At 40.5% G+C, this 576,716-nt stretch overlaps 11 protein-coding genes and 1 long non-coding RNA gene across 30 annotated transcripts; 6 read left to right on the top strand and 6 right to left on the bottom strand.

The window, feature by feature from the left end:
• The first annotated feature begins 720 nt into the window (after nt 1–720).
• GNAL (G protein subunit alpha L) lies at nt 721–199,616 on the top strand. 3 transcript variants are annotated; one of them, XM_075084647.1, is made up of 12 exons: nt 721–1,439; nt 73,338–73,410; nt 74,264–74,318; nt 74,502–74,621; nt 138,237–138,334; nt 185,178–185,232; nt 187,982–188,055; nt 188,982–189,040; nt 189,277–189,397; nt 190,664–190,794; nt 192,839–192,906; nt 197,945–199,616. In XM_075084647.1, exons 1-12 carry the CDS (start codon nt 998–1,000, stop codon nt 198,089–198,091), a joined length of 1,443 nt encoding a protein of 480 aa, XP_074940748.1. In that variant the 5' UTR covers nt 721–997; the 3' UTR covers nt 198,092–199,616. The 3 variants fall into 3 exon arrangements, with proteins under 3 accessions (XP_074940748.1, XP_074940749.1, XP_074940750.1); XM_075084648.1 differs by lacking the exon at nt 721–1,439 and adding an exon at nt 72,683–72,998; XM_075084649.1 differs by lacking the exon at nt 721–1,439 and adding an exon at nt 73,126–73,234.
• Nucleotides 144,294–151,734, bottom strand: LOC142053284 (uncharacterized). 2 transcript variants are annotated; one of them, XR_012659158.1, is made up of 4 exons: nt 151,619–151,734; nt 150,583–150,926; nt 149,025–149,124; nt 144,294–146,390 (listed from the first exon to the last, which is right to left on the bottom strand). It is a non-coding gene; the product is annotated as an uncharacterized LOC142053284 (long non-coding RNA). The 2 variants fall into 2 exon arrangements; XR_012659157.1 differs by having other exon boundaries at nt 149,025–149,090.
• A 1,646-nt stretch (nt 199,617–201,262) lies between the features above and the next one.
• On the bottom strand, nt 201,263–233,509 carry MPPE1 (metallophosphoesterase 1). Of its 5 annotated transcripts, none has more exons than XM_075084651.1 (13): nt 232,869–233,137; nt 219,891–219,981; nt 218,784–218,981; nt 209,595–209,976; nt 208,638–208,746; nt 208,210–208,313; nt 207,171–207,251; nt 205,342–205,450; nt 204,341–204,412; nt 204,107–204,229; nt 203,495–203,536; nt 203,168–203,308; nt 201,263–201,731 (listed from the first exon to the last, which is right to left on the bottom strand). In XM_075084651.1, the coding sequence occupies exons 4-13, from the start codon at nt 209,867–209,869 to the stop codon at nt 201,549–201,551; spliced, it is 1,239 nt and encodes a 412-aa protein (XP_074940752.1). In that variant the 5' UTR covers nt 209,870–209,976; nt 218,784–218,981; nt 219,891–219,981; nt 232,869–233,137; the 3' UTR covers nt 201,263–201,548. The 5 variants fall into 5 exon arrangements, with proteins under 5 accessions (XP_074940752.1, XP_074940751.1, XP_074940755.1 ...); XM_075084650.1 differs by lacking the exon at nt 232,869–233,137 and adding an exon at nt 223,698–223,832; XM_075084654.1 differs by lacking the exons at nt 203,495–203,536; nt 232,869–233,137 and adding an exon at nt 223,698–223,832.
• Nucleotides 233,510–233,521: 12 nt separating this feature from the next.
• On the top strand, nt 233,522–255,557 carry IMPA2 (inositol monophosphatase 2). 3 transcript variants are annotated; one of them, XM_075084656.1, is made up of 9 exons: nt 233,522–233,778; nt 234,557–234,673; nt 240,044–240,177; nt 244,668–244,772; nt 246,077–246,122; nt 248,391–248,499; nt 252,252–252,360; nt 252,544–252,695; nt 253,552–255,557. In XM_075084656.1, exons 1-9 carry the CDS (start codon nt 233,656–233,658, stop codon nt 253,665–253,667), a joined length of 1,011 nt encoding a protein of 336 aa, XP_074940757.1. In that variant the 5' UTR covers nt 233,522–233,655; the 3' UTR covers nt 253,668–255,557. The 3 variants fall into 3 exon arrangements, with proteins under 3 accessions (XP_074940757.1, XP_074940758.1, XP_074940759.1); XM_075084657.1 differs by lacking the exon at nt 234,557–234,673; XM_075084658.1 differs by lacking the exon at nt 252,252–252,360.
• A 20,017-nt stretch (nt 255,558–275,574) lies between these two features.
• Nucleotides 275,575–290,232, top strand: CIDEA (cell death inducing DFFA like effector a). The gene is made up of 5 exons (XM_075084634.1): nt 275,575–275,702; nt 279,778–279,934; nt 280,115–280,261; nt 282,462–282,643; nt 285,840–290,232. The coding sequence occupies exons 1-5, from the start codon at nt 275,665–275,667 to the stop codon at nt 285,970–285,972; spliced, it is 657 nt and encodes a 218-aa protein (XP_074940735.1). The 5' UTR covers nt 275,575–275,664; the 3' UTR covers nt 285,973–290,232.
• A 13,167-nt stretch (nt 290,233–303,399) lies between these two features.
• TUBB6 (tubulin beta 6 class V) lies at nt 303,400–311,928 on the top strand. The gene is made up of 4 exons (XM_075084641.1): nt 303,400–303,509; nt 304,113–304,221; nt 305,336–305,446; nt 310,290–311,928. The coding sequence occupies exons 1-4, from the start codon at nt 303,453–303,455 to the stop codon at nt 311,351–311,353; spliced, it is 1,341 nt and encodes a 446-aa protein (XP_074940742.1). The 5' UTR covers nt 303,400–303,452; the 3' UTR covers nt 311,354–311,928.
• Nucleotides 311,929–316,691: 4,763 nt separating this feature from the next.
• On the bottom strand, nt 316,692–343,461 carry AFG3L2 (AFG3 like matrix AAA peptidase subunit 2). 2 transcript variants are annotated; one of them, XM_075084635.1, is made up of 17 exons: nt 343,265–343,461; nt 338,630–338,729; nt 338,083–338,151; nt 336,505–336,620; nt 335,427–335,579; nt 333,159–333,233; nt 331,792–331,916; nt 328,983–329,256; nt 328,238–328,375; nt 324,744–324,897; nt 324,024–324,131; nt 323,754–323,879; nt 322,617–322,727; nt 321,886–322,001; nt 320,718–320,918; nt 318,806–319,000; nt 316,692–317,697 (listed from the first exon to the last, which is right to left on the bottom strand). In XM_075084635.1, exons 1-17 carry the CDS (start codon nt 343,385–343,387, stop codon nt 317,455–317,457), a joined length of 2,427 nt encoding a protein of 808 aa, XP_074940736.1. In that variant the 5' UTR covers nt 343,388–343,461; the 3' UTR covers nt 316,692–317,454. The 2 variants fall into 2 exon arrangements, with proteins under 2 accessions (XP_074940736.1, XP_074940738.1); XM_075084637.1 differs by having other exon boundaries at nt 331,792–331,913.
• Nucleotides 343,462–344,692: 1,231 nt separating this feature from the next.
• On the top strand, nt 344,693–355,083 carry PRELID3A (PRELI domain containing 3A). 4 transcript variants are annotated; one of them, XM_075084643.1, is made up of 7 exons: nt 344,705–344,863; nt 347,494–347,662; nt 348,076–348,165; nt 348,939–349,009; nt 349,104–349,206; nt 349,653–349,760; nt 354,782–355,083. In XM_075084643.1, exons 1-6 carry the CDS (start codon nt 344,832–344,834, stop codon nt 349,734–349,736), a joined length of 549 nt encoding a protein of 182 aa, XP_074940744.1. In that variant the 5' UTR covers nt 344,705–344,831; the 3' UTR covers nt 349,737–349,760; nt 354,782–355,083. The 4 variants fall into 4 exon arrangements, with proteins under 4 accessions (XP_074940745.1, XP_074940744.1, XP_074940746.1 ...); XM_075084644.1 differs by lacking the exon at nt 349,653–349,760 and having other exon boundaries at nt 344,693–344,863; XM_075084645.1 differs by lacking the exons at nt 349,653–349,760; nt 354,782–355,083 and adding an exon at nt 351,019–351,126.
• A 6,302-nt stretch (nt 355,084–361,385) lies between these two features.
• Nucleotides 361,386–493,822, bottom strand: SPIRE1 (spire type actin nucleation factor 1). Of its 3 annotated transcripts, XM_075084638.1 has the most exons (17): nt 493,388–493,822; nt 481,610–481,644; nt 434,689–434,922; nt 411,678–411,803; nt 401,431–401,514; nt 400,220–400,384; nt 393,118–393,204; nt 392,575–392,704; nt 388,937–388,978; nt 381,734–381,897; nt 376,758–376,848; nt 375,733–375,875; nt 369,477–369,614; nt 367,868–367,938; nt 367,102–367,129; nt 366,860–366,996; nt 361,386–366,122 (listed from the first exon to the last, which is right to left on the bottom strand). In XM_075084638.1, exons 1-17 carry the CDS (start codon nt 493,710–493,712, stop codon nt 365,870–365,872), a joined length of 2,253 nt encoding a protein of 750 aa, XP_074940739.1. In that variant the 5' UTR covers nt 493,713–493,822; the 3' UTR covers nt 361,386–365,869. The 3 variants fall into 3 exon arrangements, with proteins under 3 accessions (XP_074940739.1, XP_074940740.1, XP_074940741.1); XM_075084639.1 differs by lacking the exon at nt 388,937–388,978; XM_075084640.1 differs by lacking the exons at nt 361,386–366,122; nt 366,860–366,996; nt 367,102–367,129; nt 367,868–367,938 and adding an exon at nt 368,465–368,546.
• Nucleotides 493,823–496,225: 2,403 nt separating this feature from the next.
• Nucleotides 496,226–518,476, bottom strand: CEP76 (centrosomal protein 76). 2 transcript variants are annotated; one of them, XR_012659156.1, is made up of 12 exons: nt 518,364–518,476; nt 517,104–517,259; nt 516,683–516,764; nt 516,101–516,325; nt 514,839–515,024; nt 506,234–506,331; nt 505,444–505,572; nt 502,450–502,641; nt 500,368–500,534; nt 498,845–499,178; nt 497,448–497,610; nt 496,226–496,583 (listed from the first exon to the last, which is right to left on the bottom strand). XR_012659156.1 is itself a non-coding variant. In XM_075084630.1 (12 exons), exons 1-12 carry the CDS (start codon nt 518,424–518,426, stop codon nt 496,445–496,447), a joined length of 1,989 nt encoding a protein of 662 aa, XP_074940731.1. In that variant the 5' UTR covers nt 518,427–518,476; the 3' UTR covers nt 496,226–496,444. The 2 variants fall into 2 exon arrangements, 1 of the variants encoding a protein (XP_074940731.1); XM_075084630.1 differs by having other exon boundaries at nt 497,448–497,665.
• Nucleotides 518,477–518,519: 43 nt separating this feature from the next.
• On the top strand, nt 518,520–526,334 carry PSMG2 (proteasome assembly chaperone 2). 2 transcript variants are annotated; one of them, XM_075084633.1, is made up of 8 exons: nt 518,520–518,677; nt 520,326–520,497; nt 521,295–521,353; nt 522,240–522,358; nt 523,681–523,854; nt 525,066–525,186; nt 525,608–525,712; nt 525,970–526,334. In XM_075084633.1, exons 1-7 carry the CDS (start codon nt 518,609–518,611, stop codon nt 525,692–525,694), a joined length of 801 nt encoding a protein of 266 aa, XP_074940734.1. In that variant the 5' UTR covers nt 518,520–518,608; the 3' UTR covers nt 525,695–525,712; nt 525,970–526,334. The 2 variants fall into 2 exon arrangements, with proteins under 2 accessions (XP_074940734.1, XP_074940733.1); XM_075084632.1 differs by lacking the exon at nt 525,970–526,334 and having other exon boundaries at nt 525,608–525,952.
• A 7,196-nt stretch (nt 526,335–533,530) lies between these two features.
• On the bottom strand, nt 533,531–565,942 carry PTPN2 (protein tyrosine phosphatase non-receptor type 2). 2 transcript variants are annotated; one of them, XM_075084629.1, is made up of 10 exons: nt 565,735–565,942; nt 562,294–562,384; nt 554,381–554,481; nt 553,642–553,740; nt 552,330–552,467; nt 544,832–545,041; nt 544,116–544,274; nt 540,163–540,353; nt 538,410–538,511; nt 533,531–533,893 (listed from the first exon to the last, which is right to left on the bottom strand). In XM_075084629.1, exons 1-10 carry the CDS (start codon nt 565,801–565,803, stop codon nt 533,872–533,874), a joined length of 1,182 nt encoding a protein of 393 aa, XP_074940730.1. In that variant the 5' UTR covers nt 565,804–565,942; the 3' UTR covers nt 533,531–533,871. The 2 variants fall into 2 exon arrangements, with proteins under 2 accessions (XP_074940730.1, XP_074940729.1); XM_075084628.1 differs by lacking the exon at nt 533,531–533,893 and having other exon boundaries at nt 534,614–538,511.
• Between the last annotated feature and the right edge of the window lie 10,774 nt (nt 565,943–576,716).

Raw genomic sequence — 576,716 nt, 5'->3', positions numbered from 1 at the left:
TGGAGATGGACGAAGCAGAACAGAGCCGGTTTGAGGGACATTTGGAGTAATGTGAATTTGTCCAGGACTTCTCGTGAGGAGGGCTGCCGCTGCCTTTGAACCAGACGACTTCAAGCACCAGCCTTCCCTCGGCGGCGGCCCGCAGCAGCACGCCGCCGGAGTACTACTGTTGCCGACGCTGACTTAGAGAGTGAGCAAACCCGAGCATTGCCTATTATTTTCTCCCACCGTCGCACCCAAAGCCTTCCTCCCACGGCTCTGTTAGTCATCCTGTGGGCGGGAAGCCACATGTGCGTAGAGGGACTGAAAACCCTGTTGTAGCTGTGAGGATGGCAGGCTGGCGGGGGCTGCCTCGGCCTCTCCCCGGCGCCGCTGGCACCCCGAAGGGTCCCTCTCTGTGAGAGGCCTCGGCCTGGGCTTCTCCCCGAGGATGCCGGGGGGGAGAGGCTGTCGGTCAGGGGCTGAGGCCCGGGCCGCCCCTCAGTAGGCGGCCACCGCCGTGCCCCCGGGGGTGTGCGTGTGCAGCTCCCGGGGCTCGCACAGGCGGCCCGGTGGCCCTTCCAGGAGGGAGGAAAGAAGGAGGGCGGGTATCGAGGGGGCGGCCATCGGGCGGGGTGGCGTGAGAGGACGGCGGAGCCGGTTGAGGGGTGGAAGGGGGGGGGGGGGGGGGCTGCGAGCGTGTGTGCGCCTGTGTAGCGGCGCGGGCGGCGTGCCCCCGCCCTTCCCCCGCCGGCGCCCGGCGCTGCGCGGTGGGCTGGCGTTGGGGTATTTACGGTAAGGTGGACCCGGCGGTGGCAGCTCGGTGTCAGGTGATCGGCGCTGAGGAGCCGCCGCCGCCGCCCGGGGACGAAAATGCAAGATGGCCCAGCGGGGCCGTGAGGGGCTCCGCGGCGCCCCCTCCCCGCCCGCCGCCGCCGCCCCGGCGCGTAGGGCCGGCGGGAAGCGCTGAGGCCAACCCCGCCGCGCCAGAGCCCGTCCCCGGCGGGGGCACCGAGCCATGGGGCTCTGCTACAGCCTGCGCCCGCGGCTCTTCGGCGACGCCGGCGGCGGCTCCATCTCCAGCGCCGCCTCCGAGCCCGAAGCGCCGGCGGAGCCTCACGCCGCCCCGCAGCCGCAGCCCCTCGGCGCCCCGCTCCGGCCCGGCGGTAAGCCCGGCGGGGAGGCGGACGGGCCGCCGCTGCTGCTGCAGAACGGCGGCGGTAACGGGGCGGCCCCCGAGCGGCCGCCGCTGCCCAAGGCCGGCGGCCCCGGCGGCGGGGGGAAGGCGGCGCGGCAGCAGGCGCTGCACCAGCCGCCGGCGTTGCAGAGACCCTGGGAGAAGCTGCGCCTGGAGGAGCGGGAGGCGGAGAAGGAGGCGAGGAAAGTCAGCAAGAGCATCGACCGGGCGCTCAAGGAGCAGAAGCGGGAGTACAAGCAGACGCACCGCCTGCTGCTGCTGGGTACGTGTGGATGTGTGTGTGCGTGGGTCTGTGTGTGTGCCGGGGCGGGCAGGTGCCCCGCGGGGCTCCCCGGCAGCGCCCCCTCCCCGGCTTCCCCCGTTTTCGTTGGGCGCCCTCCATCCCTCCTTTGTCTCCCCGCTTCCCCCCACCCCCCACCCCCGCGCTCCCCCCACCCCGGCCCTGCCCTCCCGCCCCCCGGCCGCCTCGGTCCCTGGGCTCTCCCCAAGACAGGTTTACACCTTCTTTTCCTTTCCTCCTCCCCCTCTTCTCTCCTTCCCCATTCCGGCCGCGACCGTGGTTTTGGAACAGGGAGGGCACGATCGGCACTGGTCCTGCGAGGGCGAGCGGCTCCACCCAGGCCGGCGGGCGGGGGAGCGGCGGGTCCGCCGGGGGAGGGGGCCCAGCCCCGGGCGGGGGGCTGCCCCCATCGCCCCCCGGGGGGTGGGGGGGCTGCGCGGCCAGAAGTTGTCTTTAGCCCCCGAGCAACTCGGAAACGTTAAAAGCCACCTCAGAAAGGAGGGGAATGTCCGCGCATAAGATGCGTGTAGCCTGTGGATGAGCCTGCCCTGCCGCGTGTAAGCAGGGGTGGTTTGATGAGGAGCGGTGCTGTGGGCTTGTGGCTCCTAAATGAGAGGAGTGCTGGTGAGCAATCGGCTCCTTATTGAAGTAAGCAGGGGTAGGTATGTATCTTCCTCACAGGCATCGCCTCTAGTACAAGATGTGTTCTTCAGCTGTCGGCTCTCCGATTTTTTTAGGGATGACTTGTCAGCTTTTGTCCCCTCTTCTCTGAGGTCTGCTATTGCCATTGCTCTTTCTAAGCATTAGTTAATAGTCCTCTCCGGAGGATTTGTACCAGCTGATACATTTACAGTATGAAAACCACAGGGGTATCTAATACAAGCATCTCATTTCCTGCAGGAATTAGAACAGTCATACTGCAGGGCTGCTTTTTTTTTTTATGGTCTGAGCAGAGGGCTTATTTGGCCTCTTAGCTGTGGTCATAAATCTCTGTTTTCTGTTTGCATGGAGATACTGATTTGCTTTTGCATTAGCTTGCTTTGCTTTGCGTGTTTTTGTAAAGTTGCGTGGTACGGAGTTTTGGTGGTTATCGATGTGCGTTCCAGATTTTGGGTAGTCTTACGTCTTTCTTTGTAAAGCTGTGTTTCCATGTTATTGGATTCCTTCATTCCTGTTGGTGGGTGAGGGGAGAGGAAAATATTAAATGCAGCAGTGCACAAAAATATAAGCAATGTGTGCTAGAACTGTTGTGCTTCAATTCTAAAAAATAAATCATGGGCTTTATTTCCCATCAAATACCAGCCTGTAGGATACCAGTACAGCCAGTAAAAGCAAAGAGAAAGAAGACGTAATTCATAGTCCATGGAATTAATAATATCCTTTGTAAAATGTTTCTTCCGGTACTTGAACCGTTATGGTATTTAACTCTAAAATTTTAAATATTCCCTTTAAAAAAGCATATTTTTAAAAGGCTTTTCTTCCTGTAACCTCTGACAGTGTGTTGTGAACAGAATGGCTACACGAAGGCAAAGATACTGGTTGGTGGCCTTCCTCTAGAGAGCAATACACTTGCTTGAACAAAAGGATCCTAACAAATAGATACTGCGTGTAGTCTATAACATGGGTGGTTGTCATAGTAAACCAGAGAAGTAAACACCTGTTCAGAAGCAATGCAATTTGAAAACTAAACCATCTCCCACCCTTGGCACCCTGAAAGAAACTCAACACTCTGAAGACTCTTTGCATTGGATTTTGTATTAAATCTGTGTAATAATTGGAAAATACTCTCTTGATCTCCATATCGTGGGGAGGAAATGCTGGATTATTGTTTCAGCCATGGCAGATCAGGGCCTGACATAAATGTTTGATCTGGATGTAGGGAGAGCTGCAGGTGCTCTGTGTTTCTGTTTGCAAAGAAGTGGAAATGCTGCTGTAGATAAGAGGAAAATATTTAGAATAGGGAAGGGTTTATTTGTCAGAGAAGGAGTAAAGCAAAATTCAGTTGCACAAGGTAGTCATTTTCAGTCTTGCACAGAGGAAGAGATGTAGGATGTATGCAAAGGTCTTTCAGAATGAAGAATATTATCAGCTTGGTATCTTAGAGCATTTCTGGTGATAACTAACTTGATCCCTGTCTGTAAGGTCTTCCTGGCAGAGTGAACCTAAGAAGTGTACCTTTGCTAGAGAGAGGAGGAATATTTTTGTAGATCAACATGGAGGAAATGCATAGCAGAGGGGAAGTGGTGAATGCAGTGACAGCAGAGCACTGTCACAGAATAAACAAAATTGAGCAACAGCATTGGTGTGGGCTTTGCTTTTTTTGTTCGTTTGTTTTTTCTTTTTTTTTTTTTAAATACAAGATTGTAAATAATAGCTTCATTTTGGTTTGCCCTTGTATGTCTTGTACGTGAACTGGGGCAAGTTTAGAGGATATTAACAAAATTTTAGAGGAAAATACAGTGTATGTTTTAAGGAGCTACTACTAGATATCAAAAGGGTATGCAAATAAATGCACTAGTGTAAGAAAATTAATAATGTCTAGAGTCTCTAAATTAGTATATTAGAAGAGAAGCTTCTATAAATGTTTGAAAATTACCTTTCCCTAAAAGCACACAAATTCTCTTTTTATTATGTCAAATGGAGACAGTCAGCTTTGAGCTGTGCATATATGTTATCAAAACACTATGAAGTCTCAAAGGCTTTTTTTAAGTGTATGTTAGCTCTCTAAGAATGCGCTCTTGCCTGTCACAGCTTCCCCCCAACTAATGTCTAGTGCTGTACATGATGTTTTGACGCTCCTGTCTAACCTACATTTGGAAACACTTAATGTGTTTTGTCATAACCAATAATTGTGAAAAGGGGGGTGTGCGGTAAGTCCTCGAGATCAGCTCTCTGTGTGTGCGCCTCCCACATAAATAGGTGTGTCTGTATCAGGTGTCTGTAACTGTGATGTGGGGGCTTTACTGGTGCACTGGAATAACAGTTTGGGTTTGTTTGGGTTTTTTTCTCCTTTTGCAAGAAGGTGAGCACACGTAAAATGGAAACTTGCTTTCTGCAATTGGCTGTTTCTTGTTTAATGCCCACTTTAAAAAGAGGGGAAAGGGCTGGAAACCTTGAATTGATTATTGTGCACAGTATTATTTGCATTTTCTTTTTTTATTTCCTTTAATTTTTATAAGTTAAAACCTTAATCTGTGCAGAATTCTTAGGATGCTTTTGCTAACCCTGAGGTTTTTTTTTAGCGTACGTATTTATTGCACAGATATAGAGGGCTTGGTCAGAGTCTTGTCGCTTTAGTTTCTGGTTTTTTGTGTTTTTTTTTTTTTTCCAGAGAACTGCAAACACTCTCTTCTACAAGTCTGTTTTAGCTGCTGATTTCCTAGAAACTGTACAAACATTACAAATCACTTTACAGAAACTCTTTAAATTCTCACTTCCAGTCTTGTATTTTAAACTATTTTTGGAATAAGTGCGGTGAAGGAGGGTTGGCTTTAAACAAGGTGCTATCAATTGTGGTGTAATTAAGGCTTATAGAATGTTGAAGTAAACCATAGATAGAAATAATTTTTTCCTAGATAGCTGTTGTCTTCTAGTTTCCTCTGGCTTCTGTTTTATTTTTCCCATGTCCCCTGACTCCTGGTTGCTGTCCTAACTTTGGATGACTTTCTCAGGAACTGATTCTTTTGCACTTCCCTGCTAAAATGAAACTGAAAGTGCTGGGAGGAAAAGTGTTTCTATTCAACAGAAACTGAAAGTAATGATATAGGGATTGAGGGAGGGAAAATGGAGATAGTAACTTTCTTAATTTAAAAGCTACTGTAGCTGCTTACATGATATTTAACTATTGACTTGATAGTGAAATTTAGACATGTTTGATATTTATGTACAAAAGTGTGTAAAGTGTACAAAGAACCATAGCTCCACTGAATTTATGGAAATGAAACACAAAGGTACTTTGTCAAGCTTGGGGAGTTCCTAAGCAGTAGATCACTGACAGCTCAAGAAGATAAAACCATAGTAAGGCACTACTTTTGTTATATGCTTCTAAGTACACACCTGTTGACCGTTAGAATTAAACTGTGCTGGAAAAAGGATATCTGCTCTGGCAGTGGCTTTTAGACTAAAATTGCAGTCTGTTATATATGTATGCTGCATTAGCAAACCCTTAAGTTTATAATCCCCAAACCAATTTTAATACTTAAAATTAATAAATCTTATTTAAAATACAACTTCAGTTTTAACTTTTATATAGTGCCAACTCATGCTTATTGATAAATACCTGAATGGAGTTTAGCTTGATGTATGCTGGTACTTTCTCTGTGCCTGCCTAAGGCTTTGAGCTTGGGGTGTTTTTCTCTTACCACCAGAGATGATGCCCTCCCTGGTCCGTAACCAAGCTGAGCACCACCACTTGCATTCCAGGGTGTTGCACCCTTGTGATGTATCCTGTATATGCCTATCGCATCTTTACAAAAAGACTTGTTGATTTAGAATCCCTACAGCCAGGTAGTTCTAGTGTGTAGATAATGGAAAATTGGTAGGAACGGGTGTTTTCAGGACTTTGAAGTAATGGGCTGCAAATACTGACCAATATAATGAAGTAAATGGGTTATGTAATCCCTAAGCCTTTGTATCATTCCCATGTCTTTCCAAATGCTCTTCTGCGTTTGTTGTAAATTACAACATCGTATGAAGTGGTATATGCACTCCTTGCAGTTGAGGAAACCAGTAAGCAGAAGTCATCAGGACATGTTGGAATTAGTTCTTAACTTTGGGGGGTATTTTTAAGTGTGCTGAAGGTGATCCCTGATTTACAACACTTAGCATTTCTTTATTCTGTAGATTACCAACTAATTGCATTTAGCCTATGTTTGGCTGTTTTAACCGAGTTCTGGTTTTTGATTAATTTTGCTTTTTTTTAATTACTTAATATTTGGGGGAAAAATACACTTTTTTTTGTTCTATTCCATGTTAAGTGTAGCAGTACTGGGAGGCTCTAACTGCTGTGCAAGGATAGGTTCTGCAGCTGTTACTTAGGCAATATGAACTTTTGGTTATTAGGCGAATTTTGTAGGTCAGTGAGTATTCCACAAATGCTTATTGTAACATAATGTCTTAATTAAGCAAGCTATGATAATACCTTCTTTGCTGTTTTAAGCTCCTATTATCATTGTAACTTCAACTGCAGAAATTTTAGTGTAAAACTTCTGGATTTGCACATTTGTTTTCCCTTTCCCCATACCTTCCCCCCACCCCCCCAGTTTAGAAGGAATACAGTTTGAAACTTCATTCCCATGTTCATTCCTTTCCACTGCCCAAACCAACACCCCATGTTTCTTACCTTGCCAGACCTTTTGCATTCCTTGCATTATTTTTTTAATCTCCAAGATAACTGTATAAGTAACAGCTATATTGTGCGATTATTTTTGTTTTCATTTTGGCATCTTTGACACAGTGAAACTATACAAATTTGGGGAAATATTTCCTGGGTTTTTTTCCTAGAGTCATGACTTCCTTCAGCTTACTTTTCAAGTCAGGTAGCATTTGAGCTTAGAAAGTTGAATTAATATTTAAAAAATCCTTTCTTCTTTTCTCTTTAATCCAACAACCTAACTGAGCTGTGGGCGAAACCTGGCCCTCCATCTGCTTACCAAGTTTAACTTATTTGATAGCTTGTTCTAAAACGTTTTGCTTTCGCTGAACAGTGTTGGAAAGGTTCTTCTCCAGAGACTTCTGAGTAATAGCAGAGAAACAAAATGGTGCAAGTAAGATAACAATAAGTGACAGCTCTCTCTGGTAGAAGAGGTACAAATGTCTGTGTTACCATTTTGCATTGGGGAGTTCTTGACCATACCTTCCAGTGTTTTCTTAAACTCTGTGTGGTTTGGATCTTTTGCAGTGTCCAGAATGAGGCTCTTATTAGAGTAGATGCTTGATGGGTTGAGCAAATGAGTAAAAGCATGGACAGATGTTATTCAGCCTGTTGACTGGTGCCACCGTCTAAAAGAAATCTAAAGCTCTTTTTCACTGAAGATGTAGATCCATTTTTAGAGATGGAAAATGAATGTCAGTATTTATTACTTATGTTCTTAATAAAAACAGCCTTTCATAGATAACCATAATCAGATGATTTTAACAAAGATTTCCAGCCTTGCATGTTTGCTCAACCCTATGAGATATTTGTTGTGCTGCAGTCATCAACATGTCTTTTACTTCGTGGGCAGAAGCTTTGTCTTACTGTGCTGTTACCTATAACTGTCTGACACAACTGTTTTAAGGTTTGGGGTTCTTTTTTCAATATTTTGGATGTTTTCCTTTGACAGATAATATCATAAATCAGCAAGGCTGGGTGGTTTGTTTGTTTCCTTTTAAATACCCAGGTGTTCAGGGTCTGGAAGAAATGCAGCCTCATACATGGCCTGTGTGCATCATATTTATGCCTGTTCCAAAGGCGGATGAGCATGTTAAGTATATCTCTGTAGCACTGTATAGCTATAAGTGAAACTCCTGTCTCCTGTGGTTTGTCTGTGCATGAATGTTGAATAAAAGCTTAAGGACATGAAGCCTCGCTGGGTAAGCTGTGTGAAGAAGGAAAGATGTGCTGTTTGGGACTAGAATACGTAAAAAATATTTAACAAAATACTTCTTTCTTTTTCTGTGTTGACATACAAAGGATCAAAAAAATCCAAGAAAAAAACTGCCAATTAACATCTGTAACATAAGACATAACATCAGTCACCTCTAGTAGAAGATCTTAACTGATAAGATCTCTTTGAAGTCTAACTGGAATTGCTTCCTCATAATCTGGTATTTTACATTTGTTTGTTTTTAAATTTAAGTTTGAAGAATTATAAATTCCACATATTTAAAGTAATGTCAGGTTTCAAGAATAATAAATTAATCTTTCCCCAAATAACATTACTGTAATAAGTCAAATCCAGGTCATGCTTATATTCCATACTGTTATCTTTATTTTAGCCAAGAATTTACGTCGTGTGAGAACAACATGGATTTTGGAGCTTATGAAGCTGTTTAAAAGTAGAAAGCTCTTCCCCCCCAGTTTATTAAAAAAAAAAAAGTATTCCACTTTCTCAATGACAGACAATACAAATTTGACAGTTTCTTTTAAGAATTTGTTCCTATAAAGGACAAAAAGGAAGCTCTTCTCAGCAATCTGTTTAAGCAAATTGTCTAGTTGGTCTTCAGAAGCTGTAGAAAAGGATAACATTTCTTCTGAGATTTGGGTTAGGGCACGCAATAGAGATAAGTAGCAGGCTGAAAAACATCTGTAGTAAAAACCTGACAACAAATTGAGTCCTTATTCTCTGTGGGAATAATTGCCCCACCCTCAATCCCTCTTTTTTTTTTTTAGTTATTTGAAGATATCTTACAGAATACATACTTTTTGATACATGTATTTGATTTGTCATATGTGGATTAAAATGGATAGAAAGGGGTTTATTTTTCCATCATGAAGAATGAAGGCTATGTTAAACTGCCGAAAGTGTGGATAATCATGGATCCTTATTCTTCTGTGCAATTGTAATTTATACTAAGTAACTTAATCTTTTATTGAAAACTGTTGGGAATGTTGCTGGAGACATTACTAACTCTGCTATGCTACAATTCTCTTGATTATGGAGAATTAGTCATTCTGGATCTTGAAGCAAATGCAGAATGCACTGCATGGTGTTAGGCAGCGCCTTCTTAACAATCATCTTCATTTTGAATGCCTCACGTGTGGAGGACTATGTTACAACAGAAGCAAGTTGCTTTTTTTTCTTGAGTGAGAGCACTCATTCATATTTCACATGTTTGAATTCATTTCATGTTGACTGAAGAATAGTTTTCTAATCCAGATGATACTTTTTCAGGTAGATACACACACGTGTGTCTGTGCATGCACACAAGTGACCACGGAAGCTCTTGTAAAACATGGTAGATTGCCATGAGGAGTCTAGGTGAGTTAAACCAGCCTTCAAGAGTATGTGGTTGGATTATATCCTGACGTATCTCATAGGCTTAAAGCTTTGTAAGAACAGGGCAAGTCTAATGGATTCTGTAACAAGATTGGGTTTTTTCATCCTTTGACTCACTGGACATTTGAATTAAAAAATAGACTTATGGTGTTATCTTCTGCCTGTTCTGAGCTTGCTGTACTTGTCTAATTTACTCTCTAGGAGAGAGATGAACAAGATATTAAGCACTTCTAACACATACCAGCCCTTGCAAAGACAAACTACTTTCTAATGTTCTTTTACAAACCATAAACCTAAAATGTGGAAGAATATAATGTTTTCTATAAAGGACATATGCAGAAATAACCAGTTCATAATCTCCAAAGGTATTTTTAAAAAAAAGTTTTTTTCCTTTCTGAATGGCAAGATGCTATGGAAGGTATTTGTCTCCTAACATGTCTGTTCTTCCCAATCATTTAATCAATCACTTAATATTAAAACTGAACAAAGGAAAAAAATCCTTGAAGTGTACAAACTAAGTTTTTTCTGATTCAGGTGTACTTAAGAACCTTATAGTATACTACTGTTAGGTGTGATGCTGTGTAACCTAGTCATGTATAAACAAGCAGGAAAACTGCATTAAGGATTGTCTATAACTTAAGATGACTTTCAGATCCTTTTATTCATTGGGTCTGCTGACTTGTGAGCATGGCTTAATGCAGAACAGTAGCTGTTCAAACTGCTTTGCTTTTATCCCTTGAAAATATTTCAGTGAAGGAAAATGGGAACTATAGGGCAATAATTCTGGTTCAGGTTGAGTAGTTGATCATCCTTTGACTTAACATTTTGAAAGAAAAACAGAAATCTCATTCTTTAGAGTATTTTCTCACACTTTTCAAGGGGGGTGGAAGGCCAAAAAACGACCAACTGACCAACAAACCACCCTTCTTTCATGTAAATTCTGATGGCTTTGGTTGTTTAACAGAACTGAACTTCAATTTCATATTGATATGGATTGTCCCTGTAGATGCAGTAGCACTGGGAGGGGAACACAAGCTTTTGGCACTTGGAGAAAGACTGGATAACGAACTGCATTTAAACAACCTCCATGCACTGTTCCTTTTAGTAAATACATTTTTCTCCTTCCTTCTAAGAATATTTTGAACAGCCTTACACTTTCTGTGAATCTTCAGTGCTCTAAAGCATTTAATTTCTCTTAATGGAAGACTGATACAGAAGCAGCAGAGTTGTGTTTGATTTAGTGCTTCCTGATGTCTTGCTTTCGGAACAGAAGCCGTAGCAATCCCTCTGATGCTTCCATGAGTTTCTAGGTGCACCCAGGGTGTATAAGGCGGCTGTTCCAAATTCCGTTGCTCTTCCCTCAGGTTCTTGTGTACTACTGTATGTGACATCTGGATTCATGAGCTTGTTTGTTCAATAGTGTCTTTCCAACTTGGTTATTATTGAAACAGTACAGTTGGTGTGTTGTGTTTTTGGTGCTTCCTTTTTTTCCTTAATGGAGAAACTACAGTAATCCTTAAGGAGGCCACATATCCACTCCTAGGGCCTTCTACTTCTTAACTCTATATGTAGAGGTGAGGATGTTGAAGCAGAGAAGGGGAGGCAAAAAAGAACAAAAATGCCTACAGTGGCTGTAGGCATCTGGCTTATGATATGCAGAACTGTCTTCTGTCAGTGGATTCTGGCTCCCCAGGTGTATGTCAACTATGTCTTTGAACACAGTTCAAAGGTAGAAAGAAAACATAGTTCAGAGGTAGAAGGAAAACTGTTTTGTGGAAAAGCTGAAAAGGAGAGAATAGTTACTTTATACTTGAATTTGCTCATAATGTAGAAATGATTACCTGAAGAGTAATCCACTCTGAGGACCATTTGGCACTAGTCCTTGTCCAGTTAAAAAGGATTCAGATATGTGGTCTGTCTACCAGAGACGGAATAATACTTTCTAACATGTCAGGAAAAGTTAAAGCAATGCAGTAAAAAGTCAAACAGCCTTTCAGATGACTGTCTGGGGGGTGGGCAGGGGTCAGATGAGACTGTCTTTCATGCTGCTTCATGCTATGCCCAGCACCATTGCTAGTGCTCCTAGTCCAGGAGTTTCAGAAAATAGGGACTCTGATGCTCTGAATAAGAACGAGCAGATGTTTCACAGTAGGTCTGCCTCCCCATACACTGTTTAAGAACAGGTACATGTCAATACCTGGTTCTGCTTTTGGGGGAAATCATTCAACGTAATACCTCATTTTCTCAGGGATTTTGTACATTGGTCGTGTGAGCAATGGCACAGCCTGCCAAGGTTCTCCAGCACTTGGTCTTGTAGCATGTGTAGATTTGGTGCAGGGCAAAACTAATATGTACCCTTGTCAAGCCTAAACAGTGTTATGTAAGTACATCTGATTATGTTGACTGCCACTAAAATGTAACCTTTTCTTAATTACAATATTTATCTGAGATAAAGATGGCTGAAAGAGTATGTGAGCAAAAGTTTTCTTCTGTTGTGTGTTTTGTTTTTTCTTTCCCCTTCCCTCCTTTGACTTCCTATTTAATGTGAATCCGAAGCCTCGCTGTAATATCTCACTTTGTGATCCTTTACAGGTCAAATAAACTTATTTAAAAGAAAGAATTTCTGCCGTTGGTTATTTTTCCCCCACCCCCCATGTATTCTGTATCCTGATACCTCTAGTAAAAGAGTAATTAGAATCTTACTTGAATTGACAGCTTACATGACGTGTAAAGAAATGCTGAATTAGTCTCTCTTAATCCTGTGTCAGAAAAATAAATTTGAAGATACTACTGAGTACCAAATAAATAAATGTAAAGCATCTTTTGAGTCCAGTCCTTTACCCTGAACCCAGTTCTCTAAAGATAGTGATAGTTGTTGGTGAACAACCAGACAATGGAGCAGATTTAAGGAATTTATGAATAAGTAGACTGAAAGTCTGGAAGTGACCCGTGTGATTTCTTGGTTACACAGGTAGTCAAATGGAAGAATCTCTCTACTTCCCAGTTGTCTCTGCTCTAAATTAATAAATTGCTTGAATTTTAACCAGAATATTACTAAGGTAACCTTCATATAAAGTGTTCAAGCAAGTGGTATTGTTTGGGACCATGTTTGAGGTCCAAGTAGGACACGTTCTGTCTCACCCACCAACTGCAGCTTCTACTTGAGTGGAATTCATAATACAGGTGCTTTCTCCAGCATGTTTGTAGCTGTAACTCACATAGTTATTCTATTCCTTGAAAGCAAACAGTCTGGAAAACACTCCTTAAAAGCTAACTGTGCTCTTGACTTATTGGTCTGGCCTGAACTGGTTTTTTCCAACATGTCAGAAGTGAGCAATGCCTCCTTCTAATGGTGTTTTTGTTTGTATTTTGTTTTCTGGAGGAAACATTGTTTTTATTTTTTTACTTGGTTCATCAGACAATACAGAATTACTATGTATCTAAGTCTTTCTGAAACTGTACTCTGCTTCTGCTGGTTTTTGAGATATGACCTTGCAGTGGCTTATTGAAGAGTATCATTTGACTGTACCATGCTTATCAGAGAGTTGCTGTTCTCCAGCATTATTGCTGGTCTGCACTACAGTCTTTTGATAAGCTAGCATTATTCACAATGGTATCTTCAATCAGTGACTAAAAGTTTACTGATCCTGTAAGGACCTTAGTAGCAATACTGTAACTAGTTGATGATTGACAATTAGTTCTTGAAATCCATCTATTACTGATTCCTGATCCACTTAATGTGTTGTATTGATCGTTTGTAGAGTAACATCAGGCATACGTGTGCTGCTTATTTGTAATATCAAATGTCTTATACTGACAAGCCTTTAACTTAATCAAGTGTTTGTTATCAGTATCCCTCAAATATTTATTTTTAATTAAGCAAATAACTTGTTACTTATTCATTGACCTTAGATGGAAGATACCAGGCCTGTGCTTAGTGGAAAGTGATTTTTCTCAGACTGCACGTAATCTAAATAACGGGATCTTGTACCTGAAAAACTTTTTCTGAGGCCCCAAGGTTATTTTGGTAGAGTAACAGTAAATGTGATTGACATTCTTTATGCCATTATCTGTGGTGATTTGCAGGACATGCTCAGATCCTTCCTGTAAGGAGTTCTGTAAATATTAAGAACTGTTTAGATCACCTTGTGAAGAAAGAGGGCAAAAAATCTCTGTTTAAAGAATTACTTGTGTTAACACATGCAGCGTTATTTGCTGTTACTGTTTTAAAGGTAAAGAACATTACCTGATATTTCTGGGTGAATGTTTTCATTAAACAATGAGGCTGGATATCCATGTCTTGGTCTAGCATAGCCTAGAAGAGCATGATAGTATTATTTTGTTTTGCCAGAAATCATAATTTTATTAACTGGAGATATTCTGGAAACAGTAGTGTTTTGCTTTGTCTGTTCCATCTCTAGAGCATAGTGTGTTTTTAGGGTGGTTCAAACTGTTCACTTCCCTCTCCTTCTCTTAAAGAGACAAGCTTACTTAAACTGTTACTTTCAACAAGCTGAAAGTGCGTTGTCAAGATGAAATATTAAGCCAATTGACTATTTACTGCTACTACAGACCAGAGCAGGAGGAAAAAGAATAATCTCATGATGCTGTGTTTTTGTTTCCTTTTATTTGTTACTGGCTGTGGTCCAAAAGTGTCTTCTGCGCTATGTTAGATCTTACAGGCCATTGCTTAGACCTTTTATAAACTGTTTTTCAGATCAGCTGACTCCGCTTTTTGCCTTCTTTGTTTATGGCTGGGAAATTACTGATCATTCAAGTTTTGAAATCATCTTTACCAAAAAAGTGCCACTCAATGTAAAGCTCCTAAGTTCAAGCACTTAGTAAATTAACCGTTTTATTTTAGGTCAGCTTTTTGGTAGCTTTTTTTGGTAGCAGTTAGGAAAGATAATTAGTATCTGTTATGAAAACTGCTTATTGACAGAATTGTTATATATGTTACATGTTGGAAATCAACTCTTATTCTAGCCCTTTACTAACATAAAGGTAGAGTTCTTACCTTCATAATCCTCCTCTTTGTTAGCAAGTATTTGAGTGAATAATTAAGGCTCTGTGAATGCATTGGTGTATTCTTATTCTTTAACTCATCCTGAATGCGCACCAACGGTTATTTCAATTTATAAAATACTTGACTGAGTCTATCATCCTGTCATCATAGACAGTGGGGTTTTTTTTCCTTCTCACGTGTATACATTTTTTTCAGAGCATGGAATGGCTTGAAAAGCTTTCTTGACCTCCATCCATGGCTGACAATGTATTTAACATTTCAAAGGATAGCCCTTCCTCTGTGGGTGTTCTGATAAATGCTCTGGCTGGAGCCAGGTCTTCTAGCATTTTAATTAACTCTCCACACGGGGAGCCTTCCTGTGGGGAAAACATGCATTTTTCTTTAAAAAGAACTTCCAAAATAGATTGTGAGCATAAACTGTGGTCTCTGCATTATGTACAGAAGTCTTTAGTGTCTTGTGTATTTTTCTGATGAGCAAATCATAGATATGCTTTCTGTTGTACAGATGGAAAATCTAGGTAGAAGTGGAACATGATCAAACATACATGCCATCTAAATATTAATTGTTAATTTAGATGTCTACAGCCTGGCCTACTTCTAAACTTACTGTAGAGCTGGTCAAAAAGCTACTACCTTTTACAAATTTACAAATTACTCTGTTAATGTTTACTAGAATTTCTGAAAACTTCTTCTCAAATTAAATACACTTGGGAGTGGGAAACCTAATGAAAATGCTGCATCAGAGTTCCTCTGATGGCCATGAATCCAGCATGTGAAAGGTAGCCGGGAAGGAACTGAACCTTCTGGTAACATTTTTATGTCCCAATGCCAGCTTAATGATCTGGGCCTCTTGGATGCTGGTCAGACAAGTTCCCTGTCATGACAGCATGGAAAGTCTTCAAATCTTAAAAGTGTACTGTTCCTGGCTTTCCTGGCTTTGACCTCCTATTTCGAGTCCAATGAAGAATGATGACTTGTACCAACTGATGATGTGCTTATCTGAAGTGAGGCGAAAGGATGAGACTCAATGTAGTGGAGGGTATTTTGGCAGCAGCAGGCCGTGTGGGGAAAACCACCCCATGTTGTAAAGGTTCTCAGGCTGTGTTGCTACTGCTGATTTTGATAACTGAAAAGTCTCCATCTGAGCAGCTTTGGGAGCAAGAGGATAAGCAAGAAGAATGGGAGTCTCTGAGCCTAGACAGATGGAGAATTGCATTCCTACAAGGGAAAACTTCGTCCCTGCCCCTTGCTGTTAATGCATGACAAGAGGGCCTGGGAAAAAAATGAAGAAACAGCTGCTCCTTGCAGTCAGTAAACTGATTTACCCCAAGCTGAAGCAAACTAGTAGTTAATGAATAGGATATTACCAGGATGTTCTTGTATGGTCAGGCTCCATAATACTTAGTGCTTTGGTTTACCACCTCTGGTGATAAAACTGTTTATATAATGGTACAATTTTTAGTACAGAGCTTCTGTATAATTATTAGGTCTGCCATTTTTCCGAAGAAAATGTGCATGACTATAAAAATACATATCAATTATTGTATTTTAAAATTAAATTTATATAATTATGTATATGTCATATATTAATGCTGTATTTCTATGAATAACTTGAATATATGCTAATATGAATTACATAAATTTGTTGATGTATATTAAATACTTTTTATATATCTTATAATTATATCAGTTGTTAAATATTATAAAATAAAGATACCTTCACAAATCTTTCTGTGAGCTGTAAAAGTTATTGAACATGTCATCAGTGGGCTTGGTAACAGTGGAGACTGGAAATCCTGCATTCCTTAATTGGAACAAACTGGGATCCAGATCCCTTTCAAAATATGATGCAATTTTGTCTTATTTTAGATCCCACATCTATCCTGTTGCTCAGGGCTTGTCTTATATCTGTGGTACTATGCCTAAACTAATAAATCCTGTGGGTTCTTATCTAAGCTGAGGTCAGTGTTGGATAAACCATGTCAGTAATTCAGAAATTATTGAGTTGCAGAGCTGGTTTCTGACTATTGTAACTTCTGGGTGTTGCTGGTTGCTCTAAAAAGGTCAGAGGAGTTACAAAGAAAGTTCAATGACTTGTCTACAAATATGGAATAAATTTAGGCAGAATTTGAATGACTTTGAGCAGATGAGTAGTCAAAAGGAGCTGTGACTTGACTGCAGCTAGAGTGGAAGACTTGTATCAGTATAGCTAAGGTACCAAATTACTTCTGTGGTAGCATTCAAAGCTTTATCCTGTGTCCCCAGTTACCTGCTAGTTCAGGTGTAAAGAACAGTGCCACTGGATACGAAGGCACTTGTGTGTGACTTGTTATGCAATCAAATGTGCAGTGAAGCAAACCTCCCTGTGGCAAAGAAAGACTACAGTTCCTCTTCCTTAAAGAAAACTCTAACAGCCTGATTACTGTGCCAAGCATCTTTACACCAGTTTCACCAGTTTGCAGGTACCACTGCTGTTTGCTGTATCACCTTGATTTGTCTTTACTCACCATTTGCTTTGCATTGAATGAAGCAGAATGCTATAGCTAAGCTGCCATGGCTTGTCCCACATATAATTAAAACTGTTCATGCTATCTTTTTTATTTTGTGAATTGGAAGTAAACTTGAAAAGTAAATTTAATTTTTGTGTTAATTTTATTTTAAAGGCAGGCTGGATGTTTTTTAAATTATTTTTTTTTAACATGAGGGCATGGTGGTTAATTTCAAGATCAGCTTATGAAAGATCACCTTCTGGTGAAACTTCTGTACAAGGCAGACACTGTTCTGGTTACCATTATTAAAATGCCATTCTTTTTAGTTTCTGCTAAAGTAAATTCTCAGCTTTGTGATCATTCCTTAATAAAGAGTAGTTGCAAATTCATCTGGCTTATGGATGTTCTTTATCAGTTTCTGCATTGTGCCTACGAATAAGAATATCCCCATATCAGCTTTTGTTTCTGGTTGTTTATTTTTTGAGCCCACGTATTTTCAGTCACCGTCTGCCAGATGTAAGTTAAAACTCTTGTGCAAGACATTCTCCCCACTAATGCTAGGGAGTAGTTCCTTTTGGAAGGCCAGGTGGTCTCAAAGAGCACTTTGATGGAGTGAGGCGCACTGAATTGGCACTCATGGATCACACCATGTTACAGTAGATGCAGCAGGTAAACATTGTAGTTTTCCATCAGAAAGGAAGATGCCATATTCATCAATCCAGAGATGTGAAGGCATAAGTCTAGGATCTTTCATTTGATGGTCTCTTACTGTGTAGTCCTCACATGTTGGTTATTAACTCTTCTAAATGTTTCTTGAGCTATTTTCCAACATTATACGAGGAAGATTGCTCTCTTGCATCAAGAGCTCAGGTCACAGATAAACCTGTTGGCACCAAAACAGTAATTTTGAAGACCACTGTGACTAGTTTGAGCGGAGGTATATTCTACAGCTGCAGGTTGCGTTCAGGCTTTGTAGCTTACCAGTAGTAACTGATCAACAGTAGACATGGAAACAGCAGCTCTGAAGATATTTGTCAAAGTTTATTACAGCTTGTGACTTGTTTTTCTTTTGTTTCCCACTCCCCCTCTCCTCCAGCTTACACCATGTTTGGGATGAAATACATGCACTTCTCTATTGATTGTGAAATTATATTAGATGCTTGGGTGGTAGATAACAGCCATGCAATTCAATTATTTCCTTCCTGTCTTGCAGTTTCAACTTCTCCATTTTTTACCAACCCCTCTTACAGAGAATGTGCTCTGGCTAAAGATAGATATTAAAGTCATTGAGAGCTTTAAAACCAGTTTATGTACCTTCTGCATTTTCTACAACTGCTGTTCCTGAAGCCATATGGGAAAGAAGGAAGATTGATGACTGTCCTTGACTTAATAAATCCTTCCTACTTTCTGGTAGAAATTTCAAACTCAAATAGTGACAGTATCCAAAGTTATTCAGGTCTATAACTGCCTTACTGTGTTATTTGTAAGGCAGTAAGTCTGACCAACTTTGTCGTCTTAGACAAGATTGGTGTTATTCAAGGTGCATGATTCCTCTTCCATGAGCTGTTCACCTTCATCCCTTGAGCCTTCTTCCAAGTTTTGGGTTGCTGTGTGCATCAGACATACAGGTAAGACCACCTTTACTCATCCAGAGAATTAGTTGATGAAGGGAACAGAACCTTCTGCTGGCTAGAGTCTGAGCTTACCTTCTGATATCTTGATCTGAACCGTATACCATTAAAGCCATGAATTGAAGAAATTATCCATTCTTTAGAGATGGAGAGATTCCCATCTGTTAAACTTTATTTTGCAGTAAATCTCTTGGCCAAGATGTGGTAGATGTGATGCTGAAATCCCATCTATGCTATTTAAGGTGCGTGACTTTGTATTCATGATGCTCTGTGCCTGTCATTGCCCTGGCAGAAAAGGAGGAAGGACAGAGGTCAGGTGGTTTCTGATGTGACTGGTATGTGCGTTCAGTGGCTTTTCTCCCTTTAATTGTTTGTCAAGCTATGAAACAATCCTATTAGTGTTCAATGGTACCCTGTCTTCTGGGTGTGCAGGTCACCTAAGTAATTTTGTTATGCAGAGGTGTTAAACTTGGGAAGAACTGGAGCTTCACACCATAAGCTTATATAGCCATTCAAAGGTCACACAAAACACTGTGACCTGACATAGGAGATCTGTACATCAAAGTGAAAATGGACATCTCAAGTATGATGTATTACAACCACAAGAGAGCAGGCGCAAGCTCGAGTCTCCTTTGCCAGGAAGTGATTATCCTTTGTGATTGGTTTCCAGACGACTCAGCAGTTGGTTCTGCTCCAGGGCCTGGAACCTGTAGTGGAAGAACTGAGCAGAGCTTTTGTGTCTCATCTTCTGGTGGTCTGATCTTCTGAGTAAAGTACCTTTTAAGAACAGTAGAACTGTTTATTTTACAATTACTTTCCCTGTCCAACTTCTTACTATCCCTGAAATCTCTTACCACTTGCAGTTAGAAAGAGCAGCTAGTTAGCAGAAAGACAAGTTACTTAGTATGTGTAGATTACCTGGCCATCTTTATCTTTAGCCTTTAAACCACCTTCTGTTCACCTTCCCCTCTACTTTTGATCTCTCTTAGTCATTGTTTCTCCTCCTCTGCACATCTGCTTTGCAATGTTATGGATTTACCATTCTTCATATACCCATGTGCTAAGTTTGAGGAAGGCTCAAATGCAAGTGTTCCCATAGGATCCTGCTCTTCGTTTTTGAAAAATACAGTGTGCACATTTACCATACTGGTGTGCATATTATCTGCAGGCATCAGTCATTTGAAACTTGTTAGTAAAGAGTAGATCAACTCACAGGTCTTCAGTGAGATGGGGATGTTCCTAACTTCATATCTCCCAAAACAGAGTTATTTAAAACCCGATTTTAGCTTGTATTTTGAGACACATCTAGCTCAAACTAAACAAGCTATGTCAAGTTTTAAAAGAAAAGGTAAAGCTGAGAAACTTTTCCATTTTCTGATGCAGAAAGGATAGCATATTGTACCTGATACTTGGGTTAGAAAGGCTCAAATATAAATATTTAAGGGGGTGTGATATTTCCCTAAAGATGTTTGATCTTGATCCCCAGGTATAAGGAATCAGGAAAGGAAGGCAAGAAACCAGCATGGCTGAGTTGAGACCTCCTGGTCAAACTAAAAGGCAAGAAGGAAATGCACAGGCAGTGGAAGCAGGGACAGGGATCCTGGGAAGAGTATAGGGACACTGCCTGGTTGTGTAGGGATGGGGTCAGGAAGGCCAAGGCGTGCATGAAGCTGAACTTGGCAAGGGATGCAAAGAACAATGAGAAGGGCTTCTGTAGGTATGTCAGCCAGAAAAGGAAGGTCAAAGAAAGCGTACCCCCGCCTTGATGAGCGAGGCTGGCAAAGTGGTAACAATGGACGAGGAGAAGGCTGAGGTACTCAACAACTTTTTTTCCCCTCAGTCTTCACTGGCAACCTCTCTTCCCACACCTCTCGAGCAGATGGACTGCAAGGCAGGGAGTGGGGCAGCAAAGTCCCTTGTGCTGTAAGAGGAGATCAGGTTTGTGACCACCTGAGGAACCAGAACATATGTAAATCTATGGGACCTGACGAGATGCATCCCAGAGTGCTGAGGGAATTGGTTGATGTAGCTGCCAAGCCACTCTTCATGATATTTGAAATAGTCATGGCAGTCAGGAGAAGTCCCTGGTGAAAAAGGGAAATATTGCACCTGTTTTTAGAAAGGGTAGAAAGGAGGACCCTGGGAACTACCGATCTGTCAGCCTCACTTCTGTGCCTGGGAAGATCATGGAACAGATCCTCCTAAAAGCTATGCTAAATCACATGGAGAACAGGGAGGTGATATGACATAGACAGCATGGCCTCACCAAGGGCAAGTCCTGCCTGACCAACCTAGTGGCCTTCTGTGATGGAGTGACTACATCAATGGACAAGGGAAGAGCTACAGATGTCTATCTGTATTTCTGTAAGGCCTTTGACGTGATCCCCCACAAGATCCTTCTCTGTAAATTGGAGAGAGATGGATTTGATGGGTGGACTGTTTGGTGAATGAGGAATTGGTTGGATGGTCACATCAAGAGAGTAGTGGTCAATGGCTCAGTGTCCAGATGGACATCAGTGACAAGTGGTATCCCTCAGGGGTCTGTACTGGGAGTAGTACTGTTTAATATCTTCATCTGTCACATAAACGGTGGGACCAAGTGCACCCTCCGCAAGTTTGCAGATGACACGAAGCTGAGTGGTGTGGTTGACATGCCTGAGGGATGCGATGCCATCCAGAGGGTCCTGGACAAGCCCAAAAAGTGGGCCCATGTGAACCCCATGAGGTTCAATAAGGTCACATGCAAGGTCCTGCATTTGTGTCCGGGCAACCTCTGGTATCAATACAGGCTAGGAGATGAAGCCAACTGTATCCTGGGTTGCATCAAAAGAAGCATGGCCAGAAGGTCAAGGGAGGTGGTTCTGGCCCTCTACTCTGCTCTGGTGAGAACCTACCTGAAGTACTGCATCCAGGTCTGGAGGCCTCAACACAAGAAGGACGTGAAATTGTTGGAGCAGGTCCAGAGGAGAGCCACAAAAACGATCTGAGGGCTGGAGCATGTCTCCTACAAGGACAGGCTGAGAGAGTTGGGGTGGTTCATCCTGAAGAAGGCTCCAGGGAGACCCTATTGTGGCTTTTCAATACTTAAAGGGGTCTTCTAAGAAAGATTGGGACAGACTTTTTTGTAGGGCCTGTTGCGATAGGACAAGGGGTAATGGTTTTAAACTAAAGGAGGGTAGGTTCAGAGTAGGTGTAAGGAAGACATTTTTTACAATGAGGGTGGTAAAACTCAACAGGTTGCCCAGAGAAGTTGTAGATGCCCCATCCCTGCAGACATTCAAGGTGAGGCTGGATGGGGCTCTGAGCAACCTGATCTAGTTGAAGATGTCCCTGCTCACTGCAGGGGGGTTGGACTAGATGACCTTTAACGGTCCCTTCCAACCCAAACCATTCTGTGATTCTACCAAAAACTATTTAAGACTATTCTTTTCTAGGGTTGGAAAAACTATAGCTAAATAACTTAAGAAAAGTCTGTCTATCTTGTTAATCCATAAAATTACCAGTGCATTGTTGTTCTGCTTTAAAAAAAGTAGAACATGATTGTCCTGTTATATTTTGAGAACACTGACTAATGGAGCCTTTGTTTGTAAATTTGTAAATAGATCTGTTTATCAAAACAGCAAGTATGGCATTTTAATGGTATGGTGTTAACGAAGTGATGCTACCAGACCCAAAATCTGCATGGTTGTATAATTTACCATGTAAAATACATGGTTGTATAATGGTTGTATAATGTAAACCACTAAGATGATTAGAGGGGGACCTTCTTTTTCAATAGACTTCCATGCCTAAATAGTGTGTAAATATGGCAGGAGGAATGAAACCTGTGGAGAATCTCAGCTGCAGACTCTCAGCTTAGGTCATTTTAGCTGGTTTGGTGAATTTTCCTGCTTGTTACTGACTTCTCCCTACTTTCATCCTTTCAAGGCTTTCAGAGGAGACTAGGAGCCATAGTCTTGAATGGAGTAACAAACCCAGAAGTGGGACTGACCAGATAAAGGTTTGCAAGTGAGTGTTATTCTTCACCATGGGTTCTTCTTGATGAATTCATATTCATTGCATTGTATCTTTAATCCTCATGGTGGCAGCAAATGCTTCTAAGAGAAGCTAATGTGCAGACAACCTATATTTTAATTATAGTTAAAAAGAGCGTGTTCATATTAATATTTTTAGGTTTTGTTTCCAGTGGGGCAGCTCAAAAACAGAAAGTCAGCTTGGGCTGCAAAATGTCTGCTTCTGAGACTACAGTTCAGTTTCTTTGAACTGCTGAGAGCCATTTAGTTGGGAAAAGGATTTCCTCTTCTCCTCTGCACCCCTAGAGCAGCAGGTAAAGGTACCATCTGTGAAGATCCTGAACTGTTGAGAAAACTTCCATGGCAGGGTTAGAGATTCAGTTGCCCAAAATGTTGCCTGAAAACTATTTCAGTTGTTTATTTGTGGATATTTTTTTGGTAACCACAGCACAGGTACCAGGGCTCCGTTGCTGTAGGCACAGCACTACCATAGTCTTTCCTAAAGACAACAGTTTGCATACAAGGTTAGGGTCTATCTGATGGATGCCGGTTGAAAGCAGAGAGATGGTATCAGCCTGCATGATCAATAGTGGCATAACAGCTGTCAAGTTTATAGTGTCAGGCCTGGAATCCAGTGAAACCTATCAACGCAAGCCTAAGAAATAAATACTGAATGTTAGTAATATGGTACTGATAGCCCAATAACTGAAAAGAGAAATCGCTAATACATTAAAAAGTTGGCAACAGATTTGATACTGTGCTAATGAAAGATGGGAGATAGAACTACTTTTAAGTGTCTGAAGTAGTGTCGCTTGGCTTGATCATAGGCAGTCAGATTTCTTACCTTAGTCCTGTTGATTCATACGTGAATGAATAGATATATCAGGGCACTAGTGTTCACTAACCTGGGGTTCACTTGATGTCATCTCCCTAACCTCAGAATCACACATCAGTTTCTTGGGACCATTTTCCCCTGCCTGAAGTTGTTAGTTGTTTGTTCTGTCTTCTGTGTTTCATTGGTATGCTGTGAAGATATCTCCATGTATCAAACTATTAAAACTTAAGCCAATACTGTTGAACTTCATAAAATACCAAGAAGAAGGAAATAAGATAGGAAGGCAAACAGCAGTTCAGATGGACAACAGGTAAATATAGTCTATGCGCACTTGTGGCAGGAGTGATTCTGGTATCTGAGCTTGATCTGTTTGAAACTAGTTCAGGTGTCCCTCTCTCAGGTAGGGATGAAAATACAGCCTGCCTCTGCACTGTGTTCCAGTTACAAAACTCAAGAGGTGGAAAATAAGTAAGAGATATTTATGAGGCTACTTCCTCTGTCTAAGAAGTGGGCTAAAAGGCCAATGGCTGTACCTTGCTGAGCTGCTTAGGATAAAATGGATTAAAAATTTAAGGGATAAACCATTGTGCTTGTAGACATCTGCTCATTTGCCTTTGAGTCTTTGTTTTCGTTGAGCTCAAGGTAGAAGGCTCTGCAGAACTAATTATAGGACCAAGATAAATTTTTACTGTATGAGAATGAAGAGGAGGTTTTCTCATTTCTCGTTCTGTAAAGAGCCTTAAAATATGACTAGGAAAAAGAACGATATGTTCTCCGTATTCATATTGGTCTTACAAGGAGCATACGTTAAGCCCAACACAACTAAAATAAGGAATGTTCTTTCTAATAACTTGAATATGAGCTCAAGCTGATGCATCCTGAAGAGGACAGGCTGATGTGTGTAGCTTTTCATTACAGTCATGCAAGTTTAAGATCTAAACCAGCAATTGTCCAGAAAATCACAGTGCTAGATCTTAAAACTACAGTGTCACTCAACAATTGGCAGATCTCCTTTCCTTTTTCATAATACTTATTTTGACTTCTTGCCACCATCTCATCCAAGGAAATTTTGAAGCTTGATAAGCCTTGTTTTATGTTGTTAAATGTGGTAGATTTATGAATTTTCATTCCCTAAATCACTACTTGTATTGTAAGTGTTAATGATGGGATTGCCCTTTCATATAAATATAAATATAGTACAGTCTACTGACCTTCACTGCTGAAAAAGCACTATTTGATGCGGTGTGGTTATGGAACAGAGTACAAATAAAGTCCTCTTCCCTTCTTTGTGACTAAGATGGATATTCTTTTCCTTTGTTCGTCCTGTTAATTACACAGTGTAAAGCAAGCTTGTGGGAAGAGAACATATATTAGACCGATCAGTATAGTAGGAAGTGGCAAGCTGTTGTGTACATAAGGTTTTGTGTGTTTTATGGTCAGAGCATCGCTTTCATTCTACAATCCAATGAACTTCAAAAGTTGAGCCACCCTCTCTGGAATGCAGAGCATGGCTGTTTTTTTCTGCATAATCAGGAAAGGGAGAATTTGTTTGATTCTTTGGGATTTTTTTTTCCCCTTTGTGTATGTTGTTTGTTTTGTTGGCAGTTTTGAAAATGTAGGGTTGTCCTACCTGCAGGGCAATCTAAATTTGCATTCAAGAACAGATCTGGTAGTAGAAAATGCCCTATGCAAGGACTGTCTGACATGCAGTGTCCTAGACTGAAGATTCAGAGGAAAGTGGACAAGATGTAGAAATTTAGAAAAGTAGTTAGTTCTTGAATTTTGGGAAAATTGACTTCTCCATGAAGCACCTTGGTACATACACTGTAATGCATTACTTCTTGTGGAGGTGAAGTTACTGCTTTGTAGTTGGGGGGGAAGGGGATGGTGTACATTTGTGAGTATTGTGGATTCATTAAAACTAGGCCATCACCCTGCATATTTTTCTAATAGTGGGGGTTTTAATGTGTGATTGGTGTTGCATGCAAAATTGAAAGGCACAGAAAATAAGATGTAATTGCTGGAGTCACTTTTAAGTACTTGTGTCTCTATAGTCTTTGGAAACTATGGCTTCTGCAGAGAATTGATGGGCAATAGCACTTCAGACTTTTATATGAAATTACATCCTTCTGTTGACTAGCTTACATCAAAATGTGACTTTATCGCCTTTTGATACTTTTCTTTTTAAGGATGTGCAACATAAGTAACCACTAGTTGTTGGATGACGCTAACTCACAGTATAGGTAACGCAGATCATGTAAGAAATAATTCCCGAGTTCAGTAAGTGTATACTACACAAGGAGTAATTGCTGAAGAAACAGGCTGGTTGCTTCATCTGTTACATATTTTGCATTTAAAACTTTGTGGTTTTCAAACCACAATGTTTCAGTGGTGTTGGCAACATTCAAAGACTAATATTACTCATGGGTGGAGTCAAAAAGATTTCTGTACAAAATGTTGGCAACCGAGACTGGCAAGATTTACTTTCCAGACTTAGTAAGCAAATCCATACTAATTGGCATCTGATACTACGTCTTCCACCACTTACACAGAGTATGTTACCAAAGAGTTAAAGGCAAATCCAGTGATTCCCGGCTTTGTTTCTACACAGTAAAGCAAATATGGACACTTTTGACTTTATGGAGTCTAGCTGTGTCCAAAAATAAGTATTTGATCCTGTTATCCTTTCCTATACTGTGTTGCAGTGGGAGGGAATCTGTTGAACTTCCTTCTGCTGTTCAGCTATTGAGAGTTCTGTGGAATAAAGATCAAAACTACATCCTCATGCAGTGTGTCCTTCACTAAATAGAGAATTCTTATATAAAAGTCATTTGACAGCATTTATAGTCTACCTAAAGATTTTTTTATATCACTTAGGCTATTCCATGGGAGAAAATGAGTTTATGAGTAAGTAACAAAAAGTCTTTGGGTCTATTTTGAAATCTTCTTATAAACACAGTCTTTTGTGTCTTTAAGATTCTTTGAAACATAAGTCAGGACCTCAGTGCAAGAAATGAAAATATTTCTATTAGCTGGGAGTGGTTTCACTTCTGCGTTGGAATCTTTTTCGTCAATGATACTGATAAATTCTGTTTATGTATGCATGAAAGATGTATATGTGTAAAGCATATTGGATATAATAAATGGATTTCTGTTTTAAAATGTAACCAAATCCTTAAAAGGCCATCTGCCTGCATCATTTAAAAAGGACAAAAAAAATAGTAATATTAAGGAATCTGTTTTAGGTTATCTGTGTCACAGTCACTGAGCTCATGTCCTTTCCCCTTCCTTTTGTGTTAATCATTCCCTCATGAGCTCCAGTCATCCATTTGGTTCCAGAAGGGATTGGTCATTTCTCCCTGAGTTTAAATGCTGGACCTATGAACTGTGATTCTTTTAACATGTCTGTCTTGCATCCAGATTTTTGAGACTTTGTTCCTTGTAGAAGAAGGGGGATTACTACCCCCGACTGAAGAGTCTTTCTAAGGCACAGCATTGTCAAAAAAAATGCTAATCTTGGAGAATGTCTTTTTAAAACCGTGAACATACCTAGAAGTCTGATTCTCTCTTTTCTGGATTGGAGAGGTCACAACAGCTTCCCTTCACAGCCCTCTTCTTCCATGTCAGTCTGTTAAGGTTTTGTTTCTGCAATCAACACACATCACCCTATTTTCTTTTTTATTTTATTTTGGTTTTCCTGCAGAGGAGCTTCTCAACTCCAGTGTGTGCTTTCTTATTTTATTTCAGAACAGTGCCTTTTGCAAATCCATGTTGTGCTTTGCTGGAGGCAGAGCAGGGGTTTACTGAACTCTGCAGCTTCCTTGGTACTCCTTCACCTATGTTTGAATATTTGTATTTAGTAAGCCATTTTGGTGGTCTCATGAACAGGCTACAGCGTTAGAGCATAAGAGGCTGTAAGCTAGATCAGTAGAATCTGCTACACAGGATGATTTCAGTAATCGATCTAAATTTACAGAAGCTTTACCTTTTAGGGGATTATATGGACTGTTCCTAAAAATGTAGTGTTTTGGTGTTTTTCAGTTATGACAGTACTACAGCAGTCAGTCTGGTTGTATTTCTCATTAATGTTGAGTCATATATTTTAATAATAGCTGTTTGTTTAGCATTTCCTAGGATTTTGCACTTTCTAAAGGCAGCGTGAGGTAGGTGAACTAATTTTTAATTTGATTACGTGGCTATAAACCCCAGATAAATTTGTTAGATAAACTACATGTTACAAGAGTGCTGTATTTTTATTATGTAATCGTGAAGTTGTTATTAGTGCTTGTTATAAAAAGGTATTTTCGAAGAGTTGGTGTCTGTAGAATGTACATTCAGATAAATACATGAAAAGCGCTGGAGGTGGGGTTTGGCAAAATGAAACTCGATGAAGAAATGGTACCATTTTAATTTTTCTAGGTAAATTTTTCACAAAATGCCTCCCTTTTTTCCTTTTCTTTGACACCTCCACTCTCTTCCCCTCTCCCCAATATTATAACACATGCATTTCAACTTTTTTTGGATCCTTATAATTTGTGAACACTTGTACAATTCACACTTCCCACACTTGTCAATCTTCAGTAAAAACGCCTTCATAAGGTAGATATTATACAATTTAAAACATAAAATCCACTTTACAATTATTTGTTATAGCTGTCTTCAGCTTCATTGGGGTAGCAGCAGTGAGATATTTCCCACTTACTGATTTCTTGTTGTGGGGCTGTAGCAATAACAAAATCCCTAACACCAGATTTAGCAACAATGGCTGGGACTGGAGGAAGCGGGGAAGGTGTCCAAGGAGCACCTGGGGTTGTAGGTGATGGCAGTGTTTCTTCTGTTGGTCAATTAGGTGGGATTTTTTTTTGTCCTGAAGGACCCAGCATTCACAGTAAACAAAATAATGGTAGAGGAGACAGTGAACTGAGAGCAATGTAGGTCATGTTAAAACCAGAAAAAAGCCAGTCTTGCCTTTTTCCCAGGGTTTTGCTAAGTATGTGGTTTGTTCCTATTTCTTTGCATAATGAGAAGGAGGTGAACCGTATCTGGAAGAGTCTCTTTTGCCTAAAAATGATTTTTAAAACATTCTGGTTGGCAACCCTTGAATTCACTGTACTCGATAGAAAACATCTTCACTGGTGTTGGTAAAGTGAGCTCTTTTTCTGCTACAGCCTGGGCCTTTTCTTGCGCTCGCTAGAAATGTGACACTCATTCTAATGACGTGACTAAGTGAACTAATCTCTTTAATCAACTAGTCGGCTGAAATCCTGCCCACTTAGGACCTTTGGGAGAATAGTATGTGCCGCAGCCTGTTTGTGAACATGCAAAAAGACGCGGTTTATAATGGGTTTTTTCATTAAAATCCATGCCAGTGAATGCAGATGGTGTTACCCAACTTCTTCCTCCTGTCATACGCCAGCTGAGCAGGGTGTGTTTTCAGTAACAGGGGTAGTGTTTTAACCAGCACTGTGGGAATTCAGACTGTAGATCAGTTTCCCTTCCAGACTTAATGACAGTTAAATACACTTCCCTGCGATCTTAACAGTGTCTTATCACAGCTGTAGGGTGTTGCGTTTTGGTTTTTTTTTTACACCCCCTTCTTTTAAATATACTCCTATACCATCTTACCTCCATTTCTGCACTAATACAGCCCACCTCAGCTATATAAAAAAGGATTTCCAGAACCAAGTTTCATTTGTATCTCTAGGATCTTCTGGCATTCACTGCTGCAAGAGAACTGGGGTGATGGATCTTGGTGAGCTTAAAAGCAGTCTTGCAGCTGAAGAAGTAGGTCTATTATAAGAATAACTTAAATATTGCAAGAAGGCCCAGAAATAATATTCTGTTGTAGCACCCAGCACCAGTGATGCAAAACTGAGGGCTTAAGGATTGCAACAGCCTTGTTGGGAATAGTATGTATGGGTAGGTATTAAGAGGATTGATAAAAGGTCATGGGAGACCTGAGGCAGCCCATCAAACTGGAGTGAATGAGGACTGCTGAGAACCCCCTCATGAACCTAGTGCCTTAGACGGCTTTCTTAACTGCTCTGCCTTCTACCCCAAGTTTCCTGAGAGAGTTCAAGATGGGCTGTTGGCAGGAAGGTTATTCCCATGCTTTGGTAATTAATAACTCTTGACCGTATATAAGTGCCTGGGGGAGGAAAAAAAATCCAAAACCAAAAACAAAACTGGGCTGCAGTAAGTCATCTGTATCAGGATTTCATAAATGGTTTTTGTGAGGCACCTCGCTGTCAGGAAGGCTGGGCGATGAAACTGCCTCTAAGAAAGGCACTGGCTGGAGACCGCCTGTTGCCTGTGCTGAGCCGTGTACCAGCTAGAAAACTAGCTTTCGTTGCGCTACACAGCATATACCATGGTTTGGGAATACTGGGCTATAATTAAGCTTTAATGTTTTACTGAAACACTTTCTGGCCACTCGAGCATATTTAAGTTCTGCCACAAATTAGTATTATAACTTTTAATGAATGGCTGTGCATTTGCAGAATATATGAAATTGGGGTGGTATCCTTCCGTGAGTTGCATGAGGAAGATATTAATGGCACTGTTACTGAATTCAAGTTTTGAAAATAAGTCTAGGAGCCATGTCCAGTTAGCAGCATGGTGGTAAATTTTCTGTTTATGAGAGACACTTCTTCCGTACTTATCTTTTGCCATATTTTGAAAAAGTGGCTGAAAAACCTCTCATGGAAATAGAATGAAAATTAATATTATGAAAGCAGGGTTTTGCTTTTTTGGGGAAATATTGTGGGTTTGCAGGGCCCAGTGTAAATATGTGATATGTCAAGTGCTATATTTTTGTCTGTTTTTAAATGTATGGTATTGGTCGCGGCTAGTATGCCTTTGCAATAAGAAGGAATCTTTGGTACACATTTCTAGTGTGACAAGTCCATCTTCTTAGTCTTACAGTGTGTCACTTAAAAAATAGTAATTTATCTAAAGACTAATAATTTCAAACTTTATCGTCATATTTTGCAAGGGAGAAGTTGACAATAGCCCGCCAAATTAATAGCTACGCTTAATGTGTATTTTTTAATGAGACAGATTTATTTTCATCAGAGCCAAAATCCTTTTTCCTTAGACTGTGAATTCTGTAAGGAGTTAAGAAGGAAACATGATGAAATGTTGGTCTTTGCATCCAAAAGAGGATTTAAGTCATGAACTCCTGAACTTGTGATCCTCAATTACTTATCCTGGATGCGGGAAATCTGTTCTACTTTAATATTTTTATTAATGTGACTTTGAATGAACTCAAGCATTCTTTTCTCTTAAAACATGTTTAAAGAAAATAACTCCAGATTAAATGATAGTAGATTTTTTAAAATTTGTAATCTGCCTTTTTTTTTTTTACATAGTTTCTAACAATAAAAAAGCTCCTAGAGAGGATTGGTTGTTGTTTTACAGGGTATGATGAACCTTGACAGCAATACACTGAGAGCTGATGGTCAAGTATATTAGAATGTTACCTAATAAATAGTATATTTAAGCCACCTGTTCTGCATTGCTTCTCCTTAGAGCACCTTGAAGGCTCAGTGCAAGGGTTAGCTAGTGGTTGCATTGACCTGTTTTCTGCAGTTCTAGCAAACCATCCAAACACACCACCCATTTTTATCAGATTTGCTACAAGAAGTAGGTTTTTCCTTTATTTTATTTCTAATGTATCTTCTCTTTTACCAAAAAAAAAAATTGTGGGAAAATCAGGCTCATGTTTTATGTTCCCAGATGTCTTTCTGGTAACCATTCTTTAACACCAAGGCTGTTTTCATACACTGTGTCACGTTTGCCTTTATTTTTTGAAACACAGGAAATTTCTGTGAAGTGTAGAGGTAAGCATAGGAAAAGCAGGACAGATACGTTCATGCAGCTGCAAATTAATCCCCAGTTCAGATAACTCATTTTTTAGGTCTCAGGGTTCAGTGCTTCTTTAGTAAAACATGAATTTATATGGGGATGGAAGAAGGCAAATGCAAATGAGTGTTAGAGCATTATACTTCGGTATCATTGAAAGTTAACTCCTGACATAACAATGCACCCGTTTTTAAAATCCTGTTTTTCAAATGATAAATCAAGCTGGTTGTAAAAGCCGAATATATATTTTGGTGTACCATAGCTCAAGGCCTGCTTTAAGTTAAGGTTACTTAACTTGCCATTCCGAATGTTTGTGTAATGTTTCATTAAATGCTTTAGAATTCACGAAGCATCACATGCACTTGCTCTACAGAGCTGTAGAAATCTCTGTAGGAAAATAAATGAAGGAAGAAGGGGAAATGAAATTGTCAGATCCTGGGATCTGACCTGATGTGACCAATTGGTAGTCCCATGCTATTGATCAGGTTACAGTTAGGGTTTGCAAGGCAGACTATTGGATTTATTCTGTGGAGTGGGAATCTCAAGCTTTTGTGTCTGGGATATCAAAGAACTCTTGGGTTTGGATTCTTTGTTTCATAATATTAACGCAGCAGATTTGCATGTACTTTAGCAAATATCAATGGTCTGAAAGGTATTTTTGTCAAATGTTGTAAATGTGTTTTAACAATTCCCAAAGATTGCTTTAGAAGAAGTTTATATAGGCTGTCATAACTCACATGTCAGTTAACAACTTAACATCCTTAAAGTCTTAATCATTTTTTGCATGAAGAACTTAACTTTCATGAATAGAAATAAGTAAAATTGTTCTCATCTGAAAAATCAAATTAATATAAGCATGAGAAACACCTTCCTGAGAGGCAGCACATCTCTACCAGAAGAATGCCGGTATGCTGCTGTGAACACTCAGGGCAGTGATAACCTCTTCCTGACTCATTTTCGCGTTTGTCAACTGAAGTTAATGACATTTTCTCACTTTTTCTAAAGCAGAAGCAAAGTGTTAGGACCTTCACGACTGTTAATTTTGTGAGCACACAACCAGTGCTCACCTAAAATATTTTAAAATTGTTCTTTATGTTATCCTGCTTGATCTCTGTAAGGGCACTTGTTTTATTTATTGGAATAACCAGCCTGGGGCCTGCAGGACTGCTGGTGAATTTGCTCTTGGCTGCCCTCTGAATAGCAAGCTCCTTACAAGGTCTCTAAATTGCTGATTCTGACAGTCTGTTCCTCAGGCATCGTCTTTTGTGGGGGATCATTGGCATGAGTCAGGGCTGACTTAGGACAAGCTCTTCTCTGACTTTACACACCACTGCACAGATTTCACAGGTGAAAGGTGGTGAACGTATGCAGTAATCCTAGTTTCACCGTGGTGAAAGGTGTTACATGACCTTCCTGCCCGGGAGGCTGGGATACCATGCTGCACACCATTTAAACAATGTTTCGAAGGCTGAATTGTAGTTCTGAGTCTTCTTATAGCACTCACCACCACCACATACATGGACTTCACAAGTACTGATAAACTGATGTGCATAACACCTGAGATGAGATTCTGGTAGCATAGGCACCTGGAAACCGAGTCTCACAGCCTTTAAAAAAAACCCTATTCTCTAATTATTAACTGTGGTTTGTCTGGGGTTTGGGTTTGGGTTGTTTTTTTTTTGAGGGGGTGGGTGGTTGTATTTATCTAGTTTGGGGCACCTAAGACTTGTTTCCATACATTTTGGGAAGTGCTTTGAATTCTACATTGCACTTTATTTATTGAGCACATAATACCAGGATATTAATGGCATGGGTGCCAACTCCAGCATCTGGAAAACAAAAACAAAAAAATGGTGAGATGAGTGCTTTGTTTAAATACTTAAATTCACAGTGAAGTCCTGTGAAATTAGAAGAGATAATTGTTTTTATGCTCCATTTTGTTTTTAAGAAATGTTAAATGCTGTAACAACTTTTGCACTTTATGAACTCATTCGCTACAGCTTTGCAAGACAGGAGTCAGGAGTCCTAGAAACAAGTATCCCTCACAGTATAACACTTGTTCATTCCCAGAGGCAGTAAGTTTTGTGCTTAGCATGAGAAAGGAATCCTGCTGGGGAAGACATTGTGTTGTCATTTAATTGGAGGTTGCATCATAAAACAGATTCATGAGGGATGATGGTACAGAGGGAATTAAAGTTGCACAGGTATCCTTAGTTTAGAAGATTGCTTAGGTTCTGCATCTTACTAGTTCTGTGTGGCTTGCTGGATGCTTTCTTGTTGATGGTGTTCCTATGTTTATTTTTAAAATAAGCTTATGAGACGTGCTAGATGATCTTATATCAGCTTGACATTAGCCATCAGAAAGGTTCTGATCTACGGTGCATCCTATGCACACTTGAAGATCTAAATTGATGTTAGAGTTGGCATGTTATCCTGCCTGTAGATCTGCACTTGGGGGTGCAGAGAAGATAATTTTGTGTTAGCTGTAGAGGAGTGCCAAGTTGCAGCAATCTGGGCGTCTGCTAAGGTAGATAGCAAGACCATGGGCACTTCCATATGATCCCTCCATTGGCACATCTTCCTCCGCGCCTTTCCCTGTTTAACCGTGTTTCAGCCTTATTTCTCTCACATCCTGATCTCAAGCACAGCCATGTCAGTGTTACTGAAATGCATTCTGTTTCCACCCCTCTAACCTCTTCCACCATTACAGTATGTGGGGATGCCACAAATTAATTAATTCTCACAGGACCTCTCTGAGATGATGTTCAGTGCTTATCAAGATGCTCCTCAATCTCAGGTCTATAGCTTGTCAGATTCATTTCCTCTCGCTTTTTCCTTAGTCTCAGTCTCCTTCCAGAACTAGTTTATCTTTTTCTGTGACCCATATCTCAGGTGACAGACATCACACCTAGCCAGTTTGTCCTTCACAGTTACTCATTCTAGAGGTTCCTCCTACCCTCTCCCACTAGTCTGAAATCCCAGTAACTTCTCTTTTAGCAGCCTCTGCTCCTCTTCTGCATTCTGACAGTGCCACTTCTAACTCCATGATGCTTGATCCTTGCACAGGAGACACTGGGACCATATCTCCATCCTAGATTTTCATTGTCCCAAATCAAGGGCAACTGCAGTTCTGGGAATAAAGAATTTCTGAAGCATTGAGGGATTGAAGCATTTCAGCTAGGGAGAGCAAGCATGTACCAAGCAGATAAAACATTCTTCTTCTCAACACCACTTTAAAAAGAAAAGGCTTGGAAAATTTACAAATTTTGGCAGATTTTCACCTGGGTAGAAGATGGGTCCCATTATCTTAAAGTTTACATTGCCCTGCAGACTTCCAAACCTTGGCTTAAAGCATGTGGATGCTCAGACTTGGTTATGTGGTATTTGTGGGCTTTTTGTTTGTTTTTAAGAATGTATTAAACCAGACAAAATAAATATATTTCCTCTTCGTTCACAGAAATTACCTTTTTGGCTGAATTTTCCAGAAAGTTCAGTCTGACGTGATGACTCAGCACAGAAAATTTCTTCACAGCAGCTAACATTTGGCAAAGTCACAAGCAGTTAAAAGCAGGGTCTTGTAATGGAAGTTGTCAGACAATCTTATTAATAGGCAAGCTTGGAAGCACTGCTGCTGGTCTGTCCAGAGACCTTCTTTCTTTGAGATGCCCAGGTATTTTCTGCCCCAAAGCTGGATTTTACTCTGAACCAGTATGATTCCAGAGAACAATCTATCTCTGCTGACAAAGCAGACTTTCTTCTGTATAAGAAGAAAGGTAGAATGTATAAGAAACTGCCACAATACAGCTACTGCACCTTTGGCTCTAAGTGTTAAACCAATGTCTGTCCATCAGAATGCAAGGCTGCAACTAATTTAATTCGAGTTTACATTGTTAACAAAGTGAAAAAAAAAGGAGCTTGGATTTACTGTAGATTCAGTGTCAATTAATGCAGCGGTAGAGAAAGCTGCAGTGTAAGTAAGGAATATCTGTTCTCTCCTCTGGGGTGTACGCTGCCATCTTACAGCTGACTATCAGAGTCTTGTGGAAATGTTGCCAGCCACTTTCTTGTTGTGGAAGTCTTCAGTTTTGTAAAGGTTCACTTCCTCCTATGAACAAACATTTTTTAGTCAATTAAAAGATAATTATTTAAACCACCATTTACTGTCTGCATTGATTTTGGGCAAGTATACCTCTTCTTTAGTTTATCATGCTGATATATGTTGTATTTAAGAGTCATGAGATGTTGTTGATTGATGAGATTGTAGTGTTGATTTATTTGTTTATTTTTAATGAAGGTACAAATACAATTACTTAAGTTTTCAGTCATACACAAACACATGAATGAAAGAATAAGTAATTTTGTGTAAAACTTAGGTAGCTAGTCATTGATGACAGTCACTGAATTACACAGTTGTGTTGCTTATGCAGCAATATGGGATGTTTAATGCATTCATCCATTTTTTTATTAACTTTTAAAAAAACCTCAGCATTGGTAAAGTTTTGTTGGTAGAGTAAGGACTATAAAACATTTAGGAGTTACTTTAAATTGTCTACTATTAGGCAGTCCACGGAAATTTTCAAATTGTTTTTTGTACTTCAGTGATGGATGTGGTTCATGCAGTACTGTTAGGAAGTCGGGATTAAAAATGAGAGACTGTATTTGGGTTGAGATGTCAGCTGCAACATCTCAATGATGCTGACTGCTTGCATATCCTCCTTAGTCTAGGAACTGCTGCCTAGGCTGTTTTAAGGCAGGAAAGTCAATGGATAACCAAATACACAACTTCCCGTCTACAAGGAAATTTGGTCTTGGAAAATTTCAGGTGATTGTCATTATTTAAAATAATCATCATCATAATAAACTTGAACCTGAGCTTATATCCATCAAAGCAAAAGAAAGACTAGGTTTGTTGTTGGAGCAATGCAGATTAGGCTTATGATGATGGGCTCTCTTGATTAACTGTTAAAAAGTTCCATTTTGTTGGCATATTCCATATACTATTATGAAATTCAGAGTATGCTGTGCAAAGATGTTTGATTTGCCATGGTTGGACTTAAGAGTAAAATAAGGTGTACCTCATAATGATAAAAATACAGGGTTAGAGAAGACCTTTCAGATAGAAAGGTCTTTTTCCCTGGTAAAGAGGTATATTTAAGCTCTACCTGACAGACATGTATCCAACGTGTTCTTGAAAGTTCTCCAGTGTTAAATATTTTGTGATCTTCTGAATTAACCTGTTGCAGTGCTTATTTGATTCTTGTAATTAAGCCTATTCCTGGTATCAAGCTGAAATCTCTCTTGCTACAAATTAAGCTGAATATTTCCTGCTCTTTCTGACTGAGCTCATCAGTATCTTCTTTTCAGTAGTCTCCTGCATCTTAAGAAGTATTTCATATTTATTTCAGGTTAATCTCTTCTATGTTAAACATAATTCTTTCAATCCTTCTACTTCAGTCCTTACTTTCAGGTAAGGTTTTTTATATGTCCTGCAGTTTTCAGACACTGTACTCCAGTATTGGTTGGAGAAAATTCCATCAGTTCTTGTCAGTAATTCCTGCATAGTGTATTAAAGGAATCTGGCCTCCACCTAATACTTGAATTTTCTCCTTTCTGTTGAAAATCTATATTCAACAACAAGGATTAAAACACTGTAGTAGCAGGTGGGATAGCGACCAATGAATAACACAACTACTTCAGTATTACCTAGATCATCCAAATGCTATGTAAACAGTGGTTTAACCTCTTGACATTGTGGCTCTTAATTTTTTACTTCCATGTTAGGGAAACTGTAAGTGGGCTGGTCATGAGTAAATGCAGGATAGAAACTGAAAGCTTCTTGTCCACCTGAACAGTGTTGGCTAGAACGGCCTTCTAGTTTGCAGTGAGCTTGAATTACTTTATGTTATCAAGCTTGCACAAAACACTTCATGACGGATTAGGAAATTTCTAGGAGAAAAAAAAGGTGTATCTGTGATATGGATCCTTATCTGCGTTGACATATCCAATGAGTTTTGAAAGGCAGCAAGACTGTTCATTTGTTTACTTTATATTCTTTATATTTATCTGATATTAATTCAGTCTCAGTATTCCTGACTCTGGAGGGGATCACAGGGAACTTCTCTTTCCCTTTTTCAATTACACTTACGGCATAATTGGAGTTCAGGCATGTAATTTTGTCTTTTGAGGAAGTATTAATGATTATGCAGAAGATTTGGTTAGAGACAAAATACAAATGTCTAATATGCTGCTGTTTGTGGTTTATTGCCTTACTCTAGGTACCCAACTGCTGTGTGCTGCTTGCAAGTTCACTAACACATTTCCTGCCATTGCAGGAACCTCAGCCACTGGCGATGCCCTTGACCTTGCCGTTCTTCCTGGAACAATTTAGAGTTATGACTTTTGCTCTTTTCTGACATGCTCACATAGATTAACATGTCGTGTTTATGGCCTGTGGAGCAGAGCAAGCGCTACTATCGTACTCTGGACTCTGCTAAACTAGTTACCTATTGAATGATTGTCTGTGATTGCATGAGCTGGTAACTTTGCTCATGTCTTACAGTCCCCTGCTCCTTGACACAGCATCAGATTCTGTCTAACTTTCCCTCTTGACTTGTCCTTGTGGATGGTTTTATCTGGATTTTTGTTTTCTTTTGGTGCTGTACCTTTTTTTTTTTCCCCCAGGGACCAATTCTTTCTTCATCTACTATGTGTCCATGTCTTGAAAATTTACTTATCCAGAACATTTTTGATATACCACTGGTTTGTGCCAGTGCAAAAAAAAAAACAAAAAAAAAAAAAAAAAACCACCACACGAAAACACCTAATAAGAATCTGAAACTTCCAGTGTTGTTTTAATGTTCTGACTGAAATGGAAATAGTCCACAACATTTAAGCATGAGCAAGGTAGAAGTTGTCTTTAACTGAGCAGTGATTTCCTTTATGGATGGATTTGTTTCGCTAAACAGCACTCAGGAGCCTATCCATACCTGCTGCTTGAAACTTCCTAGGAACTCAGAATTGTTCACTTCTACATATCCTTTGAAAACCTTTTTCTCTCCAGCTGGTGATGCAGAGCACTGAAGTGTCATTCAGAGGACTGAAGTCCAGAGTCTGCTTTAGATACCAGCTTAGACCATAAAAACATAGTATGGTCCTCCTGTAGCAGGGCCAGATCTTGACATTCTGACTATCAGAAATGGTCAGGTATATGTGTCGTAGCTTTAGGCATTTTATGCAGAAGACTCCGCGTACTTGTCTTCCGACCTTTTGCCTTCAGCCACGTATTAACAGAGTTTATTTACATAGCACACTTTTAAAAAGCATGTATTCTAAATTACTGCGGAAAGACTTATTGACTTTCCAAAAAAAACCCAGAAGTCATTAAACCTGTAGGTCCACATATATGTAGTGCTCTAATCCTACACACTGTGAAACAATAAATGGGTGTTCTCACTGCAAATGGACCAGTGCTGACCTTGCATAATGTTAATACATTACCCAGAAGTGTAACCTTATTTAAATTTTTGGTTTTTTCTCTTTCCTGCAAGGTCACACACTTTCAGAATGAATACTGATTCTAAGATTAAAAAGCAACATTAGTGTTTGGATTCCTGAATATGGAATGAATGGTACTTTCTAGTAAGATGTAATGTATGAATTTATACAAGATACTGTAGCACTCCAGTTTTAGACATCAATTAGAAATCAATTAAAAAGTAAAGTCAAACCCGTAATAGGTTGTTCTTAGTTATACCTTTGAACTTTATTTCAGTTCAGGCTGTGTTTACAGTGTTAATGTCTGTCTTGAAGGGGCTAGCAGACTTTGAAAGACTTCTGTCCTTGCTTGCTCTTATTCATTTAGAAGATCATGTGGCTTTAGAAGAAGGGTTTTTTTGTTTTCTTTTAATTTGTGGGAAAACATTAAACATGTTTTTGTCTATTTTTAAAAGAAGCTATAATTATGTCAAAAATACCGCAATGAGGAAATAATTAGTATGTATAATAGGTTTTTAATGTATTCAACATATGGTAAAAGGGAGCCTGAAAAGATTTATACAAGGACATACTAAATTAGTACAGAAACATGCTAAACTCCTTAAAATGGGTAACACTAAAAGTCCTTTCTAGTTATTTTTCCAAACCACAATGAATAACTTGGTGAAAAATATATTTTGCTTGAACCAAACTCTGAAGTGAAATAAGTATGCCAGAACATTAGAGAATGAGTTCCTCAGCAAGCCTAGTAAATATAGACTTCTATCCGTCATGTAACTTATCTGCTCTTACAGTCCTTTAAAATTAAAATCCATAGAGTTAAAAAAATCAAAAGTATCGAGGCATGTATGGCAAAATATGCAACTATAATGTTTGGATTATTAGAAAACAGCTGTTTGGTCTTCTGTCCAAAAAAGTTGATTTCAATGGAACATAATTATTCTGAGGGGGAGTTAAAAATGGGAGTCAGTTTTAAGTATTTCACAGTTTTAATTTTTAAATACAGGTTTATGATTATACTAAATATTTAAAATTAACAAATTACTAATCAAAACTAGGAATAAAAAATCAAACTATATTAGAGTAAGAAATCATAGTTCTAGTTTCTAAGATACTTTGCAATATACGAGTATGAGTTAAATGAGTTTAAACTCTCTTAAGATGCATTATTAAGAAGCAGGGCAGTCTCCATAACTACTTTGCTACAGCATCACAATCTAACAGATTTGAGGAGTTTTTGGTGTCCAAAGTAATCTTCAAAGTGTGCTCATGTCAAGCTGTGTAAGTATTTGATATTAAAAAAAAAACATAGTAAACTGTCTAGAAAAGGAATATTTGGATATTAAATACAGTGAAATTACTACTGAAGACCACCTGTGGCAGATGGTTGGGGTACTTCAGCAAGACAAGAAAAAGAAATTAGTGAAACATTGCATAGATGTCCATCTCAAGAAAAACTACAGTAAATGTATTAAATAGACGGAACTAGTTTTACATAATTAGTGATAAAATAATAAATTAAAGGTATTCACAATGCCCGATTTTAGGCTCTTTAATTATGAAATAACTATATCTCCACCATAAAACAACAGCTTCTAGGAAGCAGCTCAACTAGATGCCCTAAAGCAGTAAATGTTTCAGCAATATAAGTTTAATTTTCCTGTGTCCATCTTTCCTCCTCTGCATTGCCCCAGGAGGAACTTCACTCTTTTCCTGCCCAGAGAAGGAACACGAGGAGAATCACCACCTACACTGGGTGCCAGAACAGTCCTGTCAACTGGTCTGAAGTTAGGACCTTTCCTCAGCCAAACTGTGTATATAATTTAATTTCTTGTTACTGTAATCAATAGATGTGTGGTAATTTTTCTTATAGTGTGTTCCCTAACCCGTTCTAAGCAGTGCGCTGTCTGTGTTACAGCATAGGCAAAATCACCGTCAATACTGTTGGCTCCAAAAGTAAAATGCTCTTAAAGAAGTTCTTCTCTCAGTAGTCCTTTGGCATGAAACGTTTTGATGTTGGGTTTTTTTCTCCTTGTCTGTGTTTCCCCATTGAAGACCTTTTGAACAGATGGCTTCAGTTTTATGAAATGTGCGGCAATACCTTCCATTAAATTCTGTGAACTAAAAATTTTGTGTTTATATTCTGTAAAGTGCTTACTGTGCTGCTTTTACCTGTACGAGGCATCATGTTTCCTTTTTCGAGGAAGTTTTGCTTGGATCTGAGGCTTAAACTTTCCAAGATGACTTTTTGCATTACTATCATTGGCATGCACCTTTTTTTTTTTTTCTTGATTTCACTTGGTGTATCTTTATAAATCTCAGTTTGTGTAAGTGCTAAGAAGTTTCAAATAAGGGTTGGAACTGTGTTGTAACTTGCATTATAGGAGCGTGCATAACAAAAAAACGATTGCTGTATTTGATTTTTTACTGCATCTCAAAAGGAAGACAAAACCGTAACACAAAGCATGTGGCTGCTGTAGTAGAATCCTTTAAATGTTTTCCCCTTCCCCTGTTCTTTTTTGGCATGTGGTGGGAGAGGTTTATTCATTTGAGGGAGGGGGTTGAATTCTGTATGGGCTGGCCTGTGAAAAAGCAGTGTTAGGATTTTAAGTTTGAATTGTACCTTTGTATTTTCTAAACTTATTTTATTAAAAACATATTGGTGTACTATGGAATGGATTTGTACGTTTTCCTTAGAGGTTTACTAAATATGGCTTACAATAATGCACTTTATGTAATTCATCTCTAAAATAAAAATTATGTTTATGAACTAGAAAAGTATCCCATCTTCAAACATGCCATAACTTTTTCAAATAGCTAAGAATAGATTTTGGCAGCTGCTGATCCTCTGAGGGGACCTAAATCACTTCAGGGATAATGTGAAGCCCTGTTCACTGTAGCAGACATTTCATCTGTCCTCTGTGTGTGTTCTGGGGCTGTATGGTCAGGCAGCAATTGCTTTCTCTGCGATTGAAGGCTTTGCTGTGTAATTATGTTAACATGCCTGGTATTGTCATCTTTCTCTAACTCTTCCCCATTTAGAACTTATGCCTTTGGGCTAAAGGATGGATGAGGAATTTCCAGACTGAATTTGCTTAGCTGCTGCTGTCAGCAGCAACAACTATGCGTTCCTGCTTGGCTTTGACAATGCTTTCAGGCATAAAGCAGGCTCTTAACTTTCCCTTACAGGTTTCCAAACTTTCAGAAGCTTGTTCAAGCTATTGTACAGTACCTCTAATCAAGCTGCCATAAACTGAAAAATCCCGGGCATTTTTGTGCATGGCTGTAAATCAGCTGTGTGATACAGCTGCAGCAAGAAACACCATCAGAGGAGGAAAGGCCACATGCATTTGTTTCTGTCCAGGAAATCCCAGACAAAGATGGTAGCCCCATGTACTCGTGTGTCTTCCAAAGTAGAAACCAATCCTCCTCAGGATCCCATTCTTCTCCCTGATCCAGGGTGCCCATTCCAGGACCCCAAGCTCCATGCTTTCCCGCCTCTGACTTGTCCAGACTTGAACCCCAGCCCATTCTCAGTCACATGTACCCATCTAACCTTGTGCTCTCTCCCTTCCAACTGCAGGTCCTGCTCTCTCTGAAGCAAAACACAATCCTGTGCTCCTCTTTCCCGCTCCCATCTAATGCACTCCTGCCCAGCACACGCCTGCTTTGCTCTCCTTCTGCACTGCTCCTACCTACCGATGTGCAAACAGGGCCCCCCACACAATTCCCACGCTCGCCTGCAGTGTAGCCCCATGCCCTGTAGCACTGCCTATATCCCACGGCGGCTTACCTCCCGCCTGCCGAGCCAGAAATGCAGATCCCAGGCAGGCTGGTTCAGCCTGGCCAGGAGGCTGTGGGCGCCCATGGACATGGGGCAACTTCTCAGAGCAGGAAGTTTGGGTTGGCCAAGTAATGATCCTTATCTCGCCGCTCCTGTAAAAGGCCAAGCCCGGGAGGCAAAGCACCGCCTCAGCGCCCATACTGCTGACACGGGACAGGTAGTGCAGCACAGGGCACCTCCAAAGAGCCCTCTCGGGCACCGGGTTGATGAGATCTTAAAATCCCATTGCGGTAAATTTGAGTACTTGTCACTAGATGGGAAAAGGACCACATTAAGCTAACATTGTTTCACCTGCTAGATCATTTAAATGGTGGAGAACTGTGTTTATTTCTCTTTTACTTCGTAGAAAGTGGGGAAAGAACAGTGCATTTGCTTTATGCGCTACATTACCTTTTTTTTTTTTTTTATTCTTGCAGTATTCGTTTGCCTGTCTTTTACAACAAATATTTGGCAAATATGTATTGCAAGACATCACTGTGTCACCATGCCTCGCTAACAGTGTAGTTCAGCATGAGGTGATCCATGTACCTTCAGTGAAACTGACTTTTAAAAAAAAACAAAAAGAAAATTGACATTTGAAATACACCATGAAAGCCAGGTGCCAGATGTTTACCTGGAATTAGAGTAATTTTGATGAGTGGGGAAACCCTCAGCAGGTTTGTTGGTTGAGGCCTATGTTCAGAGATAGCCTCATCTGCCCTAACCATGACAAGAAGCAAGCTTTCTTTCTTCATCTTTAAAGAAAGCCAGAAAAATAAGAACTCTCAAATGCTTTCTGCCAATAGGGTAAAATTAAATTAAGCACACAGTAGAATAGTATTTTTACATGGTAAGATTGGTTTTGGTGCATTCTGCAGTCTGCCACTTTCTCTGAGGAGTGGTGAGTAGTATTTTTTCCTTTCCTTCCACCACTGCCCAATATTTTCTTTCCCCATCCCCCAAATAACATTAATGTCTTTTTAAATTTTCCGGTCTGTTAGCTTCAAATGGAAAGAGGAGAGTGAATGAATTTTCTGAAGATAATCTTAGGTTGGAGAAACACACCTTGATTGAAATCTCTTGAAAAATACTTTGTCCTCAGAGTGAAAAATCCATGAGAAAAGTTTTGTGTGAAGGCTGTAATATCAGAGCCATTTTTAATATCGTTTCTTAAATGAGAAATGTATTTTTTCACTAAAGAAAATTATTCGCAAAAGTGTTCTAAAGCACCAAGGGCCTCAGATCAAGTATTCGCTTATTCAAGGCTGAAACAGCCCTTAAATAGAGTTCAAACTCCATATTTAAATTTAAAAATGATAAATTTGGTAACTTATTTTTATAGAAGGTACAAACCTCCACATTACCTACAGCTTAAGTTAAACCTTACCCTTTTTTTTGCAGTGAGAGTTGCCCTTACCTAACCGTGCTCTAACCATGTTAATATATTAAGCCAAATCTAAAAATATGAAAAGAGAAGGTAGTTTGGCATGCCTTATGCTTTACGTGGCTTGTTATATTTATTAACTATATATATAGTTTCTAAATTAGTAGCAAATGTGGAAAGCAAAGCTTAAGCAGACCTAAATTCCTTGGAGATGGGATCCCAAGGAGAAAGAGATAGTCTTCAAATCTCTGTCCATAAAAATAAATATTCATCAAACATGGAGAAGTGAGATGTAGTTTACCTCTATGTCTACTCTCTCGGGTTTTGTGAGACTCTTTGAGCCTGAATTTTCCATGTTGGCACATAAGCTAGCAAAACTGATGTTCTTGTATGTTTAGGCTTGGTTTCTCCTTGCCTGGGAAGTAGAGGAGTTATTATTAGCTATTACTACTAAAATGAAATGTGATTTCAGGCTATATCAAATGTATGACTGTCTTCCTGCTGCATTGCATAAGGGACCTGCACATAGGCAGGACTTCGAACCTGCTGCTGTGGAGGTTGCCAGATGTTTGTCGTTTGCCAAATTTTAAACAATTACAAAATTTCTACCATATCTTCAGAGCACAGCTTCCTTCCCTGCCCCCTCAGCCAGCTTTCCCTCCCTCCCTCCTCCCCTTCCCTTGGCTTTGCTTGTAGCTGTGCACACTTACTGTTCCTGCAGATCAGGCACCAGTTTCTGCTGACTGCATACATTTATTTATGTTAAGGCATTCTGTAATATTAGGTCTACAAATGGAAGCCAGCAAAGGGTGGTTTTCTTAAAGAACTTCACTAAAGCTTTCGAGAGAGAGGGAGAAATAATTTGGACCTTGCACATGAGTGAAATCCATGTGTAACAATTTAACACAAAGTTCATAGTTCTTGGTAAAGAGTTGACACACAACATTTCAAATCCTGGTAATTTAAGTGTTCTTGTGAGACATGAGTCAACTTAGCTGTACTTTTTTCAGAAATTTGTAAAACAATTTCAAATCACTGTAGTTCTGGTGATACACAATGCAAAAGAAGTGGAAATCAAAAGAAATAAGTCACACTGTATGTAAGGTACATAATCAATGACTTGAGTTTTTATACGCATTTAATTTTTTTTATTATTTAAGAATGAAATGGTTTAGGGTTTAATTAGAGATAATATCTAGGGAAGAGGTTTCTAGTATATTGTGTTACAGAGCCAGGAGGTCATTGTATAGTACAAGAATTAATGGCTGCTAATTTTTTTGGCAAATTTCCAGTAGTTGAGTAATAGAGTGAATGTTTAGATGCTATTTCTAAATTCAAAACCAAGCAAACAGGTATTCAACCAGCCTCTTTATCTAAGCATCACTGTTTCTCAAATCAGACATCCATCAAATGGCAAACTTACAATGGGATCTAGAGATGAGGATAGACTCCCATTCTCCAAACCAATGTTCAGATATTTGAAATAAGAGAAGCTGTTTTGTGTATCCACAGTCGTCCTCTTGTCCACCTGTTTGCTCATACTATTTGACCAGGAACTTGCTTTGTAGCATTTTCCTTGCTGCTGTCCTTGTATGCATACGCTTCCACACAGCTTCTGTGAAGATGAAGCAGGGCTTGGAGAAAAGAGTCTTTAACTTTGCCCTGAATCATGCTGAAAGCAGCTGGCTTGCTCACTGAAAGCCGTTAGATGACCTATGGAAAAGTTGATACACCAATCTTCAATTACAGTCTTAGATCTTCCTGTCTACACAAAAGACCAAAGTAAGATTGTTCTGGCATCTTTTTTGTTTTTATAATCCTTATTTGTCACTGCTTTGTTTAGCAGAGTCCATAGTTATTATTTGAGTATAGTTCTTGTAATTTAATAATCATCTATGATGACCAAAGACTGTTTTGTCTTGGGACAACAAATTAAACGTTTCCTGAGAAACATGGAAGAGTATGCACAAATTACAAGTTACTGTACTCTATCAACATTTCTAGGTGTGCAGTTGTTTATGAGTTATATTGTTCTGGTTTTGTCAGCCATGAATTGTTGAGGTTTTCAGAAGCTTAGCTGTTGTTAAAGACCTGAAAGCACCTCGTGGGAAGTATTCGTGGCTCGCTCCACTTTGTACTGGCTGGTTTAGACTATTTTCTTCCTATTTTAGCACCTTTGTCAAATAAATTGGATGATTTCAGTACATGGCCCTCCCATTTGTATTCCTTACATATAGATACATATAAGGTAATATAAACCTTGGTATTTCTCCTAAGGTATTGTATACTCTCAACTAAGGTTTTTTTTTATTGTGAGTTTTTGGTTTAGAGGTTATATGTATCTTCTTTGGAAGATACTTCTATGTCTTCTAGCATCTATTTTGAAACAAGCTTTGAAGCACCTATGAGGAATACACCAGTGAGCTTTAGCTATATGGTTTCATAATAAAGGTCTCCCAAAAGTTAGCTTTGAAACAAAAGTAGGAATTACCAACAGTATCTGAAAAATAACTGACAACTTGCACTGTTACCAAAATCCTGAGTTTTCAGTGTAGGAAATCCTTTGGCTCCTAAGAGTTAGTCTTGCTTGCATCTGGTACTGTGTCAGTGTCTTCTCTGTGACCAACTACTGTACCTCCAGATCTCCTGAGAAACATTTTCCTAGAGCCTGACTCTTCTTGACTGCGTGCTTGGGCAACAGAAAATCCTCTTCTCAAAGATGCCTCTGAAATACTCTCGATATACTGAGATGGCGGTGGAAGCTAACCCTTGGTATGGCAAATCTTCTTTGATCTTCTTAAGGACTATTTTGCTGCAACTATCAATTGCCGTGCAGTTGATCTTTTAATGCAAGAACATTGGTGTATTCACTGACAGCAGTGCTTCCTTAGGCAGAGAAACTCTAAATAAACAAAAAGATAAACTATTTTCAGTTTTCCTCTCAAATGCTGACTTTTGGCAGTTATGAAACAAAAGCAGAAAACCAGAGCAGGTAAAAGCAAGGTGGTTTTGGATCTTTAATAGATGTATTTTTCTGAAGCTGTATTGAAATGCTGTATTAATGACACACATTATTTGGGGGTTTTATGAGTGTTTATGTTTTGCCTTTCTCTTGAAAGTTAACCAAAGAGCTTGAGGATTTAAGAATTTATCTGAAGTCCTTTCCAGTTAGTTTTTAATAATTACATTTGGTAGAGTATAACTTTTTAAAAAAATTTAAATGTACTCATTAAAATAATCAACTGTGATCACTTGAGCAAACATTCAAAGATATGTTAGACTGAATAAATTAGTAATATTTAAGTATTATTCTACTTCAAGGGTTTTTCACACTTCTGGTGTTGTGAAATTATTAAGTGGGTGGTTCGTTAGTGACTACCTAAACAATACTTTCTTGTGTATTGCTTTTAATGTAAATTTTTCATTCTTTGACATTTGGAATGCACATTCAGAGCCCTGCCACTGCAGATTCAGAATTTTGTGTTAGATCCCTTCACTTTTTAAGTGTGTCTATACTAGCCATGGCACAGATGCCCACAGGACTTGGTTTTAGCTCATAGACCAGAGTTATTTGATGATTGTGCCTTTAGAAGTGCAGCGCTACATGTATGTGGCAGAGTACCAATAGCTGTGCACAGATGAGAATGTCTTAATTTAACAGTTCTTCTAATTCTGGTGTATATAAAGGTTAAAATAACATGAACAGTAGGATTATTATTAATCCAGGGATTGTAAACGTGGTCTCTTAGTAACCTGCCGGTAGTAGGGAAGGAGCTGAGAGTAGAGCCACTTCAAAAATATGCTGGTTGCCTGAGTTGAACTCCTGTTGACATTTAAATAGGGTGTCATGTTCCACAACAGATGAGAAACAATGCTTGGCAAGAAGACCATTTCAAGAAGTGTACAGGAAAATGGGTCTACTTTCTCTTTTCCCAGTGGTGGAAGAGCTATTTTGGTGCTGGAAACTGTTCCTGTGTGAAGCGTATGGGAAAGAAATAACAAAAGTACGTTGAACGTGGAGAAGGAAAAAAATTCTTTCACAGGCGGCAGCGCAGAACAACCCTAGGACCGTACTTTTACCTGGGGAAACTAGAACCTGACCGTATGGCAAGAAGCTTTGGAGAAGACTAGTAGCTAAAATCTTTAAAAGACTGGACTTTAGGAAAAGAACGCACTTGGAGGAAGTAGGAACATTAAAAGTACTAGCTGGACTAACTGTTCCTTCTGCAGGAATGCTGGTGGTATTCCACAGTAAAGTTGTTGGCAATAGTAGAAATAGCAGGGGCTAATCATTAACTGGTTTGCCATTTGCGTGATTTTAGCACATTGCTGCCAGAGCAATGAAGTATTTTATGAATAATATAACAAAGCAGATATTTGTATTACCTTTACTGTTAGCCCAGCTATATATATAGCTATTATATTACCTGCATGTGGGACACAACACTTTAAAACTATATAATTAGCCTATCACTTTAAGTAATAGCTTGAGATCGAAGCTGCTTCTTTACTTAGATTACCTTAGATAGTCAAGAGACTGATAATTTAAAACTTAATTTTCAAAACATACTATTTTCTCCTTGTTCTCTAAATAGATGAGTAGTAAGAGTAAAATCTTGAGTATGGTGTGGTCAGTAGCAGCTTTTCTTTGGCTTGAGGTATAGATCATATTTATCTAAGCATAAGATAAATCTAAATAAGCTAAAGGAAGATTGACCAGAGGGTCCATTTTCTAACTTTTCTTGGCAGGAGTACTTGCTCTCCTTACTCTTCAAACTCTTTCTGCCATGTAGAAGAGCAGGATCGTTAGTCAGAAAAAGCTTCCTGAGAGTGAGAGATAAGAGTAAGATTTCAGTCTTCAATGATTTAAGAAATTTTTTCACCAGTAAAATGTATCATGTAGTAGCTTATTCCTTTATGTTTTAAACTTACACAACTTCATGCCAAGGAGGGCATGAAACTAACGTTCAGAGGGTTAGTCCATACCATGGTAGGGCATCCATTGTAACAACAACAGTGTGTACTAGGTAAGGATCTTTTTTTTTTTTTTTGAGGAATCAGTTTGAACTTGACTCGGAAATAAGAGTATTCTAGCTGCTTGAGTTCTGCCTAATAATCATACCAGGCTATTTTTAACAAGATTTAATAAACTTTGCCAGGAGCAGGTAGAAGAGAAATTGATGGGGCATCCAAGAGAAGATCTGTAGGTAAGGCAATACATGCACTCTCAAAATTGCCGGGTTGTGAGAACGTGCCTTCTGGTTGGCCTGTGGTAAGAGGGACCTTTTTCATCCTGGTGCTTTTAAAAGCTGCTTGATTTGAGGTTATTTCCACTATTGATTAGTATTTTTTTTAATGCAGCTCTAGCTTTGATCCATGTTTTCTGGAGAGCCTCTATAGATATTGAGTGTTACTTAAAGTGTTGACGAGCATATTGATTTAATTTTCAATTCTTATCCTTCATTTCCTTAAGCAATTTCTAACCTCTAAAGAAAAACACCTTTTGAAAATGTATTTTTCATATTTTCCTCAGCCCTGAATAAGGGGTAATGTTAGGATAAAAAGGGGGAGATCATGCAAAACAAGTTCAGCAACTTGAAATCCCTGTGTTGTGAGGGTTTGCTTGGTTTGTTTTGAAAGCTAGTCCAATCAAATTAAAAGCAGACAAAACTAAATTTGGTTCAAAGTTGGCTCACCTCAGATTTCAGCAGGAGCTGTGGAAGCCAAGTTTAAATTGGGACAGGAAGGGAGGGAATGTGGTCAATAGCCTTAAAGTTGAGCATTTTAAATAGGAAATGTGTTTATGCCTCCAATAGCACTTGCTGTTCTGATTTGTTTAGAAAAGCTAAAACAATTCGGAACAGTGGACTTGCTTGAGGCTTTTCTGGCTTGGATCGAGCTACACTTTGTCAGAAATATAAGCTCATCTCCAAGCTTTGATTCATCCAGTTAAGTAGTGTGATTCTGATCTTGACTTAAAGCACCATCTTGCCATTACTTTCTTCACATTTTCCTTGTTTTCTAATACTGAGCAAAGCATTAGTATTTCCCAGTCTTAAGAATACATCGTATTAAGTTATTCCATATGCTTTTCTAAGAGAAGTTCTCATTTTATCTTAAATATTAAAATACTTTTTCAAGGCAAAATTAATGAGTATAATATGGGAACACAAAAACTAAGAGTCATGAGAGGTTTTTTGGACGGAAATATATTTATTTTGCTCACTGCTGAAACATGGCAGGGTTAGTTTGGCTTATTTTTGATAGGAGAAATAGAAGAATAAGTGCTTACTCAGAGAGATTAAAACTAAGGAGAATATAATTGCTAGATGAAGGTTTTGTCTGGGATGAACACCCTCTCCTTCCCAATATCTCCATGGCATTTTCTATAGGCAGTGTCTTTGCATTATTTATTATATTTCTTTCCACTCTTCGGCTTAACCTGTTTCTCCTTCCCTCATTCTTATTTCTATTCTCCTGCCCGCCCGCACTCCAATATGCCAAGGTTTTGAACAGGGCAGTTGTCACAGAAGTCTGCTGAAGCATTGAATCACTAGTGACTTAAAGCATCATCTTTGCTGATTCACTAATGCTCCTAGCTGAAGAGTTCAATGGTTTATATAATACATTGTGTTTATAGATGAACAAATTATGTAATTTGTGCAAGACATTGTATTTATGTAATTCATGCAAATAGCGGGGACAGGAATTCTATTCAAATTACTGCATTAGAAATTCAGAGGCTGCTGATGTGGAAGAAAATAGCCACATCCTTTTCTCAAATAGCAAAATTCTAAATCTGCAACAAACAAATTTGGCAGAAGGAATACAGGCATATGCAATTGGAATTGATACAGTCCTTAATTTAGTTCATACCAAGTTGTCATTCATATGTTTACTACATGTGATGCTTGCACTCCAAACTGTGGGACCTTACTAAGATCTAAAATCAAATCTTGCATCTTTGGGGTTAGATTGCAAATTACTGGTTAGAATGTTTTAGTTACCTTTAACATAATTGTAAACAAATCGCAAGACTCAGCACCTCCTTCAAACCTGGCAGATGTAATGAGATGTGCTACATGTTAGGAGCGATGGGCCATAGCCCAGAATTTGCAGTCCAGATGAGTGGTGAGTTTTATAAAATTCAGTGACAAGCATGTGAGACATACACGTGCCATCTTTGCTCTGTCCTTACTAAGTGCTAGCAGCAGTCTGGACATCATTGTGGAAATACTGCAGCCGCCCTCCAGCTCTGCTGAATGGTGTGGGGAACAACTGGAGTAAGTTGGCAGAGCTGGAATTGTAACGCGATGCAGAAGATCGTGCATATGTTATGAAGAAGATGTGATTTCATAAATCTCTGTCAGCAGTGAAGGGGAGGTGATCGTGGTTTGTAGGCTTAATGAGACGTTAGTGAAAAGTGTATTGTTAGTGGCAGAAAAGTGAAGAATCTGTGAAATTTGGCAGGTACTTCATGCTACAGGGAAGAACACAGTACATATTTGACAGCATCTAGATTTGTCGTCCCTGAGCACCAGGACTCCAGCGCTAGGGTTTTATTTAGGTTTGTCCTAGATCATGAAACTCACATTGGCCAGGGAAGAGGTTAAAACTACATAATGGGTCAAGGCTTTTTAAGGAATAGCCAAATCCCTTATACTCCCCCTCCCCACCACACCCACCAGCTCTGCTCCCTTTCCTGGTTTTACCAGTAACAAAGAGTGTGCCACTCACATTTGGGGAGCATGGAGATGGTCTTAAAGAAGCTTAAAGGAAAGGGTTACTCCAATCCTGCTTTCAAGGGAGGGGAACATGGAGCTGACAAGCATTCCCCCCGCTAATTTCCCTCTTCTGTCAAATACCTGTATTATTTTTTTTGTCGCCTGGATTCTCTGCATCTGGATCAGGATCTTCTCTCTTCTCCTTTCCTTCCCCCAGCTGCGCTAAATTTTACTGCTGCTGAGCATGGCCCTTTTATTCTCATCATCTTTCGCTATAGCTTTGATCCCATTTTCTTATTAGCGCTTTTCTACATTCTTTAATTTTCTCAGCCCTGTAAGCATGCATTCATGTATGCAGTTTTTCTTTTCAAAAGTAGTTTGATTCTTCAGAATTTTATTATACTCTGTTAGCATTCTTTTTAAATAAAAAAAATCTGGAAATGCCAATTGTAGCGTTTTTCTTACTGTTTTTCACATTTCTGCCAGTCATTTTATGCAAACTGATACAGTTCAAATTCAGTGCTTAGCCTGTCTGTTCCATCCGCCTTGCTCAAGCAAAAAGTGATAAGCTAGAAGTTCATTTGTATATATAGTTTTTGCAGATGCACTGTCTCGTGAGTATAAAGCTTGTGCCTGAGCTAACATTTGGACTCCAAATCTTGTTTTCTTTTTCATTTTTGACTGTACAGTGAGTGCTGTACTCCAAGTATGGGGGAAAGTGTTGAGACAGAGAACATTTACGCAGTCTGAGCCATGGTTTGATCTGCCACCTTCAACCTGCAGGAAAAGGATAGCAACATTTAAAGAGTAAAATTTAGGAGGGGAAAGAATAAGTTAGCTGTATCTCAGGATTATATATTTTTATATATTTAATTACAGATCCTCAAGTTAGGAATATTAATCCTGCCAGATTCCTCTCGCTCCCCCCACCCTGGTCCCCCCTCTCCCTCCACCCACCCTGGTCCCCACTGAATGTGCCTAATTTTGGGGCAATCCAAAAAAGCCCATATATTTTGTTCTGTTTTCTGAACTATCAGAAAAGTACCCTTTTACATAGAAGGGAGTTACCTGCTTATATATGACAGTAGAAATTTGACTTTCATTTGACTTTGTGGAGATATTGAGGAGGCGGGGGGTTGGCAGCTGTTAACTGTGTAAAGACATTCTTAGTTCTAAGATAGGACAATCTCCAAAGTTTCTCATTGTGTAATAGAGATAGTGACATTTTTTTTCATTCTGGTCAAGCAATCCATCTATAAAACTTACAGTCATTGACAGCTGTCACAAACACAGACCTCAGAATGGTTTGCTCGGGTGAGCTAGTATGCTCCTCTGGAAGAGGTAAGCACTCATCGTTGCAGCACGGTTTCTGCAAGGGGAAATAGTGTCTCACTCATGTTCTAGAATTCTTTGAGTGTGTTTGGAGGGTAGTGGAGCAGAGATAATCAGCAGGCAATTTCTTCTCGTTTAAAAGGCCTTTCATGAGTTTTATCAGGGGTGTCAAATAAGGAACTGAAACAGTCACAGGGAAAGTGGCAGAATATTCTCATTATATTAATATTTTGTCTGTTTCTCTGTTTTAACAATGGGTATACATGAAGGTTTTATGTCTTTATATATCTGTCATTAGGCAAAGGAGGTATTTTGGCTACTCAAATCAAGAAAAGGCTGAGGAACTTGGAAAGGGACCAAGAATGGGGAATGAGCTGGAAGATTTCTGCATTTATGTCATCAGAGAGCCTATAATTTTGGCACAGTAACAGAAAATCAGGGATCTCTTTTTTTGCTTTTGAGACATATAGTGGTATACTTGCTTTTTTAAAAAAAAAAAAAAGTACCAAATTTTTTAACTTCCAAAAGCAGTTCAAATACATGTAATTGCATTTTAAGCTCTCCTCACAAGAATCCTATTTGTTTTTTACCGTTGTTGATGCCTTTGCTTTGGGCAGATCTAAGACTTGTTTGTCTATGCTGATCTTCATTTGAACAATTTTAACTTTGATGTGTATGGCAAATACCATTTCAGCTGCTCTCTCACAAGTCTTTACACTGCTACTTCACCCTCTTCAGCATCTCACTTGTCTTCCTCAGGTTTGCATGAGCTTCTTCATATGCTGCCTTAAGCAAGCTGTGGCCTGTCAGTTCTTTCCCCTTCTGCAATATCATGCTTTTTAATGCCCTATTGTTCGGGAGAAAGTCACCTGGCGCGGTGGATCCCAATCTACGTTTTTTAGTTGAACGTTGCTTGAGAAAATTACCATGTTTGTTCACTTAGAGCATCTGAGCTTTTTTCACAGAAGAACTACTTTGCAGAATGAAAGAGGAGCTGACTAAATTCAAAACAAATGAAGCATATTTATCTTCTTAAACTGAAGTCTGTACCTACCTCTCACCCACTCCCACGCCCCCACCCCCCCACCCCCTTTGCCTTGTTGGAGGCTCAGGTGATACTTGAGATAAACGATGAACCCTAAGATGTGCAGCATGTTGGTATGTTTTGGTGACATCACTGGGCAGGAAATGTATCTGTGAGAGGTGGGTGGGTTGATGCTGGGGTCAGAGGACTTGTGGAAAGAAGAAAAAACTGGAAATGGAGAAGCAGCAGCGGGGGAGGTGGGTGGGAAGTACCCTGCTGAGGATATATGTGTGTATGTGGCTGCAGTGGTGACTCAGTCAGGATAATGGGGACACTTACCAGTTCTGTTGTGCTATAATGAATGTACAGTTAGGTACTGAACTACTGTTTTCCAGAAGTTCAGACATACTGAGATTTAGTGGGTGAGGTCTATATTCACAGAAGTCATTGTCTTAAGGTTAAATACGTCGGCTTATTCATACCAGAACTTCAGCTGCCATCACTTTTTTATCTAGACGACCATAGTAAACTAGGACTAACTAAATATTCAGCACCAAGTGCTGCGAGGTCTTGCAGTTTCTAACGTAGACTGTTGACTACTTCCTCATGGTGTGAACTCCTGCCTGCACAATGAAAGCCTGCTTCATTGAAAACAGTTTGAATGTGTAAATGTAACTCCAAGATGATCAGTCACAATCCTCACACTGTACAGTGCGGCATTCTTAAACTTTATAGCACATCTGGCATCCACCTTGCACTGAACTTGGTGGCTAAATCCCCCAAAATAGTGAATGCTTTATTATTTTTCCCTTTCATTTGGGTAGAGAGCTTATGGAGCAACTGTTGTGGAAACCAGTCTTTTTTTGCATTTGAGAACCCGCAGTGGACAGCACTAATTGCTTATTGGTACCTTAGAGCAATGATGTGCTGCCCTCCAGTTCTTTGCATGGTGTTTAGCTTTACTGTTATAACTGAAGAAGTTGCTTTTAAACGGGGAAATTAAACAAGGAAACAAAACGCTGCATACAACTTGAGATTCCAGGTTTTTTATTGTGATCTACAGCTTGAAGCCCTTTTCATGTATTCTGCAGAAACCACACTGCTGTGAGAGGTGATGCCCATCTTCCGGCTGGAGCCGGCCACATGTCCTCAAGTGCCTGTGGAAGTCTCATGCATTATAACCCCTTCCCGTCAAACGAACAGGCACATCTTCTGTGGTCAAAATGCAGACTCCTGCATCTCATGCTGGATATGCTTTTGGTCCTGTGAAGGAAACATATGTAACAGCTTGCTGTCCTGTATCCAAAGCATGCCAGATATATGGCAGGGGAACATCTGGTTTTGGACCCTTAATGCCTGTGGCAGTGGAGGCGCCATGGAGGAAGGAGGGAGAGGACTGCACTGAGGGAGTGACTGCAACAGGTCCTGCCTGTCCACTCCTTGCTCCCGCAGAGGGGAAGAGAGGGCAAAGGAGAGCTTTGAGGCTGATGTCTTCTGATGTCTTGACCCTGACTTTTGAAGGAGACACCCCTTTGCTGTGCTTTGCCTATGGTTTAGCAACCATACTCCTATTAATGAGTATGGCTTCACTGAAGTCTTTATTTTTGAGACAGCTTTAGAGGTGCCTCACATTACCTTAGTCTGAAGGTGCCTGTTAATTTTTATCAGAAGTAGTGCTTTGAAAGATGGGTTGATGCATTCTGTTTTACGGACCTGTAGCATAATTGTTGATACTATTTTGTCAGCAGCTTACTGTGCACTTACTTCAGGGTTTTGTCGTCGTCTTGCTGCTGTTCTGGGGCTTCAAACTGTAAAGAATGACACAGCTAGTGATCTGCAATAAAATTCAGGTCTTTCTTTTCTTCTTTAGAGAAATGAATTATAAATGTCCTTGTTGCCAAGCACTTGATAACAATATAAGTGGGAGAACCTCTCGGTGATATACCTTAATAGCAGAATTAATGATGTTTGAACTTAAGTCTGTTTGTTGAGACTTCATTAGCTTTTCAGCTGAGAAAGCAAGTGGGGAAAAACGCACTCCTGACACGAGCTGTGCACTGGGGCACACCAGGAGACAAGCAGCCAGGTCCCCTGTAGCACTTTTTTCTTGCTATTAAACTGCTATTGTTTCTTTCATGCCTTACATCTATCCTGGGTTCCTTTCACCTTTTAGTTCATGTCTGGGCTGGATATTCTTGTTGTTTTAAAGTCTGCATGTAGGTGTTTATGTGCCAAGAAGTGTTTGTGTGTGTGCCTATATATGTACACCGGTTTTTTTCAGGTTTCTGTAATGTGTTGTCATGACTGAAGATCAAACACATGAGCTATTTTTATGCAGCGATGAGTCCTAGACAATCCCCTTTAGGCTTTGGTTTTGTTTTGATTTTGATTTCAAACTATCTTCTTCCTAAACACTGAAATGTGACTGACTTGGAAGTGTGCTAATCATTTCACTCTGTTGATGAAGGGTAGTCCTTATATTCAACTTACTAATCTCCTGCAACAAACTTTTTCAGTTTTTTAGGACAAGAGGATCTCATTATAACCGTAAGGGTGGAATCCAGTACTGTGTATTATAGTACTGGATTTTATTTCCAGAAGAGCCCCCTTTTAATGAGAGTAAATTCCTAGTGCTAAGAGCCAAAAATCATGTTTTACTGTTTATTTTTTACTATTTGGCATGTCCTTAGACAGTTTGTTTGTTGTGCTGGATCATCACGGGGTCTGTTAGATCATCTAATTGAAAAAAAGGGAGTTTGTTGTTCTGGAACATCTCCAGAAGTTGTTTGTTGCACAGCCAAGTCCCTCCTATGCTCTGACTCTGAGGTTATCTCCATAAGTCACGTTTATTATGTTTAATTTATTTCCTTGTTACACAGTTGGAATCTAAAAATTTTTAATTAAATATACAGCATAAAGTGTATGTTAAAAGACACAACGTAAATATATTTCTAAGGTTAGTCACCTGGCCTTCAGCGTTAGGTTGAAGGTTGCTCCAACAGAAATGCACTGATTATTATTGCTTATGGTAATTACGTCTGCTTCTAAGATATAGATAAGGTACTGAACGATAGGGGAAGTTTTTTAAATGGATATGTATTTCTGTTTGGGGAAAAGAAATAATCAGCATGCTTTGCTTTTCATGTTTTCACATCTGATTTTTTAGGAACAGTAGCTGTTGAGGAGACATCTGACACCATGCTCTGTCTAATAATATCAGGATTGCATGGTACACTTTTGTTTCTGTTCAGAATGTCCCAAGTTCTTTCTACAGCAGCTTTAATTAAGTTTTTCTTGAAAAGTGTATTTGGGGTTAGGGTGGGTCTGTTTTTCTTTTATTCAAGATAATTCAAAACCTAATCTACCTCACAAAAGGTGCACTGAGAAATGGAGTTGCTCTTTAGGAATTTATATATGGATCTATGAACATAATTTTTTCAGGAAACAGAAGCCTTACTGCCTCTTTTGACTGAGATTTTTATGCCCCATAAATCAGGAAGGAGAGTTTCAAAGGGCTAGTTCCTATCTTTAGGTATTTACATATTCAGTGCAGTCTTCTGAAACATGTATCATCTATGTCGAAAAGGGAACGAGGCTGCTGCTGGTAGCTCTTATCTCATGAGCATGAAAATTGGAAGGAGAGGGTTTTAAAGTTTATATTGTTCTTTTATGATGGTTATGAGTTCTTATACAACTGTGTGAAATCATCTATATGATTTCCTGTAAACTGATGCTGCTGGCATTGATTGTCACAGTGGATGGCAATAAGTAGAAACTGTGGAAGAAAAAGCAGAGATTAAAAAAAAAAAAAAAAACAACGAATTTATCAGAAGTGGTCTAGAAAAATTAGAGAATGTAATCTTTCATAAAATGATAGGTTTGTCCTGACAATTAGACTTGCAAAGCAAGTAAAGGAGATCAGGGTGCAGAAAGAAAAGGGAGGTGGTATTGCTTAAAGCGCTGACTTCCTATTCTAAAGATAGCTATCTAGACAAGAATGTCAGTGATATTACGGAGTAATTGTAGATCAGGATGTATTCAGTTTGCTCCAGCTGCTTGACCTTGCCTAGCTGTTGACGGAAATGAAACAAGCCATGTTGTGATCAGCACTTTCTCTGGGCTGCTGTGTAAAGTTATATGAACGCCCATCAGTGTCTCAATAGGTTTTATGGGCTATTGTACTGAACCCCATTTGCTGCAGGTTTTTTAAGCTGAAAGCAAAACTGCCGTGTGCCCAGTTGTGCCGTGCCTCTCGGAACATGTTGATACTCACACTGGAGTAATTAATATTTGGGCCATCCGGCCTGTCAGGAACTCATGATCAAAACTGGAGTGCAGCTGCTGTTCCAGCAAGCAGCCCAGTGAGGGAAAAGCTTCCCTGTGCAGGTCATCTAATCACTGGGCTATCCTTTTACAGAGTAATCAGTCTCGCTAAACTTATGCTGACTTTGAGTAGCCTGAATCTAGGTTTTCTGGCGTTTTTATGTAGAAAACACAGATAACTTCTTTTTGTGCCACCCTCTTTCCCCCAAAAAGGGAGTATCATCTTGCACACTGAAAATGCATGACAAAACCTGCGGTAATTGCAGGTGGCTTCCAAGAACTCCAGCATATTAACAGATTCTGTGAACTTAACATCTTAATTTCATGTTGGATAGCATTTCCTTGCATGTTACCATAAGTCTGAATACTCTTCAAAAGCATATCTGCTTGCTTGCAGGATTTTTGAGGACCTGTATATCTGCTCTATAAGTAGGTCAGCATGCAGACAACTTTTTTAATACAGCAAATTATGGAAGTTGAGATCAACAGTGAAGAAGACCTAAAAAGTAGCTGGGAAAACAAAAGTAACAAAAATGCAAACCAAAATGAGGGTAGAGCTGCCTAGTGGTAGCTTGGCTCTTGGCATAAGAAAATGTGTTTGGTCATGAAGAAAGCAAATTACACATGCCCAAAAATTGAAAGCAGAAAGTATGCCATACACAGTCAGTTAAGAAACCTGTGCTGGAAGAAGAAGTGATTGTACTGAGTGATTATTCAGAGAGAACTAAAATATTGTTTCCATCAAGACAAATGTGAATTTATGTGGAAGTCGTATAGGAGAGAAACACGTAGGTCAAGTGTCCGGCTTGAGTTGGTACCGGAGATCAGAACAGACATTGTGGACTATGAATAAATAGACAAATATTGCCAGTGAAGCATCCAAAACAATTGTGGAGTCCCACAGAATTCTCATGCATGTCATAAATTTGGCTTCCCTGGTACCAGATCACTGTGAAAACTGAAGGACTTCTGGTCTTTGTAAATACATTTTGTTGATCAATTTTAGCATATGACTTCTGGATTTCAACCACACTGTCGCCTATAAGACGTTGCTCAAAAACAAGTAGAATTTAGGTTTTGGTTCCTACGAAGTTCTGTGAAACTCTTGAATATATTTTTAGAAAGAATGCTGCAAAAAGCTTTGTCTGAAAATGCCCTGCTGTAGATGTGAAGTACCCACGGGCATATGAGTATCCCATCAATTGACTGCTGTTTCCCGATCTGTTCTGAGCAACTAATTACCATATTTTTAACGATCCCACCCTTATTTTAAAGTGAAACCTGACTGAAAATGCTCAGCAGTTACTGAGCAAATACAATGATCATCTACAAATATTTAAAGTGTCTATTTTCCAGCGTTTCAGATACTCATGTGAGTGCCGTTCAGGTACTTTCATAATGTCCATTGTAACTTAATTTCAGCACTCTACAATGATCTTTCTGAAGTTTGAAGCTGATGTTTATCTAAAACGTTTTGGCTTGGGCGTATGCTTTATCTTGTACACTTTATAGAAATACGTACAGATTTTTAATATCCTCTGTCTTGCATTTTTATGAAAGATTCAATCATTTAGAGAAAAAATGTCTTAACTTAGAACAAGCAAACTTTATGCGCCTTGGATCCTAAGCCAGTTTCTTGTACATTTATCAGACTTCACAAAATCTCAACCAGGGAAGGTAAATACTCTGTCATCATTTGAGTGGTGCTGAGTCTGTGATAGAGTTGATGGATCAGTTACCACTCTTACTTTAAATGAAGTCTCTTGAACATTGCTAGGCTCCCAGAAGAGATAGTAACCAGTATCAGGCTGCTGCCATTGTCAAAACGCTTTTTTGATGTGCAGCACATCCCTGAGTTACACTCCTAAAAAGCAGTGCTATCACTTTGGGCTGGATGCATCGTTGTGCTGCACCGTCACTGCCTAGGGTAGTAACGACAGGGTTAATCTCCAAGTTTTCCTTCCAGGTCAGTCCAAAGAACTGTGTTCAGTTTAACTTTCTGGTGAAGTAACTTTTAAAGGCTCAGTTTTCATCTGACCTTTTTTAACTTCTTAATTTGAAACTCACAAGGTAATTATTTCTGAACTCATGTACAATATATGCCACCAATACGGTGGATAAATATTCAGTCACACATGGGACAGGCGCACGGCAGAAGAAAGTTTTACTTTCAGTGAGGTGTTTTTGGGAGAGAGAGAGGAGGTAAAGGCACTGACAGAAAGAAAGGATAATCCTAAAAGTATAGGAAACAGAGCTATAAGAGGTAAATTCATACCAAAAGACAGAAAATTCTTGTGTGTATGTGTGTTGTCAGTAACAAACCAACAACGTACCTGTTACCTTGTATTTTTAATTACATAATTCTACATGAAGAAGGGGGAAGTTGTTATCTGCTGCTTGCTTTTCATTTTTATTTTAAGGGAAATTCAGGGTTACCTCAGTGTGTTGATAGGTAAATGCTGGTTTTCATATCTATTGGCATCAGTGCACATAGAGCATTTCATTCAAATTGTACTTACTTGTAGTTGTGGTAGAATCTGAGAGGGAGGAATTATGTCAGAGTCTAAAAGGTCAAGATGCCAGCTTTTGAAAAAAATAATGTATTGTCATGATCCCTGTAGTGAAGAGATACAGGATAGTTTACAGTTTAAGCGTTTGTCTTCCAGTGGCTCCCTACACCTTTGTGAAGCATCACTGAAGCTGGGGTTCTTTCATGAGATTTGAGGACATGAATTGCTTGCCCATGTGGAACTTCTCATTGCCTGAGGGCATTGGATGGCTTATAGACCGAGCTGAACAGCACCGTATTGAAAGAACTGTTCCTTTTTAAGTGAAGAAAAGCATTATAATGTAATAACATTATCTTTATTTTCTTCTTTAAAAAGTAGATTCATTAATACCACTAAAAATGATTGATTATGAGCAGAGGTCCTAAACTGCATGCAACAGCTCCTCTCATAGTGAAACTTGCTGGTCACCAGCTCTGCACCTTTACTTTCCAAGTTAACACATCACTGAGAATACACTAATTTTGGCTTGCTGCAATGGAGTGGACTTGCTCGGCTCTATTTCTTGATAGTAACCTTTATTTCCATTGCACAGTGATTTCTGATCACTGATTGTTAGATCTGTAGATGCACTCACCTTGAATTCATTTCTAGTTTGTGAAGAGAAATAGGCGTTACAAGGGAGGGATTTATTAGATAATTATGTAATAATTTTTGTAATTCTTAGATTTTAAATATCTGCTTTGGAATGAGATACATTGCACCCCACATTTGATTTATTAGCCTGACATCTGCTAAGAAGCTCAGCTGTAGAAATCAGCATTTAGCCAGCTGAATTGCATTATAAGATTTGATCCTTTTCACTGTAATTGGTTAAAATTTTACTGATGACAGAGTTTTGCATAATGCGTACAGCTTTAACCCTCAGTGGACATAACATCATGTCTGTACTATGCATAATTATTGCAGATTTTCTGCGTAGCCCATATCAGAGCTTTCTCTTCTTATTGATATTAACCCCCAAAATGTTCAAGTGAGCAGATTGCAAGCATAAGCATAATATTAGACCTGGTGTCCAGGTTTTTATGTGCCAAATGGAAACTAAAATTAAATTAAAAAACCACACTGTAGTACACATTCAGAATAGAGCAAGCTGTAAAAATAGTGCATTATTTTGGTATTATAGATAGATGATATAGCATGGATTCGCTTAGCTTGTAAGGATTCCAAATACTTCCAGAGTATTGGTCAGTGTAAAGAATGACTTTTTAAGTTGTCGTCATGATTTTGATAACAAGCAATTAGAACAGTCATCTTATAAGATTGTTCTAAATCTTAAAACAGTCCTAAGATTTAGTTCTTAAAATGTGATAGTATAAATCAAAACCCAAAATCTAAAGTCCCTTACTTAATAGATATATATATGTATTTTTATGTCTGTCAATACTTTGAATTTTTGAAGTGCAACCTATCCAGAAAAGGCACAGAAAAGAAGGATTACTATGCATTCAAGAAATTCATGGCAACAACATGCTGTACGTGTAACTCTAACATTATGTAACGTAAGTTTCATACTAACAGTAATTCAGATTTCCATAAGCAATTGAAATTACTAACAGTCCACAGGAAGGGAAACAGGATTTGGCACATTGGAAGTATTTTGCCACAGCATCATTTTTTGTGTTAATCTTCAGCTGTGTGCTCTGTATGGTTTACAGAAGACAGCCATCAGCTCATGCTATAAGTCACATAAAATTTTAGAGTTAAACTTGAAAATTTAGGCACTTGACTGAGTGGCATCTTTTTCTTCTTTCTACTTACATTCTTGCAGGGTGTATAGAGAAATAATCTAGCCGTTCAGAGAAGGTAACTTGGACTGGGGAAGCTGTATGGTAAAGGCATGAAGGGAGCCTGAGGAGATTCACAGATTAGCAGGGAGGCTATTGTTTGCTGACACAATAGAAGGAACAGGCTCCAAAAGGTGTGTGGACGCCTGCCATCTTCTGCCTCCTTTCCCTCCCGCTGGACAGGACTTCCACAGGAGAAACAGCAGCTCGCCATGATGAGGCGGAAGCATGAGGAAAGGGACCGCTCCATCCCTGGGTCCCCTCTCTCCCCTTGGATGGTTGTGTTGCTCTCTGAGCTGGACTGGTACTGGGTATTGCTGTTGGTTTCTGCAGTTGTGCTCTTACAGAGCCAGGTTCTTCGGGCGGCTCGAAACTCTGATTTTTTCCTATCTCATTTACACGTGGCTTGTTGCTTCTCAAGTCAGAATTACTAAATTAGGTGAAACAGTTGGGATTGCATTATATTGAATACTTTTCTCTAGTCAGGAGAACGCTGTCTTTTACTTCTCTGGAAAGCAATGGTATGCCTTTGATTTCTGTCAGGTAAAACCAGTGGCCCTGACCCGGTGTTCTGGATGAAACATTGCACCCAGCAGCCCTTGCAGTGTGCTTGCTGTGGTAGAAAGCTGCCACCCTTCTGGCCCAGGATGACAAGGCAAGCCCCAGTGCGCTACATGCTTCACCTGGTCGTTGCCAGCAACCATAGGGGTCCCTGGTCTGATCAATCCTGCTCCTCCTAGTCTCCTTCTCTGATACCAGCTGTCATTTCTTACCATCTTCATCACTCTTCTCTGTGCCTTTGCCAGCTTGTGATCATTCCTCTTGTATGGAGATGACCCATGTTGATCATGTTTCCCATGAATTCCTAGGAGTATAGTGTTAATATGTTTTATTTGGTATGAATTGGGCCTCTGTTGGGGGGGTGGGGGTGTTTTGTTTTGTTTTCATGGTATGTCACTCTGACAGCTCGTGGTCATTTTGAGGTGAAATATATCCAGAAATTAATCTTTCAGAGGAGGACTCTATGATGATACACACATGCAGAGGAACTGCATTTGAGATACACAAGCAACTCAAATTTGGGCATTTACTATGTTTTTCATCATTTGCTTTTGCAGCCTCAGTAATTTTTTTTTTAAATAAATGACGTAGAATGAACTTCTTTCATGTATTATGTGCCTTTTACAAATGTAATTATTGAATCTTTCTGAATGTACAGCTGTCCATTCCCAAACACACTATACATTGTTGTATGGACCACAAGCATTTGAATGGTACAGAGAAGTTTTAACTTAGCTTAATGTAAGTCATTTATATGTTCAGACAGAGCATCCTTGTGTGTATTCTTCCAAGCTCTCTTCTTTGTATACAGTGTTATGTTGGTTTGTATTTCTGGTACAAGTTTTGCAGGGCTAACCTATTAATAGCTGGTTTTCCCTACATGAGCAGGCAGCATCCTAATCTGTCTAAAGGTTAAGAACAGATTTGTCAGTGAAAATTTATAGTGGTTATTTTTATTTAAATCAAGTGTTCTCAATTAGTGTCCATGTAAAAGAACGATGTAAAATAATACAATAGTCATAATGTATCTAATGATCCTTCAGTGGCAGATTATGATCTTATCTTTATTAGTGGTGGTAATTGTGGTGGCAGTGTTGCTGATAGGTTAAGCCATTTCTTACGACAATAGCTTTTGTGCTGTTGCATCAGGATCAGAAATGCTGTTCCTGAAGATTTGCATATTATGAAGAATAGGCTGCAAGGACATGGAAGCACAATATTGTCATTGTGTTTAGTGATGTGGGAGGCAGATTGTTACAGCTGATTCCGAGCAGGAAGAACTTGCACATGGGTAGGTTTGAAGGCCTTTAAATGTGTTAGGATTTGTAGGCAAATTGATTGGCTAGGTGAGCAATGTTGTAAGTTGTTAAATACTCCAGGCAGCTATAAGCTTTTTAAAACCCTTTCAATGTTCTAAAATGTATAGTGCAGTATCTGAATAGCTGCGTTAGCTGAGAGCGCTGGACTAGACTACTTCAGCTTTTGTACCATTGCTAACCTCATACACTGCTGTGATAGTTCTACATAGCATTGCACTACATCATTTGGATGTTAGCTAAGATTTAAAACTTCAAGGAAGTTGCAAGGAACTAAGCTAGAATGGTTTTTCTGAAAAAAAACCAACACACGCACACACACACACACAAAAAAAAACCCAAAACCCATATGTACCTGTAATTATGCAGACTGATATGGAATCATGACACCATTGTTGATCTAGCTGAAACTTTAAAACTAGATAAAATGTTGCCATATTTTAGGAAGTTTTCTCACAGTATGCATTTTTATTTTAAAAACAAACTTTTTCTTTCCCGAAGTATGTGAGAAAATACAAATTCCTCAGCAACTTATTTATTGTTTTTAAGTGACTTGTTCCAAAATGCCTGCAAGTTCTCTGGACTTTTCAACCTTTCCCCCTTCTCCTTCATGCACAAACCAATATTTTTATCACCTTTCATCCCAAGTTAAATGATCCTGTGAGATTTCATCCATACTCCTGATCCTTAGGATAAATTAAACAAATATTTGCTCCAAAGAATCTAACCCATGTTACACAAACAGCCCAGTGCATGCTGGAAAAAACTTTTCCTTTCTAGTAAAAATAGGATCAGTAAAATCACATGGGTTTGAATTTCATTAACTCATTCTATAAAGGTTCCATCAGAATACCATTGTAATTTTGAGACTAGCGGGAATAGAACAAATTAATAAGAAAATAGAGGAAAAAGGAGAAAAGAGTAAGTAGGCTTATTTCCCAGGAAATTATCTTACTATGTTTACAATTATTTTTCTCCTCTTCCACATAGGTATGCAGACAGAATAGACATCTACTTAAGTAATCTATCTGCTTAGTCTTCATGTCTACTATTTTATCTGTCCAGAGAAATAAATAGATTCATGTCATGAAATCATAGAAGTTTAATTGCAACATAAACCTGCTGTTGGAAAGGACCACTTGGGTCAGCAAGTCATGTCTCTTCAATTTGAGCAAATGTGATAGCTATTTCATCCAGAAGATCATCTGCTTTGCACACATATACCCCAAAAATACCTACAGGAGACTTAAGATCTATACCACAAAAGGCCAAGCTGAACGTAACTCAACAAGAATTTGTTACACGCAGATGTATAGATTAAGAAAAGATACACGGATGAGGAGAAAAACACTGTGTGATTGGTTATTCAGTAAGTTTTGATGTTTTATCTGGGTTTGCTAGTCCAGTCTCATGCAGTCAGGCAAAAGCTGTATTTCTGCAATAAATATTATTGATGTAAATCAGGGTGTGAGAGTGTGTGAGGCTACACACGTCTTGGAGATGTTATTTCCTGAAGTCAATTTTTACTGATTACTCTTGTGTATAGTAACATGTTGGGATCCTTAAACAGGGTTAGGAAATGGACTTATTTGCTATGAAATTACCAGTGCTTCTCAGAATTGGAATTACATTAATATGCACTCAGTAACTGCAGTTACAGAATTCCTTGATTCATGTTAAGGTAGCTGAATGCAAGGATCATGTTTGCAACAGTTTTCTGTTGAGGGACACCATTGACCATTACTGCAGGTACTCAGAAGAATCAGAGCATAATTTTGAGTTTGCATGCCAATAACTTAACTTTATAGAGACTTCTTTTTTTGAAAATCAGCCATTTGCTGGGATAGCTAACAATTTCTCAAGCAGAGGAGTTAAAAAACAGTGAAAAAAACTGAAGTATATCTCTACATTTACATCAAGACAGAGGGGAGATACAAGCACAAGTAAATCACAGATCAGACGTATTTGTGGTGAATATAGAGATAATCGAGCTTGGCAGAATGTGCTCTAATGAATAGGGGTGGAGGTAGGCATGCTGTGACCACGAGTGTTTTGCTGAGGCATGTGCCTCAAGGTCAAAGATGAGGTTAAGGCACATCTCTAGTATTTTTGGTGTCTCACAAGATTTTTTTTTCCCCAGTGTTTCATTCCTGCCCAAATAGGGAGATCACGGTACTCAACCTGAGCATTTACTATTAAATGCAGAATTCTGTAGGACACACCAAATCCTTTATAAACTGAGGATAAATTATTTGGCTTCACTGTTACAGCTGTGCAAGATGTTGGTCAGCATGTTGCAGAGAATCCAAGACATGTCTCCTGTATAGATTTTTTTTCCCCTATTTTTTAAAGTAGCAACTCCAGCTATAATTCTAGCTGGCTTCCTTATTTATTGATTCTCTTCTAAATTAGGGTGACATTAGAATGTTTTGCCTGGCTTTATGTAAATCTATTTAATCTTGAGGGCTGTCCTAAAGAACTGATTAGAACTAATTTTGCATTGCCTTAGAATGTTAATTTAGTACTTTGTTTATTCAGTTTGGGGGGTGGGAGGTGGCGGGTGTCCTTGGAGTGCCCACCCGAGTGAAACTCCCAATAATTGGGATACTGTGATAAAAGTGTCTCCTGTTTTGCTAACAATGTAACATATGCCATAACAGAGGCTCACAAATTAATCAAACGAGAGATTGTCCTTTTGTTTATTGCAAAAGCATCTGTGTCACTTAGCTTGACAGTGTTATCTGATTGTAATATATAAGCATATTTAACCCACATGAGGTTACTTGGTCTTTTAAACATTATTAGGCCCTTGCTGGCTTCATGTTAGTTTCAATCAGCAACTTCTGCCTCTGGTGTGTGGTGCTGTGTACCTGGTGCACCTGTGTGCAGTGCTGCCATGTGAGTATCTCTTCACAGAAAGGGATTTCTAGTCTGAAAAGACAAGTAATAAATGTGTCAATTATCTTACCAATAAGGATCTAAATGGAAACCCAGAGCTGATGGGGATGGCCAGAGGAGAAATTCCCCTTTCCCTCTGCTTGCGTGTGGGACACAGATGAGGAATAACTAGCTTGGATAAGGAATAATTAGCTTGAAAGAAAGAGGATTGTCCTCTTTCTTTAACACGATCATACTGCAAATCTGCTTTTCACCTGATGCTTTTCCGTGCAGGCTTCCCAGGAGCATCTGGCTCCTTCTTGGAGCTAATCTTCCTCTTTGCAAATGCCTTCTCAGGGCAAAAGGCTATCGTCCTCATTTCTGTGGGCTGCTGCCTGCAGTTTTCCTCTGGGAAACCTTTCTTCCTTTTCACACCCTATTATCTTTATTCCAGTCTTCCACCACATCACTTCACCTGCTTTCTACCTTTTGCTGCTTGCCTGTGCCTCGCAGGGCGGGGGGGGTGTGGTTTGTGGGACAGGACCAGGTGAGGGCTAAGTTGCTTTGTCCGGTGAGATACGTGGTGACAGCTGCCAAGTAAAGGAGTATGGCATGGGAATGGGGACAGCAAACTGGGTCACGGAGCCGGGGAACTACTCAGAGCATTGCTGTGCCCCTCAGCATTGCCTGACTCTCTCCTGCATCAGTGAGTTTGTCCTTAATCCACAGACATGAAGTTGATTCAGGCTCAGGTCCGCAGTCAGCATGGAAATGCATACCTCACCTTCTCTGGCATCTCTCCCATCCTACTTCTTAAAACCGAAGCGTTCCTCTTGAAATTCTTTTCATGACTTTTTTTGAGGTCATGGGTTTAAACACAAAAGGATAAAGGTTAGATTTTTTAGCATGTCATTCACTTCTCTGCAAAGCATGTGCTGTGTATTTTCTAGCCCCCTAGTATTTTTAATACAGTCAGAGTTGTAATTCTTTTGGTTCCTGGTTCATGTATCTTATAAAAATCCAAATGTAGCATTCCAGGGAGTGTGTACTTTTGTGTTAATATTTGACATCTGCAGGGAGACAAACTTACCGAGAATTTATTACCAGGGAGAAAGAATTATTTTTCTTGAATACCTATGCAAATACCAATTTATTTTTCTCTTTTCAGACCACGGTTTGATGATGAGGTGGAGTAAAAAACACAGGTACTAGTGAGTTGCATATCCTGATGTACAGCAACAGGCTACATGAAAAAGAGAGGTCAGTGAGGGGAAGCAGCTCAGGTCACCACTGTGTTACCCACCTATTGCACTGCCTGTACTTGAGGATGGTGACAGAAGAGAGTTCAGAGACCCCTGTGAAAGCTGAGGCAGGAAGAGTGGCAAGCAGGAAGAATCTCTTTTCCAGTTGCTTAGTTCCCCCCTAAGCTGTTGTTTACATCTGTCTTTCCATTTTCTCTTTTTTTTGAGAAACAGAACCAAAGCCACAGTAGAGGCTGTGTAAAGGGAAGATGGTTTGCAAAGGGTCTGCAAACTTTCTGTAGAGAAACTTTCTCCACCTCTACCTAACGTTTGCAAGAAGAATGATGTGCATCAATCCTGCTTTTGATTAGAGGGGCAAGAAGCAGCCAGGTCTCTTGAGCTGCATTTGTAGGAGCTTGCCTTAATTCTCACTGGGTTTTTGTCCCTCTTTAGCCCAAACAGAACGGATGGGAGAAAAAGGCTGTGACTTTGTGGCAGGGGTGGCCACCCAGTATGGCTGTTTCCCTGAGCGTAGCTTCACCTGGGTCGTCAGTTCTCTTCCATTCAAGAATGCAGACGTGGCCCCAGGCAAGTGACTTGGGCTCCCCAGTGTTCAGCCTGAGGCTCACCAACAATGCAACCCAAGGTGGGAACTCATAAAGGACAACAGGAAATAAAGGTGTATCCAGATTCCTTCCAGGAAGGTTTATGCTGTGTCGCCTGGTTTCACAGTGGGCCAACAGCAAGTCTGAGCATGAAGCAGGGGAAGATAAATCTTGGTTTTGCACACACATACCCACTCAGTGTGTATTTATATTTTTATATATGTGCGTATATAAATATATGTATGTATACATATGTTGCCTGATCTGATGGGGCAAAATCAATGCAAAATACCTCATTTTCAGGAGGACCAGAAACTTGAGGAACTCCCAACATTGGTTGCCTGGGAAGAGAGGGGAAGAGCAGGAAGAATCTCTTTTCCCTTGCCCGGGATTTTGTTTTTATTCACATGTATGATTTGTACTAGAAGCTGGTTTGGTAAAGCAGCATTGCCGCAACCTTTTATGGAGACAGGTGTTTGGATTATGCTGACAGTTTGGGTTTATCCATGTGCAGAGTAGACAGGTACTCATGTGGTAGCTATGATTTCTCTCTTGAAAAAAAAAGGAATAATTGCTGTGTCCAAAGGCAGTGAAAGCTTCTCTTGTGTTTATTTGTGCTTCTAGGATTTTGTAGTTCCAAACGTGTTGGGGTAAGTGCTGTATTTGGGAAAAGGAAAGGGATGATTGGGAATATAATTACAGCCAAAAGTCCTTTCTGGGCACAGGTTGCTTGCGCGTGTCATTCTTGAACTGTGTCATCTTTTCTTAGGAGGAAGAGACCCAAAAGGGTCATGGGGTTTTTCAAGGGGGAGAGAGGAAATGAGAAACACTTTCCCTCTTTTGGAGAAAGATAAAAGCAGGATATACCAGGATCCTGTCAAATCCTATTTATTGGCACTGAGCCTTTTCAAAGCTGGGAACAAATCTGCACCAAAAATCCCAACATTAGTACATGCAGGAATAAAACTGCTGAGGAGAGGAGGGGAAGAAACAAGGCATATTTAGCTCCTAGGACCGACAGACATGAGGCAGATTTGGGACCTAGGTCCCAAACTGCGGTATTTACATAGGAAATAAATACGGCTATGCACTTCTTGCGCATCATAAATTACAGCTTCTGGCACTGAAGGACTATGAAAATCCAGACCCAGTTAGTGATTTCTAGCCAAACCTGCTCAGTTTTGAGCCCTCGTAGCACTGCAGCAGAGAGCAACTGTGACTGCTCTTCATGAAAGCCATCCATCATGTATTCTGTGCCGGAGAGCCTCCAAAAACAGCAGTCGCCCTGAATTGTGCTTCCAAACCTACCTGTATCTGAGGAGGTTTTTGCCCCTCTAGATGGGAAAATGTCAGTAGGAAAAAAGCAGTCAGTCCTAAAAAACACAGTTCGGTAACACTTAAAAATGCATATTTTGGCCTGGCAGATCCTGTCAAGTTCTATCTGTAGTGTGCCCACCCCCTCCACCCGCCCCTCCTAGGTAAGGAGAAAGATAAACCAGCTCCCAGAGTCTAGATCAAGCCGTACCATAAAGACACATATCTGGCACTTGAACTTAGTAGCATCTCCTGAAGGCTCCTCATATGCAACCACAGGTGGAGCAGTACCTGTTTCTCTTCTGGATCCTGTCCTTTTCACCTTCCTACGGTACGCGCTCAGAGTAGACAGTACCAGTTCTGTTCTTCAGTGCAGCACTTCTGCCTGAGTGACAGAGCAATTGAAAAAAACATAAATCCTTCTGTTTCTAAAATCTAATTTATTTTTGCCTCATGCATCTGAAGACTTTTTAGATAAACGTGGCATTTTGTCCAATTGAAGTTGATGGCAATCTCTCTTTGGTTTTAGTCAGGGCCAGGATTTTGCACACCTATGTAGCTGTCAAAATAGCAATTTTTCGCTAATCCCTCTTTGAAAGTCTGGGGGAATAATAATATTTGGAGATAAAAACAGAAAATATTTTGGGACTTCAGAGGTGTTGTGTCCATCCTTCTTTTAGCACTCTCGCCTCAGTGAATCGGGGATCATGTCTGAGTAGTGCAGGGGGTCCCTATGCAGAGGAAGTTTAGGAAGAGCCAGGTGCTGTACTGCTGCTTTTGCGCCGAGATGCCAGTTTGCACACGAGAGATTTGAAGCAGGAAGGAATACCTATAATGTTGTCAACCTTGATGTTTCATTTCAGGACCTAAAATGGAGGTAAATGAAGGAACAAACATGCGGTTTCTTGTTGAGGTTTGTTGTGGTGGTGGTATTGGCATGTATGTTACCCTGTTTGGATTAAACATTATCGTGAGCTATTGGGACAGATTAATTTTCTCGTTCAGCTGATATAGTTTGGAATATTCGAAGGAAAAAACCGCCTGCCTGCTGCTGTGACATCTTGCGGAAAGGGACACTGTGTTCATTAGTAGGTCAACGGACGGTGTTTGTGCATATGAATGCATCTCATATAGGTGTACCTCCACATGCCTATCCGATCACAGGCACCGTGCCCTCTCGTGCGCCCATCCGATCACGGGCACCGTGCCCTCTCGTGCACCCATCCGATCATGGGTACCGTGCCCTCTCGGCAGGCTCTCGCCCCACTGGCACTGTCACAATCCCCGCTCTTCTACCGGAGGCCACTCAGGATGGCAGCCATCACCTGTGGCAGCCTGGGATTTCAGCCCCAGGAGTGCGAGACCTTGTCCTGGTGGCAGCCAGGCTCTCCCAGTAGGGCCGAGGAATGCGGGGAAAGATGGGGAACCCCCGCACACGGCAGGGCCGCGGGCGGGGGGCGGCGGGGGCCGTAGGCCGCGGGTCCCGCGGAGGAGGCGATGCCAGATCCAGGTTTTCGCGGCAGCAGCGCTGCCGGGGCGCGGGGCCGGGGCTGCCGTGCGGGGCGGTGCGGGGCAGCCCGGGGGCGGCCCGGGGCGGGGGGCGGGAGGCGCGGGCCCCGCGGAGCCGCCTGGCCGCGGCCCCGCAGGATCCAGGTAGATCCGTCCGGCTTTTACCTTTCTCCTTCGGCTTCCCTGCGCGTAAGGGCTGGTAGCTGGGCTGTTTCCTGGTCTGGCAGAAAGAGGCAGTGCTGAGTTAGGAAGACAAAAATAGACCTTTACAGAGAAATATAGGGATTGTGTGCGCGGTGGGGAGGGAGAGAGGAGAGCGGCACCCGGCTGGTTTCCAGGAGGAGCCCTTTCCTCCCTCTCGTTGCATGTTAGGCATTTTTGCAGAGGTTTCTCCCCCCCACCACCCTCTCCCTGCCGGGGCACGGTTCCCTCCGCCGCCTGCTCGCCGCATCTCTTCTGGGGAGCAAAGAAACCAACTCCGCTCCGATCGGAAAGCGGCTAGAGACCATTTTCTGTGAGCAAGCCGGGGGGGGAAGAAGAGAAGAGAAACCGTCGCAGGGACACACGGATATAAAGACTTTGTCTTCTGCCTTCCCCCCCCCACCCCCACCCCTTCCCCCTCCTCCCCCTTGTAAATACTAAATCTGTAAAGGCGAGGATTTGACATCCATCCTAAGCGGCGGCTATGGGGTGTTTGGGCAACAGCAAAACGGAGGATCAGCGTATCGATGAGAAAGCGCAGCGAGAAGCCAACAAAAAAATAGAGAAGCAGTTGCAGAAAGAGAGGCTGGCTTATAAGGCGACACACCGCTTGCTCCTGCTGGGTAAGAGGGAAGGGGGCAGAGGCGGGGGCCGGGGAGAGGAGGGCGAGGAGGGGGGCAGCGGCCCCTGCCCGCCGGGGCGCCGGGGCGCAGCGCAGCGCAGCGCGCAGGGGAGATGTCGTGTGCGCCTTAGGTATGAAAAATGCAGGCTGTTGTGCCCGGCGGTATGCCAGGCTTCCGCGGATGGAGCTCAGCGCCTGAGCCACATGGATGCATAACATGCAGAAACGCCGCCGGAGGTGGGAGATGCTGGCGTGTCCAAAAAAACCCACCCCAAATCGCCCCCCACCCCAAACTGAACCCTGTATCACAATGTTCTCCCTTTCCTTCTTTCTCTTTTAGGGGCTGGTGAGTCAGGAAAAAGCACTATTGTGAAACAAATGCGAATCCTACATGTCAATGGATTTAATTCAGAGTAAGAATTATTGACACTTTGTGACTTGTTTTTCGTTAAATGTTGGAAACAGGTTAGCACAGGGCAGGCTAGGAAATTTCCCCTCTCACCCCCTGTGTTTTGGTGGCTTGACACTGTGTTTCGGGGGAGGGAGGGGAGGAAGGGGAGTGAGAATAAGGAAATTACCGCTATTGTATATTTGCATTTTCTCCTTCTGGCCCCTTTACTGTATTTTACACTGTTGCTACTGCAGCGCTTGACAGGCCCCTGTGTAGCAACAACATGGCGACTACTTTTTACATAGAAGCAAATAACTAAATATTGCATCTGTCTGCAATATAAAAATACATGTCAAGTCATATTCAGGATGACAGTGGCTGCTCTTTTTCCGGTATTGGGCTTAGTGTAAAACTGAAACTAATTTTTCTACGTTTGTTAGAAATCATTCTGTTCTCTGAGGCTACATCATTTTCTCTCCGGAGAACTCCTTGCCAGAAATGATTATTAATCCATAGCGTTAATTTTAGGTATCTGTTGGCTTCCAACTACGTACTGTTAATTTAGAGCATGTTTACAGCATGCTGTAGAAATGAAAGGATGACTTCCAGTTACATCAGGGGAGGCTTTGCAGATGTGGCTGTGATTGTCTGATCTAAAAAAAAAAATATCAGGGGTGAATGTTGATCACTCTTCATACTAGGCAAGAAAAGGGGTAAGGGGAAAAATACATTTGTCTTGCTGTTCTTTCCAGTTAGTATGTTGTAATGATTGAAGAACAGATAAACAAGCGATCAGTGAAAAAAAAAAATCAATGCAACTGCCTGAACTGCTTTGGAAGAAAAATCAAAGTGTTAATATTTCTGTTTTAATGCAGAGAAAAGAAACAGAAAATACTGGATATTCGGAAAAATGTTAAAGATGCGATTGTGGTAAGAACACGCTTTATACTGTTCTTAAATGCTTGGGTGTACTGGAAGTGATAAGGATTGTGCTCTCCAAGATTGTGCTGAGAGAAATCCTATTTTGCTGATCAGATTGGATTATCTTCTATTGATCCTGTATCCTAGATTTATCCAGATTAATGTGTGTGTTTTTGTTTTATCCAATTCTAGACGATAGTTTCAGCTATGAGCACTTTAATACCCCCAGTTCCATTGGCCAACCCAGAAAACCAATTTCGAATGGACTACATCAAGAGTATAGCTCCTCTTTCTGACTTTGACTATACACAGGTAAGAATAGAAACCACTGATTTATTCTGCTTCAAGAGGGAATGTGTTGCTTCACTTTCATTTACTGAAATGTTGTTGTTTTTTTACTTTTTGGAACATGGTCATGGGAAGAGCTTATGCCAGCGTTACCACTGGGTTAACTTTCTTACAAGACTGGGCTGGTTGCACCTGTTTTAGTGGTGCAAGGTTTTCTGGTTACTGATTTATTTGCTGGTGTTTGTAAATGCTGTTTCTGCATTCAGCTCCTCTCTGCAAAATTTCTGATACAATTATACATATTGACACTTCAAATAAGACTTTGTTGAAAGCTGGTTTCCTACGTGGAATTAGATGCAGGATGTCAGTATGAGGAGTTACAGTCTACCTGCAGAAAAGGGTACAAAAGGACATAAAAGGATAGAGTGGCCCCAGTGGTGTTTTCCATATTTATTGCACTTTGGAGTGGAAACTCGCGTAAACGGTGGTCAAGTAAGGTGGTTTGCTTCCTCATGTATTTATTGTAGTTGGCATGAGCAGTGGTTTACTTGTATGTAAACGTTGCCATCTTTTGATATGGAATCATCAAAAGATTAAGGATTTCTGTATAGAGGCAGCTCTTTAGTAGACAAATGAGAGGTACCTTTCGGATTAACTTGCCTAGGCATCTTATGTTTGATTATTTTTACCTTTTTATGTTGTTATTTACAGGAACAGGCATAGAAAGTTTTATATTTTATGCATGACATGAAAGCAAGTGCATCAATATTCCGAATATTATAAGGAATTTTATTTTTGCAGTAGCACAATTTTTAATTTGCCTTAAAATGATAACAAGCAATTTGTTATGGATACAGTAAGGACTAAAAAAAAAATCTTCATTCATTGGCTAAATGATTGTGAGTTGTTCATGCTATAAATATTACCAAAGCAGCCATTTACAATAGAGTGTCTTTAGGTTATTGTAGCTTCAGGGTGGAAGGGGGAGAAGGGGAAGAGTCGTTTCTTTATTATATGACTCATATTCTCTGGTGTGTGGTTTTGCCTCTGGTAAACCTACCACTTTCAAGGTTCAAGATAAAGAAAAAATATCAGACATCTTGTACAGTTAGAATTTAACACAGAATGCAGATGTTAAGAAAACGACTGCAAGGTACACCCACATATTGCATAATTGCTCAATTGGTAGATGTAAGTTAGTGAAAATGAGAAACTCTTTTTAGAAATGGAATGTGAGTTTGCGAGTTTGACATGAAATATTTGTCTTATGCAGGTACCACAGTTCTGAAGCATTTGTTGCTCATATTATCAGTCTTTTTTTTTTTTTTCTTGAAATTTGACTCTTATTTGTTTGGGTAAAATAAACGGTGGCGTGTATCCTTTGCAATTCTCTATAGTATATCTGTTTTTCTGAGTTTCTGGGGTAAACAAAAACTAATGTGGATTTTTCATAGGGCTGAAGATACTTGTTTGTTGTTTACAAAGTATCTCCTTTTTCACAGAAGCTGACTATCTGGTTTGATATTTTATAGATGGGAAAAACTTGCTCTTCTTGGAAGAGAAAAAGAATAGGGCCTAGTGGACTGTGAAACAAATAATAATTCATTTGAAATCTCAGTTCAAAGTCCATTTTTGTTTAAAATCTAAAAAAATAATAGCACTGTTTTTTAATTAAGTAGGATTTCTGCTAATACCATCACATTATTTGAAATAGTGTCAAATAATAGTCCTAATTTTAAAAAAAAGTTACAAGCTTAAAAAGATAAGAAAAATCTAGTGCTGGTTTAGAAGTAAATATATTTTACGTGTCACTTTCATCTATTCCCTCCTGTTTTCTTATCTGCTCAATTCATAAGTTTAACATTTGTAAAATGTATCATCTGGCCAGATACTTTTTAAAATATTATTTTAAGATTTTTATTTTTTTGGTATGTTGTTTCTCTCCAGAATGATGTGTGAGCAAGAGATTGAAAAAAAAATTGTGCTGTTGTGCTTCAGGGCTTGATTCTACTCCAGTTTAAGTCAATGATAACTTAAAGTAAAATTAACGTTTCCAGCTGAAGTAACTTTTGACCCATTTAGTATTTTTGGATAAGGACAGATATGAAAAATACTTTGATAGTAGTCGGTTACGCATCCTTTACTAAGCATTGCTGATTCTCTAATTAATAGCTGATGTATGGAATAAGGCCGCCTGAGCCAGAGAAACCAATACAGTATTTAGCAGTAGACACTCAGGACTTGCAGTTTGGTCATCCGTACTTAAAAACAGTTGTAAAGGAAGAAATGCTTACTTAGGCAGCGCTTAGGTGTTGCCTCTGGGGTAAATTTTGGCGCATTCTAAAATGTGACAAAGGTTACTCCTCTTCTTCGGAATGAGGGAAGAAGCAGTTTTAGGGTTTTTTTACAATATGGATAGGAATGAGCTGTTAAAGCCATAGCCCTTAGTGCTGCAAGATGAATTAAAGATGTGTTATTTTTTGGATTATGTTAGCCACGTAATCTTTGTCGTAAAAATCAATGTATTTTAGTTGAAGATGCGTTTGAAATACGTTGGTTGCAAAATGTGGGAAAATGACTGCACTGTATCATGAGCCTTTAAAGAGAGATCCCTGATGACATGCAAAAACTTCACTGATGGCACAATGTGACCAACACTCATTAGGCACTAATTTAAATATCTTTGTGACATATTGGGTATGCTCGGATATACACTCTTAAATTGCATATGAATTAACAAATATGCATTTAATTGTGAAAATTGTCCTTTAAAATAAGTGGATTTGAAAATACTGATTTCCTGTGGGTGAAATCATACTCATACTTGCAATTTATGACTGAAATTCCAAGAACTTGAGTAAGGTTGGGATTCACAGTTAGACTCAGTTATGTATTTTGGGTTTTTGTTTGGCTGGTTTTTTAATTACATAGCTCTCTAAAAAATGTAAACAGAACATCTCACTTAGTAATGATACAAATTTTAAAACGAATGGTCTTCTCTTCACAGCCTTTTAACGTTCCTTCAAGAGTCTGTGGAGTGCCCCCCCAATAGTTGTACTTACTTTTAAAAAACTATTCTTTGATTTGGTTTATTTATGCCATTTTGATGATTTATCTACTTGGCACAAAACAAAAACAAAGGTTTCTTGATTTCTTTTATAATTTTTATGTTGCCTTTCATTACTTGTATTAAAAGACACTAAATTTTTTCAAAAAATTTCCTGGGTGACTGATGTGGTCTAATTCTATAAATCATATGATTTAAGGCTAGAGTTTTTACAAAGTTAATAAATGTTAATAAGGCAAGTGTCCACTGTAGTTTCTTCCTTGAAGTCATGAAAGGAATCAAGATAAATTTTCATCTGATGACTAGTTTAGGTCTTACCTTAGCTCCATATTCCAGGGTGGAATCAGCATAAGGGCTTTAAAACTGAAATGAAAGCACAAGTGATATATATCGGAAGGATTTTTTTTGTTATTATTTTTGGCAAAGTGTTGATTGATATTTGCTAAAGTTAACAGGAATTGACCTGTGCCATTTTTAATCCTTTATTGATGGGGATTTATTTTGTCCTTTGTGGATCAGAGTGAACATATTAAGGGCATATTATGCTGGTAGCTGTGGAAAACATGATGTATTATGTAAGAGTGTGTTTACTCAAGTTCAGTTGTCTTTATCAAAGTATTTTAGTTTTGTGGGCACTACAAAACTGCTCAGTGCATAATTCCTTTACCCTCTGTCTTCCTCAAAAATGTAGTCAAATCAAGTTGCTTTTCATAATATATGTCTTGGGTCAACCTCATCTGATCAGTTATGTGTAGGTATATAGCAGGGAGTCAATTAGCCACCACCACACAGTCAAGTGTTTGGCTATACGAACCAGTTACCAGTGAACGCGAATCATTTGCTTAATAGAGGACATGTAAACACTTCACTCAGGTTTTGGGGAGCTGGGAGAGTTTTCAAAAGATTCATTTTTCCTTTGCTAAGAATGTTTTTAGGGAGGCAAAGTATTTTGTTGAACCTTCATAAAGCAGTGAATTGTGCAAATGTAGTCCCTTGTGCTGACTTTAGAATGCGAGTTTTAAAAATAATTCTAAAAGCTATCATATCAATCAGGCAAGCTCTTTAATTTAGCTCTTTACAGTGCAATGTTAATGTGGGCATTGACAGGGAAACTACTTTAGATTAATCTGGTCTGTAGTTTGCTCTACATTTTCAGATATTGCAGTTTGAGTTCAATGTGAAGACTAATTTTCCTCCGCATTTTCTTCTTAAAAATCAGGACTTTGTATTCATAATGTAAAGACGCAAGACGGAAAGAAAAATATTTTTGGTCAGGATTTGAAGTTACATGGACTGTTGTTAGGCATTTCAAATTTTTATTAGACCTGGTATTCAATTTCGCACTTGTGTTGGCACCTGGTGATGGCCAGTTTTCATGGTGGGTGTCTCAATGTTTGAAGTAACTGGAAATTTTGTTGAAGTGAAGTGTATCACTGGGCTGTAGAAAATCTTTAACCTAAATAAATACTTAAATACAAGGGTAAAAGCATGATAAATATGGTTCATACATGGTTAAACTTGCCTGGGTTGTGGGCGTAATGCTGTGACTTTAATATCGTATTTGACCACAACATGTTTAAGTTTCCCTTTAATATGTACTAGATCTACCCCAAAGGAGTTACAAAATAGCATCATCGTGTATTTTTTTCGATTTTCAAATAATGTGAAGTATTTCCATGTTTTTCAGGAGTGTAAAAATATACTATGTTTTGCATTAAAGTATCATAAAAGAAAAGAGAGAATACAGTGATTATTACCACTCCAGTAGCTTCACTTGATTTTTCTTTCTATCTAGATTTTTACTTTAGGGCTTCATTTACCAGTTTGGGTGAATGAACGGCCACAAGCTTTTATAATTACCTATGACTGTGATATTTAACATTACTGCAGTGTCAAGTCAAAATTAACTTTTAAAAATCAATTGGACTTTTAAAAATTAAGTAATTTGCCTTTTTTGTGGTCTGAGATGCACACTGGTAGCTCTTAATTTGTTCCTACTTCACAAACACAGAAAGGATCTGGAAGGCCAGAAAATTATTAAATTGTATAAGTCTAACAACATTATTACTACCCGGAGTCAATAACATTTGAAAAACTAATGAAGAAGGCTGTCAGAGAAGGATAGCTGAAAATGCTGCGAATGCTAATGTAGTGTTGGCAACTCTTCAGTCTTTACACAAGGTTAAAATTGTCAAGAGGGATGGTATTGAAAAGTAGTGGATATTGGGGAGGAGTAGCAAATAGGTAACAGATGAAATTTCTTTGTTGTGATAGCACTTTTTTTTATGCTGTACACTAACTATTAATTAACAGCACATACCAAAGCTGAGCTCTTTTCATGTTAAGAGCAGATTCTGCTGATGCCCAGCGGTACCTTTCCTTCCATATAAAATACCTGTTTGCATACAGATGTTGCATAAGCATGTCTGGTTTTCTTTAAACCAGCAAGCCAAGTCCCTAATGTTCTGATTAGTTAATGTTAAAGTAGAAAATTATAAACATTTTGTACATGAGATCAAGAAGATGCTTCAATGTTACGTGTTATTTTGCTTTTATTCTCTGAAGCATTAAGTTTGCTGTTGATGGATCCGTCGATCCAGTAGTGCTTTCAGAAATAATGGGTCGTTATGTTAGCTGTGTAGTTTCAAAAATATAAAACTACAACTGGGATCATACTACAAACAAATATAGGGCGATTTTTTTGGAAAACAGAAAATAAAGAAAAAGAAAAAAACCCAAATCAACAAACCCCCAAACCCCCAAACTTCTCAAATTGATAATATATACTGGAATTGTTGAAGTACAAAATTCTACCATGATCATCTTTAATTCATTCATTTTAATTGTTTAAAAATACTCTGATTTTACTGAAAACACAACTGGGGATTAAAATTGGAGTGGTTTGTGTAAAGTACAGCTCTTCTGTGAGGCTCAGCATTTCTTGCTTAAAATACACGGTTTGTGTTTGCGTGGTGCTTGTTTTAGGGTGAAGGAATTCCTTGTGTTCAGGCATAAAAATAAAGTAAGGTTTATGCATTAGTAAAACACTCCTCCGTTTAATAAAAGTGTAACAACATATTCCGTCCTCCACTTGTTCCAAACTCACTGAACCACAACTGTTAACATGTTGATAAGTAAATCATTAAATCTGTGTCCCAGGAAAGGAGCTTTGGGATTTACTTAGGCCCCCAACAATTAACAGGAGAAATACTGAGATTGGGAGACATAGGAAGTCCTGTGCATCAGCACAAATGATCTGCAGTTAACAAATTTAACATGTATTCAGAAAAAAAGAGAAGAAACTAAACGAAACAGGTATCAAATTCTGTGTTTGTTTCTAGGTCTTCCTATCTCAGAATTTTTAAGAACAGATTACCTTTGAAATATACAGAAAAAGTTCATCCTTCCCACATGTACTTGCCTTTTTTTATAATATATTTTTGTATAGCTTACAATGTAAAACAATGAATTTCAGTCTGAAAATGATTTGAGAAAGTCTTATGAACAATGCTGCTTAGGAATCAAGTGCAGTCTTACATCCAGTATTACATCATCATAGTAACACCGAATTAAATGTTTGCTATCTTATATTGTGAATCTGATTTCCCAGATAGTGGGGTGGTATTCGCACTTTATCCAGCCTGCCGTATTTATTATCATCACACAACACAGAGACTTTCACCGTGAAACTGGAAATATATTATCCTTTATTATTACTGCTAACTAAAACTTAAATGACTTCCGTAGTCTCCCAAATTGTTGACGTTTACCGATACTACTTCAGGTTTGGTACCTATGAATACAAATTAATTGGAGTTTTCTTGAAAGTCGTGCCAGCATCCAGTCAAATACTGTAAATTCATAATAATAAATGTCACATACTGTATTTTTTTTCCTACAATTTTAGCTGAAAACTTCATATACTTCTATTGCACTTTACAAGGATAAAAATATTTTTAGATCTAAATTTGGATATTTGATTTGATGGCAACAGGAAGGCTAATAACTTGAATTATCATTTTAAGTAGGAGTGACTGATTTTCCTCACAGAACCAAAAATATATTAGAGGATCATTTATGAACTTTAGAATATTTTTGATCATCAGATATTTTTTAGTGTATACCCTAATTTTAAATTAAAGAAAGGCAGGAGCGATAGGTTAAAGCCCTTACTATCATTATCTCTGTAGTAGCCACAGGTCTGTGAAGCACACTGATTTATTTTAAAGTGTGGTTGCTTTGGGGGGCTGCTGTTTTGTATTCCTTCACAACTTGTGGCTGCTGTTAGGGTATTTTCCAAAAGTGATTCTGCGATGTGCAGGTGGCAGCAGTCCTTCTCCATATCAGGCGGTAAGATTCGGGAAAACGGCTGAAGGCATAGCATTGGTCACTAGGTTGGTGCCTGGCGGAAGTGTAGTAGCCTGACAAGAACAACAAACTGATCCTGATTCCCAGTCTTCTTTCAAGGAAGAAACAGGAAAGAAATTCTTGCCATTTTTAGCACTTAGATTGAGTCGCACTGAAATTTCTAGAATATGAATTAATATGTAGTTTATTAAGCCTTAACATGCACTTAAAAACATTTGCAAGAACTTTGCTTGTTTGTTCCCCCATGTGTAAATCAAACTGAATTATAATGAAGATAAATGTAAATACATGCAAAGGGTAACCACACTCTTAATGAAGACACGCTGTCCAATTAGTCCAAGGATGATGACATTTCAGCCTTCTGCAAGTGGCAGTTTTCAGGCTAAGGTTAGTGAAATATTTAATGAATTGTCATTATTTATAAACTACATGAAAACAGATTTTCCATCACAGCCAGAGAAAAAGTAAACATAGCAGAGTATGTTTCACAATTGTCCTCATTATCAATTAATTCTTTTAATCTCTTAAGACAAAGATAGCAGGTTGATGTACTGCTTTTGCCGTTTTTGAGAACTCTGTAAAAGTAATGTGTTTACTAGTCAGGGAGAATCTTTTTTTTTTCCTTCAGTGGCCATGATAAAAATGCACAGATCAAGGATAAATCATCATATTCATGCACATTGTCACTGAAGCCAGTGGAGACGTATGGAACAGAGGATATCACCTGTTCAATAGCGTCATTATTTAGAGTTTCAAAGATGTGGGTGTTCATCTGCACGACAGCAAAGAGCTGGGTCCCCTTTCCTCCGCACATGATGATCTTTTAACCTCAGTTTCTGAAACAGTGTTGAGCACTGCCAGCTTAGACCTTTGGTTATTTTTTTTTCATCACCTCCATAGCTTCATCCATTGCTTGTACTTATTGCCAACAGTGGATTATCTTTTTTAATGTCAATATAGTCTGCATCAACAGACAGGATATTTTGTTTGCAGAAGGCAGCAACCTGAGCTGAGGAACAGAGAACAAGCTAAACAGTGTGAACTTCCGAAGACTGTATGTATACCTTGCACACAGTGAAGTAAATAAGATGAAAACCTAAAAGTGTTATGAACAATATTTTTTCTCCATAGTATCTAAGAAGCACTTTATGATAAATGTAAATAGGACTCTAAAGCAGATGAAAGGCAAGAACAATGTACGTTTGTAGTTAACTGCTAAAAGTTTCCGTAAAAAGTTTATGGTTTTATTTTGCCACCTATTTCATTTAATTTGCTTCTCTGTAGTTAAAGAGATTCAATTCAAGTGTTGTAGTCAAGTTCTAGGACCTTCTCTTTAAAAGGAGTCAGGAGGAGAATGTAATTTGTACAACACAGTTTTAAGTTTATATTGTCTTTTACTTTGGAAACTCTTGCAATAATTTCTTGGAACAGAGCTACCTCTGCTCGTCAGCACGCCAGCTATCACTTGAAGCATGCAGATTATGGTTTTTTGCTTTAAATCAGTAGATTAATTTTGGTTGGTTTAAAGTGTGCTCTTGTAATTAATCTACTAGTATTTGTTTTAAAAACCTATGCTGGATGTTTTGAAAGGTTATTTATCCTTGGGCAAGAAGAATATTGGAATTTTTGCCTGTTATGTCGACGTTAGAGATGAACTTTGCCTTTTAAATCTTCTTAAAAGTAAACGTTTTCTGACACTTCTGCCAATTCATTCCATTTGAGTTTTCTTATTGCTGTCAGTAGGACTTAAAAATATTTTAATGCAAATAATTATCCCACTGTTTTGAACTGCAAGATTGTTTAGCAAGATAAAATAGGCTAAAGAGATGCAAACCTTCTTATCTCTGTTAATTTGGTGAATGCTTTTTGATCACGTCCACCCTCACTTCCATAGGATGTTAAGTGACAGAGCTGTGCAGATCATTCTTTTCTTAACATACACCCACATACTTTCTTTCATAGGAGCTAAATAATATCAAATTTAAGAACTGTCGGGTAGGAAAACAAGAAAAGGCAAAGTGATTAAGTAAAACAGGGGAAAGTATATCCTCACTTCCCTCTGTACATACAACTAACTACCCCTTGCCTGCAGACCTGCAGCTGACCACGAATAGCAGCAGCACCTGGTTGTCAGTCAGCTGCAGAGTGCCTTTGGTGCAGGCTGTGTGCCTGGAGGAGGTCACAACCCCAGGCAAAGAGAAAAGGCGGAGGATAGGTGTAAAAGGAAAAACTACACATGGAATATACGGTCACTTCTATTTTGTCATTGGGTGGAGGAAGAGGTCAGGTATCTTCACTTGCTGCTGTAACCATGTCATTAATTACCAGATTCCCAGCAGGAACTGCAAAAGAGTGAGGCTTCATGGCAGGATCTGTAGCCTTAAACATTTGAGTGAGAATACTCTTTCAGGCAGGCAGGTGTCCTTTAACTTGAACTTTAGCTTCTCCAGGTGTCACTGTTGCCTCTTCCTTTTGGAAAGAGCAGACTTGCATATTTAGGGTAATGTACTTTTAATTGAACAGTAGAGGTTTTATTTTTCCAACCCTAGAACTATGATTTTGAATTGTTGTTATCTGCTGGATTTCTCTCTAGATTTTAACAGTAGCAAACTAAACAGGCTAACTAACAACAGTGTGGGCATGTTATGGACCAAAAGAGTAATTAGTCAAGGAATACATAAGTCAGAAACCGTAACTAAAAAAGAAGTCTATGGATCAAAAATCACATCGGTAGAGGAAGATGGCCCTTGTTGTTTCTGAAAGCCAGTCATTTCAACCGCAGAGGATTTTCAGTGTCTTTTGAAGAAATATGAGATTAGACTTGGTCCTTGGCCTTCAGTTCTACAGAGCAGATTTTGATTCTTCTCTCTGATGAATGAAAGCCTGGCAAGAAGTAAAACGTTCCATAAATACGGAAGTCATCCTTAAAAATCTATATCCTCCAGAGTCTAATCTTACAAATGCTTAAATGTATGCCTATATGTGGACCTAAATGCATTGTTACTGTACTGCTAGCACAGGATTCATGCAGCTGAGCTTCGGTTATGCAGTGATATTAATACCAAAATCAAAAATACTTTCAATTAAAGAAAAAAACGAGCAAATAATTTCTCCCTGTTAAATTTGTATTTGGGAGGTCAGTGAGCACTTTTATGGATTTTCTTGGGGGTGGGAAAAGTTGTGTAGGTTAGAGATTGGCACAAAACTTGAAATAAGCAAAATCTTTTTCAGATAAGTGACAGTTCTCTGGATGCTATTAAGCTGTGAACAGTAGGTCTTTTCGGTAATCACTGTGATTCATTTTCATATTGTGGTTTTTTTTCATAATAATATCTTGAAAAGGCTTACTGAACAGTAGGCTGCACCAGCATAACTTTCTGTGCAGAAGGAAAGGTTTCACGCACAGATTCTTAGATAATTTAGCTTACATTGATTTGCACAGCTCGATAAAACCATAGGAAAACTGTATGAGCTCAGATCATGGGTTCATCTAGCACCAAGTCCCATCTCAGACCAGGGCCAATAGCGAAACTGGAAAAAGAGTTTTAGAATGGGGCAAGCATATAGTAGTATTTCCCACATTTATTCTCCTAGTCACCACAGGTTTATGGCTGAGGTATTTTTTGGCTGGGAGTGGTATTTCTGTATCTAATAACTTTGGTGGACTTTTCATCTAGGAAATCATCTTTCTTTTTTTTCCCCCAACCTGTGTGAACTTTCAGTTATGGCAGTGAGTTCTGCAGTTTAAGTATGTGTTGTGTGAGGAAGTACCACTTGGTTCATTTTTCTTTTTTTTTTGTGTGGTTCCCCCCCCCCCCCCCCCCCCAAGCCTGCTACCCACTGGTCTTCCCTCATTTGTCTATTAGAAATATTTAATCTTTTCCACATTGCCCTTCTCATTGCATATCATATCCCTCCAAATATTTATCTTTCTGCTTAAAGAGTCTATTTAACTGGTTCTCTCACAGGGCTTGTTCCATATCTTTGCTTGTTCTTGTTGGGCTTCCATATATCTTGTAGTTTTACTAGACCCTGTTTGCAATGAGAGGCCGGAACTGCACACAGTATTCAAGGTGTAGGTACATTGTGGATTTACACAGTAGCATTATGTTTTCTTTTTCATTCTGTAGTCCTTTTCCAATAATTCCTAACACTGTTTGCCTTTTTTTGGACACTGAGTTGATACATTTATAGAATTAAAGGATATGATTTGTCATTTCAAGAGAAATCGAACACAGTTGCAGATAAGGGGAATATGTGTGAAGATCTCTGTACCAACATTAGCAGAGCCCAAAGGGGTAGTATTAATTACAATTATACTTAGTCTTTGGTATTTTCAGATCTGTCATACGTTTTGACTAATTTATTCAAAAACTCCATTGCATTCAATTCTTTATTCTTTCATGTGTAATGACATGTCTTCTCATTTGCTCTGCTGCCATGCATCCCTTACGAAAAAGCATTTTTAAAATTATCTATCATGACTAATATTTTCTTCTTTGCAGAAGGTGAACACGCTTTATTTTTGTTCTTAAAATGGAAAATAAATTGGTCTTCAGGCTGATTTTGGAGAGGCTATGTTTACAGTACCACGAAGGACATTTGTGCTTTTAAATCTGCTCATCGTTCCTTAATAGCTCGTTACAGTTTGCCTGATTTAACAGAAGAGAAGACTATTGTTTGGAACCCTTCTCATTAGAGAAATAAAATTTTTTAAAATATCAAAATGACACTTTTTTTTTTCCTCACAGTTCCTAATGCTGTGTGTCACTGAGAGAAAAAGTTTCGAACTTTTTGATCTCTTGGGGAAATGCTGCAAGTAGCAGAATTTTGTTACTTTTATGTCAATTTAGGTCTTACATGATTCAGCACTTGTGGTTTGTGGGAAAAAAAGTTGTAGATTATGATTAAAGGAGCAGAAATGGTAAGGAGTGGCTACTAGAGAAGGCATCTTTTTACTGTTAAAATGGTTTTGGATTGGCTTTTCTTCATTTTTAAACCTCTGTCTCTGCTCCTCATATTTTCTCTATCAGTTGTGACTGGTACACTTCAAAGAGAATAGCTCCGTTCTGTTTCACTTCTCACCTTTTTTAACAGTTCAAAGAATTAAGAACAAGTTGCTATAGGATCTTGATAGTACTAAATCTGCGCATTTAAGTCTGTCTAACATGGTTGTCTCCAACAGGGCCAACCAGTCGTCCCCTTCTGGCAGCCTCTCAGGAATAAACAGAAAATCTCTAGGAAAGGGGATGGAAGAGGATATAGGATGCAAAAAACTGCTTGTAGTGCAGGAATAATTATTTGTTGTAGTAATGGACCACAAACAATGAGTTAACTCATTCTGGGATGCATTAACAAGGTGGTTGTACAAAAAGACATGAAGTAATTATGCCGTTCTTTTTGGCACTGGTGAGTCCTCAGCTGGGTATTGTGTCTAGCTTTGGGAACTGAACTTAAAAAAATAAGTACAGAAATGGAGCCCATAGGAGAGCATCAGAGTAAGAGGAGACTACAAAAACTGGGTATGTTTACTCTTGAAAAGAGAGCACTCCAAATTGAAGGGGAAAAGGAGCTGAATACAATTTTTTGTATGTAAAAAGCTGTAATTACAGAATTTAATTCTTGTGCCTGTCTTTTCAGAGGGAGGAAATTAACTTGAGGAGAGGAAGAAATTCCTCTCTCTTGTGTTTTATCGAAGTCCCTGTGTTTGGGTTACTCTACAACAGTGAGTTTAAGGATCATCGTCTCACAAATACACTGAGATACAACTGTCCAGTTTCGTGCTTTTAAGGCTGTATTTTCAGTGACATGAATCACCTCATGCTCAAGTTAAAAACTTCTGAAAATCTGGAATACTTTGGAAGATATGAGCTCCTGTCAGTTGCTCTTTCATATTTGCCATTCTTCTTTCTATTCACAGAGGTCCTATGGGCATGTTGGTTGAAAGCCCCTGGGACTTCTTTTCCAAAACTAAAGCTTCTGTAATCATGTCTTGAATTAATCTAGAGACTTCATTAGTTATCTGCCTGACTTGTCATGGTCTTGTTGTGTAAACGGACATGCTAATTTCTCTTAAATAGGACGCATTCTTCCGGGGTGCTCTTCAGACAGTGTAACAGACTGTAATATAGAGTATGCAAAACTACACTGTGCTTCCATGCATCGACTGTGTTAAATCTAAATCCTGGCAAGATACAGATGATTCTGTTCTTCTAGTGGAGAATTATCCACATCTCCTAGTCAGACAGGGCCTAACATTTTCTTTCCTAAAAGCAGAAAAATGGCCGGGGGAAGTAAAGCTGTCAAGCATATTACCTCTAAAGGCTCCAAGGAGCAAAGAGCACGCCTTCAGGTACTTTCAGTTAAAAGCAGAAAGCAGGAGTCTTTGTTTTCATAGATGTGTGCACTGATGTACATATATGCATTTAAGTATAACACTTCCTGTTTCTGTACAAGGTTCTAATCTCTTCAAGAACTAGGACATTTGGTGGCTGACAGTGGGGTGGGAAATCCAGTTCATGGGTTGTTAGCTGTAGGCCCTCAAGCACGTGGAAATGAAAAGAGGATTTGAAGAATAAAACAAGTTTATCTCAAGTGTGTGGCATTAGAGGAAAAGTCTCCAGGTGAAGGGTGGCAGGTGAGTAGATTTGAAGTGTTGGTGGCAGCTCCCAGCTATCGCAGTAAGGAAGTGCGTCTGTGAGTCCTGTGGCAAGTGTGATCACTTGGAAGGAAGTCTGCAGGCTTTTTGGAGATGTGTGTTGTGCATTTATCTTCATGACAGGGGCTTGAAAGGAGAGTTATGGCAAAGCTGGTGATTTTGCTAATAAGAGGTTTAAAGAGCTACAGGCACAGGTCATAGGAAATCAGTTTTCGTTAGTTCTCTTGCTCATGATAGCAAATTCTGTAGAAAGGAGAAGCAACTCCCGTTTCACTTTCCCATTGGGTTAATCTCAACCTTCTTGATGGAGTGGATTTAAGGGGAAGTAATGCTGAACTGCATCTTGCAATGTTGTTGACTTAAAGGATGATCACATTAAAGGGCATACCTTTTTTTTGTTGTTGTTCTGCAATGGTTAGGAGCAGTGCATTTATTATAAGTACAGCCAAATGTCATACTCATAGCATTCCTGACCCATGCTTACATGATAGATGTGAACATACCTAAATTTTAGGGTTTTGAATCCTGGGAGAAATACAGAGATTAAAAAGTATGCAGTAAATCAAAGTTTGTTTTCATTTCCTTTTTCCCTTTCTGAAGTACAAACAACAAAAAAATCCTTGCAAATAGTATAATTAGGTGGTTATTTTTTTGAAAGAACGTATTGCTTTGCATGCTTCCAGGCACCAAGAGGAAAATTTATTTAAGACAAGATGTTTGTTAATCAGTTTATGAAGGGCTGCTCTATGGAATTTGAGGATGTAATCAGGAGAAAATCCTGACTCTACAGTCAGCTTGACTGTAGAGGGAATTCCAGGCATTCACTTCTAGCACAAGAGCTGGTTTGCTCTGAGCACTCTTTTTTTGCTGTACTGATGGACTAGCTGAGTTGGGTGAGTGCATACTATTTCTGGGCAGGTTTTTCCAGTGTTGTTAAGGGTGGGTTCTTGTTGGGACCTGATGAGTGGGTTTCAAAACTGGAGGGCATTTTACTGACCGACCGACATTCTAATTAATTTACTTTTTTGAAACACTTATGTGCATATGATACCCTTTCTTTATCCCTACATCAATTATTTTTCTCCCCAGCTTTTGTATTTTAAGCAAGGCATCAATCTTTGAATCACATTGCTGCTCTGAGAATGCATGGTAAGGGGTGCTTACTGTATAGTTTCATGTGCATTTGTTCCAGTGGCACTGCCAGGCTAAGCCATCATCTTCCTCTTCCTCCAGCCCTCCCCTGTCACTATTCAATCCGCTTTCCCATTTTGATGCCTGCACTGTGCCCTCAGCTGAGTCCTGGTAAAGCTGTTTGTTTGGCCCCACTAAGTGAGGTGGAGGGAGAGGTTATTTTTAGTGCAGATCATTTCTGTGGTTTTAACTGAGGGCGGGTGACACAAAATGGGGAAGAAGAAAACGGAGATGGTAACAAGCGGTAGGACATAGTGGGAAGATGATGGCTATCTAAACAAGCAGGCTTACTTCCTCCACCCCTGTATCAGTACTCAGATTATGGTGAGACCAAAAGCCACTGGAAATCTGTGTGTCAGAAGAAACCCAGTGCAGTGTGTTGGTTTTGCTCCTTCTGATGTGAAGTCTGACATTTCTTCCAGAGGTTAGGTGGTATAAGAACAGGTCTGTCTTGTTCACCCTTGCCCTTTTGCATAAGCAAACACAGCTACATTCACTGCAGTTATTCCTAAACTTAACTTTGTGGATTGGAGCTTTAAGGCTTAGTCTGATGTATTTCAAAAGCAATGTACTCACACGAACTCCAGTATACAAAAGACATCGTAGCTGTTTGAGTCGCATGTAACAGGAACTCTTCTCTGTTGGCTTTGTTGTGTAACTGCAAGCCACTTCCGCTGTATTACTATATTATCTTTACTGAAAACATGCTAGATGGATATGCAAAAATACCATGAGTGGTCATTTGGCCACAAAAGACATGGCAGGGGAGGGTACCTATAGGTATATCTGTTTGAATTCTGTTTACGTGTTCCCAGGGTGTTGCATGAACCGGTGTAAGTGTTCCCGTGGATGTAAAGTAAGAATGGCGCATTGTTGCAGTGTATGCCGTATCAGCAACAGTATGTAGAACTGAAGCAATTTTATAAAGTTTGCATGGCCTTCAGGGGAGATGCGATGAGTTTGCAAAACAGCAGTCAGCTGAGTGCTCCTGGGTATGTAGAAACCCTATTTGTCTCAAGTTCCTGAGTAGTAGTATTGGAAGACTGGGGAGAAGTGTTGTTATATATGCTTGTCCTGTACTTGCCTCTCTCTTGTTGGGCATCTGCTGCTGGAAGAAGGATAGTGGCCTAGACAGACCTCTGGTGTCATCCTGCACAAGCCTTCTTAAGGCTTAAGAAGTAATTTCCAGAAGGGATTACTTTCTGACATACCCCAATCAGCATCATGCTGATTCGTTTTTTAAATAGATTAACTAAAAAGAAAAAATGAATATTAGCTGTGTTTGGGTGAACGTCTTGCCTTATGTGCCAGTAAGATCTACCTATTAGCCATTATGTATTTTTTCCAGTTGCACCATAACAAGTGTGAGAGAGCACATTGCCTTTCTTGCATGCATGATGGTTTTCCTTCTGTAAGCCAGGAGAGGCTTCTACAAAAAGGGAGTCATCAAGGAATTTCTATGAGCCTGTCCATGTGTAAGCTGTTGCCTGATAATATGAGAGCCTGTGGCTGGCAAGAGAGGAAATTGCTCTCAGTAGGAGTTTCAGAAAAAGTAAGGCTTACACATACTCAGCAGTGAAACTCCTGAAGTTTCGCAAGGTATGAGGTGCTATCGGAGAGGCACACTTGTGTCTAATGTATACATTTAAAAAGCCTGAGGGTCAATTCAGAATATAGCTAAGCTGAATTGTGTTGTTTAGGGGACAAATTGAGAGCAAATATGATATGCCGTAATGTTTTGTCTTCATAAAGTCCAGTGAAGCTTTTCAGTTGAACTTTTCAACTCCTGCTAAAAATGTTAAAATATGACCTCTAGTATCCGCACCTGTATTAGCTCAAGCATTAAATGATTTGATATCTTATTTCTTCCTCTCCTTTCTTCCTCCATGAAAAAAAACCTCCTCTTGTGTTTCAGCCTGGATTTATGTACCCTGAAAAAAAGGAAAAAGAATGTATCCGTCTTTACAAAAACACCGACACCATAACGAGCAGTCTGTGGAGGCAGGCTGAATGCTTCTCTGCATCACGCAGCATTCATGATTTGTTTTAAATTGTGTTACTGCCATTCTTTACTTTAGTTTCCATGTTCACTTCTCTACAATCTGAATGCTCTGTTATCACAAGGAAAATGTCCCAGTGATGTTTCCTGAGCATGTAAAGAGGAACTGGGAGAGGAAGATCACTTTCTTTTTTTTTTTAATTATGTGAAGTAAAATATTGGCATGAGCATGTTTGTTACCAGGTTTGTTAAAAAAAAAATTCAAGTATCTCTAGACTAGAATAAAATTACCCTCCATTTCTAAACACAAATTATCTAAAAAATAAATGTACAGAAATGTGTTCAAAATTGGTACAATGATATATCAACAGGAACTAATATTGTTACTTTAGTTTTCAAAATAAGTACCCCAAAAAAAGAATAATTAACATTTAACTCAAAATTAAAGGTTTAATTTAAGGAGGTTTTGTTATGATTTTTAGCTTTGAAGATCAGAATAAGTTTCCAATAAGGTTTGTGAAATGGTAGGTAGAAAAGGTGATTTAAAGCCAGCCAACTTAGAATTAACCTCTGCAGCCAACTCGAACCGAAAATTAACAGTAGGTAAGAGAGGAAGGGGAATAACTAGTTTGTTTTCCCATTTACCTGGATGGGTGTCAAAAATACGTCAAGAACAAACAGAATAAAACTTAGAACTGAATCCTTAGGAACCATTTTAAATATTTTTGAAATGTAGACATTTTTAAAGATATAGCTGTGGTGCATTGGAGAGCTTATCTACCTTAAACTTGTGACTCTCCGCTTTACAAGCAGAGAATGTTCAAGGAATGTAACACAACTGTTTTGCATAAATTACAAAAAAAAACACAACACCCAGATTATTTGTTTGGGGTTTAATGCATTTATTCTGATTTACCAAGACCTTTATAACTTGTGTGAATTTGTAAAGTGTTGACTATAAAAATTCTATTTGACCAGTACAGCAAAAGTATAGTAACAGCTAAGTATTGAATCAGTTTTTGAGATGTTGTTTACTATAGTGCTTTTTATATTCATAGGGTCATTTATTGTCTGAAAGAAGTGGCAAAAATTTCAGTAGCGATACCTGTTTAACCTCAGGAATTATGTAAGATTTCTTTTTCAAGGATACACATAATCAGCACTGCATACTTGAATAATTCATCAGAATGTTTCCTTCTCTGTTAGTGCTTTTCAGTGTCTGCAAGACTTCTCTGCTTTCCCAACTCTCCATGCACGTGCTAGATCCTCTCTCCTGCTGTCTAGGGGCATCTGCTGTGCGATGGTCAAGACGAAGGGAAGGGGATGCTGGAGAAGGCGCCCCAATATCTCCCTTGGTGTCCTCTTCTTCCCTCCTTGACTTGTCCTTTCCTTCCCTGGTGGGACCAGGGCAGGAGATTCCCCAAAGGTGTCCTCTCAGCAGAAGGCCTCTCAGGTGTGGCTTGGCTGTTTCTGCTTCATGCTGCCTGGGGAGACATCATGAGAGGCCGAGTTATATTTTTACCTGACACAAGCTCTCTGACGTGAAAAATGAACTTTTGCCAGGCATGTATATGATGCTGTCCTGTTGAATTGTTTTCTGTCTAAAGTACACAGTGTGGAAAATTTTTAGCTAATCAAAAAACACTGAATAAATACACTTGGATAAAAGGAAGCATGTTGATAATACAAACTATATGTCAGGTGGCATGCTTAACATCTGTATTTTAAAGCTGACTGTAAAAAGCAAGAACAAATAACTACCGATGCTTACGAAAAAACCCTTTTATACAGATTACGTGAAAGCAGATATCTTAGAGAATACATTCACTAAGAAATAGGTTTTGATTAATTCTTTAAACCATTTAAATGTAGCTTTAAACTCCTGTAGTCTGGGCTGCTAAGCTTTTACTATCTTCCTTTAAGACTGAGATTTAATTAAAGGTCAGTGTCACACATTTCCACAACACATAGTAAAACCCTGGAATAAAATGAGCCTCACTTGAACATTTGATTAGACAAGATAATGTATTTCCCCCTGGAGTAGTTTGTTATTCAAAACAGGCTCTTTAGGGAAGGAAGTTCACATCAGTTGGTAACTGTTCCTGTGGATACCAAAGAACTTTGTACAGTACACGCTATAGTAAATTGCGCTGCAGGTCATTTTGGAGATGGAAGCATGGCCTGTGTCTATGTAAAAGTATCGAAGTGTGTATATATATAAAAAAAGAGCTTAATAGCAGACAAATAGCAGGCAGCGGTAGAAGGAAAAAAAAAAAGAGCCAAATTTACAGAGCCAGTCATGCTTTTGGTTAGTCAAGTGATTGTGCTTTTCTAGTAGATGAATTTTAGAAATGCTGGTTTATACCTTGTGTGTCAAAAAGAAAATGGTAAAAAAAGTTTGCTTTGAGCTGATGCCCTTAAATTCAATATGGAACTGAATAACTTGTGGCTTTAACTTTCCTGTAAACCCAGTTGTTGACTTCAAAATTATTAGCTATTCTGTTCTGCAGATTAGATGGCTGGTTTTTCTCTCACTGCCTTATTTTGACCCTTTTAGTCTTCACTCACTGTGTATCTTGAAAATTTTGGTGGCTGGTAGCAAGTGGTGGTAGCAAGCCATGTTCATTAGGACTCAATTAAATTTTAACTTCTGACTCTTTCTGATTATCTGTATGAACTGACTTTTGAGGGTAAGCTGGAAATGAATGTTGTATTTTGGACCCTTGAAATGAACACCCTCTAAAACAAACACTTGTTTTTGTGGCGTGGGAACATTCCCTCAAGTTAATAAATGTTCGCTGCCATGGAAGCAGTTTTAAAACATTTTACAGTGTAGCAGTAGGTCTAGTATATCTCTGGAGGGTACTTCAGTTTGGAAATCCAATTTAAATCTAATTTTCACTTTATCTTGGACTGCCATCTTGTTAATGTCTTTGATTACAGAAGCCTCTGTTAAATAGCCAGCCCAAAGAGTTACCGTGTTCTGAGTTCACTGACGCCGCTAACAAAGCTGTGGTTTGTATCTTAAATTTGCTATATGGAATTATGATGATGATGGTCATCACGGAATTTTCTTAGATTCGGGGGAGGGTTTTGTTTGCAAATTTTACATAGTATATATTATGTAGTATCATAATTTATATTAAAGAGTCACTCAATATTATACAAATATTATACAAATGAGCTAACATAATTTTGTATTGCCACCCTTGGTACATCATACTAGTATTTGAGCTATAATTTTGAGTCACTAGATAATCCCCAATTGGAAAAAGAGGCATATTTTGGCAGTCCGTACTGACCTCTTATGCAATTCCAGCAAGTAACTTAATCTTGTTTCTTCCATTCCTTCTCCTACCTTTCTTGTTAGCCAAAGCAGAATGGGTGTTAGAATGTGCCTGGCATAATGTGCTTTTGGATCTTCACCAGGAGCTCTAAGTATTGTTCTCAGTCCTGTAAATTGTAATTTGTTCCATAAGTAATGGAGCTAAGAAATTCTGGTTGCCTGTGGATGAATAGTAGATGCCCAGCCTGCTTCTCCAGTGATGGTAAATAGCCCGTTTCTCCTTTAGGCCTCCCATTGCCTGATTTTCCTCAGCATAGTCCAGTCCCCTTCCAGCTGGGCAAGAGGCAGTGCATGACAGGGCACCTTTTGGTGAGTAAGTGCTGACTGGCTGATCAGACCATTAGTCCGCGGCTAATCCAGCAAAAACAGATAACTTGTTGAGATCACACTAAAATTTCCCTTCAGTAAGGTGTTGAACCAACTCCTTCCTCCAGCCAACAATGCTCTCGTTAGACTTTGAGTCCTTCCTTGAGTCCTCTGCCTTTTTTTTGGAATTTGGTTGGAACTGGCCGGTATGTTGCATAGTTGGCATGGTTGATTGTCAGCCAGATGATATGACAGCGTAAGTCTCCTTCCCTTAGGAAACCAACCTAAGGAGACAGTATACATTGCAGTAGGGCTTAAACAATTTAATAAGTTAGGCTACCACTGAAATTTAACTCTAACTTTTACATTTTATGCTTATGGTCACACTTTATGCTTACAGCTGCAGATAACCTTTCTCATTGGATGCATTATATGTTTTAAGAACCATGGAGTGTTGCATAATATTTTTTCTTCTCAAGGAGAAGGGAAGATCTACTGCTCATAAAAAGTTTAAGTAAATGAATTCTTGTAAACCCATCAGTGGGATGATGCACCCAAGTGCAGGATGTCGAGTGCAACATTGCCTCAGTGTGTTGCTACCTGAGCTTGTCTTGGCTAGATGTACAGTGCCTTCTGAATAGTGTATTGTATAAAAGTGGTTCTGTGACATCTTTGTTAATGCAACTCTTTGCTCTTTTCAACAACTTGTAAGATGTTTGTACCTACTAGTTATGCTTTCATTTCAGCCCTTTCATTTTTTTGTCTGGAGTTTTCTGCCAGCCTGCTTCAGTCAAGCATAACACACTTTGATTTCTGTCCTTTTAATTATGCACAGTGTCCAATACTTATTTTAAGAAGTATATGCAAATTCAAATTTTATATGGTTAATTTGAGGGGGAATAGTTTATAACTATAAAAATAGCTTATAACTGGGTTTTAGCCCAGGAAGATGATTTCCTGGAGCATACTGTGGAAGAAGATATTTTATACCCTGTACCTTATCCAAAGATTCTGTCTAATAACTGCAGTATCTTCAACATAAAGAGTATGATTTGCTAGAGAAGAGCATATGGTTTGGGGCTGGTGTTCATCATCACTAGTGCCAATGAGATTTAGAGCGACTGCTCTATTCTTAGGTCTCATCAACAGTAAAGTGCCTTTAGAATACAGTCACTAAAGAACAACTTTTAAAACAGAAAAATTAGAGCATTTGTAACTAGTTTTAAAAATTTATTAATTTCTACATTTTAATTGGGTATCCCTTTTAAATGTATATTAAAAACTGAAAGGATGTAGAACGTGTAGCAACTTCCATTACATTTTCAGGTTTATGATTTTAACTACAAATCATTAAGTCCACACTAAGACAGTCCTTGTCATGGAAATCTGCATAAAATGTTAAGTTGAATTGTGTTCAGTGTCCCTTTTTCTTAAACAAAAATGTTAAATTCATACAATGAATGTAACAGGGAAAGAGGATAGCTGTTGTGGAAAGTTGTTACTACAAAATATGGAAAACATGAGATCTAACGGTATGTTAAAACAAAAATAACCTTCAATAGCTGTTCTAAATTAGGCAGAGCTTAACAGCTAAACAGACATGCTTCAAGTTATTATTTGAAAAATTATTCAGCTGAGGTGCAGTTCATCCATTCATGACTTTCAGTTGGAAGGCTGGCTCTTCTGAAGCCAGCGACAAAACGGCCAGTGACTTTAGTGGCATCAAGAGCCAATCAATACACTCTAACATACCCAAGCTCCATTTTCATCCGAGAAAAAATACACTGTCATAGGCCTGTTTCATATTGTATGAATTCATCGTTGTCTTGGGCTGGCCAAAACTATTGTGGGTGGTACAGAATACAGGGTTGCATAGCCATCATTTTCACTCTATGCTATTAAAAGTGGGGGAAGGTTGTTGTTGCTGGAGCGGAATTTCCAGAAAGAGAGTTCCTGGTGTAGGAGCACTTGTAAAACTTCCATCCTGCATGAAACCAATGGTTTGGTATTTTTAGTATATTGAACAGTCTTTAAAAACTTGTTTTGATATCTGAATTACCACATTAGTAGGATTTTTTTTCATTTTGTAGTATTAGATCACTCTTTTGTATGTGGAAGTAAATAGCCATTTCACGCACACAAACGTAATGTGATATTGCTGAGGTTCAGTGAATTACAACAGAGCTCTGCTTTTCCCTACTGCAGATGAGACATGAGCAGTGTAGTGCTTTTCAGATTACTGAACACTTAATGAATTTTGAGATGAGATTATTCAGTTCATAGCTAGATAGTTTGAAGGTATGCTTTCTTCAAACATGACAGTTCTACATTAAAAGCTTCAGGTATAATTTCAATTTTCCTAGCATAGTCTTAAGTTATGAGCAAAAGCAAACCTTATTCTAAAAATGTTCAGTTTAGCTACAGAAGTTAAAAGATTGATTAAAACCATGAGAAAATCTGAAGAAAACAGCTAAAATTCTTTGTTTATTCAGTACCGTTACTAACTGAACCAAAATCCCATTAATATTTGGAGTGTGTTTTGTTTTAAGTTTAGGTTTTCAAGGTGGACACTGAAATTTCAATGAACTAAGAGATGGGAAAAGGAAAAGTATGCTTTTTATATGTCTTTATACTGTTCCAACAGTAAGCGATAGTGATTTGTAGCATTATATTTTGTGGTGCAGAATTATTTCGCAAAGCGTGGAAATGGATTTACACATCCATCCAGTCAAAAAAAATCCATTGTACTAGTCTTAGTTGAGCTGACTTGAAAATAGATTGAAAGACTGTCATCTTCCTTCGTATGGTCTCATTAAAATGTACAAAAAATATATTAGGATAAACAGACTTTAAAATGTGAATATTTAAAGTCCTTTGGAAAAAGGATATAGGCAAGCAGGTGGCTTTAAAAAATTCTGCCTGTCTTTACTAACCTCTTAATGATGTTCCTTGTAGCTCATACAGTCTTCCTTTCAGTCCACTGAGTGAATAATAAAGGATTTTCCCCCTTCCTGTTCCCCTGTCAGCAAGGTTGGTTGAACTGTAAAGCTGCCTAAATAGTTTGTAAGTATATCCTGCCATACTTTGTTAATCTATGCTTAAGACTGCAGGGATTCAAAGTGTTGTAAAATAGACATGCAGGCTCAGGCAGTAGTGTGACTGCAGTACAAGCAAATTGATTCCATTTTATAAGTTCGTGTAATTCTCCCACTGAAACGCTTTCCAAACAGTATTCCTTATTTTTATTTTGGAAGTCTAATGCTGACTTTCCGGGACTCAGTTCAGTCGCTACAGCCCCTAACTATTTTTATTCCGCTTCCTAAGAAACATGGATGTCGGCAGAAGCCTTTTTCCAATCCACAAATTGTCTGGAAAATCTTACAAACTACATAAAAGTTAATCTACTTACCTGAAGACCCAACTTCTTCCTGAAATAGCTTGGATTTCTTCCAGCATCAGCGCAGAAAGGTCGTAGTTTGGAACTATCATATACAGCAGCATTGTTGAAAAAATAACTCTGCGTTTAAATTTAAACTTCATTGTTACGTGTTTAGTTATTGACCCATGTATCTGTGAAGTGCATTTCTTCCTTCCTCTCCTTCTTCCTCTCCCTCCCCAGCAAGGGAGGTCTGATCCTCCTGCTACCTTTCTTCCTCTTTCCTGTTCCCCATTAAAAATAGAGCTCCTCCACTTCGTTATAATTTCCCTGAGCAGCCCAGCCCTGGTGTGCTTGGTCACAAGATTCACTTTCCACTCTTGCCAGCATCCCTACAGATTTCTTTGTCCTAGATAGCGCTTCCCCAGTGCGACACCAGATGACTTAAGGAGATTAGACAAGGGTGACCAGTTCTGTGAGAAGAAAGTGGGACGTGTCTGGGCTCTGTTTGCAGGGGAATCCTCCTGGTAGGCAGAAGCTCTCTCCTTCTCTATATTATCACCTACCAGAGACTCCAACAAAACTCTTTCAGTAGGTATGGAAAGTTTTTGCCTGCATAAGTTCTCTTTTTGATTTGAATTAGGATCTAGATTAGTGGTAGTTTATAGTCATCCAGAGATTTTCTTAAAAAGCTACTGTTCCTCGGTGGGATTTTTTTTTCTTATCCCTCCTTAGGGGTGATTTTGTATCCTCTCCATAGTAAATTGTCAATGGAGCTTGGAGAAAAGAAAGCAAATATAGCAATATATCTAAGAAAGCCCACTTACAAGGACTGCTGTCAGTCAGAAAGTCTGGGGGCTTCTGAACAGACTAGATTAGTGGTGGAGGGAATCAACATGTCTTGTGGGTATTGGTCTGGTTACTCAATTCCCCCTGTCCCCTACAGATGATTATTTAAAGGTTCAGCAAGTTGGTAACAAGTTCAGAACTTGGAAGTATTTTAGATTTTGCCAGCTCAGTTATTGTAGTGAGCATTAGTCTGGGTGTTTGGAAGGTCTTATAAGATATATATGTCTGACTGATGTGCATTTTTTTTCTAAAGGGGGGAAAAAAAAAAGGAACTCTTTATTTTGGAAATGTCACAGTTAAGAAAACTGTCCAGCTTGTTTTGAAATTCTTCGGAAAACTTTTTGTCTTGACCCCAAATTATGTACTACCACCGTTAAGATCGGTATAATCTTTTTGTTAATGCAGATTGAAAACTCAGATTCAAAACAACATTCCAACTCTGAAGGGATTACTGATATCCTAAAGTAGTAATAAATTATGATTCTTATTGAAGTATCTCAAAATTTCCTAGAGACGACAGTAGGGTTTTTTTCTAATTTGTCTATGGGGAAACTGAGCCACTGGAGGTCACAGAGGATAGTTGGCAGAGCCAGAAATAGAGCTCAGGCTTTTCCACTTTCAGCTCAGTGTTCTTGTCACTGGATACCACCAGATGGTCTCCAGATTATTCAGTAAATAAGCCTCTGCATCCTCCATAAATATTCCGCCAAAGCCAACTGGCTGTGTCTCACGCTTGCTAGTTCCCAGTCTGTGAGAGTGGCTGACTTGGCAGGTAATGCTGTAGCTGGCCCCATTGAGCAATCCTCTATTCTGCAGGTTCACTAGTTTTACCAGGCAGAACAAACTCTCCTCTATCACTGTTTTTAGCAATTCTTCTCTGCATCATAAGGAACTTTTTTTTTAACTGTAAAACTTTTCTGTGTATGCTTGAGACAAACAATCTGATTTAAACAAAATATCCCTCTTCTGATAACTGCCTGCAGATGTCTGAAAAGTGTCTTAAGAAATATTTTATCTGCTTTTAAAATCTTGATGACTTAATTGTTACTGTCTGTGTGCCTTGAAATTCAGAGGGTAGAAATATATATATACAAGCACTTGTAGTTGTGTGTCTGTGTGTAGCATAAATACCAGATGGGAGAGGAGGTTCATGACTGCAAAACAAACTGTTTCGTAGTCTTTCTTAATTCACTTCTTCGCTTTCTAGTTCATAGGCCTTTTGCTTCTGTCCATTGTGGTGAGTTTTTCATGGCTCTACAGCTCTTCAGTATTTTGCCTACGCCATAATATGTGCCTCATATAAGGGCTAGTTTGGACACTTCTATGTGTCTGGTATTCTTCTGTTGGGGAGTTCAGTAGCATAAATCTAAATGCTGGCCAACAGCAGCTTTCCTCAATTCACAGTACTACCATAGTTGTTCTGCCAGTATTTTGCAAAAACTCGGCTTCTTCCAAACTAGATCGTTAAATAAAGGAGCCAAATTCACTGCAGGAGCTTCGGAGTGGATAAACCAGCTGACTGGAACACACGTTTGACTCGTGTTTTCCGAAAATGGGAGAAGCGGGCTGGAGGCAGGACTGCCACTCACAAGGACCTTGGCACATTCTTGCAGGGCTGGGCTGCCAGAAACCTGAGAGTTCAACAAAGAGAAGCGCTGTGTCCAGCACCTGGGACAAAACAACCTTGAGCATCAGTATGGACAGGGGACCAGCTGGCCAAGTAGTAGCTCCACTGAAAATTATCTTGGAGGTCTGGTGGAGATGTTAAAAATAAATGGGCAGTGTTTTGTGCATACTGAGTTGAGTTAGGAAGAGTGTCAGACGGTCAGGAGAAGGGATTATTCCCCCCTACACGGCACTTACGAGGCTGCGTCTAGGGCGCGTGTCCGGTTCTGCACTCATGCAGAAATGTCAGAATACTGCAGCAAGTCCAGTGGAGGAACCACTAACAAGATGAGGGGGGTGAAGCACATGGCATTTGAGGAGAGGCTGAGGAAGATGATCTTGTTTAGCCTGGAAAAGAGAAGGTTAAGGTGGGATTTAATAACAGTCAGCCCCCACCTGAAAGAGGAGAGGAGTTACAGAAGCAGAGCCAGACTGCTCCTAGAGGTGCACAGTGATGAGAGAAGGGATAACAGACACAACCTGCAATAAGGGACGGTCGTTTTAGACAGTAAGGAAAAAAATTCACAGTGGCCAAACATGAACAGGTTGCCTGGAAAGGCTGTGGCATCCCCATCCTTGGAGACTTTCAAAACTCAGCTGGACAAGGCCCTGAGTGTCCCACTGTCAATGCAACGTGAGCCCTGCTTTGAGCAGGAGGTTGAACTAGATGATCCAGAGACCCCTTCCAACATAAATTTCTCTCTGATTGCCTGTACCTTGTTCATGCTGGAGATGTGTCTCCTTGCAGAGTGACAGGTTTTGGTGCACCTGTAACCACTGACATTGATCAACACCTTTCCTGCAAAGAAAATACAGCTATGTATAATGCATATAACAGAACCAAGAATTCTAAAGCAGTAAGCAGCCTGCATATATTTTTTTTTCTCACCTAAACTCAGTTTTGTACAGCTTGAACAACTCATAGATGGAGTTTGTACTCTTGCTTTATAAATTTTCTTGAACTTGGCGACAGAGAAAGAATGCCTGTGAAACAACATTCAAACCATACAGATTGAATCATCAACAAAAAGCGTCTAGATTAGCAGCTGATGAACTGTTGTAACTCATCTGTGTGGATGCAAGTTGTCCAAGAGCCAAGTAAACTTGTGGAGATGTGGCCAGGGTGGTAGTGGTATAAGATGATAACAGAAAACCAAGGTATTAATTTGTGTCAGTTGCTCCTCTGTTTCAGGTAGCCTAGTTGAAACTTTTCCATTGCAAGCATGTTCCTTGTATCATCCCCACCATTGTATAGCTGTTGGCCACCATCCTTCACAACCTGACAATCACTCACCAAGAAGTAACGTGCACAGTTTTACACGGCCAGAACAATAGATAAATCACACGCCACAGAAATTATAGGTCCCTCTTCAAGGGACAGTGCGTTTAAAGAGGTAGCATGTAAAGGTAAGAGTGAGAATTGGGCATTAAACTGTCTCCTTTAACAGTTTCCTCATTGGCAGGGTCTTCCCTGTGACCTGTCATTTCTGCTGCAGCTTTTCCAGGAATTCTTGGCCTTCTCTGTTGGCCTGTGTTGTCCACAGCCACTGGTTTTGTCTCTCTACAGTAGAGAAAAGGAGCCGGACAACTCTGCTGTGATTTCTGCCATCTCCACAGGCTTTAACTGAAAATTGGAAGATAGGGCAATTTATCTGTCTTTGCCTGTCAGCTTCAAAGTTCATTTTGTTTAAAAATAAGTCATGAGATGGAGGTCAGCTGCCTTTTCATGCAAATCAGTGTCATGGTTTCAACTTAATAATTTTGGTACTGTGGAAATTGTTGCTCATTTGTTGCAGTATGTTCTCAAGTTTCTCTGCCTGACCTCTAGATGCCCCAAAAAATATATGAAAACTGAAGGGTGGAGGAGAAGGGAGAGAAGTGTTTATTGTAAATGCTACTAGGATTTTCAGATTTTACCAGTGTTGGTTATGCAATTTTAAATTTTCAATTTAAAAATCCTCAGTAATTGAGTCCACTTAAAATGTGAGGACATCCAGGAATTTTATGAAACCAAATACACTGATTCTTACAGTATATTTCTTTGTAGGTACAGACACGTATCACCATGCTTTATGATTATTTTATGTACTAAACCTCTAGGAGGCAGAAGTAGGGATTTCCTATCACTACTATCAAAACTGACTTTGGAATCTGCCAAGCGTGTTGACATTGGAAAACAGGCTCAAGGGAAGAGGGATAATGTGTTTGTGGAATCCTGTCAAGGTTGCTAGCCTTAAAAGTAGACATTTTGATGCATGATACACACACACACCTGACAAATTTTATTGTCCCCTGCTTTTTTGGTTGCTTTCTAGTGGCAGAACTGAAGTGTGATTTAAGAGTTATTTTGAACTTTTGGAGGAGAGGATTATTCTACATGAGGGGAGGAAAAATACAACCCTCATCCACTTAGAAGAATGTGGCCGAGGAAAGTGTTTACACAGGCTTATGTCACGCTCAGCTGTACACTAAAACAGCTGCTTGCTCTAATTTAAGACTAAGAACATTGACAGTGTCCACTGAAAACACTGGACCTATTGTGTTAACAGTGCAGATAACCAATAGCTGGCATCTAGGCTACGGCTTTCTTTTCTTTCTGTTTTTTTTTTTATTATTATTTGGTCCTCTCCATGATCCCAGTTGCAGAGCCTTCTGAAAGCAGTTCCCATTTTCATGCTTTTACACACATATACACATGCACACCCTATATGCCTTACTTTTAACTGTTCCCAAACATTTTGAATCTGAGGCTGTAAAATAAGATGAGACCCTAACCTCATTGGTTTCTTCCTACAACACGTAATGGATAAAAAAATCTGAAGGATTCTGAATCGTAACCTTCAGCTTCAAGTATCCTTTGCTTTAAGCACAGATGTCTGGTTTTAGTGATTCACCAGTTAAAGTTAGCGTGAGGTTTTATTTCTAGAGAAAAAGTAGGAGCATAGTTTCAGGTATTTTCTTCATCCACTGAAATTCTGTGCCTGATTTTAAGGGGTCAAGAGCTATGACCCTTTTTGTGTCTTGTTCGGTTTGGCAGCTGAGGCCCCTGCAAAATACACAGGGTGGCTTGAAGTGAAGCCCTTCTTTGAAAATGCAGAGTTCACAGAACTTTCAAGCAGAGGGCACAGAGCTCAAAGTGTTGTTTGTGAAAGAGGTTTTGTGAGCAAGGTCTCCTGAATTTTCTTCGTCGCATAGATCTGTCAGGTTCATAAATGGGCATTTGCTTCTTTTCCCTGAAGGTAATAGAGGAAACAGAAAGTTCTGCGCATGGTGTCTTCTTTTTTGTTCATCTCCAAAAGGCTATCTGAAAGGATCCTTGCACACTGCATGTGAAAACAGAAATCTGAGGGATTCCACTGACTAGACTTCAACAAAAGAGGATACTCCATCCAAATCTATTAACTTGTCATGAGAAACTGGATTCTCATCAGGCTGCAAACAAACCGATTTCCACGTACTTCTATGTTATTAAAAAACAATGACAATTTTTTTAAAAACCCTCTTAGAAGTACCTTCCTTTCTCTGTGGGAAGGCATCAGTGACATGCTACCAAAAGTCATTAAAACTTAAAGGACCGGACAGCCTAAAAAAGGAGAATTCCCACTTTCCTCATCCCTTTGAAGGACTTCCCCTGCTTTATAGGTCAGTGGAAAGAAAATCAGCTGGAGTTAGGGTGGATCTCCAAGGTTTACCAGCCAAGGCAATCCTGGCTTCTCATTCCAACACCAGAAACACATTTTTATTTCTGGAGAAACTGAAAGAAGAAGGGAAGCCAATCTTTTTAACTCCTCCACATGTAGAGGAAGTAATAAGGAAAACAGATTAATTATACCAAATATACTAGTATGCTAGTTTTCAGTTCTCTCAAACTGTGCAGCTCTAGTTGATCTGTGTGACTGTTCAGAGACTGAGGTGGACAACTGTAATTTAAACCATTATGTAGAGAAGACTATGGACAGGAAGATATTTTTGTTAACCGTATTGGTCATGAGCATATCAAATCTTTAAACAATTGTAGTGTATTATTTGCTGTCTTCAAGGAAGAAAAAAGAGATGCAAAATCTCTGTAGAACAGAGCAAAAGAAACTTCGCTTGTGCTCTCGTTGCGTAGTGGGCTTGTTGCACAAGATGCCCTCAAAGTGTTTTGGGGTTTTCTCATTTTTCAAAGTTTTTTGTAGTACGAGTGTTAGCTTGGGTTTTGGTTTTTTTTTCTGTTGGGCATCACTTTTTGCCTAAGTTATTTTACTTTCCAGAAGGTAAAGTAGGTGGAAGAAGGTCCGGTTGATGAAGATGATCTATACGGCAAATGCAAACAAAATCTTTAGAAAAAATGAAAACCATAAGGTTAATAGATGCTTAAGAATATATTAGCAGTTCAGAAGAATGCTTAAAGTTATTTATATTTCTACATCTTGTTCTCAAAGATGTTGGAAGTAACAAAAGCAGTGACACTAAAAACAGTCTTTCTAGTGTCACTCCATGGGGCAGCCTTCAGTTTGATATATAACTGTGAACAGTCTAATGACTACGAACTGTCCCATTTGGAAGCCGCTGAATAATTTTTCAAAGAGAGGCAAAACTCAGAGGTTATATGGAGTGGATACTATTGTCCCATTTAAATTCTTTCTTTCTCCCAATCTTACCTTCTCCAGCCCTGTCATACATAGCCTGATACAATGAAATGTTCATTTTCGTACGGTAACATTTTCTCCTGGAGACATGAAATAAGAGCTCAGGGAAGCTGAGGAAAGCTGTAGGTTTTTTTCTTTTCCAAAGTTTTTTATCTCGAAAAAAGAAAAGAGAAACAAAGGATTTAGAAATAAAATAGAAAGAAACTCTTACCTGGAAGGACACACATTTCTCTTGAGCTGACGTGCAAAAAATGTTTTTTCAGAGGCGATTTATTTCTAATTCAAGATCTGTGTAACAGTTTTTTCAAAGAGACCAAAATGGAGATTGAAGATTTCAAACTGAGAAAAAGATGATGATTAAGATGATTGTGATTTAGATTTAAAGTTTTTTTAGTTTTAAAGGTTAGATTTAAAATTAAATAATTGTCACGTTGTTGAGCAGAATCAAACAAGGCTGTACTATTTAGAGGGAGGAAAAAACAACCTGAGTAGTACTTAGTGTAGCTGCTTCTGTTTTTGCAAGAAATTAAGCTATTTGCAAAAACCTGTAAGAAATTGCTGAAAGTATCTAAAGAAAAACAATCATACATAAGGAAGAGTAGGTCAGCAATACTTTGCCAGACGGGGCTGCAGCAGCGTTCAAGAGGGTCTCTGCAGAACTGCTCCAGTTGGAGTGAACACTGGTGCCCAAGTTACATGTGATATCTGCGTGAAGTTAAATGGTTGGAAAGCAAACTCTGTGAGTTTATCGCAGTGTGTTCAGGACAAGAAGCAATCTGAACCAGATCAAGAGGGACTACAACAATTTTTTTATTGCTATAGGAGAGGAATTTCCTATTCTATGATCAAAAGTGTTGTTCAATGGGACCATCTAGAGACTCTAATGGAAGGACAGGTGCCCGTGAAGGCAGAAAATCAGTTCCCAGATTCTTTCTGAAAGCATAAGAAAACTGTCAGCAGAATCTAAAATAAAGGTCTCAGAAAAATGTCCCATTGCTCTCAGGTCATATGTGCACCGCATGAGACTCTGTTGCTTAGAACTAGTGATCACCTACAACTGAGAATAATAGAGAAAATTTAAAAAATCTAAGACTATTATTATTTTAGCAATTTTGAAAAAGAAGAGGAATTTCTTGCCTGTACTCATATCGTAAGGAAATATGTAAGGGTCAGAGATGATACTTACAGAAAACTTAGAATGTTTCTGTTTGTTTACTTTTGCATGGTCGTACTTCATTTTATGTTTACAGAACCTTAGTGTTTAAAGTCCAGAAACAGTAATCAGACTATCGGTATGAACTGTTGGGAGAAGAAACTCTGCCTCTAATACATGCATTTTTAAAAAAACCTTACCCTTCCCTATAGGAAATAAGTACAAGTTAAAATGTGTTGAAGATCACTTTAAAAAAAGTATTAGAAGACTGTAGTAGTTTATGTTCATCCTTATCATAAACTTCCATTTATTATGACAGATAAACACAGATGTATTTTTTAACTCTTATAGACACTATGAAAAATGAAGATGTAAAATGATGTAAAGATTCATGAGGTAAAAAAAATCTGCAGCTACGTGGCAGTGCATTTGTACATAATAGCACAATAAAAACAGGATTATCCTGTGAATTTTCCCCTTATTTCTGTGAGATGATTACTAAGTATTAAAAAAAAAAACAAACCAGGAGACATTTCCAGCTTTAAATCTCAAAGCTCCAACATGAGGCAGGTCAGACAGGAGCCAGTGGTTCAGAATGGATCAGACAGCATCTATGGAAAGTACAGAGCAGATTCTTGCAGAAACCAAAACCTGCAAAATACTCAGGGATTTTCCAAACAAAGGAGGCCAACTTGTTCTTTAAGGGAAAGGCCCTTCCAGTTTGAACCATTTGCTGTTACTCACTGGTGCTGGCATCCGGGCAGAGTATCCCTCGTCATACATTCCTTTCTCACTAGATATATAATTATTCCTTTACATGTTATAGTTTTAAGCTCCTGACTCAGATTTCTTAAATACCATCTAAGACAACTGTGTTTTCCCCTCTCAGAAACGAGGGTCAAGGATACTCTGGAAGGAGACACAGTTGCTCTCCACTCTAACCTCTTTTTCCTTATGGTTTGCTGCTCTGTGCTCAAACAGAGATTCTCTTCAAGAGGAAGTTTTCTAAAGATTTTTAATGATACAAATTTCTGTTAATAAAAAGTTACGTCTTCTGGACTTCAGTGGCACTTAGCATCTATCCCACTACTGCTATGGAGTTACATGGTCACTCCCCTTGATCCAGAATGACACAGCTGGTCCCCAGCTGCATTGGTAAGAGTCGTTTCATTCATGTCTACTGCTGCAACACTTTCAGGCTTTATGAGACTTGAGAGCAAGCTGTTACCAAGATAAGCATTTTTACCTCATATCTGCCATTGCCTAATCTATACTGTTGCGGGCACCCCCAATATAGCGATATGTAATGTATGTGGTAAGGGAGGAGCGTCCCACATTCAGCTGTGCAAGGAGATTGCGCTGCAGTGGAAACGGTGCACTCAGCAAGAGATCTAATCAATAATCTATGTCTTGTGAACCAGCCATGCAGGGATGCAACATATCCTCACAGGTAGTCTAAGATACACATAATCATAATAGACACAATATTCATGTTGCTGTGTTGTCTGATACAGATCTCTGCAAACGTGAAAGGTGCAAGTTTTTACTGAGGCCGGGGGGGCAGCTGATTTGTTTCTTACGAATTCCTGACAGAATAGGAGCAACATCTTTTATATATCTTTTATTGCCTTCCTTTTTATCCATAAGAGAGCAAGGAAAAGGCAATAGTTCAAAGAAATAGTAATTGTACAAACATAACCAAAACAAAAATTTCCTGACATACTTCAGTTATCCTAGGGCATTAACCAAATTTAATTGCTCATCTGATTTTTTTTTCTATTTGTTCTACACTAGCCCCCTTTTCTTTCCTGATTTTTATGGCAGAAGTATTTTAGGCTCAAGCTTGAACTGTAGAGTTTGAAATTGTGCATCTGTGGCATGTCATAGATCACAGAATGGTTGAGGTTGGAGGGCACCTCTGGAGTCAGCTGGTCCAGTGTCCTGCTCAAGCAGGGCCGCCCAGGGCCAGTTTCCCAGGACCATTTTCAGGCAGCTGCTGAATATCTCCAAGGACGGAGACTCGACAGCCTCCCTGGGCAACCTGCGCCAGTGCTCCATCACCTCACAGTGAAAAAGTGTTCCCTGCTGTTCAGAGGGAACCCCACGTTTCATGTTGTGCCCATTGCCTCTGGTCCTGTCACTGGGCACCACTGAAAAGAGCCTGGCTCCGTCCTCTTTGCACCCTCCCTTCAGGGATTCGTACACATTGATAAAATCCCCTTGAGCCTTCCCTTGTCCAGGCTGAAGAGCCCCAGCTCTCTCAGCCTCTCTCTCTTCATATATAAGATGCTCCAGTCCCTTCATCATCTCCCCATGGCCCTTTGCTGGACTCTCTCCAGTATGCCCATGTCTCTCCTGTACTGGGGAGCCCAGAATTGGACCCAGAACTCCAGCTGTGGCCTCACCAGTGATGAGTAGAGGGGAAGTATCACCTCCCTTGACCTGCTGGCAACACTCCTTTTGCAACCTAGAATACCATTGGCCTTCTTTGCAGCAAGGGCACATTGCTGGCTCATGTCATTGCTGGTATTCATTTAGGAACCTGTTGCTTTTTTGTCAAAGCTTGCTTCAGAGTAAAATAATCTGTCTTAAGTTGGGGTTTTTTGACTTTTTGAAGATGAAGTTCTGCATGCTTTTCAAGAAAATTAGTCTGTCTTCAGGTCACTGTTTCAAATTTCTTCATAATTTATGTATGTACAGTTCTTTTGATGGCTAAAATGTCATGTGAAGTCCTTTTCAAGATCTGAAACTTAACATTACATAGCACTGCGTATAAGCCAGTTAATAGCTGTTCTCTACATAGAAAAAGGAACTATTTACTCCCTCTTTCAAGTGATGACTTCTATTCTTACAGGCTGTTCCTGTACAGGAAAGAGAAGCAGGGCTTGCTGGGTTTTCTTCCAAAGGTTTTCTTGAATTAGTGTTTTTTAATTAAGACTTCACTAGACATCTGTAAGAAGAGTTTTGATTATTTTGAAAGACCATTTCTAATTGTTCTGTATTAATGCTAACACTTTGAAAATGGGCATCTGCTTCCTTATGCCCATTTTTTTAAAGCTAGGATTATGAGTGAGATGGAACAAATAGTATCTAAATAGATTAATTATGGCAGAAGCTGTTACAACATTCGAAATTGTAGGTTTATTTTGAAAGGCACAATCACATGGAAGAACATAGCAAGTATAAAACCGCATCAGTTTTTTTACTTTATATTCTTTCCCCCTATCTTCTATAGGTCTTTCTTATTAAAAACTCACTGACTGTGGGCCCACAAGTCTATGACACGTACATGATAAAGGGGGTACAGTTGTGGCAACAGATACTCTAGTCAAGTCTTCAAACAGGAATGAGTCAAGACTGAGTTGGAGTCATGACTACTAGGAGCTTGCAATCACCTCACTGTTCTGAGCAGAGGTTTTGGTAGCATTTTGGATTAGGAGGTCTGTGATCATTCACTGGGGCCCATCTCGCACACATGGGTCTGATTTTGCTCCTTCCAGCTTCCAGATTCAAGAGTTCACCACTGACATTTGTACCGTGAGGCAAACAGTGTCTCTGTACTAACAATTTGTCTAGAAGTTGGCTAGCTGGTTTTGTCGTCTGTAACTTGAAAAGCATGACATTGTACTTGATTTGAGGGGGTTGCTTCCTTGATTCTTCCTTCAAGTGAAGGTAGTCTTCTTTATAAATTGTTCAAATTAAGTTTCAGGAGTGTTACGCAGTTTTTCATTTTGGATTCTGTTTCTCCTGGACAGAACCATTTCTCTTAGACTTTGAAAATCAACTGCTGAAAATTTCAGGTGTTTGCATACACCTGAAATAGATTACTGACGGTGTAAAATAAGAGTGAGTCTGGAACATTGATTTTTATTGTGGAAAAGTTTGCTTCATGGTTTGCATGGGCACAGTAATTTTTACTGATCATGTAATGTTCCAGCAACAATTTAAATATTGCGTTGGTTTCCTTTTTTTTTTTTCTAAATGCTGTTTCAATGTAATTAAGTAGAGGAAAACTTTGTATTCTTCCTCATTAAAATGGAAACTCTTTTCATTCTCTACATTTTCATTCTCTTTCTTGCAACATTAATAGCAGATCCTAAGCACAGGTACAGTGTTTCAGAAGCTAAGCCTCGGGAGATTTATGCTGTGACAGTTTGTAAAAGAAAAGATTAAGATTTGAGCATAAACTATTGCAAGTTTAACTTCCCTGGGAGGTGGAAAACTTAAGAAAATCATGTTGCTTGTTTAGAATTTCTTCCCAGAAATCCGTGGTGTACGGTGGCTGAAGTGTTCTGTAAGATTATTTCAAAATTAGGTGATGTGTTCATGTCAATCAAGGGAATCTGTGTTAGGGATCTAAAGAAAAGATTGTAGGACTAACAATTAGAATAATTATTGTCTTCAGTCTGTTGACTGCAGTTTGATCAGTGGGAGCAATACCATACATCTACTTTTTTTTCTACTCCATCTGACAGAACAGATGAGGAATTGGATGGCAAGCAGTTTTCAGAAATGCTCTTGAGTCTTTCTGAGATAAATCAAGTCCTGATTTTGTGTGTGTGTGTGAAAAACTACTGGGCATTTCCATGGTACCTGTCTAAATGACTTTTCATTATTTTCTTAATACAACATGTAAGCTGCTATCTTCTGTGTGAGTACTGAGCATTTCTTTCAGACTTAGATCTCACTTAGACTTAGGTGTCACACTTGTGCTTTGCAGACAATGCATGCTCCAAGAATACTTCATAAAACGCAGTATGTAACACTGCAGTTGAAGAAGGACACTTGAAACCTGAACATGATTTTACTGCAGTAGGCTATTTTAGTAGTAAGGAAACCTTTGCAAGAAAATGTGGCTCTGTATACCTACATTTGCTTCCTAAAATTTGACTGTTGAAGGAACATGGTACAATCTTGAGAGGGCAGTCCTATGGGACAGTGCAAGACAATGTTTTCCATATACCATGATACAGTATTGGATTTTTTTTTTCTTTTCTATTAAATGAACTGTAAAAAGAAATATTTGTGTTTTAAGGAGGTTTTTTTTTCATAAAAGTGTGGTGGACAGATTTTATTTTTGTAGTAGTACATTCCATTTTTCTGAATAGTCTGAGTTAATATATAATTAAAAAATAATTATGGAATGACAAAGATTTTGTAGATACAAGCTACACTTAACTACTATAACCTGATTTAACTTAGTTAAAAAGGATTACTCCTGCTGAAGGACTCAGTTTCCTGGGGTAACATCAGAATGCATGTATAATACTCAATTATAGGTTACCAGGGATTGTGCTTATCCGTGTCCATCTAAGCAATAGCATACAGGTAAAAAAGTAATACAAAAATTAAAAAGTGTTGTTCACTTAAGGCACCAACCAAGTTTCACGCGATTACTGTGTGGAGAGGACTGTAGTGTAATGTTTTATATGTGTACCAGTCATCATTAATTTTGAAGTGATGTTTTGAAATCATCACATTTTTTTCTGCTTGAATTAGTCCTGGCACAAGTGGTAGGTTTCATGAGCTGCAAGTGTAGAGAGGGTTTTTTTTCATGTTTTGGAGATGTCCATTCTTACCTGCCATCTACAGTGGCAGCACATTGCCCCTCTTGCCTAGGCAAATGAGAGCTTTCACCTGGATCTTCAAAGCAGCACAAGGATCAATGCCTTAATACAGTCTCAAGGGGTCTTCTTCCAGGTTATGAATGGCATTCTGAAGTCCACAAAAATTTGCAGTCAGGTTTTGATCTCAAATATTTACATGTGCCTTTAAGAATGATCAGAAAATACTGCTGGCCATATCCAGAATAAGTGTTTTATACTGTGCAGTGAGAAAAATATGATTAAGTGGTTCTTTTGTGGATCTTGCTTTACAACAACAAGTATATGTGTATTTTAATGAAGCATTCTAATAATTCCAGTCCCTTACAGTTTATCCTTATTTAAATGTTACCACATGAAAAAGAACAGCTTGGTCATTCTAAATATACCTTGATTGTTTATTGCAGTGGGCTACCTTCTTCTGTGAGGTTATATTTTGCAGCCATTTCCATAAGAGGAAACTGGTCATTTCATATTTAAGTTGTAATATTCCCTATTTCTATTACTGCACAAATACATCAACATCATAAGAATACGCATTCTTGAAATGACAGTTTATTTGAATCAATTAAATTTTAAGGTTCTTAAACCTGGTTTAAATCCTAAATGCATTTGGAGGGGAGGGGGGCATGTTCCAGCAGTCAGGAAATACAAAGCCAACAGTTCAGTCAGAAGTACAAAATTGATAAATATAATCTCGGCAGTTATTACAAATACAGCTGCTCATTAGTTTTTCAGTGCAGCAGCCTTTCATTTGGAAATGCTGACTCATGGAAACCAAAAGTTTTTAAGAATCTAAGAAAACTTGGAAAAGCATTTGCTAAGAAAACTCTCTAAAAGTGCAGCCAAGGAGAGCTTCCAAGGCAGACCATCAGAGCATTCATCTGGGAAATTCAGATTTCTGCTCTGCCTGGTTATCAGTCAGAGGGCGAAGTGAGATCTCTCTTTTCTAAGAGGACCAGCAGGACCACCAACTCACTGGATTTGCAGGAATTCTCTTTCTCTGTTTTGGGTAGTAAGTATAGGCTTAACTCTGATGTCTGTTGAGATAAAACATGCATACTGGTTTTTTAAGCACATATATCTTAAACTTTCCTGCTGGAAAAGTGAACAAACACAGCAGCAGTTCATGGTGTTATGTCATTTTACTGTCCAAATGGAAAATGAATGTCACTCTGTAAGGAAAAATCATCTAAATCCATTAAAAACAGACAATCTCAGCTCACTTGAGCTGATGTTGCTAAAATGCCTGTCCACTCAGCACAAAGAGCAATAACCAGAAAATAACAAGGTCAGATATTATGCTTTTCATCCCTTTTACTTGCTTGAAAACATTCACCCTCAGCTAGTTTCCTCCCATAATCACAGCCGACACGCTAGGGCCTTCGGTTTCGAAAGGGTGGGATCTTGGCTCCCGTGCTGCATGGCTGGATGTTGATGTGTTGTGCTGATTTGTAATCATTTACGTGCGGCATACTTCCATACGTGATTCCATAGTCAAAAGTATTACTGTGTTAAGTAGCATAACAGCTTGTGAAAGGCAGGGGGGAAAACAACTGTTCTGGACTTTGTTCTTACAGGGAAGTTAGAGAATTAAAATAGCGAAAGAACATCTATGCAGTGATGTAGAATAATTATGATGTATTTCTCAGGATGAGGATATGAGTGTTGGATCTAGGGTATGTTAAGAGAGGATAATGTGAAAAAATGTAAGAGCGTTCCTGGTTCTGAATTTGAAGAAAAACATAGCCCTAAGTAAAACTGCTGCATAAATAAGGCCTCAGGTAAGTCTCGTATGAGAAACTGAAAAAAAATAAAGAAGTTATGTTCCATATAAACAATAGTTTCAAATTCCTTGACCATAGAAAATATTAATTCTTACAAACAGAATATCTCTTAGGAATTTTGTTGAAATAAATAGTTTCCTAAAATAGGGATTCATGTCTGTCTTTGACACTTGTCCCAACTCCTCACCAATTTTTTGGGCAAAGCCAGAGTCATAAAAATCAACTTTCTGTTTATCTCTGCAGTTTAATCATTTGCAAATTATGATTCTTACTGATAGAGTTCATAATAATCTACTTGTGTAAGCATGTGTACATTCCACTGAAAGCATTTTTCCAGTTATGTGTGTGGTTCATTTAGGATGAGTAGGAATTGCAGAAATAAGTCCTGAGCTGAATATTCTGTGAAAGTTTTACAGAATGTTTGGCTTGTCTTTGTGCAAGCATATATATAGAAATCAAGATATTGCTTTCATTCTTCTCCTGTAATGGTGTTGCTAAATTGAGAAAAATGTGGGGTTTAGCTGCAGCTGAACTTTTATTTTGTATTAAATAGTACTAAATTTTGAAGTGGCAGGCCAAAAGGGGAAAAATAATTTGATGGTAAATAATTATGGGTTATTTTTTAATTAGTATTTTAAACATGGAATTAAATTTGTCAGAAGGAAAAAAACATAACAGATATGTTTTGGCCTCCAGGAGTAGGAACGCAGACTAGTGTGTGAAGTTATTCTCTGTTATTTCTAGTGTTACAAAATCAAGGATCATTTTTTAGTTTGGCTAATGATGATACAAGTTGGAAAGTGAATACAAGACTATTCCAGAATCAGTGAAGGAAAACTTCAAGCAACTCTTACCAGAAGTTACATATTGCTTATCAGCTAGGTTTTTTTTTCTTTTGCAAGGCGTTCTTATCTTCCCTTATTTTTGAAGACATACAGCATGCATTCATTAAGAAGAGAAATGTTAACCTTCAGCTGAAAAAACGCCTGAATCCTGATAGTAGCCATTCAAGTGTATTGCTGGACTTTAATAAGAAATCTCTGCACCAGGTTGTCAGTAGATTTTATTTGGTTTTGCGCTTTATTATTTAACTGGAAATAAGGAAAGGATTACCATAAATTGTTGCAGCAAAATTGGAAATTACAGTGGGGGGTGTCCGTTTAGTCAAAGTTTAAACATACCTTAAAGCCTAATCGATAAAATGGAGATATATAGTAATATATGAGCTAAGGTGCAGTAAAGCTTACTCTAGAAAACCATAGCATGGGGAGGGCAGAAGGCTATGGGTACCAAGCATTTGGGTTTGTTGTTTTTTTACACAGAGCACTGATAGGAGTCATAGGCAGAAATGCATGCCTCTCAACTAGAGTGCTTTCATTAATAGCACTTTTTTCTGCCCCTTGTCCATAGAAGAAAAACAAAGACAGGTAACTCTCATGCTAAATCTCTTAAGATCCAACACCCTTTTTCATGTTATCAGCCATGCTAATTCCACAGGACCGACGGCACCTATGAGCTTTTTTCCCTTAGTTACTATAAGGGTGATGCTTAGGGTAGGTGCTGAGGCTGATTCATAGAGCAAAGGTTCAGTTCCATGGTGAATGTTGGAAACCATGGAATGCTTAATTTTTTTCATTTTATTCTCCACACTTTAGCTATTGCAAATTTGCTCCTTTCCTTATCAGCAAGAAAACAGAGTTGTGACGTATTCCACCAGGTTAATTGGATGTTCATGAAATTGCAAAGGAAGAGGAAAACAAGTTTTCAGTGACTGCATTCACTCCAGCATGTTCTGAGTTTTCACTTGTCTCTTGCAGTTCTTTTGTTTTCTCCTTGACACTTTGCACTGTTAAAATCTGAAGATAAACCATCATAACCAGACTTGCAAATTTGTTCTGCCCCCCATTTAAATACATAATGGGAATATGTTCCTTAAATTATTTATTCTCATACCACTTTGTGAAATGTACATCAAAATGTATTGCTTTGGGCTTTGATATTGGGCTCTCATTGTCATACAGCCATTTCAACCTATTTGTAAGCCTAGTTTTATACTAGGTTTTGTTATTTGATTAGTTGTTAAAGTGCTTTTTAAACTGTCTGCTACCAATTTTAAGTGAGTTGCACACACTGACATGGCTCAAGTTAAATACACATTAAAGCTCTTTGTGGATTGAGTGGTCTTTAGGATTTCAGAAATTGAATGAAGAAGGGAAAGGTTTTTGAATGCCAGAAAAATACTTTTAAATCACTCTTTTATGTAATACTTTTTTACAAAATACTGTAGAATTCACAAGACAGCATCAGTCAGGGCATTTTTGTAGTTGCTATAGGGTCAGCTGTGATGGCTGTAAATTCTTACCAAGTGAATAAATTCATTATTAAAGCTGACCCTTTTTTCCTTCAAGTTTCAAAAGTTCCTCTTAAGAATGCTTAATTTCCTGCTAGGAATATTTTTTTCCTCCTATTCAGATTATTTGGAATTTTTTATTTTTCTCCAAACTCTCTCTCCCTTCTCCCTCTCTTCCCAGCTGTATAGTGAAAGAGATAAGCAATTAAAAAAAAAAAAACAAACCACCCTCCCAACTATTCCTCATGTTAGAAGAAGCTGCTTTTTAACAGTACATCAAGTAAAATCATGTTGAAACTATGTCTTGCCTGAAAGCATGTTAAGGAGAGGGAGTTCCCCACCTAAGAAGACCTCTGGTGATTTTCTGCGGCTTGACTGGAAGGTCAGAGTCTTTTGCTCAGGAATATACCTATATCTACACCTGGATCCTCACTATGATTGTGTATCACAGCCTTCCCATGCAAAAATGCAGGACTTCTTGCCCTGAACTGTGGCACTGTGGCAGAGCCCACTGGCTTCTCCACACCCTATGGTAGCACTGTTGATTAGTCTGTTATGGATTTACTGGAGCTCTCTGCATGGAGAGGATGTTGGTCAGCTCCTTGTCTCTCCCTGGTCCATCTGCCTTGGGGCATTGGACAGATTGTATTGGCATCCCTGCTCCTGAGATGAGCCAGTGGGGCTGCAGCAGTTTATAATATGTAATAGTATGAACCTGCTTGCTAGGTGGTACAAAAGATCTGTTAAATAGCTACTTGGGGGCTAGATCTTATCCATATCATAGGAGCTTTAGCAATACTAGAGAAATGAAATGTTCTGGAGGTTGAAATCCACCACTGATTTAACACTTCAGTGCTGCTTAATTGTGGAACCTAAACCCAAACACGTTCCTGAGTGTTTCAAAAATTTCTCTTTCTCTAAAGAGGGGGAATGTTGAATCTGATATAAATGGAAGTACAGTCATGTTTTCCAGGCAGTTTATCAAAGAGGATGCATATGTAGATCCAGAATACTTTTTCCCCAAACCTGTACTTCAGCTAAACAAAACAAAACCAAACAAAACAAAACAAAACAAAAAAAAAAAGGAAAACCAGACCCAGACAAAAACAGTCATTGTAGTGAGCACATTCCCATCTCAGGTTCTTCACTCTTCTGAAGGATTCGCTGAGCTGAAGTCAGATGCCTATAAGGTTCTTACTTCTCCTTCTGCTCACCTTGTTTTGGTGGCTTCTCCTCAGAAAGAAAGGAATCTTTCCTCCACAGTGTCTGCATTATTTGCTGTTTCTCTTTTCTCTTCATTACACATGTTACTTTTTTCCTCAGGTAGCCAGGGAGAAGCTTCTCTTTACAGCTTCTACCCCTTTTGTCAGGCAAAATCCCCAGTTAAGTAATCTTCTACTCCCCGGGATGTTTCAGTCAGAAAACTGGTTTCTCCTTGGCAGTAGCTATTTGGTTTTGTCCTAGTACTCTGTCATCGAAGTGTTATGATTCTCTTTCATTAGCCTGTTGCCCATAGTTTCAGTGGTTTTGGGAATCTGGCTTAAATATATAAAGTATACTGCAAAAAATATTTCATAAGCAGAACTTGTTTTCCCAAATCATCTCCAAAACACATTATTGCTACATTTGAAACTTGCTTAGGTAGTTTGTTAGGGTTATTGCATGCAAATTTGCAGGCAAACTCACATTCACTGTATTTTTTATTTTTTCATAATTTATATGGCTATAATTGCTTTTTAAAATTTGTATGTTAGTCACCTGGAGATAAATTCAAATGTTGAAGCCTAATAACCCAGTTTAATGAAGTAACTATGGTTTGGTGATATTCAAAGAGTATTTATGTAGAATTAAGTTTTCTTATTTCTTTTGGCCTCTCAAATATCTTGCTAGTTTTTCTACTCCTTGACATATATCTCTGTCTTCCAAATACCCTTGCATCTGCTTGAGGATCCTCTCATACTCATCTGGACACAGTGTGGCTGTGGTAGGACCCCATGTCAGTGTGAAAGTCTCACCATATTGAAAAGCCAAAGCTTTTGTGTTTTGATTGGTTGTTTTGGGGGTTTGGTGAAGGTGTTTGTGTTGGTTTTGGTTGCTTGCTTCGTTTTAGAAACACGCATTTTGCAAGCTGGGTTCAGGGGTTCGTTTGTCAGTGCCAAGGGACATGGCAGAAATCTCAGTTTGTATTTGTACTGTTCTTGAGTTGCAAAAAATAACAAGAAGTCCAGCATAATATTCTTACTTAACATACTCATGTTGAATATGCTAACAGGGATTTGTGTAATTGCTGTCTAAAGAGTTATCCAGTTGTTCAGTCCAAATCACCTCTATGAACTGGTGTTTCCAGTAGTGTACTGTACTTTTGGCAACGTAATGTGCTTATTACAGTCTGTTATTTATGTTAAATACTGAAATAAATGTGGTGTTACAAAAACATTTTAAAAAATACTAGCAATGGTATGGCAAATCCATAGAGTGCATGGTCCAAACTGTTCAGAAAATAAAAAAGTAATCTGGAGCACTGGAACTGATTGCCCTGATAGAATATTTAGTAGTTTTCAGCTAATTGATAGAATAGTTAATAAAATGGATAGCAATATGCTGTTCTTCCCTGTTTTTATCATTTTTGCAGTGATCCAGATAACACTAAGGCTGCTTATTTTTCAAAATAATTTTAAACAGAAGCTTGAAAGACAGAGAAAATAAAACGAAGAAAAGGCAAAAGCATGCTATATCTATTTCAGCAAAGAATTAAGTTGTATGCTGGCAAAGATGCATTGGGACTCTCTTTTATGCTTGCCCTGGCTCTCTGAGTGATTTCAGGGAGATATATAATGTCAGACAAATTTAACCATCCAAAAAGTCAGTGTAGTGATTTAATACAGAGCTATGACATGCTTCAGCTGCGACTGAAGTACTTCGTGACCTGTGCCTAAGAGTCATTTCGAAAGTGCACACGAGTTTTTCTTACTGTTTATACTTAGTAAAAGTGATGGAAAACAGTTGTTTTCCATGGGATATCAGTGTAGAGCTTATTACTTAAATAGCTTACTTAAAATAGATTTTTTTTCATACATCCTAAGAAGTCCAAGTTGTTTTGTAAAGCCAAAGAGAATGGGATCATTTGTCCCATTATTTAGTGCTGTATTTGATTTATCTCTGTTAAAGGTTTCAACTCCAAATGAAGTAAAGCATAATCTGTTCATAGGCATCAAGTTGTGTTTTCCTCGGGCACTGTCAGTGCCCAGACCAAGCTTGGGCAACCCATCCCTGTGGTGTCCCCATCTCTCTCCTACTTCTCACACTGGTCCCAGATTGGCTCCCACCCCAAGAGTGAGGCAGGTGGCGAGGGTGTCTCTGCAGATCACTGTCCCCTGTGGGGCAGTGGTCCTCGGAAAGGGGCAGCAAGCATTTTCAGGTAGCTGCTCCATATGGGCACTCACCCCATGGGGTGGGCATGTGCCTCCGGGGAAAGGCAGGAGTGGCCTCTGTGACATCATCTGGCATGGGCATCCTGATGGTTTGGCATGACAGCGTGGGAGCCCCAGGTTAGACAAGAGGTGCCCAGTTTGTTTTACAAGCCATTAGGGAAAAGTCAGTGCATCCACAAATAAAGTACATACTTTTCCTCTAAGACTTCTAAGATGTTAGTGCTGACCCTAAATACTCTGGCAGTGGAAGAGCAGATTGGATGTTGATTCACAAATAGGTGTGTTAATCATGTGTGTGTTAATTTTAAAAATACGTTGGTTTTATTTCTGTTAGATTTTTATTAAGGTCTGATGAGTAGCAAAGTAAGAAAGTTGAGGGAAAAGTTTTCAGATTTCAGTGTTTTGTTTTATCTGTTTACTGGATGTTTTTAACAAGAGGGCTAGAAGGTGGATGTGAATACTTCTATGTTTTATGACATGTAATCTAGTGATATCATCATACAGCAGCGGTTTTCTTTGAAGTATGTTAGGTAATCGGTAGATTTTCTAACTTAGTTCCTGGAAATTTTATCTTTCGTTTTGCTAAGAACATTGTGAGGAGATACCGTTACCGTTGCTGCATGGGAATACAGTGTGATACAGCAGTAAATTACATTTGGGAGTTGCTAATGTGTCTATAAATCTGCAAACAGAAAATTTCAAAGCTAAAGGATTGGCTCTACATTTTAGAATGTACCAGGCTTATACTGCACTGAAGGAGAGTAATTTTATATATGCAGAAGGATGCATAGAAATTTCTTGATTTAAATTAGTGATAAAATACATAAAGTTCAATAACATTTAAAAATTGATAACTGTGAATTATGTTTGCAAAGAGATGTGTTGTGAGGACTAAATTTAACACAGACTAATTGCATATATAAAAACAATATATAAATATACAATAGAATTGCAAGATGTAGGACTGATGAGGGAGCTTGATAGATGTCACCATTCACCAAGAAGTTTAGTAACCATTGTGTTCTAGTCACAGGGAGCATAATATATGAAAATGTGATACCAATTGAACTTCTTCAGGGCTTGTCTCCACTTCTGTCTCTTAGGCTAAATTCATATGTACTTGCCAGTACATCTGTGTTGATGGATCAAGGTAGTATAGCTATGTATTCTGACCAAAGGAGTTTTTCCACCAACATAATCATGCTTCCTTTTTGAATTATGCAATTAAGCTATCAGAAGCTTGCTCCTACGAAATATTTGCATTCACGCTAGGTTTTTGCTCTCACACTGCTGCTATTTCACAGGTATGAATTTCTCACACACCAGTCAGGTGTAATTATTCTAGCAAGACTTCGTGACATACAACTCATTTCTGCCTCCAAGAAAAAAAAAAAGTTTACAGCTTTGCTATAAAAATTCTTGGGTTTTTTTTATAAATAAAAACTCTATTCTTGTGGCTGCTACCTAACAAAAATGTCTGTTTCATTTCAAAGATTGTATTTATTTAATGATATGCCACAATACCTTTGTAGTCCTTTTTCTCTATGAAAAGGATGAAATATTTTGTTGCAATTCTGTTGTCTACAGTCTGTTTATAAGAACTTAGTGCAGTTTTCATTTTGATGAACTATATTAAATCGGTTGAGTTAGCTGTCTAATCTTTGGCATCTATTTTAGAAAGAGCCTTTATAATTTATATAATTGAAATGTGGCAAATACAAAAATATATATTCTGGCTGCCTGTTGCTTTACCAAAGAACTGAAGTATCCCTTGAATCCTGCTAGCCAGTTTGCTTCAGTAGAAGCAGGTATGTTTATCTTGTTTATCTTGTTGCATGCTTCTAAAGGGAAAACAACTTTTCAGTATTCTCTTGATAATACCTATCTTTTAGTTTACTAGCTCATGCCATTAGAACTATATCTAGTCATGAACCAGACAGTAATTGTGCGTTATGGGACTATCAGCGTTGACTTGTAATTTACAAGTGTATAATAAACAGATGTGATCATAGATCAATTATTGACAATAGACAGCTATGTTTGGTTATGCTATTTTAAGGATTCCCTGTACACCTACATTTTATCTTTATATGTGCTGGATTCTGTAGCTATTGTTGATCAACTTGGGCAGTATGATTGCTCTCATTTCTATTAGAAATGTGGTAGATGTCCATGGCAGTCACCATCAACAGAAGTTTAAGAGTGCTGTTCTATTAAAATGCTGTTTTAAGAAGCCAGCATTTTTGCTAAGTTTTCAGTAACTGTTCAGGGGAGACCAGCAGTCCGCTCAGGCTGTGCTGAGGGGACAGCTCTGCCAACCCGCTCACCAAGAGCGAACGATGGTATGTGGCCAGTGCCTGTTTTCAAGATGCTGGTCTGCAGGGCTCAACAAAGTGCAAAACTGTCCTGAAAATAAGTGGCAATATCTGTCTTTCCTTGAGAAGAAATTGAGGAGTTTCCCCAGCTTCCTTCTGGTAGCTGTATTAGCCTTGACACAGTATTAGCATTTAGGCTAGAGCCTATTCCAACACTGAGTCAGCGCTTGAAAAGCCTTGCCTAATCTGTGCTGTCTGAAGTTGCTGATGGCTATTGGAACATTGCATAAGAGTTATAGTTTATATACTTAAATAACAAAAGCATGATGTGGTGCGTTCACCCTGACTGGATGCCAGGTGCCCACCAAAGCTGCTCTATCACTCCCCTCCTCTTCTGGGCAGGGGAAAGAAAATAGAACAAAAGGCTCATGGTTCAAGATAAGGACAAGGAGAGACCACTCAGCAGTTACTGTCATGGGCAAAGCCAGACTCAACTTGGGGAAATTAATTTAATTTATTATCAGTCAAATCAGAGTAGGGTAATGAGAAATAAAACCGAATCTTAAAAACACCTTCCCCACACCCCTCCCTTCTTCCTAGGATCACTTCACTCCCAATTTCTCTACCTCCTTTTCCCCAGCAAGCACAGCGGGATGGGAAATGAGGGTTGTGGACAGTTCATCACACGCAATCTCTGCCACTCCTTCCTCCCCAGGGGGAGGACTCCTCACACTCTTCCCCTGCTCCAGCGTGGGGTCCCTCCCACAGGAGACAGTCCTCCATGAACCTCTCCAACATGAGTCCTTCCCACGGGCAGCAGTTCTTCACAGACTGCTCTCCAGTCGGGGTCCCTCCCACAGGGTGCAGTCCTTCAGGAACAGACTGCTCCAGCATGGGTCCCCCACGGGGTCACAAGTCCTGCCAGCAACCCTGCTCCAGCGAGGGCTCCTCTCTGCACGGGGCCACAGGTCCTGCCAGGAGCCTGCTCCAGTGAGGGCTTCCCACAGGGTCACAGCCTCCTTTGGGCCCACATCCACCTGCTCCGGCATGGGGTCGTCCACGGGCTGCAGGTGGGTATCTGCTCCACTGTTAACCTCTGTGGGCTGCAGGGGGACAGCCTGCCTCACCAGGGTCTTCACCACAGGCTGCAGGGGACTGTCTGCTCCAGCACCTGGGGCACCTCCTCCCCCTCCTTCTTCACTGACCTTGGTGTCTGCAGGGTTGTTCCTCCTACACATTCTCACTCCTGCTGTTGTGCAGCAACATTTTCCTCTTCTTAAATCTGTTATCCCTGAGGCGCTACCACCGTCGCTGATGGGCTCGGCCTTGGCCAGCAGCGGGTCTGACTTGGAGCCAGCTGGCATTGGCTCTATCAGACGTGGGGGAAGCTTCTAGCAGCTTCTCACAGAAGTCACCCCTGTAGCCCCGCCACTACCAAAACCTTGCCATGCAAACTCAGTACACATCAGAAGGTTCCAGTTAACACCAGGATCCCATTGCACCAGGTACCTGAGGATGCAAAAGCAAAATGTCCTCTAACCTTGCTGAGATTTGCTGCCAATCTGTGGCTTACATCTGCTGAGTACAGAGCCATTCTGTGTGGGAGACCGTCCACCTCTGAAGGACAGAGCTAAATACTAGGCTGTGTGGGTAAACATTACGAAAGTAGAAATTGTACAAATACAGTGCATTGAAGATTCAATTAATTAAAATGCTTGCCTGTTCTCTATCAGATTTCAAAATGGTTTCTAAAAAGTCAATGAATGTATGAGAGAATTAACTTGTATTTTTGTAATGATTTCTGAGTGACAAAAATCACGGTTTGTATGGCTGTACTTTAGTTTTGAATAGAAAAGTCACAAAACTCCATCATGTGGATCATTATTCTCATGTGAAGATCACTCTGCTCTTTATCCACATTTTATTACAGTTTCTTTTAAAGAAACATTTGTGAAAAATTAGTACTCTAACAAAAGGATAACAGGCAAAAAGCTTTGTTATTTAGTTCCCATTTTAAGTGCAGCATACTGTTCCGAAGTGTGATACTATAGAAAGCAAATCCTGAACGCAAAGTTTTTAAGTGAATTTCCTCATCTTACAAACTGAATATGTCACAAGGTTATCTGTATAAATAGCTTTAAAATGTATTTCAAATGTTTGTTTCATTATATTGCATTAAAAATAAAATCAGATCTATAAAATTAGATAAGAAAGCCACAACTTGAAAACAGAAACAACTATGTATGAGGAGAGCATTTATGTTTAACCAAATGTGTTATACACCTAGCGTGACTGATTAAAAAAATGGTTGGAGTCTGGAGTTCTCCAACTCAATACCTGTTCTTTTTTTCCTAGCAATAAAAGAGTTTTTCCCTTTTATACTTAAAAAAATTAATGTTTTCTTTAAATGTAGATATTCTCCAGATATATGGAAGTATTTCACAGTGTTAAGGTTGGGCCTTGCTACAGCTGACAAAGAATTTAGCTTCTGGTATTTACATACATTTTCTGGTTTAACTGCAGAGAAGGTCTTTGGTGCAGATAAGAAGGCGGCTCTTTCCCTCGCTAGTGAAATGCATTTCAGCTTGGAAAATGAAAAAAATCTATGGATAGAGAAACAATGGATCAGTGGGCATGTAGATAGGAACAGAAGGTTGGGTGTATTTGTTTGTTTGTTTGTTTAATTAAAAGTAACTACTGGTGATTTTACTACCTTTAGTTCTCAAAAGTTTATGGTTGCTTAAAGGCTACACTCTGCAATGCACCTGCTGCTGGTATTCTTCAATGAAATATTTAAAGAGTCAGGAAAAGCCTGTATGCATTTGTAGCCCAGCCGTATCTTCTCTGTCAGTCCTTCACAGGAAACAAGAGATCTGAAAAGACTGTTTGTGGAATGGAGTATCCCTAGAAATTTAGAGTGATTGCTGCTGGAGGAAGTTATTTCTGTGTGTCATTTTAGAGTTGGTTGGTTGGTTTTTATAACAGAAGGCACCAAAAGCCCTTGTCTGAATTGTCTTTGCATTGTTTCAAGGCCTTGCTCACAGTTTGCATATATCTATCTGATGTTTCCTCTTCAGATCCAATTGACTTAAGTTAGTTCACATTTTTCTCCTGCCAGATATAACAGCCAGTAGCCCATTTTTGTTCATGTACAACCAGCCATCTTTTGTGGAGGTTGCTGCTGGCCCTGATGGGCTCTATGGTGTGAGTAATATCTGAAGAAAGCTGGGGTAGAAGGTGCAGGGAGGCTTCTTGAGGCTCTGCATGGTGGTCTGCCTCAGTTGCTGCAGCTGGGGGAGGTGGGGGTGTCCAATATCAATTACTTCAAACTCACTAGTTCAGTGTTTTACTTCAGTAGGCAATACTTCAGTTGGTGGCAGTTTGATCTTAATTAATCCAAAGAAATGTATTTCCTACCTTTCTGAGATGACCATGAATCATTTCTCTCTGTTTAAGGAGGTCTGGCAATATTTGCCTTTTAAAGTGAGGGAATTACCGGTTTTTATTATTTCACTCAATTCAATTATTTTATCTCATGGCCATGCTTCAGCATCATGTATTGAGATTCATTAACAGTTCTTTGGCAGTCACAAGACACTAATCATCTGTTTGTAATATCGATCAGCAGCTTTCATGTTAGATTGCATTTGAAGTGAGAAGTAATCGTACAGCAAACAGTAAATGAAAGATTGGGAAGAAAGGGAAGAAGCTAGCTTAGGCTATATGAAGTAGTTTCTTCAAGTATCCTGGAAACGTCTGCGTCCCAGTAAGCTGGACCCCTTAACAGCTTCCAGCTCTGAAATTCCAACAGAATTTCCCATCTACAAGTTGTTCATTGTCCCTGGTCAACTATACTCATAGAGATTTCTATTCTTACAGATACAGATTTCTGTTGACTTCTAGGCAGTTTCTGAGTTGCAAGAATATTTATGGGCTAATAAAAAAATACTTAGGTTCTGATGCCTCAGCAATTTCCTTTGTTACTGTATATACATTATTTCTATATTATACATAATAGGATGTTATTATTTCTGTTCCTCAAAGTGACATGCTTTGCAGAATGGAAATTAAGAACTAATCACCAGGAATTAGAATCTTACTCTCCTGAATTCACTAGGTAAATTTCTTCTGAATTAGTCTGAAAAGGTTGATTTCTGGGGCTCATCAGCACTAGATTCATGGGGGCTGGCACTAGGAGAATGTTGAAAAGTATATAATATGTGGCCAAGATTTAGTTAAGAATCTGTGTTACTTTTCAGAGCTTTATTAAGATACCTTAGTCTTACTGAATAATAAGATACAGTAGTTCTGCATCTATAAAAGTTGTGAGCACATGCCTTCAAACAGTGGGGTTCCTTTAAAGTATATTACTTTCAGATAATGAAAATTACTAGTTCCCGCAGTTGTATCCACAGTCCTTTCCCAGAATAGCTCTTAAAGACAACAGCCGTCAGATAGAAAAGACAAAAAGTTTTTCCTTTGGAATCCTTATTCATATACTTATATCTACATTTGTGGTTGTTAATTATAAAAAAATTTTGTTTGCTGAAACTCTAGTTTAGTCACAGAGATTGTATTTCCTTTTCCTGCTACTATAAATATTTCAGAATGAATAAGTTACTGTCTGGAATCTGGTCTGTCTTTTGCACATGGATGAGGACAGGAAAAAGTGTCAAAGAGAGAGATAAAGTTGAAGAATTTAGATAAAACTGGTGCAGAGGAGCAGGAGGCTAAATAGATCTGGCAGCAGCAGGCTGACTTTTCCATTACTTTCCTATTTAATTATGAGAGTTGCTTAAGTTGTGGGTGCTGCCTGTTAGTCACATGATATTGCCAACATTTATTTCCGAATCAGATCTATAAAACGAAATGAGAGTTTTCAGTCCTTGCAAACCACTTGTCTGGTAGGAAATCACTTACAAATGATAAAGTGTGTACTGGAGTATGAAATAGTTCCTTGATATATGACCTTCAAAACTGGTTTAAAGAAAACAGTTGAAGCTGTGAGTAGTAGAAACTTTTTGTACTATAAGAATTATAAGCTGCAGTCTCGTGTTTTTTCAGCTTGCTTGATGGTTGTATTCACTATGAAATTGTATTTGCAGAAGCAGCAGGGGTCCCCTATGGGCAGGGGCAGGAGAGCTGCCTGGGGACCGGGGAGAGCCACGTCCCTCAGCTTTGTACTCCGTCAGCCAGACTTCTTTGGGGGTATCCCTACCATCTGAGTAATTAAAACGAAGGCAAACTTGTAAGAAGGGCTGAGGGCGCACCACAGGAGTAACTTGCATAGGGGGTCACGCTCTCATCATCAGAAGGTGACAATGTACGCGTTTAGCTTTATATCTTCAAAGCAGCAGGCAAGAATTAAATGCATGATTTTCACTGCTCAGTGACAGTAATCCACCAGAGGATCTCAATTTTTTTGTACTGATTTGACACAAAGTGCATTGTGGCATGGAAGAGATGACCGTCTTACTATACAGCTAATAAAAACTATGATCTGATACAATACTACTCGAGAATTAAAACTGTAGGGGATTCAGATCCAACTCTGCCATGATACAGCATGTAAGTTATTATTACAGGCTTGTGTTTTGAAAAAAAAACTGGATAAAATTTCCTGCTGTGAAGTGCCTGAAGTTTACCAATTTATAATACATGTCTTATAGCAGAACTTCTTGCTTCCATAACAGTCCCTTCATCAGGGATTGCAGGGTGGTTTGTACGTATTCGCTGACTGGATGTTACATTGACGTACATGAAAATGAAGAAGGATGTTACTTGCGGTTTGTTACACAGAGGCCCAGGACTTAAATGATCGCAGAAGCAGTGAAAAAACTGCTGTGGGTTGATTTGCCAACCCCTACTCTGAATGGATTTTGCTCTGTCTAGTCTTGCCTAATTAGATATAGATTCAAATTTTGACGTACAGAACCCGTACACTTTTGCAGTGCCATTATTGCTTTTATTAAACAAACAACCAGCAAGCAAACATCTCCCAGTACATGTGACACCCGGATTATGTGTTTTTCAGTAATTTTTCCAGTTTGAAGGCTCAGCATTCTACAACGACAAACATGTAAGCAGTGTCTTGATCACAGGGATAAACCATCTGCTGCCAAATTTTGTAAGGTCATGACATGTTTCTGATTCTTCTATTTGGTCAGTACCATGAATTTTTGTATGTTGTTCAACGCTTGCAGATTCATCTCATGCTTTGTCCTCATCTGTTGTTCACAAAAAATTCTCCTTGGGGGCATTATAACAATACTTCCCTTTTTATTTTCACAAGCGCTGCAGGAATGCAAAGGGCAGCAATGCTGCAGGATTGTGTAACGCACCTGTAATTACTTTCACAAATAATTTGAGAGGGTTTTTTTTTCAAATGAAGAGCTTTATGTGCATTCAGGGAGAGGTCCTAACATAGACAAAACCAAAATACCTTCAAGGAAAAGAATGTGCGTGAGCTTTGCATTCTCGGCACAACATGTTTTTTAGGCATCATGTACACTAAGTAATTTGCTTAAATTATTTCTCCTACTTTCCTTAGAAGAGAGCTTAATGGCCCCCTCAAAATAGCAGGTAGGCAGCATGTTCAAGGATTTGTGATGGCAGACTGAAAGTTGAAATACACTATTAAAATGGAAACTAGAAGATTGAATCAGAGGTTTGTGTTTTAAGTATGATAAAAGCTTCATTGTCTAGCTCAGAAAAAAAAAGCCGCTATTTAATAAGTAGTGAAGAAAGAAAAAACATGGAACTGCTCTTTGACTTATAATGCATTTTTATCTTCAAAGCCTATCTTAACCCACAGTGCTGGCCCCAAATTATTGCGAAAGCACAAAATCATGTTTTTATTTTTGTTTTTGCTAGCATGATCTAAAGAACTTTCAGACCTTTTTTTAGTGATTGACATATATGAGTTTGACAAATATATGAATATATTTCTCAGCCTTTGTAGATGAGTTCTGTGGTCTATGAAAGTGAACTTGTTGATTTCTATAAAGTAAAATGGCAGATGGAACATGTTTCTAGCAAGCAGAAATAGAACTGCTAAGGCAATCAGGCTGATACCTTAACTGTACACACTTCTTGGAAATGTAGAGTGAAGTAAGAGCTTAAAAGTCAAGTCACAAAAATAGTTCAAGAAAGGGACATAGAATGTACTGTGCTGGTTGCACTCCTGATTTCTGAACAATATCAACGAGCTCCACAATTCATATGTTTTGTCTAGATGTGGTGGCATGTGGTAGCTACATTAAAATGGTGCTTTTATAGCTTTATAAATGCTGTTTGTTTCCCGAGCCTCTTTCTTTGCACTTCCAAGCTGGATAAGATTCTTCTAGGAGTTAATAAACTAATTTTGTTTTCTTGGAACATAAGATGATGCCCCAACACAAGTGTGTTCTGTGAAGGTGGTATTTACCATCCTCCCATGTTTGGTTCTAATGAACTGAGGTTACACTTAGTGCAGACTGATCGTGCTTCAAGGCTGTTGCCTCCAGCCTAAAAAAAGGCAAAACAGGTCCAGTGAACGAGGAGAGAAGGTAGATCTGGATGTATTGTTCTGTAACTCTCTTTGATAGATTCAAAGTTAGGGGTTAGAGGCCAAACAGCTGCTTTGCCTATCAGAATGAGTCACTAACTAGCAAAGTAATTGCATTGATTATTGCACACCCACAAATTACAACAGAAAATACCTTGCAGGGGGTGGAGGTTGTAATTTTCCTGAAGGTTTCTGTATAATTAATCTACCATAAGAGCTGGTGCTTTAGAAACATCTGAATCCTACTGTTAAGCATGGTCCTTGCATGTCAGTTGACCACTCCTACATGGTTTCAGTATTTCTCGTGCTATTGCTTGGGTGCTAATGAAGGTTTTGACACCACTGCTGTTGGAAAAATTCAAATCATGTATTCTGCTTTTGTTTTGAAATTGTAACTCTGTTTGCCTGTCTTTGTTGCAGGCATTAGGAGTTCGAGCAGCTGCATTTTGTATACCTACAGCAAAACAGTTCCCTTGTTAGGCAGAACATTTCATAAAAGATTAAGAAGTGGAGCTGGCAGAGCCATAGGGGACACTTTTGTCTCATAAACAAGAGGCTGATTATCAAGAGACGGTACTTGTTTGTGGAAGGGGTAACTGAGCAGGCTTCCTTCTCTCTTGGGTGTCTTACCTGGTACTTTACCCCATAATTTCTGCATTAAGTCCATTTAAAAATTTTTATTCCTGCAGCTTACACTTGCACTCAGTAGATGTTTGGGGGTGAAGAGTATTTGTAATAGAAAACAAGTTGTGACACTTGACACAAGCAAACCAGTAATAACTGGAGGCACTGGGGCAAACTGTTGCCCACTGTCCGTTCTGGGTTTCTTGTAACATCAGTTTACAACCGCCTCAGTTAAACATTGGGTTAAGATTCAAGTTTAAAGACAGGTTTTCAAAATTAAGATTGCCTATGCCACGCCTCTGTATATGAGATCATGCAGATAGCTTTTTAGATATTTTTTTTCTATGGGCTCTGAGTCTTGCATTGCAGAGAAAAGCCTGGGCAATGGAAAATAAATACTATACAAAAAATGGGAATAAAAGGTTGTTTGTTTGACTTGAATTCACCTCCCTACGGCCTACCTGATTCATTGCATAGCGTAGAAGTACCTTTTTTTGTATTCTCATCATTCACCCTGAGCCCCAGTATTATTCCCTGAAGATTATTCACTCAGCAGGTTTGCATTACCACTTTTATTACATGTTATTTGTAGTATTACTATACATTCTTAAAACAAAAAGGAGGTGATTTCTTCTTTGCTACATACTAAAAAGTCTCAGCTGTTGGGTTATCTAATGTTGAGCTGCTATGTATATTTTCTAGAAAGATAATCATATGTGATTTAAAGACGCCAAGAGATTATGACACTACTGTGTATAGCAGTACCATCCTATTTGGAGATTCAGAGATGCTTATATAGGGTAAGCACGATGACAGACTGTAGAAATACCCAATGTACTGGGATGCATCAGTAGCCTCCGCAGGGAAAAGTAGTTTTCTTCCTTTGACCAGATTTGTAGCTTTCTAATGATTATATTGGTCGTTGTGTTAGAAACACAGACATTCTTCTCCTTTGGTTTTTTTCCCCCCCTTCATTCTTAGCAGTTGTGTTGAAGAGAAAGTTAAATATAAAGTGGAACCCAGTCAAAACAGCAATGTTGGGAAAGTTTGTCTCTGATTTCAAATACACAAGTCTTGAATTAATAAGAAAATTAATATCAAGAAAGAGCAGAACCTAATGGATACAGGAATGGAACTCTTAAATTTAAATTGCCCTAATCTTAATGTAAGTATCCAAGAACTGTTTGCAGTGAGTAGAGACTGCAGAGGATTGCATAAGACTCCTAGAGCTGCAAATGTAGCTTTCGCTTTATCCTGTTAAATTCCAGGTTTTACTTGGCTGAAATATGAACTTTTTGAAATTGCCATTCTTCTGTTACTTTTCATGGTTTATGCTACAAAACCCAGCAGAATACCAATACACTAATCTGATTTGTGGAGTCTGTTGCAGGCAGCGCGGCGGCAGACACCTGTGACAGCCCCGGCGGCCGCAAAGCTTTCTGGAGCGTGACAGGGGAGCTCAGCTGAGCTTCCCGTTGCCCAGGATGCTGTCCCTCTGGTCATTCCCCGGGCATCGTGCGGAAGAGGGCTTCCTCACAGCTTTTAGGGAAGCGGAGAAGGTGTTAGGTTGGAGTCCTTCCTCCTAGTCATCTCTCCCAGACCATGTTGCTGCCCATCCTTCCCCATAACAGCACAGCATCCTGCTGCTTGCTGTTGCTGCCACGCTCAGCAGCTTGGGCTGCAGACTGGTGGATCCGGTTCAGTTTTGACCTCAGGTGTGGTACACAGAAAAGGATGCTTAAAAGGATATTGTGTGGATTGCAGAGTCAAATATGTCACATTTAGAAAACCTTGAAGGTAGTTTGCCTATGCAACCTTAATTTGACTCCACTGGGTGTCATCCTTATGATATTACAGTGTTACCCATCAGTTGTCACTCTTTTATTCCACAAAACTTTTCCACAGTTGAGTGGATGGTAGACTGGGACTGCCTACATGCTCCCTGTCCTGTGTATTGGGAAGTACATGGGGGTTACACCCTGCTCGGTAGGGAGGCACGTACTTCCCATATGAATTCTGTGGATCATCTTGCGCTGCAGTCATTTTTGGGAGTTTGGGAGGTGTTAGGGTGGGAATTTTTAATGCATTGCATGATTTACTTTTTGTTTGGTTAAGTGCATGAAAGAAGTAGTAACTGAAACTCAGAATAGAAGTGACTACTTCATTTCACACCCACAGTGGCAGAACTATGAAAACATGTAACGTTTGCCACTTCTTTAAGTGGTTGTCAGGCTAATCAGACAGGTTTAATATGTGTTTTAGATACGAAATTGTCTTGCAGTCCTGAAGCTTAGGAGAATAAGAACATGAATTTAGGCTTGAGGGAGATCAATCTTATTTCACATTGATCAAAGCATCTGCTTCCAGGTTTACAATACATTAACAGAAGAAATATGCAGAATAGAAAATACAGTGCAGTCTTCCACATCCCAATTTCTGGGAGACTGAAAGGTGACATCAGGATAGCTATTAAATGTATGCTCCATCTGGAAGGAAGACAGAAAGGAATCTTAATAGAATAAAAATTGTGTTCCTGACCTAACATGAACTTTTGTGGTTTGTAAAGCAATTAGATGAAAAGTTCTGTTTCCAAAATACATAAAGATTTGTTCATGAAGATATGTCATTCTTTAATCATCACTATTTATTCCCAATTTAGGCAGCTGGAAAGTGAAACAAGTCCATTTTTTAGTTACTTGAAAAAATTTTGTAGGAGTTACAAGGGGGGGGGTGGTTTCTAGGGTAACCTACCAATAAATAAGTTTATTTCCAAAATAAGAAAAAATAAATTTCAAGAACATGCTGTAACTTCTAGTAGGACAAAGTTGAAAAACAGTGCTTTGAGGCTTAGCTGTAGTGCCTCTGTTGTTGTTGTTGTTATCTGTATTGGTTTCTTGGAATGTTTTGCACAGGAATATAGTCCCTTCTTTTTTTCAACCTAAAAATGCTACCTTGCAATAGGTGAGTAAAAATATTTCTACAAGACCTTTTTAAAATGTAGTAAAAATACAATACTGCTTACATCAGTCATATCAGCTCAGAGTGTTTCTACATTCGTGTGCATCTTAACTTATTTTGTTCTGAAAAAATAAGGAATCATAATCTGCTTATGTCACTTCATGATTTTTAGATGATGTGTGAATATTTATGTATAGCAAAAATGATCTGCTGATGAAAAGGAAGCTCAGGTATGCGGAGCTGAGTTTTTCTCAGGAAGGGTAGAAAACTTCCAGATAATTTTATCTTAGTAAATCTTTGAGACATTGTGTGTCACATCTTCATTTTGATCACATCAAAACTTTGGTATTTTATGGTCTAATGATTGCTATAAATTCTTAGGAAACTGGTGTAAATTAACGTGTGTAAAGCGAAAAGTACGTGTAATTCATGAGACCTGTAACTCTTGAGACCTGAGACATCATCGTTTACTTCTCTAATGCTCTAATTTAAAAATTAGATTTAAAAATATATTAATGGTTTTATTTTATATGTATATTAATCAGTGGAAATATTTGTATGCGTCTGTCCCTAAGGAAGAGTTTGGATATAACAGCTCTGTTTTGTTTGGTGTTCACTAACGTGCCATGATGTAGGTGTTTTTCTGCTTTCAGGCGTAGTACATTATTCCTGGTTCTTTTCAGTACACTAAATATTTTTAGTAGATTTCAGTGTCTTTGATCCGATAGAAGTCAGCTGCATGTGCTAGCAAACCAAGTGCATCAGATGCCCCTAGTGATTTTCCATGTCCCTGTTCTCTGCTGTCCCGGTTGAGGTTTCTTAAAGGGCCTGGCTCGTGACTTTTAAGAACTTCTGAATAGCTGCTTCCCAGAAGTCAGACTCTTAAGCAGTCCTTAATTTGGCCATCTCAAAACGTAATCTGCTAAGGTCACGACTGACTCTTAATACCTTGTTTGTGTTGTACTGACCTAAGGTAAAGTTTTGTCTGTAGTTCCCCACCCCCCAGAAACATTAACTGAAAAGGTTTAGCCAATCTTCCTTTATCAGCTGGAGCAAATCTGAATTCTCTGTCCTTTGAATTGCTCTGTCTCTTCCCAGTGACAGGCATTGCCGAATGTGGCTGCCACCCCAAGAATACCGCAGCCCCACGAGCAGGTGCTGCAGGGACGGCTTAGCCCAAAGCCTGCACCTTTGTTAGCTCACCAGTGCCTGCTTGCCCAGTGAGGTGGCCATGATGTGGCCATGGCAGGAGGAAAAGGCGACAAGCATTGGGGTCTATAGGAATGAGTCGTGGGGATTGGAGGTCATGGAGTGGTTGCTGGAAGGCCGATTGGGCAAAGGGGACTTGGTTGCAGGGGTTGAAGCTAAAGTGGTGACTGCTATCTGATAGATGTTATCCTGCAATGCAGAGTAGGTTGGGTTCCAGACTTGTTTGGCATGTATGAGCAGGATCATCCTGTGTGCTTAACTGTGTGCAATGGGAGCCTTCAGCAGCTGAGGAGAAAAAATGTTGAAGAACTGAAACAAGATCTACTCAATACTGAAGAACTTAAACCAATTTAATGAGAAATGGGTTAAAAACAAGTGTGAAAAGTTGGATCATGGTACTTGGTGTCTGGAAATGAAGCAGGATTTTTCTGGAAAGCTTTAGTCACCTGGGAAAGAAGGATCGGGTAGCTGTGTGGGAGGCAATTTGCAGGCAAGTGTACTCCTCTGCAGTAGATCGGTACATTTTAATGAGGTAAGTATATTGCTCCGTTTTATAGGATTTGCTTTGGACCAGAACTGTGGAAGGCGTTTTAAATATACTGCTTTGAGGTATAATGGTCAGGTGGAAATATTTGAAGCGTATAATATGGAAACCCTGTATTTACGACATATTTGTAGGGTCTCAGAAGCTGAGCTGAAAAGATTGACTCTTTTCCAGAAGAGATTTTTAAGAGTAAATAAAGCTCATACAGAGGATGTAAAAACAGAAGTGAAGTTAGAAACTGCTGAAGCTATGCAATTTTGTTCATTTTTTTTATTTACGCATTTATTTACATCCTCAGCCCTCTCTCAATCCATCCCACCCCACAGGAAAAGAAGCTTTCACACTGGCATCCTTCTCCTCTTCCCATCCCTTCCCTTAGGCTGCGTGGGGAAGAATGGGGCCATTTTGTAGATGTAGGTTCCTCTCAGAGATGGCTTTCCAGGTGTGTGGGAATTCCCACCAACTGATGGCAAGGAGGGGAGGGTGGGCATGCCGTGCTTGGCCCCCGCATCTGCAGCAGCGAGCAGCGGCAGGAGGGATGGCTGAGGTTGTACACAGCTCTACACACACCCATCAAAGGGGGCGGGAGAGCAGGGTCCTTTGGCCTCAGGACCCTGGCACTTATCCAGAACTCACTCTTTCCATTGGGAAGGCAATCCCTTTCTTTGGAGACAGACACCAGCAAGTGAGATACGTTCAGCTGCTGCCCCAAGTATTAATCAGGCATAAGCTCCAAGTCTGAGGAATGTTCCGTGTTTTCTGGTATTGATCATTTTGACTTTTCCAGTTCTTCCTTTTTCTTGTAGTAGTGCTCTCCATTATTTGTGTCCTCTATCTCCTTCTCCTTATTTAGTTTGACATCTTGTCCTTTCTTGAGCTTGTTTTTGCTATCCTTCTGCTTTAGGAACACAGAGTTTATAATAGCCGTAGCATAACTGCAAAAGGTGGATCTGCAGCCTTTTAAACAATCATTACATAAGTCGTTAAAATAACAAAGACAAAATAAACATATCCTCACCATGGTGAAGAAATAAATTCCAAGGGCAGAATAAGCATCTGCCAATCTCTAGTGTTGCTTCCTCTCTTATTCCAAGACTTTCTGCAAAGGTTTTTCATGCCTGCTTTAACATCTCCTTTTCTCTGAAATTTTGAAATCTTCTTTTAAAATAGATTTATATATATATATACATTGTACACAATATAGTTGAAAGAAAAAAGCATTTCTGGGGTTACTCAGGACCTCTGTAGCCATGTTCAAAGCTTAACTAAATAATTTTCAGTACTAGTTTGTTCTGAAAATCTTGTCTTGTGTTTTGCCTGTCCCTGAAAACGTAGCCAGCAGGTCCCAGGCAGTTGCTGAAGAGCGGAGTGTCACCTTCTGGGGCACTTCACAGGGCGGGTGTGCAAGGTTGGGAAACCTGTACAGAGTAAAAGTGAGCTTATGGTGCTGCCAAGGTCTTTCACTATGAACTTCCTCTACGAACTTTTCGCTATGAACTGAGTGAAGTTTTTAGTTTGAAAAGGTGTGGGAAGGGACTGGCAAACAATTTCAGGAAGTTTCAGAATTCAGTATTTACACAACATTTTGACATTTTACACAGAGCCAAATTGAACTGTAGAAAAGCCAGTTGTTAGGTTTTGCAAATATATGACTGCCCAAAGGACTCTGATGATTTACTAGCCCTGTTGAGGTGTTAAGAGATTACAAACAAATTCTGCATTTAAGTTGATGTATTACTTTAACAATTTGGTTTGAGGGAATAAAGACTCAGTCATATAATAAAGGAAATATTAATTTGTGTAACCATTCTTCATCAGATTTTAGAAGGCTTTAGCTGGAAAAACTCAGTTATGGTTTGACTTACCAGTAATGATATAACATAAAATGGACTCCCAGATTTAAAACAAGCTGGAGCGTGTGGTGGCAGGGGCTGGAGGAGCAGAGGAGCCAGTAGGCAGGGTCAGACCTACCGCTCTGTGTGTGTGCATTTTATACAATGGAGCTATGGCTTCACCATCACCAAGAACAGCTTTGATTCTGCTTTCAAATAATTCTGAAATAAGCAGCAGATATTTCTGGATTGGGATGCTTGGGATAGCAGCTAGCAAAAGCATGTTGTGCCAGGCGGCTGCTTGGAGGAAGCAGTGTTGAGCAAAGACTCTGAAAGTCTTGCAGTCAAATTATTATGTTGCATGAGAAAATACCAAGCAGTGGAAAGTTGTGTTTTTCAGGAAAAATTACACAATCTTTTTAAAGTTACAGACCGGTTCTTTCTCTGGGAAGCTAATGTTTGTAAGCTGAGCAGCTTTTTGCATCACTTTTATGCCTTTTCCATGTCAGAAGCATAAATTCCGTTAAAAATTAAATTTGCATGCTTCTAGGTAACATTTGTGCTTACAGTAAATTTTATATATGGATTAGTATGAATTTTGAAACAGTCTTCATTACCTATCATGTACTGGAAACTGTCAGCGGCCCTATGTTCAGTATATTTTACTGCAGTTTTGCTAATAAATGTTTTTTACTTTTCTTCTTTAAAGAAGAATCTATCATTCTGCTGAAGTATAAAACATGAATGTTGGAGGGACGGAGCAATACATGTAGATTGGGGGTTGTAAAGATTGAGAAATGTTCTCTTATTTGTTGCATTTCCAATTTTCAGGAATTCTTTGAACACGCAAAAAAGCTCTGGGATGATGAAGGCGTAAAGGCATGCTTCGAGAGGTCAAACGAATATCAACTGATTGACTGTGCACAGTAGTAAGTATTTCTTTTTATGGAATTAATAGCCAAGAATGTAATCATTTGGAACAAGTTAGAAAATATATTTTTATTAGCAAGATCTGTAAGTTTTACAATACAGCGATTAACATTTCAATTCTCTGTACAAGCTGAGCATGTATAGAAAAAGTAATTGATGGCTTTATCATAGTTTGCCATTAGTATACAGCTAAATATTTAACAGACAATAAAGATTAGTATGAAAAAATGAAGTTAAATCATTTTTAAGTATCTTTATTCCATTTGAAATAGATTTACATAAAATAATTTCAACTCAAACTATTAAGTTTAAAAAATGTAGAGACAATCTAAGGAAAATGCTTTGTTTTAAATTCTGAGACACAGACAGTGCTGAAATTGCTCCACATTTTCACATTCCATTAAAGCTTCTGAGATTTTTACCTAACCGGATGCATACCTGCATTACTAATATATTTTCTGGAAGAAAAAAGTGATAAGTAGTATTGAATTAAAGATAGACGTACAGTTGGTATTCTCTCCTTCATATACATCAAGTGAAGCTCTACGTGTGTGCCTAACAGAGTCATAATCCTTAAACGGGTTCATCTGATTGGAAATGCTCTGAAAAGAGATGTGTAGTAGATTGTGAAGCTGCAAATCATAAATACACAGCACCCTGATAAAAACAGAATAATCAGGAAATAGTATATTAACATGCCAGGGCTACAAAACTCCGCTGTCCTCGGTAATAATCCAGCTCTGAATTAGACTTTAACCAAAAATACACATTTCATGTGAACTGCTATTGCGAAAATGTATACTCTTACAGTTGCTATGTGATTTAGGGTTTTCAGAGAGCACACTCTAGTGTGTTATGATTTGTCTAATTGGCAGTATGGTCAGCAACAGTGCCCACAAGCCTGTTGTAGTGCTCAGTGTTTTGTTTTTCTGTCCTCTCTGCTCAGTGCCAAGGCTGAAGCAGAGGAAACGGGCCATGCTGCTGAAGGACTTGTTGCGCTTCTGCCGCAATGGGGAATTTCAGTGCTGCCGGTCATAGCTGATTTTCCCTCTTTCCAGACTATTTTTGGGAAAGAGAAGGATGCAGTAATGATTCATCAGCACATGGAAGCGAGGGAACATTACATACGTGTAGGAAGAAACTCCTTTGACCTCAGCGGACTGAATTTACCAAAAGTTGGGCATTTGCTCACCATCCAGAGAGGCTAGAAATGAAAGCTGTGGTTGTACACAAAAAAACCCAGAAAGCTGTCCTAAATTGTGATCAGTGTGTTTCCCCTCTGCCCTCACCCACCACCATCGCCATGGTACAGATCTGAGCTTGCTGAAAAGTCCAGACTGACTGTTTATGATGTCTATTAATTCACTCAAATAAGACATCAGACCAAGAAAATTGAATACTGACATGTATTTAAAATAGATGAATGTAAAATTACTTTACTGATCAGTAAAGGTCGATGTGTCTCACAGTCCTGCTTTGGAAAATGTTGCTGAAAGGACTGGGCAAAAAAGGAAGATACTGAATAATAGTGTTAATAGTACTGTGCTTTCCCTTAAAAAAATGATGCCTATCTACAGGCTTTGACAAGGAGAAGAATGTTAAGTCTTGTGTTGTGTCCAAAACCAAAACACAAATGGGGAAGAAAGTGGATCTAGAATGAAGTCCACTGTCCTGAAACATAAAACTAAATCCTACCACCCTTTTTCCTGGTGGCTTAAAGGAACATTACTGGGTTTATTTCTGTGTATCATCCCTCCATATCTTCTAACTGGCTTGCTCTTTCTTTACTCTGAGATTATTTATTATAGTAGTAAATATAACTCTTGCATAATTCTTCACCTTCAAGACATTTCATGAGATAGTATTTGATACTTAAATAGCCCTTGAGCCTATCTGTGCTTTCCATTTCATGATCTAGCTGAAAATGTAACAGCTGAGTGATTTATCCACGTTTACAAGCCTTCAGTCTTAGAGCAGAGACTTGATACTTGGGAATAGCTGTGTCATTGGTCTGATCAAACAGCCTTTTTCTCACAGGTATTGATGATTTAAAATGGTGAAGTGTAATCTTGACAGAAAGAAGATACTAAAAATACACCCAACTTTTATCTGCCCCTCCATCATTCCTTGAAAATTACAGTGGTACCAAGAGTTGATGAAAAGGAGATTTAAAAGTTGCTGTGTCTTTGCTGCAGGCATGTATTTATATATTGCACAACAGCAGTAGTTGCTTTACCCAGAAGAACATTTCTGTGCTAGCACTGGGCGGACCTTATTCGGAGTGGTGGGGTCATGTCCGCCTTGTAACTGACAGAGCATGTGACACTAGGTTAGAATGCACATATGCACATATGTTTTCTTATGTGCACCTAGAAAATACTAACTGTGAGGGTGCTCTTTCCAGCTCAGCAGGAGCAGATGGCATCTCTCTCAGGACCTGTCCATGGTCAACTTGAATTGGTAAAGGAAAAAAGGGAAGGAGTATAATGCTGATACACATGCTTACTCTGGGATTTTGAAACATCTGCAGTGTTTTCATTACACTGGCTTTGGGAGAAGGCATCCCAAACCATCAGCTAAATCCTAACCATTTACTTGATAGTAAAGGAAGAACATTATCAGTAGGTCATCACTGCTTGAAAAAAAAAACCCAAAGCAAAACAAAAAAAAAATCCTAACGTGTTAAGGATATCATTGGAATACAAGTTGGGAGGATGACTTAAAATACTGAAAACATTATTAGCAAATTATAACGTCATCAGCCCAACTTGCTGACTGTTGAGTGAGTTACAAATACAGTGTGTTTTGGAATAGTTTAATTTGGCTACAGTACACAGCCTCTGTATTTTTAAAACTTAACCTAATTTTCTTTATTAGTGTGGGAGAAATATTTTTCTGGAAACAGAGGTAATAGAAAGACACAAAGGCAAATGTTTTATTTACATTAGGCCTGAAAGTTGCTTTTCCTTGATCGTTAATGCTCTTTTAAATTACCAGGGTACTGTTTCTTCACAGAAACAAGGATGAGGGCCTGCTTGTCAGACTATTTTAATATTCCTACATGATTCTCCATGTATCTGCACTTCTTCTAAGTGTCATGTTGGTAATATCATGTGATATTTGTAAAAAATTACGAATCTGTGACCAAGCCGGAGGTCAGACCTTGTGGTCTGACAGTGGTAAATGTATCATAAGCAAAGATCTGAATTGCTTTTTATTGCTAACTACAAAGATATTTATGTAACTCTTGGAGGAGGAAGATTGCATGGCCACCAACCATATTTTTTCCTTAATGACCTTCATATATTTTCAAGATTAATATCATAAAACTGGCAGGTTATTGTTCTCCCTGTCTTCTGATTTAATATTTCTTTCAAGTTAAATTTCAAGTTTAATTTCAAAAAATTATATTTAATTTGAAAGTTTATTTGATTTAGGTGTGCCCCCATTTGACTTATCTAGACTTCAGCAGTTTGGGTTTTTTATGATGATAAATCTTACACCTTACTTTGGTTAACCTTATTTTGAACTACTGTGATTTTGTCCACATTCACATACTTCATATTCAGTAAATTCTAGGTCTATAAGGGGCTTTCAGATTGTGAATCAGTGCTGTCTTTGCATTGAACTGTCTTAAATAATAGACTGAAATATGTTCATTAAAGATTTCTTGTAAATCTGGGACAGTTTTCTAAAAGCTAAATCACATAATCACAGAATGGTAGGGGTTGGAAGGGACCTCTGGAGATCATCTCGTCCAACCCCTCTGCTTGAGCAGGCACCCAGGCAGGTTTTGAATATTTCCAGGGAAGGAGACTCCACAACCTCCCTGGGCAGCCTGTTCCACTGCTCTGGCACCCTCACAGGAAAGAAGTTTCTTCTCATGTTTAGCTGGAACTTCCTGTGTTCCAACTTGTGCCCATTGCCCCTTGTCCTGTCATTGGGCACTGTTGAAAAGAGCCTAGTCCCATCATCCTGACACCCACCCTTTAGGTATTTATAAGTATTGACAAGATCCCCCTCAGTCTTCTCTTCTCCAGGCTGAACAAACCCAGGTCTCCCAGCCTTTCCTCATAAGGGAGATGCTCCAGTCCCCTGATCATCTTCATAGCTCTCTGCTGGACTTTCTCCAGTAGTTCCCTGTTTTTCCTGAACTGGGGAGCCTAGAAATGGACACAGTACTCCACATTTGGCCTCACTAGGGTGAAGTAGAGGGGGAGGATAACCTCCCTCAACCTTCTGGCCACACTCCTTTTAATGCACCGCAGGATACCGTTGGTCTTCTTGGCCACAAGGGCACGTTGCTGGCTCATGGTCAGCCTGCTGTCCACCAGCGCTCCCAGGTCCTTCTCAGCAGAGCTGCTTTCCAGCAGGTCAGCCCCTAACCTGTACTGGTGCATGGGGTTGTTCCTCCTCAGGGGCAGGACCTTGCACTTGTTCTTGTTGATTTTCATGAGGTTCCCCTGGGCCCAGCTCTCCAGCCTGTCCAGGTCTCGTTGAATGGCAGCACAGCCTTCTGGTGTATCAGCCACTCCTCCCAGCTTGGTATCATCAGCAAACTTGCTGAGGGTATACTTTGTCCCTTACAGTTTCCTGTAAGATGAATGCAACTCCATTTTTTAATATTTCAGTTTCTTCACACTAGTTACTGAATGCCCAAATTCTATTATATATGTGGAAGGGAACTGCAAAGCAAATTTCTATGAATGTAGAACAGATCAAAACAAATAAAGGTCCAGGTGAGATGACCTTCATATAAAACAAGACCCAGAAAAAGAGTTGACAAGTTTTTCATGTGTCTTTATAAAGTTCATAAATTTTAATAAATTAATATATTTGGCAATGAAGTGGTATAAAATTCCCTTTTAACTAATAGCATACCACAAGGTGGAGTTATAGGTTGTAACCACCTGTTTGGTGTTATATATGTAAGTGGGTTGACTTCATCCTAATGCTGGTGAAATGATTTATGTATTATAAGCCCCCTTTCTTCACTGCAAACCATACCATGTGCTAACTGGTGGATGCTCTAGCAATCCCAGAAAAGCCACTGAAGTTACTTTCTGCTTGGATATCTAACACCTGTGCCCTTGGACAGCAGTGAAATTGAAGACCTTGCAGAATATCAGTTGTCACTGGGGGATACCAGGCGTCCCCCAGTCTGGTGATGTCTGTCCATTTTTTTGATAAAGTAAGATTTGAGTTATCTTAGTTTTGGTTAATCACATGTCAGTTATTCAGTTGACTGGGTAAAACTAGTTGATAGGAATACTTACAGTGTTTAGACACTGTCAGGTGATAGTTTTAGAGCAGAAGAGTAGACAAGCAGAACTAGGCACTTTTGAAAGGGGATAAAAAAGACAAAAACCAGAACATCCATCCTTCCCCACAAAGGTAGTCATGGCACCAGGCCTGACGCTATTGAAGCAGCACTTGGACAACACCCTTGGAGATATGGTGTGAATTTGGGGTTGTCCTGTGCAGGGATGGGAGTTGGACTTGATGATCCCTGTGGGTCCCTTCCAACTCCAGACATTCTGTGATTCTATGAATTCTCTTTTTAGGTCACACACAGTTTGCTCAAGGCATCACTGTTAGAAAAAAAAAATAACTGCATTCGGGTGTATTGGAAAGTTCCAGAGTTGAATGTTGTCCCATTGCATTCACATGAAATAACAGCATGTGCATGCATGGGCGTCCCTGACTGGAAGGGTTGTACTTCGGCTCACTGAGTTCCTCACTGTAGGAAGTAAACCAAAGGTTTAAGGGAACCCTGCCCTCAGACAATACTTTATCCCAGTTTGTCTATCAACCTTCTTTCCCTGGTGATAAAATACACGACTTCTGATACACCTAAGTGTGAAGGCCTAAATTGGTCTCTGTGCAAACATTTGGGCTAATAAAACTTGATTATGCAAGTTCTCAGGAAAGCAAACACAAGGGATGTGAGCTTGGCCAAAGAATATTGATTTTTATTTGAGTTAATATACACAGAAAAGACACACATCAAGTTCTTTTTTCTTTGCAGTTATTCTATCTTGGAGAAGGGTTTCAGCCAACTTCTGAGGCATCTATCCTGGTATTAGGTGGAGTATTTAAAAAAAAAAAGAAGTTCTTTGTGTTGTTGTCCACAGATTCAACTCCTGATGTGAGAAAACAGATTTTTTTTTTTTTTCTCAACAGCAGCACTTCTTGAAACCAAGCGTATTTCTGACTTTTCTTGTGCTCTCCCAGAGATTAGGTTTAACTACTAGCATGGGCATAGTCGTCCCTGAATTAGCTCTTACAGTCTGAGGTCGGAAAACTTACCTCAGCATTATCTGCTTCTTTTGTCTAGTGTTTCACTTCAGTCCGGTGTGTTGGTGTGTACACAGGCTACACACATGACTGTAAATAAATAGGAGCATTAGTACAATTCGCATACTTTCACTTAGTGTGACTTCATGATTTGTTACTTAAACTACTTCTTCTAGGGATTTTCCTGGAAGATTGGCTGTATCATACTCCAAATTGGATTCTGCTGAAGTTCTCACAGAGACAGGTCACACACATACTGTATCGATGGCTGGACAGCTAAGTCCTTCCTGCCGTGCCCTCCCAGCACTAGTTGTCAGTGAGCCCAATCCACCTGCAGCAGTGCCAGTCGTCCTCGGTATTAACCTTTTCAGTGCCAAGGTCTTTATTCATTCCTAATTCCGTCTCCTTTGAAAGTGCCATATACAGTAATAACTCCTAGTGTCTCGATGGTATCAAGCAGTCTTTTTTATTCTGACAATGTATGAGGCTTCAGCTTTCCCAGCTTTGGTAGCAGAATAGCGAATTGCTTTTTGTTTTTCTCCTTATCATTAGAGAGTAGGAAGGAGGTGCTTTCTATCATCTCAGCACTTCTGTGTGTTTTATAATTTCCAACATATATAGAATTAAATCTAGGGATTATTCCCTGCTTTGTGTACTTGTTCATGGGCTCTCCGTAGGCATACACTGTTTAGCTTTGTCTAATTTAAGAACATTGGAACATGAAGAAAAATAATCTTTTGGGCACTCGAGATCTGAGTTGAAATTTTGCTGGAAAATTCTACAAACCACTTAATATTTTGCATAATCTGTAATGGATAATTGGCTGTATCAATTAGCGACTGACTGTCGCAGCCCATCAAACATTTTTGATATATCCCGTATCATATGTCTCTGTGAAAGGAGATGCATGGAATTGGTACCTTCAGGTGGATTTGTATGTTCTCTTTGTATGGCCTGTCCCAGCTTTCTTCATAGTAACTGCTGTGTAGGAGTCACCCAGGCAGTAAAGGTCTCCCAAAAATCGGTGTCTTCCAAAGTTGGATGGCAGGAGCCCCATAGCACCCCTGTTCTCTACAGCTAAAGGAGCCGAGAACAGTTTCTTCATCATTTATGTTCTCTGGGAAGACGACCAACAAGAGGCCAAAAGAATCTGACCTGATGGTCTTGCATATAACATGACAGAACTGCGAAAGAAAATATAAATGCAGTTACTGTTGAATAAGAGACTGTTTTCTAGTTTATGCAGACCTATTTTCTGTGAAATCATTAATCCAGCAATCTATATTTAAATTTACAAGTAACAGAGATCGATAATCAGAGTATCAGCACCACTTAGGGAAAAACTGTTAAGGAACCATAAGTCTTTCATTTTGTCCCTGGAGCAGCAGAGTGGTATCTGACATCATTTGAGACAAAACCCGAAATTACTTCCTTCAAAGCTGCCGGCCTTTTCAAACCGCCTGGGAGCACTACAGTGTATGACACACCGCCATCTCTGTGGTTGGAAAGATTTTGATGTCCTGTTGCTTCGAAACATGCCACCTGTGCGCTAACAATCCCAGTGCCAGACTTGGTTCTTGCTAGGACCGTTAGGCCCATGTAGAGAAAACAGAAGCAGAGAGGGAAGGCAATCAAGTGGCTTTGTGCAGATGTCAATCCCAGAGCGTGACACGTCCAGCTTTGGTTTGCAGAGTCCTGTTTGTGCTTTCTCCATTCGCTGCATACTTTGAAGACATCTTGGTATTTCTTTGTGCATGCCTGAGAAAGTAAGGCGGCTTACTGAAAGGGAGCAGGCCTGTGAAATACAGCTGCTGAAATCATGTTTTTATTGTGGAAAGGAAAGGAGCAGAGGGAGAGTGGGAAGGGGTAGCTGAAGGAGTAGGAAGAAGGAGAGAAGTTGTCTTGTATAGTTATCAAAGAATCATGAACTGAACATTTCTGGTGTCCTTCACACATGGCGGTAACATTTATTTTCAAATGTAACGTAGTATGACTGTGGCTTCGGCTTCATATTTGAAACATGCTTTTTATTGGCAGACTAGAGCCAGAAGGTGTGAAATAACTCAGAACTCCTTTTCATCTTTGCTTTTTGTCTTTAATAAAATTTCTTTCATCATAGTGGATGGTGAAGTAAATGTGGATGGTTGTATGATAAATTAAGGTAAACACACTGATTATAAGCTAGAAAGTAATATTTTTTAAAGCAGTAATTCTTTTTAAATTCCGTAACTACTTATTAAATATAGGACAAATACTTTTTACTTAGAAAAATTAGGAAAAGTATTCATTATAAATGTTTCATTCCTCATGTAACTAAATTTTTGATGGTGATATGGGAAAACTATACTAATATTATTTTCTTCCATCTAAAATTCTGTCCTGGTTCATATATAAACAACTGACTGTGATGATGAAGTTTCTTCATTTTTCTTTTTAAGATCTCTCATGCAGTGTCACTTTCAAACCTTAAAAAATCATTACATAAGTTAGAAGCAAATTTTGTTTGGTTAATTCATGAACAGGTTTTCTCCACTTACCTGATTTAAACTATAAACCCTAACCAACCACTAAATTTTTATTTAATGATAGAAAAAAAAGAGAGGGGTTATAATTATGGAGTAATTACTTTAGTCTTACTGATGAGTCTTCTAAACAGAAGTGGTTGCCAGGTAGGACAAAAGTCATTCTGCAGTGTGTAATTCTTAAATTTTTCACTGTTTACTAACTAGTAGACCACACTTTTGAGAGGCAGAATTGTGGTTTCTTAAAATATGCACTGGGAATTCTCTGAAATAACCTTTTTGTCTGTTGCTGTGATTTTTTTCTTCCTGGTTGTTCCCCTTTTTGGACTCACTTATGAAATAAATCATTAGACCTAACAAATTCTATCTTAATTTTGGTAATGAAAATGTGACTATGATGTTATAGCACTAGCAGTTAGAAGTACAAAAATATGAAGAAGAAGCAGCTGTAGAAACCCCCAAAATGCCTTCGTGCTGGAGGAAGTAACAGTATGAAAATACTGTTTGCAAATAGCCGATATGGCATATGGGCATGTACCTGCCTGTTTTAGCCACTTCAGTTCACAAATAGTTTCCATATCTAGAGAAGACAATAATACTTCTCAATTTAAAAATGAGAGAAAATAGTTTATAAACACAGCACCCTTTCTGTCTTCTAAAAATTAATATGACAAATATTTTTCCTATTAACTAGTTACCATTGGAGAAGCCCTTAAACAGTCATAGATGGGTTGCTCAAACATAAAATTAAACCATACATTTTCCCACACATTCTGTACACATGATGGTCTGTTTTCTGCAGTTTTAGAAAAACCAAAAAGGTTAAAAATGTAAGGTAGAAAAACATCAAATATTCCTTACCCTCAATTTAAGGTAGTAATAAAGTCTAAAGACCAAGCAAAGTCTAAAGACCGAGCAAAGTTATGACAAATGTGTGAATGTACACTTCGACTCTTTTTAAGATGTTCCATTAAGCGTATCTAGTTTCCTTTGAAAAATACAGCAAAGCTGACTTTATGCTGTTGAGGAAAGACTTCTTTCGTCCCTAGTCAACAATATTTTTCAGTTTTTCCTGAACACCTGGTGAATGGTTTTCCTAATTTTTTTCCTGACTGTTTGCACACACGGTGTAATAGTAGGTGCAGGACATGTTAGTGTAACACAGCAACTCAGCCCCATTTGGAAATACAATCCATTGAGTGAATTAGAGGATTGCAAATAGGTCCGTCAGCTGACCTTGTCTGCATTTAGTTTTCTGTGTTAGTAGCCTATATTTAATTTGGAGGTATGTTTTTCCATATCTCTTCTGTAGAGGTAAACTGCAATTCTATTTGCAATACACACTTCAAGCCCTTTTAAAGCCTGAGTAAAAACCTGCTAAAGAATCGAGACACTCAGCATCACCCTCAGTATATATGCTCTTAAAGCCTTAATATCCTTTATAACAAAGAAAGAGCATTCTGTTGCATTTATTATTAAAGAGGAAAGGCTATGTTCATTTTGTATCACAGCAGTGGGGACACAAGTGAATAGGTACCGGTAAGGCGCTGAGTCAATGAACTGGCACAGTGGGCCAGTGTGACTGGTGAAAATGGCCAGAATCTGGGATATTGAGCAGGGGGAAGGGAAGGCTTCTCTGTAGGACTCGACTTCATTGAGGGACATTTTGTTTGAATTTTGTGTGCTACAAATATGAGATCTTTTAAAAATATATGAATGGAAGATAACAAAGTTAACAGGCAGACTTTAAAAGCTGCCTTGAAAGTTGATGTCTATCTAGAGTACAGATAACTGCCAAGAAAGAGAACCTTAAAACCTGTGTATTCCCTACTATCAAGTCAAACAAAGAGTAAAACTAAGCATCACTTACAGTAATCATGCTGATACAGCTTAACTCCAGAAGTCCTGATTGTGAATCATTGCTCAGCGTCAGCATCTTCAAATGAAATAAAACTGCAGATGTTGGTTATCTAGAATCCGCATGCAGGATTTATGAGTAGATTTCAGAAGGAAGTTGTAGGTCATTCTGTCAGTTCTGGTGTTATTTATATGCTGTGCTTGGTTTAAGACTCTTGCAGTGTATGCGTGGGAGAAAGAGTAAACTATGACCAAAGCCAGCTTCATTATATTGCAGGGAACATTAAGAGTCACTTATATTTACTCCACTTCTCCAGCTTATGTCGACTGATACAGAATTTAATTCAGTCCATTCATTTACAATTCATTGTCGAGTGTGTGCATGTTCTCAGTTGGTTAAAGAATACATCAACCTATTAATATGCTTATCATTATGTAACACAAATGTATTTTAATTTTTTTCTGTGGGATTTTTTTTTACTATGCTCTAGAGAAAAGTGTTTTCCATATTCTGTTGCCTTAAACCTAACCTACTGTGAAACGCTTGCATATAAATTTCATATAATACAATTGTATAACAACTATAATAACTGTAAGTTGGACGCTTAAAAAAGAAATAAGAGCACTGAAAATTTGATGGCAGGTTATATGGGATACTGTCAAGTTATTTACACTTGTGGTCCTGAAATGCCACATACATTTTTTCACTTAGAGATGGTCGGCTTTTCTTTTTTCAAGTAGACACTTTCACGCCACAGGATAACGGAAGGCCAAGAGTCATATTTCTTCCTTAAGTAACTACTCACTGGCCAGACTCTGAATTCATGGGCTCCTCTGTGCTAATATATGTACACAGCCTTGTTTATGTTAGGATCTACAAGAAGCCAGGGTTTGGGTGGCGGTGTTTTTCTAAATTAATGCTGCGCAAACAGATTTGAAAAAAGAAAGATGGTGGAATGTAGAAGTTAAGAAATAAGATAATAAAATACAGTTTACACTGTGTTGGAAAAATGTAAAGGCTAAGCCTCTGTGCTTGAAAACGAAATTTTACACCTCAGACTAAACCAAAATACAGTCGTGGTATTTGTCAGTTTGGTTGTAATCCCAATTTTAAGGTAAGTCAGACTGGGAGACTAAGCAGTTTAAGGGTGTCTCTTTACTTCTCGTAATTAAGTTAAAGCTAATCTTGTTCGTTTTAATACAAGACAATAATGATGCTGCCAGAATTTTTTAAAAGTTTATTTGACTTTGGAGAAACTTTTTCAGTTGTGTCTATTGTAAAAGTATTCTTTCTGATTTAATTGGAAATGTTTGTTATAATGGTGCGTTTTTACACAAAGTTTAATTTGAGCCTAAATTAAGCAGTGGAAAAGAAAATATGTACAAAATGTATCACTAGACTTCCTGCTTAATGGATACACCAAATAATTGTCTTCCAGAAAAAAAATTGTGAAAGTTCATTTGTTCTAGAATTGGTTCAAAAATTAGTTTTCTCCTCGTTTTACTACTCCCCTGACAATTCCTCCATTTGTAATCAAAAAAGAGGGATGATCTTAAGCAGTTACACTTACCTGCTAATGCCAGGAAAAGGTGAATCTTTAAATCAGTTGCATGGGTTTTCTGAGAACAGTTTTCAGCTTTAGTTTCGTCTGATGAACATTTTGGAGGAGGCTGGGGGTGAATTTATTTTTTTTTCAATACTTTGTCACAGCAAAGGAATTGGGCTGAATATCCAAATAACATTTAAGAACGTTTTTCTGGCCGAAGCCTGCTGATGCATTTCTTGACTCCTTGCCTTTGCCTCCTTGCCATTTTTTGTCTCTGTAAAAGAAGGCTTCCATACCTTTCTTCTGGTTTAGAAGAATGTGTTTGGGGTTGGGAACATCTGCAATCTGGACATCAGCATCCTGAAAGTCTGATGGTACAGATTTTGGATAATTATTGTTTATTAAGTTTCTTTCCAACCACATTGTGAAGGAGTTTAATGACCAGCATGGGTGTAATTTCTTGGCCTCCACTTACTTACTGGCACAACTATGTCAGACCTGTAGTTGCCAACACTACTATAGCAATTATTAAAAACAGTTTGTTAAAGAGCAGTAGAGTGTTAAAGAGCACTATTGCCTCTAGGGTTTATTCTAGTTAGGAAATGTAGAAGTAAGCTCTGCTGGTAAAGGGGCTTCTTTATCCAGAATTACTCTTACTGTCACTGCGTTTGTTGGCCTATTACCTTACATTGTCAGGGTATCAGAAACCTTTTTTTCAGCAAGTTTGCCGTATTCTAGATTTTCTCCATGAACATACAGGAGTCTGCTTTGAAAAGCTTTACTCTGAAGAGACAAATGTCAGTGAGCAAACATTTTGCTACATTCTACAGAACTGGCAAGGCCCAGTATGAAGTAATAGTTCATTACATCAGCATTGTTACTATTGATTAAAAAAAGAGAGAGAGGTCAACTGTAGTCACTAGTTTTCCCCCAGTTTCATTTTCTATTGAGAACTACATGGAAGTCTTTCTGGCTTGCTTTTATTTTTTTTTTTTCCTTTTTTTTTTTTTCTTTTTTTTTTTTTTTCTTCTTTAACTTGTGTTATACACTGGTTACTCACCTCTTTCCACTGTAGTTCGTACACAGATGATGTTTGTAGGGTCTCACGTCAAGGCAAGAGGTTCTTCAGAGGAGGTTGTCGTGCAGAGGGAGAGCAGAGTGCACATCGCTTCCTTTCAGTACCGGCCAACACAGGCAAGAGTTTAGGTTTTTGACCTGGTAGTACTTCAAAAGTAATAATCAAAAAATTAGCTTATGTAAAACTGGCAAAGGTGAGACATCTATTAAAGGGTATTCATAGAAATTGGTTATCTTATTTATAAATACAGGATTCGGTACCTCTGGCAGGGAGCTCATCATAATATACAATATGTTGAAAGAATGATTATATGATTATTAAAACTGATTTTAGGAACTAGTTTAGGAACCCTTACTTAAGTTGTAAACAATTTATACATATATAGAGAATAAAAAGAAGATGAGAAGATTGCAGGTGGGCAAAGATTATAAATACAGGGTTTACAAAGAAGGAAAAATACTGAAGCAATAGGTATTTTTACACAGGAATGGAGAGTCTTAAAGCACTGGACCAACACATAACCTTGCTAGTAGGCTCTTACGTCTGTTTACTGTTAATGTTAACAGGCATAATATTAAATGTATGAGACTGTGCAGTGTTGGGGGGGGTTAATCTATGTCCTGGTGAAAATGAGCAGAATCAATATGGGGGAAAAAACCCACTACCACATAACATTCTGAAAACAACCAAAGAGAAACTTTGCTAGGGGAATCTTCTGGTTCTGCACCATATGAAGAGCACAGCACAGCACAGGTGAATGTTCAGAAACATGAGTAAATACACAGCTACATTCCAAGCAGTTAGCAAGCCTGGCTAAAAGGCAGTTTCAGTAAGCTAGACTAGTATCGTTATTGTGACTTTATCATGAATCTAAAGGAGAAGACCACAGAAACTGAAATATAGAAAGAAATGCCTTTAACAACAGAGAAAGAATTTCAGCAAAAAATAATTTTCTATAGATATTCTGTTAATTTCTTTAGGAAGGAAGTAATTGAAGGAGAGTTCCAAAATACTTAATCTTCTGAACCCTTCAGCCTGTGTGATGAGCTTAAAACAAGCATCTTTCTCCAAAAGCCAGACTGGTTTCTTCATCTCATCTAGCCTTGTTGTTCCAGAATATGAGTATCTTCTGCGTGAGTAGGCTAGGAACACAATACACTTTTTCCGGAGGAAAAATAGAATAGGCTTTTCAAGTGAAAAGTCCCAGTTTCATTCTGCCTCTAATAAGTTTGATTGTAGTTGTCTTTTCCTGTGGATCTCGGAGCACTGGGGAGGATTTATCTTTTAACAGGTGTGTTAATGCCATCTTTGTCCAAAACAGTGGATAAGCCCACCGCAAGAAAGATGGACAAGAACAGTGCTCTCCAACCCTTGGCAAGTTAAGAATTGCTGATATTTTATCAGCTTTATCTCTTAAAATGGAGACAGAGGCATGTCTTGCACTGTTTTGGAGAGATTTCAACATAAAAACTCCTTATTTTCTAGAGCTTTCTCACCTTACACACGTGCAACAGTTGTTGCAACACTGGCTGGAAGTTTTCTGAGCAGAATCCAGCATGTTTGGATTTTATTTGCATTATCCTTTTTCCTCTGTGCCAGTGCGTAGACCTATGACTGACTTGTTGTCTTGATCTAAATTACAACTCTTTTTGTTGGATGACGTATTTCCCTTACATCTCTCCACTTACTAAAAGTATCTGCAGATCCATTTCTTTGCTTCACCCTGTTTGGTTTGTGCGTTGTTTTATTCCTGACAGATTAATCATTTGCCTCTATGTACTATGCCCAAGCCTCCTTTGGCTTTTTTTTAATAACTTCATACTTTTCTATGTAATCTGCATAGGTTGAATGTAGGCCTATTGATTCAGAAATTATGTTGTAAAGTCTAGAGAGCACTGTAGCATTTTTCAATGACCTAAAGGCTTTGCATTTATACACTGCAGAAGTTCTTCTATGTGATTTTGTTACTGCATCCTGTTAAGGAAGAGACCACTATAAGACCCATCTGACCCAACTTTGAAATTACCTGAATATTCGTACTGTGTAATGCAATTATATTTTTCTAATGTTCATAACACAGTTGGGGGCTCTTTTCATTTATCCGTAAAAAATATCTTGATAGGAGTCTGCTTTCCGCATAATTCTTACTGTGACAGTTCCATTCTATCTGGGCATGTGGCTCCTTCATACCTTGTGACGAAAGAAGAGAACATCATATGTAGTGATTTGCTTGATAAGTGCTAGATCTGGGCATGCATGACAGAGAGGGCACTGTTTCCAGAGGAACCACAAAATTGAGTTTAGGGAAAAAAAGGGGAGGAAAGAAGGGAAAAGACTTCTTTTCATTTTAGATAAACTTCAGCAGTGCGATCAGTACTTCGTGCCATTTGAAATGGTTCTGCTTTCTGCTAGAAGTCTGTAAATCTGCTAGGGAAATAATGGCAGATGGAAAACCTCGTGAGTGATGTGGGCACTTGCAAACCCTTACCATATCCCTGCGATGATTCAGTACAGTGCATTTGGCGCTCTCAACCTACACTGCAAATTGTTTCCACAGGACAGTTCGTAACACAGTGGCAGAGAAGACCCCAAGGTCTTTACATGCAGTACCACCCCACTTACAAAGGCATGCGTTCATTTGATGTAATCAGACAAAGCATACCAACAGGAGAAAAAGGGAGAAATGGTCATTTTTTTCAAAACGTGTTTTCATTTTTACTAAATCCATTCTTGCTTCATGATTCTCAAGTGGAAAGAATCAATCAGAAACTCCCACTAAAGTATGTGGGAAATTCCCAAATATTGCAGAGTGTGCATAAATATTCAAACTATTGACAAAACAAATACTTTTATATGCACTTCTGCTTTTATATAGTTTAAAAGTAGGTAGGTAACATATCTCCATCTCAGATGATGACAACCTTGCAGAAATAAAGTAACAAGTAGAACCTGGTTTCAGGAAACAAGCTTCCTAGAACCGTAATAATTATAAAGAAATATTTATGTGTGAAATACTCGTTGTCTGGAAGAAACTACCTTTTCAGCTGAAAGGAGCATTTCTCCAATTATGTGGCCTCAGCTGAAATTCTTAAATCCTAAAGTGAAGCACTTGAGCTCATTTCTGAGGAACGTGAGGACTCCGTATTTATTTCTCTCGTGCTAAGAGGTGAAATAATCAAATCCTGATTTCTCTAAGTGAAAGAAGAGGATATTGAAATTAATCTTCTGTTTGTTATGCGCTGGAGGCCAATAGGGAGTGAGAAGGAAAGAAAATATACAGAATTCATTAACCTTCAACACTTAGTAACAGCAGCAAAAATGCCTCCCATCAACAGTGGAAGATTTTGAGCGACAGGGAATGTGACAGGAGACTGTGTGTGACAGGACAGGGGCGACTGGTTGTGCAGAAGAGGTGCTTCTCTTCGTTTGTGGCTGTTTCATTGCCTTTTTTGTTCCATGACGGGGCCCTGGGTTGAGTTTTGCATGCCTTCCCTGGAGCTACTCACATGTTTCAACTCAAGACCTTTCTCAAAGCATCTCTTTTTTGGGTTAAATGTGACACAGTTGCAGGTATCCATTCAGATCTGTGACTCACTCATCTGCACACCTGGTCTGGTGCTCTGAGCTCGAAGTTACATGCCAGTTGCAATGTTCTGCATTGAAAATTCTATATTTTTCCATATATAGAATTGTGTGAGCAACAGTGCATGTGTTACACATGTGCAGATAATACAGAATATTTCCTCCCCAGAGACATGACTTCCAGATCTGCTACCAACTTGGGTGCAGAAAGGGGGCTCTGAAAATAAACGGCTTTCCTTCCTTCCCCCTGCCTAGCTGCTGCACTAAATGGGGCTCTGCCTCTTAGTCCCTCATCTTGTCTTCCAGTCCCCTATGTCACTTCCCCTATACCATTCCCTCCCAGAGGTGCTGTTTAGTCTCCAACTCATAAATATTTCACAGATTATTTGGGGGTGATGGCTTTCAGAGAAGTCTGCTGCGATGTGGTATAGAGCCAAATCTACAACTTCATACTGTGGTCAGATAATGCCAAAGACATTCTACAGGCTTTGAAACAAAGTATGACGGTCCAGTATTGTGCGTATTCCTAGAATATCACAGGCAGCGGTGCTTCTCCATTTTAAAAACAAAAATCCTTCCAGGTCATTGCAAGACTCTCTGTTCTTGTGCAAGATTGAATTAGAGGTAAATTGGCTTTGGTTTCTTAGAATGACTGTGCTCATGTTGCATTGTACTCTGTTCACAAAGCTCAAGGCTGATTTTTGTTCTGGTGGTGTAAGTTGTCTGATTGCAGTAAGATATAACAGTATGGAAGCTGTTTTTTCACTAATCTTATTTGATTGTTGGTTTTACAGCAGGCCTGTTAGTAGGCCCATTTAGTGAAATTATACAGGATTGGGAATCTTTTGGCTATTCTATTTGTAATATTCTGTTCTATTTGAAGAATAGGACTAAATTGAAAGCATTCCTCCTCCTTCCCCCCCGCCCTTTCGGAAATCATGGCATGTTGCTTTGTGTTTTCCTTGTTCATAGTTTGAGATATAGTTAGATGCCTTTCTAAGCATCAGCCTGAAACTGTGCAATACAATGCAGAGTGATGTGAATGGCCTGTTGTCAGCACTGGCTAAAGAAGCTGTGACAAATCAGCAGTGGAGATGGAGGGGAGGGAATCGGTTTACAGCTAGGAAAACTACAATGGCAGTTGTATTGGGAAATCAGTGTTCTCTTGGTGTGTTTTTTTATTGCCCACATGTCAGTGTTTCTCAATAGCTTGCTCATATGAATAGGAGTCAAGGGATTTCTCAACGTCCAAATCACAGAACATGTGCTATTGTTTGAATTCTCCTCAATTTGTGAGCCACTCGCAGCAGGCCATAATCATGTATCATGCTGATTTTTGGTATCTGTTATGCATTATTTCAGTTTCTTATGACTTTTGTCTTCCTTATTTACACAGGAGAAGCGAAAGGGCAAACTAGATCAGGAAAAAGAGCTTCGACATGTAGCTGTACTCGAGGATGCATGACCTGGTTTGGCCTTGGGGTACTTTATCCATGTGTTTCAGTTTACCTGTCTATGAAAAAAAAAAAGGGTAGTGCCTTCCTTAAGACCTTGTAAAAGCTGTTGCTGCATTTGATATTAAAGGTTAGCATGGAGGAGTCACAGGCTCTTTTAGTACAATGCAGTCATAGGTATTGGTTTGTCTTTCTGACTGCTGTGAAATAATTGTCAGTGCTGCTCTTTGCCAAAGCCTTCATTATTCTGTCTAGAAAGTACCGGTACAGCTTCATTACTTCCTGGAAAGTGTTTGGTGCGGTACAGATACAGGTCTGGACCTTCTCAATTCTCTGTGTACAGCACATCAAATGAACTCTGCTCCATTTTGCTTTGTATGAGACCAAATTATAAGTTTGTAAGAATTGGGATATGAATCCTGATAGCCAGGTTTAGTGAAAGTAAAATGAATGCAGCCAAAATCTTTTAGTTCCACTTTATAATTTAATTTTTAAAATTTTGTTTAATATTGCAGATGTTTCCAAGGTTGTAGTTACATTAGAATGAAGGACACAAGTTAAGCAGCATAACTAGCTTGCCTTATCTGTGATGCACAGGTTGTTGCAAGAACCCCTAAACAGGAGGGGAAAAATTAGAAAATGATTGAGGAACAGTTTTCCCTAACCAGTTCAGCTCTTTGTCCACACTGGGAAAATACACCACCTTGGAAAATGGTTAGCCAACAGTTTTGTCGTTAATGTGCATAAGGACCACTGTGTAAACTGTGACCAATTCAAATGTCATTAAGTACCATTTTCCCTATCTATACTAACAGTAAAACTGTGTTCAGTAGTCAATGTGTTTTTACTGTGTTCCAAGTGTAGACAAAATCTGAGCTGTCCATTGTGAAATAGGTATGCCAAAGAGCTTTTAAACGTGGTAAAGCTATGACTAATGTTAATACTTACAGGACTGTCAAGGACAATGTAGATTTTTATGTAGATATTTTCCAGTAATGACTTTGAGGGTTGTTTGCTTTAGACTATGTAAAACAAGCATAATACAGCCAGCCAAAGTTAGGAGTCTTTGCTCCCCTTAATAGAAAGAGTGTCTTCTGTGGAGGATGCTTGAGAGGAGCCAAGCTAGATGATAAGAAAGCACCCAGGTGTGTTTAACTTGCCAGAGAATATTATCTTCAAAAAGTTACCCAGCAGCTAGTGTAGGCTGCATTTCAGAAGCATCACTGAGGGCAGCAGACTAGTATAATCACCATATCTCTTAGAGGAGTTCCTGTAGGGGCTGTTTGCTGTGGCTTTCCAGTGATCCAGCAGCCTAGGGAGAAAGTGACCATTCAGGGCTCTGAATTGTTAGATGCAATAATCTGTCCCTAAAATTGATAACACTATATAATCTGTGGTTATTGCATTTAGAACAGATACAGGGAGGCATCTCTTCTTTTAATAAATACAGTGCAGGTAAGCAGTGTTTGAATGAAGTGTCCTTCTGTAGGACTGACTGCTAAGATTGTATGTGCTATTTGGTTTCCTGCTGATTAAATTATATTACAATTTCACCTGCTATCTGTCCATTTTAGGCATGTTAAGCAATAGACCTGGATGGACTGTGCATTACAGAAAGGCTTAACTTTTTCTTTAAGGTTTTATTGGAAAAGGAGTGTGAAAAGAGTCACAACCTTAATCAACATGGCTGCATTGATACAAGGGCTTTTCCTAAGAGGGTTTTCCAGAAAGTCTCATTCTAGTGCAGACAAGGCCTTGGAGAAACATATATTCAGTAATCTCCCCACCCACAAGATATGGTGGGGACTTCTTGTATTCTTAGCAGTGGAGCAGCCCCCTTGCAATGTTTCTTCATGCAGCCAGTGCAGCCACTCTCTCTGCATCCGGCTGTTTGCCCTGTGTACAGCAGATGGTGCAGCAAAGTCTCCTTGCAGTTAGAGAAGAAGAGAGGACTTCAGAAAGAAAAGAGACTGTTCATAAGAATTGAAAAGCCTATCATTAAAGCACAAATTATTTTCTTTGTTTTGTAGTTCAGAAATATCCTTTCTTTAAGCTGGCTTAGTTGTCTTTACTTTTTTTTTAATTAGGTCCACTGCTTGAGCTGACCTTTTAAAAATCTCTTTTGAGTGGCTTCGATTTTTATAGAGGAATCCATTATGGTGTAAGAACACAAACAGCATAGGGGTTCGCTGCCATATAATACTTCATCGTCTTAAAATAAGTATTTTCTTCCATTTGCTTTGGTTGGTAGTTGAAAACCACTAGAAAAAGATCTACATATTTTATATGTGATGTGATACAACTGGGAAGGAAAGCAATAAATAATGATAACAACTCTGAATGTAAACTTGTTTTCCACTGGTGAGGCTTATACTGTTTTCTTTGTCACGCAGTGAGTAGTCCCAGCGTAAATCATGTCTGTATTTAAGGTTTGTGCTTGAGCAGTTCCCAGAGCTGTCACCAGATTTTCAACCGTCCTTGCTATTTTTACTGTGGATTTTCCAGCTGATACTAGGAGGTACTGCCCATGTACTGGCTGATTTGTGCATGTGTGGCTGCTAGTCCTCCTAATCAGACATATTTCTGGAAATTCAAAGGTAACTCTACTAGAATAAATTCTGAGGGCTAAAAGGTACAGCACAAATGGTAATGTATTTAAATTGTACAGCAGCTCTTCACAGGAAATAATGATTGCATGTTGCACAGAGTTGCACCAGCCAACATCAGTGTAATTCACAAGTATGCCGTGTCTTATTTTTAATCTTACAGCATGATACACAACGCCGTGCATGCTGCATTGACTTGCGTTTATTTTACTGCTTACAACATATGAACTTGGGAGGGGACTTCATATGTCCTTGCACCTCGTGCAGAAATGGAAGTTCTCAGGCCTGCCTGGCACATCTGCTATTGCAGGCAGTCTCTTGACCACATTTCAAGGTGATAGTTGTAGCTGCCACCAGACCTTCTAGTTCTGAGGAGGGGCCCGTGGTCCTCTGGCAGAACTGAACCCTGCCACTCAATCCCAAAGTTACAGTAAAAAAATAGCAGTCTCTCAGTTGAGGAAACTTGAAATCACTTCAAAAACTCCTTCCTTACCCATCCTGGTGCAAGTGATTAGATGACCCATGGCAAGCCTTTAAAATTGCATGTGTAGACAGATTTGGTCTCTGTTTCTTCCCATGCTTGAGCCTGAGATAAACTGAGGCATAGAATTGTGGTCAATAAAGCCTTTTCTCTGGCGCCAAAGAAGGGAGATGGTTGAATACGTCTCTGTATCCGTTTGCTTCATCCACCCAAACTCTGCAGCAGATGACCAGATGGCACAGGGCATGTTTTGTAGCTACAAGATAAATCTCATGGCAAGCAATTTCCTTCCATCAGTTAAGCACACGTGGCTAAAAATTTAGATATTTTTTCTTAAAAAAAAAAAAAAATGCCTGAAAACTTGTCGTCCTGAGAAATGCTGCTTCATGTGGCCGTTGGGAAAATGTGCTTCCCTGTTTTGAGCATAGGGCAGCCAAAAATTGTTTGCGGTTCTAAAAAAGTTGCCATATTTGAGAAAGTACAAACCCAATCCTATGGAATATAAAAGATCCGGATTGTCGTCTTCTTCTGGACTTCACAAGAAATGTGTATCTTTTGGACAAAGCCTCCTGTCTGACCTGCGATGGTGATGGGTGAGAAGTAACAGCCACCCCTCTGAGGAGTTATGAAAAATACAGGCATGTGCTGTTAAACCACTTAGAAATAAAATCAGTCAAGACAATGAATAGGATTAGAGAAATGTGGAAGTCTGTAGAACTGGTGGTAGTGGCTGACCACTTTTACCCACCAGCGGATCTTGTTCACAGGGGAAGTTGGAGGAAAGCTAGCTATTACTATGACTCTTGTTTGCTCTAAAGGAAGAGGGCCCAACAGAAGGGAGCTTCAGATAGCAGTAGTGGGCATTTTGATGTGTATTTTTAGTACAGCTAAGATAACATTTCTAGAAGTATAGCTTATGCTTAAACTCTAATTTGGGGTTCTTGGTTTGTTTCATTTTCTTTGGGGGTTTTTTTATCAGCACTTCCCATGCATTCTTTCCTTTCCCTGGCTTTTCTAGCTGCTGTTCTGGAGCAGCGTGCTTTTGTTTTAAGGTATTTGTAAACTTTTTTTAAAAGTAGGTTTTTAATTGACTAGAAACATATTATGTTCAATAATTGCTTATCAGTGTGAAGCTGGACCAGTTTGCTTTCATGCTTTTATTTTTACAGCCTTTATTTTCACAGCCTCGTGCTTTTATTTTCATTCAGCAATAAGACCACAGATGCAATTAACATAGTTTTAAATATTTCTCCCCTGGCCAGGAAAGGTGGGCATTAGAGATTGTGTCTGAGTTTTTTTTCTGGGGTCTTTCATGACACTGTACATGTATTTTGTGCAGTGGGAGATTTGAGTAATGCGTCTGGCAACTTCCATCCTAATTATTTTCTGGAATTAACTTTGCAAAGCTGAGAAGTATCATTTAGTTTGTAGTACATTTTTAAAGGTGCACGTTAAAAAGATGTGATCTATCTTGCATAGCTATGGATAGGTAGGGAAATGGTTTTGAAAAGCTTCCTGTATTGCCAACCATTTTACTCTGCTGAAGCAGGGGAGGAAAAAGGAAACAAAAAATGTAATCTGGCCCTATTTAAAATGTTGACATGTTTATCCTGCACATGGTGTTAAAAACTGAGGTGTCCTAAAAGAACCAAGAATGCCTTTACACACTCATATTTACAGCCATTTTCTTTCCCTTTATCACAGTCACAGCATACTAGCTGGGAATCTAAATAACTAGTCAGCTGAATATACACATGGCTAGGTTATCTCATTTCTAGCTGCCTGTTTTGTTTATCAAGCACTTATGTAACATTCCAAATTATATTAAGGCAGGGCTGAGCTTCGTGTTCACATGCTGTTATCCTAGCACTGATAGGAGAGATGAACAGAGCAGGGTGTGAGATGTTTAAAGGGATGGCTGCTTCTGCTTTCTGTCCGCTCCTAAGCTTAAGACCTTAGAGCTACACCCTATCTCTCTTCTGCTTTCTAGCAATTACCGTGCAAGGGTGTGGGACTCAATGCTTCAAGCTTGTATCAACAGCACGGAGGTGCAGAGCTAAGGCTGCAAAGGCAACAACTGCCAGACTGTAAACATTGATTTGAATGCTATCAAACTGATTTGGGGTTGGAGATAGACCAGGGATTTTCAATACATGTTTATAATTAAGAATGTAAACAGAATTTCATGTTTATATGCCCCAGATGAAAAAAAGAGGCTTTTAAAGCTCTGGTCTGAACTCCCTGAAACTAAAAGAATTGAACAGTTAGGGTAGAAAGGAAAATGACACTCCTGCAAGCATTAAATCATAAGGTTTCCTTGCTCCCTTCCTCTCCCTCTCCATCACACAGAGTTGCATACAAAAACTCTGCTGCAGAGCTGCGATTTTTCATTCTTCTCTTAGACTATACCCTTTTCTCAATGCGTACGCATGCGACAGGGTTTCGTTTGTCCTTCCCCCCCCCCCCCATGGTGGTACGTTAAAAAAAGGGTTTGCCTAAAAGACATGTTGAAGTTAATAATTGTCTGTTCAGTTAAAGACCTTTTAAAAGAAACACAACACAGTCTTTTTTTGCGTAAATAGGTTGATACAGACTCACTGTGACCATTACTTAGTCATGTAACTCGTAAGCAGCTAACTGTAGCCAGCCTAAACTGGTTTCAGGATTTTGTTGGAGTTTTTTGGTCAATAAATCATAACCTCTCTTGAGACTTATGAAAATTCCTTTTTAGCCGTGGTAGTTGCTAAGTAATGTCCCTACTTGGATAACAGTTTAGATACCAATCCTTAAATTGATAGCTTGCAAACAGACTGCTAAATTTATGCAGGGAGCCTTTCTGGACAAAGCCAGCCAGCTTATTTGCTGGTTTTTTACAAGATAAAAGCCTGAAATCTCTCCCTGCTTAAGCCGGTGATTGCCATCTGAAGTTTCCTTAATTTAGAAGTTTGTATCTGAACTAAAAGCTGAATCCCAATTTCCTTTATCATTTTCATTACTCGCCCTAAAAACTCTTAAAGAAAAACAGGCCTTCGGTTTCAGTTTTGGAAATTTTATTCACTACTTCAGTGTTCCTGTCTTCATAGATTTAAGCCATTTAAAAATCAGTGCATTATTACAGATACCAGACTTACACCATCCCTGTTTCTGATTCAGTTTTCACTTAAAACTAGCTTCAGTGCAACTGGTGACACTTCTAGATGTGGTGCTATAAATTGATATCTGAAAAATTCCACTTTAGAAAATTAAAACCCCATCTTTTGTAGAAAAAAAATAACCATTTACTTGAACTTACTTTGGCATTTGAATTTTAACATAAACTTTGATTTTTTCAGAGAAATATGTTGGATTTGTGTTGAGGTATGCATGCAAAATATTGTTTCACACAGAGGCAGGTTTTGTGGCAAAGTTTGTAAAATCAGCATTTCTTGAAGGTCATACATGATGACTTCCATGGCACAATGAAGTTTATATAGAACATCTGAAAGCTGTTCTAGCGAACAGGAGGTTTGTAATTTTAGAGTAATTTGTAAAATAATTAAGAAAATCCTTAAGGCACTTTCCCCGAACAAGTGTGGGCGCTAGTAGCCCTTTATAAATTTCTGTTCTAAATTCCAGGCATTTTTACATAGCATAGACTGACTGTTCTACATTTTCAGTGGAGTTACTATTAAACCACCTTAAAAATAAATGAAACATATTAAGCATTATGGTCTTTCCCCCTAACCACCATTAACCACTGGCTTAAATTTTAAATTTTCAGTGATGCATTTCAAGAGGCCAAGTGAGATTAACAGCACAAACTGCAAAATCGTATGTCGCTCACCCACTAACAGGGGCCTTCTTTTCTGTGAGTTTCCATAAATTAGATGTGGAGCCAAAGCAAGCGGAAGCTATTTTTAGTGCAGCAGTAGCAGCAGCAGCAGCACTGCAGAACAGAAGCTGGCAGAGCGTCACGTGTGTCAGGCTGAATCAAAGGGAGTATCCCAGCAATGTGTTGTAAACAAAACAAGGGCGCTGTCAAAAAACAAGCTTCAGGTACCTAAAGAACTGGAATCAAAGCCTCACACGAGAAGCAAATGCACCAACTTACCAACTGTGTTTCTTAGGAGATTTCCCTATTTTGCAAACATGCAAACGTAATAAGAATTCCGCGTTTCCTGGTGTCCTGTTGTATTGCTCGATGCAGTCCTTACTGTTAGGCATTTTATTTAGAAACCTGTATTGTTTTGTCTATATCTCTTATCAAGTGTAATTGTTGTATCAAGATACATAAGCATAGGAAAAGCAGATGCAGCTGTCTGCAGAGCCACTGCATAGGGGATGTCCTTGCTGTGAAAGCACTGCTTTACAGCCTGAGAGGTGTTGCTTTTCAGCAAGGAGAAGAGCAATATGAGCTAATACATTATTCTTACATGTGAATTGGATTGACATGTTAAACTCTGAGATTTTCCATTCATAATTAGTATTTTTATTGTTTCGTGGGTTTTTTTGCATGAAAGGTCTTGTCCTCAAAAATTATACATTAACCTGAGTAAATACTCACTGAACCTTTCAAAGATTAACTTTCATTTAAGTTTGCTTTCATTTCATTGTGTCCGCACACTTTGAAGGCACAAATACATTTTAACTCAGTAATTTCAAGACTGTCCATTACTTAAAATCACGTGCCAAGTCCATGGCATCAAAGCTTATAGTCAGCCAATAGCATCAGTTTGTTGTAGCTCAAGCAGTTGAGACGCAACCTTTATGAAGGTTAAAAAAGGTGTCGAAAATTTTCATTTCAATTGATAGTTAAAAAAGAAAAATCTGCTTCCCTCCCTCCTGAAAACCATCTGCTCAACCTCTGTCAGTCCTGCAGGTGCATGTATTTTAATGAACTAAATGAACTATATAGGGTTTGAATTTTTTGGGGTTTCTCTTTTGGGAGCCTCGGGGATGGGAGAGTGTGTGCTGCTTTTACAGTAAATGCAAATAGCTGTGAAAAAAGTGACTTGGGGAAAAAGGATGTCAGCCTGAGAAAGCTGAATAATATGATTTCCCTACAATAGCAGCCTATGTAAAAAAGGGTTAGATGAGATTAGTGGACAATAGGCACGTAAAGACAAATGCAAACATCAATGCCAGTTGTATCAGCACTGGCACAAAGAGACTCTTTGAGTGCAGTGAGTCCCTCTTGTTACCTCCCTGTCGCTCCTGGTGGGCTTATTCCCCTGGACTGGGGGAAAAGTTGCTCAAGCCAGCACCTGGTTTGGAAAGAACAGTATGCGTGAGCTCTTAGGCATGTCAAACATGGCACAAGTCCTGCACAGGTGTGGGGAAGGACTCTTGTGAATCTTCCTGAAATTGTAGGGTTAATAGACTTTGATGTCAAAGAGGAGCTGTTAACCTGGTCTGACCCATTGGCTGTACATTTTCATTTAGCCAATATACTTTGAGCAAGTTGCAGCCAGGAAAAAAAAAACAGGATATATTGCTGGGGGTAGGGAAAGCTAAGGAAAAAGAGTAGAAGCAGTAAATTGTCAAAGATTATTACATGCACATATTAACTCATGCAATAATGCTAAAGAAATGGACTCTGAGCCGACCGCTTGTAAACTATTCAGTCATTAACCTTTCCTTTTTTTAAAGAAAGTATTTTGATTTTTTTTGTGCCAGAATGCCTTTCTGTGTTCAGCATTCTCTTATGAAAAGATAACAAAAATATTTGATATGATTTATACAAATTAGCACATTATAAATAGAAGGAAAAAAACAACAGCTCTTCGGATGGTAATAAATGTTTTCAAATGCCTGTAGCCAAACCAAGGGAATGTTCAGCTGAGCTCAGAATCTGCAGTCACTGCTTGAGTTGAGAGTCCAAGTGTCCTGGGCTGCCTTACCATAAGATACGACAAGAAGATATGGCCATTAATATCTCTGAACACCTGAACGTCACACCACTCCCTTGCACAGACACACTGCCTCCTTATTGCAATACCCATCATCTTTCCCATCTCTAATATCATGGGGGAAAAAAATGCCTTTAAAATGCAAGCTGCAACACATTCTCATGTCTGGTTTTGCTAGAATAGATCTTACCAGTATCTACTGTAACTTCAGAAAACAAATAAGCTGAAAATGTTTTTATTTGAAATAACTACAAATCACAAAAAAGGGGTTTGTCTTCAGCTAGAAATTTTATGGTGGTTTTAGGCCTCAGAAAAATAATCTGGAGAGCAAGAGCTAATTGTGATTTCGCTGATGCTAGCAAACAATGGTCTGTTTTCTGTGATATACTCAGCAAGTCTGCCGCACTTAAACAGAATTTAGTAACCACCTGTGTGTTTGTGACCAAACTAAGCGACTTTTGCAGTGCGGACGCTGTGAAGGGCTGGGGAGTTGCATGTGTTATAGCACCGCGTTTCCTGTCCCAGCCCTGGGAGGAAACCAAAGCAGGCAGCAAGGGTGGGAAATCTGCTCTGCTGAATGCTGTGTCGGCCTTTCAAACACACACCTCAGTGTTATCAGTAATATGCAAAATAAATAAAACAGTGTGCCTGCAAGGCATCATGAAGCCAAGCTGTACGTCACATCCAGCTCACAAACAACCGTTTCTGCAGCTCAGCTCACCACTAAGACATCTGTAAAACAGTTTTTACTGAATGAAGCATAGACCAGAGATGGCATATTTATGAAGTAATTGCATTGAGCTCCTAGTGATGCAAAAAATAATCACAAGTTAAAAAGAATAATTGTTGCCATGAATCTGCTGTCTACAGGGAAACTTAGAACAGATGCTTCTTTACTGGGATATTATGAAATCTAATCTTTCAGGAGGTCAGTTGTGACATGTATGTAAATAAAAAAAAAATCTATAAAAAGCTATCTATTAACATATGGCAATGTAATTGGAAAGGAAGATTTCTTGAAAATTATGCTGGGTTAACATATGACTGCTTAAATTAACTTTGGCTTATAGTACTGTTTTAATTATGTAGTCAATTAAATACAAGTAGATCAAAGCTTGCATTATTATATATAGTTGCAAAACCTTTTCACGGACGTAATATTTGTAATCAGCTCGTAATAGCTGTAATTTTCTTGTCCCACAATCTCTTGTAAAGAAGCTGCTACACATGAGCCTTAACTTTTCCCCGATGTATGTATTTCAGAAGTTTTTTTCCAGATTTCTTCTTTTCACTAGCTCCTTTTCAGGCGAATCTTTTGACACCAAGCTACAGGTGCAATTGCAGCCCATCTGGACACACCCAGCCTGTCATTAACCTAACCAGTCTGAGCGCCCCTGCAGAAAGAAAAAGCTTAAATTCACTCAGGTTTCTAAAATACTGGGCTCAGGCGCTGAAGCCTTGACATAGCAGATATATTGCTGTCCGCAATTGAGCTGACTAATCTAAATTTCAGTAGATGTCTGTGGTAATTCTCTGTATACCTGTGGATCACCATGAAGATTATGTCTCAGTTATTGTTTTCTCTTATCCATAGTTACGTACCTATCCTGTGGGTGTTTGGGGTTTTTTTCTGTAATGTGAGTTTCATAAGTTCTAGTTCAGAATTTCTTCTTCCTTATCCAAACCATCCTTTCTTTGATATTTATCTCTTTCTCTCGCTTCATTTCTCGCTGTGTGATGCATCTTGCAGCATTATTATCAACTCTTATCATTTGAAGTAATGACACTGGATTTTAATAATATCTTCTGTTTCTTAGCACATTGGGAAAGCCCCTCTTACTTACTCTGCAAATGTGATGTATTTAACAACTTCCACACACCTTGCTGAACCTTAAAGGTAAATTGCAAAGTGTACTTGATTTCATTCTAGGGAAGAAGGTGCTGCATTGATTTCACTGGGAGTAATATCAGCTCATAGCTGCATATTTACTTAAATCGTCCAGCATCTGAAACATGGGTAGACACCTGTTCCAGAAGCTAGATGCAGAGCAAAAAGAAGTCTTCCCCCATGGGATTAAATATTGAATAAACTTCGTCACAAATACCAAACAGGAAGCAGAAAGATGCTTATCTTGTGTACTATATATGGAGTAAAGCATACAGATGTTTTTGTGCTAGTATGGATTGTCTTTTGTTTGTTTGTTTCTGCTTTGCATTTTCTCAGAAATATGTAGCCTGTTATTTCAGTAGCTTTAAGTAGTATCATCTGGTTTACTTTCAATAGATACTGTTATGTTCGTCATTATATACCACATGTTGGAAGAATTGCATACAGTGCATAACCAACATGCAGAAGTGGAGCCAAGGAGGTGATATTATCTGGGTTGTCATCAGCATCAGTACAAACTATAGTTCATCTGTACCCTCAATTTCTAAGCAAAGCCTTTGCTGTCAGCAAAATGTCACACAAAGGGTCCCCTCCCGCAACATCGTCATGCTTGAGTCATACAGCAAAACCGATGACACAAGGGCTTGCTCCTTGGGGTTAGGTCTGCCTCCTGGTTTTAACCCTTCAGTGTGAGAATAATTACAATTTGTGTCAGGCAGCTGCCTACCTCTGATGGATATAACAACTCAAAAAAAAAAGCATACTGTGGTATCTGCAATGGTGTTTAGACTGTCTGAGTGGTGCCTTGGCACTGATAAACAGCGCTATATGTTAACGCTTGGCATTGCCTATTCACCTCTTTCCTCCCAGAAGTGCTTTTTATGCTCACTTTCGACATGTTTATAAAATGAAATTCAGCCCTTTTTTCACAAATTCAGTATATGGGATTTTATGTCAAAAAGGAAGACAGAAGTGGGGGAAAACACAGCATTTTGCCTCAGTGTGCATCTTGCAGGTAGCACTGCCATTGGCTACTATTTGGCAGGACATTTTTTTGGATCCTTGGGTCCAACCCAATACCCTGCTCAGCGGTCTCAGCTTAAGGTTTCTGAAGAGGATCTTGCCCCAGCATTTCTAATAAATTGCATCCTGACATACACGCCTTTCTCAGTCAGTGTTCAAAGATGACAAAACGTTGTTGAGGTACAAAAATAAACCCTAAGCAAGCAGAGGAATCCTGGCAATTAACAGGGAAATAACAGGATGGGTTAAAAAACACTGCTATATCATTGTAATCCAGAGGAAATTATATGGTTAAGCAACCATAGCTTAGCTATGGAATAGTCTTTTCTTTTGATAATCAGTGTGGGTTGCAAGGGGGAAATAATGTGTTTGGGTTCTAAGAAGTTAGATAGCATTGTCGGAAAAATAATAGTTGGGCTAGCAGTGAGGGTTGGGGGCCTTTTTTGAGGGGACTGTGAGAGGAGGCATGAACTTAGAACAATAGCATTTTAGAATAAGACTGGGTAATGTAACTTTAAACTATTTATAACATGCAGAGAAATAGTGCAGGTACTTATGTTTAGTGTAATTATGCTTATGCAATCAGCTTTTTTAGGAAGATATCCATTTGACTAGTTTATTTTTGGAAATGTATTCCAGGGTGCTAAAATGTGTATCTATATATCTGTCTTTATATAATTTTCGGCTTTGGTTCTAAATCTGGTTTTTGTATCTGTCAGGAGATATCCTTCTACCTATAAACGCTATGAGGCTGATTAATGACTGATGGCAGACAAATCGACGAATATCAAGCTTTTGGCATCATAAATGAAAATGCCTTGCTTTATAAGGGGGGAGGGAGAGAGATTAATTTCCTGTTTAATTTCTACGAGAAAAAACCCACAGCCTAAACAGATGGAATTTCTTTGTACTATAAATAAGCAAACCTTTCCTTCTTTCATGGTTTCAATTTTGATGTATTTCTATCCAAATTGCTCCTTCCACAATTTTCCTCGTACTGCTGGGTTCAGAGATGTTCCTTCAGATGCTCAGTAGATGATGTAAATAACGGAACAAAGCTCTTCAACAGCTGATACAGATGTGTGTATATATATAACTCTAAACATGCTGTGTGGCTGGCTGAGGCAGTCCTGATCACTTGAATGTGTATTCTGGGGAAAGTTAGGCTAAAATACAGCTTGCCATCTTAAAGACGGTTTGATGCTAATCTAGGTAAATTGTTTCATTAACAATTATAGAAAAAGAGTAGAGTAACGAATGTATGCACTGCCTAAAAATGGTTGGTTGTGGCTTTATGTGAAATGCATTTTGTTCCCTTCAAAGTGTTCCATCTGTATTTCATGTCATGTCATAATTAATTTTCTCAGATGGGTGTAGTTTTACAATATTGTTTTTATTTGTTAATATTAATCCATTGGTTTCTCATTATAGCTTGCATTCCATTCCTTACCTTAACAATTTTAGGTCATGTTTTATTTTATAACATTGGTCATTTTAGTAGAAATCATGATGCCATGATGCACTGGCTCCTTTGTAAAAATTTACTTCGAATCCCTCATCATATTGAATTGTGTTATGCATGGGCATGTCCATGACATTCTGTGTCTATATGTTATCCACACTAAATTGTAATTGTAGCCAGATTATTACCAGACTCCTGGTGATAATCAGTATAGTTGTGTTTGAAGCAGTAAATACAGAAGAGTCTACTTGGGTCACCAATGCTGTTCTTCTGTGTTCTGCTTCCAGGTACCTCTCTCTTCTGTCACATATAATCGTAAAGACCATAGTCCTTTAAATTCTCAATGAAAACAAATTTTATCCTAAAAACATTTTTTAAAAGAATACAGGTAGGGTAGGGGTGAGTTCCTATAGCTTCATTCACTTCTCTGTTCCTTCTGTTATTCTGCTGTAATTAAGCAGGACATGGGTGTTGCATGATGTTGTATTCCTTGCCGGAAGGGAAAAACATTTTAAAGTGTACTGCTGAAGAAAAGCAGTTACGTTGGAAAACAAATTCTGCATGCATAATTGAAGATACCTCGTAGCACTCATATGGTCATTCTTCTCAGAGGACAAGTTAGCATTAATGACAGGACAACAAATTATGAGCTGGGCATGGTATTAGTTTTCCCAGTTGTTTGAACAAATCGATACGCAAGTCTTGCTTTATAAAGCAATGTGTGGCCTGGGGGTCCCGTCAGCTTACAGACCAGCCTCTGGGTTGGTCTGGCAGGTGATTTTACCCATGGCAGTCACCAGACAGGTAGAAGCCATTTCCTAGAAAGTGAGTGAGGTTGTGGCTTTGTTCCAGTGTCCTTGTAGGATTATTTAAATTCATCCACATTGTGTCGAGAAGTATTTAAAATGTAACGTACCATGCTAGGAGGTAAAGCTGGCACCTGGCTTGTTCCTGATGGCTTGATGGAGGTTGCAGAGGAACCTGTGAGTGCTGGTGTCTCACTGTACGCTGATGGTTCCCAAAGGTCAGGTGCTGGCAAAACCGCTACTATGTAAGGTGTTATTACATTTATTATATCCTCTGTTAAGCATGCTACTTGAAGATACAGGAGAGGGCTAACTATATATCTAAAGCTGCTGGATTTTAGAAAAATCTCTTTACAGATTACTTTTAATAGCGATATAATCACACTTGTGGAGAATGACACAGGTGTGATAATTCCCCAGACTAAAAAGCCGCCTCTGTACCTGCAACGTGCCGTGCAGCGTCCCATGTTGTTGGACTGTAGTTCTGACGTTTGGAGCGGGGCTGCAATGAGCAGAGAGCAGGGTCTTCGTTTGCTTTAAGGGAAATACCTTCATTCAGGCTCCAGACGTCCAAAATTTTGCACACATTACTGATCTTTTAAGCATATGAGCAGTCTCACTGAATTCCAAAGTCTTGCTGCATTCAATAGGATTACTTATATCCTTAAAACTATGCTTGTGGGTGAGTCGCAGTAGAATCAAAGCTTTTCTTGCACTGAATTTCTTAGTCTTTCGGTATATCTGAAATATTTAATCATTCGGACAAAAGAGAGAAATAGTGCAGGAAGGTACAAAGCTGCCCCGTAGTCAGAATATCTTGCCGTTTGTTTGTGTTTGTTTTATCTGCATTTGTTTTGGCAGTTATTAAAATTCCCTTTTACCCATAGCTTCTATGAGAAAACGACTCACCTTGAAAATCGTGTCAGTTTTGAAGAATAGGTCAGCAGTTTTTCAGTGCCCTTTTAGTATGCTTCAGATTAATTCTGGTCATCGTTTCTTTCCTATTGGCGTGGGCTGTCAGTCTGTGTAACATCCGCATCTTGTCTAGAGGGGCAGAGGTGGCCAGGACAGCTGCAAAGTGTCATGGTGGATCCCGTCGTACAGTTTCTCAGTGCTGAGATGGGAAGAAATACAAGCAAAAGGCATAAAAACTGGTTGGAAACATCCCCGTTTCCTCACTTCTGTGATTTGGCTTTTGTCCATCTAGTGTTTTGACACCAAATCTGCTCAGAAGTGCGTTGCAGTGCTTGAGCTGAATTTAGGTCTGAGCTGAATTTAGGTCAGAGCAGCCCCAGATCTGACACATAACCAGTAAATGAAGATATATATCTTAAAGATATGTGGTTCTTTATCACTAACGCTTCTTGATTTTTTTTCCATTTGTTGTCAGATTTTCAAGGGTTTGTGTAGAAATACGTAATAAAATACTGAAATTTAAGAAACACGGTCAGAAACAGTGCCCTTAAACGTGACTATGACTGTGCTTTTTGAGTATGGGTAGCACTGAGACCTTCTCAAAAGAGCATCTTGCAAAATGGGGAAATGTCATCACCTGCTGAATTAAGGAATGGCTTTTGCTTTCAAAATATCATCACAGTTATGTTGTACTTTTTGGATTTACTTCAAATTTTTGTCAGTGTATCCCTCCACAAAGTGAAATAATTGTTTTTCTGAAGGAAGTGTGAACTTTGGGTTCTTTGAAGTCTAATGCATGATACCCTGTTGCAAGACAGACGTTTGTTGAGGGCAAGATATCAGTATTTACAGTGATGGTGTTAGGACTGGATTATTTGTAATCTAATTGAGAAGGTTACTAACAATTTGAAGGGATTATAAGATTAACAATTATCTGTGTGTTTATTTGATTAAAATAAATGCCCACAGATTTGGCTGCCATACCTGTGCTCTGGTATTTGGGTTCAGAAATCCCATTTAACTGGAAGCAGAAACCCAAACAACAAAACTTTGTGGTTTGATTCTGTTCCTCTGATGACTTTAATAAAATATCTAGTCACTAATTAATCTTTGCTCTATTTGCAGTGAACCACAATGCACCTTACTATTGAAAGCCAAGAAAGGCTTTTTAGGGTTTTTTGTAGGGGAGGGAAGGTGTTTTTTAAAATAGTATACCGTTAATTTAAAAACTTATTTTTGAGGTATTGGGCAGAGGCAATAATACCATAGGATACGCCATTGCACAAGGCAGGGGTTTAGGTCTGGTATCACTTAATGAAGCTTCCCAGATTTATTGTTTGAAAAATGTCCAACTCTGTGTGATTGAGAGTTTCATCTCATTGTGGGCCCAAGTTCCTAGAGGCTAAAGGTCCTCATTCTTCTTCACACCCTACTTTAGATACTCCTGGTGCTACCTCCTCAGGGTGCTCGCTCTCCTAAGCAATAGTATGAAGAACTTCTATATTAGAATTTGGTTTAATATGGACTTTCCTTGGAAAAAAAGGTCAGATCCTTAGAGGCCATCACAAAAGTGCTTCTCGACCTTGGGAAAAGTGTCGGGCATGCTCCTTCTCAGAGCATTTCCCAGCACCTGAGCCACAATGTCACACATGCACACAGGATGATGGGAAAAAAATAATCTGGTAAGGAATTTGTTGTTTTAGATGCCCTCAGGTTTGAAGTGGGAAAGAAAAAGCAAAAGGATAAAAGTGCATCTACTTTTCTCCCTGAAAATACAAAACTTGTATTTGCACTTACAAGCCCGACCGCAGGATGACCTGCCAATATAGCCAGCTATATGTCATTATGTAAACGTGTGAGTGATGGTTCCCTATTTAGAGAACAAATGAATCCTGGTTTTCGTTTCCACAGGTTACATGCAAGCTGGGAATGGTATTTTTTGTCTTCTCTATAAAAGGAGAAAAGAGAGAAAAGAGAACATTTTGAGATCTGAACTGACAAGTGGCTTTGGGTTTCTGACATTTATGCCTTATTTATATATTCCTTTTCAGCCTTCTCAAGCTGCTATTGCATAAATCTTCCACGTTTTTTCCACTAACTGTGCGGATGGAGAAGACAGATTGGGAAGTTCAACTTCCTTCTTGGTGCCTGTTTTTAGGACCTTTAGAAGTTGTCCAGGATTTAAAACTGGCCTCAGTGGATTTTTTTGATGAAGTAAGCTTTTATCAAGCTTCTGCCCTTCCTTGAAGATGTGTACGTGGCACAAAGCAACAGCTCCTACAAAGTGGCAGGGTGACTTTTCAGCTGTAGGGGCCAAAGTTGTTCTCACAGTAGCACCATGATACCCTAAGGGTTGGTGACGTTGGCTGTGATCCTGCAAGGAGCTGCAAGTGCCAGGCTTCCAGGTGGCTCCACGCAGGTCCTCAGGCTGGCTTGGGCACTGCTGCTGTATTGCAGCACTAGCACAGCGTGCCTGGTGCTGCTCAGCCCCCTCCTTCCCTAGCTCTCCTGCCTCAGGCTGAAGATGGTGTGGTGGTGCTGGCAGGGAGCATCTCAGCACGGAGCCCACACAGGGAGCAGCAAGGATTGCCTGTGGTGCCAAATCCTCTGTTATCCACAAACCAAGACCCCTTTGCTCCAGCTTTTCATAAGCCAGACACCCAAAATGAAAACCACCCATTGGGTACAGGGTAGAGAGATTAAAAACAGAAGCATAATGTAATTTTTAAAGTAACTTGAGGCAGGACATAATCAGGTTGTTGCATAATTATTTTCCTCATTCCTCAAACCCAACTCATTGTATTGTTGTTTTAATAGTACAAATGCACTGTACACTGAAAAAATCGAGGAAAGTTGATGGGAATGGAAAGAAAGGTACAGAGAGTGCAGAGTTAGGAACGCTTTTCACAAAATGCCATATTAATAGTAAATGCTAGCATTAACATGACTTACTGTCAAATATACAGGTAGCAGGGTTATAGGGCTAGTTTTGAACACTAAGTTTTATAACCCTTGTTTAAATAGCTTGTAACTATTAAATGGAATTAGGCCAATTATTAGCAAGTGGCCATGGTCACTGTATCCTTCTTCCTTTCATTTTTGTAGTAACAATTCCTCTCCTCACTTCAGCTCCATGCCTTCCTCCAGCTACCCGAGGTACTCAGCTGAGCCGTAGGTGTTATGACCAATTGCTTGAATACATTCAGTGGTTAAATATATCCTGTTCTAAAATGGGCAGGATAATGGTGATTTCATGAAAACATTTCAGCAGCATCGATTGTAAAGATACAGGAATTTTCTTATGAGTCTAATGGTTATGTCTAGCATTTGTATCCACACTGCTAGACCTCTGCTTGATGTTGTTCTTATTTTCACCTGGTAATTTCTAAGGCAGCTGATCATATACAGATATTTATCTGATACTGATTTTCACATACAGCTCCAAAGTGTGTTGTGGATGGGGATAAGAAGGATAACCCATCTGCTCTAGATTACAAGTAGGGAAGCCCTGGTAAATTCTGGTGCATGGCATAAGCAAGTTTGGGAAGAGCAGGCTTTGTGTCCTTCCCATCGAAGGTGAAAGGTTAGCATGTCTCTTTGCTCTGCTGTAGGGAAGGCAACGGGTCTACCTCTGAACAATGGGTGAATTGGTTCTGTTGCGTGTTCTGGGGTAAAATGCTCTGGAACCACCAGAAGGATGTCAGTCTTCATCATCCTCTGTCCTTTAACTCCTGAGCCATTAATTTTTGCCCTGTTGTGTAGTTTTCTTGCCTTGAACGTTGACAAGGTAGTATCCTATTCCAGTAACTCTGAAAATCTGCTGGTGAACCACACAGCAGCCAGCACATCCAAGGGCTGCTCATAGAGTTTGTGTCCAGCATGTCCTTCACACAAGGTAAAGGTATGAGATTGCAACGTTCGAGCTGGGGCAAGGAGTAAGGAGTGCAGAAGAGAAATGATCTGCCACCACACCTCATAAACTGCAATAAGGAAAAAGAAATTTTACGAGGTGCTCTGCAAGGTCTGCATTAACACTTTCTCTGCTCCCACCGTGTAGGAAGCTGGTCACCTTCCTGACTTTTCTGTAGAACAAATTTTTCAGTTTTCTTAGTTTGTGCTGATGAGATACTTCACGTCTTACATGCAGCCCTAGAGAGCTTCTTCTCTGGTACGACATGTGTTAGGAGCCCTCGTATTCCTCAATGGTAGATATCTACAGGAACTCCAGATCCTGTCTATGTCTTCAAGCCTTTAAGACATCCTCGTGAGAGCTGGTCCTGTGATCTAAATGTTAAGCCTTGGAACTAGTGCCAGTCCTCCTGTTTAACCCCAGGACTCACCAGGACTCCAGCCATGTCAGTTCTCTGGGTCATGTCAACACCTGACAAACACATGGTAGGTGAAAGCAAACAGATAGGCTCTCATTTTGCTCAGGATTTTAACACACTGTTCCTTTTATTTTCATGCCACAAAAAATGCACAGATCTGAAAAGAGTAATAAAAATGCATGTGTGTTTTTCATGGCGAGCAGCATTCACCACCCTGAAGAGTTCGCTTTTCTTCATATGGGTTCTATGGGGGCTACTAGCATTGTCTTTTTTGAATCATCTGGTTTGACTTTTAGACGTGAAATCTCTTGGCAACAAGTTCTCTTGCACTGAGCTTGGACTGGTGCCACAGGTAAACTAAAACTTCTCGTGACTTCCTTTTAAGTCTGTGTTTTGTTACCTTTGCTTCTCCTGTTTGGGGATTTTCTGCGTTCTCTTTTATCAACCTCCTATAGAAAACTCCAGTCAAACTGGTTTTTCCTTTCTGGCAATCACCATAGCAGACTTAGTATTCCAAACCACTTCCACCGGAGTAAGTGATCTTTGATTTCCAACAACTAGTGCTGGTTCAAACCTGGATTTGGCATTCTTCAGGACTCATAGCACTTGGTGGATTTTGTGAAGACTGAGAGGATATCCACAGTGTAACAATTTTGGAAAACAAAACCATCAAGCAGATAGGTGTAAGTTGCACTGAAATGATTTTTCCATATCACAGCAAGATAAACTTCAAAGTAACAGGGAAAGCTGTATTTGCAGCTTTCAGTGAAAATACTTCTGACATCCCCTGCCAACCTTGTGGTATGGAGCTGGTGCTTGTAAACCTGATGCATTTGACAGCTCCAGATATTATCAAGGCTTTTGCCTGTAGTTCGTCTTTCCTCAACATAAAAGTCCAAGTTCTTTTTGAAGAATTCACCTGAAGAGGTGGAGGGGAGATCTTTTATACACTCTAGTTAGTGGGACATAAAATCAAGGTTTTGATCTATCATTCTGTCTAAAGGCATGTTCTTCAGCTTCTGACGGGACAGTTGCGTTCTGCCCACGGAACTCATCTGATGTTTCAGGTATTCTCTGCTTCACTTCCAGCCCCAGTCTGTGTAGTTGCTGGAAGATGTTAAACAGTTGTTTGATTCAGACAGTGGATAAAGACATCCTAGTCTGTCATACCTAAGCTCACAAAGCAGTCAGGATTCAGATCTCTCCAGATAATGCAATATGAGCTTTCTGTTTTCAGGTTATTATCTTTTTGGTCCTCTGTTCAAAATTGCACTTACAATTGCAGAATGTGCTCTGTGTAGCCTTTACATTGCAGAACTCAAATATGGGTCTATATAAATGCTCCACGAGTGTACCAATATGCATGTAACTGTTATCAGCCTAGGACTGTCCTCTCATGACGAAGAAGAAAGTTCACTGAAGTCCATGGATTCAAGCTGGTGTGAATGTGGTCAAAAGGAGGGTCTACCTGGGCCAATCTAAGCCTCAGATTTTATCAGTGCTTCATTCTTAGGCCGTGTTTTGCAGCAGCTTGGCTGCTTGCACCCCCGGGGAATAAAACATCTGATCACCCGCAATAGAATAATGTCCCCTTTTAAATAAATAAATAAATGACCTTTCTTCTTTCTCTCTTTGCCCGCCATCTTCCCTCTTCTCTGAGATCCCACGTAGCAGAAGTTACAGATAATGAGTCTCATTTCTGCTGGAGCCTGTTAACCTTTCTGTGTGAATGACAGTTTTCCAGATTTAAGTCTTAGTCAGTGTTTATGTTAAGAAGAGGGTTAATGATGATCCCCATAGGCCTCTCGCTCGGAAAGCAAAAACATCTGCTAAGCCAAAAAGTGGTTAGTTTGCTAAATTTAGAAGGAAGAAATGCATTTCCCAAAATTCACACTGCTTCTTAGCAAATTTAAGGAACCAGTGGGGCAAGCAGTTATGGAAGTCATGTGGTTTATTAATTTTTTAGTTTCGTTCATGTCATTTCACTTTAAAAAATGAGATTGCTGTTATTAAGCAGAAGAGGGGTACTATTCATACATCTGAAACACTTTAATGCAGTTGAACTTTTTGTGCATTTATTTAGGTTAATAACTGGACATGTGCCAAAGCCAGTGAATCTTAGAGATGTTCTGCAGTACATACTGAGAAAAGACAACTTAGTGGTGGACAAAGTGAGGTTAAAATGGAAGCCTGCTAGGAAACTCTCTTAACCGAGCCCATAGACTAGGAAAACTCTTTTACAGATTTTAGCCATCTTTCTTTATCCTCGCCAAACGCGCTTCTGATTGTTGCCAGCTGTCTAGCTCATTACGGGAAAGGGTAACCTCACGAATGGTGACGAGCCCTCGGTTGTGACCATCTTTGCTTTTAACGTCTCGGCCAAAGTCAGCATCTGTAAGTGGGGTTTAAACTAGAGTTTTCCTGTTTCATGGGATTACCAGGGGGCATAGTTTGCTGGCACCAATAGAGCGTCGCGTGATGGCTTCGCTCTTGATGACTTTGTGGTAGCTGGGGCCATGGCTGACAACAGCCATTGCTGGGGCAACCGAACGAGTCGGGTTATACTCTTCCCTGTCGAGGTGTTCGTGCTGCCGGCAGGCAGTATGGACACCGGGATGACGAAGTACCATCGCTTGTGTGTCTAGGAGAGATCACCATCGGCGGCCTGCGACCCTCCCCGGTCTTGTTGCCTCCCTCCCTCTGAAGCAAGCCCAGAGTGGCCGGTGCTGCCGTGGGGAAACACACCGGCTTCACCAAAAGCTGTGCAGCCCAGGATGCCACGTCCTGGCTGCGCATCTGTCATCTGTGGTCCCCAGCGGGTGGGTGGGTGACCTGCCTCCAGCTGCCTCCCGGCTTCATCCCCCCTCACCGAGGGCTGGCCAAATGCTTTAAACCACAAATCCTCAAACTTTACTGGCCTGTTCACAAGCCCGCGGGTTTCAGGCATGACTGTACTTTGCTCTGCCTCTTAGCCTCCCGTTTAACCTTTTCATCTCCTGGCGCAACAGTTCCCTGCCGGCCAGCTGCGACCTGCGGATGGGCAAAGGTGCGTTGCCCTGGATAAATCCCACCGGTTTTTGGTAATCCCCAAGCGGCGCTTTGCCAGCCCCGGGCGGGAGGGTGTGAGGTCTGCTGGGAGGCTAGCGAGCTGTGGGAAGATACGGTTTTGAAAACTGAAACAGAGGATAAGGAAGGTAAATCCTGGAGATCTTTATAAATGCAGGTTTCACCTGTATTTTGGCAAAATCCGGCAGCCCTCCCCCTCCCTCCCCGCCCCAGCACGTTGGGGTGAGGCGGGAAGGGCGGGGCGGGGAGCGGGAGCCCGGCTGGGCAGAGACTGCCCCCTGCCGGCCCGGCGCGGCACCGCCCCGCCCCGCGCGGGTTGGGGGGGGTCGGGGACAGCAGCCTCCGCCACCTCCCCTTGGGGTCCCACGTCTGTCACACCCACGCCAGCGGCCGCAGAGGCGGTCAGCGCGTTCACGTTGGTAGTGAGACACGTGCCTTTAACCGCCGGCAGCAAAAGGGGAAGTGCTGGGGAGCTTAAGAGACGCCAAAAACGTGTGGCAAGCGATGGCAACGCGTCCGTTGCTAACCCTTTGGAAAGAAATGCTCTGTTCCAGGAGCGTCGTCACTGTTTGCGCTGGGTGTGTTTGCCCGTAACCGCTCGCGCGGCCGCTGTTCGCTCAGAGCTGGAGGGAGCCGCGTAGGTGAGGCGCAGCGGGCCCGGAACGGGTTCCGGCCCTTCCCGTTCTGCCCTCGGCCTCGCGCCCCGCCCTGGCTGCCGCGCGTGCTCCTGGCGGGAAGCGACCGCGGAGCGGTGCGGAGGGGGAGAGGGCAGACGCTCCCCTGCCACCTGGAAGCTGTATATAAAATAGAGTGACTGTTTAAATTTGACAGGTAAATCCTTAGCCATTAAATCTTACCAGCGTTTTCCGAGGGATTTCTGCTGGTATTTTCAGCAATTTACTTGGGAAAATTAATCCTTTAGGGGTTAGAATATTACTGGGAGCTGTTTTCATTATGTCTTGCTCAGTTACCAGGAAATATATCAGAATAATGTGAGGTTGCTTGAAGCCCAACCGTGGAGCCTAAAGTATTCACGAAACCAGAAATCCATAGTTTCCTATTTCAAATATTGCAGGAAGAATTAACAGGACTGTAATCCCTTATGCGATTAAAAAATATATTTTATGGAAAGAAAGAAGGAAAAAAAATCAAATCTTGATATTGTCCCTGATAACTGCAATGGAAAAAAAAAAAAGGTATTTTTTTCTATTTCATCTTCCTAGAGAGCTGGGGTAGGTGTTCTCATTGTGAAATGCCTGACTCACCTGTGACTTGTTGCAGCCCAAAGAGGGTGGAATTCAAAGTCCTGGTCCTGGGTGGTTTCATACAGTAGATTGTTGTGCTGCTGCTGGGTTCTGAGCCTGGCTGAGGAGTTTGCAAAGCTCTTAATGGTCCATCAGAAATGTAAAGGTTCACTGATCCCGACAACTTACTTGAAGATAAATTTGAGGTTCTTCACTCTGAGAACTTAAAGCTACAGCCTTAAAGATTTACCACCTTACCTTTTTCTTTTAGAGAGACAAGCATTTTGACGTGAGTTTGATTTCTTGTTTTCCACGGTAAATGTTTGATACAAGCAAGGCCTTTAAAATCTTGGGGTGATAAAAAATGGTTGGAAGTAGACAAAGATTTATTAAAATGTGTGGTTCATTGTATTGACCTCCGGTGTGGCACTTCATCTTTCCAATTCTTTGGATGTCAAAATACACTAACAAATATAGCAAGGGTTTTGAGGCTATTGTATTATTCCCAAGACATGATTTTTCTTTTAATTGTGATTTTGTTTGTGGGGTCACAATATTGATACAGAGCTGCATAGTGATTTACCCAGTGAGAAAAGGACTTTCAGGTACAATTACCTCCTCTTTATTTGTGTGTTTATGGGTCCTTTTTTCAGAAATTCTTATATAGCTGCTACTGCTGCTCATATTGCCATGGTTTTTAAAGAGAATAATGCTTATCGATAGTTCCCACATGCACTGGCAGGCACATCTAAAACCTGTACTTTTGTGTTCACAGCTTGCATAATATAAAATTTAGAGATGGCTTGTCAAACTAAGTGTCAGCTGAGTTTCCTAGGAAACTCACTGAAGATATTTATAAAACTACGGATCAGCTTAATAATAGATACAATAATGTCAGTAGCTCGTGATTGGGGTTTTTTTTAACTTTATCAGTCCATTTTTCTTTGCTTTAATTTGTTGGCCAACAAAACCACTGCATTTCCAAACAGAGCAGTGGAGACCTTCCTTCCGATATCTTGCCTAATTTATTAAAAAAAAAAAAAAAAAAGGCAGTTTGTGCTGTTCTGTGTAAGGAAATGTAAAACATCCTGCCATAAAAATAAGAAGAACCTTAATGTCATACTAATTATGAGACTGAATCCCTTATAAATAAAACCACAGTTGTAAAGTAGAAATACAAATATTATATCGTGTTATAGTTTTATTCACAGTTTAGTTTGATGTGTGAGTTTAAAGTTCATTGCACATGCATGCGAAACAGTTACTGCAGAATTAACATAAATCCTGAGTATGGGTTTCTATAGAAGCTGCAGAAATAGAAGACCTGTCAGTGTTGTAAAAAGGCATAATTCTGTGAAAATAATTTTATGCCTGAGCTGAAAAAAACAGAACCTAAAAAGAGGGAATAACTGGTGCTGGTGTCCATTTTTATTCATTTTTCTGCTATTGTGTTTTCCTCTCATTAATTCTTTGAGCGGAGACACGAGCGTTGCCACAGTTGGGAGGCATCTTCATACTTCAAGCACTTTAAATTTAAGTCACATAAATTTAAAATTTGCTGGTGTGTATATCTATGTATATGTACAAAAGAATGTATATTATGATAGAATGTAATTATTAGAGGCATTTAGGTTTAGTAGAAATTAACATTCTTTAGAAAACAATTTAGAAAATTGATTCCAGTTTTCCCATTTTAATACAGTAATGAGAATGAAGTTAGCATATTTAGTAACGAGGCAGTACTGACTCCTTATCTCATTTGGAATGACTTGTACCTACTCTCTACATTTGCCTGTCAGAGCTAATTTTTTATACTGCGCTAATTACCCAAGTAAGGAGCTTATATGAAGGATATTCAAGAACTGATTCTCTTTCAAAAAGGAAAAAGAGTATAGCTTTTTGTGTTTCAGTGTCTAGAAATCTCAGTGCACGTTTAATGTAGTTGCAAAAGAGATCTGAGGAAGCCTGTCCATCACACACTGAAAAGGTGAATTTTCTGTAAAGCTACAAAACTTAGGCAAATCCTAATAGTTGCGTGTTGATTTACTGGATGCTAGTGATATCATTGCAGTTTGATACAGCAAGGTGGCAGGTAAAACCTTGTAAATCATTGCATTTATTTTAGTATAGATCACATGTGGCCAGCAACCTTGCAAGCATAAAACATTACGCTGCTATGTCAAGTGATAAAGTGATAAAGCGCATGATATTTGTCAGACCTCGCTCTCCCTTAACTTGGTGTAGCAGTTTAGGGTATTGGAAACGGATCCTTTTATCAGGATGAGGCTGACGATTTCTAAATGGAAGATGACTTGGGCTGGTACCTAGAACATCTAATTAAGGGACTTCTGTCATTCCCAACCCTGCCATGGATTATTTGTAGCATAACTAACTGTGTTACTCACTCTTCTGTTCTTTACCATAATTTGCCTGTTTGGAAAATGCAAATATTAACAACCAATAACCTTCCTGAAGTGCATGTTTTATAGGTGAGAGAGATGTGAATTGGTGCTAAATACCATGTTTAATCATTTCGGATAAGTTCTGCCAACATGACCTTGGTACTGGGGAGACAAGATGTATTGTCTCTGATTTATACATCAACTCCAGAAGAAATGCTTCTGCAAGAAAAACACCCACTCACGCTGTCTTGTGAGGTTTGTGATGGTGTCATAGTTGTGCTCAAATACTCGCTTCTGTCCACACTCTCAACCAGAGCCCTTTCTTTGTCAGTCGTAGTTGAGGAGCATTTTCTCCCCTGACTTCTGTTGCATTTATCGTTCCTGAGCCGTGCAAGTGATTGCGCTGCCCACGGCCGTTTGCTGTCTCTGCCTCAGGCTCCTGCCCACTTCCTGCAGGCTTGTTTAACCTGCTGGTGCTGCCACCTTACTGCACTCAGAGACCTGGATTTACCCCTCTGCAAACCTTTTACCCTGATGAAAAGTGGGTGTTTCCAGGCCTATTGGATCAAACTGTTAAGAAACTGGAAAGAAAACTTTGATTTGGACTTGGAAATACAGGAGTGCTGCCTGAACCGCCATGTTAAGGAAAATTACTCTGTTTTTGGGAAGAGATTCAGCTTGGAGGCATTTTTGGCTTGGACTTTTTTGCCTTCTATTTTCATTTCATGCGCTGCAAGCATGAGGTGAGAGTTGTGTTAATGATAGGTGCGCCAGTTAAAAATACATGGCTCTGCTCCAGTGTCTGCACTAACTGCAAGGGTACCTGAAGTTAAACTTTGCTTAATCAATATTCTCAAGGTGATGAAAATCATCTGACCAAAAGGTTCACTCTGAATACAGCTGCTTTCTCATGGTGACTGTAGCTGACTATAAAGATGTGGTTTTGTATCTTTACGTGAGTTTATGGTGGCTTTTGGCGTGGGAGGAAGTTTTGTAAAAAGGTGGTATTTCTTTAGAGTTTGTTCAGTGTAGTTTTGTTATCAGGCACCCATCATGTTGCACTAAACGCTGATTTTTTTTTTTTAAACAATACGCTTAGCCATCACGCCTTGGTCATCCAGAAAGAAAAGCTGGGTATTCCAACTGTAGCTACTGCATTTTGTTTCCCTGTTATAACAATGGAGGTTCAAAAAGGAAAAATAGTATGAGTAAATATATACGCAGCATATTTTCTTTTCCTTTGAGTTTGTATCCATGGGAAAGCGCTATAAGAATTGCAGAGAGGCTTTTGGCGGGGTATTTTTTCAACTGGCCAGTGTGTGCGACCCCTGTGTTAACAGTGAGTCACATTGTAAGTCAAAAGTTCACTGTTTTTTTTGTCTTTCCCACTGCAATTAAGTAGATTCCACATGCACACCCAAGTAAAATTGGGAAAAATTTGCCAGATGATAAAGAAATCTTGATAATATTGTAGCAGGATGAGTCAGCTGGTGGGATATTCACTGCCAAATACCACACAACAATGCAGAAATTCAAGAAAGCATCTAAGTCACATGGGCAGTCTGGGGAAAATGAGCCAGCTGGGCTCACATGAAATCTAAGAAATGGGTGAAAGCGAGAGAGGAGAACCTGAGTATTTTAGCTATACATATAAAATCACGTTTTTATGTGTTTACTGCTGCCATTCAGACATGTTCTGGGAAAGAATTAAAGTGTGAAATGGTTTCTTAAATAACTGGAGAATGTGGTTCCTCCCTTTTTTTCTCATTCCCTTTTCTCTTGCCCTTCCTGGCAGCTTTAAGTTTTTGTTTCACCTTATGCATCTCGCTGAGTTTGGCAACATAAAGAGTCAGACTGGTTAACCTCCGCTTCATGTAGGTTTTGCTTTCCGTTTCTTACACTTCAGTTGCAGTGTTTGAGGGCAGCATGTCGGTCCAAAGGGATTTGTATAACAAGCATTTCTGCAAATGTTACTGAGACCGTAATTAACATTATGCTAGATTAGCATTATGCTAAATAAAGGCAACCCTTCACCCCATTTTCTTTTTTAAACCCCAAAATCCTTTTTATGTCTAAGCAACCATATAATGTTGTGACACATGGTTAGTCATAGTATTTTTTAGTGGACCTCACAAAATTATAACATTTAACTGCATTTGGACCATTTGTGGGAACTGCGTACCGGTAAGTGTAGAAGCACTGTATTGAAACAAAGTCTGGGTAAAAAGTTGTTTGGCTCGGAAAATGTAATCAATATAAGTAAATGATCGGGGTCATACCTTTACCATTAGACTCGTGTTTTACTTTGCAACAGGATTTAGACCAGAAAAGGTAGTGAAAAGTGTTATACTAGACAGTATTTTACATGTCTTAGTGCATGTTTATTTTTCTTCTAGCTTTTTAGAAAGAATTGACAGCGTCAGCATGGATGACTACACACCCACAGATCAGGTTAGTATAACTAACGGGGTAGGGGCTGAACCAAAATGCCCATTCGTATGAATTCTTCATATAATTTATTTTAATCCCAACAACAGCTGAAATAGGGCATACTGTATAATATCAAAATACAGTGTAGCTGTTTAAGGAATCGATATTAAAGAAGAAAAGTGGTGCAAGCTTGTCTTTTACTGTTATTACATGTAGGTCAGTGATTCCTGTAATACGTCTGTTTCTTCTTGCTTTCCGTTCTGTGTCCCGCAAACAAAGTGAAGGGAACAGAAAACAGTAAACGTAAATGCCTACAGTTTCCCTCACCAGCCTTTGCTACACAGAAAGAGTGTTTTCTTTCAATGGTGGAGGTGATGGAAACCCGGAGGGAGGCTTCCCATGTCCATCAGACAGGTCCTTCAGAGGCAGAAGCCTGCAGTGCATCTAGTGTCCAAATTTAGGAGAGAGCAGAAGCGGCAGCAGCAGACCTCGTGGACTGCTTTGCGGGCATGCAGATGCCTTCTTTCCAGCCTGTGCCCATCTCCTGTGGTCAGGATGGCTTCTATTTAAGCCTTATTTGCAGGACAGTACACTGTTTTCCCAGATGTTATGATACATCTTGGTAGAGTGCTCTACTGACAAATGTATTCAGGAAAGTTAAGGCAGAAGTGGTGCAGCCTTGAAATAAGAAAGGGCTTCACCATGCTGCACAGCTTTGGCTGCCTTCCCTGAGCTCAGGCTGTGTGGTTTCCTTGGGCAGGATGTCTCTCTGGAAAACTTATTCTCAGGTTGCTCTTTTTCAGTGCAGATGTCCCACTGTCATCTAGCAGTCTCAGCCAAGGTTGTGGGCCACATCATAAACTGCAAATACAGGTGGCAGAAGAGAATCCCTGCACTGGATAATTCAGTCTGACCATGCGAAGTGTATAACGGGTGGAAGCCCTTTAAAAAATACAATTGCCAATGTCATTGTGCCATCAGGGACAGAAAACCAGAGAAATTAAGTGACTTGCCAGAGGTCAGACAAGGAAGTATGCGGAGCAGAGCCTGTTCCTTCAGACCTAGTTCAGGTGTATAACTGCAAGCTTGTACAATTACTCTGACCGTATCCTGAAACAGAAGGCAGTAAAAAGTAGTATGCGTTGCATTATAAGGTGAAACTTTTATAGTCAACCCAATATAAAATCAATTATTAAAGCCCTCAGAACATTTTCAGACCAAAGCAGCAGCACTGGGATTTGCTTCATCTGGACCTCATGGTCTGATCTTAGCATCGATACCACTTAGCTGAAGAGAGAAGTCAATGAAGCAAAGTCTCAGTTTTGTGTTCGTTATTTATGTTAGTGTTGGCCTGTTTGTTCCTGGGAAGGCTTTCTCTACCTGGAGCAGTCATTCATCATCTAGAAAATTTTCCTGATATTTCCTTTGGGAAGAAATGCTGTGTGTCTCCAAAGATCAGAAGAGGCCTTTCGTGTTTGGCAGACAGAAAACTTTTGCTCTAAAGGAGGCATTCTCTTTTGCTGTCGGGTTTGCATCCTGTCATACTATATCAGTTGTCCTGCTGAATTAACTGGTAAAAATCGCTATGTTCCTTTTTTCCCTTGCTTTCTTTAATTTTTTTTTGCACCATCCCAAAACAATGACTGAGTCTGATAACAAATAAATGTCAGCAAGTGACAGAAAATGACAGTAACATATAAAATAACTAAAAAAAAATAAGTGGCCTTCAGCTGAGTTCATGCAGCTGTCAAAGCAGCTGAGGTCTGCCAGTTACCAGAGTACTTGAAGCAGTAGGTGGTAGGGTAGGAGAAAAAGGCAAGCTGTGCTTGGACTCTGCACCACTGACAGCCTCCTTCCCTCCCCACTTCTGTGGCCACTGCATGGCAAGAAGAGCCAAGCTAGACCCAGCAGCCCTTCCCTTGCCCCAGGAGGGGAGTGCTCCCTGGGGAGGCAGCTGCACTGAGAGGTGGCTGCTCAGGGAGGTTCATCCCCGTCAGGCAGCCAGCAGCTTTCTCCGGCCTCCAGTTTTGTTCTGCACCCACTGCCCAAGCAGCAGTGCTGGATAGTCAAGGTTAAAAATGCTGCTGGAGATGATGATGGCACACGGTGAGCTAGTTGCCCGAGGAATGCATCATAAATTGCTTTTGCCTACTTCCTTTGAGAATTTAGGAAATTATTAATTTTTAATTATTAAAAGAATGTTATTTAAGTTGTAAAGCATTGCTGGTTTGAAAAATGAGAAAGAAATGCCAGATTTATGTACAATCTAAATTCTGTTCCCCTGTGCTCTGTAATAGAGCTTTAATTATTCAGTCACAAGCTATTATTTCGATAGGATTCCTGTCTCATTCAATACAAAAGAGGGCAGAGTTAAGGTTGCCTGGGCAACTGTAAATCTGGAGTTTTCTAACATTTGAATACTTTACTTTACAACAGGAATAACATTTTTCTAAGCTCTGTGTAACTTCAGAATTCATTATCCACGTCACATACAAAATTGTACAACCATCAATAACAGGTTTCAGTGGCAGTAGGGAGAATGTATGTAAGGTCTTCTGCTTCCTGAGCGTGCACAAACAAAATGCAGAGATGATGTTTGTGTATATCTGCTGTGTCAGTATGGACAAATGCAGGTTTACCAACAAGTCAGATTGAACTTCAACTAGATGGAACATTTAAGACTTTTCATGGAAAATAATATTCCATGCTTTTAAAAAGAAGGAGGTTAGAAAAAAACCTTGCTAATCAGCTTCTGTGTTCTCATTTCCAGGACCTATTAAGATGCAGAGTGTTGACATCAGGGATTTTTGAAACAAGATTTCAAGTAGATAAAGTAAATTTCCAGTAAGTCTATTAGTAATAATTTATGAGTATCATACTAATTTTTAACAACTCCGTTCAGATGTCTGTGCTCATGTATGCTCAATATAGTAGGTTTAGGGTGGGAGTTGGGGGGTAGTTTTTTGTTTTGTTTGGGTTTTTAGCATTCTGCCCATAGGTTCTAGGAAAATTGCCTCATACTGTGCAAAAAGAGCTGCTGCTAGTTACTTGTATTAGTGATGCTCTATTGTGGGGTTGTCTGTGGCTGTTTGTACTAACTGCTTCATCAATACAGCACTGTAAACTGATAAAATACTTTTGGGGATAAGATCTCACAGATGTCAGTGGAAATCCTGCCGCAAGTCAGGCTTTGTACAGTGGGACGAGGAAAGTTAAATGTCTTCCTTGTTCCGGGGACCTGCAAGTTCTGTCTCTGTCAAAGTTTTGTGCTGTGCCGTGCCTCTGTAAAACACCCGCTGACAGGCTGCCTCCGCTCACCGGTTCTTGCCCCGAAAGGTAGCAGTGCTGGCAGGGCAGAGCTGCCGCCATGTTGTCCTCCTCCCCAACACCCTTCAAAATAGGCCAAAACCTGTCCTTGTTTATAGTACGGTAGGCCCAACCTTACATGTCACATGCGTTTCTGTGGGCTGGAAAGGCCACTTGCCCTGGAAAAGAGTATATTCCTCATTTTATGGGTTCAGTTGCCTGACAGACACCTGCCTGGCAGAGCAGGGCAGGTGGAGCTGTGCAGCTCTCTGACATGCAGTGAAGCATCAGCAGAGCTCTTGGCACACAGCACGGCATCAGCAGATCTCCCTCCCCTTCGGGCAGTATTTTACTGCTGCTGTCCTTGGGGCTGTCAGATTTTTAAACTGAACCCTAGTGCTGCATGCTTCATGTGACTTTCCTAGTGCACATAAGTGATATAACATCCTATGGCTTTTTAACAGCATGTTTGATGTAGGTGGCCAGAGAGATGAGAGAAGGAAATGGATCCAATGCTTTAATGGTAAGTAAAAATATTCCACATTTTTATTTTGAAATGATTCTGTGAGGTGTGAGCAGCTTAGTATTCATATTCATGCACAGTGTGTCACTAAGACAGGAGCCCAGTGTTATAGGTATTTTCTTTGGGTATTTTTGGCAGCTTGGGGAGTAATGGCAGTGTTACCCCGAGGAGTACGTACTGGGATAACAGAGATATTCATTTCTCTCTCCTTTTTTTCTTTGGTGTGCTCTGCCCAGATGTCACGGCTATCATCTTCGTTGTGGCTTGCAGCAGCTACAACATGGTAATAAGGGAAGACAATAACACAAACAGACTACGGGAATCCCTGGACCTTTTCAAAAGTATCTGGAACAATAGGTAAAACACACCTCATTTCCCACCCACCCGCCCCCGTTTAGCTACAGTTCAGCTCCTTACAAAATAGGAGTCCCCTTACTATATGCTCAGATTGCTTATTCAAAAAATGTCCGGGTAGGGCCAGGTTGCAGGGTGCCCCCGCAATGCGTGTCCCTCCCCGGCGGGGGCTGTGGCGCGGGGACGGTGCACACGGTGTTTCACCACTGCTGCCAAAACGATGCAGGGCGTGGGGACAGCTTGCGAAGGGCAAGCTGTCCATGCCAGCTGCCACCAGGGAAGCAGGGGAGACCCTTTCTTGGCGTCACTGTGCCGCTTGGCCAAGACTGAGAGCATCCTCCAAGTTACATTTTGTCTCCTCCTCAAACGCAGCAGCAGGAGCAGCTAGCTGTTGGCATTGCATTCGATCCACCGGCTGGCGCTGCACTCAATACCCGCGTGGGCAGCCGCTCTCATATAAGACTCGTCTCTGACAGCGCGGTTTCTTTGCCTTGTGGGATGGCATTTGAGAGCTAATCGAGTTGTAACTGCCATTAAATTGCCATCCTGTCACAGTGCATGTAAATTACAGATATGTAACCAAATAGAAATCTGAATAGGTTCCTGATAGAGAGTAAGTAAAAACAGTACACAGAATAAGGTAATGGAGTCTCAGCACATACCTTTGAGGATGCTCTGCACTGAGAAGTGATTGAAGTGAGGAAAAATGTTAAGCTCAAGTCCCAAGCGCACATCATCACAGTGCTGGCTAGGTATTAATTGGGGAAGAAAAGAGATTATTTTCTCTTGATTCATCAGGTGTCATACAGGCCACCCTGAAAGACAGGATATCTGTGAGGATGAACAGTAGATGGGACAGAGCAGTCTGAGCGAAGGCAGCTCTCCAGCCTTTTTCTTTTGCTGCAGCAAAACCAAAGTAGACAGTAATGTCTGGTTTTGGACTGCGGTGCTTTTACGAAATGTCATCATTTTCCGAACTCGATATCGAAAGAGTAATTTAGAAAACAATATTTGAAGACTGCTCCCTTCAGCCATGTCTACTGCAGTTTTTATAAATGTATTTACAGATCCTATAAATATACCCACCAGCACAGGTACAACGCAATCAAACCAATAATTTAGGTCATCTTTTTTTTCTGTTGAAGCATGTTCCACACTTCTTCCCTCTCTGTCCACATAGGGATAGCCAGTAAATTTTCTGTTGAAGTGATACGTTTTCCTTGATTCATGTGTCAGAGATAACACAAACATTTGGTTTGTTTTTGACAGGTGGTTACGGACCATTTCTATCATTTTGTTCTTGAATAAACAGGACATGCTGGCTGAAAAAGTCTTGGCAGGGAAATCAAAAATCGAAGATTACTTTCCTGAATATGCGCATTATACTGTACCTGAGGATGGTAAGGTTTTTCACCACGCGGGTATTGTACCTGCTGGCATAGCCCAGCCCATAGTTCCTCTCTCTGTCTCTGTCTGTCTCTCTCTCGCACACACACACACAAATTCACAAGCACACACCGTTCCTTAACGTGAGCTGTTGGTCAGGTAAGGAGTGTGACGGCAGCACGTAGGTTGGAGGTTCCCCAGCACAAGCAGGGTCTGAAGGGGTGCTGGCCGCTGGGGGCAGTGAGGGGGGGACTGCGGGGGGCTGGCTCCAGAGTGGCTGCCTTCCCGTTCTGGAGCAACCCTCGGTCCCAGGAAAGCAAGGCTGCCGGGCGTGTCTCTCCCCTGCCCAAATGCCTCTGGGCATCCTGCGGTGCTGAACTTCGTCAGGGATTCATTAGACTTATTTTGCGGCCGTTCTGCATCCTCCAGCGCTATAAACTTCAGCCTTTGCAAATACTGACAGGAAACCCAGCAGATCAGCAAGGGAACTTCAATGGAGGAAAACCACATCAATAAATACAGAGAGAGCTGTGACAATGGAGCAGTTAGCAGGGGTTTGGTTTCTTATTTCGTGAAGTACAATGATTCCTGCACTGCAATAACATATTGCATAAGTAAACTCTGGTGTTGTGCCACTTTTATACCAGGCAGAAGGTTGCCAAATAGCTCAGGTCTGAGTCTAGCAGAAGTGGTAAAGCTTGCATTTTCTGACCGCTAGCGTCTGCCTTACCTGAGTGATGCCCCTGGCTTGCAGCCACCTGTCGCAAAAGGCTTTTGTTCTCCACTAACCATCAACAGCAGCCTGGGTTATAGAAGTGAAGATTTTCAGCTCTTGTTCAGGTCTGGAATTTCAGGAGTGTGATGCTGAGTTTCAGGTGGAGACGATAAATAAACTGTCCTAAAATCTGAGCTAACCTGGCACCAGTTATATAATGCTAAGGGCTTTCAGAAGACATATTCTGTCGCCATCACCCGAATTTCCCTCTCCTAAACATACACCACATATATACAGAGTTTGTGTAAATCTTCAACATTTTTTTAGAGTGAGCCAGTTGTCAGGATTAAGTAGCTTTTGGTGTTTCTCAGCGGGATTCCACAGCAGATGTCCAGAATGATGCAGATTATTCACACATGAAGCAGCTCTCTATTTTTAACCTGTAGTTGTTCATTTATTCTTTAATTTCAGCTGACATTATTTAGGGACAGCAGCACTGAACTCTAAGATGCTGCTGATTGTGCTGCTGCTCTGTGTTTACCCTTAGCGCTGTAGATGAGAATAAAAATATGTTTCCATATTCTGATAAATTCTGCCCTTTACCATATTATGTTTATAAGCATCTGGTTTGGTATCTTAGATGAGAAGTCACACTGAAGGGAAGTGAATAGATTATCTCTTCACTGTGTTGTTTTTTTCTGTTACAGTAAATATAGTTGTTACGTGGCCTAGATAGAGATGACTTTGTCTGCTGACAAAGTTAGTACTGACCAATGAGTCTCCCACTCAACAAGAATTTAATCTAAGGCCCCTTGATGGGGAAATGTATCTAAGTATTCTGCTGACTTGGGGCCTGGAAATAAAATATATATTTTAAAAGATCTTTTGGTGCTATCATTTTTTCAAGTGTAATCTTGGACTAACCATTTTTAAAAACGGATTCCTGCCTGCGGAAGCTTTATTCAAGAGATGCTGTTCTGCTGCAGAAACTGCACAGCTCAGCTGCTTTTTCTAGTCATATTTTCTGATAAAAGTTAAACCCTAACTCCCACTTGTTTTATATCTGTATGAACAAACTTGTGGCTGTTAGTAAGCCTCTTTATGATATGACCAATGACATTGTTTTAAGGGTCTCAGCAATTTTCAGGTTCTTAAAATACGTTAAATGCACAGTCAGGTTTTACAGTGCCCTTTCATTTTAGAACTACCTATTGGGATAGGATATTTAACATTTTAATTTCGGTATTGAAGGACTACTTCCTCCTTATGAAATTTTTTATTATGAAAAGTAGATGATTGTTTGCTTTTCATGTTTCTGATGTCATTTATTTTTAATTGAACAGCAACACCAGATGCAGGAGAAGACCCCAAAGTCACAAGAGCCAAGTTCTTCATCCGGGATGAGTTTTTAGTGAGTAATTTTGATGTTATATGTGATTCTATCATAGGAAATACTGGCAGATGGTGTAGTTTATTTAGGGAAAACTGATGGGTTTTTGCAGAAAGCTACAAGGAGAGGAGAATGTCTGGCAATTCCCTAATTCTTTTCAGCTGCCCATCTTGCAGAACCTTCCCTAGTGCTTGCGCATTTTTATGCCCATTTTATATAAAGTCACCTGCCCTGCAAAGTGTCGCACAGCAAGTAAGTGCTGGTGCTGAAAACCATCCTGTGCCTGCCTGCATGACTCCGGGTTTGCTGCGGGTGCCAGCAGCCCTCGCTCTCTGTGCAGGGGGACAATGCCGAGCGCTATTTCTGTTGCCATTTAGCAACGTTTTCTGTGATTGTCTTTTCTTCTAAGATGCTACTGGCTGTTGCCTTGAATGTTTATTTTGTGTATCCATCCAGTCCATGTTTAAGCAAATAGGCTTTTTTTTATCCTGCATTCCTTCAAGGGCTTTGGCAGGGGTCAGCTGGCAAGAAGGAATGAACAAAAAAGCAGATTTTATCCTTAAATAAGATTTCTGTGGTGCCAGTCAGGAGGTTTGCCTCACCCTAGGGCTGGTGTCAGGGCCCTGATGAGGAATCATAAGAAATTTCCTTGTCTGGTCACAGTTATTCTTGCAATTAAGGTTTTCTCCAAAGCCAGAGCTGAAGAGGTCTTGTCTACATTTCAAAGACACAGTCAGTTATCAGGCACATCATCACAGCCCAGCGCTGCTATCAGAAACAGAGGGCTTAATACAATATCACCTACAGCTTCACTCATATCAAGTTGTTCTCACAGTGCAAAGCAGGAATGGAGGCTGGAACCAAAGCTCATCCATCTTGGCCTACTGGTAGAAACCATATGAGGGTGCTTGAGAGAACAAATTTAATCATTAGAATTAAGAATTTTAAAGTCGTCATGCATTTACAAGTATTTTTAGGATTTACAGCTGTTGATGCAACAAGAAAACAGCAATTAACTGTGTTCACACTTTGGGGATTTCTATTCACCGCTTTAACCTTCCGGATTCTGAGGAGAAATGTCAGATTGTGCTCTGTTAACGTAACAGTTACTGGAAAAAAAACCACTTTAAGCCAAATATCTCTCTTGTGGTAATGCTGAAATGCTGTGAAGCAGGTGATGGTATCCAGTTTGGAAGGAGGGTTCAAGAGAACCAAATTATGGGGAAACTAGGGTTAAACTCCCCATTATCTATTTTCATGATTTAAAAAAGCCACATCAAGGGTGAGGTCCTTACCTGCCATGGCTCACTGGTCTTACAGAAAGAGGCCACCAACGAAGCAGGCAGGGAGGGGAGGAGGCATGTGTCTCCTGGGTTTGTGCTTGGTTTCTCAGCGTAAAGAAACAGAGGGACGTAGTTGTTTGAACCGTTGCTTTAAATTCTTGGGCTCTTTGAAATGAACAGCTTGCAAGGGAGGTGTTTCTGTCCCCTGCAAGTGCTCTGAACAGCCTGTATGTGCCCTGGGTAATGGAGGCCACGAACGGGCCCAGCAGGGGCGACAAGGTCAGAGGCTGAGTAGAAACAACAACTTCCAGTTTCATGGGTTCAGGCACAAAAGGCTGAGGTTTTGGAGAGGGGGGACAGGGGAAATAAGCTCAGCGTGCAGACTGGAGAGGGGTCTGATGTCCTTAGCCAGGTGCAAGGAAGAAAAGGTGTATACTTTCTACCTACAGCCTTCCTGGCTTTGCTTTATACGTTTCAAGTCTCTTCATTTATGACCTTTCCGTTGTCCCGCTCTGTTAAATTTTCAGACACAATTCAGAGAAATCTGTTCTTATCATTTGTAAGCTTTACTGCAATTTTTATCACAGAAGCAGGTCTGCATAAGGTGCGGATATGTGTGAAAATCACCAGCATGGTGCTGTACCCCTTAAAACTGCACCTGGCTGTGGGCACCAGTACTGGCAAATTTAAAGCATGTCATTCAAAGAATTTTAGAGGGTTAAATATAAGCACATTTCCAACAACTACTGCTACACAGTAGTATATGAGTATTAGGAAGGCAAAATACATCATCTCCTGATCTCCGGATTGGTGTGGGGTCCTGCAGCCTCTGGGGGTTTGGGCAGCAGGCCCGGCTGTCCGGCACCCCTGGTTCTTAATGAGGGGAGCAGAGGGCAAGGGCTGGCAGGATGCATGCCCGGCCGGTGCCTGCGCTGCAAGGCTGGGCTGGGGAGGGCATGTCCCATTCCTGGAAACGTGTCTTGTAGGAAACTCTTATTTCTTCAGCAAAAGCATGTCCTTTCTCTTCCCAAGCTCTTCACAGAGGCAGCATGCTCACGAGCTCCTTGTTTAGGCTGCTCCCCAGCCCTATTTTGGTGTTTTGTACACAGGGTTCTCCAGCTGCTGATGTTTTGTTTTAATATATCCCCTGTGTATAGGTAACCCCCGTTAAAGCAGTGGCGCAGCCCCTCTGCTTGGTGCTGGTTTTTAAAAATCCGAACCTTGGCAGTGGAGGAGCTGCTGCTCAAGCACACAAAGAGGGCATTTGGCTCCTCACTGAAAACTGTCATCCTGACCCCCACAGTATAAGTATGCTAGTATTAAATATTTCTGCTTGTGTTATAGGAAGGTAAATGTACTTTCATTGCTCTCCCAGGGGTTATTTTTGTCCCCTCTGAACCAGTGCTAAGTAACATGCTGCTATTCAGAACGAGTTTTGAGCAGGGGTGAAAATACTGCATTTGTCCTAAAATGAGAGCTCTACAGAGCTGTTAGGGGACAAAAAACCCTTAACATTTTGAAAATCCTTTGACATGTTTTATATGTAACCAGGTATTGCCAGAACATTCTAGGCAGCTTATTACCATAGACGTTAGTGGAATCAGTGCATGACAAACACAAAGAACACTGACTTCACTGAAACACAAGAAAAAGATTGAACGCTGGATCAGTAGGCTGGTGTGCTCTCCCCTACCCACGTCTGGGTGGCACTGAAAGCGTCTGTACGTTGTCCCTCACTGACAACGTGTAACATCTAGTCCTAGAAAGATCATGTCAGAGTGGGAGTCTGCTCCCCCTCTCGCAGCCTTACAGTACGTAGCTGCTGCGTGCAGACCATGCGGAGATGTTAATGCACTTGCTGACAGCGCACTGAAACTGCTGCTCAAAAGAAGCGCGCTGGAAGGGATGAGGGCAAGCACAGCAATAGCAGCTGGAAGCTGCACCTATAGATGTAGGTCTCAAACCGTGCAGAGCAAAAGAGCCATAGATCCCTGCAACAGGCCAGGGCCAAATTCCTCCGAGGCTTGCAAGTTAGGATTGAAAAAGTGCAGCAGTAGTTGGAAGGTGAGCTGGACTGTCATTTGGGGGGCAAATTTTTTTTTTTCTCCAAGATAAAAAATGTTTAGTAACTGCTCTCTCCTTGCTGCATCTGAGTGAGTGGCAGCATTATTCCACTGCCATACAGAACAGGTCTGCAGGGAAAAAAAAAAGTAGCTACTGTATCAAAAATAGAATCTCTATTGCACTCTTTACTGTCATAAAATCAGTATCATCGTGAATGCCCATGCACGCCACTGTCTTTTCAGCCCTTAGGGTGCTAAGGGACTGGTTTCCCCAAAACTTCACAAGACAACACGCACACCAGACCTTTTTGGGAGATTGGGAGGCCTGTGTCGTGCAGCCAGCCAAGCACAAGCTACATTTTGAGTTTCAGCATCTTGCCACCATTGCAGTAATTTGTAGGACTTTTTTTTTTCTCGTTTCGTTATTGTTTAGTGTACTTCATGCTTTAAATACAGTCTGAACAACTTATCAATTGACTACGTTATTAAATTAATATTTTTCATGAGGGAAATCCTTGAACTAGGTATTAAGCGTAGCTCACTAAGAAGACAATAATTTTTAGTGTACATTTGGAAGCCCTATATTTAATTAGTGTTGAATATCTAATGTTACCTGCAAAAATCTGCAGTTTCTTATTGATCTAATTATGTAAATCGGGGCTTGTAAATGTCTACAGTTTGGCATAGCTGTAGGTATTTAAAAGGTCAATCCCACTTGTAAAATAAATCACTGTATTAGCACTATATAGCCAGAGAGAGAACAGTGTCTTTTGCTGTTTAGCCATTATAATTTGTAATTAAATTTGGAAAAGATTTATAAAAATTATTTTCCAGAGAATCCACTTTCTGCTTTCATGAAGTTCCATATGTATTATTCAAGATAATGATATAGAATTTATATTTGTCAGTCCTAATTTTATACAGAACAAAAATTATTTTTTTTTTTTAATATTTTTTAAGATTCTGGGGAATTTTAACAAGATAACCACAGGTGAAGTGATGCTGGACCTTAACTTAGCAACCTGAAAAGTTGTGCAGTAGCTTTGTGAAAATGTAATTCTGCGTGGCCTGACATTTACTGGATTTGTGCTCGGTTTACTATTCTATGGGAACCCATCCGCTCTAGTGATAATTCCACCATGTTCTGGTCTCAGTAATGCTACCAAGTCTTCAGCTGGCCTGGCAGGTGCGCTAGGTAAAGGTCACTTCAGGGGCCTGCAGGACTTGAAGGAGCAGAAGCAGTAGGGTGCTCTTTTCTGCCGCTGCTACCTTCACAACTGGGAAGGTTTCGGTTTTGTGTTGCTGATTTAAAACGAGGTCAAAAATTTGCCACATGATGGCACCAAAAAAGAATAGGGGGGAGAAAAAAAGTAGCCCCGGGACAGCTGCGTGGCAGAGGGCCGTGCTGCCAGCAGCACAGGTGAGCTGCACAGCGATGTGCAAACGATAGCAGCTTGTGCAAATGACAATCGCGTCAGTGGCTCTTACACCGTAGTAATATACCGGCCCCATAATATTATCCGTGACTAGGTTTTGACCTTTGTTTCAAATTTGCAATTCTTGTCGGACTAGACCACCTTCCTTCTTTTATTTACTTATTCTATACACAGACTTTCCCAGGTTTCTTGGTACTCCGTAAGTCTGTAGACCGCTGAGATGCGCCCCTTCCCGTGGCACGGCACCTGACCCTTCTTTTCCTCGCTCTTTCCACAGAGGATAAGTACGGCGAGCGGAGACGGCAGGCATTACTGCTACCCACACTTTACGTGTGCAGTGGACACAGAAAATATCCGCAGAGTGTTCAACGACTGTCGAGACATCATTCAAAGGATGCATCTCCGCCAGTACGAACTCTTGTGAGGGGGATCACCGTGGAACCTGTGGTTTTAAATTCTTTGCTCCTTACTCTTTCTCTTGATGCTACCCCACACAGGGTGGAAGAATATACTATAGAAATGTCAGTCTCTTCACTTTGTTTACTTTAATTATTTAACCTTAAAGCTGATTTGAAGCGAGTTTGGGTTGGTTTTCCTTCATGCTTTTTGGGACTATTTTTGTGCTTTATTTTGACATGCCACTTCTTCGTCATTCCACTAAGCCCTTTGGCTACCTCTGTTCCCTTAGGTTGTGTTTTTTTAACTGAACGTGACCTGCTAAATTTTTTCCAGCAGGTTAACGTCAGTTCAAACTGTCGGCCGGATGACACTAAAGGCGTACCTATCCCTCTGTGTGGGTTTCCTTTTTAACACGACATTGAAGAGTACTTGATGGGTGAAAAAAAGATTAATGCACTTTGTATCAGGTTATTAAATACTGTTGAGGAAGTAGACACACAATGTAGCAGCACCACAATATTTATTACTCTGTCACAGTTTTTAGCATTTCTGAGTTGCAGGTCAACTGATAAAGTGACCTCCTCTTTTAAGCCGTTACTGGCACGGGAAGTAGAGTAGATAATGAGAGGAATAGTGAAGACAAAGCAATTTTTCTGGGGTTCTGGAGCTAAGCGTCTCTGCACACCTCAGGCATTTGAATTACAGCTACTTTTCAGCCTGTTGCAGCGAGGCAGAAAATTTACCACCCTCACTTACGTTATTTGTGCTGTCCACAAATGATCCTTTTAGTTCAGATCATTCTTGGACAACAGTCCTCTCCCTATATATATTTTTTTGTTTTACTGCTGGTTTATTATATTGTACAGACTGTAAAATGTAATATTATTTTGTACAACTTTATTGAAGAAAAATACTTGTAGAAGATCTTTGTGCCTTGATTATGGCTGTACCTGTAAAATGAGCTAAGATGTAAGTATGTTTTTGATTGCGCTGTACAGCTTGATGTCAACCTTACCTGCAGCAGTGACTGGAGGTAAGACCTTTATCTGTAGAGTTTAGGGGTTTTTTTCTGGTTTATATAAAAATGCTCTTTAGTATAAAAATTATAAATTATGCAAATTAACCACTTACCTTTCCAAGTAAGGTATTACAGTCACCGGATGTTGCAGCAAACATGCCTTTCTCTTTTGAAGTCTCAGCTTTAAAACATTGGAATTCATTCAAGTGTCCAAATTGCAACCTGGTGTTGTTTTAATGGGAACCAAGGGTTTGTTTTTTTTTTTTTCCCTCCTTTATATTTAGAAAATATGTTTGGTAATTCTTTGGTCATTCATAGAACTTCACAATTGCACAGACCGATTGTGAATGCATAAAGCACCATTATATAGAGCTCTTCAATCTTTGTACCAACAGCGGCTTTCATTGTGCAAGTAAATAGCGAGAAAGAACTTAAAAAAACAAAAAAAGGTGTATAAACCCTTGTGTCTGGCCTAAGAGAATTACAAGATGACATTTTTATTTCTCTTTTAATAAAGAGACACATTAGAAAATGGTTTTATTTTAAATATTGTAGAATCAAAACGTGTGAATATTTCTCAAACTTGAATAATTTATGCAAACGACATTCTCAAAACAAGTTGTGGTACAGTACAATATATAAAAAGCAAGAATTGCTGTAGCAATAAGGCATGTCCTTTTTAGTAACTATAACACTGCTTTATATTTTATACATAGGTGTTTTATGTCTGTGACTATATACTTTTCCTGTGTCCAAGATAACCTGTACAAATGTCTAAAATTACAGTTGCAATAACAGAAACCTAGCGAAGTGTTAGACTACATTACTTCATAGAGTGTTTTATCAGACTTTGGACCATTCCCCCCACCTCATTGTAAATTTAAGGGGGGAGAGAGCGAGAGAAAGAGCTAACGCGTTTCCCACATTGGCATATAAATCAGCAGGTTTGATTAACTTTTTACTATGAGCACCATTATTGGTTCTAAAGCCCAGTCAGCCATCTTTTTAAATTCAGACTACAGGCAAATTGAGAACTCGTTTCTCCTTGATGGCACAGTCCCATTTTAGATACTCTAATATGACCATTTCCCCTTCCCAGAAGTGTGTATACTTTGATAGCTGTATGTTCAATGTAGTCATCAGACATGTCCCAGAAAGTGAAAGGCTGGGTGGACTAAACTAACAAAATTCCCAAACGCACAGATTCATTTCCCATGCCAAAGACTGTAAGAGAGCGACTAACAAAATATAGTCTTTTTCTTTAAAAACAACCCCCGGCCCACGAGTGCAGGCTAAAGCTCCCAGCCTCCGCAGGAACGTCAGCAGGAAAACTGGTCCTAGTGTGAAATAGTCCCGCTGGTTTTTCTGGGGCGGGTGGGGAGGAGCGGTAGGTTTGCTGCCTCTTTCCTCATACACAGCACGCGAAGACGCCAAGCTCAGATTTTATGTTCCCCGCACTGCCTCCAGGTGGGGGCCCCTGGCCCAGCTCTGCCCTGCGCCGCAGCGCAGCTGGTGGCCTCCGCCTCCCCGCGGAAGAGCTAGTGCGGGTCAAAACGTGACTCTACAAGAAGTTAACAGAACTTGGCAGCCCTGCAGGAATCTGAAATAACGTGCATTCCTATCCCTGTCTGTCCGTAGACTGAGGGCCGAGGCGTAGGATAATGTTACTGCAGCTGTATTTGACCTTCCTTCTTGCAGAAGATCGGCAACTGGTGGGCCCGTCACCACACAGATCTCTGGGATGCAATAGGGCCCTCTTTTTTTAAGCTCATCATAGCACATCTTTTTAAAAAACAGCAGCCTGAGGTGTCACCCTAATTTTTTTTTAAGCAGGTTTCAAGTGCGTATCAGCAAACTGGATCCACGAGCTTCTTCCTGTTGTTGTCTGGTAGACGATAACTGCAAATTGTAGTCAGCTAACAACTCAATGTGTCGGGAACTGGAAGATCTCTTGTCCCAAACCACAGTCCCTTACATGTGACATCCTAAAAAGGTTATGGAAACCCGCATCTCTCAGTGCTGATGTATCTAGTTTCTGCCTGACCCTCACAGAAGTATGACGTTAGAAGGGCCATGCAGCAATAAAACAGAGAAACATTTCCAGTTTGCAGGACTGAGCCTCCACCAGGGTAAGACACTAGTGCAGATAAGTGATGAGGCTATAGGATTTACATAATGTACAGTTACACTTTTAATATACATATTTGATACAAAAATTATAGCAGGAAAAGGACTCATTTGATTGTAGAATACAGTATTTTTGTACAGCATGAAATGTTCATTTCAGTTAATTATTTATCCTGTAGTAGTCATATCAGCTGTATAGGACTTCTATGGTATGTGTAAATGCAACCTGCCTTCAGACTAGCAATCAAATTAGGTCATTTGCTGGCATGAATATAGTCTGATGTTTGACTGTTCTCAGCTTTGGTATTTCAGTGACTGAATGCAGATGTCTGGCTCTTCATACTGCTTTATGCTTACTGATTAAACGCTGAGCAAAATAAAATGGTGGCGTGAGAAGCTGAAAATGAGCTAGTATCAGGATTACAAGCAGAGCACCTGCTGCACAGTATATAGTAAAGACTCTGCTCTCATACGGAAGGAAGCATTTTTGGAGGGAGAAGTCAGTTGGTGTTATGCTGCCCTGGAAAAGAAATGAAGATTGTCACTTTGCTGTCACAGTGGGTTCTGAATCAGGAGTAACAACCACGGCTGTCAGATCTCTGATCTCTAAATTCTGTGTTGGGTGGCCAGGGCTGGGGCCAGTTTCCTAGTACCAGTGCCTTCTTCATGGGGCTGAAGAGTCCGTACCTTGCGGTGCTGGGCACTAGCTGGAACATTCACCAGGCCAACATTAGCCCAGAGGCCAACCTTCCTCGTATTCCACCTAGCGTAAATAAGAGAGCTGGGCTCCTCATCTGATCTGCCTTCAAGAGAAGCCTAACTTTAGCTGCTGTAAATCCACCTGGAAGGAGCCTTCCCCGGCTAAAGTTAGGTTTTGTGAATGTGCCCCTTCCTCCCCCCCCCCCCCGAGTACTCCTCCTACCCAGTACATGCTGCAAAAAACACGTTGGCTAATCCAAATTACGAGCATGAACTTCGACAACAAAGAACTTCATTGGGTTTTGGCTTGACTTTGCAGTTCAAATTAAAGTTTACAATGGACCGAGGCCGAGTTAAGACAGTAGTGAAGATTATGCAACTTTAATTAGCCAACCTCTTGTTTTGCAGTGAAGATGCACTGTCTGGCGTGTGCAGAGAGCATGTGTAGTTTGAAGGCAGCTACTCTCAGGAATATGGAATAAACAGAACTACTTTCAACAAGATATATTAACCGTTGCATAAAATGAAGTTAGACGTTTGGGGTTATCTGTGTATTGAGCAGCCTCAACTCAAGAGCAGTTAAAAATACATGCAAGATCTCCCCCCCAAGTCACAGACTACTCTGTAAACAGATGGTAGGTTTTGCCTCTTACTCCAAGTTGCTAGGAGTTCTATTTTCAAACTGGGAAACTAATTGATTTACCTCTAAGGATATACTGAGCACTGGAACTGCCTGCGAGAGCATAGCCAACACACTGTATGAAATGTGAATTGGAAACGAGGAGGCAGGCTATTGGCATGTGACAAACGTTTTCACTCACTGTGTGAAGTGGTTAATGCACAAGTTCAAAAACCACGGTCACCACGCAAGAGTTTGGGGTGGATACGGTCTTGTTTGCAGAGCTGGTAAATCAACCAAGCCAAACTAGTCTTTCTACTGTTCAGTGCACAATACTGATGATTTTTACAAGTCAATAGTTTACAATGCACCCTCTTTATAAGAAAAGAAATGTTAGATGCTTGTACCCAGATGATACTAATTAGATCTTTAACAGCATTGCTTTGTACCACACGGAACATTTGGCTCCCACGGATGTACTTTATAAAGTGGATGCAGTGTACTGAGTGGGTCGGGTGGGTAGGCAATTTTTTTATTTTTTGTTTTTACAGGTAGAATCAGTTTTAAAATATAGCTGACTGCCATGTTGATTTATTTATGAAAGTTATCTGACAAAAATAAAAAAAATTAAAACTTGCCATGATGAAACTAGGGTTGTTTCTATTCCTCCAACTGAACGACGGGACGCTGATTTCTGGAATTTTCCCCGCGTGCAGCACTTCACAAGCACTATGCGTATGCCCACTGAGAATCAACCGGGGATGAAACCACCATATCAGCTAGAACACAAAATGGGAAAGCACAAAAATTGAGTCGTAGCTAAAAAGAAATTGAGCCTACAACCCTTCTTTTCTTCTTCTTCTAGCAGAACGAAATGATGGCAATTCTAATATTCTTACAAAGTGTTTTGTGTAAACTTCTGTTTTCCAGTAAGACGTGTGTTGATACTGTAATATTAGTCATACCCATTTGGCCTTCATCCCAAATACTGGACGTACTTTTTGGCCCTACAGATCAGAAAAACAAAGGCAATAGCATGCTGTTGACGTCACAAACAGAAAAACCTTGGTTTTAGTAAAGCAATGCTTTTTTCTTGTCTCAGGGAGAACCTTGTACAGACAATCCTACACGGAGACATTTATGCAGAGGGAAACAAACACTGACCATTGGATTTGTAGGGAGTACTTCGACTTTACATTTTTTGTAGTTACTAATGAGGCAAAAGCAGTGCTTTCAAACTGTTGGAAAATAGCGGCTTTCAACCAGGCTTGTCCATAATCTACACAGTACATAAAGTGCAAAATGCTGAACTGGAGGTAACAGCACTGCAGCAGACTTAAGAGTGCTGGGACTTAGGGCCTGTACCTGGGAAGGCCAGCAGAATCAAGCCATGATCGCCAGGATCTCAGGGGAGCGGCTCTAACAAGCAGCCTCTCAAAGGCCTCATTAAAGCACGAGCAGCTGCGTGTGGTCTGTCTCAATTAACATCCTTTCCAAATTTTCTTAACATGTATGTATCTACACTCGCGTCCCCCTCCCACCCACCCACCGATACTCAGGTTCCTAATATATCAAACCTTATGCGATGCTTCCTGAGACAGTACATCGTACTTTTCTTTAAATGGGATGTTCTTCTCCTCTGGAGGAGCAGAATCTTCTCCACTGCATTCAGCATCACTTTTCCGATAGAGAGGGTAATGCTGGCAGACATTCAAGGCAAGGATCAGTTGTTAACGATCCAGCCGCTCTGGAACAGTAATAAACACACTAGAAACACATCAACAAGTTGCCTCACCCCACCTCTAACACACCTGTAGAAGGATGGGTTCTGAAGGCGGAAGCTTTTCCACATCACTGCACCTTTTGTTCGAATGATTCGGTTTCTGTGAATAAAATCAATCCATATATATTGTCTTCACCTATGTGTACCATAGGGGCAGGGAAAGGAATTAAACAATAGCTAGGTTTTGAGGGGTTGGGGGCGGGGTTTGTCATTTCTTTTTTTGCAAAAAGCAGTATCAGCTCAGAGCGCAGTGGTTCAATACCATCCACTCTGTAAACTTTTAAGAGCCTCTACTGTGGATGGAAGGGGAAAAGCTTTAATTCCCCTTTCTGTATATGCTGGAAATGTGGTTGCAGTCTTTCTGAATGCAGAAGGCAACAGCAGAATCCGACCGGGCAAACAAGGGAAAAGAGATATAGGGCAGCCCAAGAGAGCCGGCAGTTAGGAGTCTAGTGATTTTGCCACTGGGAGCTGGTTTCCTGACTGACTGCCAGCCCAGTCAGTCATGCTGCCTACCGTGCATCCAATCGGCCTATGAAAAAGGGAAGAGGAATGAAATACAAGAATCAACTGGATTTGATGGAAAAAAATACAATTAAAATATTACTAGGCTATCAAGACAGGACTCCAGAAGAATCAGAAACTAAAAGAACAGGCTAGCTTGAAGGATATGAAACAACAATACACATAAATATAAATGCATATAAATATAAAGGCAGGGATTATTATGTCTCTTAAGTCAAAGGGAGGGTTACAGAACTCCTCCTGCCTTGGAACGGAGGAAATGACACCCTCTGTTTGTTGGCAGCACTGACAAGGAAGTCAACACCATTAACACAAAGCAACACAGTTAAGTAAAAATGATAAGAGGCAAATGAGAAGAAAGATTGCTAACAAGATGCAATATGAATTGGAAGCAGATTTTTTCCAGGAGACTCTTAGTTATATACTGACTATTGCTGCAGCAGCAGTATCCCCATTGCAACAGCCGAGTTGCTGGCTATAATCAGATCATTAATAAACTCTTACCTGCTGGGAGCAATTCAGTTTGTGAGAAAGCGCCACGAGCTTTGCCTCTGAGGCACGGCAGACAGCACAGCCATCGCCCTCCATGGCTACGCTGTTCACTATGACAAAGCTGGAAAAGAGCAGGGAGTGGGCAAAGAGAAGGGAAGTGGGGAGGACAGGAAAGCATTTGCTATTCACGCACACGTGTGGGATAAACTTTAGTTTATAAAATGCAGGCGTTCCAAAGTTGGACACAGCTCAGCAAAACGTAACAGCTTCTGAAATCACGTGCTATAAATCCTCTCTTGAGTATCCATACTGTAGCTGTTTCTTTACCTGGCAGGCTGCTTTATAATTAGCTGTTAATTAGGTTGCACAATACACTGTATGCTCTGCTTCATGCATACATTTCAAGATTTTTCTTTTATAATATAACAGATACGTAAGCGGTATTCTAGCGGAATTCTGAGGGAAAAGAGAACTCGCATTTTAGACCTCAGAGACATAATTTTAGTCATTCAACTTCTTGAAAACAATTGAATAGAAAAAGATTTCCCTCTAGATTTCAAATCAACTTTGAACTTCTGGCACAAGATTCATACCTGTTTAGTCACTCATTCAGGACTCAAGAGATATTCCCAGTTCAATTCAGTATGTTTTACAGACATAAATGAGCTGAACGCCTCCACTTAGGAGATAGTGGTCAAAAGAAAAAAAAACACCCAAAAAAATTTTAATTCCCTTTTATCAAATTAAATTGCTTTTATACCATAAATTTGTTATAAAATAGTTTATCTGGGAATGTTTCAGTTGGTGAATGTGATACTAGACATACAATCTACTACTGCATCCAAGAATTCTGCTGTGCTCTTTTATCACAGAGGACAGAGATATTCCTTAAAACCGTTTTTTCAAATCGCTGAAATACATATCTAGAAGACCCGACATCTGCACGAACAACAGCATTATACCAAGTATTCATGAAGCTGATAGATCTTCCTAAAAAAGACACACCATTTCTAGACCTGTTCAGAATATTTTTTATGTTGGCTTAAGGGCACTGGTGTAAACCTGTAGGTTTCAAACTTTACATTTGCAGGAGTGATTATAACCACATGGCATACGTGCCAAATGCAGTGGCAATGGGTCTTCCCTTCACGTATCTGATGTTTAAAGACAAATGCCTTTCCAAAAACGCACTATTGCTTTCCCTCATCGGGTTCCTGCACGGTATCTAAAAGTAACAAACGGGCACACAGAGACAACTGCAGCCACAGACACCCAACTGTGAGGAGAAGCTCTGTCACAAGGTCTGCTCTAAGCCAAAACCAGCTTGTGCATTATTACCCCACCCCGTGGAAAAACTGTGAACAAGCAACTGCTATGTTCCCATATTCCTCAAACAAGAGTTAAATTCTGCAGACTAAAGACGTTACTAAAATTAATGAAACTCTCATAAGCACAGAGGGGGTTTGTTTGTGTTTCTTCACTGAATCCTATTCTTCTGTTATGTTTACAGCCATGGGTCATTACCAGCTGCAAGGAAGTAAAAAGGCAAGCCAGAGAATTTGATTCTGACTTCACAGTACTTTTCCATTTAAAAGGAAATTGTTGCAATTCACCTAGCTCAAAGTACAGCTTCTGCTCCATATAAAACTACCGGTTAGTACAAAGTGTTCGATATTTAACAAATCACAAGCTAGATACAAATTTTTAAGAAAAACAGGCTCCGAGTTAAGCATTCCCATACTATTTCATTAGAAATTCTGTTCCAGTTCTCAGTTTTCATCACTCGAGTCTGCTAGCTCAGTAATGACTAACCATTGAAAAAAAAAATTAAATATACTCACTTTATTCCTTTCCGTGTTATTAGCTTTCCTGAAGTAAAGTTGAAAACTTTTTCAAATCGATTTACCTTGTAAGCAGTCATTCTGTGCCACAAAGCAAAAATACAACCGAGGGAAGAAATTCACATTGTGTATCATCTGACACATAGAATCATAGAATGGTTTGGGTTGGAAGGGACCTTCAGAGGCCATCTAGTCCAACCGCCCCCCCCCCCCCCCCCTCAGTGAGCAGGGACATCTTCAACTAGATCAGGTTGCTCAGAGCCCCATCCAGCCTGACCTTGAATGTTTCCAGGGATGGGGCATCTACCACCGCCCTGGGCAACCTGTGCCAGTGTTTCACCACCCCCATTGTAACAAATTTCTTCCTTATATCCAGTCTAAATCTACCCTCCTTTAGTTTAAAACCATTACCCTTTGTCCTGTCACAACAGGCCTTGCTAAAGAGTTTGCCCCATCTTTCCTATAGTCCCTCATAAGTACTGAAAGGCTGCAATGAGGTCTCCCCGCAGTTGCTTTACAGTTTGTAGACCATTCATGCAGCTTGCTGCTCCGTTATCTAGATCACATATCCTTTCAGCAAACACACGAGGATGCTCTGACACCCATAGTGTACTCTGTCCCAGTCACATCAGCATCAGCACAGCATCCTACAGAAGTAAGGCAGAGCAAGGGCACTGACACTCTTGCATGCTGAGATAATGCAAAAGTGAATATGCTCAGACGAGGCCCAGCACAAGAAAAGCCACTTCAAGACTTCTCTGCCAAAGCAGAAAAAGGCCAGCTCTGAACAACTTCACGTATGCTCAGAGAAGAACAAAGGTAGTCTGAAAATGTTCTAAAATGTATTCTTAGGGTATATTGCGCACAGATGGATACCTTGTAAGGTCTTGCTCTAAATTACAATCCTTTCTGATTTGGTTATGTCAAAAACTTTCTGTATAAACACACAAGAGGTCACTCAGACGCAAAACCAGTTACTGTACGCATGCCGACGTTTCATTCTTGGCTCTCGCGTACACCTTTCACTGAGAAGACTTACTCATAATGAAATCCAATGTCATGATTCCCAACGATAACAACTAGCTCAGTAGAAACTGGACACTTAAACATCTTCTGAAATCTCCTGACATCATCTGCCCACGCCTGCATGAAAAAAAATAAGCAGAGAAATTAACACAGTTCAACAGTATCAAAGGGGACCACTAGTATATAATACAGACACACACACTCAGTGCAATATTTACATTTTGTAATTTTTATACAAGGGGCAAAAGTGCCAAGATACTATGAAAAAATGAAGGAGAATCACAACATTTCAACTCATACCTAAAACACTAGAAATTCTACCAGCAGGACAACTATATTAACATTAAACAAAGCCCTGCATACCTAGTCTGCTTTCTTCTGCCATCCATTTCCTTCAAAAAGTCCTCATTTTTTGAAATAAGAGAGCTGTTGATGTCATACCTGAGGTGAGCTCCATTTTCCTTCATCAAAGATATCTCCCAGAATAAAAACAATATCTGGCTTCAGTAACCATAAGGCAGTTTGGAAAGATCTCTCCATTTGCCATTCCCTGAAAGGAAAATAGATACCCAGTCATCACTGCCTAACTTGTGGATCTGCAACTCTGAACACAGAAACGCAGCCTGGCAGGAACGGGAAGATGCTCCCGCACACTGAAAGTGCTAATATGAAATTCAAATTAAATACTCAGAAATCAGGTTTGAGTACAGTAGGTGCATCTTACCTGGTGGGTAATTCCACCACAATACAATCAGGGCCAACGTATGCAAGAAGAAATACCAGCTTGTTTATTTTTCATTACAATTCCATTAAACAGCAATTAATTAGACCAGTGAATTATCGTGTTTTACTATGCTATTGTTTCTGCAGCAAAAGTTTATAATGATTATATCATGGTAGAATTAGTACTTTCTTTCAGCATTCTGCTTTTACTTCTTTTGGTCTAACAGAAACATGGTTTTGTAGGCATAGGATATCTTTGTTTTCAAATGTGATTTTGCCTCCAATTCTTCTACTACAGAGACAAACTTCTACCAGCTTCCTTATCTCTGCAACTAAAGATATTAACTATTGGGACATCCAAGTTACCTGGTTCATTTTTAAGACATTCTATAAAATAGTTACATCCTGGAAAAGATATCTGACCCACCAAAAATGCTCAGGCATCTACACCCACATGCTACCTGAACATTCATGACTGCATTGCCTCAGTAAGTCCCATTCATCAACCTTTCAACACTGGTTTATTGTCCAGCACAGATCCAGACGGGCAAGTCACAGGCAGCATTCATGCTTCTTACAAGTACCACAACATTGGTTTTAAACACCTGTCCCATTAGCTACTATTAAAAACTCTAAAGCCAGGAAGAGATTATTAAAAAAAAAATTAATTTTTACCTTCTTAGCTTATCCAGCCAATGTCCTTTGATTTCACCAAGTAGGTGAGTATCAGCTAAAATGATGGCCTTTAGGACTGAAGTTGGAGTCTCTCTTTTACCCATGTTAGCTCCACCTTTCACTTCGGGCCACTGACAGTGAAAAATTACTACATAATAAATTAAAAATTCACAAAATATTAACACTGAGCTGACAAAGCTCACAAGCTTCAGCAGGAAATGGAGCCTCTTCTTCAAAGGAAGATTCTTCACAGTGGTTGAGCTAGAACTCAGCATTGCAGCACCAGCGTAAGATTTTCCCAATGGCTCAGTTCTCCCCCCTCAGGTAAAAACGGTAGGGCTAGTCAGAGGATCACGTTGGGCTTCGTATCAGTACAAAAGCCCTATGGAGAAAATACAAAATAAAGTATTCATTAAGCCAGCATTCCCTGTGAAAAGCTACCACATCAGGCCTACAGTGTTAGCTTCTTGTAACCCTGAAAGATCTGGAAATACGAAATTGACCTAAAAAGCAGCAAAGTTAGTCTTCTCCTTTCAGGTACAGAGATGGCCATATCGCTGAGTGCAGAACTGCACTCTCTCCTATCAGAACCAAAGCAACCAGTTTAAAGCCAGCCAGGATCTCGGTGCATGATGATTTTTTTTAAAACTATACAGATAAAACACTGAGTAGGGGTCAAAGGTAGGTAAAGACAGAGCTTAGCTTGAACAGCAGCAGCAAAAACCCCCAAATCCCTATCATCCTGGCCACTGCAATGCCATATGCAAGCACTTTCTGGCACAAGTCACATAACATGACTATGCCAAATCAATGCAATTACCACCTTTAATACAGCTCATTATAATAATCTCCAAGAATCCCAGAACAAGTTTACCAGAGCTTTCTAGGAACACCGGCACAGATACGTGACTACTTAACTAACACTGCTTCATTTCTAAAAAGGGGAAAGCAAGAAACATCTAAGCCTTAGAAACAGAAGCTGTGCTACAGCTGAAGAGAAATCCGGGAAATTGAGCCTGAGTTGGTAACCTTACGGTATTTACTGATTTCTTCCACCTGGGATAGTTTGTAACCCAAACAGGGACTCACCCCTTTTAAAACCACAGTATTATTTTCTGCCATTTTAAAGGATAATCCAAAACAAATGTCTTGACTCTGATAACCTACAACTGTAACAAGGTTCATTGCTTGTTTCACTTGTTTACAGGCATTTAACAGAAACTTGTTATTCCTGGCGTAAGGAGGAAATACCCACATTTTCACAGCTGTTTTTTCTACAGTCTGTGGCAGAAACACTTTTCCAGTCTAAGTAGGCACAGGAAACAAGTGCCCCACCTCAGAGGACAGGGACACTAGCCTTACTTTCAAGTAAAATCGCTCAGGCTTCACGCGCAACCTCTCAGGATTTCAGTCTGAAGAGCACTGCATAACTGAAAGACACATTATTTAAAGGTTAATAGTGTAGCGTGGTGACAGTAAAAGGGACTCCAGGAGAGCTATGAAGATGTTACTTCACAAGATCGTGAACAAACTCCTAGAGAAATCCACAGTCTTGTCGCTGCCCAAGAATGGGATTGCAATTTTGCTTTCTACAATAGAAAAATTCTAACATAGGACTACTATCCAGGACGTTCACAAGTACAGAACACAGTACTCAGCCAGTGATTAGCAGCCAATTTTCATTTGAATTGACTAAATCTGATTAGAACTGTGGACACTGAGTACCTTTCAATATTTAGACCCTAAATATTAGGAACACTAGGACAAAGGTACAGAACCACACAACACCAGTGGATCTTTTTCCGAAATCCTAGTCTCAGTTACATGTGGAACACAGAACAAAACTTAAATTGCTTTACTGCCCTATTCCCTAGCCCATTTGATTGCTGGCTCACGGAAATTCAGAACTGACATGTGATCATCATCTTGTTTTTCCAGCCAAAACCTCTATTTGATAATAGCCACTTATTTTCAAACACGAGCTTCCCATATCACTACTACAAAGTACTTACTCAAGACAAAGAACCATTAGTCTGCATCATGTAGCATTTCTAATATGCATTATTTAACTTTAGCATGACTAATACTTAATTGCATGCAATTCAGTTCTATCTAACTCGGTTTAGCAGGAGAAAGCCACTGCCCAGACGTCACAATTTCACAATACGGAGGAACTACACATAAAGTGTAGTTTAATATTGTTTAACATTAATCTCATCTGCACCTTAGCAATAAAAATCAACAGGATCTTGTTTGTACATCTCACAACAAGGCAAGATAAAAGCAGAAATGTCTGTTCAACACACACAGCAACAAGGACAAAAGACAGGTAAACTCTTAGCTAAGCACACAAATTCATATGCCCTTATCTTTCACAAACTGCACCTACCCAGAATTTGGAAGTAGACTTTGGTAGTCCTAGATAGTCTCCTCTTCCAACAAAAACAGTACCACTTTGAACAGAAAATGCCAGTAAATTGTTCAACTTGCATTAGGCATGTTAAAAAAAAAAAAACCAAACCAAAAACAAACTATAAAACAAAAAAACCCTATGACTCTTCTTATTCACAATCTACACAAAGCTTAAAACAACTAAAACCTGTCATTTTGCTATCAATATCTATGTATTCTCTAGAAGCTTTCATTGCATTATTTTTCACACATCAAATTTCTTCGGAAGTTGTCCAAACAGCTACAGAGCTGCAGCAAAAAGCCACTGTTACAGCTCAGGGGGGAGGAAAAAAAAAAAAAAAAGGAAAAAAAAAGGGATCTTCAGGAGTAAAATGATCCCATCAAATGCAAAAACACCCTACCAAAACCTGCAGTTCGTAGAAATAAAAAATATCTTCAAGGCAAAACTTCTGTTTTTAAGAGTGAAAAGCAGCAACTGACAGAGTCAAAACCACAGAGCTGGTCATTTCTACACACATTCCCTGTCCCAGCATTTCTGCTGCTAGCTGTTACTATTCTGGGAGTTGTGCTGCAGATTTGGAAGACGCCAGAGGTCTCCCATCTGCACCCTACATTTTCAGCTTTCATGATAGTAAAAAAGAAAAAAAGGAAAGGAAAAAAAAGGGGTGTGGGGAGGATGACAAAGTCAGTGATGCAGAATGAGCTGAAAGACAACTCCCACTACTGGCTGACAGAAATCCCTGCCTGCCTACCTCCCTCTGCCACCTGCCAGCCCCTGGCCACTCACACCCCAGCTCAGCTCTTTGCTCAGGACTGTGGCTGCACCAAAGCAAAAGCGGTTTAACCAGAAACCAGGCACATGCAGCAGTAATCCCAACCTCACATACGGGTACCCCAGGACCAGAGACCCGCATCCTCTCACACGTGATGGCAAGGTCAAAAATAATGCTGTCACACTGCACACATGCTGCAAGATGGAGCTGTGGTTCAGCACATCGCTGTACAATATGTTGCTACTACTGCTGCTTGCACGGCTGATTATTAAGATTAGACTAGAACCTCATTTCTTACTAGAGCTTCAGCGTCTCAGTTACGAGAAAAGACTGAAAGATTTCTCGCTGTTTCTTGTTCTAAATACACGGGAGTGGCCTGATTCAAAACTTTTAAAAAGTCAGTTTTGCAAGCTCATCATAAAGGTGAGATCAATCTTTTCACCATATTAATTATTTTCAATTATTTGGACAGGGAACATACTCTATAACGAAAACGCTGATCCTCAGTAGCTGGCCAACAGCAAAATTCTGCTAGTCATGGCAATTTTGTATTCAGTCAACATATAAATTCTTCAGGCAGAGGAGAAACAACCTTGAACTTTTCCTCATCTACCTGTTTTAAGAACAGTTCTGCACCACATTTAAATATCACCCTGTGGACGAGGACAATTAATGATTCATTTAATAATGTCATTGAAGGTTGAACATGCTAGAAGTGTAACTTTATACCCCAAAACTAGGGGGAAAAAAATGCTCAAGCGACTAGCACTCAAAAAAAGTTTGACGCTTTCCTTCTCCAGCATTCAGGCTCACTAGCAAATATGAGATACATTTTTGCTCTTAAAATACTTCCAACACACAGGCCATTAATCACAGAATGGTAGGGGTTGGAAGGGACCTCTGGAGATCATCTCGTCCAACCCCCCTGCTTGAGCAGAGACACCTAGAGCAGGGGGCACAGGACTATGTCCAGGTGGGTTTTGAATGTCTCCAGGGAAGAAGACTCCACAGCCTCCCTGGGCAGCCTGTGCCACTGCTCTGGCACCCTCACAGGAAATTGTTTTTTTTCTCACGTTTAAGTGGAACTTCCTGTGATCCAACTTGTGCCCATTGCCCCTTGTCCTGTCATTGAGCACCACTGAAAAGTGTCTGGCCCCATCCTCTTGACAGCCACCCTTCAGATATTTGTAAGTATTGACAAGATAAATTCTTCCTATTTTCATCCATCAAGGCTACTGGCAACACAGACGTGCATCACTCTTCTTTCCCTTTTCTACCTCTGTTCAGAACATTTTCCAGCTTTCATTTACAAGCAAGCCAAGAACCAAACAAAGGAAACCTGATACAGTGGTTTATAGCCAGACCAGGAAGCAAGTAGTTCTGGAGCTTTACCCTCTCTCTTACTTAGTGAATAAGTAACTCCGAACACCCCAGATGCTTTGAGGCCAATTTATTTATTAATTTACAACCACATAAAACTGTCCTAACAAACAAAATGGAATACAACAGTCCTAATTCTCTTCCTAGTCCTATCCCTAATGAGCGTGCAAGTATTTTTATGAAGCTAAAGCTGTATTAGGTTATAAGCAAGCTTAGTATTTCTAACCTCTTGATGGGAGAACTGAGTGAAAACTCTATCGCAATGTCACAAAGGAACAGATTTCCAGCTTTTAGATACATATAGTTCTATTATGTAACTTATATCAAACTTTTGAGAAATGTAGTTACAAACAAGTTCAAATCGCATGAGGTTTCCCTTCTGCAAGGTCCACTTGCAACTGGGAGTTCTCTCTTATCGTTCCCAAGCTCGCTCTCTCTGAAGCAACGAGACATTTATACCTTGTGAACTGTGACACTGCACTCCAGTCTCCTTTCAGCACTTCAAATACCAGAACTCTTCAAATACTTCACTCTTCAATCAAATAACAGCTTCTGATGAATTCTTCTTTTGATACTGCAAGACAACTCACTGGCCCATCTTTCTGAACACACTCTTTCCAATTCTAATCCCTAAATCCTTCCTTCATACACAAATTTTAAATTATTGTGATTATAGAAAAACTCCAAGCAGGAGTTTAGCATTTTTCTTTTTAAAAAACCCTTTGTAATAATTTAGCGATAGAATTAATTTCTGTCTGCACTGACACATCCTTAGAGCTGAAATTCATAAAGACTGCCAAACCTACAGATCAACTTTGATTTTATATAGTTTACAGAAAAGGACGAATTGGGAAATTCTTCAAATTAAAATACAAAGAGTTTACCACATTCCCATAAAAACCCACAACTACTCCTGCAATGAATGTTTTGCGTGAAAGAGAGAGGTTTTGAAACTGAGTTGAAGTTATGCAGACCACAGTTTATTTAAAAACCATATAAACAAAAATCAAAGGCACAAAATACAAACACATTTCTGAGCAGCTTTTCATACTGAGATCAGATTACTGAATCCATAATATTGGCAAAATGTGGTACACATAAGCCATAGTAGGTTTAAATGTTGCAGTAAGTATAAATATATGCCGAAGATCTACTTGCCATTAAATTAATCAGTAGTTACAAGTGTGCTGTAAAAGGAAGTCCGTACATTACACTTATTTGTTTCAAGCACTTTTCATACTGATTGTTCAGTTTCACAGACTCCTGTACAGCATGCTTTAGATCTTCTATCTCGTCAAAAAAATCCTAGGGAAACCCAAAAATATTCACCTTAAAGTTTCTTTCAAGACATTCCCAATAAGAGGGATTTCAGGCATTTCAGTTGTTCCCAAGTTCAAAGACATTTTCTATATTTTTATTAATATATGGTCGAGTTATGCAAATACAACCATAGGGAGAGACAGCAATCAACTATAACCTTAAATAGTAATTTAAAACTTTGCCCTGAACACATACTGCAAGCAGAATTCAAGTTATGTTAGAGCCTGAAATACAGACTAATAACAGGAAAGATTAATTAAGAGAAGGAAAATATGTTGATTTATCAGAAAGCTATAAAATGAGAGTCCAAAATGACAAGGGAATAATGTCACATTCATCTGTACAAAGAAGAGCTATATACGTTGAAGTCAGCCAGCAGCAGATAACATACCATTAATTCCGAAGATCTGAAAGTTGCAAGATTATAAAAGAGGAAGAACAAGCAAGGAGGGAAATGAAGAGAATAAACTAAGCAGGATGATGTTAGCATTTGAAGAAGACAGTACTAAAGAGTTTAAGATGGAAAAATGGACACCATATTTAGACCTAGAAAGAACTAAAGTATTTGTAGACCTTAACTGCTTTGTAAATCGCTAGTATCCATTTAGAACTTTAAGTACAACTACATTTAGTTATTAAATGTCCTGTTTCAGAATAGGGACTATTATTTTTGACTACATTAAAAAGTTTGATTTTCATATTCAAATGGATAAGATTTATAATGCATTAAACTTGACAGAGCCTAAAATGGATAATACCATCTATCCATCAGGTTCAACTAGCTCAGATAAAAGCAATTTACAACAAAGGAGGGATTGAAAAAGAGCAATATATAAGGCTACACAGAACATAAAGAGACAGTCCAATAAGAAAGCCATAACAACCAAGTCCTGTTGAACCTATTTAATGTCAGCCTATGCATTTTCACTTTCTCATATTAATCCTTTTGTAATTATACTACCCCAGAATGCATAACTTACCAGGTAGTTCTAGCTATACCTAATTCAACTAGAAGATAAATGAAGTTTATTTCTATAAAGCTGAATTTATTAAAAATATACATGGCCCATAGCTGAAATGGAACTATGTTTTGTTCACCTCCTGCTACTCAAGTCTATTGAGCAATTCTGATCCTTCATAAGTGAAATCAGAAGTTGCTGGGAAATACAAGGACAGAAAGCAGAGTGCAATCACACAAGACTTAATTTTACCAACTTAAAAAGTCCTACCTACCAAAGTAACACTGTATCTACTTACCTCCATCTATATTTGACATCTTCTGCCTAATTTTTTTGTTAAATGAACAGCTACGTACATCTTAAATAGCATACAGTGACGTAAACTGATAAAAAGCCATAACCTCAGATTTATTTCTCTCCAGCAAGATGAAAGTTGCAGCCACAAGTCATCCCTAACTCCCAAACACGGGGATCTAGAGCTCACCTCGAGTCAACATTCTACAAGTGTCACATCTAATGAATTTTCACCGTGTTTTACTGTTACCCCCGTAATGAAAGCCAGCATAGTATTATTTAGCTTGTGAGAAAGGACTGCAAGATAACAGGTTCTCAAAAGAAAAGATCCAACACAAGACTTGAAGAATAAGCAAAAAACAGTTTAAACAAGTCTGTTGTTGAAAATAAAATCATAGGTCAGTACATTAAACTGAGGCCTCTACAGCTAGATCAGACTTCTTCATCTTCTCACATAATTTCAATAATTACCGAATTTTCACACTTTCACTTTCTACACCTATCAATCTATCACAAAAACTTCAAAGCCCTCCCCTCTGCCCTCCCTAAACTTACAGGTCTGGAAGAGACATAACTCTGATAGAAGTTCAAGAGAAAACAGCTTTCCCCTCACTGACATCATGAAGCAATAGAAGTGATCATTCAAAGAAATGTTTTTATTATCTCTGGAAATGTCCATTGGAAGGAATTAAGACTGTTGCCAGCAGTTACAATTTTAACGTCACAACAACCTGAGGCAAATATCTCATGAAGGAAATCAAATTGCCCAAACTTTAAAAAAAAAAATCCACAAGAAAATCCACAGTTGTTTAAAGGAAAAAAAAAATTTAAACTGCATTATTCTTCTTCCTTGGCCAAGCAGCACAGTAGGACATTAATGCTTCAAGGAGTCATTCATTTCCATTTCTTCCTCAGAATGCTATAAATCGATTTTTTTTAATGCATTTTGCTTGATAACAGCATATGTTCAGCCTAAAGATAAGTTTCAGTTCAGGAAGAAAAGTTAGTTTTTCAAAAACTACCTATTCTTAAACTTGTCCTAAAATAAATTACCTTGTCTAATCCGGCTAATTCATTTTTTAGTGCTCGCCTTTCTGTAGACAACTTTTCATTTTCTTTCTTCAGCTTTTTAATCTCCTTCAACAATAGCTCTATATTCAAATAAAAAAGAGACTTCAACCATCACATTCAACCTCCCCCTCATATGAATCATATTACAGCTGAAGAGCTGTCTACATTTTGTGATATTAGAAAATTATGGTTCAGCTTTTTAAACTACCTTTTTCATAAAGTGATTTATTCTTAAGAATCGGCCCAGCACAGTCCCAGGTACTATGAAAGATAACAGGTTCTGTCAATTGGATAATCGCAATCTTCCAGATTCTTAGAACGTGGGATTATTTTACTTTAAAATCCACAAAACGTACATCACATGCCCCAATTACCTTTTTCTGAATTACAAGAGGGTCACATTAGCCCTTGCTGACAGCTTATCTCCTGAAATTTATGCCTACATTCTGTGATCTCTTCAATCTCTTTTTTATGCTTTGAAGAGGAACAGGATTGCACCTTAACTTGTGGATTTACTTATGTGAGGAAGAACATGCTCAAACCCGTACTGTCTGGGTTTGTCCCATATTTTAAGGCTAAAAACGGGTTCTTTTGTATATGAGTGACTGAAAACAGAGCAGCAAACATTATGACTAAGAGATCTGCATAGATACAGCTCACTAGAACAAATAATAAATTGTACCAAATACAGCCATGCACTCCCACCCATGACTACACCAACATACCAATTTCGGAAAAAGAGAAAAGCAACACGCACTTATTTTTATCACAAACAAACAAATGCAAGGCTGGATCCATAGATAGGACATTGATTACGAGATGCCATTTTTACATAACAGGTTTTTTAAAATGAAAAACATTTCAGATACTACTAGTTGAAGAAGAAATAACTGGGGCTGTGCCTCTGGATCAGAAATGAAGTGCATCCTCTCAGATGGGCGTACTGGAAGGAACGTCATCAGAATTAACCATATCATTACCTAAATATTTACTGCAACAGGATTCTTTCTTCTTAGAAACATCCCTGCGGGATGTTACTTCTCCCTCTGGGGTTCGACTTCTTTTTCCAGAAACAGCACTAGTTTTCCAAGAAACCTTTTTACATTCCAGTTGCTCAATTCTTTGCCTCTGCTCTCGAAGATTATGCTCTAGCTCATGAATTTTAATCTGTCAAGAAACTAAAAATTTTTTAAAATGCATAGAACAAACACAGCTCAACAGAATACCACTGGAAACCCTGAATGAAAACCTAGAGCTTTCAATTGCTGACTTAAAACTACATTCATCCAAAGTGTCTGAAAGGAGAAAAAAAAAATACAGCAAGTGAAGTTTTGCATACATTAGAAGTGTTTAAAAAAAAAAACCTGTTACTGAGCGCATGCTCACAAAACAGTATAAATGTACATGCACAAAGACACTAAACCTTTCCACACAATAAAGTGTACTTATGGCAGCAATTGCCAACTGCTAAGAAAAAATACATATAATCCAAAGCATAATGAATATTAATTTACAAACAAAGGAAGCATGTGTTCCAGACTCCTAGGAGGAAATTAATTAGACTGGTCATCTGTAATGCTTGATCAATGCCTAAAGAGGCCAGACCCACTTGAAGCTTCTTGAACCACTCCTGGTCACACAACCCTACCTTTGCTCCAGTTATGCTGCTAGTCTCTTCGCACAGCAAGCCAACAGATCTTGCTACCCGACAGAATACTATTTGCCTTTGTTTGGTTAGCTTACTGATGGATTTCTGAAATAAATCAGCTCATGACACATACAGAAAAATATCAGGGCTGGTGCAAAAGATCGGAAGATGCACATGCAGTGTAAGGAGGGGTAGCTAGGTGAGTAAAGAAAAAAAGCAAGGAAAGCAGAGACAGCTTTCAGTCACAGACATGAAAGTGAACTCTATCACTGGTAAAGGGAACTAGAGATTACTTTCCACTATCTCTAAGGCATGGGAAACAAAAATGAGTATAAAAAGAAAAACATGGTCTCATTTAACAAATATAAGAATTACTTTCCAGTCTCACAAAAAGCTTATGTTTGGCTATTTGATACCATCTTCTACAAATTCTACTTACAGTGAGATTTTTAATTGCTTCACTTTGCTCCTGGTTTGTTTTGATTTCTTTAACATAACGTTTCTGTAGATCTTTATACATCTGAAGTAGTCTAAAACAGAAAAAACGCATAAATTGCAATAAAATATGAAAGCCAACAAAACGTGAATCCTTTATGATGGAAGTATTGCAAATGCCCTGTAGAGATCCCTTAAAATGCAGCTGTACTTTAGAGACTCGGAACAGAAATATTTAAGAAGGGTGTGAATGAAGTGTGACCGGCAACACAGAGAGAGCACCAGAAAAAAACAGCAAAGGGCGAGTTGAAAGAATGGACTGTATCGACGGCAAAGAATCCCTTTCACTCAGCCAAACTGAGGACCCTGTTGTTTTTGTCCAGCCCACATGGCCGCACGGTGATTAATTCTCAGCACAAATAACTCGTTGATGGAAGACCTATACAGTAGCAACAGGAGGATGGCAACGCGTTTGCAGCATGCCACATACATCATTCCTCTCCCCGTTAGCACAACAGGAATAGCAAAAGACAACTCCTAAACGACATAAAAAAGTTTGTCCAGAAACTAGTTTCTTGCCACCAATCAAGAATCCACAATAAGGACTCATGAGGCAGCGTCCCCAGCTCTCCGTGTTGCACACGAGCAACCCTGGTCAGATCACTTCGGCACACACATCTCACTCCTTCCAAGTACGTGGGTGCGAGGGTATGAGTGAATGAAATCTATGAGGAAATGAGTACGAGTGGGTAAAATCAATCTAAAATAAACAGATTTGGGATATTATCTTTCCCTTTGATATTACATTGCATCAAGTTCTGCTACACTAATTTCCTACAGTATTTCATAGCTCAGTCTACATGTATCAGGCCCATAATATAATTGATGAACATTTTTCCTATTTTATTAGGAATTTGAATAAGAGCCAGCATTCATACTAAGGCATGACTGCCCACCACAAGCAGGATGAACAATACTAGTAGAGAACAGCTTTGTAAAATAACATACAAATAGGTGCTAGGAAAAAACCTAAGTCAGGTTATCTATGTGCAGCCTAATACAAAGCAGGTCCAGCACTAGATTCAAAGAATAAGACTTCTTCAACATAAGCATCTAATTAGGTACTCAGTTCAAGCCCAGAGCTAGACACCCAGCTTTCCTATGTAGCAAAGAGTGTGGTGGACTGTAAGGGTATTAAGGAAAAAAAAAAAACCACCAACCAAACACGCCTTCTACAATCACCTAAAGGGAACACTAAAACCAAGGTATTTGAATCAGGAGCAGTAGGGACTGCCTCTTACTTTGTAAGACCCACAGCCCATTTCTGTAAGCAGACAAAAAAAGGCCTTTGAAAGAATGGAGCAGCCTACTTATTTTAAATGAATCATAGAATTAAGGTTGGAAAAGACCTCTAAGATCATCAAGTCCAACCATCAACCCACACCCCCATGCCTCCTGAACCATGTCCCCAAGTGCCATGTCTACACGTTTTTTGAACACCTCCAGGGATGGGGACTCCACCACCTCTGGGCAGCCTCTTCCAGTAAAGAAATTTTTCCTAATATCCAATTTAAACCTCCCCTGACACAGCATAAGGCCATAAGTCATAGACCAACATTTTATGTAGCATGTCTAACTGTTAAAATGTTTTAATATATATTTTCTTATAGCAAAAATGTATCTATTGTATCAAAAAGCAGCTACAGGAGTTAATTTCTAGCATTAATTGGCAAACTACGGTAAGTAGTGGCTCACTTCTAAAATCAATTAGACTGAAAAGTAGAATCACTTGTGTGGCTTATTTTGAAATCAGTACTAGCCTATATATATATATATGCATGTATAATTCAGCTATAAAAAATTAGCTCAGAAAGCACCTACAAAACAGAAAAAGAAATTACATAATTCTAGGTTAAATGTCTAGAAAAAAGATCATGTGCGTGTACACAGGCATCATGGAGCTTCCTTCATTCATTTTTCCTCAGTGAAAGATTTGTAAAAGAAATCCATTTTGGTTTTTGTTTAGGTATATTTTCAAGATTAATCTAAGGTTTAGTATTTCCTTTTAAAATATAAATAAAAAAATTTTCCATTGTTTCAAAGGCTGAAGGCAGCTTCTGCAACAGTAAACAAAAGTTCAACTGACTTAACCATGAACAACATATTCTACCCCACCGAGAAGAACGTTTAATTCTAAAGAACCACTTTCCAAGAACTCACCTGACACCATCACCCTCTAGATTAAGATCCTTGCTGTATCCACCCTTATGCCATAAATGGGTTTCTGTTTGAACTTGAACACTTAATTGGAACAAACACAACAGCTTAATAAAATTAGATTCTACAATTTTAATTGGATCAAACAAAGCAACTGAAAAAGGCTAAATTACTTTTCAGTTTGATTTGACAATAGAGGCTTCCATGCAGGATCATAAACACAACAAATTTAAACTTGAATTTTTTTGCAAACAGGTACTGAAATCCTGGCAGGACATTCTTCACAACACTAGTGCTATAGTTTTTCAGGTCCTAGGGTCCCAGTTTCCAAATCATTGAAACAGTATTTATGCAGTTTGACCACCTTACTACTGTTTGTGGGCAAGATAGTTTAAAACTCTTTGCAGTTAGACAGAGACAGCATGTTGGCTAAGCAGGGGTATTACTTGTTGAATCTAAAATTCTTTGGTTTACTACAACCAAAGTTGTAGTAACCAGTTGCCCCAGCCATCCTTTGTTCCTTTACACACCTCTAGCGTTCTCCATCCCCACCATCCTGTTCACAGACAGCCCCTCAAAACATGTAGAACAGGTAAGGCGCAGTTCATCTGAAGAATAACAAGGTACAAGTCCTGAAACATTGCACTTGTGACACAAAAAATAATGTTTGACAATTCTTACTCTCTGGTTGTGACATAGTCACGCATTAACTGCTGTAGGTGCATTTTTTCCTGGATCTGACCCAGATTCTTTTCTAGCTCCTTATTTTTTACGTGCAGTTTTTTCAACTTCTTGACTAACTGTTCATTTTCATCACTAAGCTGAAAAAGAAAAGGATTAAAAAACAAAAATCAAGCAACATTTTAAGATCAAGTAATAACTGAGCTGATATCAGATTAAAATTCTCTCCCGAAAATTTTGCTACGTTTATCTTGAACTACATAAAGGAAAACGACAGGAAAAGTAATTGGCTTCAAACCTTATGAAGAACTAAAACACACCTTCTCTAGGATATACACTGAAGGATTCTAATGCAACTTCATAATTCATTACTGAATGACAGACAAAATGGTTTTATGTTTTAAAAAAAAAATTACAAAGGAACAAAACATACAAGTTTCCAGTTATACTTCTAAACTCGAATCATCAGCTCTGCAACGAAGCTCATGTTTATTTTTGTCTTAACCTAACCGAAACTCAAAGACTAAACCACAGCCGCATGAGCAGCTTCTTGCGGGCACGTTTGCTGCACCTCGCCCAGCAGCATGCAATCACGCCTATCCCCCAAAACACACCAAACGCGACTAACTACCGTGCCCTGACCTACAGGGCGTTAAGGAAAACCGATGCTGCCGACCGATATTCAGTCAGGACAAGGAAGATCAGCAACCGCCCGCTGCTATAAGAGTGGTCTGCCCTTGAAGGTGAAGGTAAAGGCAAAGCCGGCCGGGCCAGGCCAAGCCGCCGTGCCCGGGGCGGGCTGCGGCTGAAGGGCCTAACACGGGGCTCCCGGCAGCCAGGACGTGGCGCGGCCCGGACGGAAGGGAAGGAGAGAGACTACCCCGGGGGCCAGCAGCACCAGAGCCCCACTCACTTGGAGGCACTTGTGGAGGGAGGGTAGGGGCAAGGCTGCGGCCATGGCGGCGGGAGCCGAGCCCCGCCCCAGGCCAGGCTGGGCCCCCGCCCGCTCGCCCGCTTTCCAACGCACCCTCCGCCCCGGCGGGACCGCGCCGCGGAAGGCCCCACCTAGCTGCCCCACTCACTGCCTGCCGCCACCGCTCACCTCGCCGCTCTCGGGCAGGCGCCCTCCCCACCAAAGCCCATCCGGATAGGCTCCGAGCAGCGGGCGTCACAAGCGAGCGACCGCGCCCCATCAAGGGCCCTGGCTCTCCCCCCCCCCAACCCCCTCGTTGCCAGGGAAACGGGAGGGAGCGGAGCGCCGGCTGTCGCCCCGGCCTCCCTTGGGGCTGAGCTCCCTGACCCGGCCCCACCGGGAACCCCCGCCCGGCGGCGGGCGCTGCGGCCCCGCAGCCGGCGCAGAAATACCCAGTCCCGACTCGGCTCTTTTTAATTGCCATTAGTTTTATTCGCTATTTTATTTTCTGAGACTAAGCGCTGCTGAGTGCGCCGGAACAAGACAGCGCCCGTTACAGACCTGCAGGGACATCCCTGTACACCCCCACACAGCGAGTTACGTATCTCTACAACGGAATCCGCGGTTATAGGCTGTTCCGGTGACAGCCACCAGGGTAGGAGGCAACAGTCTGCCTGCTAAAGCTGTGACCCGCTGTGGGGTGGAGGTTTGTACCCTTGGTATTTGCTGTACGTGGTATTACCACCGTTTGCTGGGTTTTGCTCATTTTTTTTGTATTTTGCAGGTAATTTTGGTGGAGCAGACGGCAGGGCGTACAGACAGGACGAAAGCATTCCACCCTCATGACAGGCCAGACCTTACAGATAACACACCAACAGAAGGCACCCACCGGCCACAAGAAGATCACCGATCACAGCAAGGTTGACCCAAAGCTGCAATGATTGCCTGCTGGTCTCACCAGCCTTTGTTACTGGCAGTTAAAAACCTTTCCTGTTTTCCTCTCGTTCTCTAGGTCTCAAATCTAAGTCATCTTTTGTTCTCTGCATTTCTTGTCTTTGTAAAAAATGTTGTCTCTCCTGTTACTTACAGCCCACCACGTGTTGCCAGATGCCACCCACCATTCCACTTTGACTGTGCAGCCCACCTGCCTGCAGAGCCTGGCAATTTTTGTGAGGAACCATTCATGCCTGGGAGGAGAAGGGAGAGATGACAGCATCTCACTGATGCCTACTGGGGGTCTGCAACTTACTTAACACATGGTACGAGACACTCAGGTCACATTAGGCTGCAAGTGGGAACGGTAATGTAATCAGATGGAGGGAGGTGGCGCACACCTCTAGCTCCAGAGCAAAATCCCAGTATCTTTCCTCCTCTGCCATCAATGCCGATCAGCCCCTCGCCCATCTGGCCAGCTCCTTGAACTCCACACAGAGATCACAGTGCAAGGTAAAAGCCATCATGCTGAGCTGAATATACTCAAGATCCAAGCTATGAGGCTGTTAACACTTAGAGTACATGGGAGGGAACGGTGTGCCCATGCTGTTAACTCCTGCCAGAGCCTGTGAGGATTTCTGTATTGGTTCCATAACTTGCAGAAGCAGCCACACAACACTGCTAATTCTTGGGGCCCATGATGAGTCACCTTGTCCGTAAATAGACTGGCAACAAAACTGCTACTTTAATCAGCAACTAACATCGAATAAATTAGCAACTGACAGTTCATAGGATGAAACCAGGAAGTCAGTTCTTGAGAAAAATACAGCTGGATGTAACTAGTGACAGTAGCAGTAAACAAGGAAAAAAAAAATAATTGGGAGGTGTAATACCAGCCAGCAACGCAAGGTGCTGCAGAAAGAGGGAGATCCCACTTTCAGATGGAGTAGCAATATCCTGAGGTAATAACTCGGTTCTATTCTGTTTTATCCAGCACAAACAAGATCTCAGGTGAGGTCCTGAGGAGTCTAGAAAAGAGGAATAAAAATGACATGAGAAAGAAAATACAGCATATCAGGAAGGGCTGAAATAACTGTGTTCGTTTCGTCCAGAAAACAGAGACTGCCAAGAACCATTGTAAGTGACTTTATCTTAGGTTCTTGTAAAGGACGGTAATAATTCTTTCCCATGTCCTCTAGAGAAGGATGAGCAGAAATAAAGTTACTTTCCAACAGGGATTATTTCAGTGGGATGACAGGGAAAGTTTTCTTAATATCAAAGAAGAAAAAAACACGTAGTTCTCCCTTACTAAAGGTTTTAACAAACTGATTGGAGAATGATCAGTCATGACTTTGGATACAGGTATATTTAATATGCATAACACACTGGCATACAGCAAGTAGACAAAAAGATCATTTTAAAACCCCTTTTAGGCCACCATTTCAACGATTCTATGTTACTAATTTAGAAGAGAACATGCTCTGATATTGTAGTAGTTTGGATATTTTGCAAAACTTTGTAAAATGACTACTTGAGAAATAATTTTTCAAGTGACAAAGGGAAGCTGTAGTATAAGACAGTGTGGTGGAGAAAGACCAGCACAGTAGAATCCAGCATACCCTATATACTGGAATCTCACTGGAGACAGTATGAGTAGGATAACAATTTTTTCCTCAATACTGGGAATGTCAAGAGTAGTCATAATTGCTTAACGCCATGCAAGGCAAGGCAACTTGAATATCAAGGAATAGTATTTTATAAAGAATGTGCAAGGCTCACTAGGACTTACATTCCTATAGTACCCAGGTGTTTAGGTTTGGTTTGTTCAGGGTTTTTTTTAATACTATGGGTGGAGCTGTAAAATAAAAAGAGGAGGAAGCACAGATGGATTCATTCAGGGCTTCTACAGAAACTAGAGCAGGCATGGGAAGGGCAGCACTGGGCAGCACTCAAAGAACAACCTAGACAGGTCGGTAGTAGCAGAGAAGACAAGCCCACGATATGTCTTGGGTCATTCTCAGATGTGAAATCTGCAAACCCTGTTTCCCTAGCTCTTCTACAAACGCAACAACTAGTTCTGGGCACACTGCCGCTATCCTGCTTACCCAGGAGTTGACAAAAATGCAGCAGCTATGCACAGTTTTAAAGACCAAAGTATTTTTAAAGCTCAAAAATTGTTACCAGTAGAATATTTTCTCTATTCTGCAGGCTGGAAAACGACACACAGCCAAGTTGGGAAATTAGCCAACAGAGCTAAAAGGGAAAGAAGAATTCACGATTTCTGACCTAGAAACTGAGCCACGCAGCCTCCCTCTGTCCTGCTTTTCCATGGCTGGCACGGGAACTACAGATAGATGGAGGAAGCAGACAACAGCCAGGTTTCTCAACTGTGCAGCTAGACCTGCAAGGAGTTTGTGTAAGACTCAGATTTTAGCAAACAAGTGCTGATCCAAATGATGCCAAAAAATCCCTACTCATACCTTCAAACTCTTTGAAAAGCTGAAGCTCTTGTAGGTTTTATCATGCACATTACGATCAAACATTTTCAAAAGCAGTCATGGATTTTGAGCGGTTCTGCTTCAAAATGAGCATCCGTTCTTCCAAATTAAAGATACTTGACAGATCCGTAAAAACGGCCCAAGGCTGAGTAGCACTGGACATCAGATTCTGAAGCATCCAAAAATCAAAAGATAACGTTAGCCTGCATGTATAGATAAAACACAGTTTATACAAATGATAAAAGACTTTTGAGAACTTGATGAGGGAACACATTCACTTTCCAGAGTTACTAACAATACATGAATTTTAAAACACTTCTCTGTGGCAGTAAATGTATGAAATGCCACTAAGATATTTACTTTCCGCTGTGAACAATTACAGCAGAAACATTTCTGTACACTGTTACTCAGCTGGTTTATTGAACGCATTCTTTTTTCCTTGCATTTTTGTTTCTAACTCAGCATGGTGTGAACAGAGATACGTTTCATGCTGGAACACACGAATTAAAATGTCATTGATTCCAGCGGTGCTGAGCCTGCTACTTACTGCCAAACAGCAGGAATGTGACCCATAGCACTTTTTTCCAGCTACATGTGCACCAAAATCATTGATTTACTTTGTCAGAAAATATATGAACATGGGATTGCTTGATGCAACCCTACAATAACTCCAAGCGTATCCTTTTTTCCACACAGATTAAAGGGTAGTATGTGTCCTTTCAACCCTCAAAGACCTACTACCCTCATGAGATTTTCCAGGAATCAAAATTCTCCTGTGAAAATCTACATGCCTTTGTAAAAACATATGAAAATTTCACCTGCTGCAAATCAATCTCTCTTTGATTCCATCCACCAGCTGCATCAGCAACGACTCCTGAGTCCCTTTCAGGGCGGAAGATGGCAAGACTCATGCAGTATTTCTGCCCGTTATGTTCTTTGGCACAATCAGTGCTGCCAATCTCACAGACAATCGGCAGTTATAAAATCATGGAACAATCCCAAACAAGATGGCCAACACAGGAAAAAGGCCCTTTCTCCATCTTGTTGAGCTTGGGTCAGGAAGTAATAATCCCATTTGTGTTTAAGAGCCATCCCTGAAACAGGGAGAAGCAATCTGGCTTTCCCAAGCCTTGGCACAAGCACAGAGGACAGCTAAATGCAAAAGTTCAGAATTCAGTTCAAAACATGAACATTTCCTGCATATCAAGACAAAAAGCACTAAGACCTGATTGGATTTAAGATGACTGTTTGCAGAATTAGAAACCAGAAATCTTTTCTTATAAAATATTAGAATAAGAGGAAATTGATTTAATCTTAAAGCTGATAAAACCAGAGATAATATTTATTAAACCGAATTAGGCTACAAGGATTCCTGCCGCAGCACATTGACCAAAGTTCTGTATCACCTTCAGTGGTAGAAATATCAGGTTGTAATACTAGTTTGTTTTGAGGGAGAGGGGCGTATTATTTTTAGTATTTTCAGTGGATAATGTTCAAAAAACAATACTGGCATGCATGTGGCAAAGGCAGTCTGTCACTTCTCCCATCAAGGCCAGGGAAAAAGACCTTTACCACATTCTACACCCACAGGCATGGTCCAGGAAAAAGAGTAACAGCTTGGGACTGTACTACCTTGTCCACAGATCTCCTTCCAGAGAAGAAAAACATCTCTTGGTAGAGAGTGAAAGGCGCTTGCAACCCTGGAAAGCTCTCGCAGCCATACCTGGAAGGGAAAATATCCCAGGATGACAGTGCCAGTCTGAAAACAAGAAAACACTGAAGGATGTCATTTTACCAGTAGAGCTGTCTGTCAGACCTTAAGCCAAAAATCTCCATTTCCATGTTAACCGACCCCTGGGGTAGATCTGAAGGGAGACTCCTGCACTGCATGTTTGAGACTACCTTTTAGTTAGTTTGTGGCAGGACAGAAAATGCAGAGGGTGTCCAAGCAGCGATCCCTGGGCCTTCTGGAGGTAGAGAAGAAAGGTGGTCAGAATATGACCCTGCATGACAGAAAGGGAACACAAGAAACATCTAATACACCACTTAGAACAGTGCACTAATCAAGCGTTATGTCATTAATGAGTCATTAGCGAGCATTATGAAAAATGATGCCAGTGTTAGTAATTCCTGTTTGTCTCTGATGAAGCTGAAGCGGGAGCAGCACAGCTCTTCCAGGGAGTCCAGCAAGAAGAGCGAGCATCTCCTTATGATTTACCTTCCCTCTTGTACACCCAAAAGGCAAAACAAAAATCTGGGCCAAACACCCTCTTTTATCAGGTATAAAATCTTTCACTGCAACGTGACCATTGCACGAAACTACTACAATGTTGTAGTAGTTTGCACATACAAAAAGCTTGTCATCTGGGTTTCCTCTTAAAGGCAGACTCAAACTTCATTCTTCATGAGATACTGATAAAAGCTCCAGGGAAAAGGGCTAGAGACAGTAAACAACAATTTTATATGACTAATCCAATATAATCCTATGTTGTGTAAAAAGACCATCTGCATGGATTTCCACTGAAGTGCTTTAACAACAGCGCAGCAAGTCTCTGGCTGTCATGCTGAGGAAATGCTCTTTCGCTCTCAGGCTAGTAATTCCAAAAGATTACTTCCTTTTTCTTCCCCCTCCCGCTCTGTTTTTATTAAAGCGGTTAGCCACTTGCTCTCCCATTTAATTCCCTATTAAGAGATCATCCATCAAACCCCTGAAGTGACAAGGATCCACACTGGAAGACAACTGCGGATTCCACATCGATGGGTGGCTAGCTACAGAGAGGTCACCCTCCCTCTGCAAAAAAACAATTTTACTGCATCACTGCAGCGTGCAATTACTGTTGAAGAAGAGAACGGCAAGCTGTCGGCTGAGTCATAATTAAACCAATTTCAGCTGCAGCAGCTTCCCCTCTGAGTGGCCCCGCTTTTTGCACCATGGACCCAGCAGACTGCAACAGGGATCTCCAGGTGGCACGCAGAGCAGCCGTGCCCATAGATCCTGCGCAGCAGTTTAGGACAGGAAGTGAAGGAGACTGCCAGCTCCAGCTGAGCCATGACTAAGTAAGGGCTTCACACCCTGGGAGAGAAGGAAATCCATGACTATGCTCCATTTTCTGCTCTGAGGTCAGAGGGACCAGGTCTTCACCTCTGTCAAGTGTTGATTGTCTCAGGGGAGGAAGCCCGACCTCTACACAAATCTGGTCGGGGCTCAGGAGGATTCAGACAGATGAAGCACCCAAGAAACACTAGTATTTCAGGTTCATCCAGGATGAGCCTATTCCAAGTGGACAAGATTAAACACGTGGCATGTGTGTAGGTTACAAAAGGTGTGTGAGAGGAACTGGCTAGCATGTGGGGTTATGAAAGATCAGAGGTTACGAAAGACCTTGGCAGTTATGAAAGATGAGCTGAGAGTCAAGAGGAGCCTCGACCTGCTCAGAGGTGAACGGATGTTCAAAATCACCCAGCAGCTCACAGCAGGAAGTTCATGCTGCCGGGCAGGTCTAGGCTAAGGAAGGCTTGAAGAAACTTCAAGCAGTAATAAGAAAACAGTCGATACCAACTACAAGAACAATGAAGAGAAATATATTTCATCTGTTTATAGGCCTTATAGGCAACTATTTTTTTGTAGAGTATTTGAATGGTCTTAAAATACTAGCTGCAGCCACTGATTTTCTAAGAAGTATTCTTTCCTGGCTTTCTAGTTCTTTTTTAAATCTTCTGTCTGCATGAGTCACATAGCTGGAATGAATCTGTAAAAACCAAGGGTTAATTCAGGTAATATTTTAGCCTTTCAAGTTCAGCCTTTGGTGATCATTTTACTAATATTCTACCACCAGAATGAAGAGAAAGTTGGGGAAATTTTACTGAGCCAGATGGCCAGATTTCCAAATGCCACTCAGGCATCACTTAGGAGGAGGACATACTCTGCTTAGAAAAATATTGAGGAGGGCACTTCCCCCCTTTGCAACAGTATTTCTCTGTGATGAGGATTTTCTACCATTACCTTCGGTGAGGATATTTCTGCATCCTGCCTAATACACTACCATTCACGCTGCCCTGTTTTTAAAACACGAGTTAAACAGACCTTTCAAATGCCCCTGTGGTAGCCTAATCACAACAAATCTGGCATTGCATCAGACTTCAGACACAAGGAAGGAAACCAATTGCTTTACATCAGATAGTATCTAGATGGTTTCAGCAAAAGGTATAGACTGTTTTACTCTTGGCCAATTCAGTAACTAGAACTCTGTCTTTCAAAGAAAAAGGCAGAAAACACTTCTATTGTGGTCTGAGATGCTTCCTAGAATGCAAAGCCATGGTTAGCTGTAGATTTATTTACCAAAGTCAAAGATGTTTTTACTACATCTCACCAGCACACACAACTCACCCGTAAATATGTTCACTCATCTGCCCAGCACAGAAACTCTCTCGGGAAGGTCCCGAAGCCACCTCAAGCTACGCTGAGCATGGCCTCAATAAAAAGCAGAAATTTCTAAAATTTGGAGGAAACCGAGATTATGGAATAATCCAGAGTAATTCTGTTCCATACTATCCCAAATTATATTACATGCCTGTAGGGTTATTGCAATTAATGAAACTGATCTTATGTGAGGACACAGAAAGTAAGAAGTCAGAGGAAACAGGTGACTTGGAAGCAGAATAATCAGTCAGCAGAAGGATTGACAAACGTTTGATGAGGATTTCTTCAAGCAAAATTTCAGTTTCATACTTTAAACAAACTTCATCACTTCGAGTATTAGTTTATTCACCTTCTCAGGGTTTGTTGCTCTCTTCTGATTCAAAAGTGGGAACTCGTAAATGTTTTGCTAAGCAGACCAACAGTGTTGCTATCTTTGTGGTATCCACTGCCACAGTGCAGTTTAGAGATCTAAAGGATGAAGCTGAATTCTTGTACTAAAACCCATGAAGTTTTGTGACTTATCTTAGAAGGAAAAGGTCCAAAACTCCTAAAAAGCGTCTATTATTTTTGTGGTCTACATACAGGAGTGTTATGTCCCTCTCATCCCAAAGTCACCTGTGTCGTACAAGATAAACAACTAAATAAAAGAAAATAGATCTAGACTTAGGGTCTGTTAGCTTAGATAGAATACCCAAGCCAATTAAACTTAGCCTAGTCCATAGAATATTAATAATTCATTTTGTGTTCATATCAGGAATAGTAAGTGGAGGCGACATGAAATTTTCTTAATGCAAATATGGTCACCACTGAAGTATCTCTATTCTATCCCTCAAAGGTTCCTGAAAATGAAACCTTTGACCACAAAGCAGGTGCTGAAAAACAATAACACATTTCATAGACTCGATGTATTTAAGGCCTTTTTCAAAAAGCTACGCTGACAGACTCAGTCCCTGGGCTCTCTTTTGTCCAATTCAACACCAAGCATGCATCAGAACAAGCCATTTGGAAAAGCCTCACTTTGGCAGATAAAGTGTGCATTCCCAGCGCTTGCTCGGTGTTGTGTTACAGACCGGTTGCTCTGTTCCATAAGTACACATTCATTGTGGGCCACCCTTTATTCTACAAGGTGGATCTAGAATCAGAATCGCTCAGCTGCCTGCCACCGGTCCCCTGTTCTGCTGGCTCAGATGCACGGTAATTTGGCTTATGTGGTTTCTGGAACAGTAGGTTCTTAATTCTCGTCCTCTCATCCTTGACAAATCCAAAATGACATACAAAGACATGTGAAAAATCTAAAGGGCAATGTGTTTGTTACCGTACACGTTCATTCCCAAGCACCAACGAGCTGCTGAAATTACAAGTCCGTTGAATTGCTGTTCTACTCCCGGGGCCGCTTCTCCCCCGCTTCTCCCCGATGGAAACGGAGACGGCCGATATTAGCCGTCGGCTTCCACCCCCCACACAGCCCCGGTAGCGCCGAGGGCCGGTCTGTCGCTCCCCGGCACCGCCCTCCGCGCTGGGCAGGCCGCGGGCCTCCCGCCCGGCTGGCGGGCCGCTCCCGCAGGCAGCGCCCGGGAGGTGAGGGCAGCGGGACCCCCGGGGGGCCGCTCGGAGGGACAGAGGGAACAGTAACGCCCCGGCCCGGCGGTAACGGCCGCGGCGCCATGTCAGGCGGGCCGGCCGGGCCCTGGCCAGGGCGATGGCGATGGCGATGGCGGCGGTGCGGGCCGGGCCGGGCCGGGCCGGCGGCCTCCCCGCCACATCCTGCCCTCGGCGGCGCGGCCCCGGCGTTCCTCTCCCCGGCACCCCCGCCCGCCTCTCCCGGCCCTTCTCCGCCCCCGAGGCTCACCTAAAGTCCGCGCCCAGCAGCCAGGCGCCGCGCCGCAGCCCGCCTTCCCCATAGAACGCGGCGGCCGCCCGGGCGCCTCCCTCCGCCCCGCTCCCCTCGACGGGGCGGTGCCGGGGCGCAGAGTGACAGCGGCGGCTGCGGCTCAGCGGGACGGCGGGAGGGCGGCGTGTGCGGCGGGAGTCCTCCTCCGCTCCGCTCCTCGGCGGGGAGCCGGACCCCCTCGGCCCTGCCCCGGGCAGCGGAGCCGCCGCCGCCGCTATGAAGCCGTGCGAGGAGGAGGAAGGGGGGGCAGCGGCGGCGGCGGCGGCCGGCGGCGGCGGGGGCGACCCCTGGAAGGAGTGCGTGGAGGTTGCGGTGCAGCTGGCGCTCCGCGCCGGGCAGGTGAGAGCCGGGACCCTCCGGGACCCCCCGCTCCGGTACCCCCCGCTCCGCTCCGGGACGCTGCCCGGCGGCGGGACGGGGCTGCGGAGGGGCCCGAGGGCGGACGGGGCGGGCTGGGCTGGAGCATCCCTCCTCCCGGGCGGTTGTACCTTATAAATTTTAAAAAATGAATTAATATAAAAAGCGCCGGGCGTTTTGAGAAAAGGCCGTGTGGGCACTTGGCTGGTGCGGCAGAGCTGAGGAGGAAGAGGAGGAGGAGGAGGAGGAAGGCGGCCGGGCTGTGCCTCGCTGGGCCGGGCCGCTGCCGGAGCCCTCGGGGGCCGCTTCCCTCAGCAGCTGCACCCAGCCTATGGACGAGGAGGTGCTTTAGGTGAAAGCAGGCTTATTTTGTGACTGGGGGTATTTTGATTTAATTAAAAAAAATTTGAAAGATTTGTTAGCGTGAATGTGCTTTAGTAACTTTTCCAAATAAACGCCAAGCGTTTATTCTGCTACTGTAATGTTTTGAAGCGTGTCGTGATGCTAAGGTTGAATTGTTGTACAGCTGAGGGCTTATGCCGTTGTGTGCTTATCCAGAATATTGTGTGTTTACCCATTACAATACCAGCATTTGTTTTTTTCACAGCTTGTGCAGAGAAAAATAGTCATGTCAGGGAGGTTTTGTCTTCTTGTTATGCTAGTGTCTTCAGAGTGACTGAAATTCACTTGCTAGGGATAAATCAGCAGTGGGCCTGCAAAGATCAATGGTAGCTTATTTAAGCTCCATGTTTCGACACAGCAGAAGGTCAGTCATCTCAGGAGACATCCTGGCCCCGCTCTGTGCAGCAGCAAAACTTCCACTGACCCTGAGAGAGCCAAGAAGTGCGATCAGCAGATTCTTCAAATGAGAAATTCAGTAAAACACGAAACTCAGCAACATGTATTGCTCTTCTGCTCCATTCTGCTATATTTTGAAACACGCTTTATACCTGTACACTATGATTTAAGGAGCCCCTGTTTCCATCTTGAGTCCAGCACCTGTAACTTTTCCTTAGTATGTGTTACTAAACTTATCTTCTCCTTGGTAGAAGACAGACAAAGATGAACAGGATGCCAGAGGAGAGGAGAATTGTTTCAATAATGCAAGGAATAAATGGATAATTCAAATCAGGATGACAGGTCATGCTCTCTCAGACTCTCCAAACAGGAGTTTCTCCAGCATACTCATTCCGTCAGCCATTTCACAAGAGAGACTCTCCTGACTTGCTCAAGTTTCTACATCTTATTTCTCAAAACATCAATTTGTGAAGACAGCCATAACCATCTCCAGCCATTTTAATCATCCAGGAGATCACAGCTGAGCACGTTTTCCTGGAAGAAATAAACATTCCAGAAGATTAATTCTTGCATCTTTTTAGTTCACAGTTTGCCTTTGCTACTTTGCAACTGGAGGAAATGGCCAATTCCTTGGCAGGCCAAATTGCAACTAGCCTTCATGCAGAGGCCAACCTAAGAAGGGCATGCAAGTCAAGATTTTGGATTTTTAGGAGAAGTTAACCAGTAATACAGTTTCCTGGTCTCCCTTTTTGTCTTACATGACTGGTTTATATTGCATCATTTCAGGAGTATAAGCAAAGTATATCTTCTTTCCAACAGATAGGCATCTATGCTCTGGACTAGTTTCCGCTAAACTTAAAAGGCTGATAAAAAAATGATTGCTTGAATATGTGTCAAAAATGAGGTTGCTGGAGTAACTTCTATTCCTGGGTTAAAATCATCACCTCTCTTGCCCATCCTGTTACTTAGTTCCATTATTTTTACAAAATATCACAGGCTCTCACTTAATATATATATATGGCTATTTCATAATGAGAATGGCCATGGGTTTGTAACTTCTGTAATTTATCTGCATTAGTTATGTCTAATTAGCTCTATACGGCCACACATAACGGTATGTTTTCAAACCTCTCTTCTGCTTTTTCTGTGAGTAAACACTGCATGCTGTGTTCATGAGAGTACACGTGTTGGCTTAATATGACTTTGCTAAAGAAAAGCAGGCACAACTAGTCTCTACATCTTCGATGCTATTGAGAGCACTGAGGAATATTTGCACAGTTCTATGCAATTACAGTTGGAAAACTTCACCAAAATGAGTAGATGCGCACCCAGGTGAAAACAAGTCTAAAACTGAGACTAGAAGCTAGCATGTTGAAGTCCACACAAACTACTTAGTTTTTTCCTCTTTTTTTTTTTTCAAGAAAATAATTTTATGAGGCATAAGAGACCTAGCAGAATCCCACTTTAAAAAGGCGAAATTTCCACTGATATTCTAAAAAGCCAAGATTTTTTCCCTTGTATTTGCTCTCAGGGGATATTGTTAGGCTATTTTCTATGGAACATGGACAGATTGGTAGCAAACTGATAGCAAACCAGATTAGTGTTTTCTAAATTATTTGCAGGTAGTTATGCTTTTTATCTAGATGTTTGATTTTACCAGTGGGCAAATATTTCAGGATGATATTGCCAGCAAGTAAATCCCTCTTGGAGCTCCCAGAAGTGTGTGGTGAGCGCAAGCAGTATGGTGAGATAAAATAACCAACACGAGCACCTCACTGTAGGTGGTTCTCCTGGCAGGTATTGGGGGAGAAGGCATATTAGCCCTCTGCTCTCTACGTTCTCCTTTGTATGACCTAATGTCACAAAGGTGTTGGAAAAGGAGGATTCCAGGACCATGAGTGCACTGAGCCCTTGCAGCTTCATTTCTCCTGCTCTGTGGCAAATGAAGAAGGGAGCAGGGACAATCTGGGCCTTGCTCTGCAATGTGGTCTTCAAGCATGTACTGGTGTAAATGCCCCTTGCTTTGCATAACCACCCAAATGCTCCCAAGCAGGGTATTAGGATAAGATCTAGCCATTCTTTACTAGAGGAGGGGCAGCATGGGCTTAAAGTGTTGAGTGACTCTGCTCTAAATAACCACACTCCCAAAAGTCAGCTGCTTAGAAATTGCCATAAAATCTCCATAATCTAGAGACAACCTAATATATGCTGGTAAAGCCTAGTAAAATATATTTACAGCCAAAATACAGCATCTTGGTTGCCAATTTCATTGTACGATAGTGATAAGGGGCAATTAGCTTTTTCATTTCATCAAATTGTGGTTCCTTTGGTCTTCCACTTACCTGCTGCCTGTTACCTAGAGAGAGACTTTTATGGAGCTCCACACCCAGCTGGGAAGACCAGGCAATTGCAGTAGGTATCTACAAACCTTATCATAAGCCTTCTGTAAGGAGCTTGTGATGAGCTCCTGGTGAGGAGCAAGAGCTGAGTGATGTTCTCGAAGTACTCTGAGGCACTAGGCTCTAACACTCTTTGCACACAGATGATTTTTAGGGATTATTCAACATAAGTTGGAATTCTGGACAGCTCTGAGCTATTTGATAAATTTGTGAAGAACAAAAGCTGTTTCATCAATGATGGAGGGGGTGTGATCTTTGTGTGGGACTCTGGCTTGGACTGTATACCCACACAAGCTGGTGCAAATGCATACGAGTCCCTTTTGTCAGACCATTCACAAGAGGCAGAGGATTAGCAGGGACCCATCCATCCTGCGGCACCACCTGATATCACGGGTAAGCTAATACAGATGTGGTGCCCATTTGTGGCTGGTGACTTCAGCATGGCATCGTGACTTCTCTCCTGCTCTCCCCCCAACACACCAATTGCACAAGAGGTGGGGAGAAGCAGTCCATTGCAGGGCTGAGTAATGTGTGTCACGACCCCTTGGCATGGGCCTGCACTGCTTGAGGAGGAGCTGAGCGAGAAGGCCCTCAGCCACCACGTTCTATCAGAGTCACACCCTTGGCTGTTCCCACCTCCAAAGTGACCGGAGCCTCAGGTTGGCCCATGCAGGTCACCAGAGAAATAGGCAGGGTGTGTTTTGTTTGATGGTGGGCACATCAACCAGTCTAACCACCTCCTGCTGGCAGGGAGCTACTGGGCAACAGTGGAAGTTACGGAAGTGATGAATTTTTAGAAAAGCTTTTGATAAGAGTTTTTCTGTCTAATTTCCATGTAAGTGCATTGTGAATTGGGTTACCATAAGGCTACTACAGAACCCTCTGGGAAACAAGGGTATTTTTAAAAAGTTGTCACATTGGTGAAAAATATCAAGTACCATCCTGCAAAAATCCAGTTTTGGACCTGATGAATGTTCAGTATTATAATGAAGGACTTGAATGACAGAATATATACCACCCCGCATATAAAACCAACAAACGGATCAAAGAGAGAGGAATGATGAGCACTTTGGAAGGCAGGAATCAGGTTTAAAATGGTCATGAACAACAGGAAAAAGGATCAGAAATTTAAAATATGAAATTCAGTGGTGAGGGGTGCAAAGGATTGTGTTTAAAAAAGGGAGATCAAGTGCCGGAACACACAATTAAATGCAACCGATTGCAGAGCACTTGCACAGGAGAGAGCTTTCACCTCCGCTTTTTTTGCAGCAAGTCTCAGGTGGTATCTCACTCCCCTGCTTAGCTGTACTGATTTGAATGGCAGCAAAAATCTCCTCAATCCACTGTGTGTTAAAACTGAATAGGGGTCAAGAACATTGCATTTTAAAAATAAAATTCAAGTCTTCTGTGTTGAAAGAAGTGTTTAAGGCAAGAAATTAGAAGAAGTATTCCTTATCTATTTGACTATGTGACGTTCTGAGACCAATTCTAAGCATTTATTTATGCACAGGCAATATAAAAGTAACGAAGAACAACTTAAATAAAAGGCATCAGCATAGCGGTTTTTTAGAATACACAACTGAGATGGTTGGAGTGTTTTGGATTTTGCTTTGAACCGAAGAGGAGCCCGAGGGCCTTCCTAGCACTGTGCTTTTATGCTTCAATGGTAAAATCGTCAAGAAAACCAGGCAGGGCATTGAGGGGAGTAAAAAGATTTACAATAATGAACTATAGCAAGATCTCAACCCAAGAAGTATTGACCTGCCCTCACGAGCTCAGTAAATAGACATCACTAATGTTTTGCAGCTCACAAAACAAACATTAGTCCAGATACCTTCTGTACTAAGGCAACAGTCAGCAATACCCATTACTTGTCAGAGCAATCAGCACACCCGTCAAATGTAGTGTTTCATATGGTGAAAACCAAGAGCTGAGACTGAAATTTGGGAGTTGCTGGTTCCCTGTCCCATGCATAATACAGCAGAACTCTTTTCTTTGGTCATCAAACACTTCTCTTTAGAAGGTTTAAGATATTTTGATCAATGAAAATTTAGTTAAACAATTGAAATATATAAGTTTTAGAAGGGACTGGAATATTGGTCTTGTTGGTGCTGGTTTTAGTTAATATAATTCTATGCAAAAAGCAATCCTTAATTTTTGCTTTGTTTTTATTGGCCTAATTTCAAATAGGTTATCATTTTCCCTGGTCAAAAAATGTCAGCTCCTTTCAAGTTGAGCATTATCGTCCTGCCTCCGTATTTTTCTTTTTAATGGAGGAGTGGAAAAAAACAGAAAGAAAATGGGAAAATTGGGAAAAAGCTTTTATTAACTGTTTTCCCATATGTGCATTTGCACTTGATGCAATTTAGTTCTGAGTTTATAACAGTAAGACCCTTGAAAAGGAGATAAGTACTTTTCCAGAAGGTAATCCAGGTTTAGACCACTGGTTCTGTATCTGGGGAAAAGTAAATTTGTGTTTTTGTTAAATACGTGTAGCAATTCTTTGGGAACTAGTGGGTGGTCAGTACTTGAAGTTCCAAAAGCTCATATACACAAGAAAAAAGTAAACTTTGTATGTCTTCGTTGGCAGAAAAAGAAACCAACGGGGTTTGCCTTATTGCACGTTTTTTAAAGAGAGCAATAGGGTATTGGCCCTGTAAATTTAAAAAAAAAAAAAAGAAAGAAAGAAAAAGAGGTTTCCATTAAAAATTCCTGAGCCTCAAGGCTCTTTCTTATCTTATGTATATCTTTTGTAATTTCCTAAATCATGATGACTGCCATCATCCTTTTATTCCATTAGTTGCATCCTATTCATTGACCCTTTTCTGAATTGTCAAGAGAGGTTCTTGCAGACTGATCCAAAATGCAATGTTCCCAAAGACTACTCATTATCTCAGATGGATTTTTAGTCAGAAGAATTAGAACAGGCTCTGGAAGAATTAGGCCTACAGTTGTTTTTCAGGATTAACTATAATTTTTCAGTAAACATATTATTTTACTGTGCACAGGAAGAAAGGCCAACAAATCTGATTTGTGAACTTCTGTTTCAGATTATTAGAAAAGCTCTAACAGAGGAAAAACAAGTGTCCACAAAGACATCTGCAGCAGATCTAGTGACAGAAACTGATCATTTTGTGGAAAATTTAATTATTTCTGTTCTGAAAGAGAAGTTTCCCTCCCACAGGTGAGTGGCTATAGGAAGAAACTATCAATGACCTTTTTTCCTTTAAGAGCTGTGTATCTGACTGGCATTTAAGGGTAATTTTAAAAGCCTATCTATCTGTCTTACATATTAACCTGTTGCTGTTGGACGCTTTCATAGGACTCCTTTTGGAAAAAAAGTATCACTTCCCAATACTTAGTACTTTATATTTTCTAATACTTATGTTTTTTAATATGTGTATTTAATAGTAATGTTTCCTCTGTAGGGACATCACGTATGAAGGGTTCATATGAATCTCCATGATTTTCAGAATACTGATCTGTTCTCTACTGTATAAGAATTATGCTAAGGATATCTGTTAAAATATAGTGAAACTAGTGATAGCAAAGGTCCCATCCTGCAGACCTTTCATTTGCTTTCTTTTGCCATCACATATAAGCATTTGCCAGACCACAAGTATCGTATTTAATCACATTTACCTTGTGTTGTGCAGAATCCTAAAATCAGTGAGAAGCAGGGGAGTTTATCATCATTTGATGCATATACACAAACAACATATACATTACTATATGGGGTGTCAACCCAAGGTTTTAAGAATAGATTGGATTCTTGACTCCCCTTGAATTATTGCGGTCAAATTGAAAATAGCAACTCACAGAACAGGCACATATTAGAGTTTTGTATTAGTTGGCCAGGTTTGCTTTGATGCAGACATTCTACGATCAATTTCCACACTTGACTTCAGTCCACAAGGATAAAATTCATCTTCCTGCAGAGCCAGTGCAGAAGCCTGTGTATCCCTTAAATACTGTATGACTTCCTTCTAACTGTGTGCATCTCTGACAGAGAGGAGCCTTGCACTCTAGCGCTGCACAGAAATCAACAAAGATGAAAATCTGGAGGGTCAGCTACTAATCTGATTGTTGGCGATGCTGCTGGAAAAAAAAACACCATAAGAAGGAGTAGAAAGAACATTATATACTAAAAATGGCTTTCTAAATACGTGTTGTATGTGATCACGTACTGAAGCAGCAGTGTACAGCATAATGTGTGGTTCTTGGCTGTGATCCTCAAGAGAGTGCCAGGCTTTACAAGCCTATTATTTGTGTAATATTCCTCCTACTATTGCTGGCTCTGCTCTTTTCTCATCTCCAGTCCTATGTTGTTTTTTTTTCCCCTTGAACAGTCTGGCAGAGAACACAAAACATACACATTTAACATAAAATGAGAATCATCAGAAACATTCAAGTTACTCATAATGGGAACAAAAGCTGTAAGGTCAACATAGACCTAGGAACTGAAAAATCTCTGACTTTATTAACTCTGTACAGTTAACTTCTGACTTTATAAGCAAATGAAGGAATTGCCGTTTCTTCAAGAGAATTATTTTTTGCTGATATCGGTTTTGGTTGGAGTTTGTTCAGACAGCAAATGCATTTAGATTAAACAATGGATTAAAACGAGATTTAACTAGACTAGACTAGAACACTTGCAGTGAAGAGTCCATGGTAGCAATCAAGGTTTCAATTAAAGTGCAATGAAAACATTAAAAGATCATTTAAATTGTGTTAATTCTTTCCCCTAATCTACCAGTTGAAAGCATCACTGAAGATTTCTGTTATTTCTTTTTCTCTTAAATCATCTTGATTCTTATATTCTCTGAATCAAAAAATGTACCTTAAGAGTTTGAAAAGTTAAAAGGGTTCTCATTAGAACCTGTGCCATTTGTATCATGGCAGCAGTGAGTCTTGCGATATTGGAAATGTACTCAGAAGTAAAGAGAAATACTAGGAAAACCTGTTAAAAAGGTGATTCTCTCCCACGTTTCTTTCTTCTCTCTGCTTAGCTAAGTGATGTGTATCGTCCTCATTCGTGCTTCACCCAAGTTTTCATCTTTGCCCACTCTTTGGTACTCTGACATGCTCCAAGTGAGTCTTTTCAAAAGGATGTTTTTTCTGGTAGATCTTTGAGTTGTGAGTAGGCACAGCCAGAATACCAGGGGCTACTGGATGAAAAAGGCTATTGTTACCATTTGCCTGTGTTATTGTTACGGAGGTTGTTATCTTTGGTGTTAATTGTGGCCTTAATCCTGTAGATATTAAAATCAGGAAACAGCCATTATGGAGGGTGACATCCAACTCTAGCTGCCAAGCTTTCTGCCCTCAGACCCCCATAAGGGGATAGGTGAGGGACAGCCCTGGTTTGAACCTCCTGCACTCAACTGGGTATCGCTCCTGCTGCAGTTTACTCTGTGCTGCAGTTTATGCTGTGCTACAGTTTCCCTGCTGTCCCAGCAATGAATTTCAGAGTGGCACCATGGTATGAACAGATGTCCACTAAGGCTAGGCTAAAATTACTAGACTCATTTTCAGTGGGAGAAAACTTTAATCCAGATTTGAAGAGAGGTCAACAGAGCTGGCAGGCTGGCATATTAAATTAACTACTGTAATAACATGACTACCCCTCCCACTTCTCAAGCTGTTCCTAAAATGTGTTCTGCAGTACTTCAGGCTGAATGTTTTGCTTAGTTTGCATGTTTTTACACAACAGAGAGCCACAGAGCAATGCATCTGATGTTGGCCTTGAGGACCTCTCACAGTACTCAGTACTGTATAACAGCAAGGGGCTTATTTTAACCTATTAGCCCAAATTTCATTAAATGTGTACCTGATTTGTTCTACATCCATTTTGGAAACATTGTTCTTGGACATCAAGATTTTATCAATGGCACTGCTGTGCCCCAGCTTCACGTTATCATTTCTGTATGTGAGGGCTGCAGCATCGCACCCTGCTGTAAGGAAGAGGCGAGGGAAAGACTTAGGATAGTTGAAGGCAAAACACCTTACACAGAAATACTCTTGTCTTTAAAGAGGTTCCCATTTCACCTCTGTTTGACTGGCAAGACAACAGCTACGGTTCAGGGTCTGGCTGGGGGAGCTGGCAGAGGGTTGAAGCAGAGGCATAATTCATGGGGAAGACGGACAATCTGAGACGGGGTGTAAGGTGCTCCATCTGCAAGAAGATTGAGCTTCCTCTGCAGCCAGCAGCGCAGCTGAAGCACATGGTTGGCTTTAGGTGCTAATTACAAGATTTGTAAAAGCGAAAGTCAACTAATACAGTACCAACACTACAAAACAATGGACTATTTAGAGCAAGGAGTCTGCAGAGTGTTATGTTTGACTGAGAATTCCACACACGTGTTCAAGTCTTTCTTGTTTCTCAGCTGCACGCTAACACTTCATCCTTCAGCTGTTATCTTTAATGGAGATGAAAATAGTAACAAACACTTCCTACTTCCCTCTTCATACCAACTGGGGGCTCATGATGCCATCCCTTTCTCCTGAGGGAAAAGCAAAGTAGCATTTGGAAAATTCAAGAATTCTCCTCCAGTGCTGTCTGCAGAACATTTTAAGCTCATGGCTGCAAGCGTTATATGTGTCATGCAGTGCATGTTGAGGGCGCAAAAGAAAATAGCTGTTACTCTAGTCCAGGAAGCAACTGTTTCTGCAAAAGACATTTTCTCTTGATTTTATCCAATTTTTTTCTCTTCGTGTCTTCAAGAGAAGCTTTTTCATCTTCAGGCATTTGCAGGAACTCTGAATACTGCTACCAGTTGTTCGAGTGTGAAACCAAAAGCAAGATTCAGTATTAGCAGTCTGACTCTACACCTTCTCTACATATAGGACTTTATTCAAAAATGTGAGAGTAGCACCTGCACAACACTTATAGAAACAGGCCCTGAACAGTTTATGGGAGAGCAGGGATAATTAAGGTCAGCAGGAAATGTGCCAGAACTGGATGTTCATTTCCCTGGGAAAAAAAAAAAAAGCATATCTACTAAAAGAAATTGGGACAGAACAACAGAACAGAAGATGAGCTCAGATTTCAATGTGTGCCTTGTGTATCCAAACAACAAACAAACAAATTAATTTGTTGATTTTCTCTGGGTCATGGGAAAAAGAAAGTTCAGCTTTGTAAGCCTTTTAATTTCCTGAGTCAGACTACTGTAAAAAATTCAAGTAGGAGTGAGATTGTGGATTTTCTAAGACTGCATTATTTCCTGCTGACTGAATTTGACTGCAAAAGAGAAGCAGCTACAGTTTGTATTTTATTTTACTTACTGCAAGAGACAGGCCTAGCCCATAAAATTACATTCCAAAAAAAAAAACCAACTTCTTCTAGAGTTCCAAGGATGCCAATTCAGATCCATTTCTGCATTAATTTTCATTACTTTCTTAATGGTGTATTGGGAAAGTGAACATAAATGGGGTTCTTTTTTACTATGTAAAAGAGTATGCTATAAATTTGACAACTCTCCTTCAAAGTTTCTATGAAAGTTTCCCAAATGAAAAAAGCAATATGTGTGTTTATACATACATATACATTTATACAAAAAATTTTACATATATATATATATATATAAAAATCAAGTGTGTCTTCAAAACCAGAAAGATGGAGTTTGACTTTCCAAGTCACATATCTAAGCCAATTTTCTGGGAAACCAAATGCAGGTTTATTGCAGAAGAATCCACTGCTGCTGGTTCAAAATGCGTCCTCACTGACAGTCCAACATGGATTATTGACCCTGTTGACGGAACGTGCAACTTTGTGCACAGGTAAGTGGACAGTGAACTGCGAAATACCTAAAGAAGCAAAATGTAGCTTCTCAGAATCCTCCCTTCTGCTTAAAGGGGTTATACTGCAGTAGGTTTGTTCCTTTGAGTTGTAAGTAGGAGTCATCCCTTTATCTTTTTGTACCTCCGGTAGTGTATCTGAGGGGGCGAGTGTTTGTGCTGGAGAGAGCTCTATACTGTTATCTAAAGGTAAGATAAAGTTTCTGCTGATTGCTTAATGACCCAAAGCTCTTGACTCACAGCTCATTTGTATATAACCACACATTAACATGCAGAGACTTGAGCTGAACTGGAGGAACAAGGCTGTGCTGTGATGGCACTTGGCCTAACGCCTTATGTGGTTGTTACACATTCCTTTTGGTAGTGGTGTTCTCTCCCTTTCAAATACAAATGTTTCATTTTTCCTGGGAAGTACAACCATTGCATATATGTAGAGTAGAACTGAAAACTAAGTTGTACATAGGTATTGGTTTTAAATTTCTGTAGGAGTTGTAATTACTATTCATGATACTTCTACATTAAAAACTTAAATATGTTCTGCCTTATAGTTAGTGACTTAACGTACCTGTAGTTATTATTAAAAAACAAAAAGCATTTCCTTGACTTTTGGTGCAATTACGTAGAATTCAAGGGGAGGTGTCATCCTGGTGGTTCATGCAATTAGGTGAAACTTTCTTTTTCTAGCAATAACTTCTAGACCTCTACTTCACAGCCCTTTTAAAAACATGGGTTTAAGTAACAAATTTATTGGATTTATTTCATTTTTTTAAATGCAATAATTATACTTCAGTTAAAAGGACCAAATTAAACACACGATCATCATTCTGAGAAAAGAGAGGGTAGAGGAACTGGTTTCTCATTGTGTTGATGTCAGCAGCAAGGTACTTCCTTGCTATTTAATTGCTGTCTCAGATGCTTGAACTTAAACAAAATGTGTTCTTAGAAGTAATGACTTGTTACAACAACATTAATGATTTTATACAGGATAATTCAACTACAGTAAAGCAAAAAGATCACTAACATATATAATGCATATAGTATAAAAATCCTGATATCTTCATGTGTTTATTTCTTGCCTTCTCCAATATTAAATTACATTTTTAAAGGAACTGACAAAGTTAAAGAGGCTGTCAAAGGAGAAATAGTACAATGCCATGAGCATTTTGACACAAGTAAAGTCACAGAGCTCCATGTGGGGTCTTAGGCTTTTGTGGCCTAAGGGAGTTGCATTAGGAGTAATTTGAGAGATTTTTCATCAATAAAACTTCATTTCTTATTTTTCACAGATTTCCAACAGTGGCAGTGAGCATTGGATTTGCTGTTAACAAAGAGGTATGAAGTATGTTCTTTAAGATTGGTACCTGAGAGCCAGTTAGAAGCCTCAAAACCATGTGGGAACTTTAAATAAAATAATTTTTTTAAAAAAATCAGCCACTACTCAGGTTTTTCCACACTTTTTAAATGCATTTGATCATACTCTACTAGTCTAAAATCGTAGTCCTGCAAAACTTACTTATGCAAACTGGCAATTACAAGGCAATTCTTACAAATTATAATAAATATTATAGGATTTATGGGGGGGGAAAGGGAGAACTGTTGTGAGCAAGGTTTTGTAATACAAAACCATAATGAGTTAAATATAGTGCTGCATATTCATAATTTAAACATATCTCCCAGTGTTCTTAGTATTATTGCTTCTTTCCTGCTAGCAGTATCTGTGAAAGCTAACTGCTGCTATGAGGCAATTCAGAACAGATTTCTATGAAGAGCACAGAATTATGGGCCTAGTTCATTTAAACGGCCTTTGTTGTTTTCTTGACATAGTAAAATAACTATAGTTACCACATGACAGCTTGATTACAGGGGGAAGAAAAAGTACCAAACCTTCATATGTGCTATTTTCAGTTTCATAGTTACACTCATTCACGCTAGTGCCTTTTCTCCAGATGCTGCCGGTTTACAGTTATATATATATATACAGAAGAAACAGCTATTCAAATTGTCAAGGAATGTGCTTTCAGCCTAATTCCATGATGTTAAATATATGTATAGCTGTAAGTGAAGCCAGCAAGAATTCTGTGCAATAACAATGTAGTTTTCAGATACACTAGTGGCTCTTACTGATTTAAACAGCATAATGTTGTGTACTTCTCTAGTTAGTTTTCAAACATGGAAACTGCAGAAACACTTTCATGCTTTTCTGAAGTTTATTCATTCCCAAAGGTCATTTTGAATACTACATATTATTACCAGACAGCTTTCTCTAATATTTATGTTTTCTAGAACACCATCCTGATTTTGATGCTGCATTTATTTGGGTTATGTAAACTAAACAAAGCTGAAACAAAAATTAAGAATTATGTTAAATCTCCCTCAGTAAACAAATGGGAAAAGCAGAAAAATGTAGTAAGCTGAAAAGGAGCCAAAGTACACACAGGGGAACTGGCCTGAATGTAAGCCTTGAACAGTACTGAAGAAATTCCTGCAGATGTTTTCAGGGAAAGAGTGTACTGAAAAAACATGGTTTAGATGGGACCTGAGGGTAGGGAGCGAGGACAGCCTATTCCCTTTGAATTGTCTCTGAGAAGCACCTTTGATTATTCACACTGAATGGAGATGGGCAGCAGGAAGATTTGGAGTCTAGAACATCTGAGATGTTTTCCTGACCTTGTTACCAACTTCTTCTGTGACCTTGGCAAGTCACTTAATTTTTGTGTATCTGTCCATCCCTAAATAAAATATTGCTTGTAGTACTTATATAGAGGTGATTTGAGGAGCTGATCATTGAAGTTTGTAAAGTGCTTTAAAATCTTTTGGTGAAACCTATTAAAGTATTGGCAATATTAAATACCTTGGGTTTAAATCAAGGGTCAGATTCTGACAGATACTCCCACAAGAATTCCAGAGTTGCTCCTTCTCAAGCTTTCGTTGAGGGTCACGATATTTGGTATTTCTCTTCAAACTCCTCTTGGAGTCGTGTGACTTCATGAGATTTTTATGTGTAAACAAAAGGATTTTGCAGAGAAATGTTTGAACAAGCGACTGGAGCACACTGGTTGAAAGACAAGCAAATTAAATGCATCATTGAAAGGTGAAGTGCATATGAAAGCATACACTGGTAACAGACAGTGTGCCATGACTTCTGAGTTTGGATGCCTGACTGATCATACCCGTATTTTTGGGGCTGCAAATCTTCAGGGTCCAGCTGAAGTCAGTGGGATTACTTCTAGTGTAACTGCTCACCAGTGAAAGTAAAGCGTTCAGAATCTGGCCTTAGAAGACTTGCATACATTCAATAAAAATGTGCAATTGAATTTGAAATCAGCTTAGCATTTAATCCATTCTAATGTGAACACAATAGAAGCTGCAAGTAATTTTAGAAGATCATGAACAGATTGCATTAACTTCTCTTTATAAACTGAATTTTATATGACCTATATCTCAATATCACAGTAATAGTAAAATTATTCCAGTTTATTAGTATGATCTTTGATTACATGTACCGGTTAAAGTATTGCTGATCTTTCTGCCATTAGTTGTTTATATTTATGATGAGTAATTTGAGTTGCATTCATTTCTTTCCTTTTCAAAATCTTAAAGCTTGAATTTGGTGTAATTTACCACTGCACTGAAGAACGATTATACACTGGTAGAAGAGGTCAAGGGGCATTTTGTAATGACAAAAGGCTTCAGGTATCAAAAGAGACAGGTTGGTCTAGATTTTGTTAGAACTCTAAAAGGAATATGTTAATTTTGTTTCAGAGTTGTTGCAAATCATCATTAGGATAATGAACATCATTATCCTGATGGAAAGTATTTCACCTGCATGATCATTTTGTTGTTATGTGTTTTGGTTTTTTCTGAAAAATCACACCTTTCCTCATTTCTTTTTTTAAGGTATACATCTGAATATGAACTATGTAAATAATCCTAAATTCTTTTGCTTCATAACCATTGTTTAAAATAAGGAAGAATGAGTAGATTCACCAGTTTCATTCCAGCTGTACACTGGCATAACTTTTTTGTGAGCAAGATGCAATGGGAATGGTGAATCAAATTCAGAGTACTGTGGCTTGCTGTTATCCACTTATTTTCCAATAAACTTGTACGTCATGAAGTGTACTATGTCTGTAGGCATACACGCTAACAGAAAATAAACTAAAGGATGCATGCTTCATTAGGGGTTTTTTAACAGCTTGGTTTTGCGTGTGAGGTATGTTTCAAAGTACAAACAGCTAGCAACACTTAGTCAACACTTTAATGGAATCCTTTTATTGGTAAACCAAGTCATAGATCTGTCTGTTTACCTGACGATAATAGGCAACAAGAGAGAAGTTTTCTTTTAATAATTCAAATTTCAGAGAAGATAACACTCAGTTGTAGACAGAAGCAGACATGTGCCAAAAATGTACATCATTGTACACAGGAGATGGTAAAAATTTCACCCCAAAAAGAGGTTTAATGAACTTGAAACACAGTAAATTCAAGCAATTTAACATACTGATTTGTTGTAGTGCCCCAAGCAGACCCTGCACCAAAACTTCTCTGAAATCTGGGAAGTTTGGCTATTTACCTAAATTAATAGTGAGCTGGGGTCTCTCTATTTGGAGAGATTAAGCAAATTGTAAAGTCAGTGACTCCTAAGATTTTAATCCTTGGATATACATCATATTTTTGTCAGTGCTTGAATATCTCATATTCCACAAAGGCCCATGTTTCATTAGGAAAAACTAGGGGTGCTCCCAGTTGGGCTGGATGAGCCACTCTTGAAATGGCGTCACTCGCTTTTGCAGTGAGAGAGTTCTGATTTCTGGTTGAGCAAGGAACAACTTTGGCACATGCCACTTTTGTCCTCCTTTCTCTGGACACCCAGTCTATGTGGGTGTCTAGAACATAGCATGGGAAGTGGACCTTCTGCCCTTCCAAATGCTTTGAAATTTTCCTTTGTTTTGAGATACATAATTTGGTGGTGGCCAATTTCACAGAATCACAGAATGGTAGGGGTTGGAAGGGCCCTCTGGAGATCATCTCGTCCAACCCCCCTGCTTGAGCAGGGACACCCAGAGCAGGGGGCACAGGAACGCGTCCAGGTGGGTTTTGAATGTCTCCAGGGAAGGAGACTCCACAGCCTCCCTGGGCAGCCTGTGCCACTGCTCTGGCACCCTCACAGGAAAGAAGTTTTTTCTCATGTTTAAGTGGAACTTCCTGTGTTCCAGCTTGTGCCCATTCACCAGTGAAGATGGATGATCTTTAGTCTCACTTCTATTGATGTTTTACATGTATAAAATCACAGTTGCTCTTTTTTCCTGTAAGGACTGTGGCTTCAGTGAAATAAACCAACCCTGGAACAGAGAGTGTGGTTCCCCGTACCTACCACTGGAACTCAAGTAGCCTTCACCAATGCATGATGTGTTGGAGATCTAGGCTGCCATGTTACTTCATGCCTTTTGTTTTCGGGAAATATGATTGTTGCATAACATTGATCTACAATATACATTCATTGTTCAGATTTAATCATTTAAAATCACAGTCCAGGCAAACACTGTTCATCAATGCCAAATTTTGTAGAGGTCTGGTAGGGAATTCCAGGCAGTCAGGATACACTTAAATGAATGATCCATCTTCCCTTTGATCTTGAGCGATACTTTCTTCTCATGCTTAGATTCAGGTCAGGTCTTACATGGGCTAATAACTGTAAGTGTATTTTCTTTTTTTTAATCTTCTGTGGTCAACGGAATCATTTTTTCCCCTCACAAATCTATCCATATCACTCTTAGATCTCTTCTGCCAAGCCGCCTTATTTTTCTGGCTTCTATCAGAGTGAGTAGTCAGTAAATTTTCTCTTGTACCTTGAATTCCTGAAATCCCATCAAGTCTCGTGATCAACAAGCTCCTTTTCCTAAGCAGAGACTTCCCTCTTCTTTGCCTTAGTCTCTTCATCCAATTTCTACCTGCAGCCTTGATGAAAATTGAATAGATCCATTTATGCATTGGAAATATATTTAATAACTCAAAAGAACAACTGTCTTAGGACCTAGCTATGACTGGTGTGGTCTGAATGCTTGGTGCGTTTCAGCAATGAGGTGTGCATTAGATGTTCTGTAATTATAAATCAGGTCTGTTATGCAAAAAGATCTAAGGTAGAGTGTTTGCACCATCCAGAGTTTTCAGTGGTGGCTAAACAACAAATATCCTGCAGCGTGCCTGAACTGGTGTTTCTATATTTTAATGCAGTAATTTAAAAAGCGGTTGTTAAATCTATATTTCTAAAGTTAAGCTTTGTGATATCCTGTAAGTTTTCACCTAATTACATACCTGTTACTCACCAACCATTTACCACGTTGCTTGAATCCATAATGTTCCCCTGCAATACTAAATTCATTGGTAGCCTGTTTAATTAATTGTTGTCTCACTCTAGCCTAATTTGGTTTTGAAAACCTCCTTGCTACTTCTGCTAATAATTTTCAACCTATGCAATTAGCTCTAATAACCAGGTAGACATTCCCTATCTGAATGAATGCCTAGCCTTTAACCCAGAGTAGGTGACACCTGACACTTGGGCACAGCCTAGCTAGTAAGTAGTCAACTGCGAAAACCTTTGAGTTTTGTCATATCTTTAATGCCTTCAAGTTCAGCTGGCACAGCAGAAGCAGGGCACTTGGCATTCGATCAACCATCTCCACCTACGTTAGCATACGCTTGTTATATACTAGCAGTATTCAGATCTCACGTGAGGACTACTTCAACACCTTGCAAGTCACTGTGAGTCTCTCCTTTGTACACAAGACTGACATCCTCATCTGCTGTAGGTCAGAATTGCCCTTGCTGAACACAGTACAAATATAACATTCATATATTATTATTAATTAAGATACTGCTTTAGTTTGTGATAAGAAAGGGTTTTTTTCAGTCATAAGATGCCTTCAGTCTTCAAAATGTCAGAATGAAAGGGAGCTATTACTGGGTGACTGGTGATTTAGAGAGAAACTTTTCTTTCCTCTTACTGTATTCCCAAATGTTTACAATTCATTAACACATTACATTGAAGTTCCCTATTCAAGAAACATCCTGTTTCCAAATGTATCTTTAGTAGTTACTAGGTCATTGGGTTATTTTTACTTGGCTGCCACTGTTAGTGAATTTGCCAAAAGCTGACCGGTCAATTAAATAAAACAACACATGGAAAGAGAATGAATGTAAGAATGCATTCTTGTTTTTAATCTTCTTGTTCTTTTTTTTTTTTTTAAGTGTGTTTAGATCAGTCCATTTGATATGAAAAATCTAGTCTTGCTTGAATTTTTATGCAAAGTTGTCACTTATCCTGTGAAAGAGTTTGGGGTAAAAAAAGGGACATGAAAATTGTTTTTCTGTGAAAAGTCCATTAGTGTTTAACTTAAAAACAAATTTCCAGAATCTACCTGGAAGCTGTTGAATTAATGGAAACAACTACCTACATTGCAGATATCTCGAAGGCCTTAATTTTAACAGAAATTGGTCCAAAACGTGACCCAGCAACTTTGAAATTGTTCCTTGGTAACATTGAGAGATTGCTCAAGGCCCAAGCACACGGGTAAGATATTTTACAACGTATGTCTCACATTTGTGACCAAAAGTAATTTAGAAAAAAAAACCAAAAGAACCCCGCCCAAAAACCAAAGAAGTAGGTTGCACATTTTGCGATCTCAAGGTAATAGGTTGAAATCAAAGGCATTTTCTGCTTTACGTTACTGTGTCCCCTTCTCGTGGGATTTAGGATCCGTGTCATTGGGAGCTCGACCCTGGCTCTGTGCCATTTGGCATCCGGCGCTGCAGACGCCTATTACCAGTTTGGGTTACACTGCTGGGACTTGGCAGCGGCAACTGTCATTATTAGAGAGGCAGGTGGCACTGTGATAGACACTTCAGGTGAGTAAAATATCCTTGTTTTGATTGACTTTTGGGGGAATGAATTAGGCTATTTGGGGGCAACTTGGGTTACCTCAGTACAGTCCTTCTCCTGTGGCTCTATCTCATTTCTAGCAATATTCTGTAGAAACGTCTGTACTTTCCACTAGACTCTGGCTGGTTATTCATAACACACTGATGTAATTTCAGCCTGGGGTTATATCACATCAAAGGTTGTCTGAGTCAAACTGTATTTCCATTACTTTGAGTAATTTGTTTAAAGCATAGGGTTCACAGTAAAGAACTAGCCCAGGAGATTGGCAGATACGCTGAGACTCCGAACAGATTTTGGCAGAGAGAGCCTCCCAAGAAAGGAGGACTCTCAGGGACATGTCTTAACATATGTGACGAGGAGCTACTCAGAGGGAGTAAGGGACAGCACACTCCCAGATTATTATTTTATTCATTGAGATGGTACACAGAGTAATGGTTACTAGTGACCAATGTGGGGATACTGTGGAAAGATAAGGTGGATTGAGAAGAAGGGTATGGTGATTGAACTAATTTCTGTTCTGACCCTTCCAGTTGCTAAAAGAAGGGAATATTGCATTTATTGTTGGCTACTGAACAAATCTAGACATTTCCTGCTTCTGTTGCATACTTCGGCACTGTGTCTAGAATTTTCTGAAGTAATTTTTTGCCAAGATTTCCAGGTACGAGTTGCTGAATTAGGTTGTCCTTCCCACCCCAAAAGGAGCTACACATGAAGTTGTTTCAGTGTTTCTGAACCTATCTAATTACAGCATGGTTTATATATAAGAATACACTGCCTTTTTACATCACCTAAGACACTTCTCATTAATCCTCTTGTCCTCAGGCGGACCTCTGGATCTTATGTCCTGTCGAGTGATTGCTGCGGGCACCAGAGAAATGGCTATGTTCATAGCTCAGGAAATACAAACTATTCACTACAGGCGGGATGATGAAAATTAAATGCTTCTAATATGGAGTCCGCCCTCCTGAACTATGTAACTTCTGCAAGTTACATAGTAACGTAAAGGGTACGTGATTTCAGCAGGATGCTTTCTGTGGAGATTTTCTGTGTCAAATATTTTTTATAAATTTATTACAATGTCAGAAGGCATAGGGAGATTTTTAAACTTCTTAGAACCATGTTTCCTTTTTAATATGTATCTCTTTCAGCAGTATCTTTTTATAAGATAGCATATTTTACTTGTAGTAAATTAGTCTCAAAATTAAGTTGTAATTTCATATTTGTGGGGCTGATATTTAGTCTTTTGTAACATGCGGCTAAAAATGGAACTTTATTTTTACAGATGCAGATCTCAGGTAAATGAGCTTTAGGACTGTAGTAAGGACAGTTAAGACGTGTGCCTATAATACCCTTGTTCTATGATACTTAAGAATGCAATAAAAATGACATTATTGTTTCCTAACTACATCATAGCTATATATCCCTATATACGTATATGTACATATATGTACGTCTGTGGGTATGTGTGTGTGTATATATATACACCTATACATGTGTGTGCATGTATACACAAAGATACCTCTGTGTGTGTGTGTACATATATATATATATGGGTATCTTGGATGTTTACAGCAATTTAGAGAACACATAGAAGAAAGCTAATATTGGAAGTTATTTTCAGGTGAAGAGCATAGGTTAATTCTGTGAGCTCCGTGGAGGCTATCCAAATGGCAAATAACAGGCCTGATCATGGAAAACGTTCCATGATTTTACAAATTGTCCAGCTAGTTCTTGTTTCTCTTCATGCCTCTACATGGGGATAAATCATACTGTCCTACAGGCCTCTGTAAGATATTCAAACCTGCAAACACTTGCTACCATAGAGTAATTATAGTTAAAACCAGGAATATTGAACTCCACCGAGTTATTCACAGTATTAACCATGACGCACAGTAAGAGGCCAGCACAATAGAGCACAGTGTCAAGGAGCTGTTGATTTTAAATAAACTTCGAGCAGGACAGCAAGATTTGGCCCTTACAGGAAAGCTATTAAAAATATGCAGAGAAGATACGCTTGCAAAAAGTTTTAAATCACATGCCCTTCTCGCACAAAGTTGTAATCACAGTTTTTGATCAGAGAAACCTGTAAAATCAGGTATATGCATTTCCTAAATACACAGTTGTTTTCTATCCTTGTAACTAGCATTGTTTTTAATTCCACCAAGGTGATCATTTCGATTTTGATTATTTTTTAAATCATGAGCACAGGGAAAATATAAGTGTGTCTAGAAAAGTAGTTGGGATGAAATTACTTCTATTTTTTCTTAAAAAGAATGAATTAAAAGGCATCTATTCTTTGCAAGAGTGCAAATTAAATAAAGGAATGAGCCAAAAAAGTAAGTTGGTTAAAAATTTTTAACTTTCTTTATACACTGCATGTGTAGGCTTTGTAAATGTGTTCAGATATCTGCTTAGAACATATAAACTAAATATTTTTTTAAAATAACCTTACATGTGTTTCTTGCAATGAAAGATGCTTTTTCACTGAATATAACATAAAATTCTGTGTCATTTCTTGATGCTTTTTTTCACGAGAAATACAAAATATCGACTGTGTGAAGAATGTCTGAATCCAACTAAGCATTTAAGAACTGATGGTTCTTACCAGAAAACCAACCCTGTCTGTCACAGTGGTCAATGTTTTGTCACTGCTCCCTTTTAACACCCCCCCATCATTCTGTACCCCCCTGTTAGGAAATGGAGATTGTAAGCCCTCTGGGGCAGGGACTATAGTACTTTGGGTCTGGGTTTGCACAGTGCTAATAGGATGCGATTCTGGTCGATGACTAGGCACTGAGGTGCTATAATAATACAAATAATAAATACTAGTAGGCTCACTTGTCTCTTATTCACCCTCCCCCTGCTTTCTGAGCACAGCGGAGATCCCAGTGACAGATGCAGAGCTTGGTGGCACCGCTCTGATCCCAGGGCGCTTAGCCTTGGCAGCCGCGGGAGCAGCCGGGGCTTTACTCGGACTTCTGCCGTGGCCGTAAGCCCTGTAAGGAAGCTTATGCTGGCAGAGGATCAAGTGTGGTAGAAGCTCAGCCCCACTTCATCTGCTCCCCCTCCTCACCCCGTCCACCCCCATCGCTCTGGGAGAGAGGCATGTGCGAGAAGCTGCTGCATGGCTCTGGTGAGGTTTCCCAGCAGCTCAGCCTGCTCGTACAAAGAAAGTCTCTGACCCAGTTAGGGCTGGTGTGCGCTGGCGTCCCAGAGCTTGGCAAAGCAGGGAAATCTATGCATCGACTTCAGTGGCACACACCAGCGATTTTGTGAAGCTGGGAGCCAAGCGTGGTGGGAAGGGAGAGGTGCAGAAACCCATTCACAAGTTCTCATTTGTGCCCACGATGCAGTTTTGGTTTTTATTTGGGCTGTAGTTCAAGTGTGTTAAACTGGCAGTGTGTGTGGGGAGCAGCAGTCCTGTCTCCCCTGCCTCCTCTGCTGCCCGTGTGCCAGTACAAACATTTCTGAACCCTTCCAGTGGACCACATGAGTGAAGTGATCTGCCTGTAAAGTACCCCAGTAAACAAAAATGGGATTATTTTACAGACAGATCATTTTCCCAAGCCAGTTCAGCCCCTGGCCACCACGAGCAGCTGACTTCAAGCACCAAAGGGGGTAGCAAGGGGGCAGGCAGGATGGCTCCATTCACAGATGGTGCCACATTACGCCAGTTCAAAGTTTTCATCAGAATGCAGCCTTGAACCTATTTGACTACATATATCAACTGAAATAAATTGTACCAGAGTTTGTCCTCCCCTCATTTTTTCTTGCTGGGCAGATGAAACTTTGCACAGCATGCGTGTCCGGCAGCTTTCCATGTGAGTGCAAGCATTCATAACGCAGTTAGGGCAGCATATTAGCCAGAAACTTAAATCCCCCAAAATGCTTAAACATGTGGACCCTTTTCCCTACCAGCTGTTCTAAAACACTGTGAATGTTTTCCACTGCATACATTATGGAGTACATAAGTGCATCTGTAATTAGGCATCCAAGACGGATGAAGACTTTCTCCGTAAACACCGGCACAAAGACGCCTGTTCTCTGAAAAGCAAGTTCTTCCTCTGTAAGCTAACGGTGCTCAGCTTCCAGGAGCTTTCCCAGTTCATGGCTGCATCCCTCACCAGATCACTGGTGGAGAATGTTTTGTACCTCCAGGCTTGCTGGCCTGGTCTCAAGTGGTACTTTCTGGTAGAACAGAGAGTGGGAACAGTTGTAAACTCCAGGAAAAGGGTCGTTGGCTGATGCCTTTGCAGTGTGTCTTGTTGAGCTTGTCAGATTTTACCGAACAAGAATCGGCATGTTTCATACGTGCTGAAGGACTGATAGTTTCCCTTTGATGACACTGGCTAATCTCTCAGTATTAAAAAAATAATCTCTCAGTATTAAAAAAATTTGCATGTATTGGAGCACATACCTAGGGGCCCACAGGCGGTATTCTCCATATTTAATTTAGAATTTGGTTCCTGTTGGCAATGGCTTCAATTAAAGCAATAAAAACATCACTTACCACCTTCCATTCTGCTCTCAGTGTTAGAGCTGTGCTGTTCCCTCAGCCATGTTGGAGCTGTTCAGTGTATGCAGAGGAGATGTGCAAGGGGATCTTTGAATAATGCAGTAAGACTTAAACCACTACATCAAAATAACACAGACATCACCTTTTTTCCTTGTAGCTTCCTATGGCTACCAAGTCTGTTTAAATTCTGTTTTTTCCTTTATGCCAGTAGGGAAACTGTATGCAAAAATGTGCCCTCTTTCAGTACTACATCACCAAGACTGAAAATGGAGAGAAGTCAGAATTATGGTTCCTGCAGCAGTTTCCATTTTACAATGTGTTACGTTTAAGTCTTCAGTAAAACATCTCCCCAACACTAAGGAATGCGACAAATCATTCACCAACAGCAGGAAGAGGAATTTCCATTTTCTTTTAATCCGTGCACCAGACATGACAATAGCACTATAGGGTACTTTGTTTTATATGCATGCTGTGTTCAAGTAGCAAAAGAACTACTTGTATTCAAAAGAGGAGTAACTGTTGACACTAACTCCGGATTTCCATGGGTTTTGCTGCTGAAGTTTTAATTTTTAAATGCATTACAACAGTGGGTTTGTATTTCTGTACTTTACAGGCCATTTTATTTATACAGTGAATTTTAGAGTAAAATGGATTGGAGGTCAAAGTGTGCCTTTTCTCATCCCAGAATGGGAAGGTATGTATTTCCCAAAACAAAGAAGCAGAATTCTGTACCTGGGCGTACTAAATGTTACTATTTTAGTTACAAAAAAATGGTGTGCTATTTCCCTTGTATACTGCTATGGAATCTATGTATACAAACAATGTACTGCAGCGCAGCCTGGTAACAAGCTAGGCAGTCAGACCCACCGCATACAGATGGTAGGAGGATTAATTCATATTCAGAAGGCTCTTTAATTGCAGTCACTTTTATACAATTACCAAAATCGGTTCAATCACGCTGAATACTTCAGTGCATACCCTAATATACAGCGTTTATACATTCATTCTCTGCAACCTTTCATGCACACTACCACTGCATGCTCCGTTAAGAGCACTTCTTAATACCCTATGCTTTCTTCAGTTAGCTACCAACTTTCAGTTTTACTAAAAGCTGTTATTCTTTTAGTGAATACTCAGGATTTTTGTAATACAGCCATTAAAACTATTGCTTCTCAATTTACTGAAAAAAAACTGAGTCAAAACTGAGGTCTGAGTCTTCTTGCCAACACTTTCTGGGATGAATTAGACAAATCAGTGGAATTGCACCTGTCTGCAGGAGAAAAAAAAAATAGCCAAAACCATGTTTCACAGGCAGAACTTTCTATCTGATGGCAAGGGGGGGAAGCCTCCTCCAGCTCAGCAATGCCCGTTTTGCAGCGCGGAACGTTAATCAGCTCCAAAAGGAACGGTTTCCTCCTCCTGGGAGGAAGCCCTAGCAGTTACAGTCAAAATAGCTGCTAATGGATATGTGCCAATACTATTTGAAAATAAATACTATTCATATAGTTCCATGCAGTCTTATTTCTCAGTATTAATTGAATGGTGGAACAATAATATTTTATTTATATATATGTATATATAATAGATGAAAATTGAGACCAGAACGGGTTTTTTTATTTACAAGTTACTCATGCAAATGCTCACAAAAATTGTCTTAAAGTTCCTGAGTGTTTTTTATCTCTGGCCATCTGTCACAATCAAATTCAAATTATTAATCAGTGGAAAGAAAAACATTTATTCAGACATGTTTGCTAAGGTAAAAAGGCTCGCAGATACATTGTTCGTACCAAAAGATTATGTTAGGTGTTAAGGAGGTCAGTAGGGAAGGGATAAACTTTATCACATTAAGCTGGAAACCTCTTTAAGTGTGAAAGGTCTGTGTCTTTTAACAGTGCTTTGCTTTTAGCCATAAATATGCAATGGTGGTATTTGAATTTAAGGCTATTTGAGAAAGCAGAACTGTATATGAAAGTGCACTGTTGCTGTATCAGTGGCGCAACAGTCCTTCGAAATACTATGGCATTAACGGTCTCTTAGATCGTGAATTTGATATATTCATGGTGGAAATACTCGTTTATTCTGCTTTGAAATGAATTCAAGCATTATTAGCCAGGCTGTCAGACAACATGGAACTAAAATCGGCGTTCCATCACTTTTGTTTGTCCATTGCAATAAGCAACACATTGTTCTCCTGAGAAACGCAGATGTTCTCTCTTGCCAAGCGTTGTTTAATGTTGGTCTGTTGAGCAGTACCACCAGATGATGCCGGTGACCCCATCTTAAGAAAACTGGGGCCAAAGCCTCTACTGGCACAAGGGGACACAACTTTGGTGGTGTTGTGAAGTTCAGGACACGGTGTGACTATCACTGTAGCTCGGCAAAACTATCAATTGCCTTTGCACTGAAATAACAGCTAACGGTCTTCTGCGATACAAATACTTAGATCCACCAGGTGACAGGTAGTCAGTATTTTTAGAGCTACTGGGTGATTCTAAATTGTTATTCCAGGTGCCTGGCGTGCCTCAGGGTCACGCTTAACATTTCAGACAGCAAATATTTTAATGACATAGCCATTATTATACATACATGTAGAAAATTAGAAATTTAATGCTGGTTCTTTCCTGCCTTGCACCTGGTGTAATCATTTACTATTTATAAAAGGGATGAGACATTCATAGAATATTAGTATTTTGCATTCACTTTTCAAATATAGAAATAAATATGCAATGTACAAGGGCTCACCAGTTTTTAATACTGCATTTCCAAAGTTCAGGAGAAAGTCACTTATATTTTACTGGAGATTTTTTCAGATGCACTGTATCCCTGCACTGTTTCATCTAGACATAAAACAGCAGTGGGAGGAGGAATTAGTCTTACAGATGTAACCTGACTTCAAAAGAGATTAAGGCCAGTTATTTCCACCAGCATATTCCCCACTGACTTGCTAGTCTGTTGTAAATCTGAACCTAAGTGTACATTTGGAAACAAACTACAAGACAGGAAAGTCATTATAATTCCTATAGACCTTCTAATAATTCATATAGACTTTTCTTATCCATAGTCTGTAATTATTATACTGGAAGCTAAGAATAATTACCTTTAAACGTTTTATAAATCAAGGCATAGATGGATTTTATATCTGATAACCTACTTTGAATGAAGAAACCAAAGATCTCACTAATTCCTCATGTAAACGTGCAATTTCAGTGAACGCTCTCCACCCACTGGTATCAGTTGAATTTAAGCTTATGTCCATCATACAGAGATTTCATCATGAAAACATATTTTTAAAATGCAGAAACATCCATGTTGCATTCTTGTATTTCTCTTTTGCAATGTTGTTCCTTGTCTTTGGGAACTAGCACTGGTTTTGTACTGTACCATATACAAGTGTAGTTTTAAAGAGTTTCTCATTATTTTGTAATGAATGCTAGAAATCAATGATCACAGAAATCAATCGACCAGTGTGCAAGTTAGAATAACTCTTGGTATGGTGAGGTTGTCATTTTTAGGCACAGATGTATATTATCAATGTAATAATAATAATAATAACAACAACAACACAGAAAGAAAGTCTGTGTTCTGCCATCTGTAAATAACTTTCACACTGTATGCACCTCTCAGTTTAAGCTAGTTCTGTGAGCGCGTGAGCTTTCATCAAACTATTTCTGTTCTCAGTTCTCCAGTTCCTGAAGAAGAGACCAAGAAGTCGTAAATCCACTCAGGAGGCAGTGTAGTCAATTCACACACAAAAAGGGTGCTCGGGTGAAATAAATACAAAGTGACTCATAGTAGCCATAGAAGAGTAGAATTTCACTAAAACCTGTAAATTCTGTATAGGTCCTCTCTTCTTCTCCCCACTGACAGAAGCACAAACCCCAGATTTTCATCATTGTTACAGTTGCTCTAAGTTCCACTTCCCATTTACTCCTCCTGCAAATTAGACAGTTTATCCTAACAGCCAGCCTCACAAATTCTCCGTCAGGGCCCTTACTGGACTCACCTGCCCCAGAATTTTAGCCGACCATGTTCAAGACCAGCTGATAAAATCTGTTTTGAAGAAAGACTGGGGAAAATCATCAGCGAGGCCTCTTTCCATGGGACTTGCTTTAAAGCTGAAGCACCCCCTCTTGAACCGGACACATACAAGTCCATGGGACCTGATGGGGTGCACCTACAAGTGCAGTGGGAACTGACAAATGTTGCAATGCCACTTTTGATTGTCTTTGAAATGTTGTGGTGATCTGGGGAGGTTCCTGAGCATTGGAAGAAGGCAAACGCCACTCTTATCATCAAGGAGGGCAAGAAGGACGACCCCAGGAATGACAAGCCAGTCAGCCTCATGTTGATCCATGGGAAGGTGATGGAGCACATAATCCTGGAAACCAGTTCAAAACACATCAAGGGCAAGAAGGTGACTGGGAATAATAAGCATGGATTTTTGAAAGGGAAATCGTGCTTAACTGACCTGACAGGATGCTGGGTTGCATCAAAAAGGGCATCACCAGCAGAGAGAAAGAAGTCATTATCCTGCTCTACTCAGCGCTTGTCAGGCCACACCTGGAGTACTGTGTGCAGTTCTGGTCCCCATTATACAGAAAGGATGTGGACAGGCTGGAAGGGGTCCAGAGAAGGGCCACCAGGATGATCAAAGGACTGGGAAGCCTGCCATATGAGGATAGGCTGGGAGAGCTGGGTTTGTTCAGCCTTGAGAAAAGAAGGCTCAGAGGGGATCTCATCACCATGTACCAGTACTTAAGGGGTAGTTACAAAGAAGATGGAGACTCCCTTTTTACAAGGAGTCACATGGAGAGGACAAGGGGGAATGGACACAAGTTGCTCTTGGGCAGATTCCGATTGGACATGAGAAGGAAATTTTTCACATTGAGGACAGTCAACCATTGGAATAATCTCCCCAGTGAAGTGGTTGACTTGGCCACATTGGACACCTTCAAGAGTTGTCTGGACAGGGCGCTGGGCCATCTTGTCTAGCCTGTGCTCTTCCTAGAAAGGTTGGACTTAGATGATCCCTGAGGTCCCTTCCAGCCTGTGATTCTGTGTGATTCTGTGACTGGCTCAGTAGAGGAGGGGGGAACAGCTGATGTTTATCTTGACTTCAGTTTGGCTTTCAGCACAGTCTCCTGTAATATTCTCATAGATAAACTGATAAGGTACAGGCTAGGTAAGTGGACAATGAAGTGGGTTGGAAACTGGCTGAACAGCTGGGCCCAGAGGGTTGCGACCAGTGGCACAAAGTCCAGCAGAAAGCAGTCACTAGTGGAGTATCCCAGGGGTTGATAACTGGGTCCAATACTGTTTAACTTCTTTATTAATGACCTAGATGATGAGACAGAGTGCACCCTCGGCAAGTTTGCAGATGATGCAAAACTGGGAGGAGTGGTTGATATGCCAGATAGCTGTCCTGCCATTCAGAGGGACCTCAACAGGCTGGAGAAATGGGCAGACAGGAAGTTTATGAAATTCAGCGAAGGGAAATGCTAGATCCTACATCTGGGGAGGAACAGCCCCAGGCACCAGGAGCTGACTCGGTGGAAAGGAGCTTTGCAAAAAAGACCTGGAGGTCTTGGTGAACAAGTTGACCATGAGCCAGCAACATGCCCTTTTCACAAAGAAGCCTTACAGTGCCCTGGGCTGCACTGGGAGGAGTGTTGCCAGCAGGCTGAAGGAGGTGATCCTTCCCCTCTGCTCAGCTCTGGTGAGGCCACAGCTGGAGTGCTGGGTCCAGTTCTGGGCTCCCCAGGACAAGGGAGAGGGAGGCATATTGGAGCAAGTCCAGCAAAGGGCCACTAAGATGATTAAGGGCTTGGAGCATCTAACATAGAAGGAGAGGCTAAGAAAGCTGGGATTGTTTAGCCTTGAGCCGAGAAGGCTTGGGAGGATCTCATCAGACTACATAAATACCTTGTGGTGGGGAGTAAAGAAGATGGAGTCAGACTCTTCATGGTGTCCAGTGTCAGAACAAGAGGCAATGGGCACAAGTTGAACTCCAAGATTTTTGTTTAAACATAAGGAAGAGTTTGTTTGCTTCTTATTTGAAAGGTGACTGAGCACTGGCACAGGCTGCCCTGAGAAGCTATAGAGTCTTAATCTTTGGAGATACTCAAAATCCCACTGGCCACTGCCCTGAGCAACCTGCTCTAGTTGATTCTACTTTGAGTAGGCAGGTTGGCCGAGGCAATCCCTTGAGGTGCCTTTCAACCTTAGCAATTTTGCAATTCTGTGATTACCTCTCAGTGGCTATTACAGGACCCTTTGACAAGATCTTTTCCAAGACACAAAGGAAAAAGAAAATAAGCACCATCAGCATACAGATGTTAGCAGTAAACAACTGTACCCAAGGATGCCTGGACATCTAAACTGATCTTCATTGTTTTAAAGCTTAAAAAGAGCAAACGGAACAACAAGTGCTAGGTAGCACCAGTCTGTAATGCAAAGACTGGAAAACTCTTCTTTGCAATGCAGTGTGGCAGTAATGCGATGAGCAGTAACTCTTTGCCATTGCAAGGCTCTGCTGAAAAGGAAGGTACTCAGGGAGCCTCAGGAATCTGATTTACTTCTTTGTTCCCTTAGTCTCGCTTTAGGTTTACTTTAAGTAAACCAATACCTTGAGTGAAGTAGAATACTAAAAATAAAATAAATCCCCTGGTCCCCAAATAAACTGAAAATAAAGCTCTCATTACAGAGAAATAATTCACTGCCAAGCAGAATGTCGCAGAACAGGATTGGTATGACTAGAAGATCTGTCACAACTGAATTTCAGAAAAGGACGTAATTTCTTTCTGGATCGCATTAAAAAGATCAAAACATCTTCAGCATAAGTACTGTAAGTACATTCAACATATATGCTGAACTATGGAAATGGCCAGGAATATTTAGCTGCAGCTAACATATTGTTCCCTTTTTGCCTCCTCCCTAAACACTGTACTCTCTCCACAGCCCAGTCATCCAGTATAAGCCAGTTTTCTCTCTCAAAACCTAACTCCAATTCACTATTCTCATGTGTTCATAAAGGCTTTTAAATATACATTTGCACAGGATCCTCTCACCTGCTTACAAAAGACAACTGCTTCCCACCATTAAAATAAGATAACTGAAATACTGGGAAAGCACATTTCTCTCATTTATCCAGTATGTGTTATATTGTTTATCTAATTAAACTGTAATTTCCTTCAGACAAGACACATGTGCAGAGCAGCACGCAATTTCAGTTTCCAAAGAAAGACTGAAAAATGCCAAACAGAAACAGCAGTCACATGCACAGCTCAGGGTACGGAGGATCCCTGAGTCAACCTTTACCTTCAATAGCCACAAAACTTCCTGGGCTAGATCATGAACGTCGTTTTGATAGCTACACAAACAACTTCAAACAAGACTATATTGTTATATATTCATGAAGCCATTGCTACAGCTGGGCTAGCTTCAGACTCTGGCTGATCTGCAGCCCTGCCTGAGAGCCACTGCAGCAACCCTCAGCCTGATACTATGAAGCACTGAGGAGCCAATCCTACTCCCATTGAAAGAAATGGGAAATTTCCCATTTACTGCAGTAAGATCCCAAGTTTCAGTTCTTCCTCTATCACTGTTGTCACTCAGTGACGTTGTACCTCAAAAATGTCCTTTATATAAGTAGTAGGGATTTTTAAAAGAAAACAAAAAAAAACCAAACCCTCAAACAGAGGTAAAATGCTTGATGCATTACCTTAAAACCTGGTTGCATATCTAGCAGAGCTGACATGACTACTCTCAAAATTACCAGATGTTTCCTCTACCAGCGTAATCCCAGCATTGCCACGGTTTCCTTCAAGCAAGAGATTTTCATTTACTTATCTTTCCTCTGACAAATACCTTTCGTACTGACAAATCATAGGCCTTTATTATCTTCCTGTTGGCTTAAAAAATAAAACAGATTGTTTGAAACAGTTCCAGTTCTGTGCGTACATCAAGATCACAGCTCGCTCTTCATGCAGAGCCACCTGCTGACAGCCATGTATATTAATTTTAAATCCTTAAAATCAGAACTGGTTGGTGTTCGCATCACATGTTGATAATTAGAAAATAATGAATAGAAAATATGTAAGTCAATTTTAATCAACAGAAACCTTTTACTCCTACTCACGTTGAATTTGAACTGCTGCCTCCGTTTCCTGGAAAACAATAGGTTTTGGCAACTTTTTTCTGGCTCTTTATCTGTATCAAAGGGCTTTGAGGGAGAGAATTTAAAAAGCAGAACATTAAAAGCAAACATAACTATGCAGCAACCCTGTTGAATCTTGAAACATTTGTAAATCTGCACAGATACTGCACATCATGATATTTGAGAGAGACGCCTTTTGGCAGTTACAAACACTTCTGGATTTTAATTTCAGACGTGGGCAAATTTCCACTCACCCTGATTCTGTTCAACAGTGAAATGAGCTGCCAAAGCCAGAGGGCACACAGCACCGTGTGGCACAGTGTACCTCTGACCACTGTCCAGATCAAGAACGCCTGATGGAGCAGCTGGATCTGAAACACACGTTCAGTTTGGAAGTTTTAAACTGGCCTGTTTTCAGACTGGTTATTCAGTCTGCTCTGCCTCATGCACCTGGGGGCATTTCAGGTGCCTTCACCTGTGCACGCCTGAGGAGCTATGACAAAACACCTGGATTCTATCCCTTTTTAAAGCAAACAGCCAGTGCACGTGCTGGTGTATCAGGTGGCAAGTACCTAAGGCCATGCAAAAGCAGACTATTTTCTGCAAAACCTGATGACTGTGTTTGTTTATTTCTGCTCAGAATTGTATGAAGAAATGAGGGGGTGGATACACAAGACCCTTAGATATCTGTTTATTTCTTCCAGAAGGTGGTACAGAAGCAGCATAACAAAATCTGATGCTGTTATTGATCTAGCAACATTTGATCCCTTTCTGTTCTTTCTGTCCTGAAATGCCTCTGGTGTGACTAGTAGATGGCTGGTGCTTGGGGCTGCACCTGGTTCTCTTGCCATCCTGCATCACCTTGCAGCTCAGTGCTTGTGGAGCTGTAACTTGCCCTAGCTTGAGCCCTGCCCACACACAAAACCCCCTTTCCTAGAGGCTAACTCAGCCGGCCTGGCCTGCCTACAGAGGGCAGTCCTATATTGGGGTGGGTTTCTGTGCCTGTGCTGCCTGCTGGATGCACACTGGCCATACTGGAGTTCCCCCATCCATCCCAGTCAGCTGGCCAGGGCAAGCAACAGCCTCGGTCTGCACCTCTGGCATTGCCAATGAGCTGCAATACAGGAGCACAAGAGAAGCTCTTTAAAACCTTGCCCTATGGCTCTCCTTGATCTCTGTTAGAGGAATTAATTTCTGTGCATGCTTCTTTTTGGTTAATGCTTGCATAGCCTCTGCCAAGCAACACATCAGGACTGCATACTTAATGCTTCTGTGCTTTTACGAGTACGTGTGTTAGGATAGAAAGACTAAACACACAGTCTAAGACAGGAAGGATTCATTCTAAGAGATCACACCCCAGAAGGACGGGATGTCATCCAAGGAGACCTAGACAAGCTGGAGAGGTGAGCCTGTGAGAAACTCATGAAGCTCAACAAGGCTGAGAGCAAGGTCCTGCACCTGGGTTGGGGCAACCCCGAATATCAGTACAGGCTGGGGGATGAAGGGATTGAGAGCAGCCCTGCAGAGAAGGACTTGGGCGTACTGGTGGACGAAAAACTGGACATGAGGCAACAATGTGCGCTCACAGCCCAGAAAACCAACTGTATCCTGGGCTGCATGAAAAGAAGTGTGGCCAGCAGGTCGAGGGAGGTGATTCTGCCCCTCTGCTCTGCTCTGGTGTGACCCCACCTGGAGTGCTGCATCCAGCTCTGGAGCCCTCAGCACAGGAAGGACATGGAACTACTGGAGCGGGTCCAGAGGAGGGCCACAAAAATGATCTGAGGTCTGGAGCACCTCTCCTGCGAGGACAGGCTGAGAGAGCTGGGGTTGTTCAGCCTGGAGAAGAGAAGGCTTCGGGAAGACCTTATTGCAGCCTTTCAGTACTTAAAGGGGGACTATAGGAAGAATGAGGGCAACCTTTTTAGCAAAGCCTATTGTGACAGGACAAGGGCTAATGGTTTGAAACCAAAGCAAGGTAGATTTAGACTGGATATAAGGAAAAAAATTTTTACAATGAGTGTGTGAAACACTGGCACAGGTTGCCCAGAGAGGTGGTAGAGGCCCCATCTCTGGAAACATTCAAGGTCAGGTTGGACGGGGCTCTGAGCAACCTGATCTAGTTGAAGATGTCCCGGCTCACTGCTGAGGTGTTGGACTAGATGACCTCTAAGGGTCCCTTCCAACCCAAACCATTCTACGATTCTATGATTCTATGATCGTGCCTGTATATGTACCCATTTAAGAAGCAAAATGGACATTTGACACTGATAGGGAGGAGCCAGCATCACAGAAAGGAATGTGCTATGCAGAAAAGCCAATTAGATATGAATATAGGTAATATGTGGAAAGAGGGTAAGGTGCTTCAGTTAGAGCTGTGGAAATAATATGAAATATGACCAACATCTACAAGGTCATCCCAGGGACAGCAACAAGTTTTATACCAAAATGACAGATTGGCCTAACAAAGTGTGTTTCAAAGCAGGGGAAAATAGGCAGCACCTGGCAGATCTCAGCAGGGGTGGCCAAAGCCTTCACAAGACACCTGCAGCCAAGGGTTTTGAGAATCCACTCGGAGCAGATCCAGGCTCCCAGGTGTGTACTCAGCCCAAACACAGCTTGTTCATCAACCTCTTCCAGGGGATGCAGCTCAGAAGGCAGACAGAGCACACATTTCAGCCAGATACCTCATCCCTACGCTTTCCCTAAAAACTGAACTTAATTGGCATAAAACTCACAGAATTAAAACAGGCTGACCTTTTACCTTGGATATGCCTATGACAGTATATTGTGCATATAACAGTACAGCTTGTTCTCTCCCCCTGTAGCCCCCAAGAGTGACTACATCAGCATTTCTTTCTTCTTTCTTTAAAAACAAACAAAAAAAACCAACCCCAAAACTTTCAAAAATGATGAGTAGGCCAAAGTTTAGCTGAGAAAGTTGTTGAGACAGAGGCCTTGGCTGAGTGCCCATCAAAATCAATAGGAGTCTTTCCACGTACTGAATGGGTTTTGACTGAGCCCTAAGTGAAGGGTGCAGGGAGGTGAAATCTGTGCTGATTACCCACTAACAAAGAAGTGTTTGACATAATCTGCTGCCATCTGTCTTTGTTTTGCTAACCCACTCAGCTGGGCCTGAATGGAAAATCCATCAGATGAATAGAGAATTAATTATCACAAGAACAATCCGTTTGCATTTCTCACCTTCCGCAAGTACTGCCCCCATTGACCCTGTGGGAGATTTCCTTGCATAATTACAACAACCTCCATGAAATGAAGTGGCTACAACTGTTACATATACAAACATACATGTATATATGTCACATGCAAGTTATAAAATTAAGCAGATTTCTTCAGCCTCAAATTGCTGCTATAAGATTTCTGTCACATTGAGGCGGGCCAAGAACATTATCTGGGTTTGGGAGTAGAAAGAAGTTTAAGTCTCTTTTAATAAAGGATTGGTAACATTTCATGTGATTGCTCAACTGCCTCCAAACACATGGACGTGGAGCTGATTATAGGAATCTAATGCCATCATATGCAGTGTTGTATGTGTATATGTCTACTGGGGGGAGAAAAAGGAATGATACCACAGAGATGAGAAAAGCTGTGGAGGACCAGATTATTGGATCCATCCTAACAGGAGGGCAAACCCTCTTTTTAGAGTAACCACCTATAAGCAAGAGTACAGAATCTTAGCAACAATCTGATAAACCAGTATTCAGTCAGAGTTACAGAGGGAAGGAGGGGGCACAGTTGAGCAGTTGCTTAGGGGACATGAAGCGTATTTCTATGGGAAGGAGCACATGCACAGTCTGTGAGTCCAGTGACTCCAAATAAATCACTTCCTAATTTCAGATTTGCAGAAGACCCAAGCAGTAATTATAATTTTCTCAGCATACTACACTTTACAGACAAAATGAAGTTTTGGTATAACTTTACAGTTCAGTGGCATTTCAGAAGAGATTCATTTGTATGACATGCAGGTCCAAACATGACAAAACGATGATAAACTATTTAACCTTGGTGACTCATGTGGAAGAAGCTTGTGATCTCTGCTGCTTGAACGTAGCTGTGACTGCATTTTTTGAACCTCGTGGAAGCCAGCAGGAATGACTGACATCCAGGCTCACACTTGCTCTTTGGCTCCAAAGTTGCTCTGCAATAAGGCATCACAGGAACAGTCTCATCCTCAGTCACTGGTCATGGGAACATGGGTGAATATGACAGTGGATATTCCAGCTCTGGGTGTGTTTAAGAGCTCTCTTATCAGGTCTGCAGTGGTAGTAATATGCTCCTAATATCTGTCAGAAAGAGAACGGCTCAAATGTGACTGTGAGATAAGGCTGGCAGCCCGGTATCTTCCTCAACATGTTCCACTCACTTCATTTCAGAAACTAAGCAAGACTGGGCCAGGCGGTACTTGAATGGTAGACCACAGGAAAATAACCTGTTTGGAGCAAAGCGATAAATGGCATGATTTCTCAAGAATCATCCAGGCTTGTTATCAATGCCGACCTGCTCTAGCCTCACCATTAGTGAAAGGGTAGAGTAACCGTGTGCTGAAGTGTTGTGACCCATGCTAATTGTGTTTGTCAGGCATATTACCCAATGGTCAGAGTCAAAACCAGCAAAGCCAAAGCTGAGGGGCGGGCAGGCCGGAAGACAGCTAGATGGGTTGGGGCTGGTGAGGGAGGCACGAACAAAAATCTGAGGATGTGAGGTGGGAGAGGAGAAGGACTTTGGAGCCAAGGTGACCAGGGCAGTAAGCTGCAGCTGAGCAGTGGTAGAAAGTGAGGGGTGAATAGTGAGGCTTAGTCATTCAGATCTGGGAACTACCAACCTTACAGCATAAACCCATTCCCTTGCTTCTGCAGCCTGACCCACCTAAAGGCAGGCCTGAGGAAAATCAGTGGGTGCTGGGGTGCACACAGACCAACCCAATGGCTAACAACTACTCTTATCCCTCAGGGACTGTAAAAGACAGCTACACAAGAATCTGAAGGCTGACTGTGGATATTTTGCAGGGATGGGTACAGGGGCAGGCCAGCTCTGGTCAGAAGGCATTTAGCTCCTAAGTCAGGCTTGGACTCCAAACTAGGTATGACAGTCACTTGATTTTGAGAGCTCCTGCAGCTTACCAAGAGCCTTTTTATCCAGTGAGTGAAAAAACCTTAGCAGAATCTAAAAGCAGTAAGTCACAGCAATATTTCTCTTACTCTCTTTCAATCTGTGGTCCCTAAAAATCTCCTAGTGGAGCTGCTTTGGAAATTTCATGTGCACATAGATCACTGTGTAGCATCTATAAATCCGGTTCCTGTTTGTGCATCCCTTAAAAATGACTGATCAGGCTCAGAGGTCAACACATAACAGACTGAAACACATTGATACAAATGCAGTGGGACCCTCAGGAAGGTGACCCATTAAGCTGTCTGACTATTATTGCCTTAGTCTTTATGTTTTGGACAAAACCAAAATACAAGAAATGTTATTTTTAATTCAACTTTGAAAACATGACATATAAGACACGAACTAGAGACACTCCTTGTCCAAGAAGATTTTAAAAACCTACTTTTTAAATTAATTAGTGCCGCTACCAGAGAAGCATGAGGTCACAGTTCAGTCTGGGGGTCAGTAGTTCTGCAGTGTTGCCTGGAGTCTGAAGCTTTTCAAAATCTGCTATAAAAATCATAACATCACTGTGCAGCTATGGGACTAGTCCACACTTGATAGCCTCTCATTTTGTGGTGAAAAGCCTCACAAAATGAAATTTAAATGCAAATAAAATAAAAATTCATATTTCTTTCTGAGTAGTATTTTCTTTTCTTCCTGTAGGGAATATCACTAAACAATATTAAACTGTAAAGAAGTTAGAAAAAACAACAACAACAAAAAATTAAGAGTGATTTAGTTTTATTTGGGGCTTCTATAATTTTGAAGTTGCAACTTTTGAAATGTGTAATAAAAGATTTCAGATTATCCTTGGCATGATCAGAATAAACAAATATTAATTTTCCAGTACATTATCTTCAATAATGAATCTCATGGGCAACATTACTGCTGTCAGAATGCAGCTCTCAATAAGTCAGCTTTCAACTAAATGCTGCCCACAGATATCTGCAATTTATTCACATATACAGTATTGCAAAGGAGGTAAATGAGGGCAAAGCCTGACCTTCTGATTTTAATATCCTATCTAACTGTAAAACACCTAAATTTAAATTTGTATTTGAAAAATTTCACACCACCAAGATACTCTTGGCAGGGTACTTTTTCCCAAGTATACAGCATGTGCCCATCCATCAACACTGTCTTGATCCTATTGTTGAAATAATTGAAAACCAAAAAGAAAAAAATAAAACAAAGTACCCACCCATGAAACCTCACAATAAAGAAGATTTTTCTGGGCCAGACGGTTCATGGCAACAAAAGGTTAGTCTTTTGTTCAAACAGGGCTTTCAACATTGGAATCTTTGCCAGCCACAGAACCATTTCCAGTCAATTACAGAGGATTTTAATTAGTACCAAGAAATCTCCCCAGCTTCTTCTGCATAGCCTTGCAGAGCAGCAAGATCACCTTTAGGTGGAGCCTCATCTCCTCCTGTACAGCTAATAAAAACACCCGGTGTTTTCTGCAAAGCTGTTAGGTATTATAAAACATGGTTTCATTAACGAAGATTCTGAAAAAGAAGGAAAACCATAAAAAGTAACCTCATGAGATCTTTTACTCCACAGTCTTATCTCAAAATAATCAGCTGTGGCCAAGCCTTCTGTGTCGGATATTTGTCCAATTTGCTCTTAAAAACTTTCAGTGATTGTGCAGTAGTGGTTAACACCAATATTAAGAATGACCAACCAAATCTTTAACATGAACAGCCTGACAGAAATAAAGCAGAACTATAGGCAGTGGAGTAAAAGCAGTTTAAAAACAAATATCGTTATTTTGAGGACACAGTGAAGAATAGAAAGTTTGGTCTCTGTGGAAGGGATAAGGAATAATTAAATTTGCTTAAGGGTGATCACAAGAGTGGTTCTAACAGAAATCGGGAACAGACTTAGCTGAAAACAGGAAAGCGCAGAAAGGCTGAACAGAAGGTTAGCTTTTGCAGATCTAAGCCAACCCTTGTAACCTTTTTCCTTCGTTGCTAACACTGCTGTAAGTACATCTGTTCACTTCTTGTACCCCCCTCAGGTCAAGGAAGGCACGGTACAGAAACACTTTATTCTGCATTAGTCTTGCTCATTTACTTTGTGAGAGCTTTGAGAAATAGAAGGAATGTCCAAACTGATCTTTGGTGTCTTAGTTTGCCCTTTGTGTCATTTGGAGACTGGCCCAAGCAATGTCTGTGTCTAACCAACTTCACATCTTCAGTAGGCGGCTGATCCCAGCATCTAACAGTCACCTTAGAGTTGGAAGGTTTCTTAATGGGCAACTTAATTTTCCTTTCCTACAGGTTAAGCCCCTGTAGGCATAAAGAAAATGTTATTCCATTCCTCTTCATGGAGTTCTTTAAAATCTTTGAAGCCCATGATTCACATCTCCACCCAACCTTCCTATTTCCCAAACTACACAGCCCATACATACACAGTGTTCTGCAGACCTCTGATCATTTCCGCCTTCCTCTGGGTTTCTTCCAATTTGTCAACTTTTTTCTTGGAGGGTGGTAAGGAAAACCTGGCCTGATACTGTACCCTCACCAATGCGAAGCTGCGTGCAAAACTACTTCAAGTGTCCTCTCCTCACTGTTAAACGTGTCATGTGTAGACTTTTTTTCATAGCAGCATGACCCCTGTGAGGAGTGACTTAAGCAAACTTGTTTAACTTGAACTGCAGTGGACAAGTAACACACATGGAGTCAGTCACTGCACCTCAGCAAAGGGACAGTAAGTAATTTAGTAAGAGGGATTAACATGGTTGCTTATTTAACTCCACCTCTAGTGTTCACTGTCTTCAACATCAGCCGCATACTTCATCCCCTGCATGATTAATATTTTCAGTGATGACTGAAGCAAAATGTTGCTAAGTATTCCGGCCTCCTCACCCCAACCTACAGTTTGTTTCCTCCCCCCCATAAAAGAGTGGGATGATTCTGCCTCTTACAGCTAGTGTCCTTATACTGAATGTTATCTTGTTACATCCATTTTTAATGAGACCTTGGTTTTTGCCCTGGCCTGCCAGATTTGGCTCATGCTACTGTTTTATACTCTTCTTCAGTAGGTTCTGCACACATCTCATCTGTAACACTGTCTTGCTGTCATTTAAAGACACTTCTTTCCTGAGGTGCACAGCTTCTAGGTCAGTGATTTTACCCATCTGATGGCTGTACTGCTGCTTGCTTAGAAAAAAGGGAGTATTAGCACAGCTCGTGAAACTACGGGTAATACCTTCCTCTCCTTACAAATCAGGGCAGACTTCAAAAGGACATGTTTTTCCTGCTAGTCTTAAGTCAACACCTGTGTTTGTATTAGTTATGACAACTGCTGTGCAAGTTGAAGCACTAATGCTGCTGGAGGAGCGTGTCCTTGCAAAACGTGCTGTCCCTGCCTTAGAGCTGCGGCAGGCCTTGCACAGGGTATGTCACCTTGGGGGGCCACTTGGCAGTGGCTGCACTCATTGGATGTCTCTGCCGAGATCTCCGGGAAGAAGCATGTGGCCAGAGAAAAGCTAAGCTTCTGCAAGACCAAAATTTCCACCTCCTCCAGACATTTGTGCCCCAGACTGTTTGGAAAAAATCCTTAAAGTTACTGCAATTTCCATATGATTTCTAAAGGGCACTCTCTCTTCTCTTCCACAGGCAGAGGCAGGAAGAGACAGACCATCTGACAAAACATCTTCTCCTTCTCCCCGATTTTCTCCCTTCACAGCAGGAAAAGCTGCAGTGTGTACACAAGTTTTTTGACAGTAGAGAAATACTTGGTAAGAATTCCTTACAAACGCACCACTTTGCATAAATAACTTCAGCTGTGGCCCACAGTCAACCACAAGATACAAATCCAGGGGAAAACAGGCTGTTTAGAGACCAGTGCTCAGAGAAATATTTACTGTTCCCCATTTCCCACTCTCCGTGACATATTGCCAGGGACCAATTCCAGAACTGTAGCAAAGCTAAGTGTCATGGAAAACAGGAGAAGAAAGGGTTAATATAGCAGAAGAGTCCACACACACCTGCAAGCCCTAAGTAGCCTCAAGAGGAAGATATAAAAGTCTGGGCTCAGTTTTCCACTGTGAAGTTTGTTGGTTTGAACTTTGTTCTGAAGAAAGGAACTATTTACCCCACTGGGCTGGGAAGGAGATGGTATCCAAGAAAACAATTTGCCCTGGACTTAAAGGTTGGATTTTGTGGTTTTTAATAGCTGATAAGGGCCCCAAAGTTGAGGACATCTAGCAGGTGTCAGCCTGCCTGCTAGAGAAGCCTGAGAGTAAAAAAATGCTGCATGAGGGGCTTTTTTTCCTGCCCTAAACAGGCTGGTGCAAGAAAAATAATCCGGGCAACCATCTAACTACTGATTCCTGACCCTGGGGGTAACCGAGTGCTGGTGGCAAGGGCCTCCGGAGTCTTTCCCTGATCAGCAGTGACAGGGTTTCCGGGTGCAGGTGCTGGCCCTGGGTCAGGCTGCTGCCTGAGAGCCAAGTCCTGAGGCTCCTGGCTCTGTTTTCCCTGTGCAACAGGGAGTGAGCAGCTCTGAGAACAGAATCTGATTTCAGAGCCAAAAAATGCTGTATTTGTGCCCATAGGCACATATAAAAAGGAAAAACTGCCTTTATACCTGCTCAGTAAAGAGAAGTTGCTGCTCCCCTGCCTGTAGGAATAATGCTAAATGCCTCCACTGAAGCTACTGTATACATTAATCCAAGCTGTAATCTTACTCACAGGCTCTAAAATCAGAAGCTGAGACACCTAATCTGTTGATTTGCTCTAATACTGAGAGGCTTCAAATGAGATTGGCTTCTACTGTTGCTATATTAGCTGTCGCTAGCTAATGTGTAGTATGTCACTCAGATACGCGCTAAACAAAATCCTTCTTGCTCCTCTCCCAGGTAACTCATAAGGCAAAACGCGCCCAAGGGAAGTATTCCCGCCTCGGTGCCGTACCTTGCACCTGCTACTGCAGCCCCGGCGCCTGTGCCGGGGACGGGCTTTAAAGCGGGAGCTGGGGCTGAGCGGCCGCTCGGGGCGGGCTCCCGGGGCCGCCCCCGCGGGGAGGAGCAGCGGGCTCCCCACCGCCCCGCCGTCGCAGCCGGGGCTGCACCGCCGCCGGGCCGGCCATGGAGGCGGCGTGGGACTGCGTGGGATCGCTGGTGCGGTGAGTGCGGGGGGACCCCCGGCGTAACCCCCAACGCACACACAGAGCCCGGGGCGGCAGCCCGCGCTCATCCCGGGGCACGCTCCGGAAGAGCCGAGTCCGAATAGCCCTGTGGGCTCCAAGCTCCTCAGGAGCGAAGGGCGCCCTGTGCGGGGTGGGGGGGATTAAACCCGACGGACGCTAGGTGGGAGAAGCAAGCAGGCGTGCTCTCGCAGCCTTTCAAGCCCCAGCTGAAGTTGTTTCTGAGGGAAGCGCGCGTAGGAGATTTGCAGTTTTACCTCCTTTCCGAGGTGTAATGGCTGAGAGTAGCGGGGGGCTTGTGCGTCCCGCGGGGAGCCCTGGTGTGGCGGGGACCCGCTTGTACTCGGTGGCAACGTGGCCACGGCTCCTGGCCTCTGCATTTCAGGTGTGCTAACCACATCCATAAAGGTAGAGTTCTGTACGCCACCCAGAAATGCATCTAGTTCTAGCTGCGGTTCTGATACCTCTGCAGTTCATGTTTAAGCAGGGAAGCCAAGTCTGCAATCTGGCCGAACCCTAAGTCTCTTGACTTATTTCTGACTCTTTTTTTTTTTTTTTTCTTCACTGTTACTGCCATTGTCACTTGCCTGTGAACTCTAACCTAAAAATCAAACTGTGCCGTATTCTGAAGACACTGGTGTTGTGCAATGTTGATTTTTCTGAGTGAGGCTGAAGACCATTGCACCACATTCTTAGGCAAATGTAAGAGGCATATTGCAAACAAGGTAGAGTGAAATATGTGTACAGGGCTCAAGGCAGGCTTTTAATCCCCAGTTCCTACAAAAATAAAAATAAAATTCATTTCCCTAGCAGCCTTGGCACTACACTTAATGCTTGGGGCTGTATCTGCAAGTCCCTCCCTAGCAGGTTGTAGTTATACAAAACAAACTGGACAAGATGCTAAGAGTTTGAAGGTTTTTGCTCTTTCAATTACAAGTAGATTTTTGTGTTTTCCACTGACATAGGATCCTTCTCTCCTTTAGGGAGGAGTTAGGACTTGATCCTTTTGACTTTAAAGAATAATAAAACAATAGTGAAGCTGTCTGTATCTAACATGTCACTCAACTTTCTAATAAAGCTGGCTGCACCTTAGCGTGTTCCTTTCTTCTCCGCCACTTGTTTCCTGACTTAGCTTGATCAGCTTTTAATAGGAAAATATTTTTGTTAACTCCAATCTAGCAGATTAATTCCTTGCATTGGGAATCAGATTGTCTGGTTTCTGAGGACAGCTGCAGCAAAAAGAGATCTTTCTAGGAGCCCTGGATATCAGCTGGCCTGTTTGAGTCTGTGGCTGTTGCGGGGGGAACAAAGGAAAAACAAGCTTTCAGCAATAGGCCCAGAAATTGAAGGGTTAACACTCTTTATCTAGCTTTTTTAACCATACTGGCTTTTGTTTCCTAGTACTTCTTGTTAACTGAAACCTTCACTGGAGCCCAGACTCACTGCTTCATAAGCAGACTTAGTTTAAAGATGATGCTGACTGGTATTATTGAAATGTAGGTGAAATGGCATCAATGTTAAATAACTCCCTAAGACTTGGACTCCTCTTAAGTGACTGGTGGAACTAATGGAAGTCCCGGTTTGTTAATCTGTTTGGGTTTTTTTTTCTTTTTTTTTTTTCTGACTTTTTACATCTGATAGAACTAGGCAGCAGTGTGAGGTGCTTGATCTTGACTGAAGAAGCTTCCACTCAGAGCTGCAAAATATGGCTTGTATAGTTGGCTGTGCTAATGCCTGAGGTGAACCCTGTTAGTTCAAGTCCTGCCCCTGACCTGTGCCCCTAATGCTCTTCCTTGTGTATTAGGATGTACGTTTTGGCTTTTTTCCCTATGCTTTGTCTTTTGTGAATGACAACTTGGCTTAAGGAATGGGAAAGAAAACTGTTCAACAGGACTGGCTTTTTCTGGCCTTAAAAAAAAAAATCTTGGCAGTACTGTCATATATACCACTCGAGTAACTATCCTATGTGCTACTTTTCAAATATGTGAGAGGGAACAGGATGTAACTAGCTCTGAAAGCATTGTCTCTTGAATACCAAGCGTTGTGTTTTCTAATGTCAGGGTGCCCTGTGAAGTAGTCACCAGGCCTGAGGTAGATGAGCAGGCTTCATATCTGAGGAAAAGACTCGAGTGATTCAGTGGGAGCTGCCCACGGACCAGTGGGGTGATTGGGGGACTATTAACTTAGTCAGTGAAGAGATTAACAAACACGCCCTGTCCTAGTACACTTCCCTTCTGTGGAGCTTCAATGCCTTTGTCAGTGCTACCCTGCACCTTGTCCTACTCCCTGGTCTTGACCCTTCTCCAGGAGGAAAGTGCTTATTAGCTCTTTGATTTGAAACAGTGCCTGTATCCTGAAAACCATGCTGACCACTCATCCTCACCAGCTTTCTTACAGGAAGGAGAGAGATTTCTACCAGCCACATATGTGTATATGGCAACTGTTGGAAGCCAGGGACCTAGTGTTTAAACAGCACTATGTAGAAGGTATTAGCTTGACTTAGAATAAAACTGTTGAATGTCCCCCTCCTTTAAAAAAAATAAAAGCTCCAGTAATGCTGAGGAGTTACTGAGGAAGGTAAATTTTAGTGTACAGTGAATGGCAATAGCCCAAAGCCCTGTAGAAGAGCAGTTCAGAATGACAGCAGGAAATTAATTGCTGAAACTCTGTCTGGCCAGTCACAGAAATTACTTTCTATGCATCCCAAAAAATATGCTTAAAGACCAGGTAAGAGGTTTGGAAAAGATTGTTACTCTCCCTGGTCAATGTGGGCTTGCACAAAAGGTGCAACTGGGATGTTATTAGTTCAGTAACCGTATACCATTTCATCATTGTTCTAGGAGTTCCTGTATTCACGCTCTGGCTGCAGAAGGAAACTGCCAATTCACTCCCTCCCTCTCAGAAAGTGTCTGAGAATAGATTTTACTAAGTGAAGCTGACCTTTTATACCTGTGTGGAAGAACAAAGCAGGGATGCATCCCTTTCCCACCCCTGTTCGATTTGGTATTAAGGAGAAAAAGGAGTATGGGGGGTAAAGTCCAGGAATGTGGAAGGCAAAATATTGTCTCTCTTTAAAAGACTTGTTAGAGATCAGTCCTTTCCAGGTGTCATGCAGAGGGTGATCTTTTTTGGCAAGCTGGCTATTGAATTAACCAATGTAATTTGGCAGTTAAAAGCTGTCAATAGATGTAGATGGGAGTGGGTCTGTACCTTGGTGTGGGAGTAGGCAGTTACCAGTGTTATGTGCTTGGTTTACCCAAGGGAACCTGAACAGTCACTATTAAAACATGTGATTGCCCAGGAAAATTTAAAACCTCTTTTTGAAAGTGTTTGAATTCTTCCAGCCTCTCTGGCAGCCTATTCCAACATGATGTATTTATGTACTTTGACCCTAATTTTCATTTCATTTGACTTCTTTTGATACATTATGGCACAAACAAGTCTTATTTTGTGATTTTTAATTTTTTTTTTCAGAACTAAGTGAAGGTTTATAGGCTGTAGATATTATTTACAAGATAAATGCCTTGGTTGTTTGGAAGTCAAGCATAACTATACTGAAAAGCTCCACTTGCATTCTGATGCTAGGTGTTTTGAATATGGATCATATGTTCAGTCTTCCTAAAGCAAACTCATATCTTAACATGCAAGACTACTTTCAACTAATTATTTATCTGAGTGTTTATCTTACAGGTAAAGAAAATTATCCAAGTGGCTGAACGCAGTAAGAGCTGCTGCCTTTCTAATTCAATGTTAAAACCTGTCAGCCTCACTGTAATCATGACCTTGACATCAGCTGAGCTAGAGGTGGCCTGCATCTGCTTGAAATGTTTTTAATTTTAGAAGTGTTTTCAAATGTCACTGGCAAGAGAAATTTCAGAGACATGTCTCTAGGGCTATGTAGTATCTAGTTTTGAAAGCAAGCTCTACAAGTCTAAAGTGACCTGTGAATTACTCATTTAACATGCCTACATCACTGAACTCAACAGTCCTCCTCCTTCTCACAGTACTTGACATGACTATTTTTATAACTGTGCTGAATTTTTCTTTGTCTTAGATCTTTGGTATCCATGGGAGCATCTATGGGAGCAGTAACAAAACAGACCCTGTTCCCTCCTCTCATGCCTGCTGGGCGACCTTTCCGTGTGTCAAACGCCTCCCGAAGCAGCCGGAAAGGAATTGTTGCAAGCAGTCTGCAAGAGCTCATCAGCAAGGTATAGCAAACATTCCCGCTCTGGCTGAAACTTATAGTGAAGTACAGTATCCCAGAAAGGCAACCCCCAGACTCTTCTAAAAATCGCCACTGGGGAAGTTCAGGAGAATGACAGATAAGCAAGTCTTAATACGAAATTATGGGCTGTCTTCTGAATGCTAAAATTTTCTGGTTTTTGCAGACTTTAGATGCCTTCCTTATATCTGCTGGAATAGTTACTCTGGTTTTGGAGGAAGATGGCACGGTTGTGGACACAGAAGAGTTCTTCAGGTCCCTGGATGATAATACACACTTCATGGTTCTAGAAAAAGGACAGAAATGGACACAAGTAAGTGTGGACTACCTCTCTCTCACTTGAACAGAAGCGGATGGAAGAATGTCTGTGGCTGCTAGAACTATTGGAAAGAGGGAAGAAGAGGAAGAAAACTTCCCCTAAAGAAGGCAGAGTATCAACTCCTTGTTGAGCCTTCCCAGATGACAAATCAAGTTGGTTTTGGGGGTTTCTTTTGTCCCTTGCTTGGCCATAAAACTATTTACAATGATCTGCCAAGAACTGAAATGAAACATTACAGCTGAAAAGAAATATAGGGAAAATCCCCTGCTTTTGGAGAATCTCAGAAATAACTTTTTTCTTGAGCCTTTTTGTAACATAAAGAAAATCAGGACTTTGCACGAAGTTAAAAATACAGTGTCTTTAGAAGTTAGCTTTTAAAGGGGAAAAATGCCAAAATTAAGCAATGTAAAACAAGTTTTGCCTTGTGAATGCAGTAATGGTTTAGTGAAGGTTAGAAAAATGCCTGTGTTTAATCTTACAAACAGCTAAAAGTTGTCATCAAAACCTAATGTCATTCTACATGCTCCAAGGTACTTAAAGCTAGCCTATCTTAAGCTTTCTAATTATGTCAACTCAGTGTCCAATTTGTGGTTTTGTGGAGGAATAGTCATCTGTAGGTTAATAAGATAGTTGAATTCCTAATTGTCTTTCCATGAAATGATGGTTGCTAGAAAGCTAGCATCAGAATTTCTTCTACCAGCTGCAGAGCTAGCTGAGGAGCTGGAAGCAGGCCTATGTTTTTCTGTTTGTGTGATCATGGCTCAATCGTGTGGCCCCGTTTTCTCAGTCACCTGTTGCAGTGTAGGCAGTTTGTATGTTTTTTTTCCACAAGACACCTCACTGGCTTATCAGCCTGCTGCATCTGGGCCGTGAGCTCCAAGTGCAGAAAAGAAGTTGCAGCCAGGGTATGACTCCACCTTTCTCCTTTCCCCTCTGCCCTATGTCCTGTCTGGCATGACGGCAGAGCAAGTTTGAATGCTGCCCCTCTTCAGGATATGGTGAATGACAGCAACCCTGCTGCAACATCACAAACCACCTGTAGTGTAGCGCAAGCTCTGTCATGCTTTATCCAAATATTCTGGGTGCTAATGGGGGGAGGGACGTGCCACCAAGCATGCCAACTACTTGTACATGTCCAAAACTGTTGTTGATAGGGGGCCCTGTTGCTGGAGCATGAAGGCTGTCAAAGTAAAACAGGCATAAAATTGCTGGCTAATGATATAGTACAGTGTTTAACTTGGTCTGATTTATCATGGTACTGTCTCAGCCAAGTGACAAGTACAAAAAGGCCCAGTCTTACACAACTTTATTGCTTCATTTAGCGTGCAAAAAACAGCTTGGCAGCTGCTAAGTCCTTAACCTTGAGCAGAATGTGCTGAGCAGAGTATCCCATGTATCCGCTAGATGTCTCTGTAAATATGGGTTGTCTTTACTATTTTCTTTTTCCTGAAGCAAGCAATCCTGAAAGCATCACTGTCTGCCCTGAGGCAGACAAGGGTTGCTCTCAATGAAGGAGGCTGGATTTAAGATGGAAGACAACTTTCCATGCTCCTCTTCCTTTTGCTTTTGCTCTTAAACTCAGTATTAAACCCTAGGCCTGATCAGTAGTGGTTCCCTCCTCATGTTACCTTTTCAGAAGGAAGGAAGAGAGGTGTTATGAGCCAGGATTTGAAATGAGGACCTGACTTTTCACAGATGTAATTTTTGCAGCTATCTCTAGAAGTTCTCATCAGTATTGTGTTCCTTCCTAAACGGAAGCACCTAATGTTGTGCTGGTAACTTGGTGGTCTGTTTCAGTGTGGGCTACCTGTGCTGCCTCAGCTAGTAGCTGGAGCATACTAGGATAATTAAATGGTGGGAACACTGTCCAGTGGCAGTACCTGTGGCTTCAGTACATCCTGAAGAAGCTCTATCACAGGAAAGAAATACTCAGGCAGTGCCATGTCACTCTAGAACTTCTGTGTCTGTTTGGAATAGCTTCAGAAGCCTGGTCAGGACTCAAACAAAATAATGTAAGCCACAGACTTGCTTTTCTCTATGCTAATGCTTCCAATTCTAGTTTAGAATTGATCGAGAAGTAGTCCAAAGACTGGAATAAACGAGCTGTTTCTAAAGACCTGCACTGCTAACAATTGTCTTACTGTAGTTTCCTGGCTCACGGTACAAACTGTCTCTATCCCTCTTTTTAAATTAGACAAGAAACGGAGTGGCCACTGTGAGACAAAAGAAGAAAATGGGAGTAGCTAACATCACATTTGATCTGTACAAGCTGAACCCTAAGGATTTTATTGGCTGCTTGAACATCAAGGCGACCTTCTATGAGATTTACTCTGTCTCATATGACATCAAATGTATGGGAGCAAAAAGCGTATTGCGGTAAGTATGTTTCCACTACTGATCAGGCATAAGTGTTAATGTAAAATTTGTGTTTGCTATTGGTTCTATGAAGCAGGTGTGTTTATAAACTTAGTATTTTTGTCAAATCTTACATACTGGCCAATATGCTGACCCTTCCTTTGTAAGGTGGATAGCTGACTTGTAAAAACTTCTTTAGCTTTTTATGGTGGAATCTTAAACTTCCCCCAAGGCAAAATCTTATCAGCTTGTATTTACTGCAAGGGTGTGGGTACAACTCTTTCTTTTCCTGAGAGAATTTCCCGAGATTCCTTTGACTTGTTTGAAGAATACAGGAGGCTGAGGAAGAAGCATCAGACTCTTTGTAGTGGGGACTTCAAGGGAATGATATGGGAGAGGAATTTGAGATCTAATGGCAGAGGTCTTGAAGCTTGCTCAGACTTTGCAATACCTGGCTGCCAAATTCACTACCTGAGCTATGTGGAGGCAAAGGAAAATGGAAGAGATATGACACTCTATGTCTTAATGTGAATTTTTAATCTGTAGTAAGACTGTGTGATGTCACTGTTTCTAAGCCAACTGGTCTCTAAGCAAACTAATGGAGCCTAAGAAGGACCACTGTCTCCTGCAGGACCAGTCTGTGGTGGGTTGTGTTTGGTAGGACTGGCTGTTGGGAAATGCTGTCTTATGCAGGGGCAAAATTATACCTGTCCTGTCCACTGCTTTCAACAGTGTGTTCAAAGTCTGTGCCTTGCTAAAACCAGCTGTGTCCTCCCCTGGCTGAAAAAAATTTCTTCTGAGATCAGACTACTCCACAAAGGTGCCATAATCTGACAGCTGTTTAAGCTGCAGCCCTGAATTTCTCCACCTGACCTCTCAAATTTTGGTTGAGACACAGCAGTGTAGTGTTGCTGCATCTTACTATTTGAGAACCAGATCCGTTCTGTACAGAACGGACAGATGTATATGCCTGTAAGTGAGGTTTTCACTTCCCCTGAGCAGTATGTAGTCTTTAGTGTGAAGTCTTCAAATAGCCCCTCCTCCCATGATGCAGGTATTAAGCATTGTAATGCTAATCTTGTCCCCTGTCTTTCTGTTGGACTGACCTCTCCCACTCTACTTAGGTGGTCCCTTGCTTAATCTTTCAGGCTACAGCTGGTGTGACTGTAGATAAGACTCATCTCTCTGGTCATGCTGCAGAGATTATCCAGCTATATACTATGCCCACCTGTAGCACTGGTTTCATTAGGGTTTCTTCAAAGCAAAGACCCTTGAAACAGCTGCACTCCTCCAGTTGCTGCGTTTGTCAAGTCTCTTGAGTCAGATCTCTGATTTCTGGCTGTCTCTACAGAGATGAGTATCAGCACTGGAACTTGCATGGTTAAAGAGAATTTGAAGTGATGGTTCTGCCTCCCTGCCAACACAGGGCAGCTGGTGAGAAAGAAATGGCGCTGGCAGACAGCTGAAGAAGCTGTGGAGTTCTTTCAGAAGCACTGTTATGTTAGAGTTGAACTCTAAGGCAAGTGCCAGTGTCAGGGTGGGAAAATAGTCTACTAGCAAACAAGGGTGACAGAAGAGAGAACCTTGAGTACTCTTGAATGCAACAGTGAGATGGTCTGTCTCAGCTTGCTGTTGAAATTGAAGATGGGTGATGTTACGTTCTTGGTGTAGTCCCTCTGCTCATGAATTCCAAATTGCTAACTCCGATGCCCTCTCCCCAAGCTGACCTGTGGAGTGTGAGGGGAAGGAACTTTAAAATGCTGCAGCTGTTCATTGGTGGGAGGGGCTCAAAGCCTGCCAGATCTCATTAGTGCATTTCCCCTAACAGTTTCTCCCTGTAGTGTCCCACTGAAGGATCAAATGCCCAGTTCGACAAATAACTTCCTCCATGGCTTAGGTGACAACTGCTCTCATGTGCAAGTGACACACTGCAGCTGCTCAAAAGCTCAGTACCAGGTGCAGCTTTCAACTGTAAAGCTCCCTGGCCTGATCTATCTGGTGGAGGGAAGGACATACTGAAATGGCATATGCGTGGGAAGCATGAATAAAGGTACAGTGTTTTTTAAAGGCTTCCCAGCCTCTAAGTACAGGGTATTCTACTCTTTTGAAGTATTGGATTTTGACTGCAAATCTTTCATCACAGTGGAAAAAAACTGAATTTGTAGGAAGAAGATTTTGCTTTCTCTGCTAGAGCTCAAAGGAGAAGTGAATAGCAGCAGAGTGTTCGCAGTGCATGTTTTCTCAGACAGAAATTCAGAAAATCTTCCCTCTTTTTTGCAGAAGAGGAAGGCTGGCCTGGTTTCTGCATCTTCAGAAACTGATGCCTTTCCGGTTTTGGAATGGTTCCAGTTCTTGTGTACCACTTCTCTAATGCCTCAGCTTCATTCCTGTGAGGGCTTACTTACCTTTCAGGGGAGAAGGCTTGAATATAGCTCTCAGCACTGATGTCCCAATTGTTTCTTGGAGAATGGAAGGAAGATGCATGTATAACTAGGTTGAATAAGTGACTGCTCAAATATAATGATCTCTCTTCCCCTGCGATCTGTGGTGATCCATAGTCTATAATGTAATCATCTGATGCTAGCCTGATCTTAGTTTATAGATCTGTACTGATTCTCACACAGTATTGTATATTTGAATGATGACACTTATTAAAACTTCAAAAAAATAGAGTAGTTGTGAACTGAGAAGTCTTAAGGCTTGCAGCTTGGACAGTATTAATTCACCTGGCTTCACTTGTTTTGCTGTTGGGCATCCACTGTACTGTGCTTGCTCAGCTTCAGATCAAATCAAGTTTGATCTGTAGCTTAGAGATACATGCAGTGTTGTATTAGTGAACGGCCTAAAGGTGAGACATAGGGTGGATTCATGCTGCAGGAATGCTGATGGGCTCCCAGGCAAAGTCAAATCTTCAGTGGTGCTCTGGTAGTTTAAGTAATGGTTTTGCAGAAGGCCTGTAAATATCTAATTGGATGACAGCCTGCTTTGTTAAATGTGTGTTCTGGTTCTGCCAAGATGCCAGTATTTTTCTGTCAATCAATGGCCACAGAAGAATTTGCTCTAAGGAAGGTACAAAAATGACCACCTTATCAGAAGTGACCAAGAATGAGAGAGTTCTTAAATATATCTACCTAACTCATCCTAGAAGTGCTGGGGGGGATGGGGCAATGTCACCCTGTCAGTGAATTTTTTTTAAAACAAATGACTTTTCTTTTAGGAAGGTGCTTCAGCTAATGTCCCATGCAGCACAGATAACTGGACAGTTCCTCCTCTGTACTGGAACATATATGTTGCAGTTGATGGGTGAATATGATGAAGATGACACGTGTACAAGATCAAGGCGGGAGTAGTGAACACAGCTGCACTTCTGATGTCGGATCCTTTTGCTTAAAGACATTCTCTTGCCCAATTTTGATTGTAATGATGTTATAGTAGGGGGATGTCCACTGACGCGAACTAACATTTTTCCCATTTGGGAATGCTTTGTAGGCCTTAGTCATAAAATAAGTGTTTTGTGTTCATAGGCTCTTAACGGAGCAAAAGGGTGGGTGCCTAAAGTCTGAAAATTTGGCAAAAGGAGAGAGGATTTTGTCCCAGCAACTCAAAATGGAGAATAAGTATACTTGGAAACTTGCACGCTTTGTAACCAGTGGGATATTTCTTGCACTGATCAGAACATAGTTTGGTTGGGGTTTTTTTATGACTGTCTGCTTGCCTTCTGAACAGACTGGGCTGTCAGGTAGGGGTAGGGGAGTTGTGGGGTTTGGGTTTTTTTAATCATTAACAGTGCTGGTATTAGTGTCCAACTGGCATTGAGGTATGAAAGGGTGAAGTGTGCTTATTTATTTCTGCTACCAATGGAAATACACAATACAACTGAATCCTGATTTGGTGACTGACCACTCTCATGAAGTCTAATTGGAGAAAGTGTGACTACTAAGCAGAAGCTTAAAATTTAGCCTTACTTCCCTTAAAACAAGTAAATATAGAGTTAAAATGAGATTTTTTTTTCTTCAAATCTACAGAAAGTTCAGGTTAGTGTAGTTCATACCAGTTGAAGAAACTGATAGATTTCTTTAATGGGTCTGATGTCCATTTCTGCCTGAAGTATTGGATAATTTGCTGTAGTTTCATGAATAGGGCTTACAAGCAACCTGCTGAAGCTTCCTTCAGGGGTTAAACCATCACTAATGCAGTTTTTACTGTTCAGTTGCAAGATGACACTACATCTCAAGCTGTACTTGAGGTAGATGTAGCATGGATCTGTAAGAGATGCTGGATTTAGATGCCCCTGTATTTAGGGGAGAGAAGCAGGACACTATCTGGTCTTGTGTAACCATACATATGCTCTAAAGTGGATATTTATAGTTTTATAGTCTCCCAAGGCAAGCTGTATTAAAGGGCAGGATTTATAATCCTTAGGTAGAATTGCCCACAAAGTTTTCTACAGTTTAGTGAACTGCTAGTATGACCAGCTTCCAGCAAGCTTTTTCTCAGCAGTGTGGAAAACGAGCAGTGTTAGACATCTTGTGTCAAAATGCAAACTCCCATTGCTGAAGGGGGAAAAAGCCCAACTTCTGTCATTCATAGGTGTGGCTTTTGAGGTTTTAATTTGCTTGTTCGTGAATAATTTTATTAAGTTGTTATACTATTGCTTAAGACTGAAAGCTGTTAAGGAGACAGCAGATACAGGTAATGTGTCTGATCTTGACAGCAGGTGCCACCTAGGAAACAAAGCTCTGGTGACAGAGTGAACAAGTGGGGCAGGGGAAGAAAACAGTGGGAGCAAAAGGCAAAAGGATCACTGTGGACCCCACATAGTGTGCCATGCCTCTGCTGAGACAGGAATCTATTAACTATGTGCATCAACTGCACTGATTATTTGGAGGAAAACTTAATCTGCTAAAAGAGGAGCAGGTGGACTGAAAAGACCAAGTATCATGGTCGGTGGGATCCATTGTGACCTGTTGGCTGGGTCTGTTCACTTCAAATGTCACTAATATGTGGGAATATTGCTCTTGCTTTTTTCTGCAGCTTTCACCTTTGTGTGCTTATTTTTACCTTCCCTTTATGGATGTGACTTAGTCAGCTGGAGCTGCAACTTTCAAATCACTGTTGTGATGAAAAGCAGCCTAAATCCAAGTGTTAAAGGGACTGATGGACACAAGCTCACTTGATCTCCACCTCTTTCTTCAGTAAAGGAACTACAAATAAATAGACAGCTAAGAAAAACCTTGGGTTTTTTCCTGATTTCTGTTGTTTCCCATCTACTACTGAGTGTTTGCTGAAGCGGGTGTGGGCATGCAGCTCTGGGCAAGGGGAGGACTGGTTCTTTCCTGATTTCTCCCAGGGAAGAATGCCTGTAACTTGCAACACTGAGGTTTCCTTCAGAAGAAAACAAACTATTCTGTGAGCAATTAGGAAGAGGTTATGTTAAATGGAAGCATCTCTTTTGTTTTCACCTCTACTCCCCCTGCCCCAAGTAATTGTTGCCATGATAATTGTTGACCAAAGTCTTTCTACCCCTATCAAGGAATTTCATTTAACTGATGCAGTGCAAGGACTTTATCATTAATTCTTTCAGCTTTTAAGGACCACTTATTCTATTAAAACAAACACATCTCTAGAAAGCAAACTCTGTGTAATGCTCCTGAGAATATTTGTTGCTAATGATGGGAGCACCAACATATAAGAACAAAACAAATAACCCAATAAACCAATTCGCATAGTTCAATATTGCATTAATTTGTGTGAAATGCCTCTTCAACATCTGTAATGCAAAAGCTTTTTTGCAAGTCTGGACTGTGCAGATCTCAAATTCCAGCTTTCTATAGCCAGAGGCAATAGTTACAGAAGTAACACTCCGTAGTTGCCAATGGTACTATCTTAGAACTTAACGTGATCTAAAAGGCTAACTCGGTATGAATTTGCAGTGTTTTTAGGCAGCTGCTGTTTTGGCAGATTAACACTTAAAACTTGAGCTGCTGAAGGTCGTGTGAGCTGCAAAGTCTCCATCTCAGAGCATGTCCCCCCTCTAATTCAAAATGCAAACAGCTGAACAAAGTGACTCAGCTTTGATATTTCCTCAAAATGGGAGAAGTGTCTTTGAATGTTATGTCTGAAATTTTCATTGCTTCTGAATCTGGGTTTTGCCACAGGCTTAGGATTTGGGGAATGATAGTTGCTACTGTACCAACTTATTTCCAGAGATAAAGTTTTGGCTTTGGGTCAAACTGAGGGAGTTTGTAATTCTCTGAGTTGGAGCTAGTTTGGGGGGTTTTTTGGCTCTGTTTTTTTTTGTTTGTTTGGGTGTTTGTTTTTTTTTTTACAGGCTGCTTAGGAGGCATAGCTTTTACTTCAGCTGTATGAGGTACACAGCAAAGAACAACTTCAGCATTATCTAGCTTTCAGAAAATTATATACAAGTGGTGTACAGTATCTAGCAAGAGACAGAAAAACTAAAAGCACAGGCTCTTAACTGCTGGTATGTAGAGAAGAAGCTAGCTTTCCTATTTGACATTTAGCTTTAATTTTTCTTTCCATAAGGTCAGTTAGTCTGCATTTGTTACTGTTGCAGTCAAGGCTAGTAGCACTGACATGTCCAAGGTGCGAAACATGTTTCCTGCCTCCTAGCTTGTACTGGCCCTTTTTGCCTGTTGCTTTGCATCACTTGCTAACAATGCACCAAGTCATACTCTCTAGTTACCAAAAAAGGAATTTTCACAGAAGTACTCAATCTTGTTGACTCAGGCACTGTTCACGTTCTGGACGCAAAACAAAGTTGCTCTCTTCATGACTAGAATGAAGGATCTAGTAGCTTTTTTGTGTGTGTGATTTATCATTACTTCATTTCCTTCCTTTCATAAACCCATGAAGCTGTTGCTTTCTTGTACCTTCCTGTTCTTTTGGGAGAAATAGGATTCCAAGCTATTCTGTCCAGGGGGAGAGGAAAAGGCAGGGTCTAAATTCCTTAGACCGTTTGGAATATGCTCTAGGAAACATCCTGAATCCCTTCCCTACAGAGAAGGGAAGAGTAAAGAAAGAAAAAGAGGACTTTGGGCTGGAAGTTTTTGCAGTACAGTGCGTAGAGAGGTAGGTCTTAACAATTTAGGAAATGTCAGTAATTTTGAATAATAACTGTGAAGATAACTATATATGATAATTTGTAACTGGCTAGAATTATAACTCTAAATCATTTCAGCATGCTTCTTCCTCAGATAGCACTTGAGCTAAAGGCACAAGCTTCTTTAATTAAAAACTAAAGAAATGTACCAAAGTACATTTTTCACTTGATGCCTCAAGTTTTACTGAAGGTATTAATATGATTAACATACCACTTCAGTTATGTACTAGTAAGCATCCTTGTGGGGTTTAGCATTTATCACTGCTCACTCTACCTTCTCATATATGCAGTTATTTATAAACATGAGCATTGATATTTTACTAAGGGAGAAGATAGTATTTTACCACCTTACAACTTTAAGCTCAGTAGTTTAACTTCCTATGAAAATTGAGATGGGTGAGAATTATGTATCAGTGATAGCAATATTTTCTGATGGTGGTGCAAATTTTAAGGAACACTGTCTATGAATAAATAAATTCAAATGGTGGCTTTGATGTCATGTCTATTAATTTATAGAATAACTTATTCCTGAACTAATCGTGAATGTTAATATATCTATGGTCTGGCACAGACCGTTTCCAAATGCTGGACTGCAGCAGTGAAGTAACTGGATACTATTATGTGGCTCTGAACTCTTAACTCCTTACTGCTGACTCATTTTCTGGCCTGAGAGAAACCATGCAAACTGTGTTTATTTCATACAAAAGGCAATGCTTTCCTCCATCTTTTATCAGAGCTGCAAAAGACTATAAACTGCTGAGGCCTTTGTCTCCTGTACATAGCAATCTCTGGTTTTCACCAAATACTGTAAGAGTCAAGGACCTCCTTTTATAATGCCTCACAAAACCTGCCTGCAGTCATTTACCTAGGGATTAAATAGTATGCATTTGGTTACAGGGAAATATTAATTTAGTTTACTGAAATATTAGATTTGTCTAGTTCAGGATTAATTTAGTCTTCAGGAGGAATGGCATGGAAGTGCACTCATCTAGAGCACTTCTCTCGAATAAGTACATCCTGGACTCAGCTTAAGGGACAGTTTTGCAGAGCTTGACTATTGATCAGTTCCCCTCTTGTGGGAGAACCAAGGTCTGATTTCTTGCTGTGGAAAAGCACAAAATAGCACTGTGTTGGGTTTAGTGGCTAGAATTTGGCAGTGGGGGGGGTGGAGGGGTGCTGTGGGAGTGGCCTCTGTGAGTAGAGACCAGGGGCTGCCTCTGTGTTGTACAGAGCTGCTTCCAGCTGGCTCCAAAATGAACCCACCATTGCCCAAAGCTGAGCCTTTCAGCCAAGTTGGTGGCACCTCTGTGGAAACATATTTAAGAAAGGGTGAAAAATGCTGTGCAGCAACTGTGAGAGGATTGAGAAAAATTTGAAACAAACAGGCCTGCAGACACCAAGGTCAGAAAAGGAGGGGGAGGAGGTGCTCCAGGTGCAGGAGCAGAGCTTCCCCTGCAGCCCATGGAGAAGACATGGTGAAAACAGTTGTCCCCTGGCAGCCTGTGGAGGACCCCACACCACAGCAAGTGGCCATGCTCTGAAGGAAGCTGCAGCCTGCGGAGAGCCCGTGCAGGAGCAGGCTCCTGGCAAGAGCTGTGACCTGTGGAGGGCAGCCCAAGCAGGAGGTTTACTGGCAGGAGCTGTGGCCCCTGGGGGACCCACACTGGAGCAGTTTCTTCCTGAAGGACTGCACTCCAGGGAGAGGACACATGCTCAAACTTTTCCTGAAGTACTATATCCTCTGGGAACGGCCCATGCTGGAGCAGAGGGAAAGTGTGAGAAGGAAGAAGCAGCAGAGAGGAACTGCTGTGGACTGACCATGACCCCCACCCTCCTGTGCCATTTGGGGCCAGGGAGAGAAGGTAAAAGAGTTGGGAATGAAGGTGTGAATTTGAGCTTGGGAAGAAGCAGGGGAGGGAGAAAGGTGGTTTTAGTTTTGTCTTTGTTTCTTACCATTATACTCTATTTTTAATTGACAGTAAATTAAATTAATCTTCCCTGAGTCAAGTCTGTTCTGCCTGTGACTGTAATCGGTGAGTGATCTCCCTGTCTTTATCTCAACCCACAAGCTTTTTCATCTTACTTTCTCCCTATGTCCTGTTGAGATGGAGCGAGAGAGGTTCTTGGTGGCCACCTGGCAGCCAGCCAAGGTTAACTGACCACAAGCACAGTGCACTAAAAGTAAGGACAAGCATAAACCAATCTGCCTGTGCTATAGGTGGCCAGTAAAATTGGAAGCAAATATTTTGGAGTGTTTTCTGAATGTCTTTTCACAGCCCTGTGTTTGCAGAGACAAACTCCAGTCGTCCACAGGACAGGGTTAATAGTTTCAGTTGTCATGATACAAACTGTTTACTGACCACAATCTCAAGTGTGTTTTTTTCTAAGGTCACCCATCAATCTGAATCATTCATAGCAGGCTCCACTCCTAATACATTCTCGGTTAGGAATATTGATTAATAAATATTAATTATAACTTGAAAGAGAACATTGAGATAGTACCGTTAGTTATTTTATAAAAGAGCTAATGAAATATAACACTAAAAATACAGTATGTTTTAAACAGACTCCAGAATCAGCATAATTCATTCTATGCAGTTCCAGCATAAAAAGTTGATCATAAGTTTTCTAAAAAGTCTGCTTTAATAATTAGCGTACATTATGTATGTATTAGGTTTGGGGGGTTTTAAGTAATATAGCTATTGTCACTGATTTGTTGTGAGTCTGTTGAGTGTTAAGAAAAAAAAAGAGCATAGCTCCTCAGACAACAACTATATTTAAAGAAAACAGTAGCCTAATGACGTGGGTAGTCAGTCTATTACAGACCCAGATAAATCTCAGACATCTAAGAAGTCCTTTAAAGTCTTAAAGTTAGGTATAATTATTTCTGACACATTATGTAATTACCCTGTGAAGTCCATAATCCTTTATGTTAAAAGTACTTCTAATTACAAAGCATCTTCCATTGCATAGGTGCATGTCTGTCTTTGCTGCTGCTCTTTATTAAGTAATGTTTTCAAATGCTCTTCTCCTACCTCAAAAATTAGGAAAAATAAGCAAGAAAACAATAAATAATCTTATCTAAGTATAAGGACTACTGAGTTATTATTGAACTAGACAAACTGAAGTCTACAGTGCGCTCTCTTTTATTCCTGAAAAGCTAAAGTGCAAATGGCATTATTTCAGTGATTTCTGTACCAAATGTACTTAATTTAGGTACTCTCCCAGTTGCAGATTTCCTGCTTTTTTGCCCTCTTAGATGTGTTACCTAGAAAAGTTGCCTGGAAGAGTTGCAGAATATTGTTCTAATCTGCACTGACCTCCCTGAGGGATCATGCTTTTCAAATAAACATCGCTACCTTCCAGAATAACTGATGTGTTTTCAGAGACATTGATTATTCAACAATAAACCCATTTTATCTGAAATCAGAAATTACTAAACAGTTGCTGCAGCTAGCTAGCTAATCCGGTCTCCCAGAAAAGCCTTTTCATCTTTGGGTGGGATGATCCAGCTGATTTTCCTCATCATTATAAGCATTATCTGCAAACTACCTTATGATCAGAATTTCATCCTGATAAGAAAAGTACAGTCCTCTAATAGTTTCACCTCTGTGACCACTGAATTCAGTAAACAATTCTCCCAGTTCCTCCTAGTCTTATCTGGCCCTGACATGTACCGCGTTTAGTTTTTGCAACAGTTGTGATCAGTGCAAACAAAGCAGGTTTTGTCACTAGCGGCATCAGCAATGACTAAAGGCAGTAGCAGTCTCATGGATAAAAGTCACTTTTGTTTCCATGACTTCTGCCTCTCCAAAGGGTTGGAGGTTTTTTTGTTTGGTTGTTTGGTTTTGGCATTTGTTTTTTTCGTTTTCTTTCCTCAGAAAATTCCAACCGCTACGTTCTGGTTTTCACTTGGAAGCTCCCAGCACTTTTTGAACTGCTCTTGGTTTCCTTCATCTAAACCTTTCTCTGTGTCTGATGGCATTCACTAGATGTCATCACCTTTAAGCACTCAATTCCTTCTGCTATTTTTCTATGCCTTGCCCTGGTGTCCCCTTTACACATGCAACCTGTTACATTATTCCTCTTGTGGCCTTCCATCACCTTTTCAAGATTCTCTTTGGCCACATTCAAACTAAAAATACTTAACGACTGAGGAGGTGGTGGGGGCAGGTGTTTAAGCAAATGTAAATTTAAAAAGACCCAAACCAACAAAACATGTATGTGTCTTGCTCTACCAGTAGTTCATATTAACTCTCTTTATCTAAAGCTGGTCAGCCTCCTTGTTTACGTAGCATTTTTAGCATAACTGTCTTCTGTACTAACCAAGCTTCTGTCCTCAGATGAAAAGTTTTTGACTACTTAGAGCTGTGCTCTATTCCTGACAGATCATATAGGCTACATGTAATATAAAGTCCCTATTCAGTACAGAGATGGGACACCACAATGAAATCGTTTTACACAACAGAGATGTATCTCTGTGCAAATCTGTGCATGGGCAACAACTGCATCTCCACACCCTTCCTGCAAAGCAATGAAATTCAATTGTGCAGTCAAACACATAATGTAACCCCATATCCTCCTGTATCCTGGTACACTGTTTAACAAATGGACCGTGAAACAGATTATTCTCTGTGGGCAGGCAGTGGGTTGAATCCTGGCCACGGGCCAAACTGACCTCTAACATTCTTAACATTCATAAGCCTTTAAATCATTAATATGGTAATGCTGCTAATACAGTGCTGCAGTTCGAGGCAACGGTTGTACGTTCTCAATACGCTCTCAGTCTCGCTGCTGCAGAATGGTTTTCTAAATGAAAAAATTATCAGCTCTTTGTGTGTAAATGCTGTCTTCCCCTCCTAATTCCTGATCTGTAGCACTCGGAGTGGGCTGCTTCAGCTGCTTCTCTGCAGTCAGTACCAGGCCACATTCCTGCAGTAGCTGTACCCACCCTCCCTTGACAGTGCTGCGGATTGCACTGTTAAAAATAAGCCAGGCTTTGTCCAGTCGTAGCTTCTACTGTGCTGTTTGTACTGGGATTGATGGACTTGTGAGGAATGGTGCTCTTCTCCTTGCAAATGTAATCTGAGAGAATCATTTGTCAAGCAGGGTATGCTGATTTGGTTTGGACATGTGTGACAGATGAGTAGGATCTATGCTGGTGATGGAAGAGTGGCAGCCAGAGCCACTCACCACCCGACAAAAAGGGTAAGGCAGAAAACTGTGACTCACCTGCGAAACCCAAGACCTGACTGGAGCAATTTATAATTGATGTTAGCTGCAAAACTGCTCTTACAAAGTAAGTGTTTCTCATAATGAGATGAATCACTTTTACTTGGAAAGCTACACATTTCATCTCAGATGTATCCTTGGCTTAGTAAGTGTTACATAACTGACAGTCTAGACAGGACTCCAACCCTTTTTCTTAGAGGTCTATTGCTGCTTCTTTCTTCCCAGAGAATAAAACCACAACAAATTATTTTGTGTAATGCAACCTACGCTGACCCTTTCCCCGCTTCCCCTCCCACACACTGCAGTACAGACCTCTACCATCAAGTGTTGCAAGGTGTTTTACTCAAGAGTCTTAAGGAGTCTGAGCTGGATGGGATAAGGCACAAGTGCTCTTCTGTTCTAGCAATAAAAGACAAGAAATAAACTCTAGAACAGATCCATTGCCTGTGCTTGGACCTGATCAGCTTAATTCCAAGTGATTTGGGGAAAAAATAATGAACTGATGAAGCTTTTTGATTGTACAAAAATCTTTAGGGTAGCCAAAACTGCTATCGGTTGGAGTGAGTTTCAGAAGTATTTCATGCTACTGATTTGAACAAAACACTACTTGATGAAATGTAATATCTGTAACTGCATAACACAGGGAAAACCAACTCTGTGTCTGCAGTGAAGGGATATAATTTAGCTGTTAGCACTCTCAAAAGACACCTTGGAGCTAATGTGGATAGTTCAATGAAAAAAAAAGCTCAGCAGCAGTCAAGAGGGCAAACACAATGTTAAGACTTATTAGAAAATAAAGATCAGAGCTGGAAGTATCTTAGACCACTGCATAAATCAATGGCCATGATTTGAATACTGTCGCTCAATTGAATATATCGACAATTTAATATTGTCGCGTTTCCCAGAGGCTGTAGCGGAGCTAACAGACATAGAGATGGGTGACAAGCAAGGACCATCACAGGAGTGGAATGTCCCCATCAATCATAGGGAGGTTGATGAGGCTAATACTTTCAGCTCAGAAAATATTGGACAGACCAGGAAAGAACAAAGAAAAGAAACACTCAAACCTTCACCTTACACACAGCTACAACGGCCATTAGGAACTGTTAGTCACTGGTTGTCAGAAGAATTATGGTGCATCAAATCAAGGAATCAGCCTTACAACAGAAAGAAGCACTTCTTCACAGAGCAGAATCCAGTTGTGTGTGGCAGGTAATGCCATAGGAGACTTTGGAGGCTGACAGGGAATTGGGTTAAAAAAGCAGTTACATAACTTAAGGGATGCTTCAAAAGGACTATTATATGTGATGCTCCAGATCTGGTCTTTGGTTCAACAAATCCTTAACCAGTGATTGCCAGGATGTAGAAGGGTATTTGAGGGGGAAGCATTACCATACTCTTACCCTGGCACCCACCACTGGCTACTGTCATAAATGTAATTCTAGATTAGATGGATCTTCCATCTAACCAAGACCAGCTGTTGTCAGTGTACTCACCTGGTCAGAACATGCTTTTTCTCCTCATTATCTTTAGCATGACTTCTGGTTAAAAGACCATTTTGTCCTCATTCTGATGTCTCCCTCACTCAAAACACTAGGACTTTACTGATAAGCTCCGCATTGTATTGGCATCTATTCAGAGCTGACTAAACTCCAACAGCAAGTCAGCAATATCTCAGATTCATCGTCCTCTTCAGCTGTACCACTCACTTACTCTGTGATACAGATAATGGAGCATGCACATTCCAGCTAAAATTTGTTTTCACTCTGTCCTTCAAATAATTGAGTTCCCCAAAACCTCTAATGTGCAGAAAGGCTGGAGAGTTGTAGATAAATTCTTGACTTAATTGTTATTCCCATACTTTTGGTTGAAGCTGTAAGAAAACACTAACCTGGATATTTTACTGACTTTGTTGAGCATGCAGTGCAGCCCATTCTCTGGCTCTGTTTGTTTTTGTAGCTAAGTGACCTATTAAAATGGAAGTTAAAAACATAGCCACACCACACATTCTGCCTGACAAAACAGGCAGGTACATGCCTTCCTCTTCTCCAGCTGCTGCAGCAGCTGCATAAAAATCACTACAACCAACTCTGCAAAAAGTCCTGGATGAGTTATTGTTAGCATTGAGGCTAAGCACAGGGAGAAACAAAGGGCTGAAAGAAAATATCCATTTCCGAAGGACAGAAAATATGTTACAAATTAAAAGACAATAAGTGCTGGAAAGTGCAAAGGCAACTGAACTCAAGCACGTCAGTATTCAGGGTTGGACTTTTAGTGTTTTTCCATTCATTTTGTCAATCAGTGAGAAAAGCGTGTGAAAATGCAGCAAGAAACTCCTTTTGACAAGATGGTGGAATTCCTCCAGTGTTGCTTCATGCTTTGTCAGACATTTAATCCATAAACGTACTTACCCCTGACCTGATGTAGTGACCTCTGCTTTAACATTACAAAGTCCAGATCAGATCTTGTGGGTTGAGACACAAATGACAGCATTACCCCCACTGACAGCTACAGTTACAAAGCCGACAGGTGAGCAGCGTTAAAACAAACCCCTGAGTACTATGTTTGAACATAGGTGGCAATTAGTGACACTACAGCTTCCACAGCAACAAGCTTCATGGTGGGGAACAAAGCAAGAAGCTTTTTGAGGACCACACGAATATAGTGGCTTTTGTAGGCAAAGTATTTTGGCTGCAAAGCACATGGGATAAATGTGTATGCTGGCATTAGCCTTATTAGATTGTACGCTTCTGTGTGTCTTGCTGCCTCCCTTCCCCTTTTGAAAGGTTTGCCTATGCTGTTGGATTCTTGGGCTGTTTCAGGACTCTTCTGCAGATGCAATATCTCTGGAACTCACATGCCTCTCACAGATTTTGTCACAAGAGGTTGACAGATTGAGAAGATGGCGGTGGAGATGGATGGATGCACACTTGCACAGAGCATGGCTCCCCATGCTTGTTCCCTCAGGAATCCAGGAAAAAAAAAAAAAAAAAACCCAAAGCCAAATGACTCTAAGATTTTCTTTTTTCCTTTTTTATATGAAAAACTTGCAGACTAAAGTGGAGAGAAAGAAACAACACTCGACCTGGGACCTTCCTCCTAAAGATGATGGTGGAGTTAGTGGCATTTACTAGCCTATTAGCTGTCAGACTGAATCCACTGTGTGGATTATATTTATTGTTTTGTAGTTAATGTAAGAGCTAACGAGCTTTATAACACTGGATAGACTCTTGTTGATATTCTTATGTATCCAAATACAGCAAAATTATCGTTCTGAAAAATAAAATAGTAGTTATCATCTTAACTGTTCTGCTGTGACATTAATTTCTCTCTAGTGTGTTTCCTGAAAAGCAGGAAGCAGCTTAACAATCATATCATATGACCAGCTAAATACAGAAGAACTTTGCTGCGGTTTTTCCAGCGCATTAAAGCAAATTTCCATGTGACTTTGTGGGAGATGACTATTGCCTAGGCTGCTATTACTGGAAAATCCTTCTACCCTGTAGCATGCGCATCTTACACATTTTGTCCTGCCTTGTGAAATTCATCATCTGGTAGGTATCCATTTCTATTTCAGCCTTTGCTAGAGCAAGGAGTACGTGAGAAAGGCTGAAGACAAGAACACCAGAGGCTCTGCAACCCCACATGGCCCCAGGGGTTTGCCTTGACCATGAACATTTACAGCATTTTCAAGGCAGCTGGATCTCGCACAGGAGCAATATGAGTATTTCCTTTGCTGTTACTCTCTGATACCGTTAAGACTGACAGCCAAGGTCCTTGTCAGTGCTGATTAATAGGAATAAAGAACTACATGGACTCTGCCCATCACATTGGAGCACCAAAGGCCTCTCCAGTGGAAATGAACTGATCTAGGCTTTCACCAGCTAGAAATTTCAGACAAATACAGGCTTGGCCAAGCAGTCAGATATTCCTTAATCCACATCCTGTCTATCATAAAGGGGCATGCCACTCCCTAAAATGCAACCATGGACCTCTTTTACTATTTAATCATTTGCTTCCACACCTAGAAGCAAGAGATAGATACTTTGAGAATGTAAGTCATGTCAACTGATTGTTCAACCATCTGTATGGAGCATGAATTCACCAAGTTGGGCTGATAGTTTGTAGCTATCATGACATCTTACTAATTTTTCAGGTTGAAAATACTGGTTGTTTTACAGGTATCTGAGAAAGAGACTACAGAGCCAAAAACAAGAACTGAAAATCCATTGTACAGAATTTACAGTGTAGTCCTATGTTAATCTATTTATAGAGTGAATCTCATGGACTCAGTCAGATGAAGCAACTAGAGAGAAATCTCTAAAGACATTTAGGTACCTTAAATTTCCAAGGGGTGTTTAGTGGGGGTTTAAGATACATCCAGAAGTAATCCATAGCAGTTAAGTACATAGTAGGATTTTGAAACACCTAAGCGCCTTTAAAATCCTGGACCAAGCCTGTGAAGACTTAAAAAGAATGTGTAGGCTTTTGTAGACACAGGTTATAATGGCACCTCCTAAGTCAGCTGGACTACTAAGTAAAAACAAGCATGGATGAAAAGGATTTAATGGTACATTTACATTCAATGACCAACAAACGGGTCTTGCTTCTTTCAGATTACTAGCCATAAAACATGGAGAAGCGGCAGGTTGATTCAGGTCTGACTGAATATTAGAACGTATTTACATAGGTATAAAATGAGCACAAGTGAGATGCAAATTCTTTGGGTAAACTGTTGCTCACCTTCATCAAGCACATGGATCAACAGTCTTACATGTACTTCAGTGGGTTACTTTGTATGTGTGGGAATCTGGCTGAAGTTTTAGCCTCTAAATGGTGCTTGACCAACTGCTGCTCCCAAACAGCAAGCAAACCTTGCAAAGATGACAGATACTGGCAGTGCAACCTATACGGCTTTTCAGGAGGCACGTGGACTAAAGGCTCTACTACAATATACTCCCATTGCTTCTCTTACCCCCTCACTGGCCTATGGCCATTTTTCCCTTCTTGCTTTTCTTCTCAAAATATCACTTGATTCAGACGATCAAATGGGTGTTTGGTCTACTGCTGGGTTACATGATTCAAGACTTATCTCCACAAACACAAAGGAGCACAGAGGAACAGTGGCAAGTGGGGGACCCCCAATAACATACCCAGAGAAAAGGAGCCTCTGTCCCAGCTCCTCCCAGGGAGGGATCAGCCTGTGGGCAGCGTGTGACACCCATCACCACCAGTTGATGGGAGAGGCTTCGCAGATCACTGAGCAGAGAGGAGCTACTGCCTGGAGGGTTATGGGTCTCTTTAGGGGATGGAGGGTACAGACATCTTTGGGACTGTACAAGATGACTTATGGGGTGTTTAGAGGAGGAATCAAAGGTGGTTTGGTAGGGAAAAATAAAAGGATACGGGGCTAAAATGGCCTGGTGGGGTGTAAACAGGTTGCTGGTCAGTACATCTGCTGTGCCTTGCACCTGATAGACTCAGTTTGTCTTGTCTTATTAAACTGTATTTTTATTATTTTCCTGGGTGAAAGGAGCCCTATATTCCATGTGTTTGTGTGTGTATGGTGGTCTGAGTGCCAGCAATTAGATGTGGGGGCCACAGGTCACAGGGTCCTGTGTGTCTGTGATGAAGCAACTGGAGAGACCAGAGTGCACACATAGTACGTGGATCTGTATGTCAGTGTGTGGTCACTAGTAAACACCAAGCCAGGATAGCTGGAGAGTAGGGCAAGAAGCTTGGGAGTCAAGTTTGGGAGCAGCCATAGCTCCAGGTAAGATAGTGAGGAGACCAGAGGAGCTGTGACTACTGGAGGGACCAGGGAGCCCAGACCAACTACTGGGGAGACTGTGGTGGGATCTGGGGCTCAGCTACTCATAAGGTCACAACCCTGGAACAGCTACCAGTGAGGCTTGTTTGTGTGTTTGTGTCTCTGTGTGAGGCAACTGGGGATCCAGGGGCCAGATACTGAAAAGGCCAGATGTCCTAAGACCAGCTCCTGGAGGAGGGAGCAATAGTTTGTGTGTGTGTGTATCTGTGTGTGTGTCTCTGTGTCTGTAGGTCTGAATATCAGCAACAGAAGTGGAGCTGTGGCCCTCTGGGGATAACATTTCCAGGTGCCAGCAACCAGGAAGGCTTTGGATCCAGGGATGAGCTAGTGAATAGGATGAGTGTCTAAGACCAGCTGCTGGAAGGATCCATATTGTATAGATGTATACAAATACATATTTAATTTCCGTTAATGGGCTTCTGTCCTGATCAGCCAGAGAGAACAGGATGAGGCTGTCAGTGCTGTTTGTGTTTGCATGAATGCTGCGTTTTCGGCCTGTGTCAATCAGTGTGGCAAGCCACATGAGTATGTATATGTGTGTGTGGGTGTGCATGTGTCTGTGTATGCAAGTGCATGCACATGTGCCTACTGGCAGCACATACTCAGCCTTACCACCAGCTGGACCTGGGAACTAGTCAAATTTTAAAACGTGGCATACCAGCAGAAATGATGGCAAGTTGATGGCAAGTATGAGCCACACAACAGTATACGGAAGGATCTGCAAAGTGTGGGTAAAGCCAGGCCTGGAAGGCATATTTGAGGACATACAGATTCAAGCAATGCCCAAGACAACCTCACTAATCAGGCTACTAAACAAATGACTTTTTCATGGATCTCTTCCAAAAATGCAGATCACACACAGAAGGACATTTATTTGAGTCCTTCAGCGAGAAAAAAGCACACTATCCAATCCTGCGCTGGTGGCTGCTTGCAAGGCAAACACACTGATCCTCCAGCTGCTTCACTGATGTCAGAAAGACATTTGACTCAGCCTAGTACGGTGTGGGGGGGCTACTCAGAGGTCATTTGCAAGAAGCTGCTAGCCCTACTGTAAAACATTTATGAAAAGGCAAGGTTGGAGCCCAGAGCACACAGTCTAGCTGATATCGGTCATGTCACAGCAACACAAGGGTGGGCAAAAGGAGGTGACCTCCCAGCCTAGGTGCAGGTTTTGGGTTATTTGGGGGTTATTTATTGAACGATAGGGGTTATCTTAACCGTGTTCAAGCTGGAGAGAGCACCCAAGATTCTTCTCCTGGACAGTCCCGGCTGGGTCACCTTTGATGAAGCAGATAATGAGCTTCTGTAACTCTGGCCTTAGGGCTGCTCTTGCACAACAGCAGAGGTGGGGTCAGGCAGTAAAGATGCGCATAGGCAGATGAATGCCTCCTACCAGGGCTATATGTCAGAATATGCTGCATACACAATGGCTTCCCATGGAAAAGTCACACTGGCATTAAAACAGGCGGCCAAGATAGGCAGCTTTCCTCTATCTGGGAAACCATGCAATAGCTACCTAAAGGGATCATAAAGGAGATACAGCAGGTGTAGCAACTTGTTTCCTCTCTGGAGGGGAAAGAATATCTCCCCTTTCATTAAAAATCAAGCTATCCAAACTGTACATATTCCAGGGCATGCTCTGTATTGTGTGACATGAGCTTTCCAGAAAGCTGCTCCACAGAGACTGCTTGCTTTCCTGGTTACAATTTTCGGGCAGCACCTTGTTATCTGCTGGTAAAACCACATCAGAAAACAGCAATGCAAAGAAGGCGGCTGTTGGCAAGGCATTAAGAAGGTCCACCCATTTCTTTGAATCATAGAATCATTAAGGCTAGAAAAGACCTCTAAGATCATCAAGTCCAACTATCAACCAAACACCCCCACACCTCCTGAACCATGTCCCCAAGTGCCACGCCTACACATTTTTTGAACACCTCCAGGGATGGGGACTCCACCACCTCTCTGGGCAGCCTGTTCCAGTGTCTAATGACTCTTTCAGTAAAGAAATTTTTCCTAATATCCAACCTAAACCTCCCCTGACACCGCTTGAGGCCATTTCCTCTTGTCCTATCACTAGTAACTTGGGAGAAGAGACCAACACCCACCTCACTGCAACCTCCTTTCACACAGTTGTAGAGAGAGATAAGGTCTCCCCTCATCCTCCTCTTCTCCAGACTAAACCACCCCAGGTCCCTCAGCCACTCTTCCTAAGACCTACTCTCCAGACCCTTCACCAGCTTCGTTGCCCATCTCCGGACACGCTTACTTGTGTCGCTAGTTTGGATGCTGCCACTTCAGTGACCGGGCAGCAGGCCGAGGTATAACAGGAGAAGGCGGCGATGTCCGCCCGCATGGAGAAGAGTTAGGACTCCTTGGCGGGCGAGGATGAGACGCCCGCGTTTCCCGGGGCGCTTTGGGCAAGCGGCGCCGCGGGGACGGTGGCCACCCCCGGCGCTCCCTCACTGCCCCGCCGTCGGTGGGGCGAGGGCGGTCCTGGCGGCAGCGGCGGCCGTTGGGTGAAGGGTGGGGTGGGGTGTGTGTTGGGGGGTGGGTGGGCACCGCCTCAGAGCCCATAAAGCACCTCCCGGTGGGCGGGCGCGGCTCAGAGCCGGGCCGGGCCGGGCGGCGGGAGAGCAGGAGTCGCCATGAGGGAGATCGTGCACATCCAGGCGGGACAGTGTGGAAACCAGATCGGGACCAAGGTGAGCCTGGGGGAGCCGGGGCCGCCGCTGCCCCTTGTCCTCCCGCCGCCTGCGGAGCCTCTGGGCGCCTGCGGAACGCGCCCGGCCGCTTCTCCGGGCCGTGCCGTGCGGCTGGGGTGTACCGTGCCGGCCGCCCCCCTCACCGCCCGCCCGCCGTTCGGGCGAGGCGCTGCCGAGAGGCGCCGGCGCGCCGCGCATCTCGCCTCTCCCCGTGACCATAAAAGGCTTTGGGAAGTACCGACACCGAGCGGCGCTTTTTCTTTTAAATAGTTTATTATTTTTATGTCTAAAGAGGCCAGGCCGTGGCTCAGAAGCGGGCAAGGGGGGCAGAAGCGCGAGCAGCCCCCTCCGAACACCGGAACACCACAGCCCGTGCGGGAGAGGAGTTGGGCGGCGGCCGTTTGGCCGTTGGGTTTAAATCCTGGTGCCTGCCCGGCTCTGCCCGTCCCGTCCCGGGAGGGGAGGGGAGGGGAGGGGCGGCCGGCACGCCAGGAATCCCGGCAGCTGCAGCCGGGCCGCCCTGGGGCCGGGGCGCTGGGCAGGACCGGGCCCCCGGTGCTCCGCGGGGGAGTTCCCAACCCACGTCTCCTTTTCCTCCCTTAGTTTTGGGAAGTGATAAGTGATGAGCATGGCATTGACCCAGCCGGAGGCTATGTCGGTGACTCAGCGCTGCAGCTGGAAAGGATCAATGTCTACTATAATGAATCATCGTGTAAGTGTGGGATGGGGAGAGGGGGCTCTGTGGGAAGGGGCACCGCAATCTGGGAGTGAACGGGTCTGTGAAGCTGTATTACACATCTGGTCATGCTCTTCGAGTGCTATCAGCCCCTCAGCTGATCCCAGCTCGCCCCATTATACACACAAAAAAATTATCAGTTTTCTTATAAACTGATAACTGGGTGTTGCCTCTGCAGGCAGAGGGAAACAGCACAAGGGGCTGCCCTTAGGGTCTGAAGGCTTTTTTATTTTTTTAACATTATGCTAAGTGTTCTTTCAACATAGGATTATTTCATCGGATGCATTTTATCAGTTGCCCCAAATTAAACTGTTGGTTATATGAGCCTGCATCTGTATACTCTATCTCTGACTTCATGGCTTGAGAGGGTTGGGGCACAAGTAATGGAGAACTCAACGGTGATTCATTAATAAGATGTCAAAGAAGCCCAAATTCTCTGAGTCAGTCTGGTGTTGAAGGGTGTTAACAGTGTAAAATGGGGATCACTTTGGTCTATTGATGTGAACCTGCAAGTGTGAACACTTCATCTTTTGTCTAGCTCAGGATCATTCATATTATTTACCTGAGTTTCCTTGAACGTTTTCAACTATATACAGAGTCTTTATTTTGTGCTTTGTGGTAGGTGTGCTAACTACTACTGTTTGGCACCTACTCCAAGTAGCCCTTTCAGCAGAGGGGAATCCTTCAAGCATAAAAGCTTGTGAGATGCATTAGGATCATTTGAACATAAATCCTTCACTCACTCTATTATTCACAGAAGAGATTGTCTATTTTCTTATAAAGAATATGTCAACCACTTTTTCTAATCAGAAACTTCCCTCCCTCATATCTGTTGCTAAAAAAGAGTTTACAGAATGTAATATATCATCTGTAAGACCTGAAAGATACCAAGTCTGTTTTTGGAGTGGCACTGATTTGCTCTGACAGTGCTGGGTTTTTTTACCACCGTGACTTCCTGTATAGGAAAAATTTATATATGTACAATCTGTATTAGACCAATAATATGAGACATAACGTATTTGTCTATTGAGAGCTATAACTGTGTTAGCTTATTTCAGAACATTAAGGGCATGCTCACTTTTTATTGTAGCCCAGAAATTTGTACCAAGAGCCGTCTTAGTGGACTTGGAGCCGGGAACCATGGACAGTGTGCGATCTGGTCCTTTTGGTCAGCTTTTTCGGCCTGATAATTTCATCTTTGGTAGGTGAATGTCACTTTTTAAAAAAACCAAAACTATCCAACAGGTGTTTGATTACCAAGTGAATGGTCAAAAAGCATTTAAGCTCCCTGTTCCAAAGTGATCATTAGGAGTGAGATTTCCTAACAGCTTAACAATACAATTCCAATTATCTCTAAGTCAGCTAAAAGATCCTGTTAACTGAAAAAGTCATTCTTCTGTTAATCATTCTTTCAGTCAGCAAATTACCGAATGTTTCCTATGGTATGCAGATGAAGTACATTTTCTTTCCATATATGTGAACTCCAGAGAAATCTTGAGACTACTTCTTTACAACAAAATGCATGGAAATTCTGCAGAAAATGGGGAGGGGGAGGGGAGCCTCAACCACAAACCAACCAAACTACTCTTTGCTTGATTTCACATTAAATGCTCGAGCATCAAATTGCATATAGACTATGTAATTCAACTTTTTCAGCAGATCCTTACAGTATAGTAAACAGTGGAGGAAGACCAAGTGTAATATGGAAAACATTGTCATATATAGCCAGTTACTGGGTTATTTTTCAACATGAGGAACAGTCTGAGATCATGTGGGGAGCTTCTGGTTTTGCAGTGTCCTTGCAGAGGGCTGTTTTAGCCTTTACTGTTTCACTTTGGACTTCTGTAGTACTTTCCATCTAAGCTTAAAAATGCACGTTACCAGGATTAAATTTCATAGCATCCTTACAAAGTACAGAAGCATTACTGGTCCCTTTGCACTAAAGGAGGAACAGTGTGTGAAAGTTAAGTGATTCACTTGCTGAAACAGGAAGGCTGAATGAAAGCTACCATGAGAACTCTCACGTCCCTTTGGTTTCCAAGTCTGCACTAGCCACAAAACACATTTCCTCCTGCCAAGGCAAGCTTAGGTTGCAACTTAGTTTGGTGTATTGTGTTAACATAAGGAAGGAACAATGCCAGGGGCAGACAGAAAAGATAAACATTGTTTGGGTGGTATAAACCATACTTAGGTCTGGGTTATTGCTGTTGAGATGGGGCGTAAGAAGCCATACAGAGTTACTTTAACCCTTTAACTGGCTTAAAAAACATTTCAATGCCGTCCCTGTTGTTCTTCTGTATACTCCATGGCAATGATGTTAAGGGTGTCTTTCAAAGGACTTTTAAGTTACAACATGTAGAAGTAAGCTTGGGGAGAAAAGCCATAGACATAGGCAGCTTTATGAAGTATGTTTCTATATTCAGGTTTCTCGTTCCGCTCCCTTTCTGCTGCATGGACCACAGAAACCCTCTGAAAGTGAATTCGTCTGACCTATGGAAATACCTAAATTGGAGCTTTACATTTTGGCATACCACCAGTAAAAACTGAGCAAAATCAATTCAGAGTGTCTTCAACAATAGTACAGTTCACTGTACTCCCTTTCTACCAAACTAACAATGGACCAACAGCATGTGATCAACTTGTATCTGACAGAGGCCCCTGCAGCATCAGGCACTGGCCTCCCAACCTGCTGAATAATGCAGAATGGCTGCCCGAACGCTGAAGTAATGATCTTCTGTGTCAAAAGCCAACAAAGCATTTTGTTTTCTCTTTTAAAAATCTGGCCTGGGCCCAAAAAGGATTTTGTGGCAGAAGCTGGCAGTTCCATACTTGCTGTACCCCAGGCTGTTAGGGCTCATTCCGATGGAGATGTTTTCCATCGGATAGAGATGACTGTATGTACCTGCATATGCCCATGTCCCCTTGGCAAGTAACCATGGACCATCAATCGGGATTTCATTTGAGTATAGCAGGCACATGATCACGCACTCCAGATGATAGGGCAATTTTAGCTCAGATCAGCAGGAGACTGAGATAGACACAAAAAAATCCTTGTGCTTTAACAATCCTTGTGCTTTAATGGCTTGTGTTGACAAGGTAGTAATCTAAAAGATGAAGAAGCACAGGGGGAATGATCTTGCTGTACAAGAGCAGCAGGTCTTCTGGCCTAAGAACATATGACTGCCCACCAGGAACTGCTCTGAACTCCAGTTTATCTCCTCTTGTACCCAGTTTTCTTTTGTATGTTTTTGCATTTGTCATTCTTTTCTTGTGTACACCCTTGCTAGCTTTGCTGCATGGATACCACCCTGATTTAAGTTGTCTGAACTGGTGGGGGCAACCACAAAATGGCTGTTAGCTGGTCAGAGGAGCTGTCCTTCCCTCTCTAAACCATACCGTGTGTTCTATAAACAGGCAAGGCTGTTTATGCTAGGCTCCCAAGCGTTAGTGTGCAAGCTACTGATCTCTCTTCCCAGGTTTGTCTTTTATTTCAAGCAGTAAAGAGAGGGACGGAGTGAAAGAAGATTGCAGGAAGTAGTTGCCCTTTTTAGGGATTAAAAATAAAATTGACCATTAGACAGATGGCATCTGTGCATGTGCAGCTCAAGCTGAACATGTGTATAACACTACAATGTGTTAGAGAAAGAAATAGTGGCAGGAGGATCTGGAGATACTAAAAGTGCAGATAAGTTTTGAGATTGCTTCATGTAGATCTCAGTAAATGCCCAGTGAGAAAAGGCAGAGGCAGGATGCATACAACGCAGAGCTTCCAGGATTGGCAAAAGATCTGCCAAGTCCTGATTTTTGGGGACACAGGCTCATTTGCAACCTAGAGACTTAGTCCTGGTGGAATTTGGTCATTTTATTTGTTTGTCTAAGGTTTTCAGAGGTCTGGTAGGTACCTGATAAGTGGAGGGCATCCAGTAGGGTTTCACAGGATCATGATTAAGATTTTCAGGTGTGTGGCAGCTTTACCAGAGCCACAGCACCTCTGGACTGGACTGTAATGGGTAGGAAGTTCAGAGCTTCTAGGGCTAACTGTACATATTCTGTGTGCTGGTCTTACAGTGCTACAGAGCCAGTGGGTCTGGAAATATCAGATTACTGGGCATATACATGTGCACAGCGGGCATTCCCAAATAAAAATCTTGGAGACCCTTGGCAGGTGGCTGACTAGCGGACAAAGTGCAGTGTTACCACAGGAGTAGCTGACAGATGTGGGCTGGAGGGAAGCTGTTGATATTGGTGTGGGCAGCTGCTGCCACAGTTCCACTCAGTGCTTTAAATACAAAGGTTGTACTAGTGCAACAGAGAGAGGTGGTAGTAGCCTTGTGGGCATCCAGGAGTTTGTGTGAGTCATTAAGACTGAGGGAGCCTAGTGTAGTGGAGGTCCCAAAGGAGGGTGGGTCCACCTCCATGTTAAGCATCTTACCTCCTAACTTAATTTGCAAACTAATCAAAAGCAAGTAAAATCAGTCTCTACAGATTCTTACACACACACACACATACCCCCACACACACCCCCACCCTGAAAATATAATTTCCACATTTGTCAGAGTAATTGCCATTCTCCTCTTACTTTGTTCTTTGTTCCTACTCTCCATTCTGTCCTTATCTCACTGCCCACTGAGGGATGGTATGATATTTGTACAAGGGGCAATCTAGAAAATAAAGTCCTAAACTCAGAATTTAACTTTGTTAGGACCCTTCTGCATCTTGGAGTCATGTCTGCTTGTTAGAGTGCATCCTGATGTGCTGCCCTATCTGTAGCAGGGGATCTGCTCAAGCAGACTGCAGATGGTGCGGACATATTTAATTCTGGAAGGATATTACTTTGTGTTTTGCCCAGCTGGACAGGAAGTGCTGAGCTCCCTAGGTTCAAAGAGAGAAAAATATAACAACATATAGAACAATGCATTAACTAACCAAATACATCATGAGGAAACCAAGCATTTACTCAGTGAAAATAAAGTGCATCATATTTAAACAATATCCCAGCAAGCAGCTTCCATGATTCATATGTTTGGCACCAAGATAGTGCATGGGAATAGGAAGGAAGAGGAAGGTCTTTGAGAACAACGCAGAAGCTGACAGCCCTATACCTAATTCTGAAACTATTGCTCTTTCTGAATACTGCTCACAAGAGTACCGCTAAGTGAGTTCAGTGGCACTATGTATGTAGTAGTCACTGTGAGAAACAGGAATATTAAAAAACTGGTCCCTCATTTAATCTTCCTTGTTATCTAATTAACAAAATAGTGACATAGCAAAGGATCCAGACTGCCCATTTTAATTGAGTGGCACATAAAAGGAAAATGGAAGGCTTGGGGAGAAAATAAGGAGCCCATGAAATGTCAGTAGTCCAATTTTGCAAGTTGCTTTGCAGATCCTGAACAGTGAGTTTGTAGGGAAACCAGTAAAAGCTAAAAGGCACTTGACTTCCAAGTTTTTGCAGTAACATTCCTGAAGCTTCTGTTGATCAGTATTTTCATTCGGGCTAGGTAACCATGAATTAAAAAAAGCTATAGTTTGATACAACAAGTTAAATAGGACTTCTGAAGCCTGGCCTTATCCTGAACGACAACAATGCCTCTGTGTCTCACGGGAACAGTCCAAGAGCCTTTCATTTAGGAATGTGTATCTGTGATTTGGCTTTGTATCATCATGGTCTTTACAAACAAAGTATTTAAACAGCCATCTTGTGTTTATGGAATAAGCAGGATTGGGAGCATGAAAGTTTTCAAAACAAGGAGTCAGGGCCATCTTTGCATTTATGGAAAGTTAAATACCAAAAAAGAAAAAAAAACCCCAAACACCACTCAAAGGCATAAATGAAAACTACCAGGGATTTGAGGCAAAAGGAGGCTACATGGAAAACTTATGTTGATACTTCCAAAGATATTTAGTCAAAACTGAAGGGCACAGTTATCTTCCTGACAGATTTATAACAGCTTTTGTTACAGATGTAAATCCATTTAGCATGCAAATACAAAACCTTGCTGCTAATTGTGTGTATTTTCTTTCCCTGTTGTATGTTATTTTAGGACAAACTGGTGCAGGAAACAACTGGGCTAAAGGACACTATACAGAAGGGGCTGAGTTGGTCGACTCTGTACTTGATGTAGTAAGAAAAGAGTGTGAACACTGCGATTGCTTGCAAGGATTTCAGCTCACTCATTCCCTGGGAGGAGGGACGGGGTCTGGCATGGGAACCCTACTCATCAGCAAGATACGAGAGGAGTATCCGGACAGGATAATGAATACCTTTAGTGTCATGCCCTCTCCAAAGGTTTCTGACACAGTGGTGGAGCCTTATAATGCTACACTCTCGGTCCACCAACTGGTTGAAAATACAGATGAAACCTACTGCATTGACAACGAAGCTTTGTATGACATTTGCTTCCGCACTCTGAAGCTCACCACTCCAACATACGGTGACTTAAACCACTTGGTTTCTGCTACCATGAGTGGGGTAACTACATCCCTGCGTTTCCCAGGCCAACTAAATGCTGACCTCCGGAAGCTGGCAGTAAATATGGTCCCTTTCCCACGCCTTCACTTTTTCATGCCAGGCTTCGCTCCTTTGACAGCCCGAGGCAGCCAGCAATACCGAGCACTCACCGTTCCAGAGCTCACCCAGCAGATGTTTGATGCCAAAAATATGATGGCGGCCTGTGACCCAAGACATGGCCGATACTTGACAGTGGCTACTGTCTTCCGTGGTCCCATGTCCATGAAGGAGGTTGATGAGCAGATGTTGGCCATCCAGAACAAGAACAGCAGTTACTTTGTGGAGTGGATCCCAAACAATGTCAAGGTGGCGGTGTGTGACATACCTCCTCGCGGCCTCAAGATGGCTTCTACATTCATTGGCAACAGCACTGCTATTCAAGAGCTCTTCAAAAGGATCTCAGAACAGTTTTCAGCCATGTTCAGGAGAAAGGCCTTCCTCCACTGGTTCACAGGGGAAGGAATGGATGAAATGGAATTTACAGAAGCAGAAAGCAACATGAATGATCTAGTTTCAGAGTATCAGCAATACCAAGAAGCAACAGCAAATGATGGAGAGGAAGCATTTGAAGATGATGAAGAAGAAATCAATGAATAAAGAAATTGGGTGCACTATTTTCCAGGCCAAATTTTCAAATCTGGATTTCTAATAATTAAGCTTATAAATCCATATTTAGACTTAAAAAAAAAAAAAAAAGGAGCATGAGTCTCAGATGTTAGAGGTTCTCTTCAGAGTCCACTGAGATCACTGAGAACTGAGGACAGTCAGCATTTCTGGAAATCAGGCTATTTCTATTCATGAGACAAACGTAAAGGCATTCAGTTAAGACTTTGGCCTAAGTCTGAACACAAAGATTGCTAGTTTGGGATCTTTTTTTCCCCAACAAAGTTTGTCATCCCTAAAGTTGTACAAGAGCAGATGTGAAATAGGCATGAAAGTCTACAAAATAGAGCTGCACTATTTTAATCCAATGATGACTAAGAAAATCTTGTGGGTTTGAAGTATTCATTCTGTACCGAATGTACAATACTGAACTGCCAGGAACAAAATTTATTCATAATAAAAAGAAGAAAAAGTTTTTAGCTATTCCGTACAGTAACTGTTAACAGTGATATTTGACTCCAGTCATCTAAAACCAAAATAAAAAAAGATTAGTATCCTCTCAAGCAAAAGTGTTTTGGACAGTCAATGTTATATAAATATGCAGTGAGCTGCAGGCCAGAGGCTGATTTATGCTCTGTGACTTCATCATTTGCTACCGAATAATCGGAGATATATATATATGAAATCTACCCATTTGTGATATGTTCCTTAAGGACCCTTGGGGTTTAAAGTGGCACCCCAATAGCTTGCTGGTCCCCTGTTTTTCTGCCTGTCATTGGCTACTGGGCTATTCCTGTCTCTGTTCCACCTAGCCCACAGAGCTGGAATTCAGATGCTCCACGGAACGTGGTGGGAGAGGGAATGCAGGCTGCATGCCCACATATCTCACTACCTCGGCTTGTAAGTTCACCACATCTATAGATGCTGTGAATATCTTGTTACCAAGAGAGGTTACAATCACTGGACAGATTAAGGCTAAAGTACAAATAAAAGTATTTATCTGCAATATTCAAAACAGCTGGCAAAATGAAAGATGAACAACAGTTTATCTGCTTATGCTAAAGCTGAACAACAGTAGAGTGTCTTACCTGGCTGACTTATCACCTTGACAAAGTGACTGTTGGGCCTTCGGTCTCCATGCATATGTTATATTTCTGCTCGTACCAATTAAACAGCCCTTCTCTGTTAGAGAGCCTATACCAGAGAACACTCTGTCTACATGGAGTCTCTTATTTAGGTCAGTTTCTAGGCAACAAAACAAACAAAGGAGAAACCATCCAGAAATACAAACTTAAGATGTTTGGGGAACTCTTTGCTCTTTTTTCCTTCTTGCCTTCAGAAGCACTTTCTAAGCAAAAGTGTTGCTTAATACTTAAAAAGGCACTTTACAAACGTTGCTCCTAACAAGATGATGCTATGTTTTGTTAGTTTGGGATTCAGGGAATGAGGCAGTATTTTACAAAGCATATGAACCAGGCAGCTGTTAATCACATAAGCTGAAGCTGTCTGCCCAATGTTACACTACATAGAAATGGAACGGAACTAGTTTTAATGAAGTACAAATTTTCCATATAAACTGACTTCATGGTTTGAGACAGACAGATGGAACTTACTAACTGGGCTGGCTGTGGCATTGGTGTGTAGGCGGGGAATGGGAGCGGCTGGCTGATTAGCTTTTGAAGGGTCATGATGGAGTCAGCAAATTCACAGGGGCCGCATTCTTTGCAGTGGCTAGGGATGCCTGAAGAATTTATGAATAGCAATAGACCACCTTTACCACCTTTAAATATGCAATTTATAAATGTTGCGATATGTGGTGGCTATGTATCATGGCATGAGCTTAAGCTAAAACACAATATGTATTAAAGAGAAATTAACATTTAGTGCAATACAAAGCAAAATCCATGGGGAATAAAGCCATTAAGCGTAGAAATTTAGTGGAGGCTTTGTAAATAGCAGGCTGTTACCCTCAGGAGGGAGGAGACCGTGTTACAGGCTTAGAGCCTGCCGTCATGCAGCTGTGGCACAGACTGCTCAGTTAAAGCACTGGCATAGCTTCTGCTGAACAAAGTGGCACCAACCATCCTACAGCTTGTGGAACTGCATTTTGCTGTAACACAGCATTCCTGACTAGGCCTCAGCCATAAATTCTGGTACTATTGTGAGAAAAAAGTTAATACTTTAAAAATGCCAGGACTCTTGGAGTTCCTAATTAATTGAGTTAGTCACTGGGTGAACCTGTTCACAGAATCACAGAATCCCAGGTTGGAAGGGACCTCAGGGATCATCTAGTCCAACCTTTCTAGGAAGAGCACAGGCTAGACAAGATGGCCCAGCACCCTGTCCAGACGACTCTTGAAGGTATCCAACATGGCCGAGTCAACCACTTCCCTGGGGAGATTATTCCAGTGGTTGAGCGTCCCTCTCATGTCCCATCGGAATCTGCCCAAGAGCAACTTGTGTCCATTCCCCCTTGTCCTCTCCATGTGACTCCTTGTAAAAAGGGAGTCTCCATCTTCTTTGTAGCTACCCTGTTCTTTATTGCTTTTCATACAGTGACTCAAAATCTGGAACAGACTCTGAGCCTGTGGAATCCAGACCTAACAATGGCCTCTGATCCTGCTTTGCCTCCTAGGCAGTCTTCCACATGGCTTTACTTGTAACTGTTTGATGTGACTGTCTAGAATGTGTGGAGGTGGGGGAGGCAAACTAATGCCCTCTTTAGAAGTAAAAAAAAGAGACATCTTCCAGCTGATCTTAGCGGGGGAAACCCCAACTCACCAGAATGAGCCCAGAAACCTGTAGTAGGAACATCATCAGGCGACCAGCCTGCATGCAAGCAGTAAGCAAGCCATGGGAAACACAAATGCTTCCTGTTCCTCTTCAGTCAGCCAACATCACCTAATCTTCCTTTCGTGACAAAAAATCGAAAATTGTTTTAGTACAGGTTTGATGAACAATTCCTTCAGTTGCGCTTCCTTTCAAATAACTACCTACTTTTTTCTTGGAAACTTTTATTTTGAAATCTACCTGCTGAAGCTCACCTAGCTTTGGCCCTCTTCTATTAACAGTCCCCACCTCTGTGTTTTTCATTTTCCCCCCTAGTTTTTCAAACTAGCCTCTTGCACCTTTTCTTTCTGTGCCTTGCCCACCTGCATTTTTCTCTCCTTTTGTTGTTTTGCACCTAGACAGAGAGAAATACCTCAGAGCAGGCTGCCAGGACAAGCCCAGCCCAAGAAGGCCTAGAAGCGCAGCTCCCAGTACCGCCCAGACACAAAACACTTCTGCAAACAGTAGGATGAGGGGAAAAGCCCAGCAGCCTACACCACTTGCAAACAGGGAGTGGGTGAGCTGTGACATGGAAAGGTGTGGTAACGGGACAGACGCGCAGGCGTCTAACCTGATGGGGCAGCTCCTTCACGAAGCAACGACAGGGGCAGGCCCTCAGCTTACAGTCCCTGCCCAGGCTACCTTAGCCAAGCCACCATAGGCTCTTGATTTCTCTGCATCCCAAGATTACTGCCCTCCATTTCTTCTCTTGCGTTTGTATCTCCTTAGGACAAGGTGGCCACCTCCTGTGAACAGGATCAGCCTAGAAAAGAGGGTCTAGACCTGCTCCTCCTCCCAGCACTGTGAGGAGCTGGCAGCTCAGCGGCTGCCTCCATGCTATACAAGCCCTACTAGCTGAAGCAGCACTGCTCGATGCCTTTGCAGCAAAAATTAATCTGGCCTTACTACCAGCCACAGCACAGACTAAACTTGATTTTCTTGATTTATTTTAAACCACCTGACATCTTGAATTTGTGAGTAAGAGGAGGCTAACCGTCCTCTTTAAAGAAGCTGGGTAAACAACTTTTTTTTTTCTCTCCTCTCCTTCCCAGTATCTTTGATTCCAAATCCCAAGAGTAAAATTCTGGCACTTCTGGCACAAAGTATTAAGACTTACTGCAGCAAGACTACACAAAGGAAGTTAATAGTCTGAAACAGGCAAAAGGATTTGCCTCTCCTTTATATTATCATATGCTTAATAATTGCACTCTGCATCTAACCAAGAGTGAAATTTAAAAGTAGACAGCACAAACGGAGTAAGAAAAACGTTTCCTGGAGAGGAAATAGTTCTTTTACAGTCTGGTAGTGCCATTGTGAAGTGTTAGGTAAAGGGTTTTTGGCAGGGCTGGTTGGTTGTGGTGCATGGGGTGTTTTTTTGTTGTTTTTTAGTTCTTTTTAAATAAGGAATGAGGAAATGCAGAGTTCTGACCTTTATGACATAAACACATTTAGTCCTCAGCACTGGCTACATATTGCCTGTTCCAACCAAGAAGTATTCAGCTAAATGGGATGGAAAAAATAGAACAAACAAGGCAGTAATGCAGGACACACGTAAAGTACAGCACTAGAGCACATGCACAGAAATCAGTCACTACTCCACTGCGTGTGCAAGATTTAAGTTTTATAAAACCAGTTTACTATTGCAATAAATCGTTCTAAACTTTGACTCCAATAATAAAGGAGCAAAAGTTCAGTTTTATTAAGCAGGAAAGCACCCTAATTATTCATTCTACAGTGAATGCTATGGGGATACACAGAAGCATTAAAACGCCCAGTAAATATGACCTAAATTGCTGTATTTACTGTTTCCCTGGTTCCTCTTCACTGTAAATCCAGGCAACATCAGAGATGGCAACAGCTTTTTTTTCCTTCACAATAAAGCCCAAAAGAATAATTGCCATTAACCATTTACTTCAAACAACTCAAGCGAAGGGCTTGTGCCTGACCTTTGAGAGACAACTTTTCCCTTTGTCATCCTACTGCTTTCCAGAATGTTGCAACATACAGGTGGAATCAGGCACTCATTATTCCCTTCACCTGCCGTCAGACAAGCCATAAGGGACATGCTGTCCAACAGGGAAGCTTGGTTCATTCTCTTTCTGTGCTTCATCACCACCCCTCCCCCCAGTCGTGCTTCCCTCTCTTCTTCTGGGATAGAGACACTCTCAGTTGTTTTTTGAACAGCTGAATTCTCCAGCTAATACATCCTGAGCATGCAGCAGACAGCCAGAGGCAGATAACTATTGAGACAACTGTATTCAACTAAGCAGGGGAAAAACACCCTATATATATATAGCTTTAGGTTAAGCAAGCTAATATGAAACTCTGACAATCTGATTTAGCACCTTTGGATTCAGCTGCTGGTTTTGGTATTTGTAAGCACAATCTTGCTACCCTAATTTAACAAAATCTTACACTTAAGAGGAAGTTTTGTATTGGTCTGAATTCTACACCAAGAAACCAGATGAGAAAAAAAACAACAAAACCCAAAAAACCCCCAAGCTTTGTTCAGAAAAGTACTGATTTTATTGACTCAAACTGTATTTACACAACACATTCATATGTTCAATATCTTACAGAGCTCTGTAAAAAACTGACTAATAAAATTGCAGGAGCCAAACAGTTTCAGACTTAAAGACACTGAACCATGAGTACATTAAGATATTTAAGTGGGTGTCCAGTTTCACTGTCAACTTACATGACAGTTGGCTGTAAACAAACTCTTTTTAAAATCTAAATGAAAGGTGGAGGGGAAAAGGGTCAGATGAAAGAGCTGATAGTTTTGCAAAGCTAGTACTTTGTAAGACTGGACTTTTGGCTAAGCCTTCACCAATGCGTTTTGTATGTTTTTTTTTTTGGAAACAGGTCACATACAGCTATACTTTAGATAAATAATCAAAAAACTTTGATTTTATTTTAAGCTTACTTTTAAAAAAAAAAAAAAAAAAAGAGACCAGTGCCACAAAGTTTGTGCATGAATCTGAAGTGTTTCAAAGTTGGAGAGGCTCCATTCCGGCATTCCACTGCAGCTCCAATTGAATGTATGCTTCTTCAGTTGACAAATGACAGATGATCATCATCTACCAGTGAACCGATGAGATCACATACATAAATTGGGAGCAGAATATCCTTATCACAAGAGATCACACTTCCACCCATCCCTAATACAGTTTGGTTGAATAAATATTTTTCCTGTTTTGAAGTACAAACTAGGTGAGTTTGTTTCTCTTCCAGAGTGCAAGTCAGCATCACCACACACTTCGCAGTTAAAATGGCATCCCTCCTGTGATCTGCCTAGCAACCTGTTCATCTGTTGTCTCCTCTTTCTCTTTTTCACGGTCTTTGTTCCAGTCTTTAAGGCCTTCTGGTAGTGAAGTATCCTCATCCAAACTTCCTGTACCTTCAACAAATTCTTCATAAGTAGACTTTTCTGCAAACGGTCTTGGGCCAAGCAAGTCTAGCATATCACTTTTATCAAGCACTTCCTTCTCCAGTAATCGCAGGGCAACCTGGAATAGCAGTTAAGTTATGTCACACCCAAAATGCCAAAGTTGGCTCTCTTCCTTGGAAGAGTGCGTTACGGCAGTCTGGGACCAAATTCAGCACTGATTAATTTTGACAGAAAAACCAAGTTGCTCAGAGTTCACTTATTTAGATAGCAATCATCTGATTGCTATCTAAATAAGATATACTTTTTTTAAATCCTACTTTTAGGATTTGGCAAAGTGCCTCCCTACAGGCTGCTGTTGCTGTTACCGTTGCTTCAGAACAGCAGTAAGGCTCCGGATATAGGACATCAAGCTATAGATGAAAACAAGCGTTCCTACCAAACTAGATGGTTCAATAGGGCTGCTGTTATGTTACAAAGTAAAGAGCAGCATAAAATTACAACATGTACAATACCGTACAAGTGTCTTTTGTAACCTTCCTGGGTCAGTGAGCACTGTGTTCAGCACAAACCAGATCAGTGATCTTTTTTGGGATGGTGACCTGCTACAGCACCATTTACTGAATCCATACAAACTCATCTACTCCTCAGGAAGCCTATCAGGTGCCTATCCCATAAAATAATCCTTTTGCTCTATCAGGCTTTCTGGCATGGAGGAAGACAATATACTCGTGAGTAATCTCAGCTGTGGGGAGGAAGAGCACAAGCAGCCAGGGGGCAGGGAAGGAAGATGGCAGAAAGGTTCTTTTTATTTAATGTTCAAGAGGAATCCGGAGAAAGGAAGTTATATGTACTTCCCTTCTTAGAGAGCCTAACGAACTGGAATCCTGGTATTTCATGTTTGGGTTTTTTAAGTTTCATACTTGTCATGTATGTCTACTAAAGCCTACTTGAGTAGACAGACTCTTCCCTCCAACTTTTGAAATTAATATCGACCATGTAAGGGGGGAGAGATGTTAAATCATGTTCACGAGAACCTCAGAAGTGTTCCAACACAAAAGGAGATTTCTATTTACTTAAGTCTTGCAACACACTCTCAAGATTACATCAAAGTTTTGAGCAAAATTCCTCATATACTTACATAGTGACTATTTTTAATCTATTCAGTTCAACTCAGATTCTGGCTTAACAGCTGGAACTTGGTGGTTAAGAATACCGTAAATGCTCACCTTCTCCACTTCTGCTTTCTTCTCAGTCAGAAGACTTAACGTCCTGTCATAAGCAATGTTAATTAGTGACCGTACTTCTTCATCTATCAATCTGGCAGTTGCCTCACTGTAAGGCTTCTCTAATACCATGTCACCTTGACGAGGGAGATCAAAGGATATCTGCCCTACTTTTTCATTCATACCAAACTGGACAATCTGAATAAAAAGAGAAAAAAGGAAAAGAAAAAAAAAATGAAACAAAGGAGACATAGTAAGATTTTAGGTTATGTTGATGTAAAATATGTTAGACAAAACTGAAAGGGAAAATTAATTTTGCTATGATCCAATCTTTTCCTCTAAAACTAACCCTCCCCTGAAAACTCAAATCTACCTAAATTAAAGTACTTTAGTTGACTTTCATTTATTTCTTTTTAAAGATTGAGGACACAAATACCACCATTTAAAAGGTGGTTACTTGTGATGTACATGATGTTTAAATACTAAGATCTTACAAAAAAAAACCCTTCAGGCTTCATTAAGCAGTAAAACTTTTTTCCTTTTCCAGAAATGTAAGTACTTTTCCAATTCAAAATGCTTCAGAAGTCTAGCATATTCCACTCACCCATATAAGATAGGTTAACTTGACCTAAGGATTAAAGTGGAGGGTCTTGAAGGTTTTGTCCTATCATATGCAAAAATCATATGCTATACTTCATCCCAAGACACTGCCCTACAAAAGTGAAAATTATTCTTATCTTGCTTGACTCACTACTGAATATTAAATGATTCTGTGATTCTAAAGGTTGGAAAAGACCTCTAGGGTCATTAAGTCCAGCCACCATTAACTGCTTTGGTTGCCAAACATGGATGTTTTAAGTTGCATTTTACTCCAGCAGAGGCAGAAATAAGTTCAAGCTGCTATTTATGTGTCCAGTCTATGGCCACTACCAATTTGATGGTTACTAAAGCAGCTTGTCATACCTATGAATATTCTTTGGCCTTGCAAGATGAATAGAGCCCAAAGAGATCTCAGTATTAGAACCAAGCATCTTAACCTGCTTCCTTAAGAAAAGTTCAATACTTTTATTTAAGCCCCCAGTTCTCTCTAGAGACAGTATGTCTGGTTAACGCGAAGAGAAGTCTATACTTAAACATTTTTTAATTTAAAATTGAACAAGAGTCACTGAAGATTCCATAAAATTAACATTAGCAGGATTTCATTACGCATTTACTTCCAGAACTGGGGCAACAGCGACTAGGAAGTGGGTGTGGTTTGGGGGTGGCAGGTAAGTCTTGTGCAAGGGAAGGGAAGCGTACTCCAAAACGTCTCTCTTGCTCACCTTATGGTGTCCCATAAAATGGCATCTTTTGTGTTGGCGGAGGAAGTGGAATAAAGCACCTGTGTGTAGCATGTAGCTACGCTTGAGTGAGTCATTAATGTTGATAATATTTCAAATTACTCATCTACACTAGTTAAAATGATGCAAACACAAACTAATGTCTTAATTTCAGCAGCCTTAACTGACAGCAAATTGTGGTTAAATACAAGGTTTTCTGGATTTAGATACACATGAATCCAAATTGGGTCTTCAATCTGGGCAATTGTAAAAGCAGGCTCAGATAATCAAATCTGTGCACTAGATTCCATTTTAAGAGTATACAATTTCCACATGCATTTGAATCCAGCTGCCACGTATGTTCCTGCGGGCAGATGTAGGATAGTAATCAAAGCCTAATGCATGGACTCCTGTTGTAGGACTATAGTAAAATACCCGAGTCGTCAGCATCTCTATACAACAGCAGCATAATGTTTATTCATATCTTTTTTGAAACTAGGCTTCTGAGGGACAACACCTGATCAAATTGCATCCTTTCAAAATATTAATGTTACGTGAAGAAAACTGTAAGAAGAAAGTATCACTTAAGCACATACCTGAGCATATGCACTCTGGGTTACCTTCTTCAAGTCATCTTGTGCACCAGTTGTAATTCTCCCAAAGAAGATTTGCTCAGATACACGTCCTCCCAGAGTCATGCACATTCTGTCAAGTAGCTGCTCTTTGGTATAAAGATACTGTTCTTTGGGTAAATACTGAGCATAACCCAGTCCTTTACCACGTGGGATAATAGATACCTACAATCAAAATTAACAGAATGCTAGAACTAAATAATGTTAAAAAACAAAGCATTCTTCAGGTTGACTTATTTCTTAATACCACGACCTACACCATACTCACCCTTTAAGTTTAATTCAGACATTATTTCCATTTACAGTTTTGCCCTTATTGTGATTTATCCTTAAAAGCCTTGGCTAGCTCTAAACTGGAATAACTACTACTAGAATATCTGGAAAAGAAAGGTAAGACCACAGTCATGTCTTCCAAAACCGTATGGTATTTTTAAAAAAATCTTTGAATGAAAAGGCACAATTCTTTTAGAATTATGTATTGGGCTTTAGGTATTCTGTAACAGACATAACATTTCTGCGTCTTTGGTATTCTGAATAGTTGAAGGAGTTTCCACGTTTACTAATGTCCTTCCTTCCAGCAGCAAGCTGCAAGACAAACTTTAAGCTTGAAAGTCAGGTGAGATTAAGAACACAGGCAGGCAAAACTATTGAAAGTTAATGCAAATTTGGGATATTGGGTTGCTTCTTCCTTTTTCCTCGACTTGCCAAGCTGTGCATCCAAAAGGCAAATGAAAACTAAAATCAGCCTCTAGATGATCATTTTTATAGATGCCTCTTCAGGAATATAACTATGTGCATAACCTGGTAAGATTAACCTAAACCATCAATCTGTGCTAGAAGCCTCAGAGAAAAAGCAGCTATCAAGGTAGGCAGACTCATGGGAAGATCAGGTCCCTTTCACTTTCCAAGGATATTTATAGTACAAACCCTGTAACAGCTAAGTCAGAAACAGTTGGAAAGCTACAAAAAGTGAACAAAAATGTACTCTAAAATTTACACACCGACACTATCTTTTGTGAGATTACATATTTTAATACCTTCTCAAACATTGAGGAGGGGAGGTGGGGGGTGTGAAGAAAAGAAAAAGATAGTGTCCATGCTACTATTAAATTACTAGTTCAAATTACTTTACCTTTAAGAGTGGGTCAGCATGTTCCAAAAACCATCCTGCAACTGCATGCCCTGCCTCATGATATGCTACTGTTTTTTTCTCCTCTGGCTGCAGTACTTGTGTTTTCTTTTCCAAACCTTTACAAAATAAATTTGGTTAATAGTTTTGGACATACCTTTCTCCACTGAAATTCCTTACCTCATTTAGAGAGACCGTGAGCAGTACTTAGATGCCACGTGTACAATCTACTGAAAAAGTTAAAAAACACCAACACAAAAACCAAACCCCAAACTTGCAAGTTTTAGAAATTTGTATCTTCCAGGTTTTACTGTAACTTTTTCCCTGATTAGATTTTTCTAGTTTCAAAGTATAAGTTCTTAAGAATATTAAAACATTTAAATAAAATGTTTGCACTTCAAAAATCAAATAGTCTTCTAGACTATTTCCAGGCTAACAGCAGTTAAAACCATTGCTAAATCCCAACAGCTATTCCTCTTGCCACTTTGAAGCAATCAGAAAGGTGTCCTGATGAAATTTCTCTCCCTACTCCTTTCTCCATTACAGAATTCAGCAATATAGACAGGATATTTCTTTCCTAAATCTCAGGTGTGTTTAGGAGAGGAAAAAAAATATAACCTGGAAGAACACGAGAAAGATTCAAAGTGTGGCTTTCTATATACATAACAAAAAAAAAAAAAAGGAAGTTGTCTGTCATATTACAATTTGAGACATGATTGATGTGATTCACCTACCTCCAATAACTCTTTCAATTGCTTGCTCAAAATGCTTTTGGTTTATAGCATCTGAGAGATGCCTTGCAGCAATTAAAGCAGCTTCATTACAAACATTAGCAATGTCAGCACCTAAAAGCAAAGAAGGCATGAATTCCTGATCATTTTCAACAATTTTCTCTCAGTCTAGCATAAGGATAACCTTACCCAGAATTAGTTTTCTATAGATTGCTCTCCAAAATAATTCATTACACATAGCATAATTCTTTAAGAGATATTTAAATACATGTACTATGGTTACTGGCTTTAGGATTTTTCTTTTAGGTAAAAAGCAACCAAATAGAGCTTATTACCAGTGAAGTACTTGGTTGATATATCCTACCTTCTGTAAGTTTTCTGTCTGCAACACTCTGCTTAAGCTAGTATATATTTAGCAGAATAGATTTCCTATGTGTGGATCCAGTATAGCTCAGACCTTGACGTATCTCTAGAGGATACCCTCTCACACTACTGGTTTCAAGCCATTGACTCCTTGTTAATGTTATTTGCAGAGATGCTGTTGAGATAACTTAGTTTAAACATCATCACTGTAGCTGGCAGAAATGTTGACAATCTGACCTTAGAAAACCAGTTTTATATAGACCATGAAAACAGCAAAGAATTTAACTACTGGTCAACACAGATTTTAAATGGCTTAAATTACAAGCCAGTAATGAAAATTCTCATGTCCATTCCTAATCCAACACAAGGTTACAATACATTTCCAGGGAGATGTTTTTACATAGAGAAACAGGAAATCCCCCTACAGAATATGCACACAAACTCCACAACACTCAGGTCTTCTCTAGCACTGTTCAAAGAATCCAGCAAACATATTAAAAGAAAGAATATGCACACAGGTTATAGCAATGAGAAGTATCTGGATTGCTTTTGCTGAAGACAGAAGAAACTGCCATTTGGTATGTTACCCTGATTGAGGCAGACAGAACTTAAGACCCTCAGAAATCTCCTACTTGCTCAAACAGGTAAAGAGAATTTCATGCTGTACCAGTAAATCCAATAGAGTGCCATCCAGAAGATCAGGTGCAAGAAAACCAGACGTAGTAGGGAAATAAAATATCTACATGGAGAAGAATAGTGGCATTAGGAATTACTTACCAGAAAAACCAGGTGTTAGTGATGCGAGTTTTCTTGCTAGGTTATCTTTATTTAAGACAGTGTCTAATTTCAGAGGTCTAAGGTGAACTTTGAAAATGGATGCTCTTCCTTTTATATCTGGGGGTCCTTTAAGATGAAAGAAATATGCTTTTACTTTTCACATACACACATATATATGTGAAATATATAACTGAATATAAATAGCTGCAGTGAATTCAATGGTATTCTACAAACACAGAAGTAGTATACAGCGATGCAGATAAAACTTACCAATGTAAATCTGCCTGTCAAAGCGTCCTGGTCTCATTAGAGCAGGGTCTAAAATATCTGGCCTGTTAGTACCTGCTAAAATTACTACATTTGTGGTTGTATTAAATCCTGTTGAAGAAATGTAATAAACAGAAAGTAAGTGTAAACAAAATTTCCATGAAAAAAATAAAATAGAGAAAAAAGAATGTCCGCTTTACAGGCCACATAAGAACTGACAGTTTAAACAAATGATCTTAAAGCTGAAAATACTTCCATTTACTAGAGCATTGTCCAGCTTTTCATAACAAGCAAAAAAAAAATGGCCTTGGGCTTGGCTTTTTGAAGTACTATATCAAATCCTGCTTTATCTTCAAAATGCAATAATAGATTAACTGCTCAGGAAATTGCAGAACCAGCATGGCTAGCTGTATTTTTTTTTTTTTTTTTTTTTTTTTTTTTTACAGACAGACTGGTCTCATGCAAAGAATTTTTTTTTGGCCTATTCAACTACGACAAAGTGTTACCAGATGCAGAATGATGGATCTTTTTTCTGAACAAATTTTAGCAAAATGCCAGGCTGCAGCAAAATGAGTCACCGTTCTTCTTTTTAGGAAGGAAGGAAACACACTCAATTTATATTTAAGCTAGGACCCAAGTCTTGGTTAACGGATCTGAACAAGCGTATTAGTTCTTTCCCTTATCCTTGTTATTGTAACATAATATTAGATGTTAAATACTTACCATCCATTTCTACTAGAAGCTGATTAAGTGTGTTCTCTTGTTCACTTTGTCCTCCGAAGTTGCCCCTTCCTCTCTTCCTTCCTACTGCATCTATTTCATCAATGAAGAGAATGCAGGGTGCATTTTTACGAGCAAGAGCAAATAAGTCTCTAACCTTAATAGGAGAACAGAGTATGTATCAGACTAGTTTGTAATTGTTCAGACTTGGGGGAGGGGTAGGAAGGGAAGAGGTACATCAGAAACAGTATCACAATAATTTCATATGGTTGTTAGTAAGTGTTCTGAAGCCGCCAGCCAGTTCTCAAGGCAATGGTAAGTTACGCTGCTGCTGCTGCTCAGCAAGGATCACTAAGGTGGAAGCCCTCTGGTTGACAAATCCGCTCTCAATCCATACATTAAGAACATTAAACAACTTAAAAGCCTTAATAACCACTTTTCCTGAATAACTGAAATATATCTTCAACTTCAGCTCTAAAAGCCTCCGAACTTCAGAGATTTAAAGCAAGACTTCTCTTTTAAGATCTTCTTTAATGCACAGTGTTACAAGCAGAACTGGAACGTGAACAGGCATTCTTCATAGGAGGGAAATAAAACATTTTAGGTCTTACTGCAGTTAGAAGAGGGTGATATAGCTCCTACAGTGAACTTAAGTCTTACAAGCGCTTACCATCGTACTCTAACAATATACTGTTATAAATATTGACTCTTAGCCATCCCATCTCTCCATTACATGGGCTAGGAAAAGTGAATTCACCTCCAAATTTTTATTCGGAAGTTAAATTTATTTCTGAAGGTCTGGGAAAAAAATGGCCAAGACATGAGCAAATAGCTGAAAAGTTTTGGGGGGGCTTTCAGATTTTAAATAAGATATTACCTATCAAATTCTACTGCAGCAGTTACAGCACGATGTGATTGGCTTTAAGATGCAAGATTACAATGTTACTCTGCTTGCAAATATAGCAGAACGACCTCATTAAAACCAGTTCAGCGAGTTAACAGATCTATGACTGAAGAATCAAACTGTAGCAAACAGGAAATGAAAAATTATGGAAGAATTTTGACCTGAGTGAGAATTATATGCAGCTCAGAGCTTTACTACTTTGTACATTAGAGATGCAATTAGAGAAGGCTTCTCTGATGATAAACAATGTACAGCAGATGTGAAGAGATTAATTTTGGGCAGTAAACTCTAGTACAGAAAGACACTCTGATTTGTAAACAGAATTTGAAAAAAGTACACTGAATAAAGCATGAAGGAACATGATAAACAAGGAAAGAGCATCAGATGCTCAAAGTGAACTACCTGTTGATCAGAAAAAGACAGAGATCCAGAAATATACAAGCATTTTTCAGAAGAAATGGAACTAAAAATTACCATAATGCATATACACTAAAAACAAAACCAGGAACCAACCACTGAAGGAACCAAGGCTGTGTAAGCAGTTTTAATTCTAGCATACCCCAATTTACAAATTATCAATTTAGCATCATTAACAACTGTCTTATTTACTAAACTCATAGGAAATGAAACTAAAACACTCTGTTCTTGTGTTTTCTACAGGCATCAGAAATTATTGACCCTGGATTCATAGCCCAAGCAGCAACTGTTATGTCAACAGATTTCACTCCGTAGTAAAAGCTGATAATAATCTGCACAGGCCAGCAGAGAAAGAGGTTAAGTCGCTTTGCTTTGGGGCATTCAGGTATGTACTGACAACTAAAGACAATGTAGTTTAAGTATCACTATTTCAGGATATCTAATACTTTCCCAGAGGATATGGATCCGTTTCTTTTCTTACTGTTTCTCAGTGAAGTCCCTTCTACCCTGCATGCTCCCTTTTTTATGTCCCACTCATCTTACATACACGATCACTATCTCCATACCCTCTGGCTTTCAAACAGTCACTTTTTTTCAGTCCCCATCCATGCTTTTTTACCCTATTACTCATTTCTGCATTTATTTCCCCACTCTCTGTCTACACCCTCTCCACTGCGTAGCAGCTCCTTTTGCCAATTTCCTTGCACATTTCTGGTGTCTCTCTGTATCCTCACTGAAGTCTCCACTCCCAACTAGCTTCTACATTTAACTTTTGAAACAGCTCCTATTATTCTCAGTTCCAAGCTCTGTGCCTACCTGCATGTGTCCCCCACCCCCCTTCACTTTTCTTCTTTGAAAAGACCCTAAATGACCTGGCTTCATGTATCTTTTCCCACCTATATTGCTGGAAGAAGTCCAGCAAAAGACCATCAAAAGCAACCTAGGCTTGCAAGAGGCATATGCATGCACAGCTGTGACAAACTAAGGACCAAGTCTTGGAAAGTTTACCTGCTAACTTCTAACACATCTAGACACATGAAAACTGCAGTTTGTCAGGGTTTCAGCTTTACAGAGCTTAAGATGAGTTTTCCGATGAATTTTCACAGGACATAAAACCACAGAGATCTTGTAACAGCCATTTCCTGTCAATTTTCAAATTCAACACAAGGCCCTAAAGAATTTCCATTTCATGCTAGCTGAATTAGTTTTTAAACATGAGTAAACACCATGGTACGCTTCTTTAAATCTGTGCACAGAATTTGCGGCAAACAAATCTTAGTTTTCTGAGAGGGTGTCACCTTGTAGTATACTTTTTAAGGCTTAAGGCAAGACAGTTGCAGTTTGGTGAAGGTATGAGCTGTTGGAAATGGAATATAAGTTTTGGACATTATGAGGAACCTTATTTTTTGTGTTACCCTGCCTCATTTGTAAAATATCAGTAACTTGTTTACAGAATATTTTTCAGCAGATTTAAGTGCCCTTCCTTCCTAGATGGGAGAAGATAGATTTAAAACCGAACATTTGAAAAGTATCCGTAATTAAAAAAAAATAGTTAAAGAGGAATGAGTGTACTAGAACAGAGCTAACTCCCTCCACTTAATGTTTTTAATCAGCTATTTTAAGAGAGTTAAGGGAAAAGAGCACAAAAATGCTACACAGATATATTTGCTTTATAAATCACCTGATCTCTAGAATCAATCATTAGCTCCATGACCCTCAGACTCCCATTTCAACGAGAATCTCATTTGTGTCCCAGACAACTGCTTGTATCTAAGAGTTTGACACCACAAAGAGAATAAAGTTCTCCAAAGAAATAGGAATGATTTAGAGCAGGAGGAGACATTCCCATAGCAGCAGTTAAATGAGCTACATATTTCTGACCCAGCTAGGAAATTTACTTCAGATCAGAGCTTGGAGAGTTTGATTCTGGTTTCTTATGGTCCTGCAAAGAGGTAAACCCTTAAGGTCTCAATGGCCTGCAACCAGATACTGAACTGCATTAGTTCCTTTTATGAAAGATACATCTATGATTCTTGTGTTTCGACAAGCACCTGGCATCACTTGTAGGTAACCTGCACAGACAAAATAACTTCAGCTATAATGAAACTTTACCTCCCAAGCTTGACATCCTTTTGATAACCAATACTAAAAGAAAAGAGCAAGGCCAAAGACTTACTCTAGCTGGACCCACACCAACAAACATCTCTAAGAATTCTGAGCCGTTGACTGTGATAAATGGTACATTAGCTTCTCCAGCTGTAGCTTTGGCTAGAAGTGTTTTCCCCGTACCTGGAGGACCTGTCAAAATTGCCCCCTGCAAAAGAAACAGGTATATTTTTCTCATGGAAAAAACATAATATAAGCCTATGAAATATCTTACTTAAAAGATCTACATGTTATGACGTTGAATCCACTGGCTCTTCTTCCACCACAGTCAAAATTGTGCAAGGAAACAAACTGAAGATCAATCTCATTTAAACCAACAATGGGGCAGGGGAAATTAGCCACAACATTGCCATGCTGTCTTAGATTTACAGGAACAGTGTTTTCTTTGACCGGCATTAAAAAAAGCCATCTGTCATCAGATGGACTCCCACAACAACACAGCAGAACAACAATTCTAACAGTTACATACAACAATGATGGTACACATGCATGCTATGTATCATTTTTGACCTACGTGAACAGATGGAAGTATTCCATGAGGCAAATCATCTGGCACCACAATTAACCACAGTCTGACACCAACATTAACTTCGCGCTTAACCAACATTAAGTTGGCACTTAATGTCTATTTTCTTTCCACACTGTGAGAAGAAGCTGGAAAGCATTGCATATGTAAACATTCCTAGTCCAATTTAGAATACTGAGGACCACCAAAAGAATAAAGACTTTAATCAGCTAAGTCATCACTTCCTTACCTTTGGGATTTTTGCTCCCAGATCCTCATATTGTTTGGGATTTTTCAGAAAGTTAACAAACTCCATTATCTCTAATTTGGCCTCCTCACAGCCAGCTACGTCTTTGAATTTAACATCTATCTCATCTTTAAGGACTTTGGCTGTGGTTTCACCCACACTGAAGAGTCCACCCATTCCACGCCCTGCTCGACCTAAGCCTGCAGGACCTCTTCTTAACGTGTACAGTAAAGAACCAATAATCAGGATTGTAGGCAGCAAACTCAGGAGAAATGAGCTGTGGAGAAAAAACAAAGCAGAAAACCTTATATATTACAAAAATCCATCACTACATATAACACATACAAAATGTTGGTTCCATCATAAACAACACTGAACAAATTCAGGACAAATACTCTATTAGCTTGTAACGTTTACATTTTTGCAAGTTGTTTAGATTGGGAAATAACCATAATAAATTTGAGAACAAAAGCAAACGAAAAACTTTCTGAATTACAGAACTCAGTCTAAAAAGTCTCTTAGAACTATAATTAAAGGAAGAGTTGGAATTAGTTTTTCATTGCCCATCCTCCCCTCACAACCCTGGAAAAATGTACATTAGTAACCTTAGAGGGTAACACATTTCTACACTTTATGGTTAACAAATGACAGTTTTGGGGTTTGCTTTAATATTTTTTGTTTGGTTTTAAACCAAACATATTGTCAAGTGACACTGATGAATTTTACAGAGGAAAACTGCATTACCTAGTAAATAGAAGTAGCTCATTTTCTGTGCCCTATAAAGGTAAATTCACAGAACTAGTTTATGCAAAAGGGTTACATTGCCAAAATAAGTTGCATTATATATATATATATATATAAATAAAATAAGTAGCATATAATCAATGTATGCTACCACTTCAGGCAGAAATTTCTCTCCAAAATATAATCTTGCTCTTATTCCCTTTGGTCTTTCCCTTTCAATGTCTCTATTTCCCTTCCCAACAGCTATAGGTTTTTGGTTTGTTGGTTTTTTTTGGGGGGTTGTTTGTTTGCTTGTTGTTGTTGTTTTAATCTATTACTCATTGCCCATTATCCTTCACTGTCTGTCCTGCAATTTTCTAGCGTAACTCTTTAAAGACCAAAAAACCTAATGTTAACACAGTTCTCATTATCACAGTATCTGAGCACCACACAGATCTTTATGTGGTAACACCTTTAAGGAACAGCTCACAGGAGATTCTGTCAACACTCTGCAAAAACAAGATGCTGGAAAAGCACTACCATACATGAGCACAGGATATCCAGGCTTTACTGGTATCCCACATTTCCAACGTGAAGATGAAAAGGATTTTCCCTATCCTATGGTATTCAGCAGATTCTCATCCAGCAGGGAAAAGCAGCACTCATCATATAACTGCTGCTCTCTCCTGTTTCCTGTGGTGTTTCTAGGGCAGAGCAAGAAGTCAGAGGCAATGTATTCTATGAAGAACAGACACCGAGGAGGAAAGGGCCAGAGAGACTGTGGTCAGAAAGAGGGGTTCAGCACGTAAGATATTTCTGAGGTTGAAGACATAGGAACTGCCATACTTTTCCCAGTCTGCTGTAAGAAACCTCAGGCTGACATGCAGCCTCTTTGCATAAGCACCACATTGCCCTGTCCACTCGTTATTTTCCAGATTTGTTTAAATAAGGGCTCAAGAGGTTTATTTGGAACCATCCTTAAGAGCATGCCTCATTAGACAGAGAAACGAGGCAAAAACAGTTTGTAGAAGAACAGGGAACAGAAAACCTCCATCTGAAGTTGCAGGATGGTCTAGAGTTAAGGCTACTGCTTTTCCTGTTGCCACCAAGACAAACAGGCAGCAGCAGCCTGGTAAAACACACTGCAGAAATAAACAAAACTTTCCCCTCCATCCCGAAAAACTGAACTGCACACCACAGTATCAAGAATGAAAACAAGAGAGGCACCAAATAAGCCTTTTTCATTAGTAATATGAGCTACTACACCCAAAGCTGAATTTCCTGATGGCACAAAACCTATTTCACAGACACCAGCAGGAATAATTTTCAAACTGCTGACTTGGATCAAAATGAAATAAGTTCTTGGGGTAAGAGATTACATGCGTCTTCCAAGCCATTCAGTAAACCACACCTAGTCTCTTCTAAAGCCCAGGTCAATACAACTCAGCTACATAAGACTAATACAAAGAACACAAATCTAGTATTCGAGACATTATTCCCTCCCCAGGAAGCAACAATGCCATAAATCCAATGTCAGCACTATTTCTCTTAACCAATTTTGAGATTGAAATCATGATACATCTTCCAGCTCCTGTTAATAGGCAGGATAGAGTGATCTACTTAATCACCAATTTCTTGCCTTTTTGCAAGGCCACAGAGTTTGGCTTCTGCTGAATTTACATGCAGAAATTGGTGCCTATTATCTCTCAGTCAGTGTGCTGTAGTTCTATGCCATATTTTGTCCATCCAAAAGCCTGCAGAGTGCCATCTCTGGAGCTTTACAGCTGTGCCTGCCTGACTCCTGCTTTAGTCCAAGTCACTTGGAAGAAGGGCTTAAATGAAGGAAAGACTAATAGTAAACAGAGGTATTTATGTAATAAGAAGCTATATTTAGCGTAAGAGAACATGCATCTCTACATGGACAAAGTACTGAACAGCTCCTCTCACAGTTAACATTCAAAAATAAAACCAAGATAATTGTTATTCTGATAATACTGCCACCTAGTGAAGCATAAGTTGCATGTCTTATAACTCTTCTACTGAAGACAACTATTTTTATCAAGAGATTTTTTTTAAAGCAATTTCTTACCCATCACTCTCTGTTGAGTAGACTACAGGCAATCTGTTCTCCACTTCTATTCCCAGATCTTGCTGCACAGCTTCAAGATTCCGTTCAAAAGTGTCCACGCTACCAATATTAAACCAGACATACTGCTATAAAAAAAAAAGCAGAGATCACCACAAAGTGCCCTGTCTTATTTCAGCTTCATTACAAGCCAACTTCTTCTAACACATACACAAGCAATTCTCAGAACAGATTCAGACCAAAATAGAGCCTTAAGTTGCCTTGTACAGCGTGCAACCGATGTTAAGACGCACCTAATAAATCTAAGGCCTACCAACCTGAATATACTGTATCTGTCATTCCTTCTACAGAAATCATACACCCAATAGTTTTGGGCCACTTCAAATACACTGAAATCCTGGCATTTTCTCCAAGAACAAAAGGAAGGCAATAGGTAAACAAATCTTTAGGAGGGAGCTATCCGGTAAAAATAATACAGAGCACTGAACTGGCAAACACAGCAGCCATACAACTTACTGTTTCACCTGAAGGTCTCACCTTTTCTGGTTAAGAAGGGCAATTTTCTACTTTTGGAGTACACACTAGCTTTGAAGTTAGCTGTCTTTACAAAAGACAGCATGAACTTATATCATACCCCAGGGGGGAAAAAAAACCAAACAACATTCTAGACATTACCTTTAAACAGTGTTGAGATCTGTTTTTTCAAGAAAATCTCCCTTTTTGCACCATGACCTGCCTGACTTGCCCCTACTTACCCCAATACTGAAAAAGAAAAAAGAGAGTAGTCCTAAGTATTAATTGATTGAGAAACTAAGGCAACTGGTGGTATTTGGGCTAAAGAGTAGGTGTATAAATAAGTCACACTGAAACCCACTGATGAAGTAATTGCTGCAGATTTCACTTCAGCCCAGAGGGACTTGCAGACCTTGTTTTAGAAAGTCAGTTAAGGAACTCTACCACCCCGGAAGAGGTAACCTGACAAAGCTTCTCTTTTGTTTTTCAAATAACTGGCTAAATGCAGTCTGGAAGAGCAAAGATCAACAAGCATGTATGGTTAAGTCTGGGGTTTTCTTGAGCAGATGGAAAACAGTAGTTAGAAATACAGAACCTTCAGCATTTTCTTACTCTTCCTGTTTGTGTATTTGTATTAAGAACATGGTGCTGGAAAGGAGCTACTTGTCACAGCTTTAAGATATCTGCAGCAAAACAATCAATACAGTGAAGCATAGGATAATGTAACATTAAGGCAGAAAATGTGTTAGAATAAGAGATTATTAATGCTCCAGACCAAGTTTTCTGCATCAAACTTTACCTAAAACAATTGCTTTGCTGTTTCTAATGCCTCATGTATATGTATTAAAAGCGTTTACCCATTCATGAGGAGACTTTCCTGAAACAAAGATCACTCTAACAAAGCGCTTGTTCACCACTTCAAGTCTGTCCACCTGTAGGAGGAAAGAACAAAACTTATGATGTGTTAGAGTGTACAGTCACTGCACTTCCACCACAGCTAAGAGCTACATATACCAGATATGAACCTGTTCTGTTTTTCAGTAAGGAGAATAAAATTCCTGTTGTAGATCAGGATGGTTCCATAATCTACAATATGCCATTAGGAATAGCATGAAGAATCATGTATGTAATCAGTAAGCAAGGAATACTGGCACATTAAAATTTAGATTCAAAGGATGACCTCATACCCTTTTTCAAGGAAAAAACCCAACACACACCTCAGCTCAAAGTGCAGGTACAGAGAAATAGTTAAAAAATACTTAACTATTTCAATGGTCAAACACCAAAAGCAATAGACCACATGACTCCAAACTCTTGTAGCAGCTTCCAAAACAAACCAAACTGAACCAAATGAGGGAAAACTTAACTTTGCTCTTACAATTGTTCTCCCTAATATAAAAGGCTGCCTGTGCTACCATATGAAACACAACAACATCAACTGGATAACGAAGAATTTAGTTGAGGTAACAGATTCCATATAAACTAAAATAAAGAACTCAGCTGCAGATTCACAGATATATACTACTAAGCTTTTTTTTTTAATAGAAGTCTCAAATGGTTAGTTTCTTCAATTTGACAGGGTCTCTTCAGAAGACAGCTGAAGTTTATTTCCATTTTTCTTCCTCTTCCCATAAAATAACTAGTTTCAGCATCTTTAAAGAATTTAAAACTAGCAATGGTTCTACAAGTCGGGCCTGAGCTGTACCCAGCTAGTAAGGTTGTTTCCCTGAACTCGCTACATGTAGCCATTTCTGGCAGAATTGAAGCAAAACATTAGCTAAGGAGCCACCGTAGATCTAGCCTGACTTCACGCAAAACTACCTGAACATCTCTGTTTTGAAAAGCATGCAACCCCAGTAGTGCTGACTTCTCCCATTAGCTAGCCACCACTATGGCAATCAGCAGTATTTGATAACTACATATTTAGCTTATCTGAATATCCAGACTACATCTTACAAAGGCCCAGGAGATTTCGTTTTGTGCAACAAGCCACTTTCATAATGCTCTTCTGTGACAAGGGTTCAGGTTTCATTCACCGTAACAGCTAAACTAATCTTTTTACTGAGCTAGTGTCTTACTGCTTCACAATGAATGTAATCAGTAAGGTTTCTTCCACAAGATGTATACATAATTGTCAATTAAGAACATGACTGTAAGACACAGTCTAGGCAGAAGGGGAGAAGCATCCAGAGCAGCTCTGCATAGATCAGTAAGACAAAGAAAGGTAGGAAACAACCTGTTTAGCACTTTACCAAAGTAATGGAGGGGTACAAAGCATGCTATTAACACAAAATCCCAGGTCTGAAACCTAGAGGAAGAAGCAAGCCGATGTTTCCTAACCTGCAAGGGAAGCTACAAACAGCGGGGTAACAGAGCCAAGAACTAGTGGCTCCTGAAGTGGAAAAAGCCTGAGTAAGACACTTGATATCCTGGACTTCAGGGCATCTCCAACCTATTACTCCAAGTGTGGAAAGCTGCCAAGTTCTATACAGAGATAGGACACCGATGATAAAGTTGATTGCTCCAGTAGTGGCTCCAGGTAGGAAGAAAAGAAGAAATAAGAGAGGAGAAAACAAATAAAGGAGGATATTTTACAATACAGTTATGCCAATTTACTGTCCTTGGAAGGGATTCTTTGATTCCTCACCCCCACCTTCCTGTTCACACTGCTGCTCCTCAGATTCCCTGAGGAACTGATTTAAGGCATGAAACAAGCAGGACACTTTTTCCCAGGGGGTGGGCTCGTGGAAGTGTTTAAGGTTAGACGTAAGTTTCTTCAGAGGGCAGCTCGTGTGCCTGCTCAAGCCATTAGATCAGCTTACCTGTACTATAAGACCATATGCTGAGAGGCTGCGCTTGCACTGCCTCTTCAAACTAGCATCAACACCAGCTATCCAACAAAAATGTTCCATCCTGAGCTGCCCATTCCCTCTCCTCTCTTGAACTGACACAAATATTCATACAGCCACCCAGAACATCAGATCAAGGAACTGACTGATATGAAAGCTGATCCCCTTCTCCCTCAAAAGTTACCCTTGAGCCAGTTCTCTCTCCACAGATACATGAATACAAGTGTAAGCAGAAAGGCACACTGATTTTCCATTCTGAATCCCCTCCCTACTCACCAGTCCTTTAGAAAGGTAGTTATTGACAAAGTCTTTCCAGGTGATTTCTCTCCCAGGGACTCTGAAGAAGAAGTAGTATACAACCATCGTCCAGAAAAAAGAACTTCCTACTACGTACATTCGAAACTCCCTGACATCCCATGGAATGTCACCCTAGGAAATGAAGGTGGGGGGGGAAAAAGGTTTTAGAGTCTATAAAACAGTAAGAACATACAAAACAGGTTCTAGTATCTATCTGTGGCTTCTATTCCCTGCCCTCAAGGTTACTACACAGAATGTCAATAAAGCCGTGTTTTGTTGCATGAGCACACTTCTGTAACTTCTGAGGAATTACAACATTAGTAGGAAATCTTTTAAATGTTTTACAAACAGTAATTGAACAGTTTTGATCTATGAATTACTTATATAAAAAAAGTTTTGTCATCTGTTATACAACCTTCCTCTCTCCATCTTACAACAATTTCCCATGCCTTCCAGGACTACATGCAAGACTACAAAAATAAAGGAAAAAACCCTCCTAAAAATCCCTAAAACAGGAAAAACCCCAGAATGAGGGGAAAAAAATACACCTACTAAGAAAAATCAGAAAAATATTCATATATTCTTGTACTGCCAGATGCTATCATCTTTGTGCTACAACTAACAACAACAAATATACATTTCTAGAAGAAACTTACGTGGTGATTCCATTAAGGTCAGACAGTAAACTGCATTTAACTAGCACTGTGTGGTCAGCAAGCTTTACAAACTGACATTCTGAAACAAAACACGAAGCCTTTATAGTGGAGCCTCAGGCCTTTAAGAATGCTGACTACTAGCAACCATATTCATATAGGTTAAAACTCCATTAACATTCCTGAACCAGAGTTAGATGCCTCTGAAGGTATACACAGAACCGTTATTTATTAAAGTCACTGAGTAGGGAGCCACCTAGAGCCAGTTACGATGAAACACTATGCACAGGAGGCTTAAGGAGGATTTAGGCAATCAGAATACGGCCCTAAAGAGCAGAAAACATGCAAGGTTATTTCATGAGGACAAGACAGTTAGTACCATAAAGATATTTTAAAGTCAAGACCTTCTGTAATCTGGTCCACCAGTTAGTTTCTTCTTTCTTGCCACCTTTTTTTCCACCACTGCCACCTCCTCCACTACTAGTCCCACTAGGCTGTCGGGCACTAGCTTGCTTTGCTTCTAACAAAAATAAAACATAAATAAAAAAAATACATCTTTACATCCTATCCCAATCTCAAGCTATTTTTTATTAGTTTTAATATGAAAGAGTTGTTCTGAAAAATTAACTGGTTTGCAACGCTACAATAATTAGAGGATACGAGAAACTGCATTTTCCATAGAAAACAGCAGATCTATAGCCCATTAACTGGCAGAGAGATCTCATACAGTTATGATCAGAAGAGAGGACTGTTAATTGTATAACTGATGACACTTGGGCTCCAAGAACTCAAAAATGTCCCAAATATAAAAGAAACCTGTTATGGAGACTGCATGAAACTTATTTCTACTGCACTAATCCAAGACATGTGCAAGAATAAGCTTTTGGTGGGGGTTCTGAGGGAGGATTGGTGGGGGTTTTCTTTGGGCTTGGGAGGAGGGGTGGGCTGCAGGTGACTTGGTTCTTGTTGGTTTTTTTTGTTGTTGTTGTTGGTTTTGTTTGTTTAAAAAACTCACAAGCTCTAAGTAACACCTCATTCTCCCATAATTCACCCCTCCAGTCATACTATCGTCCTCTTAAAGCTCCGATTTTAGTGATATCACAGGTTTGCATCCTTCTTAGTATTCTAGAGACAAGCACAGCAACAGCCAGCTAGCGTGGAGGAGTTAATCTTAATCATTCTTCTACTCAGCCACCTCACAAGGTACCTGCATGGCATGGCGTAATGTCACATGTCAACATACTCAAGAGGGCAAGATGGAGCACAACGCTAACATACACTCCTTCCAACCCTAGCTCTTTCAAGGGCTTAGCAGTTTGGGCATCTGGGCATGACACTAGATTTTTACCATTCAAGGCCCAGTAGAAGGAAAACTGCTGCTCCTATTATTGGTTTCAGAAAAAGCTCACAGGGTTGTTGCCTCTCCTTCTCCTTGGAAGGTGTGTTATATAGATTTCTGATGCAACGGAGTAGCTGTTATTGCTCATAATTTCCAGATTCACCTCCCTCCTTGTAAAGATAGGGCTCCTAGCACTGCCATTGCTAACTCCTCTTTCAAGCAGCAGGATTGATTCTGGCTAAAGAGCTGGTTCCGGATCCTCACCCAGAATGACAATTCTCGTTATCCCATAGGACAAAATGGGTATTGTAGCTTGCTCTGTGAAAAGCTGAGAACTATACACATAGACAGTCTCTGAACGTATGACTAATGCCAACTAATAGAGAACACTAAAACAAGAATTTAAGGACAGCATTCCAACAGAAGCATAAGAGAAAATAAACGTTATTCCAGATGATATACATGATATAAAAACAAAATAATGTTTAATAAAAATTATCAATTTGCAATTTTACACTAATCTGGTACAGAAACATCTTCCCTGAAAAACAAACAAAAAACCAAAACCACAATGTTATGCTAAAACTTAGCCTAACAAATATACATTCCACACAAAGAACTGAAATCAAGCAGCTTTTCGTACCTTTTGTTTCTCCAGCTGTACCTTTAGTTCCATTAGCTTTCTTCCCATTGGGAAAATATTTTTCAAATCCTGTTAAGAAAGAGTTAAAGAACTCTTTGGTTTTTTCAGTTTACAATTCTGTCGTTAAGGGTAATGTAGTCACAAACTGAATGTATACAACAGCAAAGAAGCCGGCAACGTATGGACTGCAAAATTGGTTTTGTCCTTGTTTTTTTGTTGAAGAGCTCTACCAGGTTCCCATAAATAAATTTAACTACTGTTGACAAGAAAATACAAAATATATTTAATAACCTGAAGTAAAGCTATCCTTTAAGCCAGAGATAGACAAGCTTAGTTCAACAGAAAATTGCATTGCACAGTGCCAAGGTAAGTGAACTGCAGTCATTCCTTAAGAGCTCGTAAAATTCCATAAATCAATGTTCCAATTCAAGATTAATGTCTGGTTAGTACGAGAACTTTCCCACAGACGATAAAACTAAATGGTACACAAGTGCAGTCCTTATCTAGGAATGCAGTATGCTTCACTTCACCGATCAGTTATAATCACCTTTGGGAGGTTGAGAGAAAAGCCTTCTGCAAGCAGCAATTACACTTGCCAAGACAGTACTTCTGTCAGTAGTAACTCCAGTGGTAACTTTTTCACAGAGCTGAAAGATGAAAAATAAACATAAAGCAATAAGAAGGTGCCACAGAATTCTTCAAGCTCTCTAGTAGTCCTGAACCGCAACAAGTCAGATATTACTTTACAACAGACTTCACAGTAACTGCTGCGGACCAGAGCACAAGACAACAATGGAAAAGGAAAAGCTGATCAAATGGACAATTTCTACAGCAAGGAAATGTTTATTCTATCTGTTAAGAGCAGAGCTTCAGCTTACATAAAAACATAGCATTTATTAAAAGAGAAAAATCAAGGAGTAAACACTACAAGCTACGAAGCCTAGCGGTGAGCTACGAAGATGATCAGTGGACTGGAGCACCTCCCTTATGAGGAAAGGCTGAGAGACTTGGGTTTGTTCAGCCTGGAGAAGGGAAGACTGAGGGGGGATCTTATCAGTGCTTAAAAATATCTGAAGGGCAGGTGTCAAAAGGATGGGGCCAGACTCTTTTCAGTGCTGTCCAATGACAGGACAAGGGGCAATGGGCACAAGTTGAGAAAGAGGAAGTTCCACCTGAACGTGAGAAAAAACTTCTTTCCTGTGAGGGTGACAGAGCAGTGGCACAGGCTGCCCAGGGAGTTTGTGGAGTCTCCTTCCCTGAAGACACTCAAAACCCACCTGGACACAGTCCTGTGCCCCCTGCTCTGGGTGTCCCTGCTCAAGCAGGGGGGGTTGGACAGGATGATCTCCAGAGGGCCCTGCCAACCCCTACCATTCTGTGATTAAATACCTACATACTGATCCTATGGGAAATGTTTCATAAGACCAGCTGAATGACATTTAAGTGCAACACTAACTGCGATTATACAAGCATGATCCACACAGTACTGTTAAAGAACTGCAACTTTTTCCAGTTAAGAACCTGTAACTTCTAAATATGAAAGACCTGCTTGAATCCAAAAGTAAGGAATATGGCAGACAACGCTTACGTCCAGCTAAGAAACAAACACAGAGGAGGAATGCCCGTTCAAAAAGCAGTCCTAAACACCTACATAGGTAAAAGTTCACATTATAAAAAACACAACAAGTCCAAGCCTATCACACCTTGTTCTAAGACTAATTGTTTACTGTTATTTGCCATTTAAATGCAATGAATGAAATTTAAGTATTTAAAAACTAATTCTTAAGAAAACTTTTGGTATTGTAACTGAATACCTAAAACCAGAGTAAACTGTAATTTCATTACAGAGAAATCAAACACCCTTTCTTCAAGAGGAGGTATTTTAGATAAAATCCCAACTTATCCGCTTCCTAAGCTTTCTCAGCGCTTCTAAGGAAAAAAAAAAATTCATATCAAGATTTTCCTCCAGACTGACTTTCTCTCTGCCTCCATTCCATTCTGCCCCATAGAGGTGCTCAGTTTCCTTCTGTTCTTCATTAGAAGTTATTTACCTTAAAAGCCAGAGAAATTTTCCTTCTGGAAATAGTAAAAAAACCAAACAAAACCCCCAACAAAAAACAAACCAAAACCCAGAAAAACAACAGATCCTGGAAACATGACCCAAGGTATCCATGCAAGACAAACATCCATCTAGGACTACCACAATTCTAAGACTATGTTTGTGAAGCAAAGCTCAATGTTAGCATCCCTGTAGCAATTTTGTTATAGTCAAGTTATAACAGTTGTACACAAAACCTATTTTTCCATATTAAACAAACTTGTAGGGTACTAGATTGCACGCTAAGACTACTCTAGGAATGCTGACTTATCATTAATTAAATTATAACTCTCCTGAAGCCTTCTGGGATCTTCCCCCTCCACCCCTTATTAAATGATAAAATATATTAGACTTATTCCAAGCAGCCAACTAGTCCCACCTGCTGGAACCAAGAGGAATACCAAAACATCCTTGTTTGCTTTTGCTGTTGACTGAGTTAAGATTTGTTAAGCTGCTCGATCCAGCTGTTATTTTGTGCCACTGCACGTCTTTGAATAAAGTCTGACACTGAAAATCCAAGAGGCTATTTTACTGATCATGAAAAGCATGTGCAGATAGTCCAGAGAGCAGCTAATCTAGAGAATAGCTACTAGGTCCAATACACTACAGCTTCCAACATGAACAATTGCATCTGCGCTCCTAGAAGAAGCTTTAGGACAAGTGGGATGCATCTGTCTGGGCCATAAAATAAAAAGAGCTTGCCACAGACCAACCCATTTGTAGTTCAAATACAAACAGGTAGTGAATGTTGCAGCAACAGATGAAACTCAACAGACATGTCCAGTAATACTAGCTTCTCTTCTACGTCACTGGTCTCCTACAATACCGAAAAAAAAAAAAAAAAAAAAAGGAGTTATTTATTCTGCAAGCTCAGTTTTATTTGTAAAGAGACAGGAATATTTAGAAACCTTTACTCCAACTAAACTAAAGGAACTACTTATGTTTAAAAGAAAAGTTTAAGCAAGCCAAACCCAATTGCCTGGCTCAGCTAGACCAGCATGGATTTATTACAGAGTTAAGTTATAGTTTAATCAGGTTGGGGGTTGGGAGCAAAGGAGAGAGAAGGGTAAGAAGATAGAGCTCTGGGGCAGACCTGAATAATGGAATTGGTTTGTTGCTAGATTTTCTCTACAGACCCTAAATTCCATGAATAAATGCATAGTCACCTGTCAAGTTAATATATAGAGCACTGAGCATTTTGAAGTTGTTTTGTGAGACAAGGGAACACCTGACTTCATGGCGCAGTCAGTAACTGAGTCTGGGAGGCGTGCTTTTATGCTACTGGCAGATCTAGGCAAGTCAATCTACTGAAATGTGTGGCTTCCTTTCACCATAGCAATTCCACAAAGGTAAAAGTTGTTAGAACCACACTACACTGGTAACAACTACTTGGTTTTGGGTTTTTGTTTTGTTTTGTTTTTTGACTCTGTAAATTATCAGCATGAAAACTGATCATATTGATCCTGATACAGGACCGGTCCCTGCATTGGCCATCAACGGGAATGCTGCAGTGAGCTTAGCTGATATAAGCACACCCACTGCCTAAGCAGGGAAAGCAAACAAAGCACATTTTGACTGGATGCTGTTTTGGGCTACGTACCAGGAAACTCTGCCCAGCTTCCCTCAGTCAGAGATGAAAGAACTGTCACAGCATATAAAGCCAAAAAACTTATCTGATTTTTTTTTTTGGTTTGGCAAACTTTATGACATCTTCCTAAAAATCAAGACCTTTTTTAAATAGAAGTTCAAAACAAGCAAAGTACACCAAGGTCAGTTCTACAACAGTCAATTAAAATAACAAGGTCACTTAAAATATCCTAGAAAGCGTTATCACTCCAGAGCACAACATAAACCCAAGATCTGAAAGAAGTGCCTTCTCCACGGTTCCAATATTAAATAAAATAGGTAATTTTAAATAAGAACTACTGACTTTACACAGTAAGATTTGTAACTGTAACCCATTTTTTAAAAACTGAGGCTACACAAAGAACAGAAAATCCACTTGCTTAACTATGTAAGCAAAAGATCAAGAATCCATTAATTCTAGAAAGCTACAAGTTTACAGCTATGCTCATAAACAAGTTCCAAATCAAACAAAATTAAATGAAGACTTAATTATCTAACAGTCGCCAAAATATTACGTAAGAGCACGTGGGGAGGGGGTGGGGACAGAAAGCTCTTACGGAAGTCTAACTAAACGCAAGTGACTCACTTTTTTTTTAAAAGAAAGATCAAAAAGCAGCAATGGCTTTTATGAAACCAATGTTCCTTGGTCTGCTACCTATACAGACACCCAGATGCTAGGATGAATGCAATGTTCCCTTCAGAGTTCCTATGGTCCATTATAAATAAGAACTCATTAAATTTATTGACAGAAAGAAGAATTAGTTTCCCGACAGATTAGCAGTAGTGCTGACAGTGTTTTACTCGTTGCTGTAATGACGTTCAGCTCTGACCAAACGCAAATTCACCATTAAAAACAAAACACATATAGTAACTTCAGACTAAGTTACTATCACCATCCTAGTGATAACCTCCATACCTACGGAGGTGCGTACGGTATGATAACCTTCATACCTACGGTATGAACATTTACACCTATGGTGTTCCGCACTTTATGCTACAGAAAACTGAAGCCACCTGCCCAGGCTGCCACTGAAAGATGCAGGAATCGAGCATCTCCCCTCTCCCAAGCAGCAGCACAGGCACGTCACTCCTCGGGTACGTTAGGGCTGACAAGGAGGGTGACACACGATAGCTAGCAGTCTAATAAGCCGCTTCACTAAGGAGGAACACCCGGCCATCCTGGTTTATCAGTCTAAAAGAGCAAGTTCGAGCCCACCCCGTCCCGGCACCGTGCGGCCCCGGAGCGCAAGCCAGACAGCTCGCCTTCGCCGCCTCAGGCCTGCCCACCCCCCGCAAGGGCGGGCACCGAGCAGGCAGGGGCCGCCGCCGGCGGTGAGGAGGGGCCGGGGAGCGGCGAGGGGCCTTCCAGACCCGCCCCGAGCGTCACGGCGGCATCCGGGCCCCTCCCGCCTGCCCCACCTCCGCGCTCGCGGCCCACGGGCGGGCCCTGCCCCTCACCTGCGCCAGGCAGGGCCTGGCCCCCGGCGGGCCCCTCCTGCAGAGCAGCTGCTGCAGCAGGGCCCCGGGCAGCCCCCGGCGCCGGCAGCTCCCCCGCGCCAGCAGCAGGTAACGGTGCGCCATGGCCCAACCGGCAGCCCCGGCCCCTCGCCGCCTCCGCTGCCGTGACCGCCGCTGCCCCACCCCCTCCTGCGACGTCTGACCTCATCGCGCTACCGCGCACACGTCCTCTACGTCCGAAGGACCCCTCCGAGCTCCGCCCCCTTCCCGGAGGCCCCGCCCCCTACCGGAGACCCCGCCCTTTGGCCGGGCGCAGCCCGTCTTCCTCTGCCTGGCCACGCCCACCTCCGTCACCCCCCGACCCCATTCACCCCCGAGCCCCTCGCGGGGGCGGAGCGGGAAGGGCGGCCGTTACCGGGGGGCGGTAGCTGCCCGTGTCCAGGCAAGGCCTGCAGGGGGCCCGGCACGGCTGGCCGCCGCAAGGAAGGGCGGGCTGTGAGGCTGGGCCTGCGGGAGGGGAGGGGAGGGGAGGGGAGGGGAGGGGAGAGGAGGGGAGGGGGGGGAGGGGGGAGGGGCGGGCTTCGGCGCCCTGAGGGGCCGGTTGCTCCTGACGTAACGCCCAATGGAGTCTGGTGGGAAACAAGAAAACCTGTCCCCTTCCTTTTTTTCTTTTTCTTACGTAATACATTTTATGTCGATGCGGGCGCTGTAAAATCACTTTGTGTAAAGGCCTTTAGGTCAATTAAGACGTTTGGCATCATCACCCTGGTGAAAGGTCTGGAGAGCAAGTCTTATGAGTAGCAACTGAGGAACCCGGGGTGGTTTAGTCTGGAGGAGGCTGAGGGGAGATCTTATCGCTCTCTACAACTGCCTGAAAGCCGGTTGTAGAGAGGTGGGGGGTGGTCTCTTCTCCCAAATAAGAAGCAACAGAACGAGAGCAAACGGCCTCAAGCTGCATCAGGGGAGGTTTAGATTGGATAGTAGGAAAAATTTCTTCACTGAAAGAGTGGTCAGGCACTGGAACAGGCTGCCCAAAGCTGGTGGAGTCCCCATCCCTGGAGGTGTTCGAAAAACGTGTAGACGTGGCACCTGGGAACATGGTTCAGGAGGCGTGGGGGTGTTGCGGTGGCAGTTGGACTTGGTGATCCTAGAGGTCTTTTCCAACTTTAATGGTTCTATGATCGCGTCACTCCTAGGCATAGCAACACGCACCCAACACATGGCTGTATATTACGTCCGCGATTGCTAGCCTGTTCAAAGCAAAACTCCCCAACGTAAGCAATTCGGCGACCTTTATCTGTTACAAGCCGGGAGATGGGCACCCCGTTCGCCAGGCGCCGGTGGGACCTCTGCGCCTGCGCCCTGCCCCGTTCCCCAGTGGCGGGGAGGGAGTGACGGCAGCGCGTGACGCAGGAGCCGGCGGGGCACGCCCTTGTGCCGTCAGGCGGAGCTCCGCCTCCCTCCCACTACCAGCGGCTGCTGGCGTCTGCCGGCCGGCCGGCACAGGACTGTCAGTCGCCGCCCGCCTCACCCCGCCGGCACCGAGGAGAGACCGAGTCGGGCGGCCATGAAGATCTGGAGCTCGGAGCACGTGTTCGGGTGAGGGGCCGCGGGGTGGGGGGGGGAGGGATGCGGGAAGGATGGGCTGAGGGTCTCAGGACCCTCCCGCGCGCGCCCCGCGGCCGTTGAACGGCGGCGCTGCTTCTTCCACCGGCCGCGCGTGCGGGCGGGCCGCCGCTCCGGCGCCTTGCCGGGCCCTGACAGGGTGAGGGCGGAAACGGGGAACGCCGCGGGCGCGGCCCAGGAGGGAGGCTGGCGGCGGCGGCGGCGGCTCCTGGCCGGTTCTGCCGGCACAAAGGCTCGCGCGGCAGCCGGGGGAAGGGGGGGAGGGGTGGGCACCGGCTTCTGTCGGCGTGAAGTCCTCCGGTGAGGGGGGCTGGGCGTCAGCGCCCCCCCGCCGCCGGTTCTCCTTCGCCTTAAGCTTTTTCCTGCGTGGTGTGAGGGTTTCTGCCACCTCCTGCCGCTTGCGGCGGGAAATGCCGTCCGAGCAGGGCGGTGGTAGAGCTGGCTCGGCGGCGTAATGGCGTGATAAAGGAGCATTAAAGGGAAAAAAAACTTTCACGCTATCAAGAAAAGAAAAGAAAAATCCCAAACTACTGACGCGCTCGATGATGGATTCCAAGAGATATGGGCAGAGTAACTACGTTTCACCTTATCTGTCAGACACTCTACAGAGATGCCTAGCAGACAGCTAATGACAGCTGAGTGAGTTTTCTTACCATCAGTCCTTCTTCTGTATTAGACATATTTTGAACATGGCTCTGGACATCCAGTTCTGTTTTTGTAGAAGAGGTAACAATAGGCAAAAGTATCAACAGGTACGGTAAGGCTTGCTCAAGCCATACCAGGGAGCTGACAGGGAGGACACAGCAGTTTTAGTGCAGCTCTTAAAATGCCACCGATAACTTGTCTGCTACAGGTCTCTTAAAATACTCAAAATCTGAAGAGCACCAGGGGTGATAATTCTTAAAATATTTACAAAATATCCCAGTTGTGCAGTTTTAAACTTCTTTAATTACATTAATACAACTGAATTCATAACCCTGACATAGGTGTTAGGTGTCCGACTTCAACATTAGTCTGGTATAAGCATGCGATAGCTTCTAATATGAAGTGACAGGTAGAGGCTAGTAAAGGCTGCTTGTGTATGGTATAACTCCCGGTTTGAGATTAATATCTGTCACCTGGCAGACACAAACTCAATTTTTACTTGGCATTTTCTCATTAAGATCTGCATTGGAACGCCCCCATCTGATGATGTAATGTGTGCGGGTGTAGGTAGTTCAGATCAGGGGTTAATAAAATACTGTTGTGCCTTATCAGATCTCTGACTCTTAAAGTCCCTCAAGGACACTTTACAGAAATTTGACCTTTTCAGTTTGTGTATCTTCTGTTGATTACGATATATAATTCCTGAGGATAACATGGAGTGGTCCTCCAGCTCTCCTTCTTAAGTAGGAATTGAAAGCTGTGTTTTTCCTGCTTGCACCAATGAAGCTCAAAGATCTTTTCTTATTCTTCATGCTGGAAAAAGAACTTATTTTTCCAAGCTTCTGTTTCTTCTGGTGGTGGTGTACTGTTGATGCCCTTCTGTACTGGTCTGTTTTAAGACTAAAAGTAGTGTTCTTAAAAATCAGATCCATTTAGGCCCCTAAGTGCAACTCTTATGTACAAGTTGGCACCCCGGAACCTTCCTAAGTTAGATATCAATAGTTGAATTTTTAAAGGTATCTTTAAAGGTTATAAACGTTTTATTCCAGATCTCTCAGTTATTCTAAATATAGAAATCATTGCTTAGGGATGGAATTTCTGTATTGGATCAAGTCCATGATTTTTCTAGCTGCCTCTATTTCAGAAGATATATGAAGTCCTACAACAAGAGCCATGTTGACAGCCTGGCCTGGCCTTGGGTAGTGGGGCTGCTCTGATCCCAGAAGTTTGAGATTATCAAAACTTGTTTCATAAAAACAGTTCTGTATTGAGAAGAGTATCCATAAATGTAATTTATGCTAACAAGCTGCTGGAAGCAGTAGTACATTTGCAGACTTAAGGCAGTGAGCTGATACGGTTCCTAAAAATCTGTTTCTTTATTTCGAACTTCCTGATTTTTTTTTTAGTTGAATTTCACTTTGTTGCTATAGGAAGAAACAGAAGCTAATGATTTCTTATTGAGTGTATATTGGTGTGCTTAGAATTATAGAAGAATTTATGTTGGCGTGGACTTCTGGAGGTCATGTAGTCCAGCCTCCTTCTTCTCAAAGCAGGGCTAACTTAAATGTTAAGTCAGGCTGATTTTCTGTTTGAGTTCTAAAATGAATTGAGGTTCAACAATCTCTGTGGACAGCTACCCTGTCATTGTGGGTTTTTTTCACAGCTAATTGGAATGTTACTTGTAGCAATTTGTGACTGTTACCCCTTGCCCTCATTTCTGTTAGGCTTGGGTTAACAATTCCTTTCTTCACTCTGTAGAAAGGAATATTTTTTTGTTTGTGTGTCAGTACTTTTCATATTGCCTTTCCAAGCATTGCTGTATTCTGATGGGACTTCTGGGAGCTCTGAAGGTGTACAGCATGTGCTATATTATGCAAGCTAGATCCCTGATTTAGTGTTGTCTGGATACTTGCAATTAAGTATGCAGTAGTTACAAATGTTGTCACCTCTTCTTACAGGCACCCCTGGGATACAGTGATCAAAGCTGCTATGAGAAAGTACCCCAACCCAATGAATCCATGTGTGGTAGGAGTAGATGTCCTCGACAGAAGCCTGGATAATCAGGGGAGGCTGCATAGTCACCGTCTTCTCAGCACAGAGTGGGGATTGCCAAATATTGTAAAAGCGGTATGTTTTTGCAGTCTTAATGGTTTATTAGGGGTGTGATGCATTTTTATGTCATCATCCAAACTGTAGCTAAATTCAAAGAAAAAACTTAATTTATAGGAAATATCATCCACAAATATCGCATAAGCTGTAGAGTACTTTGTAGGAAAAATAACGTTGTAGGCTTTACTATGTCTGTAGTATGTGTGTGTGTCTATACATGCCTTCCAGTCTGATCTGTGCTGTGCTATATGACTGATACGGCCTACCGGGATGTAGCCTTGCCACTGATCACAGCATTGTGGTATCCATGAATTACTTTGTATTTATTTGGGGTCACTAAGAACTTGACATTTATGAATGTCAGTTTGGCTTTTTTAAATTATTACTTTAGTACTTCACTTTTAAATTTTTTTTTATTTCTTCACTTTCAGATTTTAGGAACAAGTAGAACTCTGACTTACATTGAGGAACATTCTGTGGTAGATCCAGTGGAAAAAAAGATGGAGCTTTGCTCAACTAATGTGAGTGGTAGCTTAAGAAGTTTCTGGTAATTAGTTCTGGAGATTAGACATTTTGCTCTTAACATTTCGATTAGATTTGTGTTTACATCTTTCACCAGGAGGCGGCAATTTCCACATCTTATTTTTTTCCCTCCTTCTTCCCACAAATAGGAAACTTTAAATACTTTGGGATCAAACATTTGCGATTCTGTTTTTAATGTAAGATTATTTCTCAGAATGCATGTAAAGTAGCCTGACTTTTAGATTAATAACTTGTTCTACATTACACTGCCATTTACAGCAAAACTTTTAATTTGAAATGCCTTTTTTCACAAAATGCAAATGAAGTATTATGCTCTATTTTGGTATCCTGGGAACTTGTAACTATCAGATTTAAGGTGGAGTTGTCTGTACGAGAGCCTTGTCTTTGTACCAGAGGCATTGTCTTTTCCTGAGTATTAATTTTCTGTGCACTCCAAGTAGTGTTATGGTGGTCTTGGTCTTGAACAGCCTCTCTGAACTGCATGCCATAAATCAAGATAAGACTCAACATTCAGAGAAAACAAATGGAAAGCTGTTTGTGCTTTGTACTGTGAATAGGAACTTAGGTTGATATAATTAGATCTAGGATAGGAGAAGATGCATCACCTTTTATAGGTCTTTTTATTGGCTGTGTTCTGGGTTTTATATTCTGTGACATTAAATTGAGTGTTCTGCTGTTGAGTAGTGCTGTTGATAACAGAAAAATGAAAGGTGGGAAGTGAGGATTTCAGCTCTTTTTTTCTTTTCAAAAGATTACTCTCACAAACTTGGTGTCTGTTGATGAGAGACTGGTTTACACACCTCATCCTGAAAACCCTGAAAAGTAAGTAAGGATATTTGTGTGCTTCTTTGTGCATGGGAGACATTATGTTAGTCCACTTCTGTTTAGGTATTAACTTTTCTTTTTCCTCCTACAGAACTGTGCTAACTCAAGAAGCAATTATTACTGTTAAAGGCATTAGCTTGAGCAGTTATCTGGAAAGCTTAATGGCAAACACAATATCTTCTAATGCCAGAAAGGTACATTTTTATTTTGGCTTCTCCCTCTCTCGCCCTACCCCCAGCTTTCTTTTTGTTGAAATAGTAATTGTCAGTCATATGTGCTGAATACTCTATTTAATTTCTCAACACTTTGCACCCAGAGTTTCAACCGATTTTTTTATAGGACTTCAGCAAGTAGAATATAATTTCCCAAAGTATGAAAAGGTTTCACTACTAAATCTTTGTTTTTCAACTAGAGTCGCCCATCAGAATGAACAAACTTCTATGTGTATGCTACAGTTACACATAGCATATACCTATTTTTGGGTTTGGGTTTGTTGTTTTTTTTTTTCCCAAAGCACCTTTTAAACACTACCCTCCTATTTCCAGGAGTTAGTGCTAGTAGTGAACATAACTTCCTTTTCAGCCTTTATCATTTGGATTTAGCAGTTAATGCTAGCATATTTTCTCTGCTGCTTTGTCAGTTGTTCCAGTTCCTGTCCATTATTGAGCTGTCTCCTTGCCTTTGGTCGACAGTAAGGCAGTGTAAGCAGAGGCATATTCTTTGAAGAGATGAAACTATGTTGGCTTTTGTAGGTAACACTACACTGACTCCACTGTCTCGTGCTTGCTTTTTCTGCTTGGCTTGCAGCCCTGGAGCTGTACTTCGGCGCAGGCAGAGCTACGGGAGTGCTTATTCTTGGGCACGTTGTCCTTTCCTCCTTCGGGGAAGGTGGGAAAGCAATGGGGTTGCTAGAGAAGCACAGGCATCAGTGCCTAGTGGTGGGATGAGCGCATCTCAAGTTTGAGTTTGTGCTCTGCACTGCTGGAGAGGTTCAGCACAGTGGGAATCTGGCCCAGGTAACTCCTCCTATGCCAGAGCCCCTGTGCTTTGGACAGCCCTCTGTCCTTGGGAGGGATGTTGCTTGACCAAGGCAGTGTAAGGCAACTTGAGGGGAGGTATTGGCTAACTAGGTCAGAAAGAAGAAAGCCTCCTTTTCCTCCTCTCTGTGTCCTTCTCCAAAAATGAGAGGAATACAGGTTAAAATCAGGGGATGGGGAAGGAGTGATGGGTAATTTCTAGACACCAAAGAGTAACTTTAATTAGCTGAGTGCTCTCTATGTTTGTTTGAAAGTCATAAATGGAATGTATTTCAGATAAATTATAATTCTATTCTGATCCAGTTTCCATTTTGAAGTCCGTGTAGGGCATGTATTATTGAAAGAGAGGTCCAAACCCTGGCTCACAACCAAACTTCAGGCTGACTGGGAGGCAGCAAAACACTAGATGGTTGGAATTGCCAGGTCAACTAGGCACACTTAAAAGTGCTGGCTGTATTCCTCTTGTGGCGTCTGGCACATTTGCATGTCTCTATTGAACTCGGAGAAACTGTTTAAGTGTTTCTTGGTACCTCTTCAGGCGCTGCCTGTGTGAGAGCTCGATTCCTTTTAAAGATTGTTCTTTTGTTCTGCCATTTTAAAGGACCACACTGGCTCACAAGCTCGTTGCAAATAAGAGACGTTCTTGTCGTATGTGTTTCACTGAAGAGTCGCTTTAGAGATTTTGAACTTGGCAGGAATTTGTACTTGCTGTCACCAGCCCTTTCTTTGCTAGCCAGTAACCTACTCCGCTATTACTAGCTCTTCTTGCACGCTGTGCTGTGACTCTCTGCTTTTAGCACCCCTCTTAAAGTTCATCAGAGTTGCTGGAAAATGTTTTGTTGTTCTGAAGAAATAGGAAGTATTGAGATTTAGCTCTGAGGTAGAGGTGGCAGATGACGCATTACTATTTTTAATGACGATGGAAAAACCATTTGCCATATGTTGTAAATCTTTTTTGTGTTACTCCAGGGGTGGGATGCTATTGAGTGGATAATTCAAAATTCTGAAAGCGCTCTAAGCTAGCAGTTCTCCACACCTACAGTTTGTGCTAACCTAGTGGTAATGCCAGCGTTCTTCTTCTTGGTACAGCATTTCAGCTTTCTAGCAAATATGTGCATGGATTGTTGTATTGTGAATTTCATAAATTAACCTGCATGTATGTTTTATATACATTGTATACAGGAATGGCAAACATGTTCATTACACTGCAGTTGTAGAGAGTGAGAGTAGGTCAGAACTAGACTGGATCAATTAACATGTGCTTAATGCCACTGGACAACCGACTTGCTGCAGCTGTGTCTTGTGCCACACGTTGTTGCTTACGGTTTGAAAGTGGAATGATGACTGTGGATAATTAGGCATGTGACCGAGTCCCTCTGCCAAGTGCTTGATCTGGTCCTGGTTTCTGTGATTTCAGTATGTAAAACTGGTACCTGAAGAAATTAATAAATTGGTTAATGACTGGAATTGGCATTATAAAAATGAAACAGAATTGGACTCTTAGGATAAAAAATTGATTGCTTGAAACAGATTGCCTAACAGGGCTAATCTTTTGAATAGTGCAATTGTATCTGCTTTTCTGATGCCTGAGGAATGTTGTTGCCCTTCTGTGAACTTCTGTGGAAATCTGTATAAAGCTTGAAGCTGACAGAATGTCAGACTGTTCATGTTTTCATTGGTCTTGCAGTTCTATTCATTTTGGTAGTGATGTGTCCCTTAAGCGATGTGACTATGAAAAAATCTGACTTCAAGGTTGAGAGAACTGAGTGTTCTTGCCTCTGTGATACCCCTGTGCAGATAGTTTTGCTTCCACTAGTCAGTGCAGCCTGCCTCCGTCATTCCTGTATTGGCTTATGCTTCAACTAATAAGATTCCTTAAAAAAAGAAAAAATTCCATTATGTTGCTTCTCCTAGTTAAGAATGTAGGGGTTTTATTACACTGCTTACTTTGAGATCAGTGTCTGCCATGAGTGTTTGCTTTTACGTTCTCATTCCACTAAGCTTTTATGGCTGTTTTTCTGGAAAATGTCAACCACAAAGGCGGCATTTATCAGTCACTTAAGCTCTACCAACAAATCTTCATATGCAGAGTTTGGTCTGCCAGACACGTCATACTGGTAACCTATTCAATAAAGACTAATATAATATGCATGCTTGATTATGAATGTGCTTGCTTAATGACTTCCTATGGAATTTGTTGTACAGTATGAAACTTTATAGACAATCCTCTGTCAGATCTTTTTTTTTTCTGTAACTGGGTAGTTCTGCAGTACTTGCAGGCTTTGCATCTGGTTAAGATTTTGTAACTTAATTTCCTGTGCAGAATGTTCCTGAAATCTTCCTTGCCAATATTGCGAGTTTATTCTTAGCTGCAAAGTACAGCATGTAGCGTATGCAGGTCTAAGGAAACGTGCAGACCTACGTAGTCTCAAAAGCTGAAGGAAATATCTTTGTGCTCCAGTTGAACGTCATGGATTTTTTTTCTTTATTTTATCTTATCAACAGGTATATCAGCTAAAACACTATGACCTGGTTGTTTCATAGTCAGGTCCTGGAAAGAATCTCAGTATTTTTCTACTGAGCATTTTCTTTGTCAAAGGTGTTTGACTTTATGATAAGTCTTCTTTGTGCAGTGAGACAAATATAACATCTAACCCATTGCTGTCTTACTCAGTTCTCTGTGCCGGTGTCACCTAAGAGAGGACATTTCAACCTGACTTGTAAATATCCAAATGCGTGCTTACTGAAAGATGATTCCCCCTCTCTCCCCCCCACTTTGTTCCTTAGGGAGCACTCTACTTAGCTAATCCATGGCTAGTTACAACTTGTTGCTATGCAGTAGCCTAATCCTGTCTGGGTGCTTTTATCCACGCTTTGCTGGTGTTCGCAGGTCTTGTGCAGGATGTAGAGATGGTGGAAGTTATCACCTGCTGAAGCGTAGTCGATTTGGTGCTCAAATGGAAGGAACTCAGAAGCTAAATCATGTTCTTCTACCGACTTTTTTCAGCAACCCATACTTAAACTAGACCATTTAAATAATGTTTTCTTGATTATTGTCAGTATTTTTTAAAGGCATATCTTGAACTAAGTTAAATATACTCATTTGTGAGGTAATTCTGGATAGGGCTGAATCCCTCTTTCTGACCTCTGGCTGAGAGTTGAACACTTTGTTGTCTTTGTTGTGATAAGTGGATAATGTTTCTCAGGTTAAGGACTGCCTGCCAGTGCAGACATAGGAATTAGTGTTTATTCCGTGAGTCCCTGTGATATGAAAAACCTGAAGAGAAACAGAGTCAGCCCTTCACTGAACTTAGTGAGGGTCTTGAGAGAAATACCCTCTTATTCATAGTAAAACTTGATTTCTTTTAATATGTTACACTTTGTAGCCGGGAACTAGGCTTTTAATATCATTCCCGAGTAATGTTTCTAGCCTTCAGAAAAATTCTTCAAGAGTATGTGTGGGCTTTGTTTTGAATTTTATGATTTTTTTAGGTTTTCAAAGCTGTTTATGCAGATTCTTGTTCATGCTTAGTGGTTTATAAAGGACAACAGCAGGTTCTGGACACTTTAAGAGGTTTTTGTTCACTTTATCACCTATAATGCATGCATCAAAAATAGTACATCAGAGTTCAGAACAGCTCTGTGTGTGTGTGTGCGCGCGTGTGTAGGGCTGTTCCCCTCTTTCCCTCGATCTCTGCAAAGGGCTTGAACACTGACACTGGCTCTCCTGAAGACTTCAGACTTTTTAGGGTCAGACCTTTTATCTCCAGAACACCTCTAGACTTGGCCAGGGCCAAGTAGCGTAATAGCGGTGAATGTCTCTTGGCTTCTCTTTAAGTGAAAAAAGGCCAGGTGTTTTCCTGGTCTGATCCCATCTGCTTATTTTGGCAAGAGCTGTCATTCTGAGATTGTGGAGCTTTAAAATCTTGCACTCTTGTTTAGTTAAAGTGCTTCTCTTTGTTTTCTTGGCTTTGTTGTGCACCTGGCTGCATGCTCATTTTGTGGTCATTGGGGTGCAGCTGCTGCAGGGTGTTCTTAAGGTAAGAGGTTTTTGACGTGCTTATTTTGCTGGATTCCCCAGCTCTTACTTGGCTGCCAGTGCCTGGCTTTGAGGCACTCCCATTCTGAGAATTCAACAGAGAAAGACCATACCTCGATATAAAATGTGCACGTCTAGTCTCTCAGTTATTCTGTTCTATATGCCAAAAAGTTGCTATGCATGAATATAGAAATCAGTGCAAGTCCATCTCTGAACTCTTGTTAGCTATCAAATCCGTTAGTTGCTACTTCAGAGAGCACCTGGAGGACCATCTTTCTTCATCCTGGATCTTCTCAAAAACTGTCCCTATAACTTGGTTAATGCATCCACGAACAGTATCTGGACTTTGCCATAAATTTGCTGATAATCTTTGGGTGCTGGGAGCAGCAAACAGTAAAACCAGCAATACTCTTACGTAAGGGAGCTTAACTGCTGAATTGGGCTTTTTGGCTAGGTGCGCTACTGGGAGCTCACACCGAGTTTACTTTTTGCTTATGGGTCACGCAAATGCCTTTGCAGTGAAGTTTCCATAAGGACATGCTAAGAAATTACCAGTATAATCTGGTATCAAACTATGCAGGGCATGACATTAATTTTAAAACAAGTCTTGTGTCTGACAGAGGAAAAACTATAGAAACATGAGCAGTGGTGGTGTTTTGGTTCTGATCCTAAATTCCAGTGTTTTCCTGGCAGGGTCGGGATGCCCTGGAGTGGGTGATCAGCAAACTAAACACAGAACTGGAGGAGCTGAAGTCAACACGTGAGGGCATGAAACCAGCTATGGCAGCAGCGTCAACAGAAAACTAACACCAAAAATACCAAGTAACTGACGGAAAAGTTTCATTCTGCAGACTGCTTTGTACATCTCCCTTCCAAGGCTGATCTGCAGAGGTTTTATATATTTATGAGAATATTGGATCAGCGGAAAAGTAACCTCATCTGTCATCTCCACAGCAGCTCCCGTTGCCTAGTGAAGATTAAATTGACCTCCTGCAGATGCTCTTTTCATTTAAACACTTTATTTTTAACACTGGAAACAAAACATTTAGCACATTTAAAACTGCCTAAATGTGCCTTTTATAACAAAGGTAGAGAGTATGTTACATTTACTCCTCGGTTTTTCGTACTCAAACTTGAGAAGAACGCATGTGTGGCATTAAGGGTTTACCATGCGAACATTTGTTCTGTGAAGGGCCGATGGGTACAAGAGCACTGAATTTCCTGGTTTATAATCTGATAGTGTCTTATGACCATTTAAAGGGAATGACATGAGTCAGAACGTGATACTGTAGAATCAGATACCTATCTAGAGGATCATCCCAAAAAGCTAAAACTTGAGTGGTAGAAGCTTCTTTTATGTTGTTTAAATGTGCTGCCTGAACATGACACACAGACACTTTACCTCTTAGATGTTTGTATCCAAGCAAAGATAATGTTTCTATTGATGTTAATAGCCTAAACCGTTTTTTTGGTGGGGAGAAGGGTATAATTTATTTTCATATTTATTAACTTGCCCTAGTTCCTCCCCTCCCTGTGAGGAGAGGAGTAGTAATTCCTGGAAGGTGCTGGAAAATACTTCTCTTACTTATCTCTAAGAAGGGTACTTGTAGGCCACTTGAACGAAGAGGCTTTGCTCGTCCACTGGTCCTTGCTCTTCACATCATGTCTTAACTGAGGGAGAGACCGACGCAATAACCAGAAGAGTTGAAATGAGAAATAAGCGGGAAATTTGAAATCCAAATGGTAAGGTTTCATGAACGCGGACTTTTTGTGCTCTGAATGGAGAAAACGAGTACAAGAGAAACAAATGGACTCTCCTTTTTGAGTGCTTTCTACTAACTACTGCCTACCAGTGTAACTCAGTTTTTTTAACACTTTTCCATATTGGTACAAAATGGTTGTAGGATCATTTTAAATGCTTCTCATTATCTGGAAGAATACTCCAGTAACTGTAGAAAGTGCTTCCTATGAAACGTGCATAAATATGTATTGGTAACGGTCCTAGCCTTGTCTGGTGATGTTCACAAAATTTTCATATTTGGTCCAGGTATGGTATCCGTTTCTTAGACAGCCCTCTGTTAGGGCATTTTAACTTATTTTTTGGTGTGCACTCAAAGTGAAATACTCGTTCAAGCGGTAAGCATGTGTTTAGGAAGCTGTTAAAAAGAGCATGAGTTACTTGTAGAAAAGTAAAAGAGTAAAATGTTGGTCACTGTTTTGATCTGGTAATTTTTAAAATGTCTGTTGCTTAAGGGAAAAGTCAGCGTTTGTGTTCTGGTTAGCTTGAAAGCGAACATTAATTTGGGTGTAACTGTAGTCTCCCTAAATTACATGATCCTGATAAATAAATGTAATTAAAAAAAAATATATAGTTGACAGCAATTAAATATGTACCTAATATTTACATTGCTCTTTTTATATGGACCTAAAGCCTTTCTTATTTTGGAACATAAACTTAGAGCTTAAAGGCTGATAGCAGCTCCTTTGCAGACAACAGGCTGGCTAGCTTTGGTGCTGGCCAGCTGGTGTGCTTCTCAGGGGCGTGATGCCACTTTTCCTGGGTACGGAGTGCAGAAGATGTTCTAGCTCCTGGTGGTGTTCTGCTAGGAAGGGGGGTACAGCTCTGGCAGAGCTCTGCATACAAAAGGAAAAGACTAGTAAATATGTGTGTGTGTCTGTGTGTGTGTGTGTGTGCGTGTGTGTGTAAACCTGTGCTACAGCATTTCCATACATGCCTGCTGGAGATGGGAATTGTCACAGGGCGGGTAGAAAAGTCTTTGGAGAGATTCAAGTACTTCTTCAGTTTGGAAGAATTGTCTAAAGCTGCTTCTTGCGTCAAATTTGAAATAATTGCTTAGTGTTGTCTTACAGCTGACTGACTTGTGTGCAGCACCTCCCAGCACTAGCTGGTGTCCCAGAAAGGTCACCACAGGCTCCTATGTTCTGCCTACGGCCAAACTTGCAGGGTCAGTGCCAGTTATGCATCAGTTCTCTGGATTACATTCTTTGCACTTCATTCCCTTCTTCCAGAAACAAATCCTCATCTGCTTCTGTTGCAGCATCTCCATTGTTTCATTCCCCACTGGTTTTGGGCTGGTTCCTCTCCACATTTGATGCTACTTGGGCACTCTACAGCTGGATGCTTGGCTTTCCCACCTGTCTGCTGCCCCACTTGCTACGGATCAGCACCCTGCCTGCTTGTGCTTAGTCCTCTCCTGCTTTTCTCTGGGCTAAATTGGAGCAAGGAAGCTTTGGGTAGTAGAAAAAGGCTAATTTCTTCCAGAGGCCAGTTCTGGCACCCAGCTGCCTCTCTCTGCTGCCAGACAGTGCTGCTGCTTCTCACTCTTTTCGGTGTTCGTGACACTCCTGCACCTCTGGCCTTACTGGTCTTCCTGCGGTTGCTCATTTTGCCAGTGTGTACAAAAGACCTTACAGGCAGTGGTTGCGCTGGGACCAAGTAGGCTCCAGTGTTTTGCAGCTGAAGCAGTTCTTAATTTCCCAGAAGCTTTCCTGGACACTTTGACTCTCTGCTTTCTACCCATCTTGTTTGCATATGGGGCTCCCACCCTTCTCCTTTGGCCATGGGATCCCTAGCTGTATGTTCAGCCACTGCTTTTGAAGCACACTGTTCCCCACTCCTCTTCTGCCGCTGTTACGGGCTGAGTTGACCCTTGGGGCAAAAAACACCTTCCTTTGGAATTGCTTATCTTGGTCCTTCCCTGGGGAAACTCCCCCATCTTTATTTACTGGAAATGGCTAAAAAATATTTTTGAAGTCGGTTTTATGTAATGTGCTTTGACTGAGGTGTCTGTCAGAGACAGAAAGCTGCGCATAAGGGAGAGTGCCAGGCTGCTTGTGGGAGCGGGGTGGGGTGTAGCTTTTTGGATTGGTGCAGAAACAGCCAGCTTTGTAGGAGGAAAAAATTTATAAAGCAGAAATGGCATTAAGTCAATGCTCATTAACTTGGGAGGATCTTGAGGCACTGGGGACCAAACAGAAGAAAGCTCAGCACATGTAGTCATGCTGATTAATGGGTAGCAAGTGCCATTTTGAATAAGAACTCTGCACTTTGAGAGTTGAAAATAGAATTAAGAGTTTTGTGTGTTGGGGGAGGGGGGTTGTTTACTGCTGCTGTTCGAGTCACGGAGGCTTGCGGTACGGTGTGTCTGGGCCTTAGGCTGCAAGTCAAGGGAAAGGGTGTGGGGGAGTGTGTGTGGCTGTAGGGAGGTGGTTTGGTTTTAAGATGGTAGTGCCAGCGTAGCGGCTCTCCAGGCTGGTCAGGAGTGTGGCTGCCCAGTAACCACAGCAGCATTGCACGTGCCTGCTGCGGAAGGCTGGAGCTGGGGAGGGCTGGTGCCTGACTGCGGGAGGAGCCGTGAGGGAAGAGGTCAGCAGGTGCAATGGCAGGAAGGGTCATGTTTGTTGGGAAGCTGGGCAAGCCTGGTGCAAGTTACAGCATTCCTGCAAGACTTGCTTAACACAAGCAAAGGTGCTGACCTGCAGCACGTGGCACATGTCGGGAATTGATGTATAGCACTTATCTGGCCCTGGTGCATGTGATGCTGTAATGATGCGTAAGATGACGTGACATTCCTTGATGTGACGCTTTTCATTTAACTCTTCAGGTGGAGCAGTGGGCAACACCTTCCTGTTCTTGTATCTTCCTAGACTGTAAGCTGTGACGGGCAGGACTCTGTGAAGTGTCTGTGTACACTGAGGTGCTATCTTAAATAAATGACACCCTCAGTTTAAAAAAAACCAACAAACAACAAACCAAACCACTTCTGGGTGTAACTGCTGTAATATCAACTGGGCTGTTGGTTTTCAGAGAAAAACTGCAGAAAAGCCACAGAAAAACTATTTGCCTTAGCCTGTGCTGGGTAAGCAGCAGGGCCCGGTACCGGCCTCCCTGGAGCTCGCTGGAAGTTGCCCACCTACTGGGCAGAAGCTCTGCAGGTGACCTCTGTGCCTGCACTGGTAACACCATGTGGGTCTGGCAGCTGCTTCGTTCTGCAGTAAAGCAGGAGTCATCTCAAACAATCAGCCTTAATTTGTAAATAAAACCTCATTTACAAGTCAATATTATTATCTAATAAATATTGCATTTATCTAATAAACTACCTTCTTACCCCACCAAGGCTACTTGCCACCACCTGGAATCGTGCAGGTTATGGACTAGCCTTTTAATCGCAGCTCCAGGAGGCAGGTCATGCTTTCGCTATCAATTTGTTCAATGAAAAGGCGTATTTGGTGAAGCACAACTCCTGTCTTTTTTCTACAGCTGAGGTGACGGAGGTGCGACTCTCATTTTATTAGAAGGCACCAGCAGGTAGAATGATCTGCAGGGGCTCCTAATTCGGGGCCCTGCTGGTACAAACCTCCCCTTCTCACTCTTCTGTAATTTTGTTTCTAACCTCGTCAAAATGTGCAGCAGCAAAGGTTCAGGGCTCTACCCGACCAACCAAGCATGGCACATGTTTAAAGACTTTTAAAAATTAGTAATGCATAAACAAGCAATTGCATTTCAGTACCACGTAACATGAAATCACACAGCTGATTCTATTGTCTTCCTCTGTTAGAGCTGAGGCCCCGGGTGTACCTGAAGCCACGCAGACGGTACCTGTGCAGTGACAGCCCAGAAGCGAGAGAAGGCGGAAGTGTCTCTGCTTTGGGCCCGTTCATCTCCAAAAAGTACATCTCCTGTTTGGGGGTCTCCTTTTTTTTTTTGCCTTTATTAAGGGAGGGGGAAGCAGCTTTAATAGAAGCACAGTTCAAACACGCTCCCCGCTGTATCGCATTTTGCTTTCTAATCCATGGGTAACGTAACCACCTGCCCCTGCAGCAGACACGTGCCCATCTTCAGTGTCTCAGCCAAAGCTGGGCCTTGGCCTCCGGGCCTGTAGACCTGGCCATGAGAACGTGGCCTCTGTACAGACACATCAACTTAACTGGTGTTTAGTTCTACCAGAAGTTGCTTCCATTCATGCCCATGGCCTTTAATTCTAGGTTTAACAGCCCCTGAAATCCAGTTTAACACTCCCACGCTGCCATGTTTGGCCTACAGCCTGTCCTGCAAAGGCTGAAGCATTGCTGGCTCCCGCTGTTAAGCACCGACATGTCTCTGGCTGGGTAAAAGCAGGGAGGACCCGTAGCTTTATGTAAATGCTGTGACTGCATGGGAGGCACCGAGGATGAGGGTTTTTTCATACCAGATGCTCACCTTTTTGCACTTGCAGAGTTTTTTTCATTAAATGGATTAATAAACAGGTCTTCTCCAGCTGCGACTGTACATTAAAGCAGCCTGGCACCTCGAAAGACTACATAGACATGTATTCTTTTATTAGCCATAGAAAGGTCTATTCCAAATGGCTTCCTCTAGTGCTGCTCTACAAAACCCATCTCGCTGACCTTTGCAGGCTGCAGCGGCTTCTGTCGTTGCTTCAGGATGCGGAGCCCAGGCTGCCCCCGTATCTGATGCTCGTTTCAGCCGGGCACTGCCCCGCGAAGCAGCCTGGCCAGAGCAGCAGCTGAGAAGTTACTGAATTGCAGTTTAGTGCAAATAAAGCAGCACATAAAATTTACTGTGTCTAGTTCGTAATTATTTAGCTCTGCCTCCTGATTAGGCCCTGCAAACATGCGTTGAGTGCAAACCACTGTAGTAAAACTCATTCACAGATCTTTGCTTGTCAGAGTGTTGCAACGTTTCAAGGATCTGGAACTCGGTGCACCTGGAAGTGGTGTTAATTGCTTTCAAGTAGCGGAAGCTGATGGGAACTTGCAGCGCAGGATCCTATCAGCTCCAACACTGAGCACTCACCTTTATCAGCACCTCTCAAAATCCTTTAAGCAGCTGTAACCACGCTATACTCCCTGTTTTTTGTAGAAGGGGACCCTGGGGCACAGAAAGGCTCACAGCTTGTGCCAGGTAAACTAAGCAACAAGAGCAGCTCTGGGATTTTCCAATGTCAAGCCAAGAACGCGGGGACGGCTGTGGGCTCGCTCTGCTCGGGGCTGCCAGAGCCCGTGGGTGCCGCTCAGCGCCCACCCCTCCTACACGGTGTCTGGCACCGGCTCCCCCCGCGGGAGGGGACTGCGGCACTGGACTCAGTCGAGCTGCCGTGAGGACAACGCTCGTGAACTTAGGCTTATGTGTCAGGAAAGGGGTTCTGCGTCTTTGAGTATCACATCAGGCTGAGCTAACGCCCCTCTCTGGTTGTTCTCCTACCAGGAAATTTTGGCGAATAGTCAATTTCAGATACCCAAAAAATCTGAAACACAGCAGTAAAAACGAGACAGAGACAACAAAACAGGTCTTTATAGCTGGAATCAATAAACATTCTCAGATTGGCCTGAAGATACATACATACAAAAAGAAGAAGAAATAAACCAGAGCAGCTCCAAGTTATCAACATGGAAATACTATAAAATTTTATGGTAACATGAATATAATCCATATGCCGTAGCACCAGAGCATACAGTCGCAGCACCCTTCCCTCATGCCTGTGTGCTGTCACTGTTTCACGGATGAGACCGAGCTTGTAAGAAAGACATTCCTAAAAGACGTACAGAGCTGCTGCATGAGGTAAAGCATGAAGGCAGCAATCAGGAGTCTAAAACTGGGAGCTTTTAAGTTAGTTTTAAACCATATAGCGTGCAGCCAGTGACTAACCATGGAAGCTGATGCTGAACTTGCCTGGGGAAAAAGGAGAGCTTGAAAGAGAAGGGAGAACAATGTAATAGTTGTGATAAAAACGTTCTCGCCGCTTCTGGTTTAAAAACTAAAAAGAGTCATTCAAAACTCTCTCCAAAAGACTGCCAGCGTTCCTCTCCCGAAGATGAGGGACAGAGATCTCCAAAGCCTGCGCTGCGGGTGGGGCAAGCGCTCCTTGGCTACAGGCTGTCAGCGCTGGGGGGAGCGACGCGTTGGTAACGGAGGGAGTTGGAGGACTGGGAGCCAGGCACAGCACTGGGGTTACACAAGCAGCTTTATTGCTATTCTAAGAGTACTTTGACATGTTTCCGTCCCTTCGTGCAGCCCAGCCGGCATTTGGTGTTACCCAGTAATTTCCATTAACAATTCTTTGCTGTAAGAAACGTCCGACTGATCTTACAAAACTATAAAAGCATGAAAAAGGAGAGAGACAGAACCTTTTCAGCTGCTTCCACGTGAATAATTAACACAGACAAGGGCTATAACGGAAAGGCATTTTATTTTCACCAGGTAGCACCCCTCCCTCTATAAAAGAAGTAACGGGGAAGGGGGAAAAACCAACAACCCCCAAAGCACTATTGTCACCATGAACATTTGACAGGTCAGGTTTGAGAGCCGCAGCAAAGGCCTGCTCGCTTCCTCCATTGGTGCATCGGGCAGAGCTGGTTTTGAATTCTCCACAGCTGGGTTCACATGCAAGAACAACAAGACTGATGCTGCTGGTGGCATTTTTAACTCCTTGGGTCTCCTACGATATATTTAAACAGAACTTGGGCATATTAATAAAGCTAAAAAAAATGAAAAGGTTTTTAAAATTCATGGAAGGGAGCTCATTGTGCTAGTCCTGCATTCTTTTCACTCTAAAATGCCTATGGAGTGCAAACTGTATTAGGCGGTTGAAAGCATTAACTCTAATAAAGATAATAGCCAACACACATATAAATAAGACTCATTTCCTTTTTAAAACATCAAGGGAAAGTCAATTCCCACTGCATGATCGATGGAGACTTCCTAAATATTAATAAATATATTACACATATTTACAAGCTTCTGATTTCATCCTCTGATGCTAATGTGAAGTTCAGACCGTAACTAGGACATGCTGGGCAGCACCGCGGGGTACACAGGCAAATGGCTGCCGTGGATTTGGGATGCTAGCGCAAGCAGCGAGACGGAAAGCTAAAAATAGCCCACTCCGCAGAGATCCAGGCAACCAGCGAGCTGAGCTCCTTCAGGCTTTACGTGACAAACCAACCTGCTGCTTTTTCCTTTGCAGAATGAAATGCCAGGATAACGTGGAGCAACTGTGGCAGAGGGGAAGGGATGGGACGGGAGGCGGGAGGCAGTCCTCCGCACCACGTTTTCTGGAGCTGCCACAGCACGTGTCAGCAGCCTGGAGGGTTTTCTCCAGGGAAAAAGGAAGTGATCCAGGGCCCTGCCCCATGGCAGCTCTGCGTGAGCAACATGGAGCCAGCTGTACTACCACCGCATCATCATTTGGTGTTTGCACCCTGCCTGGTGCAGCAGAGCCCGGCCCAAGCAAGGGCTGCTGGGCACCCCGGGAAGGCAAAGGCTGGATCGTGAGGCTCCCCTGCTTCCTCAGAGCCGCCCCAGACACTGCCAAGGTGGAGGGGGGCACAGGCATGCCGTGAGGGACTTACTCTCCTTCACACACTCAGGGTTTACTTAGTCCTTGATCCTGCCTGCTCTGCAATGACCTAAATCCCTCTCAAAGGGGAAAATAAATGTGATGGATACCCTGCACCTCAGTGGCCTGAGGATGCTGGGGAAGACGACTGCAAGCAGAGGATTGAGTGATTGTAATGTGTGTCTGGGGCATTTCCAGGGGAAAATTATAACAACAACAGGGGAGATGCAAAGTGAGATTTCATGCATTTCTTCCAGTCTAGTTTTCCTGATGCACTGTGCAGCAAACACACAGCCTGGTTTTGGCACAGAAACAAGAAAAAGTGCTGATGTGACTGAGATCAGGCGACCCTTCCAGGAACAGCAGACCTTTCAAATCAGCCTGTCTGTACTGCTCACCTCCTGCAATCCTACATCCTTATCTCATGCCGATACATGCTTTAACATGCAAGACACTTTTCCAGAGGTACCCCGAGGAGAGGGCCGTGACAGCTAAGAGGGAGAGTTAGCCTTGGGCCCTGCTTTTCCTGTTCACATTGGTTCAGAAAAATTTAAAAACATTACTTCAATAAGCCCTGCGTAGGCAAAAATTCTCATTTTGCAAGGGGGTGTTTGAAGAAAAATAAAGATGGATGAGTTCCTGGGAAGGTTTAAGGGGACTTTTGCATGTGCTTCTCAAATCAACTTAAAAGATATGCTATGAGCGGCTGCTCCGAAGGCTGCAACTTAACAAGCAAATACGCTCTGAAGGGGAAGCCTTGCTCCCCTGGGTGGCAGGAGGCAGCCCACAGTGGCACTGGAGCCCAGCTACTGCGTGGGAGCCGACCCCCTGGTGCCCCGCGGCCTCCGTGCTGTGCCCTACGAGGGCTGGCGGGGCAGTCTGCCTTCCCTCGGGCTCCTCAATGCACCAGATTTGAACCGGAGAATTTTTTTTTGCTTAATACATCTTTAAAATCATGTTACAGAAATCCAGTCCCAGCTACTTTGGAGCAGTTCTGAGGTATCTCTCATTAATCCGAAGTATAGAAATGTTAATAAATAGATCTGAAACTCTTCTGCTACAACATTCTATAATACACTGCTATATAGATATTAAATATGCCTCAGGGTATTAAAAAATTTATGAAAAAGTTACAGTAGTTGATTTTCAAGTATCAATAACTTGGCTATGTTAGCTTGTTTTTAAACACCAAAATGATCTGGCCCCAAATTATTGGCTAAACTCTGGCTATGCTTGAATTTTAAAAAAGTATTTTGAATATTAAAAAAAAAGTGCAAAAAAGCATGAGATGTCAGTTAACGTTGTAACATTGTTGGAACTTCTGAACAACCAGTCTAGCACTCTTCCATGAGTAAATTAAAAGGGGGAAAAGATAGAAAAAAGGTAAAAGAAAAAAAGAGAGAGATTGCTCCCAATCTGAGACCGCACCGTCCCAAATTTCAGCAGAACACAAATTTTTACAGCCAAGTTATAAACCCCAGAAAAAATGGGGCTATCAGCGGATGTGCTGTCAGACATAACCATAGCAGTATTTGTGTGCTCCATTATAATACAAATGTACACCTTACCCACCGTTTTCTCTGAGCAACTGTGAGAACAACTTTACAGGTATTCAGTTAAAATTCGACGCCTTCCTTATTTCCCATCCTCCCCATAAACTGTACAACTCTGTCTAATACTAAAGTTCACGGCTACTAGTAGTCATCATCATACATTCAAGATAGAAAATAAACTACTAAAACCTGCTCAGGAGACACTCAGAAGTACACTAAGGCTTAAGAAGCACAGCAGCTCAGGGGAATGGCCAACCACCCGGGCGAACAGCTCCGTCGCGTACTTTGCCCTAGGACGCAGATGTTGCCAAGTCCCGTGCTGAACTTTGATCTCAGAGGAACCAAAACAGTTCAAAGAAAGATGGTTTTGACCACAGTCGCTCGCACTCGGTGTCTGGCGTGCGATACGACCCTCTGCTGTGACAACTAGGACGCGAGCATTACAAGGTGGTAATGCCAACGTGACTCACTGTTTTGCTACTGTGCTGACACTTCGTTAGATTTGGTTCTCCATTAAATGTATGTTTTCAGCTCATCTCCTGAAAAAAATGATTCAAAGCATGGTTAAAAAAAAGACTGAAAGCAAGAAAAGGCTTTCTAGTTTCAACGCACACACACGAAAGAGGCAACAATTTCAAACTATTGATTTTCTTCCAGTGTGAGCAGCTGACCCATCGTGTATCGTTCTGCACAGACCTAAGCGTAGCGTTCTGTGTCTCCGGGAACCATTGGAGTAGGAAATCCTGTGATCTAATGCAAGTTCAAGCCAGTCAAGTGAAACGAAGCAACAGAATGGTAATCCAGTTTCAGTGACCTTGCTCATGGATGACGACCTCATGAAGACGAAAGCAAAGAAAAAGGCACAAGGCTCAGATCTCATTGATAGTCCTTTCAGAGGGGCAGTATTCAGAGGTTCCCGGTGACGACATGTAGAAGGACTGCGTTTTCCTTTTTAACCTGGCCCGCTTGTTGGCCAGAGATAGGCTGCGTCGGCTTGAATTGATGATTTCTGAAATAAACTTCTTGCAGTCCACGCACACCTCCATCGTGCTCCAGTCCTCCATTAACTCTTTGGGAAACTCTTCATGTGACTTATCCACAGATTTGGACCTTGAGGTCAACCTGAAAGGCAAGAGAGCAGGGCCTGTCACATTATTTAACAGCGTGGCAGCGGGCCCCAAGGGACACCTTTGGGAAACAGCACATCAGAACAGTCTTGATTCAAATCTTCCTTTCTCCTGTCCCAACAATGACTCCAGGAGACCAAACACTGGACAGGACAGCTTCTGCCTGGCTCGGCAAGACTGCAGGGTCACCACCTGAGGGCACGCGTAACATTTACTTTGACAAAAACAACCTTACTAGTAACCGTAAGTAGATGATGTGTTTGGCTAATGTGGCACAGCATCACAGCACTGGTGACTTATGCAGAGGCTTTATACCATAGAAAAATTAGGGGCGGGACGGGGAGATAGATCTGTGTAAGACATCACTGAATTCCCCTTCAGTGAGTGACTCTAGCCTGAGAGGTTTATCCTGGAGGGTCTATTCACACCAGAAAGAGACATGCTCAGGATATTTTTGCAGAGGTGCTACACAAATACAGTTGTCCCAGACTCATACTATTTTTTACCTGTAATGTGAAAAAGGTTTAAGACATGCTGTTAGTATTGCTGTTTCTGTAAATCAAAGCAACGAGTGGCAGAGACATGGGTTTCAGGCTTCAGAAGAGTTCCTACAAGCCTTAGAAACGTTGACAACTACAAAAGAGGCAGACAGTAATTAATGACTGATAACTCAAGAGGAAACGGTTAGGAAGCATTTCCAATAGACACATGTGAGGTAGGGTTGTTTCTCACCTGGACATGCTCCGCAGCGACCGGTGGTGACTGGTGGAGGGTTTCTCTGGCCTCATAAAACTCTCTCCTCTTTGCAAGGTTGAAGGTCCCAGTGAGAAGATGGGGAGGGTAGAATATGGCTTTGATGGCAACCGCATCTGTTGTTGAGAACAGCAGGAGCATGCAGTATCGTTACAAAGATTATAGCTTTTCAGAAAGCTATAATCCTAAACCCCTAAAAACCCCTAAGTTTATTTACTTACTTTTTTGCAACACTGTGAGCATACAGGCCTGTGTAAGAAAGCAAGAGCATGAATCATTTCATTAGGCAAAATTACATTTAAATAAAAAAAAAAAGGGATAAATGTTTTCAGGAGTTAGAATCCCCCCCCATCCTGCCCTTAAACAAATATTTTTTTATTTTTAAAGCTTCTTCAGTGCAATAACTTCAAGCAGACATGAAGCCAAAAGCAAGATGAAACACTAAACAAGAACTACAGCTAAAATTAAACATGGTAAAAAAACCAAAGAAATAGCTGTTTTTCCTCTAATGAAACCTCCTTTGGTAAGTGACACAATAAATTAGTGATTCCATACATCTCCAGACTTCTTGTCTCACTGTTCAACTTAAAATTTTTCATTTTGCCTGCAAATTATTCATTTTGCCTTCTCCACCCACCAATACTCCATAAAGAATCCAAAGGTAAATTGCTCTGAAATGTTTTCCGCAACAACAGAGATCATGGAAGGTTTGACTGGGGTGTCTGAATAAATTCCATCTCACTCTCCCATGAGCACAAAAGAACAAATGGGTGTTTCTCTCACTTTCAGCCTAGAGTTTCAGCCCAAGGAAGCAATTCTGTCACTTAGGAAGGATCTGGTTTTGCATCTTTTTTTTAAAAAACTTTGACTCTTACAGAAACAAAAATGAGCAGTATGCAGCAGAAACATTTGGGGGTTTCTAACATATAAAGCAGCATCTTCCCCTCTGAAACAGTACTCGTTTATTAACAGATATTAAATATTTACCTCTTACAGAACTGACAAGTGTAAGACCAGGTAAAGAAAGAAAACCTCCTCGTTCGACAGCAAAAGCAGAGCTAAAAGAAGAACAGAGGGGTCCACAACGTTAGGCAAAGTCCCGCACAATGACGACTTCATCTATCAGTTCCCATCAGTGAGATCACAGCTGCAGGACTACATCCAGTCCTGGGGTCTATACATTTAAGATGGTATCAAAAACAAGGGTCCAGAATTGTATCTTCATATATTTAGAAACACTCCCTAATTTTTTTACCTAAATTAAACACCTGCCAGTTAATTATTAACTTATTTTCACTCCTCCCTCACTGATGTTTATATCATTACTACACAAAAAAGCAATGGGCAAGTAAGAGTAACAGCAGTAAGGAAGGGTAACTGTTACACCTGAAAAACACAAGAACAAATGGGCATAAATTCAGCCATGAAAACATTTAGGCTGGAAATTGTTCCTAACCATCTGGATCAGGTTCTGGGACACAAAGTTTTTGCCTGTGATAACATGTGATGATTTTACTCCAACCATACGTTCTTGAAAACTAGAGGAGGTGCAGGAAAGAGCTATTATAACAATCTTACTTGAGGAAAACCTGCTTTATAGTAGGATAATAAATCCCATCTCTTCAGCTTATTCCAAGGAGGTAGGGATCACAGCTTAAGAACTTTTCTAGGAAGAAAAGGCATTGAACAATTAAAAGTTTTGCAGTCAAACAAAAGATGATACTGAGATCCAAAAGCTCAGGTGATGCTGGATGAATTTGGTTAAAAATAAAAGTGAGCCAATTTAATAGTAGGGTAAATTAATTACAGCATCAACTTACTTTGAGATGTGATAAAAGCTCATTACTAAGCTTTATACATCAGGACAATGGGCAACAGCTGAATCTAACACATGACATTTTTAGATTCTTGTCCCTCTGCCTTAAATGTTTTAAATCTTTAAATTAAATCTGCACACGAGACAGGTAGGCCTGTAGGTAAAATACACCGAGGTCAAAATCCACTTGCTGCAGGTGTTCAAGAAGCACAAGTCAAGAGTGGGAGTAAAGGACGCTGCTTCTGCTGGTAAATACCAATTCCCAATCTGCTGTTTACACAAAAAAAGGTGTTAGTTAATGGGTTCTCTACTATTAAACCTCCTTCTGGGGTCACATGTTGTCTGACTTCTCTGAAGGCTTTCATTCCCTCTTTGCTTGATAGTGAGGGTTCACATGAAAAACCTGTTGTAATTTCCTACTGCTACCTGCAATTCTACTTTCTGGAATAGAAATGCTAAGCAATACTGCAGAAGGCATGGGGACAGAAATCACTTTAGCCAGTGAAGTTTAAAACCTACACACATAGATACGCTCTGATAATTGCAAACGCTACTGCATTTTTATAGACGATCTAAACAAATAAGGCATCTCCATGAAAAGTTTTGATGTTTCTGCACGTAATTCAAGGAAGCTGACCCATATGTTATACACTTAGGGGGAGTTTGGTGGATATTTCTTCTCTTTCCCCAACACAGGGTAAGAAACAAATGTGTAAATAGGAGGCTTGTGTGACCGGCCTCCCTCAATAAGCTTCGGAGCCTGCACAGACCCAGCCCTACCTTTCCCTTCTTGAGAGCGGTGTAGACATCTTTATATTGCTGGTACTTTTCCAGCTCCGCCTTCACCAGCACCTGACGGATGTGCATGACCTCCTCCACCGTCAGAGCCAGGCATTCCACCGGGTAACAGAACTCCTCCTGGAAGCCAAAAACTCCATGTTATTTCAAAGCTAAATGGTTTCTTCCGGACTTCAGCCTAGACAACCAGCCACCTGGTTAGTAACTCCAGAAACAGAGTGTTTCTCCCTTCAAACTGGAATAGCACTGGCTCATTCATGGGCATCACATGAGTTTCGAACTGTCGGAGACTGCATAAGCGTGATCTAAATGGTCTGATGTTCAGCCTTCACAACAATGACAGTTTTCTTCATCCTTCCCTCTCAAACCGCTCGACCCTTCTCTCTGTTTGTCTTTCATTACGAAGATGTTTCAAACCAATCAACGTTCAGGTTTATAATTTGAAAGGGAAAAGGTAATTTGGTGGATGTTATTAAGTATTTTGTTTGAAGAGACGCAATTTCTCTGAGACTTTGTGGTGCCCAGAGTGGCCGAGGAAAGTTGTTAGTAGCCCATTCTAGCAGAAATTTTTATTCAGTGGTACCACATCTCGGTGCTCACATGATCAGAATCCCACCAAGACTACAAAAAGTTACCGTAGTTCAGACAGAAAAGCTCTCCTTTCTGCCCCAGCAAAGTAACAGCAGAAATTTAAGCTTTATAGAATAATATTCAAATATAAAGCAGGAGAACTGGTTACCCAGTGATGCATTATTAATGGCAGAGACCCAAATAGAGGCTAACAACACAACTTCCCGCTTATACAATTTTGTGCCTGTTCTGTATTCCAGCATTTAGGAGAGTATTGAGTAGAAAACTCCGGAATTTGGTACCAGAGAATAAAAAGCACCGACCCCATTTGTAATCCAGCCCTGTAGTTGATTACACATTGCCAACAGAAAGACAGAAACCTCTGTGGGAACTCCCATCACTTTATGCTTAGTGAACCTTTTCAGTCAGCCCAGAGGGGCTACTGTGCAGTAACAACAATGACATGTAATGCTCTCTGAATTAAATGAAGGAAATTTCTCCTGCAAACACAAAGACGTGGCTGACAGTTTGGCGATCTCGTTTACAAATTGAAGTGATGAATCGGATTAGTAGTGAAATGCTCCATTTCCAAGCACTCAGAGGTCTGTTCTGTCTTTCCGTTAGATTAAAAAGAAAATCTTTCTACGTTGCAGACCTGGCAAACATTAGCATTTAGGAACCACCACATTTTTAAAAACTGTTGTCTTACCGATCTAGAAAGGGAACACAAAGAAACTTCACTCTGTTTAAGGTACCCCACAAAAGACTAGAATTGAGTTAACTTTGTTAGATTTGCCAGCTAAACCTTTGGGGTATAGAACCGCTAGTTTTCTGGAAAGAACAAACTACGTCACGAGCAACTGCAATATGCTCTGAGGTGTAAAACCACACAGCCAAACCAAAATAACTTCTGTTCCTTATGAGCAACTTTACAGCTAACCAGCAGCTCCCAGAGTTTCATTCTGGGTCCTTCCCATAGCAACTGCCTCGCTATGGAGAAAGCACGGCTGAAGGCTGGGGCGAGACGGGAGAGGAAGTGGGTGGGAAAGCGTGATGCACACAATGCCAGCGAAACCCTCGATTCTGCATCGTGGGAGACTGAGAGAAACTGTCCAAGGTGAATGAGGCTGACTGAACGCTTGTAATCAATCAGAGCTTTAAGGCCTTTAGAAATTCATTTCTTACTTGAAGCTCTTCCTTCCCCCTCATGAACGCCCTTTCCTTTAATTTACAAACGATGACGTCGGGGAATATTGCTCCTCTGAAGAAAGTCTGCGGATCTGCTATAGGTGTAGAGCAGGTACTAGGGGAATAGTGTGGGCCTGTTGCTGTACCAATCGAAAATGATTATCACTAAAGCAAATAGAAATAGCCAGCAGGCAACAGGGGAAACATAGAAAATGTTCACATGTTTAAATGCTAATGTTTTAATTCCAGAGGTTACACAAGGACAACAAAATGTTAATGCAACATTAAATGAAAGATAAATATTATGCTGATTTCAGAAAACAGCTTGATTTTTTTTTTTCCCTTTTTGGAATGGAAATTAGTACATGAGAAAAATCTTTTGTTTCAACACTAGCTCTAAGGTGCTGAGATTAATTAGAATTACACTAAGCACTGACTAAACTTCATTAAACCATGATGCTTTGGAGTTATTGCTCAAACTTCCAACAATAATCTGCACCCAAGTTAGGCAGCTCCAAGTGAGAGAAATTCAGCTCTCTGCAGCGCTTGCACAAAACAGAACATACTACAGACAAAATGTGGTTTGAATGGTCTTGATTTTCTGGAATTGTACTCAATAATCGTTTTAATATTAAAGGCAAGTTGGTATTGTTATTTTAAAGGGAAAAAAAATCTTACTTTAAAATACTATTTTGAACTTGAAGTTTCCACGATCCTCATGACAACTGGCTTAACACTTTGTGCAATCTTATCATATACGCCATAATAGCTTTAGGTTTTTTTACTCAGGAAAAGCAGGTAGTAAGAATTACATATCCATAATGTGAAATAAAGTGCTTTGTAGGTCATTCTCAGCATACACACACCTAATAGGTCCTTATGACTAACACATTTTTACGCTAATATATTCCTTGTAAAACTTCTCATTAAAGGATGTCACCAGGCATTCAAATGAGCTGCCCTAGTAAACTGCAATACGAGCAAGTGCCGGATTGGTCTCTAAATTCTGCAATTCACAACTAGTCAAGCACTCTAAACTCTTGTTGCTTTTGCAACTAAGAATTCAGATGGATATCTCAGCTATAAACTCTCCTGCAACAGGTTTCATGCTTTCACTTATTGGTTGGGAGAAGGAACAGAAGGAAAAAATTAAATTATTCATGTTCAATTCTACATAGGGGCAAATAAATCAGTTTTTCTTTTCAGTGGATTTGCCTTCCCTGGTACATAGCTATTAGTTATTCTGCAAGTTCTGATACGTAAGTGTGCTGAGGACCAAAACCATATTTAGGTTTTCAAGTAAAACAGATTGCAAATGCCCTTCCATTCTACATAGTGTATCTTGTTAGAAACACAAAACCTTATTCTTTTCAACATAGTCCGAGGATTACAATAGTTTTGCTGGATTTTTGCTGCAGGATCTTCATGTGCTGTAACATTTAAGGTCTGTCCCATTGATAATCTTGTGATGTTGCATTTTTAGTTTGCTGTCCTTTCAGAACTGATTTCTTTTCCCCGTGAGGTGATTGAAGACACACAAATATCCTACACACATTGAAATCAATGTCAATCAGGTGCAATGTCCCAGCCTAAGCTTTAATTCTTGCCACAGCTTAGGAAGTGCTCCCCTAGGAGGGCACATGCTGGTGAAGGTGATTTCCAAAGCCAGCAAAAAGAGGCAAACCTTTGTGGATTTCCACCTGCTGGCAAAAGCTCTCTCACAGAGATAGTACATAGCCCCTGCCACCCCACAAATGGCTGCTTCAACGGGATGAGAGCTGAGCAGAGAAGCTGTTTGCATAGTTGAAAAAAGTGGTCTGAAAGTCATCCTTGGAAATAAACTGGTTATCCTAGGAACCTGAACAATAGATAGGAAGCAGAGAAGCGAATGCTGTGTATAAATGAAACCATTAGCTTTGGTCCTCTGGGTCATGAAAAAAATATTATAATAATGATAATAATAATAAAAAAAGCAAACAAACTACAAAGGCATCCATATGTACATCTCAGGACTGGCTTCATCTCACTGATTAAGCACCAAGTCAGCTCACTACAGCAAGCACACCACCAGGGCCGACCACCCCCCAGAATCGCTGAGCTGCCCTGCCTTTCCACGTAGCACTGGTAGGGTGACATATCAGAAGGACTATGCCTGGCATTCTTCCAAGTTTGTTTGCCCTCCCCACCGAATAAGGTCTAACTCTGATGAGATGCCAGTTCACAAAACCATCGTTAGTATGCAAGACAGACCCGTTTCTTGCTAATCCTGCTAAGAGACTGTAGCCAAAGCCTGCCTGTTTTCACCAGCATTGAGGGCTATTTATTGACGAGGTGTCTTTCACCTTGAAGAGAAACTGCAGTCACAGGAGCAGGTGATAAGAAATGAAACTCCATCAATCCTGGAGGAAGGGATGAAGAAGTGCGAAGTCAAATAAAAAGTAAATAATATTCTACACTTATTGAGAAGCGTTCACTCCAGGAATGGCAATGTTACATACGCAGCATCTGGCGCAGCCACTGAAAGAAGCTGACATCTCTCTGGGGAAGGAAAGACGTGCAGTAAGCCAAAGCATAGAACTGGGCCAGTGCCAGCATATCAGAAACCATCTACCAAAACCAAAAACAAATGTATTGTGGGAGTTGTCTGTCACACTCTAGAGGGCACTATTGCCAAGTTAAAGCTCTCTAGGCATCAAATAAAATAGGTTCTTATTACCAGAACATCATTTCACTACTGATTTTCCTTCTTTCTCGCTTCGTAGCCAAAACCAAGCTAGGTGACAGTGCTCTGTAGATTAAAGAAAAAAAAAACCCCCAAACCCCAAACACAAGAGAAACTAGTAAAACCTTTCCCATGTGTTCCCACATTAGCCTGACTTACCTAACATCATCTTTTCCCTTTTTCTTTAGTATTTTTAAGGGGGAATGGAACAACTTAATTAGTTTTTCTGCAACAGTTTTATTTTTTATATACCTTTCTAGGCATATGTCAGTGAACAGACTGACAGAATGAAAATATATATGTGGTCAAAAGGTCCCGTTAAGAACTTGGTTGACCTATTAAAAAAATGGCTTCATATAAGATTTCTAAGTTGCATGATCCCCTCAGACACATGCTATGAGATCTGTATTATGATGTAACATATTTAGATACCCTAAAAGCGTGATGGAGCAAATGCCTCCGTATAACATATAATGCTTTCTCTCCCCTCCCTGTAAACAGGATGGCTGTGAATGACTCTGGGCCTATCAGAAAATAAAGCCTGTGCATCCACGTATAGGGGGTGCAGCAGGAGATGACAGGGCAGTCCATTACATACAATACTGTCTTCAAATGCATACTGAAGGAACCCTCCAGCTTGGTTCTGGTGCAATATGCTCTGCTCCAAGTCCACTTTGGCAGAAGAAGTCTACTTGTGTTGTGTGTTTATCAACATGCAACTACCTGACCTTCACCCGGAATGAGAAACTACATTCTACTTGGAAGGATATAATAAACAAAATCCAGCAGACTCTCTGGAAAGAAGAAGAGGAAGCATGTTGTGGGAATATTGGGGGATTATTTTCTTGTTACCATTCAACTTCATCATCTGATAGGCTTGGATCCTGGCCACCATCTCTTGGGCCAAAAAACCCACTCTTCAAAGCCCATTAATACCACTGCACTACAAAATGGGGTGAATGAATACTCCCTTCCTTTCAAAACTAGGATGTGTTTATCGATTTCTCTATTCACCAGCACCTCATGGGGCATACTTCGAAACCCTGCTGGGAGGAAAAGAGAAGAGGAACATATCCTGCATGGAATTACAAAGCACTAATCAGCATGCCAGCATAAAAGAACCAGGATTTCATACCCTTTGCTGTTTATACTCTGTTGGAAAACAGCTCTCAATTAAAGCTAATTCATCAAATGTACTGTACTTTCTTTTCAAACAGTAATACAGGTTTTTTGCCTCAGTAACTTCAACAAAGCAACACAGACAAACCTTGATTTGGATTACTGAAAGAGCTTTCACATGTATAAACGTTACCACACAAGTTCTTAAGGTGGGAAAAAAAGAAACCATTCTATTCATTCAGCTATTAACTAAATACTTCCAACAACTAAAAAATTCCCCCAAATCCCAAAATGGATCCACTGCTTTGGAATTGTCTCTATTCAAATGGAAAATCAGTAAGGTGAAGTTCATCTGTTTTGGTAACATTCTGAAATACAATCAAGGCACGTGGCTTTACTCAAGAGTCCTAATCAAAGTGCAAATGTTTCCTGAGGCACCTGTACCTGGGATTTTGGATAAATAAGCTAGAGAGAGAAAGTTCAAATCTTGATTTCAAAATGTCTTTAGTAGCCAAGGGCTGTTTCTGAATTGAGGAGTTTTCTTTGAGTCAAGTTCTAATCACACTGAAGCCAAGTTTTAATTTTCATTATACTCTTAGCATGCCTCTTTTTCTCTCTCCTACCACCCACTCCACTTACAAGTGATCTGGAGCTCTGTTTTGAAGGTGGTAGGAACTGTCTCACGTTGGTTGGTGTTTCCTTTTCAATGGAGTGTCGTCTCTGAGGTGGCTGCCGTCTCTCAGGCTGTGGTGTAGATGATATGGGCAAGAATTTTGGAGGCACTAAAGAGTCAACCAGTATAGAATAAAATTAGTTCTCGTAAGACAGACTGCTGGATAACATTGCTCAGTACTTAAACCAGCCACTGATTTGCTAGAATTCCCCACTGTTGGTGGCTGAAGGTACACATCCATACTCAGAGCATCTTCAAGACAGGTATCTTATTCATCGCATTTTCCAGATTGAGAAAGTAGGAATATTCATAAAACTAGCAAATATAGGCATGCTACTGTCCAGTTACCATTGTATATAAATTCGGTGTTTCAGGGTACTGGCTTGTTCTACTTATTTCACCATTGTGCATAGAAAACACACACAGAGGTTACTCATTTCATTACAAAACCTTTCCAGTGAAACTGAAACACTTTGAAGCAGATGAAAAATATTGTTACACAGTAAAGCTTACAATAACTGTGCCTGCAAAAAAAGAACGGATCCTCCTCTCTTCCCAGTAAACACTTATGAGAAGTACTGGTGATTGCTTTGCTATGTGTCTTTTGAACAAGTACATTCACTGCCACAGTGACAGAGATGCAGGAAGCATTTAAATAGGTCTTAGGTTAGAATGTGTTTCTGCAGCAATAAAGCCTGTTACAAGTTGAGAACCGCTAAACTACCCCCCATTCACTTCTGACCTCTAGAGTTCCACATCAAATTCAAGTATGAAACCACCTTCTGTTTCACAAAAATACCCACATATAGGGTAGACTAATGCCTTCCAGTCGTTTGACCTATTCAGCAGGTTCTAGGGCTCAGCTTTAGAGATTTACTGCACTAACAACACCCAGCTTCAGCTTTCTATAAAAGTTTCAGGCAAAGTTCATAGAACAGAAGACAACAGAAGTGTGTAAAAGCAGCCACTGGGCTCTCTTGTCAAAACTCACTCTTTCTGCTGCTGGTGCCTTCTTGAGAGGGGTCTTCCACTTGTGAGGGGGAGATGCTGCTGCTACTTGCCGATTTCTGCACTGACTCTTCCTGTGCAGCAAGAGGAAAAGAGAGAATTCCTTAAGGGCTGTTTTTTCTTCTCCTACTGCTTCTTAGCACACAGAAGGCACAAGCTATCAAAGGTATTTTGCACCATTCAAACACTCAAAGCCCTAGAAGTCCTGAGAAAAACATTGGTTCTACACAGCACTGAGTAAATGGAATTTTCAGTGCTCAATTTTTTTAAAAACTGGAATAAATGGTACATGGTTGAAATTCAGTGTATTTAACTATTGCATGAAAGAACAAGATCAGAAGAGAGGTGCATGAATCCATTGTAATCTGTTAATTTTCTTTATTGTATTCAAGGACTTCTAAGGATTTGCAGCGACAGCAGATATTTTAACTCAACTTTATATCTCACACTAGCAAGGAATCAGCACTTGGATTTCTCTGGTCTCCAAAGGAATGAGAGCCACTCATACAAGTGACTCGGGTAAAGAGAAATTAATCTGATCTCCACTGCACTGTTCTCTAATCTTGGTGCATTTCTCCTTTCTTCTGTATTTAAAAGAAATCTCATTCGTTATATAAGCGTGTTTAATCATAACAGCCAAGAGCAATTCCTGCAAGATGAATGAAAGTGAAACAGACTTTGACTAACATCTTTCAGCTATCTAAAGCATTATGCCACTCAAGTTTGCTTTCACCCAAAATCTCTGTCTTCAGCCATCAAATACCAGCAAGATACAGATCATCACAAGAGCCTCCCAAAGGAAGAGTTGAAGGACTGAGTGTGAATGCTCTTTAGCTCTAATGTGAATGCTTTTAAACAAAGGAGACTTACATCATTTAAGTTGTCAAGATTTACAAATCAAACAAGTGACCTGCTCTAAAATCCAGCAAGTGGCTGAGCTTCTCTCTCACAGATTTCCTTAGTTACGTGAATCGCAAGCAGGAAAACCTCCACTGGCTGAAAGATTGCCTTCTTTGGTGACAGCAAGTCAGAAAAGAAAAGCTGGCAGGATCACCTCAATGAGCACCATGCCTCACAGGACAGAGGCCTCTACAAATTCCCATGAGGTGATCTGTACTTTATGCTTAGCCGAAGGGTACGCATTGTATGTGAGGACAGCGTGACCTATGCTGTTCCCATGTATATGCCACAACACAGTATTCTGCAAAGGGACTCAAACCAGCTCAGGTCCCAAAACAATATATTCACTTTAACATACCAAGGGTGACCCCGCAGAACAGTTGTGACAGGAAGCTTGTAGGGAAGTTTAAGCAGCACATTTAGCTACATCAGCTGTTTTACTTCCAGAAACCAGCACAGTTTATCTACAGAGATAGCTTAGACAGCTTTGCATATCACTGCTTCATGCCACCTGGTTGCCTTAAAAGACCACTGGAGAACCTTTGAGACAACTGGATGCACTGTTCTTTAGAAGAGGTGCAACAGAGTTCACAAGTCTAGAGTTAAACATTTAAATTTTGTGATGGAGAATAACCCCTGTACAAAGGGACCTACTAAACTTTTCATTTTGTAGAAGTCAGATTCTTCTGAGTGGAAAACTACTTTCCCATTGCCACAGAAGCTAACAAGCTAAGACAAAGAACTAAGTAAGCTGTCAATTAAAAAAATCCATAACCATGGTGCTGTGCTGCTCATTTTTATGAATGAGGAGCAGCCAGGGCTTCAAAGAGGGCTTTCTGAGGAGCAGGCGGGGAGTAGTTGCCTCTGGAGCACAATCTGAGCAATCTTTGCTTCAGAGAAGTCTCCTGTTCTGTGGGACCCTACCTAGTCCTCACCAAAAATTGTAAGTGCTTCAGTTTTCAGCATCTTGTGCTGTAGAGTTTTACAAAAGACTGAATTGTGATTAAAGCAACAGTCTATGCACTGAGTTTATTTACATGCTTTTCTGGGTTTTTTTGTTCTCCTTTTTCTTCCATTTTCCTGTGTCTGAAACACTGGCAACAGAGAAGAGGGACAAAACAAGGTGGACAACTGAAAATATCAAAAGCCTATATATATTTTAACATAAATTGTAAAATAGGGATTACAAAAATGTTTCACATGTCCACCTAATTTTGCTAATTACCACCTTTCAGTGGAAAAAAACAGCTATTAAATGTTCTTCATTCCACTTCTGAACTCCAGATGGACATGATGTCTCAGTAACATGTTGCAAAACTAGGCAGAACACAGATGTCTCCGTCTTGCTCCCATTTTTGTGAAAGATTTCTAGTGAATTCATTAGCAATGGATGAACACTGGCTAATCTAGTGGCCTAGGAGTCTCAAAGAAAACAGAGTGAAAGAAATGGACAAAAAGCAAAATCACAGGCACTGAAAATGCTATTACTGCCGTATGTTTTCTCAAACATGGAAGGCTTTTTTGAGAATGAAATCTTGTGTAGGAAATACTAATGAACCATCGTATGAATTTCATCATGTCAGTACAGTAACTGTCAACTATTGTGGTAGACTATCTGACATTTTACATTTGAGGTTGGATCAACTCAACATCTGGGACTGCGCACTCCTCTGCAGAGCACTAAACAATTAGAATTTTACATGTACTGAGAAAGCTGCAGCTTTAAAGGCATCACCTTTTAAAGCATCACATCTGAATACGTTACTGACATGATTTTTTTCCAGATAGCTGTAGCTTCATTAGGAAGATACCATTTTTACATCTGTATCAAAAATCACTATTAGCCATGTAAAGCAAAATGGCACTTCCTGCTCCCCCTCTGAAACTGTGATTCTAGTAGTGATGCAAAAAAAAGCAAGGACAGACAGCAGGAACGGTTTGTACAATATTCACCCTGGCCAGCAAATGGGCATAGGGCTGTATCAGACCTTCCCTTTCACCTCCGGCTGGCAACACCGATTGTTAGGGCGTAGTCTGCATCACAACACAGCTGAGAGAAGAACAAAGGGGATGCAGGGGGAAGAAAATGTGTCTGCATCATAGCTCATTTGGAGGTCCAGAGCTCAGCAGCATAGATATTTGCAGCCTGTAATTTAGGGCATAACATAGTCATAATTTAACTCCCAGTGAGTAACTCTAGGTTAAGCCCAATTCAAATTGCAGGCAAAGAGGTGGCAGGGTCATTTATAGGCAATCAGGACAACATATACGCTCTTCTGTGTGTTACATTCCAAGTAAAAGTCAGGAAATAAATAAGACATTTTGACAGAGAGATCTTCACTTTCTTTAAATGTTCTACGTCCCACCCCCTTCGTCAGCTGGAAAATTTCACAGAATCCCAGGTTGGAAGGGACCTCCAGGATTGTCTAGTCCAACCTTTCTAGGAAGAGCACAGTTTAGACAAGATGGCCCAGCACCCCGTCCAGCCAAATCTTAAAAGTGTCCAATGTTTCACCTGAACTCCCTTCAGTTTGTTTATTTACACTACTTCAGCACAGTTCCTGAGTCCCAACCAGTATTCTGCTGAGCATCTTAATCATCTTAATTGATTCACCAGCTACTTCTGTTGACTCAAACCAGTACAGCATCTGTTCTGTGACAGCTCGATGTGGCTGATTTATTTTCAATTTATCTTTTGCTGTATGTTCCAGAGCTTATTCTATACAGCTTTGCTTGCCTATACAGTATTCCCCAATCAACAGTCACTATCAGACATCTTATCTTTCCCCTCCTACAAGAATCACTTCATGCTTCCCTTTACAGAATTTTCTTTTACTGACTTCTGCTCATTTTTCCCTGTGAAATATCATGCTGCATTAGCTTCAGGATGCACAGAGCTACAATCTGGGAAGCTGTAAGTTCAAGATCCAACACTCATTAACAGGTCTTAATACTCCTGCATCCTACCCAGCTTCATTCATATTAACAAAACCTCATATAGGCTCTGTTGTAATTTTAAAGTCTGCTAAGAGATTTCAGAATGCAAATATCTTCTGCTTTCAGAATATATGCACCAAATTACGCACCCACACAAGTCACCCACAGGATAACCCCTGATACAAAGACGGACAACCTTTCACAGATCAAGAAAGTATGCAGAGATAAATTTCTCCCCACATATATTTCACCCCAGCCTTCTATCTTTCAGCTTAGATGCCTTTGTAAGTGCCCTGTCAGGAAACCCCTCCTTCCCCATTTACTAGAGAGAAAGAGAGTCAGGGAAGACTGCCTTCCCCAGACTAAAATTAGCCTCTGTGAATAAACCCTGCCTGCATGTGCTTTCCAGACAGCTTAACTTTCATAAAGGTCCAAACTCAACTAATAACACTACTGGTCCAGAAGACAAAGCACATTCTTGAGGATGTAATGTCGGCACTTCTTGAGGATCACCTATAATGCAGCTTTTAAGCTAGAGAGTTTTTCTCCTTTGTATGCCTTTTAAATCTTTACCTCTCCATTTGTAAGAGGATGAATTCAAAGCTATTTCTCCATCTAAGTGTTATTTGCTTGTCTCTGTGAAATATTTGTTGGGTGTTACTTCCCAAGCCTCTGTAGCAAACAAATGCACTGACATTTGCACCAAACTGCAACCCTTCTGGCACAGCTGATGCTCTTTATTTAACAGCTGGTACAGTGAGGCTGGCCTCACATCTGAGTCCTTTAGTGACAGCTCCTGCCCAGGTGCCAGAAGGGTGTAACACATTTGCCTGCATTCCCAAAAGCATAACTGCTACATATACACTGTGGACAGATACTGGGCATTTAGAAAAACTAAGTAAATCCTAGTTAAGGCCATAATTAGCATTTAACCTTTTAAAAGAATATTCTCATTTTTGAGGTCTGATCTAATATTTTTGAAGTTCTGTGGGCTGACAAAGCAGTCATGGAAAATTCAGATGATAATCTGCAAAGTCACTTCTCAGCTAATCAGTTCAGCAAATTAAGGAATAAGACTCAATTCTGACAAAACGAGAAGAAAGTTGTGTCCTCATTTTTTACCTCTGAATCTGAGCTGTCAAGTTCAGCCAACGTGGGAGCCTTAAGGAGTCTCTTGCGTTGTACTGTCACTTGTGTGGCCCCATTCTGCTCTCCTTGTGGTGCCAGGCCACCATTCACTACAGAGGCATCCGCTAATTTTCTTCCAGCCTCTGGTGTAGATACATCTAGCAAAAGAAGCAGAACAATTGATGTTTGGACCTAATTTTTATGGTGCCTTCTCAAATCTTACTGTCAAGGCAATACACAGAAAAAGAAAAAAAAATATTGTGATAGTTATATGTGTGCAATTATTTTACTTTAGCAATACATTGCGTGGAGAACTACAGGCAATGGCTTGCGGTACAGAAGCAATACGAAAGAAATGAAAGCAGTGGAAAAAGCAGCAGTGCACAATGCTAAAAACCAATCTCAGACCAACACCAATCAACTTAAAAAAAAAAAAATCCTCTGTCAAACCCGAAAACATTCTTCCTTCAACTTATAGTCTGTCATTAACTATATAACAAGTATCAGAAGAATGCACAACCATATCTGTACAAGAGGGTTTCCAGTGAATCTGAAGACAACGCCACACCAAAATTAGGAGGTTTAGCATGGAGTAAACCGCATTTTTCCTGTGAGGACAGAATTATACTTTATTCTGCAGTATACAGAACAGGAATGAAAATTACTTAAATAACTAGCATTCGTCAAAAATATGCACAATTCTTAGGCTTGCATGGTCATTTGTATTAAAAATATGTCTGTGATGTCAAATCTTCATGAAACAGCAGAAACATGAGGCTTCAGCTCTATTTTCATCTCCATGAGTTTTACAAGGATGTAACTCCACTGACTAAATTACTCGGGATTTCTGCCAGTGTGCAATGAAGATGCACCTCAGATAACGTAAGCATCGGGTCTGCTGTGCTTAGCCTAGCTTAGCTTAAACATTAAGATAATAACCTAGGTGTTGATATTTTAGGAGAGCTTAGAGTTTGGTCTGATAAATCAGTTTTATCCCTGTGAAAGTACAAAGTGCAGTATTCCAATCTGAAGAAAATTATGTCAGAGGGAGAAGGAAAAGAAGCTTTTATTCTCCCATTTGCATGTATGCCTAGGCATCTGGTCTTTCTACAAATGTGTTTTCCTACCCATGTAATTATAGGACTCCTTCCCCGGTCTTGTAATAACAAAGTACCTCCAGGTATTTTAAGGCTAGTGTAATGACAAGTTATTATTCCCATTTTTTATACACGGTGAAAACAGGCACAGAAGGTCAAATGACTATACTTTAGGTTACCAGGAGGACGATGACAGAGAAATTGTATCACCCAGATATTGCCAGTGCCAACAACGTAAGTCCTCACATATCATTTGGAGTTACTTACATAGTTGCCCTGGTATAAACAGACACGGTCACTGCTGCTAAAATACAATCTGCACTGACAAAAGCTGTTCTTGCACTAGGTAAGTTAAAACTACAGAGTCTAGATAAAGCCTCAGTTGCAGTTGTAGGTCTGTTTTACAATATTCTCACCAGAACGGCTACTGAACAGGAATAAGAGGAGGATTAAGTTAAATCAATATGTATTTTAAAGAATTAAGGAGTTATAAAGGACAGGAGATATATTACAGCTCTTCTCTAAATCATACCTTCAACTGGGAGTATAAGAAAAGGCAATTATTTAGACTATTAAAGCCATGGTGACATTCCAAGTGTATGAATCTGTGTACTACAGTGTTATTACTGTCTTCAGGTCCTCCCTACAAAGAGCTGCAATCAAAGACTTAGACTCTCTAACCCTTAGTTCCTATCTTCAAAGGCTTTGCTAATGGGTGTCCTGACTAGTACTATGGCTTATAGGTCATGGGTTTTTTTTCCTCCTAGATTTCTGTGAGTACAGCATGGGCGTCCTCCACATCAAATGCATTCCTGCTCTAACAGCCACCCAACACAATCCCAGAAAGCGACAGCAGGAAAACAAAGCCTGAACTGCCTCACCTCCCTGCTGCCAACACCACTTCTTGAGACCTCATAATTAGCTGGCATGCAGTTGATTGAAGCAGCTCAGGGTTTCCAAAATAAGCAAGAAAAAACCCTTTGATTTGTCTTTTGATTGCACAGGGCGGTTCCTGAACAGACTGTCCAATGAAGCAGCCCCAGCACCACCAACACAACAGCCAAAGGTGGTGTCCCTTCTCCCAAAAACTTCCTGGGTGCCAACTCCCCTGCCTGATGGTAGGGAGGGTGCAGAATGGCCTGTAAGTACTGTTGGAATCACTGGGAGAATAAATGATTGGAAGGCCAACAGTAGAGCCCTCCTTCCAAAAAAATAAAACGTGATAGATCTGGAGAAAGGAAAGAAGAGGGAACATCCACCAGTCATCCCCTAGCACTATGGGAGGTGATGGAATGGATACCCAGGGTACAGCACAAATTGTTTTCTGTTGGTTTGTTTTTTCTTTCTGTTGTTGGTTTTGTTTTGTTTTGTTTTGTTTTATTTTCTAAGAATTGAGGTCCAACTTCTTTAATCCCCCAAAACAGAAATTTCTGATCCATTGTGGAGGTAATTTGTGTAGCCAATCACCATCTACAAATCCTAAACCAGTTGTTACTTAAATTCACACATGTATGAGTTGTTCATATGTATTGTTGAGTTGTTCATATGTTGGTTTATTCAAGTTTTAGGCTAATTGAGAAGACAATCCAACATAATATTTGTTTTGAAGGGCTCTTCAGTAGGAAATGTCATTTATCATCATTCTTTCTTCTAAAGAAAAAAACCAGGTAGTGTTTTTATAACTTGCAAGCACTAAATAATAAAAAACAAAAACAACAAAAAAAGTAAAATTAGACAACCATGCAATTTATAAAATCCATTTTGTCAGTACTGCTCAAGTTCAGTTCATCACTCCTGCACTTACAGTTCTGGATATATATGAATAAGTGGATTATTGGAATTTAAGGAAAGAATCATGAAATTTTACAGTTTCAGGAAACAGATTTCAACAAAAATAACTTGTTCCAAAATTAAAACCAGAATTTGTTAGCAGATAGAGACCAAAAAATTATTACTTCGCTTAAACTATTTTAGTGATTTACTCAGGCAACAGAAAAATTATGATGTGGCAAATAATTGTAAATTATCATTAAAAAGATAAAATTAATCAGGATAAACAAGTCAGAAAAAACAAACAGACTAAGCTTATAAAAATGAATATGACAGAAAAAATTAATGGACAATTCTTTGAAACTGAAACCTAATTTTTTTTTTAATGGACAGTAGTTTCACAATCTCTAGCTTCATAGAACATCTAAATGTTCTGAAGATTATTCAAATGATATTTAAAAAAAGGCTTGCATGAGTAACAGCCTGGGGTTAAGATTTTATTAGAGAGTCAGACACACTGTGAGAGTGTCATTTCTCCATGTTTTCAGGCAGCAAGTACAATGAACAGTACCTGCAAATTGGATGAATATGTTTGGTTTCTTTTGAGTTTCTCCTAAGCTATCATTACAACAGGCAAATGAAAGAAGACAAGGTCTTGATTTGATTACTTGATCTTTGCGTTGGCCTTCCCTGACTAGCCTTAAGAAGGGGGAGACAAAAAAACCCACCCTAGGATAATATGAAATGCGCCTTTATTTACATGTAAGATTATGTCTCTTACAAAACAAGGAATTAAGCAGACCACAGATTACATGCAAACCACAGCAGTCATGTAACCATATGCTGTCTGCCTCCTAACCAGCTCTCTTTGGCAAATAATGACAACAGAAACATGAATTTTGTTCTATACAGCAAACATACTCCTCAACCCTATCATTTTTACACTTACTTTAAAACAAGGTGAAAATGGATTTGCAGAATTAATACAGGTTTACCTTTTGCTAGTTACAATGATTATAATATACTGGGAAAGACTGTATAATGAATAATGGTAACAGAGATATGCTATTCCTTTCAATGGATTTAGATGTTAAAGTCCAACCTAAGAACTAATAAATCAGTTTACCAAACTGCCAGTCTTTTGCTGGTGTTTGCGTTGCATTTAGTATTGTGTTATCTAAATTAAGAGATCACCAGGACCTGGTGGAGTTCCTTCCTCACACTGGTCTGAGGCACATATCATGCAAAGCCAACAGTGATACACATCACCCCACAGGGTTGGGAACAACAGGAACAATCCCTGTGAAGTTTGGGTTTAAATGTTTCAACTTCCTTTTTCTTCTCCCCCTGTTGTCCCCCACCACCCCAATGTACAAACTGTTTCTGAAGTAACAACTTCAAAGCTGCCATTCATACAGCTTTTGAGGTAAAAACTTGAGTGTTAGGAGTGGGGGTGACTGGTCTTTTTGAGCTGCATTCAACGAGGTGCATAGAAGTGAAGCTGCTTTTAAGCTATTTTTCTATTAGAGGAAGTGGTCAATGACTGCCCTGGTCCCTAATCAATATCTGAGTACCTCTCAGCTTACTCTCATTACACATGGCTACCACTCGCTCCTCGTGTTCTACTAGCATGAAACAGCAGGGTACAAGAAGGTCCTAGGCAACCATCCTCTCCTCTTCACGATGACAACAGCAGGGAGATGCATGGAGCTGGGCAGGGTGACATACCAACTACACTGTCTCAGTGCCAGCAAAAGTTTTCTCAGAATTGGTCTGCATCACCACAGTCACAGACAAGCAGAATAAAAGCCTGCACCTGTCCTTTAGCACTTAGGAGGAAACATGTCTGGTTTTCAGCTGGTCTGTGTTTTTTTCATGACATCAAGCAGAGAGCAATGAAAGCAGTGAAAAAGCAAGTATGTGGAAACAGTGATCACAAAATGAAAACACAGTATAGCTTCCCCGCCTCCAAAATAAAGAAAAAGGTAAAAGCACACAAAGCAACAACATTCAAGACTATCCCTTATCTGCTTACTATCAACATCCCAACCCATCTAATTCATTTGTACTGCTCAGCTGGTGTCTCACATCTACCTAACTCGAATCTTTTAATCATCCTGAATTTACTTCTAAAGACAATTTATCAGATCAATCAGTCACGCCATATCATACTACTTGCTGAAAACAACATGACTTGAAAAAAACAAAAGCAATCACATTTGGAAGACGGATAAAGAAAACAGGAAGAGTTCTTCGGTGGTCAGTCAAAAAGGGAAAATCCAAGTACAGTATAGATTGCTATGAAGCTACCTCTTCATTATAAAACCATTATGGTAATGAATTAAGGGATTATGAAGGGAACTTTTACAAAATACTGTTTGGATTTAAACAATGAGGATGTCTCAGGATTCTTAGAAATAAAAAGCAAAAGAAAAAGCAGACAGACACATGTAGAAGGACAGACCTGAACATTTCCCTTTTGTTGGTCATTGGCACGTTCAGTTTTATAGCCTTAAAACTGAAGGGACTTTTGGCATATCCGAAAGCAGCAACAGTTTCTGAAAACTGAAGTTTGCCTGTTTATGCTCTTATCTGACTCCCTATGGACCCTCCATGTTTCAGTGGAGTAAAACATGATACCGAGTACATACATAATTTGAATCCCACCAGACAGCTGTAGTAGCTGTACAATATGCCATGAGTGTAAGATTTCACAAAAGGTCTTGAGCTGGATTAACAGCGTGCCACTGCCTCTGACGGGGAGAGCCTGTTCCTTCTTCCCATCCACCCATGCTCATCATCTGCTCAACCAGCTCTCTGATCATCTGATCAGATAGTAAGCAGGTTTAAAGCACTAAAAGAGCAGAAAACCAACCTGGTAAAAAAAATAAAATTATTTATTCCTGAGTTACATGAGTTTAACCAGCTCATCTTGTAAATAAATGAGCAGGACTGGCACAGAAAAGGAGCGGGAATCACATGCTTGGAGGGGAGCCTGGGGAGGAAAGGGAGCAGTGAGAGCTCCTCCTTGCCCCTTGACAGTGGCAAGCTGTTTACTTGGCTCAGCCAAAACATGAAGCCATGTTTATAGATAGGTCACTTGTGAACTTCACTCCTGTATTACAAAATTATTGTATTTTTTATATTATGGCAATCAAACAACTTATCTATGGTCTTTATAGTCCACAATATGCTAGCGTTTCAGTCAGATTATGCATTTGTATGGGGAAAATAACAACATGAGGCTAAATGGTGTATGGAGAAAGAGGATGAAAACTCTGCAAAAGTCCCTGATGAGATGTTTCTACATGCAGCTGGAGGGAAGCGGTGGGGGGAGGGTACACAGCTGCTGTAGCTTCTTCATGAAATGAGAGCATGGATTTATTTGGAGACTGTTTTTCTTGGAAGTCATCTAAGGGAAATCAGGTAAGAGCTAGCATAAGAGCTCTCCTCAGTGGACAAACCTTTGAGGCTGCTACAGAATATTTCCAACCTCAATGATGGAGTCTTTGGGCCTGAGCATCCTGGAAAGTTAGTGCACAATGAGGAAGGAATGAATTTATTTTCTGGCTAGTAGGCAAAAACTCCCTCTGACATTGCTGTCTCTGAAGCAGAATATGTTCATACAGTTACCGTATGTCCTAACTAATGGCGCATCAAGAGGAATCTTTAAATTTGCTATTAGATAGCTGATGAGGGATCAGCTATTGAATCCTCTGTATTAGCTGTTACCAGCAAACCATAGCAATTTATTTTGCTAACAGTAAAGAAGGGAGGGTTTAGCCTCTTTTGAGTAAACGTCTTTGATTTCACGACTCGTGAAGCATTTACTGTAAAGACACTCAGTAGAATTGACAGTCCCTTTGTAGTCATATTCATAGATGTATTTCATTAAATCTAGAAAGGCAGACAAGATCAAAACTAGTTTTTGGATCTTCGTAGGAAATTAAGTACTGCAAAAGATGGTCTAGGCAAAAAGTGAGTGTAAAGACATAAAGGTCATATTAATAAATAAGTAAATCAGACTTGAGGGTGACACTGTATTCTGCAATCCTTTTTAGAGTTTGGAATAGCTCTGGGCCACCTTATTTTGGTTATTTATTTAAACAGAATTCAGGTGAAATACAGTTGTTTCCTATACCTAGGCATTCGTTTGTGGCAAGGGAAATGTAGGTATTAATAAGTATTTTATTTTAATTTTGATTTTCACTGACCATATATCTTGGAAGAATCCCTTCAAGTTTCTTTCTTAAATGCGAATTCAACAAACAGATGGAACAAATTTCACAATAAGCACAATAACCACGTCAGGTGTTGTTGCACCTTTTACCTGACAAGTCAAAACTGTAAGACATGCTAAGTGGCCGCATTGCTGTAAAAAAGAAACAAAAACAACAAAAAGAAAACAATTCAGCTATTAGAAAAGCAGAGGGGTAATGAAAGCAAAAGATTAAATCCACTTGAGACATTTTGGATTCTGTTGCCCTAATCCAAAATGTGTCAGACATACTATTGCTTTACTGTAGTAATGCTCAAAGTCTGAAAACTACAGTAGCATAAATAGGACTTTCAAACAGAGCAATTATAAATATATTTGTATAGTTGTGGAATGAGATTTTTGGAATTCAATAAATCAAATATCAAAACAAGAGGCAAGTATCTTAAAAATTGAGTATTTCCAATTAAAATGAATGAGAGAAAGGGGAGAAGGAAATGAGAGAGAGGGGAGAGGAAGAGAGAGAAAGAGCTGAAAAAAATTGAAAGTACAAAGCCACATTTCACACAAGTTTCAGTGACCTGAAATAAAGATATTTCAAAATTTTTTAAAGCATAATCTCCAATGATTATAATTAAACTAATAAAGAGAGACACTCAAGCTAAGCTTGAGCAGTAGTTTCTTTGAAGAAGATGGGAAAAAAGGCCAAACAGAGTGTGATTTGTGCTGATTCTTGTTCTTTTTAAAACCCTTAGGACTTAGCCTTTAAAATGTAGCCATAATATTATCCTCTTCTTTCTGGGCTTCTACCCATTTTATTCCTAGATAAGAAAGTAGTCAGATGCTCTTTATCTCTGGAAAGACCTACCTATATTTCCAATTAAACAGTGTAATTCAAGGAGTAGACACTCAAAGTATTTCTCAACTGAAAACAAAATTTCCATGCACAAATCCAAATAAGCAGGCCAAGCCCAGTGACAAGAATGTACAAGAACACATCAAAACTGACATCAGCTTATATGCCTTACTTGACAGGTGATAAACATGCAAGTTGGTATGAAAGGGCCTGTCAGCCACACATACCACTCGATTAAAAGATGTTGAAAAAAGGTTGTGCTGGGACAAGTTTTGCTCATGAGAATAAATCTACATGGTGAACACAGTAGGTGGCTGAACTCAAGAGCCAAATAAGGGAGTCAGGATATTTTTCCTGTAGTTCATTAACTAGGCAACATCAGTCACAGATAACAGCTACAGAAATAGTATCTAGATCCCGGTCCAAACTTAGCATAAAGGGAAATCCATTTTAAAGCATAAGGGTGTTTATCATCTAATGCTGAGTCCCAACTGAAGGTTGATAAAACACAGACATGAAACAAAGTTTTCTCCAAGCTCCATTAGTTCAACTTGCTTGAGTCACAACTCCATGCTTTTAATTAAAAGGACATGTACCTCAAGGCTGTGTTTGTCTCGATAGCTTATTCTGATGATTTTATGAGGTCATTTGAAAGCTCTCTCCAATTCTTCTATTCCAACCTCTCCCTTTGTGAGAACAGCTACCAAGATTAAATTACCATTTCCAAAGAAATTTTAGACTGACTGAGAGCGGCCAGCCACAGGCTGGCTTTTCTCAGTGGCAGCTCAGGGTAGAGATGATCTTACCTGTCTGTATGTGTTGTACAGAGCAGAGGGACAAAGCCTTTGGCTGCTGGGAAACACATGCCACAGGTACCCCCATATCACAGAGGAGAAACTGCAAGAGTACAGCCCCCCTGACCCCAATAGTCAAGTGTAGTTGTGCTCTTGACTGCTATAAGCTGAGCAACAAGGAATAACTCTGAGACATGTGCAATGTACCTTATACTCCCAAATATTTCACTCTAACACTCCTTTTTTTTTTTTTTCTTTTTAATAGCAACAAATATTTCTGTCCAGATGGTGCAAATGTTCCACATGGTGTTTCTACTTAGATTTTTAATCCTTAAACCTCATTACTTTACATGTTGTTACACTAAATTATGTTCAGTAGTCACCTAAACTATATGGCAGATCTATTTGTACCATACTGGATGTCACTAGCATTACTCCATTCCCAATTCTGCACAAACACATTTCATTCTAAAAGGAACTTTGGATATAACAATCACTTCAATGTGAGAAAGAACAAAACCTCATATTTCAACATAAGAAAAAATTATCTTCAAGGCCTTTGCTCTTTTTTTCTTCATGCCATCAGCAAATAAATACTTGGGAAATAAAACTTGCATGCATCCCCTTTTACACCTCCAGTAATATGGCATATAATCCAAACAGTTCACTGGACTGGAGGGGTTATTACCACAGTTCCAAAACTCAAAACTTTAATTATTTAACAAAAAATGAAGAATTGGCATAAGGCAAGTATCCCTCCTTGGAGGCCATGTGCTGAAATCAGCCCATGAATTCCTAACCAGTAATACTCCAAATTTTAATACTGTTTTTGGAAACTGTTTGCTAAATGGGTTTGATGTAATTTTTATCAGTCAGAAATTTTAAATATCCGTCAGATGAAATTTGCTGCCCCTGAGAGGATATGATAGTTCCCAGATGGGGAATATCCAAAATACTGAAACGGAATGCTTGAGAGAAAAGTAAGGAATTGTTCCACATTTTTACAAGCTTCCTACATTTGGAAAAATGTCCTATTAGAAACATTGATACAACAAGCATAAACTGAATCCAAACTAGAAACTGGAAGGCCCAAAGAAATAATATTCAAAACATCATGCTTTTAAAAACGCACCCAAGCATTCAAACAACTCCACTGAGCACTTCAAAAACAATGCAACAAAGCAAGACTTATGAAATTGTTTTTTGCTGGAGACAATGGGCTGTCACAACCCACTTGAATCTGGACCAGTGCCTTTAAGCACATGTGGCAAGCACAAATATTTTGCAAAAAGCAGCAAAAAGGAGTACATATGTGGATTATTTCATGCTTTTTAGCCATAAGATGCCAGTTTTGCTCTTCAAAACTCCAGCTAGCTCAGTTTTTGTGATACAGATAAATACTGTGCTCTTAAAGAAATATAAGTGACAATGTAAGACTATAATTGTTATGCTTTTGTCATTAGAATCATTGAACTAATGCAAATTGGTGATTGCTGGAAGGCACAGTATTTGTATCATTTCATAGTGGGTTGTTGAATGTACACTGCAGAAATTAAATGCTTTGCAGTGCAAGTCTGAATTATTTGCCCACTGAAAATATATACAAACACATGTTCCATAAGTTAGAAAATGAAGCAAAGATTTAGATTCAAAAGAGAAGCAGTAGATTAAGCAAACAAAATAAAACAGACTGTAAATTAAAATAAGGAAATTGATGATGCTAACAACAGGAAACAAAGAGAATAAAATTAATTAAAAACAGACAGGTGAAGAATGCTGGGTAGAAGCAGTACCCATTCTGTTCTGGGAAAACCTAACGTTAACTATCATGTGCAACAAGCAATATAATGCCATTAAATTTATCTAATACTTTCATTAAAAACTTGAAGGGAATCAAGCTGAACCGTACAGTATCTTATTTTAAATATAACTTAGCACAAAGACTGCATAGCCCTTGCAAAACCCATAGGTTCTTTCTTTTTGTGAAGGGATGAGAATAATTTTATCTTCCATGACATCTGCACGGACATCGCCAATATTGCTGCTTCTCATGTGGGAAGTTTTCTGTGGGTGCTGCAGGTGAAAACTAGCAATGTGCTTACCCAGCCTGCTACGCCTTATCTCATCAGGTGAGACTGGACGTAACTTCCTCTCTGCCTTGATTTCCTCCAGAATCCTTTCATGAAGGCTGCGTGGCCGTGGTGGGGTTGGTTTCAGTTTTCTTGCCGAGGCCTTGGGATATAAAGATAATCATATTTACATAAAACAGTGCTTCCTCAAAAGTAGATTTCACACTTTTTTTTTTAAAAAAAACAACAACAAACAAAAAAAAAAAAACCAGAATGTTGTGATACAATTTTACATTCACTCAATTGTAAAGCTCACATAAATTGGAAAGAGGATTGTATTTTTCCCCAATTCATTATGATTTCACAGAGAGATACAAAGCTTCTGGTAACAACAGTTATTAATTGGAAGGCGCAAGATACTAGACACTGTTCTTTAAGAGACCACATTCTACATAGAGAAGACAATACGTTTGAAAGCCCATGTGAGAAAACGTAATATTTAACATACACCCTGGACACAAACATGCTTTAAAAAGCTACATTTTTGTTAGGAATGAAGCCCACTGGATTACATACAGGATTTAATGGAGGTCGCGATCGGATAAAATCCAGGATTATTTCATGGGCGCTCTTTTTTAATCGAGGTGGAATGTCACCATTGACCTGGAAAGAAGAAAGTGAAATATATATTTCCGTGTTTTGCATTCATATTCATGCAGATGATGAGATCAGTTGAAAATTCAAAACAACCCTGACAGAGCTTGCAGTGTTCTGACACCTGCACCAGATGTAAAACGCCACCAGTCCTGAGCAGAGGAACGATCTGTATGCAGAGCACAGGCAAGCAAAAATGTAGGTAACAGCTTTGCAGCTAGCTGCAGAATAACCACAACTGCAGCAGCTCTAATCAGCAATACTCAGGATTTTGAAATGATGAAATCAAATGTCAAGGCTGCAACCGTGTCTACAGGAGAGTGCAGATGCAGATTGTATCTTGCCTGGAGGAAAAGTTGCCAACACCATTTTTAAGAACAACTATTTGAACCATGTCTCACTGGCAACAATTACACAGTCTCTAATACTCTGTTCTTAGCCTCTGAGAAAACGTGGATGCTCTTTAAGGCCCCAGCTTTCTTCATCTCCTTACCAACTCCCAAGCACTGATGTGAAAGCAGAGCTAGAGCTGGCATAATCACCAACGATTTGCTTGTAGCAATGGATGAAAAATATGCTCCCCTTGGCTTTTTGCCTTTACCACCTGCCTCTGCTGCTCTGGCCATGAAGAGGTGCCCATGTGTGTAAATCCCAGCAGAAGCAGAGGAAAGCCCATAGCGTTTCATAGCTACCTCTTCACCTGTACTTCAAAGATTACGCAAGTGTAAAATAAAGTCTGTTAATACGTCTAGAAAGTAAATCACTATAATGCCTTGGCATGCCATTGGAAGTACAGGAAGTGCATTTCATCTCTGTGAATGATGTATTTCTGTAGGAGAGGGGCTGGGTAAGGGTTGCTTGCTTGTTTGGTTGGTTTTCTCCAGAAACACAGGCATTTCTTTCTCTGATACCTCATTTAGACATTAGGCCATATACAAGACATCACAGGAAAGAGTCAGCAATTCACTACATGTACAGGATATAAAAGAAGACAATGGAAGTTTTCCTATCATATGAAGAATTTATAAACTGTAAGCTGGGAATAAGTGTATGGATTGCTTCAAAAATTCACGTCAGGTTCAGTCCTCATACATCACAGTGCCCAAGCACACTGTCAGGGATGAGAAAGCATCCTACGCCACACATCCTCCTGGTACCTTCTATTACTACACAGTAGCTGGCTATCAGCTCTGTCCTCCAATTTGACAGAAATTCCCAAGACACTATACTTCTTAGATGAAGTGTCCCAAATTTCAGCAAATTTTTTTTCTTTTTTTTTTCTTTTTCTTTTTAAGGATCACTTGGCTCATTTTTTCTTTGGAAGACTCTCGTCGAATAAGCTCTGTAGCCAGAAAAATATAGGGGAAGACAAAGCTCTGGTTTGTCAAATTACATGCACTTTTGCTAACCAGAAAGAACGCTGCAGTCAGAAAAATGGGTTTAGATGCCCATAAGGCCATGTGAATATGATCTCTAATTGAACTGCAGTAATGCCACGCAGCTTCCATATAAGCTCTGCTCACCTCAGACATGCCCTGTTTCCAGGCTGAGGCAGAGCAACCAATTCCAAGGGAACAGTCATCCCTTCCCTGATAAGGAAGCAGATGCAGAGTCCCTTCTGGGACCCTTTCTGGAAGCATCCTACCCCAGACATGGTCCAAATTCTATTTGTTCCCCCACCCACCTCCTTCGCTTCTGTAGGGTGAATTTCGTATAGCTTGGAAGAGAATTCCAAGCTGCTAAACTCTGCAACATGCATCACCTTCCTAAAAATAGTGCAGAAAAATTAAAATTGAAAAGATTTATATTAAATCGTGATTTGACATTTTATGATGAGAGGAATATTACTTTAAGTGGTGTGATTGATTTCTTCTGTTTAAAGACTGAGCAATTTTTTTGAGGCCAGCAGGCTTTGCAGGTTTATTAATGAAATTAGAAGTCTATCTTCCCCGGGTTACTGTTCATCAGATGTCAAAGTTGATAGCTGAAGTTGAGCATTATTACCATCAGAACAGCCATTTTGTAAACTGATAATCTCTGTTTCAAGCCTTGGGGAACAACCCTCTGCATGACAATAGGAAATAAATAATACATGGTTCTGAGCCTTTCACCTCAGGGCACTCTACGCCCTGACTTAATGCCACCAGGGTATAATTAGCATCAGTATTTCCATTTGATTGGAAAAGGAGAAATGTAAGATTTGCTTAAGTGATTTTCCACAGGATATGGGGGAGCTGGTGGCAAAGCAAGTGGATGTCTCACAGCCAAGTCAAGAGCAGCAGCGCTGGTGGCAGAACCTACCTTCACATACTTGTCACCCAAACAAGATACTGACAGGAAGGACACTGAATGGAAGCTTTTATCCTCTCTGTCCACACTGGATCTATTTCTTTACTGACACTAACTCTCTCTATAACAAGCAATTTCACATGCATCTTTTCCTTTTAATTAATAAAAATTCATGGCTCTGATTAAAGTCTAAATCAGAGGTACACTGCACAGATGCAGCCATGATACGTACAGGGGAAAAAAAACAAAAAAAACCAAAAAAAAAACCCCAACAAAATTATCTTTGTTTTTCACATACCAGATTGGCCTCAATGCAAACTAGTATTTAAATCAATACCTCAAAACACTGTAAAACTATCCTAAGTTTTCGTGCATGTAAAACGGCTTTTGTATAGCAGCATGCATTAAAACGGGCAGTGTGGGGAAAGCATAACCAACGATTATAAAAATCAACCGGAAGTTTAGAGATCTGAGTAACTAAAGCACAGGAAAATTACCATGTAATCATCTACTCACTCACAACTCACTGCCATCACATTTTAATACATAATATGGATTTGCAGTTAAAAAAAAAAACCTGCAAATGGTACTTAGTAACCTTTGGCTGAAACCTGAGCTTTAAAAATGGTGATCTGAAACAAGGAGTACATTGCACAAAAACTACATCACTTATCATTGACATTCAGTTATCTCAGACATTTATTTGCCTCACTATAAAAGGTGACAGCATTAAGTAGGAGAGTGCTACCTCTGAATAACAGGTAACATGAAGCTGATACTGTTTTGTACTATCTAGAAACTCACATTCAGAAAGAAATTGCATGGACACAGACAGACGGGGGGGAACGCTACATTATTTCCAGAACAGCTTATGATAAAGTTCTGTTGTGAATTAAAGTATTATAAGTAGAGATATATTTGCCACCTTTCATTATGCAGTCAGTATAATACTTCTGTGAACATAGTTGTTACACAATGTGTATTTGATGCCGCACAGCAAGCTCAAGCAGCAGCGTCCAGGAATGAACAGCTTTGCTACTTCACATTGTAAGCCACTGCGTTCCCACTGTTGTTCCTGCACATCTATTACACCTACAAGTTTATGATACCACATGACAACCATAGTACTTACATGGAGACACTCCTTCTTTGAATACCCCTGAAGCACAATTAGGAACTGCAAATCTCACTGCTCCACCTAGGCTGACTACTGAACTTCTGCAGCAACATGTGGCGAAGGGAGGAAATGAAAAAGGATTGTTCCCTGCTTAAAGCAGCTGAATACCACTCAGTAAAACTAAATCAGGCCTGTGCATAAGAGAACAACAGACTGTACAATGCTCAGATGGACAAACTTGTCAAAGTCTTTTCCTCACATTCTCTATGTCCAGCTTGAAACATCTGAAATCTCACTTATGAAAATACTGTCTGTGCACAGCTGTTATTGCAATTAATAAGTCCTGTAAGATCCTAAACACTGTAAAGAAATAAATATTTTTTTGTTAAAAATACCCAAACATCCATGCCACAGGACTGTCAGATTAGACATTCAAATTACTGGGTATTTTTTACAATAAGCAATTATTATTCCCTAAATTCCCCTTTTGCAGCATGGCCCAACTAACACCACTGCAAGACAGGTATTTGGGAAGAGTTCAAATATGAATACAAGAGCACCATTACCTATGAAGAATTTAACTGTTATGTAATATAATGTTGAGTTTGGATACTCCATAAAAGGTACCTCTCAGCCATGCACTGAGTAAGTAACATAAGAGTTATCAGCTACCGTTCAATAAGCACTGCTCAAGAAACATAGTGAATGGTGCACATCTTCAAGGTGGGGAGGAGAACTAACTGGGAATCAATGTGGAATTAAAAGCTGTAGCTTAACACATACACATAATAGAGAAAAAATAAGCCTATAACAGTAATTTAATTCTTAAATTTCCCCATTTCCAAGTGTTGATTCTACTACTGTTCACATTTTGTAACTTCTTTGGGAGTGCTGCATAGGAGAAAAAAAGCTATTAAATCTCTCCAGGTAGATATGCAAAGATTACAGAATGCCAGGATGAAAGTTACTTTGTTCCCACAACAACCATAGAAACAGGGACTCTTGCATCGGAGGGATAGAGAGATGACAAATTCGTATGTACTGAAATAGAAATGCCAAGGTCACTTGAACTAATGAAATTTACAAAATGTCCAGAATGTGACATTTTACATCTTCAAAACATTTGGAATATTTGCACTATGACAAAAGACAGGTGAGAGCAGACAGCTCCAGTTATTGGCATCTGTTAACTCCACACCTGATAGCCTGAAACTGCAAAATAGTTCCTAAGTAACTAATGCACCTAATTCTACTCAGAGCACTGAGCAGTCAGGGACAGATCAAGCTACTCTTTTAAACATAGCATTATAGTAACAAAAAGAAGAGTAAATACTTCATGTTGCATCTCATTTACTTAAAAAATTTACTTAGTCTCTTGTTATCATTAAGTAGCACATGCATTTTCACCAGCTACCAAGTCTAAAAATACTACCTATAAATTTAAAGCAAAAATGGCTTTTAATAAAAATTTTGCCAACCATCCATTTCGACTGATAGAAAGAAACATAATCCATCTTTCCCAGGCTGCCTTAAAATTCAGATTTAGGATTCTTGACCTTTTCTCCTTGATGGTTTTCTCTGATGGGAATACATACAATCAGCTTTGACCCATGACGGTCACCTAGAAGATGCTGTATTTATGTGATCTAACTAAACTTGTAATTCTATGTGAATCCTTCAGGCTCCACAGATTTCATGACAGTCTGCACTCTTATTATTGAGTGTGCTTTGCACATTTTTCAAGCAGACCCTGCAGCAGAATTCAAGTTACTGAATTTAAGGTTTCTAATAAGAAAAGAGTTATTTTTCTAATAAAATGTAATTAGCAGTTGTCAGATTAAGGCAGCAATTGCATCACAGCCAGCACTACAGGTACTGTACCTGCAGCTGATGGTAATCCCAATTCGTGTTTATGCCCAGAGGTCACTTTGGACAGTCTACCAAGTAGACAAGACAGCAGGACAGAAATAGATGCTTGCAGGGATTTTGTATACAGAGAGTCTGGATGAGCAGAGGAGCAGCTGTGCCTGCAAGATCTACTATATAATGAAGAAAATCTCTTCTGAAGAGGCAGGAGCTTGCTCAGCAGAAGATGAATTAAAGGCTAGTCTGACAAAAGCAAAATTAGGTGACCCAGGGGTTCCCATTCAAACAAAACTAGTATTCTGATTGCATACAGTAATCAAGGTCCTGAGGAGACTGCTCCTCTTTTGCAGTGGGTAATAGGAACACTTAGCACAGTTCTCTGAATTGTTAGTGGAAAGACAGATAACATCATTACCTGGGTATGTATTTTACCCCATTGATTTTAACATTTAAAGTGACATCTGCTGCAGAAAATAAATACGATCTGATAGTCTAAATCCAGATTTTGATTAGGAGAGTACTTTCAGGTCATACATAAAAGGCATTTGTATTTCTAATGGAACTCATTTATTTAGCTCCCCATGCAGTTGTTTCAATTTTTTCCTCCTTTATTCTTTTTTCTAATGATCTCTGATAGAAGAAGCTACATGCTTTCTGTTTCTCTTGTCTCTTTCCCACCCCCATCTCTCAATTTTTCTGGTAGAATCATGGCTTTCTCACTAACAAAGGTTGTGTGAGGTTTTGTCAGGAAAGCAAACACATCTGAACACTGAATATTCTAAGACAATGCTCCCACTGTAACTAATAACAGGCAAAGATATGTAAGTGCAAGGTATAAATATTGACATTGACCAAAATATATGCCTCTGACAAAGGGGTTTAAAATGTCCTACTACGGTTCAAGAGCTCTTTAGATCAGTTGCTAGCTTATCAGGAAGAACACCTTAATGTTGAACACAATATAAACCAAAAGGAAAGAAAGAACAGAGACACACCAGTAAATATCAAATGGGTTCTGATAAAAAGAGTGCCTCAAGTCAACCTTACATGCACCTTTGAGTATCTAGGAGGAGGAGACCCATCAACACTCTCCAGCTTGCTTTGGCACATCATCTTGACTTGACAGCAGCAATATGATATGCTGAAAATAATTAGGCTCAACTTCTATAAATTGAAGATTTCAATTTTTTTTACATAGAGTATTCCTTGAAAATTCATAACAGATCATGGTAACATAAGTTTTCAAACACTGTAATATAGGCAGTAGATAATATAAGTTTTCAACCTCTGTAGGTTTTCCTTTCCTTTCACAGTATCACTCATATAACAACATGGTAGCACTTTACATTCTGGAATTCCAAAAATTATGTTGTAATTCAAGATAAATCTTCTCCCCAACAAGAAAAGCCTGAAACAGTATCTCAGTGGACTTTTGATATGGGTTTTAAGGTTATCATAAAACTAACGCAAGTAATTTGTTCAAGCATATGATATGTAGGTATGTCTTTCAGAATTTTAAATGCCTGCCATATGGAAAACAAAACACACAACATTTGTTTGTTTCTTGTTTTTTCCCCTCAATGTACTACATAAATTTAAGATGTCATATAAAAACCATGAACATTCCTATCTACATGAAATCATTATTTCATGATTATCAAGATTCTCAGAAAAAAAAGAGAGGAAAAGAAGAAGATGAAAAAGGAAAAGAACATTTCAGATTTGACAAATCTAGTGATTCTCTTGACTTACCATGACCTTCCTTAAGGTATAACGTTTGGATCTAATATCATCCATCAACATTTCATAGGGTGTGAGCTGATATTCTATTGGGAGCGGGTTGTACTGACGCTCTTGAACTTTCTTAAGTTTAACACCATTCCGTAAATCTCGCATCACTTGTACCCAAAAACGAGCCTGAAGAGAAAAGAGAGGGAAATTTTATTTGATACCTTACCCTTATGTACCACCTCAGATTAAACCAAAGTACTTCATTCCCCTTTCAGGACACCACCAAATACGGACAGCTGTACTATTTTATTTTTAACACATCAACCAAAACCCATTTTATGTAAGCCCATTTTTAACAGCAGGACTGCACAATCTCACCTCAAGTGATGTTCATCTCTAAGATAATACAGAAGAAGGATTTGAAATCCTTATACAATACATCTATAATTCCATTTCAAGTATACTGCAAGCGTGTCTCAGGAAGGTTTCTAGACTTATAGCTAATAGTATGTGAATTAAAACAGTGATTAAATCTGAACCTTTATTTCCCTTAGGCCCAGAACTTTCTTGCAAAATTTCCCAGCAGTTCTTCAAATGGAAGTTTTGGAATGGACTCCAAATCCTAAGGTCTAGCAATATCCTCTCAGTATTCAACTTCCTTGTGCTCCGCCTGTAAGAGCACCACACGCTAACACCTCCCTCTCATTTTCTGGGCAGCAGGAATGGCTGGAAAGGAGGAAGAACAGGTGGTGGATAGAAGATTGGGAGATTGAAATCAAGTACTTTTAAGAACCTCATCATATTCCTCTATGAATTGGCAAGAATAGTAACTAGAAAATAAAACAAGCTACTTTGTTAAGAGTTTCTCTGTAACATTTTCCTTTCACCATTGGAGAAACTCAGCTGGTGCCTCTGCTTGCTGCCTGGCTGCTCCTTTCAGGGGCAGTCAGCATGACATGTCTGAATGTCCAGTCTTTTTAAATTGCAAAAGCTTCTTCATGAAAACAGTCTAAAGAAAATATGTAATGCTTGGATACTTGCATTGTTTCATCTGTCTGCAAAGGAAGGTTGAGACTCCATTTGGTTCTAACTTGTCATGAGTTACTATTATTTCATATGTTAAAAAAAACAGACACTGATTTTAACATAAACCAAACAACTTTAGATAAGCATTATAAAGAAGAATATACTACTAGTAATGTTGCTGAATCACTCTTCAATTCTTGTCTTACCCAGTCAGCATTTTTTAAGTCATCAAGATCTGTGCTGGATTCATCACTTGTCTCTTTGTCCATTTCTTGAATCTTCTTCAGATTCTGTCAATGAAAAGAAAATGAGTCAATAAATGAATGGTGGCATTACTCTCAAGTAAAACTGAAGCTTAATTTTTGAAATCTGTTGAATTATGTTGTTTGGGTATTCTACTGAATGTTTTATGACTTGGATAGTAATACTGTAAAAGTAACTTGAAATACCATTTGAATATATTTCCCTTAATTGAAAAGCGGACCTTAAATGCTGGGGGGGGGAATCTTAAGTTCTGAGTATGAAAGTACTTCAGATAATAGCACGCCAGAGGAAAAACTAAGCATAGAAATTTCAATATTCCTAAAACTCGGCTATGCAGAAAAAGCCCCAAAACCCAACCACTTAGCAGGTCTGTTAAGCTACAACACAAAACCTTACGGACTTCATACCAAAATTACTGTTATTTGTTGAATTCAAGATAACTCATTTTTGTAGAAGGGGAAATTCCCAGAAAGTTAGTTGTGAGGAAAAATAAACTATGAGATATCCTTTAAACTAAATAGTGACAGATATATATTGCATATATATTAAGTAGTCTGTATAACATGGTTATAGATTCTGAAATCTGAGTAATAAAACCATTTAAGGACAAGAAACAGATCTTTCAAAGGTAAAAACTGCTATTTATGAGCAAGATCAGTTCATGCAAATATGGTAAAGATTGTCTGCAAAGGGGCAAAAAAGGCTTTCATACTAACAAGAATAAGAAAGATGATTAAAAGTTACAGCAGACCAAAGAATAGGCAAGCTTGCACACAGACAAATGCAAGTAAAAGCTTTAAAAGGCGTGTCTTTACAGAAATTATCTTATACATATAAACAACTATATATTCAAAATCATATATTTTGGTTTACGTCTGTATTGAAATATTCTGGAATCAGCAGTACAAACAAATTCTCAGGACTCCATTCCACTTTACAGAGAGTTTTCCAAGAAATCTTTAACAATGTTTAATTTGATCTGTTTTCTAAGTATTCACTAACATACTCAAAATGGACAGTTAAATCCTCTGCTAAATACTTATTTATTTTATCAGACTAAAGCCACAGGTCAGAGGTCTGACATGTATTTATTTATCAAAAATCTTCTCACTTTTAAGCACTCAAGCTCTTCTTTTATTGGAACTGAACAATCAGTCTCAATGTAGCTTCTGAGCTTCTAGAAAACTTTGTTTTACAAAATGTACTTATTTTTAAGGTTTCTTTTTTTTCCTGGAAGTAGTTCCAAAACTGCCAACATTTCAGTGGAAGAAACGGAAGCACTGGAAGAGTGCTTAACTTGCACATTTAACAGCATGCAAGTATCTACCAAACCTGGCTAGAGAGATAAATACAGAGTACATGTGAGTCAACCACCAAAGAGGTTTTGGAAAGAGAGCAGATGGGTTATTTATTGTCTTATTTAAGTAAGCAACACACTTGCTTTCATATCAAAGAAGAAATACTACCGTTGCCCTATAAAAATAGAATACATAATTTACAGAAAGGCTCTAAAAACCCCACAAATCACCTTCACCACAGAAGCCAATATATCATGGGACAATGCAGGAATGTTTTGGCATGACGTGCCGTATCACCACAGGATACCTAATTGGGAAGGAATATCTTTGGGGAAACTTGTGTTGGTCCTGTCGCTGTGGTCAGCAGTCAGTCTGACACTTACAGGCAATCACCCTTTTCCAATTGAAAAAAAAAAGAGAAAATAAAAGAGCAAGTAACACAAAAGCCTCATTTATGTGTGCTTTGCCATCCAGGGTACTTCTTTTCTCTATCATACAGTTTCAGTAATCATTTCAAATACAGTATCTATGAACTGTAAATTACTTGCTTTCTCGCAAACTGCTAACATTTATTGATCAACTGCAAAATATAAAATCATTCTGAAACCGGTGTCCTTTTCTTCTCTGTAATCAAAAAGCTAACTTTAGTAAATGAGCTAACAATGATCAGATTTGCTCCTCTTTTCCTTACTGGAAGGCACACATTAATTTTTTAAAAATTAACATGTTCCAGCTGCTTAACCTTTACTTTGACGGTTTAACATGATTTGTGGCAATTACCCATCTCAGCAGCCATGTTCCCTACCATACAGTTTGCTAGGCTCGTTTATGCCCAAAGGCTCATGCCTTTGACTGACCTAAATATTCCATGAAGCTAAAAAGATTGCAACCTGTTTTCTTAACAGCAGAAAATAAGAAGGGGGAAACAATCAACTGAATAGCTGAAAGATCTTCCAAATTAGGCAACCATCTAATTAGTTTCTCTAGAACATTGCTAGAGGGGGAGTTTCTACCCCAGAATGCACAGGTGTAAGTGATGCTGGTAACCACGCACTGGAGAGTTGCAAGAGCAAAACCTGCCAGCCAAGAGAGAAGTCTCTCAAAGTGCAGTTTTAAGATCCAAATGCACCGATACAAGCACAGGCTACTGCCAAAGCTGGGCTCCTACTCTTCCCCATCCCAGCCAAGTGCTCCAGCTGCTTCCCTCACACTGGCACAGACACCCACCTCATAGGGGTAGTTCATTCCCCTCCCCGGCACCAGCTCAGACCCCTGAAGGCAGCTCACCATGCAATTAGTGGAGAACAGTAGAAAGGAAAGGAATTTCCATCATTATAGAAGTTAGAAAGCTTTGGAGACTGAGGAGAAAAAGAAGCAGCAAGCGCTTCATCCTTGTCACCAGTGCTTAGGAAGGTTTCTTTAACTCTTCCACACCTGTCAGGTGCTGCTTAGGGAGGAATAAATGAACTGTGACAAATGATTATGTCTAAACTTCTAGACAAAATGAAATATTACCATTTCCCTCCGGCATCCCCTGCCAGCATCAGTCGGTTTCAGCATCTGTTTCAATCGTAAATTATGGAAACCAACACATTTACAATACAAGAGACTATTTGTCAGAACTTAACTGTGATCCAAAACCTGCGAGTAACCTCAGCTGCTGTAGCCACTTGTACTCACCCTTGGAACAATGGCTTAAGAAGAGCTGTTACAATATAATAAATATATGGCCTAAATGGGTTTCCATTTCAGAAAGCAGAAACATCTTAAAAGGGCTCTTCTAAATGATCCCGGAACCTCAGACCCACACTACAGACCTGATTCACCTATTACAGACTGGGCATTCATTCAGGAAATAAGGGTTGGATGTGTAGGAAGTGAGTGTTTCAATAGCTTTAGCTATTTTTAAACCATTACAGCATTTGGCCTTCTTTAAAAAAAAAAAAGTAAAATTGCATTTTGTACAAAAGCTAGTGATAAAAATACCAAATGTCTTCAAACGTCTTGCTGCACTATTAAAAGCATGCAGTTGATTTGCTGCTAACTGCTGCTTGTCCCACATTTGAGATGCACTCTCCTGTGCTTGGTGACAGATGGGAGTTTATATAAGACACTTGTCAGCACAGCATCAAAGACTCGCTTCCACAAAATGCTCTCTAAAACGCAATGTTTTAATGAAGACTGTATTCTTGGGAATCCAGATCTGGACTTTGTCTTTCACCAATTACAGAACAGAGTCTACTGCAGTTGCCAGTTTATATTCTTAATTAGGAATCATTTGTTCGCTGATGCAAGTAAATCTTACACTGTTATCTGTGAAACTAATAAAATATTCTTGCACATCTAGGTTCAATTTATAAAATATATAACCTGCACATAGGGGAAAAACTGCTTTTTTTATGTTCAGCTATCCAACTTGGGCTTAAATTCCAAGGGCTTGGCAAGCAACATTACTCTAGTTGTTTGAAAAGACCCAAACCCCACTTAATTCAAATGTGGGAAGAGGATCAGTTAAATCAGTCCCTGAAAACCTCTCAAGTGGATATCAAAGTTCTTTATATATAGTGGTATGCACTATATATGCATATGTAGTGGTATGCACTTTGCTCAGCTCTGGCAAGGGCAATAGTCTCCATGCTGCTCAATGTAACTGTTTAAGGAGAGGCAAAACACCCCCAATACCAAGTTCACATTACATTTATTGAGTGACAGGGCCTGCACCACTTGAAAGAAAAAGAAAAAAAAAACACAAAACCCCCCACAAAATCAAAACAGCAGCTGTTTCCCTTATTAAACCTCCTAAACTGAGGGATCGAACAAATCATGATGGGGCTGCAAGCCTGATGGCTACGCAGTTGCAAAAGCAGAGTCACTAGAAGCCTGGAAGTGTAGGTAAAAGTGAAGTTACGAGCAGAAAAGTTTGTGAATCAACTTCTTTCTCCAGCTGCACTTTCTGAAAAGCCAGGCAGCAGGGTATTTAGCAGTCATGAGACTATTAAGAGCAACTTGGCTAATGACCATATTTCCAAAATAAGTTAGCCATTAACATTGTTTAGATACCTATTAACTACCTCTATTGTCATATTTTGTACAAGTAATACACCAGTATAGCCACGTTAAACGGCAAGTAACACTCAACTTTTTTAATTGTTCTCCAATTGAGCCTTTGTATGGCATGAAACTAGGAAAAAAGGAAAGGAACAATTTCATTTATACTCATGTACTTCATTAGAATTTGTATGGTTTTGTTTTCATACAGATCAGATTGAAATATATCCAGGCAGACTGAAAGAATTATGTTTTTACATTGGAAAGGACAGAAATAAAAGGTGACATGATTTAAAAGAACAGTACCAAGATGACAGATTGGAAGCTTTATCTGTCTTCTACCAAAAACTTAATTACAAGACATACTGTGGATAATGAATTTATGGACAAGTGTTTTGATGAACATGGACTTTCAGTGCAATTGAAGATGTAGGAAATTAAAAGAATATACAAAGTCTTAATTAGTTTGGAAGGAATATTAATCTTGATGCTTTAGGGTGTACATCAATCTCAAAATTTTTGAGATATGAGTCAAACCTACTGCAGCAGATTAAGACACATCTGCATACTGGACACTTGTATTTTATGCCAGCATCACATGGTGTCTTTTAGCATGACCTGTGTCAGTTGTGGAGTTTATCACCCACAGCCCACTCACAAACGCTTAGCTCTGCTACAGCTGGAATCAGCATTTACTGGTGCCACTCACTTACTCACAGAGATTAGAGGGCACCTCTGGAGTCAGCTGGTCCAGTGTCCTGCTCAAGCAGGGCCACCCAGGGCCAGTTTCCCAGGACCATTTTCAGGCAGCTGCTGAATATCTCCAAGGACGGAGACTCCACAGCCTCCCTGGGCAACCTGCGCCAGTGCTCCATCACCTCACAGTGAAAAAGTGTTCCCTGCTGTTCAGAGGGAACCCCACGTTTCATGTTGTGCCCATTGGCTCTGGTCCTGTCACTGGGCACCACTGAAAAGAGCCTGGCTCCGTCCTCTTTGCACCCTCCCTTCAGGGATTCGTACACATTGATAAAATCCCCTTGAGCCTTCCCTTGTCCAGGCTGAAGAGCCCCAGCTCTCTCAGCCTCTCTCTCTTCATATATAAGATGCTCCAGTCCCTTCACCATCTCCCCATGGCCCTTTGCTGGACTCTCTCCAGTATGCCCATGTCTCTCCTGTACTGGGGAGCCCAGAATTGGACCCAGCACCCCAGGTGTGGCTTCACCAGTGCTGAGTAGAGGAGAACGATCACCCCCCTCAACCTGCAGGCAATATCTCTCCCAGTGCAGCCTAGGACACCGTAAGGCTTCTTTGCAGCAAGGGCACATTGCTGGCTCACTCAGCCATTAAATGCACGTGGAGCATTAACTCCAATAGAAGGCAACAGTGGGCAGTAACAGGGAGCTGAAGGAGGACTAGGGCAGATATGCCCTCATTAAAGCAGGTTCAAAGTGTGGGTAGCAGACCAGGTGAATCCCCGGCCCAATCCAGAGCAACAGTTTCTGCATTGCTATGATTCCATAGCCTCTCCCTGTCTCTCTCAGTCACACTTGATGCCATTTCTGAGCAATGTGTGTGACCTTTTCAGATACTGCACAGCAGGAACATTTGCTTTATCTCATGGACATCCTTTATTTGTGCCTACGGTTTCTATGGCTAGGTGCCAACAAAGTTGAAATCAATGACTTTTGTTGAGTGATCCTGAAAAAGATTAATCTTTTCTTCCACGAGGCCCAATTTTAGCAGACATTCAGACTGTCTTCCCTCTTGCCACACATGCATGCGTTTTCTCCACCTTGTTGACCATTTCTCCCGACACATAACAAAAGAAAAAAAAAAGGAGGGAGAGATCCCTTTTTTCTGGAAATTTCCTTCTGTAATTTTAAAAGCTCATTGCTTGAGATGGGAAACAAGCTATACTCCATTTTTGTCTTCAGCTGTAAATGCTTAAACAGCAGGACACAGAGTTAGGAGGTCCTGGCGCATCAAAAGACCACTTCTGGATGGCAGCAGATGGTATCCAGGGTAGGTCTGCAGCAAGGGCACCTTTCACAGAGCCTGAGCAGCATACAATGCTGCCAGCAAGCTGGAAAAACACACCACTAAACTTGCTAGAAAAATTTCACCTTGCAAAAAGATGCAATATTAGATCAGATTAGTTAACTTATTTTCAACCCTACCTTTGGAGTTGCTGCTGCTATTCCTCAGAAATACGTATTTTTACTACTGTTATTCTTTTTTTTTTTTTTTTACTACTGCAATAGTAGCATAACACCTTTCTCAACTCTGGCTTGAGTCCTGTCCTGTGCATCCACGACATTAAACATCCAATTCTCTTTAAGAATGGAAGTACTATCTCCCTGTCTGAAAGTCAGCTTTACTGCCAACCTTCCATACACAGGGCACCAGACCGGAAATAAAATCCACACAGCATCAAGTATGTGACAAAGGGCCTAAAACATTTTATTTGACATCCACTGAGATGACCTGAACAGCTCACTCATTGCTTCATCATTTCTAATTAATGCACTCACCCAAATGCATGCCCATAAAACCCCTTCTGAAACTATGCTGCATTTGTTATATGACAGTGATGTTCACATGACAGACTGAAGACACATGACTGTTCAGTATATATACTAGTAACATATCACAACCCTACAGGCCTATCTCTCCCCTGCCTACTGATCTATGCCTCATGAAATCCTGTAACTTTCAAAATGATTACGAGTTTTTATAGTGCCAAGTTGAAAACAGCATCACAGCAATACTTTTTCTGCCACTTTCAGTGTACTTCCCTTCTAAACCTGTCTTGGGCCGTGGCATAAGATAGGTCAGATTTGGTCAATTCCTAGCAAGTGAATTTCTGCAGATAAAAATTCTCCCTCTTCCACTCCAGTGAAGTTGGGTATTTAAGCGCTTACTGAGCAAAAACTATGAACTTCATATACCTGAGAAACAGATACCCAGATGCATCCAGTGGCCCTAGAAGGAATCCAAGGAGTAATTTTTATTCATAGGAAAGTTATTTTAAGTAACTTTAAAGGATTTTCCCCCTTTTAGTCATTTTAACTTCATTTTGACCTCACGTCCACAACTGTGTCTAGGTCTGAGGGATTCAAAACAAAGATCTCCAAATAAAGCTGTCAGTTTTTTAAATAAACTAACAGCTTAAAACTCCTCACATCTTTAGTGTCACAAACACAGTATTACACGGTATAAGTCTTTTTTAGTTAGAGGCAATGTATGTAACTTGCGGCCTTTTCCCCCAGTTATCTGCCAATACAATCACCACAAATTCAAGACAACAAAGTGTCCTTACTGAAGTATTGTGTGTGTCTCCTTTACACCCAATATTCATGACAATAACATAAGAAAAAGAAAAAGGAATTTATTGACTTAAATTTAGCCATATTCCTCATGAATTCAGATTCTTCTATGTATTTGCAAGACAGAAGAGCACATAAACAATACCACAGCTTTTACTGGCACAAACCTAGTGTGATCATATGATTCCTGCTTGCCTCAAGTATAAACTATAGAGGTCATTTTAAAATGGTGAAACAAGACTTACAGCATTCCACCTCGTATTTTCTTCACACCTGTTTTTCCCTTTGTTCCCTACACTCTTTTCAAAATTAAATACATTCCAAATCTATAGCTGGCTAAAAGCTATAAGCAGGGATCAAGTGCATCATAAAACCAAAGTATTCAGATTCCGGAAGCTGCTTGTATGATAATTTTCTTGGTCACTTCTCGTATGCGTACTGGGGGACTGATCCGGAGTAAAATGAAATAAAAAGATCAAAAATCTGGCCTTGGTCAAGTGCAACAATAAAAGTCTTACTGATTTCAGTAGGGCCAAAATTCCATCTACAAGGATTACTTCCTTTGACCTACATGTGCTTTAAATCTATCCCTAATAGCCTTTGAGAGGCAAATGGTTTCTTTCATTTGGGATTAACTCATAGTATGCTCTACAGTGTGATCAGATGTTCTTGAGTTTTTACATCCAAGTACAAGGTGATGAAATAATTTGCAAATTCAAAACACCCCTCTACTTTTAAATAAATTTTAGAAGAATTATTGTTAAGACATAATTTTAAATGGTTACAAAACACAGTATTTGACATTAACAACATAGATGCCTTATTACTGCTTACTGTGGCTAAAATGTTCAAGAGCTACTGGAAACATAATTCCTCTCTGAGCAGAAAGAACAACTCCAAAGGGTCTTATCTTTAAGCCTCAACATGGACTTTGCAATAGCTGTTAGCTGAGGTGTTTCTAGCACAGGTCCCTGAATTAGTATATCCAGTGGTCAGAACTCTAAGGAGCAGTCAAAAGCTGAGATGTGAAATTAATGATGTCAAGGTTCAGGAGACAGACTTAGCACAGAGACACTGCATCCTGCCTGACCTCTGTATCAGGGGCGCCTGATGCAGATGAACACAGGCACTTCAGAAAACAGGTGGCTCTTCAGCCATGCTGACACAGTCAAAATTATCCTTGTATGATACTGCTTCAGTTTAAAAATTGCTTTCAGTTTGAGTAGGACTGGAGGAAATGTGGAGGTGAAACTTGACCCTGTGCCACAGAAAAACATCCCTGAAGGATTATCCCCCTTAGAGGGATTCACCTCAACCAGGAAGAAAAGACAGCACCAGTCCCTTATGCCTCTGACTAGTTTGTGTCTTCTACCACCAGCATGAGGATAAAAGCTCTCTTGTGCTGCTCTGAGGCTCATCTGACCCTTTGATGGGCTGATTCAGATCATTAACCTGACAGGAATGACTCTTTTTTTTTTTTTTGTATTTGCTGTGTTTGTTTCCTAGAACCAGACCAAAGAAAACAGCAGGAGCATGTGCACATGGGTAGAACACGTCTGCCTCGTTCAGCAGCAAAATTTTTAGATCAGCCTGTAAAGTCTTATCCTGCTTTTCAAAGGTACTGTAGATCTTGACTTAAAAAAGAAAAGAAAATTCTTAAGGATTTATTAAAAAGAAAAATTATGAAAGTGCTGTTACTTTTGACAAGCTGGCTTCAGTGAAGAAACCAGCTTTAAGAAATATGTTTCCCTTCCTGCACCTCCCCTCACTCACCAATTTTCCAATGTAACCAACACTGTGTTAATACAATTGTTTATGGAGCCATTCTGCAGGCCCGATCACTGAAACTATCTTCATTAAAAATCATCCGCCACCCTCAAAGTTATTCTTCAGCCAGATCATTTAATTGCAGTGGTTCACGGGATGGCCTTTCAGTCAACAGTAACAGCCAAGCAGGCAGTGAACATAAGCATCACGACCCACAGGCAGAAATTTTTCTTCTTTTAACTTGGCTCTGCTGTGAAGCCTATGTGACAGACAAAGAAACCAATCATACATCAAAGGTAAGGGAAGCTGCTGACTGGAGACAAAATGTGAACAAGAAGAATCTCAAATAATTCTCGGCCAAAGACAAGGCATGAGAAGTAGCTGAGGAACAACAGGAAAAACTTTCATGCTTCACAACATGCCTGAAACACCAGAGAAGTTTTTAGACTCAAATACATTGCATACATGCATGCAGGATTGGATGCGTGTATGCAGTGTGTAACCCTCCAAGCAAACTTCTGCTTTACTCCCAGACTACTTGCAATTAATAACAATTTCTATGAGACATCTGTAAATGGTTACAGGCCAAAAGGAAAAAAAACCTCAGCTGTGGAACTGCTCTCCCTGAACACTACAGACGATTTCCTCGAGCATCTGACATTCACTACTGGCTGGGAACAGAAGTGATTTTGTAAGCCTAATTCACAGAGTAATGAGCTCAAAATCAGAAAACCTGCTCAGACTGCTTACCTCTTTTGCACTTTTAATTTTGGCCAGAAAAGTGTACAGTTCCATTGTTTCAGCAAACAGAGCCCGACATACTGCTTGATAGTGATTTGGTGCCTCTGATCGGGTTGGCAGGTGGGCAGCACACAGCTAGAGAGAAAAATAAACAGAAATATCAAAACCGCACCCCATTGCTTTCATTAATGCTACAGAGCATGAGATAACATGAAAGTGAATGCAATGGAATATTTAGGACACAAAAATCCATGAGACATTTAAGTTTAGGCAGAAATTGGGGTGTATTTTCTAAACCTTATGCTACCATTTTTTTAATGATAAGAGTTCTGTAAGGATGGTTAAGGGGACTGGTTGACCATGTCCTGGAAAACTCTGAAAATCAGGACACTGCCTTTTCATTAAAAGAAAAAACCAAAAAACACCAAACCACCAAACCCAAAAAAACAAACCACTTAATTGTGAAGGAAAAAAAAGCCATCTTGCAGTATCAAATTTTGGGAAAACCTACTTAATTCAAACCAGGTTTAACAGTAAGAGTTGTTCAGCTTCCTATGAATGCGGAAGAGAACTGTATCCCTACAAGTTTATGAAAGAATGGAAGGTGAAGCAAGGAAAAAAGTAAAATGTAATCATTAAGCTGAAACTCTGATTTAATTTATTTCAAGCAGTACAAAGATTTTAAAACTCAGCAAAAGCCATGGAAGTGGAGGCTTATTCCTGTACCTCAGACATTCATGAACATTTCCAGACACAGGGACAGCAGATGTAAAGAACCACTGATAGATGTTTTCATATACACTAAACCTGCAAAACTCTGAAAGCCTACTCAAATCATTAATAATCATTCACAACTACTGTTACGCAGTCAGTTCAGCACTGCTGTTAAGAGTAAACCATTCAGCTCTCATTTCCGACAACAGAAGTTTCCCTGAAACCAGCCTTTATATTTCAAACAGAGGACCTGAATGGTAGGAGCAGCATCTAGCTTTGTTAACATGAATATCCAGCTTCTACTATTGTAGAATAGGTCAGCACTGACGCTAATACTTGTAATACCTTTTTCTCTTAAGTCAAACCCATCACCTGTAAGTGTTCATCAAGGAGATCTCAGCTGGAAATTGACAGAACAAAATAACATCTGTCATTTGTTCCCTAAACAGTTTTACATAAAAATAAAACCCCAAAGCCAAAACTAGAGCACCCACATCATATATCACACTGGTGTATACATTAAAATAAAACAAAATCTTAACCAGGGCCTTAAAATTTGTCTTGTTACTGTGGTTTTATAGTAGCTATTTATTATATATATAGCTGTATTTATAGCTATAGAGCTGCAACTAAGAACAAGCCAAAACCTGGGGCAGTAGGTGGCTATATTCAGATCTCCAGAAATAAAGCTTGAGACAAAAGCCTCTTTAGCAGAAGAATCCTTAATTAGCCTAGTGGCATATTTGTCTCAATCTCTCCTGTTATTACAGTGGACACTGTGGTTACAAGGGGCTCAATGCATGTAAAGCTCGGGCTGCTTTTTCATATTGCTTTCAGTCTGATTTAAATGCATGCTGCCACTAAAAGGTGTGGTCCTGTGGCCTCCAGCTGTACGCGTCCACTGATGCCCTTATGCTGGCACCAGAGTTCGTGCCCTAACTCAGATAGGATTACTCACCCGGACAAAAATTAGCAACGTGAAGGAAGTGGAGCAGGAGACAATTATTCTTCCTGGCATGGACACACACGTAGTAGCACAGGCAAAAAGGAGCAAGGGGAATGCGCTGCCAGGGTGGGGAAAGGAAGAAAGGGCTGAACAATTGCTTTTGGTTGCAGTCGGATTTAGATTGGCTCAATCTCACAGACAAGCTGCTTTCTAAGGCCATAGGCCCCTTGTTATCTTTTATTTCTTCCAATTAGTACAACCATACAGAGTTCAGTGGTCAGATTTGGTCAACTTCTCTCGGAAATTTTTACAGGCACAATTTGGACTCCTATAATAACCTATTCTGATTACTGTACCCATATAGAGATATATCCTTTTAGTCATAAAAAAAGAATATATACAAAGAAACTTTATATGTATGTGTGTATGTGTACATTTTCCTTCCTTCCCATATTCTTTCCTTACATATAGGTAACGCAAGGCAGACTTGTCACAAAACCGCCCTTGATTCCTCCCTTTCAAGTTTTACACTGCTTTACAATGATGGCCAAAATTTTCTTATACTCTTCAAGTTTACTTTTGCATAATCACAAGGACATAGTTGACAGGAAAAAAACCCCACTTCCTTTTTTTTCCCCTTTTTTCTTCCTTTTGCTCTCCCCCCCCTTTTTTTTCCTTCTTTTTTTTTTTCCTTCTTTTTTTTTTCCTTTTTAATAAACCATTTAATTTCCTTTGCAGGTAACGGGAGAAAAACCAAAACAAATGCACCTCTAACATGTGCTGCAGTGACAGCCCACATCACAAAGATAGAAGCTATTAAATATTTCCCTTGGCTTAATGAAAAAGTCAGAACATTTAAAAGACTAAATGCTGAGTGTGGTCAATTTGTGTTCCTTCCTCTCAATAACTAATCATGTCCTTACCTGCCTTACTATGTTTGCAGTAAGCTATTTCTTGTTATTAATTACAGTACAGATAAAAAGGTTTAATTCTAAACTACACCACTTATAGGAATAACTATAAGAATAATAACAACAGCAATTTCAAAAAGGTCATAAAATGGTACAAGTCTTCATAACTGAGAACAAAATTTTATTATTATACAGATTGCACACATGTTTTTAAGAATGCTCTTTTTCTTTATTTAGAAGCATGTTAATTAGAAACAATTTGCATCAAAAATTGAGAAAGTTAATGAAATGAAGCAGTGGCAAGTTCAAGCAGGGAATGGATATAATGTGGACTCTACTACTGAACATGAAGTAAAGCAAAAAAAAAAATTAAATGCCTGCTGCTGAACTTAGTTACAAAAGCAACCACACAAGAAGTTAACCATTTGGTTTGTAAACGTTAGGGTGCAGATCTTAAAAGACGGCCAGCAGGTCCTACTGAATTTCATGTTCTGAAAAATCAATCTCTGAGTGATCTCATATTATGTGAAGATGTACTACACACAAAAACCCCTTGTGGTAACATTAAGTCAAGTGACTTAGCATAATTTTTTGGATTGGGGAAGGTAAGCCTGAAGAAAAAGTAAAATGCAAATAGGACAGACCGATTTTTTTCCCCTTCATTGTAATATATTGTACTTCATGTTGTTCAGAGCTCCTGACAAGCTATAACTTCTACATTAAAAAATACTGCAAAATCTAGGCAGGTGAGGCAAATCAAGTATGAAATGTCATTTCTAGCCTGAGTTCAGGATATTTATCGACTTCAAAAAAATTTAAATCACATCTTTAATTTTATAATAGCAGTGTTTGTAAAGCTATGTTACTGTAACACACCATAAAAATCACAGTTAGAATTGTTTAATAATTGAGATACAAAAGGACAGCCTCCTAATGAACTCCTCCTCCTCTTACCATGTCGTAGCGGTTGTGGTGCAAGAAGGATTAAGATCAGGTCTGCAGTCTTTTTCAGCCATTCAGAGTTCATCGTGGAAAGGAAGCCTCTGTACGCTGCTTATTCTGACATCTGTGTTTTCATCCCTCATAATACAACTTAAAACTGTCCTAAGGGGAATGAATGCAAACAGCGCCCAGAGCTTAATACAAGGGCTGTTTGCTCTGTTTCCAAGAAGTCTCAAAAAGTATGACTGAAAACAAATTATGTGGTCTTTGCAAACTGGTGAAATATCACATATATTATCAACTACTGAAACATTAACTAGCTTGGTCTGTAAGTATTTCCATTTGCAATCATTGTGAAGAGCTGGGATTTTTTTTTTAATTTTCTCCCTAACTGAGCCTATGCACAACCCATCTTGACCCAAAGCATTCAATCTTTGCTTAGATCACTAAGAAGATTAGAGACTGTTTCCATCCACATTCAGGGTTCACAGAAAAAAACAAAAGGCATTATGTAAATACCATAGCCTTGCCAGCTCCTCTATCCAAATTCATCTTCAACTGACTAGGAAACAGAGTACACCAAGCCAAAGCAGCGTTAACAGAAATCACAATTTAACCATCCGAAGAGATCAAACAGCATTTCTTGCATCTGTTTGAATCTATTCCATCAAGGGCTCCATAAAACTACAAAAAGTACAACTGACTCACCCACTAACATTCAGATAGGTTTTGCTAAACCTTTTTGGCTAGATATATACTGAAGCTTCATCAAAACACCTGGCCTGCTAGAATTAAGATTTCAAAAGACAAAAAGTGTTTCCACTTGCAATCATCTTGGGCAGCAGGCCTGGACGAATGCTCCACAGAGAAGAAAAGGATTTCTTTTTCCCATGGGCCACAAAGACAAGCTATTGATATTATGCAAAACATACTACCAGCCTGCAAATGCCAGGCTTGTTAAGTGTTTTGAAAGCCTTGGAGTATTAACTTAGACTTAAAAGATGTACTTTTTCTTAAGCAACAAGAAGAAATTTCTTTAACCACCAGATCACTGAACATGCTAGTGTACTAGTTATCTGCCCCATCCTTTGCAGTATGGTACTGCAAACAGGTTCAAAAAAATAAAACTCAGCTTGAGATGCCTTCCCAAGTCAAGGTTATTTTCTGAAAGATTCTGTCTCTGTACAGATAAACTACACCTTGTGATTAGGCTTTTTTTTTTTTCTTAATATATATCCTTTTATTCTTATGAACATCAAGGAGCCATCTGCCTTACCAGAAAAATTTTACCAAGACAATAAATGTGTATTTGTAAAATTCCACCGAGCATTTTGCTTTGCTTTATTATCTAGAATAGCATTAAGGGGTGCATCATTCAGATGAATAAGCAGTGTATTGACATGAGTTTGTAAGATGTTTCTGCCCGCTAGGACCACCCCTATGCATAGTACACAGGACTTAGGCACAGTGCAAGTTTTGAGGTGCTTTCATGACATCTGGTGCCGGCTCATCTGCTCCCTACGAGTTCACAGCTGCTCTCTCAAACTTCCCAGGCAGAGATTTGCCTCTGGGTCCACCACTTGTAACTGCAGTGGGCCAAGGACTAGCTGATCCCTCTGATAAAGGACTTTATGGGAATACTAGTGAGGTACGACTGTGATAAGAAAACGGATGGGAGCAGAGTTAGCTATTAATCCACAAAATAAATTTACAGCAAGTACAGAAAATATTCACAGAAAGTTACTCTTCCCAGAGAGCTACCTGCAGAAGCTTTCCAACTTTTAAAATCGGTATTTTAAATGATCGTTTGCAAGTGCTGTGGAATGTCCAGTTGCTTGACATGTGAGCTCCGATTAATTTTACACACCTCAAGGGAAAGGTAGATTATGTGGAAATTGAGGCAAATCGCTAATTTGCTAGTGTCAAGTGTTCTCCAGCAATCTGGTAAGGCTTTCCCCTCACACTGGTATTTGTTTTGATCTTGTTTCTCATTGCTTTGAAGCGGACTAGAAAAGAATTACATAGTTCTCTACTTACACAAGTTCAGAATTTAATGGTTTAAGCGATCCTCCCCATAAAATGGCTTAACAAATACATTCTTTCTTTACTGTTGTTCCTAATATGAAAACCCAAATGCAGCAGCAGAGCTATTGCATATAGCAATAACAGGAACAATTCAGTGAAATAGTGGCCTTGTTTGGGTCCCTCTTTCAGGATTGTAAAAAGAAGAAAAAAATGGAGCTGCTGAAATTAAAGCCAAAACTGCAAACAGGAATTAGATGATGCAAGGATTGAAAGCAGTGCTTTGCACAAGATCTTGATCCTTAAAGAAGTGTCTGTCATACAATCTTCATCATCTTTAACTACCCTCTGCTTTGCAAACTCTGAAGATTGAAGGCCTTGAGCAAATTATTTATACATATGCTTAAATGTCAAACAGGAATGGACTAACAAACATTTGCAAATGTTCTCCTGAGTCTAAACTTAAGTCAGTGTTGAAAGTTGAAACACTCATGTGGGTAGACTGTGTTTGGGAAATGCTATGTTGTAGTTGTTTTTACAAATACAAAGCAAAACTTGAGCAATTCAACAATGCTCAGATGAAACTGGTGCACAGTAAATGACTCTCCTCCATTATTCTCTCCTAAACAGAATATCTGTCCTGACACCATTTCCACGAGGTACTTCAGGTGCTGAGCACTGTGATTCATTTTCTTTCCTAAAATCTTATATTTCACAGCTATTTGAAAAGTCTTAACTACTTTCCATGCTATTAGACTGAATTTAAGCAGATGACAGTCTTGTTAAAATTTCAACAGACAGCAACTGCAAGACTAATACCTCCCTGAACTGTCTCTTATAAACTTGAGCCTTCTCCAATGACAGAAACAATTAAAGGTGAAGGCAATTTGTATTGTTACATTTATAGGACAGTATCTTTAGAGAAAGAAGTCTTTCAAATATTTAACACAACTACAAACACTTGAAAGACTAAGACTTAACAGGTGCTAAGAAATTGAAAGTAAACTACAGTATACATTACTGACTACATTTCAATTTTTAAGCCCAATCCAGTATTTTTCATGCTCAGTGAACCCTATTCTTACTCTTTATTAGCCTTCTAAGTCCAGAATGAAGACCTTGAGTATCAAAACAGACTTCAAACAAAGGTCAACCTATGTTTTTGTGAGACAATGATATTTCCACTAGACATTTTGACATTGATTTTTCAATTAGTGACTAATTTTATGTGCTAGTGCAGGCTTCTTGACAAAGTTGCATTCACGTAAATTCTCATTTCTTCTTGAAAGCTATTAAGCTATTTTTACCCCTCAGATACACCCCCAGCATACAGCTGTTTCTGGAATATGTTAGGTGTATTGTAACACTGTCTTTACACAGTGGACTAACAACATCCTGCTTCTCAAAGAGGCTTGTTTCAAAAAAGCCAATTAAGTGAAAACCAATTCTGCATTCTTTGTTTCAGAGAAACTGTGTTCTGTTGTTTGTTAGCAGAATAATGGAGGAATTAATAATATAAATATGCAGTAATCTGAATTTGCTAGCTCTCCTTCTTTGACTATTCAGTGGAACATCAATGGGATTATTCATGGGCAAGGGCGAAATCCTACAATTTATGTTTTTCCCATTCGTTTTCATGAAATGTCAACCCCTACAACATTTAGCAAAACCACTAGCTAGCCTGTCAGCAGCAACCATTTTCTAAAGCTCTCTGGTTCACAACAAGGCAACAGCTCTGTGTATATTCAGCAGCTCTCACCTGTACTGCTCACACATCTGCATTTCATGCAGGAGCAGCAGCGCGAAGGACGGGATGGAGGCATCTGGGTAAGAAAACCAGCTTCAGAAGCGGAGTAGAGGCGTAGATGGGGAAACACGATAAAACTGGATAATTAAAGGAGAAGGGGAGTGGCTGTACATATTCACAGGGCTACCTGTAGCTGTTTTAGCTAACAGCCATTAAGTTGTGGAACCACCCTTTACGTTATTAAATAACTTAGACCTGAACAACTGATAGCAAGAAGTTGCACCCCTGTAACGTCATTTTGTATGGTTGTCTGCCATGCTTCTCAGGCCCTCCTTAGGGCTGGAGGGTGCCTTCTTACTGGAACTACTACTTCTGTTCAGCGGAAAAGAGAGTTGGTTTTCTACTGGACGCTTGGTACAAGCAGCAGAGAATGAGAGCAGAATAGATGCCCTTCTTTTCTCCTCTCTCCCCAAGCCTCCATACAGGCATATAAAGCAGCCATTACACTCAAGGTACTGCTTGGAAAAAAAAGAAGCAAACAAACAAACACACACCACAAAAAAACCTCAACCGAGCATATCTGGGAAAACAGTAGAAAATAGTGACATTTTCAAACAGAATAAAAGAGAAAATAATTTTATCAAAAGACAACAGAAAACGGTGGGGAATGACTCTCAAATCAGAAACCAAACCTCATTGACACATATTGAAAAGGAAAAGGCGAATAACGCAGAAGGGGGTTGTTTCTCTATCAATTTTTCAATAATGCCCATCAATCCCACTACTAAACAGTTCAGATGTTTGCATACTTACTAAGTGAGAGGTAACATATTAATGTAAGGCAGTTTTATTCATGAGCCACTTAAAATCCAATTAAAATGTATTAAGTAAAATAAAAACATGCACTTTCCTTGGCAGCAATTTACAATTCACGTATAGAGCTTTAAAATGCAAGTGTGTGGGAAGCTTCTTTGTTTTTATGTAAAGCGCTGAAACTTCTCTCAGAAGGCATAATAATAATTTGCTTTCATGTTTTGTCCTGAAGCATGACTTTTTATTCCTATCCAAAAAAACAGATTTCCAGGTGCATAACCAAACAAACTGCATTACTAAACATAACACGCTTTTAAACTTCACTCCCAATGAATAAATCCAGCAAGTTCTAATCAGTCTCATTTTGCTTGCATCAGATCTCAGTGTATGGAAACCTATTCTATTCCTTCATGTATGCGTACTCCTTATTTGTAGTACCTGGGAATCAGCTCTTGAAACTCTGATTGCATGGAAAAGGCTGACAGAAAAATTCTTCCTCCTCTTCTTCTAGGCAAGTATGCTTAACGTTTTTTTCTTGACATTTACAGGTATTGAATCTACACTGCAATTGTCTTGTCAAGCATATCAGTTACATAAATATTAATACTTAAAACATATGCCACTCTAAGATAGGTACGAACAAAATTATTTAACCCAAAATTTATTGATTAAAATTAAAATACTGTAATTTTGATTCAAATACATATCCTTGCTTTTTCAAGCAGAACAGATATCCAATAAATCAGAACTTAAAAAGGTGTTATTTTCTCCCCAGTTCCCTCTATTTCTAGTGATGGTGCCCTTTTTCGTCCTTTTCCTCTATGCACACTCCATTCCTGGAAATTGTCTCCAGTATGGTAATTACTAGAAATTGAATTACCTAGAGTCAATGGCTTTGGCATACATCCTGTATATAGGTGGGATTAACCACCTGTAGGGATTGCAGATGGTGCTTATACTGCCCTGACAGCTCAGAGACTGAGGGAAAGACAGCTTTACTGCTTGCTTTGGTTCTGCACATTTCTTGCCAACGGCAGCAACAGGAGTAAAACCACCTCTCTGCCAAGCATTCAAGGCCACTTCATATATCCGAAGCTGCACTGAGTCTGCAACACGAGAACTGTAACCATGCTGTAGGGGCTCCATCACAGTAGTTGCCTCGCAGTCTGTGTTCCATGTATTCTCTCACCCTTGTGACACTAGGAATTACCAATTCTGTTTTGCTGATGGAGATCTGAGGCCAATGCAAAGCCCACTGAGGTGGTTGGAAATTTTATCTGATAAAGAAAATTTTAAAATTCTGGTCAAAGCCATAGCTGACCAAATCACATAGGATGCTACAGCATATTTTTCTATCGTGTGCCTGCTTTGTTGGCCCATTTGCATTGCTATCTGCTAAAAAAAAATCCAGTCCCCATATTAAAATTTAGAACGGACAACTGTAGTGAATTATTATGCATCTTGTAGTAATTGGTGGTTTTCCTGAAATCCTGAAGTTCATTATGTATTCATACACAATTCAAACATAGAAATTCATTATTTTTAATTAAGAGATGTGAAGATTCTAGTACAATCTAAAGGCAGACCTCTTGCTCTGATCTTAAAATACATTAGTTTTATTTTAACATCATGACTCCTTGGAGGAGATGAGTCCTTGCTTCTAAAAAGCACAAAACCCACAGACCTCAACACAAGATGAGAACCCAAAGATACTGAGCAAGACAGATCCTTCTCTTGCTAATAAACTCAATTCAGAAACATTTCTTCTTGTCCCTAAGGTTTGGATGTTCTTTCTAACAGTTGGCTTGCTTATTTCAAAATATGCCACTTGTAGAAGGAGGCAAAGCCACGCACCTTGGTGAAACAATTAAAGTTTCTTATATTTTCAAAAGGAGCTATTTGTACTTTTAAATGCTGAGCAATCCTATTGAAATTAATTTCTTTGCACGCTTAAAAAAAAAAAGGAAAAGAAATATACAGTTTAAAGTATTTGAAGAGTTTTCCCAACTCTTACTACCTTGCTTTTAATTAACATACAATAATTTTGCACTTTAGGTTATTTTAACCACATCAGATAAGTCTTACCGTTCTTATCTAAGTAGGAGCCTTGTAGAAACAAGCATGTTCTGCAGTAAAAGGGATGTGTCCTTGACAGAGAACAGTTAAGGGAAAAAAACAAACAATGAAAAACAATTTAAAAACCACACACCACAACCCAGCTACCAGCTGCCTCTTCGTCAAAATCTTATTATCTGAAGGGAAAAAGAGAAAATGGAACGAGGCAAATCACTTTCCTAGTTCTCCAGTCAACTGCTGCATGAGTGCTTTGTTTTCAAACACAGCTCTTAAAATAATTAAACTATTTCATGCCAAGTATTCTAAGGACCTGCACCATAGATAATTATTTACCTGTTCTCAGTTACATATCATGAAAGATATATCTCTGCAAGTCAGGCAGGAACTCCCAGCTCAGTTCTTCAACTTCAAAGCTACCTTTAAAACCCCTGGCACTTGCAGAGGCTTCTACTACATGTCTGTTGAAATAGATGCTTTTTCATGATACATTTACCAATGCCTTCCAAAGCAGAAATATAAAAAGAATTAAATCTCTGGAAGGTAATTAATACTGTAATGACCTCAGTCCATGGAGAGTAAGGTTATCAAACGGGCGATTGTGGTAGAGCACTCTCTTGCATGTCGTCAAAGACCTACTGTTACTCTTGGGTAACTCTCTTCTGTACTGACATTTTGCATGATAAAGCCACTTTTGAGAGCTGAAACTCAGGGCAGTTATTTTTAAAATAAACAAGACTTAAGAACAAAGTAGAGGTAACTAGAAATGCAAATACATAAATCTATTTCAAACATTGCTACCTTTAGCAAGATGAAAGCTTGTTTAACAGCTTCATATAGAAGAACTTGATAGCGATGGATAAAGGGACAAATCTAAGACACTGGCAAAGTGCCACCTCAACTGGAGTTTGTTGACAGCTCTGAACTGAATTTAGGATGTACCATCACATCTACAAAGAGTCTGGTGTAAAACTGATGAGTGTTAAAAGCTTACAGCTTGTTCTGCCAGCAAATATAGCTGAAAACACCACTCACTTGTCAAAAAGCCCTAAACTAAGTGTTTCTAAATTATTTTTTTGCTAGTATCAGGGTCCCACAAGAAGGACAACTTCAAGTGGAAGCTGGGGGTGGTAGGGAAGGCGAGGGGGGCTCAGTTCCCTCAAACTCCATGTGACACCAGCAGGGAGCTGCCAAGAAACCTCTCTGCTTGCAGTGTCTTTATTAAAAGGCCTAGATAGCTGCCAAATTAACCCCAAGGAGAGGTTATCTTTATCTGTCACAGTGGTAAAGAAAATTATTAATTATTTTATTGTGGTAGGCCTTTAAGACAATATAGGTTAGTGGAGGGGGGGAGTGGCCTAGTTATCTCACCAGTTATCTCACCTCAGCAGTTTGCTGCTGTGCACCCAGGAAGAAGCAACACCCGGTGGGAGATTACAAACCTCTGGAGTTTCATCTTTACGGCAGGAAGTGTCCTGGATGCCACCGAGATACCCGTCCTGTTTGACCCGCTCACTTGACCCTAGAGCCAGGCCGAGTGCAGATGGGTGCTATGCATCCCCTGGCCACCGGGAGAGCACTGGGAAGGAGCAGGCATGTCCCCCTCTCCCCCTTCAGTCACTCCTGACAAAAAGAGGGCCCAAGTAGGAAAGAAAACCCAACCCATAGTGTTCAGAGGTACACTTTTTGCAACTGTTTTGTAGTCTGGTTTTATTAAAGGTTTCCCATAAGGACAGATTTCAGCACTTCTGCTGAAGGTGAGACCATGAGGCCAAGTGCCTCTGGCAGCCAGACTCATCACTGGAAAGTCCCCGGTAAAGTGCCTTGGCTCTGAATGCAGTAAGCACCATTTCCAGGACAAGAAATGGCAATAAACGCCCCTCCTTTGCTCAGTAACACATTCAGATGTGAAAAGGACTGACATCACCCTTTTAAAACGAGCACAGTGGTTACTTTCAAAGTAAAGCAGACCACGTGTTGACCTCCAGTTACACTGCCCAGAATGAAAAATCAGGACAACTGTTTAAGACACCAAATGACATCACTTTAATTAATGAAACCTGTCTATCAACTTAATTCACTAAAACACTTGTCACGTTCAAAGCTGCTTTAAAATTACCTTAAAGGGATTTACACAAACTGTCCTCAGCTTTCTTGATCAAGCTAAGGTACAGGAATCCCTTCACTTTCTGTATAGGTTTATAAGAAATTAAACGTAAACACAAGGGCAAAATTAACTAACTGAATATTTTTATTTTCAAATGTGTGTGTTGCCTGGAAAACATATTTTCTAATTTTTTTTTAACCTCTGAGCTATTAAAAATATTTCTACTGTGACACAATTCCTCTGTCCAGACATGAAAAGACTTAATAAATCATGCTGACTAATACCCTCCTGAAGTTCATTTATTTCATGTTTGTTAATATTACGTGCTTCCACAGAAGTCAGTTTTTTAAAAAACCAGTCCCTATAGCTCTTCTTCCCCCAATGCCATCATGTTTTCAAACATCCCCTTATAACCTTTCCATTTTAAAAAGTGGATTCAAGACTGATATTTTACATCTACCTGTGCAAGTGTGTCTGACTATCAAATACATATATGGGGGCTTGTTACACACAGTATGATATAGCAGACTGCTCAACATGAATTCATTAGAAGAGACCAGTTCATAAAGAGATTTGGCTTCATGAGAATTTACTCATCTAAAGCATGTGTTGGTCTTAGCGGTCACATCAAGAAATCTTGGCATGCCAAAAAGGAAAAACAAATACAATTGCTCATTAGGACCTTCTTGTCCCAACTCCAAGCTTGCTTTGTCCTAAGAGAAAGCAAGGCAAAAAACCACAGAACTCTTTTGGCTAAAATCACCCAAACTATCTTGCTCTTCCCTTGACATCCTGCACTCAATAACAATAAAACAAATGCCCAGTTTTTCTAGTGTTTAAAATCAAGTTTCTAGCCTCTCTCTCTGAGACGCAAATACATAAATAACAATAAGACAAAAGTGGTTTGTTCTCTCTTCAGGGCAAAGGCAAAAAAACTCCTCTGTTTTCCATCCAAGCAGGCTTCCAAAAATGTCTTCCTAGTGCCTTCTTTACAGGCTTTACACAAAGCAAACTCAGAGCAGCATATGAAGCATTGCCCCCGTGTGCAGCTGGCCTCCTTTAGCATGATCCCTTAGCTCCCTGCCCTTGCCAATCCCTCTCAGCTAAATCTACCTCTTGGTATGATTTAGTCTGGGTCTCCACACAGTGAGTAGCCCTGGTTGCTACTCAGCTTTGCCAGTTCGCTTCACCACCCGACACAAAATCCCTGAATTCCCATGCCTGCTGTCTTCCTATAGCATCCAGGCTAGCATACACCTTCAACAAATGCTCTGCCAGACTTAGTAAATTCAAGGAGTTTGTCTCTTGGGACCATTTTGTTAGGTTGCATGAGTTAGTGTAAGTTATTAGGAAGGCTGCTAAATTAAAATGTTCAAATAATTGTCCACAACTACGCATACAAGACTCATCCGCACAGATGCATGAGCTTTCGGATGGTATGGCACAAGCGAGGCAGTAAGGCAAAGCTAAAACTACCTAAGAAATGCACTGAAGGCATCACCCAGAAGAATACTGCTTTTCCCATTGTTTTAGTTCATTAAAAATATTTACAAATCAACCATTTAAAATACACTCAGGGCCATGTATCCTGTGGACAATAGTCTTTTGAAAGGTACCCCTTAAGACTCCTTCAGTTACAATACTATTTAAGGATGTTGCAACTACGTGTTTTTAACAAAATCCTTCTGTAAAAAACCTTTTACAAAGAAATGCAAAAGACTCCCTGTCTTCAGACCAATCTTTGGGATAAATATGATATTCTGACTTTTAGATTCAGATCTTCAGGGGGCAGCACAATCTAATATACACTGCTTATTTCTTTGTATCAAATGACCCTATCTCACTTAAATATTCTTCTAAAACATGGCATGCAGCAGTACACTAAGCAAAGGGGAGCAGAAAATAGCATCATGGGAACACAATAATCAAGAGCATATTAAAAAGACCACATAGCTAAAATAGAGATTATTATTTTGGTGGTACTTCTAAGTCAATTCAAACAACTTTTCTCCAAATGTTTCATTTCTTTTAATACTGTTACCAGCTCTGAAATAAATGCACCAAAAGAAACTTTGCCTCAAGCCCAAGGCTCCCTCTTGAATAATTCAAAAGCAAGATGATCACAGTGGCTTAATTAAAGGGCCCTTACTCCGTTTCTTTACTTTTCCCATGTTGCTGTTACAGTACAATGTGCCTCTATAAGGAATTAAGAAATTTTGTAGCATCTACGCTGCTTCCATCTTCTTTGGCAATGCAATTGTATCATCCTTAAAGTGACTCTGAACTAGCAATACTGACAACTGAAATACCCATGGCCTTTTATACAACTGCTATCAGCAAGAAAAACCTCTGAGTGTCCTCAAATCTAGTCTTTTGTGTCCTAGCAAGAACCAGAAAAGGCGAAGCTTTCACAGCCCCTTTTCCTCTTGGCCCTCTCCTGGGGGTGGGGGTGGGGGAGGGGATTGTGGGGCTCTAACGCCTCAGAGAAGTTAGAGACTGCAAGATTTATAGTGGACAAGCACTTGGAGATTCTGCCATTGGACCTTTCATTTCAGCCTGGAAGGGCTAATGTGTTTTCCTGTGCTAAACCAGTTGGCCTAGTTAAGAACTTCTCCCTCACCCCATAAATCCTGCTTCTCTTGTGCCTGTAGAGCATTACAGCTACAAGAATACCTATACTGCCCATTTCAAACAAGAGCTGTATATGCACAATTTAAAAACTGAGAAACAAGTTAATCTACTGTTTTGAATATGGTCTGTGAGGGCAGCTACTGCGAACCTTCAGCACGTAACACTTTGAGAGAAAACTGTACAGCAATTTTGCATGTCACCGTTAATCTACCTGTCTACTAAAACATATATCACACATAATGTAAATAATACAAGCAGTACTGATAAGGTACATGGGATACTCCCTATGGGATGTTGGAATTACATGGAAATCAAAGAACACTCGTGCCTTACAGACACAATAGAAGATGTCATGTAAATCTGTACAAAAATGGCCTGCATTTTTTAAGTAGCGAAAGGAGTCAGTAGAGCTAAAAAGCTAGCTGCAACACCACAAACATTCAAGACTGCAAAGTCTACATGAGTGGAAACCAGATTCTGACAAGATGAACCTTTGCCAAACCCTAACGTAAGGCAAGCTGCTGTCCTGGCTAATTTCGATGAGCAGATCTACTGCCTTTACCAGTCTGACAGTGAATCTGAAAAATCCATCACGGCCTTCTGTGCACGTATCAGTTTCAACACCTGGATTGGGGAGATGGTTGAAGTTCAGTGGTGAGCTGAGACAGACTAAGGCATATCCCTTTCAGCTTTGGACAGGTCAGTCTGCATTGCCTCGCTGAGTGCTGGAGCTATTTTGGAGGGCAGAGATGTGGGACACTTCTGTAACGAATGGCATCTGTGCTCATTTTTTACTTTGTTATGGGTTACTACAGCATCACTGTGTTAATTGACCAACCATTACTGTGATTTCCAGTCATTAGAATTTCAAATTAATTTGATCGAACAAAATGTACCTCATTAAAGTGAACACTCATTGATCTATTTTAGTCTCTAAGGTCTATTTTAGCAGCACAGGCTAACAGGTTCTCTGATACTTTAGATCAAACCTCACACTCAGATGTGTTACTTCTAACAGACTGCTTTGCATGTTTTAGACATTTGCATTTTTAAATGGAAAACTGGAGCTCTGTCATGACAAATACTGCATTTCATGCACTGTGGGACACCATTACCAAAGAATTCTTCCACATACACTAAGAACTGGAACTTTATTTTTACCCCTGTGTAAATTATTTATAATAATTGCAGCATAAAACAGATGGGAAAAAAGTCCATGCCCTGCTCTGCTTCTTTTAGGTGCATAAAGGCCACACACAAATTTCAGGTGTATTCTAATCTCCCCATACATAAAAATAATCTGAACACCCAATCTGTGTTTCCTGTTTTTGTTGGACAACTCCTTGGATTCCTCACACTATTTTACACCTGAGACAGGTTATACCAGTATAATTATGTGAATTAAGGGTACAATGGTTTTTAACCAGTGTAGATGCATTACTGTGAGCCATAATGGGAAGGTAAAAACCACCACAGAAGAGGTGCTTTGGTTTTGTCTCCCAGCCTGGAATAAGAGACTCCAATCGATCTAAGCCCACACCAATGGAAGGGATGTTTCCACTGTTCTATATGAGAATAATTAAAGCAAGAAAAAAAAAAAAAGCCCTTCTTTTTTTAATGGGAAGACTGAAGTAGTGAGGGACAACTTCCTTCCAAGTAGATTTGGTATAATGCAGTTCTAAGCAAAACCTCTCACAATAAATGTTGCGAACAGTACAAAATTATTTCTGCTTCTGCTTATCTTTCACTTGCAGAGTTCTCAGTTGTCATAAATCCACTTGCTCTGCAGCTGTTTATAAAGCTTTTGGTATCAAGACCCTATTATTATTGTTAAATAATTTTATATAAAAAACAACAACATGGAGATATTGCTCATATATTACAAAGACTCAGACACGCAGAGACACTTCTGCTTTATTTTGCAGTTTGTCCTCAGCTCCCTGGGCCTGTCCAGTACCGGAGCTTCAAACACTGACTCCTTTCATGACTCAGCCAGCAGCACAGTTTACTCTGCCAGTGCTTCAGTTGTGCCGGCACAAATGTTGGAGGGCTCTTACAGCAAAACAGATCAAGGAACCGATTGAGTTAAAAACCAAAAACCAACAAAAGAAAACTTTCAGGATGCTTTGATGACATATAGCTGACACGGATCCCAGCCAAGGTGACAGCACAGATAAGAAACACACTGTGGTTTGAATGAATAACCATGAGGTACAAGGCTTGCTTGGTCAAGAGAAAAATAGCAAGTTTACTGCATTTCTAAGACAACTCCAAGTTAGCTTAAAGATTGGTGAAGGAATCAGAAAATGCCCGTGGATGGGTCCTATTCAGCCAAGACCTACATATTCCTCTGTTAACCCAATCTCAGCAATTGTTTTTCTGGGACATTCACAATGTCTGTGTATTTGTCTGAAGATACTGGGTAGTTGATACAAAGAGGTGTACTCCCAGTAAGAATGCTTTGGGAGGATCAGAGCCCATAAGGGAATATTTTTAAGCCCCTTAGCGCAGGAGATGAGCACTGGTCCTCGGGACTTTGCTGCTGAACCCAGAAGTCCCACTTCTGTCAAAGCGTCACAGAGAGACAGGGTAGCCAGGGTGTGTGCCAACACAAGTTATCTACCTGCTCGGACCAGCACCATGAAGGTCCACCTTCAGAGGCCCAAACTCCCCAGGGGCATCCACCTGGGGGTGCCCTGTCACAGCAGTATGACATGGGGGGATGTTCACAAAATCATTTTGGGAGATCTTTGGGTTTCTTTCTAGCTTACAGTCCCCAAAGAGTTAAACTGCAAAAAGGAATAGCCAAAGGAGAATCTGCCTCCCTCAGAACTTAAGAGGTACAAAAACTAGATGGTTATACTTTCAGGGACGCAAACAGTTGGGACAGGAGGTTCCCCAACATTACAAAAGGTGTCTCAGACACGAGGTCTATGTGGACAACTGAAGATCCACAGGCAGAAGATGATTAATTTTTGGTCAAGCTAGCAAATCAAGCTCAAGTACTATGACAACAAAAGTGAAGTTAACTGAGGACTTCCAACCCACTGTAGTTTCATTCTCCACCCCCAACATGTAGAGACATAGATCACCTTTTTCTAAAAGAAGATCCACCAAGATAAAAACTATCATGTACCATTTGAGTACACTACAAACAGGACTCAAGAGAAGAGAGCAGATCAATTGCTGTCTCTTTTGAGCATGATGATTTTCACAAATGGCCAATGCTGCTGCATTCGTTTTTAATATAAAATGAACTGCCAACATCAGGGCCATTGGTTACCATCTCAGTAAGATTCCAAAATCTTCACCAGCTTAAGACAGAGTTAAAGGGTACACTGCAAGTTGCTTGTTTTGCAATTAAGCATAAATACTGTTCTGCAGGCTCATATAAAAATGCTAAAGCCAACTCAGCCTTTAAGAGAATTAATTACACTCAGATAAATCTCCATCTTTCTAATTTTAACCTGAAGGACTAGGAAGAATTGTGGGCCTTTGGATTCCAGTAACATGAACTCTTTAACTGTCTGTCATAAACAAATACTTGTTTTTAGCTGCATTCTCTGGTTCCCCTCTGACAGGTTCCCATATTATACTTACACGGGGTTATACCATCTGTATGATAATAATGTATGTCCTCAGACTCAGAAGGGAGCCTCCAAAATACTTAGATCTAAATGTAGATCTTCTCATCCCATCTGTAATTGCATGGGACAGGACATATTCTTCCTTTCCTCTGTAACTCCACACATGCCATAGATAGTTGATCTGTACTACCACCAGAGTACTCAAAACAAAACAGAAGCAGATCAATATCAGCACTGTAAATTTCAGTTCCTTCCAGCCGAAAGCAGTCATACACTTGAACTACCAAGACATGAGTCACCTAGACTTAGAAGCTTCTCATTTTAGAGACCACGCCAATGATTAAAGAACAATTAACATATCTGAAATATGGGGATGGGGAGTGACAGAAATAATTTGTCTTCCTCCTTGCTTACAGGCAAAGCACAAATACAAATTTCTACCAATAAAAATTTTGCAAACTGTAATCTTGTTTACATTTGTTATAGTGAGATAACACAATACTGCACATGCTGCTCTGAAAATAGTTTTCATACAAATTAAAAGGTCAGCATAGAGATTTCCGAAGTATGAGTTTTGTTTACTATGGGACCTGGGTCACTAATTCATCTTTGTGAAGCAGCAGTTGCACAACAGTTAATTTTTGGACAGAATTAACAAACATTAATACTGAACTCCCTAAAAGTGATTAGTTAGGTAAGGCCTGGGACCAGAGGCCACTGAGCACCGGGGGCCATCCACCTATATTTGTGTCTCAGACAAGAAGGTGTGGCTAAGCTACAGATAAGGTTCCTATTAACATTGAGTCAACTTTCAGGACGAAAGGTAAACGTAAGTAAGAACAAGATATTGGCTTAAGAAGACCACTGCCTCCTTATGTATCTTCTATGAGACCTGCAGAAAAAGGTAGCAGAGACAGTGACAAAGGTTAGTTTCATGATTTGCAAATACAACTGACAACACATCTGCTCTGAAGAAGCAGGTAAAGTCTCGTACTGGCAGTAGCAATTTGGCTATGATGACATGCAAAGCTGGAAGAAATGACAGGGCTAGGTCTAGGACAGCACTTCAGCCCAGCAAATACCAGCACAGAATAAAACCTGCTATCAAAGGGTTATGTGGCTTTATTTACCTCTGGAATTAGAAGAGGGTGCTGGCCTAGAATAAAGGATAATACTGAAACTGGGTTTAGGGTTGGGGCTCAGGCCAGCAGATACTGATAAACTGCAGCTTAGAAAGTGCCTCCAGGTTAACATGAAAAGTCGTGCTGGCTTAAACCATCTGACTGCAGAGATCTGTGGGATAAGGAGTGTGATAACATTAAGATTAGGTGTGGAATTAAGGTTTAAGCATACTCTGGAAGAGGCTGATAAACTGCATCATCTCATTTCAGTATCAGGGAGGGCCACACACCATGATAAAGCTGCCACATGACAGCCCAACACCACCCTGCATGCCAGGCCTACTCTATGTCCTCTGCTGACCCAAAGCTCCCCAAGCCCTACATGCGCTGTCAACCTGATGCGCTCCCAACCCCTCAGGATTACTGTATATGTACACTTTCATCCTCGTGTATGTGCACAGAGAACCTGGCACTCCCAAGATGTACAGATTTCCTGTACCGTATGTGCATAGTATGTATGTACTGCAGAGAGAGACAGGGAAGAGGGCCCCAAACAAGGAAATCATCTCTCTGAAAACATCCAGTCCTTACTGTCTCTATTTCTCCCTTCATCTGCACTAGGGCTCCCATATCCGAAATACATCAAAGACTACAAAAGTTACATGTCTGGCAACCAACGTCTCCTCTCTTCACAGATGCATTTTTAAAGACAATGGATCCAGACTGTGCAGCAGGTTGGTCCTGCCAAGGAATTCAGAAGCCAAATATACTGAGAAGCTGCACAAAAGCTTATCCATGTCATCTCCAAACAGGAGTTTTGCCAATGATGACCTTGGCAGTACTATTTAGCACTTACCATTTTCCCAATTATTGGGAATAGGTGTTCACCACATTACTCAGCATTTTATAGGTTAGGGGAGGGTTTGGGATTGGCCTTGCCTACTTCACATTACAGCAAAACCAGGCACGTATCTACCTCTGTGTTTTAATCACAAAATAGGCTCACCCACATATAGTGATTAATGGTGAAAAAATTCAGTCTTAGTGGCAGACAGGCCTTGGACCTGACAATGACACTTTCTGGAGAAGGATGAAAGATATAATCATATTTCAAGGACAAAGTCATGTCCATACTGGAGACTATATAGTTAAAAACCTTAAAAAAAATCAATGTAAGTAGCACACAGCCCATCTCTACCATTTTCCAAGCTTGCAATTTAGAGAATGCAGGGTAGGCAAGAACGAGAGTTGCTCAATTCAAGGGGCAAACCTGCTTCAGCATTCAGTACAAACTGCAGAGAAGAAAGCTTCACAGTGAGTCTTGCCAAGAGGGAATTACAATAATCGAGCCTTATGGTCACAAGATCACACACTACTCTTGTGAAAGAGTTACTGGGTAAATAAGGGTGTAGCGTGTAGCCTGCAACATAGTTTATCACTGGTAGGGAAAAAAAAGAAAAAAAAAGAAAATAAAAAGAAGAAAAAGTCACACTCAAAACGTGGTCTTATCCCTGAAAAAGTATGAAGTCAAGAAAGAAGGATCTTACAAATCTGCACTGATGTCAAAAATGCAGCAGAACGCCACCGCCATTCTTAACAGCAAAAATTGCCATCTTAATAGCGAAAGATGATAAAAGTTAAAATGCAAGATGCTGATTTTCAAACACATAAATAGGTGGATATCTCAGACTAGCAGAGGTAGGTATTAACAAAGCAGAACCAGAAAGATGCCACTCAGCAACCTTAGGAGTTGAAACCCGGCCAAACATTTTCTTAGCCTTTTTGTGTTTCAGGGATGTGTACCAGCGCAACTGAAGGAGTCCAGAGTAGTTTTCCAAACTTATCTTTTCTTTTTTGCAGAAATCAAGTTAAGAACTTGCAAAACAATAACTCCTGCAAGCCACTGCCCTCATCTCTGCATACACAAATGTCTCTTCTGCCTCTGCACTAAATGAAACTTCCTTTAATGACCCAACTTTGATTGTCCCATCAATTTACAGCATTTTTGCCAAACTGGGGGAAAAGAGGATGCATTGCATCTATCCTCAGCGCAGCACCTTGCTGTTTGGAGCAGGTCCAACAGGGGCTTAACAGGGTGCTGCTGACCACTTCTCGAGAAGGTGACTGGGAGACAGGGAGCAGCAGCAGGAGGAGAGAGCAAAGCGACCTTTGCTCCTGCCTGCAGCAAGGGCACTGACTCAGCACAGCTGGGAGTGGTAGGGGCTTGAAGGGGAGAGTACTTCATCTAGCCAGGCCCTCCCTATCACAGGGGAGAGAAAGGCCATTTCATTCATCTCTCCCTCTGACCCCTGCTTCTCTGAGGGAGGGAGAAAAAATGAAGGCATTACGCATTTGGCATTATTTCTGAGGCAAGGAGGGTACAAAAGCATCTGAAATGAAAGTTACTCCCATTCCAGTCTCCTAAGAGCTTCCCTCTTTACTGTCAACCCACCAGAAGTCATGGGTTTTAGTAGGCTCTTGTTTCTGCGTGCTAATGCATCCTGATGTGCTATGCAGGACACTCTTCTAGTCTCAGCTTCCACCACCACCCTCTTAATTTCTGCGACTCACTAAGCTTCTGGTCCTTAGATCTGAGTTGCATTTACGAAGAAACAATATACAGGGTTCAATCACCTGGTGCAAGTTAGCATACAATTTTCCAACCTGTATTAAACGCTCAGATTATTTATGAGGTAAACCCATTATACAAATTTTGTCAAAATCCATGCTTATTAATACCTTTGTCTGTACTAAGAGCTCACTGGGCTTTAAAATTTGTACTGAAGATTACTCTACAGAAAATAGAGGATTAATACTTTTAAATGATTGTTCCAGTAGCCCAGATAACATTAAAGAACCTGTTGCAATTAAAATTCATATGCTATTTTTCCAAATCGCACAACTCAGGTCAAGAACCACAACCATAATGATCGCCAGTGAAATACTGTGTCCTGACTCACTCCACACAAATAAGCTTCTCTTACAAAAGCAGTCCTCTGCTTCAGTAGAGGAGGGTGGCAAAGGAAGAAACTGATAAGGAATAATTAAACTAATACTGCACTAATGAAAAGGTGAATTAATTGAAACATCCCACGAAGTATCCAAGTGTACACAAAGTAATTCAACAGATGTTACACTGGAAGGCCCACTACCCAGAGCATGGATGAAATCAGAATGTGATGTTAGTGGCACATCCAAAGATAAAGTCGATCATGGATTTTCAGTTGCTTACTGTGAAACATGGAACACTACTACATGTCAAGTTTGCAAGCAAACCTTACAAAATGACCACGGAAATCAGAAAATGATACAGCCAGTATCGCACTGGATGATAACACAGAAAACAGAGTTGATTTTCTCATTGATAAAAACAATGAAATGTCATATAAACTGCCCATTACTGTACCTTCATGACATCCTTATAGGAATGAATGGCCTCAATTTCCTCTTTGTCATCATCATCATCCTCCACTCCTTCATCCAGAGCATCATATCCTTCATCCCTACTCCCATCTGTTTCTGTGGTATTAGTCATGTGGTCAATAAGCTGCTCCAGTGGAGGACTTAATTCCCGCTCTTCATTGTCCTTCAAACCATAGTCCAGGGCTTTATATATAATAATCCCTAGTGATTCAATAACCTATAAAAGTGAAAAAGAAATATTTATTAATGCCATTTACATGAATGAATAGGTCAGCCTAGAACACTCTTTTCTGGTGTTTGCATAACAAACTTGGCAACTGAGAGGGCAATAAACATAAAAACTAAAGATAAACATCATCCTCTAATACCTACAGTAGTACTTCAGTAATGCAGCGCAGAACACACAAAAGCAGGTCATACCACATACCTACCACTTTCTTATTTTAAAGTGTGAAATAAAAATTTGTAATTTAAAAACAAAGCAGGACCTTTTTAGATTATTTTCCCTTTTTCCTTCTAATATGACAAACCTCAAAGTAACATTACTCTAGACTTTGTAAGACTATATTATAGAATCATAGAATGGTTTAGGTTGGAAAAGACCTTTAAGATCATATCACATGCATATGACCTTTTCTTGGGGGGGTGGGTGGGAAGGAACTGAAAGAAAGAATAAACATGAGATGCCTCCCTCCTCCCACAAATTAACACAAATCATCCCACAAGATCTCCTTTGTCTTTTGTACAGCCAGTGCAGGCACACAAAGTCCACAGAAACTACCAACAACTGGATTTCATAGTAATGAGGTAGTGCCTCAATTTTTCATTGAACTTGAGGCTTCTTTTTTTGTGCTCTGTCAAGAGCAAAGCAAACAGGCGACCTCTTACTCAGTGTAAGCCAGCAAAAAATTGTCATGAACATCCCAAAATGCTAAACATACATTTTATTTCTTCGCATTATTTATTTTCCTTACCAGTAATATTAAAGCTCCTAGCATTTTAAACATGGAAAGAGATGGCACTTCAAACTGAGGAGTTTGGAAATGGGTATAAATGGAGAGAGAAGATAAAAATGGGCTTGCAAGAGTAAACCACAAGAAGGTAATGTCACTGCTGGGAGATCCTTGTCTGACAACGGAAGTAGGACTTCAATCAGTGAATGTAATCTCTGATCTTCCTCATGTGTTGTGACGGCTAGTATGTCACACAAATGAGCAGACTCCAGTGTAGGAGTAGTTGGCTGTAAAGCAACTTTAATAACAGGAGTATTTCTAAACATACCAAACCTCGTCATCAAATGCCACTTTCTCTCATCGGGCTTTCGGTACTATCCTGGTTAACACACTTCTTAATGCAGATTTTTGAAATTCTATTTGGGTAAACAAGACAACACAAATGGATTCTTAATACATTAAATCTGACTCTAGCAGTTTACTGATTTCAGTGCCACAAAGCATTTTTGGTCTGAGAGGCTGGAGGTTAGCAAAGACTTAAAATTATATCCTATTAGTTTATCTAGACAATTTAATGAACTAGGTGTAAACTGACAGCTTTACACTTCCCTACTTCATTCCACTCTTGAGGTTACTGCGCAGTGCAATTTCATTTTGCAAGACAGTGCCTAATAAACAAAGAAACAAACATAAAAACCAATACATAAACCCCACCCTCTTATAATTTATTGCCAGTTATTTTGATAACTCAATTCAATATATTCAATATGAGTAATTTTCCTATGCTAGTCTCTTAAAATGTGTTTATACGTATTTAGAAAATATTCTTAAAATGTAGTTAGGAAAAGTTATTAGGCAAATTAATGAGCATAAAATGGTCTTAATTTATTCAGTTCAAATAACAGCTTCTGACTTTAAAAATGCTAGTGAGACAGCAAAGTATACCAGGGAAGCATCATCACATGCCTGCTCAGTTCTCATATCCTTCCCGAGACTTCTGCCATGGCCCAGTTTGGAGACAGGACACTGCACCATATAGGCCTTAAAAACTACGTGTAACAGATCAAACTTATGTTTGCAGCATATCTGGCTTCCTTCTTAGAGAAGCAATTTTGTAATAACTGTCTCATAAGACTTATTATGTCAAAAAAAAATCTGAAAATGTGAAAATTTCACAAAATAAAATATATTCTACTGGTAGACATGTATGTTTCCTGTAACTCAGGTTCTGAGTACAACCTCAGCGTACAACCCTTCAGCAACTAAAAGGCAACAAAGAAAGCCAAGTTAATCCCAATCTGAAATAGACTTAAATGAAAATGAAGTACAACTGAATAATCGCTTTGATATTTTAAACACTTGGGAGTAAACACAATGTGAGTAATTTTTAACTTTAATAAAACATAAATTTGAAGGAGCTTAGCATACATCAGAAGCACTGAAATATCCAAATCAGATGCAAAGAAAATAATGTCTTGTTCCATGCAGTGATGGCTGCTGAACACAGCTTCTGAGTTTTACTACACCAACATGCCAAAAAAACAGAAGGGGGGTGGGGGAGGTGGGGAAGGGGCGTTATAAAGAAAGTGCGCTGTCTCTGACTCCTTCTGTTTGGGAAGAGGATTAAGGCATTCAAAAGCACCGTGGCTAAAACCAGATGACAGCTGCTGCTTTCTTTGATGTTATCAGCAGTGGGGCTTTTGCAGTTCAGTAATATGGTTTGTGCATGTTTACGTACTATGAACAGATTTCATAATACATGCAAAGCTGACACGACACGAAAGGCTGCAACAGCACCAATTCAGACATATATTTCAGTCTCAGCTCCCTGTTTAGGAGTCGTGGTCAAAACCACATTTATTCAGTGTCTGTCAGTATCACAGATTCTCCTTGCTGAAAGACAAAGCAACACATATCTTAACTGAAAAACTTCGCTTTGACTTGCATTAAACTGAAAACAATCAGTGCTTTCAGTAATACTGCTTTACTGAGAATCTTATAAAACCGCACAAGTACCATAAAAATATCAAAAGTCACAGAATTGTCAACGCTTCTTCACATGGACAAAACTAGTAGTGCAACTTCACACAAATAAACCTTCTATGTCTACATAACTATAAACATTAAACACAAAGTTAGACAGTCAGCTCATTGCTGCTTAAATGCATAAGTGCTATCACTTTGCCTGTAATACATATCAAATAAGACAAAAAAGGAAAAGCTTTTCACAATTGAATGGATTAATTGATAAATATGCAGGGGTTTTTGAGTTAGATAATCAGGGACTATCACTTTTTTTTTTTTTAAGCATTGTTTATTTACAAATAAGTCACTGGTTCTAAACTGCACTGTTTGCTAATTTCACACAAGATAATACTTCAGACACCTAACAAGTGACAAGCACTGACACAGTTTTCAATTATATCTGTGAAAACAGAGGTATAGTAGGAAAACAAGGCTAAGAAGGGACTTAGTGAGGCCCTTTTAAATGAGAGTCGTACGCTGACACACCAAAACAACTGTACAACACTGAAATAAGTGCCAGCACTAATGATAAATTATGCTTCTTGATCCAGATGAAACAAAAAACCCAAACCAAACAAAAAAAATATCAAGTTCAGCACCCTGGATTTTAGAACACATTTGCTCCCATTTCATTTAAATTTTGGCGAAGGACCTGATCTTTGCAAATCAATCATCGGCTAAAAAGCTTAAAGAATAAACAAGGAGGTCTGCATTATTATGCTTTACACCTTTTCACCAAGTTCTTTCATGGCTTTAGCAAAAAAAAAAAAAACAAACACAAAAAACACACCCCACCCCAAAACATTTCCCAGAGACTGAACTTGTACTCTGTTGTGCTTAAATCATCAGTGAAAGGGGAATTTTGTTTCACCATAAGTAAGTATTCTTTCAGTTCCTACACCAGTCTGGACTCGTATTATACTGTTCCTTTATAACAAGTTGCGATAAAGTTGCTGGAACACTTCGACTTCAAACACGATATAAAAACAATATCCTCACACCCCTTTTACACATGCAGCAAACCTAAAACCCAAACCATTCAGAACATTTTCATACACAAACACTGCATGGAACTTTCCATTCCATATACCTTCCTCCAACACATTAAGGCATGCCTCTTAGACAGGGGTTCATTAGAGTTTTAGGTCTTTTATATGACACAAATCACTTTTTTCCAATGAACACTGCCAATTTAACATTCTCAAAAACCCCTCAAATATACAGCCTTTGTATAGGAACCAAAGACGTCTGAGACTTGCAAAAGTCTCAAGTTAAATTACTGTGAGTACTTCTCTTGTGTGGTTTTTTTTGTTTGTTTGTTGGTTTGGGGTTTTTTATTATTTATTTTTTTATTTCAGAGCAGAATCCTGTTTTCCTCTCAACATTTATAGCTCTCTGACTCTTGCTGAAGTGTAGATGAGAACAGGCAGAATCCACATTCCCCCCCACTCACCGCACACACAATAGGGCACTGTCTGAGCTTTCACCTCCTTCCTAGCCTTGCCTCAATTTTTAAACAAAGCAACAAAGCCTAAGGACAGGCTTGTACTTCGTGCAGCAAAGGGCTTTTTTTCAGCTCAAATGCCTGTCCCTCCCTAAAGTTCTCCCTTCCTCCAAAAGCCACTCAGGTTTTGAATCTCTAAATTGGGATTAAAGATGCAGCAAAGCTCCAGTTCTTTAAGGTAAGTCAGCTAACTTTGAACTTTCCCACAAGGACCTCAGATACGGCAACCAGTCACAATATCTGCATTACTACTGCGCTGTCTTTTATGAATTCTAATAAATTTTTTATTAAAAATTTATACTACAACTATTATTTTTAAGTGCTCCCATTTCTTACCGGCAGATCTCCAACACACTTTATGAAGGAGAATCACTCTGCCTTACAGTCAGGGTGCCGAGAGCCCGGAGCTGGCACTGGCCACGGCACTCCTCAGGGCAGAGCTCCTCTACGCCACCAACCCTGTCACCGCCCCTGGTATTAGGCAGCACTTAGTCAATCTGCAAAGACTAACCTGTCCTACTGGTGACTTTAAATTAGCCTGCCAGGAGCTTGACGCTGTGCTTCTGGAATCATAACACGCAGCATAAACACATTCATAGACACCCTTGAAGTCAGAGTTACGTATCTTAAATTTTCTATGGCCCATTAGGAGAAGACACACAAACACACACAAGTTTTTGTGCTAAAATTCTGTAATACAGTCCAAAGACAGGCATGTTAAATTTTTATGTAAACTCAGCTGTTCCTCTCTAGCTAGATGACAGAGGGAGCAAGCTGTTACTCTTGTTATCATTTCCATTCGTAACAAAGTCATTTGTTGTTTCTTCAGTATCCAATTCTGGAGCTGAAAAAGACCATGCTTTTAGGAAGGGTGAACAAGTAATGGTGTTAGAATAAACTAAAGTACACTTTTTGGTTATTTACATCATCCTTAGATGCCCTACATAACAGTCCGGAGTACTTCATGGAAGAGTATGTCTAAATAGGCTGTTAGAAGAGATGCATTGCTCTCACTGCATACCTTGGGTATACTAATGTAGTTTTTACCACAGCATTCCCCAGTGAAAACAGGCTAGCATTGCCCAGGTTTTAATAGCTGGGGACATTGCTAAATTTAAATATGACCTTCACTAAACTGGAGCAACTTGCAACAGACTGGCAAACAAGAACAGCGAAAAAACTTCCAAGTACGTCCAGGTTAGCAGCAAGGATTCAGAATATTTCTGATGAATCACTCATTGCCAAAGAATACAGACATAAAATGCATGATTATTTAACTCCTGGGAGATGTTGGTTTGCTACAGAAATAACAAGATACTGCTTTCTGCAATATAATGAGCCCTGCCTTTTAAGACAAAGCAGTAATAAAAGCAAAGAAAAAAATCAGAGTATGTTGCGTACAATAGAAATTAAATATGAAAGAAAATTAAATACACCGTTTTAACAAGATTCAGCCTGATTTAGATACATCCAGAGTTAGCAAAATTTCTCTACCATATTTCAAGGAGATCTTTTTCACAATGATTTTATATCCATGAGTCTTTGAATGCACTACACGGGTAGACAGACCTACTTACTGAATTCTTTTTACTGTTCAGGTATACATTAAAGAGATTCAGTGGAAGAACTCCTGATCAAAGACACGGAACAAGCCTAAAACGAACAAAGCGGATGCTTGCTTTTGGGGGTTTTGTTTTGTTCCCCCCAAAGTGGATATGTAAGAATTTAAGCTCTTAAATGTTGTTGGACTCATTTGCCTCTAATAAAGTAGCAGTAATTTAAGTTTATTAAGGCTCAAGTATAACTCTCCAACTTATTCAAAGGTTCTGATAATTATAAACATATTTTTTGTTGTTCAAGTTTCCCTGTAGATATTATCTAAGGAGAACAGTCATTTATTAGCATAAATGAAAGGAGAATGTATTCCATTGTATCAGTCTCAACTTATATTTTAACTGCTGCATTAAAATACTGAAACAAAACTTCACTCTTCTTCCTGTTTTTGTTCATACATTATAATCCCCAAGTTTAAGACAAATTGTTACTCTATTATTAAGGAATTTATCCAACCTGAAGGAATTTAACCAAAGTGACAGTTCAGCCCCAGAGAAAAAAACAAAATTAAATTCCCTGATTTAACTGTGGAGCCTCCAGTAATAGCTGCATCTCCAGTAAAAGAATTAGGTGCAATAAATAAGTAACATGGATGGTGAAGGTAATTTGAAAGTTCTTAAATACACCTCTGTTCATATCATGGTTTTAAATACAGGTCATGTTATCCTGATCCCATTTAAGTAAATGGCAGAGATGGCGATGACATTAAGAATTCTAAGGTTGGAATATATTTGCTGAAACAAAGAGGCAGAACGGACATGTTGTTACATTTCCCTACTATAGGTTTAAAACTATCTGAAAATTGCCTTAAAATATCCTACCTATTTAGGATTTTAGGCACAGTAGCATCTTGATTTTTTAAGAAACATTTTATTTTCACAATCTATAAAGACAATTTGCACAAAAACTTCATTCAAAATCTCAGCATCTTAGAAATTAAGGACATCAAGATTAAGTCATGAAAGCCCCAATGACTATGGAAATGCCATTTTGAAATGTAAGGAGAAAATGTTCTTTTCATCTTAAAGACACAAAATCAGACCATGTCACAAACTTCTGTTCTAGTTCCCCTCTCATGTACAGCAAAGCCATAAATTTGCTATTACTCCTCACAGTAATGCTTCTTACACATAAGAGGTATTTTTTAAAGAAAAGTTTCCATGCGGTATTAATCTGATAAATCTACAAGTAGTATTATTACAGAATCATTTAATCCAACCAAACCAATTATTATTCTTTTCAGCACACATAACCCTTCAGTATTGCTGACTTGACTAAAGAAAGTCACGTCCAAAAAAGTTTTTGTTGTCTTTTTTTATTATTATTATGAAATATAGTTAAACATATATATATAGTTTTATATAGAAATAGAAAGCTGTCAGGTGAACTCCGAGAAAGCCAACAGAAGGAGCAAAGACTTTACTTGACTACCAGAAACATAACCAGGCCACAGAAATGCCAGTGGGGTCAAATTTTGTGAGAGACAGAAATTGTTGTTTGCCCTATCAGCCTTTCGATAAAGCTTTATCTAGATTACACAAAAGTATCAGATTAACTCCAGCAAAGGATTTTGTAGTGAGAGAGAGAAGTGACCAGCTCAAGGAAAACTGGTATAAAGGAGAGTGAAACTAGTTCAGTAGCTCTGATCCTGAGAATTCGTGTGCAACTGGTTTAAATTTGGCTGATATTGCATACCTGCCCATAGTCTGTCAGACAGCTACAGAAGAAAGATAATAAGATGCTTACAGTAGCTTTGATTCAGTTCAATTTATGGTAGTCATGAAGCAATGCAAAATCAATACCACTTTTATTCAAAATATCTACACATTTCATCTGATCTACTCAAAACGTCAGTTTGCATTAACTCCTCAGCCTTCCCACACATTTCATTTAAACCACTACAGTTGCCTGCTGCAGGCTTGGCCCCCATTTAATTAATCCAAATATTAAAGTGAGTAAACACCTGCTGCAATATAAACCATTTCTTCTCCTGTGAGTCAAGAACTTTCTCACACCTATTTTCTCCAAAATTAACAACTACAAAAGCCAAGCAAACAAAATACCTGTACAATGAAAGCTATTCTTTTAAATACAAATTTTTGATTAGTTAAAGTTTTACATTTGCATGTATGTCTTATAAGCTTTCCAGCACTGGCTCCCAAAAGACTTTACAAAAGTTAGGCTAACTTCGCCATATCTGTCAGATGTATGTGTACATTTCAAGCATTTCACAAATGATGAACTTCAAGACAGATGAAGCACCTGAACAAGTCCACACAGAGTTGGGAACATGACAACTCTTCTAGTTTAACTGTAGCTTTCCTAAAACCCTCCTACTTCCATTCCTGAAAAAAAAATATGTCCTTTTGACTCCTAACAGACCTCTCTTGTCAAATTGTCATAATTCCCAGATTTCATGCCTAAAGTCGATGATGGCAAGAAACAAGCCCAAATGTAACCACACAACAGGTCCTTTTCAAAGTGATGTGCCACAAAAGAAGGCTGATGTATGCTGCTCCTTTCTAGTGACTGGAGTATTCATTAACCACGCACAAAGCAATACAAATTTAATGCTGCTTGTCTTAAAGGTACTGAATATTGAGATGGGAAGTCAAATAACCACCAGTAAGAAGGTTGTCCTTTTCATCCATACCGAAGGAGAAACTTCAAAGATCTCTGTGGAATGTTCGTATTTATTACACAGCCATCCAAGACGAATCATGCATAGCTACCTCTGCTATCTTGTGGAAGATCCCTCAGCCATACGAAGGCAGACATCTGTGCGTGACTTGTTCCCTAAATAAATTAATGGGGATTCACACATACAGCCTGTGAACAAAAAACTGAAAAATTTGAGACTTTTACTGAGCGGTTTTTCATTAGTCAGAAGTGCAAGGAAACTTCAGCTTGACATTAAGAATATATCTTGATCATGAAATATGAGAATTTTCACATGGACTATCACAATAGTCCAAGGATTTACAAATGTGCCAGGCAACTATTCATTTAGGCCATGTATGATCTCTAACTATGTCACACAAACACAACACTGCAGTCTGACAAAGCCTCTGCAAAGCTCCTGATTTTATGACTATTTTTCCACATCCTCTTCTGCAGAAGCAGCAACACTGGATACAGGCATCTGGATCACTGGCATTCAAACAAATACTCCTCCAAGACCGAATGCCTATGTGAACATGAAATATTTTAGTAACGAGAAAAGGGAGTTACTGCAAAATCGCCTTCAAGCTCTCGAAATGGCCTCGTTGGAAAGAATGACATTTGCTAGACTAATTCAAGAAAGCACCAGTAGGCAATGTTGACAAGTTATCCATATAAAAGATATAAGCTTGACATTGTTTTTACCTCTGAAATTCAGATACAATCATAGCATGGAAGGCTGACTTACCCTAAACCAAAGAGCAACAGAATGCATGGCTGAGTCTCAGCAGAAAGCTACCACCTTTGGGCTGCAAAACCCCAGAGAATCCATTTATGAAATGACACTCACAGTTTTCTATTTCCTTCACTGTTCCTCCTGAACAGCGAAATCTACCCCAGAAGAAACCCATATTAAAACATACCTCTATTACACTTAAAGGTTATTACTATAAAACAGACAGTTTATAACCTCAGGCACGAAGTACCTTAGCAAAAGATATTCCAGCACCTGCCATCTTGCAGTCGTCAAAGCGCTGAACTATGACAGTTTATTATCCCTAATGGGACAGCCATATTCCTGGATTACCGATTGCTGAGCATTGTTTTATTGCTCTTTGCCAATAATTATATTATCCATGTATTCTAGTATAGTGATGATAACAAAGATTTGCCACACTTCAAAATCTTATGCTATTTAAAAAAAATTAATATTAATCTTATGCTTTGATTAAAAAACAAAACAAAACCAAAGCATTCCTAACTCTGGCTCTCTGCAGAAACCTGGATCACACAGCCAGATTTTCTACAGTGTTCAGCACTTGGTCTTCTAATAGAGTAGAGATATTATCTAGATAGTTCATTTAGCTGCTTAGATAGCAGCCAAGTTACTAAATATCCAACCACTGGTGGAGTGGGATTAATTCTAACACATCTATGTAAGCTGCACGAGTACTTCAGAACAAAAAAGGCTGACATTTAAAAATAAAAGCTATATGCATACCAATTAATTAGACCTACCACCTCAAAATCTATATTGAAATTCTCTGTCCTATTCAATGCATTTCGTACTGCTTGGGAAACTTGACAGTCTCATAAAATTAAGCCTAAAAGAGCCAATCTTGAGTTTCTCTTATGTTGAGACCTCATTAATGGATGTGCTAAAGGCAGTTCCTGTACAAGCCACTCTCCTGCCCTCAGCCCAAGGAAAAGCAAGATATGTAAAGATGTGTTTTGCAGGTAACATGGTACGAAGGGGAAGGGGGAACACCAGGGCAGAGTGACCTGTCACATCCATAGAACCACTACAGGACAGCTCTAACACAGCCCCGACACAATTCATCCCTGGATCAAGGATTCACAAGCTCCTCAAAGCTTCTTCTCTGGGTTGCCAAGAACAGAGCTGAGCTCAGGCATACAGGGGGTATAAATCCCCTTAGAGTTCTCATGCTTTGGAAATTAAAATGATGCTGCAATATTCCCCCATCTTTCTAGCCACATTATCAGCCTTTAAATGACAGAATGGGATCCCTGCCTGGAAAAAGAAAGTCAAGGCATTATGTTAGTACTTTGGTGAGTTTCCTGGTTTTGAAAACATCATACTTTTTTTTTGTAAAATATCAACTACAATTCAGAGTTTATAATTTCTATGTAAGTGTCACAGCATCTCTAAGTCAGCATATAGTTGCGTCCACAATTTTCTTAACACAAAATAACCAAAGAATTCAAATCCTAAATTTAATCTCATCTTTACAGCCCCAAACTCCCCAGCAAAATAAGCTGAACTACCCTTCCTAACCACGTTGTAAAACACAGGCATTACTTCTTCCACCCAGTACTTAAGCCAATTTCAGATGTAGGAAGTGTATGGGGCTGCAGATCATATGGGGTTTTCCTAATTGCTTATTTCTTGTGAGACCTCACACTGGTCATTTCCGCTCTCCTATAACAGTTCTACCACCTGTAATATGAGTACATTGACCCATTTTCAAAGCTTTGGATGAGAAGTGCTGTGCAAGTCTAAATTATATTTCTGCATGTCACACACACAGGCTTAAACTCAGCTGGAGTGCTCCTAATCATCCAGTTTTCCCTATGACTTTTGTTCCCTGTAAACCAGGGGAAGGAAAAATTAAGAGAAGTACATGCCTGAGGCTAATGGTTAGGCTTATCAGCTGGGTGCAATGCAACACACAAAACTGCTTTTCTTTGAGAATATAAAGCAAGGCGTAAGAGTGATTTATTTAAAAGTAAGTAGCACAGGTAGGCACAGAAAATAGCTACTAAGATTAGACTATCAGATTGTTCTAAACTTCACAGGAAATAAATTCTGACAGCATCGTCTCTTTGTCTTGTTATACCAATGTACTTATACCTACCAGACTACACCCTAGAGATTTAATGTCTTGAAGTTTAAGAAATAGGCAAAATGGCACAGTTTTAATGATTTTGGACATTGTGGCTTTAAATTTTGATCTTTAATTTAATTAAGAATCCCTAATTATTTTTAATACCCTTTAAGATTTTAGCATTTTACAAACTCAGTCACATCCACACATCCTTTTGGGAATACCTTTTGTAATACACACAGCATGGCAATTCATATCATAGCTCAGAAAGAAGTTGCCTGGCAATGTCTAGACAAAGCAAAATGAAAAACAAGGTTGTTTCTTCAGATAGTTCTCTAACAAGTGAAATAATTTTCCTGGAGGGAATTAAAAAGAAAAAAAAAAGGGGGGGGAAAAAGGCAATGTAACAGTCAGAAAGTCCATTACGGAAGGAACACTAAATTCTGCTGGACTTCCATAGGAACCACAGCTTTGGAACAGCAAAAACGTTCCTGCCTAGGCAAGAAACAAGTTGCTTAGAAGTAATCTCCTTAAATTGGAGAGACATCCATTTGATTCCATCAGAGAATCTTTTTTTTCTTGTTCTTTTATTTTGTAGCCCCCCTGAAGTTTACGAAATGTAAGAATAAAAGAAAAATATTGTGTTACAAACATAAGCCTAGATTCTTCAACTAAATGAGCACAGTCATCAATACTCTTGAAGGAGTTAAAGATCTTCAATCAAACCAGTTTGAAAAGAGCATCTACTCAACTACCTCCAGGGAATCAGATGTTCAGTATTTCAAATGCCAATGAACTATTTATGTCTGTGAATTCCGGAGCTCAGAGTGACAGCAGAATTTGTTTTTATTTTCTTCTCATTAACCTTTTTGCACAGATTATTTTCCTCCTTTGACCAGTTGTACTATACTTCATTAAGCTGTGTATTCTCACGTAAAAAATGAAACAGGCAGCCGCATGTAAATGGTAGCTTATAGGGAGGTGAAACCTGACAAAGGAGGGGAGTCTTTTGTAAGGAATGGGACCAGAAGTAAATGTCAGACAAAATGCAACGACACCATTTCAGAGAACACTGGCTTCAAGGAATAATTATTACTTGCCAAACCCACCTGGGGTGAGCAGATGTCATCCTCACCTCTCCACCTACTCTCTGCTAACATCATAGTGCTTGTGTTGCAATGTTTCTGCCAGATCAGAAAACTGACTTTGCTGAAAAAAGTCAGGCTTTCCTGACCAGCTTGGGAAAAGTAGAAAAAAAAACAACAAAACACACCACCAAAAAAACCCACCAACCAACAAACCCAACCCCTAACTCTCTACACATGTGCATATGCACCCTCTGTGCTACCATACACCAGCTTTGGCTTTAGGCCAAAAGAAAGCATAGCACTGCAGAAACCTCAAAGCTATACTTACAGATAAAAGAAATGTCTATTTTCACTGGAAGAGCTAAAATTAGCCTTAACAAGGTGTGACTGCATGACTGTTTGCCATAACTATTTAATATTTTTAGATAAAATGCTTGGTGAAAACACAATCCTTTCTCTGACAGTTTTTTAATGTTGTCACAATATACTGTCTTCCCTCATCTCCAGTTTTACCTACGAGCGTTGCTTTTTACCAAATACTTACTATGATAATTAGAGCTGGGAGGGGGAAATTTTATGAGGTTTTCCTTTGTATAGTTAAGATTAAAAAAAAAAGTTTGGTTATTTCAAAATTATTATATAAAGATTAATCAAGTCAACCAAAAGCAAGCCACAATAAAATAAAAAAGTCTAACTCAAATCATAACATTATTTTAAACTAACGTTTATTAGTAAGAGATCTAATAACATTAAAGAGATTCCAAAGTGGAGCAAAATACACCAAATACAGTGTTTTCTTTTAGATTTTTTTTTTTTTAAAAACCTAATTAATAAACCCCTTAATATCAAATTTCTAAGGATTTTTCCAGTACACTTAAAGGTTTTTTTTAATGGAGTAATCATGACATGCCAACAAAGCCCAGGTGCAAAGGAACAAACTGACTGGAAATGCAACCTTCCGTACACATTGCCCTTATGTAATTAAGCTAATAAAAAGTATTCTACCAGAAGAAATTAAGCTTTTCTCTGTCCCAGAAAGCTCTCTATTTTTAGATTGTCAAACTGAGGTAATGAATAACGTTTATTAACATTTTAAACGCATCTCCCAGCTAAAACATTTATTCCATTAATTGACCAACCAGTGGGACTACGTAAGTGTCTGACCTAGAAACTTAAAAAAAAAAAAAAAATCAAAAGAGAAAGAATGTTGGGTTTGTTTTTTTTTTCTTATGCAGAAGGTACACTTCGAACTATTGGCTACTGCTCACTAGAAAGCACGGCCTCAGGGAGAAACTTCTTCCAGTGAGTAGACGCTTCAGTAGCTGCTGCTCATATGGGAACACTACATGAAACATTAAATATTAGGCAGGATGGCCAGCAGCCACCACAGATACAGCCTGTAACAATTCCTGAGAATTACTGAGGGCCCACATTTACATCTCTTGTTCAGTCACATTTTTAGGTGACAGCATTAAAAAAAACACTGGACCTGTATGACGTTTTCCTTCTCTTCCATAACTGATTAAGAAGTAACTGCTTATAAATTAAAAACACTTAGAAAATATTTTCCCAGTCCTATTTCTGCATTCATTACCGATCCTGTGATCAATGTGCTACAAAGTGGAATGATGTTTCAGGCTTACTGTGGGTTGCTAAACTGAGGTAGCACGTGCTTTCTACAAAGCACCCACAGTCACTGAAGGGTTCTACGGCACTAGTTTTCAAGTAAAATGGGCTTTTGTTAACCATACTGGAACAGATTTTTGACCGACCACATTCCTCTTTTGAGAACTCACATTAGTATTTACATTATCAGATCAGAACAGCACTTTTGAAATGAACCTCCCCATCATCCACCTCTGAGCTTTTGGGTTACATCATGGAGTGCTCTGCAAAACGAAGCTCCTTTTGGATGAAGCTAAAACCGAAGATGAAATCCAGAAACTCACTTAACACACTCATTTTGCTGATGGCACACCCAGCCTAAGGCTTTCAGAAGAGAGCTAATCTGAAATAATGCAACTGGGACACATATTCCATGGACACTGTGTCCTCAGCACCAACCTTCTTGCTCTACAGACTTGCAGCATGCTATTTGTTAATGCAGTGGACTGAGTTGAGACTGGAACATCATAAATAACTTTAATGCAAGACTAAAGAACAAATGACAAGTTGTAAAATAACCACAAAACTATTAAGCCAGTAGAGAAAGAACAAGAGCAGCCAGAATTGGACAAAATTTGGTAATACAAAAACGGTGGGTTTAGTTGGGCAGCTCAGATGCTGTTTGTACTTAGTTTCTGTCTAAATGGGAATTTGTGGCAGGTGGTTGCACCTCTGGGATATCTGGGCCAGCACCTGTATGGGTGACAAAAACCTATCAGTGTCCACTGGAGTTCCTTCCACTAGCTGAAAGAAGATGAACATCATTATGGCTGGGTATGCTGATGGTAGAGGAGACAGTGTAATAGTCTCTCTATTATCACTATCTATAAGCTAGTACATTAATGTTAAAGCATTCCACTTGGAGGGAGGGTGGGAGGGTATTTTATATCCTTCCTTTATATCCTTAATGACAAAAGTATATTGGAAGGAGAACACAAATTTAGTATGGTAAAATACTCCAGAAATTCCATTAAAATACTCTCTTGCAACAGAAGTGAAAATACTGACAGAAGAGGAAAATTCTTTTCAAGATTAAAACCACAGCCCTATTTTGCAAACCTTTATCCTCCCATGGGTATAGTACAAGATGATGCCTTTCACCAGTTTTTACAAAGTGCATCAGTCAAAGAGTACTGTCTAATTCCTCTCCTACACTTTAGCTTCTTCTCCAATGGAAACTTCAGAAATTCTTAAACAAACGTGGAGCAGATGGTTATCATAATTACAAAATATTTTGAATCCAGTAGAACAAGTGGGAGAGATTAAGTTTCTTTTAAAACCAGAAATGCAAATAATTCAGACATTCTAAATAAAATAGCCTTTAACATGATCAGTACAATTTTTTTTGCTGCTACTCTGTTGTGAAACTGCAAGTAATTAACATCAATGTAAAATTACCAGAGGAATATAACAACCACTATAATGTAAAAGATCTAAAATATAACTTGGAGCTTTGGCTATTAAAAGGTGAAATAATACAGGTCCTCCTATACTGCAGTTCAAACCAGTACCTTCTATCCATTCTTCTTTACCCTATGTGAAGGAAATCACATGCAGACTAGGTAATGGATACTTTAACTTAAGTTAAAAAAAAACAACCCTAAAACCAAATGGGTAGTTAAACATTAATGACAAACATTGTTTTTCTAAAAAATAAATATCAGTGTATATATACACATTATTCAGCCACCTATTTGTCTTCTTCTAGGACATCTACATTTCTTACTGCAGGTCCAATTTCAGTGGGACTACAGATAATGAAATATGGATGAAATAAGGTTAGTTATATGCTAAACATTTACAACATCCTGTGAATAATTAAGGCACTGTAATTATAATCTCCCAACCCACACCCTTCTTGTACAGGATGCTTGGCCTGCAACTTGGGGATCTCTTCTCTGCCGAGTCCCTGCTTCCTGAGCAGAAGACTGTGAGATGGGAGTGATGCACGATAAAGGAATTCACCATGGCTTGGACACTTCTACAACCAGAAGGTGGTTATATCTTTTAGTACCTAAAACAAGGGATTCAGGAAAGTCAGAAGGATTCTGGATTCTCTGCGCTCACCAAATCTAGTCCCTCTTTCCACCCCAAGGTTAAAATACTTAACACTTTTCAATCAGCAACAGGGAGAATAACAGCTTCTCAAGGAAAGCCAAAGAGGGACTTTCAAGTTCAAGTCTCAAAATTCTTCCTTTCTCTCCTGCAAAATGAAATCATTACATTCATAACCTTAAAAAGGCAGGAAAGGAGGTATATGAAAAGAACTACTAACAAGAAAACAAGAAATTACAGCTTGATTACATAGTGGAGAAAAAAAATATTCCCCACCAAAAAGTTCCTCAGGGCAGAAAACAAGGCTTCTTTTGTCTGTCCTACCCTCTCAAACACTAATAAGCCCCTGCTTCATGACAACAAACATGATCAGATGACTTTGGACAATATATAATAATATTTTTTTAACCTCATCTCACAGTGGTTGATAAACTCGCTCTGCTCTTCCAAAATCCTCTTCTTTGTACCATAGACTTTGCAATAGATTAAAAGTCACATACAGATGAAAAAACACACATTTTTATCTACATAACCCTCACCTGAGATAACCTGCTTCCTATAAAAAATACCTGTATTTGAAAGTAAATCCTCAGATAACGTGTCATCTCAGAAAACCTGCACATGTGGTGGTATCACAGGAACAAGAGTAAGGGAGCTTTTGAGGGATCAGAATCAGGGGTGGGGAGTGGGGGGTACAGACTGCAAGGAAAGAGGGTCCTTAAGAGTAACTTACACCTTATACAACCACTCCCACACACATGAAACTGCACTGCTGAATCTCTGTGGTGAACAAAAGGAATCAAAAAGCCAAGTGAAAACTGATAACCTGAGTATAATGTACCTGAAAATACAGTCAGTAATTGTGATCCAAGATCCCTAAGACAAATAACATTGGGAACACAAGCGGATGCAGTGCTCTAAGCCACTTAATCACGCAGATCTTTACCAGAGATCCTTCTCAAATAAGCGTTTATTCCAAAGGCGAGATAAGTTCTGAGCAGGTCAGCATTTGCCCAGTATCACCTCGAACAGTTTGCCAGGCTGCAGCTACACTGTAAGAGACTATAAAGGACTCTAATGAGGACTTGACTCACAAAGCAGCATTGATGTACAAACCTACTTTACAAGTAGTTATTGTAGTTACTTCACAATGCCCAGCCTGTGAGATGCAATCTCAGGTGGTCTACACCTGTTCTGCAGGGCTTCAGGCTGTCAAGGGCAGGTATCTTGAGCTGGTTGTAACTTGAACTCTGACAGAGTTCAGGTAAATGCAGTTAAATAGAGAAGAGAAAGCTTTAGTGTCTCCTGAGTATCCTATTCCAAAAGAGAGCAACAGGAAACAAGAAAGAAAGTTTGTGTTAGTAACACAGGCTTGACTCTGTCTTTTTTCCCTTCTCTCTCCTGTCCCCAAACCCGCAGGCTTTGTTAGATGTCTAATTTTAGTTTCAAGTAGCAGATATCTTTTTCATAGCTTCTCCAGACAAAATGAAATAATGAAAAGGGGCTTCTTAACATTTTAAAGGGCAGAAAAGAACCTGTTGATTCTCTTGCTGTTACTATTAATTATTGACACTAAACAGATTTAATTAGAACCAACCAAATAAAAAACATACATAATCTCTGCCTTTGGCATAGTGGGAACCATGCAAAGGGCAATGAAGCACCCCTCTGCAGGATGATTTCATTAATTTTAAGAGGACTAGTCAGACCAGGATTCAGCAAGGATATTTCTAGTAACTTATATATGATCATTGTTATGAAGGATAAGCTTTAAAACCACATTACATTTTGAGACAGTAGAATGCCTTGTCATGATACATGAAAATCTTGTTATGGGTGCACAAGAGGTTTCCTACTGTGATTAAATTGGCAACACTAATTTTTGCTATTTCCTAACTCTCACATGCGTGAGTTCATTTTGTTATTGTGTAAAAGCAATAAGTAAGGGGGGGTGGGGGGGAAGCTAACAGAAACGAGTTCTGTCAAAGCATTACTATCAGACACCTGTAGAACTGTAATCTCTAACCCAGAATCTAAGCACAACACAAAACTGCTATCTTCCACGTGGATTGATTTATCCTTGGCAGATACTTGCAGAAGGAAAAGAGGTCTCCCTGATACTTCTGACCAGGAACACTTCAAAAGAGTGGCCTCTCTCTCTTCCACCCATCCTTCACCCTGCTTCTTTTCCTGATGGGGAAAAAATGAAGATATATTGTGATTCACTTGGGACCTTCTACCAGTAAAACTTCAGTCTCCACTGATGGGAAGAGTGGCTTAAAACATACATGGGTCTCCATAGCTTTAGTTTCAGGAATAACTTTTCTTAGCTTTAATAAAATCTTCCACCATTTAGTCACAGCAGACCTTTACAAATACCCACAAGATCAGCTGCATATATTTAGTACAATAAGCCACTAGATTCCATACCACTCTCTTCCTGTAAGCCTGAATTGTCGATGTAGGTCTGAACAGCAGAGGCACTGAACCACCAGAGCTGAAATGGAAATCAGTGAAGGCTGTGCTCTCAGCACTTGAAGTGCTGTACAGCATTAAGTACTCTGAAAGTAACACTCAAGGTATTCAGAATGGGGCATCTAAAATTACACTATCTGTACAACAAGATTAAAACATACAATGAAAATATAAATTTGTAAAACCTTTTGAAATTACAGTGATTAATACCATGCTAAAACCCATGAAAGAGTCAACCCTTCTTTGAAAATTGATTTGAATGTTGCAACTAGAACAAATGATGACTATGTGAAAATCCTGTGGAAAACCTGTAAGATGATGCAAACACAGAAAGGAACCAAACTGCTCTTGTTGCAAGGCCACCATCAATTACTGGCATTCTTAGTTTGTGAACTCCTGAATTTACAACCTTAGTAATTTTTAACTTTTTCCTTTTTTTTTAAACATGCATTAATGTAGAAATAGTATCATGCACAAATCTTCCTTCAAAATAATATTTTAAAATATATCTGTATGCAGCCTACTTCACTACTGTTTTGACATGTGCACACATACCATACGCACACTTGAGTGCCCACGCACGCATAGACACAGAAACACCATTACCTAGAGCAGTAAACTATTTTCCCACCTATGCCCTGCTACGGCTTTGAAGCTAAGCTGCTTATTTTAAAAGAGTTGATCCTACTCTATTTACTCTGGAAGCTTATTAGAAGGAGCAATTTTACACCATAACTGTTAGAGAGATAATTGCTTTAAGAAAACAAACCAAAAAAAAACAGGTTTCCCTTTTCCTGAAGGCCATAAAATCTTCAACCCTCTGTCTAGTGCCTGATTATTTCACAAAGTAGACACCAAACCTGTACTTCAGTAGTTTTATTCCTGTGGGAGAAGCTACTATAGAGGAGACAGGCAGCCTTTGAGATAACGCTGTCTGAGCCCATTTAGGGCTTTGAACATAAGCAGCCCGAGTTAGAGCCGCACCCAGGATGCAACTGGCAGCTGAGAGCAGTGCTGAGCACAGGCACGGCACTAAGCACTCTCATCAGTTAGCTCCATGGGGTAAAACTGGCGCTTGTTCCCTTCATGTGGCCTCTTAGTAATGCCATAGAGAGCTACAGATACCATAATTCAGTCCTTCACAAAAAGACTGTTAACTACAGCCAAAGAAGCAGTCAAGGGGAAGGGGTTCGGAGCCCTATCAGCAAAAGGTATCATATGTTAACCATCACCATTTGTTAGCAGCTTGCTTTAAATTAAAAACTAATAATTTAAAGAAATTATGCAAGCTTTTCTTAACTACTATTACTACTACTATTAGCACCACCTACAAATTTCAAGCATTAGGTCAGTTTCACAGAGCTTGTGAAAATCAGCTTAAGCTTTTTTAATGCTTTCTTTTAGCAAGTCTTGTTTACAAGCGTTTTACAGTGTGATTAAGCAAAATGTAAATTCAAGCATAGCTTGAACATACAGAAGTTCCATTTATGAAATCTGACTTGCAATGGTATTACATGAAATTAATTGGGAAAACAATAATCATCTAGAGCAGAGTAATTAAGTTTTAAAAATGAAACCCTTTGCCAATTCACAGTTATCCAGAATTAGGGAGTTCATAGGTAATATATGTAATACGCCACGGTTCTTGATGTTCCTTTTTTGTTTGTTGTTAGTTTTTTTTCTTGTTTGTTGTTGTTTTCGGTTGTTTTTTTTTAAAGGAACAGCCACAAGGCCTGTGAAAAGATGAACCTTTATAATCCTATCGCTCTTCCAAATTAATGATGCCATACAGGGAACAAACAGCAAGCTGAAATGTCTTTGCCATGACAGAATGGTTTAATTTTTTTTGCACATGCTTTTACTGTGTACCCACTCATATGAAAATATTCTGCAGAATTCCATTTCAACATCACTTCAAACACACCAGCAACTGCTAGAAAAAAAAAGCAAGGGCAATTGCATATGTCCAATTCAATTCAGATCTATTTACAATATAATTTTGCAGAATGTTGTGATGTTACAGTACAAGACAATATAAAAAAATAATTTTGGAAGTATATGCAAATATTCTGCCTAATAAAGAGTATAATCTGACCATTAATGTTACAAATATACAGAATAGATAGCACCAAAGAGGATTTCCTGCTGGCTTTTAATTAGAGAGTTTGTTAGTAAACACACTGACTAGCAGCATAACTAAGAATTTTGCTCTGTGACTGCAAGGGCAGAAAAATCAAGAGCGCAAAGCTCCTTTTTTACGAGCAGGAAGAAAGAAGGTTAAAGAAGGCATCACAAAATTATTTTCTTTCCCCCCCTCCTTGCTTTCAAAAAAATAAGGGATTGGAGAAAAGCTTGGTTAACTTTTAATCAACACCAAAAATTTTCTTTTCGCATAAAGAAGCAATTTTATTACAGCAAGTACCTCTACTTCTCTGTCTCTATACTAAAAAATAGTAAATCCCAACAGCATCTTGAATATTATCAGTTTAAAGAATTCAAAACAAAGGATGAACAGAGTATCAGAATAAGTGCCAGTAAAATGAATTATAAAGAACTTTTGTTTTTAAAAGCACACAGACCTTTTTGCAGAATGTTTCTTTCACTGACAGACTGCTTTCCCAACATTACATACTGTTTCCATGAGCACTAATTCAAAACTATTGATGTATCTCATATGCCTCCACTTCTTAGAGCTCATTTAAACAAAGCCTTGACAAAGAAAGTCTCCAGGAAAAAGCGACAACTTTCTTTCCAGAAAAGAAAAAAAAATTACATCCGTGCTTACAACAGATTCAAGAGTCAAGCAAACAGATAATCAGATACTATGGGAGAGCCTATTATACCACATGGTTCAAAAGCTTACGAACCCTCCTCATTAAAATTTCATTTTTAATAATTAAAATACCTTGTACCCTTATCATAATAAGGTTCTTATATCTTTTAAACTCCACATTTCAAAGCAGTGAGTTCCCCAGAGCAGGCGTTGGGTGGGAATATGCTGAGCTCCCTTTCTGCTCCACTTCAGGAAATTCTAGAGGTGTTTGTTCCAACATTCCTCTCCCCTCCTCTGCTCTAATTAGCCCTTTAGTGTTATTTTGCAGTGTCTTAAAATATAATTTGTTGAAAAATATTTTTAAAAAATCATGAAAACCAAGAATTAAAAAGATAAGGAAAATAATCCCTGGATAAGACTGTCTTTACTTGCTTTATTATAGATGGTTGGGTGCTGGAGCATTTGCCATTAGAGGAGAGGCAGATGGACCTGGACTGCTTCAAGGCCTGAAAAGAGAAAATTTTGAGGGAGCTAATCACAACCTGCCAATAACTGCAAGGTGGTCACTGAGAAGACAGAGCCAGGCTCTTCGCTGAATTGCACAGTGTGAGAACAATAGACAATGATCATACGCTGAAACAGGAGAGGTTCAAACTTGATATAAGGGGGGGGGGAAATCACCTGCAGGACAACTAAGGCCTAGAACAGGCTGTCCAGAAATGCTGTGGAACCACTGTCATTGGAGGTTTTCAAAACCCAGCTGGACAAAAGCCTTGAGCAACCTAGTCTGAACTGAGAGTTGACCAGAGACCCCTTCCAACCTAACAGTTCTGTCTGGAAATTTTTAGGCAAACATTTATCTTTAAATTTTAATGTTACAGTTGCAATGGAAAGAGTGGTTGGCTTAAAGTCATATTGATGGCCATAAGCTAACCTGTGAGCAGCAGCAGCAAATACAGAAGTGAGGAATTTTCTTTTTACAGAAATATAGTGATTAATCATCATCTATATATGATGATTAAAAAGGCTGTCCCTTAAAACTCAATCTTAGAAGCAGACAATACTCATTAGGCTTTATCTTTTCTTAAGACAGCATCTTTTGATGGGCATGAGTTCATGCACATGCATATCGTATCATTATCTCTTTATAGAATAAGTGCTACTGTTGTGTGTTATTTAAATGAAAATATATAAAAGTCATTACATATTTATGTACGGATATTTTGGAGCAAAACTGTTTGCAGGATTGGCATTTTGTCTGTTAACAGAGAATAAAGAATTTTCCTGGCAAGCTGATTAAAAATTTGCACATGACAATTCATAATTTATGTAGATAATTTATAATTGGATAATTTATAGTCTTAAAAGTACAGTTTACATCAGAGTACAAATCATTATCTATAAAAAGTGTCTCCTTCCCTTTTTTATAACAACACATATAAGCAGTTAACTTACTTGAATCCCTGTATTTTTTCTACTATTAATTCATGAGCCCAGATGATAGCAATGTACTGAAGAACTTCCAAACTTCCAAACATTGTGCTAAAGTATAATATGGGAAAACAACCAAACATATCAAAGAACTAAAAGTCACTAAAAATCCCTAAGAGCCAGAACCTACTCCTGATGTAGTAACACCTTTTGTGCCATCTGATTGAGCCGCCTGCTGTGCAGTACCAAACATAAACACATCCATCTTGTTTCCAAGCCTGTACCATAACAGGGAGAAGACCAACTTGAAAACAGTCAACTTCAACTGAATACGGGTTGGCACCATATCATATCTGAAGGACAGCAAGCAAGAATAGATTAGACATAATGGGGAACACATCTAGGACAATTCTGGCATATTCAGGAAAACTGAGTTATGTAGATACTTTATCAAAAAGTTCAATATTGGCTAGTTTGATAAAGTTTTCCTCATTTGATCAATTAACTACTTGAACTGACTCTCAGAAGTGCTGCTGCTTGACAGAGCTGACTCTCTGAAATACTATGTAGAGTCGTACTACAAAATCCAGGTCACTCTCTCTTCTCAATAATTATGGAATGCATGAGTTGTTTCCACCAGAACAGCCAGCCTGTACCAGCATCACAAAAATATTATTTGTTAAAAGCAGAAATTATGCCAATGTAGTCTGACTTTGCCAGATGAGGTTCAATTTATGGGTCACATCCAGAAGCGGTTCACAAAAAATGCCTTGGTTTCCACACCGCTTCCCCCGCAGAAGGCAAATCTTCATTACAAAGATATAACTCTCCAGACAACTCTCTATTCAAGGACACTTTTTATTTTACTGTTGCTGATGCCAATTTTTGCAGCATAAAAAGGCTATATCTTCTCCCAATTTTTTCCTAAAATATTATGTAAATATTATACTTACTTCCAGTAATATGGTATAGCATATTTTAGTCGTATCAGATTAACATAGTAATACAATTTATGTTCTGGGCATTCCTTGGGAGCCCAATAAAAATTGTCTTGAAAACTTATTAATGAAAACATAAAGACAAACCCCTAAAATACACAGGTCTTGGTTTAAGACAACTGATGAGGTCTGCAGAGCAACAGTTACAAAAAACTATCTAGTCATATTTGTACTAAAACCTGTTCTGTCTTGAGACACCTTTCCAATTGCACTTGAAATACTAGTTACCAGCTTTCATGATTTCATCAAAGGACTCATGCAATTTACCCTGTTCCTTACAGTCCCAATTCCTGAGTTGTGCAACAGAGTTTAAGGATTTTTGCTTGTTTATTTTAAAGGGGGTGGGGGTGGAGGTAGGGGGTTAGCCTTTAAAGTTCAAGTAAATAAAAAATAAAAATCAAACCTCAGGAATTCTAAAAGGCTTGGGGCTCTAAGGATGAAGTGAAAGAATTCAAACTCATGAATTTCTGTGGAAAAAAAGGGTTTTGTAAAGCGTGACCCAATTTCAAATGCTTGGATTTTATACTACTGCTTTGCTTCATTTCAGATTTGTCATTTCCATAATAATAATTATACGACTTCTACTTTTTAATAGCTGCAGATTTTCTACAGATACTTTGGATATACAGACTCTACATACATTTTACACAAATATTTTAAGTGCTAGCGAAGAAAATGAGAAAGGAAAAAAAAAACCAAACCTCACACTCTCCCACTATCAACACTCTTGCTCCTACAAACATTAAGCTATTTTTAAACACCAGTCAAATCCTACCCAAAGAGGGCAGTATTACTAGTGATTATCATTATAATACTTTTCCAGTATCTAACTAACCAAGGCCAAAACATACTACATTACAAGAACCAAGCTTTACTGCACCCTGCCTTCTAATCACATGCAGACTTTCAAGCACTTTACTTAACACAGCATACAAAATACAAGCAGAATACAAAGAAAAAAATGTGCCATTCTTCTAAAATCATTAAGCATTCAAGAAACAGTTTTTACATTAAACCTCTCCTGAACTTAATCTTATCTAGATTTTCACTCTGTCATTTCCTCAGACATAGACCAGGCAACCTTTACTGTATCCAAAGGATATAAAGAATCAGAAAATATCATCAATGTGATAGAATATTTACAGCACAGGTGGTAGATGTATTGTGTTACATTAACCCAAAGGCATGAAAGCCACTACCTAGAAACCAAAAGATTAGGATTCACATGCCTTCAGAGCTTTATTCTTTTTTTTCATGCACTATGAGCATTAATATTTTTTCTTGGTAGGGAGAGCAAGAACAAAGAGGAGTAGCACATGAATAAACAAGCAAATCAACAGGAATAAACAAGCAGATCAACTACTTTTCTAAGAAGAAACCGTCTAGTGAGTGAAAGGTGGTGGCATAACTTAGACTTTTTTTCTGCTTCCACATAGAAGGGAGAATTATACAAGATTTCTAGAAGTCCCTTCTAGCTACATGGTTATGATTCTGTGCTTAATACAGCTTCAGGCAGCTATAATCACTGAAGACTCCCACCCTGAGTATACAAGATGTCATGAGACCCAAGAAATAGAATGTTTCTGTTGTTCTGATGAGACAGCAATATCCTAAATAATATTTTCACCAGTCTTCCTAAAAGGCAGATGCAATGTATTTATAGCGTGGCATTATTCTCTTATAAGTTTATCTACCTTGCAGAATTTCACGTAAGACCTGCAGTCTTGTGAGATTTCCCACTTTCACATTCTGCTGCTAATGGCAGAAAAAGAAGCTTCAGTCAGTCACCCATGGTACAACAATTCTGACTTACTGTAAGACATTACATTAATTTTGGGCACGTCTGTTAGGTTGCCACATATAAGTGCTTCTGTTGCAAAGTGACTCTTGTCTAATCTTCCTTTGGAAAGTACATTTACATAATCATATGAAGTTTATATAAAGATATTGCTTCCCAACTAGTGTTCATAGAGTAGCCCACCAACATTATTTAACAGTGAAATAATACTATTTAATAATGAAAATGCGAGTCAACTCATCACATTTTTTTCTCGCTCATACAGGAGAACTGTTGCAACAGGCAAAGTCACCAGAAGAGACAAAAAAAAAAAGAAAAAAGCATTTTGCTAGAAAAATAAAAATCAGTTGTTCCCTGCCTCCCTAATACTTTTGAGTCCAAGTACCTTGTATATTCTCTCCCCTAAGGGTAATATGTTTGACTCATCAATCATACCCTACATCAGACAATGTAGTATGTAGGACTCTACATCCAGGTTTGCTACCAAAGAGCACTTTTCAGCAGCAAACAGAGCATCTATTCTGCATTGACTTTGAGCATACAAAGTATATACCCTCACTGTGCACATCACCAAAATTTCCAGCAAGCTACAGCTCGTGCCAGAAGACTATCTGTTGCACTAGCTGAGAGCTGCAAGCAAACTGGTTTACAGCAGTGTTGCCCACGTAGAGTTGTGGGCCACCATGGTTACCTGCATTCAGAAATAGCTCAGGCAGGCTGAAACGAAGAGCCAGGTATCCCCTGTGGTTACAAGTATTAAATTTTGTATTTTCTGTTTGGAAACTGTGGCAGTCATAATCTTTCAGCAAGACAGACTCAGGCCCCAAACTCCTGCCCAAACACTGAAACCCTTATATTGCAAAGCAATCATTGAGCCAAGAGTTAGTTATGTTTCTGATTGCAATAATGGACATGCACCCACCCAAGGTGGTCCTTCTGTATTAGATATTAGTATATAGATAGCAACACCACAAATACATAGATTTTCATTTATATATATATATTTAAAACTTTTCTAAGAATTTCTTTTCTGGAAAAACTGCATTGTAATCTCTGCTCACTTAAGCCTTGAAGGCAGTGCAAATACATCAGTCAGCTCAAGATGGAAGAATCTCCACTACAACTCATCAGTTGGGGAATCTCTGCTCACCCCACGTCAATTAGGAAATGACTTAGTCATGCTGAACAAAATGGTCATCTTGCAACACAGCTACCAAAAAAATATCTGTATGCCTATTCATACTCCAACCACCCTCCCTGATTCACAGCCTCAGCCAGCGTGCAGTCAATCTGTAGATACTTCAGTAAAAAACAAAAAATTAAAAACTGCATGTAATATATGGATATTTTCTGTTCTTGTTTTTAATGAAATTTCTATATTTGTAAAATAGCAGCACCTAGTTAGAGCAGCCAGAATGGCAGAAAGATGTGAAAAAGGTGGCATCAGATCATGATGGGATGCTCTCCTTGTAGGATTTGTTAGATATAACCAGTTGACTAAATAACAGATTCTTCATTTAATGCATATGATACCTTTATTCATAGAGCAGCCACATGGCTTAGGTAACAGCTGTCATCTTCTCTGCAGAGCTTTTCTGAAATATTGTCTTAGTAATTCAGAAAAGGAAGATTTTTGAAGTTTTCCTCTGCCAGTTTGCAGTAATAGAACAAGCAAAGCATTCTAAGATATACTTCTAGCTTAAGAGTTCCACAGATACATGAAGTATGTCATCATTCCTCTTTGGAGGGCAATGCAAATGGGCAAAGGACTATTTTCTGTGTTCTGTAGAGTCCAAAATTAACTTTGGTATGAAAGTAGGGCTAGTCTTGACTAATACATTAACACTATGGAAGTTACAAAACTGGTGTTCCTTGAAAACAGCTCCCAGTTTAGATGTTGCAAGAGGAGAAAGGATATAGTACTGACTTTGTTATGTATACTTAGAAAGGCTTTCACTGTTCCTGTTTACAGTAAGTGACATTCCCTTTCTGTATGTACTATCCTCTCTTCAGAGAGAGAGAGGACACACGAAATGTATTAGTTTGCTTTCAAATTGTTTTTGCAGTACTGTGTGATGATGTTAACACTGCTAATGAAAGTAAGTAGGGGGCACTTACAGTATTAGATGATATTTAGTACTTATTGTATTATTTTAGTTGGCCTGAGAGTTTAAGCCTGCTCTTTTCTGACTCATAGACATCATAATTTCTCTTCTCAGAAGTTCAGTGAGAATATGTATTTCCAAATATAATTTGCTGTGAAACAATTGAGACGTTTGTTTTTCCACATAAGAATTTCTCTCAATCACAAACAAGTCCCTGACCTTCAAGCAAGCAGGCACAATGATCCCAGTAATAATCTAAAATTATACTATGACTTGTTCACAATGGCCACAAGAAACAGACATCAAGGGTGGGAAGGTGGAAAAATGGGTAGGCCACAGTCACCCCACTGGCTGGCTGGTGGCTCTTCTACAGATGTTGCCCCTGTCATTGTGCCATCTCCACCAGCTGGGGAGAGGATGTGGATGTAAGATACTGCAAGAAACCTAGAATGAATTTCTCAGGCACCGGGGCATACCGACTCCTGTGAGGAGTTAGGGCATGGTAATGCACTGGGACAAACACAGGACAACTCCCTAATATTTACTTTGATATCCCACTGCGATTTTCTCAAGATGGATGAGGCATTAAAGCTATGATTTTTTTCAGATCATTCATAGCTTTACCTTAAATGCTTTGCATTCTGTGTTCTGCCAACCTGTACTCACACCTACGTGTTGGCTGCCACTGCTGCAGGGAGAGAAAAGTGCATGTATCCCCACCTACAGGGTTCAGCATCCATGTAAGCCTCTATTTTCTATACTGGTTTTTTATGCCATAATCAGAGAAAGAAAACATGCCTCCCTGTTTTTGAATGAGCAAAGAAAACTGTGTGAGGAAGCAGCAAGGGCAGCCACCTCCACATGGGAAGGCACATCAGGGGCTGAGCGTGACCACAACAGAGGCAGGGGCAGTGCCCTCACTGACTGGGACACAGTCCTGGGTACCCAAACAGGAAAAGCAGAGCAGGTCGGGTGACAGAAACCAGGGTCAGCCACAGTTCATGATCACCAAAGAAGTCCACAGTGACGAGGCAGGTCTGAGGCTCGGCCAGGAGGGCAAGCCAGCAGGTCAGGATCAGCAAGGGATGTGGCCGGGCACAGGAAGAGCTGCAGTGCAGCTCAAGAGACAAAATACAAAAGCCCAGTTTAAACGCTACTCCTGAGAAGAAGGAACGCATGCAATCCCATGGCTCTTCACAGCTCTGACACGGCTGTTCTTACAGCCACCTGATCCAAGGCTACAGCTGCACCACCGCAGAGCTGGTCTTGGGCATGGAGAGCCCACCCCGCCAAGCTATGTGTGCTTCAGGACCAGAAAATACCAAAATACTAGGGGGAAAAGGGTCTATTAAATGGCATGTGGCAACTCTCAGAAAATACAGCGTTACTGAAAAATCAGATGTCTGAAGTCAAGATCAAGAACAATCCAGTGTTCCAACGTAACATAAGACAGTGAAATACACACGGACTTAAAAAGTTAGCTTGTGAGAGAGCTGCATTGAACTCTGCATTTATCTTGAGTTTTCCTGACCTGTGAGACGAAATACTAGTCATGTTCTTCAGGAACAGGAAAACTTCATCCTCCTGAATAAAGAGGATTTGGCAATTTGTTCAATCAGTCACGAAACAAGTGTAGCATGAGACCTACTAACAAACCCATGTTGTTCATTTTTTAATGAAATGAAGTCTATTATATTTAGGAATCTTCTGGAAAAAAACCTTGTAATAAAGTCATTGATGGTATTGTGTGAGAAAACAATAGCCTTTTCAAGCCAATATTGTTTATGAAACTAACACCAATTAGATCCATCAAGAGCATCGCATAAACAAAACAAGACCTTCCTTTAAAAGGAAGGGTATCAACAACTATTGCAGGAATTACTGAAAACAAACACGCACACAACTTGCACATCTGCAAATCAGTCTTGGGTATCACATTACTGTGACTCCTACGCTGGCAGAGTCATTTTGGGTATCACGAGCCTCCCCAGCACACTCATGGGTGCTGTAGCAGCAGTATCCTCATCCTGTTTGTACTTTGTCCTTCATATGGGCCTCTGACTCTCCTTAAGGGAACTAAACTGTTTTAGGCAACATTATGGCTCATTCCTTCTAGCCATCTGACCATCCTACGCTCCCAGTGACGCTCTGTGAGTCAGCCGGTAGTCTGTGTGGCCAGGGCTGCACTTCTGCCTCCTCCCTGAAACCTCCCTCCACCACCTCTGACACCTCATCTCCATATGCGAGGTCAGCGTGGGCGTTCCACGCTATTAAAATATATCAGGACTCCCATGTGTTACACTCTCTCTCTCTCCCCCCTCTCTGAACCTGGAAAACAACCAAACCTTCTTTCCATCAAATACTTGGAGAAGATAATGCAGACTAATAAATACACAGCTAAAATAACCCTGACTCAGAGCATTTGAGTAGCAATAAAAAGGATTGATTTATACACATGGATTTGGTCCTCTTTACATAAATTATTTCATTACAGCAACATGAAGAAACAAATCACCAAAGTGCTTCAAACAGTGTACGTGTAGGCTGGTTTAACAAAATGAGCAGCTAAGAAAACATTACTAGTATCTGGGATATCAGTAAAAATCCTTCCTTATCTTGAAGCCTTCTCATTTTAAAACTGAAATACCTATATAAGCATATATATGAGCAAATGTTTAATAACACAGTGCTTGTTGTTGAGCAGCTGTCCTTCTACTAGAAATATAAAATAATCTCTGGTATGTAAAATCTATACAAATAATCCCTGGCAAAAATGCATCTAAATTTGAGGTTTCCCCATGGGGAAAAATAAAGGATGCATACAACAAAGTGAGAAAGATCTAGGATACACAAAGAGCCATTAGCTTATGTAGAAACCATCCAGTCTCATTCGTCTGGAAGACTTCTCATCACCAGCTTTACTGCAAGTAAACAGTGATACAACCTAAACCAGGAAATTAATTATATCCAACTGTCTAATGACAATGGTTGCCTAACAGTCTTTTTAAGATCATTCGATTCAATTTGAAACTGGCTACATTATGGTAATACGTGGTGGGCATTTTAAACATTACAATCCATAAGACTCATTAAGTAACAACAAACTATACGTAACATTAGGTTCAGTGACCTGAAGTCTCTTCTAAAACTTGTGATCAGTCACAAGGCTCTATGACTCTCAAGACTACCATTTCACTTAAAGGGAAACTGTTTTTTTTCCCCCAGATATTTACATATTCATTTAGAATAAGCATGTAGCTACTTACCATAGCTTAACAAAAAGCTACTAAATCTCACTTTACTTTTTCCTTGTGCAACACACATGGCTTCCTGATGTTGTTTTACACGTGTGGGAACCAAAAAATACAGTTCCACTGCTAACACAAAACACCAACATATCCAGTACGCCTTCTTTTTGTCTGCTATCTCACCACAACAAATATAAATATAAATACATACATACACACGTGCGTTTTTGTTTGCTATGCATGGTAAAACATGAGCTTTGTATCAAAAAAAAAAAAAGCCAGACAACCTTAGAATGATTTGAAAACTTTAAATAAAATCATTAATTGAAGACTGACGTGAAATCACGAATAAAAACCACGTCAGCCATCTTTCAAACATACAAATAGAAGGTTATGTGCAGAAACTAAGAACAAGAGGTTTACTACCAGTGAACCAAGCTGCTCAAGATCTGTAACCCAAAGTTTCAGTGCAGAATGGTGCCAGACTTTGGAATGTCTGTTTCTAGCTTTAACAGCACTCTGAGAAGGAGCTCATGCCGTTGCCTTTCATGTTGTGCTGCCACATCAATGCTCTGCTCTGAGCACTAACCTCCACAGCCTCAGTATTTCTCAACCTGCAATTCAAAACAAGTGCTCGCTGATTAAAGACAAGACAGAAAGAATGTACCCATACCTGTGGATTACATTTTCAAGTAACTACAGCTACTACTAATAACTTATTTTCCTGTGTTTGGGTGGCTGGCTGCATATGTGGTCTTCACAATGAAGGTGGTGAAACAGAGAAGTAGATTTCCTGGAGAGGTTGTGGGATCTCCGACAGTGGATGCAATCAAAACTTGACCGGACGAGGTCCTTATCAACCTCATTTAACTTGAAGTTAGCATTGCCTTCAGCACGCTGGTCATCTGGTCAACTCCCGATGTCAGAGGTCCCTCCAAAGGTCCCTTCTAACTATATTATCCTACGACTCAATAACATTGTACCTTCAGCCAATTTCAAGCCCTGTCTTGCAAATTTACAGTCATTAAAGAGCAGATCGCAGTGGCTTTGATACATGTGAGGATCCAGAGTTCAGCACAGTCCTTAGCAAACAGCATTGTTGCCAGAATTTTCAGCAATGCCACACAGCTTAATAAAGTTGCAGAGCTCCTGGTGGCCACACTGAACAAGTCAGTGCTGGAAACCTTCCCAACATCAACTCTAATGCAGCTAAGGCTGTGATTAAATAAATGGAAATCAACAAAGCCAGCACAACCACAGCTAATATAAATCAGCCTTGCACAACACATTAGCCATGTCAAAACGATTTGAGATGGGAAGGCCAACCCCTGCAGTTACTCCACAGAAAAGACAAAAATCTGGGAGATAATATGAAAGGCTTAGACCTGTGAATATTAAAAGACAATTTTTCATATTCAGAGCAAGTAACAGAACTGATAAATTTTGTGCATCCAGAAGGAAAACACAAGTAAATTGTCTGTATAGGAACAGTTAGCACAGCATCTTCAATGTCTCCTTGTAAATAATGCTGTGGTTAACAAGAGCAACTTCACAGGAAGACACACCAGTAAATTCGTTGCCAAAGGTACAAATTCAATAGGATATTGTACCGTTCAGTGTCTCATGATACAAGGAATCAGGTTGTTTAGCATCTTATGACCCAACAGTGTTCTCTGCAAACTGGAAAAGGACAACGCTTGGTTTTTTTGACCCTAGAAATTGTGGAAGACATTCTTAAATCAGTCACTACAATGGAAGAAGCTGAGGAAATCAGAGACTCTGTGGAGTACTTAAATCTCTACAAAGGATGGTGGCAGCGTGAGTTATTCCTCCACCTCAGTGTCAAGAGGACACAGTGCCATGCAGCAGGAGGCACGGTGATCAGACACCAAGAACATATGATAGTCAGAAGGTATTAAGAGGGACACAGCATCTGTAAGACTCAACCACACATTCAGGATCCTGACTCTCTGTAGCTGTAGGTGTTATCAGAGAGTGCAATGGCAGCAGCTGCTAGGCCTAGGGCAGTCAGAATTTAGCAAAACCTGTGGCTGAGGACAACCATTTGCTGTATCCATATATACCGGTTTCCTTTGCTCAGGACACCCTCGTGAGATCTGCAGGTGAAATCCTGCACCAGGATGCCACGGACCCCTGCGATTTGCAGCCCCTAGGGCCATGGCAGAAGTGGGTCAAGCCAGGGACAACAGTAGAATTAGCCTGGAACACCAATGGGGCTAGCATGGTCTAAAAAGCCCCCATCACCCTTACAAAGAGGGATTTTGCAGATGTAGGCTTTGCTCCCTCTGTTTGAGGGACTTGAAACCACAACTGTATGCTTAGTTACTGGATCCCTCCAGAGCAGCAGCGATACTCAGAGTGTGGGTGGTATGCTTTGGAGGAGGCGGATTGCTGTCTACTAGCAATTTAAAGGAAAGCAGAAAAAAGGCAGACTAGGATCCTCGTTCACTGAGGACCCAAAGAGGTCTGGCACTAAAAGGTGACAGGGAAAGTAATTAAAAAATAATTATTTTAAGGGAGAAAGGAATGTAAAAGAGTAGTAGAATTGAGTCAAGATCCTTCCAACAGAATGAATCATAAAAAAGTAAATTCGGAAACGAACACGTCCATAATACACAGTTCCTGTTGCACGGGGTGATTCAGAGGAATGGACATGCTCTTAATTAGATCTTCGGCACATCACAGGGAGCCATGACAGAGCAACTTGGATGAGCACTGTAAGAATCTCTGGCCATGTGTGTTGATGGTGCACAGTAAACTAGGCCCTGAATGGATGTGGGAAGTATCACTGAGACACAAAGTATCATTTCTCATTCATATTTCTGTATCAATATAAACTTAATTATACATGTAGTTGCTTTGGATATGCAATTGTGACTTTAAAAACATAATTTTTAAAGGAAAACAATACTCTCTTTTGTAGTTTCTGTACAACTGCTATTGGAAGGGGTTTTTATTTTGAAGTCCAACAATACTCAGTTTCACTGCATCAAAGCCACAGAGTTTGTAACTATCATAAAATCTGAAGTAGCTGATGTTCCCTGTTTCCATAACTATTAAACAGGGAAAAAGCACTTTTCTGTCTTCTATTCAGAAAGCTTTTTGAAAACTTACTTTCACAGTCACTTTATAAAACTTTTAATAGGCCATGTCAAACAAAAACCCCAGCATCACATAAACTCAGCCATCTTTGGTGAACAGTATCTTTTAGTTATACACAGCAAAAATACAAATACAATCATCTGTTAATCAATTAACATTTGAGTTTCTATGCCAAGATAGGAAATGAAGACAGTGTGTACGTGTATCTGCTGCAGTGCCTGCTGCCTGGTAAAATCCATCTATCTAGATACTCATATATACATAAAATTGAAGAACCAAGATCTTCATACATATACATGTCGTCTTTTTCCAAAACAAAAGAATGAGCCACTGACAGGGAAGTGCTTGGAATCTCATTAATTTGACACTTTTTGTTTCAATATGACATTCGAAATGCTAGAAGAATACCAAAACGCTGTGTTGCATTGTAAATCTACAGTGAGGTTCATGCTGTTTTTAATTATTATATCTTTGTTCATGATATATCTGCTCAAAAATGATACCAGTCCTCTGAAGCAGATTTTGTGAAATTAAATTCTATTTTTAGGGTCACTAGCTTGCTCACTTCTACCAGTTTTTTTCTTCAAGTTCTCTGTCCTACTACTTATTGCTAGAGTATTACCATACTGTAAAGCTAAGCATTATTTCATAGAATCATAGAATCGTTAAGGTTGGAAAAGACCCTTGAGATCATCGAGTCCAACCACTAACCTATCACTGCCAAGTCCACCACAAAACCATATCCTCAAGCACCACATCTACCCTTCTTTTAAATACCTCCAGGGATGGAGACTCAACCACCTCCCTGGGCAGCCTGTTCCAATGCCTGACAACCCTTTTGGTGAAGAGTTTTTTTCTAATGTCCAACCTAAACTTCCCCTGGTGCAGCTTGAGGCCATTTCCTCCCGTCCTATCACTAGTTAATTGGGAGAAGAGACCGACCCCCACCTCGCTACAACCTCCTTTCAGGTAGTTGTTGAGAGCAATAAGGTCTCCCCTCAGCCTCTTCTTCTCCAGACTAAACAACCCCAGCTCCCTCAGCCCCTCCTCATAAGACTTGTTCTCTAGACCCTTCACCAACTTTGCTGCCCTTCTCTGGACACAGTCCAGCAACTTGATGTCCTTCTTGTACTGAGGGGCCCAAAACTGAACACAGGATTCAAGATGTGGCCAAGTACAGGGGCCCGATCACCTCCCTGCTCCTGCTGGCCACACTATTCCTGGTACAAGCCAGGATGCCATTGGCCTTCTTGGCCACCTGGGCACACTGCTGGCTCATGTTCAGCCAGCTGTCAACCAACACCCCCAGGTCCTTCTCTGCCGGGCAGCTCTCCAGCCACTCCTCCCCAAGCCTATAGCGTTGCATGGGGTTGTGATCAAAGTGCAGGACCTGGCGCTTGGCCTTGTGGAATCTCATACCGTTGGCCCCGGCACTTTTTAATGACAATACATCTCATTTGTTTCACTGCCTTTGCAAATGATGCAGTAAAGAAAGGTTTCCTTGTTCTGTATTAGTTTATGATGCTTCTTTCCCTTATCACTGGAACAGTTTCCCCTTTTCTCCTAGCTAAATATGACTCCTATTTCAAATCCCCCCAAGTTTGCTTTTTTCCTTCTATGAAACTATTAATTTTTTTTCCCAAACTTTCTAAATCAGTTTTGAAACGCTTTCTCTGTCTGAAATGTATACAAGAAATGTAGGGGTAAGTTTGTCTTCTGTGTAGGAACAAAGTTCATTCTACCTATTGCCAGCAAGCCAACAATAGAAAGTGAAGTCTACTTTTGTACTAGCATGGCAACACCTACATGTATAACCCTGAAAGATAAGAGATTCATTCTGAAAGAGAATGCGTTACTCCATCTACAGAATTTTAAAGTATTTTTAAAAATCTACACAAGGGAAAAAGGGATAGCCTAGCCTGAAAGTAAATTCCTAGCATCTTGATGAAACATCTCTCAAGGGAATTGGTATTTTCTTGGCATTAAAGTAACAGGTTTCTTATTACAGGTAGTATTTAAAATCTGAAGATTTTTGGTTTGTTATTAAGGCTTAAATAATCTAGATTCTATGATGGCTCTGCCTTGCAGCCTAAATGTCACACTGGGCAATTTGCTTCATGTTTTCAAACTTAACTTTTCTTTCTCTAAAATGAGAACAGCATTTACTTTCTCCCACCAAACATTCATCTTGCCTAACTTAGCGTCCATGTAATTAAGTAACTGGGGCAATTCATAGAGCCTCAAGTTCATCACACATCTCATTTACTTCTGGTCTGGGTTTTAAATGGTAAAGTCTGCTACTATATGTGCATATATAACAAACATAGCAAGACACAGAAATCAGTTGGAAGATCTGGGAGTTGTAAGCAGACAATGCTCCAGAAAGCTGGGAGTCCAGGGATTAAAAAGACCTTTATTTTTAAACCAACATTTTCCTTGTATAAGAGGAAAATTTAAATTGAAAAATAATTTTGCTATAATCCCTAATCCCTCTAAATAAATGGCAAAACTCTTTCAATCCCAATGGTGTGCTTTTCTCCCTTTATCTCATTTAACAATTCTTACCTAAATTTTTCAGATTAACTTTTTACTTAACATCCAGTAATGAGTCTGAAACATGAAAACCAAATTGTATTCCAATATGCTTTTCTAGTGTCAGTGCTTTAAATATTACAGGCATAAACATGCAGCTGACTCTCCATGAGCATGCAGTGCTACTGTTCAAATGTCCTTTAGACTGTGTGATAAAAGCACCAGACTCTGCATAGAGAAAGCCAGGTTCAGCACAAGCTCTGTCTACCGGAGGTAAATACAAAGCTAACTAAGAGCTGACAAAATTGAAGGCAAAATTTTGATGAAAAATATATTACAATTAAAAAATTGTTTATTAAATCAAATCATAGAAGACTTCAAGTACATTAAGTTGGACAACAAAAGGTAAAAGTATTATGAAAAACTAATACTAGATATTATGAACACATCCCATTCAAAGTTCATTAAGAACATGGTTTCTATTAGTTTATAGACAGGTAAAAACAAGGAAGAAGAAGAGGGTGTGCTGGTTTTGGCTGAGAAGGGGTTAATTCTCCTCACTGTGGGGGTCGGCTACCTTTCCAGCTTCCCGCGCTCTGCCGCGTGGCGTGGCAGGGGGGGCTGGGAGGGGCAGGGCCATGGCGGGGGCGGCTGACCCCGACTGGCCAATGGCAGGTTCATTCCATACCATGTGACACCATGACCAGTATATTGAGGGCGGGCAGTGGCAGCGCGGGGGGGGCGGCGCGGCGCGGCGTCGGGTCGGCGGGCGGTGAGCACGGTTCGTTCCGGCGGTTCGTTCCCCCTCTCCCCTCCCTTCCCCCCTCCCCCGGGGCTTTGCGCCTCTCGTTGTTCTCCTTTACATTGCATTTCTGTTGTTGTTTCTTTTAATTTTAATTATTAAACTGTTCTTATCCCAACCCACGAGCGTTACCCTTCTGATTCTCTCCCCCACCTACCGGTGGGGGAGTGAGCGAGCGGCTGCGTGGGGCTGAGCTGCCGCTAAACCACGACAGAGGGAAAAGAACTGTTTTCTGTATGCTTTGCTAGTTGTAGGCTTAAAGCAAGCTCCAAGAGCAAGCAATACAAAGAGTTACAAACAAGAGCAGCCCTTTGGAAAATTAAAAGGTAAAAAGGTGGCCAAGGACCAGAGGCCACAATTACTTCACTGTTTCCATGCAGTTTCAACTGTATTTTCTCCATGCCTAACTAAATACAACATTTGTGGAAGAGCTAGGATTTGCACGAAACTTTCACTGTGAGAATAACAGTGAAATACTGAAATATTCAAGCATGAGCAACATGCTCAGAAAAATAAATGGAATCTGATGTGCTATGAAGTATGTTCAAAGGAAAGTATTGGTTCACAATCACCAAATCATGGAGTTAGAAATGCATAGTTTAGAATACATGCACATTTTTATCATTAGTAAGAGCTTTGCTCCAAAGCAAACAGAACGCACAGCACAAGGAATGGCACGTCTTCCTAAATGAACGGACCAGATGGAACAACTTGTTTACTTTGCAGTGTCTGCTCCAGACCTATAATAGTAGGAAGAAGATAGTCTGAACTTGCAGGCCAGAGGTGAAGAGAAAAGCAACATATATCAACCCCAAAACTACGATGCAGCCAGAGGAGAGTCTTTAAGAAAAAAAAAAAACCTAAAAGAAAAAACCAACCAACCAAACTTTGAAGAAATATTTTACATCATTGCCAAGAAAGGAGTAGGTGGCAGGCAGTTTGCATTAGCCAAGACAACCCAATAACAAACCACAAAGCCTGAATTATCATCTTGGCACCAGAGAAGAGAGGGGTGCTTTTAACAGACGGCAATTAAGGATTTGGCAAGCATCTGGAGGAAAGGAAAGAGTGTGAGTCAAAGATAACGCTAATATCACAAGTCCAGATAAGAGAAAAAGATAAAGACACAATAAGAAGTACAGAGCAGAGAAATAATTAATTCAGGTAGCAGTACAACATCCACTAGGACCAACAGAAGAAACAAGCCGAAGCATAGGGAGCTGTAAAATAACCCATTTGGAGCAGAGTCATCTCTGCAATGTTGAGGGTCATCAAATATTGGGCAGAGGCAGTAACACACACCCACAAAAGCAGATGATTAACTTTTTGGTTAGGGAGAAACAGAAGTGAAGGAAGTTAATGAATGAACTATAAAAGATTTTGAAAGAAAACAGGACAGCGAGGCTTGGAAGGACATGTACAATACGGATGAGAAACAGCAACAGGAGACTTGCACAAGAATGTTTCAAGGGACGAATATGCAGAAAAGAAAAACTGTCAGTTTAACAGAATACCCCAATCTTCTTAAATGAAGCAGGAGTTAATCTACTAAATGTGAAGAGCTTGCCTTGTCCTAGTTAATTATTTAACCATCACTTCTTGCTGAGGGTGAAGTACTAAAAGCACTACAGGTGCTTCATAATTACCACTGGTTAATAGAAGAAAGGGGCATTATTAAATACATGTTTAGAATTCAGTCACCCCTTTGTTGTATCTGTATGTTTAATTTACCCTCTGTATCTCCTTTTGGTAAATAAAAGTATTTTTCTTCATGTGCTACAGTACACAGCAACACTGAATGATAATCAAAGAGTTCAGTTCTGAGCATCTTTTGGAGTCTTTCCTTCAAGCCAATAGGGAGAGATCTTGGGACTTGCTTCGTCTTCCCACGACTGACATTACAAACATCTAAATGGCAGACAAAATTAAACAATTTAAGATGAAAATGTTCACACTGGTAGGTCATTCAGAGTACAGAAACTTAGCAGTTGCTAAAAAGTTCACTTTGGAACAAAAGCTCAAGTGAGTTGCACTCCGTTAAGTCGAACAAAAGAAAGTACAACACTAACAAAAACTCCTTTTTGCCTCAGCGAGCCCCAAGACCGATTCAGTACCCTCTCTGCCAAAGAAAGCATGCAGTGCTGCACATTCTCATGGCTCGACTGCAAATCTTGCTTTGTTTAATGTCTGAATTTCTCACGTCAAGTGATTTAGATAAAAAGCTACGTTAGTGTTCATGTGAGGGAAAACACTGAGTCAGAGAGCTACAAAGTAAAAAAATTGAGTAGGTATTAACCAAAACCTAGAAACTAATCTAAAAAAAACCATATTCTTTTCAACAGTTTGTTTTCTGCTGATCTCACCGTAGGCTAGAATAAGCTTTATGATTTTTGAATGCTCAAAGACAGTGCTACTGGTAATTTCTGAACTGGCCCCTATGGCCTGCCCTGTTATTAACCTACTGAAAATTAGTATCTGACTAAAATTCCAATTAAGCTTTACTCTTCATATTTTCCCTGTGTAACTTTGGAAATCCTGGGAGGGGGGACTACATTTCTCCTCCCTTCCCTTGCAGTAACTGAAGCTTCTGCATGTTCACAACCAGAGGACGGCAGTTCTTCTTGCTCCCAGCAGAGAGACAAGATAGCAGAAGGTGGCAAGAGAAATTAAAGGCTAAACAAAGATTAACCACACTGTCTGCTTGTCCATAAAAATTCCATGTGTTCATCTGCATTAGGTCAGCTAAAGCTGCATCTAAAAAGTGCCTTTCATGATGTTATTTCCCCAAGTATAAACTGCTGGGGGTTCTACACATGTGAAGCAGCTAACAAAAATTTATATGTTAAAATGTGATCTACCTCATAGAAGAATGGCTTAGATGAACTAGATCAGTATTTCTAAGCACATTCAAAGCAAGAATGTTAGAATGGCTCCATGTTAATATAAGTTACCCCTGAAAAGTAGAGCACAGGTGTCATTAAAGTAGGTGGGAACACTCTGTGTTCACCTCATTCATAAATAACTTTCTCTCACTTTAAATCTCTTCACATTTTGAAAAAAACCTGACCAATATTATTAGTTTCATCTTTCAATCCTTGCCTCATTTGCTTAATGGTTAAATTTAAAACAACATTTGCTTTTAAATTATAAGTTGGGAAACTGGTACCTGGTAAGTGAACTGCTGAGGTGAAATTAAGTGTTTAGCTCCCTTGAGTTCCTGTTTCCTTTAACCACTAACCAAATTTGGAACTGATAACATAGCTAAGATAATCTAATTGCTTGCTTAAAATTAGCCTAGTCCAGTAATGCATGTTACAGTTGAAATAATGCTGCTTAGATATTTAAAAGGCCTTTATGTTAGAGTCAGGGAGAGCTACTAAACCCAGCCACTCAGACAAAACAAAAATTAGAGATCAATTAGGAACACACACATACAAAAAAAAAAGTCTATTTGAGAAATTTTCTCTCTTAAGGTGATTTAATAATCCAGTCGGACCATAAGATTTCACCAAAAAAGTCAACGTTCGTTCTTCATAAAACAAACACCACTAATACCCACCCACTTCAGTCAGAGGAAGTTACTCATGTCCTGCAGCGAGATAAATACAAAAATACAATACCAAAAGTAGAACACCTGGAAGCAAGAATGCAGTACAGAACGAATGCAGTATTATAGCCGGATACTCAACCGGCTCAAAGTGTTCCTTGCTCTCATAAAAAAAAAAAAAAAAAAAAAGAACAAACGTGCTAAAGTCTGATTTCCCTTGGCTTCCCAAAAATCAAACCACCCACTGAACCTCTCAACTTCATCACTGCAAGCCTAAGTGCTATGTGGATTGAAGTGGTGCAAGGAAAGAATGGCTGTAAACAACAGGAAATCTTCAGAGATTCAGCTTCTCTGTGTGCTTTTCATCTGTCATTTAGTCTATATTTTATGTACTTTATTCTCATCACCTGTAAATAGTCTGCACGTTTTTTACATTGTGGATGTTGGTCTTCTGAGTGAATAGAGATATTCAAGAATGGAAGGACTGGGTTGGTTTTTTCCCCCCGTAGATCAAAAAGCCAACATTATCAGGTCAAACTTACCACTGAAATTGAACTTACTGAACTCCAGGGTTATATTTTACATCAGTTTCAGAATGGTCCTAGGCAAAAGCCACCAAGAAATAACAGAGAGCTCCCTCCATGCGATCACTCTAAGAAATATTATCCAGTTTCTATTCATCTGCACAAAGCACACCCCTTGTTTGGATTACGTTTTTACTATTAACTATTTGGTACTTAGCAGAGAGGCAGGAAAACACAGCATCTCTAACAGAAAAGTCATAACTAGCAGACTTCATAGAAAACCAATGTCATGTGATCTCAGAAGCCTTTTAGGGATTTAGCAGACCAGAAATGTAGTTATAACTTTTGTAGCTTAAAATTTATTTGTAATAACAAGCAAAACAAAAAAAAAGTATGAAACACAGCATTCTCACTGCATACTGATACTCTAAAAGTGTCTTTTATTATCTACAACAAAAAAGGACAACACAAAGGGACATTGAATTGTAGGCATGCAAACAACATCTAAAGCTTAATTTTTCCCTGCAGTTTGAATAAGCAATCAGATTACTCTCTTGGTCTGAACATACAGGCAAACATGTGCAGTGGCATTGGTGTACTGAAAAAATAGCCCCTTAAAGCTAATTGATACAGTAGCTACCCTATCAATGGGTACATATGATAGCTACCATAGATATGATAGCATGCCACTGATATGATAGGTACCTTCTGAAACACAATTAATAGAATTTATATAGAAACAATTCTGCAGAAACTAAAGACCTGTAAAAAACACCTTATTCTCCCAACACTGAGATACCTTTCAGAGTCATATAAGCTATATTTACAAACTTTCACATGTAATCTCATTTTAAAAACTGGGTAATTCTATAGTTACTAGAGGGTAACTATACAGGGTATATTTTTGCACTTTGAGATTTAAACAAAACAGAAAAACATCAAAACCTCACCACCACCACCTAACTTTATGTTCCATGCTCTGCCACTTGTGCTTTTCACAGGCAAAGGGTTCCCTGGAAGGATCTAGTTACTGCAAGACCTACTTTTCCACCAGCCATTATCTGAAACTGTCAGAAGACCACAGCTGAAATCTGCCTCTGGACTCTTCCCCAGCTGACTCAAAACATTTATCAGTGGCATCACTGGAATGAAGATTTTGTCATAAATCCTGCGTGACTTTAGGGCACACAGATTATGAAAGGCACATCATACTACACTGCAAAATTACAAAGCCTTTACAAGGAACAGTTGAATTCTCTTAGAGACTCTGGACAGATGGCAGGATTTGACTATCACTAAACCAGCTTAGTCAAATACATTATTAGTTCTCCAGCCCCATATTCACTGTGTATTCCTAATGAAATTGCTGAATGAAGAGGGCGATGTGCCAAGCTTATAGCAAGTAAAGAGAAATCCATTTTCCTCCAAGATCAACCTCCTCCCGACGTGCTGTAAACGCTTATACAAATTACAAAGCACTAAACTCCTCTTGAAAAAGCATCTCATAACAAAACACAAAAGATCAAACCTGGATTCGACTTTTTTGTGTGTTTACTATTTAATCAGGTGTCTGTTAAGCTGTTTCTTTGTGACTATGAAGTAATTCAGGAAAATCAGGAGGTCAGACTGACTGCTACAGAACCACCACATCAATGAACAAGCATAATGGGCTTTCAGGTATCTAAAATAACAGGTCCCTCAAAGGCTGGATGTGCAGCTTCTTTGTGAGACAATTCCATCAGCAAGGGACAAGCGCTTCACTTATCGGAACTGACACATAATGCTCAAGCACGACTTAATGCCCGCAAGAAGAGGGGCACAATTCTGCTTTGATTTCTAGATGGCAATCCTGAGTTCCTGTTAATTCTCCTCTTAACAGTACAAGGAATCAAAAGCTTTCATAGAATTACCAGATTTGTAACCAAGCATTCACACAGAATTTTACTGTTTCAACACATAATCAAAACTTATTTTGATGGAAGTCACACTCAGTCATATTTTTCCAAGAGAAATTATTCTCGTAAAAGCATTTTTGCCTGTCCCCCCTGCAGTGACATTTCTTCTCCCTTGTCACCATAAGGTTAACGCTCAGGAAGTAAAACGAAGTGATTATCACTGTGCCTGACACGGATTGTTTGCTGCAGCAATTACCCCTCAATCAGAATGTTACTTTTGTTTACACTCAAGAGGGACAAAAAAAAAAATTCTAGATATTAGTATATGCTAAATACACCCATTTTACACTGCTTAAATTTTGAGCAGGTAACACACTTTAATGTAGGTGTGGCATTAGTTTTAATGCAAAATTATGACACCTCTTTTGAAATCCTAACATTCTGTGCTATAAAATACATGCTCTAATTTTCATCAGGGAGGTGGTTGATTTTGTTTGCATCAATAAAATGAGCGAACAAGAACATTCTTATTTGCACCAAAGCGAACACAGCATCCATATAACCTTATTTCACGAAGTTATGTGAAATACAGTTGAAATTTCAAGTTCCCAATGAAAAGGTAAAAAACGGCAATTTTAACTCCATGGACAAGTGCTATAATTTTCACTGTATGTTAAGATTTTTAATAATTAGAGATACATATAACTGATAGCTCATGAATAGAATTTGCATACAGAGCACACTAAGTCTCCCTAAAAAACTTCTACAATTGATTCCTTTTGTGATTTGACATGAGCTGAATGGTGTTGAGCAGTTTATTCGCTGTTGTTTGGGACATGCTATTTAATTAATTTCTGACTTTTAAACAAGTGTGAGAGGTTGCGTACATCTTCACATTGGCACAGATACTGGTTAACTACATTAATCATACACAACAGGCCTGTGCTCAGTTAAGTGGGTCTTTTCAAATACATGGCAATTAAACCCTCCTACAGACGAATCACTTAGCATTCACAGAATACTTTCTTTATGAGTATTAAATGTTTACAAGCAAAGCTGGCATATTTTATATAATCTTCACCACCTCGGTTGAGACGACTAAGGAGCGCTATCGTTACGTACGTAACAGTCACCAGCAGATGCAGATTAAATAAGGTCACCTTATTCCTTACTCCCATCCTCCCATTTCAGCTATGGCATCTGGACTCTGAACTTGATACACCACTCATATTGCTAGCTTGAAATAAATGGTGTACCAATTCAAGATAGTTTACATGTTTTGCAAAAATGTTATGATTTTTATCAGTTACCATTTTAAGAAGTTTCCCACATATTCTAACCCATTCAATCAGGCCACACGCTTTTCCACAGGAATCAAAAGTGAGGTGTGATGCTCTGCTGAATTCCTAGTTCTGAAAACCACAATCGTCATCAACTCCAAGTCTAAAGCTGCAGCCCCAAAGGAATTCTGGAGGAGGAAAAAGCCACTGACTCCTTCACAGCCTCCTTCAAAATGACGAAGATAAACAGAAGAGTCAATATGCTAATGGTCACAGTGCTGCTTATTAGAGACAATTTAAAATGAAGCCTCTGTCTCATAGGAAATTTTAATCCGCTTTTCTTTCCAACTATCAACAAAAATTTTTTTAAAAGATCAAAATTAAAAAAACTGTTTTACCGTGGAAGATGAGGTATAACATATCCAACTGACTCTCACTAGACACTTTCATTTGAAACAGAAGTGCTTTTACTTTCCCAAAATGAAATATTTTATCTTTTGTTAAAAATATTTTAACAGGGGTTTATTGTTATCTGTATTTTTAATGTTAGGGCCTTTCATTACCTTCCATTAAAACATGCAAAGCAAAATTGTAAAAAATAGTATGCAAAGCACATGACACACTAGATTATAATTTGTAAATCAGGTACTAGATTTATGAACTGAAATTTTACAAATGCTGAAGAAAACCCCAGGATGCATTTGCTTAAACTGAACCACACAAAGAAACAAAAATGTGCCTACTTCCAATTTCTGTATTTATATCAGTTAGGAATTACTCCCTATACTGTATCCTGCAGAAAGGGCATTTCCTTCTTTTACTATTATTAATAACTGCAAAATCTGGATGGCCATAGCATTTTACCATTTGTAGTTGAATTAGGTGCCTTTCATTTTGTCTTTAAACCACCCGTTTTCAGGTACAGTTGATGTATGTACAAACCATTCAGTAACAGCAGTTTGTCACCTTTATATGTATTATTGATGAGAAAACAGACAACCCACCAATTAAAACGCTTGCACTTGCCCCATCTCCAGGCTCAGCCTGAGGTACTGATGGAACAGTTGAAGCAAAAACTCCGTTTTATATTTCAAAGAAAGTTTAAAAGCAGTGAGAAAAGACTGCCCTGCAAAGGACACAAAAATTGTATTTATTGCTGGAAAAGTTTATTTAAGGAGTAGACTATATTATTTACCCTGTATGATAATTAAGATTATGAGTCCACATCTTGTTCAACAAGACAATCTACTTAGTCTTCCTTTCAGTCTTGGACTAAATCTATGAAGGTCTTCCAATGCTAGTCACAGCTTAGTACCAAAGATACAGAGTCAAATAATGGTCAAGATATACATCAAGCAGATTTAACTGAATCTGTGTTTCTGCTGGTTCCCCAGCAAGACACACAACAATATTTTTGAGCCCCAAAATATTGCCAAGTGATAAATTGAAGGAAATATTAAAAGTATCTGAATTGGGATATCTTTAGATGGACAAAGAACCCTGAGGTCACTTATTTTCTCTGCTTCCATCCAAATTCTTGGGTTGTCAAAAACCACCAAGCCATTTCATAAACACTAAGTATTTATTCCACAACCTACTAGTCCTTTCTAAAGTAAGTGTAACAAGAGAATTTATCCAAGAGAAGTTCTCTAAAAGAAAATATTCTGCTAAAATATATATTTTAAAGAAATTAATATGAAATGAGATTACATTGGCTGCATATCTCTAACCTTGTTTTTTGAAAACCAATTGGCCTTTCTTTCCTGTTTCTGAGCATAAGACTAAATACCCCATGTTAAGACACATTGATACAGCTGTTAATGAAAGTCATAAATACACCACACATTTCACAGTACAACTCTGCAATAACCCCACACAATAAATATACATTTACAGTATAAATTAATGAAATAGAGTTGAGTTAAATCAACACTAGCAGAGAACACAAAATACTTCTCTTACCTCCATTTCTGTGCAGTGTAAGCGGCTCGATTTATCTGTAATTGAAAAAAAAAGTTTTCAGATTAAATAAGATGATGAACAAATAAAACTAAAAATTTGAGTCACTTTTTTTTAATAATCGCCAAATATTCTTTGCCTTACTTTAATCACACATTTCAATAATGTTTCCATTCTATATGCATCACAGAATTAACAAGAAGGCTCTGCCCTTTTTATTTGGATCCTTCACAATACTCCCTTTTAAAAGATGTGTCTTTAATGCCTGGCTTCATTATTTAAATTGTATGACTGATGCTTGGCCACAGAGGGAACATGAAAACATGCTGGCTTAAATTAAGCAGCAGCAAATAATTATTTCAACAGAAAAAACAACATTAATTCATAAACCAGGGAAAAGCCACTGTTTCATCTGATACTTCTGGAATATCAAAGAGTTCAACAACAACATGAAGTTCAAGCAAATTAAAGTTGAAATATTAATGTAATATTTGTGTAAGTTGTCAATTTTTGCATTTCCTCTGAGTTCAGAAATTGGAATTTATATAATACAGAAAAGTTAAGTTTCTGAACTGTTTCATCAAACTGAAATCTCAATTTTCTCAAAGACAAAACACTTTATACCAAAGTATAAGTGGCTTGACAGCTTACACAAAATAAGACTGAAATTTCACAGCATATTAGGAAGGTACCATTTCACTAAAAGCAGCAAGATTATAATTTCATATTAATAATTCATATTAGAGTGAAGTAATTCTGACAGGATGATTTTCTGTTGGAAAAACAGTGTTCGAGAAAGTCAAGTATGCCACAGAAATACATCCATTTCAAAGGGGAGATGCCCCAAACTTAAATTTCAAAACACACAGATATTTCATTTTACTCTTTTTGTCTTTGCCTTCTGGCTGTATTGCACCCACACTGCTAGTCTAAAATTTGTGATTTGGGGCCTGACAGCACTCACCCCAGGGAAACGCATAACAAATTTTCAGTCCCCACGTACTCAAAACCTGGAACAGCGCGCATTCACTTGACTGCGCATAGACTGAGAGCATATGTTAGAAGTGATGGCTGCTGAACACCACCCAGCGTAGCCGAAGGATTTGCTGCAGTAGTTAGGAAGAGCCTGCAGTTTGTAGCCATAACTGGATGGACTGTTTTGTCAGATTGCCTGGCAAGCCCAAGGAAGCTCAACCGACTGGTTAGCATAATGTTTGCAAAAGGAGTGACTGCACTGACTTCATACATTAAATCTGAATGGCATGCCAAACTGTCAGCGCCAGGGAAGAGTCACCTGCTTAGAAAAAGATTAATTTTTCATATTGAACTGGTCGCCTTCCCTTTGAAACTAAAGGTTAAACACATCTTGGATGAATAGGGAACATCCACCTAACAGGGTGAAAGCTGTTTACCTTCATTTTGAACTGTTGCCAATGCAAGCAGAATGCTTAGCACTGGTGTCTGACTTCAAAACAAAGAACAGAAGAGTGACTTAAAAAGGCAGCTTTTGCATCACACATTATCTTTTAAAAAGGACTGGTGAGTCTGGTCGATTCACTTCTCCACACAAGAGAAATTTTTTGTGTTTAAAATGGTAACATTCGTGTAATTGTTTCAATTATAAATGGAAGACATTTACTGACAAGTTTTTTTAAATCATACTACTATTATTGGCAGATTTATTAATATTAGGGGCTACTTCTGTGAAACTCAATTGACAGATGACCAAAACAGCATACCTCCACAATACAAGACTAATTCACAGAAATGTAGTCAAGATGGGAAAAAAGTACCTTTTTTTAAAATTACTACTTCAGAAAAAAGTAGTAATTTTAAACCTATAACAATGCAATGACACACAGAAGGCCACCAATGTTTGAAATCATCAATCATTTAAAATATCTTTACTGGCATATCCTATGGTCTAATGGAACAGGAATCAAACTACCTTCTAGATCCTCTCAGTAGCACAGACACAAGTACTCATTGCTACACCTCAGCAATGCTGAGATCATATGAAGATCCTTTTAATGTAAGTCCTAACCAAGTCCTGAAGCACAAAAAAAAATCAGCCCAGACCAAAACAAGTAAGGCAAAAATTGTATTTCTGAAAGAAACAGCAAGAAGCTTACCACACAGCCCCTTTGACAGATCTTTGATAAACTTCCATGAAAGCTGTTCATCAAGAAAAAGTACTCAAACTTCGGAAACCTTCCTTATTTCGTATATGGTACCATCAAAAGTTACTACTCCTTTCAGAGCAAATCATAATAAAAAGCAGAAACTCTTAAATGTAGCCTAAGGGTGACAATTGGGCAGTATTCCTGTATTCCCTGTAAGAACTCATAGAATAGTCTCTGTTGGCATGTAGTATTAAGTGCTTATCTGGTAAATAGGTGAAGACTTAAAAAATTATTTAAGCTGCTGCTTCTTAACACAGATCCAGATTTCATAACCTTTCAACTAGATACTAATCTGTGTAGCATTTTCACCACTCTTACTGCCAAAAAAAAAAAGTCAACGGTATTTTATCATGACAGTTTTCCAATCACTAACACTAAATAGCATACCTTTAATTGCCAAGTTAACTTCAATTTATAAACAAGCTGCAGTTTGGAAGATTATATGAATGCAAAAAAAACAAAGAGTTTTTGCAAGAAGGAGAGAGACTTATATTGGAGGTTTCCTATATCTCTGAAAACAGTCTTCAAAGAGATGTATTTGCCACCAAAAAAACCCCACCAACAAGCAAACAAAAAAACCACGCCTACACCTTCATATTCATTTTTCATTTCTCAAAATTTTTATTTGAAAGTTATTCTTATTTCAAACCCTCAGCAAGAGGAGTCATGCCAAACTTTAGTCAGGCATCAGGGCATTCTGACTCATCCCCAAAAGCAGGAGCTTCAGGCTGCTACTTAGACTGGGAAAAATAATTCTTTTCCACAAATATGCCTCACAATGCTGTTAAAAAAAGCCTACCCTCAATTTATCTATGGCCTGTGCTTCCCTGAAGCACAAATTTCCCTGCCTTCCAGGGATTAACAGGTCACAGTTAGAAAGGTTCTTGATAGATACAAAAACAAATAGCAAGCATATCATGCACTGCTGCCAACAGCAAGAAGCACATATTTAAGACTGAATTTCAAAAGCAAAATAGGTAATTCAGCATGTTAAAATGGACTGACACAGGATATTTATGAGAAAGCATACAGAATGTGCAGAAACATTTGCACTCCACTATCCAAAGAAAAATTAAGCTACAGAGTTGATATCAGTGATGTGACACCACATGGCTGCTGTTTCAGCTACAACCAGCTACTCTAAAAGCCTTGCAGCTTCAAGCCTCAGAGCATCTTCCTAGCCTTCCTCTAATGGCTCAGATTCCTCTGCAGAGATCCAAAAGCATTTGCTTCAAGACAACTTCTTGCAGAATTGAAATTATTAGCACTGATTTTCAGGCAACAGCGTAGCTCATGCACGCATTGGCAACAAACCTGAAACTCATTTTGTCTTAAAGATTAATATTCTAATTAAATGCCACAGGCCCTTTCTGCAGGTTTTGGGTGAAATCAAGCTGCTATTTCCATGACAGCAGAAGTCAAGTTACCTTCAGGAAAGACAGCCACTGCCCACATGCACTGGAGGACAGTGGGAAAGGTGGCCGAAGAAGGAACACGGGGGGCTAATCGAAGGAAAGGGAGCAAGGGAGAACGCATGGGTCACTTACTCAAGATCCTTAAGTTGAACAGTCTTCAATCAGTCCCCCAAATTAACAATAAGTTCAATTTGTATTTGTTTTTCTAGCTTCTACCTCTTCAAGAGGCACTGTAGCTACAATAGTAGGCTTTTCTCTCTGCCCTTAAGAGAGTGAGGAACTCCTTTTAAAAAAAAAAAAAAAAAAGAGGAAGAAGTTCAGACTTGCATTTAATCATTTGATTGCAGGAACTGGAGCATTCGTTACCAAATCTGACAAGATTGTCAATACAAGAGTCAAGATTAGTACCAATAAAAGGAAAGGGGAAGAATTAAGGAAGCAAAGGCAACTAAATAACATCAGGTCATAAGGAAAAGAGATGACTATGCAAAGAACAGGTTTCATAATCAAACAAAACGAGAGGAAAATATTGATGGAGGAGGAGCGAGCCAGACTTCTGCCAGAGGACGGATATTACAAGATAAAGGAGGAGAACAGAGAAATCTTGCATGATAAAAAGAAACAGAAAAAAAAGTGAAAACAACAAAGACAAATATAGGTAAGGTATAGCTTAGGAGTAAGAGACATCAGGCTGCAAGGAAGACAGATAAGAGGAGTGAGAACTCAAGGAACTGGAAGGAAGCAGACTGGATTAGGAGAGATAACTGCAGACCCCCTCAGAGCAGCAAGCACAGTGACCCATGTTTTTAAGTAAAACACTTGGGCTTTGAGGATCAACATAGCCTTCCTTTAAACTGTGTAATCAGAAGGCAACAAGAAATGGGGTGAGCTTTTACAGCTTGTGGCATTTTGGATCTGACTCATTATTTCTGTATCAGCCTGCAGCTGATGATTGAGAAATGGCACGCCTCATTTTATTACTTGGGAGACGAAAAAGGAAAGAGAAAGAAATCTGTACGAAAATACAAGGAAAATTCTTAGAGACATTACTAGACCGAAGGTAGCCAGGACTTCCCTTCCCCTTGTTAATTTTTTTCATGCCCTCATCCTTTTCCATTCAAGACTTCACTGAAGTTACTCCTCACTTTGTACAGTCATAAGCAATCCTCTTGTACACTGCACAAAGCAAAGGTAATGACTAAGAGGTCTTCTGTGTTAATACCCAGTTAAATTTTGTACTAAAAGTTGTGGTTTTTTTTAAAAAAATAACACACTAATTCCAAATTAACGTATCCATACTACCTTAGTGCTAGCTTCTAAGACGTAATTAAATGGTCACTCTTTGTCTTGTCCCATTTCTACTCTTCAGAAAGGAACTGGCTGTGGTCACGATACAATTCTTTGTATGTTTCACTGCTCACCCTTTTTAGCAAACCTGTAAGTTTGCCTAGGGATCACATGAATTTTTGATATTCTGAGATAAATACTGTGGTAGATACTCATCTACAAGTGCTGCTGAACTCTATCCGTAGCTGCTAATCTCTTCTGCAGCTGCTTAAGTACAGATACTACACTCACTTTCCTCTGGCCTGTCCAGATATCAAACCTTTCCAAAAAGTGTGAATTTGCAGAGTTCACGTATCTCAGTTTTGGTTGGTTTTATTTTCTAAAAAGTTCTGTTACTCAAATCATACTCTAATTTTTCCTGGAGCTATCCACTTGCTTGCTCATTCAACAAGCACGTGTGGCTTGTGGCAGAATTCTGACTCCATTGAAGTCACCGGTAGTTTCTGCCAACTCGTTTGATGAATCCAGAGTTTCAAGCAGGTTACAGCTTCTCTAAACTGGTAACACAGCACTGTTGGATCTGTTAGGAACTTCCACCAGCTGTTAATAAACTCTCTCAAGTAGACAAAAAAGTAGTTCTCCTAATTCTTCTCTACCTCAGCTATGTCTTTGCAGTCTTCTATTTGCACTGTACAATCTGATTCATCTCTTGTTCCTCTTAAAGTTCACAGAAATAAAATTCAATTACACACTCACAGTTGTGTGTGTCATGCAAGTTAACTTAAGGTTTTGTCAGGAATAGAACGATATTCATTTTGTCTCCTTACCGGATCCAATGCTGTAATGTGATAACTTAATTCAGAAACAAAGAGTAAACACGCTCCAGCTTCCTTTTAATAGGTAGTATGAAAAAGGTTCCCCACTTTTCTAAAGATGGTTTTATTGCCATGTGGATCCAGGACGTTATGTACCTTTAATCCTCTTGTCACCTACAACACACCTACTGCACACTTGGCAAATACAGGCATGCTCAGGTCAGACTCATTCACAACGCTGCTGCCGTGAGGGTCATTTTCACTGCCTGTCACTCTGATCACATCTTGCTCTCTGAAGCGTCCTGTTAAAAGTGCTCTCTCTGTCACATCATACACTGCTACCATCTTCATTTTCAAAGCCCTTCTCATGCTACCCCAGCCCTAACCATCGCCTCGCACTGGATATTGTGGGGTAAACTGTCACCTCCAGCCAGCCCCTGAAGCTGGACTCCATTACCCACTTTTTTTTTTTTTTTTAAAAAAGAAAAGCAGCTTTGTTCTTTCTCCAGTGATGCCCCATAGGGACATCGTATCAACTCTCTGCAATGTCATGGCAGATGCCTCGTTTCTCACCCTACTCTTCAATCACTGTTAACAGTGACAACTACAATTCCACTTTCCTTTCTACAGCAACATTTTTACTGCACTAGTCAAGAAAACCTCCATTCAATTACAAATGTGTTATCTTTTAGTTTAAGTCATTATGAACATCAGGACCCCATGGTTCCTCAAGTTTCTCTGCTCTTAACTTTTCCTTAGGAACAAATGCAGATTTCAGACAACACCAAATTAGTCTTTACTCCTTCACTGCCTACTTACCACCTTCAACATTTGTGCATGTGAATATAGGTAACTGAGGTCACCTACCACTGTTGGCAACTTCCTTCCATTTCTTTTGTGCAGGTATTTAGAATATGCTTTTTTTTTTTCAAAGACATTATTTTGTTATGTTGGGATCTTATCTTTACTTATTTTGTCCTCCCCCACCACAGCTGTCTACAAGCGGGTCCCTAGCCATCTGCCTACTTTCACAGAGAGCACACGTAACCCCCAGTGCACAGGATGCATCAGCATAAGCCATGACTGGAAGCCTTCCAGTTCAGCCTTACGTACTGGGAACCACGCTGACGGCAGAAAGCCTAGCATAAATAAGGCCTAAGCCTTCTCTCTTCCACAGATCAGCAGAGCAAGTGAGCAGAGAAGTGTCAACTCACTAAGGCTCCTCTCTGCTGTCTAGTGTCATTTAATTCCTACCTTGACTTCCAACATTAATATATAGATATATATAGATATCTATCTTAAAGTTCTTGCAGGAAAAGGTGAGGCTCAATAGATCAAACATTACTATTTTTAAATAGATATTTCTGAATACCTTTGAACAAAATCTGAATTCAGAGCATAATTAGGTCTTAATTCTAGAGGTACTATTTATTTTAGCAGTATTCACAGCAACACCTGTTTTGAAACGTGAACATCAAGCAAGGCTACTCTCATCTTTCAAAAAGGTCAACAAAATTAGAAGTAAAATGTCAGTACATTCATCTTCCTCTAAAAATCCTGCATTTTTCCTCTGTGCTCCACAGGAGTCTGACAGGTGAGAATGTCTTGATGCACGCAAGGTAAATTTGCATTTATTCATCCTATATTTCTTCATGCTGCCTTCCAAAACCTGGGCACACAAGGGTGTAAGAAGGACGTGAAAGTCATGTCCTTCTTACATGAAGGACACATGAAAACTGCCAAGACAATGTAAGCTATTCCTCTACAGCATGTCTCACCCCGAGCCCTCTCAGCTCCGTGAAGGCCACTGCGCAGTCAACTTTTCTGTGATCTTTTTTGATTCAAAGCCAGAATACTCATGCATTATGCCCCCCCGCTGAACACCTGGCAGATTTCCAAGAGAAAAATCTGCATAGTACTTGCTTCTGATAAAACCAGCAGTAATTTCCCTCTGTGCTTTCTCCTCTAGGGCTGGAGGAGAAGGCAGAAGAAGGGCCACCAACACTACCCACAAAGGCATACTCTCAGGAGAGAGAGGGAAGGCCGAGGACCACCACATACATGCCAGCCCTCAACAGCCAACGGGTGGAAGTCAGCACTTGGTTCTCCAAATACCCGCCTTTGCCCCTTTCCGAGATCCGCATGGCCATTCCACTTCAGGAGCTCAGTGCAACACCCAAAATCAGTGTCTGCCTTTATTTAGTCAAGGATCTGGCACTCAGTTTTTCCAAGCCTGCTCATCCCCAAAACTGTCCTGTGGGAAGGAGGCGGCACAACCAGCGCGCTGAGAAGCAAGAGCCCCATATCCAGCTCACAGCAACAACGCGACCCAACAAAACAGCCTCCTGTGCCCTACCATGTTCTGCTGCTGCTAGGTACTGGGCATGAGGTTGATTGCCAGCTCTCATGCAGGTTTTCTGCTCCTGTATCTATCACGTCATTATTGCTTCAAGTTTAGAAAAATGCTTATAAATCCTGTTCTGCAAGAAGAGAGCTTGGAAGAGCCAAACCACATGTTTACACCAAATGTTTTAGCTCATTCAGATGATTTTTTCTATTGCATCTGGCACTTTACTAGATGCCCCCGTTAGCTCATTTCATATAAATTGCAAGTAACAAAGAGATGGCTAAAACACCCATTAGGTAAAATACATTCTACACTGTATCTCCAATTTCATTGTGGGTATTTCTAAGCAACCCACATTTCTGTGGTATTTAGATGTCAGACAGTTACAATGATTCATGCTAAGATGACCACAGTGAGCTCTTCATTTTTTGCATATTCATGTTTATTTCCTACTCACTGCAGTTCCGGTAAAATGATAAGGTTTGCAACACACCATGAAAACATCGCTTCATGAGAGTCTCCAAAGCAAACTCTGTGACACGGCTGCATTTGCTCCTGACTTCGCCTGAGCTCCGCTGACAGGCATGACTGATCACATCGTTCTTCGCAGTCGTGAACAAAGCCCGAATGTTTGCTACCCAAAGACACCATTCTTTGGGGACTCCTTTATTTGCCCACACAGGATTCTGTTGTTTACAAAAATAGAAACTAACAGCCAATATTTGTTCCTGTGCATTATCCAAATGTATGCACCAACCTACAGCTACGTATTTTTTAGGTATCGCTATAACAAATCAGCTTTACAGCTCAGAGCTTTAACCCACAGAACCCCTATTGCTCCAACAAACCTCCTGACACAGGCATTTAAATCCAAGTTGTCTGAAATACAAAAGCAGGAAAACAATTAGCAGGAATCCTTCATGATCTTCTTCTTGCCAGGGATTCAGGTAATATCAATGCTTACATGAAAATGAACAACTGAGTGAAATATTCATTCTTAACCTTTTAACTTCTCTTTAATCAAAACTTTTTTTAAAGAAAAAAAAACAAGATAATAAAACATTAATAGACCACATAGATAAAACTGGAAAGATCTAAGAACCAGTCTCTGGTTTTGGTTATGGAGGGGAATTGAACTCTGAGGTTGTTTTTCTGCCCCGGTATCAGTGAAACTCATCTTTGTTTCGTATCTCAAAGACATTTTATTCAATGTCTAGGTATTTTTACTTGGAATTTCAAGTATTGCGCATCAACTGGAAAACTGTTTCACAAGAAACAGCTTTGGAAAAGTACCATCAGTTTCTACATAATCAGTACTTCTTTTTAAGAAAACTTTAATTTCTCTCTCAAGAGTAAAATTAACGTGAACAGACAGCTGCAGGGCCTATGAGATGATGTACTGTTCCCCAAGTCATAGCGCCAGGGCAATGGTGGTTCTTAAGCTTTCATTGCTACTAAGCAGAATACAGGAACCTAAGAATAAATACCTGTTCAAAAGGCTCAAGCTAGAATTGGCTCAGAAAGCTCATTAATCATCACCTACGGACACTGCAGTGAGCAGCAAGGAAAAGAACTGGGACAGTTCAAAAGATACCAAAGAGAAGCAAGCCTACTGTCACCTCTTCAATATTCAGTACACCAAATTACCAAGGTTCACTATATCACACACACTATGTTTTCCAGTGAAAAGCTGGACCACAAAGTTGTGGAACTTTGGTTCCACAAACCAAAGAAGAATAAAAGCCAACTGACTAGAACCACCTTTGTTTCATATTGTTGACAGTTACTCCCACAAACTCACATAATCCTTTGTGAAAGCTTGAAGGTTGAGCAATGGCCTATTTTGCAGGAGTCTATTGAAAGTTAGGGAGATGAGGAAGACCAGGGGCAGGGAGAGGACCCCAGGAGGAATACTGCCTGCTTTCATATCCAGGGGCCTACCAGCCTGAGGCTGATGCAGAAGTGGGATCACTGAGTATGGTTTAGGAATGGATATCTGGCAGAAATCTCTCCTCCTCCCCTCTTCTATTATATGCACTGGAATGGGTACTCTCCCTGGGTTATCTCCCCCCTCATGATTTCCTGGGAGCTCTTAGCAGACTGGTTATCTTTTTTTATATCTATCTCTCTCTCTCTACACACACACACACACTCCCTCCCTCCATGATTTTCAAGAAATAAGCACACATATGTGGTGTTAGCTGATATACAGCATAATGCATACAATTATAATGTTAAAAAAAAAAGGGGGATAAGAGAAAAAAGTCTCATCTATCCAAAGATTTAAATGTGATATCACCATACACAGGCTAGCACGTTAACTAAAACATTTTAAAAGACGTGGCATGCAGCTTTAGCATAACCTAAATGTGCTACAAAAGAAAGAAATACATAGTAAATCAGTATATTTTCTACAGTAGGAAAGAGAAAGGAAGAAGCCTGATATAATCTCAAAACACTGTAAGTAAAAGCAGCACACAACAAGCAATACAGAACTCTTCAATGCTCTTATGACATGCAGATGCCTTCGTCAGGAAAGTATTTTCCTGGAACTTCTGGGTGTTGGTCTAGCTTTTTATAACATTACCATAACCTATTTTTTTAAATAATTTAAAAAGCGCATCAGATTGCATTTAGATGGAAGATATTATTAGAGTCATTCCAACTGTGGAACAAAATTATGTCCTTTCTTCCACTGAGTATATTTTGATATTTGCCTATACCACTAGCTCCAAACTGGATTACTGCAGATCTCTGCCAACAGATTTTTCAGACAGGCACTTTATTAAAAGGCTTCATTAAATTATAACACCAGGCATAATATCCATGTTCTAAAAGCTGAGGGCTCAATTAATCCCATTTTGTGAATTTACCATTGCCTTCCGCTTCACATAACTTCAAAATGCCGAAGCCTCTGCCTTCCTGGAAAATTCAGTGAGGTTGAACACAGACCTGGTTGATACTGAGGATTACCATTATCTGTACGACAACTAATTGCGACCCTCTGCTACCTAGCTTCAGTTTCTTTTCAGAAATCAAGCTTTACTTGCAGAAAAAAAATTCCTTTCCACGTTCATAATCAGAAGCTTTGAAACGCCGAGAAACAGACATGCGCCCTTCTTTCCCTTTCCAATGCAAAATGGGTTTTCCTAGGTCTTTTAAAGAAGCAGATGGTAGGTGCTAAGCCCCTGGAAGGTGCGCACGGCTTTCTTCTTTACTTAATGTCAGCGTACCTCTAAATGGATCTATTTCTAATAGGCGCCTTTCGATGCCAAACTATTTCTGAAGGACGCTGTAAGATGAGCAATGGGGCCAAAGGGACTCCAAGAGCAGGCGCTAAAGCTGCGGATGACACAGTATTACGCACCAAAAGACGACGCAATTATAAAACACTAAACCCGCATTCGCCTCCCCCTGTACCCACACGCAGGCGATTAAATCCAAGGCGACGGTTTCTGCCTTTCCACGCAAGAAACCGCGACGGTGCGGGGACACTCACCCCCTCCACACACACACCCCCACACCCACCCGCCCCCGGCACGGCTGAGGGGCTCGCCTCACCGCGACCCGCCGGCGGGAAGGAGCCCGTCTCCTCCCGGCCGCCACGGCCCACGGACAATAGCAGGGGGAGAAGGGCGGCCGCCCGCACCCCACGCCCGCCTGCCGCCGTTGCTGGGCCGGGCCGGGCGGTACCCGGGGGACTGAAGGGGGCCGGCGGAGGGGCCCGGCCTTACCTGCGGCGGGCGAGGGCGGCCGGCGAGGCTCGCCCTGCTCCAGGGTGACGGCGCCGTCCCGCCAGACGCGAAGGTGGGCGGCCGCCCCCAGTCTGGCGGCGGGGGTCTCGCCGCGGCGGGCGCGGGCCCGCAGCGAGCCGCAGCACTGGTAGCACACGGCCCACGCCTGCTCCTCGTTGATGGGCTGGTTGTAGAGCCTTAGGATCTCCTCCAGAGACAGCGCCTCCGGCTGCCCGCCGGCCCCGCCGCCGCTGTCCTCCTCCTCGTCGGCGGGGCGGGAGGTGCCGGGCTGGGGCTCCGCGCCGCGCTCCCCCGGCAGCGCCATCCCCTGCCTCCGCCGCGGTGCTCCTCGCCTCAGTGACCGCCGCGGCGGCGGCGGCTGCTGCTGCTCCTTGCGCTGCTGCTACTGCTTCTTCTTGTGGTGCTGCCGCCCGGTCCCGCCGTGCTCATCCTCCCCGCCCCGCTAGTGCCACCAGGCCGCCGGACCAGGCAGGCAGGCAGGCAGCGGGCGGCCGGCAGGAGGAGCGGCGCCCGGGCCGCCCGCCGCTGCCGCCGCCGCGGGGGGAGCCAGCTCATAGCAACGCAATGGCGTCCCCGCCCGCCCCACCGCCGCCCGGCGCCGCAGCGCCCCCTGCCGCCCTCAGGCCCGACCCGCCCCTGATGGCGGGCGCCGCCCGGCTGTGAGGGCCTGGGGAAGGCGGGATGTGCCCCGGGGGCTGCTGCGGCGCAGCACACCTGCCACGGCAACCTCCGTGTGCGTGGGCTGCACTTAAACCTCCTTGCGAGACGCTAGGCTTCCATGTCCGCCTTACAGGCGGGTAACGATGTGGCGTTCTCATCTCATAGTCCTGGGGCCGCCGGCTCTGGTGGTAATCAGCAACTGCAGTCGGAAAGCAGGGTGACACCCTTCTGCACCCCCAACAGCTAAAAAGTGACATTAACCCACATCTCCGTCGTGGGTGCTTCAGGGAGAAGCAGGAGTAAGCCCCTGCTTCCACAGCAGGAAGGTGGCCGGGAACCCCTCAGCTGGCCCTCACAAAGCTCCCTCCAGCAACGCTCCTTCCCCTGCAGCGGCAAGGGCATGCAGAAGGGCTGGCACAAGTTGAATGAGTGTGGCCTGGGAAGAGCCAAAAAGGGGGAATAATCTTCCAAATCACTGAGGACTGACGTTCCTGCCCCTGGAACACAGACAGGCACCAGCAGGGCACAGACTGCCCCTCTGTGCCAGCTTCTCCCTGAGCTGGTACCGAGCACACCAGCACCACACAGAAAAATCAGCTTCCCACTGTACAGACTAAATAACTTAAAACTCACATCAAAAAACATTTCCAGGTTGTTTTTTTTTTCCTTTGGTATTCTACAATTTTAGCTAGCGTATGTGAAAGTTCAAAATTTCCCCTTATCACCTTATTACTTGAAAGACTGAAGCGCACCCATGACAAGGCAGCATTGTGCAGTGTCCCCTTCTGTACACGCAGAGCACTGCACGCAGGAAAAGCGCAACAACAAACTCAGCTCTAACAAGCGAGCTCCTGCTTCATATTTCACTTTTAGTTCTGTTGAACACAGGTGTGTTTTTCCTCTTGCAGTGACATACATGTGTGTAACACACACTGCTACAAATAAGGTACCATTAGCATTTAAATAAAGCTACTAAATTTAGCAATATTCACCACACAATATGATCCAGCCTCTCACATTATATTAGATAGAATGAAATAGGTGGAGAAATTTTACTGTCTGAAGCTTTGATCAGGGTCCTGTATGCTGTATTACAGGCAAATTAATACATTTTGGTCTTTCAGGGATAAAAAGGAAAATAACACAAAACCAGATTTGTACTGAAACCTGTCAGCAGCAGGGCCAGTAAGTACACAGTGTGCTATTAAAATCTCAAGTTAAAACTCAAGTGCTGCCATAGGCAGTATTTAACACTTCTGGAAAGAACAACGAAAACAGTGTCACACTACCACACTGCTGATTAAATGTACATGCAAAATGCCAACATTCACCCCTGCTGTATGTGTTGCAAGTTTCTCTAGGATTAGTTATTTTTGCTTTGCTCCAGAACCAGCAGAAAGAGTTGGATCCATCTTACAAGTAGAACAAAAGGATGTGGACATGGAAAGTCAAAGACACAGAATGGCTTCCACAGAAGAAATCATAGTTTTGGATTCTTCAGCCTCAAAAAGAGATGGCTGGAGTCCATGTGGTGAAAAACATAAGAGGCATGGTATGGAGAAGTTAAGTAAGTCCAATTGCTTCCCATTTCTGAAAGGATGAAGACACTGAGCAAAACCACCACCCACAGGTTTAAGACAAGCAGAACCACAGATTAAGTATGGATCTGAGACAAAAACATGAATGGCTGTTAAGCAAAGTGGCCTGGCCACAACTTCTACCTCAGAAACTTAATGTCAGGAAAAAGGCATCAGGTTGAATGACTTTACCTAACCCAGCACAGCTATTCACATGTTCAGCATCTGAGTCTTAATTTTAAACATTAATTTTAAACATGTATTATTAAATTCCTAGAATAACAAGATTACCTATACCTGTCAACTGTTCTTTGAGGCTGAATGTAGAAGCCATAGCTAGGTCCAAGAGAGGCAGAAATAAATTTTGTTGCGGAAAGGACACCTGCTTTAACTGCAGTATTTCTGGATCACAGCCACTCACAAAGGACACTCCGGACCCTACACAGAGAGGAGAGGTAAAACAGGTTCTCTTACCCTGGAGAGGCAAACCAGGCTTTTTCCTAAATGAATTCTCACACCAATTCAGAACTGCAGAAGAGAAGTTAGTATTTTATGCACACGTTTTAGTAACTTGACCCACTTTTCTAAGTATTAAAAGTAACTTTTATTAAAAATAAGAATAAATTCTCTTTATAAATACAATCATTACTGTGTACACAATCCTCTTCAACACACACACTGTGGTATTAAAAATCAGTGACATTTACATAAAATACAGTATTAGTTTTCAACTGCGTAATTTCATACCCACATACATTATTTTGGACCAAAAAAGATCTGAATGACTTTGGGCTTTTTTTCAAAGGACAGAGCGGTATTTACAAGCAAACATGATCCAAACAGCACATGCAGATTCAGGGTACGTGAACACTCGTACACGAACTGCGAGTCGCACTTGGTCCCCCCTACAACAGATTATTTCTTCACAAAAAGGAGACCTATTTGACAAAAAGGAAAACAAAAGTAACAGATATTACCAACCTATTATTAAAATTTTCAATTATATATGTGTGGTTATTTCAAAGGTGACTAACACTCAACTAACGACGAGTGTCATGAGCCTGTCATTACAAATAATAATAATACTGTTCTGTAGTGCAGGGGCTGTTGTTTTGGAAGAAAACGAAGACCACCACTGATGATTTTTAACGACTGCAGATAAATTAAACTAACTCCTTGTTCCTTAATTTAACCCAGGAGAAGTCTATCATCACTGAACTCACTGATGTAACATAAAAGCTCTGTATGCCATGACCCATTAGAGGTACTACACAACTCTTCTTCCAGTTCTAATGTAAGGAAATTTATTTTCTTTAAATGTCACTATACAAAGAAACCTGAGTTGCAATTCAATTATGAGGAGTGGCTGAGGGAATTGGGATTGTTTAGTCTGGAGAAAAGGAGGCTGAGGGGAGACCTTATCGCTCTCTACAACTACCTGAAAGGAGGTTGTAGCGAGGCGGGGGTCGGTCTCTTCTCCCAATTAACTAGTGATAGGACAAGACGAAATGGCCTCAAGCTGCACCAGGGGAAGTTTAGGTTGGACATTAGAAAAAACCTCTTCACCAAAAAGGTTGTCGGGCATTGGAACAGGCTGCCCAGGGAGGTGGTTGAGTCTCCATCCCTGGAGGTATTTAAAAGAAGGGTAGATGTGGTGCTTGAGGATATGGTTTTGTGGTGGACTTGGCAGTGATATTGGACTCGATGATCTTAAGGCTGTTTTCCAACTTTAATGATTTTATGATTCTATGATTCTATTACTGTTTGGTTTTAACATATGTATCTTTTACATTTAGACTTACCGAAGACACGTGGCAAATGCTCTCCTGGCATTTCTGTACACAAAATGGATAGGAAACCCTTTAAATGTGTGACCATCAGGTACTGCTCTTCTTACAGCATCTTGAAACTCTTCGTTTCCTGCAGAAATGCTTGTTGTGCGTTCGAGCTCATAGGCTGCTAATGCTGGTGACAACAGATAGGACAGATGGTCATCCCAAACAGTAGAAAGGCCAAGATCCTGTGAGGCAAGTCACAGAGCAATGACAACCATGCAGAATGAACATTAGGATGTTAATAAGCTTGTATACTGTATAGATTCAAATAAATCCATGACAAATCTTCAGTTTGTGGTTAATGAAAGTGAATCCAGTAAGATTTGTATATTGATCACACACCAACGAATCAAACACTGCGAACAAAATATCAAACATTTACCAAGAAATGAAGTTAGACTACTAGAGTAAAACAAGGCCTGAGCTCAAACTACATGTTTCAGCTACAGTATCTCTGCATTAAATATAAGAAGAGCGTGCCTAACACACAGCAAAAATATGGGAATGATCAGCTAAAATTCACCTCACGTTTTTTCTCATGCCTCTCATGGATACCCACTTCTGAAAAAAACAACGCACAACAGCTCCCCAGAACACACACACGTGTACATGTACCTCCCTCCTACCATTCCACAAGAGCAAAGAAGTAGAAAAATCTACCATGTGTGTATTCAACATTGCATGAGATTCATACCCTGAGAATTACTTGCCACCCCAAAGGTTGAGCGTTGTGTGGGTTATAAAAGCAAAACCAACAAAAAAAAACATTAAACCCAGACATAAGCTAACAAAAGATTTAAAATATCATCTCCTTCATATCCAGCACAGGAAGAATCATTTCTGGCACACTATGTCTTGTAAAAATCTTGATAAAGGACAAAACTATCTTCTAGAAATACCTTGTTATTTTGTAAAGCAGTCAAAGATCATGAAAGCTGAAAGCTGGCTTTTATCTAGAGACCAAAAATATTTGTGATGGATAGGTGAACCCCACTGACAACCAGATTTGTTCTTCCTGGCTTTTACAGACCCCTTGTAGATAGTCAGCAGGTGCCAGTAAGCTCAAGATCACAACATAGAATGAGAGGCAAAGGCAAGGTGAGGGGAAGAGCCTGCAGACGAGGCTACAAAATCACCCCTGCAAATAATAAGTATGACTCTACACTAGCTCAGTACAGTCTTTCCAGACAATTTTTCAGTTATTTAACTTTTCACATACCACATTTCTGCAAAAGCTTATGGAAAACACATTGCAAAGAGAGGAGTATGCAACCTAAGAAATGGCTGTCCAAAACAAGCATACAGTAAGAAACCTGCACCTTTATTACCACAACAGATCAATGAAAATCTTTAAACCGTATTACCTTTCTGTGTTCAGAGACCAGTATTCTCAGCTGCAATTCTATCTCATTGCTTGTTACCGCAGCATCTACTGCAGAAGCACACAGAGGAGGAAAAGGGGGAACTGAAGATGTTGTTCCAGGGGAACATACTGATTTTATTGCTTCTCCACTCATGGGTTTCCACTTAGATTCATCGTGCAGGTCAAATACACAAACCTCCACAGCGTCAGAGGGCTGACAATTTCCAAGGAACTTCTGATGGTTGAAGATACAACCTATCGTGCAATAAGGATACAGTGGCTTGGGTTGTTCCACTACTGGAGGGTCATCAGGGTTTGTAGGTCTGTGGATGTACCTAATCAAAAACATTCAACTTCTTATTAATACACCTTATTTAAAGGCAAGGTAAAAATGTTTAGTTGAGACTGATATAAGCCACTTCTCCTTTTAAAAATAAAAGCCAAGTTTGTTAACATTTCTCCCCCCACCAAACTGTCATTCATTTATTTACAGAAAAGTAATTATACATATTTTGGAGGCATAACATACAATGAAATAACACACTACTTTTTCTTTAAATCTAGAAAAATAAGCAGATAGAATGTGCTGGGTTGGGCTGAGATAGAGTTAATTTTCTTCACAGTAGCAAGTACGGGGCTGTGTTTTTCATCTGTGCTGAAAACAGGGTTGGTAACACAGGGATGTTTTCATTACTGCTGAGCAGGGCTTACACAGGATCAAGGCCTTTTCTGCCTCTCACCCCACCCCACCAGCGAGTGGGCTGGGGGTGCACAAGAAGCTGGGAGGGGACACAGCTGGGACAGCTGACCCCAACTGACCAAAGGGATATTCCAATACCACATGACATCATGCTCAGCAATATAAAGCTGGGGGAAGAAGGAAGAAGGGGGAGACGTTGGGAGTTGCAGCGTTTTGTCTTCCCAAGAAACCATTACACGTGATGGAGCCCTGCTTTCCTGGGGATGGCTGAACATCTGCCTGCCCATGGGAAGTAGTGAATGAAATCCTTGTTTTGCTTTGCTTCCGTGTGTGGCTTTTGCTTTACCTATTAAACTGTCTTTATCTCAACCCACAAGTTATCACACTTTTGCTCTTCTGATTCTCTCCCCCATCCCACCAGAGGGTGAGCGAGCAAGCGGCTGCGTGGGGCTTAGTTGCTAGCTGGGGTTAAACGACAACGGTTCCTAAACAATCATGTCAGATCTCATCTCCTTCTTCACAAATGATGGCAGTGATAGCATCAATGGCAAACAGCTGCCAGAAGACATGAAACAGTTGCTATACTGTTATTAAAGCCACTGAAAACTATATTACACACTGTTGAAATATTTCACCTTACACTGAACCAGTTGTTTTCCAAACAACAGCAGTACACAAAAGAAGGATTCAAAGACTTTTGTCTTTGATTGCACGAGTTACATGACAGGGTGTAAAGATAAAAAGCAAAAAGCAACAACAAACAAAAACAGAGCATGCAAACCTCAATATATGTTGCTCAGTTTTCTTATACTCCTTCTACTCACCTATGTCCTGTTAAGCTCTCCCAAAAAGTAATTGTTCCATCAGTTCCACAAGTCATTACCCAAGTGTGCGGGACTCCTTTTGCTTTTGTTCCAACACACACAAAGGCTTCTAATCCAAACCCAAGAAGAAGACTGCACAGAAGGTTAGCATGATCTTCACAGTCACCCTAGGGAGTAAGCATTAGTGAGCTGGTTTTAGTAGCAGGCATGGATAAAATCTTAAAGAATACAGTGATATTTCTCTAATCATGATTTAACAAGCCATGCCTCCCTCACGTCTACCTAAAGCCTGTATCGAAGTCAGGATTTTAAGGTTTCAACTTGAAAAGTTTAAGTTTTCTGTAACAGAAAAAAATTGTTTAAAAATAGTAGTACATTCTAATTATATTTATATTTTTTATTCAAGTATACTGTATTAGTACTGGAAAACATTTCTTATGATTATAAAGATACCTTCAAGTAACCAAAACCAGAATCTACTCACCCATAAAGACATAACTAACATTCTAATTAAAAGCCAAAATGTACATAACGCAAATACCTGAGGTAATATTAGAAATTATGCTGTATTTTCACACCATTAGATAAAATCCGTTAATGAAATGTAATTCTATTGTAATTTTACTGCCTTGAATGTGTTGTCAAAGTTCATAAATGAAAAAAGGTAAAACAAATGCCCCCACAGATCTAACTGTGTAAGAGCTGTAAGTCATGTGTAGCTGCATTTCCCCTTCAACCAGGAAAAAAAGTTTCCTTCATAAATTTATTGCTACCATTGGAAATTCACAGAAATAAATTTCTGAATGTGATGTGCAATAATCTTTTTTATCTTAAGTTCTCTACAAATGTTAACTGTAAAGTAAGAAAAAAAATATCCATATGCAATGAACCCTTCATAATACAAAGCGCAGCATTCAGAAGTAGAACAGTACAGCTCTTCAGTCAAATATTATTCAGAATAGTGGAAAGGTAAAATTCAGTGTTCTCAGATGTATCTGTTCATTACACAGATAACCACAATCTTCCCCTACCATAATGTACAAGGGGAATATCCAGAAAAGTAGGTTTAAACAAATTTCTGGTGAACCTGTGTTCATTTAATAATGCCACATCACTTTCCACAAAAAGATTAATAATGGTCCAGCTGGTGTCTCAGGGGCTAAATCCAGCTATTTTCTATACTTCTGCCTGGGAGGAAACCCTTTCTCTGTGCCTCCAAACGTAACAGCCCTCAAACTCAAAGCTGCGACCACCACCTCTATTTGAAAGCCAGTGGGTAGCCAGTGGTGGCTTTATATGGTACCTATGCGTGGTGTGATATTCGGAGACAACAGCTAACGTCTGTCTGTGTGGTCTTTGAGACAGGTCTAAAAACTGGGATACACCTCCCACTGCCAAGAACAACAGATCTTTTTAATATAAACACATGAGTGAGATTGTTCTTGAATGCAGAAGTACCTCAGTGGCAATGAAAAGCATCGACCGCTCCAAAGAGGTATAAAAGGGATAGCTGTTACTTTTATTCATACAACAGAGGAGTGATAATCCAGAACGAGTTACAAATTTGTTTCATTTATTATAGTCATAGGATACAATTGACAGATCACTAAGAACTAGGCTGAAACTTTTAGTGAAAATCCCTATCTCGAAAAAAATGAATGCAAAGACTGTGAGTGTATTTTAGCCCATCAAAAAAAAAAAAAACCAACAAGTTTTTCAAAAGAAACTTTTCCAACTCTTCCTGGATTAGTCCAGAATTTAAATTAGTGGCCTGCACGCTAGCAGGGATTCATTGAATAGTTGTATGGGAACTTAGAAAAGCAAATGAAGAAAAGCAAGCTCATTGTCACACAGATAGATTGACAAATGGACCCCAACAATAGGAGTAAAGAAAGTCTACTCCAAAGCCCTCCTGTCTAGTATTTAACATTTGTTTCTCTTTAAAAAGGTCTTAGACAAGTTATTGTAATAGAATTCTCCAAATTTGATTTAACCCATGTATTTGCAGCCTGTTTTAAATTACCAACTTCAGTTAGAATATTATACCAACTCTATTATCACACAAAGACTGTTTTCACATACCTTGTTTCTACATAGAAAAGCGAGAAGGGTGCACCACTGTTCTTGTTTGCCGCCACCTCCTCCGATGATGGGAGCTCTTTCATAACCCAGGACACTGACAAATCGCGCTGCTTGTCTAGGAGTGTCTAGTAACCGGCCTGCTCGAAGTGGTCTGATATATGAACATACTGGACGGTTTACTCCATTTTCATCCTGAACATATAAAATATGTTTATTTGCCAGAGACACAAATGTTACAAAAGATTCATCTTAACTATCTTTTTTTTTGCTACAGGATTTATACTCCCTGAAATAAATAACACTGAAAAATGTTAAGACACAAAAATCCTTCTAGAATTAACACTCAAGGCCATTAAGGCAATCCATTTAGAGGGGCTTTACAGTTAGATTTTGCTGCTGGCTCTGCCACCAGTAGGACATTCTGGACTGAAAGTTCAAATGCCTGGAGCAGTACAGGTTGAACTTAATTTCCTTAAGTAGGTGAGGAATTGTTCATGCTCCATCCACTGTCGATTTCTGTATTATCATCAAACAAAAAACCGCCAAAGAAAAAACCCACCAGCCTCCAAAAACCTCAAATCCAACCAAAAAAAACCCCACATCAAAACCAAAATGCCCCCAAAACCACACATGCACCAAAACTCCCACCCCCCCAAAACACTCCCACCAAAGCATTAAGCACTCAGCACCTGATATTTCAGTTTAAAAGGTGTCTATTTGCGTCTGAATTTGAATGCTCTTTACCTCTTGTCATAACCACAAAAAACCAATAGATTACAATGATGTCACTCAATATATAAAAATTACGAGTAGTAATACTAAGAATTTCTAATTTCTTTGAAAAATGAAAAATTAATATGACTAGAAAAAGGTCTGTTTTCTACATGCTGCAGGGAGATATTATGATTATCAACTAGTAAAACTATTTGAAGCAGTATAAAACTCTTCTTTTCCTCACTGGGCTAAACTGGTACTTTTATGTTTGTATACTTAAAAAGGGACCAAAGCCTTTTAAATGTCTGCAGCTTCAGGAAACCACACTCTCATATTCTTTACTGTAGTCACATATTGCCCCCATTAAGGTTTTGTCATGCTTTTCCAGCAAGTTGGTATAAGAAAAAACACCATTTGTTTGAAGCTGACTGGAATCCTGTTGGAAATTATTTCAGAGCTAGAAAGCAACCAAAAAAAAAAAAAAAAAAAAATCACAAGAATGAATCATTGTTTATTTACTAGAGTTTTATATATGCAATGCATGCTTCTGCATTATGCCTACAAAGCTGGCCGATAACTAAACTATTAAACAATTCTGATAACCTCGCTTCTGTTCCCAGAAATGAGAAAGGCCATTAAAGGCAGTTTTACTAACATTTGCTATGGCCAGCGGGAGAATCAAGATAAACTCTCTACAGGTAGTGAGCTAGGAGGGGGCCTAGTTCCTATAATGTTCTGAAGGCTACCAGTTTCTAAACTGTCCTGTAACAAAGAACTTAGTCCTCTAATCATATCCACAAACCTCTCCCTCCAACCTTCTTCCAAATCCTACTGTAGCTTTGTGGGTGCAGAAAGTGGAATACCATTAATTCACACATTGCTTTATTCTCAAAATAGTACAGATCCCATTTTTGCCTCATGTCCCCAGCCAAACTCCCAGTTCTAGAATTCCCTGTTTAATTATGTATTTTGGTTCTCCACTGTGAAAGCCTTTGTATTGGGTCTGGCTGGGATGGAGTTAATTTTCTTCCTAGCACCCCCTATTGTGCTTTGTTTTAGATTTGTGACCAAAACAGTGTTAGTAACACACCAGTGTTTTAGCTATTGCTGAGCAGTGCCTACACAGCATCAAGGCCTTCTCTGTCTCCCATTCTGCCCCAACATGGAGTAAGTTCAGGATGGACAAGAGGCTGGAGGGGACACACCCAGGACAGCCAACCTGAACTGACCAAAGGGATATTCCATGCCATGTAGCATCATGTTCAGCAATAAAACTGGTGGGCATGGAGAACATGTTCTCTAAACTAGGCCATGCTTGGAGACTTGCTGGGTACCAGCCTGCTGGTGGGAGGTGGGAAGTGATTGTCTTTGCATCACTTCGCATCACTTTCCCTCCCTTCTTCCTTTCTTTCCTTCACTTATTAAACCCTCTTCATCTTGACCCGTGAGTTTTTCCTCACTTTTGCCCTTCCCCTTCTCTCCTCCATTCCGCTGGGGTGGAGTGAGAGAGTGACTAGCAGGTGGCTCAGCTGCTGGCTGGGATCAACCCACCACACCCTTATTTGGAAGTTCACATCACTACTGAATGCTCAGGGTACAGCCAGAATGGAAGCCGTTGCTTTACTGAAAAGAGTAGGCAGGGATCGCTTCAGAAAGTTACTTTGAGATAATAAGCTAACGCTCATTATCTGTGGTAGGAAAATTGCTACCACACAAGATGAATTGACGGCACTAAAAATGCAAAGGATCATACCATTCCGTTTACTGAGGAACAGTTACCGAGGAGCAACTGATGCACAGTAATTTATTAGCCTACAGTAATTATGTCTGTAGCTAGCATGCAACATTAAGCAGACAGATCGCTTTACAGACCACACCAAGCTCAAATATTGTACGGATCTGTTCTAATAGATTTAATTAAGTCCATTTTTTATAACTTTCTTATCTGGTATAAAACCTGTTTGAAACAGTTTGCACAGATCACTTAAGCCTTTGCCATTCATGAGTATTCAAGCAAAAGACTAAACAGGCTTTTCATCACCTCATGCATCAGAAGTGGTTGGAGCAACCCTTCTTTCTGCATCATGCTACTGAGCTTCAATATACATATAAAAGTTCAAGCCTTACAAATTTCATTTTTTGCATGATATACCACACGTGGTCCTGACTTGAATGTCATAAATCTATACAGATTCTATATACACAGAAACTTCAAAATATACCTAACAATAAAAAGGTAACTTAAAAGAAAGGATTGGTCTATCTTCAAAATTTACAAACCTGTGCAAAAATCTTTACTAGCCTCACATTGTGCGTAGGTCTTATCTGTAGGTACTCCCTCCACCACTGTTTAGCATACACAAGAAATAATCGTTCTTTTTCTGCTGTCTTCTGACGTTCCAAGGCAAACTGCAGGTAAGAAAAGCATAACCAATCACACACGTATTAATTCCAAACAGGGAAAAAAAACCCATAATCAGTACACTAACACCAAATCGGGCCTAAGTAACACACAGCTTAATATTTAGTGTGCCATGCAAATGCTGAAGAATAATATTTTTAAATGAAAATCCAATGAACAAAAACCTTAAGTTCTTGTTTGTAGGCTCATATATCAAGCTTGACTGAAGAAGTGTTCATCTTATGTGATACATTTCTGTACAGAAGGATTGCTCAGCTTTTGATGGGCAGAAGAGTATCTGCATACAGCTTCAGGCCAACATTTACTGGTTTTCCAGGCAGAATAGCTGACTTGAAATTATCATTTCAAATGGGGGAGAGAGCAAGAAAACATATACTACCTGAAGAAAATTAGGTATATTGCATCTTTTTTTCCTGCTTAAAGTTTTGAATCCAGTAAGTAGAAAAACTACTGAAGAAGTATTTCAGACAAAGTAATGTTCAGTATAAACAAACTGGTTTCAAAAAAGGTAACTATATTTAAGTTCAATGAGGGGTAAAGTACTGAACATTCAAAAATCCACTGCCCTCAATATTTATGTAAGTAATTCTATGCTGAGTTTCCCCCCAGACCCACCAAAAGAAGTCAGCCCTCCCCAAAATTACTTACTTGAGTATTAGTTATTTCTGGAGACAGGGTCTTATTAAGTTGTGGATACATTTCCAGTCTGATGTTTAAAACACCAACAGAAACCTTCGATTCTGTACCTTTGAACCAAAATAAATTTTGATCAGTTCTCTAAAATTCATTTTGCTTAGGACATTTCAGCCATGAAGGACCAAATAATTAATATTTTAACTACAGAATCACAAAAAATAACTCAACTTCTTTAAATATACGCAAAATATTGGAACAGGCTGCCCAGAGAGGTGGTGGAGTCACCATCCCTGGAGGTGTTCAAAAACATGTAGACGTGACACTTCAGGTCATGGTTCAGGAGGCCTGGGGGTGTTGCGCTGGCAGTTGGACCTGATGATCCTACAGGTCTTTTCCAACCTTAACGATTCTATAACTATATGAAAATAAGCATCTTTATTTAAATTTCAGGCTCAAATGAGGCTGTAAGAAAGCATAACCTGGCCAAAAAGCAGACATCTAGATCTGAGCTAATTAACCAAGGCCCTCTTTACAGCCAGTACCAGGACATATGAGATGAATGGCACTCTAGAAATGTCTAGAATTGACATCCAAAACACAGTAGGAATCACACACTGTAAAAGTGCCTATTCCTACTGCTACACAGGTAGCTCAAATGTAAGTAGTTGGAAATAAGTGAAGGTCATCTTCCCCAAGATACAGTTTATTCTGACCGACCGAGAGCGCCACACAAATAGAAATAATAAACTTAAAAAAAACCAAAATCCAACAAATGAACCACAAAACCCCAGAATCCAAATGTTGTTGCATAATGCTGAAAATTTAGATTTACATGAAGAACAGGAAGCATTACAAAACAATAGAGAGATGGGATTATAAGCAATACAAGCAACAGAAGTCTCACAGAGTAGTTTGTAAATTTATCTGAGATGGCAGCACGCTTTGATGTTCTTGATGCGTTTTGTACAATGACAAGACTTCAGAAGAGGAGAAAAAGCAATGGATTTACTGGATTGATACTTTTTATTTGGAAATAAAGCTAATGATAACTAGATTTAACTCTTCCCATCACTCACTCACTCGACTATTAAACTCAACTTATTTTTTAGGCATTTCCAAGCCATTATAAATAAAAAGCTCTCCATTTGAGAGACTATCCAAACCCACACTGCTTACTAAAGTTTTGGCAATAGTCAGCATTTTCAGAAGGAAATGAGGCTAACAAACAAACTTACTCGATTTGTGTTCACTGGATAAAACCCTGCACGAAATTAACAAAATAAGAAAGGCAGGCAATAGTGATAATAATCAGGAATAACTTATGTAGTATATCCAATCTTCAAAATGTTTTTAAGGTACAATTTAATCTCTTTTGAAACTATGAAGGACTGCTCACCTACCTCACAGGTAGAGAAACTACGATAAAGCATATTCAGAAGACTCATCCGCTACTACTCAGACTCTGGGATAGCTAGAGTAGGAAGTCATGATAGGTTGAGTCTTAGATCTAATCTTTATCCACTAAATATCTTAAAAGCGTAGGTTGGAACTCCTAAAAAGGGGAGTGGGGACAAGATATACACAAAAAATACACATATATACTAACTAAGCACCTAAAGGAAGGTGTTCAGCCTTTCTGTCAGAAAACGTGCTTCCAGCTACTGGAATAAATGGCAGCACAGCAGACGTCAACTTCTCCATCCATTGCTAGTTTGCTAGGAAAGGGACACAAGCTAGATTTTACTCTTCAGTACGCTGGTCTGATATATTCCTGGCGATGAACTGGTTGATTTTTGTTTGGTTTGTTTTTGATAACTTATCCAGATTTTGCAGAAAATCAGTAGTGAGAGTTTCCAGAAATAGGGACCATTATTACACAGGATCTGAAACATACATTTTTAGTATTGTGCTGGTTTTGGCTGAGAAGGGGTTAATTCTCCTCACTGTGGGGGTCGGCTACCTTTCCAGCTTCCCGCGCTCTGCCGCGTGGCGTGGCAGGGGGGGCTGGGAGGGGCAGGGCCATGGTGGGGGCGGCTGACCCCAACTGGCCAATGGCAGGTTCATTCCATACTATGTGACACCATGGCCAATATATTGAGGGCGGGCAGTGGCAGCACGGGGGGGCGGGGCGGCGCGGCGCGGCGTGGCGTGGCGTGGCGTGGCGTGGCGTGGCGTCGGGTCGGCGGGCGGCTGCGGCGCATGCGGTTTGTTTCGGCGGTTCGTTCCCCCCCTCCCTCCCCCCTCCCCCGGGGCTTTGCGCCTCTCGTTGTTCGTCTTTACATTGCATTTCTACTGTTGTTTCTTTTAATTTTAATTATTAAACTGTTCTTATCCCAACCCACGAGCGTTACCCTTCTGATTCTCTCCCCCATCTACCGGTGGGGGAGTGAGCGAGCGACTGTGTGGGGCTGAGCTGCCGCTAAACCACAACAGTCTTTTTGGCACCCAACGTGGGGCTCAAGGGTTGGAGATAACAACAGCTGCTGGTCACAGCACCATGTTGTCCTTTTTGCAGTTGGTGTTAAAAATCGGTGTTGGTTGTTTGAGTCTGCTGTGTTCTGCTGTGATTAGTAATGTTTTGCCTACAAGATTTGTTATACAAACACTCGTTTTCAGCTTTATCTGGTATTTGGGGTTTTTGCTGAAACCGTTACTGTACTTCGGATACCACCTTGTTGAGGCAATTAGCAATTATACCTCCTCCTCTGAGAGATTTTATATGGAGGAAATACAGAATAGTACCTTTGCAACTTTGTTCTATGATGTCTGTGCCTTTGTTACAACAACGTTTTTGTATCTTGAACATCCTTGGGTGGTTAAGGTGCACTTATTGTTAGTTTTTGGGCATGTTGTTTTGGTTTTGACTAAGCAACTTAAGAATATCACCCAGAAATCTGCCCCGAGGCTTGATAGTTACGAGTGGCAGGGCATGTGGGATAGCATAGCAAATACCCAGGGCAGTGGGCACCCACAGTGTTTTGGAGTTTCACCCCCAAACAACTGCAGAATCTTAAAAAAATAGTAGAACATTTGGAGAAAGTATGTTGTTACCCTGGGAACCCCAGAGAGACACAGATAACTGCAACATGCTGGGGTCTGGCCCATGCATACCGAGCCCTGCTCAACAGTATTCCGTGCCCCCAGGGGGAAGAGAATGTCTGTGGATTGAAATGCAAAGTGACTGGCACTGTTGTCACTCCAGCCCTGACGACAGGCACTGCAGCCACTCACTGGAGCTGTCTCAGAGAATCAACCCGTACCAGTATCAGTTGCCCCAATACACAAGAGGAAATATTGGAAGCGGACATCAACTAGTTTAGAACGGGATGATGAAAAAGCAGGGCCATCACGAGGAGAGGAGGAAGAAGTCATAAATGAAATAGAGACCGCCCGATCCCTGTCCTTGAGCGAGTTGCGAGATATGCGAAAAGATTTCAGCTGTCATTCAGGTGAGCACATTGTCACCTGGCTGCTCCGATGCTGGGATAATGGGGCCAGTAGCCTGGAACTAGAGGGAAAAGAAGCCAAACAATTGGGATCCCTTTCTGGGGAAGGGGGCGTTGACAAAGCAATTGGAAAAAAACCACAAGCCCTCAGCCTCTGGAGGCGACTCCTGTCTGGAGTGAAGGAAAGGTATCCCTTTAAAGAAGATGTTACATATCGTCCAGGAAAATGGACAACTATGGAGAAAGGCATCCAGTATCTGAGGGAATTAGCTGTGTTTGAGGTGATTTATGGTGACCTAGACGATCAACGGTCATCCAAAGATCCAGATGAAGCCGAGTGCACACGACCCATGTGGCGGAAGTTTGTACGGAGCGCACCATCTTCGCATGCAAACTCATTGGCAGTGATGTCCTGGAAAGATGACGAGACACCAACGGTGGCAGAGGTGATAGATAGACTCCGGGATTACGACACAAATATCTCTTCCTCGCTTGTCTCTGCTGTGGAGATACTATCCCAAGAGGTCCAGCAACTCAAAGAAGATCTGTCCTACTCCCCACCTCGACAGAGCAGTGTCTCAGCTGTTAGGAATAAGCGTCCTTTGGCTCAAAGAAGGGGATACACACCACGGGCCACCCTATGGTTCTACCTGCGTGACCACGGAGAGGACATGATGAGGTGGGATGGCAAGCCTACTTCGACCCTACAGGCACGAGTAAATGAACTGCAAGGAAGAACAGTCACTCAGGGAGGCTCTTCCAGGAAAGCTGCTGCTCCAGTTTCCAGCGAGCAAGTCCTCAGACAGAGGAGTAGAAGCACAGATTTTATTTCTAAGTGTAATAGAGGGACTCCTGATTGACATTTACAGGAAGTGAGTTGTGACTGCCATGATCAGGACTAGAGGGGCCCTGCCTCCAGCAGGGTGGAGGAAAGGGATAACCGGGCTTACTGGACTGTGTGGATCCGATGGCCTGGCACGTCCGACCCACAGGAGTATAAAGCTTTAGTGGACACCGGCGCACAGTGCACCTTAATGCCATCAAACTATATAGGGGCAGAACCCATCAGCATTGCTGGAGTGACAGGGGGATCCCAAGAGCTAACTGTATTGGAGGCCGAAGTGAGCCTAACTGGCAATGAGTGGCAGAAGCACCCCATTGTGACTGGCCCAGAGGCTCCGTGCATCCTTGGCATAGACTACCTCAGGAGAGGGTATTTCAAGGACCCAAAAGGTTACAAGTGGGCTTTTGGTGTAGCTGCCTTGGAGAAGGAGGAAACTGAACAGCTGTCTACCTTGCCCGGTCTCTCAAAGGACCCTTCTGTGGTGGGGTTGCTGAAGGTCAAAGAACAACAGGTGCCAATCGCCACCACAACAGTGCACCGGCCGCAATATCGCACCAACAGAGACACTCTGATCCCCATCCATAAACTCATTCACCAACTGAGGAGCCAAGGAGTCATCAGTAAGACCCACTCACCCTTTAACAGTCCCATATGGCCAGTGCGGAAGTCTAATGGAGAGTGGAGACTAACAGTAGACTATCGTGGCCTGAATGAAGTCACTCCACCGTTGAGTGAGGCTGTGCCAGACATGCTAGAACTTCAATATGAACTGGAGTCAAAGGTGGCCAAGTGGTATGCCACAATTGATATTGCTAATGCATTCTTCTCAATCCCTCTGGCAGCAGAGTGCAGGCCACAGTTTGCTTTCACATGGAGGGGCGTCCAGTACACCTGGAATCGACTGCCCCAGGGGTGGAAACACAGTCCTACCATTTGCCATGGACTGATTCAGACTGTACTGGAACAGGGAGAAGCTCCAGAACACCTTCAATACATTGCTGACATCATTGTGTGGGGCAACACAGCGGAAGAAGTTTTTGAGAAAGGTGAGAAAATAGTCCAAATCCTTCTGAAGGCTGGTTTTGCCATAAAACAAAGTAAGGTGAAGGGACCTGCACGAGAAATCCAGTTCTTAGGAATCAAATGGCAAGATGGTCGTCGTCAGATTCCAATGGATGTGATCAACAAAATAGCAGCCATGTCTCCACCAACTAGCAAAAAGGAAACACAAGCTTTCTTGGGCGTTGTGGGTTTTTGGAGAATGCATATTCCAAATTACAGTCTGATCGTGAGCCCTCTCTATCAAGTGACCCGGAAAAAGAATGATTTCAAATGGGGCCCTGAGCAACGACAAGCCTTTGAACAGATTAAACGAGAAATAGTCCATGCAGTAGCTCTTGGGCCAGTCCGGGCAGGACAAGATGTAAAAAATGTGCTCTACACTGCAGCCGGGGAGAATGGCCCTACCTGGAGCCTCTGGCAGAAAGCACCTGGGGAGACCCGGGGTCGACCCCTAGGGTTTTGGAGTCGAGGATACAGAGGGTCTGAAGCCCGCTATACTCCAACTGAAAAAGAGATATTGGCAGCATATGAAGGGGTTCGAGCTGCTTCAGAAGTGGTTGGTGCTGAAGCACAGTTGCTCCTGTCACCCCGACTGCCAGTGCTGGGCTGGATGTTCAAAGGAAACATTCCCTCTACACACCATGCAACTGATGCTACGTGGAGTAAATGGGTTGCACTGATCACCCAGCGGGCTCGAGTAGGAAACCCCAGTCGCCCAGGAATCTTGGAAGTGATTATGGACTGGCCAGAAGGCAAAGATTTTGGATTATCACCAGAGGAGGAGGTGACACGTGCTGAAGAAGCCCCACTGTATAACACACTGCCAGAAGATGAGAAGCAATATGCCCTGTTCACTGATGGGTCCTGTCGCCTTGTGGGAAAGCACCGGAGATGGAAGGCTGCTGTATGGAGTCCTACACGACAAGTAGCAGAAACTGCTGAAGGAGAAGGTGAATCGAGCCAGTTTGCAGAGGTAAAGGCCATCCAGCTGGCCTTAGACATCGCTGAACGGGAAAAGTGGCCAGTGCTCTATCTCTGTACTGACTCCTGGATGGTGGCAAATGCCTTGTGGAGCTGGCTGCAGCAATGGAAGCAAAGCAACTGGCAGCGCAGAGGCAAACCCATCTGGGCTGCCACATTGTGGCAAGATATTGCTGCCCGGGTAGAGAAACTGGTTGTAAAGGTACGGCATGTGGATGCTCACGTCCCCAAGAGTCGGGCCACTGGAGAACATCGAAACAACCAGCAGGTAGATCGGGCTGCCAAGATTGAAGTGGCTCAGGTGGATCTGGACTGGCAGCATAAGGGTGAACTATTTCTAGCTCGGTGGGCCCATGACACCTCAGGCCATCAAGGGAGAGATGCAACATACAGGTGGGCTCGTGATCGAGGGGTGGACTTGACCACGGATATTATTGCACAGGTTATCCACGAATGTGACACATGCGCTGCAATCAAGCAAGCGAAGCGGGTAAAGCCTCTGTGGTATGGGGGACGATGGCTGAAATATAAATATGGGGAGGCCTGGCAAATTGACTATATCACACTCCCACAGACCCGCCAAGGCAAGCGCCATGTGCTTACAACGGTAGAAACAACGACTGGCTGGCTGGAAACATATCCTGTCCCCCACGCCACTGCCCGGAACACTATCCTGGGTCTTGAGAAACAAGTCCTGTGGCGACACGGCTCCCCAGAGAGAATTGAGTCAGACAACGGGACTCATTTCTGAAATAGCCTCATAGACACCTGGGCCAAAGAGCATGGCATTGAGTGGGTGTATCACATCCCCTATCACGTACCAGCCTCTGGGAAAATTGAACGGTACAATGGACTGGTAAAAACTACACTGAGAGCAATGCGGGGTGGAACATTCAAGCACTGGGATACACATTTAGCAAAAGCCACGTGGTTAGTCAACACGAGGGGATCTGCCAACCGAGCTGGCCCTGCCCAGTCAGAAATCCTACGTACTGTGGAAGGGGATAGAGTCCCTGTAGTGCACACAAAAAGTATGCTGGGCAAAACAGTCTGGGTTCTTCCTGCCTCCGGCAAAGGCAAACCCATTCGTGAATTGCTTTTGCTCGAGGACCTGGGTGCACTTGGTGGGTGATGCGGGAGGATGGAGAAATCCGATGTGTGCCTCAAGGGGATTTGATTTTGGGTGAAAACAGTCAATGAACTGAATGGCATAATGTGAACTGCTATATAATACTGTGTGTCACCTCTGTGTTGTATCAATGGTATCAGAGTACGAGCCTCCCAACCCATGGAAGATCAACTATGAAACAAGCCGTGCAGCAGTGATGGAACGATGACTGACTCGGTATGCAGCAACCCAACGCCACACACCATCTCTCCCACCCGGAAAGACTGATACAACAGATGGAGCCCAGAGTCATGGACTGGGTGAACTCAATGGACATTTTAATGGACATTTTACAGGGAAGATCCATGAACTAAGGGAATGATGTCTGTGTATTATGTTAAAGGATGGGAAGGGGAGGGGTGGTGGTTGGTACGGTTGTATTGCATCATATGGGACCTGGGCATGGTGTAAATGGTATGGAATAAGGGGTGGAGAATGTGCTGGTTTTGGCTGAGAAGGGGTTAATTCTCCTCACTGTGGGGGTCGGCTACCTTTCCAGCTTCCCGCGCTCTGCCGCGTGGCGTGGCAGGGGGGGCTGGGAGGGGCAGGGCCATGGCGGGGGCAGCTGACCCCAACTGGCCAATGGCAGGTTCATTCCATACCACGTGACACCACGGCCAATATATTGAGGGCGGGCAGTGGCAGCGCGGGGGGGCGGCGCGGCGTCGGGTCGGCGGGCGGCGAGCGGCTGCGGCGCGTGCGGTTTGTTCCGGCGGTTCGTTCCCCCTCTCCCCTTCCCTCCCCCCTCCCCCGGGGCTTTGCGCCTCTCGTTGTTCTCCTTTACATTGCATTTCTACTGTTGTTTCTTTTAATTTTAATTATTAAACTGTTCTTATCCCAACCCATGAGCGTTACCCTTCTGATTCTCTCCCCCATCTACCGGTGGGGGAGTGAGCGAGCGACTGTGTGGGGCTGAGCTGACGCTAAACCACAACAAGTATTTTGATAACAGAAACATCCGACTGTTAGTCTTCTACATATTTTCTAAGGATACCTTATAGTAACTTAGGGGTTGAACTAAAATCAAACTACAACACAAATATGCCTTTAAGCTTATAAGCAAGCTCAGTACCCAATGTTTTAAGTCATCATTACAGCCTTATTATTTATCCTTACCTACACCCAGGAGTTCAACAGCAACATTTGTTATGCCATTCTCAGCAGCCAAGACAGATCGCCACTCCATGAAATAGGATGCTACTAGTGTTGTCTCACCAAATGTGTCCGTTTTGATCAGAACCATATGTACTGGATCACATATAGATAACATAGTGGTTGCATCCACCATTTTACTTCCATCACCTGCCATTATTAAGCCAAGATAAGATAACAAGAATATTATCATCCCAAGTCCTCCTCAAAAGTTAAAAAGTATGCATTTACATTCAGTGCATACATTGCATTTTAAGAAAAATCTCACGTCCAGAAGCATAAGCAATGATCTCATCTTACAATCAAACTCAGTTTAGGACAGAGCTACAGAAAGATTACACTTAATTTATAGAGAAAATAAAAATAATCCTATAGCTGAGTACTCCAATGTAACTGGTTCAACTGCACAAAAATTAAAACAGAATTAGCATTCAAGAAAATAAAGGGTAAAGCACCATTAAGTAAAAGAAACTTTAAAATATTCTTTTAATAAGTTGGAATGTGTCAGGTCAACTTACATCACTATCTAGGAGACAACTTTCCTGTAGTTAAGCTTGACCCTGTGATATAAACCACTCCATGAGCAGCAGAATTAACAAAGTGTGCCTTCCTTTGAATTTGTGGCATATTCATTCCCTTTGCCAATTCCAACTGCAATTACTCTGGCTTTCTGTTCCCTGATACTCCATAAGCTACCCTGGGTTTCTACAGGATTCAGACAATAACCAGAAGTCTTTTCATAACATATTTAGCTCCTACCATGTTCCCTGGCTACCAACAGAAGAACAGTTAATACAGCCTGTGGACAACTGACTCTTCTGCAGGTGTTTGCCAGCTAGTAGGCAAACTGAACTCATGCTGATGTTCTTCCTTCTGTATGACAACAAATTTACATTTCCCTTCTTCACTTGTGAGCACAAAGTTAATGCAAATCACAGCGACCTTAGGACCTCTTGTCATCTCTGAGACTATTATCTCACTGTCAGTTATGGATAAAGTTGGTCAAATTCAAAAGTTATTTTAGAGTGGAGAAGAAGGAAAAGAAGAGGCAAGAGTAGAGAAAGATCTACAAGTGGCATAACCTAATACAGTCACCAGTTTCCTTAGGAAAACATGATAAAAAATAGGAAAGCAAGGCACTAAATAATATCAAACATATTTCACAATAACTCTGAAGTCAGAAAAAAACCCAACAGCACCAGCTTTAAACCCACAATATTCCTTACCTAGGCTATCCTTGTGTACTTCAAGTAAAAAACCATCATGAAAATCCGGCTCACAGGCACAGGGCACAGGTTTAGAACGGAATCGCTGATTTCGAAAATGTAAACACAGAGTGAAGGTAGAACAGACTTGGCCAGGCAGAGGCTCCGGTTCCTGAAGATGTTCCAGAAAAGCTTTTCCACCCAAAACCTGAAGGTAAAGATACCTCCGTGTTGGGTCAATGTTAGCTGTAAAGCGTAGCAATGAAAATAAAGAGACTGCAAACAGATCTTAGGAAGCATGTTAAATATCAGTTAACTAACAGGAGTCTAGAAAAATAAACTTTTTTGAAACAAGTGCTCAGGAGAAAGTGAGTTTAAAATATACGGAAGTTATCTTAATGTAAAATAAATGAAATTATTAAGAGTCACATTTTATGCAACACTAATTTCTGCTGCTTACATAAATTTACTTCCTGCAGATGAGGAAAAATATCCACCTTTATGCCGGTTCATACTGGATTACTAATTCAGAGTTCAAAAATCCTAGACTTCAAATTTCTCTCAAAACTATGATCCAAATACTAAAATGAACAAGCAACATACTTTTTTTCAAAACTGGTGGTTCTCTGTCAACAAAATGTGTTGATGGTTTTGGAGCTGAAGTCCTCTCCTTTTCATTCGCATCCTGGAATTACAATTAAGACTTTTTAAGGCATCAAGAGATGTGACAATGCTCTTACCGCAGCCTTCTAAAAATTAAAGAAGCCTCCATTTCAGCTGAATGCTGTTCCTCAGATATGCTCCCTTCTAGTACTTGAGATGTAATGAAACTGAACAAATACTTTCAAAGCAGTATCATCATTAAACCAATTTTGGCGTATGCATTAAGCTGTTTGCTCTTAGTGTGTCACAAATCAGTAAAGCCATTACAAACCTTTAGACGTAGCAAGTTTTCACTTTGTCAAAACACCAAGTCTGTATGAGGAATAAACAAAAATAGTTTCACGCTTCAAAAGCTACTTACAGTTACAAATTTAAGTTCCTTCATAACATCATCAATGATTCCTCGTTGCCTTAAGGCTTTTATCAGGTCTTCTGTGGATAACTGCTGATGCTCAGGTGCTAGCTCTTCACGTATTGTCTCAGCAAGAACTTCTTTTATCCTGCCATGGACATCCATCTGAAAGAAAATCCACTATATGTTACAAATACAAGCTCTTTAAATGGTAGCAGCTATGACTAAAGAGTCACTCTCTAAGACTAAAACTATTCTTCTAGGAACACAGAAATAACTACACCAAAATACTAACCCTTTCAGAATTAATCAAATGAGTCACTATCTCACCAAAGCAGCTCTACCAGTTAAAAAGAAATCATGAGCACACTAAACCTGAGCATTTTCACTGCTCTTAACAGCATCCCCTGCCTTGAACTTCCCTCCTTACAAAGAGGTCTGCAAATCCATCAATTATAAAATGGTCACTGTTTTAATTTCTTGTCTCCCTCAAAATTCAGACTTAGGATAATAGTTTCTTATTTTTTAAGGGGAAAAGTACACCTTTATATACTCATAGGTAAGGCACAAAAGTAGGAAAACTCCACTGCAAACTTCCCCTATGCTTAAATGAAGTCAGAGAATTTCTGTCCTTCACCTTAGCTACAAAACTGCGTGGATTTGTGTAAAGCTGTTTCAGGAGGGATGGAGGGATGGAGGGATGTTAAGGCCACAGCCGCTGGGACCTGAAATACTTTACGACAGGTGAGTTAAAGTATTGGTATTTATTCCCCCATCAATCCAAGACCCTGCCCAAGAACGTCACTCAAAAAGCAGCAAGAAAAAAAAAAGCGCCCCAGCCTCGGGGTGCTGACCCCGCTGCTGTCCTCTCCCTGCCCCGACCGGGGCAGCCACGCAGAGTGAGGGAGCAGCAACCGGGCGGGAAGGGGGCGGCGGGGGGCTCGGCTCCCCTCTCCGTAGCGCAGGGAAACGGGATGAGGCGAGGAGCGGGGGCGGTAGGAGGCGGCGAGGAAAAGGCCTCTTGCGAGGGGGGCGTAACGGCCAGTAAGGCAAAACGGCGCCTGGAAACCATCTCAAGTAGGAAAAACAAAGCAGGGCAAGGGAGCGGTCAGGCTGCGTGCCCTGCCGCCGCCTCAGCGGGCACGGCTGGCGATGGGGGCTGCACCACCGACATGGGAAGCAGCAAAGCCCAGCCCGGCCAGGCCCCCCCCTTTCCCTTTCCCCTTCCCTCCAGGGTTTCCCCTATCTCCACTGCCGAGATGCCCCCACCTTGAGCAGCTGCTGGTGGATGATCTGCTTCAGCTCGGAGGCTTTCTCCGGTGGCAAGGACATGGCGGCCGCGCAGGGGAGCAGCCGCCGCGCTTCCCGCCCCGGGAGGAGCGGGTGGGGCCCCGCCCCCAGCCGCCTTTCCAACGGGCGCAGGGCGGGGCGGGCGCCTCCCGCCCCCCGTCCCGCCCCCCGTCCCGCTGAGGAGAGAGGCGCTCCGCTCGTCTTTGCCGCCTTCTCCGGCCGGCATGTTTGTTCCTTGCGACCGTGGCGGGGGTTCCGCCGGCTCCGACTTCAAAGGCTACACTCTGCTCATGGTAAGCGGCTTTCCTGTGCCCTCGGTGGGCTTGAGGGGGCGCTGGCCCGGCGGGGCACCCCGGAGTGGGCCGCTTCTTGGGGCCTGGGCACCATGGGCGTCTGTGGGGTGCGGGCAGGGGCTTGTCTCCCTCCTTCCCCTGTGGGGCGGGAGGGCCGGGGCGCTTTGGTCTCTCTCCCCGCCCCTGCCCGGGGGTCGTCCGTGGGCGCTTGCCTGCGGCAAGGCGGAGAGGCGCTGGGCAGCCGCCTGCTCTGCCCCGGGGTGTGTGTATCGGGTATTTTGCTGAGTGAAAGTTGTCCGGGGGGATTTGCAGGGGTCCTTCCCAGAGCTGTTTCCAGCAGAGCTTAAGACGGTCTGTTCCGTTTCCGTCAGTTTCTCCCTCCTCAGCCCCTCTGTTTTCTGCTCCTGTCAAGCTAAGGGTGTGTGCTCAGCTATAGCTACATACTTCTTGCTCCAAGATGAAAATGCCGTATGTCGTCTTACAAAATTTGCAGTACCTGCGGGTTGGCACCAGAAAAAAAGATTATTTTTTTCGTTTCGATGTGCTATGTACATGTTTTTAATGAAAAAAATCCTCACCTGTGCTATATTTAAACTCCGATTAGGATTGTTTTAGGAAGGGTTTTAATCAACTTCGTACGTGGTATGAAATCAATTTAAGACAACCTGCCTGAGGTTACATTGGTTATTGTGGGGTGAGAGTTTCAGTGCAGGCTGCAAAGTAGCAAACGATTCTTTTTCCTATTAGTGAGCCCCTTTACTGTGCTTCTTAAAGGTAAGCTTACCACCTTCCCTCGAGGGCTGCAGAGCCCGGGATGACTCTGCAGGCTGCGCGGGAAGTCACTGCTGATCAGCTGACAAGCCACAGGAAATAGATCACTGCTGTTTTCTTGGTGTGGGAGTAACGGGCTATTGAACACCAGCCCGTTTGTTATGGCAGTCTGTAAGTGCTGTAACCTCCTCTTTCACCACGGGCTTACCAGCGTCGAATTCGGTGTTTCCACAACTGGTGGCAGCAGCAGTTCCTAGATGCAGACTTGCTTATAAATTAGAGGGAAACAACCAAAAATTTTAGTGTTGTGTCCTTCTGCAGGATCTGATACTGGAAGGCAAACCTCTTGAATTTCTCTTTCTGTGCCATCAGATTATGTTGCTATCTGCCCCAGTTGGTGATAACCCACGGCAATTCTTATGAAATGAATCAAAGATGAACTTTAGCATTTTCATTCTTAAAAGATGAAAAACAGTCTACTTTCGTATAGGAGCCAAGCTGGGATTTATAGGTTGAATATGTAATATCAACATTACCATTAGGTGTCACTTGAGGCCTGCCAATCTTGGTGTTACTCGTTTGAGTGACTTTTATCTACTCTGTATCCAAAAAATGAGAGGGAGGAGACAAGTTTCTAAGCCTTTAAGTTTACCATGAGACAGGATTATTCACAGAAGTATACAGGATGTTTTTGTGGGACAGGGACCAAAGTCTGCATTAGTAATCTGTTAAGAAATAGTCACCTTTGTCAGAAGATGAGCAGCCACTTTTAGATATCATGTTTGACCATAATTGAAGTACATTAAACTTTCGCTATTTGAAGAGCATATTGTATTGTCCATAAAACACACTAACTCAGTGACTTCTGTTACTTCAGCCAGCAGTGTCAGTGGGAAATGTTGGTCAACTGGCAACAGATCTGGTGATTTCCACGCTTGACATGACTAAAGTTGGTTACTTCTACACTGATTGCTTGGTGCCAATGGTGGGAAATAATCCCTATGCAACAGCAGAAGAAAACTCAACGGAGCTGAGTATAAATGCTGAAGGTGGGTATTGAATGCTGAACAAAAAATTGAATGTTTGCAAGCTGCATAAGGTGCAAGGATGTTACATTTACTTTTTTTGTTGTTACATTTTGCTTATGTGAACGATGTTTAAACCAAGGTCAGTAATAACTTCGGTAACTTACAGATAAGAATGTATTTACACTTCACAGAGGCAACTGTTGCTCTTGTTGTTTTGGATAACCGGTTTGACATATGGAACGAATAACAAATGTTGAATTTCAACAATACTATGGTGCAGCCAAAACTGTCTGCAGTTTTAATCCAAAGCAATGTGAAATGTACACATACTTACAGTAAACTGCTGTAATGCAAGATGATTTCTGGTGTAGAAGGATATCTAGCCTCTCTTCTTTCTTTCCACCTACGTTTGCCTTTTTCCTTATCTGATGTTTCTCCCTGTTCCCCCTTCAAACTCTTAGTTTCTTTCCCTGTATCGATCATTGCATTTCATCTGGGTTTTTTCCCCTCATGGAAATCTTAGAATAATCTGTCAATCTTTGCAAAGCTGCATAAAGAGATTATCTGAATCATTGCAGATCCTCCTATATTCTTCTTCATTCAGTCCTTTGAATTTATGACAAGTGAAATGAAGTCCAATGAAGACAATGCACAAAACCACATATTTTTAATGGTGTGGGTATTGTGAGGCTTTCCCGTATGAATTGATAGCTGAAAGGTTTACTATCCTGCAGCTTGTACATTGGATAAACCTGGATACTTCTAAACTCAGATCTCTTTCTTGCTTTCTTCTTACAAAACTTAATTATGTCTTGTAGTGTATTCACTCCCTTCGAAGAAACTTGTAGTTCTGCAGATCAGGTCACCTTTTATAAAGGTATGTATGTTAATCGATTGTTCTTACTTCACTATCCAGTTTGAATAGTTCAACTGGCAAATAGCTTAAGCGGCCTGGGTAGATTGTAAGACTATATAAGCAAAACTAGAACAACTGTGCCACATTCTGAAATATTTTGTTTAAAAAAAAAAACAAAACCAACAAACACTGACTTCTGCATTCTTTGATGGTTGAGGTTTTGTTTTGTTTTTCACAGCCTCAGAATAACCCACCTACATTGGTAGATTTTAGAGTAAATACGTCCTTAGTTATTAATAGCCTTGAAAACACAAAATGATCTGGGTTTTGTCTATTTCTTTTTTTCTTTACACTTGCTGTCTTTGTGTGTTTGTCTTTTATTGTAATAGCTTAATTTTTGACGTCACTCCAATTTAATTATTTCTTAGTGTTGTATATTCAGTTTAACTGAATACATTCTTTAAAAAAATGGAGAATTTAGAATTACTCATTAACTGGACAATGACTGTAATTTAAAATAAGCTGAATACCACACCAGAAAAAAAATTGTGCTGCAGTTTTGAGAAGTTAAAAATGTGGAAGAATACTCTGTGATCCTATCATCCCATCTTATTCTAAAGCTTTTTCCATTAATATTAATGGCACACACAAGAGGTGGTACTGCTGTTGTTAGCATGGTCTTAACGACAATTTTTATCACTATAGATGTAGTTTTGTTTAAGTAAACAGCCAGAGCAGTCTTCTGCTATTGAAAAAATATATCTGAAGCTGAAGACTAGATGGATCTGAAGAAAAATGTACATCACTGATAAACATTGTATGTAACACCTTGTATTGTTGGCTTTTGACTTCTTTTTATGGACGCAATGTATTTTCACTCTTTTTTTTCCTCAATCTTTGCATAAAGAACAAGTACAGGCCGTTCTGTCAAACACTGCTTTCTTGGGTGAAAAGCAGCAAATGTGCCAGAGTTGTTCTCCTGTCCAGCAGCCATGCATACCAGCGCGATGATGAGCAACTTCTTGGGTAAGTTTGCATCATTAAAAGACCTAATTCATATTTCTGTTCTTTTTGACAAACTGATATGTTTCCCTCTTCTGAATACTTTTGGCAGGGTTCTCTTGCTTTGCTGTGTACTTAGGTCACAAAATGTTTTAATAGTATATTAAGTATTCTGTTATACAGGATTAGTCTCTGAACATTGTTGGTTAAAACTGCTGAAAGTACTGAGCAGATAATAAGCTGTAAGTAAATTGCACTTGGCCTGCGCTGTCAGGCAACAGAGCCTCAGTTTTAATTTCTTAATTTCTTGTGGCTGCAAGCAATGTCAAGGATTAGCTGCTAACATATAGGTCACAGGTTGGATTTTTAAAGTTAATTAGAACATTGGTTAGTTTCTTACCTCTTCTTCATTATTCTGCATTTTGAAGGTTTTCTTTAATATAGTAAGTTGTCATTCTTTTTTTATAGGAAGTTATTGATTCTTATTTGTTGGCTGGCAACTGCAAGGTTCAGACTCTATGTATTTTTATTACATATTACCCCTTTAAAAAACAAGCATTACTCACTGATTGAGGACATAGTAATCGGTGAGTTAACAAAATCAAACAAACAAGTCAGTCTTTTTGCAAAAGACCAATTGTTATCCTCAGGCTGTATCATTGTGTAAGGCCTTAAAGGAGGTTTAGGTCCATGCACGTCTCAGATACAGTTACCAGTGTTATTGGCATACAGTTGCAGAATGGCCAGCTAACGGGGGATGAAATGAGAGGGACTGGTTGTTATTTGAAGCAGTCCAAGTCTTAAGTTGTGTTGATTTAACACCCTGTCCCCGACAGCACGACAGGCTAACTCTGTCATAGCAGAGCCAGTAAAGAGCAAGGGCAGTGCATGCAGAAAATATTTAGACTTGACTGAAGTCTGCAGATTTGTAATGTGAGCTTATTAAGAGTACTGTATCACAGTGAAATCCAAGTTTACCTTAACTAACTTTAACTTAATCACTTCCTATCTGAAGGAAGAAAAAGCACTTTTTTTTTTGTAAATCATTTTAACATCTGTAAGCAGTTCTCCTATTTATGTGCTAATGTATCTGACACTTGCCAGTTATTTGAGCTTTTAAAAAGAGGGTACCTTTAGTTCTATTCTTGGCAGAAAGTTGAGTAGCTTGTACTGTTTTGAAGCCACAGGCTACTTTTTAACTTCGATTTGAAGAGGAAGGGAATATCAGTGCAATTCTTGGTTGCAGTTGTGAGGCCCTCAAGGCTTGCAGCTTCTTCCTGTCACAAATATCATCATCGACAGTGTCTTTTATTGTCAGACTGAATGTGTTCTTGATTTGTTCCTAGGACCCCACTACGCTACCTACTTACACCTGATCTTGAGAAAGCAGTGGGAGGCCTTATGCAGGAGCTAAACTGGAAAGAAATGGAAAAAGTAGCAGCTTACCCTGGAATAAATGATACCGAAAAAGTTCTACATATTCCTGGAGGTGGCATCACAAAACTATTGTTTACCGAGAGGTGAGTGGCCTAAAGATAAGCATAGAAAGGTATCAGAAGTCTTGTTTTTAGTAAACGGGTGAAATTATCTTTTAAACCGCTATGTTATAGGAAAAGTCCCTTTTTTCATGGAAAAGGGTTTTGTGGGAATAGAACTTATTCCAGATGAAGCCCATAATTAAGAGGAAAAAACACAGGGAATTCTGCATCTTAAAGTTAAAAAATGATAAAAATATGAGTGGGCTAAAGGAAAGCAATAAAGCCTTTACAGTTAAGATAGTGATTAATCTGGTATCTGATTTTATGCAAATTGCAATTTGTAAATAGTAAAATTTCTGTACCTGTGATACTTAAACTAAAACTGTTTCCTGTGATAAATAGTTCCATCATCAGTGTTAAAAAAAAAAATAAAAAATTCTGAGCACTAGGAAAGAGTTAAGATTTCAGGGCCAGCAAACAGTTAGATGTGGGGGTTTTGTTAAAAGGTGTGTGCATCAGAAGTCATGCCAAAAGCATGTCTGAGTTTCACTTTTGGGTAATAATACTTGCTCATTATGGTAAAACTGTGTTAGCTCTGCGAAAGGTGTTTGTTTTGTAAGTATCAGGTGGAAAATTCACTTTTATTTCTGTAGCTATTGTTTTTGACACCTCTCCAAACTGTTGCATCCAACAGCAGGAGAGTTACTAATATCATGCTCACCTTTGTACTGACTTCAGTATGGGAACAATAAACAAATGTGAAAGAAAAGACCTCCTAGGTCTTTAGGAAAAAAACCCAACAATCTTAATATGTAAATGAAGAAATGGGAATATTGTGAGTAGTGACATGCAGCCTGCAAAGCTGCTGTTTGAAATACACAGAAAGATAACAAGTGATTGTATCAAAGGATCTGTATAAATGTCCCACCAGCACAAAAATGCAGACTAAGTATGTAAAAGAGGTCATGACCTAGCCAGGATTCCTGCCTCACAAAGCAAAGTACAAATACAAGACTAAGAAAAAGTGTGACAATGCAACCAAGCAAGTGTGGAGAAGGGTTTTAAAAAAAACCAAAAACAACAACAACAAAAAAAACATATGCAGACATTTTTACTTTTTGTTTGGTTTGCGTGTTTGTTTGTTTGTTTGTTTTTTAACAAGCCATATGCAGATTGTTGTGGCTCTTAATACATAAGTATAATTGTTCTGGATTTAGAAAAGACATATAAATGCCTGATCATTTTTGTTGCAGCTGTTCAAAAGGAATCCAAATGGCAGTTCTTCTGAAATTCTGCTCGGAAGGGGACAACATCCCTGACGCATTTGCTCTTGTTAACTATGTTAATGAATGGCTCCAGCTAATTAAAAGCGAAGTAAGTGCAGTTTGATCTAGAGTTCTTGTTTTCATATTTTATATCCGTTATTTTCATTTTTCTTCTAATGCAGAACATTAAAAATGTTACTCAGCTGAATTTTAGAAATGTTAGAAATGTATGGGTTGGGTTTGTTTTGGTCCTTGGTCATCAAGGATATGGCAGATTAAAGATATATTTTGATAAAAACCTCACTGGGAAATTTCCCCCCTGAAAAACGAAACATAAGCCCCTTTGTTTGACAGGCATGGGGTAAACCTCAAGGTTTGATCAAGTTTGATCTCCCACTACTCTTCTCTCAAGCAACCAATCATAATGACACTGACACTTGAAATGCTGCCCGTTATTTTAATCCACGTGCCAGAGACAGAATTATGTTGTTGTTCTTTAAAACTTAGGAATTATTCCATTTTTGTTGCAGAGCTCCACAGATGCTTCTTCACAATGGAAAATACCAAGTTCTTGGCGCTTACTTTTTGGCAACGGTCTTCCACCTGCACTCTTCTGATCGGTTTTGAATTCTTCTGTAAGTCACCTGTATAGTCTCAAACATCCCTCGAAGGCGATTACACAGTAATTGCCAAGCAACAGCAGCTTAATTTGTGGTGTACATAAATACTTTATTTAAGAAAAATTCCTTTCACCTGTGTGGGTAGCTAAAGAAATTAAGGTAACTTTCACAACTTGACCAAAGAAATATGTTTTGTACAGTTGTTTATTGAATAACTTTGTTGAATTTTTTGCTAATAAAATATTTTTTTAAAAACCTTTTTCTTTGGTTAGGTGTTATTGCTGTGGAAAAGCTTACAGTACACCTTCTTAATGTAACTGAGGACTTGAGATTGATGTGCAGGCATACGTTTTCTTGTGAAGATAAAACCCTGCTCTTCCATGTCAGCTGTGGATCCGGGCTGCTTTTCAAAACCTTCCTGGTGATGAAAGCAAAGCTCAGAAGTGACTAGTTCTGCCTGGGGAGACCACAAGCGGTGGAGCAGCCTGCTCTGTTGCTTCTGGTCTACTTCCGTTGTATAATTTCCATTCTGCTTCCAAGGACTGCAGAGATGCTAAAACTAAAGCTTCTTAGACTGATTTGAGAATGAATACAGTGTTCTGAAATATAAAGGAATTAAAGCATTACTCTGATGGCAGGCAGTCTGGTATCTGTGTATTTTATAAGCTTAGTCTGAGACAGTAGTTGTGTGATGCATAATTAATTCATGTGTTTAATGTTTGTAACGGTACTTGTTGCATTATCAAGCTACATGTTCACTTTTCATCTTTTGGAAGTGCCTGGTCACATCAGCTTATTGAAAAGTAATCTTAAATCAGAATTTCTAAGTTACAGCTTATGAATGAATAGATATGACAGAATTACAGGCTAGGCTTTTAAATATTTAGTCTGCTAAATAGATTTTTTTCTTTTTTTGTGGTATGTCACACCAAAAGTACAAATGATGAGGAAAGGAAGGGCAGCAGTCCTGGAGAGATCTGCTAAAGGTGTAGGCATAAGGTTCAGTGGCCAGCTTTGCTTGAAAACTTGTGCCTGTTGGTAAAGAAGAGCAGTTCAGTCTCAATATTCAGCGAACATGACTGGTGGCCCAGAGGGTGCAATATTGTTCATCTTTTGGGGTTTTTGAAAGTTTGTGAGGTGGGAATCATAGTGAGTGTCTGTCACAGGGGACTAATATTTGAATGAATATCCAGTTACTGTTCTTTTTCCACAAAGAAATAAGAAATATAAGTGTTTCCCAGTCTTAAGTCTGCTTTGCAGAAGCAGATGATGCAGGGCCAAAGTGAACCCTGGGGAATGGGTATGTGGAGCAAATGCTTATATATAACATATAACATATAACTGTATGTCCAAATACCTTCAAATAATGACTTAAAATGGAGGCAGCCTCAAGTTCAGTATTGTATTTGAGTCAGTCACAAATCTAGATGTGTGTAGAACAACGTGAGCACCAACTGCCTGCTGCTGGCATTAGGAGAACCGGAAAGGCTTCATGATTGCTTAATTACATCTGCAGCGTTTGGGGTTTTTTTATTTAAAGGTTTGAATTGTGTTAACACCAATGCTTCTTAACACTAAATACCATGCTAGAAATGTAAAGTAATCCTTTGCTTGTATTAATAAGCCCTTACAGTAGTAATGCACAAAGATGCCACGTTGTATGAAGATGCCATGTTTTATGGTGTAAAAAATGAGCTGTGAGTAGATTTAAAGTGTTCAGGAATGACCCTTGTGCCTGTGACTGTGAATCAAAAGAAACTTAACAAAAAGCAACTTGCATGCAGCTGGTATGCAAGCTGTAACCAGAAATTGGACCAAACAACATGACTAAAAAGATCACAACGTTATTCTGAGCTTCTACGTTTATTTCAGCTTGCAGTCTTGTCATCATTTTACAAGAAGCTTGAGTTTCTGTAGGCAAGTGGAAGGCTAAACCATTGGCAGCCTGCCTTCATATAGATCTCATCATGGTGATATTTCATGCTTGCAAATGCTGTTTATTCAAATCTTGCATTTTTAGAGAAGGACTAGTGACCTAAATATTTTCTGGTGTCATTCCTCATTGTGATGGATTCTCAGATTCTCTGTGAATGCAGCACATCACCTGTAACTGGGCAGTAGTCAGCACCGAGAGGTTTGTTAACTGCTGCGAGAGCGTAATTTATGGCTGTATGTCAGTTTGGAAAGCTGCATCTGCCAAGCTGGTTGAACACTTTTGCCTTGAAGCAGTAAACGCTTAGAGAACTTCTTAAATTGAAGCACATAGTCCTGTGTAAATCACAAGCACTACTTGCTTGCTCTTATGCACTGCTGAATCTGGAACCAAGTATTCATTTTCCTTGATGAGAATCTGGCCTTCCTGAGAAGTCAGAAGTTGAAGCTGATCATGGCCCTGGTTTCGGCTTTAGACCAGTAACTGATTAATTAGTAAAATCAGAAGCTGACCTTAAAATGAAGCCGTAGGAGATACTTAGTTCTCCTTTCCACGCGCTGACGCCTCTGCATGGTCTAATGACCGTGTTTGGTTTGCGCCGGGGCTTTGCTGGAAAACAGGTCAGTAAAGAATGGCCTGGCAGTTTAAACATACTAATCTTGGAACATAAACTCTGTTATTTTAGAAGAGTGGGTGGAGGTGGGTCAGAAGACTACTTTGAACTGACAGCTGCTCCACAGAATGGTGGCTTTTAAAGGGGACAGAATATTTAACTTCTGGAGTTCTGTTGGAATCGCTCAGCAAACCACCGTGATGGAGACGGCTGTTTAAATCAGCTGTACCTTCTTGAAGCTTTGCTGGGATGGAAACTATTCTTCAGAAAGAAGCGGGTGAACACCTACCTCTGCCTTACCTCAGCGTAGGTCCTTCTGCGGGATGAGCAAGGGAGGATTCCCACATTTGCGCAGCACTTGGGTAATTACAGCTGTAACGGCTGATTGCACTGACTTCCTTGGGGAAGGTATTTAACTGCAAAACTGTATTAATCAAAACCAAAGCAGCTGTCATCATAGACCAAATTTCAATCAAAACTAGCAGGGCTTGGAAGAAGAAGCAGCAGTGATAAAATGCCAGAGAAGGAGAAACAAAGAATCTGAAGCAACAGCAAGGGAGTGTGTGACCACCAGGCCACAGCAAAGCAGCCTTCAGAATTCTTCTGAGGCATGGGAGTTGTTCTTTTTTTTTCTTCCCTTCTTTTACCAATTACAGATGAAGGTGCAATTTCTCATGAAAATACTGTCTCAAGTAGCTTAGACACAGTCATTTTATTCTCGTTTTGGCTAAACCGGTACTTACATTACGAACATCTTGGGGAAATATATCAGCTGGCTAGCGATGTAACGCGTAGTTCAACGCTCTACGAATGTTTCTAAATCTAGATATGCCAGGAATCCCTTATGGTTTGTGTGCTCAAAGGCAGGGCAGGCAGGTGGCCAGACACCGTGCTGACAGCTGGTGGTGGAGGCTAACAGGAATCGGGAGTGAAATGCTGGTTTCAGAGAAGACGCTGCCCTCCCACCTGCTGTTCCTGCCGTAGTTACCCATCTGAAGACAGTCTGACTGTGCGCTGACTGAGAGAATACATCATACGTGAAGGCACCGGGTAAGCTCCTATTTATACCATGAAGGCAAGATCTCTAAGAAAACAGAAAGTAGTACTTTAATGTCTCTTAAACTCAAAAGGCCATCATGTAGTTAAGCAGCAGTAGCTGGGGTGGCTTTCCTGCCCCCTTTCCCTTACGATACTCTCTTACAGCTTCTTAACCTTTTAATCTAAATCTTGTAATACATTTGTGACAAGGGCAGGCAACGGAAAGCACAAAACCATAGTAAGATTTGTGGGTCTTACTCTCTGCTCATAGTCCCTGAACTGGCTGACCTTTATGTCCACAGTGAGCAGCTTCCCACTGCCAGCATGTCTCTTAGCTATTAACAAAAAGTACGGGGCATGAGATCTAATATTTGCAAGCAGTTAAAAGGCGTAAAGTTGTTAGGAATTTTCTCTCTTGGAGCTTTTCTGTGATCTTTCACGTGCTCTGACGTGATGATGAACTCCATGCTCAAAACGGCATCAGGCTTCTCATCTCCTGAGTGTTTGTCAGATTTCTGGGTTACGCTGTTACGCAGCGTCTCCCCCTCTGGAGCACGTGGGCCCTCAGAACAAGGGTTTGTTACAACTCCTGCGCCTTCCGGCTACGAGTCTGCACACATGGGAGCATTACCTTTGTTTGCTGGACTGGTGATTTTAACCAGCAAAAGACCTTGACTTAGTTTTATCCAAGACTCACAGTTGTAAAAACGATTCTATAGCTGTCTCCCCAAGTCAGGCAGGTGCAGCACAGGGAAGACTGCTCTAAGTCTTGGGTTACAAGTTACTCACTGAGAGCAAAGGTGAAGCCTTGACCATTCCAGACTGGCCCCAACCTACTTCTTTTTAACATAATATTTTTCACAATAAGCCCTGTGGCACAAAAAAGGGTAAGATTCTCCAGAGTAGTGCTCATCATTTAAAAAAACAAAAATCAGGATCCAAACTCTGGTGCCTGCTATCTGATGGTGCATTTAGCCAACACCCTCACGGCAGAGGCTGGGCTGCTGCTTTCAGGCACCATCTTTGCTGCAATCAGAGGCATTTGCAATACAACACAATTGCAAGGAATGTCTTGGAGTTAAAAAAACCGGAAGGATAGAGCAAGTTGTGACATGGAAACATGATTTAGACCTAAAAATATACCAAAGCCATTCTTCAAGCACTGTAAGCAAGAAAAGAAAAGCAACATGGCTTATTTTCTAATCGAAAACTTTTAACATGGAGCAGAATGGTAAGTACAAGAAAATGTTGGGAAGCAGTAACGAGCTTTCAGAACTGGTGGCGACTCCTCCTGGGTTCCTCTTCAAGTACGCTTGCTAGTGCAGTGCGTGTTGCCAACAGAAAAGGGCAGGAAAAGGGTTCTGTATGAGGTATGCTCCGGTGAGGACGAGGGGAGGGAAGCCTGTGCGGCTCCAAACGTGGGAAGCTGGAAGGCATTTGCACAGTGGTGAGTTCAAACAACTGGGAGGGGGGCAGCAGCAGAGGACATACCAGACCGTGGGGCAGGTCACAGACAGGGATGGGATGCACAGAGATGGCGCCATTCTAGTGTTGGAAAGTGAGAATTAACCAAAACGCATTCTTAGGAACTACCAGCGGTAGCCAGAATAAACTGGTGAGTCAAAATGTGGATGCAGTCAGGCAATGCAGACAAAAGGCTGTGTGTAGCGCAAGGCGGTCTGATAAGCCTAAACCTAGTTGGAAAAACAAACCATATTAAAAACTGAGACAAGGGCACAGATTGCCATGAGGCAGAAAGAAATGAGCATACTTGCTTTTCTCTTAATTCCCATCACTGGTGCTGTGAGGCACAGGCCGAGCCCTGTGTGACAGAAGCTTCTTTGCAGAAACTACCTGGTCTATAACCATCTGTCACACAGAAACCCGAGGTCGCTGTGATCCTGTTGCTGCGGCAGGCGCTGCCATGCTCTGCCACACTCTGCCCAAGGGCCAGAGTTAACCCCTGGTGTGAGTGAGGTGGAAGGTGGGCTCGCTGCTGGGCAGGTGACCACTCACCCTCAGGCTTCACTTTTCTCCTCCTCCCCCTCTCCACCACCACCCTTAATTCCCTACCCACGGGCAGGTATATTTAGCTACCTAAATTCCAGCCCTGCACACTGACCCGCTTATGTTGATTCTGAACTTAGAACCTACGTTAAAAGATGTTAACTAGAATGACTGACTGGGAAGACTTGCCAAGGATGATAACCTCTTTATACTTTTATACTTGTGACCAGCAAGACATACCTGGGAGCGGAGAAGAGACAGGACTGAGTGTTGTTAAGCACTACCGATCCCTTGTAGCTTTTAAAAAGCTGCTACGAGGTGTATATATAGCAAAAGGACAAATTAAGTATTGAGGGAAAGACAGACCAGACAAAAGCGATGGAGGTGGTGTTATTTGCCTCATGCCATTTTCTTGGATGAGCCACAGATGCCAAGTTCCTCCTCAAGAGACGCAGCGGTGTAACACCTCCAGAAAGAGAAAGGGGAGTGCTCAGTACCGCGAGTGCCACGGGAGCGCTGGCGCCAAGGATTGCGCACATTTTGTTATTTCTACGCAAGACCATCCATCGTAAGTTCCTGGGTCAGAGAGCCAGGACATTAGCCCTCCCTGGGCAGCCCTCAACAAAACCTGCCGAAGCTCTGCTTTTGGAACTACTCCGTCTTTGCCTGGTCATCAAGGTAGCCTGGCATCCAGTTTAGTCCAGTAGCTTAGTGGAGGGTTGTCATTGAAAAAACCTCAAGGAACTCAGCAGTTTAATTTGAAGAGTCCCCTGTGTGATGAGAGCTGATGTACACTCAGCCCTCTCCACCCCACAGGATGAAACAAATGAGTAGCACAGTTGCTAGTTACAAGCAGGTAAAATGCTGAGGCACATGCATGTTTCCAGTAGTCACATGCCTCATGCTTACTCACAATTCAAAGAGGCCAAAAACAATGAAACCATAAATGATAGCTGAAGGCAAAAAGCAGGAGCAGCTGAAGGCCATACCCAAAGATGGACCAAGCGGTGTGAACAGGCTGTGTTCCTGTGCCCAACGCCAGCAGGGTTTAGTGCAGTGGTTTTGGCCAGACCCTGATCTCACTGTGAACACTCCTGGTCTCACAGCTGTATCAACTTAAAAACAAAAGTGGGATCAGGTTGTGATGTTGTTTGCTCCTCCAGCAGAGGCTAGAAAGCACACTAATCGTCTAAAGAAGTTAAAATATTTAGACAAATTTAGACCCTGGTGATTTAGGCTATTTCAAGGTGGTGTCAAGCATAGATTTAGCTCAAGTAATAGGATTAAGTACTCCCCTGATTCAGCTTTGCATTCAGGTTAAACAGTGCTGGACATACCTGCTTTTGTGAATGAGCCTTAAAACCAAGTTCTGTTAAGATTTCAGGTTGCAAAAATAGCTTTAGTCAGCCTTGATTTCCCCCCTCTGCCACGCTTTACTTTCAGCAACTGTATGATTCATACCAAAAACCATTAAAAAAACATGCAAAGTACAAATTACATATAAAACCCCACCACATACTAGACAGCCATGCTGAACATAGTTTTTTGGCGAGTTAAGGTTTATCTGAAACTGCCAGAGAACCTTGATGAGTGCAGAATTTAGGTCAGCTCTGGCACAGATGGCACAGTGGGCTGGAAAGCCTGCCGAGTCCATGAGACCTTTCAGCAGCACTCCGGCTTTCCCCTGTCCAACCCAGCTCTTCAGAGCGCGTCAGGGAGAACGCTGGCAGGGGAGGGGAGACGTGAAGCAACGTATTATTCATACAAGACACTGGGATGACACAATCCAAAACCCATTTAATTGAAGACACCGTTCACTTTGTGCGCTTTGCACCTGGCCCTCACCACCCGTTATGTATGGCCGCCGGTAGCAAGATGTCAGGCTTCCCACTTTTCCTCCCTCTAAAGCATCAACAACACAACGTTTCCCCTTCACAAAGTGACTCTGACCATTTTGTGCATATTTTATAGCAAACATCCGAACGATTACCAAACCACCTGGTCAGATTAACAAAATAATAATCTCAGTGGTATATTACAAAAAGAAATATGCAAGAGTTCCTCCTAGCTCAAACTATGATACTTAGCATTAATGAAAATATTTGCATAAAGCACATTCTGATCATTTTGCCGTTTTCCAGTTAAGACAGGATAGTGGGAAACCTCAAGGCAAAACATTTCTTCTTCCACAGAACAGGCTCTTAACAGTTTCTCCCTAACATAATGTGCACACAACAGCATATTGTCCGTTTAAAAAAATATTTAATGCTGCCAAAAAGTATAAAAATACAGTAAGAATGGCAGTACAAAACAAAATATTTCCTAATTTATTTCTTTTACATCTTTCTACATTAATACAGGCATTATAAAAAACACAAGACGGCAAATTATTTTGTTTTGCAAAGTAGCGCGCTGCTGGTGGTCGTCTTCCCCTCGCCGCAGTTTATGCTGTAAACAGATAACTGAGGTCTTCTTGGTACTTAACAGACCTCACTTTTTGTTCCCGAAGAGGGGTTCACTGCTCGCTTTGCATGTCAATAATTTGCAGTTTATAGCTGCAGAATATTCACAAGTCTCGAAGGCTTAGGTGTCTGTCAGTCTCGGCCTGCGACATACAATGCAGAAGAAAAGTCACCGATTCAGTACATAGTACGGAAAAGAAAAAAAAAAAAAGAAGAAATAAGAACAAGACAGCGGGTTTGCAACTCACTATAAGCACCCAACAGCTTCTCCTGCACTCCCTGTAGCAACTACCGACTACCGTTCGCCTGTAGCGAGCGCTCTCGGAAAGCCGGTGCTTTTTCAGAAGGTATTTCCGTATTACAGTATAAGGCACAGACTTGCTGGAGAGCTTCACGTACAGGTCTCAGGCCAGCAAACCACTTACGCGTTTAACCACAAGCACGGCAGAACTCTTCTGGGGCCTTAGTGGGACTAGAGAAGGCTGTGTCTCAGGACACTAACATCACCCCTCACGGCTTTGTCCTGGCACAGCGGCACGGAAGTGAGGGTTTCTGGGCAAAGGCCTCTCGTAGTGAGGAAGACATCCCAACTCTGGACATTTTATTCCTAGAGAAGGTAAGGCTCTACTCCGACGAACACCAGAAAAAAAAACAACCTTGGTGTTTACAGCACCAAATACCCAAGCTGCTAAAGTAAAACAAGAACAAAAAAGGTTTTCTTGTGCGCAAAAACAAGCGTCTAAGATCTGCAAGCACTACCCTGATTCATAGAGCAGCTTTCTGCGATCAGTTAAGACACATGTAAAAGAAAATTCTTCCATGTATTTCTCCTTCCAATTTAAATAACGACTCAGACAGAGATGCAATTTTGAACACATTTATTTTTTGTACATAAAAACGAAAGGCTGACCTAAAATCTTGGGGGAAAACAAATAATTTGCCCAGGAAGACTACCGTGTGTTACGTCAACTTTGCAAATTTCGTCCTCTGACTTAAGCCACCGGGCCATGCAGAAGACTTCCTCTTTTGTCATCGTTAATTTAGTTTCTTGTGCAGTCTTCAAGTGTTTCAAGTTTTTAGCTATAATGCCAAACAGCGAACTAAGTAATTTGGTTAACATTCATTAAACTTAAAGCTAGCCAGGCTTTGCAATCGCCCGCACGATCCAATCACACATACATGCAGACACATTTACACCTCTTCCCTTTTCAGTGGGATGTAAACTGGTGTCAGGAAACCATTTTACTCAAGGTTTAACAGAAAAAGCTAGTTTCACTTGCAACATCTTACTTCCATAAAATAAATCTGCCTTTTTTTTTTTTTTTAAAATCGCTATTTCACACTGAACACAATTATTTTACTTAATACATTTAAAGAAAAATACAGACATCCCATCACTAAGTGGACTGTCCCTGCACCAAGAACATAAAGAGAAAACCTAAAGGACTAATTCTGAATTTGCAAACCCCTTGCAATGGAGGTCCACGTGATCGTTAATGGTTTGGGCTTTTTTCCTCTAATAAAAACATGTAATTTGTCCAGAAGAAGTGTTCATCCAAGAGTCAAACATTGTTTAATCAAAATCAAATTAATCCACTATGCATCAAATATTCTGACTGATGTATTTCCAGGTCAGAGGGCAAACCCCATCACGGTAACACTTGGAATCGAGTGCAACAGCGTTTCAGAAGCAGCACAGGACCAGCCAGCAGCCTGCCTAGCGCTGGGCAGGGGGGGAGGCAGGAGAGGGGGCAGAAGACATGGCCTTCATTTTTACTCTTTCTTTAATTTCGGTTTTTAAGGATTACTGACAGAGCAGAAAGAAGAGTTTTATCCAAATTATCTCCTGGAATGTACCAAGAGATCGAATGTTTAACTCGTCTTCTGCGCCCGTACTGTCGTGGACAATTCACTGTGCAAGATAGTTTTGTCCAAGACTTGTATCAGCTTATGGTCCTTGAATTATTAATAATTAAGGCTCTCAAGATACTTACAATCATGTAACCAAACCAAATTTTTACAGGAAAACTGATGAATGTGCAAGTCCTGCTTTATTGCCTCAAGGAGGTAACAGAGTGTGAGATGACATAAGCAGGCCCCCTCCTGCCCTGCCCCACACAGGAAAGAGGAATGCCTGCTCAGGATCGAGGGAGCAAAATAGCCAGGATTAGAAGATGGTATCAGGAAACAATTCAAGCGACAACCTGACAAGACACAGTTAGAGCTCAGTGTCTGTAGGACACTGGTGGCCCAGGAACTCCTCCTCACGCAAGCAGACAGGCGATAAATGACAGCACGATTTCAGTGAAGGTTTCACCTGCACTTTTTCCTTGGCTGCTTTTAAGTATTTAGAGTAAAATCTGGAATATTTCTGTTCTAAAATAATTTAATTACATTCCATGTGTTTTCCCATAACCAAAATATCTTTTATAAGGCACATACATTTACACCTACTATCAGTTATGGCTGATACTGAAAACCTGTCTTCCCAGTTTAAAGAGAGGAGAAAAAAAAAAAAAAAAGCATCTTTTGCCTAGCCTCTTGTTGGCTAAAAGTTACCATGGTGGTAACAGTTACGAAATGTCTTAAAACAGGTAAGCTGCCTATGCTGTGTCACAGCAATCGGTAAGTCCTTTTTGCTGTCAGAGCTACTCAGTTGGTCAGTAATGCCACAGGACAAACTGTTTTACTGACACACAGTTTCCCAAATTCGGAACTGTATGTTCTAAGAAACTACACTTGTTTTCTTTAACTTGGCCCTTAAGCATTTGTTTACTATATAAACAGTGTAGTCCAAAATAGTATTAGCTATTGTGAAATGAGAATTTCAAAGAGTGAAACGCAACTTCAGTTTGCGTAGTAAACGTCAGACTATTTGGGCCCTGTGCCTGGTACGGTACTACTAAGCTTGAACGTAGTGGAAACCTTTCAAGTTAACTCCTTTGGATAAGGAGAAAAGTAATTATCTATCTCGTTTAGTATTTCTCAGCAGTAAATCCAAGCAGCACTTTACGGGGTGGGGGGGGGGTGGGGCTGATGATGAAAAAAGGAAGGGGGAAAAAGACACCCCCCCACCCCCAGGAGAAAACTAAGCTAGGAAAATGGAAGGAGAAAACAAGACTTCTCTGAAGTCACCCAACAAGGCAATGCTTGAATAAATAAAATCGAGGTTTCAAAGTGCAGTCTGATACTACAAATTATTAGGTCTCAACATGAATGACAGCAAGCTACATACAGCCACATACGATCTCTGTATTCAAAGAGAATTTAAAGGACAGAAAGCAATTTGTGTTGAATCACTATTTAGCAAGTGTTATCGTCCAACTAATGGAAAAGGAGCACTCAATAATTTTAAAGTGACTGTAGCATCGGCATTCCCAAAACATGAAGTTTTTAAAGTCCTGCCTCTTCAATACAGCACTGGGGAACCTGAAAAGCAATTCTAGACTTCGTGACGTTAGGCAAGCGGCTCTTACAGCCAGACACCCTGGGAATGGCAGAACGCTACCAACGTTTGTTTTATGCTACAACCACCCTTGGAAGTCCAACTGTAGTCTCCTTTGATGTGCTTTCTACACCTCTTACTGATGAATGTTACTCTTTCTAGCAATTAAAATCTATAGACACACAGAACATTATGTTTCACATTTAATGGAATGTCAGAACTTGGAACAATGTTGGCCTTCAAACAGTAGTTGAAGTCTGAATACATGAATCAACTTAACAGTATGCTTTTCAGTGGGGGCTAAGTTCGCAAAAGCCTTAAAAAAAAATATCAAATTTTCAAGCCTTACTTAAATAATGAAAACTACAAAAAAATAAATAAGGAATGCAAATTAACAGAGTAGAAATTGGTAAGTGCTTCATCAGCCCCCTAGCTGCTCATATCCTGAATTTGAAAGTCAAAATATGGGGAATGGTTGCACTATTATTTTCATGCACAAATTATAATCACATTTAGTTTCAAAATCAAATTTTTGTTGGTCAGAAATTTGTACAAACTGAGCTTTTAAAAGTACAGTGAACTACAAAAAGATTAAATATGCAATTATAAAATATATTTATCCTAGGTCATAAGAATATAAAATGTTTATGTTCATGTCACTAGTACATTACACATTACACACACTTAAGGATAACTTATTTGCATTAATAATGTAAATGATACAACACTGTTTATTGCTTATGTCAGGCATGTAAATTTAAATCCAGACAGCCTTCAGTAGCTAAACCTCTGCAGTTCAGGGTTTGCTTAAGATGCGGTAGAACACCATTTTAAAAAGTGTATAAACAGTTGCAGCAAGTTTGTACCTGCTCAGAGAAATAAAATAAAACCACCCATCAACTCTGCTGGGGGCAGCGGTTCATTTTCGTAAGTACCTGCAGTGTAAAGTCCTGAGATGTTGACATGGGATCAAGTTTACGTCACTTCTCTATTGTATTTAACGGTCTGTACCCATTCCAGGCGCAAGGAGTTTACTGCTTAAAGTCACACCCCTAGTTATTAACTTGCAGCAAAATTAGCTGCTGGAGCAGACAGGCTTACTGTTTACTTACAAGGAATGTTCTTGAAAATACATTTTCCAGCAAGAATAAGCGCCAACTAAAATCAGTGTACCAAACCCAATCTTAGTGAGAATAGGTTTCCAATATAACCACCTTTTTCTTTTTCTTTCAGTCTCATTTAGCTTCTGCTTCATCTGCTGCAGCTTCTGTGCTGTGTTAGCTTTCCTATCCTCTCGCAGTCGTTTTCGGACAGCACTTAAAGATTAAAAAAAAAAGGTAAATCTTAAATTATAGAACAGGAAAAAAAGGCTATCAAAATATTAAAACAAACCTCTTCCCAACACACTCCCAATAGTTAACCAACCCACCAGTAACATATGGCACCAGTATGCAAAATCTAAACTAAGCAATATTTTATGCTGTTTTAACCACCTTGATGTGGGCAGTTGCAGGTCAGTAAAGCCCCATGAACTAAGTAAGTGACATATGTAAAGATAAGTGGTGCTTGACCTACGTGTTCAACAGGGAACAGAATTAGCTTCGTTATCTGAGCTTAGGCTTTCACCCCTGTCAGTGCCCTGTTTGGTGGCTGAGAGGTTTTGCACAGAGGCCGCTTTTAGATGCAACGTCAGGTACTAAGTGCAAACATTCACAGTATTTGAGCGTGTGCCTCCACTGCAGATCTCACACAAGCCTCACTGACGTATTGATCCTAACCTACTCATGTCTGCATGCAGTTTAACAGCCCTCATCTTAGGCTGTAAGCCACATCTTGATCAAGGATACAGGCTAAAAAGCAGTTGTGTGTTGTTCCGCTATCAGGGTTGCCTTGTAATTCTTGTCTCCAAAAGTATCCTCACAATCCCTAAGAAAGCTTAACTCTGACACAAAAAACCCTCTTTGACAGTCCAAGTCCTAGCATATAAACACCACACTCATAGCCATGCTCCCCTCTCCTGCTTGTGAGGGGGTCCTTCAAACACCTACAGAATCACTGTCGTTCTCTCTCAAAACACTCATAAAGACATGGAAAGATACACTCATCCGGGCATGCAGTAAGCTATCTGATATTTCAGAATTCCAGTCTATCTACATTGAACTGCTGTGCCCCATCTCAGACTGTGGCCCTTTGGGACAGACACTGCCTCCTCCTGTGCACTGCACGGCTTGGCACAACCCAGTCCGGTTTCTGGGTCTCTGTATGAGAAATCATACATGATATGAGATGTGTCTATATCCTAGTACGGACCCACAGGCTACCATCACGTGGGCAGGCCCAAGTGACACAGTGCCTCAAGGCACAGCAATTCAGATGGTAATTCCCAACACAGCAGCTCACAGCTGAGGCATGAGGCAGAGAAACTTGAAAGACAAATTCACATGCCACAGCTAAAATGCAGAAATCTATTCACCATGGTAGATTTAACATGGGTGGAGGGTAACATATGGCTTCAATGATACACTTGCAATCATCAGATATAAAGAAGTAGGTGATAAAAACTTTGTGATTCTGAAGTATAATTTTTTTTCCAGAGGTTAGCATTGTATTAAAAATCAGTATCAAATTACTTTGGGCACTTTTAGGACCTAATTGACATTGCACAACAGAGTTCATAGTCTTGTAGGAAAAGGCTTTCAAGCATGACGTTTAGCTGCTTTGATTACAGACATCTGTTTTTCTTCTCTTGACCTCTAAACAATAAAGGTTTATTACAAGGAATAACTTAAGTGTTGTTTTTTGTTTGTTTGTTTGTTTTTTTTAATTAAATCAAACAGCCAAATACCACCTGAACTCTCCCTCTACTGAACAAAGATCTTGAAGGTTTCTTACAGTAAGAAAATCATACAGTAATTCAGGCCCTCAGGAGTGCGTCTGCCTTCTATACGGTTTCCTCATTTTGCCTACCTTTCATTGTTTCCATCTGTGATATCCTGAACTTTAGTGGACAGGTCAGTATTTATTTTCTCCATTTGATCTTTATTCTCCAGGCCTATGCTGTTCCCATTGTACTTCTCTGTGGTTATTTTGGTTGGGTGTGGAGGAGACTGCTCAGAACTTGGCGCTTGGTCCTCCTTAGAGAGCTCCTTCCACCGTTTCTGCAAACAAGGAGAACATATTTCAAACATTCCCCTAACACTGCAAGCTCTCTTTGACCCAAGATGCAATTCCCTTAATCTACTTCTGCAGGAAGATAATATGAAGGAAAAAAGATAACTGCTGGATGAAGAAGTAAGGTTAGATGAAGATGAGTCTTCTCCAACAATGATCCGTTTTTGTATTTCTCCAAGAAAATGCTACTGTGAAGTTATGAGGACACTAACTTCAGGGTTTCTACTGTCCGCAGAAGCTCCACAATGAGGCAGAAACTTGTCTTGTATAATCCTGCCCTGTCCATCTCCCTCACTCTCTCTGGGCCCACGCTGTGCTGTTACCTTTTATGGCTCCAAACACAGTAAGCCCTTCAGTGCAAGAACTGCCTATAAATCGACGACTGGAAAAACTGGCAATGCCAATGGGAAAAAAAAAAAAAAGAAAATCTAGGGTTATTTATGCCAAAGTCATGGCCTACTATTTCACCTAGTGGTCCATGAGCCCAGAGATCGACTGTATCATCAAACAGATATTCACCTTGTTTTGAGAAGTAATCTGAAATGAGACTGAACCAACAACAACAAAAGAAAAGGTGAGAAGTTAGAAGTGGTTTGCTAGGTCTCTGTCCTAATGGGTAATTGTCCTATTGATGAATAGTCTGCAGGATTTCTTGCAGCAAAATTTCATGCAGAAAAAACCTAGAAAGGTAACAGGAAGGAAAAGGATTGCCCCTAAAAAGCAAGCAGTCCTTTTCTCACACAGGTCAGCCAAGCTTATAAAGATATAGAATACCTGGGGGGGGTGGGGGTGGGGGTGGTGGACCAGTTCATTTTAAATGTCTATAAGAAAGATGAACTGAAAATTGACTCTTCAAAAAATGAGTGTTAGATTCCCATTTGTCAAATGACTTCAAGACTGCTGGTCTAAACTAAATATCAGGCTCAGAGAGTGATGTCAAAAAACCCCAGGTACTTAAGTGACCTGCTGGCAGAGCAAGCCTTAACCATGAACCGACTCCTCCGTTGCAGAGGAGCATCCAGTATAGATCTGAAATTCACAAAGGGAGTCTTCATATGTCTTCACAAGACACTTCACTCTCAGAGGTTTTCTTTGTTTTGTCTTAAAAGACATGGGGGGGGGAACAGCCACTAACAAATGGAAATCCACTGAGCAGCTCCCTCTTACTGTCCCAGAAAAAGGCCTTCTGGAAGACACAGTTGTGTCCATAAGAGACTTGCTGGCTGAGATAAATACTGATTACATCTGCAAAGATAAGCCTCACAGGAAGAACTGAAATCGGAGACAATTTTACTACTCTTGTCAATCAGAAGGAATTTCCCACCAAGAATTCTATTTTAAACATGTAATAACAACAGCTCGAAGGGCTGCTAGTTTCAAGTTTAAGTATCTATGACAAGACTACGTGAATGGCAGGACTGGTAAAATAATGTAGAACTTGGAGCAGACAGGTGAGGAGGATTGTGTTGCTAAAATACCTTGGCCATTTTATGATAGTACCTGGAACTTTACAAAAAAGAAAAGCAAAAATGTATGTCAGGAACTGAAGTACTACACTGCATCTTGTGAAATTACATCTGGAAGAAACAAAGAAGTGACGAAGTTTGATTTGAGAAATACAATTGTCCTTAAAACTGTACCCATAATGCTTGTGTAGGGCAGCTAAGCCTTAGGGCTGTATTGCCTCTTGGAATGAATGGAGACAACAGGAAGGCATGTTAAGGCGTTCAGGTGACAGGAAGAGGTGAAGGTCAGATACAGTTTTTCTGGATTCACAAGTTTCAGTACAAAATTAGAATATTCTTGCTCTCTGTCCGCAAAACACATTTATGGGTCTAAGGAATTCAACCTTCTTTGTCCTTTCAAAGCCACAAATTTATTTTCCAGAGACCACTAATTTCAACAGATTTTTCTGAAAGAGTGATGGTTAGTTATTCTACTTTGCTGCTGATGTGCTTTTAACTTATCTTCATTATGAAGGAATTGTATAGAAATGAAAACTTCCATCTTGTTCTACCTCACCCATTTTATGCCATGCAGCACTGTAGTATTATTAGGAAGCAAGAACTGTTTCAGCTTCAGCACCATGCAGCAGCACTCCAACCACATGCCTCTGCAGGGCTTCAGGGCAACCTAGGCAAGTGTATGATCCTTCCTTTCAGCCAGTCACAGGTGGAAATCCTAGAGGTGCTCCATGAGGGGAAGAGACTCCTCACCTGCCAATACAAGCATTGCAGGTGCAGCCACTAAAGGCTCAAGTGCACATTGTGTTTGTCTGCACAGCTTACTGACTTCTGAAATCCATGAAGATATGTCGGGGGTGAACATATGGGTGATGTTACATTAGAGAAGTGTTCAATGATGTCATGCCCTCTACATCACTAGGCAGAGAAAAGTAAACACCTCTCACACTCTGGACAGTACAACCATTTCCTATGGGGGGGAAAAAAAAAAAGGATCCAGCTGACCCTGAAAGTAGAAATACTCCTATTAAGTACTGCCAATTGATTTTCTGCACAAGACCCTGAGGCCTAAAGGGAAAAGCACCAGGGCAATGGCCTGCACTGCAGAAACGCTGGTTTAGGAAAGGTCATCTGAACAATCATAACAATGAAAAAAACAAATGAGAAGTGTGCCTTCCTAGGCATTCTCTTAGTACAAAGAAATAACACACTTAACTGACAAGCTGTATTCTGAGTTGACTATGCTCCCTTTTATCCAGAAACAAGAAATCCTGTGATCTAGATGGGTAAGTGAGGAACTAGAGCTGCTCACAGTTTGGAGCATGGCTTTTGAAAAACCAAAGCAGAAAAACCTATTAGAGAGAATAATACCCTCATACCACCAGAAACAGCTTCCAGAAAATAAAGAGGCTAAATTTCTGATAGTGTTAGGATGAATCATGTGGTCTTCTAGGCACATGGCACAGTGTCAGACTAGCAGCACACAACCTAGGTGTTGATTTGTACTTGTGCAAAATTATTTATTTACATAGCAAGTCAAGAAACATTTGTCAAAGAGGAAAATCTGACAACTACCAGAACCACAAAAGAGAGGAAATGTGTTTTACTTTATCTGCTTCATTTATGATTTTAAGAGATCAACAAAATAAAAAGTCCTAGCATAGGAAAGCATAATTGAGTCTGATCCACAGCCTCTCCTCCCAGTTCTCCCTCCCACCCAGACCCAACCATTTAAAATAGCTGTAGCTGCTGTTACACCTGCAAGCCACGCTGATAAAATAGTGAGATTTGGTCATCTGTATACCGCATATCTCATTATATTTGGCTAGATTCTACTAACTGTGGGGGGAGCGGGGGAGAAGGAGGGGGGCAGGAAGGCAACTTTGCTAATAAACCTGATCTGTAGCATGAGCCAACTTTATTGTTAGGAAAATAAATAGCAAAGATCAAGAAACCCTAAAAAGATCCTTTCTATCTTTTCAAAGTTATACTGGGCATTATTTTTGCTTTTCAGTATTGAAGATATCAATTTAACCTTTTTTTACATATATACATTAGCACAGAGAAGTTATATTTTATCTAAGAGGGGACAAATACATAGGATTAAAAGTTTAGCTGATAGAAGGTGCTGATCAGATACCCTGTAATACATTCCAGGCACCTACTGAAGAAGGCAAATTATTTAAATCCCACAAAGTTCTTTGTTTTAAAATAGTTCAGAGCTCATTCTTAACTCCTGTTAGCAGTCTACTGTTTATGTTTAAATACACAGATATAAACATTTACCTGTATAGTTGAATCCCCCATTATAAATTTTGCTCCTTCTATTACAGCCATATATGAAAATCTTAGCTGATCAGGAGTCTGAATAAGTCCCATTCGGTATTTTCTCATATCCAGTAATACTTTCTTAATATCTACAGAAATCGGGTCTTTTTTCTCCATCTGTAAAGAAAGTTACATAGAAAGAGCCATTGCTACTGATAGAGACAACATATAAAAATAATTACGAGACAGTCATAAAATTCATCCTACTTCAGATACCCGTTTTCTGCAACCATTAAGAAAAGGGGCCTGTCAGACGTGCAAGATAGTCCATGTTTAGAGAAAAAGACTTACACATTCAGTTGTCTCAATATATACTCATAAGCCTAACTTTAAGCTCATATTAAAAAAAACAAAACAAGCAAGCAACCGTTATCTTTTCTAAGCACATATTATATAAGAAGAAAAGAATGCTTACTATTTACTTTCCAGGAAGCTTTGAAAATGTGTAAAATACTTCAAGATGGATTTGTAAATGTATTTCAAGAGTTGTGTTTTTAAACCATCAAAATATGCGAAGAAAAGAAAAAAGTATTGTGTCTTTAATTAAAGTTTTCACTGGCATGTCATTAACTTAAATGCTTCTAAAGCCTTCTGACCAAAAAGCCCACATTAGGAAGACAGGCAGGGTCTCAGGAGCAGGAAAGGGGTGACAGAGAAGTTAACCAAACACTTACCAGAACAAGACACGTGTCTACCAATGAAAACGTGCCAGAACGTCCTATCCCCGCACTGCAGTGAACCACCGCGGGTCCCTGTTCAGGACTTAGTGAACCAGACTCTCTGACTTTAAACAGGAAGTTCAGGAACGAAGCTGGGGATTCAGGAACTCCGAAGTCTGGCCATGTAGTATAATGAAAATGAGAGATCATCCTGGACTCACCACTCTAGAAGTGAAAACAAATAAACAATAGAACCAGAAAGTATTCTACTTTTGTTTAGCTAGCACACATTTCCCCATGCTAAATCAATAGCTATTTTCTATTTTAAGCCTCCCATTTAGACAAACAATCCAATAACCTCCTTCAAGTCGGATGACAATCAACAGTGCAACCTGAAGCACTTTTATATCCAAATTGGTAGTTGTCCCCTTTGCAATTATTGCCCTGCACAGTTTTTTTTTTCTTCTCCTCCAACTTCCAATACTATATTTGGTTTGCTTTACTACTTGCCCCCAAATATTCTGTTTTCTACCATTAATGCAGCTTAATGGCTGACACCAGTTATTACAGTGCTAGCATTAACAGGACTGAAAAAATGCCCATCAGCATTGCAAGCAGTCTCCAGTCTTGCTTAGAGCAACTTCTAATATCAAGAGATATTAGAGTCTCCTTTATACTAACCACACTACTGAGACGAGCAGGAAGCTTTACAGAAAAGGCCTAGAAGAACCCATACAATGCAGGATGCCTAGCAAGACCTGCTGGATGTATTCGTCCTTTGTATGTAAGAAGGAAGGATTCCAAAACCCTGCAGTTGTTTTAGAACCCGACAGCTCCTCTCCTAACTTGACCAATTAACTGCAAGTATTGAAATGACAGCAAGAAACTATGTATATATCTGAAAAGTGATGATGACAAGTTTGGATTATATCTTTATGGAACTCACTTCAGAACCGCTGTTAAACACCACTCCTTGCCTCCTTTTTCTCGCTACAGTGATTTTGAGACAACTTGATCACTGATTTAGCTCAGAAATTTTAGAAAGGTTCAGTTATTTTTATCCTTCCTTCATTTCATCTTATTTTCCAGATAGATTAAAAGCTACGTAAACAGGAAGATTTTAAATATCAATGTATTCCAGAAAAGCTATTTTTCTTTTTCAGCAACAGTAAAATATAGCTATGAAATTAAAATAAGTTCTACTGTTCATCTCCTGCTCGGTCTGTTTCAACTTCTTACGAGGGACAATTTGTGAAACTCCTTTGTGAAACTAAAAGAATCCAGTTCACATTCACCACAATACCAAAAATACTCTCCCATTTTGTCTTTTGCCTTCAACGCCTGACACTGAAAGACTGCCAATTCTTTCAAAGAAAACAGTGGGTATTAATGTCACTTAAGTCACTCTCAAATGCACAGTTATCTTCCAGGAATCTCTTGTCTTTTAGCTAAGAGCTCAACAAGCACAACAGAGTCTGATCCACCACATTGGGGAAAATGACTACACAGTGAGATTTCAACTGGAGGGAGGGGGAAAAAAAAAAAAAAAAAGAGAAGGATCTACCAAGGCTTAAATTTTACAAATACACAGATATTTCCCTTTCTTATTTGTCTGCAGCAAAGCATTTCAAGAAGAGCTTGCATTTTCAACTGAGATCATCTTACTGGTCTTATGTGCCTAGTTTTTCAGCTAGTGAGTTAACTCACTGATCAACTGAAATGACCCATTTGTTTAAAAATCAGGAAGGAGATTTTTAAATAAGAAATCTGGGAGTTACAGAATTTTCAAGAAGATACTCTTAAGCAATTTCCTCCATTTCTAAGAGAAATAACTCATTAATTTACAAAAAAAATAAGAAAACTGGAAAGGTGAGCTAAATGCATATACTAGGTAAAGCAAAGGTGAAATTTTTTTCTTGTGAATCTGTATGATCCTTTGAAGTGGTAACTGATACTCTCCCCCTCAAGACTCTTAAACAGAATTCCAGATTAAAGCTTCCCTTTATACTTATACCTCAAGAAGGCAAAAATGCACGTATCCATATCTGTAGAAAACAAAGGTGATCTGTGGATTGCTGTGGTCTGGGTTGTTTTTTTGTTTCAAATCCCATACTGTAACAAGCGCTAGCACCCTCCTCCTAAAAAAAAAAAACAACCGCCCCCAAAACCCCAAACAACAATAACCCAAAAACCCCAAACTAGTAGTGTTTCAAGCACATGGCCAAGTGTCACCCTGCTTATACACTAATCTGAAAACAGGTATTTCTAAAGGAAAGATTAAACAGTGCTGTTGTACATCTCATCCAGCTCTAACCCACTAAATTGTTTTTTTTTCTCCCTCCTCACACTGTACGAAGGCTTTATCCATCTCAGTTTTCCATCCCTTCAGCTCATTTTAAAAATACCTAGTCTATTCATGTTTCTCCACAGGACCCATTTCAGAGCTCCAGAACTGGCTGATCTTCTTTGATCTTGCAGTTTCTAATCATACAGCCAAATCCCATTTGAATATTTAAAACCTCCCACATTTTTTCTCTCAAACAGAACAGCTCTTTCAAGTGGTGCTTGGCAGTCAAGCTGTACAACTGAAATACTGTCTTTGTGTGAACATCTGTCCCACCCTTTCTTAAAGACCTCCTCTGTCACTGAGCCATGCACCACAGCTATCACCTACGTAAAGTGATGAAGGACTATGGCTTGCTAAAGATTGACAACTGTGGATGGAGAGAAATTCAATTTTAAACAACAACTAATTTTATTAAAAGTGTTATCAGGAAACTAGATATCCTTTTGAAGAAAAAAGTTGGACTTCAAGACTCGGGCAGTAATATAAAATGTTATACATGTTGTACACAAGGAACACATCTCTGTGTGATAATTGAAGTATTCTATGGTAAGCACAATTTATTCTTCCAAGATTTATTCCTTAAGACCAGCTACCAGAAAAAAAAAATCTCTGAATACTCACAGGACAACTTTTAAACAAACAGCTTTAAGAAAATGAGTGAAACCATTCTAGCACAAGTTTCATGAACTACTGGGATAGGCTTTCAGTAAATAACCACCATAGCTAAAACTGATAAACTCAGAAAGTTACCACCACACCACACAGTTCTCCACTGACTGTTGGCAATGCTAACAGTGTAATCAAAGGATGATCAAACCACAAGCCATACTCTGGGTTACAACTAGACATCCACACAAGCACTTGAGCAAAAAAATAATAATGCCATTAGACTAACCTTAATCAAAACAAGCCTTGTCATAACCTTTTTACATTGACTATCCAATCACTCAAAACAAAAGAATACAAAACCTTAGGTTGTTCAGTTACCTGAGAGTATCAACATGAATAATATACTACCAAAATGCTCAAAGGAATTTGACACCTTCAGTGTCAAGTACAACAGGTAAAGACAGAAAAATACTGGTCTGACAGATTTCACACACTCCTTACAAAAGCCTTCATTTCACAGTTTAGGGGCTACTGAAATGGTCTAACAAATGAAGGTGTAAAATACACCTATGACCTTGCAGCGGTCCTATATTTAACAATCATGCCTTAAGTCCATTAACAACTAATTTGATCACATAAAAATGAGAAGGCATGCTGCAAGGGCAATATTCTAAGCACTGAAATTCAAAATCTTACATCAGCTTTTATCATAACCTCTTCTATCTGATCATCCTAAATGTTTTTCAAAATGTACATAAAAATGGCAACGAGGATAACAGGGCCTGAAAACCCTGAATGTTTGTGAGAATTTTTTTAAAATAATGCATATCCTGTGAGTCAACATAGTAATAGCTATGCCCATTAAATCTGCAAAGCACTTGACATTCAAGCGAGTCTGGGTTCTCCTTTCCTGTTAGACACCAATACCTTTCCTAACACCTCAGTCTTATTTCTGTGGTCATGAAGACCAAAATTAATCCCTGCTGCAGTTTGCCAACGTGATACGAGGACACCCCACAAGTTTAAAAGCAAATGTTTGCCATGTTTCAGAAATCTCTTCAAAACACTACAGAAATTACAGACACATCTGTATACAAAGATGTCACAAGATCCCTGAACATCACCTGCAATTAGGCTGCTTGCCTCCACAAACCTCTTCTCAGTACATTTACGATTTTGGACGTGGAAAACTAGCAGCAAAGCAAATCTTACCTTCTTGAACTACACTGGCACTTCCTGGTTCATCCACAGGATCAGACAGTCAGAGCCACTAAGCAGTCTTGCGTCACCTTAATCTGACAGCAATGGCCACACGGAGGCTTGGTATTAAGCTGAGAATCCATTTCGCTAATGGGTTTTTCCAAATATTTGCTATTTGCAAAGGGCTCTAGATTCCACTTGGGGTTTATTAATGGACCTTACTCTAACATATCATACCACCAGTGTCACATCAAATCTAGTTAATTTCTTCTAGTCCTTTCTCCTCCTGCAAATATTTTCTTTGCAAAGCTCTCCTGTGGCTGCTTTATTGTTATTTCTAGGAACCCAGTCTGAGATACATTCATAAAAGTTTCTCCAGCAATTTCAATTCCTTTCCACTGCTCCATTTCCTCACCCAGTCAACCATTTCCCTCAAGCACTGATGCTCATTTGCCCACCCATAACTTCCCTGAAGTCCCCAGTACCAACCTAGGGGGGTTTTGCTTGTAAGCATTCATTATGTGTCACATTGTATCTTTCTCCAAGCTATCTGGGCTGCCACACCAGAAATTACTGAAAACACAAGCTGGCTGCTTCTGTAGACCAGTTTTTATACTCGTGAACACCAAAAGCTATAAGCAGCAATAAAGAATAATATAAAAATACATATTAAACACAAGGTGGAGTCTTGCAGAAGTTGACTGTCAATATCTAACAGCTCTCCCACAACATCGTCACAAAATTTAGCAACCCCATCCAATAAGGTTATTTTACAGATTTAACAAAAGGCTCTCAAACACCTACCACTTCTCTAGTACAATGGGAGACTTTGCTTCAAATCAGACATGCAGTAGCTTCACACAGAAATTACTACGAATTTTTAACATCAGCACAATATTTTCCTTCTACCCTTATTTTACAACAGAGGCATGGGTTTGACGAAGCCTTCACAGGCAGTCTTTCCTCAGGAAGAGCTCTGAACCTGAGCAATTACAGCAGAAAGCAGCAGTCAACTTTCACGACAATGAACACCAACAAAATGATGGAGGATACACAATGAACTATGGTGGAAAGACAGCTTCAAGTTTCTATACTCTAAAATGCAGATTGGGTCAGGCAAAAGTAAGAAAATGCTGCAATAAATGCAAGCATGAGAAAGCACATTAGAAATCAAAACTTCTGGAAAGATACCAATAAACACCATCTCCTCTCCAAAGCTTTATTGGACTACACTAGCCACAACAGCAGAAACAAATGTTTGCCTAGAATAGATATAAACAAATCAAACTGCCAAATGCCTTGATCTAACCGTAAAAAACAAACATTGCCACCCTTCCCAAACCCCACCTGTACTTCTAACTGCTCTTTAACAAAACAAAACCACCACTAAAAACAACCAAATATTTAGAGGTTGTTTCATTGGTAAGAACATTAAACAAGCACTTTATTCGTTATGCCTACATATTTTGCTTACGAATTAGAGAGATTTGTTCCAGTAACACAAATTTACTCAATTTCAGAATGGTTGTATTACAAAGACACTTCTAATTCTCTGTTTTCAAGGAAATACTAAAATTTCTTAAGTATTCTTGGAATTCAGACTATATTTTGTTCATGAGTCATCTTATATTCTAGGCGTCGAGTGGCTACAGCTCTTACTACTCTGCCTCCAAACTCCCCTCCAGAATAACTTGTATAAACATAGTTAAGCTCACATTTCAAGTTACTGTGAGTACTCAATTCCCCACAAGCTTTATGGTATAATTATCAAATTCTTACAGAAGGCTGCGCTTAACAGTCGCAGTGTTATTCTAGAAACTGTAGCTTTTCTGTTTGAGTAACCAAGTATGTTCTACTTCTTGTAGCTGTTTTATACAAAAAATAGTCTTTGGAGTTAATATATGTGGAGCCTTATAGGAGTGCTAGGGCATTAAAATAAAAATTCAGTGCAGTAAGTTTGCTAAGTATTTGTGAGACTGAGTTGTATGACATACAAGAAACTCTGTACAGCACTGATGGGCCTGCGTTACCAGCCCAATGCAAATCCAGAAATTTAAGTGTTCAATAGCTCCAACTCAAATGTCTACTGTAGTGTATGTTGTGCCATTGCCCGAGGGATTTCTGCATTTTCGAGCTAATGTTATGTCCAAACATACACATATCATGAAAATTGCATCCTTTGAAATCAGAATTTTAAGATTAGGGGTCAGTGTCAGCCAGACAAGTCCACTAAGATGCCTTTTCGGTAGTTAGGAAAACTTGCCTCAGTTTTCCAAAGAGGGAAGTTACTCTCTCAGGCACTAGCTTGCAAGCACTACTCCTCTTCTCTTTGCCTTTGCTGTCAATAAACAAACAACTAAAAAGAAGTTCTTCAGGTCAATAGGGCAGAATTCCATAAAGCTCTTCTTACATTGAATAGACCAAGGAACAACATGCCAAGTTTTATTGTGTCGATCTCATGAGGGAGGTTTTCAATTAACCAACATTATCTCAAAGTACCATTAGTAGTTACCATAAAATCAAATCATTTTGACCAAATATATCGATGTTTAGTTGTACAAAACAACATGCAAAGGAACACCTTCAAGCTTTCCCTTCCCAAGTTCACTGACAAGACAACCTTGAATAAAACTTGCCATACTAGCACTTTCATTTAATATAAGGCAAGGTTTATAGGGAGAGAGAATATCTTACAAGACATAGCTGGAACAAACAGACAAGCTCTTCAATCCTGTCTTCAGCTCTGAAACAGAAGCAGCAAATTCCAACCCAAGCTCAGGCCAGGAACAATTTTTTTGAGCTTAACTTGGTTAAATTGTCAAAGTGCTTAACTTTTAAGAGAAAAGGATGGTTGGTCCTGTGGAGCAAAAGGGGAGGTAAGCAAGAGGAGATAAAGTTACCTATCTACAGGCGGTAATCACCCCTCCCCCAAAAAACTTAGATAGCTGGACTGAATTATATGGAAAACTATAGTTCCATTAAAAACAGTAATTACCGAGTCTGATTTCTGATATTCAAAAGAAATCAGAATTTCAACTCCTAGGTTCCTCCTTTTAGGGTATTTCTTACAGCTCCTCTTAGAATCACCACTAGGATCAATTACAATTCAGCATGTTAAGTTAATGCCAAATAGAAAATATAAAGATGCTGAAGCTGTTACCTCTTTTAATGTATAGATTAATTCAGGTCTAACTTGCTTGCTTATATGCCACACATACATCTTCGATATCAGAAGCAAAGTGCATTAAAATTTTCAGTGTAAAAGCTAAATCAAACCTGTAGTGACAATATACTAAATGGTGTTCATTATATACTTAAGTCCAAGCATACAAACTACACAGACTAAGAAAAGCTTACATTGATATTTTCTAACTGCAGTAGATGTACTGTGTAATAGGATTTGACGTCTTCAGATACTAGCCTCACACGGAAACCTGTTTCACTGAATGTCATAACTTCCTCTTCTTTTGTTGGCCAGTACTGTGCACACTTCACCTAATATATTTTTTAAAAAAATAAAAGGGAGAAAAAGAAAGAAAAATCTGGTTAAGTATCCCAGTGTCTTGGGCTTTGCATGAGCAGATTCTGAGACCCCATTATTCAATATAGTAGACTCAAGAACCTGCTTCCAGTTTGAGGAATTCTCAAAGTCTAAAATGTTTACAGTCAAGTTACTCCAACTGTTTGAATGGCTAATATGCAGTCTACTTTACCTGTTTATGTTTTCTTGCATCACAGAGCTAGCATGTTTTGAGATATACCTTAAGCCTTCTCCCTCCCACCCCAGTTCTCTACAGTGAACAGAGATCTTTACTCAGCTATTCCAACATTTCCCATCTCCATGTCTGACATGCACACTTGCACATTTACATAACTGATGTAACACATCCAGTTTTCCCAAGGCTTGCTGAATATGGGAAGATTCTAATGAAACAAAAGACTGAACTAACAAAGCCATGCAAATCTGTCCCTTATCCGTTATTCCTCTTGCCCTGCACTCAACTTTCTGTAGAAAAATTTTTGCATAAGAAAATGAGTGGCTTTTTAATGGACTAGTCAAATCTTTTTTACTAACAAATCTACTCTGAAGAAAAACCATAAACCTCAAGTGACATGCATTTGTAACTAAAACCCACAGTGGTTTTAGGCACATTAGGAGAAAAACTACATCATAACAGAAGATCTGTATATTCTGCATGTGTACCACCAGCTGTGAAGAATCAAAAATAACTAGACCAGTTTGACAGTTGCTGGGCAGCAGCTTGTCTTCCATGTTATAAATAGTTAAGATCACTACATAATAAATACACTACTCTGTTAGATTTAGAAGAAATAATCTAAAGATACTTAAATTCAGACTTGTCTTCCCACCTTACATTTTGTTCTAGAGCATCTTACACTACTTCTACTCCACCTTATTTCTACCTGTACATCTTCCTTTCTCAGGATGTTACTCTTCACCCTTCTGGATGTATATATTTATTAGATTCTGTTCTCACCAAACTGAATTTTGCATCTTAGCTACATCACTTTAATTTTATATGAAACACACATTATACTGTACTCTGGTGAGAAAGTCTGTTAGTTCTTTCAACATTCCAGTAAAACATCGTTCAACTGTATCAAAATTCATGGCTTACTTTACAACTTTAGGCCTAATACCACTTACCGATTCTTTTTCAACAATTCTGTTCAGCATGACAACTGCTTTGGTTTGTTGTTGCCATACCATTAGCCAAAAATGACAACACGTATTAGGTAGCGGACCCTGTATAGTAAAGAAAAAAACAAATGGGTGGGAGAATGTATAGGCAAAGCAGTGTTTGAACACAGTTAATAGTTCACTGTGTGAAACAGGAAAAAGGTCTTCCTCCGAAAAGTTTAAACAAATTAAGAGAATGATAGGCAAGAAAGTAATCACACTGCACAGATCATTCCAGTACTTAAAAGTTTAAAAATAAAAAATAAAATTTAAAAATCCCCAACCAAACAACGAAAACCAAAATACCACCAAACACCAAAATGGTAAGAACTCAGGGAAGGGATATCTCAGTTCAGGTATCAACACCACTGTGCTGTCAGAAGAAAAACTACTGCAGGCATGCTCAGAAGGTACAAGATGAAGTAAGGGGTAAGAAGTATTGTTGCAACCTATTTCCAAAAGAACTGAAGAGCAAGAAACCTTTGAAAAGCTTTATATGCAAGTAAGCTATTCATACTTAAATACTCCCTTCAGCTTTTTCTTAAAATAAAGAAAATAAAGCATTCACAACTAGATCAAACAGGCAGTTAGCATGAGATATAACTCACAGAGACAAGGAACCATCCAAATACAAATTATGACTACACAAATCCCCCTCCCCCAGACTCTCAAGCCCTGTAATAACCTAGTAATTGGTACTGCTTACCTGTGTTAAAATATAGTATCTCTGGGCTTCTTCTACGACCACTAGGCTGGCATTGATATAGTCATTCTCGGCATTCTGCAGTTTTACACGACTATGATCATCTAAAATTCAAAGAAAATTAAGACTTAATAATGCACCCATCTTGATGAATACTCTCCAGCAGGCAAGTTTAGGCCTGACAAGCAATTAGAAATAAATTCTGCAGTACTAACCAAGCGGCAACCTACAAGCTTATGTGAAACTAATTTCTCACATAACTTTGGTAACTGCCTGTCTCATTCTCCCCTCAGCATTCCATCAGAATAATTTCAGGCAGCTATTCACAGAAGCTGCTCAGAAAACTGAAATACAGAGATTTCTTTAAAAAACCACCAAACAAAGCAACCCTCCCCCACATGCCAAAAGACCCTCAGCTATCCCTCAACATATTTCCTATAACAACAGCACCATAACACCAGGCAGCACTCTGCCCTATTACACCAGATCGCTCCACTCCATGGTTTCCTTTAAATTCAGAATTCCAAGATTTTTGGTGAAGTTTCATAGGTTAAGGTAGAATCACAAAGGTAAACTGTTCCCCCCCCACCCTCCCCTGCCCATGTCAACAGACAAAACCAACCAAATCTACTTGCAAGAATTCAAATTAAGCTTTGATCAATTTACTTTTCCCTGTAATTTATTGTTTAATGCTATACAAATTAAAAATACTAAAGGAGGGGTGCATGCAAAAGTGTACCTCTTCAACAAATCTTCCAATTAGACAAAGCCTAACCTAATTACACAGTTTCAGTCTCTCAGGATTGCACAGCAAGACAGAAGATTCTCCTATTTATGGCAGAGGCAAGCAAAGGACTCAGTTTAAAATTCTAACATTAACATGAGAAAGATTATCAGACTGTCATAGTAAAACACTGCATAATAGAAAGACACTGTGGCTATTCCTAGAACCTTTTAGTATCTGATTTATCACCCTCTAAGAGACATTTAGGTAATCAGACTTATTCACAGTAAGTAATCCTTCAGCCACTTATTAGAACTGCATTAAATAAACAGCATTTTTAGTTTAAAATCAGTACACAACTGCTTGCCAGGAAACGAGATCCAACTGACTGCAAACCAAACCTCCTGAAGCTCAACTGCCTAGACAGACTGATTATGAAAGGAGTGTAGGAGAAGAGTAAATAAAAAATAGCAAACTGAATTTTGCTCTTTTTTTAATTTGCTGTGCTATATCAACAAAATATATCAACAAAAATGAGTTTAAGAGACTTCGACATATTTCAGGAAGAGATTATGGAAGAGATTCTATAAAGAAAGTGACAGAGCTGAGGCTGAATTACAGTGCAATGGCAGCACTTAACCCACATTCACCTGGTCTAACTTGGTCTAACCCACAACACTCAAGCAAGGTTCAGGCTGATAGCACAGCTGCTATTAAAACATCAGCCCACTTTTCCCTCTCCTATCCCTGCACCAAAAGGCTAACTTCCTTTTGACAAACATCTTGGGAAATGCACAAAATCCATGAGTTTTGACATGAGCAACTAACAAGTATCATATTCAGTGCAGCTACGATAAGTGAACTCTGATTAAGACCCTGTATCACAGCCAGTCTATACAGCATAAGGCTTATCTAAGAAGTCGAGGAATATGACCCCATATAGGCAAAAAGCTGATGGGAACCAGAAAATTGTTACCAAATTAAACTCTTATCCTACGGACCACTTACATGATTTTATATATACTTTCCATATGTTTGGAAACCTGGGAAAAGTACATTTGGTAGGTCTCGATCTGCTTTTATACTCTCCCTTGTCTACCTGCTACTGGAAAGTGTCAAAGAAGATCTTGCTGAATTCTCTTCTTTTTTCTTTTGGAAGGACTGAGATTTGGGATTGTCATCCTACCTCCTTTAGCTGGTAGCTTTTATATGCAGTCACATACGAACATGCAGAGAACAGAAATATGCTGAAAACCTATTTTTAATACAGAAGTGTGAGAACGTTACTCGTTTAGTCTGTTTTCATTAGCATTCCATCTGTAAGGCAACACCATCTTGACTTTCAGAAGTCTTAATTTATGATGCATCTCTCTGAAGAAAAAAAATATTATCAGAGCCAAGACGCAGTAAAATTAAGACATGTGTGCATTTAAAAGTAAAATATATCTCCTTGTATTATTTTGTCTGGATAGGAAAGTGTTACTTTTTCCTTTCACGTATCACTTTATCTGAAATGTTTCTACTGGAGAGAAACCAAGACCTTTGTAAATATTACATGTCATTTGCCAACAGGAAAAACTTAAGATCTTGTTATAGTAAATCACACATACCGGTACTAGTGTTCTCGGAAAGATGACGTAAGCAAGCACTGTTAACAGTTTAATCACCCAGCGGCAGCTGCTGTGTTGCTGCCAGTAGGAGATAACTGCCGAGGCCCTGATGAGGTTTCCTACTGTAATCTTTACACACGTCTCCAGGCTTATTTTTCCCTTCTTATAAATTATGCTTTGTGAACATGACAAACAGAAGCCTGAAAGTTTTTTTTAAAAGCCCCTTTAACAACTAATTCTATGTACAGACAGCCTACCTCCCTCCTCATCCCCAACTAAAACAGAGGCAATCCTACAAATATCCTGGCATACACTCCACAGGACAACTAAAGCCACCCTTCTTTCAAGGGAAGAGGTTCCTAAGGGACACCATGACCTAGAAATCTCATTCAAGCCCCAGCTTGTTCTTCTGAATTAAATTGAAGCAGGCCAACTTTTGACAGAGAGTTAGCTGTAACATATTTCCCGTATGTAAATCATTTCCAGTTATAAAGTACTTGAGATTTATATGAATGATAAACCTATCTTAAATCCTATCTTAAAGATTTATCTTAAATGTTGCCATGCCCACAACAGGGAAAAAAAATAGTACTCATTTTCTGAAGTGCTAATTCCCCTATTTTAATAAACTATGCAGCCTGAAAAGGAAGTGGAAACCTTAAAAATGCTTATCATTCTGGCTCCTACACTAAGAAAACTACTCCCAGAACAACCCTGTCTGAGATAGCAAACTCTTATTACTCACTTCAAGTGAAACCCTGTCCCACTGACAACACTGTCAACACTCCTCGTGCCTCAAATAAGGCCAAGACTTCACATTACACATCAATTTGCCCACTCCCTGCTAAAAAGAAAATGACATATCGAGTTAAAACTGAGATATGAAACACTTGGCATTTTGCATCATACAGTTCTTGCAGTTGGTTAATACAAGGTTGGTTGAAAACCTTTCAAGCGTTTTGACGTGAAACCACTGTGTAACTTAAAATTATCTTTTATCCAAGAAGCGTGTCTGGCTCCCCAAACATAGACCTATTAACAACAAAGGAGGGTGAAATGCTACTTAGTGGATTAAAGAAAGTCATAAATAAAACATATAGCTGTAAGCCATCCCAATGACCAAGTCCAACCCTTTCCCGCCTACCAGCAAATCTTCTTCGTTTCACTAATCTAAATCCAGTCTATCTGAGCTGCTAAATTATTCAAATTACAATACCCTGTCACTAGACTTACAGTCTCAAGTTTCAGACATGGCCCAAGGCAAAGGAAAGGTGAAGTGACTTCTTCCCCCCACCCCCCCCATCACTGGCTGTACGCAGTGAATGCCATCTTATCGATCACAGCCTAGCTCATAAGTGAAATGCATTCATACTGAAATATATGCATAACTACTGCACAGGATCCTTACGCTTTTATGCAGGACTATGAAAAAAACCTTGAGATACAATAAAGTTTAGATCAGCATGTGTTATAGAATTCCACTCTTCCCCAACCCCCAAAAAAGAAGTATCTCCGAAACCAGCATGTTGAGTTTGTTTGTACTGTGTTTCTGGTAACAAGATGTTTTAGAGAATCATTAGATAATGTCATAAAAATAATCAGTGTCAGCTTCTAATATGGACAACAAGAAGTGCAGTAGGCTTATTTTGGACAGACCATCTCCCTGTTCTCAGGGCATACACTCAAAACACAGAACAGAAAGGGAACATTTTTGCAATGATAATTAATCAGCACTATGGGCAAAACCATCCACATAAGCTCCAACTCTGTTCCCTGTAGAGAACAATACTCTCCACATTCCCCTGTCCCTGCTATATACTCTATGAAAACTATAAGCCTAAGGTTGAAAGGTCCAACACAGAGTCTACTAATGACCACAGGAAGAAAACAAGAGAAATCACACTCTTCAAGACCCTCCAACAGCAACATGATCTACCAGGCAAAAATGTTCAGACGACCTAAGAAATTGGGCTATGCACATTACAAAGGAAGGCTAAAGATACAACTGCGTAAACCCCCATCTACCCTCGAAAAGAAAAAAAAAAACCCAACCAACCCTGCCAATTTTGCCAAGGGGATTTCCTTTTTGCCTCTAAATCTGGGAACACAGTAAGCAGATCTCTAAAGGTGTTTACAGTCAATCTGATACACTAAACTCCTCCAATATGAAACTAAGGATAAGATTTAGAAGGAAAGTGGTAACAGAAATCTTAGAGTTTCATTAAAGTTATCAATAAAGAGGAATAACCTCGCAAGTTATTTTCCTCTTAACAGTGTTTTCTGAGAAATGGTTTCATCTGTCAGGAAATGACTGGCTGTCAAACCAAACCTATTTCAGATTAACTTCCTGTTTCAATACTATTACATAGCCAAAATATTCCTCTCCTTATTCTAGACTGATACCAAACTGCTAGACTACTGGTTTTTTTGGCTAAGCAGTAAACTCTTGAGGGCTTTTACCCAACCAAATTTATACACACCATAACTCTTTAGCCAACATAACTGGACACTAACAAAAACATTTATGAAATAGGAGACAATGTGAAACCCAGCTGTAATGGGCAATGATGATTAGCCCTTCCCAGCTAACAGAAATCAACTTTTCCTAAAGATGTACACATCTTTCTAAAGACACAAATTGGTTTCAGTGTGCATGTCTCAAGTATTATGGTTGAAACGGGACAAATCGACCCAAAGCATTTTTCCTGCACTTGTAACTGACATCTCTTCTGAAATGCAAAGATGATTCTGTCTTACATCTTGTAGACATACCACCTCAGATTTTAGACCAGCTTGGCCGCTATCTAGATTAACAACCCATTTTTCTCACAATTTGATGCAAGTGTCGTATTTCTCCCTAATGATGTCTTATGTCTTACAACACGTTTAAGTAGCTAGATCTTAAGAGTTTAACTGCTAGTTCTGAAGGCCTTTGCCTATCAGAGAATATTAGTGTTATCACCCATTTTTCATTTAAATACTATTAAAGAGCAGTTAAATTTGCAAAGTGAAGGACCAAGATGTTACAATTGTGTAAGAGTGAGTCATCTTGCATTTCTGCAATGCCAGTTCCTTGCATACATGCACCATGATTAGATGTGTTTACCACAGTGACCAAACTGCACAGTTATTACCCCAGCTGCTTTGAAATTTAGGTACTGCTATCTTGGAATGTTATTTATCATATATTCCCTTCCAGGTCTCTTTCTCCTCCCAGATCTCACCTTTGTTACAGAAACAATTAAAGAGTCATATTTCAAAACAAACAGATGTAAAATTCAACAGGAACTAGTTCAAACACAGTGTTATGCTCTGTTCTCCTCACACAGCCTTGCTCCGAGTGCCCAGTTCTGCAGGCTAACTTGGTGGCCCATTTCAAACCCCGCCTTCTTTCATAAATGCTAAAAGGAGAGACACACTTCATGAAGTTCATCACCTTAGTTCAGTCATGATGTTAAATTCATGTCAGCTAGCATGTAATAACTCTAACCCCTTCCTGAACCCAACTACTACTTCAAGATGAGATTTTATCTAACTGTCTCTCTCTGCTTTTGTACAGGGTCCAGGGATTAATACAATCACAAAATTAATTTCCTCCTGGCTAAACGAACATTTCAGAAGCAAGCTTTGCCGTCACCAGGGCAGAGGTGTTTGGTACTCTTCACTACTGTAAAAGGCGTGCCATGATTAAGGAAAATTTTGAGCTCCAAGAACTACAGGAGATGAATACAAGTCACACCCCTAAGATATTACTGCAGGCATTATTAGATGCTACTTTAACAACATAATGTCTTTTTATTTATTTCAGAAATGCTCTTTTTAACAAGAAAGAAAAACAACAAACAGGTTGAAGGTAAGCTGTCATTCTCTTTGCGGTAGTGCCTAATAATTGAAATCCACAGGTGGGAGAAATGGTAAATGCAGGGATACAACTTCTGCCACAGAGCTGTATAGGATATTGAACCCAGGAACCGAACTTAAGACTCATGGGTTCAAATTCCATCTTCTGCCTTCTCTTCTTACAACCTCCATCCCAATTTATGTATGAAACAAAGCGAGTAACACATTTTCTACTTTACCACAGGTAAGATGCTAATGCCGTGCTGTAACAGGACAGCAGACCTGAGACACGTAAGTACCTCTGCATAGACCAACAAAGGTTCAGCAGAGGCCTCTCTCCCTTTGCTGAGCATACAGCGGAAGTTAGTAAGCCTTGACTAACTTGAGGTTATCTTCCTCAGAGCTGTACATTCCTCAAACAGACCATACTGGGGAATGCCATGCAGACACAGCAAAGAGGCTCCGCACTGGACTAAAGTTCAGTTCCATCAGAGCGCAGCACTGAGATTCGGCATTCAGCCAGACTGGGTTCATCTGGTGAGAATACACTGCGCAAGTTCGCATTCTGGCAGCAGTCTAACGAGCAGCACACGGTGCTGCATCTGACCGGCATGACTCAAGCCGAGACCCTTTCCATGTAATTTCGAGAAGTGCTATGCACATGCTGTTACCACAACTTTCAACTGGAAACAAGGAGTTCAGCACTTCTCCAAATCTTACAATAGGTATTCAGATTACACTCTCAAACAAAAAGCCCCAATACACCAGCAACCCTTCAAAAATTCTAGATCCAGTAACAAGGCGGCTTTCATGGGCCTTTAGCGCTCTGGGAAACTTCATACTGAAGAACACACAAACACTTAAAGTGTTCCAACTTCAATATTTTGTAGAAAAATTAAGGCTGTACTAAAGATTTTTCCTAGTCCTTTTGAGAGAGATTTATGATAGCTTTATCCAGCTATAACTATGCATCAGTAATCTTTTGCTCACATGTCTTTCTATAGCGATTTTGGATTACAGTTTCTAAAAGTAAATGCTGCTGAAAAAAGTCCACAATGCTTCAGCACCAAAGCAGCTGGTTAAGGAAAAAAAAAAAAAGCGGTCTTCACCTGAGATGTAAGATCATTATGTCACAAAGGCCCTTTTATGGCAGTAAAATACAAAGCACTCCACACCATCTCTACTTGCATCGAGCAAATTAAAGAACAACTTCACACACACTTTCTTCAAAACAGACAAAAGTAACAAAATCTGAAGTATTTTTTAAAGCAACTGTAGAAATTGAGTGGCATTTATCCACAGCCTTATAAATGTGCAGAATCACTTAGCCCAAAAGGAAACTGTATCAGTCAAGGCTTATTAACTTAATTTCTGTGATCAGCAGACATTGATGTCTTTATGACAGATAAAACAATATTAAACAAATAATTTCCTTATGAGAAAAATATCTTTAAAATATTATTTTGCAGCTCAAATATTTACCTATATATACTAATAACTATGATTTGCAATCACCTCTCATTCAGCACAATGAGTTTAACCTGTACATTTTTCCTTTCTGTCATACACATTTGTGTACATGTTACAAAAAAACACATTTGTCCTAGGATACATGCCTACAGAATTAAACAAAATACAAAACCTACGATGACCGTGGCTTATTAGCTACCGTATTTAAAAGTAAACCGGGCAAGTAAAAAGTCTGGGAAGTTTACTGCAATGATTACAGAAAAAATACTTACATGGACTAACATCTCTGTATCTGTTTCGATTTCTGTTTTCTGGATATTTTGCAACTCTGTGAGGGTAGTCACTGGATTTATGTCGAATTTCCTTTAAAAGACAAAAAATGCAATTTACTTACACCTAGTAATCTGACTAAGGTTAGTGATCTACACATCCTACACTAAGACTTTCCAGTTTATTCATTAATCAAGGTTATTAATAATTAACATTTCTAAACTATCCTTTACTACACCTAGTGTTGTTTTCTCTCAGAAAATGTGTGTCCCGTTCTTGGCCAAGCTGTTGCCATTTAGACCTTCCCACACTTTTCTAACACCACTAAACTACAATAAGCACAACTTGGTAAGCAACTGATGTAGCAGGAACAAAGGGGGGGAAAAAAACCCAAATATTTATTATGCTTACAGTTCACCTCAGACTTGCACGTTATCTCCCACAGTAATGAGACTCGGACAGACAGAACTAACAGCAGCATACTGCTAGCTCCTTTATGCCAACCAGCAGCATAAATCCCCACAAAGGCAACTGAACTAGTTAATGATTTTATGGCTGCTGTTAACAGCCGTAAGATTATCCTCGGTGGTCTGATGGTTCAGCCCATACAGCTGTATTAGTTAAACACGATCCAATATGAAGGAACAATCTTAGACTCACAAGTATCAATGTGAAATCACAGCCTGCTTCTGCCCAGGCATTAATACAAACCTTGCAATAATTTGCATTTGGAAGATACTCAAACATACTAATTTATGCACGATTTTAAGGAGCATATTGTTCATGTATTCTGAACATTCGGTTTTATTAATTTTTTGCCTGAGTGAATCTTTTCCACGACTTCACCAAGATATACATATTTACCTTACATAGGCAATTGAAAACACAGCTAAAGTGCTACTGACGAGCAGCCTCCAATAAACTGAACCATCCCTTTATATCTCTGCACTGATGCCATCACAGCAGACGTGTTGTACGATATAGAATTACCAATATTTTGTTTCAAATTCTCCTTTTGTTTTTAGATGCTGCTGCCACATGTGATCTTTATCTCCCAAAGAACATTTAAACTTTTCTTTACAACTAAGCATTCTTTGGTCTTCTCCATGTCTCCACTGTCATCTTTGTCTTCTCGAATTTCCTAAACAGTCTGTATACTCCCAGACAACGAACACAGCCAAAAAGGACTTCAGTGGAAGTCTAACACACGCAAGAAAGCTCCATTTAGCATCTGGTGCATGACATTACTTAAGTGCAGTGCCAACCTGTAAAGAAACTAAACCATAATGTGGAGCAGCAACTGTCAAGCACCAATGCTCTACATGGTTATACAAAAATCTCTTCAGCTATCAGTCAATGAGATTTTTTTATTTTGATACAGCACACTGGAATTTGTATTCTCTGGTTTATATGGCTTACAAGCTTTGGGAGCAACCACACGCACACTGAATAAATGCATCTGGCAGGCATTCACAACCAAGTTCCCATGAAATCTAAGTTTTCTATTACTCCATAACAAGATGCAATTTATTTTGTTTTTAAAAGCACCGGCATCCTCTATGCACAGAAAGAGATCGTTACTTGGTCAAGAAACATTAAAACAGCTAGAAACATCACTGGGGGGAGAGCGGGGCAGCTTGCTAAAAATAATTAAACCTAAGGAAGTTTAATGACTAGTTCTAAAATCAATTTAGCCACATACAATCCAGCCATCACAAACTGGAGAAACAAACCAGATGCAATGTAAGGCATATGACATGAAAAAATTTGCACTAAAAAAGAAAAAAGTGAAAGTCAGTATTATTTATTCAGTCATTAATTCAGATTGGATAGCAGCTCTGGGAGTCAGCATAAATATTCCAAGCTTCACAGGGTTTTACCACAAGTCTTGGCAAATTCATGGAATTGAAGGGCAAGTATACAAAACTGGTTTCAGCAGGAAGAATTAAAAAAAGCCCTAATACCCAACTTTTTTTTCTTCAGAGAAACTTACACTTCTCAGGACAAGCATTCTTATACAACACTATCATAGGAGAATACCTTCCTACACAAAAATGCAGTATAAAAACAAGTAGTCAGCAATTAAGAGTCTTTTCTACAAATTTGTCCTATTTAAAAACATCATTTGCTATTTTCTCTTTCTGTTTTTAGGCAGACCTGTATTCTCTGTTTTTAACATAAAATGAATGAGTTAAGTACCCTGAAAAAATCCTGGGTTTGCAAAATCTACAAAACCAGGGAAACATAAAACTGTAATACCAAAAACTATATTAAAAAATATTTTACAGCACCACTATAGTAAAATTAGGAAATCCAAATACAAAAATTAGCAGAGCTGAATATACAATTTTCTCTTCAGTTCACTTCTCCAAGTACAACTGATTAATATTAAAATGACTTGGGAAAGCTGACTTGTTCAGTCCGGATATACCAGATGTCATGTGAATGTACTTTTCTACCTCACAAAAAATACAATTTGCAGAATTCTTACCTTAGACTTTTAGCATATTAATTTTGCAGTTTATTTCTGCTATGCCCTGTTAAATTCAAACCACAGTTCAGTTCCATGTCTAGATATAATGTATTTGAAACCCATGTAAGTCTAATACCAGTAATTTAACAGAGAAAAAGCACAAATTAGAGTTAGCAAAAAGAACTTCCGTTTGGGGTTTTTTTTCCTCGTTCGTGAAAGAGCGTTGTGAAACACATACTGGCCCAAATAGCTGCTCTAGCATTACAGGCTTATGCATAAAGTGTATTTTATGGAACCGGCCCAAAGACTATTGTTTCACGTCAGTAACCTCGCTGTTCCTGGAGAAAAAGGACTCGTTATTTTCCGAACGACAGCGGCACAGGCCCGCTACAGGGCAGGTGAGGGCAGGGGCGGCAGGCGAGCGGGGAGGCGCCTGAGGAACCGCTGCGCGGCGGTTTCAGTGGCGGAGCCGCGAACCCAGGGGCGACGACAAGCCTCGGCCGGACCGATACTATCGGGTGTAACTTTCCACCATGCCGGGAAGCCGCGGGGAAAGCACCCTGGGCAGGGCAGGCCGCGGGCAAGCGGCCGGTCTGAGCCTCCCGCACCCCACCGGCGGCAGCCGGCTCAGGGGCCCCGGCCGCCGCCGAGCCCGCGCAGGCGCAGTATGCCACCCGCACCCCGGCCAGCTGCGGCGCGCAGGCGCAGTGGCGGGGTGCTCTGCACGGCGCCTGCGCCCTGCCCCCTCCCATCCACAGCGCGCTCCCCGGGAGGAGCCGCGGTCGCCCGCCGGGAGCATGCGCGGCGCCCGCCCGCAGTTGCGCTGCCCGCACCTGAGAACGAGCCGCGGCCCGGCGGCTTCCTCTCCCCGCCGAGGCGACACGTACCGGCAAGGCGCGCTGCCAGCCGGCGGCTCTCTCCCCGTCCCCCCTCCCTGCCAGGCACGGTCGGAGCCACCCCTTTCGCTCACCATATAACGCGCCTGCCAGGCGTTAGCGGCGTCGATCTCCTGGAACTCCTGCTCGATGATGGCGGACATGGCGGCGGCGGCGGTGGTCGGCAAGCTCCCGACCCCCCGCGCGCTGCCCACCCCACGGGAGCGGCGGGCGCGCACATACACTCGCCACGGGTCCCGCCGCCGCCGGCGGTGCCAGGCGCATGCGCCCTCCCCGCCCCGCCCACCGAGGGCTGCCCAGGCCACGCCCCCAGGGAGGAGGCAAGCACCTGGGGTGACGTCACGGGGCGGTAAGGGGGGAGGGGTCGGGGGCCGCCCTCAGGTGGCAGGGGGCGATCGGACGGCGGTTTCCGGTGACAACTGGTTGTTGTCCCGGTGTCGTTCTCAGGACAAAACACGGGTAGGCGGCAGCGGGCGAGCAAGCTGGGAGCAGCGCGGTGCCGCCGGGGAGCCCCCAGCCCGCTTCAGCGCGGTAACGGCCGGGGGGGCACCGCCTGCGCCCCCCCTCCCCCCGCCTTCCGCTGCTTGTTTAAAAAAGCAGAAGTACGGAAACACGAACGTGCCGGATAAGCAAATCACGGCCGGCCTCGCAACCTCAAAAGCAGAAATGCCGGGAGGCGGAGCGCTGCAGCCCTCCGCCATTGCCTCGCGGAGAGAGAGAGCCCCTCCGGCAGGCGCTCCGCAGAACTCCGGATCAGGCGGCGTTCAGCAAGGGCCGCGCCGCTCGAGCCGCAGGGAAATCCTGCCGTGCGGCTCGGCGTGACGGCGGAGCGCCTGCAGCCCTTCAGGCCGGCGGGCTTATGCTTCGCACCTCAGCCCGGGTCGCTAGTTAACGGCCGGCAGTTTGAAAGCGCGTGGTGTTAATCAGTTGCCGCCAAGGGGAAGTGATCGAAGCACCGGGCTCCCCCCGCACACCCCAGCGACAGCCCTGCCGTTGGCCCGGCCGCCTTCTCTCCCTAGGGCCCCTCTCCCGGACCTAACTCTGGGCCCTTCCTCCCCCGGCAGCGGGGCTCTCCCGCACCCCCAGCGCGTCCCCACACCAACCGGGAGGTTTCACGGGGAATAATTTTAGCTGCCCTCTCCCATCCCTGAGTGACCCCCTCATCTCCCCGGATTTGCCGCTCTCGTCAGTTAGCCCCGCTCCCCTCTGCCGCCCCGGCGGTTAGCCCCGCCCCCTTTGCCGCCCTCGGCGGTTAGCCCCGCCCCTTCTGCCGGCCCCTCGCCACCGTTGTCGGCGGGGCAGCGGCCGGGTACCCCCAGAGTGCTCTGTCACCGGGCTGCTACACGCGTGGAGGGGCTGAGCGTGGCGCCTACAGCCCCCGCGATAACCAACTGCGCAGTCCCGCGTGCGGCCGCACCGCCGCCACGCTTCCCTGGGGGCCATCCCTGCTGTGGCGCAAGGCTGGGCCCCGGGTCATTCCTAAGAACAATTTCAGACGTGTGAGGTGAGGAGGCGAGGTCAGCAGAGCAAAGCGCTCACACCATCAACCCGCTGCTGCAATTATGTTGGGAGGATGCTGACGAGGTGCCGTGCCGGCCGCTGCTAAAGCAGTGCAGTGTGAAGTCCACAGGGCAGCCAGGGGTGATGCCTGGCTGGGAGCGTTGGCCACGTCGTGCCTAAAGGCTGAAAGTTGCGTGCTGGAGAAATGGGGCCTCAGCGCTGGGTGCGCAGAGTTCACGATCCCCTCCCCTGAGGTGTTTTATACCTAGAAAACACAGGGACAAGGGTCACTCAGACTGACATGAGATGGATGTGTGGTTACAAAGGTAAGGCAGATGTTTTTGGAACAGACTTCCGACTTGATGCCCAAACACGTGTCATCAGCTCTTGCACCTCCTTCCTGTCTGCAGGCTGCAGTGCAGCACAGTGCTCCAAATCCACAGGCTGATGTGCTCCCTCAGGTCCTATAATGAAAGCTGGTATCTTGTACACTGGGGGTTTGCGTGATACACCGCTGAAGCATAGCTGATGCGACAGTATGCATCAGTAAGTTCATAGCATGTCTTTCCACGTAACTCAATGAAATATTGCATAAGATTTTCTTGAACTGTGGGTTCAAACTTTGAAAGCTATGTAAGGAGCCACTTTTCTGGGGTTTTCTGCCTGCGAGGCTGAGAGACAGGCTATGTCTGTCATTCTCGGGTGTCCTCTAGTTAATCAATGCCATACATGTGACCAGTTGTGAATTAAGTAAATTAAGACAACATCTCTGACTTGCATTTCTGATTTAGGAGTGCGAAGAATCCAAGTGCCCATCCACAAGGTAATGATTGTTTTTAATTTAAAACAGGTTTCTTTGACTTCATGTTTCAATGAACAAAAAGTGTTCTTAACCACAGAAAACTGATCTTGCACAGGCTGACTATAAGAAACTAAACAGATACATAGAAACTGTCTGCAAAATAACAAGTTTTAATAAAGAAATTAAAATATACAACTTCCTCACTGATTTTAGTCTTCAATAGGCTGGGTCTTGCACTTGAGCCACAACAACCCCACGCAACGCCATAGGCTTGGGGAGGAGTGGCTAGAGAGCTGCCCGGCAGAGAAGGACATGGGGGTGTTGGTTGACAGCCAGCTGAACATAAGCCAGCAGTGTGCTCAGGTGGCCAAGAAGGCCAATGGCATCCTGGCTTGTATCAGGAATAGCGTGGCCAGCAGGAGCAGGGAGGTGATTGTTCCCCTGTACTCGGCCACATCTTGAATCCTGTGTTCAGTTTTGGGCCCCTCAGTACAAGAAGGACATCAAGTTGCTGGAGCATGTCCAGAGAAAGGCAGTGAAGCTGGTAAAGGGTCTGGAGAAGTTATGAGGAGAAGTTGAGGGAACTGGGGTTGTATAACCTGGAAAAGAGGAGGCTGAGGGGAGACTTTATCACTCTCTACAACTACCTGAAAGGAGGTTGTAGCGAGGTGGGGGTTGGTCTCTTCTCCCAAGTTACTAGTGATAGAATGAGAGGAAATGGCCTCAAGCTGCATCAGGGGAGGTTTAGATTGGATATTAGGAAAAGTTTCTTCATTCAAAGAGTGGTCAGGTATTGGAACAGGCTGCCCAGAGAGGTGGTGGTCTCCATCCCTGGAGGTGTTCAAAAAAAGTGTAGATGTGGCACCTGGGGACATGGTTTAGGAGGCATGGGGGTGTTGGTTGGACTTGATGATCCTAGAGGTCTTTTCCAACCTTAATAATTCTGTGATTCTATGATTCTCTGGATACAAACTTGCTGACTGACCTCTCTTTGTAGCGTTTGTTGTTACAGCCTTTTTTACCCCCGCTGGAGCTACCTGTAGGTCACAGATGTCATGATGCCCATGAAAACCATCTGACATATGTCACAGCTAAAGGAGGCCCAGTCACCATCCTGTCAGTCCAGACAACAAAGAGTGATGCTGCCCGATGACCTGTTACTTCCTCTTTATTCTAGTGCAAAGGCCAGAGAAGACTTGGAGGTCACTGCCCGTGTAGTGTGAGGAGATGTGCTTGAGTCCAAGGACTGCTCTATCAGCTAAGGATCACCCTATGTATATCAGCTGAGCGGGCCATTGGAACACTGGTGCGCTTTGAGAAGAACACAAGAGAAGTGGTAGTTTTGATATATAAACACAAGAACACGTATTCTGCTCTTCTGATTAGCAGCTGTCATGCATATGAGAAGCTCACGCTTGTCATTGCTTGTGATATGTGGGGATGTAGTTCATACCAGGAGAGCAGTGTAATTGTGCTATGAGGAGAGGGAGTTTTATTGTAGCAGCCATGTTCAGGATCTGTAACACGAACCAGTGCCTAGAGACAGCTCATAGAAAACTGGAAGTGTTTATTAATTGTGATTTACAGCTGGCTTAGAAGAGCAATAACTGGTAAACCAGGGGTTCCTGGAGAAACTGCCATTGTTTTCTTTTTGGTTGTTTTTTTTCACTGCAAATATGCTGAAAATGTTATACCAGTTCTCTGGTTTTTGGGAATTGAGCCCAGGATATGCCCAGGACTACAGTTATAATGGTCTATGGGGAGAATTGTATACACAACATAAACCAAGTATGCTTATTAGAAAACTCTTTTTATTCTATTGCCAATAGTATATTACAGTTCTGTACTAGCTGTGCAGCCAAACCCAGATGAACTATGACAGAAACTCTTAAACCCTTGATATAGCGTGAGACATATGCAAAGCAAGATAATGGAGTTCCTGGAATAGGTGGTATATTGTTAGTGTTTCCTGTCTCACTATAAACACAAACAAGTATTTATTGCAATGTTTTCTTATTAAAATATCTGATAATTTGAGAAGCTGCTTGCTGTGCTGACGAACCAGTCACCCCAGGGCAGTTGGTATCCACATCCATTCTGATCTCAGAATTGGTTTTGGTGCCCTTCCTCATCTGAATGAAAAAGACCAATCAAGTTAACATTAAATGGTGTTTGTCCAGTGACTTTGGCCAAACAATTAACTTCAGTACTGGTCTGGAATTGAATAAGTGCTTGTTCCTCCATGTGTATGGGGTTTTTTGGGTCATTCACTGCAATTACTTAATTATCATTTATTGGAAATGATCTGGCTTGTGCTGCTTTTCTGAGAATCATTTTGGCTATTGGTAGAAGAAGAACAAATTCTTCCCTGAGGTGGTTTTATTCACAAATACACTCCATATCAATCTTAGCTGTTAAGGAAGAAAGCTGTAATGTGCCTAAGCGAGCCACAGTATGAGAGGATAAGAATGTACCTTTCCTGATTTAAGTCTTATAGCCCAAGGCCTAAAGGAGAAGAGGATCCTTCCTTTCCCCCACAAACTGGGTAGGACTGGAAACCCAGAAGAGCTGGCCGCTCTTCTGGCATCTGGTAGGGAGCAGGAGAAGCTGAATGGTCAGGTGGTCAGAATGAAACAGGTTTCATTTATTCTGTGCATTTACAGCAGAGTCTTCCTATTTCAGCCTTTTGGGGACTGTATTCCTTGTCCAATTGAACATTAAAATTCCTGTTACTGAAAGTGGGTGCCAGTGCAAATACTTGTCTTCAGCTATATTATTGATTTCCTCCCCCTGCCCAAAACTGTATTTTGGCATACAGCAAAATAAAAAAGAATTACTTGAAAATGTATGCAGCGAAATGCAAATCCTTGTAGCAGTAACAGTGGCAGAAGCGCAAGGGGCCCTAGCAGGTTTGCATTCAGCTAAGGAAGCCTGTCACATCAGTCATAGATCCACAACAGTAGGATTCTAGTGTCTGATGTCTGTTAAAAAATGGCTATGTAGTAGAAGTGGTGGAATTTCGGAAGCTGTAATTATGTTTTGAAGAGAAGGACAACACAGCAGTGCCCAGACTAAATGATTGCTGAAACTGTAGTTTGGAGCTTTAGGTAGAAGAAATTCACGGCCAAGGAAGAAAGGAAAGGTTAAGGTCTGTTTAGGAAGCCTGTTTTCTAGCCCAGAGGTCTGTGCCGGTCTGTATGGCACTGGACTCCTACGGTGAAGCTGAAATAATTGTGGAGCATGACAAGAAAACGGCAACTGGCAGAAGTGCTGTCACGAGTCACGAGTCACGAGTGAATGGAGCCTAGCTAGCAGAAAAAGCAGCCAGCCAGAATGTGTGATGGGTAGAACGACTTTAAGCTCTGCTGTGGCTTTGTGAAGCAACCCTTCCAGCAACCTAAGCTGGGGCGTGCAGACAGCCACAAAAACTAATGCCTGTGAGTCAATGCAGGGGATGTGGGGTACGGCTACAGGAAGAGGAGAAGAGCCAGTTGCCAAGAAAGAGATGACTCCAAGTTATTATTTTTATTGCTTCTAGAGAGGATCTTGCTTGCTGGGGGTGGTTTGTGTATGTCACTTGATTTTCCATCCCTCTTTCCTTTTCACCCCTAGCTACAGTGACATTTATTAAAATTATAGTTTGCAAGTGAGAAAGTCTAATTCAGTGAGTGTCCAGAGTGGCTTGATGGCATTCCATGTTCCTGATTAGAAGGTAATTTTTTTACTAGAAACTGCATCAATAGAAACTGTCCATAGCTAACATAGTGTTTTCACATTGAAAGTTTACTGAGACTTGCATTTGTTTGAAGGTCACTGATTTCTTAGATTTTAAAATTGTTTTCCTCACAGACTGAATAGAGCTGTTGCATGCTTAGACCATTTCTAATCTCACAGTTATTGTTTCAAAGCATCGCTTTACATTACTGTATAGTGGTTAAAGGGGTGTCTAAACTGCAGTTCTGGAAACAGCCTTATGTTGCTGGGTGAGTCTTTAATTCACATTCTCACAATTTTGAAATCATGTTATCATGATCTTGTAACTTTTCTCTAGCACAGGTTCTGTATTTTGGTGGCTTCCATGCTTGATTGTACGTATTTTCATCTACATTCAAGCTTATCTTCCAACTCACAAAATTAAGAGCATCCTCTGTATTACAGCTGAAAAGGTTGCAATGCACAATTCATACCATTGTTATTTGCTAGAAGCAGTTCTTGTAAGAAAACACTGTTTTGGCAGAGGAAGACTTTGTACTGAGGAGTACCGGTAAATGTTTCTGTTATAAATTTCTGTTCTCAATTTTATGTTCCAGTTTTTCTTTGGGTTTCCCAGCATCTGAACAAAGCAATTATGCCTATTTTCATGGGTGCAAAAGTCTCCAAATTGTGTTTGCCTCCCCCCCCAATAGTTTGAAATAAAGTAATAAAAATATTTTTGGCAATGTGATTTAGGATTGTAATCCATTTTGTAATTTATGATTCTGCATTAGACAACCTGAAGTGCCAATGACAGGAATGTGTTTTCTTTTACTACTAGCTGTAATAATTATTTAAAAATTCTTATTGTTACCAGCTTCATAGAAACTTAAAGCTACCATGTGGTGGTGAGCCTTCAACATATATAACAATAATTACTTCTGTCTTTCCTGCTAGCAGAGGTAGATCTGTGCAAAATTTGTGATATCTTTCTCTGGTTTTAGGTTGACATTGATATATCTGCTTTCATACAATTTCCCGCATAAGCTCATCCTATTGAGGTAATCAGCAGCCCTGTAGGAGCCACATTCTCTGAGTCACTGTTTGGATGGCAGGGTTCCATGGAGGCGTGGCTAGTTTTTGTCTGCTGAGATGTCCTTTGGTATGTTGTATAGGGCAAGGTGTTCATGCTTGTGTGTAAAGGCATTAAATCTTGTAAGGACCAAGGAATACTAGATAAGAATTTGCGTAGCTGCATTTACATGGCAAGGCAGGATTGCAATAATCAATGCACCTCTCTTTTTACCCTCAAAGTACATCAGCAAGCAAGGAGCAAAATAGATTTGCCTGTATGTGGCAAAGAACCATGAAGAAATTGTTAACTTTTCAGGCGGTATGATTTCCTAACAAAAACTAATTAGTAGTCCATGTAAAATTTATCTTTCCTTTTTTCCTTTGATAATGCCTCTTTAAAAAATGGCTTTGAAACTAATCTATCAAAGTAAGGAGTCTTAAAAAATTCTGGCTTGCATAACAGGTATATTACAGTTTCTGAATGTATGCTATGTTTTCCTTTGGTCCAGACATTTCAAACCACTAATTTGTACCCTTATGGCATACGAATTGCTGTAACTGCTAAACCAATCTGTTTATTTTCTCAAAGAAAAGAAAAACTGAGTATAATGTACTGAAAGAAGGATCCATAATGCAAGTTTTCCAATTGGAATGCTGTCAAGGTCTTTAACATCTTATTTTAGGCAGCGGAACAGTTCCAGTGGCTCAAAGGATGATACTACCACTTGCTGGAATTAACAACCTGGGGACAAAAGCACCCTTTTACAGCATGTGTCTAGTACCAAAAGGGGTGTATGAAATTCGCTGGATCTTTTGAATTTTAGATGTTTTTTCCTACTGTCTCACTGCATGCAAAGAGATATCACTAGTCATCAAAAGATATTATTTTCTTTATACAAATCTTATGCAACCACTTCTCAAACAGACCACTGCAGCTTCTTCAGTGGCAGTCAGCAGTACCCTCTAAATACACTGGAAATTATTCGTCTCAAGGAAAATGCTTAAGGTGTCCTAAGACACCACTTTCTTTGCTTTGCCACCCTTTTATATCAGAAATGTCTTGATTGTGTGTTAGATCACTCAGAGTCAGATTCTTCTCAAGATTTAAGTACAAAATAATGTGTTTACTAACACAGATTTGCAGTAATGGAGCAATGCTACACAGAGATAAAGAAACAAAGTAAGTTGTTAAAATATATTTGTCAAGAAATATCCCCCAGGGTCACTTCAGCATCTCAGCTAGCTTCTAGTTCCCATCCTCTTACACTAGTTTTGGAAGCTCTGTTCACTTGAAATTGATTTTATCTGTCCAAGATGGCCGATTTCTTCCTACCAGTTCCCTCGTAAGCACTGAGCAGGAAAGGTTGGACGCAGAGCAAAGGTTTTTTTCCTGTGTCCAAGCAAGACCACCTGAGTTTTGCTATTTGTTTTTCTTGTTGAAGAAAGAATACTGAGTTAAGTCTGGTGATTAGATCCTTGAAAGTGATTTTGTGAGGAGGGGATTAGGACATACATAGGCCCATATCTGCATACCCCAACAAGCTGTTACATTAGCATTTCTATCGTAACCAGCACACTCCTGATTTCCCATTGCTTCTCAGCACATTGATAATACCTTCTACATAATGCTATCAGAAGTTATAAACACACATTCTAATTTCTGGATTCAGAATATATTTTGGCCTGTGAATACCATATAAGGAATAAATGTGACAGCAGCAGTGGTGAAACGAGAAGTGGGATGCATTATTTGTGAAACCCTGCCACACGTACACTCATAGTTCTAGGGGTTTTCTCTGGGGAATGTCACAAACCCTGTGATGCCAGTATTTCTTGGTCTCATAAAAAGTGGTAAGGATAATTTTCACTTAATTTCCAGAGTTTCAGCAACCCTGGAAAGTAGGATGAGGCAGATGATGGCTGAAGGAGGTAACTGCATTAGCCAGTACAGCTAAATCTGCTGTCAGACATGCATTGACAGCGTGCAACCTTAATATAGAATTTACACAATTCTGTCACAGCAAGTGGAATAAATCCTGAATATCTTTGGGAAGGAGGTTCCAATTTAATAACACAGTGATTATGGTTTTAGAACAGAAGTACATCTGCCTTTCAGGGTGACATGAAAACTTTCCCTTCTCTTTCTTTTATGTCTCACTTTCCTGAGAGACAAAGTAGTTGGGAATGCTTTGTTCGCACAGAGGAGTGATTCATTAATAGGTTCAATAATGAATTAGATTAATGATACCTATGCTGCAAATTCCACCCCCCTGGATGCTTTAACTGGAAACTTACATGCACAGCATTTTATAAAATTATTTTGTAATGTGAGTTGCATATATGTATACATTTAAATCTACCAAGTGTACCAGATGCAATGGAAATTAAATTAGCTAGAGTTGCCAAGTGCTGAATTATGATTTCCTCAATAATTAAAAAAAAATTATATAAAACGTAGGGCAGATACTTGTAATAATCATGCAGGTAACTGCATAAATAAATATATGTTTATATACATACATAAAAATAATAAAACTTTGAAGTTTACGTCTTTCAACATTAGAATATAGTATTATTGGGGGAGCATGGAAATAATATTTTTGTTTGACTAATGTGTGTAATTGAAGAGACAGTGGATGAGTAAATTCCATGCACAGAATGTTTCCATTCAGCATTTAATGCATGCGTTTATATTCTGTGCGCAATACTTGTGTATATAAATATCATCTGTTCTTGCTGTCCTCCCACAGAGCACTGCAATGTGCTGTGTCTTCCCTTTGTATTTCAGATGTCTCATGGACGTTTGTTAGGCTCAAAAGCTATGCTTGGGACCTGGGGACGGTACATCAGCCGCTCACCAGAGGTGCACAAATCTGAAATAATTATATTTCATCTTGTTCAAAAGCAGGGAATTTTTGTGAATCGTTGAATAAGTTGTGTCAGTGGAAATTATGTCTGCTAGGCCTACATTGTTTTCTCCACAACATGGCATGTGAGTTACCTTGGGCTGGAAGCAATTGCTGGTAATTAGTGTCACTTATCTGACCTTTGCTGAAAAGACTATTCACTGTTCAGCAGTCGCTAATAAGCCTCCACAATAGGGCTGTGTGGGAATGTTCAAAGTGCCACTAATCCTAAGGCATGATGTGAACATGCCTCAAAATACTCGAGTGCTCTTTTCAGCATGTTCCTGTGGTGGATGCTCTCTTAGCTTTGGACTGTTTGTTTTGACAAGTGTCTAGAGTTTTCAGTTTAAGTATCTGTCACAGCACAAACAGCCCTTATTCCTGTAAGGCCAGCTAACTGTGCCTATTAGTACAAGTCTGTAGAAAAGAGACTTAACAGTTTGCAGACCTGATTCTTGTCTTGCAGCGGTGAAGTTTAGAAATAATTTGACTGAAAATATATTAATATAAACTATGACCATACAGTTTATGCAATAACAATTTAAAGTTATGTAAATTCTTTGCTGAATCTCATGATCAGTCCCTTGGGTAATCTGTCCTCCTAGCAACTCCTGCTGGAAATTTCTCATTGTTATGATTCTGATCTAACAGTACGTCTGAGTTGAGACAGTTGGTGACGAGTATAAAATCACCATACAGTTTCTCTTCGAAGGGAGCACACACTTATGGCTGACTGTAAGGCTGCATTTTTGCTAGTGAGAATTTCACTGGTGGGGAAGAAGCCTTAAGTGAGCACAACAAAACATTTTCAACATTTTCCATGAATGGGAAATCAGCTTTTGAAGTCACGTGTCTTCTAGAAATTCAAGTATGCTTCTCCTGGAATCTTGTCTGGGATTTCATTACGTGTTCTTAACCCAGATGTTTCAAATGCTTTGGAAACAATGAACTATTATTATTGTCAGAACAAATTAATCATCTTTGTTTTTAGAAATGTCAGAGGGAGGAGGAGCATTTAGCAGACCTCTGGGGAGCCTTTGGGTGTTCTCTCTACTGGAGTCTGAAATCTTCCTAGATAGAT

The sequence above is a fragment of the Phalacrocorax aristotelis genome, chromosome 2 (assembly GCF_949628215.1).
Source record: "Phalacrocorax aristotelis chromosome 2, bGulAri2.1, whole genome shotgun sequence".
Lineage (NCBI taxonomy): Eukaryota > Metazoa > Chordata > Aves > Suliformes > Phalacrocoracidae > Phalacrocorax > Phalacrocorax aristotelis.
Note: the sequence above shows the minus strand (reverse complement) of the source record. Positions and strands in the feature narration are given on the sequence as shown.

What these genes read in the sequence shown, in the direction of transcription:
- CIDEA (XM_075084634.1), top strand. Translation starts at nt 275,665, where the DNA reads ATGGAGGCGGCGTGGGACTGCGTGGGATCGCTGGTGCG. An exon ending in TGCAAGAGCTCATCAGCAAG is followed by an intron (nt 279,935 to 280,114) that starts GTATAGCAAACA and finishes TGGTTTTTGCAG; the next exon opens with ACTTTAGATGCCTTCCTTAT. An exon ending in GGAGCAAAAAGCGTATTGCG is followed by an intron (nt 282,644 to 285,839) that starts GTAAGTATGTTT and finishes CTTTTCTTTTAG; the next exon opens with GAAGGTGCTTCAGCTAATGT.
- TUBB6 (XM_075084641.1), top strand. Translation starts at nt 303,453, where the DNA reads ATGAGGGAGATCGTGCACATCCAGGCGGGACAGTGTGGAAACCAGATC. An exon ending in GAAACCAGATCGGGACCAAG is followed by an intron (nt 303,510 to 304,112) that starts GTGAGCCTGGGG and finishes TTCCTCCCTTAG; the next exon opens with TTTTGGGAAGTGATAAGTGA. An exon ending in GCCTGATAATTTCATCTTTG is followed by an intron (nt 305,447 to 310,289) that starts GTAGGTGAATGT and finishes ATGTTATTTTAG; the next exon opens with GACAAACTGGTGCAGGAAAC.
- PSMG2 (XM_075084633.1), top strand. Translation starts at nt 518,609, where the DNA reads ATGTTTGTTCCTTGCGACCGTGGCGGGGGTTCCGCCGGCTCCGACTTC. An exon ending in GCTGAGTATAAATGCTGAAG is followed by an intron (nt 520,498 to 521,294) that starts GTGGGTATTGAA and finishes TATGTCTTGTAG; the next exon opens with TGTATTCACTCCCTTCGAAG. An exon ending in GATGATGAGCAACTTCTTGG is followed by an intron (nt 522,359 to 523,680) that starts GTAAGTTTGCAT and finishes ATTTGTTCCTAG; the next exon opens with GACCCCACTACGCTACCTAC.
- AFG3L2 (XM_075084635.1), bottom strand. Translation starts at nt 343,387, where the DNA reads ATGGCGCACCGTTACCTGCTGCTGGCGCGGGGGAGCTGCCGGCGCCGG. An exon ending in TGACAGGCAGATTTACATTG is followed by an intron (nt 323,880 to 324,023) that starts GTAAGTTTTATC and finishes TTCATCTTAAAG; the next exon opens with GACCCCCAGATATAAAAGGA. An exon ending in AATTGAAAGAGTTATTGGAG is followed by an intron (nt 322,002 to 322,616) that starts GTAGGTGAATCA and finishes TATTTTGTAAAG; the next exon opens with GTTTGGAAAAGAAAACACAA.
- MPPE1 (XM_075084652.1), bottom strand. Translation starts at nt 209,869, where the DNA reads ATGCTGAGTTCTAGCTCAACCACTGTGAAGAATCTTCCTTTGAAGAAG. An exon ending in TGGCTGGATAAGCTAAGAAG is followed by an intron (nt 208,747 to 209,594) that starts GTAAAAATTAAT and finishes TTTTCCTTTCAG; the next exon opens with GGAATGGCAAATGGAGAGAT. An exon ending in AACTGAATTGCTCCCAGCAG is followed by an intron (nt 204,413 to 205,341) that starts GTAAGAGTTTAT and finishes TTTTATTCACAG; the next exon opens with AAACCGAATCATTCGAACAA.
- IMPA2 (XM_075084656.1), top strand. Translation starts at nt 233,656, where the DNA reads ATGAAGCCGTGCGAGGAGGAGGAAGGGGGGGCAGCGGCGGCGGCGGCG. An exon ending in GAGAAGTTTCCCTCCCACAG is followed by an intron (nt 240,178 to 244,667) that starts GTGAGTGGCTAT and finishes AACCAAATGCAG; the next exon opens with GTTTATTGCAGAAGAATCCA. An exon ending in TCAGGTATCAAAAGAGACAG is followed by an intron (nt 248,500 to 252,251) that starts GTTGGTCTAGAT and finishes CCTACATTGCAG; the next exon opens with ATATCTCGAAGGCCTTAATT.
- PTPN2 (XM_075084628.1), bottom strand. Translation starts at nt 565,803, where the DNA reads ATGTCCGCCATCATCGAGCAGGAGTTCCAGGAGATCGACGCCGCTAAC. An exon ending in GAATTGTTGAAAAAGAATCG is followed by an intron (nt 552,468 to 553,641) that starts GTAAGTGGTATT and finishes AAAATATATTAG; the next exon opens with GTGAAGTGTGCACAGTACTG. An exon ending in ACAGATGGAAACAATGAAAG is followed by an intron (nt 538,512 to 540,162) that starts GTAGGCAAAATG and finishes TTAATCTTTAAG; the next exon opens with TGCTGTCCGAAAACGACTGC.
- GNAL (XM_075084647.1), top strand. Translation starts at nt 998, where the DNA reads ATGGGGCTCTGCTACAGCCTGCGCCCGCGGCTCTTCGGCGACGCCGGC. An exon ending in ATGTTAAAGATGCGATTGTG is followed by an intron (nt 74,319 to 74,501) that starts GTAAGAACACGC and finishes ATCCAATTCTAG; the next exon opens with ACGATAGTTTCAGCTATGAG. An exon ending in AAAAGTATCTGGAACAATAG is followed by an intron (nt 189,398 to 190,663) that starts GTAAAACACACC and finishes TGTTTTTGACAG; the next exon opens with GTGGTTACGGACCATTTCTA.
- CEP76 (XM_075084630.1), bottom strand. Translation starts at nt 518,426, where the DNA reads ATGTCCTTGCCACCGGAGAAAGCCTCCGAGCTGAAGCAGATCATCCAC. An exon ending in CAGAAATAACTAATACTCAA is followed by an intron (nt 505,573 to 506,233) that starts GTAAGTAATTTT and finishes TCTTACCTGCAG; the next exon opens with TTTGCCTTGGAACGTCAGAA. An exon ending in TGGTCTCTGAACACAGAAAG is followed by an intron (nt 497,666 to 498,844) that starts GTAATACGGTTT and finishes CTTGCCTCACAG; the next exon opens with GATCTTGGCCTTTCTACTGT.
- PRELID3A (XM_075084644.1), top strand. Translation starts at nt 344,832, where the DNA reads ATGAAGATCTGGAGCTCGGAGCACGTGTTCGG. An exon ending in AGCTCGGAGCACGTGTTCGG is followed by an intron (nt 344,864 to 347,493) that starts GTGAGGGGCCGC and finishes CTCTTCTTACAG; the next exon opens with GCACCCCTGGGATACAGTGA. An exon ending in CATCCTGAAAACCCTGAAAA is followed by an intron (nt 349,010 to 349,103) that starts GTAAGTAAGGAT and finishes TTCCTCCTACAG; the next exon opens with AACTGTGCTAACTCAAGAAG.
- SPIRE1 (XM_075084638.1), bottom strand. Translation starts at nt 493,712, where the DNA reads ATGGCGCTGCCGGGGGAGCGCGGCGCGGAGCCCCAGCCCGGCACCTCC. An exon ending in TTACAGTTTTGACTTGTCAG is followed by an intron (nt 381,898 to 388,936) that starts GTAAAAGGTGCA and finishes TTCTTTTGCTAG; the next exon opens with ATGTATCTACACCAGAGGCT. An exon ending in ACTTGTCAGTTCTGTAAGAG is followed by an intron (nt 367,130 to 367,867) that starts GTAAATATTTAA and finishes TTTCTTACACAG; the next exon opens with GCCTGTATGCTCACAGTGTT.